The sequence below is a fragment of the Ammospiza nelsoni genome, chromosome 22 (genome assembly GCF_027579445.1).
Source record: "Ammospiza nelsoni isolate bAmmNel1 chromosome 22, bAmmNel1.pri, whole genome shotgun sequence".
Taxonomy (NCBI): domain Eukaryota; kingdom Metazoa; phylum Chordata; class Aves; order Passeriformes; family Passerellidae; genus Ammospiza; species Ammospiza nelsoni.
The window spans coordinates 2,654,221-3,224,037 of NC_080654.1; the positions used below are offsets into that span (position 1 = coordinate 2,654,221).

Genomic DNA, 569,817 nt, shown 5'->3' on the forward strand with positions numbered 1-569,817 from the left:
ATGCTAAGAATAAAACTGTAGTGTGATTTTTCTGGAACAAATCGGTTTTGTTTTAAGGATGTGTGAGATATTTGATAGCAGCAAGAATATCAAAACCACTCAAGGCAGAGAGAAATTTATTATGGCACACCTGGCACTCAGGATTAGTTTATTGGTCTGGGTAGGCAAATATTCCCTCAGTAGCTGCTACTTGGAATTGGAAAATATTTATATATTTATATTTATGTGTATAGACAGATATTTGAGGCTGACTGCAGGGATTAGATGCTGTTTCAGTCAAAATCAAGAGAAATTGCAGGCAAAAAAAGAACAGGAGATGGTTCTGGGCCTGTTTTCAAATCTGTGGGCTCGTGTTGGCTTTTATTTGGAGAATTTGCCCTCATTGAGGCTTTGCAAGAGAATGAAGAGGATTTTTGGGCACTGGGGTGTGTTCTGGGGTGCCTGGGGCGGCACAGCTGGAGGATGTGGGAGAATGGCAAAGGAGAGCTGGGGTGATGCCTTGGGGGTTTTTTTGAGCTTTTCCATTTTTCATCTCTTTGTAATCCTGCAGTTCTTTCGTGTAGAACTCTGAGTTCCATAGAGAATGGGAGCTGCTGCTCCCCCATTTTGGGCAGACACAACAATTCCTCTCCAGGCCTGACTTGCTGATTTGGGCCTGTGAAAGCTGGAGCCACTTTTGGGGTGAATTTGGTGACAATTTGGTGACCTCAGATACAGGTGGAGGCACCTTTTATATGTTCAACTAGGCAGCTGACAGCTGAATTCTGATCCAAAAGCAGGGAGCAGCAATGTTTTGTGGATATTTAATTAAAACAGCAGCCTCTCAGTGGAGGGAAAGCTGCCACAGTTGCCTTCAGCAGTTGCTTGGTACTTTCTCTTTAAGTGGCTCATGAGATTTTGTTAGTTTTGGAATTGAACTTCTTTCTCAATACTTCTCAGTCTTCAGACTTCTGGGCTGATTGTGCAGTTGCTCTTCTGGTTTTAATGATCTTTGTTTGGTAGGACAGAATTTCAGCTGCTACCTAAACATCTCAGAAGAAATTGCAACAGAACAATTCAATGTCAGAGTTTGAAAATGTGTGAGGGAAAACCTTCGGTGTCTGCCCAGAGCCAAACTGAATAATTAATAAGCAGGAACTTTATAAAAAGGAATTTTTGGTGGCTCCCACAATCCTCTGATTACACCATGATTTTACCTAATGAAGTTCCCAACTGCTCATGATTTTTTCAGTCAGGTGCATTTGCTCCTGCCCTCATCCATCTGCATTAGGAGCATTCCCAGTTTCCATAGTAACTGACCAATTTAACATATCTGGCCTTACAGTACCTTACAGTGAAACACTCTGGCCATTTTACAAATGTGCAGCCAGAGGTGAGGGGGGGAACAAAGTGATTTGCCTGGGGTTACAGAGTTCATCTGCAGCTGAATGGGGTAAGAACATTGGATTTTCCAGAGTTCCAGGGAAATGCTGGAGCTGCCAGGCTGCCCGTTCCCAGGGAGGCGTTTCGCTGGATCACATCAGCTGAAGGTTGTGTCCCAAGTGTTCCTTTTCTCAGCCTTGCAAAAAAGAGACTTTGCAGAAATGAGGAGCTCGGGGTTGGAGCTGGGTGAGTAATGAAACCAGAAATCAAAACTTGCAAGTAATGTATTCAGCAGAAATGCCAGCCACATTCCTGGGATAAATAACTCCCGATGAATAATTCAGCCGGCGTCATCACTACAGGGCACAGGAGCAGGATTGCTTTCTAATTATTTGGCCTTTTCCTCTGTAAAAGTTCAACTCAGCTTCAGTTCCAGCTCATGGTCTGGGTTTTGCTTGTGGCTTGGCTGGAGATAGCTCAGGGTCAGCTTTGGAGCTGTGCTGAGCACCCTCATTTCTCTCTAAAACTCCAGGAATTTGGGCTGTTGGAGGGTACAAAGCCAGCCTTCAAAAATAAAATAATTTTAAAAAAGGCATCTGGAGCTTCAAAACTTTGTGAAAATAGGAAAACTTTGAAAGCTGTTGAGGAATCCTGGATTAACACAGCTCACAGGGAGTAGGGAAAAGGTTGGTGGCCTTTGGAACAACTTCTCACATTAATTTTCTTCCAACGCTGACAGCTTTGATTTATTACCTCAAGGCTGGTTAGAAAACACCCAGACGTGAGTGAAGCCAGGAGTTATGGAAAGAAAAAGGAAAATATGGTAAACACAGTGATGGATAGCACTGGGAGACAGACAAACAGTGCCCTGCTCTGCTGCTGCACCCAAATATTGGCTCCAGTGAGGATCCAGCCCTGGCAGAGCTGCCTGGAATTGCTCCCAGCAGAACAACGAGCAGCGAGATTCCCTTGGGACCTGCTGCTTTCTCATCTGTCAGCTCAGTTTTGGCGCTGATTTCTGCCTCAGAGTGGCTGTTTGGGGTTGGACTGATCACTGATCAAACAACAAAAAATGTTGTTTACAAGTGCTTCTTATGCAGAAATTAAAATAAGGTGTTTTTTACCAACAGAAATTTGCTAAGATGAGTTAAAGTCAGCAAAGTTGTGTGCTGAGGATTCCCTGGCTGCTCAGGGCTCTCCCAGCCCTTTGCTGGATTAAATTCTAATTTACAAAAGAAGAGCTGCACCCACAAACTGAAGTGAACAAAATCACTGAGGAGGACAAGTTGTCTTTAATGTCATTAAAATTTTAGAAATGCAGTGGAAACACCTTCAGAGCAGGCAGACAACTCCCCTGGCTCCCAGAATTGTTGGGATGTACAAACAGCCAGCACTTCTCAGGGTGTGGAGCTGCTCCTCCAGACTTTCCACCAGTTTTACATTCTTGTAAATTATATTGTTTATTGTATATACAATATATATTGTTTCAGCTCTTCCTCCAGACCTATATTACATATAATTATATATTATTATATGGTTAGGTATTGGGTTATATACAATATACAATACACTATATGCTGTATACTACATACTATATAATATACACTATATAGTATATACTATATACAATATACTATATACTATATAATATATAGTGTATTATATTATATAATATATGATATATGATATATGATATATGATATATGATATATGATATATAATATATAATATATAATATATAATATATAATATATAATATATGATATATGATATATGATATATGATATATGATATATGATATATGATATATAATATATAATATATAATATATAATATATTATATATTATATATAATATATAATATATAATATATAATATATAATATATTATATATTATATATTTTATATTATATATTATATATTATATATTATATATTATATATTATATATTATATATTATATATTATATATTATATATTATATATTATATATTATATATTATATATTATATAATATATTATATATTATATATTATATATTATATATTATATATTATATATTATATATCATATATTATATATTATATATTATATATTATATATTATATATTATATATTATATATTATATATTATATATTATATATTATATATTATATATTATATATTATATATTATATATTATATATTATATTATATATTATATATTATATATTATATATTATATATCATATATTATATATTATATATTATATATTATATATCATATATTATATATTATATATCATATATTATATATTATATATCATATATTATATATTATAATTACATCTAGTATATATAATACATAAGTGTTATAATATATACATATAATATAAATATTATAGTATTATAAGTTTAAGTAGTATTTTGTAATTAGACAAAAAAAAGTCTGCATTGCAGGACAAGAGTGACTATTTATTAGGTTAAAAAATAAAAATAATTCACGTGCCATTTCTTAATTAGACAGTTTTCCCTTAAAAGACCTTTTAAAGATAGATACAGAGCCATTTTATAACCTGTTAGGGAAATGTTGTAAAACTCACACTGAGCCACTGGCCCTGCTCCAGAGGGGCCTGCACACTCCATGGGAATGGAGGAATTTGGGAATGTGGGAATGGGAAATTTGGGAATGTGGGAATTGGGAACTGGGAATTTGGGAATGTGGGAATGTGGAAATGGGGAATTGGGGAATTTAGGAATATTTTCCACTTGTCCCTTCCCAGACTGAGCCCTTGGAACAGCCCAGAGCTGGGCTGAGGAAACAACAACGAGATTCCAGAGCAGCTCAGCACCTCCTTAATGCTGAATTAAGGGTGAGGGATCCCTGCTTTTCCCTGTTTCACCGCTGGTTGGACTTTGGGAGCCCAAAGACAAGGAGAGCATGGAGGAATCCCCAGAGCTGGTCCAATTTAGCCAGGCAGAAATTGGAGTTTCCTTTTAAATAACAATGTCTGTAACATTATTTCTATTTTATAATTTCTTTGCAAATTTCATGCCCCTTCCTCCCTATCTTTTATGAGTTATTAAGGAAATATATTTCCCCTAATTTAGATTTTTTTCATTCAGCAAACATTGATTTTCCTCATTTTCCCAGTGCTGTTGTTCCTGCCACAATTTATGGGGTTTTTTTTGTTTTGTTTTGCAGAGGGAATATCTGGGGGCAGTGATGGGAGTGGGTCCTGCTCCCTCTGAGGAGCTTGGAGCAGGATGAGGAGCTTTGTGCTCTGTAGGAATTTTTCTAAGACATCACTCTGAGCAGTAGACAATAAAAACAGAGAGTTTAAAACTATTCCATGCAGTTAGAATTCAAAAGGGAGATTTGAGCCATGGGGCACCCATAAAATAAAGGCAAAACCTTTCAAAAGTATCTGAGATCTGCAGATAGGGTCAGGTTTTTTTTTTTAATGTTTTAAAAGTGTTGAATATTTTTTAAAAAAACCCTCAACAGGAGTTTAAATAAACACAGGCAAGTGAGTCAGTAAGAAGATATAAAATCATCAGGAAAGGCTGAGTTTGTTTTAATACAGGGATTACTGTAAACACTTGCAGTGCATGGTAACAATTTGTAGCCCATGTGTTTTGAAATATCAAAACTGGTGTCAATAAACACATTAAAACTCGACTTCAAAGAGCTCTGGGGATGTTTGGAGTGTCACAAAGACATTGCAACCCGGGGATTTGGGATGGAAACAAGTATGGGAGCAATCAAACAGCTCGTCTGTGGAGAAAGGGATCTTGTCAGGTTGTTAGAGCTAAGCATCTGTGAGGGTGATTATTGCTGTGGACAGCTCCGAGAGCTCCCAGCCCCTGATTTCTTTTTGGTCTGCCTCCCCTCCCAGCCTGACCTGCTGCTTTGGCTCTCCCACCTGCTGGGTCTCACCACTCTCTGGAGCTGGGTTTGCTTCTATCTTGGTTTGGAAAGACAGGTGTCTGCTAAGGAAGGGCAGGAGCATCCCTTGAAATGGAAAATGCAAACCCTCTCCCTCCAGATTAAAATAATTATGAAATGAAAAGGCTCTCAGACAGAGATATGAGAATAGGAATAACAGTTCTTTACTACAAAAATTAAAAAAAAAATACAAATGCAATAGTACAAAAAGAAAATCCACTGACAGAGTGAGAATAGGAACTGATCCCCTGTGTGTCAGGGGGTGTCCCAGCCCCATCCCAGGGGGGCTCAGCCCTCCTGCAGTGCCAGCTGTGGCTCTGCTGCAGCAGGGATCCTGCACAAGGGGGGAGTTTTCCTCTGCAGCTCCAGGGCTGCTGCAGATGGGCCTGGGCTCCCTCTGGCCATGCAGTGGGAAAGGCTGTCCATGGTGTCCCAACCCTCAGATTGTACCCAGGTAGGAATGCTTGGCTCCTCCCCTGGGCGGAGCATTGCCCCATGGGATGCTGGGATTGGATCAGCCATGCAAGGACACTCACTGGCCCATTAACAGACGATAATTAATAATTAATGGCCCATGGACAGCAGAGATCTCCTGGAGGGAGGATTGGTGTGGGAAATATAAAGAAAACTGCCCCATGAACAGAAGATAACTGCCCCATCTCCAACAGATGATGATAGAATACACACCCCAGCCCAAGACAGTTTCTCCAGACAGCCTGACTGATTCCCAGGCCCTGTCCCAGCAGGAATCACAGATTTGGGGTGTATCTGGAGCAGGTTGAGGCTTGTTCCTGTGGGCTGATGGGATGAAGCTCATCCATGCATGGAATGTTGTGGGAATTGTGTAATTCCTGCATTCCCAAGGTGCCTCTCAGCTCTGAGCTCATGTTCCACCCAAACAGCAGGAACATGGGCAATGCATGGTAGAATCACGGAATCTCCTGAGCTGTGAGGGACCCACAGGTCATCCAGTCCAGCTGCTGACCCTGCACAGACACCCCAAAATCCCACCCTGGGCATCACCTGGAAATGATGCCCAAAGGCTCCTGGAGCTCTTGGGGCTGTGCCCATTCTTTGGGCAGCCCGGGCAGTGCCCAGCACCCTCTGAGGGAAGAGCCCTTCCCTAAATCCAACCTGAACCCCCCTGGCCCAGCTCCAGCCATTCCCTGGGTGCTGTCCTTGTCACAGAGCAGGGGTTGTCCCTCAGGAGGAGATGTGGAGGAATCAGTGGCTCATGGGGGGTGGATTTGCTCCTGTCACTCCAGTTCCTCTGGTGTCTCACAGAATTCACAGAATCACCAGGTTGGATGAGATCTTTAAGATCGAGTCCAACCCAGCCCCAACACCTCAACTTAAACCCTGGCACCCAGTGCCACATCCTTTTTTGAACACACCCAGGGATGTTTTAAAGCCACCACCACCTCCTCAGGCAGACCATTCCTGCACTTTATCACTCTTTCTGTAAAAGAGTTTTTCCTAACATCCAACCTAAATTTCCCAGCTTCCGTCTGTGTCCTCCTGGGACTCTCCAGAGCTCTCAGAAAATGAAGCATCTCTCCATTCCCAAAAAAGATCCTGTCACATCAGCACCAGGTGAGCACAGGGTGGCTTTGATGTCTCACATTGTCTCATCCACAAATTCAATTTACTGCACTTTGAGCTGCACACCAACAGCCATTCCCCTCATTGCAAAGCCCAAATTAATTCACACATGTCCTTTTTTAAGGTGACACAACCAATCTGAGGGAACAGATGAGCATTCCCATGTCCAGGTTTAATCATCCCAGCCAAGATTCCCTTGTTTTAATCGTGTTGACAGCTCCATGTGCAGGCCAGGCTGGATTAAATGGGGCTTCTTGGGGGATGTTTGGAACAACATTTAAATGCTGAGGGCACCTATTGGCATTAATAGAGCAGGGGGAAATCCAGGGTGTACACAACTGGAGGGGACAGGGGATATTGCTGACACTTAACACGCGTTGGAATTGAAGGAAAATGGAAATAACACCCACAGAGACAAGCCCTGGGTCCATGTTGTAGGAATTTACCTGGGGTACAAACATCTCTGCATACAGACAGCTTTTTCTTACTTTGAAAATTATATTTAATCCATATTTTTGTTTGGATTCTGCCCCTGATTCATCAGCACCTTGCTGGAGTCACTGCAGTGCCTTTGCATGAGAGCTGCAGGAAAGGGTAATTAAATTTAATAGAAGCCACCCCTTTGCTTTGAAGCTGGCCTGGTTTTAGGGCCACAAGGAGAAGCAATTAAACTCCAGCAGCATGGATTTAAGCTGCAGGTAGAGAGTAATTTATTTATTTTCTTAAAGGAAATTTCCTCAGTAAACGGATTTGGATTGTCAGATCTGATTGGATTTTAAAGCTGGAGAGATTTCCTTCTTTGGGAGTTTTGCTTCTCTTGAAGGAAAATGAAATTATTTCACAAATTCATGATTTTATCAAAAAATTAGTGGTTAAATGAGGCAACAAGGAAAGGAAAAAAATATTCTAGAATGCCATAATCAGTGCCAAAGTCACTTCTAACTATTTAAAAATAATTTTTAGGAGTTTCCTATAAAGGATCAATTGGAATAAATGGTTAAAAATTATTTATAAATTGCTCAGGAACGACTGGGGGAAGAGAATTTTCGAGAATCTGCTCGGGACCGGCAGGCACAGAGCTGAAACCTGCCTTGTTCATCACTGCGTTCCTGCAGCTCCGAGGATGAATCTCCAAACTCAGGGATGCCCTCTGCTGCCTTGGGACCGAGCATCACCTGGCACCTCCTCCTGCAGCCCTGCCAGCGATCTCGGGGCTCTCTTCCTCTCCTCAAGAGCTCTTTTCTTTTGCTGCAGGACTTTTCTTTTCCTTCCTTGCAGGACTTTCCCTTTCCTGAAGGAATTTTCCTTTCCTTCAGGACTCTTTCCCTTTCCTTCAGGGTTCTTTTCCTTTCCTGCAGGGTTCTTTCCTTCCCTGGAGGAATTTCCCTTTCCTGCAGGGCTCTTTCCCTTTCCTGCAGGACTTTTCCTTTCCTGAAGAGCTCTTTCCCTTTCCTGCAGGACTTTTCCTTTCCTGCAGGAATTTTTCTCTTCTGCAGCTCTTTTCCTTTCCTTTAGGACTCTTTCCCTTACCTGCAGGGCTCTTTTCTTTTCCTTCAGGGTTCTTTTCCTCTCCTGCAAGGCTCTTTCTCTTTCCTGCAGGAATTCTCCTTTCCTGCAGGATCTTTCCTTTTCCTGCAGGAATTTTCCTTTCCTGCAGGGCTCTTTCCCTTTCCTGCAGGACTTTTCCTTTCCTGAAGAGCTCTTTTCCTTTCCTGCAGGAATTTTTCTCTTCTGCAGCTTTTTCCTTTCCTTTAGGACTCTTTCCCTTACCTGCAGGGCTCTTTTCTTTTCCTTCAGGGTTTTTTTCCTCTCCTGCAAGGCTCTTTCTCTTTCCTGCAGGAATTCTCCTTTCCTGCAAGGCTCTTTCCCTTTCCTGCAGGATCTTTCCTTCCCTGAAGGAATTTCCCTTTCCTGCAAGGCTCTTTCCCTTTCCTGCAGGAATTTTCCTTCCCTGCAGGAATTTTCCTTTCCTGCAGGAATTTTCCTTTCCTGCAGGATATTTCCCTTTCCTGCAGGGCTCTTTTCCTACAGGATTCTTTTCCTTTCCTGCAGGACTTTTCCTTTCCTGAAGAGCTCTTTTCCTTTCTTAGGGAAGGGAAGGGTTTGGAATGTTTCCAGAGAGGGACTCTGCACACCCTGCCCGGACAAATTCACAATTTAAATCCTCCCTGTACCCACAGCACAGCTGGGAATGCCCCAGAGGATCCTGCAACTCCCTCCCTGTTCTACCGAGGGAATTGAGTCCCAAATGACTGAGATGTCATCCCATTCAAACCAAACCTGAAATAAAAGTGAGGGGATGAATTCCCAGTGCCCTGGGGAGCCCTGGCAGCACAAGGAGGCTGCAGTGGAGGCAGGGAGTGTGTGCCAAGTTCTGTTATCTCGTGGTGTGCCCTTGAGCAAAGTCGTGCCTGGGAGGGGAATGGAAGCAGCCAGGCCAGGCCTGCAGAGCAGTAATGATGGGCTGCTGAAGGATTTTCTGCTGCAAGGAGCTGACCTGGGTCCCCGCATGCAAAACGAGTTTGGCATCAATGGATCCATCTGAGATTGCATCAGCAATGCTCTGTGAGGGTGAAATCTCATTAAAAGCACTCACAGAGCTCTCTGTGAACCCAGGTGAACATCCTTTCCCTTCCCTTCCCTTCCCTTCCCTTCCCTTCCCTTCCCTTCCCTTCCCTTCCCTTCCCTTCCCTTCCCTTCCCTTCCCTTCCCTTCCCTTCCCTTCCCTTCCCTTCCCTTCCCTTCCCTTCCCTTCCCTTCCCTTCCCTTCCCTTCCCTTCCCTTCCCTTCCCTTCCCTTCCCTTCCCTTCCCTTCCCTTCCCTTCCCTTCCCTTCCCTTCCCTTCCCTTCCCTTCCCTTCCCTTCCCTTCCCTTCCCTTCCCTTCCCCTCCCCCTCCCCTCCCCTCCCCTCCCCCTCCCCTCCCTCCCTCCCCTCCCACCAATTTTTTATTATTTTTATTTCACATCAGACTTTTTTCAGTGCTCCTAAAAACATTTCATTTGCCTGAAATTAAACATTTCAGCCACTACCAATGAGAGATGAAGAATGAGAGAACATTCCAGAGCTTTTGCAGGTGGAGCTGTCCCTGCCTGGAGCTCTTCAGGGTGACAGAAGTTTTGCAGTCCTTACCCCAGACCCACATGTGCACCCACACACAGATTTTATGAAGCCATTCCATGCAAGGATTTTATGTACGTATAATTTTTTTTTTTTTTTTTTATTTGGAAAACTTCAGAGTGCTGTTTTTTTCTCACACAGTAAAGTTAGCTTTGCTGAGATTCATTAGTCCCCCTTTCCCCCTGTGTGTAAATGGATCTCTCTCAGTTATGCAATGCAAAGGGTACACAACCATGAAAAGTGCAGAGCCAGCCAAAAAAAGCATTGTTCTGAACTTGGACGTGTAAAATATTCATATTCAATAATAAAAAAAAAAAAAAAAAAAACTCCAGCCCTTAGTAAAAAATTCAGTGTAAAATATGCATTGTCCTCCCATCCCCAGGGCTGCAGCCTCACGTTCCTGGGGTTTTCACTGCCTGGTTGGACTCGATTAATTCCAAACCAGTTCACCCCAGACATGCCAGGGTGAGGTGCCTGAATTGATTCTGCTTTCTCTGAGGGCACTGCAGGAAGAGCTGGCAGCACCTGGGGCTGCTCAAGATGTGTCAGAAAGTCTCTTTTCCCAGCCTTGTGGTCAAAGAAGGAGTCAGAACTCTTAATTTCTCATTCTCAAGGTTGTTTATTGTTCCTTATCTATAAAATCTTTTCTCCTGACCTGTCAAGATCCATTCAGCAGGACAGACAGAGGCACTCTGGTGTTATCTTTTTATACTAAAAACTACGTGTACAATATTTACCACAACTTCCCAATACCCATCACCTGTGTCAGACAGTGAGCTTCTACTCTAAACCAATCCAAAAGTGCCAACGTCACCCAGAAGATGGAGGCCAAGAAGAAGAAGAAGAAAGGCTGGACATGCCCAGATTCCTCCATCTTGCCCCCCGAACCCCCATTCTAAAAAAAACCAAAAAAATCCATTAAGAATTCTCTACAAATCCATTTCCCACCTGTCCCCACCTCTCTTGCACTGCAGAATCTCCTGTGGGGCTCTCACAGGGAAGAAGGAATGAAATGGTCCTGTTGGGATCATTCCATTCCCATTGGGATCATTCCATTCCCATTGGGATCATTCCATTCCCTGTTGGGATCATTCCCTTCCCTCTTGGGATCATTCCATTCCCATTGGGATCATTCCATTCCCTGTTGGGATCATTCCCTTCCCTCTTGGGATCATTCCATTCCCATTGGGATCATTCCATTCCCTGTTAGGATCATTCCATTCCCTGTTGGGATCATTCCATTCCCATTGGGATCATTCCATTCCCATTGGGATCATTTACTTTCCCTGTTGGGATCATCTAATTTCCCTGTTGGGATCATTCCGTTCCCTTTTGGGATCATTTCATTCCCTGTTGGGATTATTTAATTTCCCTGTTGGGATAATTTAATTCCCATTGGGATCATTCCATTTTCCTGTTGGGATCATTCCATTTCCCTGTTGGGATCATTCCATTCCCTTTTGGGATCATTTAATTTCCCTGTTGGGATCATTCCATTCTCTGCTGAGATAATTTCATTCCATTCCCGTTGGGATCATCTCATTCCCTGTTGGGATCATTTCATTTCCCTGTTGGGATAATTTCATTCCATTCCCATTGGGATCATTCCATTTCCCTGTTGGGATCATTCCATTCCCTTTTGGGATCATATAATTTAATTTCTTCTTGGTACCATTTATTTTCCATGTTGGAATAATTTCATTCCCATTGGAATAATTCCATTCCCGGTTGGGATCATTCCATTCCCTGTTGTGATAATTTAGTTCCCTCTTGGGATAATTTAATTCCATTCCCTGTTGGGATCATTCCATTCCCTGTTGGGATAATTTCATTTCCCTGTTGGGATGTCTCATTTCCCTGTTGGGATCATTCCATTCCCCTTTGGGATCATTTAATTTCCCTGTTGGGATCATTCCATTCTCTGCTGAGATAATTTCATTCCATTCCCGTTGGGATCATCTCATTCCCTGTTGGGATCATCTCATTTCCCTGTTGGGATCATTCCATTTCCTTGTTGGGATCATATAATTTCCCTGCTGTGATTTAATTCTGATTTTCCTGCTGGAGCTGTGTGTGTCCCAGGGGGTGACACAGGAGGACAGCAGAGTGCAGGACAGGCAGAGCAGCCTCACCTGGGACTGGAATTCACCACCAGACCCTCAACAGGTGCCCTGAGCTGTTTTTATGGCATTAAAACCCACTTTTTTAGTGCCATAAAAGCATTAAAAAAGCATAAAAGCAAGTGGGACCCAGGAGCCCAGCACTGGAGGGGAATATTAAAGTGTTATTATGAACATTGCTTAAAAAAAAGAGAACTCAGGAACAGGAGGAAAGGCTCTGGCCCTTCAATTTTATGAAGATATATGGGAGAAAAGAATGAGAAACTCCAAAAAAACAATGCCTGAGATGTTTCTTTTATCTAAAGTACAACCAGTTCAATGTTTTACACAGAATGAGTCCCAAAGAACATAAATCAGGGGATGGAAGAGATGTTTTAAAAAGGCCTCCAAATATAATTTCTTTACCTCCCACGTTCTCAGGCCAAATATTTTAAATGGAAAAGCATATGGGACACAAAGCATGGATATTATCAGTGTCTTTAAGGACCTTTCCCAGCAAGGTGATTTGTTCTGGGTCCCCAGTCTGATATTTATAAATAAAGAAAAGGAAGGAGAGGAAAAAAAAAATAAAAAAAAAATCAGAAGCTGGGAAAGCTGTGACCACAAGAGACAGTATGGAAATAATTAAAATTATTCTTTTTAATAATAATTAAATGCCATGATGAGACAGCTGTCAGTCATGGCGAGATTTTTGGTGGGAAAAAAGAGCTGAAATTGTTCTTCCAGTTCTGTTGGGTCAGATTTGTGCCACAGCACTGGGATTGCCTTGAAGGGAACTGGGAGGATGAAGGGAAGGAAATTAGGAGGATGAAATTAAAGAACTGGGGGGGACAAATAAAGGAAATTGGGAGGATAAAAATATAGGTATTGGGAAGATGAAGGGAAGGGAACTGGGACGATAAAATGAAAGAACTGGGAGGATGAAGGGAAGAAAATTGGGAGGATGAAGTGAAGGGACTGGGAGGATGAAATGAAGGAAACTGGGAGGATGAAATGAAGGGAACTGGGAGAATGAAATGAAGGAAACTGGGAGGATGAAATGAAGGAAACTGGGAGGATGAAACGAAGGAAATTGGGAGGATGAAACGAAGGAAACTGGGAGAATGAAATGAAGGAAATTGGGAGGATGAAATGAAGGGAACTGGGAGAATTAAAGGAACTGGGAGGATGAAGGGAAGGAAATAGGGAGGATGAAATGAAGGCAATTGGTAAAATGAAGGGAAGGGAACTAGAAGGATGAATGGAACTGGGAGAATGAAATGAAGGAAATTGGGAGGATAAAAGAAGATGAAGAGAAGGAAACTGGGAGGATGAAGTGATGGGAACTGGGAGGATGAAGAGAAGGAGACTGAGAGAATGAAGGAACTGGGAGAATGAAATGAAGAAAATTAGGAGGATGAAAAGATGGGAACTGGGAGGACGAAATAAAGGAAATTGGGAGGACAAAGGGAAGGAAATTGGGAATATGAAATGAAGGGAATGGGAAAGAAGTGAACGAACTGGGAGGATGAAGTGAAGGGAACTGGAAGAATGAAGGGAACTGGGAGGATGAAGAGAAGGGAGCTGGGAGGATGAAGTGGCCTCAGTGGCTTTGTGTAACCTCCCAGCCTCCCCACCCCAGTTCAGTCCCTCCATCCCCATCCCTGTCCCTCGGTGCTCCTGCAGCCTCTGGGAATTTCCTGCTGCTTTTTCCAGGACTCCCTGCCTGAGAGCAGAGAGGGGAGCTCGCTGCTGTTGGGAATTTCTCCTGCTGGGGTTCCCCAGCCAGCTCAGATCAACCAGGAGCCCCTGCAATGCAGAGGAGATCTGGAAATGTGGAAATGTTCATCCCCTCAGATCCTTTGCTCCCCTGACAGATCCAAGTGGAAACTCAGGCCCTGCCAAAGCTGTTCCATTCCCAGATTCCTTTGGAAAACAGCAGAATTTTCAGCACAGTGCATCAGGGGAGCTGTGCTGGTGGGCTGGTGACACCCTCTGAAGGACCTGAAGCCAAAATAATATGGATTTCCTGGAAGCACATCCCCCCAGAGGGAGAGATCGTGGATTTTGGAGGTATCCAAGGCAAGAGCCCAGATGCTGATCCCAGTGGAGGATGCAGAGCTGAGGCTTTCACTGCTGAGGTCATTGTTCCTTCAGGAGGGGAGGGATGGATCCCTGCAATCCAGGATGAGCTCCAGCTTGCAGGCTCAGAATTTACATTTCCAGATCCATCACAGCCTTTCAGGGCAAGCCACCAACATCTGGGTTCATCCCATCTCACATCTGTAACTAAACCAAAAACTTTAAACCCTGATCCAGATAAGGGAGAGAGACAAAATTCACCTCCACAGGAGATGCTGAGTTTTTATGATCTCCTTCTACTGGAAATAAAAGCTTCTGGGACTGGGCTTCTGATTTAATTATTTCTTTATTGAAGAAAATTAAATTATTTTTTAAATTAATTTTTTTATAAAATTTAATTTAAAAATAAAAATAAAAATAAAAATAAAAATAAAAATAAAAATAACATAAAAATAACATAAAAATAACATAAAAATAAAATAAAAATAAAAATAAAAATAAAAATAAAAATAAAAATAAAAATAAAAATAAAAATAAAAATAAAAATAAAAATAAAAATAAAAATAAAAATAAAAATAAAAATAAAAATAAAAATTAAGATTAAAATTAAAATTAAAATTAAAAATAAAATTAAATTCCTTTTCTTTCTCTTCAGTAGAATTGATGGCACTGAAACTCTGCAGAAAAGATGAAATCCACTTTCAGACTGAGATGATTTTTGTTATTAGAAGGTTGTACCTGGAAGCTGGAAGAAGTGAATAAATAAAAATATTCCTGGGGACATTAAAAAGTGAAAATCAATGTGGTCAAAATCCCAGCAGTGAACAGAATTAACTCAGCCCTAACTCCCAGTGCCAGACCCTCAAATGAAGGAGGAGGAGGAGAAGGACGAAGAAGAAGAAGAAGAAGAAGAAGAAGAAGAAGAAGAAGAAGAAGAAGAAGAAGAAGAAGAAGAAGAAGAAGAAGAAGAAGAAGAAGAAGAAGGAGGAGGAGGAGGAGGAGGAGGAGGAGGAGGAGGAGGAGGAAGAAAAAGGAAGAAGAAGGAGGAGGAAGAAGGAGGAAGAAGAAGGAGTTCAGGACAACACCCTATGCCCTCCATCTTGTTCCCATCTACAACAGAATTCTAAAAATACTAAAACCTATAAATCTGAGATACTAAAAATACTAAAACCTCTAAATTTGGGATCTCCAGTCTCACCATGCAGTAATTTACCAGCTGTTCCATCAGCCTGACCCCTCCCAGAGGGTTTAAACTCAGTTTGTGTTCACCAGGAGGTGTCAGGAGCAGCTGAATGTGTGAGGTTGTTCCTTCAGAAGCCTCAGAAGTGATTAAACCCAACAATAATCCATGAAATTGCATCACATTTTTTTTCTTTTTCTCCTCTCATGTCCCGAGGAATTCCCCAATTCCAAATCCATTCCAACTGGCACCATCCTGCGCTTGAGCTCCAATGTCAGTGGAGTCTGTGATGGTTCCAATTTTTCTGCTGAGGGATTACATGAAATCCAAATAATTCTTTCCACAGGGGATTTCAGAGCCACTCTGGTTTCAAACACTCCCATCCAGGATGAGGAATTTTACTTGGGTGTCTGTCCCTTCCTTGGTTATTACATTTATCTTATCTAGGCATAAATCCATTCCATTTTTTTTTCATTCCTAATAATTTCATTAATTATTATCCATTAATTTCCTTCCTAATCATTCAATTCCTAAAGGAAGCTGATGGGACAGCCCATTGTAAATCAAATTTTTGCAATTTTGGCTGAATGCCCTTGGATTACTAATTCCACATAAATTACATGACTCAGTTTTCCCCATTTCAGTGACTGAAATGCTTCTGCTGAGATAAAAACTCACATCTGAGGGGTGAATTGCAGCTCATTAACAAGAGTTTGGATCAAATGTCCATTCTCAAAAATTGGGATTTTCTGTTCCACTACCACAGTCTGCTTTGGGGATTTTTTTTTTTTTGGCAGTGGGGTTTAGAGCAGGAAAATAGGAAATGAAGTGGAAAAATGTGAAGACTACAGCAAACAAGAAAATCCTGGAAGGAGCACACTCTGGAGATCCACCCTGGCCATTAATAATATGGAAAGATTTCATTAGGGGGGAGAGGAGAAGAAAGGAAGTGCAAGGAGGAGCATGGGATAAAAAAATTCTGCGTTAAATCCACACTTATGGTTACAAACCTTGGAACTGATGATTCATAAAGTCGTTTAAAGGTGGAAAAGCTCTCCAAGACCACCAAGTCCAACCTCTGGCCAATCCCTAGCCCAGAGCTCTGAGTGCCACATCCAGGAATTCTTTGGGCACCTCCAGGGACGGGCACTCCAAACCTCCCTGGGCAGTCCCTGCCAAAGCCTGAGCTCCCTTTCCATGGGGAAATTCCTGCTGGAGATGCCCCATGGGGTCTGAAAGTGCTGCTGGTGTTGGATTTTGGATTGTGGGGCTGGAAGCGCCCATTGGAGATGCTCCAAACCCAAACCCAGCTCCCCTGCACCATGGCCTGGAAATAAAGCAAATTAAGTTTGTTAAGGGCACCGTGGGCACCCAAAAAGGGATTTTTTTCTGGTGGAAAAACCCCTTGAAGGGAGGAGCACCTTGCAGGGGTGCAGCCTCCAGAATAAGGAGCTTTGTTTAAGAGTTTCATTTTCAATTCTTCCCCTTCTTCTTCTTCCCCTTCCCAGCCCACAGCTCCCCATGGCCTCTCAGTGAAGGAGCCAACCCCAAAATCCCTCAGTGCAGGGGCTCCTGAACCCTGGCACCCCCCTAATGCCTCAGGATTTTAGATTTTATATTTTTCATGTATTTGTAATCCTGTAGTTTGTTAGTGTAGAACTCTACACTCCATGGACAGTGGGAGCTGCTGCTTCCCCATTTTGGGCAGACACAACAATTCCTCTCCAGGCCTGGCAATCAAGGAAACCTCAAGCCCCAGAAAAGTAAATAAAAGTGATTTGGGGGAAGCAAATTTGGGATAAATTCCTTCATTACCTGAAGCTGTAATTGGAAGGTTGAACCCCAATGTGCAAATGAACCAAACTTATAAAAACATAAAAACTTGTGATCCATTTTTGGGGGGGCTCTGTCTGCCCTCAATGCACCTTAAGCCCTTCAATAAATATAATAAATACACTTTTTATTCTCTTTAATTTGTCTGGCCTCTGTTTTTAGGTAGCCCCAAAAGGATCAGCTGAACCCAGGTGAGTCCCCAGCACAGCAATTTAAAACCCCTGGGGGTTTTTTGCCAAAAGTTTTTGCACCATTATGTCACATCCCATACATCAGAATTTGCTGGGAAAGCCTTGGTTTTGTTGTTTTGGGGTTCTTTTTTAAATTTGTTTTCAGTTTTCCTGCTCTCTCCTGGAAATACAAACCCCAGCAGGTTGAATGACCTGAGGGTTTATTTATTTCCAGGGTAGGCAGGAGGAAGTTCAGCTTTGTGCTCACAGAACGTTCAGAGCATTGGAAGCATAATGAGCATTAATGAGTATGAAATAAAGACCCTTTGGGATCCATAATTGTTCACTCAGCTGTCCCACAGCCCCCAGAGCTGCCACAAATCCCTTTCCCAAGTCCCCACAAGCACACACAGAGGAGGAGCTGTGCTTTGAGTGAGCCAGGATGAGCTTTTGGGATCACTGGCAGCTCAGCTAAAATCCATTTATTGTCTGTCTTTGGTCTCAGTGAGCTGTTCCAGCATGTGGGGTTTGGTCTCTCTGTCGTGGAATAAATCTCAGTTTCTGAGGACACACAGCAGGGACCTCTCCAGTCAGCCAGGGACTGGGAGAATCGTGGAATTATGGAATGGTTTGGGTGGAAAAGGAGCTTAAAACCCCTCATTCCAACCCCCTGCCATGGGCAGGGACAGCTTCCACTCTCCCAGGTTTCTCAGGCAGAATTTTTCTCTCCTGACAAATCCATGGAGAAATTCCCTGCATGGACAAAGGAGCAGCAACCACGTGGTGGTGCTGCCCTGGACAGTGAGGGGATTTTTTTCTTTGATATTTTCTTAATTTTTTTCTTTTTCTTGCACTTTTCAGGCGAAGTTTTCTGCCTGTGGACTCCTCCCTGAGCTGTGGGGCTCCCCATGCTCTCTGAGATCTTTGGGTGGTTTGGGGTGCAGGAGGAAGAAGAAGGAAGAAGGAAGAGGAAGAGGGAGAGGGAGAGGGAGAGGAAGAGGAAGAGGAGGAGGAAGAGGAAGAGGAAGAGGAAGAAGGAAGGGGAGGAGGAAGAGGAAGAGGAAGAGGAAGAGGAAGAGGAAGAGGAAGAGGAAGAGGAAGAGGAAGAGGAAGAGGAAGAGGAAGAGGAAGAGGAAGAGGAAGGAGGAAGAGGAAGAGGAAGAGGAAGGGGAAGGGGAAGGGGAAGAGGAAGAAAGAAGATGGAAGAAGAAGGAAGAAGGAAGAAGGAAGAAGGAAGAAGGAAGAAGGAAGAAGGAAGAAGGAAGAAGGAAGAAGGAAGAAGGAAGAAGGAAGAAGGAAGAAGGAAGAAGGAAGAAGGAAGAAGGAAGAAGGAAGAAGAAGAAGGAGGAAGAAGAAGGAAGACGAAGGAAGAAGAAGAAGGAAGAAGAAGGAAGAAAAAGGAAGAAGGAGGAGAAGAAGAAGAAGTAAGAAAGAAGAAGAAGGAGGATAAAGAGGAAGAAGAAGGAAGATAAAGGAAGTTAAAGGAAAAAAGAAGGAGGAAGAAGAAGGAAGAAGAAAGAGCTCAGGACAACACCCCATGCCCTCCATCTTGCTCCCATCTATAACAAAATTCTAAAAATACTAAAACCTCTAAATTTGGGATACTAACTATCCCAAACCCTAATTTCCTCACCCAAGTGACATCCTACACTACTCTCTATAATCCACTTCACACTTTTGTGGATTCCAGTCCATCCTGAAGTCCTGGAAACTTTCTCCGTGGCTGAGGGTCAAAGCCAGTGCTTCTCTGGGGGTCAGAGCAGACACAGAAATATTCCTTGTGCAGGGCTCCCACAACAGAAAAGCTGAATAATTTCAATTTGTGTCTGCCACAAAATTTGGAATTTCTGCTTGAAGGCCTCAGGCACCAACCTGGGAGGATTTTATGGTGCTGAAGGAGAAATGGCACCTGAGCAAGGTCCTGGAGAACAGAGTGGAGAAAAACAAGATGAGGACCATCAGGAATTGTCCTTTCTGGAGAAGCCAGCAGTGTTTGAGATGCACATCCATCTGCTTCTGCTAAAGAAACACCCAGCTGCTCCCTGCCTGCATTTCTGGTTTAATTCATTCATGCTGCTTGCTGGAAACACCATCCTTAAAGTCCTTCTGGGGCAGAGTTTGCTTTAAAGAAAACTCTCCATGGAAAAGGCTTTCCTTTAAATTTAGTACAAAAGAAAAGCCCAACCAGTTTTATTTATAGATCAGGGCATGAGAGATTTTCAGTGTTCAAGCCAGTGCTCTATCTCTGTTTCTCCCATAAAAACATGTTTAGCATTTTTCTCATCCTACCAGAATAAAATTCTTTTATTGAGATTTTTTTCCCCCTCCTTGCTAAAATGCAGCCACTTGAATGAATGACAAAAAATACTGGATTTATCCACTGGATAATTTAGTGAGTTGTGATTCTGTTCTTGGGTGATGTGAGCTGGGTTTTGGTTATTTTTTAATAGATCATCTCTTACTTCTGTGACTTTGGGACAGTTTATAAACCTAAAGTTGTATTTCCCAGAGATCTGTACCAGATGTATGATAAATTTGGGAGTTTTATTATATTTATTTTTCTTTTTTTTTTTTTTTTTTGTTATTTTATATTATATTTTATTTTTATTCCAGATTTTATTACTATAGAAGCATCCAGAAGTTCCTTGTGGAATGTCTGCTTGGAGGAGCAGTGAGAAAATGGCTAAATGGAGAAATGGCCAAAATTGTGACCTTTCCAACAACCTGAGTGATAAAATGAACAATTTCACATCACTTTGTGTTTAATGGGAGGGCAAAATATAAAATTTGTTTGTTTGGTGAAGGAAAGGGGAGAGGGAAAGGGAAAGGGAAAGGGAAAGGGAAAGGGAAAGGGAAAGGGAAAGGGAAAGGGAAAGGGAAAGGGAAAGGGAAAGGGAAAGGGAAAGGGAAAGGGAAAGGGAAAGGGAAAGGGAAAGGGAGAGGGAGAGGGAAAGGGAAAGGGAAAGGAAAAGGGAGAGGGAGAGGGAGAGGGAGAGGAGAGGGAGAGGAGAGGAAAAGGAAGAGGAAAAGGAAAAGGAAAAGGAAAAGGAAAAGGAAAAGGAAAAGGAAAAAGGAAAAGGAAAAGGAAAAGGAAAAGGAAAAGGAAAAGGAAAAGGAAAAGGAAAAGGAAAAGGAAAAGGAAAAGGAAAAGGAAAAGGGAAAGGGAAAGGGAAAGGAAAAGGAAAAAGGAAAAGGAAAAGGAAAGGAAAATGAAAAGGAAAAGGAAAAGGAAAAAGGAAAAGGAAAAGGAAAAGGAAGAGGAAGAGGAAGAGGAAAAAGGGAAAGGAAAAGGAAAAAGGAAAAGGAAAAGGAAAAGGAAAAGGAAAAGGAAAAGGAAAAGGAAAAGGAAAAGGAAAAGGAAAAGGAAAAAGGAAAAGGAAAAGGAAAAGGAAAAAGGAAAAGGGAAAAGGGAAAAGGGAAAAGGAAAAAGAGGGTGTGACTGCCAGAGGGGCTCCAGGTCACACGGAGAAGTTCCCTGAACACATTTAAGTCATTGTATGGATGATCTCACTCCATTATTTCTCACAGAGCTTCTCAGCTCGCTCTATTTAAGTTTATAATTCGGAGAAATGAAACCATTTCCCCATCTCATCCCTACCAAGGGAGCAAAACCCCAGCTGAGCGGCAGTGAGGCAGCTCCTGAAGTGTGTCAGGGCACTGGAAGGAGTAAAATGAGAACAGGAGGAGCTCTGGGGTGGGTTTGTGTGGGAGGGATGTGGACCTGGCCTCTCTCTGCTGATTTTGGGGTGTTTGTTCTGTGAGAAGGAGCTCTGCCCAAGCACCTTGCAGGGAGGATAAAAATCACCTGTTTACAACTGTGATGTGTTTTACTCCTGTATTCTTCCACCAGGGAGGCTGGAATTTGCTTTTCCAGCAGCAGAGTGCCCAGCTTGGGCACAGAAATTTAATTAAATGGGATTTTAAGGAGAAGGCCTGATAAAGCAAGCTTCTTAACAAATAGCCTTCAAGTTTGCTGCTGTTTTATAAATCCCTTCATCCTTTACCCAGAAGCTTTATTTTCTTGGAAATGACAAAATTCCAGCATGGTTTTGGGTTGGGAGGGTCCTTAAAGCTCATCCCATGGGCAGGGCCACCTTCCACCATGCTCAGAGCTCCATCCAAGCTGGCCTTGGGCATGGGGCATCCACACCCTGAGCCAGAATTATCCTGATTAATAATTCTGAGCCAGAATTATTGTTTGACCCAGGTGTCAGTGGAATATTTTATTGCAAAGCCTTTCTCTCACACGGGTTGTAAAGCAATATTTTCAGATTTTTTGACAATTAATAGTGAGAGTGTCTGGTGCTTTCCCAACTGGGCCGTTCCTCCCCTAAAATTCTGCTCTTTTTGCTGTGTTTTAGCACAGATCTTCCCAGGAATAAGGCAGTGGAACGTGAGTCACTGCAGGAACCAGGGTTTGGGTGAGGTGGGCTCCTGGCTTATAAATGGCACAATTGTAGATACAGGAGTGCTCTGCTTGGAAAGCTGGCTGGAAAATAGCACTCATGAGGTAGGCAGGCATTTCTATGCACAGGAACCATTGGCTATTTTGTATATATTTGCATTTCATTTTCTAACCACACTCCTGGAGCTTGGTTTTTTTAACTATTCATTGATGAGCTTATCACAGGGTGAGCCTCACAAAATCTTGGCATCCTCAAGCTCTCATTTGGACAATTTCTGGGCTAAAAAGCCACCAGAAAGGTAGAAAAGCCTGATGAACTCCCTGCTAGATGTTATTTTTGTGTTAATGAAGAATGGGGAGGGGTCTGTGTGAAATTTGGGGTGTCTGAATGCAAGGAGAAAATGAATGCAAACACTCTGGGAGTGTTTGCCCATCGCTGTTTCAATCCAAATTTCTGACAGGAACGAGCGGTTTGTTCTTCCACCTGTAAAAAAAGCCACGATAAACGTGCATTTGTGAGTGGAGAAAGGTTTCTCTCTCAGTTCATCCTCCTGCTCATTCCTGAGGGGGTGAGCAGAGTCCCCCTGCCCTGGGAGAAGCGACCAGGGAGGAAATTTTGCAAGAAATTGTGCAAATAAACCCAAAACTTGCACGGTTCAGCACCGAAATTGTGGGGAGAGGAGTTTGGCAGCCAGAACAGATAGATGGACCCCTGTGATGTGCAAATTTTGCTTTTCACCTCCCTTGAGCTGTCCTGTCCTGCCATGGATGCTGTCGGTGTGCGAGAAGCTTTTCAGCTTCTCCCAAATATATCTCCCAAAACATTATTTTCCGGGGGATTAAAAGCGTTTTAAAAAGAATCCCCAGCTCGTTCTAAGCCATAACAACACCGAAAATGTTCTTAGTGGGACAGCAGCACACGGAGAGGGGGACACGAGGTGATCCCGAGGCATTTCTGCTGTAATTCTCCCAGCTTGGCCAGCTCTGCCCGAGGAATGAAGTTGACTCATTCTTCCTGGACTCGATCCACCTCTCATGGAAATCGATGGAATTCTTTCTGCTGCCTTTTTTTTTTTTTTTTTTTTTAAACACATGTTCTTACAGTTACTTTCTCCCCGTTTGTAAATCTACGTGAACTCTTGCTTCCCTGCGGTTAAAAATATTTTTTTTTTTTTTTGCTGCTGATGGACCAGTGACTCCGAGAGAGTCCCGTAAATACTTTTCCCATCTCTGCTGATGATCCGCAGAGCCGAGCACAGCAGCTCTTTGTGCTCTCTGCTCTCACACCATTGATTCTGCCTTTAAGGTCAGCAGGGGGGGGATCCCCCATTATTTGGGGGTCTCTGGGGGTCTGGGCTGGTCCCGCATCCCGCCCGTGCCCGCTGCATTCCCTCGGGAATGAGGGATGACGGCGACATCACCTCACACCCCATCAGGGTTTTTTTGCTTTCCCCCCCTGGCCCGTGAGTTATGCTCTAAACTGCCTTTTTAAAGATGTTTTTAAATTTTTTTTTTTAAGGAGCTGCTTTGTATTAAATGAATAAAATATGTTCCGTGTCCCGTCGGGTCCCTGTTCGCTTCCATTCCGCCCCTTTATAAAAAAGGAGTTAATCAGGAATGAGTTGCCACTGGCTTTTTGCAGTTTAGCGCGTTCCCCAGAGGAGTTTTACATCCTCAGCCCATTGGATCATCATCTTTTAATCCTAAAAAATCCCCTCTGCCTGTCTATGGAGTGTTTGAACGTAGAGATCCCGGCTGCTTGTAAACAATTTTTTGGTTTTTTTAACCCTAAACCCAATAAGAATTTAGCTTTGCGTTTATTTTCTGCTCTCACAGATGCTTCTGGTATCAAAATCTCGCTGCTTTCATTTGTTCAGCTGTACAAGAACAGCATCTGTCCAGCCCCGAGAATGTTTTCAGGTGTTCTGGGAACAGATAAATGTTTCCGATTTTAGAACGCTGTTGGTGTTTAAAGAAAAAGGAACATTCGGAGAAGGGTTGGAGTCTTTTTTCTGTTTGTTAAGGGGGGAAAAAAAAAAGTGTTCTTAATTATGACTTGCGGGGTTGGGGGGAGATGCTGCTCCTCCAGAAAAGGAATTCTAAACAGTAAAGAAGGAGGGGGGAAAAATGGATGAAAAATGCTCTATGATGTTTTATTTTAATAATCCTTTGCAGGCATGTGAGCCGTGGTCTGAGGGAGAAGAAAAAAAAAAATAAAGAAGTTTCAGGGAAAAGGCACAAACAATACCGCCTTTAAACCCAAATCTGCAAACTTCTGAGAATATGCCCTGGTATTGAATACACCGGATTTCTCTCCCGAGCGAAGGGGAAGGTTTTGTTCGTTTGGACAGTCTTTGAATACTGTTCTAAAACTTCTTTCAAGTGAGAACTGAAGAGAGAAATGTTAAGTTCTGCGAGGAGACAATAAGTTAGCATCTTTGTGCGGGGGTCCCTTGCATGCAAATCAGCCTTTTGGCGATTTGGGGGACTTTAATTGGGAGGTGGAAGCGTGCGAAGATGAGAAAGCGACACCGGCAGGAGTTCGCTGGGGCTCGGGGGGGACTCCGGGCCCCTCTCCTCACCTTGCCCGGGGACCCCAGCGCAGCCCCCGGCCCGCCCCGCCGGGCATCGCCCTCTCCCCGCTCTCCCCGAGGTGTCTCGGAAATCAAGCCCCGGTTCTGAAGTTTCTATAATTTTCACCTCATGAATTTTTGTCCCCCCCGCTCCCCCGGGGGTTTTGGGGCAGGCCCGGATGGTGCTGCCGCTGCTCTCGGCTGTGCTCAGCCCCTTCCTTGGGGTGGCTGCGAGGGCTCCTCATTTCCCAGCGCCGGAAAAGGTCTTGAACTCAATTAATAGCTAATAATTAGCCAGCCAGCCCCGGCAGCCGTCCTTAGAGCGGGGAGCGCAAGTGAATGAGGTGCGGACCCCGCAGGGACATCCTTGGGTGTCCCCTTGGGGAATTTCGCTGTTTTTGGGGGGCTGAGCTGCAGTCCCCACACCCTGGAGCATAGGAAGGAAGGGACACTGAGGGGACACTGAGGGGACACTGAGGGGACACCCCCCGAGGGCTCCATCGGGGTCCCCAGGGGATGGGGGCACCCCCAAAGCGGGCGCTTCAAGAAACTCCAAATTTGGCAGCAAATGGAGATTTGGGGTCCAAATCGCCACCCCCACAATATTTAATGAACGCAAATCCCCGCATGGCCGGAGCCCTGTGGAGCTGCGGGCCTGGCTCGGGGTTAATGAGGATCAGGGGGTGCCCTGAGCAGGGGAACCCCAAAATTCGGGGCTGCGGGAGGGGAACGCGCCCCGGCCCCGCCAGCGGCTGCGTCTCCCTGCCAGCCTCAAATCGGGGGGAATTTTGTCAATTCCGAGGGAAAACGCGACTCAGGTCGTTGTGGTGGCTTCAGAATTGGGAATTTCGGCTGGAAAATGCTCCATCGAAAATTGCCCCAGCCGAACCTGCTGCCCACTCGCTGCTCCCCAAAATCCCCCTGGGGAAAGGAGAGATTGAATCCCTGACAGAGCCAAGGCTTGGGCTCTTCCCGTGATAAAACTCTGCTGAATTACAGCGCTCATCGTTTCCATTCTGCTTTCATTTGGCAAGCAATCTCCGGGCAAAAATATTTTGATCAAACGTCTAAAAAATATTGCTGTAAGTCCTTAATTTCCCTTCATTCCCAGAGACCGTCACGATGAAAATTGTGTTTACATCCTCAAAACTGTCTGTTCATGGGAGACAACACTGCTCGATGTCTGACGATTGTAATTATAATCATGCTCAAGTTAGATATTCAAATGTAAATGGTGCTTTTCTTTTTTTTTTTTTCCCCCCTTTTTTTCCCCTTATTTTAGGACGGGAATTTTTACCTTCGCCGGGACCAGCAAGGCGCAGTGTAACGAATTCGGAGGAATTCTTAGGGCTGAACATGTTTTTTGAAAAATCTGAAATGGCAATTGACACGGTGTTTATTCATGGCCAGAGAAGCCAGTGTTTTCTTCTAGAAATAACAACAATAAAAAATAGTCTGATCACCTCATTTTGAACTCATTTTGATGCACAGACGGCTTTCAGTGCAGCTGGAATATCAGGGAAGAGGTGCAGGACAGTGGATGCAGGCACAGGTTATGCTGCAATATTAATCTTCCCCTCTATCTCATCGCTAAGAGCGACTTAATTTCATTTTATTTCCCCCTGTACAAAACGCATCCATTTCTCCCTTTCTCACTGGCGCTTGTTCCGCCGCTTCTCAATGGTTTTCGGGTAAAAAAAAAAAAAAAAAATTAATTTAAACCAATGAGAGCGTGTAAATAGGTCACTTCAGGAAAGGCTGTGGCGGGTGCAGGATGTGACACCCGCGCTGAGCTCCATCACCTGAGCCACCCGGGGCTGCTCCGGGTGGGAGGACCTGGCTTGGTGTCTCGCCACCTCCTCAGAGCGAGGAGGGGCGCATCCACCTTTGCAGAGGTTCATTTTTGTTATTTTCATGATTTTTGCCTCTCCCAGCGCCGCTGCTGGGAGGACGAGCTGTCCCCGCTGTAATGCTCGGAGGGGGCTCCCCGCCTTGTCCCAGTTGTCCCCGTTGTCCCCGCTGTCCCCGGCTGTCCTTAACCGCCCCCTTGTGCCGGCTGCTCGCAGGGACCGGGGCTTGGGGAGGTGTCGGAATTCCTCGGGAGCAGCGCTGGGTGCGAGGCAGCCGCTCCTCATCCCGCCCTGGGTGCGCTCCCGCCGCTAATTAGCGGCAGATTAGCGGGGAAAATCCCCCAGGGAAGCGTGTGACATTCCCAGCGGCCGATCCGCCACCCCTGCGGAGCGCAGCCCCGTCCTGCGCCGCCGGCTTCTTGCGTAGTTTGAAATATTTAATTCCCGGTTTAACGCGGCGCGCAGGAACAAGGGGTGATTGATGCGAAAATCCTCGCAAGGGATGGGGTGACTCGGGGCGTGCGGACAAGCTGGACGGGCTCAAGCGTTTTAATCTTCTTTGCTGCTTGAGAATGCTTGTGCAAAACAGCTCGCCGAGCACTAAGGGCGTCACATCTTTACCCCCGTGGGTGCCCACGCTGGGCAGTTCCCACCTGGAGCGTGTTTTCTTCATAGAACACCTGGGAGCTCGTGGCTTGTGCTGGAGGTGCCAAGGAACCCACCCAAATAAATCGCTGCCACTCCCCAGAGCTGCGGGGACCCCCCTGCCCCACTGAAATCTGTTAGACACCAGAATGGAGGCGCAAAAAGGGGCGAGGACGGAGGGGTGAACCCTCATTTTGGGACCACCCAGACCCCTCTCTGCCCGCGGGTCCCCTGGCAGCGTGTGCTGCCCAGAGGGGCTTGGCTCTGTGGTTATTAATTAATGGTTATTAATTAATTCTCGGGGTGCTTTTCCCCTCCAGCCGTGCCCAGGGTGGGCAGAGCTCCTGGGGAAGCGGCGGAGCACGGAGCAGGGCCCCGGCTCCTTGGCTTGACCCGGCAGCGCCCAGAACCTTCCTGGCGCTTCTCCCTGTTCTCCACGCTCATTAATTTGCGTTCCCCGTGGATGAAACACGCACTCAAACAGGTGCAGGCTGCAAAAGCCGCTGCCCACCGCGGGATGCTCGGGGGGGCTTCGGGGATTCCGGGGGGTGCGAGGTTCTCCCTGCCGGCCGCACACCTCGCTGCGGGGTTTGCTGAGCCCCAGGACGCCTCTCCTTCCGTGGGGGCTCAGAACCGGCCCCGGCTCAGCCCCGCGTCCCGGAGCGCTGAGCCCGGAGCGCCCGGGCCGTGCCCTCGGTGCCAGCCCCGAGCTGGGCACACCGGGCCCGTTCCCGGGGGCAGAACGGCTGCGGGAAGGGATCCCGCTCGTGTCGTGTCCTTCCCCACACGCAGCGCAGCCCACGGCCAGCACACCGCGGCACCGGCCCTTCCAAATTCGTTCTCTATTTATTTTTTTTCCCTCCCCCACCTTTTAATTTTTTTTTTTTTTATTTTAGGTGGGTTTCTCCCCTTTTTCCCCTTTTCCCCCCTTTCCTGAGGCGGCAAAGCGCCGCATCCCGGCCTTGCCGCTCCGCTCCCCGCTCCCGCCCGGCCGCTGCCGCCTCGGCCCGGCAGGAACGCGGCCGGAGCCGGGGAAGCCGCACGGACGGAGCCGGGAACAACCGGGAATAAGCGGGGCAGCCCCAGCACGGCGCCTTTCCATCGCTTCTCGCTGGCTTCGTTTGCAGAATCACCCCCTAAACCGTGGAACCCCTTGAGTCACCCCAACCGCGCACCCCCAAAAGCGTTTTGCTTCTCCCCAAATATCCCCGAGCGGGGGGTTCCCCGCAGGAGCTGATTCCTGGGGGAGTTTGGGTGATGGAAATGGGAGGGAATTGGGGGAAAAACAAAACAAAACAAAAAAAAACAAACGGGGTTCTGCGGGGCTGGGGCTGAGGGGGGCACGGCCGCCGTGCTCCGAGCCCTCCATGACCTTCGTTCCCTCGTCATCCTCCCCTGGCTCTACCCGGGAGAAATAACCCGGGACGACGTTTTCAAACTGAAACACGTCCCGGGAGCGGCTCGGTGGGCGACAGCGAGAGTCCGGGATGGCTGCGAGAAATATTTCAATGAGTCGGGAACACTCGAGCTCCTGTTTCACCGGTGAGGCTGGGAAGAGCTTGTTTTTCCAACCTCGGGGTGCCCGGCGCGCCGTGGAACGGCGTCCTCGAGGCAGGAATTCATTCACAGGCACCGCTTCGGCATTTTGAGGCGACACGTGGCTCCGAGTTGCCTTCAAACGGATTTATTTTATTTGGCCTCCTGCTCCCCCCCCACCCTTCCCCTCGAAACGCCGGCTCCTCGGTAGCATCTGAAAAGGCCTCGGCTCCCATTTGCAATTAAAGAGTTTATTGAGGAGGGGAAAACCGGTAATTAGCAGGAATATTCCCCCCCCCCTCCCCGGTTCCACCTGCAGGGCAGGAGTGCAGCTGGCGGAATGGCTTCCAGCAGGGACCTGACGCACCCACACAAGTTTTGCTTTGTTTTTTGGTTTTTTTTTTTTTTGGGTATTTTTGCGGTGCCCTTCGGTGCGAGGGCTCCCCGGGACGGGTCCGCACCTCCAGCGCGGAGCGCCGCGCTGCCCTCACCCCCCCCAATTATTTTATACGGAATGTTTTAAGACGACGCGCGTTTTTCTCCCTCTCTCCATATTAATCTCATTAAATCCTACCTTTCAACCTTCTTCCGTGACCATCTGACCTGGCCACTTGAATTCAAATAGTGCTTTCTCCGCAGTCAAAGCCAGCACATCAATCACCGGCTATTTACACTTCGCTCCTCTCTTCAAAGCGCCTCTGCCCCAGCGCTCGCTACCTCCGCTCGGGGGGGGCCCGGCCAGGTCCTGGGGGGCTCCGGGGCTGTCTGTCCTTCCTGTCCCCCCTTTCCTCGGGTGGCTGGCGGCTTCTCCCATCCCTGGGCAGCGCTGCCCCAGCGCGCTGCTTTCCACCTGAAAGGCAGAGCAGAGCGGCCGCCTTCCCTCCCTCTCTCCCTGCCCGACCCCTCCCGGCTGCCCGGGGCCCTCCCGCGACAAACCGAGGGTGAAACCCCCGCGAACGGCGACAAAACAGAGCCGGGGATGAAGCAGCGAAGCTGCCGAAAAGCTGGAAAAATTCTGGTAGAAACGCGAGAAATACCGACAAAACACAGCGCGAGTTGGGGTATTTTAAAAGTTATTATTTTTAAAGTTAGGCAACCACCCCGTCCCCATAAGCCGAAGGGGGAGAGGAAGGCAAAAGAAAAAAAAAAAAAAGTTTTAAAAAAGGAAGAAAATAAAGACAGACACTGTTTGAAAAGTTACGTAAATAAACATTTTTCAGATTAAAAACAAAAGCATGTCCAAGCTAGGAACGTTTACGAGATGACAACTACTAACAAACTTTCTCTACAGCATTGCTATTTAGTAGTAACAACAATAATAATAGAATAATAATAATAATAATCACCTCTTTATAGGATGGCACCTTGATCCTTAAATATTGTCCAGTGTGTAAGGTCAGTGTGCGGAGGGTTAGGAGCGGAGAGGGCTGATTTTTCTTAAAGGGGCAGATCAGGGAAGGCTGTGATGGTGCCGGCAGAGAGGAGGGGGCAGAGATAAGTGGTCTGAGGAAGAGGATAGGACAAAAAAAAAAAAAAAAAAAAAAAAAAGAGAGAGAAGAAAAAAAAAAAAAAAAAAAAAAACCAAACCAGCCCGATGATGATGAATACATTGGAAAGTTTTTTTGGCCCTGGTGAGGGTGTCAGATTGAATGCTCTGTGCGCATGTGCGAAGGTGTCCAAACTGACAATGCTGGGGAGATGAAGATAGTGTGTAGCTGCTTCTGGGCTCAAGGAGGAGGAGAGGAATCCACACGCCGACACGATGAGATCCAAGGCGAGGGCGAGAAAACTGCCCAAAAGTAGGTCCTTTCTCTCCCTTCTTCCGCGTACCGGCGGCGGGCCCGGGGGCGCGGAGCCGGGCCGGGGGCTGCGCGGGGCTGAGCCCCTCTCTCGCCCTCCCTCCCTCCCTCTCTCCCTCCCCGCGGCGGCGGCCGCGCTGCCCGCACCGCCCGCCCGCCCCTGGGCGCGGATCCCCCCGCGCTGCCCCGCGCTGCTCCGCGCTGCCCGCTCCGCGCTCCGCCGGCGGTGCGGCGCTGCGGGGCCGGGGGAGAAAAGCGAAAGTTGGAGCTGGAAGTTGACGAAAGGGGATAGCGAGCAACTTTTTTTTTTTTTTTTTTTTTTTTTTTTTTTTTTTTTTTTTTTTTTATTGAGTCGTTCCCAAGTCTTGTGAAATAATATTCCCGGCTCCTGAAATAGTGGGCGCTAGAGGTCTGCGTTTGGCATCTGCCGGCGGGAGCCGAGAGACGGAGTGCTCTGGAGAGAGGGGGGAGAGAGGAGAGAGACAGGCAGAGGGGGGGGGAGTGGGAGAAACCCTTCTGGTCTCGGGAACAATTATCGAGGAGAGAGGGAAGGAAGAGAATTTGTAGCAAAAAATGGATCCGCTCTCAGTGAGGGGCTTTGGAGTCGCAGGTCCAGAGGGAAGATCCTGAAGGCAGCTCGGGTGTCCCAGCTGGGGGTTAAGAAGGTCTGGGGGAGGGGAGTGTGGGGGGAGTGTCTTTAATTTTTAATTTTTTAAAATTTACTTGGGGAGTGGAATTGCAGCTCGTAAGTCTCGCGCAGCTTTTTCCCCCCGCTCCGTCTTCCAGCGGACCCTCTCCCCGTTCGTTCTTTCTTTCGAGTGGTTTTTAGACTGGATTTTCCGAGGAGGAAGGAGAGTGTGGCTTAAGCAGGGAAGAGCGGGTCCTCTCTGCCCGCAGAGTCCCGCTGCAAAGGCTCGGGATGGTTCCTCGGTGATTCCCCTGTTCGATTCCGATGGCAGCGCACGATCCCGGAGCTGGGCAGCCTGTCTGTCCTTTTATTATTATTATTATTCTCATTATTATTATTATTACTACTACTACTGTTATTTAGTTTCTGTTTCGCTCTGCCTCTCTGTGCGAAGTGTGCGGAGCTGCAGAAGTTCCAGCTCAGTCTGTGCCCCGCTGGAAACTCCGCTCGCAGCTCTCGGAAAAGCCTGGGGCGAGCAGCGGTGCCCGCTCCGGTTCCTCGCGTGGCTTTCCACGGGGACCTGGGGCCACTCAGAGCCGGGGGGATCCCCCCAATGTGATGGAGAACATCCCCTCCTGAATGCCCCATTCGGGGTTCAGCCTCTCCCCGCCGCTGCCGAGGGGTCACGGGCGCTCCAGCGCTGCCACGCGTGGGCTCCGGGGCGGATTTTCTCATTCAAGTTCGTCATTTCGGAGCCTTTCCCGGCCGCCAAGGTCAGCGAGGGTCGGTGCCGCCCCCCGGGATGACACCCGGCTCTAAGGGGGACCCTTCCCCAAAACTCCCGGGGCCGCTTTCCTCACAAAGTCGCTTTGTCGCCGGCCCCGAGCTCCGGCCGCCGCCGCTGTTTTGCGGCCCCAGGTCCCGCGGGTCACCTTGGTGTCGCGACATTTCCCATCGCGATCCAGGAAGGTCCCCGCTGTGCCCAAAGCGTGTCCGTGTGTCCCCCGAACACCTCCCTCGGTTCTCTTTAGGGCGGGATGGGTGACCCTGAGCGTGGTCAACATTGTCACCCCATGGCCTGGGCGTTAGACGGGAAGTTCATTGAATTAATCCAGGGATTTTATTTTGCTTTAATTTATTTTTTACAATAAACACTCGTTTCAAGCGTCCCCGTTCAAATAATAACTTTTTAAAAAAGTCGTCACTTATTGTTTTAGGTTGTTAAAGCGAGGAATGATTTTTCAGAGCTCTCTTGGCTGGAAAAGCGAAGTTCAATGGTTAAATAAGGAGGAATATTTCACTTTTACTTTTATTTTCTTTTTAATTTTTTTCCCCCTCGCTTTTCCTTCTCTTTCTTTTTACTTCTTGAAAAGGCCCCGGGGTTTTTTTTTTTTTTTGCAGATGGGTTCAGTGCGGGTTTTTACAGATGTGTCCCTGGTGGGTGCGATGCGGATCCGGCCGCGTTTGAGTGCGGCTGGGACCCTCCACGCTCCCTCCGTGAGCTCCCAGCGAGCTCCTGCAGTTAAGAGCTGAAAGATTTTCGGTGTTTGGATATCTCAAGAGCTCGGGGAAGGGCTGGGATCTCCACGGCCGGCAGCGAGCCCTTCCCGGCGGCCGCGAACACGCCTGGAAGCGCCTGCTCGGAGGCTGAGCCCTGATTAAAATCAGGTGTTTAATACAATACAAGGCCCAACGGTTTATGGGGTTTCAACCGAGGATTTTTTAGGGATCACAGTTCAAAACAGTAGTCCGGAGCTAAGGTTTCAATATCCCAGGAGTATTTATTTGCCAAACAGATTAAACACGGACACGAGTGTGGGATCTCGCTGTATTTTCCCCGAAGAAGTAGCCACAACTTCTTTCACTGTATGGAGCACCTCAGGTCCCTTCCAAACTCGTTTTTTTGGCTGTTCCAGCCCCAGGAGTGGCTGTGGGAGCTGGGAGAGTCCGCACGGCCCCGGTGCGTGGCCGCCGAGCCGTGCGAGCGGCGCACGGGGCTTTAAAACCACGCTGTGCGCTGGAAAATTTCATTTCATTGGACAATATTTCAAGCAGATGTGAGGCTCCGCTGGGAATTCCACAATATTACCTGCCTGGGAAAAGGGGAGAACGCGTGTGCGCTGGGCTGGGAGAGGAATTCTCGGTGGGGAGAGCGGCAGGTACCGAGGGCAGCCGAGCTGAACCGGAGCCGGGAATGGTTCTCGCTCTCTCCGTGGCTCCCGGAGCCTTTAGAAACGCTGTAAATCAGAACACGAGGCTCGCTAAGGGTGCGGGGAGGCACAGCAGTCCCGGGGGTGCCGGAGCCCAGGTGAGCGCTGCCCCCGCATCCCCCGCAGCCCCGAAGGGATCAGCGGGACGGGCAGCTTGAAGGCCACGCCGTGTCCCCGGCTCCCAGGGCCTCGTTTTTCCGCGAGAAAATAAAATCTGGGCAGCGGGGAGAAGGCTCTGCAGCACCGGGGGTCTCGCTGCTGCTGGCAGGGAGAGGATGCAGAGGAGGAAAATGACCCAGGAGTTGGGCGCTGCACGCTCAAAGCGAATTCGTTTCCTTTCGAAATCCATGAATTTCAGAGTACAGCCACAACACCGAGCTGCACGCGGCAGGATCGCAGGGTTTTAAATAAATGCTGGCAAATTATGACTGATATTTCTGCAGCCCCGTTTGTTTTTCGCTGTTAGCAATAGGAGCGAGGCATACTTCGGGGCCGGAGTTTTCAGGCAGCGCTGGTGCATCCTCCGGGCACGCTGGACTGGCAGGGAAATGGTTGTGAACCCAACCCTGCCGTGCCCGGCACCGGTTTCACCTTCGAGGAGAGAACAGGCTTCCCGTTGACTGATATTTTATTAATTTTATTTTAACTAAAGCTGTAGAGACAGCGAAGGGGAAAGGCAGAGAGAGAAGGCGAGGAGAGCTGGAGCCCAAGCGCCACTTCCCGGCTCCGTCTGTGCTCCCACAGACGCTTCCAACGCTGCCACGCACCGAGCAGGGAAATTTATGGCGCTTTGGGGCGTTGGGATTTTTTCCCATCTCCGAAGCTCTCCCTGTGCCCTGTCCCTACCCAGACCCCGATCACGGGGAGCGGAGGGAGGCAGCGAGCTGTGCCCGGCCCGGTTCCGTGCCCTCGGTGACCGGGATGTCCCCAAAGCTCTCCCGAGCGGCGGCCGCGGGTGCGGAGCCCAGCGCAGGTGCGGAGCCGCCGCCGGGTCCCCACCGTGCCTGGGTCCCCCCCTGTCCTGCCCCGGATCTGTTCAATTAGGCAATTAGGGATGCGGGGAAAGGAAGAAGGGGGGGTTGATCCGCTAATTAAGGTGATGCGTAATTAGCGCTTCAACAAAAATCGCCGAGGAGTTGAGATCGCTTTACTCTTAATTTATTTTTTTTTTCATTTCCCCCTCAAATTCTATAAATATAATGCATCAATTCCCCCACTCGTCACGCGTGGGTTATCTGGGGAAAAGCACAGAGGGAACAACTGCAGGGCACGTCCTCTCCTTGGCCTGGGCAGGAATTTGGCAAACGGGGGCACCGAGCCGGGGTTTGGATGAGGAGCACAGGCTGCTCTCAGCCGCGGGGCAGCTCCGAGGTGCCAAAGGGATCGGGATTGGGGTCCGGCCAGCGCTCCTGGGTGTCCGAGCCGCTCGGATGAGGTGCGTGTGATGCCCATCCACGTGCGCTCGCATCACGGGGCGCTGGCGGCTCTGCTCGCAAATCTGAGTTTATAAAGTGCGTCAGAGAAAGGCGCGTTATCCCAAACCCGCCGAATTCCCCCATTTCACGGAATTCCCGTTGCCTGTAAAACCTCCGTGTCTGTCTGTGCGGAGGCGTTTGTCTGTCGGGCTGGCAGCGCACATACAAAGCTCTTAAAACGCGCATTAAAATCACAGCTACTGCACGGTCACGACCCAGAATGTTCCGTGAAGAAATCGGACTGAATCTGTACTTTATGTTTGGTTTTTTAACTCGACCACCCAAACCTGCTTTATTTTTAGGCTTTGCACCGGGACTGCTGGGTGAGCTCAGGGATGGCAGGGGAGATCTTTAATGAGCTGGGGGGATAAAAATAAACGCAACATTTTCCTGAGGGCTGCTATTAAAAATACCTGGGGAAGACGCTGATGTTGGGAAAGAACAGAAATGCCCTTTTGGCCGATTTTAGCCACACGTTAGCGGGATCAGAGAGCCCCGAGGTTGGGAAGAGGCGGCCGGGATGGAGCGCAGCGCACCTGAAGCGCGCACGATCCCCGCTCCTTTACAGGCAAAAAAAGCGAGGCAGGAGCTTGGATTTCACCCCACGGCAGCGCTGTAATTCATCGCTGCCTCTCGCTGCGATGATATCCCGGCTCCGGAGCGTTCCACGAGCGGGGAATTCTGCCGGAATTCTCCGGTTCCACCTGCCCGCCGGGCTGCGGGCTCCGATCCTTGGAGGGGATGGCACAGAAATCTCCTGTGCCGCAGGGAATGGCACAGAAATATCCTGTGCCGCAGGGAATGGCACAGGAATCTCCTGTGCCGCAGGGAAATCGCCTCTCCAGGCACGGCTGAGCTCCTTCGTGTCTGCAAAGCAGCCGGAGATTCTCGCAAGGAAAGGCCCTGTTGAGTGAGAAGTGTTATTATTGTGATGATGGCTATGATTATTAGGGCTTAGGTGGTTTATAAAAAGCTCGGTGCTGTTTAATACGGTGCTTTAAAGACAAAGGCATGAGAAGTTTGCAAACATGAAGGAGGTGAGGCTCAGGAGCCACCTGGATGCTGGGGAATGAGTTGAGATCCTCCGGCAGGGCTGGGGAAGGGAGGAGGTGAGAGCAGCGACTTGTGCAGGATCCCTGCCCGCTCCTGGTGGCAGAATCAGGAGGAGAATCCACATTTTTCACAGCCTTCTACCTGTAAAAATTCCATTCTTTCTGGTTATTATTATTTCCCTCCTGTCTTGGTGCATTAAAACTTCAGCTGGGTGAAATTGTTCAGTGGAAGTAAAAGCTGCATTGCCAACCCAGACCCTTCCTGTGGCACAGAGCTGGTGGCACCTGGGATTATTTGTGCCCTCCGTGGGCCAGGACAAGCTCAAGCTTTATTTCCACAACTTGCTGGCTCTCCCCTATTACTGGATGTGTTTATTTTTTACCCCCACTTAGGGATTATTTAAATGACAAACTCCGATTTAGCGCTAAGGGGAAATCCCAAATCTTGGCTGATAATGATTTTCTCGTGCTTATTTCCCAAAAGACAGCGTTCATCCCGGGGGGGTGAGAGCCCAGCACATCAATAAATGCACATCCACAGTGTCTGTCTGCAGCTGGGGATGTGCAAACACATTTGTTCCACTCTGGGTAACAGCCTGTTGATATGGCATCCCCCTCCAAAATTCCTGCTGGCCTTTCTCATCTTAAACACACCTTTTAACTTTTATTTTTATTTTTTTCCTTTTTTTTCTTTATTTTTTAATTTTTTTTTTTTCTGGAGAAATTTCAGTTCAGGGATGCTGGAGTGGAAAAGATCTACGACCTTATTATTTCTTTTCTTTTCCTAATGGATTTTCATGCATCAGCGCTACCTCCTCACGGCTGTTTATTTTCATTTTTATTGCACTTGGGTTTGCCTTGTGCACCGTCCAGATCTGTAACAGAGTGTCCCTGTCCCGTGGAGGATTTCTTCCTCCTCTTCCCTCCCTGAGTGATGGCACCTTCTCTGCTCATAAAAATGAAATATGACTTTCATCCCTGCTCTAAGTGTGCATCATGCTTCTGAATGTTCATGCCCTGAATAAGGAGATTTTTTATCTTTGGGTTTTTTTTTTTTTTTCTGTAATTGAGAAGAAATTTTCCTGCAGCAAGGGATGTCTTGGTGGATAGGTTTGGAAAATGAATTCCTTTTCCATGGATTTAAGTGCAGGACAGTGGGAGGAAGGAAAGTTTCTGCACAGAGGGTGACTGAACTTTGATCATGCTCCCTAAAAATGGTGTTTTACCCAAATTTATATAAAAAAACCTAATAAGGTGGGGGGTTCTGTACCACTGAACCCACTTTTGTGCTCAAACGAGGCCACTGGTCCTCTTGGGGAGACATTTGCCAGGTGAAAATGGACTGAGACAGCCAAATTATTTCCAGTAGGCCACAGAATAATGCTCCCATCATGGTAAATCCTGGTCTGCAACCGAGCTGGTGCGGAAAGACTTTGTGGAAAGACTTTGTGGAAAGACTTTGTGGAAAGACTTTGTCTTCTCTTCACCATCCCCTTTTTGGGATTGTTTTAGGGACAAGAGCGGGGCTGGCTGCACCACAGCCCTCCCCAAAGCTGCACAGGCACCAGGGGTGAAGTGTCAGCCCAAGAGAAACCAGGTGCTGATTAATTTTTACCTCCATAGTTTTACATCTTTCAGGTGTTTTGCTTTAAGGTCCCGGTTTGGGAGGTGGGTTTTGGTTTTTTTTGGGGATTTTTTTTTTTTGCTTCTCTGTTGTTCTTGGCTTGGGAATTCTCCCAGCAGAGCCCTGAGACACAATGCCCTGGCCTCAGCTATTGGGATCAATTTAGCCATCATTACCAGATAACGCTGTCAGCCCGTTTGAGATCCATATTTGTTTAATAGTTAATGTTCTGGACAAAACACAGAGAGCTGGGGAGAAGTCAAACTGCCCTGAATGCTCTGCTTATTTTATATCCACTATAACTATTTTTGTCCATGAAAATTGGCTTAATTATATCAATGGAATGTTTCTTTTTCAATTCTGTAGGCAATTAGTCCATCTTGCTGGCTGCAATTTATTTTAATAAAAAAATAAACCAGTGGCGTGTTCAGTTCCTCATCCCCTGGGGACAAATGCGATTGGTGTGTTTAATTTCATTAACTACAATGCGGCCTACTGGAAAAATGTATAAAATCAGCTTTATACAGCTTAAACACTGGCATTTGAAACAAATCATTACTGCATTAGCTGTCACCCTGGTAATTCTAGAATCCAAGACAAAAATATTATAGCTGTTTTTATAACCCTCTGCAAATACGCTGTTAAAATAATTTGTAATCATTTTTTAAACACGGCCTGATGTTTTCAGTTAAAATATCTTATCACCACCGGAGAAGGTTGGCTATTCATTATCAAAAGGAGGCTTTATTGAATGATTCATGGGTTGCTTCCCCAGCAGAAAATCCCCCCTGTGTCTGCCTGAAGCTCCCTGCTTTGGAGATGGACTCTCAGCACTCAGAGGTTTTTTTGAACCAAATTTGTGTTGCTCCAGTTGTAATTCCAATTTTGGGAGGACAAGTTTCATTAGCAGCGTAGATGAGGAAATTCAGCAATGCTTTGAAATATTCTTCAGCTATATTCAAAAATTCACATTTTCTTCCCATGAGACCCAGTGGGGAACATCCCAAACCAGCTCTGAGTGTTCCTTTGGGCTCTGAGGTGAGAGGGAAGAGTTCCCAAAATCAGCCCTGATTCTGTGAGGTTCAGCCCAGCCCATCTGAACCCAAATCCTCAACACACAGAGATCCTGCCTGAAGCTCCCTGCTTTGGAGATGGACTCTCAGCACTCAGGGTTTTTTCTGAACCAAATTTGTGTTGCTCCAGTTGTAATTCCAGTTTTGGGAGGGTTACTGCAAGGAGAAGTTTCATCAGCAGTGCAGATGAGGAATATTCAAAAATTCAGCTTTTTTTCCCCATGAAACTCAGTGGGGAACATCTCAAACCAGCTCTGAGTGTTCCTTTGGCCTCTGAGGTGGGAGGAAAAGCTGACACTGTGCCCATACCACTCTGAATTTCCAAAATCAGTTCTGATTCTGGGAGGTTCAGCCCAACCCAACCCATCTGAACCCAAATCCTCAACACATCCAGATCCTGACACTTTGATTCACACTCTACCCCTCTCACTCCACCTGGGTATTTTTCAGATGCCACAATTTGGCCACAAAACTGCTCTTTTTGTTTTTAAAACGAACATTTTCCCCTGTGTAAGAACACCCAGGGCTGGATTAAGAGATGTGTAACCCATGAGTAAGGCTGGGCACAGCACTTGTGCCTGATCTGAGGTAAAACTGCTAAAACTCAGGATTTCTGATGAAACTCAGAATTTCTGCTAAAACTCAGGATTTCTGCAGAAACTCAAGATTTATGCTGAATGCTGAAACTCAGGATTTCTGCTGAAACTCAAGATTTCTTTTTGAAATGCAAGGCCAGATCCCTGACTCATGTAAATCAGCACCAACATCAATGAACCTAATTTTCACCAGCTGAGGACACGGCCCCAGAGATTTGTGTGCATGTGCATAATAAAAATGTACAAATATGGGTCTAGAAGTGCTTGAAGGGGGTTCACTCCCAGCCTCTGCAGATCAATATCTGCTGCAGAAATGCACTTTGGCTCAGCTTGGTTGTTCTCCTTAACTTAAGGAATGATCAATTCTATAACCTCAGCATTTTTTAGACAGATTGCTATTTTCTGAAGTGGCAAGGACTTCCTTTCCAGGGGAGTAATCCACAGAGGATGGGCCACACTGGACATGAGCCATCTGCTCCCTTGCACGCACTCAGCTTTATTTATTTCTTCTCCCTTCCCCTGCTGTCATAACCAGTAGTTCATTTTCTTTCCCTATCTTTAACTTTACAGCAGCGGCACCTTGTTGCAAGTGATACCAATTTATTGTTTTATTAGTGTGGCAGGGCAGGAGAAAAATCAGCTTTATTTCCTACTCAGGGTGAAATCACTTCAGGGGGAATAAAGAAGCTCAGGGCAGTTTCTCTCCTGGGTTTGGAGGGCACAGAGTGGTGCCAATGGAGGGTTGATTCTTATAAAATATCACCTAAAGCTATGAAGAGGAAGGTGAAGAAGAAGGAGCAGCTTCTGCCTTAAAAGCTCTATCTTGTTTTATATATATTAATATATGCTAAAACTTTAAGTTTTCCACCATGTGATATTACACACTTTCATTCAGCCCATAACCCCAGTTCTAGAACTAATTTTTAGAGTTAATCACACCCATAATCCCAGTTCTGGAATTAATTTTTAGAATTAATCACACCCGTAATCCCAGTTCTAGAATTCGAGTTTTGAAGCTTTCTCAGGTCAATGCAGTGTTCTCCTATCAGCACAGAAAGTCTGAAATTCTCAGCAGCCAGCTGGAGGGCTGGGATTGGGATCACAGCTCTCTCTTGGTGGCCTGGGCTCTGTGGGGTGTCAGGAAAACTGCAGGATAAAAGGGGAAAAAAGGAGAATTTTCCATCATTGCCATGAGCAGCTTTACCCGAGTTTAGGCTCAGGATTAGGCTGGGACCAGCTCCAGGGCTGTGTTAGCTGAGGAGTTTCTTCTCCTTCTCTCAGGATGTGTTGGCTGGGAACAAATGCAGGAAGTTTGACCCAAAGTTTTGCTCTGAACATGGAAAAGTTGCAGGATGGAGCAGTGGTGGAATGAGGGCAGCTCCTGTGCCCTGTTGTTACAACAAAACCGACTTGGAGCACGCTGAACCAACATTACCTGCTCCAGGATGCAGGAAAAGCAGGAATTTGGCATTTCACTGAGCTGACAAAGTAACTTTCCCAGCTTAAAAAAATAATTTACCCTCAGCTGCTCCATCTGTGACATGGGAGGGATGCACTCTGTGATTTCTGGACCAGCAATGTCTCATTAATCACCTTTGTGTTGGTCCAGCTCCCACCAAGCTCCTTGGGATGATTTTGTTGAATTTGCTGCAAAAGATTTTTCCCTTTTTTTTTTTTTTTTTTTGCAAGTTTCATATTTGGCTTAAAAATCTTTCATTCCATCTCAGCCACTAATAAAAAAAAGCTTTTGTTTGCTTGTAGTCTGGCATTTTCTTTGCTTTCAGGACAGTGTTTAGTGTTTTTTATTTCATGGCAAATGGACCTTTTGGGCTCAGTCATGTAAATGAATTTTTAAATGGCTGTGCTGTGAGTTCATGTAGTATAAAATCACTCCACCATTTATTTTTTTCTGTTTATAGAAAAGGACTGGTTTCATTTTATATTTTATTGCCTCAATGTGAAATAAAGAACTTGCACCACTTGCGAGTGATCATATATTTTATTTCAGAATTATCACATAGGGATAAAATAAATTTCAATCCCTACATGGCACAATAGGCAGATTTAAAAGGAGTTGATACCTCGTGGAGAACTTTCAAAAGCCTTTTGCTCAGCAACAGTTCTGCTCATGTATCCCATACAGGAGAATAAAACCAGATCTTGGTTACTTTGTGAGTTCTTAAACGTTTCCTGCTAGAATTCCCTGCAAGTTTTTATCCAGGGAAAGTCCAGGGCAGAATTTGGTCCTTTGTCCTCTGTTGCTGATAGTGTTTATTAGGGAGGGATTTTCTCAGGTAACCCTGCAGGAAATCCAAGTTATCTTCACTGTGTCCTCAAGGAAATGCCTGAGGAGCTACTGATGCTCCCTGAAACATTCAGGCATTCCCTCTTTACCCCACAGACACAATATTTGCTCAGTTGAGATCTTTTAGGTGATTCTAAAGCTTCCTGAAATAATTTATTTCAGGGCTTTATGATTATTGGTATAAAAATGGGTGCACCTGTGAAGCAAAGAGACACCAACCTGTGCAAACCCCCAGAGGTTCCCTGCTGGACTCCACAGCTGCTCCAGCAGCAGGTGGGTGATGCAGATGTCCCACGTTTCCAAATCTGCTTTTCATTTCCTCTCTTAACTCTTGGCTTTTTAAGTCCCATTTCAGATAAAGAAGCATTTTTGGGTGGGGTGGTGTCACCAACATCATCTCCAGCCACAGCCAGAGAGTTTTTCCTAGGAGCCAATTCCCAGCTAAATATTGATTTTTGGAGCTGCAGTATCTGTTGCAGTAGATCAGGGGAAGGAGCTGAGTTTCACACCCATCTATAAATCTATTTTTACCCAATGGACAGTAACCAAAAAAGAGGGTTTTTTTATTAATAAATATCATGGTTTAGCAGTTTGAGAAACAAGTCTGGAGGCATTAACCAGAAAAAGCTCTGCTGGAGAATTAATTCCACTCAGCACCTCTTGGTGTTCCTGTGGCTGTGATATCCAGGGGATTTCTGCTATATTTAAGTTATATTTGTGTTATATTTATGTTTTATTGGAGAATTTGGCTTTTCAGGCCAGGAATAAGGACCTGCAGGCTGGGCTGGGGGAGCTGAGCAGAATTCTGCTGGGTCAGTGGCTCAGCCCCAATCCCAAACCTGGAGGAAAAGCACAAAGAAATGGCCCTGCTCACCCTCCCTGCCTGAGAATTCCTGGTTATTTGCTGCAGAATCCAGAGCTTTGGGGGCAAAGTGAAATTGTGGCAGATTCCTTTGCTCTGAGCCCTCTTTTCTCCCCCTGTGAAAATCCCAAGGGGGTAACAGGACAAATTGAGGCTTGTGTCCAATTCAGCAGCAGGAACTGGGATATCTAGGATGGATTTTGCATTTTCCAGGATGGAATTTTGCCTTTCCCAGGATGGAATTTTCCCTTTCCCCCTGTGCAGATCTTCAGGGCCTCGAGGGAACCTTCCATCATCAAAATCTCACTGCTGGGAGCCTCAAACCTGCTGAAGGCCTTGGTGGTTCTTGGTGGTCTTCCCATGGACTTTGCAGGACTTTGGAGCAGGTCCTGGACGCCCTGGAATCTTTGGGATATCCATGGTGTTTCCAAATAAAGAGTTTTTCCTTCTGTCTGGGTCGCTGTGCAGCTCTGGTAAATGATTAACCACCAAGGGGCTGGGGTAAGAAGGATTTATCTCCATGGAAAACAATCAGCCCTGCCTTTGTCTCCACTTCTGAAGTTCTTCTGGTGTGATTTGGCTTTTAAATATTTGTAAATGTGCTCGGTTTGGTTTTTATTTTAATCTGCAATTTGTTGAGTTCTGTGCCTGATTCTTCTCAAATATCCCAGAGCAATGTGTATTTCTGCCCCCTCAGAATCCTAGAATAAGTGTGATGATCCCATTCCAAGGCAATGTTTTGGTAATTGAAGACTGAAGAGACAGCCTGGAGGACTTCCATGTCAATAGATATATTTTATATCTTTATTTCTAGTTCAGAACACAAGTTATAATTCTGCAAGGAGTTTTATTCTTATTTGCAGTGGCAGATTCTTAATTTTCCTTTTTAATTCTTTCAAGATGACATGTTTAAAATGAGAAAAAGCCCCCAAAACAGCCCAGTGCCAACCTGCTGATGTATCTATGTAGAGGTTAAATATTGGCAGAGTGGCCATTTAGATCCTTGTGCCTCAGTGCTTGCATTAGAACAAAAAAAATACCCCAACAACCAGCACTCTTGAAAAATTACTGAATTCTCCTTGCAGTGTCAGGTTCCAAGATAATGATGTGTCTGTGTGTGAAAATATTAAATTGCAATAACATGCAGAGTGAGTGGCTTTCTGAATGGGGTATTCAGTTCACAGTTTGGACTATACATAAAGCTAGTGAGTGACAGAATACAAATGGTGTCATAAAACATCAGGGGAATTTAGAGCCAGCCTCAATCTTTTTGATCTATTTTCTATCTGTGGAGCTCTCCCCATCTATCTTTAGTTAATGAAACAGTTAAACAGATTTAATTATTTATCACTGTTTAATGTCAGGAGTTATCAAAACAGATTACACTTCCCCCCACACACTTCAAGGTATTAGAAAGACTCTCAATGTCTTCAGTGAAGTCTGGGATGTTTCCTGTGCACAGACAGTGCTTTAAAACAGGTTTTTAAATGTTTTTAAGCCCAATTGTTTGGTGACAGCAGTTGCTGAGTTTCCTTGCCTGAGAACAACTTTATTCCTGCAACTTGGCTTGTTTCTTGCACAAACTGCCTTTAATATTCCCAGAAACCAGAGAGAAATGAGAATTCTGTTTCACTTGAGATGAGGGATGGAACAAAATGGGATAGGTCTGGGAGGGTGGGAGTGACAGGGTCCAAAATGAAAGACACACTGAAAAATCTCCCAAATCAAAATCTCCCAAATCTGCAAAAATCTTCTGTGTTCTTCCTCTTCACCCCAAAATCAGCCCCAGCAGCTTCAGAGAGCTCGGTTAACCATCGTGTCCAAGTGTGTTCTTGTGGCTTCCCATTGCCCACCTTCTTTGTGTGTGGATGTGTATAAAACATTTCAGGGAATTTCTGATCCTCCCCTGGATACCAGCCCCCTCTGGAATGCTCCTACCTGTGGGTCTGGTGCTTTCTGGGAGGAAATTTCAGCATTGCCACCCTCAGGAGGACATTTCAGCATTGCCACCCTCAGGAGGACAGCAATGTTGATTGTCCCCTCCCAAGGCTGGCCTGAGATGCTAAAATCCCCCATTTATTCCTCAATCTCACCTGCTCATTGCAGCCTTTGGCATCCCTCTCTCATGTCTGGGTATATAAAACATTTCAGGGAATTTCTGATTCTCCCTGGATCCCAGCCCTCTCTGAAATGCTTCTACCTGTAGGTCTGTTTTTTCCTAGGAGGAAATTTCAGGATTGCCACCCCCAGGAGTAAATGTCATCATTGTCACCCCCAGGAGGAAATTTCAGCATTGCCACCCCCAGGAGGACGCCAGTGTTGGTTGTCCACTCCCAAGGCTGGCCTGAGCTGCTAAAACCCCCATTTATTCCTCAATCTCATCCGCAGCCTTTGGGATCCCCCTCAGCCCTGAGACCACCTGGGTCTCCTCTATTGGCAGCTTTGATAAGAAATCATTCTTCTCCACCTAAGCTCCCCCTTTCCCCGTGGTTTTAAATTGCTCCCCAGCCCTGACAGACTAGCCTCGTTCAAAGGCGAGCCTGGAGGAGGCTGCTGCTTCCCCTCAGGCCCAGGACTCCATTACCAGAGGCCTGAAATCCTGTGGGGACCTTGGGGACACTCCCCTCCTGGGCCCGGCAGACAGAGTGTGGCATTGTGAGCGCAAAGGGCAGGGGGATAAAGGAATCCAGCTTGGCTTTTCCCTCACAAAGAGACCTCAATACTTTTGTTCAGCGAGGGGGAAATGGAATAATGCTGCTGGGTTTGCTCCCAAAGCCATCGGCAGCTTTGCGCCCTGAGGGCTCGGGCCTGGGGCAGAGCTGGCTGCCAGGGGAGAGGAGTTTGCAGTGAAATGAGATTAAAAGGCCTCTCTGTGCCAACACCTGAGAGATTTTGGGCTTTGCCACAAGAATCAAAGGCTGGGGTAACCCCCCTGTGCTGCAGGGATGGGCAGAGAAGCCAGCGGCTGGAAACCCAACCTTTGCTCCATGCCAGGAGGGCACTGGGGTTAGGGCTGCTCCAGGTTCCTCAGGGAGGAGCCATTCCTGGGCAGGCAAGTGATGCCCTTTATTTCTTAGGTGTTCTGCCCTAAAACCCTTCCAGCAGCACAGAAATCCCTGGGATGTCCTTTATTTCTTAGGTAATCTACCTTAAAACCTTTCCAGCTGGCCTAAAACCCTTCCAGAGCTCCCTGGGCATCCCTTATCTCTTAGGTGTCCTGCCCTAAAACCCTTCTAGCTACAGAGAATTCGCTGTGATTTCCCTTATTTCTTAGGTGTCCTGCCCTAAAACCCTTCCAGCTGCACAGAACTCCTTGAGATGTCCTTTATTTTTAGGTTACTTGCCCTAAAACCCTTCCAGCTACAGAGAAATCCCTGGGATGTCCTTTATCTCTTAGGTGTTCTTCCCTAAAACCCTTCTAGATGCACAGAACTCCCTGAGATGTCCTTTATCTTTTAGGTCACCAACTTTTGAGGCATTATTTTATCCCTTGTTGAACTCCAAACCTATTCAGCTGTGCAAACTTTTGTGCGGAGGGGAAAGCAAATTTGTGAAAAGACAAAATAATCCTGCTAAGGACCTAAAATTCAGACATTTATTGCTGCTATTTCTTGGTTTAATTTCTTGTTTCTCTCCTTCGAGCAAGGAGCAGGAACAACTTTGGTGTTCACACATTGAAAGAGTGAAGGAGCTGGAAGTGCTGCTGAGGGATTTTTATTAAAACCTTGGAAAAAAACACCACAAACCACCTCAAAACCCACCACTGTAGAGGATCCACAGGGATCCTCTACACTTCACCTGGATAAAAAACTTAAAAAAATTAATCCAGGTGAAGGCAGGGAAGATTTCCTGGGAGAGGGGAGAGGAATTGCTGCTGTTTCCATGTCAGGATGGTGGGGTGGGATGTTCTGTGGGTTGGTGGGCTGGTGTTTGGTCAGAGGTCAGACTTTATGACCTTGGAGGCCTTTTCCAGCCTTAATGATGCCATGATTTAATTGGTGTGGGGTGGAGGGGCTGGCACAGCTCCTTCCCCTCCATCCCTGCAGCCACCCTGGGTTCAGCCCAACCTTGTTGTTCCACAGGGAATATTTCCCAATTTTTTCCTTTGCTGCAAGAGCATTGTGGGAGTGACTCCCAGCACAGATTTTATGTAGGATGAACACATTTGGATAATTTGGAGGAGTTTTTGAGCCCTCAGCACTCACCAGAAGCGAGAGCCAAAGCTTCAGGAGTTTCCCCCTTCACTTGCAGTGCGAGTTTCCCCTTTGATTAAACAAATGATTCTTTGCCTAATTTGTCTATGTTGGCTATTTTTTTTTTTTTTATGAAACATGCACTTAATTAAGTAAGAGAAATACAGAAACATGTTTATTCTTGAGATTTATGCGAAAAATGAGAACCCCACTGAAATTTCCAGTAGTGAAGCAATTAAGTAATGGAATTCCACAGTATAAACATGGTATAATTCAACTATAAAACCGATGTCTAAGTAATGTTAATGAGCTGACTTGAAGCTACAAGGGCTCAAAAAGTTCAGTCACAGATGAAAATGGAATTTGTTCTCAATTAGAAGTGAAAGAAAGTTGGTTTGAATGAGGGATAGGCTCCAGCTGGAACCCCCAGATCACTTCCCCACGGTTTGGGCTGACAGGTTGCAGAATTTGCAGTGGGTTGTTTAAATCTTTCTCACAGTAACTACTGAAAAATTCTATTTTTTGTGCTGTAACACAGAGCTGAGAGCCACAACTCGGGGATTGTGTCTGTGGGAAGCAGCTCAGACCAGACTGATGCTACAGCAAAACTCCAGCTTGAAATCTGACAAAATGTGGGGGTTTATTTCAGCTTGAACTTCCAGTTTGTATTGAAATTTGGCAAATTCTGGAGCAAATATTGTAGCTGGCAAGTTTAATCCTTGTTGTCTGTAGAATCATCCCCCCCCAAGCCAGTGGGAGCATCAGGAGGACAAAATGAATGAGGGCTCTCAATGGCCCCTTCCGAGAAGTGAATTTTACTTGTTCCATGTTTCCTTCCCTGCTAATCCTGCCCTGACTTTTTTCCCCTCTAAATTCCTATCTATTTTGGTAAATCCCTTTTTCCAGAGCATTAATGAAGCAGTTTGCTGGGGGGGGTGTGTGCACAGAGCTCAGGGTCACTCTGCCAGCCCCAGCCCTGCCTGTTCCAATGTTTTTGGCCATGTCCCGGGGGCTTCCCCTGCTCCCCACACTCCATTTTCTTTTCTTCTCCTATTCCACTTCAGAATGTTGTTTCTGTCACCTTCTCAGCCCAGTAAATAGCAGGCTGAAGATTTATGGGGTTTAAACTTTTAATGCCATAACAGGTTTTATATATTTTTCACGGCATTATTCAGACGTGTGATGTTATGGTTTAGCTCAAATTCTGGTGCAACTGCTCCAAGCAGCTCCTTCCTTGTGGGCAGCTCCTCTTTGCCAAACTCCTATTTGCACTTGCTCCAGAGCAGGAGGGAAGGAATGTTCCATAAATGTTGCACGGGATTAAAGGATGGAGACTCGGAGCCTGGAGGAAACACCAACCACAGTTTGCCTTTGAGAAGTGTCTGTGCTTCCTTCTCCTTCCTTCTCCTTCATTTTCCTTCATTTTCCTTCATTCTCCTTTCTTCTCCTTCTTCTCTTTCATTCTCCTTCCTTCTCCTTCCTTCTCTTTCCTTCTCCTTCATTTTCCTTCATTCTCCTTCCTTCTCTTTCCTTCTTCTTAATTTTCCTTCCTTCTCCTTCCTTCTCCTTCATTCTCCTTTCTTCTCCTTCCTTCTCCTTCCTTCTCCTTCCTTCTCCTTCATTTTCCTTCATTCTCCTTTCTTCTCCTTCTTCTCTTTCATTCTCCTTCCTTCTCCTTTCTTCTCTTTCCTTCTCCTTCCTTCTCCTTTCTTCTCCTTTCTTCTCCTTCCTTCTCCTTTCTTCTCCTTCATTTTCCTTCCTTCTCCTTCATTCTCCTTTCTTCTCCTTCCTTCTTCTTCCTTCTCCTTCATTTTCCTTCATTTCCTTCATTCTCCTTCCTTCTCCTTCCTTCTCCTTCATTTTCCTTCATTCTCCTTCCTTCTTCATCCTTCTCCTTCTTTCACTTTCTTTCTCCTTCCTTCCTTCTCCTTCCTTCTGAGGCATTAATGGGATATGTGATAGTTGTGGTGGATTATGGTGGATGTGGGGTTTTTGCCTCGGTTGTTTCCATGTTGAACCCCACCCCTGTCTCCAGCAGCTTTTCCAGGTGCTGCACCCCCAAAATGGTTCTGAACACCTTCAGCACCAGGGTTTGGGATGTGGCACCTTGGTCATCCTCAGTCAGAGACAGGGATGGTCCCTCTGGTGATGGAAAGGTTTCCATCCCAAAAATCCATAGGAAAATTCAGAGGTGGAGGTGAAAATGATGAGGAGGGTTGGACCCCCTGCTCATTTTGGGGACAGTCCTGCTCTCTTCTCTCACTTTTCCCCTGCTGAAATTTCCCCAGATTATTAAAAAGAAAGAAAACAACAACAAAAAAATTGAATTAATTGAGGGGCACATCTGCTTGCCTTGGGTTCCTTTCCCAGTCATCCTAATTCTGTGGAGTTTCATGAGTTTATAAAACATTAACTACTCCAACAAGAACAACAAACATTGTTCTCTCTCACACAGCTCCCAAACCCAGCTACCAGATGGACCCAGGGAATATAAATTTTGATGGAGAGAGCCTTGGTGTTCTGGGTATTAAAGTGTGTGCCTTGGGAAATGCAGCACAGTGGATGTGTGTGTTTGTGCTGAGTGCTGTCTTTGTCTTTCATCTATAAAAACACTAATTAAAATATAATGTAAAAACCTGCAGCAGGTCTGGGTGTGCTGCTAAGGTAAATAAAAATGAAACAAAAGGTGTATATATATATATTTATGCATGTTAGGGCATTAAAAGTGCATTGTTAAACTGCTGTGTGCCCCAAAATTTCCAAATTAAAAACTGAACAGAAACACATCTGGAGTGGGGCACAAAATTCTGAGTTCTGCGTTGGGTCAGTGCTTTATTTGCCAGGAATTCTGTGTGGGGAGAGCTCCTGGATCCCACCTCCCACTCCCCTTTTCCAGCCCCTCCTGTGGCCAGCACCAGCCCTGGCAGATTTAGCCCAAGGCTGGAGCTGAGCTCCAGATGCTGCTGCTGCTGCTGCCCTGGGGTATCTGGACCCTTTTAACCACTCCAAACCTGGAAAATTAACTGGGCTGTGTAATGAGGGAAGGGGATGAGCTGTCAAGCAGTTCAGACCCATCCTGTGCAGTTTAAAATGTGGAATATCCCATTTAAACCTGGGTGATTTGGTGTTGTTTCATCCAAGGGTGGTGCTGACAGGGAACCACTGAGGCAAATCAGCAAAAGAGGGTTTTGGATTCAGTGTGTGACCTTTCAGGTGGCCCTGGGACAGTGGGACTGTCCCCTCCAGGGCTGCAGGAGGTGGCCCTCATCTGGGGTGTTCCCAGACATGGAGCACACCTGGAATGCCTCCAGCAATTTCCAGCACTGAATTCTCTGAAATTCCGCTCTGAATTCTCTGAAATTCCCAGCACTGAATTCTCTGAAATTCTGCCAGAACAGGTTCCCTGCACAGGGCACAGCCTGGAGCTGCAGTTTAGGAATTTCCCCCTGGAAAATGGAAGGACAGAACCAGGATGGGAGCAGGCTGGAGTTGGGAGCAAAGCAGAAGCTTCTCCTTGGGCAGGAAATTCATGGTGCCTTCAGGGTTCTGAGTGTTTCCCTTTGTCCACTCAGCAGCTCTTGGCATCTTTGGAAGGTTTAACCCAAAGTCCATCAGGAGCTGTGAAGATCTTTCAATTGGATTCATGGAATCACAGGCTGGTTTGGGCTGGGAGGAACCTTAAACTCATCCCATTGGAACTCCCTGCCATGGCAGGGACACCTTCCCCTGCCCCAGGCTGCTCCAAGCCCTGTCCAACCTGGCTTGGACACTGCCAGGGATCCAGGGGCATCCACAGCTTCTCAAAGGAAAGATTTTCTTCCCAATACCCACCTAAACTTCCCCCTTTTCAGCTTGAATCCATTCAAGCTTCTCCCCACCCTCCCAGGGAAGAATTCCTTCCCAATATCCACCTAAACTTCCCCTCTTTTAGCTTGAATCCATCCCTCCTTGTCCTGGCTCTCCAGAGCCCCTTTCTGGCTTCCCAGTGGCCCTTTCAGGTCCTGGAAGGTTCTCTGAGGTCTCCACACAACATGATGAGCAACCCCAACGTTCTCAGCCTGAGAACTTTGATTCACCCAGTTTTGTGTTTGTTCCTCGGTGTGTGAGTGGAACAACTCCTCCCTTGTCGCAGACATTTCTCTGCAGAAATGTTTTCTTTCAGATTTCTGCGTCTTCGGGAGGCCAGAAGCCCCCGAAGAGAAGGTAAACAATTATTATCAGCTGCTGGGGAATGCAACAAGAACACCTTGATTGGCTCATTTCCTATGTTTATAATTAAGAGCCAATCACCAGTGCAAGCTAGAAGACTGAATCCTTGAACACAACTTTGTTGTAGATTCTTTTCTATCTCTTCCTAGCTAGCCTAGCTGCTCTACAAAACCTCTCTCTATATTCTATTTAATATAGTAATAATGTATTATATATAATATCTTAATAAATATACCTTCTAATCAAGATACAAGATTCACCATCTCTCTCTCACCAGCTGCGCCCACTCAGGTGCAGTAATACTCCCTGGCACTATTGGCCTAATTAATAAATATATGCCTGGGCAGAGATCCAAGGTTGAAGGTCTCTGGCACAATGGAGGTTACAAAAGGTCCCCTTATCACCACTGGATCACTTTAAAGGTGTTGAAGTCCCCTCCAGAATCTTCTCCTGCTCTTCCTGGCACAGGAACAGCCACCTTGGTAAAGAGAGAGGTGGGGAAAAAAAAAATAACAAAATCATAAAATCTCTCTTTGTGCCACTCTACCCCTGAAGAAAAAGCTGAACATCTGATTTAGGTTTGCTGAAATAACAACAGATGTTTATCTTGTATTGTATGGCACATGGCACTACATCCCATAAACCCCCTCCTGCAGCTTAAAGCCGAGTTTCTGCTCCCTCATTTGGACACTTGCAGGCTTTGTGCTCTTTCTGAAATGTTTTCATTTCTCTGGAGCTTAATCTGCTACCAAAGTATTTGTAAGTATCACGTTATAAAGCGTGAAATGAGGAATAGCAAAGGAGATTTTCAATACTTCCTTCCCCTAAGCACAGCTACTTACCTGCAGCCCCAAAGAATGGCAAAATTGTGCAAACTTGCTGCAGTCTTTCATTGAGAAGAATCCACTCGATGTGTGGGGTTGGGAATGGATCAACAGAGGAAAAAATCCTGTCTTGGGAAAGTAAAAGCTGGGAGAGAGAAATGTAAGGGGAAAAAAAAAATCAGTTTTTCTAAGGCTTGTAAAAAGTGAAATATTTTCACTTTTAAAATTTACATTTATTTTACTGTGAAAAGAGGGAATGCCTGTAGTGGGTGTATTTTTATATATATTTATACTCACTCTATTTAGGTTATATAGAGACTTAATTCCACTCTTTGCAACTGCAGAAAACTTCAGAGAAGTGGCAATTTTCATCCAGAACTAATCTGTAACTGTTTGTGAGCAGAAAGAAATAAAAGAATAAATTCAGGAAGAATTTCTCCATGGAAAGGGAATTGGACAGAGAGGTTTGAAGTCTACAAGGAAGGATTGGAGGTGGCACTTGGTGTCCTGAGCTAGGGACAAGGTGGGGATTGGGAACAGGTTGGACTGGGTGGCCTTGGATGAGAGAAATGGCAATTTTCATCCAGAATTAATCTGTAACTGTTTGTGAGCGAAAATAAAAGAAGGAATAAATTCAGGAAGAATTTCTTCATGGAAAGGGAGGTTTGGAGTCCTCAAGGAGGGACTGGAGGTGACACTCAGTGCCCTGAGCTGGGGACAAGGTGGGGATTGGGCACAGGTTGGACTGGGTGGCCTTGGATGAGAGAAAATTTCATCCAGAACTAATCTGTAACTGTTTGCGAGCTAAAAGAAATGAAGGAATAAATTCAGGAAGAATTTCTTCATGGAAAGGGAATTGGACAGAGAGGTTTGGAGTCCCCAGGGAAGGATTGGAGGTGACAATGCCCCCCTGAGCTGGGGACAAGGTGGGGACTTGGCAAGGTTGGACTGGATGGCCTTGGATGGATTTTCCAGGTGGTTCCAGGTGGATTGAGCACAGGTTGGACTGGGTGGCCTTGGATGGATTTTCCAGGTGTTCCAGGATTGTTGGTGCAGTAGAAGCTGAATCCTGGCTTGAACAGGGACATTTTGTGGGTCACGAGGTGTTTCAGGTGACAAAACAGCAGAGATGGACAAGAAGTGTCTGAGGAAATCTCGTTTGGGGAAAAGGCAAAATGGGAACATCCTGATCCTGCACAGCTTCATCCCCATCTTCAGCTGAGACAGATTTGGAGTATTTTTGGACATTTTCTAGGTATTTCTGAGCTCCACTGATCCGTGGATGTTGTGGCTTCTCCGTGAGCGCTCTCTCTGAAACGTGGTTTATTTTATGTTTGAACAAACGCAGCCCTCCTTTGTTTCCTCCGCTGAATTCTTTATTTATTATTTCCTAAAATGATTTGATTTTCCCCCCCTCCTTCCCCACACATCTGATTGCAATAAGCTGATACAAAATAGAACCAAGAAACAAAAGGCTGAACATGCTGATAATGTACATTTGGTTTGTATTTATCGTTTTAAGATGTGTTTTAATTGGTTCACTACCAACATCCTGTAACTTTCAGTCAGACACAGGAGAAACCTGTTTCATTTTAAAGTCAGTTAATTCCTTCCCCCTTTCGGCTGGGAGCACTGGGGAAGGCCCTACTGTAGTATCTCCAAATTTAATTTCATTATAACATTAAAAAAAAAAAAAAGGATTAGCGTACATTTTGGCTTGTGATTCTCCCTTGGATTTCATTGTGAAATGGGATTTTAAAAGAAGAAAGACAGCAAATGTGTTTGGGGTAGGTTCATGAATAATTTCCAATGAAAAAAATGAAGCTATAAACCTCAAAATCAACAGTTTTCTTGTTGTCCCAGAAGCTTAATCTGCTTAGTTTAATGAGGAGAAAGTGGAAAGGTGACAGAAATGCCACCTTGGAGCACTTACCTACAGCAAATTTGGAGACAATGGGGTAAAGGTGCAACAACATTTATTAAAAAATAGGAAAAATTGGAGACAATGGCATAAAGGTGCAACAACCTTTATTAAAAAACAAGATAAAAGTAGGAATTGAGGAAAAAGGGGTTGGAAGAGCAGCTCCCACATGCCATAAACACCAAGGGAAACCTTAGGAGTGTGTTGTTCAAACGTTGTTCAAAGCTACAACATTTCCCTGCTCTGGGAATTCTGCAGAAACTCCAAGTTCATGGCTGAGAATTCCAGCTCTGAGTGCACCAAACAGGAAAATTCATTTGGGGAATTCTTGCTGAGCAGGATCTCACCCTGGAGACCTCAGCACAGCCCCTCTTGCCCCTACTGAGGCCACTGGCACAGCCACCTTGCATTTCAAGCTCCAGTTGGAATTACTTTTCACAAATATTTCACATTTTAGAAGGCACAAGTGTCCTTTTGCCCCTGCTGAAATCAGAGCTAATTAAAGCACCGCAAGTATTTCTGTTTTCCACCTCATTGCTGCAAATTTTATGAAAAATCCTGGCTTTGTTTCATCCATAACTGTTCCAAACCCCTGGATTTAAACCCACCTGGCAGCCTTGGTCCTGCTGGGATTTAAATGGGATCCATGAGCACATGGAGGTCACAGTGAGGATGATGAGGATGATGAGGCTCCAATATCTGTGGGTGACAGTTTTTGGGTGATCCCACAGCCAGCTCTGCCTCACAAAAGTGACATTTTCACACCAACTGTGCCCTCCATGGGAAAAAGGTGTCCCCAGCCCCTCTGCTGGGTGATAAGGAAATTTTCTGCTGCTGTGGTGAAGCTGTTTTGTGTGGTCAGTCCGAATCAAGAAGTTTGCTAACAGAAGTGGCGAGCTGGTGGAATTACCTGGAAGATTTCTTGGCTTGGTGTCACACACTTGGGGACATGCAGGAGCTGCCAGAGCCCAGAGAGGGGCAAGAACAACCTTGGAGGGTGATGGACATCAACGGGGTGCTTGAAATCACCAGTAAAAGGTTTTTTGTTTTTTTTCTGCCCAAAAACTGAGCAGTTTTGAAGGCTAAAAAAACAGGTTTTGAAAAGAAGTTTTTCTGTCTTTGAGGCAGGTGAGGATTTGGTGATGGAGATCCAGGGGGTGCTTAGAGTAAGCCCTAAAAGTTTTGGGGTTTTTTTGCACCAAACTGGCCAGTTTTGAAGGTCAAAAAAGTTAAGAACTTGAAAAGAACTTTTTCTGTCTTTAAGGCAGGTGAGGAGCTGGTGACGGAGATCCAGGGGGTGCTTGGAATCAGCCCTAGATGCTTTTCCCCCCAAAACTGAGCAGTTTTCAAGATTAAAAAATAAAAACTTTTTGAAAATATTTTTTTCTGTCTTTGAAGCAGGTGAGGAGTTGGTGATGGAGATCCATTAGGTGCTTGGAATCAGCCCTAAAATATTTTTTTTCCTCCCAAAACTAAGCAGTTTTGAAGGTTAAAAAAATTAAGTATTGAAAAAGCTTTGGGGCAGGAGAGGAGCTGGTGATGGAGATCCAGGGGGTGCTTGGAATCACCCCCAAAAGCTGGGTTTTCCCCCCAAAACAGGGCAGTTTGGAAGTTTAAAAAATAAAACCTTGAACAGAAGTTTTTCTGTCTTTGAGGCAGGTGAGGATTTGGTTATGGAGACCCAGGGGGTGCTTGGAATCAGCCCGAGAATCTTTTCCCCCTATAACTGAGCAATTTTGAAGGTTTAAAAATCAGGTTTTGAAAATAAGTTTTTCTGTCTTTAAGGCAGGTGAGGATTTGGTGATGGAGATCCAGGAGGTGTTTTCCCCCCCAAATCGAGCAGTTTGGAAGGTTAAAAAATAAAAACTTGAAAACATTTTTTCTATCTTTGAGGCAGGTGAGGGAAGGTGATGGCATCCAGGGGGATGCTTAGAAACAACCCTAAAAGTTTTCCCCCCCAAAACTGAGGAGTTTGGACTGTTAAAAAAATTAAAACTCATTGAAAAGGAGTTTTTCTGCCTTTGAGGAGGGTGAGGAGTTGGACACTCTTCAGGAAAACGTATGGAAACTTTTGTTTCAATGAACATTGAGGAGTTTCCCTTTTCCACTTGGCTCCTGGAAAAGTGGGGAGGGGGAAAGATGGAAAAAGCTTCAATGTTTTTCCCTGGCCAATTTTGGGAAGTTTCTTTTTCCCAGCAAATCCCTCACTGGAATTCTCTGTCCAGCTCTGCCAGGCTGAGCCCTACATCTGTGGGATGGGAAGATTTTGGGGAGGATTTCTGGGATTTTTGCACAAATGAAAGGTGCAGAAGCAGGGAAGGAGCAGAATTCGAGGCTGAGTGAGAAATTGAGGGCTGATATAGCAGCAGTGTGGTGAGGAGAGGGACTCCAGGAAGGAGTGATCCCTCAGGCACTGGGCTGACAGTATAAATAGCTCTGGATGCTTTAAAACAAATACAGAATCATTTATTTAGCTCAGCACTCTGGAGCTTTGCCAAGGCTGTGCTAATTATATTGTATCTTGTTTTTATCATCTGTGTTACAAACGATTTCTTGTGCCAAAATGTCTGGACTCAGCTTCTCTCCCAGTATCCCGTTCCCGCTTTAGGTTTCTGTCCATCTTCTCATTTTTCCTTGAGTATTTAACTTTCTGGAAAAAAAAAATCTCAGTTGTGACCCCCTAAAAATGGGGGGAAAAGGTGATTAAAGTGCTGGATGATGCCAACACACTCCTGTGGATGTGCAGGAGGTGTTTTCCCTTTCAGAAGGTTTTCAGGAGGTTTTCTGTGCTTGGAAATCTTGCAAAAAGCAGCTGGACCATGAAGGAAAAAGGGATTTTGTGCTGGGATGCTCAGTGAGGAGGTGCTGGAGGCAAAGGAGGGGGTTTGGGGTTTGCAGAACTGGGAGGGAGAAGAGCTGCAGCGATGGGAGATAAGAATAAAGAGGATGCAGAGGGTGCTCAGATGCAAAAGGAGAATAAGGGGAAAAAGGTAGCTGGGACAAAAGGGGTCAAAAGGGCACAGAAAATAAGAAGTGGAGCAGAGCGGGGAGAGTTTTCATGCTGCAGTTTTGGTGAGATAAAGACAGAGATCAGTTAAAAACACTACCAGGAAAAAAGCTCAGAAATGATAAAATTTTTTTGTTCTGAGGACAAAGTGATTAAGATTGAAATTTTTTATATTTAGTGTAACTTTTCCCCTTGAACACTTGAGTAGAACTGCTGAGGCAGAGGATGCTCGGTCTGAAGGGGGCCTGGGCATCAACCCTGCTGCACCCACAGCTCAGGGGGCAGGATGGAGATGGGAGGGGGCTGTCAAGGGCAGGGGACCCTCAGAGTGATTCAGGTATCCTCAGAGCATCTCAGGGACCCTCAGAACAGCTCAGGGACCCTCAGAATGGCTCAAGAATCCTCAGGGTGACTCAGGGACCTTCAGAAGAGCTCAGGGACCCTCAAAGTGGCTTGGGGACCCTCAGAGTGACTCAGGGACCCTCAGGGTGGCTCAGAGACCATCGGGATGGCTCAGAGTTCTTCAGAGGAGCTCAGGGACCCTCAGAGTGGCTTGAGGACCCTCAGAGGAGCTCAGAGACACTCAGGGTGGCTCAAGGATCCTCAGGGTGGCTCAGAGACCCTCAGGGTGATTCAGAGACACCCAGGGTGGCTCAGGGAACCTCAAAGTGGCTCAGGGACCCTCAGAGTGACTCTGGACCCTCAGAATGGCTCAGGGACCCTTAGAGTGACTCTGGGACCCTCAGGGTGGCTCAGGGACCCCTAAAGTGGCTCAGGGACCCTCAGAGCAGCTCAGGGACCCTCAGTGTGGCTCAGGGCCAAGGGTCTGGCTGCAGCCCCCATCAGATGCTCCCTGCACACACAGCTGAGGGGAGAAGTCACTCACCCAGAGATGACAAAGGGGGCCTTGCTCTTGAGGCCTGAGCTGCTGCTGAAACACTCTTTGAACTCTTTGAGGTTTCTTTGGTTCCTTTCTTTTTCCTCTTTTTTTTTTTTTTTCTTTTTTTTTTTTTTTTTCTCCTTGTGGGTTTTTGCTTTCTTCTGAAGAACAAAAAAGTAACTTCCCATGCAGATCTGGCCTGTGTGGGACAAGGACTCTTTTGAACTATTTTCCATACTGTCCCTATTCAAAAAGAATCTTCTTGCAGCTTCCTGAGGAGCCCTGACAATGTTCCATTTGGGGAAAGACATGGGGAGAACAGGATTACAACTGGGCAGAGCACACTGAGGCATTCCTGAGGGAAATCCTGCTCTGCTCCCTGCCCGGTGGTGAAACAGAGCTGAGCACTGAAATTTCCCCCGTGTCCACTCAGCTGCATGTGTGGAATAGAATTATTCTTCCTTATTATTGGTTATTGTTGTGTTTTGTGTCATCAGGGAATGTGCAATTCCTGCTCAGCCTGAGGCCCCTGATGCCAAAAGTCATGGCCAGAGTGGGAAAGATCCCAAGTTAAAGCTGGTCAGAAGCCCCTGGCACGTTTTCCACATAAACATCTCCAATGTATGGTTTCCTCAGTGAAGATATTAAGTCTGCTCCTATTTTAAACAGAGCCTATTTTTAATGCTGTGGATGAAAATAAATAAAAATACGGCATGCTGGCATTTCCTTCCCATAGGATCTGGACATCTGGGGGGGTTGTGCTTTGCCAGTTCTCCCCTGAAAAAAAAAAAAGTGAGTGTGGAAGGAGCACAAAACTAATTTAGGTCTGTGGGAAGCTGAGGAAAAGGTGACAGAGTGACCACAGGGCAAATAAAACAGGGGTGAATTGGAATCAGCACTAAAAGTTTCCCCCCCCCCCCAAAATGCATCAGTTCTGAAGGTTAAAAACATTAAGTCTTGAAAAGAAATTTTTCTGTCTTTGAGGCAGGTGAGGTGGGTGATGAAGATCCATGGGTGCTTGGAATCAGCCCTAAATTTTTTTAGTGGAACGGGATCCCAGGAATGAACACACTGTGATTCTTTCTATAAAATTCATTTTAACCTGGAGAAATGGGGGAAAATTTCAGCTTGGAGCTCTCCCCCAGTGCGAGCACTCCAATTACTGCCACAGGGGCTGCCACAGGAAAACGGGAGGAAGATTTCCCGTGGATTCCCAAACACTGAGGAGGTGCCCGTGGCTCTGGCTGGGAAATTCAATCCAGGAGGGTGAGGAGGGGTCGGGGCCAGCCCTGCCCAGAGCTGCCTCTCCCCCTGCCCTGCTCAGGGATGCTCAGCAAAGCCTGACTTGATAAGAACTTGTTGGAGCCTTGGGTGCTGGGAATTTCAGATTTTCTGTGCTGACAGACACTGACCCCCAAGAGAACGCTGCATTGACCTGGGGCTGTGGAGAAGCTTCCAAAATGGAATGACAGAACTGGGATTGTGGGTGTGGAGTTTGGATAGAAGTGTGTGATGTCACAGGGTGGAAAACTTCGAGTTTAAGGGTTCAGAATATAGTGTCGTATAGAGAGGAAGATGGAGGTTTTAGGGTGGAGGCTTCTCCTTCTTCTTCACCTTCTTCTCTCTTTCTTCTTCACCCTCTTCTTCTCTCTTTCTTCTTTACCTTCTCCTTCTTGTCTGTCTTCTCCTTCTCCTTCTCCTTCTCCTTCTCCTTCTCCTTCTCCTTCTCCTTCTCCTTCTCCTTCTCCTTCTCCTTCTCCTTCTCCTTCTCCTTCTCCTTCTCCTTCTCCTTCTCCTTCTCCTTCTCCTTCTCCTTCTCCTTCTCCTCCTCCTCCTCTTCCTTTTCCTCCTTCTCCTTCCTCTCCATGGGTTTGGGTGGTTTTGTGTAATTGATAAAAAACTCCGCATTGCGGGGCACGGGTGGTTGATTATTGGGTTAAAAGCAAAAATAATTTAGGTGTCATTTCTTAATTGGACAGTTTATCCTTAAAAGGCCTTGCAGAGAGAGAGAGAGACACAGCTCCATTTTTAGTTTGTTGGAGTGAAATGCTGTAGAACTCAGGGTTTGTGAGACTCCAATATAGATAAGAACTAACAAACATCCGAGTCCAAATAAGAAATACCATCTCACGATTTAATCCTGACCCTGACAGAAAAGCAGCAAAGACTCCTCATGCCTAAACGAGGCTAATGAAGGCTTCTCCTGGGTAATGCAGAGCAGAAGTTCAAAGCCTGGTTTTGCTGTGCACAAAGTCCAAATACCTGCCAAGGCTCTTTGATGAAGTGTCTTTGTCAGAACGATTAAATGAAGGTTAAAAAGGCCAGACCTTTTCTCAACATGTTTGACTTGCTCTTTCTTTCCTCTCTTCAAGGTGTCTTCATGTTACATTTATTTGCTTCATGAATTCTTTATTGCACTAATCAGTCCTGATGTACAAACTCATTAGAAAATGAGCTGGAAATGTAAGATCTGTCAAATTTCAGAGACTTCTGACATCGTTAGACTCAAGGGCCTTTTTGCAGGGAAAGGGGAGAAAGCAAAGAAGCTAATGAGGAAATGTCAGATAATGTAGAAGTCAATCCATTTGGGGATGAAGTTTTACAAAGTTCAGAGGGAAAATTTGCAGCATTACCAGGGCAAACACTTATTTTATTTTTTTAATTTGAATTTTGGATGGAGGAATTTTTTCTTCCTGAGGTTGCTGCACACTTCTTGTTTGTTTCTGTAATCAACGTTTTAAATTGATTTACTGTGTTGTTTTTCTAGTGATGACACAGAAATGAAAGGGAAATAATTATTTTAAGGTGATTTCTTAATTAGATGAATTTAAAATGTGCATTTAGGGGTTTGTGCCAGCTGAAATCACTGCCCCAACAGGCAGGTGCTGTGGGGATGCTCAGGGAAACGAGCAGTGCTTTGAAAAGGCCTTCGATGGGTGAGATCTGTCAAACCAGGAGGTCACAAATCTTGTCATGAGCTCAACCTAAGGAGAAAGAGGTGAAAAAAAGGAACAGTGGTGGAGAGAGAAGGAACTTGGCTGTGGTCACACACAGGTCTGTGGCTCTGAGAACCCCACAGTGGCCGTGCCCTGCTCACTCCATCTCACTCCTCCCTCTGTGCAGGACCTGCTCAGGCAGCTCAGCAAGATAAAAGTGAGGAGAAATGATCAAATATCAGCACAGAGAACATCTCATGGCACTGGAGATAAGCCTGCAGCCTTTATTCAGTGATGGTTCAATATAAAGGTTAAATATAACAGGCTTATTTCATTTTTTAAATGTTTATTAATTTCAGCTCAAGTCACTGATCAAATATAATATGAGTGGCTTATGGAATTAGTTTAATTTTTATTTAATTCATCAGCTCACTGTTGGGAAAATTTGGGTTTTAGGATCTGGTTTGGGTAGGAAGGGATTTTAGAGATCATCTTGTTCCAAATCTCTGTAGTGGAATTATCTGTCCGTGCATCCATCCATCCATCCATCCATGGATCCATGGATCCATCCATCCATATCCATCCATTCATCCGCTCATGGATCCATCCATCCATCCACCCATCCATCCATCCATCCATCCATCCATCCATCCATCCATCCATCCATCCACCCATCCATCCATCCATCCATCCATGGATCCATCATCCATCCATCCATCCATCCATCCATCCATCCATCCATCCATCCATCCATCCATCCATCCATCCATTATTCATGGATCCATGGATCCATCCATCCATCCCTCCTTCCATCCATCCATCCATCCATGGATCATCCATTCATCCATCCATCCATCCATGGATCATCCATCCATCCATCCATCCATCCATGGATCCATCATCCATCCATCCATCCATCCATCCATCCATCCATCCATCCATCCATCCATCCCATCCATCCCATCCATCCATCCATCCATCCATCCATCCTTCCATCCATCCATCCATCCATCCATCCATCCATCCATCCATCCATCCATCCATCCATCCATCCATCCATCCATCATCCATCCCATCCAGGGAGTGCAGCAGGGATTTGTCAGGTTCATCTGTGGGATCCTTTCCTGGATCTTTGGGCATGGAAATTCCTCCTGCTCCATCACCTCAGGCTGGCACCTGGCAAGAACCTGAGTGAAAATGAGAGATTTGGGATTTCAGGGAAATTCACAAAGAAACGTCAGCAGAACCCAAGGAAAAAAGGAGATATTTGGGATTTCAGGGAAATCCACGAGGAAACATGGACGGAACCCTGGGGTGCCAAGCAGAGCCTCCCTCCCTCCTGCACCTCATAAAAACAAATCCCTGAGTGGTTTTTGGGGATCAAGGAGAGAAACCATGCTCAGCACAGCAGATAAAGAGCAGGGAAAGCCAAACTGAGGCATTTCCATCCCCAGCAGAGGAAAGTTCAGCCCTGGATCCTGGTAGCTGCCCTGGATGTCCAGGAATATGTGATGGGAAGGAAGAAATCTTAGCTTTTCTCTAAATGCAGAGTTGTTGTCTTGATTTTTTAAGTTTTATGTAGATAACTTATTGTTTTGCATTCTTTTATAAAAGAAATTTGAAGGAGTGTTGGTTTGTCCAGTGTCATAGGAGAGGTGCCACTGTCACCCTCCAATCCACTGTCTAAAAATCTATAAATGTTAAAATCAGAAATTAAAAACCTTATTTTTTGCCTTAGAAAAACCCAGTGTCTGCATCTTTCTGTTTCATGTCCTAAAGTGACGCAGAGTCTCAAAAATGAAGGCGTGGTGAATTTTGCTCCCCTGATTAGCAGTGCAGGATCAAGTCCTCCAAAAGACAATTTGTGTGATGTAATTCAAGAATAAAAGAAAAAAAAAATAGCATGGCAGGCCTAATTCATGCTCTTCCAAAATTATAATTATTATAATTATTATTAAAATAATTTTATGATTTTAGGGTGGTGGCACTTTGGGCAGGTTTGGCCAAGGTTTGGGGTCCTGCTGCAGCCTGTGGGTGCACGGAGAGGGCAGGGGTGACCTGCAGAACCCCTCTGAGCAGAACTTCTGGGCCAGGCAGGGATGATTCACCTCCTGGAGTTCTCCTAAAATCAGATTAGAGAGGGCAGGTCAGGGAAAGGGAAGGGGCTCTGTTCTGCTTTACAAATCAAACTCCATCACAAAGGTGTCAAAGAGCTGGCACTTCCTTCTTGCTTCTTCCCCTCTTTCCTTCCCCTTTCTGCCTCTGGCTGCTGTCTTGCCTTTTTTTTTTTTTCTTTTTCACAGACAAAACCCACATCTCAAATTCCTCTTTGAAGCTGCTCAGGTAAAGCCATTTTCACCCCTTAGGAAGGGGAAACTCTCTGGTTGTTTTAGCTGTGGGTCTGAGCTCTGAGGAGCAGCAGAGCCATCCCCACCAGATTCCCACCCCACTGGATCAGCCTGGCTGCTGCAGATTCCTGGTAGGTGCTTCTACTTCCTGATGATTTTCTTTGCAAGTCCCTTTATTCAGGGAAAAACTGGTTTTGCACAATTCTGCTTGAATTCTGCTTGAATTCCGTTTGAATTCTGCTTGAATTCTGCTTCAATTCTGCTTCAATTCTGCTTGAATTCTGCTCGAATTCTGCACAATTCTGCTTGAATTCTGCTTCAATTCTGCTTGAATTCCGTTTGAATTCTGCTTGAATTCTGCACAATTCTGCTTGAATTCTGCTTGAATTCTGCACAATTCTGCTTGAATTCTGCTTGAATTCTGCTTGAATTCCGTTTGAATTCTGCTTGAATTCTGCACAATTCTGCTTGAATTCTGCTTGAATTCTGCTTCAATTCTGCTTCAATTCTGCTTGAATTCTGCACAATTCTGCTTGAATTCTGCTTGAATTCCGTTTGAATTCTGCTTGAATTCTGCTTCCATTCTGCACAATTCTGCTTGAATTTTGCACAAATTCTGCTCGAATTCATCCCAAACTTCCCCCCAGTTCTATCCCTGTGATAGATCAGCCAGGTCTTTGGGATTCCTCAGAGTTTCCTCTCCTTTCCAGCTGCTGCAGGTTGTGTCTGTGTGCCTACCCAGAGGATATTAAAGGCTCTTTTTGCTGCCAAACAAAACCCACTTCTCTGCAGGTATGAAATCTAAGCACACACCTAAGCTGTTGTTGTTGGCTCTGAGCTTTTACAGCCCCTGGCAAACCTTGATTTTGTCTTTAGGCTCTGTCAGAGCCTCAGCCTGGGACACCCACTCGGGTTTTGGATGGAATTCTCTGCATTGGGCTGAAGAGTTTTGCTCACCCCTTTCCCAGTGGTCAACACTCAGGATGGCTGCAGAAATCAGGGGAAAAAAAGGAATATTCTAAATATTTTTTTAGATAAATATGAAATATGTTAAATATATTAAATATCTAAAGTTTTAAATATTTTAGAACAGTTTCAAAAAATTGCATTTTCTTTCACCAGAATGTCAGAATGCAATTTAAAAAAAATGTGTATATATATATATATAAATATATATATATAATTTTTTTTTTTTTTAATGGTGCAAGGGAATTTTTAAATCAAATTTTTGGAATGATCCTCCAGCAGGAATTGCAGAGCTGTGTGAGTTTTACTCTCCAGAGCCTGGTGAGCTCTTGGTGATCTTAACTTGGGAACGTTCATTCATCACTGCTGGTTCTGTGTCTTGCTGTTAATTATTCCTCCTGATAAGGTTTTTCTTCATTTCTTCATTCTTCCTTTCTTTATTTTCTTCTTTCTCAATTCCTTTTTCTTTTTCTTCGTTTTCTCTTTTTCTTCATTTTCTTTTTTTCATCCTTTCTTTCTTTGCTGCCTGGTTTCTCTGCTCTTCCCTCACTCCTTGCAGCTGGGATAGGATGGGAGGTGGATTTTATGTGATTTAATATGGAATTCCTTTGGAATTCTACACCACTTGATTTTTACCTGTAAAAAAATCATTTCACCATCAAACCAATAATGTCTAGACGAAAAAACATCCTTTAATACTTCTATTTTTGCCTCTCTGTTGTTACCAAAAGATACCAAACACACCAATATTAACACAATTTCCCCCTATAAAACTTAAAAGCAGATAGAAGAAAAATTTTGCTTCTCCAGCACAATCTACCTGAGCTGCCCTTCTATTCCAGGAAAGTTCAGGGAATTTTCTCTCCTCGAGACACCTTTGGGCTCTCCCTGAGCGAGTTCAAAGAGATTTCTGGGCCCTGGATGGGGAAGTTTACATTTCTGCCAAGTGCAGGGTGATAAAGGGGAGACTTTGATCCCTTGGTCTGTCTTTGTGCCTCATGTGCTGGGCCAGGACAAAAGTCTCGGGGTATTTCCCTCCACAAAGGGAAGTTCAGCATCTGGAGCAGCCAGAGCAGGGTTGTTCCTGCAGGGATTTCTTTGGATAATTTATTTTTATTTATTTCTTTTAACCTTAACCAAGTTCACCTGGATTGTCCAGCAGCTGCTGGTGGGAAATAAACACAATCTCAACACAATTCAACAACAAAATTTTTAGAGGCTCTGCAGGAGTTTGGGAGCAAACCCACACCTGCAAGCACTATAAACAGAAACCCTGCCACTGCTGCTTAGACAGACAAATTCCCTCAATATTTTTTCAAAGTGGATTATTAGGAAAGGAGTAATTTTTAACTTCCTAAAAGAGTTAGAGCTGCTGCCAAAGGAGCCTCCTGGATCCCTTGCGCTTTTATCTCAGCCTGACCTGGGGCTGGGGAAATTCTGGGTGCTTGGAACAAAAAGCCATTAGAGAGAAACAAGCTGAGCCTCGGTGTCCAATCACTGCTGGGTCACTGCTGGCTCTGGGCAAAGGCTGCTCAAGGGCAGAGGGGGTTTGGGCTCCTTCTCCGAGAGTTTTGTGCTGCTCAGCTCCTGAGCAGACAGCAAACAGCCCAAGCAGATGGGCTTTAAATGTGTGCCACGGTGGAGGATGTGCTGAGGTGGTTTTTGGGGTTATTTAGCATCTTTTTTAGTTATTTTGGGGTTTTTTTTGTTGTTATTTTGGGGTTATTTAACACCTTTTTTGGTTATTTTGGTTGTTTTTTTTTTTTTTGTTATTCAGAGTTTTTTTGTTATTTTGGGGTTACTTAACACCTTTTTTGGTTATTTTGGGGTTTTTTTTATTTAACACCTCTTTTGGTTATTGGGGGTTTTTTCTTAAAACCCTCTTATTAACAAATCAGATCCTTTCCATCTTTGTGCTGCTCAGCTCCTGAGCAGACAGCAAACAGCCCAAGCAGATGGGCTTTAAATGTGTGCCACGGTGGAGGATGTGCTGAGGTGGTTTTTGGGGTTATTTAGCATCTTTTTTGGTTATTCTGGGGGGTTTTTTGGGTTTTTTGGGGGGGTTATTTAACACCTTTTTTGGTTATTTTGGTTGGTGGGGTTTTTTTGTTTGTTTTTTTTTTGTTTTGTTTTGTTTTGTTTTGTTTTGTTATTCGGAGCTTTTTTTGTTATTTTGGGGTTACTTAACACCTTTTTCGGTTATTTTGGGGTTTTTGTTATTTTAGGGTTATTTAACACCTCTTTTGGTAATTTGGGTTTTTTTCTTGAAACCCTCTTATTAACAAATCAGATCCTTTCCATATTGTGCTGCTCAGCTCCTGAGCAGAGAGCAAACAGCCCAAGCAGCTGAGCTTTAAATGTGTCCCATGGTGGAGGATGTGCTGAGGTGGTTTTTGGGGTTATTTAGCATCTTTTTTTGTTATTTTGGAGGTTTTTTTTGTTGTTATTTTGGGGTTATTTAACACCTTTTTCGGTTATTTTGGGCGTTTTGTTATTTGGGGGTTATTTAACACTTTTTTGGTTATTTTATTTCATTTTGTAAATATAAATATAAATATAAATATAAATATAAATATAAATATAAATATAAATATAAATATAAATATAAGTACAAATATAAATATATATCATATAAATATAAAGCTATATTAAGACTATAATGGAAATAAAACTATTAATTTTTAAAATAAAAACTAATAAGCATCTGAGCCCAGAGAAGAAATACCATCTCACACATTTAATCCCAACCTGAACAAAAAAGAAGCAGAGGATCCACAAAGCCAGAGGTGCTGGGAGTGTCAAACCCTGCTTCAAGCTCAGGGGGGAGGTGTTGAAAAGGTTCCCAGGGCCCTCAGAGGAGGCTGAGATGGGTTCAAAAGAGTCAAGGACAAAATCAAGAGGGCAGAGAGTGCAGACAGGGATGAGCTGGGTCTGCTCTTCAAATTCTTTTGCTCTTGAGATTTTATTTTTCTTCCCCAAACTGGATTTTCCTGGAGGTTTGCTGACAGAAATCCTGGCAGGTGAGCAGGGCTGGGCTGGAAGTTCCCAATCTGTTCCTAAATTTGGGGTCAAATTACAACAAATAATGAAATAAACCCCAAACAAGTTGTTTGTTTTATAGAGCAAGATGGAGGTTTTAGGGTGAAGGATGGTCCTTCTTCTTGTTCTTGTTCTTGTTCTTGTTCTTCTTCTTGTTCTTCTTCTTCTTCTTGTTCTTCTTGTTCTTGTTCTTCTTGTTCTTGTTCTTGTTCTTGTTCTTGTTCTTGTTCTTCTTCTTGTTCTTGTTCTTGTTCTTCTTCTTCTTCTTCTTCTTCTTCTTCTTCTTCTTCTTCTTCCTCTTCTTCTTCTTCTTCTCCTCCTCCTCCTCCTCCTTCTCCTTCTTCCCCTTCTCCTTCTCCTTCTCCTTCTCCTTCTCCTTCTCCTTCTCCTTCTCCTTCTCCTTCTCCTTCTCCTTCTCCTTCTCCTTCTCCTTCTCCTTCTCCTTCTCCTTCTCCTTCTCCTTCTCCTCCTTCTTCTCCATGGGTTAAGTGGTTTTGTGTAATTGGATAAAAAACTCCACCTTGCAAGACATGAGTAGTTAGTTATTAAGCCAAAAGTAAAAATAATTTAGGTGTCTTTGTGGCCAAAACTCCCCCCCCAAAAAGAAGTGGTTTATGTCCTTTTTTTTCTGTAAGAAAACACTGTGGAGACCAATGCTTTAATTTTGGGAAACCCCCCATCACCCCCACAAAAAAAAAAAAAAAAAAAAAAAAAAAAACCAAGAAACCCCAATAAAACAACAGAAAAAAAAAATTCCAAAAAACCAACCAAACAAAAAAAAAAAAAAAAAAACACACCAAAACCCCAACCAACTCAAAAGCCCAACTGAAAACCTTAAAATGCTCCATAAAACCTTTTCTTTTCATTCCTTTTCAAGGCATTTCCATTTAAAGGCCACTCAGAGCCCCCCACTCACCCAGCTGATCTCATTAAAGGCCCTGGAGAGCTGAAGTGACTCCTCAGGGACTTGAACTTGTCCTTGAGGAGCTGAAAATTCCAAATATGATGTTGAGGAAATCCTGACCTGTTCCCTTCCACCCCCTCCTACCGAGGTGTGTTGAGGATTAAAACTCTCTGGCTGTTTTCTGTGGAGATTTTCTTAAATTTCAGGAAGAAAATCCACATTTAGCTGCCAATTAAAAGTGGGCAGGTTTAATTATGAAAAGTGCCATCGTGGTAATTCCTGTGCACTCTGCAGTCACTTGTGGTGCTCTCACACCTCTCACACTGTTCAATTCCTGCCCAAAAAATCTTGCCAACTTCTTAATTTTTGCTGTTGATAATGGAAAGCTGAAAATTTGGAAATGTAGAGATTTCAGGACTAAACTAGTTATTTAAATGGGTTTTTTATCCATTTTACAGCCATTTGGGTGCAGTGGTTCTGTTCCTCTTTCTGCTGTGTTTAGTGGTAGAGGGTGAACTTCAAATTAGAATCCTGACATTGCAATACATAGATATAAAAGAAATAATATAAATAATATAAAATATAAAAGAAATAATATAAAAATAAAGTAGAAATATAAATTATACATATAAATGAGAAATATAAATTAGAAATATAAAATAGAAATACAAATAATTTCAATATAATATAGTTATATACATATACTTTATAATATATTTATTACATATATAATATATAATACATATATATTATATATTATATATTATAGATACTACATTATATATTATAGATAATATATTTTATATATTTTATATATATTATATATATCATATATATAATATATATTTATATATATATATATATATATATATATATATATATATATATATATAAATATATATATATATAAAATATACTGTATAATACATTTAATATATAAATATAGTAAATATAAATTCAATATAAAATCATTGAATATCCCGGCTTGGAAGGGCCCATTAGGACTGAAAACATCCCCTCAGAACAGTGGGACATCATTTGAGGCTAAATCTGTATTTTCATTCATTATCAAAATTGCATACAACACATACAACGAAATTGCATACAACACAAGATTTTACCCCCAAAAAAGCCTTTTTGGATAAAAAATCCTCATTACAGGCCACAAATTAGTAAATTATTATTAAATTATTATTAAATTAGTCTTAAGCACCTCCATTATCTTCAGTGGGCAAGCGCACAACACCAGATTTTTACCCCCAAAAAAGCCTTTTTTGGATAAAAAAATCTGCATTGCAGGCCACGAGTAGTTAGCCATTAAGTCAAAAATAACAATAGTTATTAAGTCAAAAATAAAAATAGTTATTAAGTCAAAAATAACAAAAAGGTATTTTATTTAAATGCCATTTTATTAATTTAAGTGTCATTTCTTAATTAGACAGCTGATCAGCCATTTCTTTATTAGGCAGTTTAGGCTAATAAAGTTTATAATAGAGTAAGGCATATATAAAGTTTATATATATAAAGTTTATAATATAATAAGCCATATACATATATATATATATATATATAGCCTTATATATATAGCCTTATATAGAAAGTTTAGCCTTATATAGAAAGTTTATAATATAGTAAGCCTTATATATATATATAGCCCTATATATGAAGTTTAACCTTATATATAAAGTTTAAAATATAGTAAGCCTTATATATATATATAGCCTTATATATAAAGTTTAGCCTTATATATAAACTTATATATAAAGTTTATATATATAAATATATATATTATATTATTGATAAAATAATTAGCTGTATTTAGGCTTTGGGCTGCTTTTATTCATTAATTTTCGGGAATTAATTTATGCAGCGCATACCTAAGGATCTGTGGGCGAGCAGGGCTGTTCTGAACGACAACCACAGCGAAATAACTGAGGAGCCTCTGGAATAAATGGGATTTTAGTGCCCTTGCCCAGCTGTCCTGGGGAGGTGACAATGCCACCCTGCCCTGCCCACTGCAGATAGCGCTGGCATCCCACTCGCTCCCGGCATTTCTCCCAGATGAGTTCAACTTTTCTCGCCCTCCCCTTTCCTTTCTCTTCTTCTCCTCCACGTCCCTCCCCTCCCTCCCTTTGCCTGGTCCTTGACAGAGGCGCAAACACTTCTTAAATGAGAGATAGTGGCTTGCATCCAATGGAGCCCCGGTTAATCACCGAACATCGTGGGAAAAGCACAAGATGAGGGCCGAGAAACAGCCCATTGTCTGGGCAAGATTAAAGCCCCAAAAGCCGTATTGTCTGCTGAGGGGATAAATCTTCCTGCTGTCACTCAAGCACTGAATTAAATTCCCCTTCATTTCTAAAGGGGCTTATCTGTCCTGAATAGGCTGTTGCGCCACAAGCGTAAGGGAACGTATTAAGTGAGCTCCTGTCTTGGGCACCTTCACAAATAGACGAAAAAACGGGAGCAAATCTGCCAGAGGCGGGCGGCAGGGGGGGACGAGCAGGAGAGCTTCGGGCAGGGGGAAGAGAGGAGGGATGCTAATTGTTGTTATTGCGGGAGGAGGGGGCGGATGGAGCCCCCTGTGCGCTTCCTCCCATCGCCGCGGGAGAGGAGGAGCAGCTCTGAGAGCTCTGAGAGCTCTGAGCATCCCTCGGTGCTTGTACAGCCCAGAGAGTCTCAGGGTGGCGGTGACACTCTTTAGGGTCCCCAGGGATGGAGCTTCCTATGTGCTTCCCCCTGTCACCACAGGAAAAGTGAGGAGCAGCTCTGAGCATCCCTCGGTGCTTGTGCAGCCCAGGGAGCAGCAGTGACACTCTCTGGGGTCCCCAAGGGTGAAAGCAGGCTTTGGGTGATGCCAGGGCAGGGGTCTGGAGTGGTGGCACCATCCACGTGGGTTTGGTGGCATTTAACAAGGGCATTGAGATGTTTGAGCACCTCCAGAGGGTCCCCAAGGATGGAGGCCCCTGTGCGCTTCCTCCCATCGCCGCGGGAGACGAGGAGCAGCTCTGAGAGCTCTGAGCATCCCTCGGTGCTTGTACGGCCCAGAGAGTCTCAGGGTGGCGGTGACACTCTTTAGGGTCCCCAGGGATGGAGCTTCCTATGTGCTTCCCCCTGTCACCACAGGAAGAGTGAGGAGCAGCTCTGAGCATCCCTCGGTGCTTGTGCAGCCTAGGGAGCAGCAGTGACACTCTCTGGGGTCCCCAAGGGTGAAAGCAGGCTTTGGGTGATGCCAGGGCAGGGGTCTGGAGTGGTGGCACCATCCACGTGGGTTTGGTGGCATTTAACAAGGGCATTGAGATGTTTGAGCACCTCCAGAGGGTCCCCAAGGATGGAGGCCCCTGTGCGCTTCCTCCCATCGCCGCGGGAGACGAGGAGCAGCTCTGAGAGCTCTGAGCATCCCTCGGTGCTTGTACGGCCCAGAGAGTCTCAGGGTGGCGGTGACACTCTTTAGGGTCCCCAGGGATGGAGCTTCCTATGTGCTTCCCCCTGTCACCACAGGAAGAGTGAGGAGCAGCTCTGAGCATCCCTCGGTGCTTGCACAACCCAGAGAGTTTCAGGGTGACAGTGACACTTTTGGGGCCCCCAAGGATGGAACCAGTCTTTGAGTGCTGGCACCCAGACGGTTTGGGGAGGGGTTTTTGGGTGGGTTTGGTGGCATTTAGGAAGCACATTGAGATGTTTGAGCAGAGGGTCCCCAAGGATGGAGCCCCCTGTGCGCTTCCTCCCATCGCCACAGGAGTGGCTCTGAGCATCCCTTGGTGCTTGCACAACCCAGAGAGTCTCAGGGTGACAGTGACACTCTTTAGGGTCCCCAAGGGTGAAAGAAGACTTTGAGTGATGCCAGGGCTGGGGTTTGGGGTGCTGGCACCATCCAGGTTTTTGGAGAGGGGTTTGGTGATGTTTGAGAACCTCCAGAGGAGGCAACAAGGCTGGTGAGGGGTTTGGAACACAAACCCTGTGAGGAACCACTGAGGGAGCTGGAGGTGTTCAGCCTGGAGAAAAGGAGACTCAGGGGTGACCTTGTCACTCTCTACAACTCCTGAAAGGTGCCTGTGCTCAGCTGGGGCTGGGCTCTTTCTCCAGGCAGCACTGACACAACCAGAGGACACAGCCTTAAGTTCCATCAAGGGAAATACAGGTTGGATATTAGGAAAAAGCTTTTTACAGAAAGGATGATCAAGTTCTGGAATGTTCTGCCCAGGGAGATGCTGGAGTCACCATCCCTGGGTGTGTTTAACAAAGCCTGGATGTGGCACTGGGTGCCAGGGCTGAGTTGAGGTGTTGGAGCTGGGTTGGACTCGATGACCTTGAAGGTCTCTCCAAACTGCTGATTCTGTGAATTCTGTGAATTTTGGCTCAGCTGCCCTCAGAGGCCAAGCTGGAGGAGCAGGGATGTTGGGAGGGGTCTAAAGTCTCCAGGAGCCCACAGGCAAGGCCACCACTGCTGCCACCCTGAGTGCTCCTCTGGGTGTTGGCCGGTCCCAGCACTGCGGGGACGGGGGACACACATTTGTGTCACTGGGATCCCCTCCTCTTCTTCCTCCTCCTCCTCCTCCTCCTCCTGAGCTCACCCTCACACCATTCCCAGCTGGTTCTGCTGATGCCTTGTGAAGGCTGACCTAGAACAGAGACTAGATGGACTTAGAGAATAAAGCAGGAATTTATTAAAAGGATTTCCTCCTCAATGGATCCACCTTGGGCAGCACAAGAGCCCAGCCAGGGCTACACCTAAGATGAACCAAAATGGTCACAAAATGAACCCAGGATGAACCAAAATGGTCCCAAAATGAACCCAAGATGAACCCAAATGGTCCCAAAATGCACGACCATTCACAGGGTCTCTCACTTTTAGAAGTTCTGCTCCATTTCCATATTGGAGTGAATTGTCCCATTCCAGCTTTAGCCCCTGCAGTCCCACCCTTGTTTTTCTCTCTCCAGCCCACGGTGTTTGTGCTCCTGGGCTGAGATTTGGATTATTTGTCCTTGGTGCCCAGCTGGAGCAGGAATTGTTTTGTCTCCCTGCTCTGAGCACAGAGCTCACCATCCCCTTATATGAAGCCCAGACCCACACACTAAAGCAGCACAGAATGTGAAAAATATAAAACATAATCCTGAGGCATCACTGCCATCCCACCTTGAGGGATAGATGTTGTCCCACTCTTTTTGGGGGTTCAGAGCAGCTCTTTTGGGCTGGGAGGGACACCTGTGGCTGGTTGGTGGCACTCAATGAGTTCAGGGTGTTGGATGCTCTGCTCTCTGTGGGTTTCCAAGGGCTGGAGGTTGGGTCCAGCTCCCTTTGCACTCCCGTGATGGTCTCATTCCTCTCCAGCATGGTTTTAACCCAGAGAAAGGCCAAAAAAACTCTTATTTTTCAAGTTAGCTGCTATTCCTTGGTGCCAAACCAGAACAATTGCACCAAACCAGACTGGGGGTGATACCATCATAACTATGGAGGTGAGACTGAATTCTGCCTCTTTGCTGATACTATTTCTATATTTTCCCCCTCTCTGATATTTTTATTAACCCTTTCTCTGCCTCTGGTGATGCCTGGGCTGTGTGACGCTGCGTTTGTTGGTAGCCTGGTTGGTTTCTATTTCTGCACGTGACAAAAAATCCTTATTGCAATAAAAAGTTGGTCTTGAGCTGGTCCTGAATGAAAGCTGAGGGTGCTGCTGCTGGCTGGGCATTCCCAGTGCAAATGCCAGCAGTATTTCTGTTTTATTTACCGCATAAAGCATGAACCAAGTGAAACATGCCCAGCACAGCTTTGCAGCTTCCCAGGCACACAGTTAAACCTCACCTCGGGGCTGGGCTGCTGGATTAGGGGCAGCCTTGGTGAGATTTGGGAAGTGCTAAACAGGATTTTCTGCATCCTGAGTGGAGTTTCCTCTTGTTGATAGGGTTTAATGCTCCCCTGTACAAATCTCTCACTGTGCAAATACCTCCAATCTCTCCTTTTAGCCACCCAAACAAGTGGGTTTACACCTGCTTACCAGATTAATTTAATTAGCCAAAAATGGACTGAAAGATCTGCCTGGAGAACAATGGTTCCCAAAGAACTTTTTTATTTTTTTCCTATTTCTTGTTGATTCTGATAATCTGGGGAAGCTGGGTTGAGATATTATTTCTCTGAGCTTCCTGGCTTCTTGTTCCAGTACACAAACTTGAGAAAATAAATGGTGAGAATAATGTTTTGAGGGTTTTCTTTTCATATTTGGAATAATACAAACAGAACTTTTCCCAGACTTCCCACAAAAGAACTGATCTAGCTCCTTGCTATCTCAGGTAATACATTTTATTTTCTGCCTAAAATTGACTCAGTTCTCAAGGAAAACCCAGAGTTGTTCTTCCACATAATTCATGAATGTAAGAAGGTTTGGGAGGACATTCCTGGAGCTGGAATCAGTGCCTTGGTGGAGTTTTTTACCTGCTGCTCATCTGTGCAGGGCTGGCCAATATTGGGAATTGGAGCTTTGGGGCAGAACTCAGAGCCCAACCCTGCTCTGGCTCCCTCAGAATCCCCCATTCCAAACACTCTGGATTGGGTTTGAGCACGAATTATTTCATTATTTCAACCCTAAATAGTCGTTTCAATTTCCCCTTTACTCTGAAGACTTTTATTTACAAATCAAGCCTCTCACTTGAGCAGAGTTCTCAAGCTAAAAAAGGAGCTGTTTAGTCAATGCCAAACTGCCTTTTCACACTGATGCTCCTTTGCCATTTTAGATTTTAAAAACACCAGACAGATTCCTGCTTTAATACATAAATCACAGAATCACAGAATAATGAGGTTGGAAGAGACCTCTAAGATCATCGAGTCCAACCTATGCCCTAACACCTCAACTAGAATATAGCATCCATATTTTCTATATTTTCATCTATATTTTCCATCAACATCTATATTTTCTATTAAATAGAGTTGCTTAGAGGTACACTGGCCACTGTGAAATCACTGAATAATATTCATTAATTTGGTTAAAATTCAGCTGATATTTCCCTATTGAACCCATGCCCTAACACCTCAACTAGATTATAGCATCTATATTTTCTATATTTTCATCTATATTTTCATCTATATTTTCTATTAACATCTGTGTTTTCTATTAAATAGAGTTCTTAGAGGTACTGGATTGGGCAATGTAAAACCACTGAATAATACTCATTAATTTGGTTAAAATTGAGCTGATATTTCCCTATTGAACCGAGGTCATGGGCTGCTCCGTTCATTTTCCTCCATATTCCCAAATCTTTTGGAAAACAGCTCAAGCTTTCCTTAAAGCCCCTTCAGAACCCTCCATAATGCTACTTTCAAAGTAATTTGTATTTAAAAATAATAATAACAAGCAAACAAACTTGTCAGCCCATGGGATGCTTCTGCCCTGCGGCTTAATGGCGAAGGGTCTTTATACAGCCAAATCCAGCAGCTTTCAATAACAAAGGATGAAATTCATGAAACAAATTGCTCCTCTCCTCATAAGTCACACTCTCGTGTGCCAGGGGAAAGATGTGTTGATAACATTCAAAGAGTTTGGTCGCCGATGAATTGTAAATTCCCACCGAGGCTGTGAACAGCGTGGGGCTGGCCGCAGAATGCTCTCAGATTGGGGCATTCACCACTTCATTCTTGCAGCACTTTTAGGATAAGAGCTAAGGAACACCACGGGGAGATTTTGGTAGGCAGCCTCGAGGGGGGATATATTAAAAAAAAAAAAAAAAAAAAAAGAGAGGAAAAAAAAAAATAAAGGAGCAAAATATGCAGGGGCGATTTAATGAACATCCAGGGCTCTTTAGAGCGGAGCTGAGAGCTCTGGCTGAGACTTTGAGGGCAGGGGAACAAAGGACAAACGCTCCTGGCTTTCCTGCCTGACAAAAGGGAGCAGTTCCCAGCCTCTGGCTGGTCCTCACCCACCAGGAGTGGCACTGGGCAGGCTCTGGGAAGGTGGGACATGAGGTTGGGGTTGGAGCATCTTGGGGTTCTCCTGCTGGTGGGATTGGAGGAGCATGGAGATGTTCCTGAGAGCTCCTGTCTGTCCCACCAGTGTCCCTTGGGTATCTGCACAGGCTTGCCCAGGGCAGGGTGCCCATGGATTTGCTGGAATAATTTGGGATGTGGGCTTTTGGTGGTTGGCTTTTCTCTCTGAGCCCCCTGTGAGTGCTGAGCTGGGACAGCACTCAGATGAGTCCATGCCCAGGGGGTTTTTGTGGTAGGATACCACACTGAAACCTTGAGGAAATGTGGTTTCCACAGGAATAAAAATGGTGGAATGCTGCTCTTTAGTTTTTCCTCAGTTATGGATTTTTAGATCTTGGAATTACCTAATTCAGCTAACCCCTGACAGACCTCCAAGTGACAAAAGCAGGGAAGGATGGCTCGTTGTGCCAGTTGGGGCCTCCAAGTGACAAAAACAGGGACCTACAAAGGACAAAAGAAATGAAGGATGGCTCTTTGTGTTTTTTGGGGACGTACAAAGGACAAAAGCAGGGAAGGATGGCTCTTTGTGTCTTTTGGGGACCTACAAGGTGTAAAAGCAGTGAAGGATGGCTCATTGTGCCAGTTGAAGAGCTCCAAGTGACAACAGCAGGGAAGGATGGCTCTTTGCGCCAGCTAGAAACCTCCAAGTGACAAAAATGGGTAAAGGTGGCTCATTCTGCCTTTTGGGGCCATCCAAGTGACAAAAGCAAGGAAGGATGGCTTGTTGTGCCAGTTGGGGACCTTCAAGGGATAAAAAAAGGGAAGGATGGCTCGTTGTGGCTTTTAGGGACCTACAAGGGATAAAAGCAGGGAAGGATGGTTTGTTGTGGCTTTTTGGGGACTTCCAAGTGACAAAAGCATGGAAGGATGTCTCCTTGTGCCTTTTGGGGACCTCTAAGTGACAAAAGCAAGGAAGGATGGCTCCTTGTGCCAGTTGGGGATCTAGAGGTGACAAAAGCAGGAATGGGTGGCTCGTTTTGTATTTTAGGGACCTCCAAGTGACAAAAGCAAGGAAGGATGGCTCCTTGTGCCAGTTAGGGACCTACAAGTGACAAAAGCAGGGAAGGGTGGTGGCTCGTTGTGTCTTCTGGGGATCTCCAAGTTAACAAAGCAGGGAAGGATGTCTTCCTGTGCCACTTGGGGTGACCCCCTCCCTAATTCCAGCCCGTTTGGAGGCAGCCTTCAGCCTGCCGTCCTCCATCCCAGCCCTGAGCCCTGCGGCTGGGACCCCAAGCAGGGCAGGGCAGGGGGACCCAGCAGCAGGGAGCTCTTCCCCCAGGTCAGGACAACTGGCGCAGGCCCCAAAAGGGTTAACAAACAAAGCGCCTGCATGGCTTTGTTCCCTGGCAATCTAATCAGATGTTAACCTACAGTCTATATCCAAGCAATCCTTTCCTTATGATAGTGATTAGTATTACACTGGGAATGAATAGAGCGAGGAAGGATTCCTATGGTAACCTTCAAAATGCATTCCACCGGCAGGCTCTGCCTACTCACAGTAATTACGTTCTTAACTCGCCTAACAAACGGCATGCTAATTAGCTGCTTAACCAGCCTCGCCTCATTATGGCCAGGGTTGGGCAGGCTGGAGCAAAGCGGCCCAGAGAGAGCAGGCCCCACTTAAAAATAAAAATATATAAAAAATAATAATAGTAATCATAAGGTGTTTGTCAGATTGGCCATGAGGATGGACCTCCTTCATGGCTGGACAAACCCTCGGCACAGAGGCTCAGCTGCTTTGGAATTTTGGCTCCGTGGAATGCCTGAGCCTTGGGTTGGCATCTGCTGGTGCTGATGGTGGGCTCCAGGCGTCGCTGGGGCTGTCCCAGGTTTGCTTTGGGCAGTGACTTTGTTCCCTGAGCGTTGGCTGGACCTTGGTGGCGTGGCTGATCTGTTTCCCCTTCTACTCTCCTTGGAATGACAGAATCCTGCAATGGTTTGGGTGGGAAGGGACCTGAAAAATCATCTCATTCCACCCTTGCCATGGGCAGGGACACATTCCAACATCCTAGGTTGCTCAGAGCCCCATCCAACCTGGCCTTGGACACTTCCAGGGATGGAGCAGCCAAAGCTTCTCTGGGCACCTGTGCCAGGGCCTCCCCACCCTCCAGGGAAGGGGAATTTGCCCTGACCTAACCCTAATCAAAGCTGTTTTTTATTTTACTGAGTTAACCATAGAAGTTTTGCTGTTTCAGATGAAATCAGCCCTGGCTCGCTTCAGGGTTCCTTGATTCAGCTCCCTTTAGCTCTTTGGGAAGTTGGATGAGTGAATAAATTATGCCTGGGCACAAAGGACACAGTTCTGAAGGAAACTGAGCTTCCTGCATTCCTGAAACGCACCAAAATCAAGGATGCACTGCCCTCCACCTGTCCCATGGTTTTACAGAGTCTCTTGGTTCTTTTTTCTGTAACAACACATTCAGAATCATTCCCTGGATGCCAGGAAAAGAGTTCTATTTTTGCCCCTGACAGGCACACACCATCCAGCCATCCCAATCTGAATTTGTGGTGTTTCTTCCTTGAGGATGGAGGGGTTTCCTACAGCTGGGCACGGCACCAGATTTGGGCTGCTGGGATGCTCTGTCCATCAGGAATCTCCTGTGAGCCTCAGGATTGTAGCTCTGCTGAGAGAGAAGCTAAACTGAAACTCACTGGGGGATTCCATCAGCTGTTTGCTTGGCTTACTTTCTTTTTTTCTTTCCCCTCACAAAATATTTCATTTGCTGCTGGTCCTTGGAGTGGTTTCCAATCCAGGGAGCACAAGTAGAACAGCATTGTTCTTGTGGTGGGTTTTTAGGGTTTTTTTGGGGAAGTTTTCTAATTCTAATAGTTGAGACGAGGGAAAGTCCCAGCAGGTCCATTCCAGCAGCCCTTGAAATGGCATTTCCCAAACTGGAGCATGCCTGGGAGGATCCTGCTTCAAAAAACCCTCAAAATCCAGTTGTCTTTATGGGCAGCCAGGGTAGCTTACAGTAGCTGCTGTGGTTAAGGAGAGATCACAAAAGTGAGGAGGTTTTTAAACTCTTTTTACAGTTCTTTAGTGTCAATCCACAAAGTTAATCCTAATGTCAACAAAGAATAACACCATTTATGTGCCACTAAATGCAAACTTGTGCTGTTGCAGAGCCTGCAGTGGTAGGGTTTGCTCTAAATACAATCTGTTCCATTTTTATGCCTTTGCACCAGCTGGAAATGCAAGCTCCTACCATGATTTCAAATATTGATTCGCTTAGCACACATCAAAACATTACCTTGAGATATTAAGCAGAATGTTTATTTTTGGCCTTCACACCTCCAACCCTTTTAACACCTTAATGTGCTCGTGCATTTTGTTGCACTCCTAATTATTTTTCCCCTCTTCACCTCTGCAGTTTATTCTTACATTGTTGAAATCCAAGGGTATGAATAATGAGAGTGAGCAGAGCACTCTGGCTCTAACAGAACAGAATTCCCTTCTTGGATGTGCTTTGGGAGGACCCCAGTGCTGGAATCGTGGTTGTTGAGAATTTCAGATTTTCTGTGCTGACAGGCACTGACCCCCAAGAGAACACTGCATTGACTTGAGGCTGTGGAGAAAACTTCCAAAATTGAATGATAGAATTAGGATTATGGGTATGGAGTTTGAATAAAAGTGTGTAATATCACATGGTGAAAAACTTAGAATTTGGAGTTTTAGAATATAGTGATATATATAAAATAAGATAGATGTTTTAGAGTGGAGGTTAGTCTTTTTTTTTTTAATTGTTTCTTTCACAGAGTCACAGAGTTTTCAGTAAAAGTAGGAGCTGTATTTACAATTTGTGTCATGATTTGTGGTGAGATGGTCTTCATTGAAATGAGAGCAAATTTTATGCTCAATTATTGGTATACCCACAGTTTTAACTTCCTAAAATAACTGTTTATCTTATTAGCAGCAGTGATTTTCCTCACCTTTCATTCAGGAGGAATTTCCCCATGGAAAGGGGGCTCAGGTCTTGGCAGGTTTGGAGTGCCCATCCCTGGAGGTGTCCAAGGAAAGCCTGGATGTGGCACTCAGTGCTCTGGGCTGGTGACAAGGTGGAGATGGGTCACAGCTTGGGGGTGATGGTCTTGGAGAACTTTTCCAAACTCAGAGATTCTGGGATTCTGGGATCTTGTGTATCTGTAGAATAGAAATGCAATTTCATCACCAACTCTCTTCATAAAATGTTGGAAAACTTTACATCGCCAAAACCTGGAAATACTTTTTTGTCCACATGTGATGACTTCTTCAGTTGTTAATTTGGGATTTGCAAAGTTTCAGGAAGCTGGATATCTTTTAATAACCCAGTAGGAGCTCAGTGATTTCATCATTCCCTTATCAATGGCTATTGGTGAGCCCAAATATCCACACCCAACAAAGGCTGACTAAGGGATGGATGTTTATTTTGGTTATCAACTCGTTTTTCTCTAGTGGAACACTTAATTATATTGTAACTCTATCTTTAATGCTGATAATTTCCACAAATATTTTGCATTCTGCCTGTTTGGCCCTTGGTTTTCCATGTTAACAACTCTCCTGGCAGGAGGAGCAGCATTTGGGAATTTCGTGCCTGCTGTGACAGAACTTAATTTCCTCTTTGGACACAAAACCATCCCCAAAAATTTGTGTTCAGCTCCTGTGTGCAGGACAGATATGGCAGAATAATGGAAGCTCCTTGGGAAGCTGTTCCTGCTGCAAGCTGAGAGTGAAAGAACCCCCAAAAATTCCCTTCTGCCCCCAGCCCAGCTCAGATGGACAATTATTATGAAGCGTCTCTGCTCTGGGTCAGCTCTAACAGCTGCAGCCTCGTGATGTGAGACAGACAGGGGGGAAATCATGATTCAGGCCAAAAATATCGGAATGTTTTTATCCATTGGATGTGATTTCAGGCGTTTGATCAGAATCAGAAAGAAGCAAAGAGTCGCCGTCGGCCGGCCACGAGCTGGGGCGTGCTGGTGGCAGTGGGAGGAATGCAGCTGCTGAATTCTCTGCTTTCCATGGAGCACAACAAAGGCTGCAGCAACGTGGGCAGTGGGGAGAAGCATTTAAAAAATCCTGCTGGGAAATGGAAATGTTTGGGAGGCTCTGCCTGCGTTTGGTGTTGGTGACGAGCAGGGCAGCGCTGGGTTTTTGTGTGGCAAATTCTGAGCGTTGCCGTCATGGCAAATCTGCCATGGACCTTCCAAAATGTCATTGGTGTCTTCAAAGGGGTGCCAAGCACCCCTGAAACCCCCAAAAAACCCCAAACTGAAATGTGCATCTTTGCATAGAGAATCCATCGAGAAAACAAATTCGACCTGGTTAAAAGAGAGGAGCAAAGCAGGTGCTTGGCTTGACCAGGTGGGCATGGTGGAGGATGGCTGTTGTTCTCCTGGCTTTTTGTGGTACAGGGGTTACAGGACTATGGCATTAAAATAAAACAGTTGAGATTTGGCAGTAAAATAAACCAGTTGGAATATGGCATTGAAATAAACCAGTTGGGATATAGCATTGAAATCTCTTTTGAGAAAGGATCCCTGCTCTGCTACTGCCCAGAAATGTAATTATTTCTTAGTATTCCACCCCTGTACATTTCTTTCTAATAGGATTTGATGCTAAGAGCAGTTTCCTCAGTGGATTTGAGGATTTCTTGTGGCTGCAGGTGCTCCTCTGCCTTTCAGAGCTGCTGTGGAGGTTCATCCCCGTCGTGTGTTGGTTCAGTTCAGGAACAGACCCTGGCTCCAAGGCTTGGGACACCCAGCTGAGGGTCCCAGGCAGGTCTGGGACAGGCTGTCCCTGCTCTGCAGGCTCTTCCAGGGAGGGTGGGAGTGGATGAACCAGCTGGAATGTGGAGGGGTTTTATTTCTTCCAAGTCGATGGCGGAGTCGCGCGGGGTCCCGTCTCGAATAACTCCCCGAGCAGGAAAATAAACAGCCCAGTGGCTGCAGAACCCTGCCAGTCCTCTGGCCCCAGGTTTTTCAACAGTGTCAAGTGATTTCTGTGTGTACAAAATTTCCTTTCGCCGCCGACTCGGGCAGTGATGTGTGTTAAGAACCAGCTGAGACTTTGGCACTAAAACCCCGCAGAATCTTCTGTTATGTTAGAGAAATCCTCTCCCTCTTCCTCAGGCAAGCCCCAGCTTCTCAATTCCCCAGCCCTGTTGATAGGGAAAGTGGAATTATCAGCAAGGAAATGCCTCATTTTCTGGAATTAAACCAGAAAGTGCTGGAAATCTTCCTCGTGCTTGCAAATCCGCGGGGTTTTTGTGCCGTTTAGCCCTTGGTGGCCAGGGCTCTGCAGATTTGGGGGTGCCTGTTTGAAATGGCACCTCCCAGGCTGCAGGAGAGATCCCCTCCTCATGCAGTTGGAGTTTGTGGCTCTGGACAAGCCCCTAACTCTGAAATGCAGCATATTCATAACCGCCCCCGTTTGTGTGAGGCAGAGAAGGAACAAGGAGTATGAAAACACAGCTCTGTGAAAGATTCCCATTATCCCGCCCCAGATGGCACCAGCTGTACTCCTGGACCAACACTAAATGACTGTGGCTTGTGCCAAATATGTACTTGAGTGGGTTGTACATGCCCTTTACAAATAGAAGTTGAATGTTAATAGATACTGAATGAAACCCACTGCCAAACCAAACAGAGCCCCTGGATATACCCAGGGCGTGCAGGGAAATTACACATCGCAGCGGCCATGCGTGCGAAGGATTTCAAAGTGCTGCTGCTGCTGCTGCTGCTGCTGCTGCTGCTGCCTTTAATGTGGCCCTGGCTAATTCTCCCTATGCTAATGGCCATGCAAGGATGCAGGAAGAAGAATGAGGAGAGGTTAAAGGAGCGCTGCGCCGATATCATGTAAATTCGGGGGTAGGGTCAGCGTATGGTGTTGTAAACAACATCACATCTCGGAGTACATGGAGTTCTGATCCTTTCAGGTATTCGAGCCTTTGTCTGCTGATATAACGCCTGCCTGTCAGCCCCACGGTCAGAGGCCCAATCTTTTTTTCTTCCCTCGTTGAAAAGGTCCCAGCGCCACATCGGGGCAACACACTGGCTGCCTATTCTCCTTCCCCACGGAACGCAATCACCGGACAACTCGGCTATAATTCACTCCCTGGCCAGCCCTTTGAAAAGGTGGGCTGCCTCAGTGCTGTTAGCCCAGCAAGATAAATCATGTACTCGAAATTAACTTCCATTGAAAGGAAGGGGTGGAAGAAAAGCCGACTGGTCAGGCGGAGCACGCTAAAGAAAAGATGACTGGAGTTGATAAATGTCATTGCGGATAATTTGGGGGCTGTGATTAAGATCTTATCTAGGTAGGAAGTAAATAGAAAAGACTTAATAAAAGTCCTACCCAGGGATCCGTCCTTATGAACTTGTGAAGTTTTAATTTTTTAAGTTTTTTTTTTTTTTTTTTTTTTTTTTTGGTGAATATTGAAGAGAGCTCCAGAAAGGTCTTCATTAAAGGAGAAGTTGTTTTCAGGGCACTGCCCAGAGAGCTCTGAAAGGCGCCTGGGTGAAACTGTACGTCTTCCCCCCACTCCTTTCTCTTTTCCAGAGGGCAAAGAAAGCATCTTTGTCTAAAAATTCCTTCAAAAAGTTAAAGGATAAACAACTGGGGGGGAGCTGATGAGGATTTCTGGGTAACAATCATCTGTTCTTTCTCTGCTCTTTCGCTTGCTTTAATGAATGGCTTTTGCTGCCATAAAATTCCCTACAAATAAAATGTAACCTTATCCCCAATATGTGTGAGGAAGAGAAGGCAGAGGCCCACTTGTCCATAAACTCACAAACTGCTCACCCAGAAAACATAAAACTACCTCCCATTTTTATAGTGCTGCCCAGAATTTGCTTTTATTATATTATTAGCCGTACTTTGCTGGGGTTTTTTCCCCCCTTTTCGACCAATTACTGCAGCAACCTGCGAGCAAGGAGCAGTAAACTGTGTGAACATCTGTGGGGCTGAGTGACAGGGATCCAGAATTCCCTGTCCTGCAGAGGAGGGAGCCTCCCCCCTGCCCTGCCTGTGCTGCTTTTCCAGCTCTCAGAGGGAGCACAGACAACCCCAACAGCTGGACAGATGTGTGGGCACTCCTGCTGCCTAATGAGAATGGTTAAAATTTTATGGACGAGTGTATCCTGTGATCTGCAACCTCCCTAATCCCAATCTCAGAGGGATGCTGAGGGGCTCAGGGAGGTTTCCAGATCCCTGGAATGCCACCTCCTAAATTACCCAGGCTTCTCATTTACTTCCTCCATGTCCTTTTTACTACTTTGCCCACCACACAGAACATATTTCAATATGAAAACTGGGTAATTTGCTTTAGGAAAAAATGATGGAAAGGCCCAGCTAAGGGCACACAGAGAGAGGAGGTGCAGAGCTAGGGGTGGTTACCCAGAATGGGGCAAATCCAGTTTGGAGAATTTGGGGAGATAGAAAAGGAGATCAGTGTGAATTTAACCCCTTTGTGTCCCAGAGGTTTTGCTGCTTTAAAAAACAAACTGAAAAAGGCAAGGAGTGTGAGCAGTTAGAGCATTTGCCTTTCAGAAAGGCGCTGATACTGAGTAAATTATTAGACAGTGGTGAAGGACAAAAGCAGAACCTGCAGCTGCAAAGTGCTGCTGTAGTGTGGAGGGAGATTTGGGGACAGTCCTGCTGAAAATGAGACATTTCCAGGCTCAGATTAAGCTGGTCTTTAATGCAAATAAATATTCAGAGAGCTCAGTGTGGATCTCAGCCCACTAAACACAACCTCAGACCTGCCCAGATGCAGAGAACACAATCCTCTCCCATAGAGGCACCCTAAATTTGGAAAGGAAAAGGAGAACCAATATTGGGGGCCTTTACCTCTCTCTCACTTTGTAATTAAACCCTCCTGGGGGGATCTGCCCTGCTGTCATTGATTTTTAGTACCCCCTGCAAAACTTGGGAAGTACCAATGGAATCTGCAAATTTCAAAAGTGTATATTTCCCTTCATGAAAAACATGGATTTTGCAGGGGGGAAATGAAGTTCTGCACTTTCTGTTTGTGGATTCTCTGAGAGGTGATGCAGGTTTCTAAATGTGAATTCACCAAATTGAGGCAAAGTTTGGGGTTTAGTGCTTTAATATCTGGAATATTTGCCCTGGGGAATTGGTCAGGCATTACTCCCATCATTGTGGCACTTGAGCCACGAGAGCCTCTGCTGCTGCAATGAAGGGTTAAAAAATAATTAAAAAATAAATTAAAATTTTAAAAAATATTTACAAAATTACTATATTAAAATAATTATTAAATGGCTATAAATATTGGCAATAAACAGATGCTGTTCTTATGGTGCTGACCTTGTTTAGGAAAAATTTGGGAGTAAAACTCTGAAGGGATTTCCTCTAGAAAGCAAATTCAAGTGGCTTTTTATGTCTGTAAATGTAAAAATACCAATGGTAATGATAAAAATTTCTGTGCTAGCTCCCATTTCTAGAGTTACTAATGAGAGGTAATGAAAATGATGAAATTGAACTTCCAGCAGATTTGTTTGAGAGATTTTTGCCCTGAGGTACAAACAGGACAAAATAGGAAAGGTAAAAAAGAAAACTGTGAGTTTGCAATGCAGCAAATTCATAACGTGGGGTTTGTGTCTCTGAGAATTTCCTGCAATCAATTTCAGGAATTTCTATTCTTACTTTTAAGAAATTTTAAGAAATGTTGGGCACAGTTTCTGAGCTGGCTGCTTCTCTCAGTTCCCATTGATGAAGTCACCTGCCAGGCTTCTGCTTTTTCACATGTGTTTGCTGAGGAAAGTGAAATGTTTTTAGGAATTTCTCCCAAAAATCTAATTTCAAATATAAACTCCAGGCATATTTGAACTCACAAATATTTTCCAGCCTGTCAGCATCTTCATTTCCCAATGATTTCATCAGCATGTCCAGATCTCCCTCGTTAATGACTCTGAGAAAACTGTGCACTCAATAAACCCCGTGTCAGACAGAGAATACAGTGAGGATTGGGAAGTGACAGATAAAGCAAATATCCTGCTCCTAAACAAACACAGCAGGACAGGAGAAGATGACAAATGACGGGATTGTGTCAGCTTGGAAACAGATTGGACTAATGGCATGCTGGACTTTGCACTCCAGGAGATCAATACTCCATCAGGCCAGAGAGCTGCAGCCCCCGAGAGTGGCAGGGCCAGGCAGGGAGATGTGCTGATAGCTCTGCTCTGAGCCCAGCCTGAGCCGCAAGGGCACTTCTGGCCACTGGCATTTCCATTTTTCACCCTTCCCTCACTGCTGGAGGTGGCCACGGGGCAGGGTCTGGCTCTTTGTGGAGTTTGGGCACTGCCGAGTGCTGGGCTTGTGTTGTTCCTCTCTTCCAAAGCTTCTCTTTTCTTTTTATTTTACATAATTTTTCCCCCTGCTCCATTTTTTCCCATTTCCTTCCTTCCTTCCTTCCTTCCTTCCTTCCTTCCTTCCTTCCTTCCTTCCTTCCTTCCTTCCTTCCTTCCTTCCTTCCTTCCTTCCTTCCTTCCTTCCTTCCTTCCTTCCTTCCTTCCTTCCTTCCTTCCTTCCTTCCTTCCTTCCTTCCTTCCTTCCTTCCTTCCTTCCTTCCTTCCTTCCTTCCTTCCTTCCTTCCTTCCTTCCTTCCTTCCTTCCTTCCTTCCTTCCTTCCTTCCTTCCTTCCTTCCTTCCTTCCTTCCTTCCTTCCTTCCTTCCTTCCTTCCTTCCTTCCTTCCTTCCTTCCTTCCTTCCTTCCTTCCTTCCTTCCTTCCTTCCTTCCTTCCTTCCTTCCTTCCTTCCTTCCTTCCTTCCTTCCTTCCTTCCTTCCTTCCTTCCTTCCTTCCTTCCTTCCTTCCTTCCTTCCTTCCTTCCTTCCTTCCTTCCTTCCTTCCTTCCTTCCTTCCTTCCTTCCTTCCTTCCTTCCTTCCTTCCTTCCTTCCTTCCTTCCTTCCTTCCTTCCTTCCTTCCTTCCTTCCTTCCTTCCTTCCTTCCTTCCTTCCTTCCTTCCTTCCTTCCTTCCTTCCTTCCTTCCTTCCTTCCTTCCTTCCTTCCTTCCTTCCTTCCTTCCTTCCTTCCTTCCTTCCTTCCTTCCTTCCTTCCTTCCTTCCTTCCTTCCTTCCTTCCTTCCTTCCTTCCTTCCTTCCTTCCTTCCTTCCTTCCTTCCTTCCTTCCTTCCTTCCTTCCTTCCTTCCTTCCTTCCTTCCTTCCTTCCTTCCTTCCTTCCTTCCTTCCTTCCTTCCCTCTTCCCCCTCTTCCCTCTCTTTATCTCTCATTCTTTCTGTCTTTTTCTTTCTTTTTCTCTCTCTTTTATTCTCTTTCTCCCTCCATCCCTTTCTCTGTTTTTTCTCTCTTTTTCTCTCTCTCTCTTCTCTCTCTCTCTCTCCCCCTTTCTTCCTTTTTCTCTTTTTCTCTCTCTCCCCACCCCTGGAGGAACAAGCAGGGCCATAATTTGAACTCAAGAATCTTTTCCAACCTCTGGGACTGTGCCACTCTGTGCAACCCACACTCCAAAGGGTTAACTGCCTCCTGATAAATTGCACTCTCTTTAATAGCTGTTAGTTGTTTACCTGAGCTAATAAGATTAATGTCGTCCTGAATATGAGGGGGGAAAAAAAATTCCCAACACATGCTTTTAGATTTATATGCTAATCACCAGGAGCAGGGAATTAATGCTGAGGAGGCATGGAGGGAATGCTTTTCCTGCTCCAGAAACCAGAAAAATTAACAAACTCCAGTGTGGGCCTGAGGGATCCCATCCTGTGGATCCTGAGGAAGGGGAATCAGCACGTGGAAGCAGCAGAAAAGCTCCTGTGAGGGAGGCTGGAAAATGTGTATTTTTAACTTGGAGAGGTCAGGTTCAGAACCCAGGAGATCCCTCTATTGCTTGTGCTTTTCCAAGGTGTTTATTCAGCTTTAAAGTCTCTTCAGAAGGAGAAGGAAAGGAAGCCTCTGGTGTGCCTATCGCTTTCTCTGTTGATGTTTCTCCCTACCCATTTGATATTTTAGATAAATAGGCATTATCTAATCTGAAGGAACTTTTTTGGAAGGCCCAGTGAGTATTTTTTATTACAGCCTAACAAGCTGCTATTTAAATTTTATATATATATATATATATATAAATATATATATATATATATAAAACATAGAAATTATATAAATATATTAATATAATAGAAATTATGTATATATATATATCTATGCTATGGAAAGGTGGAGTTTATATGAAGGCCATATAATAAAAAAAAGCAAATTAAATTTGCTCTATCTAATCTGAATGAACTTTTTGGAATGCTCACTGAGTATTTTTTATTAGAGCCTAACTAGCTGTTATTTTAGAAATTTTATATATATATATATGTATATATATGTTATATACATTATATATGTTATATGCATTATATATTATATATATTATGATTGCATATATTATATATTCTATATTATATATATATATTATATTATATATACACACACACGCATATATATATACACACATATTATATTAAAACTATGCTATGGAAAGCTGGAGCTTATATGAAGACCATATAATAAAAAAAAAAGCAAATTAAATTCCAATCAAAAAATACATAGAAATAAGTCATGGAGAAATTTAGCTATGAACAACATAAATATTTTTCATGGTGTAGGATTTAATTAAAATCAAGTACTCTCAGTTGGCACAGAGGTGCTAAAATGTACATGGGTTGTAACAAACAATGTGAACGATTTGTAAAATAAAATAATTTGGAAATAAATTCATTTTTGCAAAGGCTGGGTCTCACAGAGAGGAGGAAAAATGGAGATTTGGGAAGGCTGTGCCATTCCAGTGCTCCCAGTCCCTCCCTGCCCACCTTGCTGCTGCCCCCTTTATTCCTACCAAGAACACATTCCAGGGGCACTGAGGAACTGCAAGGGAATTGCTCAGCCATGGAAGCCATCACAGAGCTGGAATTTGCTGTTTAAATACTTCTTTTGACTGACATCTCTCCCCTCTTTCCAAGAGTCTTGGAGAAGAGGGAATGCTCATCTACCTTGCCTTTATTCCTGAACGCAGGGAGGTTGGAGGAGAGAGTTTCCAGTCGAGGAATTGCTGCTTTGAGGGGGCTGACCTGGCTTAAAATCAGATTTTGGAGGTGAATTGTGGGAGGGGGAGCGGGCAGAGAGAAGTTTAGTCTCGGTATTGTCTGGCTGGCTTGGTTACTGCCATGATCTCACTGCTGCTGGTTGTCAGACTGGGCTAAAATCGTGGAGATGATTTGCTGAGAATGAGAAAGCGAAGCCTTCTCACAAATATTTCCAGTGTTGCCTCTGTTTTCCTGGGTTTTCTTGAACACCAGCAATTTAACACAAACAACAAACAGAAACCCCTCTCCTACTCGCTTTTCTCTTCCCCCCCTGCTCTGTAATTTATGCACAACGTGTGCTGGAGGAAACTGGAGGAAAAGGAGACTTTCACATTTATTTTGGCTTCTCTTCCCTTCTAACAGGGTTGCTTGGGCCAGAGAAATTGCTCCTCATATGGGTGGGGGAGTGGGGCAGGCTCAGACAATCCCAAAAAATGCTCCCATCCCTTTCCCTCAGCGACAAATAGATTGCTTCCCAGAGGCATTAATTGGAGTTAATAAATTTGAGTTAATAAATTTGAGTTAATAAATTGGAGATGAATAAACTATTGTATATTTGATGTATAAATTGTAGAAATTTACACACCTTATTTATCCATATTTGATGTACAAATTGGAGATGTACAAAATAAATTCGAGCTGACTTCCCTCTCAGGTAGCTCAGAGGAATCTGCTGATTTGGTTTTCTTTGGGAAAATAAGAAACCATGGACTTGGCTGTGACCGAGGATTCCTCACTAGTGCACCGGGGATCTGTGTGTGTTTGTGTGTTTGTGGCACGAAATTTGGCGTTTTCAGGAGGATTTTGTCTCAAACTGGAGCTCAGGAAAGGGGCAGGATGGCATCCCTGCTGTCCCCAGCCCTCCGAGCTTCCTGCTGGGTTCCTGCAGTGATTCCTGCATGGATTTCTGCAGGGATTCTGTGTGGATTTCTGCATGGATTCCTGCAGAGATTCTTGCATGGATTCTGCATGGACTCCTGCACGGATTTCTGCATGGATTCCTGCAGGGATTCTTGCATGACTTCTGTGTGGAATCCTGTATGGATTCCTGCTCGATTCCTGCATGGATTCTGCAGGGATTCCCGCATGGATTCCTGGGTGGACTCCTGCATGAATTTCTGAATGGATTTCTGCATGGATTCCTACACAGATTCCTACATGGATTCCTGCACGGATTCCTGCACAGATTCTGCAGAGATTCCTGCATGGACTCCTGCACGGATTTCTGCATGGATTCCTGCACAGATTCCTGCATGGATTCTGAGTGGATTCCTGCTTGATTCCTGCGTGGATTCTGCACAGATTCCCGCATTAATTCCTGCAGGAGTTCCTGTATGGATTCTGCATGGATTCCTGCATGTATTCCTGTGTGGATTCCTGCATGGATTCAGCATGGATTCCTGCACAGATTCCTGCATGGATTCAGCACAGATTCCTGCACGGATTCCTGCATGGACTCCACGCTGCCCCAGCAGGACAAGCCCTGCTCTGGCTGTGTCTGTTCCCAAGCAGCCCCAGCTGGGTCTGTCTGTCCCTTGCCCGGGTCTGCCCTTGCCCGGGTCTGTCTGTCCCTTGCCCGGGTCTGTCTGTCCCTTCCCCGGGGTAGGAACAGGATAAATGAAGTTCCCACAGTGGTGGCCCCATTGTGCTGCCAGGCAGGAGAGCTGGGCACGGGCTCATCCCTTCACAACCCTACTTAATTATCTTTCACAAACTCCAGCTCAGAATGATATTTCAATCCAATTTCTTTGTATATATTCATGTGCTGGTTTGTTGGGATGCTGAGCAGCCAGGGATGAGAAGAAGTGGGAAGAATCTGACAATTTTAAGTGTGAATATTAAGAGCTTGGATGGGGAAGAAGGAGAACTGAAAGCCACCTCTTCTCAAAGACGTGTTTTATGGTTAGTTTTCTTCCTTCCTTCCTTTTAACTATTTTTAATGCAGCATAAAGTGAAGTGCAGCTATTTGACCAGATTCAACAAGTGAAAGGCTGTGAAGATCTGTTAGGGAAATCTGTCTGATGATTAAAACATTTCTGCAATCAAAAATCAGCTGCTCCATTTGCTCCTTTTTGCCCCTGCCCCCTTCTCTTTTCTCTCTGTTTTCCAATATAGATCCAAATATTTTATTCTGTGTTAAGGAAACTGTTTGGTGACTCCTTAAGGCCTTGGACGATGTTTTGGGAAATCTTCAATTTTTTGGTGGCCAGGTGGAGATACCTGAGTGAGGCTGCAGCTTTTTTCTCCCAGATTCTGTTCAAGCTTTTCCCTTCTCTCCCAGTTTATCCCTGAAGCCAGGTGGTCCCTTCCCAGCACTGACCCATGGTCTCCCCTCCAACAGATGCTCAATTCCCCTGGGATGGAAGCTTGGCAGGTTTGTGGAGGTGCTGTCTGAAGAGCAAGGCATTAATTCATCTCTCTAAAGGTGCTTTGTGCAACCAAACCCCTCCAGGGCCTCTAAGAGCAATGTTCAGGCTTTTAATATCAGGCTTCTGTGTCCCAGAGGAGCCTGGGGAAAATAGAAATACTTTTAAGAGTCAGGTTCTAGTTAAAAAAAAAAAAACAAGCCAACACACCAAACCCAAAATAATTAAAAAGATGGATGCAGTCTGGTTCAGACCTTTTGTTTATTCAGCATTATTTAATTTCACAAATATTAAGTTTCCCTTTTCCATCATCAACACCCCTCCCATGGGATGCAGGTTGCCACCAATTCCATTCTTCTGAAGCCTCATTATTCTCACCAGTTGCTCACTTTGACTTATGGAATCCCCAGAGCATGGAACAAGTGTAAATATCGTTGTGAACCTGGGTGTTTCCTCAGCTGAGCCCATGCCAGGCTCAGAGAGCAGCACTGCTGCTTCCACACAGTAGAATATAAAATATAATATAATATAATATAATATAATATAATATAATATAATATAATATAATATAATATAATATAATATAATATAATATAATATAATATAATATAATATAATACAATATAATATAATATAATATAATATAATATAATATAATATAATATAATATAATATAATATAATATAATATAATATAATATAATATAATATAATATAATACAATATAATATAATATAATATAATACAATATAATAAATATTCTTTGAGGTTTTTCCTCAAAGATTATTTAAGTGAAAGTTAGGGAGAGCCACTGAACCAACAAACTTGGTGTAATTCATTAATTTCTCTTTAAATACTTTAAAACCCTTTAAATACTGTAATTATAAAAATCTATTTGCTGTTTGATTTTCATATTCTTGTGCTTTTTAAAGCCTCAAGCTGTAAAATAGGATGTGATTCCTAAGGAAATGCAGGGAACTCTGGGTTGTAGCATCAGAGGAGCTTCAGCCAGGTGGAGGCTGAGTGCTTTTAAAGAAACACAGCAAAGGGGAAAAATGGGACTGTCAGGAACCTGAGGCTGAGGAACACACACTTGGAAATATTTCCTGAGCCTCACAGCTTTACAGGAGGGTTTATAACCCTGGCACCACAGTGGGAGGGTGATTTGGTATGAAAACCCCTGTGTTTGACTCATGGGCTTGTGGCAAAATGAGCTCACCCACAAGAATTCGATCATTTCATGTGTGGACATTAAGCTGTGAGTGTTGGAGGTGTCATCCTCTCCAAAGAGCAGCTCTTTGCTGTTCAGATCAGCAAGAGGAAATAATAAACTCGTTAACATGTCAAAAATCTCTCGTTGGGAAAAAGCTGCGCGGTCTCTTCCTTTCAGTCTGGCGTGTGGCAGTGATCAGTGCTGAGAGGGCAGGATGGGGACAATCAGGAGCAGCCTGGGATGGCCTGGCATTGGGAATTCTCTCCTCATTCCCAATATAAAGTGTATAAACCCAGGAAAACATCACGAAGTGTGTTTGCAGCTCACACACGGGTAAAAAACCAGGCCCAGTGCTTGCCCTGTGTGCTTGCAGTGGGGTTTGTGGATATTCCCAGCCCAGAGAAAAAAGGGACAAATGGGATTTCCTACTAGAAATCATTCCTGCTAATGATAACACAGATTTTTGTTACATCTATTTATTTATTTATCCCAAAGCTGTGAAACTGCATGCAGGCCGCAAACGTTCCTGCAAAACAAAACAAGCCAATGACGAGCAATGGGGGGAAAAAGCTCCTTGATAGGGAACAAAAACATTTTTGTTGAGGCCTAATAGAAGTTTGAGCTTTGTCTTAAAGCTCTCCCCAGCCTGCAGTGCCTCTCAGTGCTTATTGAATAAGTGAAATGAAGCCCTTGGCGGGAGCGAGCGAGTGTGGGACAAAGGGCAGCAATGAAAAATGAACACAGTTTCAAACTGCAGAGAAACAGATGTGAATCTGCAGCGGGGAGAGAGAGCCAGGAGAGCCCAGCACGGCCATCAGAGCACGGGCAGCCTTTAAAAGAAAACAAAAAAAGGAAAATATTTCGCTCGTTGCGCTTCTGTCGCCGTACGGGACTTGGCGGGTTTGACATCCCCATCCTCATCCTCAACATAATTCTCATCCTAATCTTCATCATCATCCTCATCTTCTCCCTGGGGAGGGTATGGAGAAGCCACACCCCAAAGTGTGGGGAACAGCTGAGGGTTTTTGGGGAATGGGCATCAAAAGGGCCAGGGCAGGGTGGGAGGAAGGAGAAGGAGAATGAGAGAGAAGGAGAAAAAATGAGAAAACAGGAGAAAAAGGGAGAAAGAAGGAGAAGGAGAAGGAGAAGGAGAAGGAGAAGGAGAAGGAGAAGGAGAAGGAGAAGGAGAAGGAGAAGGAGAAGGAGAAGGAGAAGGAGAAGGAGAAGGAGAAGGAGAAGGAGAAGGAGAAGGAGAAGGAGAAGGAGAAGGAGAAGGAGAAGGAGAAGGAGAAGGAGAAGGAGAAGGAGAAGGTGGGTGCTTATTAAGGCCTGCTAATGTTGGTGATGTATTGAGTGAAACATCATGAAAAATGAAAGCAAATCCTTCCATAATCTTGACAGAACAAAAGGCTTTCAGTTAAAATAGAAAAATGCTACAGCGGCATATATCAAACATAACTTTTATATTAAATGTGCATGTGGTAGAATATGGATCACATTAGAAGAAATGTTGTTTGGCTTTTTTTTTTTTGCCTTCAACAAGCACCTAAAGCTCTTGCTTGGGAAACGTTTGGGCAGTGCTGCTTTCTCCTGGTAAAATTAGATTTTCTTGTGTTTTTTAATTGTGAGGGATTTGCCCATCTGCACTTGGAAGAGAAAAAAATTTTGCTCATCAGTCATTAACTACAAGGTTTACATGTCTGGCCTGAGTGAAAGTAGCTGGACTTCTCATTCATCTTCTCCTGACAGGATAAACCCAATATATTGAAGCAGTTCTTTCTTGCTTTTAAAAATCCCACCTCTCATAACCACCCCATGGTATCAAATTTATCTGATGGCTCCATCTCTTTGAGCACAACTTCCCCAATTCTAATTACTGCAACCTTTTGTTCTAAGAATAATAAAATATAAGCCAGAGCTGGCACAGGAGCAAAGTGCCCCCTCACAAAAGTCAAGGGCTTGCAGAGAAAATAGAGTTCCTCCTCAGAGCCCAGTAGCAACAGCAGTTGTTTCCTTTAATGCATTTAATTTGTCACAACTGGAGAAAAAAGTGTTTTAAAAGACTTTCTCTCTTTAAAAACCAGTGTATTCCTCTGGCTCATCCTGCTGCTGTCATCTTGGCAGGGAGGAGAATTCATGTATTAGTTTAGGGCTCAAGCAACATAAACAAAACTCAAGTGGCTGGAGGGAAAAAAGGATCATTATGTGAGGGGGGAAAAAAAAAATTAAACATCTTGACTCAACAAATGCTCCAGCCCTGTCTTATACCAGACTGTCTGTGTGCCAAGTTACAAAAAAGTCATCTGACTTGGGAGGGGAGAAAGGGAAATGGGGTTGTGTTTCCATGTGCAGAAACGTAAGACAGGGGAAAGTGGAAAGGATTTTTCTAAATATAATTCTTTTCAGCTCTCTCTCTTTTTTTCTTTTTTTTCCCCTTTTCTGTCTTTAAAACGGTTTTGCTGTAAATACAGCCGTGCCAAATGCAAATGAGTGTTGAAAAGGAAGTTGGGAGTTCTTTTAGGGTGGTGGGGGGAGTTAAATCCAAACTCAGGATTTCTGAGACCATCACGTGCTGGGCTCTCTTCTAGAAAAGAAACCATGACAGATTGGAAGGAAAAGATTTCTCTATCCATCTTGTTATGTCACCTCTTATAAATCAACATATCTTAATTAATTACATTCTTTTCATAGCGAGACTTTAAAATTGATGAGGGTGTGCCAGTGTGTATTTATTGCTCATTAGCTGCATGACTCTACAGAGTTTCTGTACTCTATTCCCACATGTTTCAGAACTCTGCAGCTCGCTGTGGACATCTCATTTTACTGGCTCTGGGGATAATTGTCTCCGTCATGGGGACTTAATTGTGCTGCCATCCTGCAGCAGACATGGGAGAGGCAGAAAATTATTCTCTGTGTGTGTGTGTGTGTGTGTGTGTGTGCATTTTTACCTGTCACATAAATATCTGTGCATTAATGGCTGTTCACAGAGACCTCGGATTGATTCCACTTAGGGACAGTGGCATATTTGAGATGGCAGATGTGGGGGTTTTTTTAGCTGATTTGTCTCATTTTCAAATTACTGATTTTTAAATTGCTGATTTTGGCTGATTTGTCTCATATTAAGTCAGAGGAAAAGGGTTAATTCTTGGAGATAGCAGGAGTTGATCTTCCTTAGAAGTGCAGGAGGTCGCACTACGTGAAATATTTCTCTTTCATCCTGATGCAAATAGACAAATAGAAATAGTAAACTGAGTTTTAAAATTTTAATTAATCTCTTTAATTTTTAAGTAATAGCAGAGCTGCAGAGGTTGATTTGAGCAACAAAACAAGGCAGAAGGGAAGTGAAGCAGCCTGGAATTGTGCTGTGGGTGCAGAACTTTGGGCTCATCCTGGATTTTGGAGAAGCCATCCCAGAAATGCTGAGGGGAAGGGACAGCACAGAGAGTTCAGATTAATTCCACTTAGGGACAGCAGCATATCTGAGATGGCAGATATGTGGGATTTTTTGGCTGATTTGTCTCATTTTAAAAACAAATATTTAGTCAGTAGAGAAGGGTTAATTCTTGGTGATAGCAGAAGCTGATCTTAGAAGTGCAGAAAGTCGCCCATTAAATATTTCTCCCTCGTCCTGCTGCACCATTTCCTAAAATCTAAAGAGAAATGAAACTGAAATGAGTCCTTAATTTTCAAGCAATAGCAGAGCATGTTTGTTACGAGCTGCAGAGCTTGATTTGAGCAACAAAACAAGGCAGAAGGGAAGGGAAGCAGCCTGGAATTCTGTTGGTGGCTGTGGGTGCAGAGCTCTGGGCTCATCCTGGATTTTGGAGGAGCCACCCCAGAAATGCTGAGGGGAAGGGACAGCACAGAGAGTTTCCCAGAGCACAACAGATGGAAAGCGTCAGTGAGTGAGGGCACTGCTGCTGCTGGAGGACGGGCAGGGGAAGGGATGGGGGAAAGGAGAGGGGGAAGAGGCCAGTGAAAGATGGATTGCACTGGAGAGAGAGGGAAAAAGGAGTGGGGAAGGGGTGGGCGAGTGCAGCTGAGCTGGCTGCACAGTGGGGAACAAACTGTGCCTGAAAAAAAGAGCAGAATTCGGTTTAAATTTGCCCATGGACAACGTGGAAAACTTTCAGCATTCACACCAAAATCCTGACAGATTTGGTTTCTAAAATATCCAATGAATAGGGCAAATAAATCCTGGGGGTTATTTTTTTTTAAATCCCATTTTAAAACTGGGTCTTCCTCATCTGTGACCCGCCTAAAACAACCCCACCTAGGCAGGAGCAGTGGCCCTGGGGCAAAAAACCCAATTCTTTATGGGTTTCAAAACCCCAACTCTCCCTGCTGTAGGGAGAGCAGGGAGGATTTCCCATTCTGACAGGATTTACCTGCAGCGAGAGGATTCACCTGCAGTTAATGATTTTAACAATTTAAAATGGTTAAAGTCCCCATTTTCACCAGCCCCTGTTCCCTTGCCACCACGTTTAGCTGCTTTGAGGTGAAGCTTTTTGGAGAAAAACTGAGAAAACTTGGCCAAAACTTCATGCCAGGTGTACCTGAGACTTTCTCTGTCTGCTTGGGGTTTAAAATGATGAGTGGGAGCAGGCAGCACCCACTGGGTGAGCTCAGTGTGAGTCTGCCTTGGATCCTGGGTGAGGAGGAGGAGGAAGAGGAAGAGGAGGAGGAGGAGGAGGTTGCAAGGTCACTCCCTCAGCAATGCCAGACTCAGATCTCCAAGCCTGGGTCTCTCAGCCTCTCGTCACCTGTGAGAGCTCCCCCAGTGCTGCTTCCTGGGTGCTGAAAGATCCCCTCTGTCACAGCCCTGGGCCCTGAGACCCCAAAAGCAGCGGGGTCAGCTCCCAGCTAGAATTTGTTTTGCCCAAACACCAAATTTCTGCACCGAGGGCCAGCAACAACCTGATAGTGGAAAGCAAACATCTGGAGCTCAAGAGAAAAGAGAAATTCCTAATTTAGCTTCTGAGAATAATTATTTCTTTTTCTATAATTGATGCTCAACATTTTATAAAATCTGCTACCTACAAATGAACATTTTGCCAAGTGCTAAAGCATTTTCAGTTTTCTGCTGTAAAATATCAAAAAATGCTTTAATAATTTGTTTAGAAAGATTCTTATTTCTTATCTTTTTAGTTCGAGGTGCTGTAGCTGTGGTTAAAGCCTGCTTATCTTTGTCCATATGAGATTAAATTCCCTTTAATGAACCATCCTGGCCCCTCTCAGCCCAACCCGAGACTGGGATGGGATGGGATGGAGTGGGATCAGTGGGATGGGATGGGGATGGGGACGGGGATGAGGATGAGGATGAGGATGAGGACAAGAATGAGGATGAAGATGAAGAAGAGGACCAGAACGACGACAAGGATGGGGATGGGGACGAGGATGAGGATGAGAATGAGGACAAGGACAAGGATGAGGATGAGCATGAAGATGAGGACGAGGACAAGGACAAGGATGAGGATGAGCATGAGCATGAGAACGAGGATGAGGACAAGGACGAGGTCAAGGACAGGGATGAGGATGAGGACAAAGATGAAGATGAGGATGAGGATGAAGATGAAGATGAGGACGAGGATGAGAATGAGAATGAGAATGAAAATGAAAATGAGGATGAGGATGAGGATGAGGATGAGGACGAGGGTGAGGATGAGGATGAGGATGAGGATGAGGATGAGGATGAGCACAAGGACGAGGACAAGCATGAGGACGAGGACAAGAATGAGAATGAGGATGAGGACAAGGATGAGGACGAAGATGAGGATGAGGACGAGGACAAGAATGAGGATGAGAATGAAGATGAGGATGAGGACAAGGATAAGCACAAGGATGAGGATGAGGATGAGGATGAGGATGAGGATGAGGATGAGGACAAGGACGAGGACAAGCATGAGGATGAGGGTGAGGACAAGAATGAGGATGAGGAAGAGGACGAGGATGAGAATGAAGATGAAGATGAGGATGAGGATGAGCATGAGGATGAGGATGAGGATGGAGTCAGCCGCTTGCTGTCCCGGCGGTACCGGGAGATGCCGCATCTCTCCCCACTGTACATCGCCGTTGCGCAGGTTGAACTGAAGGTCCCCATCCTCTCTCTGGGCAGGGAGGAAGGCTGCACGGGGCCGCCTCGGTGCTGCCCCGCGGTTCCGAAGTGCCGCCCGCGGGAGGCGCAGCGCCAGCGCCCGCGGCCGCTAATTCAGTAAATGCTGGGTGCCCGCTTTGTTTGTGTGGAGCTCGCAGCCCTATTGATGTCAAGCAGGCTGTTAAAAAGCATAATGACATGGCATTAGAGACCCCGAGAGCAATTAACAGGCTGCTTAATTAGCAAAAGGAATTAGAATTTGAGTGGCTGATCTTTGCTTAAAGACTTGTAAAAAAAAAAAAAAAAAAAAAAAAGCTGGAGCAGTTATCTGATTATGCATTGATCGCACGGCTAACCCTGTCCTTGGGTAATTCTCGTCCCCTCCTTTGTGGGCTGTGAATATAAAACTGTTTAAATATTCTGACCTGCCCCTGGAGCTCAGGGGGGCCTGGGGAGGGTCCCAGGCTGGGCAGGGGGCTGGGGGTCAGCTCATGGGGTTGTCCTGGCAGCCAGAAAAGTGAGAAAAGTGTCAAAAATAAAAGATGGGAAAATGGGGAAGGGTCTGGAGGGGCCACACGAGGAGAGGATGAATTTGGTGTGTCCAGCTGGAGGAGAAAACTGAGGGGCTGCAGGGACAGCTCAGATCCCTGCTGTGGGACAGGGACACCCCCAGGGAACCCCTGAGCTGGGCCAGGGGGGTTCAGGTTGGATTTTGGGAAAGGTTCATCCCCAGAGGGTGCTGGGCACTGCCCAGGAATGGGCACAGAGGCTGCCAGAGCTGTCAGGGGTGCCCAAGGTGGGATTTTGGGGTGATCAATGATCCTGAGGGTGCCAGGAGCTGTCAGGGGTGCCCAAAGTGGGATTTTGGGGTGATCAATGATCCTGAGGGGCCCAAGAGCTGTCAGGGGTGCCCAAGGTGGGATTTTGGGGTGATCAATGATCCTGAGGGTGCCAGGAGCTGTCAGGGGTGCCCAAAGTGGGATTTTGGGGTGATCAATGATCCTGAGGGGCCCAGGAGCTGTCAGGGGTGCCCAAAGTGGGATTTTGGGGTGATCAATGATCTTGAGGGCTGCAAGAGGTGTCGGGGGTGCCCAAAGTGGGATTTTGGGGTTGTCTGTGCAGGGCCAGGAGCTCCAGGAGTGCCCAGGGTGGGATTATGGGGTGATCAATGATCAATGATCCTGAGGGTGCCAGGAGCTGCCAGGGGTGCCCAGGGTGGGATTTGGGGGTGATCAGTGACCCTGAGGGTGGATGTGACACCTGCCTGACCTCGCTGTGCTTTTGGCAGGTTCTTCCCTATTTCTGTGTGGCACTGAGCTATTAAAAAATCCATTCATGCCTGTGTTTGGACTTGCCAGAATTCCACCTTTCCCCCGAATTCTTTTTTCTTTTATATTCTCTTTGCTGCACATAATTTTTTGGCTTATTGGGAAGATATTATTTCCCCACTTCTTGATGCAGCAAACACATAGTTTTTTGTGGATTTGTGAGAGTGAGGAGACAGAATTAACCTTTCCAAGGCAGGCAATTCTGCTGGAGCCAGTGGAGTTTTCATTGTTTTCCTTGCAGAAGTTTTGTTTGACCCAAGCCTGATTGTGTTTAGTTCCTGTCAATTTGAGTTTGGAAATGTTAGTTCTAAACATAACCACCCAGTCACTAAAAGGCCACCATTGTTTATTGTTTTCCTTTTAATAATCTTATTTTTTCCTGTCTTCTAGATGGCTACAAAGAGATCTAAAATCAGCTCCATGCCCCCAACTTAGTGGATAAAATATCTAGAGCAGGTTTTTGGGTTTTTTCTGTAGATACTGTGCTGTGGGATCCTCTTCCAGTGATCCAAGTTCCAGTGAGAAGCTGATGAGTTTTTAATGTTCTAGAAATGAGTAAATTGTGATTTGGGTTACAGTAAATCTCTGCTTACAGGGAAATGATTCTGTAGGGAAATATTTATTGCCTCGCTTGGAGTTAGTGTGAGACAGATCAAATATGTGTTGTATTTCATGTTGTGTTGGAGTGAAATATTGGAGATATTATCAGACTGAAGTTAATCAGCTACTCCTTGGCTCACTGACCCCTCAGATTCCCTCCTTTCACACTTTTCCTGCTGAATGCAGCAGTTTTTTGTTTGGTTGGTTGATTTTTTTGAAGTTGGGTTATTTCTGTTGTCATCATCTTTGCCTTAATTTTATTTTTATTTTATTTTTGCCCTCAGAGGTACAAACCCCTAAAATAGAAAAAAGGAGGGAAATGCCTGCCTGTGCTCGAGTTTTTCATATCAGGATCTTCTGTGATGCAATTGCCAGGGAAATTTCGAAGCTGACATTCCAAGGTCTTGATCCAGACATCAGCTCCATGTAGGCAGAGCTCTGCACTCATGATTTAATTGGGATTTCTTGTGTCTTCAGGGATCTGTCCAGACGGGCACCAGGCTGCTAGCAGAGAAAAGCCTGTGTTGCACACAAGCATTTTCCTCATCTTCCTAACTTTCATGACATATTTCTCCCAGAAAAAAAGCTGAATCTTTTCCAATAGCTGCTAAAGTGTATTTGAAATAAAAAAAATCACATCCCTCCAGAGGCTTCCCTCGCTGATAAATGGACTATTATGCCGTGCAGCCAAAGGAGATATTCATATCTTCCCAAAATTGAAAGAACATATTAATAACTGATCTTGTGTCTTAAATAAATTCCACATTAAGTCGAATAAAACATATTTTTAAGGAAAGGAAATGACAAGCCCACATTTGATACGCATCACTGGGTGAATGAGTGTGTAAAGTTATGCTCATGTTTAAACATTTGTGGGATGAAAAATGAACTGCTCAGGCTTTGCTCTTGCTTAAATCCTGGGCAACTTTGACTTTTTCAAAGCCTTTACCATGAAGATAACCAGAATTTCTTGAAAAGGTTTTCTTGAGGGTTGTTTTGGTCATCAGGAGTTGGTTGTGAAAATAACAAGAATTTCTTGAGAAAGGTTTTCCTCAGAGTTGTTTCTGGTCATCAGGAGTTGGTTGTGAAGATCATCAGAATATCGGAGAAAGGTTTTCCTCAGAGTTGTTTCTGGTCATCAGGAGTTGGTTGTGAGAAGGAGAAGCAAATACTCAGCTCAGTGATACCACACCAGGCACTTAAATGGGACATTGGGAAGAAATTCTTCCCTGTGAGAAGCTGTGGCTGCTCCTGGATCCCTGGAAATGTCCAAGGCCAGGTTGGATGGGACTTGGAGCCATCTGGGATAGTGGAAGGTGTCCCTGCCATGGCAGAGGATGGAATTGGACTGAAAACCCAATTTTCAGGTCCCTTCCAAGCCAAACCATTCCAGGATTCTGTGATCCCCTCTGGTATTCACTCACTCAGGTGTTTTTATTTCTTTATTGGCTCTCTTTATTAATAGTTGCCCACACACTTTGTGCTCTCTGGGGGAGGAAAGAGAAAAAAAGGAGCAAAATTCCAAACAGTGCAAGTTTAAGGCCAGGAGGGAGGGAATTTAAATTGAGTTGGTGGAGTCATACCCTTGTAGGTAATCTTGACCTAATTAGTCTAATGGAACATAGTCCAGCACTAAGCATCCGCGCTCCGATTTTTCAAGAAGTAAAGATTAAATTTAAAGAGATTAAGCAACTCTTTTTTTTCTTTCTTTTTTTTTTTTTTTCTTTTTTTTTTTTTTTTGCCCCCCTCTGCAAGATATTAGCTGTTCAAAAATGACAAAAATGCCTTTAAGCCTCTCTGAAGGAAGGGTGACCAAACAAGGCTGCCTTTTGTTCAGCTCCAGGGCTGGCTCGCGAGCGGGGAGAGGTGGTGTCCGGTCACCGTGTGCGGGACCAGGGACACGACTTATCCACGGCCAGCAAAGCCAATCAGCCCGGGAATTAGCAGGGGGATTAGGAGCTGGAGTTGCCAGTGCAGCAGGGAAATCACTGGCCACCCACCAGGCCTGCTGGAGAGAGGAGCTTGTGAAAGGTTTCTCTAAAAAACGCGGGGTGATGTTCTCAGTGCTGGTGGGTTGCGGTGCTGACAGACCACCTTGGCTTCTGCCTGTTCTTGTGGGCTCTGAAATGAGTTCAAGCTCCGAAATCTCACCTTTGGTGGTTCTGGGAGTTTCAGACAGGCTGAGAGTGCTGAAAATTCACAGATTCACAGAATGACCAGGTTGGAAGAGACCTTCAAGACCATCGAGTCCAACCCAGCCCCAACAGCTCAACTAAACCCTGGCACCCAGTGCCATATCCAGGGATGGTGACTCCACCACCTCCCCGGTTTCCTGGATCACCAAAATTCAGAGAATTTACAGAATTCCCCCAAATTCTCAGAATGGCCAGGCTGGAAGAGACCTTCAAGATCATTGAGTCCAACTCATCTCCAACACCTCAACTAAACCATCCCAGTGCCACATCCAGGCTTTGTTAAAGACACCCAGGGATGGCGACTCCACCACCTCCCTGGGCAGCCATTCCAGAACTTTATCACCTTTCTGTGAGGAACTTCTTCCTAATATCCAACCTATATTTCCCTTGGTGGGACTTGAGGCTGTGTCCCCTGGTTCTGTCATTTCCTGGAGAAAGAGCCCAGCCCCACCTGAGCACAGGCACCTTTCAGGGAGTTGTAGATGTTCAGCACAGAGGAAAAAAGGGCTAAACCTGGAATGGCTTAAAAATGAAGGAGAGGGGCTTTTTATATGGGCAGAATGAGACAGGAGTAGAGGGAATGGGTTCAGAGTGAAAGAGGGGGAATTCAGGTTGGATGTTGGGATGGAATTCTCTGTGAATGTGGTGGACACCCAGAGCAGCTGTGGCTGCCCCTGCATCCCTGGAAGTGCCCAAGGCCAGGTTGGACAGGGCTTGGAGCAGCCTGGGACAGTGGAAGGTGTCCCTGTCCCTGGCATTGGTGGCACTGGCTAAGTTTTAAGCTCCCTTTTGACCCAAACCTGCTGTGATTCTTCGTGACAGGCACATGGGAAAGGGAAATTTTTGAAGTTTTTGCACAGGAAGGAAGTGAAGATGCTGATTTTGGAGATGGTCAGTTGTTAATCAATGAATGTTCCACTTCAGGGTTCAAAAGTTGCTCATGAATTCCCAGCACTGTGGGGACTTCAAATGATGATTGTAGGTCTGAGTCCATGGCATGTCCTAAACATTTTCCTCTTGTTCCTGGCTGGGATCTGTGTGAATCCTGTGGAGCAAGAATGAAGCAGGATGTGTCAAACCTGACTGAGAGAGGTTGGATGGATTTTACCATCCAAATAATCAGAAATAGAAATAATCAGATTTTCTAACAGTGCTTCTGAATGAATTCTGTCTGTGCTTAGACATGAGAGCCTCAAATCATCCCAGCCAACACCAGTATGGATTTTTTTTTAAAGTGTGGTGATTTTCCTAGATTTATTTTGGTTGATTTGTGTTTTGAGGGCTGGCATTAAATAGCATCACTGTCTGAGGATCACTGGTAATTCCAGGGGTTGTATTGTCTGATGAGAACCAGGTATTTCCACATTACCTACAATTCCCCCAAAGGAGTGAAGCACAGAACTGCAGCACAGCTACTGTTCAAATTTCAGCAGAAACAATAAGAAGAAAAAAATAGAAAAAAAATAGAAAAAATAGAAACCAGCTACCTGAGCCTTCCTTTTACCTGCTGGTTAAAAATAAGCTTGATTTTATTTTCCCTGAAATCAGAACCTCAGAGAAATATCTCTGAGCATTTTACCTCGCTACTCTCAATCTGAACAAACAAAAGAACAATTAAAAAAACTTCTAGAAACAACAAATAAAAAATTAAAAAAAACCTCACAACTCTCCATATCAAACAAAACAGCTCCACAAAAATAACAACAGAACTCAAACAAAAATCCATATTTCAAATGTAAAAAATTGAAACTTATAACAAAGTATCTACAGAAAATACAAAAGCACCAAATCATTACCCAAAATGCAGAATAAAATGCCACTATACAAATCAATACAATTCTAAATATAACATAGATAGAAATCTTTTAGTCTCTGTTGATGATCTTCAGACCCTGGCAGAGAGAAAATGCAGCAGCCCTGGTTAAACTCAGTTCTGTGCTCATTCCTTTCTCTGCTTTGCTTTTCATTATTTGAAATTTCAACCCTTTGGAGAGATTTAAATTCTAGAAATCATTGCACACAATAAAAAAATTTAGATGTACTTTACATCCCTCCCTCAAATTCTCTCCTTGCAAAACTATTGGCTGTTCTTTGCTTTCCTGCTCTGGGGGATGATGTCTGCCATCATATCCCAAAAATACATATGGGACTGGATTGGAGGCACTCAGTGTGAGGCTGTGCTGTCCAGAGAAAGGAGAACTGCTCTGCCAGAGATAAATCCCCTGGTGGATGTTTGTTTTTGGGAGGTGTTGATTTGAACTTCAAGGTTATGGCATGGGGAGGGCACCCTGCTCAGCAAACCTGGGCTGGTCCCAGTCACTGCCACTGGTTCCCAGTAGCTCATGATTGGGTCAAGTGACCTGGGAAGATTTTAGGAGTGGTTTTGAGTTTCTTTAATCTCCAGTTTTTTAGGTTTGGATTCATTTTTCTGCACAGCTTTGGGCCAGGAGCAAAGCAGGAGTGTCTCAGTTAGTTCAGAAAGTGTTGTTAGTTAGAAACCTGGTGAGAAACCCTCTTGAACGTAGCAGATTTTGTAGGACTGGAAGGATTTATCCATGCCTGACTGTTTTAAGGATTTATTTATCCCAGAGTATCCATCTTCTAAATCCCCTGGGAGATGTTTGTTTTTGGGAGGTGTTGATTTGACCTTCAAGGTTATGGCGTGGGGAGGGCACCCTGCTCAGCAAACCTGGGCTGGCCCCAATCACTGCCACTGGTTCCCAGTAGCTCATGATTGGGTCAAGTGACCTGGGAAGATTTTAGGAGTGGTTTTGAGTTTCTTTAATCTCCAGTTTTTTAGGTTTGGATTCATTTTTCTGCACAGCTTTGGGCCAGGAGCAAAGCAGGAGTGTCTCAGTTAGTTCAGAAAGTGTTGTTAGTTAGAAACCTGGTGAGAAACCCTCTTGAACGTAGCAGATTTTGTAGGACTGGAAGGATTTATCCATGCCTGACTGTTTTAAGGATTTATTTATCCCAGAGTATCCATCTTCTAAATCCCCTGGGAGATGTTTGTTTTTGGGAGGTGTTGATTTGACCTTCAAGGTTATGGCGTGGGGAGGGCACCCTGCTCAGCAAACCTGGGCTGGCCCCAATCACTGCCACTGGTTCCCAGTAGCTCATGATTGGGTCAAGTGACCTGGGAAGATTTTAGGAGTGGTTTTGAGTTTCTTTAATCTCCAGTTTTTTAGGTTTGGATTCATTTTTCTGCACAGCTTTGGGCCAGGAGCAAAGCAGGAGTGTCTCAGTTAGTTCAGAAAGTGTTGTTAGTTAGAAACCTGGTGAGAAACCCTCTTGAACGTAGCAGATTTTGTAGGACTGGAAGGATTTATCCATGCCTGACTGTTTTAAGGATTTATTTATCCCAGAGTATCCATCTTCTAAATCCCCTGGGAGATGTTTGTTTTTGGGAGGTGTTGATTTGACCTTCAAGGTTATGGCGTGGGGAGGGCACCCTGCTCAGCAAACCTGGGCTGGTCCCAGTCACTGCCACTGGTTCCCAGTAGCTCATGATTGGGTCAAGTGACCTGGGAAGATTTTAGGAGTGGTTTTGAGTTTCTTTAATCTCCAGTTTTTTTAGGTTTGGATTCATTTTTCTGCACAGCTTTGGGCCAGGAGCAAAGCAGGAGTGTCTCAGTTAGTTCAGAAAGTGTTGTTAGTTAGAAACCTGGTGAGAAACCCTCTTGAACGTAGCAGATTTTGTAGGACTGGAAGGATTTATCCATGCCTGATTGTTTTAAGGATTTATTTATCCCAGAGTATCCATCTTCTAAATCCCCTGGGAGATGTTTGTTTTTGGGAGGTGTTGATTTGACCTTCAAGGTTATGGCGTGGGGAGGGCACCCTGCTCAGCAAACCTGGGCTGGCCCCAGTCACTGCCACTGGTTCCCAGTAGCTCATGATTGGGTCAAGTGACCTGGGAAGATTTTAGGAGTGGTTTTGAGTTTCTTTAATCTCTAGTTTTTTAGGTTTGGATTCATTTTTCTGCACAGCTTTGGGCCAGGAGCAAAGCACGAGTGTCTCAGTTCAGAAAGTGTTGTTAGTTAGAAACCTGGTGAGAAACCCTCTTGAACGTAGCAGATTTTGTGGAACTGGAAGGATTTATTTATCCATCCCAGACTGTTTTAAAGGCTTATTTATTTATTTATTTATTTATTTATTTATCCCAGACTATCCATCTTCTATTGTGGGAAGGTTGTGAGACCCTCAGCACTGCCCCCGCAATCCCACAGGTGAAGCCTCACCTGTGCCTGTCCTGCCCCTAAAATTTATCCATGCAAAAGAATAAGGAGGGTTCCCTGCACCTTTCTGAAGTCCCAATTCTACCAGTAAGGGTTTTCTTTTTTCTTCACAAACCCCTTGACTGTGAAGACTCGGCTGAAACACTTCTTGACCTTTCCAAGTGAATTGGCGAGACACCGACCATGTGAGGTGGGTCATATGGAACAGATTTAGACACAAAACTCATATCATCCCACCAGAGGAATGCAAAGTCCCTCCAGATCCCTTCCACAAAGCTGCATCATGTGTGTGAGATAAATCCAAGGGACACAAGGGGCTGCCAGACAGCCCAAAGGACAATAACTTTGCTATCTCAAACCAAACAGGGCTGCCTGTGGGTTTCCCTCTTAAAGGTGTAGGAACTTCTCCCCGGCTGCTGGGGTGGCCCTGGTGATTAGGACATTTTTTCCCCAGTGAAAAAAGGAAATTACATCTTCCCTTGGGAAGGGGAGGAGGAGCTCCACAACAGAAGACCATTATGGTCACCTTGTGCTGCTCTTTTTGATGGAACCCACAAATCCAGCAGACAGAGATAGTGCTGAAGGCTCTGACAGAGGCAAAGCCATTCTTCAGCATTTTATTTGACACTGTGACTGTGCAAACCCTTCCCTGCTCATTCTCAAGGTCCTCCTCCAAATTTCCAATGGATTTTTAAAGGGAGAATAGATGCCTAACACCAGTGGTGTGTCCAAAAACCCCAAAATGCGATGCCCAAATGCCATTTAGGCACCAAATAACAGCTGGAGGTGTCGGTATGCCCTGGGTGTGGAGTTCTGTTGGAAATCCAGCCATCAGTGGGCATGACCAAGGCACAGCAGCTGGGACCTCGTTGGGAATTCTGACCTCTGTGATCTGTTTTTTACTGGTGAAAGGCAGAGAAAAAACTGAATATCAGGGTTGAGAGACAAAGCTTTGCAAGTTAATTTGAATCACAGAAAGTTTGGGTTGGAAGATCCTTAAGGATCATCTCTTTCCAAACCCCTGCCATGGGCAGGGACAATTTCCACTATCCCAGGCCCCATCCAACCTGGCCTTGAACATTTCCAGGTATTGTCACAGCTTCTCTGTGCCAGGACCTGCCCTCACTGGGAGGAATTTCTTCCCAATATCCCACCTAAACTTCCCTTCTTTCAGTCTGAACCCATTCCTGCTTCTCCTGCCATTCCAACTCCTGGTCTAGAGCCCTTCTTCCTTCTCTGTAGCCCCTTCAGACCCTGGTCCACACAACCTTCTCTCCTCCAGGATGAGCATTCCCAACTTTCCCAGCCTGGCTCCGGCTCCCTTGGGAAGTTTATGGTCTCCTTTCCAACAGTCCCATGTCCTTGTCCTGGTGGCACCAGAAGTGTTTGCAGCATTCCAGCTGGGATCTCACCAGAATCCCCTCCCCTGGCTCACTGAGAGGTGTCAGGTGCTCGAGCAGCCTCATCCTTCATTCCCTTATTTCTGAGCTCTTTCCTTTTGCCTCAGGACTCCACAACTCTGACCTCCAGCACCAACATTACACCTTTAATTACGCCTGCCACACAAATGTGTCACCTTCAACTTATTTTAGTGCTGTCTGAGCAACCCTGGGCCACGGGGCTGGGAGGCTCAGGGCTGACAGTGCCCTGAGCACAGAGCTTTTGAAGCTTTTCCTTGCCCAATCACCCTGTAAAGGTGGTGCTTTGCTCTTAAATTAATCAGCAGGGCTCGTATTTAAGCAACAGTGATATCTGTATTTTTTTCCCTCCCTGAGATTACAGGCCTCTCTCTCATCCATGGTGGGCTGGGTTCTGCTGTTTATCTGATTTGTGGGGTTTTAAGAAGTTTGGCCTGCACTGAAGTAAACATGTGCTTGACCTTGAGCAGAACAGAAGAGGAGCTCAAGCCCCTTTGTTGGTGCTGCTGACAAAGCAAAGGGTTCAAACATTGAAATCAAAACTCTGTTTTCCTTCAGTATTTATCCTGCTTTTAGTCAAGCTACAGCAGAAGAAAAATACAGCTTGGGCTACATCTGCACCAATCCTCAGATTATTAATATTCCTATTAAAGAGCAATGAGGATAAAGAGCAAATGGGCAAGAATAGGAATTTCCTTTGCTTGCTGGCACGACGGCATAAAACATTATTAAGATGATTTGTTAAATAATAGAAAGGGTTTTTCATTTCCTAATTTTCCAGCTGCAGCTAAAGCTATCTCCCAGCAACCAGCTTCTCATTCCTTAATATTTAGACTTATGGACCAATTTGAGAGTATTTTCTTTGCTGCTATGATTAATGCTCCTGTGAAACAATGTCATCACCAGCCATCCACCTACCCTGTCAGCCTGGCATCAGCCTGGCTGTGCTCTGCTGTAATTTATGGCTTCAGCCAGTAATTTGCAAATCTAATGTTGGGGAGGCTATGAGGATGTGAAATTTGAATGCTTTCCCCTGATTTGGTAAATATCTCCCCCATTAGTGAAACAAATGGCACAGGGATCAGACATCATCTCCAAGGCTCGATAAATATTTTATCAGCCATAATGGAAATTGTCAAATTGATCTAATTGTACAATACGTTATCAACAAGATATCAAAGTTGGACATGGCCTCTGCCCTTGTCTATCATTTGCAGGCTTTTGTCTTCGATTGCCTCTTCCGGGGAGGAAAGTAGGGAAGTGCAGAGTTCATTGCAAAGTAGGGTGAATAACAGAGCCACTGAATATCCATTTAGAAGATAAATTCTGGAGAAATAATTAACTCTCCCCTGCTTGACTATAAAGTAGGACTGCAGAGGGTTCATGTAAATCTCCCGAATGGGAGCTGCAATTTTTATGTTGAACTCATATCCATTGATCTCATACATAAAGGGAAATTATCCATCACTGATACTGCTTTTGGGGGAGCATTCATGGCTTTGTTCCTTTAAGAAGAGGCTGAATGGATTCAAAAGTGAATTTTAGATGTCTGGCAGCAGCTAGGGGGATGATTTAATTAATTTATTTTTAAAAATTTAGGGGTAAAATGACCTGACTTTAGCTAAAATTAAATGTAATCATTACTCTGCTTGGAAATGGTCAGTCACAGGAAATCCAAAGTTGTAAATAATGAAAGATTTATTTGAATGTCTGATGTTAACAAGATAAAAGTAGAAGATTTTGCCACGTTAATATTCATTCTTGTAGAGTTGCCTGGTTAAACCTCAGCCTATAGAGATGCTTGATTTAACAGAGCTGTGTTTTCAGATATTTTGAGAATTTTGGGGGAAAAGGAATCCCATCCATTAACAGAGAAAAAACCGATTTACATAAAATTGCTGGGGACAATTTCTCAATTCAGAATTCTCTGAAAAGTAAAAAGGGGAGAGGCTTCTCCTGCCTGGGAGAGTGAGAGCAGGAGAACTGGGATGTTCTCACTCCCTTTTCTCTGCAGCAGACCCAACCAGGCAGCCAATATCCTCGGGGGCTTGGGGAAAACTGGAGTCTGATGGAGCAAATTCCTGATATTTCTCAAGGTGGAAAGTCCTGTCATCTTTTCTTTCAGAAAGAACTCCATTTGCAGCCAGCCTGTTAATATTTAATGGCCTGGGACACAGGAAGGGACACGGGCTGTGCATGGAGCACTGGTCAACCACTCCATGGCTTTTTTGTTCATATTAATTTTTTCCCCCAATTATGCATTGTCTAGGAGCCATAGGATCCATTTTTCTCTGTGCCTCAGGCTGTTTATTGCTAAAAATGAGGATGTCCCTCCTTGCCTGCTGCTCTGAGGGTGTGGACACTGCCCAAGTGCTCGAGACCTTTGAACTCCAGGCGCAGAAGAAATGGAAGAGCCTTCCTTTCTTTTCTTTGATATTATTTGGGTCTCAAAGTGCTCAAAAAGCAGCTGAAGGATGTCAGTGGCCTTTCTAGAGCTGCAATATTTAAACACGTTCTTGGATGCAACCCTTAATTAATGTTTTTCATTACATCTCTTGGAGGCCTAAAGGGAAGGCCCACACTTGATGTTTTGTCTTGGCAGCTTGAGTTTGATTTTGTGCTTCACAGGAAGATCTGTTAAGCGGGGAAGATGTTTGCAAATCCTGAAAGCTTTGCGTGTTTCTCCTGGATGATGATTTTTTAGATCAAATACCGCAGCCTTTAATTGTGTTTTTCATTATATCTCTTGGAGGCCTAAAGGGAACGTCCACACTTGATGTTTTTGGTTTCCTGTCATTCTGAATAAAGAGAAGGAGGTATTAATAGGAACCTGGAGTAAAAAGTAGCTTTAGGTAGCCTTTGAGGAAGTGCTTCAGGTTCAAGCTAACAAGCTGCAAACATCCTGCAGAGCATTTTCTGCTCTGAAGTTGGGGCGGGTGCAGCAACTTTGGGCATCCTAAATGGGGACCAGAGGTACATGGGGGAGTGTGTGTGGAATTAGAATCCATTTCAGCATGTTAATAACTGAGCACAAGCAAGATCACAATGCTCATTAAGGCAGTGAAGGGTAAAAAGGGGCTGTTTTAACAAAACACAGCACACAGACAGCCCAGACCGAGGGGCTTCAAGGCAGCCCCGTAGCCTCAGGCTTGTGGAATCAAGAGAGGTTTTTAAACATAAGCCATATGCTGGTTCTTTCTTCCAAATGTTCTTTGAAAGTCCACGTTCAGCTTCCCACCCCGTGTCCTGTGAGCATGGGAGTTGTTTGGTATGGTTTGCTCCAAAGGATTTCTGGATATGATTTTTTTTTTTTTAATTTTTTTTTTTTTTTTTTCCTCCCAAACAGGATCTGAGCTTGATGGAGTGATAGCTCCACAGATAGTATCGAGATCCTGGCATTATTCAAAATGTTTTAAAAGAGTAGGTTTGGATGGCTTTAGGCTCTGTTGTGTAGCAGCATTAAGAAGTGGCTGTAATTCAATTTTTGCTGAAGAGGTGACGCGGCTCAATATTTGCTTGGCTCAGCTTACACAGGCTCATTCTTGGAGCAATGTAAAAATACAAAATGAGTGACCACCTTGCCTTTCCTGGCAATACAGGTGAGTGTGAAGCCTTTCCTGTGAATTATTTATTCCTGCAAAAATGTATTTACTGAATACCAACCTCTGTAGTGCAGGACCCTGTAAGGAGGATAGTTTTATTTGGCATTTATTTGACGATCTTTAAGCCAGGCTTAGCCAGGAGTCAAGTTCATTCATGTCCTTAAGAGCAACCAGGGAGTAAGGAGGGCTGAGAGTGATAAAGGGTCTGATCCTGGCCTTGCAGCAGGAGGCTGGGTCAGAATATTCTGATTTTCCAGCACAAGTTGGTTTGGATCCTGTGCTACTGAGTCTGTTCATTCCTTCCACTCCACCACTCATGGCCAAGGAGAAACTGGGAATTTTTCCATTCTTCCCTATCCTCCCCCTGTGCCGACTTCCACAAAGATCCATGATGGATTAAGCTCTTTTTTGACCCAGAGATGGGCCTTTTAAAAAACTTTTATTCCATTTTCAGTCTCATGTGAAGGGTGGGTCAATACAGATGTTATAATTCACACTATCACAATCAGAAGCCAACTATTTCTATATTCCTATATCTATATTTCTAGAAATTGCAAAATTCACTTCAAAATTTCAAAATTTCACTTCAAAACTCCACAAATTCTCTTCCCACAAACCACACTTGTGACTATGTGGTGGAGGGAAGGTTTGAGCCATAAAATCCCAGTTATGGGTCCTTTTTTAAGCTTTTTTTGGGGCTTTTAAAAACTTTTTTTTAAGCCTCTTTTTTTTGGGCTTTAAAAAAGCTTTTATTCCATTTTCAGTCTCATGTGAAGGGTGAGTCAATACAGATGTTATAATTCACACCATCACAAACAGAAGCCAACTATTTCTATATTTCTATATCTATATTTCTATTTCTATAACTCCACAAATTCATTATCCACAATCCACACTTGTGACTTTGTGGTGGAGGGAAGGCTTGAGCCATAAAATCCCAGTTATGGATCCTTTTTTTTGGCCTGGCTGGGAGCTGACTCATCCCCAGTCACCTGCACTCTGCCCATTGTGTTCTCTGGAGCATCTCAGGAGCTTTTTGTGTCTCTCTGCACACACACAGAGCACTCAGCATTTTCCCTGGACCATTTCAGGTGGCTGTGAGCAAGCCCAGATCCATCACCACTGACCTGCACTTCTTTGGTGAGATATCTCCTCCCTTCTCCTTCCATCCCATGCACACTCCCACTTCCAAATCAGCAGACCTAAGATTTTTATCTGTAATGGCTTCTGGTGAGAGGAAAAAAAAACCCAGTTGTTCTTAAACATTCATTTTCTAGGCCAACAATAACCCTGGCCTAGACAAATAACTCCCTCCTAGTTCCTACAGAGAGAAGTGTTAGACTACACAGACAGTGAGGTCATTCATAGCCACTATTGTTTCTTGATAACCCAATTAAGAAAGTGCAATTTATCTCGCCTGTTTCCATTTAATTATCTAATTTGTCTGCCCAGCCAGGGTAGTTATCTCCCCTGCACTCTGGGGTTGCTCTCCTGCCTCAGCCCTGCTCCCCAGGTGCTGCTCATTCCTTTGACCTATAGCCAGGGACACTTATAAATCAGGGAAAGAGCCATCACCTCTTTCTGCCTTTTTTTAATGGTGAGGAGGGGAGAAATGCGTGTGCTGGATGGAGAGGCACAGAGCTCTTGCTAAGCCCAGACTAAACTTTAATACAGGGATTTTATTTGAATATAGGATGGCTTGGGAAAAAAAAGAAAAGGGTTGGTGCGAAGAGAGGGATTTGTCCGGGTGAGGTTCCACAGAAAAGGGTTAAACCTTTGATTTAGTATCCACTGGAGGAGGTATTAATGCCTGTAATCCTGATATTAATCCTGGCTATTAATTATATATGTATTTTATATATATATAAAATATATATATAATTATATACATATAATTATATATACATTATTTACATTATAAACCTTTAATATTAATATCCACTGGAAGAGTTATTAGCACCTGTAATCCTGATAATAATCCTGGCTATTAATTATATATATTATATATATAATATACAATTATATATATTATGTAGATAATAATATACATTATAAACCTTCGATATTAGTATCCATTGGAGGAGGTATTAACAGCTGTAATCCTGATATTAATTCTATTAATTATATATTGTATATATTATATAGATAATTATATACATATATATGCATTATATACATTATAAACCTTTGATATTAATATCCACTGGAGGAGTTATTAACACCTGTAATCCTGATATTCATCCTGGCTATTAATTATACATATAATATATAAAATATAAAATTATATATACTATATATACAATTTTATATTATATATATATAATTATATATATTATGTATATATAATTTTATATATTACTAAATATATATATATATATATAATTTTATATATTACTAAATATATATATATATATATATATATATATATATATATATATATATATATATATATATATATATATATATATATACAATTAATAATGATATATTAATACCAGGCTCTCATGGATGCTGGGGTTGGGAATACTATTTTACCTGAGATTCACTCTGGAACAGGGCAACCCCTGGGATCAATCCAGAACCAACCTAGGGGGAAAAACTTGGGGTGCTGTGGGTGAGAGGCTGGAAATGCCCCAGCCCTGAACCTCCCTGAGTCCTGGGCTCTGGGCTGATCCCACAGCTTGGAAAGGGGGGGATTCTGTCCTTCTGCCCCATTCAGGTGAGACCTCACCTGCAGAGCTGCCTCCAGCCCTGGGGCAGCAGAGGAAGCTGCTGGGATGGATCCAGAGGAGGCCAAGAGGATCAGAGGGAAAAACTGAGGCAAAAACTCCAAGAATTGGGATTGTTCATCCTGGAGAATTTCTGAGGCCCAGCCCTGCAAGGCCCACCTCAAACACCGTGTTAGACACTGCAAACCCTTACCAGAGATAGAAACAACTCAGATTTTTGTGTTCTGGGTGGAGATCTAGAAAGCATCATTTGGGGTTTAATGTGGTGAAAATGAGGCACCCAAAAATGCTGCTGGGTAAGGATTAGAGAGGATTTCAGTTTTTGCCTGTCCTCATGCTGGAATGGATCCAGAGGAGGCCAAGAGGGTCAGAGGGATGGAGCAGCTCTGTTGTGAGGCAAAAAGAAATCTGTGAAAAAATTCTCAGATTGTGATAATTGGGATTGTTCATCCTGGAGAATCTCTGAGGCCCAGACCTAAAAACACCATGTTAGACACTGCAAACCCTTAGCAGAGATACTCAGATTTGTGTCCTAGGTGGAGACAAAAGAGGCTAGAAAGCATCATTTGGGGCTCAATGTGGTGCAAATGAGGCACCTAAAACTGCTGCTGGGTAGGGATTAAGGAGCATTTCAGTTTTTTGCCTGTCCTCATGCTGCTGTGTAGGTGCAGCAGCAGTGACCGTGTGTACTTTCAGTTCTGAGTTTTGGGAGCCAGGGCCATCCACCCTTCCGAGGGCGCTGGGTGTGTGCAGTGTGTTTTCAGTTTTGTTCTGAGCTTGTTTGAGCTGCTGCTGTTTCTCAAGAGGTGTGTTCTGTGCCACTTGAAGTTAACCATGAACTGTGCTATCTGCCGATAGCTCAGGGATTGTGTTTGCTTTGCTGCAGTCCTGTGCAGTCCAAGCAGGTGGACAAATACCTCAGCAGGGCTTGGCTCTGTTTGTGTTGTGTTTTGTGTGTGTGGGTTTCTTCCTCTCTGCTCTCCACCCCTTTAGCCCTGGAGCAGAGGAGCTCTTGCACTTGCAGGGGTGCAGGCTGGGTCTTGCTGAATCATGTTTAGAGAAGAGTTTAGCAGAGCAACCAGAAACTTGGTGCCCTGCAGTAAATCTCAGTGATTTCCCAGAAAATCTCTGAGAGCTCTGGCCAAGGGAAGGAGGAGCAGATATTTGGATTTATCCCACCCAGTGAAACTCACCTGCCTTGTTTGCAGAGTGTCAGAATTCAGTGTAACTCTGATTTGGTGTCATCTGCTCCAAGATGCCTTTGGAGGAGTTTCTGAATGTGCTGATTTTGTTCTGTGCTTCCCCAAATCCTTGGGCATTTTGCTCAGGAATCATTATCATGACTGGGTGAATCATGTTGAGAGAAGATTTTAGCAGAGCAACCAGAAACTTGGTGCCTTAAGTGATTTCCAGCAAATCTCTGAGAGCTCTGGCTCATGGGCTGGCAGAGGGAAGGATGATTTAATTTAAATTTAGATTTATCCCACACATCACCCAGTGAGGCTCTCCTGCCTTGTTTGCAGAGTGTCAGAATTCAGTGCAACCCTGATTTGGTGTCATCTGCTCTCCCCTTTTGACAGGGATTATCAGACTGGAGCAGCCTGTTGGGAAATGCCCCTGGAGGAGTTTCTGAATGATTTTGTGCTGTGTATCCCCAAATCCTTGGGCATTTTTTTCAGGATTATCATGCACTGGGTGCATCCACACATGGTGGGCTCTTGGCTGCCCTGGGGCTGTGCCAGCACTGGGATGATTTACACCATTTCCACCCAGTGTGCCCATGGCAGGGACACCTTCCACCATCCCAGGCTGCTCCAAGCCCTGTCCAGCCTGGTCTGAGACATTTCCAGGGATCCAGGGGCAGCCACAGCTCAATTTACTTTCCTGAAGTAAATTCCTCCTAAAAAACCACAACCAATCAAACCAAACCATAGAAAGGACTCAAAGACTTTTTTAGGTGCTGTAGGGATGCAACCCAGCAGATCCCATGCACTACTTGGGTAAATGTTCATTTAGGGAGTGCAAGAGCAGTTTTGGGGCTTGCTGGGCATGCAGAAATTGCTGTCTGACCCTCCATGAGCATCTTCTCCCCCTGCTCTCCCTCCCCTGTCGTTCTGGGGAACCACAGCAGTGAAATCTGCCTGGAACCACAGCAGTGAAATCTGCCTCCCCTTTCATGGCAGAAAGCCTGGGAAGGATCCCGTGCTCGTTTCCATTATGATAAAAGACAAAACAACTAAATTAAATTGGAAGCAATCTCTGCATTACACAAGTCTGCACACTCCAAAATTCTCAAAACAAAAAGAGGTGCAGGGGAAGCCAATCCCTATCAGAAAGCAGGAAAAAAAGTGTCTGTGGAGTAGAACTTTTACAGTTCCTTAACTCAGAACTGAAATATTTTAACTCCTCCACAACCAGAGCTGTGGAAAGCAGGGAAGGGGGCACTGGATGTGGACATTCCCTGGGTTTGGTGAATTTAGGGAATGACATCATTGCAGAGCAAACCAGTTGCTGTCAGGGCTGCTGCAGCAGGCAGGGCTGTCTGGAGCTGCAGATGTTCACAGGGAGATGTGGTCACCAGCCAGAGGGAAAACACGAGTTGGCAAGGGGAGGATGCTGAGGAAATCCAAACTGTCTTCAGCACTCGGGTTCTTAAAGGGAAAAAAAAAAAAGAAAAGAAGAGGTTGAAACTTTGAAAGACTAGACTATTATTTGTTATGGTTAAATTGGCCACTGACCCACTGGCATAGAGAACAAGGTTTTGCATAAAGTTGTTGCTGGATTTTATTTCCTTGGAAATGGAGGGATGGAAAAGTTCACTGCTCAGGTATCTTGTCTCATCCAATTTAATTATTTTAAGCAAAAAGGAGGAAAAAAAAGGGGGGGGGGGGCGTTGAGGGGAGGGAATTCCTTGGAGCTCAAGTCACAATGTTATTATCAATTCAAATTCAGCTTTTCTGTCCCTCACTCGGGATGGAACCTGATCTCATGGAACAGAGCTGCTTTACCTGCTGCTGTGTGTGCTCGTGTGCACTGAAATTTGCTGTTCATGTGTTCAACCTTCTTTAATCTGTGTTTAAAACAAATGGAATAGACTTACATTCTTTTTTTAATTATTATTTTATGTTTAAATAATAAATATGATTTGCATAAGTGAGCTTTCAGCTTTTTCAGAGACCAGAACTGGTCTTTGCTGCCTGCTTGTGAATTAAATTTTGAAAGGAATATCAGGCCACATGATACCTTAAACACATTGTTTAGGAAAACCTTTGCCAAGGTGACACCTGTGATCTTTGTGGAGCTCTGAGCTCAGTGCAGAGGAGTCACTGACAGGTTGGGATGCTCCCAGGAAAGTGCTCAGCCCTTTGCAGGATCATTTGCTGCCCTGTGAATTCCTGAGAAGGGTCAGGACAAGGATTGGTGCCCATCACAGCATCCCTGGCACTGGGCTCATCTCCCAGCAGTGAAAAACAGAGAAGGTTTTGCATCAAAAGCTTTAAAACAGGATTTAGTAAAAGCCCAGACAGATCCATGGCCCTCACTCCATCACCTTGGCCAAACCACATCCCCAGGGTTTGGGGTTTTAGGGTTTTGTTTCTCATCTGTCTTTTCTCTGTCTGTTCAGGTCTAAAGTTTCCTGGGATTCTGTGCAGTTTTTGTCTCTCTGGCCTCTGGTACAAGGGGGGTTTGCTCTGGGTTGTGGCCTCTGTAAATGACAGCTGGAATTGGCTGGGTACACACAAAACCTGGACCCTACAAGGGATGTACAAATATGTGAAAACACCCAGAAATTCCATCAGCCTGCTGCTCACAGCTCTGGATTTTCCTCCCTCGTTGCTGCTGCCACCAAACCCAGCAGAGTGTGGGGAGTGTGTCTTCCCCTTGTCAGTGACAGCAGCAAAGATGTGCAGAAAAATAGAGAATTTTGAGTTTGAGGGTTGGCAGGTACAAATTCACCTTTCTGGCTTATCAAGAACCATAGTTTTAGCAGGATTTATTCAGGGATGAGACCAGCATTGTGTTTAACAGAGCTGGAGTTGTCCAGGATTGGGTCAGCAGTGAGTGCTGCTGGGATTGCAAACTGGAATGAGCAAACCCACTGTTATTCCTGCAGAATTTCCTATCTGGGCTGACTGTGACTAAAAAACATCCCTGAAGAAGTGATGTAATCCCATAAAATTTTGTGATGAAAGTGCAATCAACCTTTTATTTAAAAAAAAAAAAAAAGAGGGGGGGGGGCAGGGGGGAGATATTTACATTGGGGGAAAAGAACTCTTGTTTTTTAAAAGGATTTCAAGCCCAGTGTGGGAATATCAGGCCCTGCTGAAGGACTCTGCAGTCGCCTGGCCCTGCCTCCCTCGTGACTGATAAGTGCCAGCTCTATTTTGATAAGGCTCCATGGTGACATGGCTGCCACAAAGGAGGAGCTTTCTCCTCTTTCAGACAGGACTCCCCCCAGGTGAGGCCACTGGGTTGTTCCTGAGTTGACCCCTTGCCCTTCTAATCACTGACAAATTATCCAGTGCTGTATTCCCCAGCCCTCCTTCTGCACTGTTATTAAACACACTAATTTCTGTTTTATTAGGGCAGGAGCACTGAGGAGCAATAATGACCCTTTTCCTTGACTGCACTGAGGGGTTATGGAAATATTTTTTATGCTTTTTCCCATAAGTTTGAGTGTCTTGCAGTAGTTCCCATGGCAGTTTTGCAGACTGGTGGCACGTTGAGCTTTCAAACGTTGCATTTAATGCTTCAAAACTGAAATTCCTATAGAGGAAAATCCTTCACTCATGGTGTCCCCCCATCCCAGCAGCCATGGGATGTGGAGCTGGCTTTGGATTTTCTTGGGATAAACTCATCCCAAACTGGGCTGGGACCTGCCTGTGGCTGCTGGGCTCGGCACAGGTGGAGGTGCTGATGCAGAAGGAGGATTTTGAGAATTTTGAGGATTTTGAGAAGTTTTAACCCAAGGGAACCCCAGGTGGAGGTGGAATTGCTGCTGCAGGAGGAGGATTTTGACAATTTTGAGGATTTTTTCCCCCAGGGAACCCCAGCACCAGGGATCTGCTGTAGATGGGACCCAACCCGGGCTCCACTGCAGTCCTGGAGGGAAAAAAAAAAGAGCAGGAAACACATTTGGCCTAAAATAACAGAGATAACTTGATGTTGCTTGCCTGATATTTTTTAACGTTTCCCATCAGTCTTTTCACTAAAGCATTTCCAGTTTTTCAAAGGATTTATTGTGAAGGTATAGGGAGCATGGGGGGAGGGCAAACAAATTAGGGGGTTTAAAATTACTATTAAGTATCTTATTTTCAAGCCCCTTGACTGAGTCCCTCAGTTCAGAAGGGAGGAAATCAATGAACCATAGTCTACATTTTGAAAGAGAACTGGAGAGCTTAAGTTTCCAATACTGGACTCTTAAAGAAACCCAATTTTTCAGAAAGCTGCAAGTGCCCACATTGCACACAGACATTTCCTTTCTGGTGTTTCCATTGGGAAGCAAATGCTGAGACACCTAAATTAGAATTGAAAGCTTAAAACAGTATCTTTGATAATCATTTTTATGAATGGATGGAGTTTGTTGTACTTCAGAATGCAAAAAAAATAATCTAAATTAACTATTTTCCTGAACGTTTTTTTGAACATTGATGACTGGGAGAAGTTACCCACAGTCCTGAGTGTACAAGGTGATCAAATGAAAATTTAGCCCTTACCAGGGTTTTGACAAATTTCATATTTGATCTTTTTTTCTTCCTTTTATTGTGTTTATTTGGGTTCAATTGGGCTGCATCATGAGGAGCAGCACTGTTTTATATTCAATATACTATTTTTATATATATATATATATATATATATATATGTGTGTGTGTGTGTGTAGTGTGTGGATATATACTTTATAAAGTGCTGACTCTCCTTAGTCTCACCTTATCCATTGAGCACACAGAAGCAAAACCCCAGTGACATTTTAGGACTGAGCTTAATCAGAGCACCATAAATTCCCTCAAAAATCAGTGAAAAAGCACAAAACCAGCTTAGATTTGTCAAGCAGATGCAACAATCCATGGAATCCCAGCACAGGGTGATAAATCCCGGCCCCTGCGTGCCTGGTGGGTGCAAGCTGAGGGTGTTTTAATCCCAAATCTTTTGTTGCAAGGTTTAAACAATTAATAAATCAAGTGCAATCAAAGCCTAGCTTTGCCTGGATGGGGACAGGGCCTGCACTTGGCTGCTCTCACCAAACAGGCCCCGACTCCAGGTTCACAGAATTATTTCCCCCTTATCTTTGTTGTCGATGCCCTGATTGTATTTAGATTTCCACAGAAGGGCTCTGTTATTTTGGAGTGGAAGGGACCTGTTGTATTGTTTGAGAGGCACTTGTTCCAATTCTGAGGACTTTCCATCTGTTTTCCTCTTTCCTTCCTCTCGATAGGAGCAGCATTTCCTCCCCTCCTGACGCTGCTGCAGGGGTGGAGAGGGAGCTGTGTTCAGCTTTAGGATTTCATTCCAGGATTTAATCCCTGTCTCTGGGCAAGGAGAAGAGGGAAAGAGGGGAAAAAGAGGAATTTTTTGTTCTTTTATTCAAAGGATTTGGAGAAAGGACACATGGAAGGCCTGGGCAGAGAGCAGGATCAGGAGTTTTGGTACCTAAGAGCTCGTGGGTGGCCCACATGACACAAGTTTGGGCCCTTGTCCAGGTCATGGTGAATTAGTGGCCCACAAGAGAGAAAAACCTTCTCCAAGCAGTGCTGATTTCTCCCTCTTTCCTCTCCCATCCCCACACACCCTTGTCTTCACAGCTCCAGCGAGTGTTGAACGTGCTGGGCTGGCAAAGGAGGGTTTATTCTTCTCTCAGCTTATTGGAGTCCTGGATGCTGAGAATTTTAAACTTTTTGTGCTGAAAAGCACAGACCCACAAGGAAATACTGTATTTGACCTGAGGCCGTGGGGAAGGCTTCCAAAATTGGTTGATAGCACTGGGATTGTGGGTGTGGAGTTTGATTAGAAGTGTGTAATATCACAGGGTGGAAAACTTACAGTTTGGGGTTTTAGAATATGGTGATATATAAAAAGCAAGATGGAGGTTCTAGGGTGGAGGCTGGTCCTTCTTCTTCACCTTCTTCACCTCCTTCTCCTTCTCCTTCTTCTTCTCCTTCTCCTTCTCCTTCTCCTTCTCCTTCTCCTTCTCCTTCTCCTTCTCCTTCTCCTTCTCCTTCTCCTTCTCCTTCTCCTTCTCCTTCTCCTTCTCCTTCTCTTCTCCTTCTCCTTCTCTCCCTCTTCTTCACCTTTTTCTTCTTCTTCTTCACCTTCTTCTTCACCTTCTTCTCCATGGGTTTGGGTGGTATTTTGTAATTGGATAAAAAATCCACATTGCAGATTTTGAGTGATTGGTTATTGGGGTAAAAGTGAAAATAATTTAGTGTCATTTCTTAATTGGACAGTTTAACCTTTAAAGACCTTGTATAGGAAGATAATTTGGCATTTTGTAGCTTGTTAGTAGAATGTGTAGAACTCAACACTTGCAATATAGATAAAAAAATTAATAAATGTCTAAGCCTGAATGTGAAATAAAATTTTTAGTGCTTCAATCCTGACCTTGACAGAGGTAAAAAAGAAGCTGAGAATGTGCAATTGCTGCCATGAATTACCCAAATTGAGACACTCTGGTGACACCTTTGTACCCTCTCGAGGTGGGCAGGACTCAGCAACCTCCTGCTTCTGCCAAACCAAGGCAAAGAGTGGAATTGAGAGGAAGAAGACAGGTTAAGAAATGTTCATGGTGCATTGTAAGCAGGAAATAGTTGGATTTTCTGATGGTGTGAATTGTAACACTTGTATTGTCTCACTTCTTAAATGAGACTGAAAACGGAATAAAAGTTTTTAAACTGCCTCTCAGTTGCCCCATCTCAGGATGAGAAAAGAGATATAATATAGTAAGAATTTGTAACATATAATAATATAATATACTATAATATACTATAATTTACTATATAATATAATATATAATATTATGTATTATATACTTATATATTAAATATTATATAATTATACTGTTATATTATATTATATTATATTATATTATATTATATTATATTGCTATGAAATAATATATAGTAATATATTAATACAATAATTTAACATATAATATGATATAATAATTTACTATAATAATATCCTATATTATAATATATAAAATAAAAAATATTTGTACATATGGTATGATATGATATAATATGATAATAATAATTTTATCTATAGATATAAAAATTAAAATTTCCAACAAATCTATTTCCCACAGAAAAACCTGCCAAAAAATCCCATTTCCCAAGGAAACTGAGCATGCTGGGGTGGTGGCAGCAGGGCTGTGTCTGCAGGTGACCCCCAGCTGCCTCTACCAGCTCTTATGTAACCTTGTCCTCCCCTCGGAGCCCGATGGGATAATGGATTTCTTTAAATTAATAATGCGTAAAGGGAGATTTACACCACGCCACCGCAATATTGTCTTTGCCTTTTATTCCTGCATTTGTCACTGTAATCCCTGATGGAGGTGTGCAGTGGGGGGGATAAATAATGAAGGCTAAAAAAACTCTGTCACCAGCCAGAGCCATTTGCAAATTCATCATTGATATTCTTTGGGAGGCAGAGACAGAGGGGGATGAAAAATAAGGAGTGGTGCTAATATATCTCAGTGATTTCCATCTCCCATTTATTCCACTTGGAGCTGTGATAGAATGTGAATGTGAATCCCAGGAATTGCCATTCCTTTTTTTAGGGATGAGCCTAAGGCTGCTCCTGAGCCTCTCAAGCAACAGAGTAAATATCAAATTAATGGACAGAGTAAATACCAAATTAATGGACAGAGTAAATACCAAATTAATGGCCTTTAAACTCAGATGTAACACACTTACCTGGAAGTTTTTTATTAATTAGGGTTAAAATACTGACAAAAATAGTGAGGAAATATGGACAAAATAATGAGAAAATTATGGCAATTCCTTAGCATTTAAACTGCTGGGAAATATTTTTAAGACATGTTTAAAAAGGCAGGGAAATAAAGGAAGTATTTTAAAGTAGAAACTCTGTAAAGATTTATTTGTTCATTATTACAAGGAAGTCTGAAATAGCTAAGAAGAGTCACCCTGAACCAGACGCAATTTCTGATTTCTTTAACCTTCCTAAAAAATGTTGCAACTCCTCAATTTTGAAATTGTGGTCTTGTGACAAAAAGAAAATGTGGGATTGCAAAAGAGCTTCCCTTGCCATATTCCCTGAGCATCCCAGCTGAGGAATTCTTACCAAATTTTGAGGGTAAAATCAATTTTTTTTCCCCCCTCAGATGAAGTGTGACATGCTGCAGGGGTATTCAGGGTAGAGCAGAGTATTTAATATATTAACTTAAAATAAATAAAGGGGTTTTTTTAAACTTTTTACTGGAGCTTTTGTGATCACCCTGGTACCAAACTGATCCCATGAGCTTAAAAATTCCTGAATTTCCAGAATCCAGTGCTGGATGCTCAATCCCTGCCAAGGCCAGGCAGCAGAGTGAAACCAGAATGTAGTAGCACTCAGAGAAGGGGGAGAAGATGAAATATATCACAAGATAATAAGAAAATAAACCATTAAAAGGCTCTGTTTCCCATTATCATGTGGTTTTATGTTAATGAAGTTGTTCCAGGCCTGTTTGAGTTTAACTCAAGCAGGGGAATATGAGTAATATGAAAAATATGTGGGGCTGAAGACCCTAAGTTGAAAAGTCTGTGAGCCATGGGATGTTTTTGTTCAGCAGGCATTTCACAAGAAGGAATAAAGCAGCCAGAAAGTGGCATGGAAAAATCCCTGAGTGCCAGATTTTCTTTTTTTTTCCTCAGCTCTGGGTCCCCACTTTGTGTCCATCAAGTCAGGGCAGCCCTGGTTGGTTGGAAAATTGGAATTTTCAGCTCAGATTCATCTTCTTGGTCATCCATATTTTTTATAAATGCTTTTATGGATCTTAATATTTAAAAAAAAAAATTGTATTAATGGGAAATTGGCAGCTCTGTCCAGGTTGAACTAGAGTTGGGTGTTTTTGAAACAGATAATTGTTTTCTAAAAGAAGAAAAAAACACTGGAGGTAGGGTTTGGAAAGTAGCTTCCATCAGCAAATGGAAAATTGTGAAAATGGCCAGACTTGAATATTTTTTGTAGTGTTTTATTTCAAAAAAGCTGAAAATTTGAGCTCTGACCTGAACTGACCTGATTTTAATACCAGAAAAGAGTAAGCACAGAAGGACTAAGATGTCCCAGATGTAGCAAAACAGATTCTTCTGTAAATTGAATGATCTACTTTAAAAAATTTATTATTTTCAGTTAATTGAAAATGTTGAACAAAACCTGTTATTTAACATGCACTGAGCTCTTTAATTTATTTTTTTTAAACTTTAAAAATGAACTTTAAAAAATCATGTTCCGTGATAACAAGGATTAGATCCTGGAATTGGGTTGGAAAAGTTGCGAGCAAAAAGTTTTTGGGTTTTGGGGTTTTTTTTTAGGGGGTGTTGTCTTGTTTTTGGTTTTATTTATTTATGTTTAAAGTAATTCAGCTTTTTATTTTCCTGGTGTATATAAGGAGCAGTGAAGCTTCAGATTCTGGATCTGGCCCTTGCCCCAGGCGAATAAAAGATGCTCATTCTCCTTTCCAAAGGCAGATATTCAGATTTCAAAAGCAGAATCTCCTAAAAATCAAAACAGAGATAAAGAACCCATCCCTGATCTAAAGAAAGTTAATTTTAAAGCATTTTCTCAAAAAGAGAATAAACCAGGTGGCTCCAACCTGGCTTTGGACACTGCCAGGGATGGGGCAGTCAGATTCCCTGAGAAGCAGCTGACAGGAGCAGAATTGAACTCTAAATCAAAATAAAATGTTAATTTTGAGTGGTGTCCTTTTATTCCATCTGCATTAATTCCTGAAAAATCAACAGTGAAAAAGCAGCAGCCCCTCAGACACCTGGGTGACAGCATAAGAATTTTCCCTCTCTACAAGAAACCTTGGAGTCCCAGCAGTTCATATTTCAGACTGCGGGACAATCGCTGGCCAGCAGAAGCAAAATGTAAAAATATTTTTATCTTAAATATTTTTCTTAATAATAGCTTCAAAGGCAGAGAAATGGCTGGTTGGGCTGCAGCTGACTGCTGCGTGCTGTGGCCTGGCAAGGCCGAGCTGGGGGGAAGAGAAAACTTTGGATTTTGGTGTGCTCCTGGCCAGGCCGGAATGTGGATTATTCTAAAAGTATTTCTAGAAGGAGTAACACAGGAGGAGGAGAGGTTGTGGAGGTGTGTGTGGAGATTCCACCAGAAATGTGAATTTTACATGGAGTTCTTCTGGATTTAGCTGTCGAGTTGCAATGAAAATGTTCATAATTAACAGTGGAGCTGTGTGTGAGAATGGGGTGGAATGGAGTGGGAGCCAGCAGTGGTTAAATGGGAAAATTCACTTTATTTCATTGTTCTAATCAATAATCTCCCTCCTGTGAGTGAGGAGAGCAGGAAGCTCAGTATGGAATCCCTGAGGAAATTGGGGATACTCATGGAGTAGGTCTATAGTAAGGCTGAGTGTTGCTTCCCCATCACTTCTCTGAATGAGATTGAGACTTTCCTCTTCTCTTCCCATGGCAGTTGAGTGCTCTGTGTGTCAGGGAATGGCTCTGGGAGGGAGGAAAAGCTCCTGTCTGAGCCACAGGGATGCTGAGGCTGCCCTGGGAAGCCCTGAATTTTCAGTTATCCCCAAACCTGGCTGGGTTGGGTCACACACACGGGCACAGCCCATCCAAAGAGCTGTGGAGTCTTCCAGGCCAGGCTGGATGGGGCTTGGAGTAACCTGGGATGGTGGAAAGTGGAACGAGGATTCCATTCCAACCCAAACTGTTCTGTGCCTCCAAACAGGCACAAATTTTAACATTAAAGCTGCTTTTGTGCCCAACCTGAGCTCTCAAATGAAAGGGTTGTGTGTGAGGCCACAGGAACCTCTGTCAGGCCTGCAGGACCCGTGGTTCGCACCTCCACTGCTTCTTGTTCCTGCTTTGATGTTTAAATTCACAAAAGTTGCAAATGGGCCAAAATAGCTTGGGGGAGGAAGAGCCTAAATTGGCCCAAGGTGGCACTTGGTGCTGGCAGTGGTGCAGGGATGGTGACACACACGGGCACGGCCTATCCAAAGAGTTATCCCACTTCTGGGAGTGTTCCAGTCCAGGCCAGATGGAGCAACCTGGGATGATGGAAGGTGGAATGAGGATCCTCTCCCAATCCAAACCATTCTGTGCCTCCAAACAGGCACAAATTTTAAGCAGAACTCTGCTTTTTAACATTAAATCTACTTTTGTGCCCAACCTGAGCTCTCAAATGAAAGGGTTGTGTGTGAGGCCACAGGAACCTCTGTCAGGCCTGCAGGACCCGTGGTTCGCACCTCCACTGCTTCTTGTTCCTGCTTTGATGTTTAAATTCACAAAAGTTGCAAATGGGCCAAAATAGCTTGGGGGAGGAAGAGCCTAAATTGGCCCAAGGTGGCACTTGGTGCTGGCAGTGGTGCAGGGATGGTGACACACACGGGCACGGCCTATCCAAAGAGTTATCCCACTTCTGGGAGTGTTCCAGTCCAGGCCAGATGGAGCAACCTGGGATGATGGAAGGTGGAATGAGGATCCTTTCCCAATCCAAACCATTCTGTGCCTCCAAACAGGCACAAATTTTAAGCAGAACTCTGCTTTTTAACATTAAATCTACTTTTGTGCCCAACCTGAGCTCTCAAATGAAAGGGTAATGTGTGAGGCCGCAGGAACCTCTGCCAGGCCTGCAGGACCTGTGGTTTGCACCTCCACTGCTTCTTGTTCCTGCTTTGATGTTTAAATTCACAAAAGTTGCAAATGGGCCAAAATAGCTTGGGGGTGGAAGAGCCTAAATTGGCCCAAGGTGGCACTTGGTGCTGGCAGTGGTGCAGGGATGGGGACGCACATGGGATCCCTTAGAGCCCCCAGGGAGTGCTGCAGAGGGGCTGCAACATTAAACAGCAATATCACCTTGCCTCCTGTTTTGCTGAAATGAATTAACTGGCAGGAAATCATGGATTTCCGAGCCCAGCTTTCCTTACGACATTCCTCGCTGCAAAAGGAGAATGAAACCGGTGAAAGTGGGTAACGAGAAACAGGCTCTAGAATTATTGTGTGGCAAGAGGGGAACAGCATCGACCTGGGGAGTAAAAGATCTTTTAGGGAAAGGAGTTTGGAGAAGAGAAAGTGGCTGAGGGAATGGAGAGTGCAGAGAATTGATCAGAAGGTGTTGGGTTGCAAAAAATCTCTTAGAGGTGAGAATACACCACAAACACCCCAAAAATTTGGGTTGTGTCACAACAGTTCTGAGTTATTGGAAATTGTTCCAGAAGTTCTCTTGTTAAAAATTCCTTTTCTTAAATCTCTGATGTGTTCTTGATCCCTGCTTCGAGTTTTAAGAGATTTTTCTTGCAGAAAACATATCTGGCTTTGAAGAAAGAATGACCATCTCTCACAGCACTTGGCTGTGTGTGTTTGCAGAACTGGGGGGAAGAATCCACTGAGCACTTCTGAAAATTCGCCCTTATATCCCTTATTAGGTCATGAATGGAAAAAAAAGAAAGAAAAAAACAGCAGTAAAAAGTTTTGAAGGGGATTTTTGGAATTCTCACCATGGTTTTATCATCTTCCCAGCGCTGAATGGTCTCACTGTTGGAACTGCTGTGGTGGGAGTTGGGGACTGATGGGACAGGGCAAGGCTGCAGGAATGTGCTTTCCTTGCCACGGATTGTCCAGTACAGCAGGAACATTCAAACCTCTGCAAAGATTCATTCTTTGCCCTGTTCTTCCAGAGCTCGTGTGAGTTCCCCTTCCTCGTGTGTTCATCCTCCAGATTCCCCTTCTCAGCTGTTTCTGATGACTTCTGAATTTAAAACTTGCTGTTATAACCATGTGTTGTCCTGGATTGCTGCTGCACTGTCTTGAACTGGGGGAAATTCTGTTTTCTATGAATTGTCATGTTTGGGTTTGGGGTTTTTCTTCTCTAAACATTGGGCAGTGTTCAAAAGCTTGAAATTAGAAGCCACGTTCCAAGAAAACAATGAGTGCTCCTTGCCATGTTCACTGATAGCTTCATTCTGAGTGTCCTGAGAGCTCTGGGATCTGGAAGCCAGCAGTTCTCAGGGATCAATATTCTGGAGATAGAATCCATTTCCTGTGAAATGTGGTTGATCTCAGGATGAGAAGGAACAGCCTCAAGCTGGGCCAAGAGAGGCTCAGCTTGGACATCAGGAGGAATTTCTCCATGGAAAGGGTGCTCAGGCCTTGGCAGGGGCTGCCCAGGGAGGTTTGGAGTGCCCATCCTTGGAGGTGTCCAAGGAAGGGCTGGAGGTGGACAAGTAAGGGCTGGAGGTAGCACTCAGTGCTCTGGGCTGGTGACAATGTGGGGATGGGTCACAGCTTGGACTCGATGGCCTTAGAGATCTTTTCCAACCTCAGTGATACTTGAAATTTGCAGGGAGAGAGAGGAGAGGCCTTGAGGAACAAGCTTTGGTCAAACCAACTGCACTTCCCAGAATTTCCCAAATCGTCCCTGGTAAAGTGCTGGGAATTTCACAAAATCACAGAATCACAGAATTTTTAGGTTGGAAGAGACCTTTAAGATCATTGAGTGCAACCCATGTTCTAACACTTCAACTAGATCATGGCACCAAGTGCCACAAGCGCTGGGAATTTTTCCATGAATTTAAGATCAAATTCCTGCAGCCTTTCCTGCTTGGAAGTTGCAGACCAGCAAGACATGCCCTCACCTTGCAGACCACAGCTGCTTTACCTTCTTATCCACCATCCCTCCCTCACTTCTCTCCCCTCTCCTTTTCCCCCACCTCAGCATCTCTAGCGAGAGCACCGCGAGACGAAAACAAAAAAAATCCAACAAAAAAAACCCGAAAAAACCCAACAAAAAATTCCTTTCTTCCCCAGCCCCGTGGCTGTGCTCTCCTTGCCTGTGCTCGTGTCCCAGAGCCGTGCTCGGGTCAGCAGCGAGCTCACGCTTTTGTCAGCGTGATTAATAGCGCTGTGGATTGTCGTTAATTCACTGGCTAATGACTGCAACTCTGGCCGCTCCCGGAGTAATCGGGTGATGTATGTGGGGAGCGAGCACCTCATGGCAGAGGTGAAAATCATTTCGACAAGTCAAATATTGTCACAGGGAACAAATGGCTCTCCCTGTTAATAAAAATTAATGAATTTTTTTTTACCGCCGGCCCGCTAAATGAAGCCGTGGAGTGAAGGGAGCGGAGTGGAGGGGACAGGCTCGGCGGAATTAGAGCGCTTTATTCGGTGGTTAAAAGTGTAAACATCTTTATTACGGCGGTGATGGGATGTGGCAAGGGGTGGTGGGGCTTTTGTTTGTGCTCAGGAGGGGTTTGCTCAGATGCACCGAGGCTTTTCTGAAAGTTTCGGGGCTGTGTTTGCATCCAGAGGGAGAGGAGGCAGGAAACAAAGAGGTTTAGTGGAGAAAAAAAATGAATATTTAATATTAAGAGGTGGTGGATCCCTGCCTTCATTCTTTCAAGGAGTGCCCTGGCTGCTCTCAGGCAGAGATCTTTGGCAAAGCCACCTCTGAGCTTGCCCAGTGCTGGCTGGTTCTCCATTTCCATCAGTTCCAGCCAGGGTTCCAGATAATTGTCCACACCAAGCCCAGCCAGGGGCTGGTCCTGTAGGAGAGGTTGGTCTGGTGCCTCATGTGTTTGGAGACCAGCTGGGAGAGGAAGGACTGGCATGAGGCAGCACCCCTGGAGAAATCAGCAGAATTTTGGGGTTCTCCATCCCAAACTGGTACCTTATTACCTGTTAATTAGTGAGCTCTGGCTCACAGGTAACCACAGAACAGTTTGGGTTGGTGTTGTGAGGATTTTTGGCTCTGACCGTGCTGATGAGAAGCTCTGGCTCCTGTCAGTGAGGTGATTTTTGAGGTGCAATCCCTGGAGCAGGTGGCTCACTCACAGGATTGGGGTGCATCCCACTAGCCCCTCAGAATTCCAGGGAGATTGGTGGGAACACTGCTGGAGTCCTTTGGGAATGGGTTTGGGGACCACTGCGGGTGAATGAACTCCTCTCAGGCAGCTTGGGGCAACTCCTGGCTTCCCTTAGCTGTAATTTTTATACTCTTGCCAGTCTGACTGATGAAAATTCTGGTATTGAGTAGAAAACAAGAGCTAAACAACCTTGCTCTGAGGCCTTGTTTGAGTTACCAAACTTGCGAGGGAAATCTTCAAGCAATTCCACCAGTTAAAGTCAGGTATATGAAGAAAAATAACACTTGACCTGCAAGGGACCTTTGAGGTTCTCTGAGTTTCCGTGGATTTGGCCATGGAGGGAACAGAAAAACAGAGGGATTAGAGAAGGAAAACACAGGGAAGCTTTGGACAAACAAACAAATAAACAAGCAAACAAAAGCCCTCAGTGCACTCCTGGAGGGAATGTTGAAGTGCCCAGGCTCCTGTTGCAGCCAGGGCATGGACAGATCCTGCAGCTTGAATTTTTTTGGGAATGCTGGAGTTGTGCAGAGCTGCTCTGACAGAGGCTCTCTTGGTGAACACAAGGAGAAATATTTGTGCTACTCAAAAATGCCTCACTTTTCACAGCTGGGTATAGGGAGATAAAGACTTTCATATTTTTGGCTTGTGTTTCCTTCAACGAACTGATTTTCCTGTCTGCATTTAATTTTAATGTAAATATATTTGCTAGTAATACATAAAGCAGGATGTCATCTCGGTGATTTTAATCCATTTTTTGTGGGTGTAATTTTATGGCTAGCAAAGTTTAGAAATGTGTTTAAATCTCTAAGCAGCAGCAAAAACTTCCTGCATAAAGGATTATTAATTGTCAGATAATTGGGAGGGTGATGATCTCTGGCTAAACACTAAGGCAAGGTGTTGATTTGTATTAATTGTTGAAGATCTCATTAGGGTGCTAACTCCTGTTTCCTGTAACAGTATTTTGGATATTGATGCATTTTTTTCCCTTGAGGTGAATTGTTCTTCCCTGACGCTCTCAGCTCTGTGTGGTCAGGATGGCAAATGGGGACTGGATCCCAAACAGGACCAGTTTAGAGAGATATAAAAATACTGGATTTTCTCATTTATAAATATTCACTTTTTTAGAGGCTGTGAGCATTTTATAAATGCAGGTCAACAAAGAGCTCCTGCTGCAGCTTCTGCTTTCGAGGGATATTTTATGAGTGTACTTGAACACTAGGAATATATTTCATTGGAAAATCCACCCTATTTGTCAATGAGACAGACTAAATTAAAACTTGATTAGGCAATCCCAAATCTGGGTTAAGCGTTACTGTGTTTAAAAACCAAATTCTTTGTGGGAGATAAGAAATGAAGAGCCTTTTTTATTTTTGAAAAAGAAAATACTTTGAAAACTCCAAATTTCAACTTTGTGGACTTTCACATAAGTCACTGCTGTGTTCAGATTTATAATAAGTGGATGAAAATACTTTTATGGAGATGGACAAATTTGCCTTGTATAATAAATAACACGAGCCAGAGCTGCTCCTCCTGCCTTGCCCTTAATCCCTCCTTTTCCAGAGCAGCTTTGGTGCATCTCTTTAACCATGTGACTGCTCCAAATCCAGGAGCTGAAGAGTTAAGGCACAAATAAAACCTCAAGTTCAGACTGTCAGCTTAGATAGTGCTTAGCAATGGTCGAGGAAAAAAAAAAAAAAAAAGCCAGTTGTGATTTAGAAGAAAAACAGTGAGATTTGACCAATTCCATGGAATACCTTTCTTAGCCCCGGGGCAAGTGGAAGTGGTATATTAACCAAGGAATAGAGCAGAGGAGGAAAAAGGCCAAATCACATTTCTTTGAAACAAAGAGGCTTTTTACCAGGAACAAGCCTTGATAAAAATTACAGTGGCATCGCAAGTCATTTCAGCCGCTCTGCCTCGGGCCATATTAGAGCAGTGAGGAAATAGGGGATGCAGCAGCCCTGAAATACAAATACAGTAGTCCCAGGAGTGTTTTTAGTATAAATAATCCTTTTTTGGGAATAATGTTGTGGCTTTAAATAGGGCCAGGTGGAGGGTGCAACACCCAGGATTGCTTTGGAAGGAGGAGAGGGAAATGAGAAGCTCTGCCTGGATGTGGGGAGTGCCCCAAATCCTCGTGCTTCCACTACTTTCCAGGTTGTGACTGCACCAGAATCTGCTGGAATCAGGTTAAAATGAGTGTGAATGGATCTGTCAGGCTGAGCCAGGAGGATATTGTGGTGTGGCTATGAAATGAGTAGGTCTAAAACAACTGTGGAGTCCTCTGGAATTGGGCAAAGTTCCTTTGGAGAGGATTTTCCCAGGAATCCCACCTGTACCAGGGTTGGGGAAGGATTTTATGGAGTGGCACTTCCCACTGCCATTTCTCCTGTCCTACATTTTGCAGACAAACTCTGGGAGCACTTTCTCCATCAGAAGTGACTTGCAAACAGACTGCAGTGGGGAAAGGCAGGAGGATTAAACACACGCTCGGTTCTTTGTCAGCTTCTTGTTCCCAGAGAGAAAAGAGCACTTGAGTGGCCAGGAGGAAAGTGCCCCAAACAGCAGCTCTGAGGAGGTGCTCCCAGTGCAAACATTTATTGAAATAAATCATTTATTCAATGGGATGGGGGCAGGAGAAATGGAGAGATCTCTGCAGAAAACAGCATTAAAACCCCCAGTTGTTTCTTACTGTCATCACTTGGTTAAAATTCCATTTTTCATAGTAATTAAACATTTCTACAATTATCAGTACACTGGTAGCCAGAGGAAAGGTGATTAGTCAAGGAAAGGAGTACAGTTCTGGTCCCAAAATATCAGGAACCTCCTCAGCCCAGTGGTGGGAAATGCTTGGTAGACCTCTGAATTTTCCTTATTTACATGGTGAAAATGTGGCAGGTGAAAGGTGAATTGGCTGGATGGACACAACTGGATGGGTGCAGAGTCCCAAATATGTTTTGGCTTGGTGGGCTCAGGGTAGGCTGGGATGTGTGGGGGCATAAAATGAAACCCAAAACGAGTCAGGGGCTGGATGTAAAACTCCAGAGCATTCCAGGGGCTTTGGGAGTGAACCCATGAGGAGTGGGAAACCCATTTCCAGCTGATTTTTGAGCACAATCCTTTGCTCCCAGTCCAGATTTAGCTTTGTCCTTGTGGGTCACAGCGAAGAAACCAGCCCAGCCCAGAGATCAAAGCTTGAGAGTCCTTTGTGTGTCCTGTGTGGGGCAGAGCTCAGACAGCTCCTTCTGTTCCAGGAGGGGTTTTCACCCAGATCTTCACTTCCAGATCTGGGACAAACATCCCTGGGCCCAAAGGCTGCTGCAAAAATGTGTCTTTGAGTGAAAAACTCATTTGTTTGGTCAAAGCTAGGGGAGGACTCAACTCAGTGACCCAGTGGGGTCTGTGCTAAAAGGCTTTGAGGTGGAATGGTTGGATTTGGTTTCACTGATATTGTGAGTTGGAGCATTTGGGAAACTCTTTGGCTACACCCCTGCGCGTTCTGCTTGTGCTGTTTGTAATTAAAGAGTGTGTGAAATAATGATAAACACTTCCAAAGACTGAATTTAAAAAATAGGGCTGATCCATTAGAAAAGGTGGAAAAAGTTTTACAGAATTTTTTGGCTTTAAAACGGAGGGGTGGTAGTAGAAAAGAGCTTGAAACGCAAACATAGAAAACTGGAATTTAAAAAAATATCTGTGTGGTGTTCTGAGTGTTGAGGAAAATACAGTTTGCAGAGTACAGCCTTACTCAGGAGGGCAAAAATAAGATACAGGATATTTTCCCCCTGTTTTTACAGAGCTCTGCTGTTTCTTCCCCGATATAAAACCGGCGAGCTTCCCTGGAATTTTATTCTTTTTGGCCGGGGCGAGGCAAATCCCACTTATCTGGTGGCATTAAAATGTGTGCCTGTGTGTGCCTGTGAAAATAGAGCCCTGCTTTTGACATCCACCTCACGGCTCCGTCCTGTGCCCTGCATTGATTCCCTGCTCCCCTTTCATTCCCCGCTCCATGGGCACCGTCCCCTTCCATCCCTCCCTCCTCTCCTCCCGCGCCTCCCGTCAGGAAGTGGAAATTGTTATCGATTAATATTAATATTTGGCTTGTTTGTGAAAATGCCTCTCTCCCCTCTCTGCTATTAATCTGCCCTGTTAATAATGCCAGGACTCCTGTTCGGGACCCTGGGGAAGCCACAGTGAGCGGAATGACAATGAGACGGTGACAACGGCCCCAAAGGCTGCGCTTGGCAGAGCCGCGAATTCCAATGGCGAGGGCTCCTTTTGGAGGCTCACAAACGCTTTATTCTCACTCCATGGCCTGACATCCAGCACCGAGAGAAATCTCCAGCACGGGCTGCTGGTTTTTGGAGGGCCAGCCCGAGTGCATTTCTTTATTTATTCTGACTAGGGAGCGTTTCTCCCAGCGGAGAATTTTCTCGCGCGCTCGTTTCCAAAGTTCCACTTTGCTGCGTTTTTCAGCGGGGTTGGAGCCTTTCTATAGATTTGTAAAGGGGAGGGATTTTGGAGCAAAAATAAGCAAAGCAATGAGGAATTTTCTGCACTGAGTGGAGCTTTTCTCCAGGCTTTCCTCCCTTCCTTCCCTGAATTTTTTTGCTGTTGTGTTATTGCTCCCCAAATATTTGTGATCGCTCTGGTAATACACTGTACGCATCTTGTGACACTTCACTGGAGCTTTTATCTCATAAATAGTTCAGAAACAGAAATTCCAAAGGCTGATATTTTTTCCAGCTCCTTTAATAGTAAGATAGCAGAGCTTTTTTTTTGTTTTGTTTTGTTGTTTTTTGCTTAAAAGAACAAACTTTATTATCTACTGCATCCAAATATGGATCAAATCAATATTTGGACATAGCACAAATTGTAAAAATGTCAGCTTGAATTCAAATATAAAACAAAATTGTGGATTCAGGGGGAATCAGGTGAAGCAAAGTTACGGACAACAAACAGCAACAACAACATTCTCTGCAGAGTTTGATTCTAAAAGGATCTTATGTGGAAATATTTTTGATGCCTGCTTGAACCAGACTTTTACTGGAAATATAATACTGGCATTTAGAGCAGAGTAATTTGGACACTTTCCCTGCTGGTTTTACTAGAGGAAAATGGGTATTAAGGAACACACTGAAATACTGTTTCCAGCTTTATTCTTCATTTCTGCCAGCAGAAATCCCTTAATAAAAGAAAACACTTAATTTTTTTTTTTGCTTAAAACCAAAGGTACTTGAAATCCTTAATACCTGTTCTAGTCACAGCCAAGTTCTGCAGCAACTGCTTTTGGAATGTTTATTGAAAAATGCACCCGATTAACTCCGCTCAGTCCTCATCTGCTCTCGCTGCTCCTTTCGGATCTGCTTTCTGTTTCTTTTTAATAAAAGGACTTGAAGCTGCCTCGAGAGGTGCAGTTCCAGCTAAGACAAAGCAGGGCATAAACATGAAACTTGAAAAAAAAGTTTCATACAAAGTAAGCACGGGAAAGGGGCTGTGTTTCCAAGGGTTTAATTTTTATACGAGTCCTCCTTCCTTTTCCTCGTCCTGCCTCCCCCTCCTGCTTCATCCCTCACTGTCTCTGCAGTTCTGAGTATTCTTCAGCAGAAAATTGGGTTTTTTATGTGTTCTGCAGCAGTTCTCCATCAGGGAAATTCCATGTATTTTGTCCTTAAACTCCAGCGGCAAAGATTTGGGCAGCAGAGGCAGACTCAGCAGTACCTGGGGCAGGTTCCTGTGCTGGGAATGCTCAGAGCTTGTTCCTGTCTGGGATCTTACACAGGGATGTGCTGCTAAAACTTGTGGCTCCTCCAGATTTCCTTTCAATGACAGCTATAAATAAAATTTCCATGTGTGGCCTGGCAAATGGGAGTGTTTGGGGCTGTCACTGGGGTACAGCAGAGTGTGGAGCAGCTGGGTCCCTCAGGGATGTGTTCTTGAGAATTCACCTCCAGAATCCTGTTTACCCCATCAGCACCTTCCTGCTTCTTGAGCATTCCCAAAATTCTGTGCTTTGTCGCGTGGAAGAGAAAAAGAAATATTTCTGTTAAAAGAAATAGAAATATTCATATAAAAATATCTATAAATCCATTTCCCACAGTAGTGTTTTAAGGGAAACAAGCTGAGAGTGGATTTGGGTATCTGCTGGAGCTGGGCTGGTGGGTTTGTTGTGGGATCAGCTCGGATCTGACTGAGTGCCCAACAATTTGAGGTTGGCAGGGTCTGAATTCTCCATGCACACCTATTTACTGGAATTTAACTTGTCAGCTGGACAAAGCTGTGACCTGTGACTCGTTCTGTGCCACCATTCCAGCTTGAACAGGAAATAGTGAGGATTAGATCTCACCCACAGCCATTTTGATTGTCTCTCATTCCTTTTATTCATAGCATTTTGGTTTTTCTCAGGTGTCAGGGAGTTATGAGAAGCTCTGGATTTATCTAAGGAAATCAAAAAAGATTATTCCACTGAGAAATAATCTGGTGTGCTTGCTCTGTCATGTTAAAGGTCCAAGATTCAGGAAGAATGCAATAGGGTGAATACTAAAATTCCAAGCTGGGTATTTCTTGATATGCTCAGAAAAGTTGGCAAAACCACAGCAAGTTGTAGAAGAAAAATTGAGTAAAGATTTGTGTGAGCAGCCCCATTTCTCAAAGGTAAAACCAGCCCCTGTGACATTCCCTTGGCACCCTGGCATGGGAGCAAAACCACTTCCCACCCATGGCCACTTCCCTGCCTGGATATTTATTGCCCAAGCTTTATTTCAACTGTAAAATTGGTGAGAATGAAGGGGGTTTTTGAGTGAACAAAAGAGAGAAAAATTACATTTCCCAATTTTCATTTAAAGCAGAATTTCCCCTGGCCCTGGCAGCAGCCAGAGGTGATGGGGAAAGCTGTCAGAGCATCCTCTGCACTCTGAGCACCTGCTCAGGGGGTTCCTCATGGCCAGGCTCTGCTTTGGGTGCTGCCTGTGTTCATTTCAGATCACCAAACATTGGAGATCCCAATACAGCTTGGATGGAGGTGGAGGAGAAAGGTTCTTGCAATGAATGGGATGAAGAAATTGGGTGGTGGGCTTGAGAATCTTAACAGATTGCTTATTGCCCTTTCCTTACATAATTCTCATTAATATTGTCCATGGATGAGGAAAAAGTAATTTTTTATGACATTGAAGCATTTAATGCTTTAACCCAATCCTTAATGGAAGAGGAATAATTCCTCTCATGACATTTTGTCACTAATTTGCTTATTTTCTGGCAGAAGTGTTTCACACCAACTTCCAGAGAGGGTGTTGCTCTCCAACGCACAAAGGCACATTTCTTTCATCACACAAGGCTGAGGAAAAGTGCTCCTGGTGTTTCTAGCAGCATGAAGTGAAATCCCCCTGGGAATTCAGGCTTTTCCCTGGCTGCAGCTTCAGCTTTGCACCCAGCAGGGAGAAAAGGCTGGGAAGGAAGGTGTGGATCCATGAGGAGGGCGAAAGTTTAGGGAGAATTCTCATTTCTTCTCATTTCATGTGGGATTTTAGAAGACTTTTAGACACTCCCAGTGCTCAGGAATGCCAGGGTTGGATCCAGAGCTGACTGACACCAACAGCTCCCACCACCTTGAGGAAAATCTGGATTTTTGGGTTGGTCCTGCCGGGCAGATACAGCACAGCAGGGCCTGGATTTGGGATTTCCTATTGTATTTCAGCTGTGGCCATCAGGTGGCAATCTGACCACTGGGATCATTCTGTGCTGGAGGCACTTTGGGGTGGGTTCTCCTTGGGCTTTCCAAGTTCCTTTGTGATTTAGGGCTGTGTCTGCCAAGCTCCGGGCTGTGCCTGCTGTCAGCTCCTGCTCTGGGCAGGGCATAGAGGGATGGGAGAGGCTCCTGCAGAATTCCCAGGGGATTAAGGCAGGATGGAGGGCAGGAATTGCTCAGAATTCACCTGAATTCAGGTGAGATGAGCAGAACAACACCCTGAGGTGATGAACCCTGGCAGCAGTAGCTAGGCACCTCATTTATGGGAATATTTGCCTCTTGGTTGATCAGGACTGGGTTTGGATGATCTGATCCAGCTCCTCTGGCCTACAAAGGGGTCAGAAAAATCAGTTTATTTTTGGTCTAAGTCCATAGAAATTGAGACAGAATCCTGTCACCCCAGAGTTGGAAATGTAGGTGATTTTTTTCACTGGAGGTGTGAAATAAATAATCATGGAATGAGGGAATTCCTTAGGTTGGAGTGACCTTAAAAATTGTACAATTCCAAATCCACTGCTGTGAGGAGCTCCCACTAGACCAGGCTGCTCAGTGCCCTCAAGATATTGCTCAAAGTGCTCAAATTTTACCTGCCTTCCTCACCAGCCATTGCATCAGGAATGGTTTGGTTTGGTTTGGTTTGGTTTGGTTTGGTTTGGTTTGGTTTGGTTTGGTTTGGTTTGGTTTGATTGGTTTGGTTTCTTCCCTGGGGAATATTTCTAAAGGGAAATCACAGAGCAGGAAGCTTAGATCATCCAAGGACCTGGAAAGGTGGAGGTGATGTCCCTCTATGGGCTGGAAAAGATGTTTGAGGTCACCCCACTGCTCTTTCTGTAGAGCCAGAAAATGGAAACAAATCCCAGGGAAGTCCAGGCCTAATGAATATTTTCCTGACAATAATTTTTATTATTATTATTATTATTATTATTATTACCACTTAACAAGCAGTTCTAGACAGCACTGAGGTTTTAATACTCAAATATAATATTAAACTCAGCTAGGAATGAGCTGCAAAGTTTGGATGATGATATAAAACCCCTTCCAACACCCAGTTAATCCCTAAGGGAAAAGCACCTGTTGGTCTTTGTGAATATTTGTGAAGTTCTCTGTGAATATTTGTGTTTTCTACTCTTCTGTTCGGATATTTCCTTTGGGCCTGAGGCTCCAGGTTCTGAGCAAAGTGTGAGTTCAGAGGGTGCCTGGCATTCTCCTCCTTGCTTAGAAAATAAAAATACCTGGGTCTCACACAAATGTTGAATTATCCAGATCAGTGAAACTCAAGATTGTGCAAATCAGGAACTGCAATTAATTCTTGGGATGTTCTTTAAATGTTCCCAGCGAAGAAGTCAAAGAAGCTCTTTGCAATCTGTGAGTGTAAAAAAACTCTCAACCATTTCAGATAATTGGGTATTTCCACAGCAGAATCAGATATCTAACAACAACAACAATAATTAAAGCAGGAATTACAACAATAATGATAATAAAAACAATAATAAACATATTAAACCCCAAACACAACAAACCCACCCCAAAACCCAACTCATTATTTCCCCCACCACCATTTCCTTTACCATCAGCCTCGCTTTTGCTTTCATTACAGCTGCTAAATAGATTATTCATGAGCTCTCTCAGCACCACTAAACCATCCCTCTCTTTGTTGCCAGCCCCTCATTGGTGTCACACAGATTTTCAGCGTCTGCCCATATCTGATTATCTGTGGAAACAACCTTTCAATGAGCCTTTTTATCCACTCCTTTCGCCGCGGAGCTTTCAGGGACTAATTTTAGTTTCATGACAATAACAATAAGGTCAAGTTGTATTTCTGTGCTGCTTTTCACCCAGGCAGGCATTCCAGAGGGGCAGATGTGGCACTGAGTGGTTGTCACTGTTTGTCACCGCAGAGCGGCCACGTCCGGCTCTCCGGGGCTGAGTTGGGATAAAGCTCAGGAGAGTTGGGGGTTGTTCCTGGGGATCTTCTCTGCCCTTTTTTTGGTTTTTTTTTTTTGGCTTTTTTTAATGTGTTTTTTAACTTAAACAATTGTGGAATATTTGGGGTAAAGCAGATGTGGCACAGAGTGGTTGTCGCTGTCACCGCGGAGCGGCCACGTCCGCCTCTCCAGGACTGAGTTGGGATGGAGCTCAGGAGAACTGGGGCTTGTTCCTGGAAAATCAGATGTTCTCTGCCCTTTTTTGGGGTTTTTTGGTGGTTTTTTTTTTTTTTTTTTGTTTGTTTTTTAATGTGTTTTTTAACTTAACCAGTTGTGGAATATTTGGGGTAAAGCTCAGAGGAGCCCCACAGGGATGAAGGGGTTCAGTAGGGACAATCTAGAAAATTATGCAGAATAATCAAAACTGAGCCCTAGCTGTTTGTTTTCCCCCAAATCCCTGGAAAAAACACAACCAGTGGAGGAGATCAGCTCCTTCACCAGCCTGGAGAAAAGGAGGCTCAGGGGGGACCTTTTTTCTCCATGGTTCCAAGGCAGGACAGTGCAGCCAGGTGGGGTTGGGCTCTCAGGGAATAGGGACCGGACAAGGAGAAATGGCCTCAGGCTGGACATCAGCGGGAATTTCCTCATGGAAAAGGTGCCCAGGCCTTGGCAGGGGCTGCCCAGGGAGGTTTGGAGTGCCCATCCCTGGTGGTGTCCAAGGAAAGCCTGGATGTGCCACGCTGGCTGGGGACAAGGTGGGATCAGTCACAGCTTGCACTTGATGATCCTGGAGATCTTTTCCAACCTCAGTGATTCTGGGATTCTGTGAAATCCATCTCTCAGTGCACAAAAAAAGGGCCAGGTTTGGGCACAGCACAGATTTTCTCTGGCTGTTAATCAGTGCTGGGTACAACTTTTTGAGCTCAGCGCTGAGTTGTGCTGAGGAACCCAACATTCCCACATCTGAATCCCAATCTGGGATTCACCTCCCACAGATGCCACCTGGAACCTCTGGTAGCAGACCTATCATGACCTGAAATTGTTGTTTCATTGTCATTCCCTGGTCATTTAACAACTGAAAAAACACACTTACCTGTCTTTTGATGATTCTTCTTGAAATATGAGGTCAGTCAGAGGAAGGATCAGCTTCACTGTTAATTAAAATTGAATCAGAACTGCCCTGCTTGTCCTATAGAATAAATCAAATTAACCACGTTCAGTAGTAAGGTATCTTTATACTTTACATGTATCCTCTGGAAATTTTCACAGGTTGTGCTCCAATAAACCCAGTTTTGCTCTTCAACTCAGTTGGAATTCCTGTTCCTTAAGTGCAAAAGAGGCTAATCACGGAGCAGAAAATAATTTGACTTGCTAATACTGGGTGAGAAAACATTTACTGCAACCACAAATATTTTCAGGATGATGGAGTATCTCATGTTCATGAAAGCTTGGTTCTGGTGACATGTTTGAGTAGGGAGAGCTGCACTTTCTAGCAGAGGAAACCCATGTCAGCTGCAGCAGACAGCTCCCTGTTGTCCTCTAAAAACTGGAGCAAAAAAAAATAATGTTGGCAGAGGAATCAAAATCCTCCTCTTTAGTGGAGTCTGCCACCAGTTTCTCAGGCATGAACTCCGGAAAATCTTTATTAGGCATTAAAAAAATAAAATAGAAATAGAGGGGGAGATGTGTCTTGCAGACAGAAGGTGCATTCTGAGGTTAACAACGAGATGAAATATAAATACCTCAAGTGGAGCCGTGCTTTTCCAGATATCCTTCTGGTGGTTCCTAGCTTGGAGCCAGTGCAAAATGTCATTTTGGTGGGTGACAAATCCACCCCTGGTGCCATCAGTGGCCAGGCATTGGCTGTGCCCAACGGGAGCGCCCACAAATTGGCGGTTGTTGGGTTGTTGGATTGTTGGGTTTGTTATCGTGGTGGGAGCTGCTGAGCACGCCCTGCTGCCTCGTGGCTGCTGCAGACAGGGCAAACCTGCCCCCAAAATACTCCAGCTCCTTCTGTTGAGTGACAAATTGTGTTTTTCTTTCCCCCCTTTCATGTTTTTCTCCCCCACCACCGCCTTTTTTTTGATTTTTGGATGAGAAAGCTCCGTTTTCATTATGGAGCTTTCATTTCAGTACATGAATGGCCTTGCTTAGAAATTGATTCCCCTTAGAAAAATCCCCAAACTTTGCCTCCCTCTGTGTGCCCAGGGTTTTCATGTCAGAGCAAGAGGGAATTGGCTTCAAAGTGACAGAGAATAAGGCTGGATTAGAGATTAGCAAGGAATTCTTCTGTAGGAGGGTGGAGAAGCTCTGGCACAGGGTGCCCAGAGCAGCTGTGATCCCTGGAAATGTCCAAGGCCAATCTTTTGATGATTCCTCTTTTAAATTTCTATATCCCTTTTACAAAATACACTGAGCCAGTTAAAGCAAATAAGTGCCTAAAAAAACCTCAACTACCTCTTCTGTGTTTTTCCCCCCTTCTTTCCAAAACTGAGGTTTTGGGATCTATGGGATCAGGGGTCCTCTGCTGTTTGCAGAGATTTTTTTCCCCCCAAAACTGAGATTTTGGGATCTATGGGATCAGGGGTCTTCTGCTGTTTGCAGAGATTTTTTCCCCCCCAAAACTGAGATTTTGGGATCTATGGGATCAGGGGTCCTCTGCTGTTTGCAGAGATTTTTTTCCTAAAACTGAGGTTTTGGAAAGAAGGGGGAAAACACTCTGCAAGCAGCAGAGGACCCTTGATCCCATAGAACCCAGCAGGCTGCAATGAGCCTCACCCCATGGTGATCAGCACCTGAGCTCCTCAAGGGAGGTTTTTATCCTTTAGCAGAATTTGAGCTCGGCTTAGCCAAGCCTTTGAACCAATGTTCACGTGAGTATCTCAGTGTGTTTTGTTCTGCTGTTTCCCCCTTTTAGGTGACAGCGAGATTGTAAATAATATGTACGAGACCGACCCCGATCTCCTTGCTGGAGAAAGCGCAGAGGAGGAAACTGAGGACAGTATAATGTCCCCCATCCCTGTGGGACCTCCGTCACCCTTCCCCACCAGTGAGGACTTCACTCCCAAGGAGGGCTCACCCTATGAAGCTCCCGTCTACATTCCTGATGACATTCCAATCCCACCAGATTTTGAACTCAGAGAATCTTCGATCCCAGGGGCAGGGCTAGGGATTTGGGCCAAAAAGAAGATTGAAGTTGGGGAAAGATTTGGACCCTATGTGGCAGTACAGAGGAGCACATTAAAGGAAACAAACTTTGGATGGGAGGTAAGCGTGTGGAACGTGGGCACCGCGTTCCTTTGTCTTCTCTGCCAAGTGTTCCTGGAGCTGAACTGGGGACAGAGGTGGTGACTTTGCTGATCCTGCATTTCCCTGAGTAACTCCCCCCCACCATTACCTGAAGGATTTAAAAATCAGCAGAAATCCCTTTTAAAGTTCACTTCTTGGGCCACAAGAACTGCTCGAGCACCAGTTTTGGAAGTCTGGTTTTTGAAAGGTGTCGGGTCACTTCATCAAGCGCTTGTCATTTCCAAATTGTGTTTGGGAGTTGTCGCGTGGAGGGAATGGGATTAATCCCATGTTTGGTGGTTGGGGGTGTTACCTTTGACTCCCAGCCCGTGTCAGCAGTGCAGGCATTATTAACTGGGCAGGGAAAAATAGCATGTAGCCATTAACAGCCCCCATGTTCTCGAGTTCTCGTGCTGCAGCAAAGATGGAGAAATGTGAAAGTCATTCTTTCCCCAAGAGCTGAACAAAACCCAGCCTTCAGCGGGAAAAAATGCTCTGTCCCACAGCTCCCATCTTGTCTTTCTCCCTGCTTTTCTGGGCTTGTCCCAGAAATCATCTTAGCTCTTACAGTCTTGATTAGAAAATATCTAGATCCATAATTAACCTGGAATATTCATTAACAGTGAAGTGAATCCTGGGATTTCTGCTCTGGGATCACAGTTGTATCCCAATAAATATAATTCCTTCTCTCTCCTCCATCCTAACATTCCATCCCCTGCTGCCATGTCCTGAGGCTGTGTCTGGGGCAGTGGGGGCAGAGAGGTTTCCTGGCAGGATTTTGCTGTAGGATTGGTGATGTTTATCCCAAAAAGTGGGAGGTGAATTTTCCCTCATTCTTCCCTGGGTGAAGCAGTCCCTTACCCCATTTTCTCCATCAGCCACTACTGGGGTGAACTGGTTCCCAAAATCCTGGAGGATTTACAGGGTGGGAAGCAGGGAATCTAAGGTTTTCCCAGAAGAAGGCACCAGTGCAGTGACAGAACCCTGTTTTCTTATAAACAGAGGTCAGAAAGGCTGAAGCACTAACACTTTTAATTTTCTCTGATTGTATTTGCACTCTTGATTGTGAAGTCAAAAATCAGTGAGACCCAGTGAAGCCCAGAGAAGCAGGTCCAAATGTTTTTGTTTTGTTTCCTTTTTCAATGCATCTGAAGTGCAGGAAACAGCAAAAAAACCTCCTGTTTTAACAACAAAACTCAATTGTGTTTTGTTGCTGTGCATAGGAAGTGTCTGAAGAGCTGAAATCAGAGTTTGGTCAAATGACTGAGTGGAGAGTTTCCTTTTCCTTTCATCCTAGTGTAGGAAAAGAGGGTAATTCAGCTGAGTTTTGATCCCCTCTCCCCTCCAATGACATTCCTCAGAAATTCCTCTTGGTGTTGGTTTTTATTGTGGATATCATGGCAGAATATTTGATTGGTAGTACTGTATGAGCATCAAAAAGTGAGGGTTTTGGGGGGAAAAATCCCTTTTATTTCAATGGCAAAAGTAAGGGTTTTGGGGGGAAAAATCCCTTTTATTTTACTGACAATACATGACCTGGTTCAGGTGAGCTGTGGGTGTGAGGAGCTCGAGATTCCTGAGGAAGGTATTGATTGTCTCTGAAAAAAAGGATAATTTTCCTCTAGGAATATGCCATATTAATTATTTGTGGGCTGCAATGTGAAAGATGAATCCTCTTTTTTTTTTGACCTAATTATTGATAGCTGGCATTTGTTGTTTCAATGCATATTTTTGTTTGTTATTTTGTTTAAAGGCTGACTTTTAGGAGCAAACTGCAATCCTCATTGGCTGGCAGGAGTTGAACAGTGCAAACCTTTTTTCCTTTGACCTTGGCAAGACATTGTCCTTGTGTTCATAACTCTGATAAAAGTTGCTATTTGCACTCATGATTTTCAGAAAGGTTCCTCTCATCCCCACTGCTCTGGCCGCTCTGATAGGAATTTAGCAATTCCCGTTGACTTTGTGATACTGTTTGTTTTTGTCGTGCAATTGAGCAAACTTTCCCTCTCTGGGCACTTCTCCTGTTCCAGCAGCGTTCCTTCGTCCCCTGTTGTGGCGGGGACATTTCACACCTCACAGGAAGGGCTTTGTCCCCCCTCAGGTGTCCCCAAACCCACCCCAACACTCTCTGCGTGTCCTCGCAGACACCTCTTGAATTTTCCCATTCCACAGAGTGTTTGAGGACATTTCAGGGCTCTGTTTCCAGAAATTCCTTCAGGATTTCATTTGGGAGCAATGTCCACGGATCCCTGCATGTGCTGGACAGGAATTCATGGAATAAGCTCTGTCTGCTCAGTTCTACCTGATGGCAAATTGGGAATTTGGGATGTTCTAGGCAGCTCTACCTGATGGCAAACTGGGAAAAGCCCTGAGATGTTCTAAGAAGCTCTACCTAAATTGGGAAATGGGAATTTAGGATGTTCTAGGCAGCTCTGCCTGATGGCAAATTGGGAATTTGGGATGTTCTGGGCAGCTCTGCCTGATGGCAAATTGAGAAATGGGAACTTGGGATGCTCTAGACAGCTCTACCTGATGGCAAATTGGGAATTTGGGATATTTTAGACAGCTCTACCTGATGGCAAACTCAGGAAAAGCCCTGAGATGTTCTAAGCAGCTGTACCTGATGGCAAATTGGGAATTGTGAACTTGGGATGTGTTTGCATCCTCTGCTCCTAAAATTGAGCAGGCAGGAAATGCACAATTACTGGAAAAAGGGGAAAGGGGAGGAGATTTTTGTCACTCAGGAACTTGTTGGCTTTTGCTTCCGTGTGCTGTTTCTTTCAGTGGTGATAAACTCAACAAATCTGAGATTTGTAGGATCACAAGGAATGTTCCTTCTGCAGTTTAACATTGAGGTTTTTGGTCAGTATTTCTCTGGAATTTGTAGTTTTGGAATGCATTGACTCGTGGGTTGAATGCTGGTGTAAGATTTCCACACAACTCCTTGTTAGAATATATTCCATTTGAATTGCCTCTCATGTTAGAAATTAATTTCAAGAATGACACCTGTTCTTCACACCCAACCTCTTCTCTCTTCATATTTCTCAATTAATTCCTGTAGTTTACAGTCTTGATAAACTTTTGTGCACACCTCACTCCCCAAACTCTGAAAACCTGGTCTTTGTATTTATTTGTTTGTTTTTAGGAGTCTTCAGCTCCTTAATTTGAACAGTGCTTCTGCCTTTGGCACAAGAAGTCCTTGCCCATTATCACAGGAAATTTAGTGTCAGGCTTTGACTAAACTGGGAGTTCACTGCAAGTGGAATTGGCTATAAACTGGTCATTCCTCTGCACCATCTCAGTTTTGCTAGAAAAAGTTGATTTTGTTGTCATACAGGATGTGCTTCATAATTAACGTCCGTTCCTTCTGATTTCTGCATTAAAAAAAGAAAAATCAAATGGCATTTTGGGGGGTGGAAAATGTGTTATTTAGGGCTTTGATGTGAGAGTGGACCTTTTTCTTCTGCTCAAGGATTACTAGTGCAGAAAGAGCTTTCTCTTTTCAAACTCCAGTGAAGAAAGATTTGTGAAAATGAAAATGAAAATGGGCAGTGAATTGTACCTCAAAGTCCTCAGGAAATTCAGTTTGTGTTTGCTTCCATCTGAGCTCTTCGCAGGTGTAACTTGGTGTTACTTGCTGAAATTTCCAGTGTCACTCATAAATAGTCCAAAACATCCATGGCAATGCAGAATGCTGTGTTTTATCTGCCATACCTTAAAAAAACCTCATAATTTTCTTTATTATTGGTGTTTTTCCTCTCAGGCAGAGAGGAGGGCTGGGCACTGATGGTTTGAACACGTGTCCTGCCTTATCTGCAGCACAGCCTCATATCTGCTTTGCTTTGTGGGATATGTTTTAAAAAATATTCTTCGAATTAAACCACACCTATCATTCAAGGGCTTCTTTGGACACGGGATGGCAGCGAGTGATTCACTCCCATCCCATAAAAATAAATAAGATGTGTCAACCCTGGCCCCCAGCCCCTCCCAGGGATGATTCAGGGCAGGACCTGTTGGGTGCTTTCCCTCATTCCCTGACACTGCTGATGGTGTCATTTCACCTTTTTTTCTTTTTTTTTTTTTTTTTGTGTGTGTGTGTGTGTGGCTTAAAAGACACCACCTAAAAGCCCTGTGATTATTGAGTGTGACCTGGTTGCATTTTTCCAGCTCCCATTGCCCTCCTGCCCGCTGACACCGAGCACAGCACTGCCAGCACCCTGAATAAATCAGGGCATTTTTGTGCTTTTTGGCCTCTGGGAGCTGAGGAAAAATGAAAATAAAATAATTACATAACGATTTCCATCGCTTTGGGTAAATAATGGTATTTATCACGGCGCTGTTAATTTTCCTAATTGAGAGGAGAATGGGGATCTCATCCTTGGGGGGAGATTTAGCACCTGGATTGTTGGAGTCATGATTTTAGCTCAGTTTGCTTCACAGGATTAACACCAATGATAAATCCAGTTTGTTTTAATTTATATTTAAATGCAGTTTGTTTGAATTTATATTTTAATTTGTATTTTGAGAGAGGTTATTTCCGGAAGCACAAAGGCTTCTCTCTGCTGAAGTGGCAGAGCCAGGCTGCTCCTTTACATGGAAAAATTAAATGTTATCATTTCCTACTTCAGGGGGGGAATTTTTCCCCAATTATTTGTCTTCCATTTGTCCCATGGAAGACAAATAACTGGGGAAAAAATAAGAGCCAGCAGCTGAGCATGCAGTAGAGCTCTGGTTCCACATCTGGGCTAGGGAAAACTGCTGGGTTTTAAACACACTTTTAAGTGTCACTAATTCACAGCAATCCAACCTCCCAATTCCTGCAAAATTTAAATTTTTAGCAGGATTTTTTTTATTATTTTCTCTGCTTTTTAGGAATATTTCCAAGTGCCAAGGGAAGTTTACTTTATATAACTGGACTTAAATGCTGGGAGGAGAATTCTACTGCATTTCCTTGAATGCAATAAACAGTAAAAAAATATTTAAGTATTTAGAATAGATTCAAAAATAAAATATGTTTTTAAATTATCTTCAAAATATTAAAAATAGGCCTTTAATCACTTCATGAACTGTGATGGTTTTGTCATGTTTCCCAGCCCAGATCACCCAGGGATTCCTTAATTTCCCTTTAAAAGCTGATCCAGCGGAAGCACTGAGTTCTTGTCCATCCTGCCTGAGCCAGAGATGCTGAAAGGAGAGGGAGTCCTTAAAATGAGTAAAGAAACCCCCAAAGCTCCTCATGTCTCCTGGGCTCTCACCTGGGAGGATGTGATGACATTTCCTGCTCCTTTTCCTGCCCTGATTCATTCATTTTCCCCTCCTCTGCCTTCCCTTGGCCTGGGGGATGATGTTATTGCAGCAGCTTCTCTCCCTTGGGGAAAAGGAGTTCCTGGATTGCTCTTTTCCAACCCTCATCCTGCTCTGGCAGGAAAAAAATTGCTGAGGAATTCTGTGCAATTCAACATCTCCCATGAAATGCTGATGCTCTCCCGGAGCTGCTCCTTAAGAAAGGGATGGAATTAAGCATGTACAAAGCTGAGCAACCTTCTCTAGCCTAAAAATCTCATTAAAAATTTTTAAAAAATTAAAATTATTTACAATATTTACAATAACTAAAATTATTTACAATAATTACAATATTTACAATATTACAATATTTAGAGGTCAAGGACTTATTTTTCTTCCTTGAGATTAATTTTTTTTTCACTTAAGCTCTGAGTTTTGGTCCAAAGCAAAAGTTTCTCCGCAGTTTTATATCCACATGTATGTAAAATTCTAACTGGGATGCTCTTAGCAAGGCAGTCCCAGGCTGTTCTGTCATTCTGTTCTCTTCATGAACCCAGAGATTCTTTCATTTTCAGCGTGATTCCAATTTCCCAGATCTCCAGGCTGGAATCAGGCTGAAAATGAAAGAATCTCTGGGTCCATGAAGAGAACAGAATGCCAAAGAACCCTCAGACTGCCTTCAATAGTTACTAAGAGTTAGAATTTTTATACATGTAAATATAAAACTGTAGAGAAACTTTTGCTTTGGACCAAAACTTAGTGCTTAAGTGAAAAAAAAAATCATCTTAAGGAAGAAAAATAAGTCCCTGACCTCTAAATATTTAAAAGATTATTTTTATTCTATTGATTTAATTATTTTAAATATTTAAATTTTTAAATTATATTTTTGTGCTAGAGGAGTTTGCTCAGCTTTGTACATGCTCTGTTCCATCCCCTTCCTAAGGAGCAGCTCTGTTAGAGCATCAATATTTTTATTTTCCCTGCAGGATCTTACTTTCTTATATTCTTATTTTCCCTGCTTTGTTCTGGTGTCAGGGGACACCACGAGGAAGGGGAAGGGTCAGATCCAGGTGCTGGCAATTGTTGGGCTGTTTCCTATGATTGGAATTAAAACCATGCCAGGAGGAGCAAGGACTGGCTTGGGATTGAGAGGAAGAAACTGATGGAATCACAGGACAAACCCCATTTTCTACAGCTTCACCTTTTGGATAATATAATTTCTGGAATATGATATATATATTGGATATATATATTGGATATACATCTTGGATATATATATTGGATATATATATATTGGATATACATCTTGGATATACATATTGGATATATATATGTGTGTGTGTGTATATATATATATATATATATATATATATATATATATATATATATATATATATATATAAAATAATTTTGGATGGAAGTGAAGAATGCACCTCATGACATCCAAGTGAAACAACTGAAATTTGTCCCATTTTTTGACATTTCCCCAAATGCTTCAGTGCCAGGGTTAAGAGAAATGCTCCAATTCTTTTTTAGGCCCAAGAATGCCAAGATAAGTTGCTCTATCTTAGGCATTGGCTAAAACATGGGTATATAAGGAATTAAGGGAAAGAAAGAAGAGACAGGGGAAGGGAATGACTAAGAATACCTCCTGATATTTCTCCTTTATTTCCATAAGGGGTAATAACTCATGAGCAATCCGGCAGAGGGCACTTTCTTTAAATAGAACATTCTGATTCACAAGCAGAAAAAGGAAATAAATATTTTCCTTTCGTCTTTGAGAGCCATCCCTGAATACCAGCTCCTGGAGCAATATTTTATCAGCCACGGGTTCAAAACGGAGAAAGAAAAAGACAAAATCCCATGAACGGCTCAGTGGTGACCACAGTGGTTTGAAAAATGGCTTTTTAGCATTGTCAAAGCCCTGCAGAAGTCAGGGCACTGGAAGTTTAACCTGCAGAGAAACCCAACCTGGGTTTTGTCCTCTCCTGGCTGCTGGAGCCTGGAACACAGTGGGGTTTTTTAAAGGAGATGATCAATAAGGGAAATCATAAATATACATGGGTTCTGAAAGAGGCAGCACCCTGGGGATTGTCTCAGAGGCACTTTGGGAAGGTGGGAGCAATGCTAAATAACTCATTTTGGGGTTTGCAGGATGCTGGTAGCAGGAGCTCAGGAGGTTTTTTGGGAATCATCCTCATGCTCCTCATTGCTCAGAGATGCTCATGTGGGATTGGGGCACTGAGGGCCCACACAGGGTCATCAAACCCTTCAGTAAACCCCATCTGAGCTCCTGGTCAATCCTAAAGTCCTAAAGTTCTAAATTCCACCTCTTTACCTCAATCTGTGCAATGCAAGAAGGACCAACAGCAAATTTTCCCAAGTAAAACGTTGTGTTAATTATTTTGCCCAGCACAAAAAGTTATTAAAGAAAACAGAGTTTTCCATTGAGGAGTGTTCTCACCCAGTGTCCTGCTCCTGCTCTCTCCTTGCTGGGGTTTATTTTGGCTGCTCTTGGCCTCGAGGTGCTGGGGAAATGAATCTCTGCATGTCCTGGAAGCAACGCCCAGACCCTAAAAGGTTCAGCCCTGACCTTCCAGAGCCACTTTTGTGTATGATGTGTGTGGTGGTACCAGTTGTGGGTTTCTCTGGGTCTGGATTGAAGGCACTGAGACAGCAGTTCATGTTCACACTCAGGTGTTTATTATTTCTTATCAGTAAAACAGTCTCACTGCTGTGAGTTGGGCAGCTTTTCACTAGAAGGCACAAAATGGCCAACAATCTCTTGGTACAAGGGTTTTTCAGACTAAAATATCCAATTAAGAGCTGACACCTGGATTATTTTCCCTTTTAACCCAATAACTGATCCCACAGAGCTGCAATGCAGACTTTTCTGCCCAATTACAAAATGCCACCCAAACCCACGGAGAAGGAGGAAGAAGAGGAAACCCAGGACAACACCCTGCGCCCTCCATCTTGCTGCCATCCACAACACACTAAAAATCCCAAAACCTCAATTTCTCCTCAGGTGACACAACTACACTACTTTCTGTAATCTATTTCACACTTTTGTGGATTGTAGTCTATTCTGGAGTTCAGGAAACTTTCTCCATGAATGAGGGTGAAAGTCAGGGCACCCCTGGGGACCAGGGCACCCCAGAGCAGACAGAGAAATATTCCCAATGCTCTGGGCTTCCACAGGTGTATTTTATAACCTGTCTGCTCCAGCTTCAGCCCCTCCATGGCAGGATAGCACTGAAACTTTTCCCTCAGCACACCAAGGAGCTTTTTCCCCCCTCTGGCTCTTCTCCTTCCCTTCGGGACAGCGCCCTGCTTTAACCGCACATCTCATTGTGCCATCCCTGCTCCGTCCTGCTCAAAAATACCTCCAGCTCACCCTTGTCCCCCCACCTCCCTTTTCCCATTTAGATCTCCCTGAAGCCCATTCTCCCTTATCAGCACAGTAATTTCGTGAGCAGAGCTTGGATTTCTGCCGTTTAGGCCCCGGCCATTGTCTGTCGCAGCTGCAGTCAAGATAAACCCTCACCCAGAACAAAGTTGGAATGACCTTTTACAAGCAGAATCTGCCTTGTTTCCCTCCAGACTAATTTATCAGCCTTCATTTCAGCCCAGTCTCTCTCAGCAGAGGCCTGAAAGAACATTACAGAGAGCATGAATGAACAGGGGGATTAAGATGCTTGGCTAGTCCCTCTTTTTCATCAGACACCTTCTGGATTTGCTGGGATGTAAGCTGTAAATGACCGTAAGTGCTGAACTGCCTTCAACTTGGAGCAAGGGGAAGGGAAAAGGAGGAGGGGGGAGCCACCACAGCCCCAATGTTTGGAAAAGAAGAGTGATGTGAGGAGCTGGATAAACCTCCTGTCTCAAGGCAGAGGGCAGCAGGACTGAGCAGTGCCCCCAATCCTTTCCAAGGGCTCTGTCTGTCCTCAGACAGGCTCAGCTCCTTCAGAACAGGCAAATTTAAATCTAATTTACTAATTCAAAGCAAATTTTAAAAACTGGGCTAAATTTTGGTGCAGCACAGCAGCAAAACTTTTATTTTGAGTGTGATTTTAACGCCGCAACGGGGGAAGATTTTGAGCTGAACTTGACAAATGTCAAAGATCCCAACAGCAAAGCCATGATTCTCCTGTAGCTGACAACAGCCAAACTTTCATGGAGAAAGTTTCCCAGACTTCAAAGTAGACTGGAATCCACAAAAGTGTGAAATAGATTATAGAGAGTAGCGTAGTCTAAAGGAATTGCTGTGAGGAGGGGAATAAATATTTGTCTTTTGAAGGAAGGGAGAGTTGACAGCTGTAGTTGGGTTGAATTTCCTGGCAGCTTTAGTGGGATTGGATAATTCTACCCCTAAACACCATAAAACATCAGATTGTGCTTTCCTGCTTACACCTTTCAGCTTCCTTCATCTTTTATGTGATGAAGGAAAAGGTTCTTTAACAACTTGGAAACTTTACTGTTAAATCACAGCCTGCTCAGCTGAGTGGGGGAAATCCTTGTCCATCAAACTCAGATCATGGTGTTTCATTCCTTGGAGTAAATAAAAACTTTTTGCAGGGGGAGAATTTGGTGCAAACCCAGGGATTTTGGTTTTTGTTGGGGCTGTGGTGGTGTTTTGTGCCCTGGTGGAATTGCAGGGCCCAGCCAGGGAGCAGAAAACAAGCAGAGCTTGCACCTCCAGCATTTTCTTTGGATTTTTTGGTGTATCAGAACATTTTGGAATGTTTCCAAACATTCCAAATATTTCCAAACTTTTTCCTGGAAAGCAAGGAAGGTGCTGCAGGTGGGGGTGTGGCAGCAGTAAGTGCAAATGTGCAGTGGAACCAGCTTGAGAAATGGGTGTTGCACTCTCAGGTGATGCTGAACATCAACCACAGGGTGTTTAGAAATTGATGGAGATAAAAGATCAAAATTTTTGAATTATTTTATAATTTTAATGTATTTTAAGGAGTTATAACTGTATAGTATAAAATTGTGTACCTATATATTAAAATAGCATATCTAATTTTTAGGTATTTTAAGGAGTTCACTGGACTGAAAATTGGTATTTTCCTTATAATAATATTTATTATTTTCCAATAATTGGTATTTTCCTTTCTGAGCAATAACCCCCCCAGTTCAGTGCCCCAGATTTCTCTAAACCTTTTCAAGACTTTTGATTTAATTTAGGCATTTGGGTGAAAGTTGTTTTTCCTCTCCTGTATCCTACCCCAATTTGGTGCCTTTGCAGCTTTTAACCAGTAATATGAAAATGTAGGATTTTCAGAGTTGATGCAATCTGTTTTTTAGTGGTTGTGTTTAATCCCTTTTTTAGCTCAACAATTCAAAATGCTGCACTGTTGGTAACTTGCACCAAGTTTACTCGTGCTGAAACCAAAACTGAGGGCAGCCATTCTGAACCATTGGCCCAAAATTTGATTTATGGACTCTCCCACCTTCGGAAGTGAAGGATCTTTTGCTATTCCTAAGTGGTTTTATCATCTCCAAAATGAGTTTCAGCAGCGTGGCAGGGAGATGGAGATGGTGCCTTTCTGGAGAGTGGTGGAGGCAAAATGCAGAGGCTTCAACCAGGACAAATTATTTCTGGCTCTTGTCAATTTTTTTGGGAAATGGACAGAAAGAAGCTCAGTTTCTTCTAGTTCCCTGCTTGGGGTTTAATAAGCATAGAAGGTGATTTAAAGGGGAAAAAAGGCAGAAAGTTCAGCTCCTTGTTGAGCTGTCTGTGCTCTTTGGAGCAGAAATTGGGTTTGCTGTGAGTGGAGCAGCAGCACTTCTGCTGGACGTTCAGCATCAGGGATGGTGCCCTGCAAAACTCAGTGAATGGGTCAAAAAATCACAGGTTAACTTCCATTCAAGGTTCATTTTAGAATATTTAGAATTTAGTTTAGAATATGCAGGGAAGAATAATTCAAGTTGTGTCCATGCAAGGCTGAACTTCAGACTAGGATTGTTGTCTATGAACAAACAGGATCCTTGTACAGGAGCATCTGATGAAACTACTGGGAAAAGTGTTTAAATGGAGTAGAAGCAAGTTCTGCTTTTTGTAGGGAAAGGTGAATTCCAGAACACAGGAGATCAGGAGGTTCAGAGAGGATGGGGATGGTGTGAAATAAATTCATACATTGATACCAGCAGGGATGTTCTGATGGCTCTTACCTGATGGCTCTGGCCAGGCTCTCCCAGCCTCCCCAAATCCCATCTCCAGCTTTTATTGTCACTGATGTTGTCCTAAAACCAAGCCAAGACCAACCTGAAAAACATCCTTTGGGAAAGAGGGGCATTGAAGGCAAAAATCCCCTGAGCAGGGAGAAATTTAATGTTGCTGGGTGATATGAAAACGCTCCAATGGAGGAGCTGTGGGGTCAGGGGGATAAACCAGGGAATTCCTGGAGCATTTCCCTGGGTCAGGGGGGATACCAACCCTATGAGGCTCCCAGTGCATCCCCACCCCTGCACTGGTGTCACTGAAAATCCCATTTTCAACCCTGCAATATTTTTGTGGATTTTAGACCCAGGCCAAAGTTCTCAGTGTAAGTTCTCATCTGGTCTGTGGCCTGTTACAAGGGTTTGTTGTTGCTGCTGGAAATTTCAGATTTAGGAATTTGAGCCAAAGTGACTCCTTTCCCTGTCTTTTCCTGTTTTCCAAAGTCACCTCATTTTGCAAAGGGGGTGTGTGTGAAATAAATCAGTGTAAATTTACTGCTCACTATAAATTGTAATTGGCAAGAGTTGGGATATAGCAAATCCAGAATGGGAATGATAAAATACTGATACTGTATCCTTTAATTTATTACCTGTATTATCCACACTCTGTGTTTTCCACTTGGCTCTCTCTCCTTCACCAGTTATGTTTTCACTAGACTGGCATTTTCCTCCTCTGATGAATTAACTGTCAATTGAAGTTAGTGAGATAAATCAAAACAAATGGACACACTGCTCCATATTGACTTTCTCACTGCCTGATTCCCAGCCCCACTTTCTGAGCACGGGGCTGTTGTTATGCTCACTTGCTCCTAAGCAAATGTACAAGAAAAGGAGGAATTGGAGGAGTTTTGTGTTTAATAGCCAGTAATTATGTTTTTCCCTGTTTTTGTTTTATTTGGGATCTTGTCAATTATGAGATCCAGGCCATTTACCAAGGAAGGAGGCACTTGGCATGGTGGGAGAGGAAAATGTTAAATGGAGTTCAGGAAGCAAACATGGAAGTTCAGTTCTTCTAAAATGTAGTCTTAATCTACATAAGGAAGGAGTTTTTGGGATAACCATAAGGTTTAGGTGAAGAGGAGAACACTTTTTATCACCAGGGGTGATATGCAGGCCCTCCCTGTTGGAGAGACAAAGCCCCAGCCTGAATGCAGATTCATTACCATTTTCTGTGGGAATTCTGGGTGTAAAATGTTGTTGGGTAGGGGACTCCAAGGTGTTGAAGCCTTGGCTTTATCAACAAATGGCAGAACAATTTCTGGCTGGTTTGTTCTATTGGTGCAAATGTGATCAGGCACCCAAATGATTGGGCTCATCTCTGCTCCTGATCAGAGAAAGTTAAAAAATATAAATATATAAATATATATATAAATTTATATTTATAGATGAGGTAATCAGTGAAATAGATCTGTAATGTGGATCAAGGCTGAGTTTTATCCAAAATCCCAAAATGGCAGAACAGTTTCTGGCTGGTTTGTTCTATTGGTGCAAATGTGATCAGGCACCCAAATGACTGGGCTCATCTCTGTTCCTGATCAGACAAAACTAAAAAAATAAAAATATATATAAATATATATAAATATATAAACATTTATAAGGTAATCAGTGAAATAGGTGTGTAATGTGGATCAAGGTTTCTCTCTTGCCCACAGAGTGAGGCCCACAGGCCCACAGGCCTTCCCTCCGCTGCCACCAAAATTAGAGCTCTGAGATAAAATATTCAATTAATTATTTTTAAAGAAGGAGAACACAAATCCATGCCTGTGTCTCCAGCAGTGCCATCTGTGTGTGGATCAAACCCCAGGCACACCTCTGGCTGAGCTGGCTCCTCTGCCAGGGTTCAGTGCTCAGAACAAGCACACGCCTGTCACAGAGCAAATTCTTTTGTTATTTGTTTACTTCTACCTTTAACATCTGTTCCTTAACACTCAGCTTTGAAAAGAGCTGGAGATCAAGTAGGGTTTTCTTTCAGGGCTCTCACCCCCCATCCTGGGTCCTGTCTTCCTGAGTAACCTTCAGTAAATAAAATTTAACACCTTCTCACCTGGAAGGGATCTCCTGCACTTTAATTCAAGAAATAAAAGGTTAAAAAGAAAAAAAAAATAGTGTGTGCAGAGGAATGGATGGTGGAAAGGGGTAAAGCCTCTCAGCAGTAGGTTAATTGGAGAGTGGAATACCAGTGTAGATGGGAGCACATAGTTTCCTTGGACAATGTGCTAAAGAACTGGGAGCTGGGAAGGACCAGCTGGGATTGTTAGTGAATTAGCTGAAGTCAGAAACTGCTGAATGGAGCAAAGAAGTAAAGGGGAAATGAAGGTTAGGGTATAATTCAGTCTAAATTAGGTGGGCCATTCACAATGCATAAAAGGGCTCTGAGCTTCCTTTCTTGGGGAAAATGGGGAGGAAAGCTCACTTTTATTTGGATGCGTGTTGAGTGGTTGATTTTAAGAATGTGCATACCTAGAGCCTACTTTTTGGGGAGTGCATTATCCCACATGGGTTTGGAGGAAGCATTGAAAATGCCATGAGCCTGAAAGACAACAGATTTAGCAAGAAAGCCTCGGGACCCTTGTGCTGCAGGAGAATTTCATTTAATCCCTGATGGGCTGAAACAAATCCTCTTCATTGCTTCTACCTCTGCTTGTTACAGTGAGCACTGTACCTGATCAGCTCCCAGGTGCATGGAATCCACCCTGGCCCTCCTCTCTGTGAAATTTGTGATTTTTTTCACAAATCCTGTGCTTTTAATTGTGGCTGAGTTTTGTTTCCAAGCGGTTCTCCCATGGGAAGGGATGTGGCAGGCAGCACATGGTCTTGGACACTGAGTTTGTTCTACACAGGAAAAAAGAGGGAATTGCATGAATTTAATACACAAATAGTTGAATTGAAATGCTTCCATGGAGCAGAAGTGGTGCTCCATGTCTTCCAGTGGTGTCTGGGCTATGTTGAGTTCTAATTTAGAAGAGTTTTCTGCTTCCCTTTGGGTTTTGTCTCTGTAGACCTTCAAATCCTTTTGCCCCAAATTTGCTTAGCATCCCTTAGAAGTGCATCATCCATCTGATGACAAAAAATCACAAAAAAATTTTTCAATTTTTTAGCTATTTCAGAGCTTACAGTCTTTTTTTGGTCTGAGGGTTACTGTGAGTGCAAAGTGATTTTAGCTTGGACTTAAGTGATGTGGTTGTGGCTGAGCAGAGCCTGCCAAAGGACTGGGCCCTTCATCTCCACTGAGAGAAAATCCAAATTTTCTGGTTTAGAACCCTGGGGAGTGCTCTGTGTTTTCTGAATGGGATTTCAGAGCTGTTGTGATAACAACAAGATAAGAAGAATAGGAGAAATAAGAATTATAAATATATTATATTTATATATAGAATTATAAGAAATATATAATATATAATATATAATATATAATATATAATATATAATATATAATATATAATATATAATATATAATATATAATATATAATATAATTTTAATAATTATAAATATACAATATTTATATGTCTTATATAAATTATAAAAAATAAGATAAAGTCCATCTGACTATAGTTTTCTCAGACATAAAATGCTTAATAAGGAATAGAAAGCACTGATTTTATCAGGATATAATTCCAGAAGTGCTGGGGCTGGAGTTGGAACTTTTCCCCCTTCCAGAGCCTGGACTCACTCCTGTGTTCACTCCAAAGGCTTATGTCAAGCCCAGTCAATTTAAATGAGATTCAGAACTGGAGCCGCAATAAGTGTTCAATCAAAGTATTTGATAAATCACTTAAACAATCTCGCAGATTGCAAATTCTGTAAATGCAAGTTCTGCACTTATTCAAAACTAGTGAATGTGACAGGGCTAAGAGACAGCAAAGTCAAAACAGCAGGAAGAAAAACTCCGATTCTTTGATGAGATTAAAATACCAGCAATTGCAGTGGCAGGCAGGTAGGGCTGTGCTGCTCGTGGAGCCCCTGCTCCAGCTTTTCCAAGGAGAATATACAGATGGGATAAAGAAGAGAAGGCTGATTTGATGATTGCAGCATAATTTTACCTTTACTTCAGGCTATGTGTGTTTTCCTTAACGTCTTGAATGGCCTAATTTAGCTGGTCAGGAAAGTTTTCTCTCTTATTAAACAGAATGACAAGTGACTGTAAAAGTGGGAGAAGGGAAATCTCAACAAAGCCCAGATTGCTTTGAATGCTCAACAATTTTTCTTCAGTTACTCAGACAGGAGCATGAGCTTCCTCAGGTGGAATTTATTCTGGTGAGTGTCTCCACAGAAAAGCTGAAAACAAAGTGTTGAAACAAGCTCTTGGAGTTGGCTTGTCACCTACTGCAGGGTTAAATACCAAACAGGTATTTAATGATTATTTTTATGCTATGATTTTTATTGTGCTGAAGAAAGATGGAAGAAATGAAACATTTTTTTTTTCTTCTGAGTAGCTTCCACAATAAAACATTGTGTTTTTTTCTATTGAACTTTTTCTTGGTTATTAATGAAGGAATTTCAGGAGATTTTGCTGGAAGAGGAATAACTCATTGTCAGCACCAACATGAAGCACGATCTGAAATCAGTTTTCATGGAAGAAAGAGGGAAAATGGGATCATTTTTGGCTGTAGCCAGTGTTGAAGTTCAGCATTTTAGTTTTAAAAAGCCATGGTTGGTTTTGTGTGAACTGTTCAATGTTCCCTCACCATCTTTGTCCTCATTCACAATATCAGGGGGCTTTTAATGAGGATCCAGGTGCCAAATTTTGTATATCGTACATTTTGCTTGCTCCCACCAATACTGTACTCCCAATCCTCAGAAATCAGGGGGAGTTGATCACTTTTAGCTGAAATTACTGTAGAAACCTGCAATTTGGGCTGGTATCCTCTCAGGCGTTTATTCCCAAGGACAGGAGCAAGGAATTGATCCCTTTGTCTCCTTTTCTCCACCTGTTTTACTGCAGATGGGAAATGGCTTTAATTGGAGCTAAAAACAAGAATTCTGACAGCTCAAACATTTATTTTCAGGCAACACAAGGCCTTGTTCAGGGAAGTTTTTAAGGACTTTGGAGATGTTGAAGGAAAATTATGTAGGAATCCCAGTGTATAGGAGTTACATGGGTAACGTGTTGTCCAGCTGTGAACTTGGACAGGTTTTCATTATCCTCATTTAAATCCATAAATATCTGCAGAAATAGACACACAGACTTAAACTTCCAACCCAAAAAAACCCCTAAATGGTTCCTAGAGGCCTTTGCATCCCTTCTCTGTGATTTCCTGTTCTCTGGGAATGCTTCAGGCAGTTCTCTAAGTTAAGCAAGTTTTAAAAGCCACTCAAATACAAATTAATTTTTATAAGTTAGGAAAGATTCATGTCCTTTCAGTATCTACTGAAAAAAAAATACCGAAGCTGCACTAAAATCCACTTTACACGTGGATATAATTGTCCAAAAACTTTTGAAACTAATCCTTTAACTTGAAACTAATTTTCTGCCCTCCAAAAAGGTAATTTTAAAGCTTTGCTAGCATCCCTTCTTTCCTTTAACTTGAAACTCATTTTCTGCCCTCCAAAAAGTTAATTTTAAAGCTTTTCTAGCTTTCTCCCATAAAATATTTATGTCCAACACACTGAGCACATATTAATTAACAGGAGCGATGACGAGGATTCGTCCGAAGCTGCATGCGGTGCGTACGAGGCAGAGTTATTTTAAAAACTTGATTTTCTTGCTGGCAGTGCCTTTATTTTGTGCTGTGGCCACGGCTCTGGAGGGGCTGAGCTCTGGGGGTGTGTGTGAGCGTGTGTGTGCACACGGCTGTTGTTCCTTTCTTCTCCAAATGCTTCACCACAGTAGGCGAAATGGATGAAACACAGAAAAAAAGAGAGACAATAAATAGTTTCCTAACCTGGCTTGGAGAATGGAGAAAGTTCGTTAGATTTATTAATCCTCATTTTCCTTTGGACTGTCAGGCTTGGAGTGACAGTAAAAAAGCTTGTGACGACTTTGGCTAATTTGCACTCCATTCACTTTCTCATGAAAACCCATCAGGATGACTGAAGAACTGCTCTGCAATTGACCTTATTCAATGGCAGAGTGATATACTGGGAAACAGGCCAGTTTTTACAATGCCCAAAAGAGCAAATTGGACGGAATCTTTGTTCCTCTCTTTTTTCCCCTTTCCTTTTTATGCCAGTCTTGCTCTAGTTAAGCTCTCTCATTTGTTCCAGCAGTAGCTCTAGGGCTCAGGTCACCCTCTGGGGCTGCCATTGCAGGTGATCACTGGGCTGCTTGTCTTGGATGCAAAGAGGAGGGAGAAAGGGGAAGAGGCTGCTCAGAGAAAAAGTCTGAGGTCTCATTCTCAGCCAGATGTTGGGGGACGGGGTGCTGATTTTGCCTCTGCACCCAGAAATCCCAAACAGGTTGTGTGAGCCTAAGGCAGGAGAAGGTTTTTTTGTGGTGCTCTTTGGGTGAGGGATTAAAGCTGGTGGTGCTCAGGGCAGAGGGGAGACAGGGAGCAGATTCTGTGCTCATCAGAGAGACTTTTCTGTGCTCCTTTTCTATTCACACACAGCAGAGCCAGCATCTTTCACTCTGGGAAAATGAGGCAGGGTTGGAGTGGCCAGAGGCTGGTGGGGAGAGATCCCACACAGGGGGTAGGGACAACTGTCCCCTCAAACCAACATTTAATGTTTTATGCAAAAGAGAGCAGCCCTGAATGCGGGTCTGAGTGGGATTAGCACATGAACAGTCCACGGGCTGGCAGATATCGAATTTATCTGGGGCGCTGCAGAGCGGCAAAATAATTTGAATTTGAGTCTGAGAACGGGCTGGTTTGGGGGGATTCTCTCTCTCTCCTCCTGGCTGAAATTTCTGAAAGCCCAGCTTCATTTCCAGGTTTCATCAAAAATGGGGTTTGTAAAGATTTCTGACCAGAGGATCATAGTGATGTTTTTAATATCAGTAATTCCATCCTGTACCCTAGGTCCTGTCTTTACTGGGATCCCAAATGTGCTGTAATTCCCTACCAGCACAACTGTGGTGATTCCCCTACTCCTGACACCTCACACAGGGCAGTGTGGAGCTTTCAGGTGGCTTTTGAGCACTTTGGGGATCTGTCTGAGCCAGCAGCTTTGTTCATGTCCTGCCAGCCAGACCTCCTGCTCCTGCTTCAGGGCTGTCCAGGTGCACCTTGCAGGAGCAGAAGCAGCACAAACTGTGCCCCCCATGCTGGAAAGGGAAATGTGGCTCACCCTGTGTGTCTCAGAGCTTCACCCCTGCAACCAGCAGCAGGGAAGAAACACAGTCAGTGCTGGAGCAGGGTGGGAAAGACCCAGAAGGGTTTGAAAGGACTTTAAAACTCATCTCATTCCACCCTGGCCATGGGCAGGGATAGGTTCCTCTACCCCAGGGTGCTCCAAGCTCCATCCATCCTGGCTTTGGACACTTCCAGGGATGGCCCAGCCACTATTTCAATGTTCCAGTGCCTCACCACCCTCACAGGGAAGATTTTCTTCCTCATCTCTAATCCAAACTCACTCTCTGTCACTTTGAAGCCATCCCCCCTTGTCCTGTCACTACATTTTGTTGCAAAAAGTTTCTCTCCATCTTTTCCTGGGTTACTTCAGGAACTGGATCCTAAAGGATTGCACTCACCTATTATTGTTCTTCTTTTTGAGTTTTTCTATTTTACAGCAAATTTTTTTTGTTGTTTAATACAAGTAAAGAGAACCTGCTGGCTTTGTTAAACCCAAACCACCCAGCAAGGAACACATTGCTCCTCTACAAGCTCACCAACTGATTAAGCTCATTTTGGGCCTCTGCTTCTGAAGGAGCAAGGTGGCTTTTTTTAAAAAAGTCACTTAAGAACCACACCAAACTTTCAACTTTCCTGAAACACCCCTGGTTTATCAATGTGCAAACTCTTTTCTGACCAGCATCAGTATGCAAACTCTTTCTGACCAGCATCACTTCTTCTGACTTATTCACATGAGAAAATAAAAGCCATCCAAGTGAAAGAACAGGATTTAGGAGACTTTTTTCTCTCCAATCCATCCCTTCTCTGCATCCACAAGTATTTCAGGGTTGTTTCAGCACAGGGTTGTAGGCTCCTGCAGGAAAGTTGTAACCTCTGTGTGTTCACGGTTTGGAGTTAAACCGATGGAGTGGAGACTGAGGAATGAGGGGAAGAAGAGAGGAAGGTTTTCCAAATGGCATTTTTGGGGCAAAATGAGAAAGGTTATGTTGGCACAGCAGGTCTTGGTGTGCAGGGTAACCCTGGAGAGGTGGGAGATGCTCCTGAAATGTCCCAATGACTGTGAGGGCACACTGTCCTGCCATGGAAGAGTCTCTGCCCCACCCCAAATCCCTGTCCCTGGTGGGGTGACTTCCACCACTCACTGTGCACTCACTGCCATCCTTCTGCTCCTCTCTGTCATCTCCTTGCCCTCCTCCTTCTGGTGCCCTCAGGTCCTCCAATTTCCCCTTCTCTCTCTATCAAATTCTGCCCATGTCCGCACCCTCATTAATCAATGTCAAGTCACAGAGTGTACAACAAGGGCTGTATTCTTCCACTGCCCCCTCAGCCCTCATACATCCCATTGTTCCAAAAAACTGATTCAGATGGCAAGAAAACAGCCGATGCAGCACATAAAAGAGATGAGACAGAAATGAAAAGAATCAAGGAGGGGAAAAAGGGAAAAAAAAAAACAGAAAAAAAAAGAGGAGGCATTTTTTCCCCCTGAAACACTCGAATAAATACTCGGCAATGATAATTTAAATTATTCATACATTTATGAAAACATCCATTGAAAAGTGAAGTGTATGATGCTCTTTGTCTACTTTACTTGTCTCTTGTTTGTGATTAACCTTTACTGTAACTTGGGCTGGCAGTGCCACGATCACAAAGAGCAGACTTTTCCTTCCATGGGAAAAAATGTTTCATCGGGTCCAAATGAAAAATTAAGTGGAGGTATTTAGTGCTGATGTGGCAATTTGGTGCAGAGCATTCAAGATGCAGAATTATCCATGTCTATAGCCCAAACAGTGCCTAGTAAAAAAAAAAATACAAACGAGACAAAGCCAGCTTTTAGCAGCGCGTTCCCTCGCAGGGGAGTTTGACATAAATTCTACTTCCAGTCAGTCCCATGACATCCCTCAGGAGATGGAGGGCTCAACACCACGGAGAGTAAAGGGTTTGCTGCCACAAATGAGGAGAATCTGGGTGTGTAAGAACATGGACAAACACAGCCAGAAAAAACGGAAATGAAAAAAGCAGCTCAGTTATTTTAATTACGGCTCCCAAACTATGGAAGAGTTCCTAGACCAGCATTAATAATGTCATGGGGAAATGGGAGATATTTGGGACCTGACAGCCTGTGAAAGTCCAGAGGAAATTTATTTTGCTTCTAAGACAGACTTTTTTTTTTGCTCATACTTTGTGGTTATTGCTTTATTTAAAAAAAAAAAATCATTTTGTGGCAAGATCAGTAGTGGAATATTAAATGCCAATAGTGATAAACTATCTGAAATCAGAGAAATAATAATTTGAGAGGTTTTGGAAATTCAGCTTTGTGGGGATTGTATTTTTTGGTGTATCCCTGCCATTCTTCCAGGGTTTATTTTTTGGGGGGTTTTTTTTCCAAAGAAACAGTCAAAGCAAAGCTTCTCCTCTAACATTTGTGTCGTGCTTGTAATTCATCAAATTTCGCTCCAACTTCCAAACCGGAGCGGTCTGGAGAATGTCAGATAATTTATAGATAATCATCCAAACATTTTTATTCTCAAGTGAACATATTTAGCCCTGCAAATATGCATTTATGCCTTTCCATAACCGGTTGATTACGTGGGAGGGGGAGCCATTGTCTGGCGGTCAAAGCCAAGGGATTTTCGGCAAAGCTCTCCTTGCTCTTCTGTTGACTCTGCAGTTGACTCTGTGTGTGACCTTGGACGTGTCACTTATCCTCTGAATGCTTCACTTCCTTCTGTAAATGGCTATAACAGTTTGGAGCACATGCAGGAAAGTGTGTCTGGAACTTAGGAAAGCATTTGGAGATTTCAATCCTAAGAGATGCTGGTGGGTCCTGGCAGCTGAGACAAATAGAGCTCTTCACTTCTTTGTTAAACATCTTTCTGCCTCATTTCAGGGGTTTGATAGTCATGCCTTTTTCAGTCACTTTTGCAATTTGTTTGCTAATTTTTAAATAATTTTTCTGCCTGGAATTTGTGCCCAAGGGGACTCTCAAAGTTTTTCATTGCATTTATCTTGTCTAGGATTTACTGGGCTTGATTTTAATGCTGCCTCTGGATTTGTCCTTTGCTGAGGTGAAGTATTTGCCCTTGTTTCAGTAGAAAACATTTTTAGTAAATCCGCTAATGGATAAATCTACTAAGAGAGGCTGTCAGCCATAGGATGGAGTATTTATATAGAAAGTGTGGTGGAAAACTGTGTATTAAAAGAAGGAAGGAGCTGGAGCAAAAGTCCTAAATCAAACTGCTGGCAATACACTGTCTTGGTGTGTATTTCTTGCTAGGCTGTGATTCCTTCTTCTTGGAAATTATCCAGGATTTCCTGGCTCAGTGATCTGGGATACATTTCAATATACTGGATATATGGAGCAGTGGGCAGACTTCAAACAGGTCTGGGATTTTTTTTTTAATTTTTTTTTTTCTTTTTGAGGTATGGAGAGACATCCAAAATAGTGGCTGCCTTTCTCAGCTGATTTGCATAAATCCTCCTTGCTGCTTCCAAGCTTTTCTGAGCGAGCAGGAGGCACCAGATCCCTCCTTCCCTCCCATTCACACACAAACCAGATTGGCTTTGGGATCAGCCAGACAGGGGAATTTTTGCCCCTTGGCTCTGCTCACTCCTTCCTTAGTGAATGAACAAAGGCATGGCCATGCAGAAATGCAGTGACACCTCTTGGGAGCTGTGGAAAGGTCATTCCTGCATGCCCACACCCCAAAACCACACCCAAACTTCTCAGTTTGAGGTTTGGGATGATGATGGTGAACTTGGGTTGGGTTCTTCCCAGTACAAAACCATCCTGGGATGTGATTGTCCATACCCAGGTGCTGCTCTTTACTGGGGTTTCTAGAGTGGGGCAATTTAAAATAGATCTATTTTAATATATAAATATATATAATAATTTAGAAATACATAGCTTTGGGAATGGCTTCTCTATCACTCATTCCCTTCATGCTTTCCAAGCCCTGGTTGCGCCTCCTCCTGCAACTCCCAGCACGCTTTATCCATGGTGAATTTGGGTTGGGTTCTTCTGAGCACAAAATCATCCTGGGATTTGATTTTCTGTGCCCAGGTAAGCCCTGGGTGTGAATTTGGGTTGGGTTCTTCCCAGCACAAAGCCATCCTGGAATTTGATTGTCCATGCCCGGGTACTGCTCTTTGCTGGGCTTTCTAGAGTGGAGGAATTAAAAACAGATCTATTTTAATATCTATATATAATAATTTTAAATATCTAGCTTTGGGAATGGCTGCTCTGTCCCTACATGGCCGTCCCAGCCCTGGCTGTGCCCCCTCCTGCAGCTCCCAGCACACTTTACCCATGGTCAATTGGGTTGGGTTCTTCCCAGCACAAAATCAGCCTAGAATTTGATTTTCTGTGCCCAGGTAACCCCTGGGTGTGAATTTGGGTTGGGTTCTTCCCAGCACAAAGCCATCCTGGAATTTGATTGCCCATGCCTAGGTGCCGCTCTTTGCTGGGCTTTCTAGAGTGGGGCAATTTAAAATAGGTCTATTTTAATTTATAAATATATATAATAATTTTAAAATAAATAGCTTTGGGAATGGCTGCTCTGTCCCTCCAGCTGTCCCAGCCCTGGCTGTGCCCCCTCCTGCATCCCCCAGCACACTTTGTGCACAGTCAATTGGGTTGGGTTCTTCCCAGCACAAAGCCATCCTGGGATTTGATTTTCTGTGCCCAGGTAACCCCTGCACTGCTCTTTGCTGGGCTTTCTAGACTGGTGGAATTTAAAATAGATATATATATATATATATATATATATATATATATATATAAATATATAACTCTGGGAATGGCTGCCCTGTCCCAGCCCGGCCGTGCCCCCAGCACGCTTTGCCCATAGAAGGTTTGGAGATGCCTCCTTGTGCCCTCTCTCCCGCCTCCCACCCTCCCCAGCCACCAAGGCCGGGCTCTGGGAAGGTGGCCAAATGCCACTGAGGACACTGGAGCAATAAATCATCCTCCTTCCAACATCTGCAAGGCCCCAAAGGCGAGCCCCTGGCCGATGATGATCTCGCCTCCCACCCCCTGCTTTTTATCCTGTCCCTGGCTGACAAAACACCTATTGTCACAGCCTGAGTGAAGAAGAGTCCTTTTTTCCTCACAAAGGCCCTCTGAAGCCAAGTTGTGAGCTGCCAGGGAAGATGCTGAGGGCTCGGCAGGGAGTCTATATCTCGCTCTTTTGCTCTGTGGTTCATACTTTCTCTCTCTCTCACAGGGGTCACCCAAAGCCTTTCACTCCGGCTTCATATTCACATAAAGACATCAAGAAAAAAAGAAAAAAAAAAAAAAAAAAAAAAACCACACCAGAAAGAATTATTAGGCATGGCTGTCAAATGCTTTATGGGGGGGTGGGGGGTGCAGGGGGGGAAAAGAACAGTAACTCTTTATGTGCTGGCATTGTTACAGGAGCTAATGTACCACTGGAGTGCCGTGCAGGAAGGCATTACATGCCTCAGGAATTGCAGGGGCATTCGGCTAAAATATTGAATTTCAGCAAAAAGGGAGCTTGTTTTCACTTCCAGTTTCTTATCTGGGTTTTCTGGATTCCAGTAGGCTCTTTCCTGATCCTTGAAGGATTTTTGGGGTTTTTGCACCAAAATGGAGAATCTTTCCTGGCTGTTATTTGCATGTGAGGATTTAGGATCCAAGCTGCTCCCAGTCCATTTTTTAGTTTTCTATACCACTGGAGTGCCGTGCAGGAAGGCATTACATGCCTCAGGAATTGCAGGGGCATTCGGCTAAAATACTGGATTTCAGCAAAAAGGGAGCTTGTTTTCACTTCTAGTTTCTTATCTGGGTTTTCTGGATTCCAGGAGGCTCTTTCCTGATACTTCTCTCTTGAAGGATTTTTCAGATTTTTGCACATGAATAATTTTTCCTGCATGTAGGGGATTTAGGATCCAATATATCCAATAGATCAAGCTGCTCCCAGTCCATTTTTTTCTTTTTTTTTTTTTATGTGAAAGTTTAAAAAAATCACCACACTGTCACCACCAAACCCTGTTAAAAAATCACCACAAACCCTGCCCAAAATATTGATATTTCCTGATGGAGTGGGCAAAGCTGAATCAGTGCAAATCTGAAGGGACAGAAGGTCAGACATTCCCTGCCCTGAGCCCAGCACATCCCTAAAACAAATCCGCAATTCCAGAATTGCCCGTTCCTGGCAGATTTAAAGCTGGAAAGCCTCCCTGGATCTGCTGCCCATCTCTCTGCACCATTTCTGAGGGAACTTTGGGAGCTGTGAGCTGAAGGCTCAGCAAACAAATCTCCTGCCCGAGGTTCATCCAGATGCCACATCCCCGTGCAGGGTTTAACTCTTTGAAGTTGTGCTCGTTTTGAAGCGGGTGAGCGCTGCTGGGCGCTGCTTTAAGAAGACCCTGCTGCCTCAGAGAGGAAGATAAATTAAAAACTTTATTTAATCCTTTGGAAGGCTGAGACTGTAAAGTTAACAGTCAAGTAAAGCTATTAAAATTTACAGTGCAAGGCATCAAAACAGAAGGAAAAGTGCACATGGATAAAGTTTAAAGCATCCTTATAAAAAAGCCGGAAACCTAACACTGCATTCCTCCAAATTATTCCCTTAGCAAACATTTTTATTTCCAATTAGTAAAAGAAAAATTGCTAATTTGCTGCAGTTGGACAGGCCTGACGTCTCAATCTGCAAAGTGTCAGTGCTGTGAAAGGAAACGTTTCACACTGTGCTGGAGAGAGAGAGCAGCTCTAAAGAGGGTCAGGGCATCGGGCCCAGAAAGCAGATTGACTGGCCATAGTGCTAAATTACTCACACAAGACAGACATTGTCTGCAGTGCCAGCCCTGCGCTCCTCACTCGCTCATTCTTTCCCTTTTTTAGGTTTTGCTTGGTGCTGGTGGAGGAGCTGAGGGGGTGGCAGGGCTGGGAGGGGGCGCGGAAGAGGAAGGGGAGGAAGGCAGAGATCGGGGGGGAGCTGGGATCATCCTTGGATTGCCCTGGAGAACACGGAGCCCTGAGAGGGGCACGGGAGGTGGAACAGCCCTGATACCTCTGGGGTCATCTGGGGAACCACTGAGACCCCAAATCCCTCTGTGACCATCTGGGGAACCACTATATTATATATATTATATATATTATATATATTATATATATTATATATATTATATATATTATATATATTATATATATTATATATATTATATATATTATATATATTATATATATTATATATATTATATATATTATATATATTATATATATTATATATTATATATATATTATATATTATATATATTATATATATTATATATATTATATATTATATTATATATAATGTATAATATATTATATATTATATATAATATAATATTATATAATATATAATATATAATATATAATATATAATATATAATATATAATATATAATATATGATATATATTATCTATATTCTATATTCTATATTCTATATTATATTATATATTATATAATATTATAACTTTATAATATTAACTATCATAATTGTCAATTATATATAGTTATATATATAACTATATATAATATATATACTATATATATTATACATATAGTTATGTATATATATATAGCTATATATATTGACTATTATAATTGTAAATTATATATATTATATATTATAATATTATAACTTTATAATATTAACTATTATAATTGTTAATATTCTAAAGTTATTAACTATTATATTTGTTCTTTTAATCAGATATTAAAAAAACCCCAAACCAATGAGATAAGAATCAAGCTCACAAATAATTCCTGCTCTCTCAATTCCAACTTTCTTATCATCCTGTGACAAAGTTTCTGTCCCTTTGAGCTCCTCCTGCTCCCTGTGTGTGTTGAGGGGAGTGATGAGGGGATGGAGCAGGGATATTGGAGGTGGGAAGGGAAAGCTTTGGGTGCTGTTTGATCCCTTGGGATGGGCAGCACTCAGATACTCTTGGGGCTTCTGCTGCTCACAGTTACCCCAAGATGTGTTAGAAATTCTCTTTTCCCAGCCTGGCAGTCGAAGAAGGAGTCAGAGCTCTTCATTTCTCAGTCTCAAGGTTGTTTATTGTCTCTTATTTATAAAATTCTTTCTCCTGTCCTGCCCAGGTCCACTCAGCAGGTCAGACAGAGGCACTCTGGTGTTATCTTTTTATACTAAAAACTACCTGTACAATATTTACAATAACTTCCCAATACCTATCACCTATGTCAGACAGTGAGCTTCTACTCTAAACCAATCCAAAAGTGCCACCATCACAGCAGAAGATGGAGGCCAAGAAGAAGAGGAAGGAGAAAGGCTGGACACACCCAGATTCCTCCATCTTGCCCCCTGAACCCCCATGCTAAAAAACCCCAAAAATCTATTTTTCACCCCGTGATAAATTCACTATCATTCTACTTAAACTTTCTTGACTTGTAATTCTGCATTTAAAGGTTGGTGATTGTTTTTTCCAAGGGCTAAATCACAGTCACAGGGGTCTGGGGCTCTGTGCCAGGGTCTCTGAGCCCCCTGGGCAGGGTCCCAAATCCTCCAGAGCAGCCAGAGGAATTTCCTGGGTTCCAACAGGATGGAGAACAGGGATGAGCTCTGTTGGTTTCTTAACGAGCCACTTGCCAATAACATTTAATTTTTGCTGCTTCTCCTTGCATTTCAACATTCTTGGGACTTCTCCTTCCTTTCCCCAGGGAATCAGCATCAGGGAAACTCTTCCTTGTGCTGCAAATCCCACAGAACCCCACACGATTTGTTGGAGGAGGTTTCCTGGGAGGAAGCACCTTGGCACAACCCCCCTCCCAACCCAGACAGCTCCTGGCTTTCTTTCTGCTGATAATCCCACCAGGACCTTTGTTTCCTGATAAAACTGGATTCCACTGGAGAAACCCAAACACATTAGGGGCTCCATTACATCCTCTGCATCCTTCTTAAAACCTGCCCTGTGTTTCCTGAGCATTAACCAGAGCAGATCCCTGCTGGGCTCCTGCGTGGCACGGCCACTGCTGATAGCTGATAACACGGTGACATTTCCAACCTGGCCCTGTTAAAAAAGGGGGAAAAGGAAGCTTGTCTTGTGTCAGATAACTCTGAGGTATGAGTGGCATGGTTTGTTTTTGTCAAAGAGTGGAGATGGTGCCGTGAGGAATCAGCTCCTGGCTTCTTCATTCGTGTGAAAACCCCATCAGGCAGGGATTCATGGTGTGGAAACTGTGCTGCTCGGTGGGTGTGAAGGAAAAGAGAGAGAAAACCAGTTTATTTTGGGTTGCAGGTTTGAATGTTACAGGCTGGACAGCCAAATGTGTGTTTCCTTTTTGAGATGGGCCCGTCATGGTGCTGCTGCCAGGGCAGGGAGCTCCAGGCTGCCAGCGGTTCCAGGAGTGAGTTTCCTGCGAGGAGGCACGTTTGGGTCTCCAGTACAGGAAGCAAAGGAAGGGAGAGAGTGATTCAAACTCTGGGGGTGATTTAGGAAGTTTTTGTTGGGGCTGGGTGGGATGATCATGCTTGGATGAGTAAGTGACCACAGCTGCCTCCAGCTCAATTTCCCTTTTCTTTGCCTGTTCCAGGGCAGAACTTCGCCCTGTGCAATTTGAAAAGGAGTTTTATGCAGAAAATTGGATGGGAAGCAGCAAAAAATATTTCCCCCCTTTTATTTTTATTTTATTTTTGGTCATTGTGCTGCTGTCCAAGGAACAAGGAGCAAGCAGGCTGAGCTCAGGCCTTTGGTGGAGAGAGTTTGTGCTGAAGGGAGGGTGACTCGTGGCTCAGGATTTGTTCAGGGTGAAGGAATTTGGGTTTGATTTCAGTGGCTTCTTTCTCAGCCACTGAAATCAAACCCAAGCTGCCTTGAGGCACTTGGTCATTTTTTGTTTTATGGTGAGGCTGAGGGTGATGTGGGGATGCAGACACGGTCACAGCTCATGGCAGGAGCCTGAACATCGAGTTCTTCCTGCATCCCTGAGCTCCTCCTGGGCACCTGAGGGCTGGAAGCTGCCCAGGCACTTTGCATAAGCAAACTCCTCCACCTGGAGCTGCTGCTCCCTCCAAAACAGGCACATTCTGGCAGCTGCTCACCACAGAGGGTCACCGGGAATTTGTTTCCTGCATTTGGGATGTGGGTTAGGGAAGGAAGTCAGTGCCTGTCATCCTATGGGGTTTCCTGCCTTGTATTTTATTTTATTTTATTTTATTTTTATTTTATTTTATTTTATTTTATTTTATTTTATTTTATTTTATTTTATTTTATTTATTTTATTTTATTTTATTTTATTTTATTTTATTTATTTTATTTTATTTTAAAATTTATTTAATTTTATATTTTTTTTTATTTTATTTATTTATTTTAAATTTTGGGGAGTTTTTTTATTTTATTTATTTTTTATTTTAATTTTTATTTTATTTATTTATTTTAAAATTTATTTAATTTTATATTATATTTTATTTTATTGGATTTTTTTGTGATTTTTATTATATTATATATATTAATATTATATAGCATAATATATAATAATAAATAATAATATATGATTATATATAAGTAAATATAATATAATATAATATAATATAATATAATATAATATAATATAATATAATATAATATAATATAATATAATATAATATAATATAATATAATATATTATTATATGTAGTATAATTAGATATAATAATTATATATAACTATAATATAATAAAATAATAAATTAGCCTTCTAAGAACACTTAGTCAGGTTCATTCTGTCCTTCCAATGTCGAGGCACCTGCAAACACAACATCCTCCTTTGATTGTTTGTTTCCATGTTCTGGTGGAGGGGACAGTTACACTACTGTGAGATAAGCCAGGCTTCAAAGTCTGAGTGGATGTGAGAGTAATTCTGAGCTTAGTGGGGTCAAAGGTGTTTGCATCTGAGCAGGACTGACAGCCTTGTGGTTAAGATCAGGTCTAAGGAGCTTGAAAGTCAATTTCTAAATGCCAGAGTGATTTGGGCACCTCTCTTAATTTCTCATCTCTGTCTGGTCTGTAAAATTGGGATGGAAATTCTCTTTTTCCACACTCACTGTTTATCTCTTGCATTCACTTATTTCCCAAGGTGTCCCAGGGTCGAATCATCTTCCTGTTTTATGTCTCAGCTGGGTTTTTTGTCCTGGTGCTCCTGATAAAAAATGGTGGGAAACTTGGTCAGGCATTGCCAGGGAAGTTCAACCACAAGGTTTTCTGCCACAGAGCTTCCCCAGGACTTAGAAATGCCAGATGTGGGCAATAATGGGGAAAATTGGAGTGTCTCAAATTCAAAGTTAGTGCTGATTTTCATTTCCCCACTGATTCTTTTCATTTTCCTTTCCTTTCCTTTCCTTTCCTTTCCTTTCCTTTCCTTTCCTTTCCTTTCCTTTCCTTTCCTTTCCTTTCCTTTCCTTTCCTTTCCTTTCCTTTCCTTTCCTTTCCTTTCCTTTCCTTTCCTTTCCTTTCCTTTCCTTTCCTTTCCTTTCCTTTCCTTTCCTTTCCTTTCCTTTCCTTCCTTTCCCTTGCATTTCCTTTCCTTTCTCTTCTCTTCTCTTCTCTTCTCTTCTCTTCTCTTCTCTTCTCTTCTCTTCTCTTCTCTTCTCTTCTCTTCTCTTCTCTTCTCTTCTCTTCTCTTCTCTTCTCTTCTCTTCTCTTCCTTTTCCTTTTCCTTTTCCTTTTCCTTTTCCTTTTCCTTTCCTTTTCCTTTTCCTTTTCCTTTTCCTTTTCCTTTTCCTTTTCCTTTTCCTTTTCCTTTTCCTTTTCCTTTTCCTTTTCCTTTCATGAGTTTTTTACTGAAATTCTCTAAATCTACCTGCTGGCAGAGCAGCACACCAAGAGAATTATCATTTTCTCCTGCTAATTTCTGGCCCTTCCCAAAACAAGCATTGCTGGCTGAGGCTGTGCTGGGTCTGAGCCAAATTTGCTTTTTGGAGCAGGCTGAGCCAAAGTGTGCTGTGCTCTGGAGAACCAGTGGAAGGTGCTCCTGGCTTGCCCAGCCACAAAAGGCATTTCTCTAAGGGAATGATCAGATAAAGGTCACCCCGTGGCTCCACAAAAAGAGCCTTGTTTGTGAAGCAGCTGCTGATTATCATTGGGAGCAAATGGCTTTGAATTTTATAGCTCCTGTTATCTGAAACGAATAAAAACACAATGCAGTGACGAGCCGAAGGTCATCTCATCTCATCTCATCTCTGCTGGGCTGGGGAGAGCTCACACAGCTCCAGATTATGCACAAGTCTTATTCAGTCTGTAAATGGAAGTTTGGGAATGAGGATGTAAATCAAGGGCATCTCTGGTGCTTCCACATTGAAAATTTTCATTTCTTATTTTCCCCTCTTGCTTCCCAAGCTCAGCACAGTTCCAGATTATGCACAGGTTTGGTCTGATTCAGTCTGTAAATACAAGTTTGGGAATGAGGGGTGTAAATCAAGGGCATTTCCTCTCCTTCCACACTTGAAAATTTTCATTTCGTATTTTCGCTTCTCGTTTCCCAAGCTCCAAGCTCAGCACAGCTCCAGATTATGCACAGGTTTGGTCTGATGCAGTCTGCAAATCCAAGTTTGGGAATGAGGGATGTAAATCAAGGGAATCTCCTCTCCTTTCACAATTCAAAGTTTTCATTTCCTAATTTCCCCTCTTGTTTCCCAAGCTCCAAACTCAGCACAGCTCCAGGTTATGCACAGGTTTTGTTTGACTCAGTCTGCAAATGCAAGTTGGTGAATGAGGGATTTAAATGAAGGGCATCTCCTCTCTTTCCACACTTCAAAGTTTTAATTTCCTATTTTCCCCTCTTGCTTCCCAAACTCCAGTAGATATCAAAACCCAGGATATTCCCACCTGGATTTTTCAGTTCACCCAGCACTGGAGTGATCATGAGCCACCTCTGGAAAATCAGATTTAATAGAAAATCCATGGGAACAATCAAAGGCTCACCCACCTTGCTGTTGTGCCAAGTGCAACCTAAAGAGACAGCAATAAATCACCCTGCTCTGCACCTCAAATAGATAATCAATTTAATTGAAAGCATCAATAATCATAGTTTGACATTTATTACCCTCTGGATGTTTTATCTTTTAGGCAGGGGACAGCGGGGCAGTGATGGATGCCACTTCTGCCATGGAACACAATTATGTGGTGCAAGGAAAAGGGGTTTTATATTCTGCAGGAAAAAAAGCAAAGCATTCAGATTCATATTCAAGCAGACTGCAGGAAACCTGTGAGAAATAAGTGCAAGTAACTCTCATCCCTGGGACCTGAATTCTGCTGTTATGGCTCATGAGATGAGTTGCAAATGCTGCTTGGTGTGTTCTTTTTGAGTGATTTAGGACAGAAAATGTGCAGGGCAGGTCTCCCTCTACAGAATATACAGAATATCAGCTTTGTTTTGTTTTTTCACATGTGCACAAGTGAAAACCAAAAGTGAGGCTGGGTTGTTCCTCCTTTGGCTGTTCTTATGGTTTGTGCTCGCCTGCTCAGGTCATTGTGCATCACTCAAAGCAGGCATTTCACCTTTTCTTTTTGCTTGTTTTGAGCTTTAAAACAGCTCAGACTTTTCAGAGTGAATTAAACCTTTTGTACTTTGATACTGCAATGGATCTTTCATAGTTCTTTAAAGTGTCTGGTCTTATTTGTAAGGCTATTTTTGAAACTTTAGTTCTATTTCTCTCAATAATGTCTGTCTTATTCTGTAGCATTTCTAAGTAAATTTTTTTTCTCTCAAAGCTTGCATACAGATATATGCTATGTGAGCTTGTTAAACTTTGAGAATTTTCTATTTCCTACATTTATGCATCACTCAAAGCAGGCATTTCTCCTTTTCTTTTTGCTTGTTTTGAGCTTTAAAACAGCTCAGACTTTTCAGCATGAATTAAACCTTTTGTACTTTGGTTCTGCACGTGCTGGAAAGTTCCCTTTGCACTCCCCCAGTCCCAGGAGGTGCAGGGTGTTGAGGAAGACAAGCCCCAAGTTTATGAGAATGTTCAAGTGCTGTTATGTTATTCCCACAAAGCAGCAGCTTCCTCGATGGCACATTGAGATTATTTGGCCAGTCAGGATCTCTTAACTCTGCTCACATCAGTGATTATTTACTTTGAGCTGGCAGTTACAAAAATGCTTTACTTCATTAAACCCTCTTCAGTGGCTTAAATACATTTTGTTTCCAGCAGCTGGGTACATTATGGACATTTCTTTGTCTATGATCTATTGGTGGTAGTTTGGAAGATGTAAACATTTGTGCTATTTGGCAAGATGGTTGTGGAGCCATCTTATAACCTCAATGTTCCTCTTGGCACGAGATTAAAAACTCCTTGTAATCAATGCTCGGGGCTGGATCTCCCAAGATTTCCCTCAGAACTTGCTTGGAGTGTTGGGTAACAATACAGGCTGTGTGTGCTCTTTAAAACCTTTAATAAAAATTTAAAAAGTGTTTTTTTTCTTTTTCTTCTGGTGCTGGTCTGAAGAAGCTCCAAATGTAGAACCCAGTTTAACTCCAACAGCAAATAAATGGAGATATTTGCTAAGGATACTAATGGAATTTTACTGATTTACTAAGGATAATAATGGATTTTTTGAAAAGAATCTCTTGGCCATTTTGGCACAGTTCAGGAAAACCTTGTGCAGAGATTCCAGGACCAGATTGATGTATCTCCAGGACAGTGGGTGACACAGAGGAGCTGTTGAGGTGGATTAATCAATGTTTGGTGTCTCCCTGGTGCTGTTTTGGAAGAGGAAAACAGCAGGTTTGAGTTTCTGAGGTGGATGTCTCCCACCTCATCCATCAGGAATGGAGAAGTGCCCGTGGCATCTGCAGTGTAAGGGATCATAATGAGCTAAAATCTCCACATTCCCCCATCTCAGGAGCTCTCAGCACATCCTTCACTTCTCATCACGGGGTTCCAGTCACCTAAAACCCAAAGAGAAAAAAGCAAAATTTCATTTCCATTGGGACTCCCTGAATTCCAGTCTCAAGAAAATGCCTTGAAATTGCCACCCACTCTCTGTCTGCCTGATTAAATAAAATATTGACCTTTTCCAAGCACAATATTATCATTCCAAGCATAATATTATCCAGTCCTGTCTGAGATTGTTTCTACAGCTCTTAAAAGGGAGCTCACCTGGCAGCCCTATCAATTGAGATAAAACAGCTCAGTGTGCCTTCCCAATAAAAGGCTGATTGTGCTGGTGTCTGAAGCTTTTAAATACTATTATTATTATTATTATTATTATTATTATTATTATTATTATTATTATTATTATTATTATTATTATTATTATTATTATTATTATTATATTTTGTTAAATATTACATATTATTTTATATATAATATGTTATATATAATATGTTATATATAATATGTTATATATAATATATAATATATAATACATAATACATAATACATATTATATATTATATATTATATATTATATATTATATATTATATATTATATATTATATATTATATATTATATATTATATATTATATATTATATATTATATATTATATATTATATATTATATATTATATATTATATATTATATATTATATGTCATCTATCATATATTGTATATAATATATTGTATATAATATATTGTATATATATTATATACCATATATCTTATATCATATATCATATATCAAATATATAGTATATATTTATATATTATTTATATAGTTATTACTATGTTTATATAATAATATATTATATTTATACATATGATATAAATATATAATATATTCCTATTGTATATAAACATATTTATATTGTATAAATATCGTGCAAAGATATTTATATTATATTTACATAAATATAATATATTTATATATTTATTTTATATTTATATATTATTTATATATTTATTATTTATATATTTTTATTATTAATAATAATAAATAATGAATAGGGAATTATTATAGAATAATTCTCCATTAACTTTTCTTCTTATAGACAATCATTTACTCAATATCACTTCTGAATAAAGGGAGGCAAAATGCTGTTCTGTCCTCTCTTGTTCTCTTTGCCTGCACAGAGTGGTGCTACAGGGAGTTCCTCTCTAAATTCACTTTCCACCTCAGAGTAAATCCTTTCTCCATCTCGGAGCAGCTTCAGGACATGGGACAGAGAGTGGCACACACAACATCAAAGCTGTTCCTTGTGCTTAACATGGAAAAGGAACACAAACTAACTATTATTCTACTTAGAGTTTCGTGGCTTGCCGATCCTCATATAAGGTTGGTAATTATTTCATAATCAAAGTCACAGAGTCTTGGGCTCTGTGCCAGGGTGTCTGAGCCCCCTGGCAGGGTTTGGGCAATCCAGGACAGCCAGAGGGATGCCCTGAGTTCCGACAGGGGGATGATGCACAGCCCCTCTTTATTCACTTATGATTATTAGTGATCAGCTGAGCAAGGAGGGGATCAATAGATGAACTGCAGGGGAAGTTCGTTTATATTCTTCTGTCAATACCAAGGTCATTTTTATAACTAAAAAGGGTCGAGGACAAAAGATGGATGGCTCATGGATGAATTTAACCATCCAATCCATTTACATCCCCACAAACAGCCTGGCTTTATCTGTTAACCAAAACATTGCACTTCACTCCTCTAGATGATTTTTTGCTGGGGTAATAAATAGCTCTGGCTACATTAAGTGATTGTGCAATGTGGGTCTGTGGCAGACAGAATTTAGAGCTGATGACCTTAAACTTCCACTCCACTGCTGTTCTCTCTGTGCTTACCGTGGAGATGTGGCTGCTTTGCACTGCAAAAGCACCTTGTGTCCAAAAATCTCGTGTTTTATTGAATTTATTTAGCACAACAGTCTGTGCCAGGCAGGTTTCAGGTTGAAGATGAACAAACTGAGTAATGAGTACAATTTAATCCTTGCAACTTGTGTTTTAATCCTCAGACTGCACACACTGCTCAGTGTGAGTAGTGGCTCTTTAATCTTTCCAGAATTCATTTTTAGAATATATATATTTAGATTTAGATTTAGATTTAGATTTAGATTTAGATTTAGATTTAGATTTATATGAAATATATATATATATATATATATATGGAATTTCTCTATGGGAGAAAGGGACATAGAGGTAATATCTGCAAGGGGGTTTTAAATAGGAAATCATAATTAATTTAAACTTTTTTTTTTTCCCTCATATGTACTGTTACACATATTTTTTTCTGACAGAAGGTGAGCCAAATACCAGACTTGGAGGTTTGTGTTGTTAATTGGGACTTGCACTGCTGTCAGGGGTGCACCGGGGGAGTGTTTACAGTGCAAATGTTTCATCTCTGCTTCTGGGTCCTTTAAAACCTCATCCATAGAGTCCCAGGATTATCTGGGTTTTGAGGAACTTTAAATCTCCTCTTTTCCCACCCCTTTTAGGCAGGGACAGCTCCCATTAGCTCAGATTGCTCAGAGCTTCATCCCTCAACACTTCCAAGGATGGGATAATTCTGATTATTGGTAAAACCCATTTTTCCTTAATGGTGGTCACGAAGAACTGGTTGTAAAGGTGATGTTGGACTGCTGGGATGGAGAAAAAGAGCAGCCAGAGGTTCCTTAGGAAAGGGAAAGGCATCTCCAGCTGGATCCACAGGCCAGGACTGAATGAACTCCGCTTGATTTCAGCAAAACTGCCAAACTACCAAGTGAGTTTCTCATGCTCATTAACACTGGACTTTTAGAAGCTGATAAGAATGCAATATAAAATCAAAGAGCCCCTAAAGACTGCGAGATTATATTTAATACTCTCCTATCACCAGCCCTGAGTGCTTGGCAGGAGGAAGGGTGACATTTCCTAATCAGTCCCCTCTCGTATTTGTCTTGGCTGGAAGTCTCGAGTCCTCAGCTCCTTGAAGTCACTGCAAATTCTCTCCATTAGATCCTGTTTGACTTCCTGGTAGCTGCAGTTAACTCCATCCCCATGGCACAGAGGAGCTATGGACTGAAAAATCAGTGATAAAATTGTGATATGTATGGAGATCACAGGTTTCTCCAAGTCTTTGTTCTTGAACATCCATTTTTATTCGCCTGACATTTTCCTGAGGTTTGGTCTGTGGGTACAAACAACTATTTCATGCTAAATGATGATTTAGGATGCTCCTTTCTTTTGAACCCCACTGCCCTGAGTCACCCCTGCAAAGTGCATTTTGTTCTCCTGGGATTCAGAGAACAGGGAGGGTTCCATAGAGGACATGAGCAAGTGCAGAGGTGTTCCCTGGTAGCTGCAGCTAACTCCATCCCATGGAGGAGTTATGTCTTGAAAAATCAGTGATAAAATTGTGATATGTATGGAGATCACAGGTTTGTGTTCTTTCAAGTCAGTGATAAAAGTTGTGACATGTATGGAGATCACAGGTTTCTCCAAGTCTTTGTCCTCGAACATCCATTTTTCTTCACCTGATATTTCCTTGAGTTTGGTCTGTGGGTACAAACAATTATTTCATACTAAAGGATGATTTAGGATGTTCCTTTCTTTTAAACCTCATTTGGAACAACCTGCCCTGAGTCACCTCTGCAAAGTGCATTTTGTTCTCCTGGGATTCAGAGAACAGAGAGGGTTTCACAGAGGACATGAGCAAGTGCAGAGGTGTTCCCTGCATCAGATTTCCAGAATTTTTGGGCTGTGGATCCCTCCTAATTTCACACATTTTTCCTGCAGCACCAGGCTTCCAGCTGACAAATAAATGGTTATAAAATGGAGTGGCAGGGCTTTGCAGGCTGTTCCTGGGCCACAAACCACAGCTTGGCTGCTCCCCAGTGTTCCCAATTGTGCTGGGGTTGCCCTGAGCACTGAATGGTTTTTTATTCTTTCCACTCTTTTCAGTTCCTTGCCAGTCAGAGCTGTGCTCTTCATCCTCCTTCCCTCAGCAGCAAGGAGAGGAAATTCTTCCCCTCAGAGAAGAGCTTTCCTCCCTTCCCTCTCAATTCCAGGCACATTCACTTCAAATTCCCAAGGCAGGATATTGAAAATTTCCTCAAGTTAATAGGGCTCAAAGATTTGCTTACTATAGAAAAAAATGGAAGATTTTGGTAAATTGGTGGACAGAAAATGATATAAAATCCCTGTATTTTAACAATAGGGCTGAAAGACTGAATGTTTAAGTGCTGAAATGGTTTTCTGTGTGTTTTTTTCCATATCTGGTTTTCCTAGTGATGCACATCAGTGCTGTGGCTCTGTGGGTTGTTGGTGTGTTTGAATGTACATATTTAATTTTTTTTTTTTCTTGGAGAAGACCTTCCTTTATATATTTAAATATCGATAATGTATATTATATATAATATATATACCATATACCATATACCATATACCATATACAATATATAATACATAATATATAGTATAATATATAATATATAATATAATATTTATATTATATAATATTTATATTATATTATATTATATTATATTATTCATATCATATATAATATATAATATGTAATGTATATAATATGTAACATATACGATATATATTATATATTATATATTATATATTATATATTATATATTATATATTATATATTATATATTATATATTATATATTATATATTATATATTATATATTATATATTATATATTATATATTATATCATATGAAGGTAGGGAGAAGGTGAGGTGTGGGACCGGAGAGGTGGAAATATCCCTTTAAAATCCAGATTTTAGAGGAATAATCCAGAGATGCAGCAGGGGCAAGTCCCAGTCTGTCACCCTCAGAGTTTGGTGGATGCACCATGCCCTGCATATTGAAGTTGGGGTTGGGGTTTTTTTTCCCCCCCCTAAATGACAATTTATCTGAGCTGGGGGAATGAATGGATAACATTACTATTTACATAAGCTCATTGTGATCTGTCTCAGTAATGTAATCAAATTAGGGTTAACTGCAGCTGGAGAATGCCAGCTTGTAAACTGTTCTTCAAAAAGAATCACATGGTGTTCCCTGACGTGTTTAGTGTACACTCAGGGGGCTCTGTGAAAATTCTGGCACTTCCCTAACTGGTGTAACTGGGGCAGGATCCTGGTGCCACCAATTCCTGGTGGGAAATGCCACCAATTGTTGGGTGTCACCAATTCCCTGGTAGGAATTGCCACCAAATGCTGGGTGCCATCAATTCCTGATGGGAATGGCCATCAATTGCTGGGTGCCATCAATTCCCTGGTGGGAATTGCCACCGATTGCTGGGTGCGACCAATTCCTGGTGGAATCCGGCATAAAGAAAGGATGAAATATTTAATCTAAACCAGTCCCTACTCTCCCACTACTGCTAAAATGCCTTTTCACCCATACAATCCCAGAATTGTTAAAGTTGGAAAAGACCTTTAAGATCATCAAGGCAGTGCAGCACTACCAGCATGTTCCCCACTATTTGTCCATGTTCTGATAGTTTGAGTGTGGAGATGGTTCCATCAAAATTAAAATTATTTGTGATATTGAGGGGCTTTTCCCCCAGAAGTTCTGTAATAATGGGAACTCAAAAAGATTTCACCAAATACTAAAACCCAGCCATTTTTAAATACCCCGAACAAGCAGCAAGATCCTGCAGAGGATTTTCAGCAAAATCACCATTTTTGAACATGGATGAAATATTTTCACCAAAATCCTCTTCTCTAAGAACTTTGAAATTCAGGATCTGCTATTTTGAATTTTAAAAAGGGGGAAAAAAAGGGTTTGAGAGAAGGAACTTGCCCCTTGAGCACAGCTCTGTCCAAACCAACAAAAGGAAGCTTGTGTTGGCATCTCCATTCCGACTCAGGAATTCCTGACTCTTAAGCCTGTTTATACAGGGCTCCACCACAGCCCAATTTGCACTTCACTGGAGTTTTCTTTCCCCTCCAGGTTTATGGTGCTGCTGGACAGGGGGATTACATGCTCTGACTGCACACACTTCTCTGATTGTATCCAAAACTATTATTTTTGCGATTATTATTTTTGCAATAATAATTACAGGGAGGTGTCTTCATTTGGAGGCAGCTTCGTCCCCATGGACGTTTTGGGGTCGTTTTGCATTTCTGTTTCAGCTCTGATAGTTTGATGGTCTAATTCTCCAAAATTTTGGGGGATTGTTGATTCCTGGTGAGCACACTGGAAGCAATCAGCATTCCCTGGAAGCTTGGTGACATCTAGGACAGGCAGGATAGATGTTAACTCCAGTCATGTCAGGGTGTTCCAGGCTAGGAATACAGAATTTTATGGCTCTGGGATTTGCCTCTTGATCCTATTTGCTCTCAGCTACTTTGGAAACCGCAGTTTCAACGTCCATTAGAGCTGGTGTAAAGCAGGGAATGGTTTGGGGTTCTTCCCATGGAAACACAGCCCCTTGTTAGTGCAGCTGAGATTTGGCAAGGGGTTGGAAATTTGTAAATCAGTCAAGCTCACCTGGGCATGGCCAAAGCAGGACAGGAGCTCCGTGCCAAAATCTCAGCTGCTAAAATGCACTGGGGCCTCTCCTCCCCTCTCCTCTCCTCTCCTCTCCTCTCCTCTCCTCTCCTCTCCTCTCCTCTCCTCTCCTCTCCTCTCCTCTCCTCTCCTCTCCTCTCCTCTCCTCTCCTCTCCTCTCCTCTCCTCTCCTCTCCTCTCCTCTCCTCTCCTCTCCTCTCCTCTCCTCTCCTCTCCTCTCCTCTCCTCTCCTCTCCTCTCCTCTCCTCTCCTCTCCTCTCCTCTCCTCTCCTCTCCTCTCCTCTCCTCTCCTCTCCTCTCCTCTCCTCTCCTCTCCTCTCTCCTTTCCTGAACATCCCTGAACTTCTCTCCTTGAACTTCCTTGAACTGAACTTCCCTGAACTTCCCTGAACTTTTCTGAACTTCCCTGAACTCCCCTTCCCCAGTTTACCCTGCATTTTCCTTCCACATCCATCTCTCTTCCTGGAGGTTTTTCCTGCTCTTTGGCAGCCAAACCACCTCCCAAATCACCTTGTGCATCTCTGGGAGCCCCGAGCACCCCTGAGCACCCCTGAACTCCCCTTTCCCATTTTAACCCGCATTTCCTTCCGCGTCCATCTCTCTCCTTGGAGGTTTTCCCTGCTCTTTGGCAGCCAAACCACCTCCCCCATCTCCTGGGGGAGCCCTGACCACCCTGCTCAGCCCCATCCTTGGGTGTCCTTGGGTGTCTGTCTGTCCTCAGCGCCCCCAGCTCCCCCCAGAGCTGCGGGAGCCGCTGGAATTTGTGGCTGGATCAGGTCCCTGTGTACCCTGCCGGGGGATGCAGGGGATGCAGGGCTGAGGTACTTGACCTCCCTGAATGCCTGCTGACCTGCAGCTAATCTGAGGTGCAGCGCAGCAGCGATTTAATGACTTGTTCCACCACACCTCAGCTGGAGGGAGAATTAAGGAGCGCTGGGGGTGGGGGCCTGAGCACCCCGGGATCTGCTCCAGAGACAGAATTGAGAATTGGATCCTGTGGGTGCCTGTTCCCTCAGCGCCCTTGTTGTCCACATCCATCCTTGTCTGCCAAAACTAAGGGAATTATTCACCGAAGTGACAGAAAACCTTAAAATATATATATATATATATATCTAATATTTTTTAATATGCATAACTATGCAAATATTATCACTGCACTGTTATATTTATTATATTCAGCAGGACTAGCTCCTTAAGTCAATAGACAAAAATTGTGGTCCCATTCCACTAATCAGTGTGCCGCAGACAGTTTGCTTTGCCAAGGATGTATGCAACAAAACAAAAATATATAAAACAAAGAGATAAAAATGTTTATATTTTTATTTGGCTTTGTTTGTTTTTTACTTGTTTTTGTTTGTAATTTTATAGATATATATTATTATAATTAAAGTATAAATATACATTATTAATTATAATAATCTAGCAAATGAATTCTATAATTAACTATTAATTAATGGTTAATTAAATTAAATAAATGTAATAAAATGTGCTGAATTATATAAGTAGATATTAATAGAATATTATTTTAATAATTATATAATTATAGTGTTCAATACTTATTACAGTATTGAACATTATAATTATAAATTACAATAATATTTTATATAGATAATATTATTATTATTTATAATTATAATATAATTATGGAGGGTTTTCAGCAGAACTGTAATTTAGATTTTTTAATATATATATATATATATATATATATATATATATATATATATATATGAAAAATCTAAATTACAGTTCTGCTGAAAACCCTCCATCAAACTCCCCAAACATCTGGTTGCAGCTGTGATTTTTGGCCATTATTACCAATAATAAAATATTTATTCATCCTCCCCCTCATCATCATTACAGCAATATGAATTTCTATTATTTTATAACACTCTTAGCTGCAACACAACTGAATTTTGTTTCTATTCTGTTTTTTCCTTAGCAAATACTGACTGATCCCGAGGTGACCTCCCAGGAGGGCAATATAAAAAAGGTAGGACATGGCTCAGTCTTGTGGGAGTTGTTTTATTCCCTGGCTTGGAAATGCACCTGGAGATTTTCCCTCCCTTTTGAACCGAGGTGTTGATGGCAATAACGTCGTAAAAGTTTTCCAGTGTTTGCTGTTGCCTTTTTGGATTAAGTGTTGTGGTTCTGCTGGCGTATTTTCCTGTCTTTTTGTGATTCCAGTCATTATGAAAGAGAAAATAATAGTTTGAGGTGTTCCTTGACTCAGCTACAACACAAACAGCGGCCGGGCCAAAGCGAAAAACCTCATTTACCTCTTTTCCAGTAAAAGAAAATGTTGGTCCTTTGTTAGAAGTGCTAAATTTTTGGAGGTCACTTCAGCATCAAATGTGGCTGATGTGAAGTCCAAGGGAAAAGGAATAAGTCTGTGAAAGGATAAATTTGAGCCCTTGTGATGCATTAGTGGTGATTCTCATCACATTGTGGGGCTCCAGCTGCAGCAGAGGAAATGTGTAAAAATGCACTGGGCTCCACTGGAGCTCAGCATGACACGTTTGGGTGGCCAGGCTGCTGTTTGGGTTGGGGTTACCCTCAGAACACTGAAATGAGGTTTTGTCCCATGTGGATCTGTTGGTTAACAGTTTTGCTGATTAAAGCTTCACAAGTTGGGTTTGATTAGAGCCTCTCATTGGCTGCAGCTTGTGTGTCCTCTCTGAAATAAGGAGCTGGTGTGACTCTTATGTGCAGTTATTTATAAAGGATGTTCACAGTCCTGTTTGGGAAACTTTTGGGAGTGGGAAATTGTGACTGTGTTCACAGGGGTCTGAGGATGAGGGAAGAGACGAGGATCTGACTCCATGTTTCAGAAGGCTTGATTTATTATTTTATCTTATATATTATATTAAAACTATACTAAAAGAACAGAAGAAAGGATTTCATCAGAAGGCTGGCTAAGAATAGAAAAAGAAAGAATGATAACAAAGATTTGTGTCTCAGACAGAGAGCCTGAGCCAGCTGGCTGTGCTTGACCATTAATTAGAAACAACCACATGAGACCAATCACAGATGCTCCTGTTGCATTCACAGCAGCAGATAATCAATGTTTACATTTTGTTCCTGAGGCCTCTCAGCTTCTCAGGAGAAAAAATCCTAAGGAAAGGATTTTTCATAAAATGTGTCTGTGACAGGAAATCTTTGAGGCTGGCCCTTGCTGCTCATCCTTCAGGCCCTGCTTCTTCTCCACTCTTGAAACTAAAAGGAATCCCTTGCTTCCCTCGGCCAAAGAGAGTGAAATAAAATCCTTGCCAGGCTCCAGAGCCAGGCTGGGAAAAGGGATTTAGACACATGTTAAAAAATAAAAAATTAGGTTTTATTTCCAAGACTCAGAGGAAACATCCCATGACCTCGCCAGGGACCTGTGGCTGAACTTTTTACCTTGGGCACCCCCATAACTCATGGGGTGTCTGTCCCTGCCTCTGTGGGATCCCTTTGTGTGGTCAGACGTGGTGACAAGGTGGCAGGTCCTCATTATGCCCACGCAGCTCCCACAAGGATGGAGGGGATTCTCCATGCCTCAGCTAATTCTTATTCAGTCTTTAATTACGATATCACAAATGAACCCTCTCCATCCCCACCTGCAGGATCTGCAGCATCCCAAAGAGAGCAGGAGTTGTGTGAAGCAGGGAAACACGAGTCTGGCAGTTTTATATGTTCAACCCATGGGTTTGTATTTAAACTTTGCACTTTTATTTCAAGGGGGATTGTTACAAAAACCGCAGGTCTTTGAAAAACACCGTGTCCTTAAATATTTCCCCGTGCAGCAGGTATAAAACTGGACAATTGTGATATTTGACAAGGGGGGAAGGCCTGGCCTTCCACTTGTGTCTTTTAAATGCATTGTAGAGAAGCACTAGTGGGAGTTTATGAGGTGATAAATTTATTGAAGGATGGGCAGTAGGGTTTTACAGCTGGGGTAAAGGAGGTCAGAGCAGTAAGGTAAAGAGTTCAAGTCTAAACTTTATGGCTTGTGAAAAGACTACTGTGAGACAGCTTTTCAGTCAGGAGAAAATGAAAACTAAAGAATGAGAAATCACTCTGGACAATTTTTGTAGGATCTCTCAATTGTTTGGAAAGTAGCACTCTGGCATTTGGCTCCAGTGGCACAAAACCCTCTCGGGAGCAGATTTCCTTTTCCAGCCCTCTCTAAATCATTCAGTTGTCATATCCCTGAAGACACAATGGTTGAGATTTGACTTCAATTTATTCCTATTCCTTCAGAGATGAGTTGGTGGCAAGAAGGTGACTGAAGACAAATGTAACTGGAGTGGGTGGCCTGATTTAAACTGGGAGGGAAGGAAAGAGACCATAATTTCAGTGGTTCTTTTGACTGCTGCATCCCAGGTTCAGAATTGGGCACTAACAAGGACTAGAAAGAGCAAAAAAAAAAAAAAATCCCAAAATGCAGAGAAAAACCTGTAAAACCAGGAAAAAGCAGGGAAGGGAAGGTGATGGCAGTGAGAGGTGTAGGGAGATGTGCATCATTTAAGCAACCTCTGCTTAAAACTGACCCCAGAGCTATCTCTGCTCTTAAGCTCCCAGGAAAAAAACACTCTTTTACATAACTTTAATGAACTGAAAGGCAGGGAAAGTCTGCAGCACAGCAGAGCCTGTTTTGTAGTAGAATAAAACAGGGATTTTTTTGGCTTGGAGCACAAAGAATAAGTATTTCTCACCATATCCAGTATTTTTCGGTTCATGTTTCTGTTATTTCTGCTGGGACCACTAACACCACAAAGCTGATTTCTTTGTTAGTGGTTCTCTGACGGGACTAATTCAATGTCATTGAAGGACCCATATCCGGATTATTTTATATGTCTATGCTGCTCCATGGATTGAAATGCGGTGTATACCTAACAAGCTTTCCTTGTATCACCTTTGCTGGCTGAAATTTAGTTTAACTTAAAAAAATACACACAAGCTCCTCATCTTGTTTGTTTAATTTTAAATCATCAGTGCTGGAAGCAATATTAAAACAGGAAAGTCACTTATTTTAGTTCTTTTAGTGACTTGAATGAGGACACTCAGATATAAAACTACGAGTAATACCTGTGGGTTTACTGTCCCCTGCTCCCAAATGTCTTTTTCCCAGCCCATATCCCTGCACTCTGTTTATTTTGCTTAGAAAGCAGCTCAGTGTCCTCTCCCTCTGAATTTTCCAAGCATTTAATAAACTGAGCAAACACCTTGTTGTCATTGTCCCCGTCCCCGTTGTCATTTTCCTTTAACTTTGAGCTGAAAGATTTCCGCTTCCTCCAGCAAGGCCTGTGCCCATTACACACCACATTTTTTATTTTTTTTCCCCCCAAGCTGATGCATTTTTCTCCCCTCCAAGGGTCACTTTGGATGGGGGCTCCAGAATGCTGGGGAAGGATTCTCTGTGTGTGCAGAGCTCCCTGGGCTGGGCTGTTTTTCTGACCGTGGTGACAAGGGACCTCAGGGACTTCTCTCTTCAGTAGACTCTCTATTTAGTTTCTGTTTACTTAGAGGGAATAGCCTGAGGGGCTACTGGAGAGAAAACATCTGTGGGAGATAATCTATAGAGTTATCTATCTATCACTCTTGTCGACCCTGTCTCCCCTGAGAGCAAGCTGAGAGACTTGTAATAAAAAGGCATCGCTGAAGAGGCTTTAGGGACAAATAAAGAGACATGTTAAGGGCCAGCTGAAAAAGGATAGAAGACATTATTAAAGCTCAATAGCCGTCTTATCAAAATCCAATAGGATAGGCATTTGGCAAAAGGCTTTAAATTTATTCTTTGACTTTCTGGAGAGCTTGAATTTATCCATTAACAAGAATGTGCTGCACGGGGAGCGGGAGATGCTATCGGCTTCAAAAGGGTTGGATTCAATCTGGCATTGTGCAAAACACAACAAAAACTGAAGACAAAACCAATTTTCCCCCCTCCTCCTCTGGCTGGCCTCATTCCTACATTGCCAAATATTAGAAGCTGTAAATATAATGCTGATGAGGCTGTGGAGTAAAAGCAATTTAAGCAGTGTGGTTATTCCGCGCTCGCAAACCACACAGATTTCTTTTTAAAAATAAAGTGAATTTTTTAAACTGGGTGTGAAAGAAAACTGGGTGTGCCCAGAAATTTTGGCCTTTTATAAAAGGATCAAGGAGCAAACAAAAAAACCAGGTATGAGGAAAGCTTTAGAGCTTTAAAGCAAAAGCAAAACCCCAACGAGCGTTTTGCCGCTGCAGACGCGGCGAGCGGGATGGGGCCATAAATCTCCCCGGGTTTATTATTATATCCAAAATGCTACAGGTCACAGGAACCATCTGATACTTCAGGAGCACATTGTTCACACGGGGATGATTGATTGATAATTATGATAATTTGCCAAATGATTATTTGGGTATTATGGCCGCGGCCCGTCCCGCCGGGTCGCTGTGAAGACATTTTCCATTTCACGGGGCCGTCAGGAATGGCCCCTGGCAAGGAGGGATGTGGAGAGGTCTGGCCGGGCTCTCCCGGTGGGATCTGGGGGCTGATGAATGATGACCCAGAGGAGTAAGAAATCAGACTTCAATAAGCACTCAGGAAGGTAGTTAGGGAAGAGCAAGGGAGCTGCTCGCTGTCTTTTGTGCAGCAATTACTGGGCAGGACAAACCCCCCAAGCCTGAGCCTTGAGAGGGCAAATTGCATGTTTGAAATGTTTCAAACTGCGGATCTGAAATGTTGCAAATGGCAGATTTGAACACGAATTTGCAAGTTTTCAAATTGCAGATTTGAACTTGCATTTGAAATGTTTCAAATCGCAGACTTGAACCTGGATCCGCAATTTTTCAAAGTGCAGGTTTGCACCTGGATCTGCGACTTCTCAAATTGCAGATTTGAGCTCGGATTTGAAACATTTCAAATTGCAGATTTGAATCTTGACTTGTAATTTCTCAAATTGCAGATTTGAACTCAAATTTGCAAGTTTTCCAATTGTAGATTTGAACTTAGATTTGCGATTTCTCAAATTGCAGATTTGAACTTGGATCTGCAATTTCTCTAATTGCAGATTTGCAATTTTTCAAAGTGCAGATTTGAACTCGGATTTGAAATGTTTCAAATTGCAGATTTAAAACCCAGATTTGCAATTTTTCAAATTGCAGATTTGAACTTGGATCTGCAATTTCTCATGTTGCAGATTTGAACCCAAATTTGCACGTTTTCCAATTGTAGATTTGAACTTAGATTTGCAATTTTTCAAATTGCAGATTTGGCCTGGATTTGCAAGTTTTCATATTGCAGATTTGAATCTGGCCTGCTCTGAGTTGCTGCCTTTGCAGCACAAATTGCATTTCTGCACTTCACAGGGATCTATTATCATATTATCCCCAGCTCATGGAAGGTGTTCTCAAACTCTCAGTGAGGATTTCCCACAGATTTTGCTGAGTTTTCTTCACTTTTCTGTGTATTGAAGAATCTCCCCCCTCCAGTTTGTGCACAATCCTCATCCTGGGTGAGAATTGACGCAGAATTTGGGGTTAAAGATGCTCCACAACCCCATGGGAGGGGGCAACAATCCCAGATTTGGGAGCTAAAGCCCCATTTCTCCAGAGCTGCTGCTTCACAGTTACTACCTTAAAAAAGAGCTTTAATTTGCTTGTTTTATAGGTTGTATCTTTATGAAATAAAGGTATATTTAGCAGCCACAAACACAGGCAGCTTTGAGTTGATTTTTATAATCTTTTCCTGAATAGACTTGCGTCATTCCAATAAGCCCTGGACAAAAGAGTGGACAGTTGTCTGAGAGTCTTTTTTATAACATTTCTCTCTTTCTATTGTTAGAGAGCTGCTAATAAAAGAACCAGGAGTCCATTAATTCAGTGAATGAACATATAGTAAAGTCAGTTCCCTCTTGAGAACAATAATGTTGCGGTCAGCTTAGGTTTCCATGGAAACTAAGTACTTCTAAGAAGTTTGCATCCTTGATTTTGCTGAAATGAAGCATGTAAAGTAAAAAAAAAAAAAAAAAAAAAAAAAAAAAGTGTAAGGCTGGCACAGAAAAGTCAGCGAAGAAAGTGATGGTTAAATTATTTTGCAGGAATAACACTGTGTGTTGAATTTCTGTGATACAGATGTTTGGGCTGGGTTGTTCAGTGAGTGTGGGCATGAGAAATGGCTCCATGAAGGGATCTCGGGGGGGTTTGGAGCCCATAAATCAGGCCAGGTTAAGAGGAGTGGTTAAGGTTGCTCTCTCCATATCTGCAGAATGCTGAGGCAGAGCAGGGGCTGTCCCAGGGCTCCCACACCTGCAGGCTATGAAGTGGTTAATGGCAAATTCCCATTTCTCCCTGGCAAATAATGTGGGGTTTGGGCAGGGTATGAACACTTCGCAGCTCTAAATAAGATTTTTTTGTGAGTTAAGCCGGTTCTTCTCTTCCTCCATCCTCCAAACCCCGGAGCTGTGATGCTGAGCTGCTCCCCATCACTGATTTATACGATTTATAACCTGTGTCTGATTCCCCTGCATCGCTGGGGCTCAGGAGGTGTCCAGAACGTGCTGCTGAGCTGCTCCCACACATGGCTCAGGTGCCACAGCAGCATCCCCTCACATAAAAGTGTCCCTCAACCCCAGGCAGGTTTAGGAGAGGCCACCTTGTCATCTTGATGCATCCCAAGCACAGACACACACAGACTTTGCGCTGGGTTTGAGTCAGAAACTGCATTTATACGGGAGTGAGGAGACAGCTGGAAGAATAAATGATTTAAAATTCTTTTCTGGGAGGGTGAGGCTGTGGCAGAGGATGCCCAGAGAGGCTGTGGGTGCCCCTGGATCCCTGGAAGTGTCCAAGGCCAGCTTGGACAGGGCTTGGATCAACCTGGGATAGTGGAAGGTGTCCCTGCCATGGAATGGGGTGGGATGGGCTGAGCTTTAAGGTCCAGCCCAAACCAATCCATGGTTCTGTGATTAGGATACAAAGGAGACCCATTAAGACATTCTGGCTGAGTCAGTTATGCCAATAACACATGCAAATTCAAGATTCCTAAACTTTTTCTTAACCAGGAGTTTCCTAAATAATGTAAAACCCTCACGTGCTGGTCCCTGCTCCCTTTGCTTGGGGTGTGTGGGAGCAATCACATATTTAACAGTTTGAACACAAATTAAGAGTTTGAACACAAATTAGGAGTTTGAACACAAATTAAGAGTTTGAACACAAGAGTTTGAACACAAATTAAGAGTTTGATCACAAACATTTCTCTCTCAATCCTCCTTTTCTCTCTGTGTCTATAAAATTCACTTCAGTGCTCCCCTGCTAAAAGCCACGTGCACTATCACACATGAACTACCAACTCACGGTTGCTATTTACCATTTTTTAATTGTTTACTCCCATATTTTAATTGTTTGCATCCCAGGCTCCTTTTCCCTGCTCACCAAAGTGAGGGGATGGCATTTCCACCCCTTGCTGAACACAAATTAACAGTTTCAGCACAGGAGTTTGAACACAAATTAAGAATTTTATCCCAAATTAGGAGTTTGAACACAAATTAAGAATTTGAACACAAGAGTTTGAACACAAATTAAGAATTTGAACGCAAGAGTTTGAACACAAATTAAGTTTAAACACAAATTATGAGTTTGAACACAAGTTAACAGTTTCAACACAAATTAAGAGTTTGAGCAGAAATTATGAATTTCAACATAAGTTAAAAGTTTGATCACAAATTAACGTTTTTAACACTTCTCTCCCAATCCTCCTTTTCTCTCTGTGTCTATAAAACTCATTTTATATTTAAAATATATAAAACTCAGTGCTCCCCTCCTAACAGCCACGTGCACTATCACACATGGAATGCCAGCACTCAACGCTGCTGTTTTTAATTGTTTGCACCAGGCTCCTTTTCCCTGCTCACCAAAGCGAGGGGCTGGCATTTCCACCCCTCCAGTGAAACAATATTCTGGATGATTAGGAGGCATTACAGCCCCAGCTCAGTCAGAAAATGCCAGAATGCCCCAGAGATCCCCATGAATCTGCTGCCAGCCGGCCCCTGTCAGAGCTGAAGGCAGCACTGTCTGGAGCCCAAAATCAACTTCAGGAAGGTCATGTGAAAGAAAATCCTCAGTCATCAGGAAGCCCTTGGCCCCGTGGCCTTTCTGACATTTTCTGACAAACCTTAAATCACCAGAGTAGACAAAACATCACAAATTTTGGAATGGTAGCCTGTGGGATTTGGGGGATGTGCGGTAACTTGGAAGGTAACACAGACACACACACACAGAGCCCCCTCCCCTCCCTCTGCTCTGCAATTCCTCCTGGGATGCTGGGCTGAGTGTGCCACGAGGGTTTGGCTGGAATCAGCTCCTGGAGTCAGCTCTGGATGCACAATCACCTCTGGGGTGGGCTGGGAGCTGGTGCAGCAGCAGAGGAGGGGGCTGCCCTGGGCCAGCTCCGGGTTCTGCTGTGGAACAGGGAAAAATCCTCTGGGTGGGAGGTGGGATCTCTCCCAGGACAGGGAAAAATCCTCTGGGTGGGAGGTGGGATCACACCTAGGACAGGGAAAAATCCACAGGGTGTGAGGTGGGATAACACCCAGGACAGGGAAAAATCCTCTGGGTGGGAGGTGGGATCACACCTAGGACAGGGAAAAATCCTCTGGGTGGGAGGAATCTCTCCCAGGACAGGGAAAAATCTGCAGGATGTGAGGTGGGATCACACCCAGGACAGGGAAAAATCCTCTGGGTGGGAGGTGGGATCACACCTAGGACAGGGAAAAATCCACATGGTGTGAGGTGGGATCACACCCAGGACAGGGAAAAATCCTCTGGGTGGGAGGTGGGATCTCTCCCAGGACAGGGAAAAATCTGCAGGGTGTGAGGTGGGATAACACCCAGGACAGGGAAAAATCCGCTGGGTGGGAGGTGGGATCACACCCAGGACAGGGAAAAATCCTCTGGGTGGGAGGTGGGATCACACCTAGGACAGGGAAAAATCCACATGGTGTGAGGTGGGATCACACCCAGGACAGGGAAAAATCCTCTGGGTGGGAGGAATCTCTCCCAGGACAGGGAAAAATCCTCTGGGTGGGAGGTGGGATCTCTCCCAGGACAGGGAAAAATCCTCTGGGTGTGAGGTGGGATCTCTCCCAGGACAGGGAAAAATCTGCAGGGTGTGAGGTGGGATAACACCCAGGACAGGGAAAAATCCTCTGGGTGGGAGGTGGGATCACACCCAGGACAGGGAAAAATCCTCTGGGTGTGAGGTGGGATCTCTCCCAGGAAAGAAAAATCCTCTGGGTGTGAGGTGGGATCACACCCAGTACAGGGAAAAATCCACAGGGTGTGAGGAATCTCTCCCAGGACAGGGAAAAATCCTCTGGGTGTGAGGTGGGATCTCTCCCAGGACAGGGAAAAATCCTCTGGGTGGGAGGTGGGATCTCTCCCAGGACAGGTTCCTGTTCCATTGGGGAATTTGGAATTGGGTTTTATTTTGTGGTTCCATACCTTATTTTGTGGTTCCCAGGACAGGCTCCTGTTCCAGTGGAGAGTCTGGAACTGGGTTTTTTTATGTGATTCTCAGGACAGATTTCTGTTCCAATGGGGAAACTGGAATTTGTTTGATTGTGTGGTTCCCAGGACAGATTCCTGTTTCACTGGAGACTCTGGAATTCGGTTTTATTGTGTGATTCCCAGGACAGGTTCTTTTTCCACTGGGGAATTTGGAATTAGGTTTTTTTGCGTGGTTCCCAGGACAGGTTCCTGTTCCAGTGGAGATTCTGGAACTGGGTTTTGTTGTGTGGTTCTACACCTTATTTTGTGATTCCATACCTTATTATGGAGTTCCCAGGACAGGCTCCTGTTCCACTGGGGAATTTGAAATTGGGTTTTATTGTGGGATTCCATACCTTATTTTGTGGTTCCATGCCTTGTTCTGTGGTTCCCAGGACGGGTTCCCCTTCCACTGGGGAGTCTGGAATTGGGTTTTATTTTGTGGTTCCTAGGACAGGTCCCTGTTCCAGTAGGGAATTTGGAATTGGGGGGTTTTTTTTGTGTGGTTCTGCACCTTAGAGAAGGCAGATGGTTCCATGAAGGTCCCCTGGGATGCTGAGGGGTGTGCAGGATTGGGTTAATCCCATTGGAAGGAGAATTTGGAGCTCCCTGGATAAGCAGGAAAACCTGGGCAGCAGCTGGAGAGGGAGGAAAGGGGAGGGTGGGGATGAGGAGCACCAGAGGGACTTGAAGTTGGGTCCAGCCCTGATGGTGCTGCTGTAAAAATGAAAGTCAGAACACAGAGAATTGGGTGCCACTGAAAAATAATTAAATATAAATATACATAACAAAACAAAAAAATACTTTTTATTTTGGGGGTTTTTTTTCATATTTTGTTCTAGAAATAAATCAAGGTTCTGTAGAACAGTGAAGGTGGAACTTTGTCCCACAGGGACAACAATATATACTGATTGATTTTGATTTTAGATTCTACTAGATTTCTATGAGATGTTAAAATACATGTTCTGGAAAAAATAAAACAACCCAACCAAGTTTATTTTTCACAGGACAGTTTGGGGAGAAAAATAAAGAAAAGTAATCACCAGAAGTCAGCTTCACTGTGATGTTCATTTCCCTCTGGAAATTTCAGCTCTGTAAACATCTATATAAATATATATAAAAATATAGATATAATAATAATAGTAGCAGCAGGAGGAGTCTAAATTAAGTGCTTAAATCCTTTCTTGGCTAACCCAAGCAATTATTTTTTTTTTTATTACTTTTTTCCCCTCTTCATTTCTGACTGTAACACAGAATATAGACCAGAAATGCCAAAAGCTGTGGAATAGATTAGAAACTAATTTATAAACTTCAGAGAAAATTTTCCTCCTGCTTAATGTGACCTTATAAGTAAACTGAAATTAAGAAATCTTCTGTCATCTGGAGGCATCCCCTCTCCTAATCTTCTGGAGTTAGCTGATTATTTTAGGGATTTGTTGCCGTGAATTCTGGCCTTGGGGAGGGGAGGTGAATTTGCTGCCCAGCATTTTTCCAGCTCATTAATAACTGCTGCAGAGATAGTTCTGCACTGCTGCTGTCAGGACATCTCAGCCCTTGCTTGGTGCAAGAATTCCTTCTGTTCCAGAAGAATAAATTGCAACTCCTAAAGGAATTGCTTCTCTGAGTTTCCACTGGAATTTCAGCTTCAGCTCCTCTGCCCTACAATGTTGGTTCACAGAAAGTCTGGGAAAACTCTGGAAATTTGTGTCAGTGCTGCTGCCTTAAGGTAGTTTTTAGGACAGTGTTGAGTTCTTCTTTCCTGAAATATTCTATCTAAAAATTAGTCAAGAGGAATTTTAATTTTTTCAATGTTTGCCCTTCTAATCACTAATATTTATATGTAAAACCAGGAAAATCTTGACTTTCATTGTTCATCTCTTCCTTTAATACCTGCTTCAGCTTTTCCCCCTCTTTCTGCAGTGCTGCCCAGAAATAAACTGGACTTTTCTCCTGGTAATCTTGGCCAATCCAAGCAGTCTCTTGCTCAGCTCCAGCTGCCATGAAATGGAGATTGATCATTTCCTGGTCATAGGAATCTTAAAATAGGTGAATCCTGGAAAATATCTGTGCTGGGGCTGGGTTTCCCTTGTAAATCCACCCCAGGGAAACACCCTCAGCTGGACACTCAGCTCTGTCTGGGTTTGGGATGTCCCTAATTCTGACCTCATCCCTTTTTCCTGCCTGGCTGGCTCTTCTTCCTCTCAATTCCTGTTGGGAGCAGAGGAATCCTGGAGGGTTATTATTGGATTTGCAGGGATCCTCGTGGCAGGGAGGAGTGATGAATCTGACTCCATGTTCTCAGAAGGCTAATTTATTATTTTATAATACTATATTATATTAAAGAACACTATACTAAACTATAGTAAAGAATACAGAAAGGATACTTACAGAATGCTAAAAAGACAATAATGAAAACTCCTGACTCTTTCCAGAGTGAGCTTGGCCCCAGTTGGCCAAAGAGTGAAAACAACTCACAGCAGAATGCAATGAAACAATCACCTGTGGGTAAACAATCTCCAAACACATTCCACATGTGAGCACAACACAGGAGAAGCAAATGAGATAAGAATTGTTTTCCTTTCCTCTGAGGCTTCTCAGCTTCCCAGGAGGAAAATCCTGGGCAAAGGGATTTTTCAGACAATGTGAATGCCGCAGGTTATTCTGCTTTCCTGCAATGCCAAGCAAGGAGGATTTGCAATTTTTCCTAAGGAGGTTGTTCTGTCCCTGACTGAGATCCTTCCTCTCAGGCTCTGTGTCTGCTGATGACTCCAACATGTCCTCGAGCTCCAACAGCAATTTATTCCTGGCAGTTTGGATTTGCCAGCCCTTTTGCCAAGAAAAACTTGGGATTGGGAGAGTGTCCCACCCTCCATTTCAGCTCTGCTGCTCACCAAGTGCTCCTCTGCTCTTTCCTGCAAAGCCCAGAGCATCCCCTGCTAAACCTGAGTGAAAACTGGGCACTCCTGGAGTAGGAAATGTGGGATTTAAATCAGGTTTATTTTTCCAAGGCATTGCTATTTCAGAGTTATACACATAGACATAGAAATAGATACCAATAATATAGATAGATATAGATATAGATATAGATATAGATATAGATATAGATATATAGATGATATAGAAGAAGAAAAGAAGAAGATGAAGAGGAGAAGAAGGAGAATTAGAAGAAGAAAACAAAAAAAAAGCTACTGAGCATCTCATTTCACAGGTCTGCTCTTATAAAACAGCAAAGTGTGGTGGCACAGAAGTACTTTAAATAAATGAATTTGATCTGATTTTGTGCTTGTACAGGAAAATTTCTTGAAGATAAGCAGATGTCTTTTAAAGAAATGAATTCTATCTTATTTTGTGCTTGTAGAGGAAAATTTCTTGAAGATAATATCATACTGTAAAAGAAGCAGTTGAAATTCATATTCTGCATTTAGGGTCACTCACAGAATTGGACTTGGAGGAACCAGCCCAGGAGCAAGGTTTGGGTTGGATGCTGAGAAAAACGAGCCCCTGGAATAGCTGAGAGCGGAGCAGGCTCTCTGGGGAGGAGATAAAATCCCTGTCCCTGCAGAGAGGTTCACACAAATACCTGCCAGGCCGGCCTGGATCTCCACAATCCTGCATGAGAATGAGGGGCAGCAGCACCACTCGGGTTTTCATGGAGCTCCTGGGTTTATCTTGTTCATCAGTGAAAAAGGGAGGCAGCAGCCCCAGCGTCCTTTCATTCCTGCACGTGTGTGGGGAAAATGCGAGCTGGGGGCACTGAGAGCTTTTCTTCTCCTTTTAGGCTCTTTTTGCCTCCCTTTAATGGTGCCCAGGAAGTGTCGTGCCCTTTGTGTTCGGTTTTCCTTATCAGCCAAGCATTTTTCTCCGTTTTCAAGTGGGTTTGGTGCTCAGGAGAGCTGGCAGGTGGGGAGCAAGGTGATCTGAGGGGCTGAAAGTGGCTGAGTTATCCAGCATGGAAACCAGTTGGTGCAGGTTCTAAAATGTGTGGTTGTACACTCCTGGATAGCAGAAAAGCAGAGGAGAAGGAAGGAAAGGGAGGAAGAGAGAGAGAGAGAGAAAGAGAAGAAAAGGGAGAAAAAGGGAGAAAAAGGGAAGGAAGGAAGGAAGGAAGGAAGGAAGGAAGGAAGGAAGGAAGGAAGGAAGGAAGGAAGGAAGGAAGGAAGGAAGGAAGGAAGGAAGGAAGGAAGGAAGGAAGGAAGGAAGGAAGGAAGGAAGGAAGGAAGGAAGGAAGGAAGGAAGGAAGGAAGGAAGGAAGGAAGGAAGGAAGGAAGGAAGGAAGGAAGGAAGGAAGGAAGGAAGGAAGGAAGGAAGGAAGGAAGGAAGGAAGGAAGGAAGGAAGGAAGGAAGGAAGGAAGGAAGGAAGGAAGGAAGGAAGGAAGGAAGGAAGGAAGGAAGGAAGGAAGGAAGGAAGGAAGGAAGGAAGGAAGGAAGGAAGGAAGGAAGGAAGGAAGGAAGGAAGGAAGGAAGGAAGGAAGGAAGGAAGGAAGGAAGGAAGGAAGGAAGGAAGGAAGGAAGGAAGGAAGGAAGGAAGGAAGGAAGGAAGGAAGGAAGGAAGGAAGGAAGGAAGGAAGGAAGGAAGGAAGGAAGGAAGGAAGGAAGGAAGGAAGGAAGGAAGGAAGGAAGGAAGGAAGGAAGGAAGGAAGGAAGGAAGGAAGGAAGGAAGGAAGGAAGGAAGGAAGGAAGGAAGGAAGGAAGGAAGACAAATGGAAGGAGAAGAAGGAATAAGAAAGAAAGAGAAAAACTAGAAGTTCTAATAGTTACAGCTGTAAGCCAGAATTCTGAATTAATACATTAAGTTAAAACAAGGATGACAGAACATGAAATAACAGCTGCAAGCGAATGCTGGAATGCTCAGTGCTTTTACAAAGAAGACTGAAGGTGTTGAAGCATTTTTCTGTTTCAACATGGCAGCTCTTTGTCCTTGTGGCTGACATTGCTGAGTTTCTATGTATTCGTTGCACTGGGTGGCAACATCCTTTAACTGCCAGACAGCACTTACCGATAAGGCACCAATTAATAATGTTGATTTGAAAAGCCCGAGAATAGGTGAGAAAGCAAAGTCCTTTGCTAAGTCATATTTGCACAGTATTAAGAGTCCCCTTTTACCTGGCCCAGCAAGCACGGCGTGGGGAGCTCCGTGCCATTGAAAAGCTGAGGGACTCTAATGATATGTGCAACTGATAATTGCCACTCCTCGCTGCTCAGCACCCACTTATCGTGCCTTTTGTGCATACATACCTTTGCAACAGGCAGCTGTAATTCCCTTTCCTAAATAGCCAGAGTGGTGGATTATTAATTTTTTTATTTTTGGTATTTTGGGCGTTTTTTTGTTTGGGTTTTTTTTTTTTTTTTTTTTTTTTTGAGGGGTGTTTTTTGGGGGTTTGGGTTTGGGTTTTTTTTGTTTTTTTTTTTTTTTTGCTTTTTTGGGTTTTTTTTCCTTTTTTCGTTTTTGGGGGGTTTTTAATGCTTTTTTGGGAGAGGTTGTTGGTTTTTTGTTTTGGTTTTTTTTTTTTAATTTATTTTTGGTTTTTGTCTTATTGTTTTGGTATTTTGGTTTTAGTTTTGGTGTTTGGGGTTTGTTTTGTTTTGTTTTTGGGTTTTTTTGGGGTTTGGGGGGCGTTTTTGTGCTTTTTTGATTGGTTTTTTTTTGTTGTTGTTATTGTTTTGGGGTTTTTTATTTTTTGCTTTTTTCGGTTTTTTGGAGAGATTTTTAGGCTTTTTTGGGTGGTTTTGGTGGCTTTTTCTGTTGGTTTTTTGTCGGTTTTTTTTTTTTTTTGTTCTTCTTGTTGGTGGTTTTTGTTTGTTTTTCCTGCTACATCGACCAGTTTTCTCAAAGAAGTAACTGTCAGGGAGGAATCAGCATTTCCTTCCAAGCTCGGGTTGAAGGTTTTGTGCTGGGTCTGGGTGTGCAAACATCCCCCTCTGTTTGCTCAGCTGATGCCACAGTCGTCCCTCAGCTCCAGCAGAGCAAGGCCAGTGCTGGTTCTGATGGAACAAAAAGTGATTAAACTCAGTGGTAAACACCAAATCAACTGAGGGAATCACAAATGATTCTACTCGTGGGCTTTGGTGGAGGTGATTGTGTGGCTAGAAAAGATCTCAGGGGGTGCACAGGGATCTGGGCTCTCAAATAATGATGTGAAACATCCCCTAAACTCTCATTTATTGAAAGAACAAACTGCAGAGAAGTCAAAGACCCCAATCCAGGCGGGCCCAGGAAAGTGGGGCATGGTGTCACCACATTTCACAGAGAAAAGCAAGGCATAATTCTTCCCAAGAATATTTCTGGGATTCACATTCTCTGAACCTCAGAGAAAGGAAAAGTGATTCTTATTTGCTGTGCTTGTGTTTGTGCAAAAGTAGAATGCAATGTGGAGATTTTTTACCCAGAGTGATGGGGTTTTGTTTCCCTGGCCTATCAGGGCCAAGTGTGTAGCCCCACATCTCTCTTCACAGAGAAAAGCAGGGCACAATTCTTCCCAAGAATATTCTTATCTCATTTGCTATGCCTGTGTTTGTGCCCAAGGAGGATGCAATATGGAGATTTTTTACCCACAGTGATGGTGTTTTGTTTCCTTGGCCTATCTGGGCCTGGTGTGTGTGTGTCAAGACTGAGGGTGACAATCACGAGATTCTGTGCAGTGGAGTGCTTGGCAGATTCAGTTTAGATGTAAAGTAATATAATATCATATAACATAGAATAATACAGTATAATAAAGTCATTAATTAGCCTTCTGAAGCATCATTTCTCCCTGCCACTGTGGCTGTCCTGTTTCAATAGCAAGGGAGGTGTGAGGTGGGGACACATCCTGAGCAGAGCACAGAACGTGCTCCACCATCTCTATCTTTGTATGTTCCTGTGCTCTTAAAAAGGCATAGAAATGGAATTAATTAGAAGTAGATGAAGCTGTTTGATTAAAGGGCTCACTTGTTGCCAGGCCGTATGTGGAGGTATAGAAATGCAATTAGTCAGAGAGTGCCATTAGCAGTGTCAGGGACCAGAAGTAATAGAGCTTAACCCTCCCGGGAGGCTGGGATCCCGGGCTGCAGGGCCAGGGTTACACCACCACAACTGTTTTTCCCTCTTAACTCTTTCCGTGGAGAGTTTCCCAGCAAGAGCCAGCCTGTTCAAACACACCCAGAGCTGGCTCTGCCCTCCCTGCAAAACGAGAACTTCCACAAAGACTCGCTGTTAAGATACGCAAAATGAATCAATTTTTCAGTTTTCAGAAATCCCTTGAGAACGTGGCTGAGAGCGTGATGCTGCTGCAGCATCTGTTGGTGTGGCTGTGACCTGCAGGGTTTTGGGGTGAGAGTGCTGAGAAGTCACAGGGGATAGAGCAGGAGCCCTTCCCAATGACACATTCAGGGGGATGCTGCAGTTTCACGTTATCAGATGCTGCCTAAGTTCACCTGGATGGCATGAGGATTTATCTGCCTGCTGCTCAGGGTGCACTTTGGACACCTCTGGGATCTCTTTCAAGGAGTTTTGTGTGGTTTGCTGCTGTTGCTCCTCGAGTTCTGCTGGGTGTGAGGAGGGAAGTGTTGGCTCAGCGCAGGCTTTTGAGGTTTCAGTCTTCCTGCCCAGCACTTTTTCTACTCTTTCATTGGAGCTGGATTGACTGAAGTGTTGGAGTGTGAGTGCTCAGCCCCGCTGCCAGCTCAGCAACCTGCCCACAAACATAGTATCCAAACACTTTTTGGGGAAAAACATCCACTTACGGGATGCCCTTGGGTGAGAAAATGCTCCCCAGCATCAGCCAAGGTTGGGGCAAACCCTCTCTAAAGCACCCAAAATGTGTCTGAGGTATCTGTCCTTTCCCTTGAGAAAGTGCTGCTCTCCAGATGAAAAGAAATGCACTTCATATTTCAGCTGATAATGAGAAGTTAATAAAATCGGGATTTTGTGCAATGCAGGACCTCTGACATCTTAATCTTTATTAAAGAGACTTAAACTACCAGGAACTGCTGGTGCTGACTGGCACAGCCAGACTCGAGAAACACCAGGAGAGACTGGTCAAATGAACTGTTAAACAACTCTTCCTAATCCATCAGGAAGAAACAATAAGTGCTGGAAACATCTATTTACCATGCATCAATCACGCTTACCTAAGCAATTTCTAAGTAATTATACTTCTGTTATATAGTTCCTGAGATGACTGGTCTGAATGAGATGTTGGGTTTATTAAAACAAAAAAAAAAATCACTTTACTTGACATATCAAATGTTGTTTCACATTCTGTCACGGTAGTAATTTTTCTGGACATGATTTCTGCTAATAGTTGTGTTAAAATCCTATCTGGAATTCAAATAGTTGTTTTTCCCTTTTCCAAATATGACAAAAGGAAGGGCTTAAAATTTTTTAAGTGGTAGAGATTTTGTCTGTTGAGTTCGGCAAAGTCAGTAAAAAAGGTATTGGGACCAGCTTGCCATAATGTGACCCATGGGAAGGGAATATTTGGAAAAGGGAGAATAAACCTGATCTTCGCTGCAGTGAAAGCTGAGTGCTTTTTTCCTTATTTATTTCCATTTCTGCCTGCTTTTATCCAAAAGCATCCCTGCAGGAGTAGGCAGAGTTAGGAGGCTCTGGTGGTCTCCAGGACCCACCAAGCTGTGAACAACCTCCTCGTTCCTATTCTGAAGATTTTTTCCTTATATTATTTTTCCTGACCAATAGAACATTCCAGGCTATTGGATCAATTAATGGAGGGCAGTTTTTCTCTGCATTTTATACAGCCATGCAAATGCAGCACCTCGTGGCTCGTTGACCTTTGATGTTTGAACATCACAGAGTTATAAAAACAGATATAAATATATGTGTGTTTTACAGACCCATCATTGTGTGGGGCTTTGAAATGTCGTTTTCTAATCCACTCAGAGGAAGGGGAGGGATGGAGTCTTTGTCAGTATCCAAGCAATTAGGATAATTAAAAAAGAAAGCTTATTGGGTAAACATGCTCTTAGATTGTGACCTCTTAATTAATGGACTACAGGGAGAAATTACAGCGGTGGCAAGATAATTAACACATGCATTTAAAAAGAACTGTTAGACAAGGGTATTATAGGATAGTAAGACACAGATTTGAATCAGGGAAGGACTCTGGAGGTGAACAAACACCGTGGAACAAGACAAGATTTGCATGTGTGAGTGCCCCAGCACACAAGAGGGACAGATTAGGATAACTTTGTTATCTCACCCTTCAGTGCCACATTCCCCCAGCCAAGGGCTTTAAGTCCAGGCTGGGTTTTGTGGAGTCTCCCAGGAGCAGAATTCCACCACAGGATGTGTTGCCATTCCTGGTAATTCTGAATTTTGGAAACTTTGCTCCCCTTGATAGGGACATTGACACCCATCAGGAGCTCTGTGTTTTGAGTGTGCCCTCCTGGTTTTGTGGCTCCCACCAATCCTGGCAGCTCCAGTCAGTATTTTGGAAACTGGATCAGTCATTAACAAATAAAAATAATAAATTTAGGAACCAGATGGTTTCCCTTCTGAGAGCAGAGTTTGAGTGGTGTGTGCTGCTGGGTTACAGAGTCAATCATCACCCCCAGTGTGGAGAGAGCTCCAAACAAGCCAGAACACCCAGAGCAGACATTTTTTGATTGATTTGCCACTTTCTGTCACCAAAACTGTCTCATCCTTGGCAGGTACAAAGCAGAGCAGGTTGAGGGGGGGGTTCTCAGGCTCTGCCTTTGTACACGAGCACCCAAAGCAGTGTGAGCACTGAGATGAGTGATGGTTATCAGCAGTGTTATCAGTAATTCAGGGGTTTGGTGCCTGGCAGCTGAGGGGCTGAGCAGAGCAGCAGCATTCAGGCATCTTCCTCACCTGGGTTCATTTCCCCAGCACCTCCTTTGGGTTTTTTTTTTTCCATTTTTGGAAGAGAAGAGCACAATCAAAGCTCTGTGATGCCCAGACCTACTTTTACAATAGGGATTTTATCTCTGCAGAGTGGGCTGGCTGTCAGGATTGCCCTGCTCAGTGCAGGGAAGCAAAGCTCAGAGCATCAGAGACTCTGATGGAGCATGGTGGGTTGCTCAGGGAAGGGTTCAAACACTTAAGAGGGATTTCCATGCCCATGGAATTGCCCATGGGAAGGGGTGCAAACACCTAAAAGGGATCTCCATGCTCATGGAATTGCCCATGGGAAGGGGTGCAAACACCAGGGACCTCCATGCTCATGGAATTGCCCATGGGAAGAGTACAAACATCTAGCAGGGACCTCCATGCTCATGGGGAAGGGTACAAACACCTAACAGGGGTCTCCATGCTCATGGAATTGCCCGTGGATCAAGCAAAATCTTGCCCAAAATGGAGAGGAACTTTGGATGGGCTATGGAGGTGCTTTGTGTGGGTAGAAAAGATCTCAGGGTGCACACAGGGCCAGGGTTGTGGGCTCTGGAACCACAAAATCCCCTGAACTCTCATTTATTGAGAGAACAATCTGCAGACAAGTTGAAAACCGAAATGATTTGTGCATAAGGCATCAAACCTCAGGCTCCAAACGTGCACACAAGCCAAAGCTGGATGATTAGGTACAGTTTGAGGAACATGTGATTTGCATAAGTCCCCACTCCCCGCAGCATCCCAGGGAACAAAGAGATGCTCTGCCAAGCCAACATTTCAGGGATCCCACCGAGCACTTACCCAAATCCCACCCACTTCTTGGTGAGTCTCAGCACTGCTGCTTTTGTCTGAATATAAATGCCCCTGTTCAGTGCAGTGTTCATCCTACCTGGGACATTAAGAGATGCATGTGGACTAAAAAAAAAAATCTTAAAAAAGCATTATGAATGTTTGATTAGTGACTTGGGCCCCAAATTTTTAACTAATTGAGCACATTAAATGGTATGTCTGTGAAAGACTAATACAAGACACTTTTCAAAGCTTCTTTAATAAAAATTCTATTTGGGATTTGACCATAATGGCTATCCTTGCTTGCCAAAACATGACTTCTTAGCAGGTGACTTTCATCAAGTACATCTGAAATAGTACCTAAATGAATTAGCAATAAAATGGACTTAGGCCGAGCAGTAGGAGCCTCCATTAATCTTGGGTTAATCACTAAAGAGATGCCATTCACTTTTCTTAAGAAGTCACATTTTTCTCCCCTTGCTGGCGACCAGATTTCATAAAGTAACATATTTCTAATGAAAGGGCTCTGCTTGAATTAAAACCCTGAAGGTTTATGCAGATTTTAGTTTTGATTACTGCTGGCATGGGCTCTTAGCAGACTCCGGAAGGTAGGGCCGCAGTGAAAGAGTCCCAGCATGCAGTTCATAATATTCTTTGAAATAAAATAGTGCACTTGTACTTAGTGGCTTTAATCAGCTCTGACTTTTGATAGTCAAACAATAGCTAATTACAGTAACACCTGCCTTCTAAGTCATGTCATGTAGGTTATTGCCAACAAGAGACCTTGTATCTTAGCTGCGTGATTATTATAGAGTCTAAAACCTATCTGTTCAAAAAAGAGGGGGGAGAAGAGTGGAGTTTGGTGGCCATTATCCCTCTTTTTTATTGTCTGATGCATTTCTGGCTTTTCTCGTGGCAGTTTGCAGCGTTTGAAAGGCACAGAGTTGGTGTTTATGGCCGGATTAGAGATGGGAGTCTCGGGGAGAAGGATACGGTTTGCAGCTCTCACTTTTCCATGCACTAACAGGAGATAATGCTGGATGTGTGCAGCCCCAGAGCTATCTGAGCGCGTCTCAATTTTCAGTGTAGCACAAAATTTGAAATATGTTGTGAGTTGGTTGTATCATCGGATCTCTGGCAGGCAGCCACGGAGCAGAATTTTATTTTGCCGTCATTAAATGCACTGGTACGGGAAGGGGAACAAAGGGCCATTTATTCCAACCTTCATCCATTCTGGAAGGGTTTCATAATATAAAAAATACCCAGCTAAGAACCCGATTTTGAAATGACAGGCCATGTTTCAGGAAAGAAATCCACACTTTTCCCCCCAAAATATCTATCTGCCTTTCCTGGGAGGAACTGAGTCGGACGAGTTTCCCTGTCGGGCAGAAGCCATAAATAATTGTCTCATTGAAGACTCTTTTCTCATTAATTTTGCCAGCAAATAAGGCTTCGTTTTCACAAACTCAGTCAAGTGAATAATATCAGATGTTTGCCAGAGGGTCTCCAAGAGCTGCAGCTCCGTGTGCTGATCTGGATGCTCCCTGCTCTGGACGAAAAGGATAATGGGACAGATTTGGCCCCCAGTTCTCCCAGATTTGGGCTCAGAACTGTGTGAGCAGGGAATTTAAGGGCTTTAATGCTCAGAGCATTCAGGGAAATCCTGGGAGTGTAAAAGGGACCAAATTGGATCTTGTTTTACAGGGTGTGTTTCATGTGTTGATGTTTTAGGAAATTGTCACGGGTGGGTTATGCATGCCCAGGGTTCCACCATTCTTCCTCCATGATTTTGAAGGCAAATAGATTAAATTCTGGGAAGAGCATCATTCTCAGATAGCTCTGCTCTATTCTGGCAATAGAATTCCTTAAAAATATTTTGGGATTTTGGTGTATCTCTGCCCTGGGCTTTCCACTTAGAAGCTTGCATTTCCTGCACTGTAACCCATCACATCTGAGTACTGGCTGTAGGAGGGTTAAATTTCCCTTTACAATCAGACTGCATGTTTAAAAAAATCATTCCTCCTGGATTATACAAGGAATTTGCAAGGGAATGTATTCAGGGTTACCTCAACGAGCAGGGAATTCATGTCACAAGGCCACGTTGTTAACTCTGCTTCCCAAAACCACTTCTAAGTTCAGCCTTTAATGGGTTGGCTTTTCCCTCTGAGTTATTCTTTCTCACTCCATCATTTGTCACGTTAACCTCGAGCCGTGTAGCGAGAAATCTTCTTTATATCAGTTACCATGTTTGCCATATCTGATCAGCGTGATTGATCATGGCCCCAGCCACAGGTTGGTAATAAGCTGTTTTGAGAGAGACACACATTTCCCCCAGGACAAAGCTGGCATGACAGCATTATAAACTGGCCATTTATCAAGCTGTTCCCAGGTGGTCACTGCTGGAGCACGGCTCGGCTGCCTGGGCTTCCAGGGAGCTACGGGGGGATGGACCAGGGGCTGGTGGGCACCGTGCTGCAGCTGATGCAGGAGACAGTAACAAATGACACCGTGCTGCAGGAGCCACCCCCAGTGCAAATGTCATGCCTGGAGTCGGCCAAGTCCCTCCCAGAGAGTGGCAGAGGGGTGGAACACCATGGGATTGCTCCACAGGGATGCTGTGTCAGGACTCAGGACATTCCTCTGGCTGCACTGGCTGATTTGAGACCCTGGCAAAGGGGCTGAGAGACCTTGGCACGGAGTCAAAAACACCTGTGCCTTCAATTTTAGCCCACAGTAAAAATTACCAAGTTTGTGTGAGGATGTACAAGCCACAAGGGTTTGAGTAGAATGATAGTGAGTTTGTCACAGGGTGAAAAAGTAGAATTTTGGGGATTTAGAATGGGGGTTCAAGAGGCAAGATGGAGGAATCTGGGTTTGTCCTGTCCTCCTTCTCCTTCTCCTTCTCCTTCTCCTTCTCCTTCTCCTTCTCCTTCTCCTTCTCCTTCTCCTTCTCCTTCTCCTTCTCCTTCTCCTTCTCCTTCTCCTTCTCCTTCTCCTTCTCCTTCTCCTTCTCCTTCTCCTTCTTCTCCTCCATCTTCTGCTCTGATGGTGGCACTTCTGGATTGGTTTAGAGTAGAGACAGACTGTCTAACATAGGTGATAGGTATTGGAAAATTATTGTAAATAAAGTACAGGTAGTTCTTAGTATAAAAGGCCAACACCACCCCAAGGGTGGTCAGTGTGCCACGAACTGACCTGTCAGACAGATCTCAGCAGGTCAGAGAAGGAATGGAAAAGATAAGAGAATAAACAGCCTTGAAAAGCAGAACCAAGGAATCTCGACTTCTTCTTTGGTCATGGGACTGGGAAAAAAGAGACTTTTTCATATCTCAGGAGCAATTTCAAGCACAGAAACCCAAGAGCTGTGGGGTTTGCTGTGCCCTGAGGGCATGGGGCTAACAGGCTGTTTGCCCTTATTTTAATCTTTAATTAGTTGAGGTGTTGCCCAACCTTTTTTTGGGGTGTGAAGGTGTGGTTGTGAGCAGACAGCCCCCAAGGTGTGTGGGCATCTGTGGGGTCTAAAGACAGAAGGAATTTAGGAAAACTCCTGTGCTTTCATGAACTTGCTCACTGAACTGTATTCAATATATTCTACTGAAAATCCTCACAAAACTGAAATATAATCTTGTGTAAACTGGTTGTTTTTTGGTTTTTTTTTTTAATTGCACGTTTTTAGAATTTAGAGCCGGACACTGAGATGGAAGCCTTGAAATTGCATGTATAGTTTGTGGTTTACACATCAGAAGATAATCTAGCATAAGTATGAAAATTTAACTGGCATCCAGCTGCAGGTTTTATTGGAGCATCCTTTGGTTGGGGTTTATATCCCACTTTGGGGGATGGTGCTGTCTAAAATTGGGATGGAGCAGAATCATTTTCATCACAACTTTGCAGCCCAGGACTGTCCAGAGGCTGTGTTCAGGGTGGACATATGGAAATACGGAAAAAATCTTTCCATGTGAGGGTGGTCAGCCCTGGAAAAGGGTGCCCAGAGGAGTGTGGCTGCCCCTGGATCCCTGGAAGTGCTCAAGATCAGGCTGGACAGGGCTTGGAACAACCTGGGATAGTGGAAGGTGTCCAAACAATTGACAAAATTTATCTTTAAGGTCCTTTCCAACCCAAACCACTCTGAGATTCCATGAAATTCATCTTCTGAAGAACCGAATAAGGTGTTACAAAATTGTTTATTGTTTAAGCTGCTCTGTGTTGTGTTCCCCCACCACTCTCCTCCCCCTTTCCCCTGAATTTTGGTAAAGTGACTTTTATTTTCCATCTTAAATGTATAGTTATTCCCAGACTGCACAAACTGCAATTTTTAATCTTAATGATAGATTTAGTGACCACTGAAGTGTAAAATAAACTACTGTGGCCTAATCAATCAAATCTGCATAGTTGAGAGAAAGCACCTGTATGAGGCTTTTATATCAGAATGTCTGTAATGGTAATAGATGTTTATTAGCAACCATAAAGCTGTTTGAATTTAATATCTCTCTAAATAACACCAACAGCATTAAAACAAATCTCTAAAGCAAATGCAACTGTGCCATAAACAGCCCACAATGCAGGGTTTAAAAGCCATTACAAGAATCCTGTGAGATTCATGGGTTGTTCTGTGGCTTAGGACACTCAGCTGGGAGGCAGCAAAAGCTGCACGTGTGGGGAGGGGCTCAGGAATAAAACATTGCCCAGGTATTTGTGGAGGAATAAATTTTGTATTTTGGCACAAAACGTTTTGCTGAATGCAACAGGCAGCAGAGGTTTCCACCGGGGTGGTGTTTACAGCTGAAAATATCCTGAAAAAGAAATCAAACACATCAGGTTTCAGGCCAGGAACCTCCTCCTGTTCAGCGCTGAGGACTCTGAGGTGGTTTTGAAACTCTGAAGAGGCTGCAAACACTCCAGACTTGTTCAAGTGCTGGTCCCTCATAGTCAGAAGTGAACACAAAGTACCTCCTGAGCAGATTTTGGGTTTCCTTGGCACTTTGATACCTGTGGAAAACAAATGTGTGGTCCTAAGAAAGCGGCGTAAAAATAAAATCATTGACAGACCACTAAGCCCATTAATGCACTTTCAAGGATTAAAAAAAGTATTCAGGTTTTGTGGACTTAAAACTCTGTTTAATCAAGAGTTCTTCTTTAGTCCCTTATTTACTGGAATGTTAAAAAAATCCTTGGGGATGGTTATAAGCTGGAAAACTCTCAGAGAAGCTGCTTTTAAATCCTGAAAATACAATTTTCACTGAGTATGGCTGCTCATGGACTGGGAAGTATTTTAAAAACATATTTTAAAAGCTCTGGGAACTTTTGCTGGGCAGCTTTGTGAGAGGATTGGGGTGAGAGGGAATGGATCCCATGGACCCACAGGAAGGGATTCGCTGCACTGGGTGGTGCTTGTCCTGCTGAGGTGCCTAAAGCTCTTCTCCTGGAGTATGGACACTGAAATCCACACTTTTATGGGATATGGAAGCAGATAAACCACAGTTCTGGGATCTCAGCCTGAGGTTGGGGTCCCCAAGAAGTGGTGGGTTTTTGGGTGACAATCAGATCAAAGTGGTTGGGAAGAACAGGAATGTTCAGCTGCAGGAACAGGGTTTCCTCCCCAGGTCTGGGATTCCTATGGGTGACATTGGGGTGCTCTGAGCTCTGACACAGCCAGATCAGCCCCTCCTGGGAAATGCCAGATCCCCTAAAAGTGAGGCCTGAGCAGGGATTTTCCCAGCAGAGGAGAAAAGCAGAGTGAAACATCAGCCTGTTCCTGGGAGGGAGCAGGGAGAGAGGGCACCCAGTGCTGGAGGAGTGAGGCTGAAATCTCATCTGTTTCTAGGAGGGCCTTGAGTGGCAAAGAGAAGCCTGGAAATGAAATTTCAGGGGGAATTTTTGAGGTGTTAAAAATCCAGACAAGGCTCCGCAGTGGATGCTCCCAATGCCTGGTGTCCTGCCTGCTGTATTTGTGCCTTCCAGACTGAGCTGGATGTCCAAGGAGTCGGGCAGGGGACAATCTGTGATCCCTGGGGACTGGAACTGTGCTGGGGAGAGCTTGGACCAGCCCAGCTTTGTGTTTGTGCTGTGCCCTGAGCAGGAAACCCCCGGGTTCCGCTGGCACGGGGGAGCCGCAGACGGTTTGGGCAGGAGGTGACAGACTCAGAGAGGAGCCTATCACCTACCAGCCCCCAAAACAACTGTGAAAGATCAGAATGAACGCTGCTTATCATCTGTAGGAAGTGCAGGGTTGATATGTGGCCTGTGGGAGGTGTTAGGAAGAAGAAGCTGCGTGGCTCCATGGCGAGCCACGGAACGGCTTCTCCTCAGCTAAATAGGGACTCTGCAACAACAGAATGGTTTCTGCTATAAAGAATCATTTCTTATTTTGCTATAAATTACAAAACACCACCACCACCCTTTAAAAAAAATAAAAAAGAAAAGAAAGTGGCTTGAGCAGGAACAATTGCAGGAGACAGCGCAGGGGCTGCCTGGGCGCGATAACGAGCCCTGAGCTCAGCTGGGGAAGCTGAGGGGCAGCAGCCCCCAGCACCAGGGATTTTCCTTTCCAAAGGAGAGAAAAAAATCAAACAGAAGGCCAGAAAGGGTGGGATTAGACTGTAGAGGCCACAGACCAAAGAGAGCACCAGGAATTATTTCAGGGGATTCATTTCAGGACTTGTTCTGCACTGGGTTGGACTCTATGAACTTGAAGGTCTCTTCCAACCTGGTAATTCTGTGAATTCTGTGAACCCATCAGAAACTGCTTTGTACCTTTTTCATGTAGCTATTAAACTGTTCCTGCAGTTTAAGTTTGAAGGTTTAAGTTTTGTCCATCGTTTCCCACTGCTGTTCCTTTCTGTGCCAGCTTTGTCCTTGCAGCCAATGGAATTTTCTGTGCTCTCTGTTTGGACTGTGAGTTCACCTCGATGCCTGGGAACCCCCCAGGTGTGATTCCCAACCATGGAGCTTAGGAAGCAAACAGCAAACCTGGCTCAGCTGTTTCTTCCTCGTGCTCTCCCATTTCTTTCATATTTTGCTTCACTCCTGATTTATGAATTCCTTGACACATTCCTGTTTTCTTTGCCACTTCCCTGCTGGCCCTTCCTCCAAGGTGCCAATCCTTGCTGGATTTTCCTGGGTGCTCCAACAGCGTACCCAGGGATGCTGGAAGAGCTGCTCCCTTTTCCTGTGAGGCAGGTGTGATGTGCTGAGGACAGAAATGAGGTGTTTTGGGGCACCGAAGGGTTTCCAGTGGTTTTTTGGGGAAGCCTTTTGGGGTGTGAGCAGCTGGGTGCAAAGCTGCCATGTCATGGCTGCTGATTTTCACCCTCTCTGCAGGATGAGAAATGGGTGAGCTGAGCTCAGAAATTACTGCAGGTTTGTCTTGTACTGAGTGCAGCAGGATGAGGGAAATTAGGATGGGAAGAAATAGAAAAACTCCTGTCCAGCCTTGTCATAAGTGTGGAAAGATAACCCAGCTCTGGTGCATTGATCCCTGCCTTCTGCACACAGCTTTTAAAAATATTTCCTGCTTTGTACATCTTGTGCAGAAACAAGACACCAAAACTTGGCCATTTTCAAAGCTCCAATATTAAATTATGATGCAGGCTCACAGTTCAGACACCATTCTCTAATCTTAAGCGTAATACTCAATGAGAACAATCATCTTAACTAATTATTTGTAGGAAATGGATTTGTAGAGAGATTTTAGGGTTTGCTAGAAGGCTTATATAGTATATATCTGTATGTCAACTTTGAGATAAGAAACGTTGATTTGGAAAAAATTTTAGGAAAAATTTTAGAAAAAAAATTTCTCTTCTCCCAGAAATTAGTGAGAGGATGAGAGGAAACAGCCTCAAGCTGTGCCAGGGTAGGTTCAGGTTGGACATCAGCAGGAATTTCTCCATGGAAAGGATGGTCAGGCTTTGGGAGGGGAGGTTTGGAGTGCCCACCCCTGGAGGTGTCCAAGGAACCCCTGGATGTGGCACTCAGAGCTCTGAGCTGGTGACAAGGTGGGGATTGGTCACAGGTTGGACTTGGAGGTGTTTTCCAGCCTCAATGATTCTGTGATTCTGTGATCAAAAAGTTGCTACTGTGCTTCAGGAAGGAGAGAGCTTCCAAAATTTGGGTAGAAATTTGAGAGGGGCAGCCTGTGCTTTCATGGATTTGTGTCCCAGCACAAATTTGTGAGGATGTTTGAGCACCTTCATCATCTCAGTTCATCAGATCCAGCTTCCAAACAGGGGAAACTCCATTCTGCCTCTGAATGGGGTGGACTGGGAGCTCCTCAGCAGTGTGGTGGTGCAGCACCTTGTGTAAACGGCCTGTGCTTCTCAGAGGACCAGGAATTATCCCTAAAATTCCCAGCTTTCACATTTGGGAGCAGGACTGTGATGCAGATCCACAGTGGAGGGCAGTGTCCTCTTAAACTGGTGGAACTCTCAATCTAAAGGACTTCTTCTGAGAATTTTGCTATAAAATAAATGTCCTGTCCAACCACAGCACTCATTGGTCCAAATGAAATAATTCGTCTTTAAAATGCATTATTTCTTCTTCTCCAAGTAGAGCCAAAGGCCTGAGTCTGCCTTCAGGATTAGCAGCCAGTACAATTTCAATTTATAAATGAAGCCCTTTCTGATTTGCAAATAAAAAGCATCTGAAACCACTAACCAACTTGGCTTGAGTTTTTCTGCCTATAAAAATGTCTGAACCATTTGTTATTAGAATTTTCTAACTGGAAAATGTGCTCCTATGAGCAAATATGTCCAAGTTTCAATTGGAAGATGAGAAGAGTTTGATTTTTGGATGAGAGGAGTTTAAAAAAAATCTTCATGTTTACAAGGAAGCTCAGAACATTTGGTTGTCTATAAACAGCTACAATTTAATTTTAAATTACCACCAAGCCATGTTGCTGCACCTGAGTTAGGGACGTGGAGCTAAAGGAGTTGTTGTGCTTGAATCCAAAAATTCAGGTGCAGAATTGTGGCCCAAGCAGAGCAAGGAGGATTTTTCCTGTGGATTTCAGGGGGATTGGGATTGTTAACCCAGCACCTGTCTCAAAGGGAAGTGTTTGCACAAGCACCCACAGTGCTGGGACTGGGGTGTTCTTCCCACATTTCTTGGGCTGTTTAAACATGGAGCCACTGAAAACCACAAAAAATACTAATTGAGAGCAGAGTAATTGCAGTTTGGTTGTAAATGACTCAGCAAAGGGCTGTAAATGCAGCAAGTTCAGCAAGTTCAGGTGAGCTCGGGGATGGCTGTGGCTGGGTGAGAGGCTGGGCTGGCTCAGGAATGATTCTCCTGCTTCCCAGTTTTATTTCTATCCTGATCTGTGCAGGAATTTCAGGAATATTTTAGTGCCCTCAGTTTCACAGCAAAACAAGGAAATAAAAGGTGGAGAACTCAAAACTCAAGGCCACTGTTTAACATTTTTAAATGTTAAGTTGGTTTGGGGCTGTGGTAGGAATTCAAGGCGACTCCTCTGAGTTTTGGGTTTCTTTGAATCAGAAAGATTTAAGCCTTCACCCCTTTGCCCAGCTCTGATTTCCTGATTTCTTAACCCCCAGTTTAACGTTGGTTTCTGCTGCTGAGAGATGAACTTTGCTGTGCCAGGCAAAACAGCTGGAATGGTTGGAAAACCATTCCCAGCTGGGAACGTGCAGACCTGGGGCAGAAGATCATGGAATCATTTATTTTGGAAAATATCTCCAAGATGATCCAGTCCATCAAGATACACCTGGGTGGAGGAGGAATTGGGCTGCATTTGCTTTTCCTTGCAACTTTACAAATTGAAAAGGAGGGGAAAAAATGATTGTAAAAAAACAAGAAGTCTTCATTCTCAGTTTGTTTGTGTTTTCCTGGTTCCAGACTGTTCCTCCCACTCTTTCCTCAGCTGGTGCCTCAAACTTTGGCTGCTTGTTTGTGTGCAGGGTTTTGCAATGCAGTGTCCAGGATGGGGAATTCCCGAGGATGAGGGACATAGGGAGCATCTTTCCACAAAACAGAATAATGTCAAATATCACCAAACTATAGAAGAATTTCCATAAATCCCCATAATTTCCCGAGTTAACCCCACCTGTCCTGCTCCTGTGTGTCCCTTAAACCTCCTGGAACACCTCTGGCCAAGGAACTGCTGCCATGGATGTGCCAGGGCCACTGCCAAGGGGCATCCCCTGGTTCTCCCCATCCTGTGCCCCAGGGCTGGCAGGGCTGGGAGAGCCCCGTTACCCCCTGTTATACCTTGTTATTCATGTTGTGTCCCGTTATTCCCATTACCCCTTGTTGTCCCCCATTATCTCCCGGTTCCCTTCCATTATTCCCGTTATTCCCGTTATTCGCACTATCCTCCATTATGCCTGTTATTCCTGTTATCCCACCGTTATTCCTGTTGTCCCCCCATTATTCCCATTATTCCCATTATTCCCCTGCTACCCTGGTATCCCTGTTGTTCCTTTTATCCTCCCGTTATCCTCCCATTATTCCCGTTATCCCCCATTATTCTTGTTATCCCCACTATCCCCCCTTATTCCCGTTATTCCCATTATCCCCCATTATCCCGGTTACTCCCGTTATCCCCCCATTATTCCCGTTATCCCTGTTATTCCCCCATTATTCCCTTTATCCCCGTTATTCCCCATTTTCACTGTTATCCCCATTATCCTCCTGTTATCCCCATTATTCCTGTTATCCCCCTGTTATCCCCCCATTTCCCCCCCAGTTATTCCCATTACCCTCCACGATTCCCGTTATCCCCTACTATCTCCGTTATCCCCGTTATTCCCCCATTATCCCCCGTTATCCCCGTTATTCCCGTTATTCCCCCATTATCCCCCGTTATCCCCGTTATTCCCGTTATTCCCCCATTATCCCCCGTTATCCCCGTTATTCCCGTTATTCCCCACTATCCCCATTACTCCCATTATCCCCCATTGTTCCCGTTATCCCCCTTATTCCAGTTATTCCCCCCATTATCCCCGTTACTCCCCCGTTATCCCCGTTATTCCCGTTACTCCCCCGTTATCCCCGTTTTTCCCCTGTTGTTCCCATTATGCCCGTTATTCCCGTTTTCCCCCGTTTTTGCCCCGTTATCCCCGCTATCCCCGTTATCCCCGTTATTCCCCCGTTATCCCCCCGTTATTCCCCCGTTATCCCCGTTATTCCCGTTACTCCCCCGTTATCCCCGTTTTTCCCCTGTTATTCCCATTATGCCCGTTATTCCCGTTTTCCCCCGTTTTTGCCCCGTTATCCCCGCTATCCCCGTTATCCCCGTTATCCCCGTTATTCCCCCGTTATTTCCCCGTTATCCCCCGTCCGCCCCCCGCGCTCGGCCTGGGCGAGGGTTCCCCCTCTCGGCTCTGCCGCGGAACTGCCTCAAGCCTCAATCCCCCCTCAATCCCCTCCTGCCTCAGGAATAGGGAAAAATCCCATTTTTTAACTCCTATTTTTCATTTCTCATCAGAGGTGCTACCCTTAACCACTGCCCAGCCTGAATCCAGGATTTCCTTCGGGAAAATCGTTTTTTGGAAGAATCATTCCTTTTCACATCGCTCTTGGAAGAATTTCCTTCCTTTCCCTTTTTCTTCCAAAGTCTCAGCTTCCAGGATGGCTTGATTTCAAAGGAGCCACGTAGGGGTTTGTGTCTCTATCGAGTCTTTAAGAGCTTTGGTTCTGTTCCCCATAGTGGGTCTACATCAAAATGACTTTTCTGGATACAACTATTCAAAAAAACCCCCCACTTTTCTGGATATTATTATTTTTAAAAATACATTTCTGGATATTATTATTTTTTAAAAATACTTTTCTGGATATTGTTATTATTCCAGTGGAATAAACTGTGCCTGGATACACCGATTTCCAGGGCATAGTGAGGGTTGTGTGGGAGGATTTGGTAGGAATGAGATCCAGCTCCGGAGCTCATTTGTTCAAAAACAAAACACGCAAATAAGCCCCCCCCTAAAAAAAGGCCTGAGATGCTTTTAGGACTCAAATAACTCCATTTTCAATTTTCCTCAAACAGCAAAAGATTTAAAGGGAAGATTTGTCTGGAAGTAGTGAAATGTTGCCTTGTGAGTCAGTTTATTCAATTACTCCAAACTATCTTGAAAAACATCCCTTTTCTCATGCCAATTTGAGGAAGTTGGCAGAGTCACTAACAGGCAGTTTTGCTCTGTGGGGTGATCCCATATTCCTGGTTCTATCTGGGAGTCTCCCAGAGGAGGGGTGGCACCATGAGGTTGGTGCCAGAGGATTTCAGCCCCTTCTCCATGTGCTCATGTGGAATGGGAATGCTGAGGGAAGGGATTTCAGCTGCTTTGGGAGTAACAAAACTCCAGAATTCTGGATTGATTTCTCCAGAGACTTGCCTGCAGCATTTTGGGAGAAGTTCCAGGCTTGGAGAATGTGGAAATGCTGTCAGACATATTCTGAGTTCTGTGCTTATCCCTAAACTTGTTTTAATATTTGTGGGTCCCTTTAACCCCTGAAATGTGGCAGAGGAAGGCTCTGAGTTAACAAAATCCCTGTTCCAAACTGTTGGGATTTATGATGGCACTGGAAATATCTCTGTGGTGTGTGTGTGACATCAGCTGGGGTTTTATTAGACCTGCACTTGAGAATCAATTCACAAAAGGCAGAAGCAGGAAAATCTTGGTGAACCATTAATCAGCCCTTCTTAGCAGCAAACCCAGAGCTGTGTTTATGTGACAAGTGGAATGGATTCCATGATAATTTTATCTGGAAGTTCTCTTTCTGCCTCAGAGCAGCGCTGAATGCAATTCCCTTGTTATGAGTACTTAGAAATATATGTTTATTTAGTCTTTTATTTCTGATAGCTCTGACTGTCTGGAAGTTCTCAGCAGGTTTTATCATCTGTCATAAATGATGATCCCTCTTTGTATGTGGGTGAACACACAGTATGTGCAGATATTTGTGATTTTTCTTCAGTCAGGGAGTTCAGCCTCTCTCCTAGTGTTCATTATCCCATTTCCCTGAGCCAAATGAATCCTTTTTAATGTGAGAAACATTTCATGAGCTGTGGGAGTAGGAAAGGCTGTGGATCTCTTTGAACCCCACTGCAATAATAATTTGAATGGGTCGTTATGAGCCAACATGATCACAGGAACTGTAAAATGTTGGGGCTTACCCAAGTTTGTTCACAACCAAAAGTCCCCCCTCAAATGATATTTTGTTTGGGTTTGGGTTTATTTGATGCTTCTAAACACCATTTGTATGTACAGATATTGGAGATCAATCAGAGGTTGGACTTGAAAATCTTGGAGGTCTTTTCCAACAGAAATGATCTCATGATTCTGTGATTCTGTTCAGTTTGGAGCTGCACCCAAAATCTGCTGAGTAGGGACTGGCACTTGGAGATTTCTGTTGCATCCATTTACCTCCCTAAGCAGCACAACCAAAATCACTTTTGCTGTGACATTCCAGCTTCTTCAGGTCCATGAAAGATGCAGAAATGAATTTGGACCTGAGCAATGTTTGTTTTCTGATCCTGTTATGTTTTGTCTGAAACAGATTGAAAAAAAAATTGCAAAAGTATGAAAGTGAATTTAATTGGGAATAAGCAGGGAAAACGGGAGGTAGAGAATCTAAGGTGTCTCATAGCAGATTTCAAGCAGTTTTCCTTTGTGAAATTAGCAGAGTTTGTAAAGACAATTTCAGGTCACTTCATCATCAAAGGGTTAATTCTAATTTTGAACTTCCCAAATGTCAGTGCTCTTCTATCCAAAATTACAGCAACTGGCTTTATCAACATATGCTTTTCATTACCTACAAGACTTACAATATTTTTGGTGTCTGTATCAACTTGATTCAATTACTGGTACCACTGCAAGGGAACGTTCCCTCCAGGGAAAAGGGGGTGAATGCATCAGTGCCCATGGATACAGTGTAGGGAGCAGATTAATATAACAGATTTACATCGAGACTGCTGACTCCATTACTTTAAAACTCCTGTAATTGACTTTTTTAAAAATGACATTAGCATTTAAATGGTACTATCGTTACAAGGGTGAAGGTTCAGCAGAATATGATCAATTTATTGAGTTCTTCAAATGTTCTTTTGATATTTATTTTTTGTTGTCATGCTGGAGGGGTTTTTAGTGTTTTGTCAGAGGCAGGGAAAAGTCTATAGCACAGAGATCTTGGGCTGAGCAGCTGCTGGGGAGGAAGGCATGGGAAGCACGTGTTGCTCAGAGTTTTCTTCCTCATCTCCATCCCTCCCACCTGGAACTTTTCTGAGATGTAAAATTCCAGTAAGACAGAAAGGGATGATTTGCAGAAGCTGTTGTTTCCCCAAGAGAAGAGCTTGATGCTTGTGGCATTCTATGGAAAACATTCTTATGCACCATGAAGGGCCTTTCCAGCATCATCCACCAAAATTATTTCAGTTGCCTTGAAAACAGCTTCCAGTCCAACCAGTGCAGCTTCCAGCTCCCAAAATTTCACATGGGCCTGGAGAAATGATGCTTTCCAAACCCTTCTGACTTTGGGCCAAGCTTTTCAGGAGAAATTTCTTCATGGAAAAAGTGGTCAGGAAGCTGTCATTGCCCTGTGAGAAGAGCCTGGTGATTGTGGCCTTCTATGGAGAACAGGCAGGGCCATTATCCACCATGAAGGGCCTTTCCAGCATCACCCACCAAAATTATTTCAGTTGTCTTCTAAACAGCTTCCAGTCCAACAGTGCAGCTTCCACTTCCAGAGATTTCACATGATGCTCTCCAAACTCCACTGACTTTTGGCCAAGCTTTTCAGGAGAAATTTCTTCACGGAAAAGGTGGTCAGGCTTTGGAAGGGGCTGCCCAGGGAGTTGCTGGAGTCCCCATGCTTGGAGAAGTTCAAGGAATGTGGCACTCAGTGCTCTGGGCTGGGTGACAAGGTGGCCATGGGGCACAGGTTGGATTTTTTAGAAATGGACTTTTGGGAATATCTTTTCCAGCCTCAGTGATTCCATGGGCTGGATGTCTGGTGCACTTTTCTCTGGGAAGGTTCCATGGAAGGTCCAGCACCCTTCCATCTGCAGGGAGGGTGTGGGAGATGCTTCTCTGCCCATGAGAAGGTCCTTGAGAGTTCACTGAACACACCAAACTCTGAGTTTTGCTGCACTGACAGAAATTTTGAGAAGTTTCCTCAGACCTCAGCATGGTGGGAAATGCTCAGGAGGGTGATCCTACAAAACCAGCCTGTTGTGGTTGCAACCTATTGAAGACTGGATTATTGTTAAGGAAGTTTTTTGGGGTGCCAAAAAAATTTGTGGGGCTGCAAAGTATTTTGAGAAATAGCCCTCTGATAGAAAACTAGTAGGACAGAGACCGTCCTTGTGGAAATCCTAACCCAGAAAACTGGGATGGCCAACTGCTGGCACCTGGAGTGTCATCCCTGCACACCTCTGTCCCCTGACACACCCATGACAGACAGACAGACAGACAGACAGACAGACAGACAGACACCTGTGTGCACATGCACATCTCTAAAATCAGTAATTCTGGCCTAAATATTCAGATGGCATCTCTGAAGCAAAGTTCTGGAACTTTCTGAAGGCAAATCAAGGCCTCCTCAGGAGTGTCATCATTTTCAAGCATTCAGACTGAAAAAATGGTGGAGATCTGGGGGTAAATTTGTGGTGTCTTGCTTGGACATTCCCATTTATGGATAAATAAACTTTAAGGCTTTTCCTCCTGAGCCATCAAGCGCCACAAACCCGAGAACAGAAATCTAACAGCCCACAGGGTTTTGATGGGCCCAGTTTGTTTCTCCCAGTTTTAAAATGAAAAATTTAAAAGGAGAAAAGAGCAACTGTGCTGATTTTTAACAGTTTTAATTCAGAGCTCTTTGTCTGCTGCTGATAAAATTGATGGATCCCACACCTGATCTGTGTGGAAAAGCAGGTCTGGGATGTAGGAGGAGTTCAGACAGCAGCAATAGGTAACTTGGGATCCCTCCTGCTTGCCTGGCTATAAAAATGCTTTGTAATGACCCAGTTCGACACTGCCAGTTCTCCCTGACCTCCTCCTTCTCAGGATGCTGCTTAATTTGCACTAATTACATTCCGTTCTGACAGAAACTTGGACATTGTCTCAAGCTCTCAGGTATTTCCACTGCCACATCCCAACTCAGAGAGGGAAAATGGCAATAAGTAATTTATGAAAATGCACTTTGTTTAATTTAATATATCAGTAGCTTGCACCCAGTGTCATCTGTGTGTATAAACACCCCTTCAAGTATGACTTGGAGTTTTAATCTTAAATTCTTCCTGGGATACAGGAGGGCTGCTGAAACCCAGCAGTAGCACTTGGAATAATTAGTGCAGTCATTGGCTTTGGGGTGGTTTTTCTTGGTTTGCCTCCAGAATCCCAGGTTAAATTCCTAATAATAATTCTGAGGTTGATGATCACTACAGAGAATTCTGCTTCAAGGAGGTCAGTAAGGTAGGACAGATCTTCCAAGAGGAAAATTTATGGGACAGGTTCAGCTTAGGTTCTCCTAAAATCAGGGCTGAGTGAAGGTGTCTGCAAGTGTGAGTTGAATGGAGATGAGGAAAAGTGAATTCATTTTTTTTAGCCTTCAATTGAGCGAGCAACAAACCAGTCCAACAAGTTGTTCACAAAATTGGGCTGTGTCAAAATGCCTGTTTTGGCCTAAATTTGGTCTTTTTAGTGAGAAGGGAGCCTGGCACGAGCGTGTGTGTGAAGGAACATGGACCTCTCTCTCCTGCTTTGCACTGACACAGCCTCTGTTCCCTGCCTGGCCACTGCGTGTGGGGTTGTCACCCCACCTCCCTTTGCTCTTTGGAGAATAATTTCCCCAGCCAGAGCTGTTCAGGTGTGTGGGTGATGCTGAGCACAGCTCAAGACCCCTCTGTGCCATATCAGAGCCACCAGGCTGTTTTTATAGGACATGAAATAACACACTGTGGGCACGCAGCTTTCTGATGGCAAAAAGAATACTTTTAATTTCTGCCTCTAACATTTATAGATTTCCAAAAGGGACTGTGGATTGGAGGGTGACAGTGCCACCTCTCCAATGACGCTAAACAAACTATCTATGAAATTTCTCTTCCTTCCATGGAATGGCCATAAAAAAATACAAAATTGTCAGTAAAAAAAAAAGGCCATAAAAAATACAAGTGGACATAAAAAATTACAAAACAATATTTACAAAAAGTGTGTAAAAATTCATTACAAGAATATAAGCATCTAAAAGTTTAGAAAAACTTAAAAAATCAAAACAACACCAGGCCACCACAGGCCTGTTGTGCAAAGAATGGCAGAGATGGGTTGGGGTTGTCACAGTGTGACATGGGGACACAACCCAGCTGTGACAGCCACATGGACACGAAGGATCCCACTCTAGGAGCTTGGAGAATGTGGTTTTGGGAAAATTCAAGGCCCTGCTGCCCCAATGGAAGCAGATCCCCACCTGAAGGCCCAAAATGACAGCCAAAAACCATCCTGGGGAGCGCATGCCAAGGCTTTGTGTTACCTCCCAAAGCAGCAAAGACCAGGCATTGTTGGTCTGCGCCGAGGCTTTTAGGCACAGACGGTATCAGCAAAGCAGTTGCATGTTTCAAAATATTGTATCATTTTAAAGTGCAGTGCACATTAGGTCAGTGAAAGGGGATCTGCCAATTTGAAGCGCGGGCGGATAAAGCGGCTCTGTGTTCGCGGAGACAGAGGCACCCCGGGCCCGAAATCCCTGGAGCTGTCTTTCAGAGAGTGATAGTTACGGAAATTAGCAGTGCAGAAATCCATCCTAATCATTCATCAGGGGCCTTATTAACTGTCTTAGCCATGTTATTAGCACAGGGCCCGGCCCCCGCGCGGGCACGGCCACGGGGATGGCTCCGGCCCCCATGAACACCGGGAATCGCTGCAAAAACATGAGGGAAAAAATGATCTCATCTTCATGTAAATGCCTTCTTGTGCCATGCAATCGGAGAGAGAAACACCTCTGGAAGAAGCTGTGGTGTACTGGGAGAGCTGGGGGTGTTCACTGGAGGAGAGGAGGCTTTGTGGTGATCTCAGAGCTCCTTCCAGGGCCTGAAGGGGCTCCAGGAGAGCTGGAGAGGGACTGGGGACAAGGGATGGAAAGACAGCACACAGGAAATGGCTTCCCAGGGCCTGGCATTGTCCCAATGGCTTCCCCAGAGGGCAGGGCTGGATGGGATTTTGGGAAGGAATTCCTGGTTAGGATGGTGGTTAGGCCTGGTTAGGCCAGGCACGGCCACAGGGATGGCTCCGGCCCTCACAAACACTGGGAATCGCTGCACAAACATGAGGGAAAAAATGATCTCATCTTCATATAAATGCCTTCTTGTGCCAGGCAATCAGAGAGAGAAACACCTCTGGAAGAAGCTCTGGTGTATTGGGAGAGATGGGGGTGTTCAGTGGAGGAGAGAAGGCTCTGGGGTGATCTTTGAGCTCCTTCCAGTGCCTGAAGGAGCTCCGGGAGAGTGGAAAGGGACTGGGGAGAAGAGATGGAGGAACAGCACACAGGGCATGGCTTCCCACTGACAGAGGGAAGGATTGGATGGGATTTTGGGAAGGAATACCTGACTGGGAGGATGGTTAGGCCTGGCACAGGGTGCCCAGAGAAGCTGTGGTTGCCCCATCCCTGGAAGTGTCCAATACCAGGTTGAATGGGGGTTGGAGCCACCTGGGATGGTCGAAGGTGTCCCTGCCCGTGGTAAGGACTGGAAATGGATGGTTGTGAGGTCTCTTCCAACCAAACCAAACCAAACCAAACCAAAACCAAACCAAACCATTCCATGATTTCCTGAAGGAGGTGAGCTGTGGCTCTGAGCTCCTGTTGAGCACCACAGGGCTCTGCCCATCCCTCCACCTGGCATGGGAATAACAAAAGGGAGACTCCAGGAGAGGATCCTGGGGGACTGTGCCAATGGCTGAAGCCATTGCAGGGCCTGGTTTTGAATGGCCATGCCTGGAAGTGAGAAGTGCCTTGGAAGCAGAGTCAGTGTCTAAATATTTATATTTAAGGGAGTTACAACTCTTTCTTATTGACAAACTTTACCTGAATAAGGAAAAACCCAATATTTAGTCCAGCTGGCTTTCCCATAGAGAATTTTACAATAAACTTTGCCCCTAATTTAATTTTATTTTCTGACTATCAACTTAAACCCATTTCTTATAAAAAAGAACACCAGAGTGTTTCAGAAGGGTGACCCTCAGGATCCCCATTTGATGTTAGCTCCAAATGAAAGAAAATTAAATTACACACTTGTGCTCAAGGATTTACATCTGTGAACCCCACTCTGGCTGATATCTCCACCATTAGGGGAAACAAAGAACATAGAGGAGATAAATAATACTTGGGAAAGACAGAATCTTTTTTGTCTGCTCCTTTATCTGTAGTTTGACTGTGTTCCTTAAGTGTTGAAAGGGGCACTTTCTTGGCAAGTATGACACAAATAACCTTCACCCTTGACTGCACTGTCGGAGACAGTTATAAATTTGAGGATAAAGGACACGAACAAGAGTTACTTTATATGACATTTTCTCATTATAGCAGGGATGGGGAAGTGAAGGAGTGTTCCCTCCTCACTTGTGCTGGCGTTGTTTGTCACACACTCGGGTTTATGGCCCAGTAGTTTGTGCCACAGCCAGTGGGAGTGTTGGTTTTTGTGCTGTGGGGTCCTTTATCCTGACTTTTGTCACCTAAATAAGCTGTCCCTCCTCCTGCAAGGATGTGGCACTGGGCAGCCCTGATCCTTCCCAAAGGCCATTTGGGAATCCCAGTATTTAATAATCTGATCCCACTATTTAATAATCCCAGTATTTCATAATGATCTGAAGGCAGGGGAGAATTGTCTTTTCATGAGACACCTCAAAATAATAATTTTTTTGCAAAAAAACTGTTTGCAATTTTTTAAATGAAGTGTTTTCTCTTGAGGTTGAATGTATCATGTAGAATTTCAGAGTAAGAAAGATCTTACACTGCAGTACATAGTTTAACATAAGCAGCTGAAAGATATTCATTAAATTTATTAGTTATATATTCTTAGAAACAGTTTTATCATTTTTCAGGCTGAAAAGTGGGAAATTTGCATTGGATATTGGGAAGAAATTCTTCTCTGCAGGGTGCTGAGGTTACCCAGAGCAGCTGTGGCTGCCCCTGGATCCCTGGAATGTCCAAGCTGGACAGGGCTTGGAGCACTTGGGATGGTAGAAGGTGTCCCTACCATGGCAGGGGTGAAATGAGATGAGCTTTAAGGTCCCTTCCTACCCAATCCATTTCGTATTCTATAATATTTTTGGACACATTCAAAATATTTTCTAAGGTTTTTTCACTCCTTTAAACGTTTTTGGTTTAATTGCAGCAACCCCCAGCATGTGGCTGTGCTTATGCCCTGAACAAACTCAGGGTATTTTCTTCTTTCTCCTATAGCAGAGCTTTTGAGGGAATTTTTATGACTTTCATAAATGCACTTAAAGATTTCTTTTTTTTAAAGTTCAGTAGAAAATTGCAAAAACCTGCATCAAAAAACCAGCAGAATATTATCACAGAAGCCCTGATTTTTGTTCCTGGGGACATTTGGGGGGTTCATTCCTCCTCCAAGGTTGGGGCTGGAGTTGGGGCACATGGGGTTAGAATGAAACCTGCCCGTGGACACTGGGTTTGATAACAGTGTCTGGCTAAAGCCCACTGCTATCTGTGCAGTGATTCATCAGCTCACAACCAGGACAAGGCTTTAATAAGAGGCAAATATTGCCCAGGGCAAAGTGAGAGCACAGACTTATCAAAGGCACTGAACTTTGATTCAAATCTAATTCCATTATTGCCTCGGAAATAGGTTAAGGTCTGTGGGCTGCTGATTGCTTGGGAATGCACTTTAGGTAAATGAATAGTGTTTGGTTTGGGGGAAAATTTCTCTCAAGCCAAATCATGAGCTTGTTTCCAGAGTTTGTTGCACAGGTTTTTGAGGAATTCTCTGTGTATGGCAATCCAGAGTGCCAATGGTTGTAGGTTGTCCATTCTTTTTCTTTATCTGCTTCCTTTAAGAGATTTTTTTTTTCCCCTGGGAAACCTTAGCTCCAAACTAAAACCAAAGGTATCTTCAGCTGTGGTCTCATCCCTCAGCTGTGGAATTATTTTAATGACTTGCAATTTTAATAATGTTACAGCTACTCCTTAAGTTTTCTGCACTGCTGACAAATTTCAGAAATAACTGTGGTGACTAAAGCTCTGGGTTGAACCATGGGGACGGACAGAACACCTCATCCTGTGTCTCTCACACACCTTGCAGTCTGCTGAGCCCTCCAAGCTGGGTGATGAAGGAGATCCTCTGTCTGTTTCCCTGATGAGCTTCATTTTCTTGTAGGATTATCCATAATTAGTGAGGCTCAAATATTCTGCAGCCCTGAGTTAGACAGTGGGAGCAGAAGATTGTAGGGTGAGACTGTGTCCACCTTTCCCCTCAGTGTGGGCCCAAGGAGCTTTTGCCTGGTTTTTGGCACAGGAATTGCGTTTAGTTTCTACCTCTGAGCATTTTTTCCATTTTTCTCCTGGGATTTCTTCTGGTCCTGGCTAGCTGCTGTCCCGTGGATGGGACACTGATGTCCTCTCAGGGGAGCTCTGTCCCAGCTCCTGTGTCCTTGTCTTTTCTGGGCAGAAGCCATCAGCTCTCATTCCTCCTTTTTCACTGAAAAAGGTCCTTTGCACACCTGTTTCAGGGAGGCTGTGGCTGGATCTGCCTCAGATTTTTATCATCTCCCCTAAGTGTAGAAACAAAAGGCCACTTTGTTGTTGATGGATATAATCTTTTTTTTATATCATTCCATGCTTCCACACACTTTTAAGTCAAAGCAATATTGCCATGAGTTTGTTTTTCTAGAAAATCCCCTTTTTTTCCCTGTGGTTAAAGCTGTATTTTAAGCTCTATATGGAATTGTCTATACAGAACTGTATTTTGATAGAAAATAGATGTTGCAGTTGAAATGGCAATAAGGAAACAGAGAAACAACAGGCACTGCTGAGATCGAAGCGCTGATTAGGAGGGCAAATTAGATTTAGATTTCCTGAATATCTAACAGCAGCTAAACATTTTTTTTTGTCCTTTGTGTATGAGCATTTCCATTAAAATTTACAAAGGGCTTGAACTGGATTAGACTCCCACAGTCACTTTGAAATAACAAAATACAACTTGGCTGACAGGGGCTGCTTAGAAACCTTTTGCAAAAAAAAAAAAATTATCTTCGGAAACATTAGCACTTAGCAGTTACAAAATGTCTACTTTTGTCTTGCCCCCTCTGCCAAGTTCCCTTTTTTTGTCTTGCCGTGAGGAGGATAAATTATCCGACTTGCAGAGATAAACCACAGAGAGGTGAGATTGCTGCAGCTCAATGCTCGCTCCGGCCTCCGCCCTGGCTTCAATTTAACCCCCTGGCTCTGGCCGTGTCAATCAGGCCCTTAATTAATACATTCCTAAACGAGCTGCTGGTTTTTTTCCCCTCTTCTAAGATGCAATTAATGTTTTGGCTTAAGACACCAAGTTTAGAATAAATGTATAGGGTGCAGCACGAGGTCTTTGGGGTGAAGCGAGGAATTATTCAAACAGAAAAAGGAATTTTTGTGTTGGCACAGGGCAGAGCTGGGGAAATGCCACCTCAGAGGTGCCACCAGGAATTCTTGATGCCTTGCCATGTGTGGTTGTGCTCAACACGAGCTGGGCATGGGGCTGAGGGCAAGGACACAAATAAAGTCCCTTTTGCTGCTGTGTTCTCGGTGCCTTTCTGTGGCAAATGTCTGTAAGAATGTGCCCCATAAAAAGGGGGGAGTGTGTCTGAGAGGTTTCCCTCCAATAAAAGGAAGAGCAGGATTTTCTTTCCGAGATAATTCCCTCCAAAGAAGCAGTGACATGCAGACTGGCTGAAACAGGAGGTGGAAGACAATTTTAGCAATAGGTGGTGACAGTTTCTTTTAATCTCCTTTATATTCTGATGTCTCAGTCTAGTGGCTGACTAACCGTATCTGGGGCTTCATCTGAGCAGGAAGCCTTTTTACAGTGTCATTTTTCCATCTATTTATTTGCTGAGATCTGTGCTCTGAGGATGTGCTGGTGGTGCCATCAGAGGGATCAGGGGATTGGAGGGGTTTCCTCTTTTTCCCTGGTCAGGAATAGATTTAAGGGCAATGAAATGGGGCAGATCTGCTCAGAGCAGGTTGGGGGTTAGGGAGGTGTTGAACTGGGTGAGATTGTCTGTTCCTATCTAAAATCTGCTTTGAGAGGGGTTTGCTCCATGATGCCCTCCCAGTTCAGGGTGTTGGGATTGGCAGAAGAGATGGGAAGAGGCCAGGAAATGCCATTTCAGGCAAACCTTTTATCCCAGTGCATTCTGGAGGTGAATCAAACCTAACCAAAGCCTGGGCAGGGTGTGCAGGTTGTGTCCAATTCTGGTACTGCAGGCCAGACACCAACTGCAGTTTTCTTTTGGGTCTCTCATGTTTTGGGCCCAAAATCTGTGTGCCATCCCTTCAGTGATAGATCACATCACCTGCTTTCCTCATTTCATGGAATCACAGAATCCCAGAATGGTTTGGGTGGGAACTCATCCAGTCCCACCCCTGCCATGGCAGGGACACCTTCCAGCGTCCCATGATGGCTCCAAGTCCCATCCAACCTGGCCTTGGACACTTCCAGCCACAGCTTCTCTGGGAAATCCATTCCAGGGCCTCCCCATCCTCAGAGGGAAGAATTTATTCCCAATATCCAACCTAAACTTCCCCTCTTTCAGCTTGAATCCATTCCCCTAGCACTCCAGGCCCCTGTAAGCCATCTCTCTCCATGTTTCTCATTGGCTCCCTCAGGCACTGGAAGGAAGACCACAGTTAGATCACCCTGAAGTTTGATCACCCCAAATCTCTCCCAGCAGAGCTGCTCCATCCCTGTCCTCACCTTGGTGCCTCCTCTGGACGTGCTCCAGCAGCTCCATGCAGTCCATCCACAATTTCCCTCCCACTGCTGGCTTGCAGTAGGTGTCTCCCTGCCACGGAGTGTGTGAGGATTTTTGGGATGTGGGGGCAGCACAGGGCACATCTCCCATGTGCCCTCCTGGCAGTGCTGGCTGGGCCACCTCTGGCAGCCTCCCCAGGTGCTGAGCTCACCTGGAGGGACACCTGGTCCTGCAGATATTCACTTGTACATCGAGTTTTCAGCCAATTTATAGATAAATAAATACAGGGCTTGAGTTTTGGTTTTTGTTGTTTTTTTTTTTTTTTTTTTTTTTTTGTTTTTTGTAAGATAGCCCTAATAAACTATTTCTGAGCTCCTTCCAACTTGAAGACTGGAGGCAAAAGGTTCTGTCTGCACTCAGCTTGGCTGCCAGCAGTGCCTGCAGTAATTCCATAGTGCTCTGCCCAGCCTGGCATGATCCCATTATCCCTGGAGTGATCCCACTGTCCCTGGAGTGATCCCACTGTCCCTGGGGTGATCCCATTATCCCTGGAGTGATCCCATTGTCCCTGGGGTGATCCCACTGTCCCTGGGGTGATCCCATTGTCCCTGGGGTGATCCCACTGTCCCTGGAGTGATGTCATTGTCCCTGGAGAGATCCCATTACCCCTGAAGGGATCTCATTGTGTCTGGAATGATCCCATTGCCCCTGGAGTGATCCCACTGTCCCTGGAGAGATCCCATTATCCCTGGAATGATCCCATTATCCCTGGAGGGATCCCACTGTCCCTGGAGAAACCCCATTATTCCTGAAGTGATCTCCCTGTCCCTGGAGCAATCCCATTGTCCCTAAAGCAATTCCATTGCCCCTGGAGTGATCCTATTGTCAATGTAGTGATCCCATTGTCCCTAAAGCGACCCCATTATCCCTGAAGTGATCCCATTGCCTCTGGAATGATCCCATTATTCCTGAAGTGATCCCACTGTCCCTGGAGGGATCCCATTATCCCTGGAGCGATCCCATTGTCCTTGAAGTGATCCCATTGCCCTTGAAGTGATCCCATTGTCCTTGAAGGGATCCCATTGTCCTTGAAGGGATCCTACTGTCCCTGGAGGGATCCCACTGTCCCTGGAAGGATCCCACTGTCTCTGAAGGGATCTCATCGTGTCTGGAATGATCCCATTGTCCCTGAAGGGATCCCCCTGTCCCTGGAGCAATCTCATTGTCCCTGAAGGAATCCCATTATCTCTGGATGGATCCCATTATCCCTGAAGCAACCCCACCGTCCCAGGACATATCCCACTGTCCCTGGAGCAATCCCATTGTGTCTGGAAGGATCACACTGCCCCCAGAGCGATCCCCCCGTCCCAGCCTGTGCCAGGTGGGGGGGATCAGCGGGGCAGGCTCGGCTCCCAGCAGGAAAGGGTTAACTGCCAGGGCCGAGCACAAACAGAGATGCGAGCAAACAGTCCCGGGCAGAAACCGGAGCCATCACTTCCCTCTAATGAAAACCAGATTCACTCCTCCAACAATCATCCCACTGTTCCCTCCCCGCCCAGGAACGGGACTGTTGTTTCTCCTAAAAATGAAAAATAAAATAAAATAAAAATCCCCGAACCCCTATGTTCTATTTCTAAGGATAATCTATTTTATCATCTGGGTAAGGGAAAAAATAAAGTTAATTTTGTTTTCCAGGTCAAACAAAAGGGAGTTTGCAGTGCTGTCAGTTCAGATCTGAGTGGGAATTAATTCAGATAAAGTAACTGGAATTGCACTAGTTAAGATCTTAAATGTTTGTTGAATCCTTCTTTTTTATTATTTTAGAGGGGGGGACAGGTATAAAGGCTATTTGGAGAGAGAATTAATTCCATTTTGGTAAGCAGATCTTGTTTCCTTGCACCAGCTCCATGCAGCCCTCTCCTTCCACATCAAAAGGGAGACTCGACCTGAGACATCTTTATTATCATTTATTAATATTTATTGACTATTATTATTATTATTATTATTATTATTATTATTATTATTATTATTATTATTATTATTATTATTATTATTTATGGTGGCCAATTGGGCTGCCAGATTTGGATTTTTCTGGTGTGGATCTCGCTGGCCCTTCACAGACCAGAATCCTGTTTTGGATCGCTCCAGCCAGACTCAAAGTGACCAAAAGTGACAGATTTTTTTGGGAAATTCAGTCTATTTGCAGCAGAACCTTGTAAAATATGGTTCTTTCAGACACTTTTGCTTGAAGTGTGAATATTTTTGCACGTCCCTGTTGGGTGTCACATCTCTGTGTTTCTGGGGTGCCACTGAGGGCTTTCAGTGCCTGCCCTCATGAGCAGCACTGGCTCAGCTTTAACAACCTGATCAAAACAAGCAGTGCTGAGCCTTTTCTTCAGCTGTTGGTTTGGATTTCATGTTTAGGGTGAGGAGAGAGCAGGATTCTGATTTGACTGCTAAAAAATCAGAATTCAGACTTTTATCTCCCCGAGCATTTCCCTTGAACAGCCAAATCAACTGGGAGCTCTTTATGAATTTCCCCTGGCCCTTGATATCTCCCAACAACTGAGCTCTTCTCTGGGAAGGCAAGCACTTCAACTCACACAAATCCCCCTGTGCTTTTTAAACAGGGTCCAGAGAGACATTTATTTTGGCTAGAACAATATTTTCCTTTTATTGCTGCTCTGAGATTCAACATTTCCAGAAATAACTTCTGAAAGATGCTGAGGGTCTGGGGTGTAGGTGTTGTCAGACAGAGCAGGGAAGGCTCACACAATGCACACTGTGTGCTAAGTCTGATTTTAAGAAGCAAGGAGTTGGGTTGAGGGGACTGGAGTAGTTTTTACAAGTAATTTGTTTTGAGTCATTAGGAAATAACATCCACTCCTGCAGAGCTGCTGTCCTTTAAATTCACTGTGAAGAGATCACTGGGTGCATCTGATGATCTCTCACTGATGGTTTGGGTTTGAGTTTCTTCTGAATGGGCTCATCAGCCCACATGGGATGATTTCTAAAGCATTATTTTGCGGGGAGATTGAAGCTATTGAGTGATATTTAATTGATTAAAATCAGGAATCAACAGATTATTTGCTGTCCTTAACCTAAGGGCCTGTTTATCTCTTTCCATTTTCAAGCTAACTCCCAAATTTCCCTTCAGCACACCCCAAGTGTCAGCATCCCTTGCTCTGACTGGGTTTGCCTGGAACCAGCTGGTTTGGGCTCAGAAAATGCAATTCCAGCCTGTGCCCATTTCCCATTCCCACCTGTGCCTGTTGCACACATTTCCTGGATGCTGGGCAGTTGTGATTTTTAGGATCATAAAGTCACAGAATCCTGGAATGGTTTGGCTTGGAAGGGGTCTAAAAGCTCATCCAGTTCCACCCCTGCCATGGCAGGGCCACCTTCCACTGTCCCAGGCTGCTCCAAGCCCCATCCAACCTGGCCTTGGACACTGCCAGGGATGGGGCAGCCACAGCTGCTCTGGGAAATCCATTCCAGGTCCTCCCCACCCTCCCAGGGAAGGATTTCTTCTCCATACCAAATTTATTGGACTCCTATAAATGGTACCAGGTCCTGCTCTCAAGGCTGCTCTGCTGGGAACTGCTCAGTGCTTTCCATTTCCATGGGGCTGCAAGAAAACCTGCAGTGCTGCATGGCTGTGCATCAATTTTAGGGTTTTTTGGGGGCTTCCCTGCAGGGCTTTTCTGCTGGGAACACCTCAGTGTTTTGCATTTCCATGGGGCTGCAAGAAAACCTGCAGTGCTGCATGGCTGTGCATCAATTTTTGGGGTTTTTTGGGGCCATTCCACGGGGGGAAAAGATGTGTGGGTCTGTCTGGCCGAGGGGGGAAGGTGCTGAACATGCATTCATGAAGAGCCCAGTGTTCAAAGAGAGCTGCATCACTTCCCATTCATTTCTGCAACACTCCCAAATGTGCTGACCCAAGCCAAAAGCTCTCCTCTCCCTTCTGCTGCTGGGGAGGGGCTGGGGATTTGTGAATGTGTGAAAGTATTAGCTGCCAGTTATAACTGGAATGGAGCCTAGAGGAACCCAAATCCTTCAGCAGGAAAGTTTGTAATACATTATCTCTGGAATTGGCCCAGCTTTCAAAACCAGGAAGCATTAATAGGAATAAATGTGAGCGCCATTAGCACTTCCAAAGGCCGTGATTTATTGGCCATTTTGGTTGCAAAATATTGTTTAGCTGCATAATCTTGTTCATTTAAATAGGAAATGTCATCAATGGATTAGTTTATTAAATACACAGACTGCAAGTGAGGGAATTCCTTCAACTCCCAGCCAGAGCAGGCAGGCACTGTGCACTGTCTCTGCAGTCCCTTGCTCTGGGGCATTTTCTGCTTTGAAGGGATTTTAGAGATTTTTAAGAGGAATTAAAGCAGAAGAGTTTGGGCTGAGGGATGCTGGGCATGGGCATCTCCAGAGCAGCAGTGGAGGGGCTGGCACTGCCTGGGTGTGAGCAGGGAGGGCTGGGAGGGAGTGCCAGGATTTGGGGCTTTCTGCTCCTGTCAGGGTCTGGTTTGTTCTGCTGGGCATGAAACTGGATCCCTGCCCTGGCTCCAGGAGAGAGCAAGGCTGCTGGGGTGGGAGGGCTGGGATCAGATTGGGATGGGATCAGGACGGGCTGGGATTACAAAAGGCTGGGATCAGGCAGGGCTGAGATCAGGGAGAGCTGGAATCACACAGGGTTGGGATCAGGCAGGGCTGGGATCAGGCTGGGCTGAGATCAGGGAGAGCTGGAATCACACAGGGTTGGGATCAGGAAGGGCTGGGATCAGGCAGGGCCAGGACCACACAAGACAGGGATCAGGCTGGGCTGGGATCACTCAGAGCTGGGATCACACAGGGCTGGGATTACAGAAGGCTGGGATCAGGCAAAGCAGGGATCACACAAAATTGGGCTCAGGTAGGGCTGGGATCTGGAAAGGCCAGGACCACACAAAACTGGGATCAGGAAGGGCTAGGATCACACAGGACTATGATCAGGCAGAGCTGGGATCACTCAGTGCTGGTTTAGGGTTGGTGCTGCCACAATCTCCCAGGGTGCCCCAACACAACGCTGTTCTCTCAATATTTCTGCCCAAAATCCTCCGAGGAACCTGAAGATCCTGAGCTTGCTGCAGTTCTGTTTTCTCCCAGCAAATCAAACTCCACTCTCCCAGCACTTGTCTCTTACAACTCAGAGGAAACATTTACCTCAATAAAACATGGCCATGCTCTAGTTCAGTGGGAGCCAGCAGCTGCCCAGTGCCCGTTTCTATCTCGTTATCTGCTGAGTTTTACTCTCCAGCTGCCTGATTCATGGAGGCAATGCTAATTACTCTGCCTTTTTTCCCTAGTACAAGATATTCCTTTCCCCCTAATGTCCTGCCCCCGTAGTCAGCCTGTTCCCTGTAAAACCTTCTCCTTCCCTCTCCTCCTTTGATCTCCTGGTTAGGGTTCACCTCCTTCATTTTTTGCAATTACCAGTCTGCAGTGAGGATGGCCCTGACCTTTCTGCAGCAGTCTGGCAGACACATGGGGCAGGAAGCTTGGCTTTTATTTCAGCCTTCTCCACGATCCATCTTGGATGGATTACAACAGTAGCAGCTCTGACTGTCTTGGAGCCCTTTTTGTGATAAACAGAGGTAACCTCAGAGACACAGGGAAATGTGCAGCAGGCTGGGGCTGGGCTGAATGGGCACATTTTTGGTGGCTAATCAGATGCAAAAGCCCCTCATGGTCTCTGTGTTGCTGTACTGGGAGGAATTTCTTTTATATCAAGTTCAGCAATTCCTCCAGAGCACAATCTGTTCTGGGGAAGAATCCACAGGGATGTCAATACAGCAAATGAGTCATTTGCTTCAAAAAAAAAAAAAATAAAAAAGAATAAAAAGAGAAAATTCCTTCTGTTCTGCTGCTGCTTCGCTGCATTCTTCTGATTTCAAAGTTTTGAATCTACAGCAGCAGCAGCAGCAGAACAGGCAAAATAAATCAAACTGCCAGAAAAACTGTGCCAAAGATTAGAGTGGATCTTGGGATTTGCGTTTGGATCTCAGTGAGATGGGTGGGTTTATTAGGAAGAGGGTGAGTTTGTCTGGCAAACTGAAAGAAGGGGAATTCAGGGAGGAAATCCTTCCCTGTGAGGGTGGGGATGCCCTGGCACAGGGTGCCCAGAGCAGCTGTGATCCCTGGAAGTGTCCAAGGCCAGGCTGGGCAGGGCTTGGAGCACCCTGGGACAGTGGAAGGTGTCCCTGCCATGGCAAGGGTGGAACAAGGTGATTTTTAAGGTCCTTTCCAAGCCCAACCATTCTGCCAAACTTCTCTGGGCAATCTGTGCCAAGGCCTCCCCACCCTGATGGGGAAGACTTTTTTTTTTTCATAATATCTGTATTTTTATTTTCAAAATAATAATAAAATAATAAATAATAATAAATAATAAAATAATATGTGCTGTAACCCTGCTCTGTGCCAGTTTAGAGCCATCCCCCTGCTCCTGGCATCCTCTTTGAAAGCTGCTGGGATTGATGGCAACAAGAAAAAGTGAAGACAGGCTCCTGTGTGAGGGGAGGGGGCAGGGAGGGGGAGATGAGCCTGCAGAATGACATTCTAACTTTACCTGCTGGCTGGAGGTATCTGTGGATTTAAATGACATCTCAGGGGACAGTATCAAACTTCTGAATTCCATTCATCCATCAGATGGGGAGAACAAGCCCTGGCTTTCAGTCAGGCGGGAGCTGGAGATTTCTCCTGCAGTAAATGAGCTCAGACCACACAGATAAAGAACGTCTTCTGTTCCATCTGAAAACATTTCAGGGGAGAATCATCTGTCACTTGGCTCCGGGCTGAGGCCTCTCAGCTCCCCCTGAGGTGCAGAGGCCGCCACAACAGGGAGGCTTTTCAAACCCTCCCCAGTCCTTCATTCCACTGGAACCTCCAGAATTTGCTCCTTGGAGTTTAGAGCAAATTGCCCAGAGAAGGAAAACTGCAATAATTCCAATGCAGGCATCAATTCCCTGCGCTGGGTCACCCCTGAGCCCTGGGTTTGGAATTTAAAGTCCCTTTAATTTTTATTCCCCTCCATCAAGGGTTCTTCTATGCAGGCCGAACTCCAAACTAAAGGAGATTTTGCATGGGGAGTTTGTCCCCTCACTCATCTGGGTAATTTCAAATTCCATTGGAACCTCCAAAATTTGCTCCTCAGAGTTTAAAGCAAATTGCCCAGTGAAGGAAAACTGCAATAATTCCACTGCAGGTATCAGTTCCTTGGTCTGGGTCACCCCTGAGCCCTGAGTCTGGAATTTAAAGTCCCTTCATTTTTATTCCTCTCCATCAAGGGGGATAAAAACCAAACCTCAGATTGAAGGAGATTTTGCATGTGGAGTTTGTCCCCTCACTCATCTCTGTTATTTCAAATTCCATTGGAACCTCCAGAGTTTTTTCCTCAGAGTTAAAAACAAATTGTCCAGAGAAGGAAAACTGTAGTTATTTCAAATTCCATTGGAACTTCCAGAATTTTTTCCTCAGAGTTAAAAACAAATTGTCCAGAGAAGGAAAACTGTAATAATTCCACTGCAGGCACCAGGGGAAGGCTGAGATGGGTCCTGGGTTTGGAATTTAAAGTCCCTTCTCTTTTTTCTCTCCATCAAGGGTCTTTTTGCAGACCAAACCCCAAACTGAAGGAGATTTTGCATGGAGAGTTCATCCCCTCACTCATCTGTGTTATTTCAAATTTTATCAGGGTTCAGGTGTAATCTTTATTGTTAGAATAAGTGAAATTGAGTAAATGTGCCAGTTAATACCAGCCCAGTGCAGGCAGGGAGATGTATTGTAATTTAGAATAACCTCTGGGGAAGAAGCAAACCCTCCCATGTCAGCCCAACCACAGGGGCTGTGATTTTGGAAAGTTTTCCACAGTTTTTATACCACTTTATACCAGACAGACTGATGGGTCCTGCAGGTGGTGATGCCTTTTTTTAATATTAAAAACTGTTAATTCACCAAAAAGTTCTGTTCAGGAGGCTGAGGCTGATCACAAATTCTAAATTCTAATGCATCTTCTTAACTGAGTGAAAAATACATTTAAAAATGTCAGAAATCCTTTCCAGAGAGGGGTGTAGAACATGATTCTCCCATACTTTCATTTCCCAGTGGCTTTGAGACACTCCCACCTGGGGCTCCCCCCCGACTGCCTTGTTTAATATCTCACTTTGTCTGAATAATGACATTTTTATTTGGTGAAGGGGGATAACAGCTTTTCCAGGGAATGGAAATCTGAAGGGGATCAGTGGAAAAGGGCACTGAGGCAGGGGACAAAAGCTCCAGGAGCGTTGGGAGCCCTGGGGAGCCCTTTATTGCCCTCAAATTAAAAAGTGGGTGCAGAGGTGGGAGAGAAGAAGTTCCCCCAAGACAAAATCACTTAAAGATCAAGCTTCTTTTTGGCTTCATTTTAAAGAAAAACAAATTTAAAGACAAATATTTTCAGCAGAAATGTTTTCAACACAAATATTTTCAACACAAACAAATGCATAGTGAAATTCCATCACAATCCCAACCTGCCAAACCCAAAAATCACCAGAAAACTCAGTGTTTGGGTGGGTTGGTTTGGTTTGGTTTTTTGGGTTATTTGGGGTTTTTTTGTTTGGTTGGTTTTGGCTTTTGTGGGAGGCTTTTTTTTTTGTTTTTTGGTTTTTTGGTTTGGTTTGGGTTTTGGGGGTTTTTTGGGTTTTTTTCTTTTTTTGTTTGTTTGTTTGGGTTTTTGTTTTTTTGGGGTTTTATTGGGGTTTTTCTGGGTTTTACAGGTTTGGTGGTTTTTTTGTTATTGTTGGTTTTTGTTTTGGTGTTGTTTGTTTGGTGTTTGGGTTTTGGGGTTTTTTGCTGGTTTAGTTTTTTTGGGGGTTTTTTGTTTTGGTTTGGTTTTGTTGTTGTTTTTCGTTTTGTGGGGTTTTTTGGTTTGGAGGTTTTTTTGTTTGTTTTTTGGTTATTTTGGGGGGGGGTTGGGTTTTTTTGTTTTTTCTTAAATATTTCAATGTGATTCCCAGAACAAATAACTTTACCTAAACTAGAGATAAGGATCTGCAATGTGAATCACAGGCTCGTTTTCGTTGAAAGCTGCCATGGAAACAGATCCCCGCGTTAACTCGGTTATCTCCAAAGGCTCCATCCATCGGAACACACGATCCTAATGATTTCCACCCAATTCCCACCAATGTGGGTCAGGCACAGCTCTGGATCCCAGAAAAATGAGTGCCTCGTGTGTTTATAGGTGATTTTTCATGCAGAATGAGGCAAACACACCTCAGGGAGAAAAAAGGGGCAGCAAGCAGAGTTTTCAAGCAGAATTTCCTTTGAATTAAAATAAAAAGCAATTTTTTAAAATCCAAAATGTCAGGCTGGTTAACTTTGCATCCCGAGCAGGCAGAGATAGATTTTCATCTTTGCAGAGCCTTAGTTAGTGGTTCCTGGCACATTACATTAACTAATTTGAGATCGAATTATCAAATTTGCTCATTGCTGCTAGCACTAATTTGAAACCTTACAATAAAGAACAGTTTGAGAGGCAGATGAAAGGTTGCCACCCACAGAGGCTCCAAGACCTGTCCCTGGTGTATCACAGCAAGGTTCGGAAAGATTTGGGGTAATTGCAGTCATGAGCTGGAGTTGATTGAAGAAAATTATACCCCAGTTTTTTACTGCAAGCTTTTTTTTTTTTTTTTTCTCTCCCCCCTTTTTTTTCTTCCTTTTATTGTGTGTGTGTGGCTTTTCTTAAATTGCGCTGGGAAACATCATTACAGGGGGGACAAAGTGTTGCAATTTTTAATAACTTTATTAAAACTTCTCTTAATTTGCTTGAAGTTTTAACGCTGCTGAAATCTTGAAGCATTCTTTATATACAAGTTACCTGTGTTTTCCAAGAGGTTTTAAATTTTATTGTCTCTGAGGTTTTTTGTGTTTGCTAAACTTCCAGGCAAAACCACATTAACGATGTCAAATCTTTCACGTCTCGTTAGCAAAGCTCTTGTGGCCCTTCTAAGTCTCGGTTTTATGAGGAAAGCTCCTCAATTGCTGGGTTTGAAAATGATAATTGTGCGCTGAGAGCAATTTCCTAAACATTTCCTAACCGGGTAGAAAAGTGATGCAGCAGTTTCTGTGCTGCTTGCTTGAATTACCATCCTCAAAGAACTTGCATTTTTAACAAGTTCTGCAGGCTTGGAGCAGTGGGGGTCCTGAGAGAGGCATTTTCTTCCTGACCTTCCTGAGATAAATAATTAAGATGGAGTCTAGATAAAGATCACTGTCAAAGGTGAGGGGTCAGCCCGGCTGCCTGACCTGAGCGCAGGAATTGCCCCGTGTGCTGCAGCACAGCCTCACAGGCAGCTGGGTGTCAGCAGGACACAAAAGTTTGGGGCTCTGTGAATAGGCAGAGCTCTGGGAAAGGAGAGGGAGGGGAGTGAAGGTCTCTGTTGGCACTGCAGATTCACCAAATGGAGGGGTTTCAACCCAAAATGTCCCTCTCTGGTCAAGGGGAAGGGAGCAGGTGAGGGGGTGGTAACAAGGGTTGGAATTTGGAGAGTGCAAAGGTGGAAATCAGAGAATCAAGGGATGAGTTGGGTTGAGAGGGACCTTAAAAAACATTCAGTGTCACCTCCTGCCATGGCAGGGACACCTTCCACTGTCCCAGGTGCTCCAAGCCCTGTCCAAGCTGACCTTGGGCACTTCCAGGGATGCAGGGGCAGCCACAGCTGCTCTGGAAAATCCATTCCCACCCTCCCAGGGAAGAATTCCTTCCCAATATCCCATCCAGCTCTACTCTCTGTCACTTTGAAGCCATGAAGCCATTCCCTGTTCAGTGAGGATGCTCAGACACCCCAAGGCCCCTCAGCACTGAGCTGGGCCAGCCCCAGCCCAGCAGTGGCTCCTGTGGGAATTCCTGGGTGCCCAGGCTTCTTTTTGCATCACATTTTCATCTGGGAAGGAACCTGAGGAGATCACAGCAGGGCCTTGGGTGGGAATCACCTTTTGGAATGCCCTCTAAGAAGAATCCTCCCTCTCTGCCCTGCTTCCAGTGCTGGGTCAGGAGATCTCACTCCGTGAGCAGCAGTGAAGGTTTAGGAGCAGTTTGGAAAATGCTGAAAATGAACTCACAGAATTCACAGAATCCCCAGGCTGGAAGAGACCTTCAAGACCATGGAATCCAACTCAGCCCCAGCACCACATCCAGTGCCACACCCAGGCTTTGTTAAACACACTCAGGGATGGTGACTCCACACACCCCCGAGCAAGCCATTCCAATATTTTATCACTTTTTGCATAAAAAACGTTTTCCTAACGTCCAACCTATATTTCCCTTGGTGGAACTTCGGTCTGTGTCCTCTGGTTCTGTCAGTTCCTGGAGAAAGAGCCCAACCCCACCTGAGTCCAACCACTGATCCATCACCAACCATGAATCAGGATTTGAGAGGGGGAAAAACAGGGGAAAAAAAATCCACCTCCCCTTTCCTCCCCATTTCTGGGCTTGCCCTGTTTCCCACCCTCTGTTTTGGGGGATGTTCTCATCAATGACTCCAAATGTTGGGGTTCACCCCCTCACAGCTGCAGGCCCCCAAAAGGAGCAGCTTTTCCCCTGTTCCTGCCAGCTCTGAGTAGCACCTGCAGGTTCCCATTTTTTGTGGGGTTTGGAGCACATCCAGCTCGGGGTGCCCTCACTCTGGGGGTGCCTGGGCTGGCCCCCCTTTATCCAGAGAGGGAAGGAAGGAGCTGTGCCTTTAACTGTCCCTGCAAGGCCTCTGCAGCCTGGGCTGCTCTTGTTTTGAAGAGGGAGCGCTCGGGGGCTCGTTCCAGAGCTCAGTGACAGAGAGGAAACAGGGCCAGGAATAAATGGCCTGTTGATTTACTCAAGTTACATCATTTTCTTCCCCTCAAGAGCCTATAAATCTCACGCTCCTTGTAAAAACAGAATTTAAAAACAATTGAGAGCTTCTGAGACGACCCCATAGCTTCCAGCCGCTGCGGCCTCCGAATATAGAGCTGCCTTTCACAGCCTGGCCCACTTGTTTCATATTAGATCCTGGGAGCCCTGCTCCCAGCTAAGCAGCAGAAGCTGTTAAGATATTTTATAGTCATCCTAGTGGTTCAGATAACACTCTCCCCATACACAGGGAGCCAAAAAGCAGCTTCCTGGCCTGGCCATGCAGCGCTGAGTTGTTCCTTCACATTTGGGGTTCTCCTCTCCCCACGAATATTTCTGATCAAAGGCACCCAGGCTGGCAGAGGTGCCTCTGTTAAAAAGTGGATTCTTCTGATTATTGCACAATTTATGGCCTCTCAGCCCTGAGGGTTTGCTTTTGAAGAAAAGCGATCATTTGTTGAGGTGGCTGTGGCTGTGGTAGTTTTGCTTTCAGGCTCGCGGCCCAAGAGATTTTTAAATTCAACAAGGATTTGGCTGGGGATTTTTTTTTGTCATTTTGGTGTTTTTTCATGGCTGCTGTGACACAGAGAGCTGAGTCCACATTCTGGAGGGGCATCAGTGTCTGGGGGTTGAAACAAAGGGTCAGTGGATATTTGAAGTTCCCTAGGTGAGAGGTTTTGCACCATTTCTCCCCTCTGAATTAAGAACTGACCAGGAACTGGGATTTAATCTCTCTGATGTCAGCAGCCAGATCTCCAGGATAATTTTTCTAATTGTTATGTGGGGATGTGGAGCTAATGGAGCAAGGACTGGTGTTCTTAATCAGTGGCAATGAAAAACCACTTCTGGAGGCTCAGGGTGCCCTGAGGAAACATCAGGGGCTTTTCCCAGTGTGTTTGCAGCCCTTTGCCAGCTGTGACATCCAGAGATCCATGAGCCCAATCCAAGCTTTCCAGTGGCCAAATCCAAATTTTCACCCCAAATCAAGGTCTTTTCCCAGTGTGTTTGCAGCCCTTTGCCAGCTGTGCAGCAATGTGACATCCAGCAATGTCCAAGAAGCATTTCTCTGCCCAATCCAAGCTTTCCAGTGGCCAAATGCAAATTTTCACACCAAATCTCCAAAGTTCTGCTTTTGTTATCACAGCTGAAATGTGTAAAGTGGCTTCTATATTATTAGATCTGCAAATATATAAAAATTTGTAATTTAAACTACTTTTTTACACATGAAATGTGAGTGAAGATTGTTCTTTTCATTCAGGGAGTGTGCTGCTTGCTTCTCTTGGCTGAACTGGAGATGGGAGTTTGTATTTCCCTATCAGGGGATGCTTTGATGCTGATATTGTGGTTAAGTGCAGGAAAAGCAGAACTAAACAATGAAAACCAGCAATTCCTTCTAGGCTGATTTTCTTTCTTTTTTTTTTTTAGCCCCCCAATAAAAGAAATAAACAGACAAGCTGACACAAGCTGGGAAATGCAGCTTGGCTCGTGCTGGCTCGCTGCCACCCCAGCACAGGGGTGAGGGAGAGGGAATCCCTGCAGGCACAACTCACACAAACTAAGTGGATTTCCTTATCATTTATGAAAACAAAAAAGAAGGTATCTGATGAATCACTGGCTGGATTGAGGGCTGCACAGGGACAGTTGCAGCAGCACTTTTCTCGTGTGCTGGCTCCTGATTCCAATTTGCACTTTTCCTTTTAGGAGTTTTCCGTGGCTGGGTTAGAACAGCTGGGAGATGTTTCCCTCCCCAGACCTTTCAGGTTGATGAAATTCTCTTATTCCAGGAAGATGCCCATAGAAATTTAGACAATCTTAGCCAGAAACTTAACATTGAATCAATGTAAATAGATACACACATATTTAAAATATCTGTATTTACAGGGGTAGCTATGGATGGTTTGTGGAAGTTGCTGCTAACCAGCAATTTTGAACTTGACTTTGGGTTGTCCTCATGGCTTTGATTTTGCTGAGAGTTTTTTAGGAGGGCAAATATCATAAAATCTAGTCTAGCTTACTCTGATATTCAGGAGTAGAGCTGGATATTAAAGTATTTTCCTTATGCTGATGAAATTTGCTTTCTCTTCATTCCCAAATACTGCCTAAAATGAGGAGCATTCTCCATATGTATTATGTAACTTCATCAACTTCATATTTGCAGTGTTGTGAAATGGGGTTCGGAGGTTTTTTAAACTGGAATTTTCTTTTTTTGCCTTTTTCCCAATTCTTTCCCATTGCCTGCTGTTCCCAACATGTTTGTTTGAGCAAGGGATTGCTTTGTGTCTTGCAAATTGAAGCCTGTAGGGTTTGTGTCTTGCAAATTGAAGCGTGTGGGGTTTGTCAGGTGTGGTGGTGCCTGAACCCCCTGGCTGACAGTGCAGTCTCTGAACCAGAGCTGGGGATCACAGAGGGGTCCTGAGCCCCTGACACACCTAAAGGAGCTTTGGGAGCCCATCCCAATGATCCCAGAAGGTGCTTTTGGGTGAATAATTTGGGGATTGGCTTCTGACTGCTGTGGTTTTCAGAGGGAAACTTTAGTTTGCCTGTTTCTAGTGTAAAACTACAAATAGTGTAATTTTGGGGGGGTTTATGTTCATCAATCCCATTTTTAAGTACCTCTATAACTTTTTTATGTGCTTCCACCACAGTTTCTGTTTTGATGTGGGTGCAAAGTGCTTTGTGTGTGGTTTTGTGCATGACTGCAGCGGCAAAAGCCTTGGGTGACTCTCAGCACCCCGGTGTTGTTCTCGTGCCTCTGGTACATATTTCCCATTATTTTTATCTCTTTTCCTGGCCCAGCACTGTAAAGCAGGTTGAAAATCTGCTTCACATCCCTGCTGTGTGCAGCAGAGCCCCCTGTTTTCCTCCCATCTCCCCCTCCAAGGGGAACAATGCCTGTTTCCACATCTCCAGCAACCACCCAGTGGCACAGTTGGGCGAGCAGGGGCAGGTTCTGAATCCCCCAGTGTTTCCTTTCAGCAGGGCATTAAAAAGCAGCTAAGAAAGAGACCCCACAGATGCCAGGAGCTGTTGAGCATTGAGTTGTAGCCTCCATGGAGCTCCAGTGCCTCCGTGGGCAGACAGGCAGGGCTTTTCATGCTGTTTGACAGTTATCTCCCCAGCAGCATTGCTGGGCTCACACATCCCCTTTCAGCAGCTCCAGATAGAGCTGACAGCAGGGGGATTCTGTTTTGTCTCAGGGAAGGAAAGGGAAAAAAAAAAAAAAAACAAAAAGGTGGTCTTGAGGCAGCAGCCAAGGCCACACTGGAGCACAAGGGGCACAATGTCTCCTCTGTCTCAGGGAGAAAATAGCTCCTGACAGGAATCAGCTTTCAGTCAAGTGGCAGGCATCTGTCCTGCTGGGGGGCCTGGGCTGTGAGCTGGGATGGGGATAAATGAGATGGAGATAACCTGGGATGGAGATAATTGTGATAGGGATACCTGGGATGGAGATGATAATGGAGATAGAGATGATAACTGTGATGAGGATAACCGTGATGGAGATAACTGGGATGAAGACAACTGAGATGGGGACAACTGGATTGGAGATAACTGGGATGGAGATAATTGTGATAGGGATACCTGGGATGTAGATAACTGGGATGGGCATAACTGGGATGGAGGCAACTGGGATGGAGATGATAACTGGATGGAGATAACTGGGATGGAGATAATCTGTGATGGGGATAACTGGAATGAAGATAACTGGAATGGGAATAACCCAGGATGGAGATAACCCAGGATGGAGATAACTGAGATGGAGATAACTGGGATGGAGATCATCTGTGATGGAGATAACTGTGATAGAGATAACTAGGATGGGGATAACTACAATGAAGATAACCTGGGATGGAGATAATTGTGATGAAGACAACTGGGATGGAGAAAACCAGAAACATCTTTCCAAACTTTTCCTTCAGAAGATTATTCCCAAATATTTCATGTAAAAGGGATGGAAACTCTCAAATCCTATGGAAGGAGGAGTCTGGCTCTTGCAGGAGGGCAAGGAGGTTTTCCCTGTTCTCGGAGGGTGTTTAGGAATTGCTACAGGATTCGCAGGGAAGGGTGAGATTTTTTGGGATAATATTTATATTTTTCTCTTTCATCCCAAGAAAACTGAAAACCCTGACATCATTCCTGCCCCAGCCCTGGGCTGTCCATGCCCTGCCCTCCCACCCAGGGTTTGCTGCTCCTGTTCCTTCCTCACCTGCCTGGGGTCTGGAGCAGTGACAAAAATAAAGAGGAGAGAACACCCAGAGCTCCTCACGAGTTCAAAGGGCCCCAGACACGTTGTCCAGGGCAGGCTCCTGCTGCTATCTGGGACATGACATAGTCTGCCCAACAATTTGGGGACAACTGTGCACTGTCACCTCGCGCTGTCCCGCTGGGGCACAGGCACAGAAATGCCTTCGTGTCACTTTTATCTGAGCCTGCAGCCTGAGCCAAGGGGACAGGGGTGGCACTGGGGTATTTTAATAAATAAAATTATTATTATTATTATTATTATTATTATTATTATTATTATTATTATTATTATTATTATTATTATTATTATTATTATTATTATTATTATTTACAGCGACCTGAGTGGGTCGCTGCTGGTGAGAGAGAGATGGTGAATTTTGTATCTTGATTAGAAGGTTAGATTTATTAAGATATTATATATAATACATTATGATTATACTAATTAGAATATAGAGAGAGGTTTGCAGAGCAGCTAGCTAAGGTAAGAATAGATAGAAAAGAATCTACAACAAAGTTGTGGTTAAGGACTCAGTTTCTTGGCTTGCACTGGTGATTGGCCCTTAATTATAAACATAGAAAATGAGTTAATCAAGGTGTTTTTGTTGCATTTTCTAGTAGCTGACAATAATTGTTTACCTTCTTTTCGGGGGCCTCTGGCCTCCCGAAGATGCAGAAATCTGAAAGAAAGGATTTCTGTGGAGAAATGTCTGTGACAATTATTATTATTATTATTATTATTATTGTTGTTGTTATTAATCATTTATTATTATAATTATTTTTAATAATATTTAAAATAATATTTTTAATTAATAGCTCTGGATTTAAGCACTTCTGTTATCAGGCTTGGAGTTTTTGTGTGGCACCTGAGCCAAGAGGACAGAGGTAGCACCAGGTTATTTTTAATAAATAAAATAATAAATATTATTTAAATTGTAATTATTATAGTTATTATGTATTATTATCATTATTAATTATTATTATAAATATTATTATCATAATAATACTTATTATTGATAGTATTTTTAATTTTTTAATAAATAGTTGTGGATTTAACACTTTTGTTATCAGGCTTGGAGTTTTTGTGTGGCACCTGAGCCTAGGGGACAGAGGTAACACTGGGTTCTTTTTAAAAAAAAAAAAAAAATTAATACATATTTTTAAATTTTATTTTTAAATAAATAGCTGTGGAATTCTGGATGGTTTTCCTTAGCTTAGAAGAAATTGTAGCAAAAAATTTCAATAACCGTAGATTTAAGCACTTTTGCTATCAGGCTTGCAGTTTTTGTGAGGTCTGAATTTGCAGATTATGAAGTAAAATGCAGGCTGAGGATCTGCTGTCACACCAGGACAGTGCCCAGGCTCTGAGCAGAGCCTCAGCCCAAAGGGGCAAACACATTCTTTAAACAAATTTTGTAAAAAAACCCAAACCCCAAAATCCTTGGCTTTCAGAAGGCTGACAGTTAATTTTGATGGGAAAAAAAACTGAAATACTATCTCACCAATGAGTGTTTTTCCTCCCAAACCCTTCCCAGGGCACATTTATTTCTGCCACTCGAGGCTTTCAGGGGCACTCGTGCTGTCGTTCCCTTAATTGTCTCGAGTCCTTTCCCCAGCGAAGCTCCTCAGCTCAAGAGCTCTGGCTGTGAGAGCTGATAAAGCTCCTCCACAGCCAGCCTGGGGCTGACAGCCAGTCTGATAAGAGCTGCTCTGCAGGGCATCCCCAGGCAAGGAGTGAATTTTGGGTTCAGCCACAGAGAGCATCCCCCCAAACCCACCCAGTTTTGTTGCTGAAATCCCCCATAATTCGAGGCAATTCTGATTTGGGTGCTGATTTCTCAGATCTGTTCCTAAAGGGCAGATTGCTGTATAAAAAGTACATTTTAAAGGGGTTTTGCAGCTTAAAATTTGTCTCTTCATCACCCCAATAAGGAACTAGAAGATGGTGCTCTCTTTTATTCCCTCGAGAGCCAGAGCCAAATGACTTTGCCACCTGTTTGGTGCTGGCAGAAAGAAAACCCTGTGTTTGCAGCCATAAGCCAAATTTTGGGTTCAGCCACAGAGAGCATCCCCCAAACCCAACCTTTCTTATTGCTGAAATTCCCCATAATTCGAGATAATTCTGATTTGGGTGCAGATAAACTCCTGATTTCTCAGATCTGCTGCTAAAGGGCAGGTTTCTTATAAAAGGTACATTTTAAAGGGGTTTTACAGCTTGAGATTTGTCTCTTCGACACCCCACCAAGGAAGCAGAAGATGATGTTCTCTTTTATTCCCTCGAGAGCCAGAGCCAAATGACTTTGCCACCTGTTTGGTGCTTGGCAGAAAGAAAACCCTGTGTTTGCAGCCATGATTCAGGGTCAAGAGGTAAGGAGATAAGGCCCCTCTTTTGTGAATGGCAGCTTGACTTTCAGCGAGCAGGAAGTGGGAATGAAAGCAGGAGAATGGCAGGAGGCAGGATGCTGAAACTCCAGCCTGCTCTCATCTGATAAGGGACAGACACTCAACTTAACCCTGACGGGAGCCTCTGCTCACAGCCAGGGCTGTGTAGGGGCACTGACAGCCCCAGCGAGGCCATCAGTGCTGGGACAAGAGAGAACAGCCAGAGTTCTCTGTGCGCATGAATAAATGCCAGGGATGATGCCCACCCCTGTCCCTATCCCACCTCCTCACATGTGAAGCTACTTCTCAGCCTCCCTCTCACCACGTTTTGCCCTTTCTAGGAACATTTTGAGTCTAAAAGGGAAGTAAAACCTCTGGTGCTCCACTCAGAATTCTGAGGGAGGTTTGGAGAGGTTTGTAATCCCTGAGGAATAACCTGGGAGTGTCGATGGGGCTCGGGAAGGGTCCTAAAATACAGAAATACTGCTTGAGGTGTCAAACCCATCCTGCTTTGGGAGGGCTCAGGAGAATCTCCAGCTGGTGACATCCAAAAGGTACCCAGGTGTCCACTGGGGATTTCCCTTCCTTTCCTTCCTTTTCCTTTCCTTTCCTTTCCTTTCCTTTCCTTTCCTTTCCTTTCCTTTCCTTTCCTTTCCTTTCCTTTCCTTTCCTTTCCTTTCCTTCCTTTCCTTTCCTTTCCTTTCCTTTCCTTTCCTTTCCTTTCCTTTCCTTTCCTTTCTTTCCTCCTTTCCTTTCCTTCCTTTCCTTTCCTTTCCCTTTCCTTTCCTTTCCTTTCCTTTCCTTTCCTTTCCTTTCCTTTCCTTTCCTTTTCCTTTCCTTTCCTTTCCTTTCCTTTCCTTTCCTTTCCTTTCCTTTCCTTTCCTTTCCTTTCCTTTCCTTTCCTTCCCCTTTCCCTTTCCCCTTTCCCCTTTCCCCTTTCCCCTTTCCCCTTTCCCCTTTCCCCTTTCCCCTTTCCCCTTTCCCCTTTCCCCTTTCCCCTTTCCCCTTTCCCCTTTCCCCTTTCCCCTTTCCCCTTTCCCCTTTCCCCTTTCCCCCTTTCCCCTTTCCTTTTTCTTTTCCTTTTTCCTTTCCTTTCCCTTTTTTCAGCTTTTTTCCCAGAACTGTGGATGTGTAATTAGGATTTTGCCCGCACAAAGCAGCAGTTCCGCAGAAAATCGTCAATTAATTGATTCCAATTACCCCTAATTGTTTCTCATACATTTCAATTAGTCCGTGGGGCTGTTACCGGCAGCACCAGTCAATTATCCAGGTAATCAACGGGTCTTTAGGAACTGGCATGGAAAGAAGTTGGGGGAAAAGGGTTGAGGGAGGAATGGCAACATTGAGGATGTCAAAAAGTGCCGTTTGTGCTGATTTATCGGCTGGATTTTAGAGACAGGGAAAAAAAAAACCAAACTGAACGGGGCAGATGTGGTGAGAGGCAAAGGATTGCGGGGCTGAAAAGCAAATTTAGTTACTGCCCAGAAATTAACAAAAAATGCATTTCCTCACCACTCATGAAGGGTGATTATATTTATTTTACAGAAAACTCAAGTTCCCAGCTTCTTGTGCGGTGTCTTTGCAAGAAAATAACCAGAAAATCACAGAATTATGGGATGGTTTGGGTTGGAAGGGACCTTAAAACCCATCCATGGACAGGGACACCTTTCCACTCTTCCAGGTTGCACCAAGCCCTGTCCAAGCTGGCCTTGGACTCTTCCAGGGATGGGGCAGCCACAGCTTCTCTGGGAAATCCATTCCTGGACCTCCCCACCCTCCCAGGAAAGAATTTCTTCCCCCCACCAAATTTATTAGATTCCAATAAATGGTACTAAAGCACAGCCAGGAAACATCTCAGCCTTGGCCTTGCCTCCAATCCACAGAATTGGAAAATCACAAATTTATCAAACCAATCCAAGGAATGATATAATTAACAGGAGGAATATTGGAATTATTACAGTAGATATTTTCGTGTTGATTAGAGATGCGAGCTTGTAATGAATATTTAAAAATCAATTCTCAACCACAGCAGCAGCAACTTTCAGCGTTCCAGGGAGCCCTGGGAATGCTGGGCTGTGTTAGAGCAGAGAATTCCTGCCTCAGGAAAACCCTGGGATCCCAGGTGTGGGGAGCTGGGGCTTCAAGGGGGATGTCACAGCTCAATGAACCAGCAGGGCCCTCATTGCTGCAGAAAAAAAAAACAAAAACACAAAAAAAGGGATTGTCATGATTTGGGATGCGTTGAAGAAATGTCAGACACACATTTTGGTCAAGCCTTAGAAATTGTGCAGTGTTGAAAAATTTCCTTTTCATTGCTTTTGATTTTAGAGCTCAAGTGGGAAAGACAACCTCAGTTCTTTGGCAGTATCCTTGTATATTACATATTATATATGTTATATTATATATGTTATATTATATAATATACATTATATATTATATAATATACATTATACATTATATATTATATATTATATATTATATATTATATATTATATATTATATATTATATATTATATTATACATTATATATTATATATTATATAATTTATTATTATTATTATTATTATTATTATTATTATTATTATTATTATTATTATTATTATTATTATTATTATTATTATTATTATTATTGAGCCATTTGCTGTTCTTTTGTCTCCCACCTCTCTCTGTGTCGGACAGAAGTATCTGGAGTTGGGACCAGCCCTCCCAGGCACAATTACATTATTCCCATTGCAGTCAGCAGTGGAGAGGGAGCCAGCTCACTGTTGTGACAGCCAGGCTTGGCTGTGAATTTTAGAAGAAAATAGCTACATTCTGAATATTTTCTAGAATATTCTGAATATTCTCTAGGTCTGAACATTAAAAAGGGAGGTTTCATGCATCAAGCTTTAAAAAATTTCCTTGTAAAAGTGCTTTCTCTTAGCTCGAGTTGCTTTGAGCCCCAAGTGGCTCTTGCAGGTGTCTAAATCTGATATAAAGCCTAAAAAAGTCACTCAGGAATACAGCAGGATCCCCAAATTCTGGGGATGAATCTTGTCCTGCCTGTGTGAATCCCTTACCTCAATTCCTTTTGTCACAGAGATTTAGGAAATGCCGGGATTGGGTATTTCTGCTGTGCTGAGATATCCATAAAATTGTCACTGGTCCCAGGTGATGCTGTTATTCCCATGATATGCACTTACAAATCCCAAATTCTGTTACTTTGAGCCTCTTGTGCCAGAAATCACCCTAATATCCACATTGCCAGAACATCCATTCTGCAGCAGAGTGGGTATTTACATAGTCAATAAAATTTTTAATTATTTTTTCCATTAGAAAAAGGGTGCTTCACACAAACTATGTATCTGTGCACAGATAGATTTTTAACAGATTTCTGACTGCAGCACTGCAACAACCACTAATTCAAGGAGGTTGTGGGCAAGATGAAAGAAGTATTGGAAATCTAATATTTTGAATGTTGTCAGTAGCAAAGTCTCGCTGAGGCCACTCAGTGCAGCTCCACAAAGCCCATTATTCACTGAAGTTGATAACAGTATCTGGGCTTTAATTAATATTGGTGATTTTTTTGATGTGTGTGGACTCCTTTCACAGCAGAGTAAAGATGTAGCAGCAAACAAAGGCCAGGGTCCCGAGGTCAGGGACGGTCACTATGGAGCTGATATCAGTTACAGAACAGACAGGAACAGATTTCCTTTATCTGACACTGAGCATTGTGCTGCAAAAGTTGGCAGTGCTAATAATTAGAGATGGGAGTGCTGGCTAAAGGAGCCCTGCTTAGCCTGTAATCAATCTTTCTCCCAAAAAAAAAAAAAAAAAAAAGAAAAAGAAAAAAAAAGGAAGAAAGGAAAAGAGGGAAAATGAAGCAGCGCACACCTGCGAGGGTCCGGGCACTTGAAAGGGACAGAGAAAGTAAGATCGCATCTTAGGCAAACACTGGGGGCTTTCTGTGCTCAGTGTGGGAGGGAAAACAATCCAAGCCACCCCTGCAGGCCCTTTTTGTTGCTGGGATGGAGGGTGGGGATTGCAGATTCCCAAAGAACTCCACACGGTGAGGCTGCTCCGCTCCGTGCCTCCAGGGGTGGGAAAAGAACCAAAAGCACCTGGGGACACCCAAATGTGGCTGAGGCTTTAGGGGAAGGGGGGAGGCTTCAGGGGAGGTGTCTGTGTGGCCAGAACCCATCATCAGCGCTCTGGGAGGTGGATGAGCATCACGCCTGTCCTGATTTCCCATTTATCACCCCCATCCTGCTCCCCAGCCCACCACTCCTGTCCTGCTCCCCAGTCCCTGTGTGCTGAGCACTCAGAGAATTCCAGAACCCCAGACTGGCTTGAGAACCTTCCAGAACCTTCACTACTGGAAATGGTGACGCAGCCAAGGGTCAGAAATCAGTGGACACTATTGGAAATGGTGGCCAAGGGATGAGGATCAGTGGCCACTTCCAGAATTGATGACACAGCCAAGGAACTACTGGAAATGGTGACACAGCCAAGGTGACACAGCCAAGGTGACACAGCCAAGGGACCTAGTGGCCACTACTGGAAATGGTGACACAGCCAAGGGATAGGGATCAGTGATCACTTCCAGAAATGGTGACACAGACAAGGAACAGGGAGGATCAGTGGCCACTTCCAGAAATGGTGACACAGCCAAGGGACAGGGATCAGGGGCCACTTCTAGAAATGGTGACACAGCCAAGGGACAGGGATCAGTGGCCACTTCCAGAAATAATGACACAGACAAGGAACTACTGGAAATGGTGACACAACCAAGGTGACACAGTCAAGGGACAGGGATTAGTGGCCACTTCCAGAAATGGTGACCCAGCCAAGGGACAGAGATCTATGGCCACTATTGGAAATGGTGACACAGCCAAGGGACAGAGATCAGTAGCCACTTCCAGAAATGGTGACACAGCCAAAGGACAGGGATCAGTGGTCACTACTGGAAATGGTGACACAGCCAAAAGGCCAGGGATCAGTGGCCACTATTGGAAATGGTGACACAGCCAAGGGGTGAGGATCAGTGGCCACTACTGGAAATGGTGACACAGCCAAGGGATGAGGATCAGTGGCCACTATTGGAAATGGTGACACAGCCAAAGGACAGGGATGAGTGGCCACTTCCAGAAACCACAAGCAGCTGGAGATGCTGGGACAGCTGGGGCCTGTCCTGCTCGCCGTGTCCCATCCATGAGCCAATGCTGCCTCTAGAGCCCAGCAGAGCATCGAGCACGTGCAGATTGAAACAATCTGGGCTTTGTGACAAGCCTTGTGACAAGCTGAGCTGTTCCTGCCCGAGTGGAACCTCCTCAGAGCGCCGCGATTTCATTTTCGCTTTCAAACCCGAACTTTTCCTGGCACGCCCAGGCATGGAAAACGTTTATGGGGCTCTGCTTTTGTTTATAACAATTGAGAAAAGTCATTATGATGCCCCTGGTCAGTTTAATCCACGCAGAACACGTCAGCCTGATGTGTTTATGTTTTCTGCTCCGTGTGTTTCGTCGGCCTCTTTTACAGCTTCCAGCAGCACCCGGCGCATTCCTGGCAGCTCGTGTTCTGACACAGCGTTACCCAGCAGGGGAGGAATAAAGGGAGGATGTTTAGGTTAATGTGGTTTAATAAAAGATCTGGTTTTTAAGTCTGGAAAAGGCGTAGAGAAGAGTCTTTATCCCAGTGTCGATGGTGAGGGCTGCGTTAGTCTCCAGACTCAATAACAGGCTGGGGATACGAGGAAATGGAACAGAAGGCACAGTGATTTTTCAGAGTTTGGCTGTCAGAGTTGTGGGTTTCTCAGGTCCCACAAGCTGATCTTTCCAAGTTACTCCAACAAAAGGCAAAATGCTACTGAGAACAAGACACTCTTTTAAAAAGCAGAGAAAAAAAGGAGACAATCAGAAAAAATGAGAACATTTGGGCCGGGATGAAAAGTACTTAGAATACCCCAGAGATCTTACAGTGGTAAGAGAAGCATCCATGATATTCTGGCAGGATATCCACTGGCAAGAGATGCTTCCCAGGTGGATCTCAGCAACTTTATCCAGTGACAGTGTGATCAGATTTTCACTTTAGCTCCCTGCAGGGAATGGGCAACATCAGGTGGATGTTTGGCAATCCAGATCTCAGGGAGGGGGGTTTTCCTTGTTTGTTTGTTTGTTTGTTTGTTGTTTTGATTCTAGGCAGTGCATTAATTTTGGAAAATGTGGCTTTTGCCTGGTGCAAAGTGGTGCCAAGGTGTGAAGCCTGCTGTGGCTGGGGTTGTCCTGGGCGTGCAGTGAGGGATTTGTCCACATTTGGATGCTCCTTGGGCATCAGGAGGAGCACACACCTTCTGCCAGGGAGAGGTGGCATTTTCCTGCCAAAACACACCTTTAATAAACCATCAGAATAAATGTCCTCCAGCAGAAAAGTGAAATCTTTGTTGCCACTACATGGATTTGGGAAGAGTTGTTGTCCTCAGACAATGACCTTTGGCACTGATGCTTCTAAATATGAAGAGAACATTCCTCGTGTGTCACAAAAAGAGTGCTGGGTTTCCAGAGCAGTATTTTTAATGGGGAGGAGATGGAGTTTAATAAACCTTTAATAAATCATCTTGAACAAGATAAAAGAGGGTGAGGTGTCCTGGCATCACCCCAATCTCTGCCCCTTGCCTGGGCGCTGTTCTGAGAGAGCTGCTTCCCCTCCCGTTATCCAAATCTGGGAGATGCCAAAGAAGGATTTTTACGGGAAGAAATCAAGAGAAAAACGCTGTTGTGGCTCTCAGATGTGGGAAGGGAATTCCAGCGCCCAGCCACCAGGAATAAAGCTGGAAATGAAAGATCCTGGCCCTCCTCATGAGCCGGTGATGATGGGAGCTCGGAGCAGCTGCGCGCTGGATGCTGATGGAAGCGTCCCAGTAGCTTTGGGCTGAAATTACACTCATAATTCTTAAATTATAGCAGCCAGGAGTTAATGTATTTCTGCTCGGGCATTGTCAGTGGCAAAGCAAAGCCCATTAATTTCCCCCTCGGTGTTTGTTTGAGAAATCATCCCCTGTCAGCTGCCGCTGGCGGCCGTGTCTCCTCGGCGCATTCCTAGACGCGCTCTCTGTCTCCCAGCGAGGGTCCTCGCCCTGCGGGAGATAAGATACAACCAGCATTCCCCGGGAGGTGTCAGCGGGCTGCTTTCTGACACATGATGAGTGATAAAGGCCGTGGAGAGGTGCTGATGTGGCCACATTAGTTAATGAGGTCATAGCCCAAGTTGCTGCCCCACTGATAACCTGCAAATCCAAATAATGCGCAGATAGCAGTGGGGCGCTCACAAGCCCTGTCCCCGTGTTCTCCCGCTGTCCATCACGGGCAAGGGCCCAATCAAAGGGGAAAATAAAAAAAGATGATGCTTCCAGAAGGGGAACACTCATTCCTTCAGCTCCCTGAGCTGATCCAAGCTATGGGAAAGCAGTGGGATTCAAGAAATTTCCTCATGGGCTTAGTGAAGCCTTGCATTCTTTTGGTGTCTAAGAAGAGATTTCTTATACTGAATGATAGTTCTGGACCAGGATGGAAAAGTGGGGCTTCAGGAGCTTTGTGTGCAGGTTGTAGAGAGTGGGAAGCTCAGAGTAAACGTCCTCCAGCAGAAAAGTGAAATCTTTGTTGCCACTACACAGATTTGGGAAGAGTTGTTGTCCTCAGACAATGGCCTTTGGCACTGATGCTTCTAAATATGAAGAAGACATTCCTTGTGTGTCACAAAAAAAGCATTTGTGTTTCCAGAGCAGTATTTTTAGTGGAGAGGAGATGGAGTTTCCCTGCAGCCCCTGTGGGGATGGGAAGGGCTGGCCCAGTGCATCCCAGTGATGGTGTGGCATCAGCATCCAGAGGAGATGCCCTAGAGGCTCAAAGAGGAGCAGAAAAAGCAGATTTTTGGGGAAGCTGGGAATGAGAGCTCTGTTGGGATTATCATTTTCCCTCACTTTCCTGCGTGGCTGAGCCCCTTCCTTCCTCATCAGTGGTTGGGCATCGTGTCAAAAATCAAGTGAGATCTCACAGAGCTCAAAATCACATTGTCACTTAAATATAAAAAATGCCTGGGATTTGGAAATCTGTAGAAATACGCTGGGTTTTGCCCCTTTTTTCTCTTGGTAAACAAGTCAAGAGCTGTCAATGTCTTGTCGTGCTGGTAGTGAACTTTCTGTCCTTCCCTTCTTAGCAGCTCAGGTCTAATTTATTTAATCATTGGAGCAAAATTTCAAAGTGCTCCGTGCCTCCTCTTTTGTTTCTAAGGTTCAGATGTATTTTTAGTGCTTGTTACTGAACAGGGTCTGTGCATTGGAGAAGAATTAATTCTTGGTTTGGGTTTGTTGTTATTCAGACGTTCAAAAAAAAGGGGGATTTACAGACTTTGAACACCTCAGGGGCTTTGTTATAGGCCACTTGTGTGTTGTTGGGGTTTTAATGATGATTTGGGCTTTAATATAAATTCAGGCCTGTCGAAAGGTGACAGTCCTGCCCAGAGCAGCCCTGGGTTACCCACAAAACCACTGGACCCGTGTTCGATTGAGGTTTCTGGTTTCTGGCTCCATGAACTTATAACCAGGCCCAAAACAGCAGCAAAGACTTGTGATGCCTTTTTCTAAATGGTTTGGTTTTGTGATGCCTTTTTCTAAATGGTTTGGTTTTGTGATGCCTTTCTCTGAGTGCTTTGTTCACTCTGATTTCACTCTTAAAACAACTATGATCCATTTTTCCAAGGCCTGCTGCCCTATGGAGCGCCAGTGTTACCTGTTCTGCTTTGGGTCTTATTTTGTCTTGCTTGAATTTTTTTACCATTAAACCATAAGTAATTCTCACCCTCCACTCTGTTTCTGCCTCATGAAGTCTTCCACCCTTACCAGATTTTTATATTTGAAACATTTTTGGACAGGGGCTTTTAAAGAAACCCTCACTTGGTTTCATGGCTGGTGTGAGCACGAGTTAGTCTGAGCTTTCCTGCACCTCTTCTCTGTCCTTCTATTAATTCTCTCCTTTTTTTGTGTCTCACTCTTCCTCCCTCCACGGGCCCAGCCTCTGTGATTAAGTCTGCAGCTCTCCTGCTGTTTTTAATAGGCCTGTAGACCTGACCATCTGATGAGAACCAAACTGCACAGCGTGCTCCTGAATACTTTCACTGGAATCTCCTAATGCAGGGTATTAATCATTACTGTCAAACCATTCAGGCCCTAAATGTGTCCACCCAGTATAAAATTATACTAAACAGGGGGGGAAAAAAAGGACTTGGCCCATATTAAAAGCAGACATTAGACAGTCCCCTGACTTCTCAGGCATGATGGCTCAGGCACTGTCCAGTTTAACAAACAATGGTGTATTCAGCACAGAAAATGGGCATAATGAGTTAAAGGAAATTGAGAAAGGCGTGGCTTCCTCGTGCATTTGCTACCCCAAATTCCTGGGAAATAGCTCTGTGTGTGTGTGTGGAGCCGGGTCGCTCCCACCTTGGTGATCTGAATTAACTTTTGGGTCTTCCCTGGCTGCCATTAGCAGGCAGGAATTGCTAAATCAGCTGCTGCCACACTGAGTTATTGCACAGGCAGCCCGGGGAGCTCCTGCTCCGGTGTCTCCCTTGAATGTGATCCTGGGAAGTGTGCTGGGAAGGCATGGGGTCACTGCCCAAGGCTGGAGGAAGGTAAGGCTGTCTCTCCATTAGCTGGGAATTAGACATGCATGTTTTTACACCATATTTGCCCCTGATATCCCTGGGAATGCAGCCCCTTATATATTAGAATATGCCTTCCCCCCCCCCCCCCTTTTTTTTTTTTTTTATACCCAAAAAAGCTGTTTCTAATTCTCCCCTGTAAGAATGCCTTTATTCTTCGGAGCTGGCAATAAAAGTTAATCGAGTGTAAAATAAAAGTTACATAAGGTGAGTGGTAAAACTTTATGATTGCTGATGTTGGGTTTATTGATGGCTGCACTGGCTGTTATGAGCTATGGCATCCCACCAAGCCCACTGGATGTCCCTGCCAGCCCGTGCTCCACAGGCACCTCCACATGGGAACGGGCCTGGCACCCTCACATGTGCCCCAGGAATTTATGGGGAAAGCTCTCCAGCTCCCAATTACCCTGCTCTTAGGTAAACCTGGGATGTTTTACTGGCTAATGGGAGGAGCTGCTGGTTCTTGCAGCACGGCCAGGGCTCCATGTGTGCCCTGAGTGGCAGCAGGAGCGGGACAAGGCAGCCACACAATCATTGCTGGTGGCTCCTTTCCCCACACATGGATTTTTCCCAAGCCAATTTACCTAAATATCCATCCTGGGGCACTCTGAGCAAGAATCGTGAGAGGGAGGGATGAGGGGGAACAGTCCCTTGTACTGTCTCAGTGCTCAGGATGTTTTAGCCTCTCCAAACAAAGTTTTCACTTGTTTTTCATGCATTATTTGTGTGGTTTGCACTCATCCTGCCCCATCAGGAGAACACAGAAACCCAGGAAAAGTAAAACAGAACATCTGCACACTCTGCAGTGTGCAAAGGGAATAAATTCCTTGCATTTTGGGCCTGTCATTAGCTGTGTTAATTGGTTTGAGTGGCTAATAGGATACTGTGACCATTAATGGTTCATACACTTATTTCAGGGCTGATTTAAACTTCTTTTATTCCCCATTAAGTTCTGCCTGATAAATGTGGCTGAAAACATCAGGCACTTCTGGAAATCTTGCTAAGTTTTTCCTTCTTTAACATATTTTGCATTCTAAAATCTGACTGGAGCAACAATGACAATTCAATTAAGACGCTGATACTGGAAGTTCTACCAGCAGTGCAGCATTTCCTACCCCGACTCACATTTCAGATTTACCATGCAATGAAAAAAAAAAAGAAAACAAACCCCAAATCCTCCTGGAATTGTGGTGCAGCAGGTTAGTGGCCATTGATCTCAGCAAGAATGCTCCAACCTGCCAAGTGTGTTACATGCTTGAAGTCTAGACAGAGATGTAGCAACCACTCGTGTTCCAGCTGGATTTTGCTTTTGGAATGATGCAGGGATTCCAGAAACGGGGCTGGAGGTCAGTGCTCAGACACAAGAACTTCACAGCTAGCCCAAAGAAGATCCAGTTTTGTTGTCTTATCTGACAGGGCCCAGCTGCCAGAATAATGGATTTATGGGGGAAATGAGAGGAGGGGCTTCTTTCCCCTCATCTCTGGGTAATTGTCTTGGTTTGGAAAGACAGGTGTCTGCTAAGGAAGGCAATGAAAAAATGTAAATCCCCTCCCTCCGAATTGTTATAATTTTGAAGTTAAGGGGCACTCAGACAAAGATATGGGAACAGGAATAACAATTCTTTATTAGGAAAATTTTAAAAAATACAAATGCAATAGTACAAAAAGAAAATCCACTGAGAGACTCAGAATAGACCTCACCCCCTGTGTGTCAGGGAGGTGTCCCAGCCCCATGCCATGGGGGCTCAGCCCTCCTGCAGTGCCAGCTGTGGCTCTGCTGCAGCAGGGATCCTGCACAAGGGGAGTTTTCCTCTGCAGCTCCAGGGCTGCTGCAGATGGGCCTGGGCTCCCTCTGGCCATGCAGGGCAGCACAAAGCTGCTCCCCTGGGAATGCAGCGGGCAAAGGCTGCTGGGGTGTCCCAACCCTCAGATTGTATCCAGGTAGGAATGCTTGGCTCCTCCCCTGGGCGGAGCATTGCCCCATGGGATGCTGGGATTGGATCAGCCCTGCAGGGACACTCAGTGGCCATGGACAGCAGAGATCTCCTGGAGGGAGGGTCCCCACTGAGGGGCTGGAGAGTGTCCAGGGAAGGGAACCAAGCTGGAAAGAGTCTGGAGACTCAGGAGGGGCTGAGGGAGCTGGGAAGGGGCTCACCCTGGAGAAAATTAGGCTCAGGAGGGACTTTGTGGATCTGCACAGCTCCTGACAGGAGGGGACAGCCCCAGGTCAAGCTCTGCTTTCCCTCTCAGGAGGAGAGGGAACAGCCTCAGGCTGGGTCAGGGCAGGCTCAAGCTGGACACCAGCAGGAATTTCCCCATGGAAAGGGAGATCAGGCCCTGGAACTGCCCAGGGAGGTTTGGAGTGCCCATCCCTGGAGATGTCCAAGGAAGGCCTGGATGTGGCACTCAGTGCCCTGGGCTGGTGACAAGGTGGGCATTCAGCACAGCTTGGACTCGATGACCTTGGAGAGCTTTTCCAGCCTCAGTGATCCTGGGATTCTGTGATTTTCCCTCTTTAACAGACATGTTCCTGTTTCCAGCTCTGTGTCCCTTTCTCACCTATTTGCTGAGCGTCTCTCACCCTCCCCAGGGGACAGGGGATGTCCTGCAGGCCGTGTGCCCTCTGTGCTGTCTGTGCTGCTGCAGCCCTGTTTCCACAGCTCCATTATTAGTTTTGTCCAGCCTACAGGAAAAAGTGATGCTGTAGCTGGCATCCCAGTGTTAGGTCATATTAAAACCATCTGTAACAAATCTTTATTTGCAGTTACTTTGGAGTTCAGATTTCAGCTTCTACTCCACCTGTCATCAGTGTTTATCCTCATAAACTTTCACAGCTTCTTTTATTCTGGTTCTTTTTTTTTTTTTTTGCCCATTCTGAGAGACCGTTTCAGGGGTTTTGGCACTCTTCCGCCTACTTTGCCTGGCAGAATTTCACTCTCCTTGATTTAGAAAAGATGCAGGTTTCATGTATCTGCAGGATCTTCAGAACAGAATATTTTTAATTTCATTTCCAAGAAAAAGCAACCCTGTTGCTAGTTATGATTTCAATGAAAAATAGGAAAATAAAATCTGTGGGGGAGTTGTCTGCAAACTCACAGCAGAAGGCTTTTTTTAATATGGATAAATAACTCTGTTTATGCTCTAAGTAACTGCATAAAGAGATTCTAACAAATTTTAGAGGTGGATTCATTCAGATATATTTAGTTTGAAGGTGAAGATGATGAAGATCTCAAGCCTTGGTGGACTCAGTGCAGATGGGCTGGATGGGACAGGACAGGGCAGTGCTCATCCAGTAAAAAGGATGGGAATGAGGGGTAGTTGCACAGCCTGGCTGGAATTCCACTTATCTTTGGTTTATCCCAATAAAACCACGAATAAAGATAATTTTTGGACACCCAGAGTGGTGAGAGGCCGACAGGGCTCCCCAGGGAAGCACCAGGATGAAAATACAGGAGCAACAGGGTTTTAACCCGTTTAAACTTTTCTCTATTACAGTGTCAGCACCAATTTCAGTTCAGAAGTTCTGTCCTTTTGCTGGTGCTGTTGACCAAGTTTAAGTTTGGGGTTGATTTGTGGGCAAATCTCACCTTGCAGAAGGTTCTTCCTGGCTGTGTATCCTACAAAGCATCACCACCTCAGAGGTGTTTTCTTCCTGCCAAACACCCAAACACAGCTTGGTTAGAGGTCAGAGTGGCTCTGGGGCTTTGATTTCAGTGTTTTGCTCAAGGGAGGCAGCTGGTTCCTGCCTTTGGTGCTGTGCAGGCCCGGGGCTGCTGGGGCAGCTTTGCCACATCAAACAGGTCCCAGCTCTGGAGCTGCAGATGAAGAATCCAATCAGAATTAGCAACTCTAAGAGTTTGTTAATTAGGAGGTTTGCTTTCATGACTACTTGGTCTGGGTAAACCTTCATGGGTTGGGCTCATACAAAGGTTTTAAACACCTTTATTGCCCTAATTTTCGGAGTTTATTAATCCTTTCTGCTCTTCCAAGCAGACATTTTTAGCTATCAATCACTTCTGACTGTGCTGATTGCTGTGGTGAGCAGAGCTGGACATGCCAAAGCAAACAGAGATTTCTACTGTATTGGAAGAGTCACAATTTCAATCATTCTCTCCAAAGTGTGCTCTCCACTCCCATTATCTCTGTTGTTGTTTCCAGTGGGGTCTGGGGAACACTTCACAAGCACATGTTTTCCCTCAGAGTTCCCAGAGGAGCAAAGCCAGTCTCAAGCATTCCTGCGGCAAAGAGTGGCACAAATTCCAGGGAAATGGGACATTCTCTGGCCCTTGGGGCTTTTCCCACATTCTCAATATTCTTGCAAACAGCCCATGAATCAGGTGATTGATTTGGGGATCGTACAGGATCAGATGAAATGGATGAACCCTTGGAAAAGAAAGCAAAACAGAAGTCACTTCTTCCAGAGAAAATTGCCCTGGGAATGGCTGATGGTCGCAGGCTTTGGGGTTGCTGGGGCACACAATTGTGTGAATAATTTCTCACAGCGACAAGCTGCAGCCTGAGGGACAGGATGGAGCCCTGGGTCCTCCTGGATTGGGTCTGGAGCTCGTGTCCTCCTCTGGCCTTTCCTCCTTCATCCCTCACCATGGCCAGGCAGAGAACATGAGAATCCTGAGGTGATGTTCAAGTGCTCCGGGATTCCAACCCCTCATAGCTTTCCACATTTCCACATTCCATCTTTCCATTATTTTTTGTGACGCTTTCCACCTTTTATCCCACAAAATAATTTTCAAAACACTCAGAATGTCCAAATTCAGCTGATTCAGGCTCTCCTCTTCTTTTCAAATGTTGACAAAGCAGTGCCTCATCCTCAGGCCAAAACAGAAACATATTTGGATTGGATTTGCTGTTGGACTTGCTGCATAGAAGGCTGAAATCCCTCTGTGTAGAACATGGGGGGAGTTAAAGGATGTACATAAGTGTAAATACTGCAAACCTGAGCAATATTGGGTGCTGGAAAAAGTGGCTGCCCTTGGTGGGGCAGATTTTTGATCCCTTCATGAGCTTCATCCCCACAATGTCCCAGTTTGGATTTTGGCCTCCCAAAGAAATCACACATGCACTGCTGACAAGACAGGAAAAAAACCCACAAAACGCCTAAAATGTTTAAAATGCAAATGAAGCTGGATTTCTGGAAAGTATTTGAGAGTCTACCAAGTTCCCTGAGTAGTTTTGTGGAGCTGTGACATTCAAAGGAACGTGGCAGAATGAGGCAGCTTCCCAGGAAAGGTATTGACTCACGAGCCTGAGATTTCCAGCTCTGTTTTCAAGTCAAGCAAAATATGAACAGGCATATTTTGGGTGTTTAAAGCAGAGCTCTAGAGCTTCTCCTGTCACCACTCCATCTGTGCTGGCTTTTCTTTTGATGTGTAAGTAAATACATGCCTATACTCCATGTATATATAAAATAATCGCCGCTGTCTGTCCTTTGCCATTTGTTTTGTTGTTTAACGATTGTGTTTGGGGTGGGAGCAGGGGAGGCAGGGGATGGGGGGAGCTGCAGCAGCCATAAAGTGGACAGAAAACAAGCTTCATCTTTGTAGCTCCAAAGAGTGCATTATGGATGTTTTTAATCTCTTTGACCTTGTGGCAGGGAAGGAGGGAAGTGGAGAAATTGTGACAAACACCAGCGCTTTAATGCCAGGTTTGTTACTGCCTGGAGTGCCCTAAGGGTTAATGTAACAGTTTTAAGTCCTTCAATCACACCCACCCCCAACTACAGAACACTTCCAAATAATCCCTTTATAATAGACCCTTTTCCACAGATTGTATCTAACCCATGCATTAATGGGGCCCATTGGTGTCAAGCGTTTCAACAAATCCAGGGCCAGCCCCGGCTCTGGGAGCCCCTCTTCCCCCACAGACCTTAATGATCTTTTGCCCCTCTGACTTGGCTCCCCTGCTGCAGGGACAAAATTAAACTACTGCGGATGGCAAAATAGTTATTTGCTGCCCAGGCAATTACATCCTTCCAAAAGTCTCCATCGCGGAAGGCCAGATGGACTTTATAGAAACCAGACCCAGTTTTAATTATCATAGTCCTGTCAGAAATGAGTGAAATTCTGAATGACCGCATGAAACGAACCAAAAGCCTTGCACATGGATTTTTTCCTCAATAAAATTTTATGGCTTCTTAAAGAAACAGCATTCATATATTTTATGGGGCCTAATCATTCACTAATGCCTATATTAGTGCACCTGTGGCACTCGGCCCCATGGAAATTACAGCACAGAGCTCAGCCCCCTTCTCTTGTGTTCTCTTGTGTTATTGCAAAGCCCTTGTCCAAAAGGCTCCAGGGATAAGCTGGGCTCATTTTCTTCAACTAAGAGTCGTTCTAATAAGGTAAAGAGATTTATGGACCTTTATCTGCTGAAATTTTGGTGTCACTGTGTGGGCAAGGCTTGTATGAATAAAATCACCCTTCCTAATATATTATTTTTTAAATGTATCCCTGGGCAGCACGTGCTGAAGGGATTGAATGTTGTGTTGGATTCCTCTGCTGATTCAGTGAGAGAAGGAATTTCCATTGAATATTTTCCCCCTCAAATAGCAGCACTTGCAGAGTAAGCGCTGAGAGCAGTTTGCAGCTAGTTCCAAAAGCCACTAGGCAACAACTTGGTGCTATCCATCTGCTCACTGCTGCACACAAACCCTTCCATTTCCAGTTCACATCCCACCCAGACCAGTGCAGGACCTCCAGTTGTTTGACTGGGTGTTTGTCTGACCTGTGTTTACAGACAGAAGCTCTGTGACCTTTGTTGGTTGTTGTCCCTCTTGCCTGTTAATGTCTCAGTGTCTGAGTTAGTGTCTCAGCGTCTGAACTGAATGTCTTTACACCCCATCCCTCAGTCTCCTCAAGGTGTGACAGCTCCAGTTATCCCAGTTTCAGACCCTCATTCCCTTTTCTGTCTCATTCCCTGGGGAGCGCTGCCCCATCAGCTGCCATTCCAACACTTTCCATGTGAAAGTGCCTCCCTCTCCTGAGGGCTCCGGTCCTTTTGTGTCCCCCGACAGGACGTAATTCCACAGAGGAGTTTAAACCCTGCATTTAAGCATTTCCCTGTACTGGGGCCAGGTTATGACAGACCTCCTCCAGCACATCCTTTGTGCGCCGGACATGGGAGCTTCAGGTGAGCGTTTGTGTGCTGCCTTTTCCTCCTCTCCACATCCTTGCCAGCCTCTGGAGCTGCTGAGGTCATTGTCACCAGGTCTGGGGGCAAAGAGTGCTCTGCTGGGACATTCCCGGCTGCACGGGGCAGGATCCGGGGAGGTGCGACAGGGCAGGATGCGGGAAATGTGACAGGGAAGGGCAGGGCAGGTGTGACAAGGAAGGATGCGGGAAGGTGCGACAGGGAAGGGAAGGTGCGACAGAGAAAGGCAAGGCAGGATGTGAAGGGACGGTGACACCCAGCGAATTTTGACTTTCCTCCGGCTGGGAAAGTCAAAATTCGCTAATGAGGTCCCGTCCAGCGCCGTGCTGACAGCCCGGGACACGCTGGGTGTGTTTGTGCAGCGGCGCTGGAGTGAAGTCAGCCCCTCTCGCCGAAGCTTTCTCATTACTTCATGCACTTGGCAGCCGCTCACGGGCTGGACGAGAAATAAGAACTGATGTAGAAACATGGAAAAGAGCGTTTAGCATTTCCAAACATTCTTCCCGGCGAGATGGCAGGAGGGGAGGAGGAGGAGGAGGCGCTGCGCTGGCTCCGTGGTTTCTGCGCTGCGGCGCTATCAGATGTGGGCAGAGATGCCGGGGAGGAGGAGGAAGGCAGGGGGAGGATGAGGAGGAAAAGGGGGGAGGATGAAGAGTATAGCAGAGAGAATGAGGAGGGAAAGGGAGGAGGATGAAGAGGATGGCAGAGAGGATGAGGAAGGCAAGGGGGAGAGGAGGAGGGCAGGGAGTGGATGGGGAGAATAAGGGGGAAAAGGAGGAGGAGGACGGGGGAGGATGAGGAGGAAAAGGAGTGAGGATGAAGAGGACAGGGGGACCATGAGGAGAGCAGGAGGGAGAGGAGGAGGAAAATGGGCAGGATGAAGAGGGCAGGAGGAGGATGAAGGGGCAAAGATGAGGAGGACAAGGAAAAGGATGAGGAGTGCAAGGGAGGATGAAGAAGAAAAGAAGGAGGATGAGGAGGGCAAAGGGGAGGATGAGGAGGAAAAGGGGGAAGATGAGGAGGGGAAGGGGAGGATGAGGAGGAAAAGGGGGAGGATGAGGAGGACTGGGGGACATAAGGGCGACAAAGGGGAGGATTAAGAGGAAAAGGAGGAGGATGAGGAGGGCAGGGGAGGATGAGGAGGAAAAGGGGGAGGATGAGGAAGAAAGGGGAAGGATGAAGAGGGCAGGGAGAGGATGAGGACGGCAGGAGGAGGATGAGGAGGGCAGGGGGAGGATGAGGAGGGCAGGGGGAGGATGAGGAGGGCAGAGGCTCCGTGGTCCCTCCCCACCAGGCGGCTCCGGGCTCAGCCCTGTCCTGGCGCTGCCCCGCAGATACAAAGTGTGCTTGTATTGAGTGTATCGGCTCCAAAAGGGGCTAGTAGTAAACTGAGAATATTTGGATAAACTCGCCGGCCCTCAGGACTAGAAAAGGACTTTTGTTCACCTAAAGAAAAAGGCTGTTCCATTTCCATAGGATGGCTGGATCCTGTCCAGTAAAAACTGAGCTTGAAGTATAAAAAATGATCAGGAGTGTCAAACGAAGGATCTTTTACTTGAGGTCAGATATTTATTTTTATTTATTAGCGTGTGAGATCTCCATCTCTGGCCGGGCTTTGGGGCTGAGGCAGCGTCTCTCTCTCACAGGAGCATCGTCCCACAAAGAGCGCCTTGTGCCGGGGGCAGGGGCGCTCCGGGGCCCTCCCTGTGCTCTGGGTTTTCCTGCCCTGTTCTCTCCCTCCCTGGGATGGAAACAGGGTGAAATCCTTCCCTTCAGCCCCTTGCTCGGTGTCTGCTGTTGGACACGGTGTGAGGCTCAGGCTGGCACAGCCAGGTGTGTTTTGTGCACACCTGAGTGTCGCCAGCTGTGATGTCTGTTCCTCTGCAAAGCGGTTTGCCAACATTTCTGTGTCATTTACAGGCACCTCCCTGTGCTCTGGGTTTTCCTGCCCTGTTCTCTGCCTCCCTGGGATGGAAACAGGGTGAAATCCTTCCCTTCAGCCCCTTGCTCGGTGTCTGCTGTTGGACACGGTGTGAGGCCCAGGCTGGCACAGCCAGGTGTGTTTTGTGCACACCTGAGGGTCGCCAGCTGTGATGTTTGTTCCTCTGCAAAGCGGTTTGCCAACATTTCTGTGTCATTTACAGGCACCTCCCTGTGCTCTGGGTTTTCCTGCCCTGTTCTCTCCCTCCCTGGGATGGAAACAGGGTGAAATCCTTCCCTTCAGCCCCTTGCTCGGTGTCTGCTGTTGGACACGGTGTGAGGCCCAGGCTGGCACAGCCAGGTGTGTTTTGTGCACACCTGAGGGTCGCCAGCTGTGATGTTTGTTCCTCTGCAAAGCGGTTTGCCAACATTTCTGTGTCATTTACAGGCAAACTCATCTTTTGGCTCCTGAAAGGGGCAGGGAAAGCTCTGGCAGAGCCTCTGCTCCTGTTCACTCTTTCCCCAGTGCAGAGTGACTGTGCGGTGCTGGGCACCACAAGGCAGAATGGGACAGGGCACAGCATGGCTGCACCTCTGCCTAATTTTGGGAAGTTAACACTCGCACAGGGGTGCACTCTGGGGCGGCAGAGGCAAATTTGTTAATCAGAGCAGAGGAAAAGTGAGTGAGAGAGCTGGAGTGGTCTGAACTCAGCCCCAGGTGCAGCCAATGGATATTTTAGTCAGGAACATTTTTTTATGTGATTCTCCAGCATGAAATGTCAGAGACATATTTGGTGCAAATATTTCCCTAGGATTTATTTTTATCTAATCACTTACAAAACTTTTGCTGACTCTAAAGACCAGATTTTCTCAGCACCCGTAAACCACGTTTTCCTTCCTTAATGAAACCATTTTTTCCTCCATGAGGTTTTGTTCACACTCTGACTACATCAATATAAATATATCTCTGCAGGGTAATTAATAAAAGCAGGCAGCTCCAAGGAGAAAGCAGATGTGTCATATCATCTTTGTGGACTCAGCTATTGCACAGTTCTTCCAAAAAAAAGTGAAGGATCACCCCCAATTAAAATGTTATGTGGTTTATGTATGTTCCTATTTAATTTGGTATAATTGAATTTATGTTCATCCTCAGAAAACTCCCAGGTCTGCCAGATACAGGCAGGAATCATTTACACCATGGATTGGTTTAAAAGCTGCAGGATTAGAGCACAAGAAACTGTTTGGGCAGCATTTCAAGGCTTGGGCAGTTGCTTCAACTTTTGTGTGAGTTTCTGTTGTGAAGGGAATGGAGACAATAATGTCCTCACCACGTTTGTTTGTTTTGGGTGCTTGAAGCACTGCTTAAAAATGTGATAATTTCTACTTAGCATTAAATTAATGCTTTTTAGTAGGGCTGAGAGGGTTTTAAGTCTTGTGTTCTATAATTGAGGATTTTAAACTTCAAAACAAGAAGAAATCTGTCAGAAAAAAAAAAAAGTGTTTCCATCTGTTAATGAGAAAGTCTTTGAGATCATTATCAGGTGAACCTTTTAAATACCTCAAGTCTGATTTTTTTCCCAAGAGTATTTGGGTTTAAGAGACAAAACCATCCTCACATTTGTTGTAACTGAGAGTTGACTGAGAAAATAATACTAGATTGGTTTGGTTTGGAAGAGACCTTAAAGATCAGAGTGCCCCCGAAAGGAGGAGGGTTCCCTTTTCCTGCCCAGGGAATCCTGATGTATAAAGGAAATATTTGTCATCCTCAGCTCCACCTTTGGGTGGAAGTCTGGCTTTCTGAGAGGTGAGAAATCAGCTCCAAAGGCAGATGCTATTTTATATTTTGTCTTTCTCATCTGGCTTCAAAACAGCCTAACTTAAAAGGAGCAGAGGTTTTCTCCTGCCAGGTCAGGATGTGGATCAGGGAGGGCAGGGAGCTGCTGGGTGCTGGGCACAGGTGTCCATGGAAGATAAGGAATTCTGAGTGGAGGTTATCAGCATCTCCCTAACTCAAACCTGCCCTGCTGGGGCAGTATGAGCAGTCTGCAGTGTCAGATCAGCTTTGTTTTGAGCCCTGTTGTCAGAGAACCAGATGTGCAGGCATTGCCTCACTAAAACAACCTGAGCAGAGGCATCGGGGTGCCCCTCACTCCACAGCTCTCCTGTGGCTCCATCTCGACACCACCACCCTGCTCAGCTGTCTTTTGACCCAGAGACGGGATCAGATCTGAGCTGGAGATTTTGAAATGTTGTTTCTCAGCACATTCAAAGGGCAGATTTATCATCAGCATCAATTCCCTGGGATGGATCATTTCATAAGTAGGTGAATTGGCTCAGGGTAAAGTTCACTCCAGTGGCACTTGGGACTGTGCAGTTTTACCCTTGTACTTCCTTATGGCTGAGATTTCAGCTCTTTTGGCGATGTCAGACAAGATACTGCTTTGCTTTCAGCTGTAGAGGGGGGCAGAGCTGCAGGGAGAAATTGTTTAATCAATTCCTTCTTGTCATAATCTGGAAAGAAAGAACAAGGTTTGGCTTGAAGGTCTGTGAACCTCTCATGGATGTCTCATCAACCAACCAGCAGAAAATTATTGGTTCAGAGATTTTGGTGGAAAATGAGCACCCTAGAATTTCTTTACAAGTGTGACTCACGGTGTTGGAGGGGGAAATAACCACATTCACAGCATAAATCTGAGGGCAGAACACTTTGCACATTTTCTTTGTGTATCTGTGAGTGAGATTGTTGCTAAACCCACAGGCAGCTGTCGGGCTGGTGCGGGGGGGACTCCCCTTCTGTAAAAGTCTTTCATATCTTTAGGTGAGAACTGACTCCAAAACCTTCTTTTCTCACCGTGTAGAAGCAAACTTGAGGCAAAATGTCCACCCTGGTGTCCCCAATTCTGACTTCAGTGATGCTCACATTGAAGACAAACTGTGTGTAATGGTCACACATTGAAAAATTTATTGCTCAAGATTTAGATCATGTGAATAATCTTCAAGTCCCCTGGGAGGCAGACCAGTCCTAAAAGAGATTTTCTGGGAGCAGATTTTTCCTGGAAGTGCCCTGAAGATCTACTCCTCTGGCCTCACTCCCACTCTTCAGCCAATATCCAAAGGCAAAAGGTTTGAGACAAACCTGGATGCTTTAAAAACCCACAGCAGAGAGGAAATTTTAACTGTGGAACAGCTCATCATCCCAGATCCTTGCTGTCCTTCCAGCAGCCAAGACAAGGGGAGAAGGTGGTGGTTGATGCTCTGAGCCTTGGGTTGTGCCCTGCCAACGCTGAGCACCCCCAAATTCCCTCACAGCCTTTCCTTTGTGCTGGGAAGGCTTCTTGCTCTCAATTTTGGTGACAGCACACACTGAGCACCCCTAAATTCCCTCACAGACCTTCTTTTGTGCTGGGAAGTCTTCTCGCTCTCACTTTTAGTGAGGGCACACCTTGAGCACCCCCAGATTCCCTCTTAGCCCTTCCTTCATGCTGTGAAGGCCTCTTGCTCCCATTTTGGGTGAGAGCAAACCCTGAGCACCCCCAAATTCCCTCAAAGCCCTTCCTTTATGCTGAGAAGGCCTGTCACTCTCAATTTTGATGAGAGCCCACACTGAGCACCCCCAAATTCCCTCACAGCCCTTCCTTCATGCTGGGAAGGCCTCTTGCCCTCAATTTTGGTGAGAGCAAACCCTGAGCATCTCCAAATTCCCTCACAGCAATGGCCAGCCCTTTTTTTGTCCTGGGGAGGCCTCTCGCTCTCATTTTTAGTGAGGGCATACCCTGAGCATCCCCAAATTCCCTTTTTCTTTTGTGCTGAGAAAACCTCTTGCTCTCATTTTTGATAAGAGTACACCCTGAGCACCCCCAAACACCCTCACAGCCCTTCTGTCATGCTGGGAAAGCCTCTTGCTGTCACTTTTGGTGACATTGCTAAGGTGAACCAGCCCTCGTGCAGGATGTAGGGCCGTGGTGGGACTCTGGCCCACAGGCCTCGTTTAGCACCTTCTCTGGGCCATGTTTTCAGTAAATATCGCTCTAAGGAGATCACACATCTCAGCTCTCTGCGGGGTGGGCAGCACCTCGTGAGAGAAAATCTCCCCCCAGGGTTGCTTTGTTTCCTGAGCTCCTCAAAGAACGGGCTGCTGGTTTTTGAAGGTTTTGAACCTCGAATATCCTCTGGTTCTCTTTCTCAGTGCCAGCCCAGCTCAAACTCATCTATTTCACACCTTCTGAAGGGCAGGAGAGCAGCTGCTGCTGATAACAAAGATTAGGAGGACTTGGCTTCCCCGTCCCTCTGGGGGGGTTTCCTGTGTCAGGGGCACAGCTGTGCTCGTGGGGGAAGGCACAGCCTTGCTTGGGCTGCTTTTTGGTGGGTTTTTTTTTCCTCTTTTTCTTTTTTTCTAGTGTTTTTTTTGTTTGTTTGGTTGGTTGGTTTTTGGGGGTTTGTTTTTTGTTTGGTTTTTTTGTTGGTTTTTGTTTTTACCTCTGTTCTGAAAGTGTCAGATCATAGTTAAACCTTGGGAATACGTAGCCTTTGGGCCTGTAAATACAACGCTTTTTGGGGGGGGTGGGGTTTTTTGGGGGGTTTAGGGTTTTTTTGTTTGTTTTTTGGTTTTGTTTTGGTTTTCTTTGTAAATCTCTGTTCTGAAAGTGTGAGGTCATGGTTAAACTTTGGAAATATGCAGCCTTTGGGCCTGTAAATTCAAGGGGGTTTTGTTGTTGTTTTGGGGGATATTTTTTTGTTTGTTTTTCTCTTTGTTTTTTGTTTTGGTTTTCATTTTGGTTTTGGTTTTATTTATTTTTTTTTTGTAAATCTCTGTTCTGAAAGTGTCAGGTCATGGTTAAACCTTGGGAATACGAAGCCTTTGGACCTGTAAATTCAAGACTTATAAAGCCAATGGGAGGAGAGGTGCCCACGTGTTCCTGGATTGCTGGGTTGTTGTTATCCATGCTGATGGGGAAAATAAGCAGGATAATCATCCCCTATTAACCTCCTAAACTTAGTGCTAGAAGAGTGTGATACCTGTGTGTCTTGGGGCTTGCCTTGCCCCTCTGAACCACACCTCTGGCAGGTTTTTGATGGTGATTCCCTTCTTTCCATGGTTGTGTGGTGGCAGTTTAAGCAGCACCTAAAGCAGGGTACAGAAGCTCTGGGAGAGGACAGAAGTGAGACCAACACAGTGGTTGTCATTGCATGGGTGCAACTGGCACCAGTCACACACGGAATAAAAGTCCACATCCTTTCCAGCCTCTCCAGACATTCAACACTTTGAAGTGAAGTTCCCTTCAGTCCTGATTCCCTGTAGTTTTCAATCCTAGCAGAAAATTTGATTTGTGCTGTGCTGAGGTGTCCAAACATGGCCCAACCACCAGAAGCAGGCTGCAGGGTAACTCCAGGTATCAAGCTTTAAGAATAGCACTCTTAGAAGTTTTCAGGAGTGAAACACTCAGATGTGTCCATCAAATACACCCCAGGGCAGGGCCTTCCTTGTCTGTGTCCCTGAACTTGGGCCATATAGCCAAAATCTGTTAATTAATTGAAAATGGGTGCTATGGGTCCTTTCTAAGCCCCTCAGCTCTCTGAGTTCATACATCCTCAACAATAAGCGTTGTTGGATTACAATCCTGTGTAATTCCAGAGCCTCTGCAGGGGGAGGCAGTGGATCTGCCAGGGCTCTTGGGTGACAGTCTGGATTCTTCTCTAGGAAGGGGCTCAGAAGGGACCATAAGACAATATCATTTCATGGGGTCTTCTCCTGCTGGCACCACCAGTGGCCTTTGCCAGGCTGATGCTTTGGAGCTGATACCAGCACCAGGAATGGGCAGCTGAAGGCTCTGCTACTTTTTTGGCCGGAGTGTGAAATGCAGCAGATGGGTTTGGCACCAAGTGCTGCCCATAAATCACCCTGGAGAGGCCTCCACACTCATGGTGTTCCACAGCTCCATTCCCAAAATGTTACTAAAACCAAGCTGGAGTAACAAAACATTGTTTAAAGCCAGCAGCAGCTCCCTCTCTCTGTCCTGATCCAGTGGATCACCTCAAGAAGCTGATCAGAATTTATTTTTAAGGTTGGCTGTGTTTGCCTTACAGCATAAGAACCTTTTGGGTCTGGATAAAGGAAGCAGCTGTGCCTCAGTGCTGAGAGGACTCTTGGACAAATTACCATGAGAAAATGTTCCCATCTTCATACAATAAAGTTCTGTTCAGCTTCTGTGCCCACTCCCTTCTGCCAGGAGAGCTGCCCTGCTCTTCGTCCCCCCGGGCTGATTGGCACCCGGTCATTAGGGAGCCGTTTTAGCCCACATCTTCCTTTGGAAATAGCAGCAGAGAAATCAGACCCTAAAGCCTTTTGGATCACCACAAAAGCTCTGGGATACAAGTGATTTTTGTCTGGTTTAACCCCTTGGAGCAGCCCTGGGAGCTCAGCACGGCTGCACCTCCTGCTGCTGCTCCCTCTCCCCAAAGCAGTGAAATGTCCTGAGACTCCAAATCCTCCCCTGCCTGTGGTAGCCTCTGTCTTTTTTATCAGAGGAAGATTTCTCCCAAGTTCCCATTTTTTCTCATCTACGTAGAACTTTACAATTACAATTCTTTAGGAACAAGCCAAAATGCTCTAGGACACAAAAATGGCATGTCCTGAACTCTTTCGGCATGGAGGAAAACTTCAAAGTTTTTGTGTGTGTATATTACAAAGAACTGGAAATCCCTTCCTTGCCTCGTGTGTACAATATCTGAGGCAGCCCTGGGATCTGATTCGAGCACAGTTTTTTTATGGTTTACTGTTTAATTTAAATCAGTGTGGTATGAATTACGTTAGTGCTGAAAAATGAGCTTTTGTTGAGATAAATGCCTGCCATCAGCTTGGAAGTTGTCTTCTGTTTTGACATCTTTACTCGGTGTTTTTCTGCGTGGTGATGAGACCTTGCTGTGCAAGGGGAGCTGATTGCCCTCAGAGAGGAGAAAAAGTGGGGAGAGAAACGAGGGGGTGGGATTGGGTTCCTGCATCAACAGGAATCAGCATTGGCAGCACCTTCTGTGGCATCCTGGCTCATTCAGGGTGTCTTGTGGGCAGCAAAACTGCATCTCCAAGATGGGAATAGAAGGAATTATAGGTAGAGAGGAGGGAAAGCAGAGCCAGGGTGGATTTTTCTCGAGATTTCTTGATTTCTCCTCTTTGCCCCATTGCTCTGTCGGGTATCCATGGTGTCTCTCTGCTGTGGAGAGCAGGAGATGCTTTCCTGGAGATTGTATTTAATGGGTGTAAATGTAAATTTAATGTAAATGGTGCCCTGTATGATTCTTTGTGCTGTTGGTTCTTCCTGAGGCTTTGTGTGTAGGGTCAGGCCTGATGTTCCTTCAGCTGGAGCAAATCTACAGTGCCTGAAAGACACAGCAGTGCCACTGCAGCTTTTTCCAGGCCTTTTTATCCTGATGCAGAGCAGACACTTGGGAAATACTCACTGTGCTGGTGCACAAGAGAAGAGCAGTTAATAGTGGGCAGCCCTTCAAAAGGCTCTGCTGGATTCAAACACTCTCCAGAAACCCAGCCTTGCTTCCCAAGTTCGTGTGAGCCATCCAGGCTCCTCTGCTTGGAAGCTGGACAGGGACTTTTGGGAGAAAGCAGCCTTTTTTCATGTGATTCCTCGTGTGCTTTAGATGTGGTGGGGGAAAAAGAATGAGAAGGTTATTTCTTGTGACAGAAATAAATCCCAGGACCAGCCTTCCCTGGGATGGTTTTGCTCCAGACCCTTCGTGAAGCCAGAGGATGCAGCAGCCCAGCAGCAGCTCAGAAATGCACACACCAGTGGAAAATTCCCACTCCAGATGTGTGGCTTGGGTGGGAGTGGAAGCTCAAATCCATCCAGACTTTTAAAAACCTGAATTGGTCTCTGTCTCATCAGCAACAGCAGCTCTCTGCCCACCTCGAGCCCCCTCTGGGCTCTGCAGTGTCACCAAACTCAACCCTGTCAGCAAAAGTCAGCAATGTCACCAGGCTTGGCAATGTCACCAAACTCAACCCTGTCACCAAAATCAGCAATCTGTCACCAAAATCAGCAATGTCACCAGGCTTGGCAGTGTCACCAAACTCAACCCTGTCACCAAAGTCAGCAGTGTCACCAAGCTTGGCAGTGTCACCTGGCTCCACAGTGTCAACCAAACTCAACTCAACCCTGTCACCAAAGTCAGCAATATCACCAAGCTTGGCAGTGTCACCAAACTCAACCCTGTCACCAAAGACAGCAATGTCACCAGGCTTGCCAGTGTCACCTGGCTCCACAGTGTCATTGGGCTCAGCAGCCTCTGCCTGGCATCACCAATCCCACTGTCCCTGTGCAATCCAGCTGGGTTTCCTCATATTCCTGGTTCTCCCAGCTCTTGGCTGAGTTTGGAAGAAGCAGAAACATGCTAGTTTGAAGGAGGAGAACCATAAAGATTTGTTTTGCTCCCCTCTGAGCATTCAGAGTGTTTGGATTCACTGGGGTTTTGTTACAGAGCTGGTGGGTTCTGTGCTGTACTGCTGGAAACCCACGGGGAGGTTTGTGGGCTGCTGGTTCCTCAAACTCTGCCCAAACTCTGCAGTGGCTTCAGACCAGCTGAGCATCAATGATTTTTTTCATTTGATTGTCCAAGGCTCTGCAGAGGGGATGGGACAGGGGTGGTGAGGAGAATTTCTGAGGACAGGATCCTGCTGACAGAGCCAGAACTGGGCTCTGTGATCCTGCAGCCCTTAGAGCTTGCACTGCCCATGTCCCAGGGGGTCACACTGAGGATGGAGGTGCAACCACCACACAGAGAGCTCCGTAGCCTCTTCCCTCTTCATCTGCTGGGTTTGGAGCTGGGAGCTCCTGTCAGGACCTTCCATTTACTGTACATCACTCAAAGTAGCTCTCCCCGAGAACACTCCGAGCTTTTCCTGTGGCCCTGAGAAGACAAGTTGGGTTTGGCTCAGCTGCTCTCCCCAGTGCTGTGACCTGTTTTTGTCTGACACGTTTCTCATTAACTCTTTGTCAAATCACCAGGAAGCCTGCTTAATTGCAGGCAGAGTGCTGAATTTATGAGTTCATCTAGGCTCCGTGTCTACACATTGACAGAGGTGTTTCTCTGGATGAAGTCTTTTTCTCTTCATTTCATGGCAAGAATGGACTTTCTGTTTCAGTTACTTCTGAAAGTCATAAATTGCAGCAGTCCCTCCCTTCCCTTTATTTAAAAGAAACACAACAAAACTTCATGGCAACAGTTTATTGCTCTAAATCAGCTCGTGGGTCATTAAAGCAAAAAAAGGGAGGGGGGAAAAAAAAAGGAAAAAAATCTCCAACTCCTGCCAAATAAAATGCGCCCATCAGCCAAGCTGTCAGAGGCAGATTCTGCGACCATGGGATGAGAAGGTTTATTACACTCTGGGCTTCTGGGGAGGGATGTTATAGCAACAGGACGCTGGGTCAGTGATGGCAAACTCCTGGTTGCTCCGTTTCTCCATGCACACTAGGAATCCATTAAGCCAACTGACGACAGATCCGCAGGCATTCCAGCCCCCCGGCACACCTCTGCCGGGGCCAAACCTTGGACTCTGCCCATTAAAACGTGAAAGAAACAACCCAACAGAGAGCCCACAAATTAGAGGGGCAGGAAACCTCAAATGATGTGCAAAAAAAATTGTAAACGTTCAAGAGGATTTTTCCATAACTTCTGCCCCCATAACTCAGCATTTCTGATGTTAATAAATTACGGAGCGGAGCCTCTGCGAGATCAAGGAGCTTTTTGGATCCAAACCCCGAGCACTGCTCGGCAGACAGCAGATGAAGCTGCAAAGTGAGCCCTGGAACATGACAACAATTTCCTTTTGGCCGGCTGGGGATGGATCTGAAGCACAGGCACAGCCGGAGCGCTGGCTCTGCGTCCCAAATCCGCGTCTCCGCAGAGGGCCAGTGAAAGCCCTGTAATCCCAGGGAACGTGAAGGTGCATTTGTTTGGAGGGGATAGACTGGAGAGGAGGAGGCTGGGGGACTTCAGAGCGAGCAGAGCTCTGTGAAAACTCCTCCAGACAAAATCATGGCACTGTTGCTGGCAGGGAAGGGAAGGGGAATTGGGAATTCTTAGATGAGCTGTTGGATTTGAAGACAAAAGCGCTGGGAGGTGCCGTGGGTTAATAAATAAAGACTGAACTCACCATCTGCAGCAGAAGGAGAAAAGATGAACTGAAGTTTTGGCGTGTTCAGTGATGAAAAAAGGAGCGGGGAGAAATCCATGCTGGGGTGGGAGGGATGAAATGGAAAAGCGGCCAGAGGAAGTGCTCTCACAATAATTAACTTTCTGAGCGTGGCTGCAGGCTGCAGGCCAGACAAAAGTCTGCTTTTCCAGCACATCTCCAGGGCAGGGGCTGTCCCAGACTGCTGGGGTTTAACATGGGGACAAAGAAAAAGGGACAAATCTTGTTCCTGCAGGGAGCCCAGCTCCGTGGGGCAGGGATGCTCAGAGCCAAAGGCATTAAAGAGGTGAAATGCATTTCCCAAAATTGACTGGAATAGCAGCACATGCTGGTTATGGACTTGCAAAACCAGCACCAATTACTAATTATAAATTGATTTTATTTTGTTTTCTCCTCTCCAGTCTCTTCCCACCTTTTTTCACCTCTCCTTTCCCTCTGACAACTTCTTTTAATGTCTAAGAGACGTCTCCACTGATACAGAGCACAGGCAGAAATTCCATGTCAGCTCCACGAAGTCAGAGTCCTGCTAATAATTACACTGCATTTTCAGATTGTTTTTCTTTTTCCTGTGGCATCTCTGGGTTTTTTTGCTGTTGGTGCTAAATATCTGATATCAACCTTTACCTGCCCAGGAAAACAGGTGTGGATGGCTTAGAGATTAAAGCTGCTGCTGAGTCCTGGATAGGGAGGGACTTCATTCTGGTTTTAACTGTGAATAAACAGATTTAATAGAGCTGGAGATGCCTGTTGGGGTAAGAGCATCCCCGGGTGGGTGGCTGTGGGGAGCTGAGCCTTCCAGGAGTGGGATGAATCTGGGATCTTTAATTTGCCCAATACCAAAACTTTTTGCCTCTATTTTCCTTCTTGTCATTGAGCATGGGGTATCCCTTGGTTCTTCAAAAGAACACAGAGAAACCAATGCTCTATGAGCATCCCAGGAGCATTTTCAAACTGGATTTTTTTTTTTTTAATTTATTTTTTTTTACTTACTGACAAAGACTTGTAAACAGTTGGTTTGCAGAATTTCGCCAGAGGAAATTTCTGATTTCCTTCTGGTCTGAACTGGAAGAAGATGTGGTAAAAGGTTTCAGTTTGTTTTTTCTCAGGTTGGAGGTGGTGGTGGGGGGAAAGAGATACTTAAAATATTGTTCTGTGTGTGAACATTTGACAGAAGAAAGAACAGATACTGCAGATAGTGCTGGGTGACTGCTGCAGTGTTGTTAAGCTGTGAAATAACTTTGATAGCGACCATCGGCGAGCGTGTGAACCTGATCTTTAATTAGAGGTGTTGGCCACAGAGGGCTGAGCTGGCCCAGGGGCTGCCCTGGCTCTGGAACTGGTCCTGCAGCACTCTAAACCAGCTGATCACCCCATTTATTCCATTTTTTGGGTGTCCTGGTGGGTGCCAGCACAGGGATTCATGCTACTCCTGGAAGGCTCATCCTCTCCCAGGGATGCTCTTACCCCAACAGGCATCTCCAGCTCTATTAACTATCTTTATTCATAGCTAAAACCAGAATTAAATCCCTCCCTATCCAGGACTCAGAAGCAGTTTTAATCCCAAAACCATCCCTCTTTTCCTGGGCAGGTAAAATTTGACATCAGATGAGGGATGGTTGGGTGCTGTCCCCATTTTGAGCCATGGTGCCAGGAGCTGCCCTGGCTCTGGAACTGATTCTGCAGCATTCTAAACCAGCTGATCACCCCATTTTTTAATTTTTTAGAGGGTCCTGGTTGATACCAGCAGAGGGATGAGGGGTGGCTGGGAGCTGTCCCCATTTTGCCCTTTGGCCCGTGGTGCCAGCCTCTGTTTGTGGAGGGCAGCGAGGGTGTGTGAGAACAGCAGCTCAGGTTCTCAGGCTCTCCCAGCACCTCTTTCTCTCTCGTTTTGATCTGTCAGATTTCACACCCCCAGCTCGGGTTTTAGTGCCCCCACGCAGATAAAACCACAGAGTTTCAGGTGACTTTGGGCTACGGCAGAACCTCCTCCACAGGCACAGCTGGTGAGCAGGACCCTGCAAAATGAATTTGAGCTGAATTTTGGGCATTTCTCCTGTCATAGTTGAGGTGTAGACAATAAAAAAAAAAAAATTTTCTGAAACTTCAAAACCGTTTTTATTATAGCATGCATGCTTTTTATACATTCTTAAAAACTCTAAGTTTACACTTTACTCATTGGTCATGAGAGACAAATTGCTTGGTTTCTCTTATCTTTCTTTCTTTCTGGAACCTAGAATAGACCCTTGCAGGTTTCTCTTATTTATCTTCCTTTCCGGAACCTGGAATGGACACTTGCAGGTTTCTCTTATTTATTTCTTTCTTTCTGGAACCTAGAATAGGCAGCTGCAGGTTTCTCTTATTTATCCTTCTTTCTTTCTTGGTTTTTATGTCAACGACCTTGGTAGAAAATTCTTTCAGGGGTAAGGATGGATCCTCTTATCAAATTTCTCTCTGGCTCACAGAAGTCCCTGTGGAACCTCTTCCACATTCTCTGAGCTCTCTCTCTGCCCAGGGCAGGGGGTTGGAACTAAATGATCTTTAAGGTGCCTTCCATGCTCAGTGGCCCCTAAATGTCCTCTCAAACAATTCTAGAAGATGAAAGGGACCATCTGTAAGATACAGCTGTGAAATTAAAGATCTTATTTTATTTGTGTGCCCTGGATTTGCCATCTTGTGTTCCCAGGGCCACTGGATGTCACCAATTGCTGGCACTGGGAGATTTGTGGGCTGCTGGTTCCTCAAACCACTACAAACTCTGCCCAAACTCTTCAGTGCCTTCAGACCAGCTGAGCACTAATGATTTGTTTCATTTGGTTTTCCAAACAGTTTCCCTGAGAGCTGCTGTCACTTGATGTCTGGGTGTCTCCACTTGAGGGGCTGAATTGGCTGGGCTGCTCAATTTGGGGCCAAAAAATTCAAGAGAAACTCTTTCACCAACATTAGGCAGCCTCTGTGTCCCTGCAGCTCCCCGAGATAAAACAGAAATTATTGCTATTTTAGCTTGAGTAAACTCAGTAATGGTTCAGCCACATTAAGAATGGGTTTTATTGATGTTTTTTGGTTGGTTGATTGGAGGTTTTTGGGTTTTGTTGGCTATTTATTTTTTTTTTAATAAAATTTCCAAACACAGAATTGTATTCCTATGCCATCAACACCCACCTCAGACCTTTGATGCTGCCAGGACATGATCAAGTGTTTCTAGAAAGTTCCAGGGTCCAGCTAGGGATGAGTGAATGACCGTGAGTGTTCCCAGGCAGGGGATTGAAGGAACTGAGCACAGCCAGGATTTTTCTCCCACCAGATCTATCCCAGTGCAGCATTTCAGTGACTCCTAGTGCCATGCTCTGATTAGGAAGGAAGAAGCCCAGCACTGATGGTGGGATTTTCCCTCACCCATTTTCAGCCAAGGAGCTGGAGAAGGAAGGGTTGGTGGTGGGGATGAGACCAAGAAATGTCAGTGCAGGGAGCTGAGAGCCTGACCTGGACTTGTCCCCTTTGTTGCTGTCATTGCTGGGCTTTAATTTTTCCTCTCCTTTGATTTCCCACCTTTGTTCTTTTTTTTTTTCCTTCCTTGTGTCTTGAAATAGATGGGAAAATAAAATCGTATCCCACGAGATTCTGAGAGAATTAATTGCTGGTAAAAGCATGTTAAGAGCTTTTGATGACTGAAGTAATTTGCACTGACACAGGGGCTGGTTGGGGCAGAGGGAAATGTGAATCTCAGGGAAAAAAAGGAGTTTCTGGAGCAGGGAGGCCCATTTAGGAGCAGAGCAGAACCTTGCTATGCTGGGACCCAGAGGGCTTCTCCTTGTTTTCAGGGTGTGCTGTGTCATTTTTAAAATGTGCTTTTTTTTGAGTGGATTACAAACTGGATTATCCCAAATGTTGTTCTGGAGTGCTGAGCATCTCCTCTTGTTCTCTCACCAAATTCCACTGCCTTAAGAGAGGAAAAATCTCTTCCTGCCAAACCAGTGACTTTCTTTGGACTGCAACTCCTTAATTAACTATTTTATTTATTTTTTCCCCCCACACCTGGACTTTAAACATCTGAGAGGTTTTATTTTGAAGGATTCCTCTTTTTCACAGCAGCCAAAATTGCATCTCACCTTCAGCCACAGAGATGTGGCCAGTGAATTTCTCAGGCTGCACTCAGATAAATGAAAGTAGCGCGTTGGGTAAAGGGACTTTTAAAATAGAACCTCACAGCTCTGTGACCTGGTTTGAGAGTTTATTGAAAGGTTTGCAATTAAAAATTATCCTGCATGAAAGGATGAAACAGATGATGTGAAGAATGAGCAGTTAAGGATCTTGTCATTAAAATTAGTGCAATTTGGAGGAGTTTGATTACTTGAGCTGTGGTATCAGAGCTGTTTTCCAGAATATTTGGACTCCTGAACCTTTTACTCATGAACTACTCTGATCAGTGTCCTTGGAGGTTCTGCCAGCCATCACCTTCAGATAATGCCTGAGAGCTGATTTTATCCTTGTCATAATTCTCTTTATCAATTACATCCATCCCCTACCTTTCTCCTTGCTATTTCTAGTTTGGAGTTGTGCTCTGCAAACCCTTTTCCTCCCTCTGTCCCCTCCGGGGCTGCCATGTGTGCCCAGCTGACGCCTCTCCTCTCATTCTCCCGCAGATTCCCGATGCCCTGGGCACTGAGAAGTTCTGTGGTGATGCCAGCCAGGGAGGGGCTGGGAACTGGCTGAAGTACATCCGAGTGTGCTGCTCCTGTGATGAGCAGAACCTGGCTGTGTGCCACATCAACGAGCAGGTAACCATCCATCCATCCATCCATCCATCCATCCATCCATCCATCCATCCATCCTCCATCCATCCATCCATCCATCCATCCATGCAACCATCCATCCATCCATCCATCCATCCATCCATCCATCCATCCTCCATCCATCCATCCATCCATCCATCCATGGATCCATCCATCCGTCCATCCATCCATCATCCATCCATCCATCATCCATCCATCCATCCATCCATCCATCCGTCCGTCCATCCATCCATCATCCATCCATCCATCCATCCATCCATCCATCCATCCGTCCTCCATCCATCCTCCATCCATCCATCCATCCATCCATCCATCCATCCATCCATTCCTGTCCATCCATCCATCCCTGTCCATCCATCCATCCCTATCCATCCATCCATCCATCCATCCATCCATCCATCCATCCATCCTCCATCCATCCATCCATCCATCCATCCATCCATCATCCATCCATCCATCATCCATCCATCCATCATCCATCCATCCATCCATCCATCCATCCATCCATCCATCATCCATCCATCCATCCATCCATCCATCCATATCCATTCATCAATCCATCCATCCATCCATCCATCCGTCATCCATCCATCCATCCATCCATCCATCCATCCATCCCTCATCCCTCCATCCATCCATCCATCCGTCCTCCATCCATCCATCCATCCCATCCATCCTCCATCCATCCTCCATCCATCCATCCATCCATCCATCCATCCATCCTCCATCCATCCATCCTCCATCCATCCATCCTCCATCCATCCATCCTCCATCCATCCATCCATCCATCCATCCATCCATCCATCCATCCATCCATCATCCATCCATCCATCCACCCACCCACCCACCCACCCAGGGCTCATGGATCAACCCAGGCTGTTACAGAATTCCTCTGCCTTATTTCTACTTTCCCTTTTTGCTTGTTTATTTATTCGGTTTTTTATTTGTTTGGGTTGTTAGTTTGTTTTTTGGGGTGTTGGGTTTCTTGATGTTTTGGTTGGTTGGTTGTTTTCTTTCCTATTATTTTTCCTTTCATTTTATTTTTTCTTTCTTCAACACGTCGTGCCCAGAATAATTTTGATAAAATATCAAGAAAAGGAATATTCTCAGTACCACCAAACCCTACTTATCCTGTTAACTATTTAGTGTCAAACAAAGCTGGTAATTTGGAGAGCTGCCCGTGCTGTGGTGGGAAGCACGAAATGATCAAGTGTGGAACTTTTCTATAAACAAACAGAATTGATTTGTGAATGTAAATCTTCTGCTGGATTAGTAAATCTGAGCTTTTTCAGTGCATGAAAAATAAAAAAGGCTTTGATGAGCCCAGACCATCAGTACCATGACTGAAAGATGAAGTTAATTACCATAATGAAATGTTTGATGAAATTAATGTGACTCCAGCAGAATCCAACTTTTCCCTGATCATTAAAGGAGCCTGTCCTATTTTCTGGAAGGGCTGCAGGAGATGTTTTGAAATAAAAGGAGCTACTTTATTCTGAGAACAAATAGGGGAGGAAAATGAGCTAAAGGGTGAGACCAGGGCAGTGTCAGCCCTTGGCAGGGGCATTCTGAAGGATTTTGCCCTGTAAAATTTGTGACTATCTCTGAACTTTAAGGACCTTTTAAACCACAGCTGGTGTTTTAGTGCTGGTTTGGGTTGCCTGCTGCACATCTTAATAGCTATTTTATTTTATTTTATTTTATTTTATTTTATTTTATTTTATTTTATTTTGATTTAATATTATTTAATTTTATTTTATTATTTTACTTTATTTTTATTGTTTTATTTTATTTCTTTTTATTTTATTTCTTTGCAAATTTACCTTATTTTATCTTATTTTTTCTCTTAGCTTGGCCCATCCCAACTCCTGTTTTTCCAAGTCAGTCCTGAGCTCTGTGGGCTCACTCCTTGGCTGCCTTTTGGGGTTTTTTCAGGCATTTTTCCCCTTAAGTTCACTGTGGTTTTGTCCTGGGAAAAGCCTTTTTTGTAGAACAAGCAGGGAGGAGCACTGAAGTGCAAATGAAAAAGATAATGAAGCAAAGGAAAATTTTGGACAATTTTTATTTTGCAGTGGAATCCCCAGAAATGAGCTCCCCAGGCTGGGTGGAGCAGGGGCCTCAGCACTGCTCTCACCTGTGCACAGGTGTGTGTGTCCTGTGTCAGCCTGGTGCTGCTTGGGGGGTTTCCATCTGGGATTTTGGAGCTGAACAGACCCAGGGAGATCCCAGATCGGGGTTTCCACCTGGGATTTTGGAGCTGAACAGACCCAGGGAGATCCCAGATCGGGGTTTCCATCTGGGATTTTGGAGCTGAACAGACCCGGGGAGATCCCAGACTGGGGTTTCCACCTGGGATTTTGGAGCTGAACAGACCCAGGGAGATCCCAGATTGGGGTTTCCACCTGGGATTTTGGAGCTGAACAGACCCAGGGAGATCCCAGACTGGGGTTTCCACCTGGGATTTTGGAGCTGAACAGACCCAGGGAGATCCCAGATCGGGGTTTCCACCTGGGATTTTGGAGCTGAACAGACCCAGGGAGATCCCAGACTGGGGTTTCCACCTGGGATTTTGGAGCTGAACAGGTCCAGGGAGATCCCAGATCGGGGTTTCCACCTGGGATTTTGGAGCTGAACAGGTCTGGGGAGATCCCAGATTGGGGTTTCCACCTGGGATTTTGGAGCTGAACAGGTCTGGGGAGATCCCAGATCGGGGTTTCCACCTGGGATTTTGGAGCTGAACAGACCCGGGGAAATCCCAGATCGGGGTTTCCACCTGGGATTTTGGAGCTGAACAGACCCAGGGAGATCCCAGATCCTGCTCACAGCACCAGCTCCCATTTTAGAACTCCCAGCTGGATGGTTACAGATGTGCCTGCTCTGGGAGAACTGTTTGCAAAGCAGTGGAACCCGGGGGTGGAATCACAGCAGGATCCTGGCAGCACAGGGATGGGTGATAAAATACCCAGGGGTATTTTATCAGCAGTGGGATTTCATTTCCCATGCCAAATCTTTGTGCTTGTGACCATCCCTGCTTTGAGTTCCCAGCGAGGGCAGTGCTGGGGGGCAGAGCTTGGGTGAGTTTGGAGCTCAGTGAGTTTGCAATGGGGCTGTGGGAAGGTGTCAGCCCGGCAGGGAGGGAGGGAGGCACGGCCGGGGAGGACCGGGATGCACCGCAGCTCCCGAAAAGGGCTGGGCAGAGTGCTCGGTAAGGGATGCACCGGAGCTCCCGGTTAGAGCTGTATCGAGAGCTCAGTGAGGGCTGTAACACCGGTAAGGGCTGTGTCACAGCACTCGGTTAGGGCTGTACCGGGTGCTCGGTTAGGGATGCACCGGAGCTCCCAGTAAAGGCTGCACCGGGTTTTTAAAACTCTCTCTTTACCGGGAGCCCGGTTTTAAAAGCTTTCCTTTACCGGGAGCTTTTTCTCAGTTAGGGCTGTATCCCCGGTAAGGGCTGTGTCAGAGCACTCGGTAAGAGCTGTATCAGAGCTCCCGGTTAGGGCTGTACCGAGAGCTCGTTAAGGGCTGTACCCCCGGTAATGACCGCGTCCCAGCACTCGGTACCGGAGTTCGCCGCAAGTGCCGCCCCGCAGCCCCCCGTTCATGGGGACGGCTGTGCCTCCGTCTGCCCCGGCCTTGGAGCTGCTGCACAGACACGGCCCCGCTGCCCTTCTTCCCTTCTTCCCTTCCCTCCCCTCCCGTTCCCTCCTCTTCCCTTCCCTGCCCTCCCCCGGATCGGCCCGGCCGCCGGCACCGGAGGAGCGCAGCGGCCGCGGGACAGGAGCGAGCAGGTCAGGGGAGCCCGGCCCGGCCCGGCCCGGCCCGGCCCGGCCCGCTCCGTGCGCACTGCCCGGCACCGGCCCCGAGGCACCGGCGGGGATCCCGCGGCGGCGGCGGGGCCGGCGGCGGGCGGCGTCTGCCACCTGCTGGGGCGGGCAGGGGCCGCGCTCCGGGCCCCGATCCCCATCCTGATCCCGATCCCGATCCCTATCTCCCTATCCCGATCCCGATCCCCATCCCAATCCCTATCCCGATCCCCATCTCCATTCCAATCCCGATCCCAATCCCCATCCCGATCCCGATCCCGATCCCAGTCCCTATCTCCCTATCCCATCCCGATCCCCAATCCCGATCCCCATCCCAATCCCCATCTCCATCTCCATCCCCATCCTCATCCCGATCCCAGTCCCCATCTCAGCCCTGGTCCTGGCCCCATTCCGCTCCCGGTCCCACCGGCAACTTTTCCCCGGTGTGTCCCGAGGAGAGGGGAGAGCCCCGGTACGGCCGCCGAGAGCCCTCGCCCTTTTCCGCCGGAGCGGGATCGGGAGGCGCCGGGCAGCGGCGGGGGCGGCGGAGCGAGTTAATTATCCCGCGGGATGGGGATCGCAATTATCCCGAGGGATGGGGATCCTAATTATCCCACGGGATGGAGAACGGCTCCGTTCGTGGAACTGCGGGCGCTCCTGCGGAACCGGGACCGGGAACCGCTGCGGGGACCAGGGCGGATCGCGGCCCGCCGTCCGTCCTGGTGCTCGGTGGAACGCGGGCGGATCGGTCGGGTGTTTCCTGACCGCGGTGTGGAAAGTTCTGAGCGGCAACCGCGCCCCACGGTCCGCGCCGCACCGCGTGGTGGCTCTGGGAGCGGTGTCCCTTGTCCCTGAAACTCTGGGAGCGATGTCCCTTGTCCCTGAATTTCTGGGAGGGATGTACTCTGTCCCTGCAGCTCTGGCAGCGGTGTCCCCTGTCCCTGAATTTCTGGGAGCGATGTCCCGTGTCCCTACAGCTCTGGGAGGGATGTCCACATTCTCTGTAGCTCTGGGAGCGATGTCCCCTGTCTGAAATTCTGGGACCGATGTCCCATGTCCCTAAAATTCTGGGAGGGATGTTCCCTGTCCCTGCAGCTCTGCTAGCGATGTCCCGTGTCCCTGCATCTCTAGCAGCGGTGTCCCCTGTCCCTGCAGCTCTGAGAGCAATGTCCCTGTCCCTGCAGCCGCCTGTCCCTGCCATCCCATCCCTGTCCCTGCAATCCCATCCCTGTCCCTGCAATCCCATCCCTGTCCCTGCCATCCCATCCCTGTCCCTGCCATCCCTTCCCTGTCCCTGCAATCCCATCCCTGTCCCTGCCATCCCATCCCTGTCCCTGCCATCCCATCCCTGTCCCTGTCATCCCATCCCTGTCCCTGCCATCCCTTCCCTGTCCCTGTAATCCCATACCTGTCCCTGCCATCCCATCCCATCCCTGCCATCCCATCCCTGCCATCCCATCCCTGTCCCTGCCATCCCATCCCTGTCCCTGCCATCCCATCCCTGTCATCCCATCCCTGTCCCTGCCATCCCATCCCTGTCCCTGCCATCCCTTCCCTGTCCCTGCCATCCCATCCCTGTCCCTGCCATCCCATCCCTGTCCCTGCAATCCCATCCCTGTCCCTGCAATCCCATCCCTGTCCCTGCCATCCCATCCCTGTCCCTGCCATCCCTTCCCTGTCCCTGCAATCCCATCCCTGCAATCCCATCCCTGTCCCTGCCATCCCATCCCTGTCCCTGCCATCCCTTCCCTGTCCCTGCCATCCCATCCCTGTCCCTGCCATCCCTTCCCTGTCCCTGTAATCCCATACCTGTCCCTGCCATCCCATCCCTGTCCCTGCCATCCCATCCCATCCCTGCCATCCCATCCCTGCCATCCCATCCCTGTCCCTGCCATCCCTTCCCTGTCCCTGCCATCCCATCCCTGCCATCCCATCCCTGTCCCTGCCATCCCATCCCTGTCCCTGCCATCCCATCTCCCCGCAGCCGCAGCTCCGGCAGGGCAATTTCGGGAGCATCCCGAGCAGCCGCTGCTCCCGCCGGGCCGGGATCTGCCCGAGCCTCGCGTTCCGTGCCAGGAGGGAGGGAAAGGGACGCTGGGAACAGAAACGCACGGTGGTGACACAATTAATGCAAGGCAGGCGGGAATTTAGGAGTTGTGTGTGTTCCTTCCCCACAAACACAGGCTGACGGAGGCAGAGTGGCAGCAGCAAATTTCGGGAATTGTTCTGGGTGAAATGTGGTTTTTACCCCGAAAAATAATTTCTTGGATGCTGTTAAACACAGTGCTAAAAAAAAACCAACAAACTGGGAGTTAATAACAATTACCAGGTGAATTCTCAGGGTATTGTGTTAGGACAGGGTCCAGCGTACTCAAAAAATTTGGGAAACATCTGGAGGACACTGAATCTGCTCGGGACAAAAGAGAAAAGAGCTCCTGGAGCAGGTGCAGGGGAAGTGACAAAGGTCCAGGACGTGAACACAGCTGTGCTCAGGACATGGTGGAATGTTCAGGGTCTGTGATCAGACAAGAGCTCAGAATGTGGGCAAACTGCTGACCTGGAGTGCTTCATGTCTGTGTTTAGGGGTCAAGTCTAGGCTGCTTTATTTTATTTTATTTTATTTTATTTTATTTTATTTTATTTTATTTTATTTTATTTTATTTATCTCAGAATGTGGGCAAACTGCTGACCTGGAGTGGTTCATATTAAGGAATCAGATCTAGGCTAATGGGGAGAATAATCAACAAAATCATTCTGTGGAGATTTGATAATTCAGCTCTAACCATGAGGCCAATTCTGGTTCAGAGAGCAAAGTCTTAAACATGAAAGGAGGACAGGAGAAAAATGGGAAGTTTTGTTGTAATTTGAGGGAGAGATAATTTGTTGTAATTTGAGAGATATTTTGTTGCCCAAAATATTTTCATATTGCCCAAACCCTTTGAAACTCTGACACCCAAAGAGAGTCAAATAAAGGCAGGAAAACGAGCTCTGAGCAGCAATTATCCCAAACCGAGGGACAGCCTCCCCTATTAACCAAAGTAATTTGAATTATTGATTAAAACATAAACCACAAGGCTTTGCATATTTACCCTGTGCGTTGTGTTTGTGATTCCCAGGTCTATTATAAAGTTATTAAAGAGATTGAGCCGGGGGAAGAGCTCCTGGTGTGCCTGAAGGAAGGAGGTTATTCCCTGGGGAACATGGCGCCCAGCATGGAAGGTAAGGCTCCCCAGGAGCTCCTGCTCCTCTCTGCACCCTCAGCCAGGCCAGGGCTGGGACAAAACCTGACAAAACCCCAGCCAGGACCTGCCCCTTCTGTCTTGGAATGGATTTTGTGCTCATTTTCGCTCTTTTCCTGGTGAGAGAGGCTCGGTCCACAACACCGAGTTTTTATCAACCTCAGTTCCTTCTCTTTATGGGTTGGGTATGATCAGAGGTGCCTTTTCTGTTTATCAGCCTCAGTTCCTTCTCTTTGTGGGTTTGGGTGTGATCAGAGGTGCCTTTTCCATTTATCAGCCTCATTCCATTTTCTTTATGGGTTTGGATATGATCAGAGGTGCCTTTTCCATTTATGAGCATTATTCCCTTCTCTTTGTGGGTTTGGATATGATCAGAGGTGCCTTTTCCATTTATGAGCATTATTCCCTTCTCTTTGTGGGTTTGGGGATGATCAGAGATGCCTTTTCCATTTATCAGCCTCAATTCCTTCTCTTCATGGGTTTGGGTATGATCACAGGTGCCTTTTCCATCCCCAGGTGCTTTTGGGTGTAATAAAAATGGCCAAACCATCCCCAGGATGGAAAACATCCCTCTTGGTAAGCTCCAGCCTGCAGAGATTTGGGGAATCTGGAAAAGAGGGGTCCAGGCAGGGGATGGAAGAGTCATCACTAAAATTGTCATTGCTGGAATAAAGACACCTCATCTTTCCCTGCAGCAGCTGTGAGCAGGTAGCAGGGCACACACATGGAGTGTTCTGGAAATCTAAGAGTGCTCCCAGCACTGGTTTTCCTCTTTTAGGATGCTTTTTCCCACATTCATCCAAGGCTCTGACACTACAAACACTGTGCAAGGAGGTGACCTCTGAGGAAAACTGGGAAGGATGTGCCCAACATCATTATTCCATTATTTATTTCTATAAGTACTCTATAAATAATTTCTAAAAATCCTGGTAAATTTTCGTTTAAAAACTAATGTTTTAAAACTAGTTTTTAAATATTGCTCTGGAAATATTGCTCTATAAAATTAATTATCTGGAAATATTGCTCTATCCAATTAATTTATGAAATTGGAGTTCTCTCAGTGCACCCCACAATACACTTTTTTTTTTTTTTACCTACATAAGTATAATTTCTCATGCACAAAATCCTACACAATCAGTTTCCAATATTTCAGGAAAATGGGATAGTTTGAGGATTTGTGCTTCTGGAAGTTCATTTGCTGAAGGGCTGAGGGTGAAGTGTGATATTTGCTGCCTCACTCGTATCAAGTTTGGAATTATTTTTTCACAGCTCTCCCCCTCAAAAAGTTAATGATTTTCTCAAGACTAACACACACAGATGAATAATTTCTGCACCTTTTTTTTTTTTTTTTTTTGATGTCAAGGAGAAATCTGAATGAAAACTCACCGCTGTTCTGCATTTCAGTTTCTAGCAGGCTTTTATGCGAACAAGCCAAAAGTGCTCCTTGTTTTTCATCTCTGTCATTATGGAACATTTATCTGGATCTTCCTGCTAACGGTGTCTAGTGCTTTTGCTGCATAATTGCTGTCAAATTATGCCAGGCCAACATTAAATATTTGACTCCTTAATACTTTTTACTTTTCAGCAGGGCTATCTCCCTGCTGCCTCGCACCCCCAGCTCACTTTGGAATTAACAGGAGAGAAAAAATGCAAAATTGTTCCACACAAAGATAATTATCATAAAAATCTTTCCTCCCAACCCCAGCCAAACACAGCAGACCCCTTATCACTGCAGGAATTTTGAGTAGGGCACTTGAACTCCTTTGAGATTCGAGTCTGGTAGATTAGCATGTAGATGCCACATAATTGTGTTCCCCTTGGTTTCTCTGAAAGCTATTAGGCACTGATTTATTTTTCTGTTACATTCCTGCTTTGTCCTGAGTGTTGCTGATGGAACTTCAGATAGGCACATACAACCATAGGTTTGACAAACACGACACTGAGAACAGGCAGCAATTTCGGTGTGACTGGGGCTGCTCTTTTCTTTGCAGCCCCTTCTCCCTGTCACACAGCTCCCTTTGTGAAGGGCAGTATTTTTGTTTTAAAAAAGGGAGAAACTTTAATGAGAACGTGCTTTGAAGGGTGACCTTTTTATTTTTTGGTACTTACAGGCAGGGGAAAAAAAAAGGAACAGCTGAATGAACCTGGAGCCTACAAAGTGGGTGTGAGATGCAGACACAGAATCAGCACCGGGTCTCAGCTCAGCCCTGAGCTGGTTTAGGTTTCAGTTTTGCAGGGCATGGGCTGCTCCTAAGCCAGGCTCAGGTCCTTGCCCTGCAGGGTGTTTGTTGAGGAGTCTGGTTTGGGGTTTGCTGGGAATGCCAGAGGAATGGGGGATGGATTTGGAGCAGTTATCATGGAATGGTTTGGGAGCTGAAGGATGAATTTATCCCATCCCATGCTATGGCAGGGACACCTTCCACTGTCCCAGGCTGCTCCAATCCCCTCCAGCCTGGCCTTGGGCACTGCCAGGGATCCAGGGGCATCCACAGCCGCTGTCCCAGGGCCTCCCCACCCTCAGCTGCTCTCCCACCTCATCTGCTTCTCCTCTCTTCAGCCTGAGTGTCACATACATCTTTTGCGAAAATCCTTTCCTCGGGATTTTTTCCTCCTGAGAAGATGAGAAGCCTCAGGAACAAAATGCAAACAATGGTTATCTGCTGCTGTGGAATGCAACAGGTGCATCTGGGATTGGGCTCATGTGGTTGTTTCTAATTAATGGCCAATCATAGCCCAGCTGGCTCGGACAGAGAGCTCGAGCCACAAGCCTTTGTTATCATTCTTTCTATTCTTAGCCAGCCTTCTGATGAAACCTTTTCTTCTATTCTTTTAGTACAGTTTTAATGTAATATATATCATGAAATAATAAATCAAGCCTTCTGAAAGATGAAGTCAGATCCTCGTCTCTTCCCTCATCCTCAGACCCCTGTGAACACGGTCACATCAGAGCATCAAAACAGGATTTACTACCAGTGGCAAGATGAAGAACACGTGGTTACAAGGCTTTTAATCATATTTTTGTCAGCTCTCTAAGCCTCCTTTCAATGCAAATTTCTTTTTCCAAACCCAGATACTCTGAAGCACAGGAATTGCTTTTCCTCCCCTCCATCTTTTCCACCTGTGTAAAAGCTGCTGTGTTTGATGTCCTCTTGGATTCTGTGTGATTTGGGTGAGATATGGTAAAGGACCAGGAGAATGAGAAGCTAAATCTCTTTTCTAAAATATTCTTGAGGCAATTAAGATATTTCACCTCTTTCCCTGCTCTGTAAGCTCACAGAAGGACAAAATTGTGTCATTGTCACTGGTAAGAGCAGGGAAGGGGAGGAATTATCCAGTTTCAGCCAGGTATGGAGGAAATTACCCTCCATGGCTGCTTTTCCAAACCCAGAGAGGATTTCTGCTTCCTACAGGAGAATTTGGGTGAAATAAGCAGCAATTAATCATGTAAATCTCAAACTGGAGCAGGAAGAATTCCACCTGGATTTGTGGAGGGAATTTTGTTGCGTTTTCTCTGAAGTCAAAAGAAAGGAAAGGGAAAAAATAAAATCTGTTTCCTCCATTCCAAGTGTTTTCAGGTCTGGGGATTTGCCAGGTGGAGCTTGAGGGACACTGGGAGTTTGGTAGGAGCTTGTTAAGAGGTGAAGGGACCTGGGGCTTCCCAGCCTGGAGGATTTCAGTCACTCCTCCAAAAATTCCATCCTGGTTAAGCCACTGCTGCATTTACAAGAGAGAAAAGAGGGGAAATGCTGGCTCTGAGGTGGAGAAACACCTTACTAGAGAAATTCCACGTCTGTGGAGTTTGATGCTACATTTTTTACTTCTTTTCACTCATAAAAAGCAGTTTGGATTATTTTAATGGTAGTCTCTCCATTCTGCTGTTATTGGTGTCCTGATTTCCAGGTTTCCCTCCCCAGGGACATGAAACACATGGGATACACATTGGTCCTGCTCTACAAAATGCAGCAAAGAGAGAATTTCTCTGAGGAGCAGATCAGGGCCTGACCCACCCCATGGTGAGGCTGCTGCCAGCAATCTCAGAGTGTATAAACCTTGAAATGAGCTGAAATGAGAACAAATGGGGATTTTCTTTCCTCAGGTCTTCTTTTTTAGTCAAAATCCCTTTGTTGACTGGCTGGACTTCATTTCTTTTTGCATCCCTCTGTTGTGAGCTGAGGAGATACTGCAGCCCTGTGGGACCATCCATGAGGGCGTGGGTGGCTCTCTCAGCCCTGGGCAGGGATGCTCAAACCTCTGCCAAACCCCCAAAATCAGAGCTCCTTTATTCTGTAAGTAAAGTTTTGTATCAAGTTCTATTATTCAGGAAAAAATCAACCAGTACTGAGAGATGTTTCTCCACATCACCCAATGTACAAAAACCAATCTTTTTGGTGCAATGACACTCCTGAAGTTCCACCCACATTTAATTCTGCTTCTCTCCAATTACCACAGGGGATATTTTTCATTTCAGGGGATATTTTGCCTGTCATTCCATCAGATATTGAGGGTGGCTCAGCCAGGCTGTGCTGGCTGAGTTTTGGTGATACTTTCTTTTTCAGGGGGGTTTGATTTTCCCCATGTCAGTATTTTCCGTGTAGGTGTGCAGAGGGTGCAGAGGGTTTCCTCTGCCCACATCACTGCTACAGCAGCCTCTGGGACCTTGCCTTGCTCAGTTTTAAACTCAGGTTTAAGCAGAGAAAAGGGAGATATGAGGTGAGTACCCAGATGGGAGCACAGAGGTCTCTGGGTGTGACACTGCCTGTGGTTCCACTCCTGTCACACTCATAACAAAATTAAACCTGATTTATATAAAACACCATTCCAGGCCTTAAAGCTCAGCCTTTTTGCTCAGTTTTAAACTCAGGGTTAAGCAGAGAAAAGGGAGATGGGAGGTGAGTACCCAGGTGGGAGCATGGAGGTCTCAGGGTGTGATATTGCCTGAGGTTCCACTCCTGTCACACTCATAACAAAATTAACCCTGGCATATATAAAACACCATTCCAGGCCTTAAAGCTCAGCCTAAGTTCTTGCAGTTGTGCAAAATTTCATGTAAACAAGTGCAAGGGGGGACTTTGAAGCAAAGGGGTTGAAGATTTTGCCCCAAGAACGTGAGCATGGCCACATCCCACCCCAGGGAATGGGGTGCAGAGCAGGGAATGGATCAGCTCCAGCTCAGCATCACCTTTGGCTGCAGCTCTCAGAATATTCCCACTCCTCCCTCAGAGATAAGGCTGCTCCTTCTGGGAGCGCAGCTATCAGAAAAAGAGAACCTCAGAGCGTGGAGGAAGAGGGTAGGGGAGGACAGGGAAACGTGGCTCCAGTGACTCACAGGGGGCTGGAAAGCTTCTGTTCCAGGGTGGAGAAACCCAGAGCTATCCCGACTCCCTCACAGAGCTTGTTCTCCTGGAAAATTTACAGCTCTGAGCTGATTGTTTGGCTTGGCACCGTGGTCAGGATGCTGCCTTGTAAACTTAATAATAGCTGCCCTCTTTTTAATTTGTTTGACCTTGACTACAGTAATTCATTATGTGCATTAGAACTTAAAAAAAAAAAATAAATAATGGGGGGGGGAAAAAAAAGCAAAGAGCACTGCAACAAAGCCTTTGGCTCCCTGCTCTTCCTTCCATGGTGCTCTGGGCTGGGACTCCTCGGGCTGATGGAGCCCTGAGCTCCTGCAGTGGAAAACTGAGAGGAGAACATTAGACAGACAATTTCTTAGAAAGAAGCTCCTCCAGGTTTGTACTGTGGCAGTTTGCTCTTCTCACTATCTGTGTTTATATGAGCCTGGCTCGTTCCTTTTTCCCTGGCAGCCCCTTCTGAGGAAAACTCATCCATAATTTCAAACCCCCTCCTTGCAGACAAGCGCAGCACCCCGGAACGAGCCCAGAATTTTGTGTGTCTCCCAATCCCTGCAGGTCCCTCCATCTCAGCAGAGGCCAAGACACAAAGAAAACAAGATCTCCTCTGGTTGTGTGATCTGATTTTTTTTTTTTTTTTCTCTCTTAATGCTTAAAGTGAAAGCAGCTGCTGGCACAGCCTCCCTTGGGTTCTCTCCCCTCTCACTTGCGAATTCTCTCTTTGTTTGTTTGTTTGCTGGCCTGGGGGAGCTTTGCTGCTCCCTGGTTGTGTTTCCCGGGGCAGGGCTGACCATGGGCTGCTGTGTGTGTTGCAGAGGAGCCCTCGTTCCGCTGTGAGGACTGTGATGAGCTGTTCCAGTCCAAGCTGGACCTGCGGCGCCACAAGAAGTACGGCTGCGGGGCCGTGGGGGCCCTCTACGAGAGCCTCGGCGACGACATCAAGCAGGAAGGCCTGGGAGATGGACAGGTCTACGAGTGCAAGGACTGTGAGAGGATGTTCCCCAACAAATACAGGTACCCACTGACAGCCAGACCCTCCTCTGGCCTCCCCTCTGTGTCCTGGGCAAAGCGGGGTGATGGGAGGAGGGGAGGATCAACCTTTCCTTCATCCTTAGAAACCTTTCCTCTTTCTGTAGAAACCTTTCCTTTCCCCATAGAAACCTTTTCGTCCTCCATAAAAACCTTTCCTTCCTCCAAAGAAGCCTTTCCTCTTTCCATTGAAACCTTTCCTTCCCCCATAAAAACCTTTCCTTCCTCTGTAGAAACCTCTCCTTCCTCCATAGAAACCTCTCCTTGCTCTATAGAAACCTTTCCTCTTTCCATAGAAACCTTTCCTCTTTCCATAGAAACCTTTCCTTCCTTCATAGAAACCTTTCCTTCTTCCATAGAAACCTTTCCTTTCTCCATAGGCTTTAGAGATGTTCTTTTTGGGATAAACCTTTGTTTCCTCCATAGAAACCTTTCTTTCATAGCATATCAGTCTTCTTTCTGGAATAAACCTTTCCTTCCTCCATAGAATTTTACAATGTTCTTTTTGAGATAAACCTTTTCTTTCCCCATAGACAGCTTTCCTTTCTCGATAGGCTTTAGGAATGTTTCTTTTTGGATAAACCTGTAATTTCCCCATAGACACCTTTCCTTCCTCCATAGAACTTCAGAATGGTCCTTTTGGGATCAACTTTTCCTTCCTCCATAAGCTTTAGGAATGTTCTTTTTGGGATAAACCTTTCCTTTCCCCATAGACACCTTTCCTTTCTCCATTGCATTTCAGAATGTTCTTTTTGGGATAAACCTTTCCTTCCTCCATGGGCTTTAGGAATGTTCTTTTTGGGATAAACCTTTCCTTCCTCCATGGGCTTTAGAAATGTTCTTTTTGGGATAAACCTTTCTTTTCTCCATAGCATTTCAGAATGTTCTTTCTGGAATAAACCTTTCCTTCCTCCATAAACTTTAGGAATGTTCTTTTGGGATCAACCTTTCCTTTCTCCATAGAAACCTCCCCTTTCCCTGCAGGGTTTAGGATGCTCATTTTGTGGCCTCTGTAGCTGTTGGGCAGTGTTTTATTCCACCTTGATTTCACAGACCTGTGCTTTTCATTGCCCGTTGGTAGAAGCACCCAAGGGTTGTTGGTGGGAAGTTTTAGGGGTTCTTCTCTGAGAGCCTTGGGTGGATCTTTCCATCTTGTTCTGAAGGAAAAACCACCAATACCAATATTAGTTCAGTCAACATGTGCATGCAGGCTTCTTTTAAATTGAATTCTTGGTCATTTGAGATGAGTGGGTTTAAAGAGGTGTCAATGCCCTAAGAACTCGTGATATGGCCATGAGCTCCTGTTTGATCTGGCAGGAGCAATTAAAAAACTCTATCCCAATCAAATTTTTAATTTTCTTTGTGTCCACCAAATGTTCTTGTGACAGCAATGTGAAAAGGGAAAAGAAGAAGATTGCAAACTGGATAACTCCAGCTCATTTTTTAATTTGCAATAATTATTTACTTATTATTATGATAATACGGTAACTGTAAATAAGAATTAAGGTTCTCTTTAAAAGGGAAAATATTTAAACTCAGGTTTTAACTTAAAATCTGATTTTTTTTTTTTAAAGCAGAATGTGGTAGTAATGAAGTGCAGCTTTAACACAGCAATCTTTGAGCTCTCTAATTCATTGGCAAAGCGAGACTCAGATAGTTAAATATTAGGAGCCAGCTTTAAAAGATGAGGAGTTTTTTTAATCATTTTAAGATTGTGTTTATTTGCATCCTAAGCCTTGATAAAAGCCTTTATAAAATTCTATAAAAGCAGAGTTTTCTGTGTTTACCGGAGGCTGAAGTTCTCACATACTCATTTCTTTTGCCTTCTTGGGTGAACAAACCCCGTGCCACAAAATTTCTTATAAAACTGTGAGAACTGGCAATCCCCTGTCAGGCTCTGCCTGAGCAGAGCAAAAACCTCGAGGTTAAAGCCCCTGTTTCGCTTCAGTTTAACATTTAAAAACTTGCATTTGTCACTTTGAACTTAATTACATTGATACTTTCAGCTCTTTGATCTGGGTGAGGAAGTGAGGAGGGAAAAAAATCTATTTTAAAAGATGCAGAGAAAGGTGAGGGCTGCAGAGCATTCCCTGTATCTGAATGGAAAAGAGCTTGGGAGTTGAAGAATCTGGGATGGATCCTGGGATTTCTGAGTGGGACCCTCTTAGCCCAGTGTGGTTTTTTTAATCCTCATCTCATGGCACTAATTGGCTACTCTCATTAGAAATAAGAGGCTGCAATTTTCTTCATTTTTTTTTTACCTGACAAGGAGTACTTCCTTCAAATATTTTCAATATTATGGATTTTAGTAAAAAATCCAATTCTTTTATCTATCTGTGTCAGGAACTCTCTCTTCTTTAGCTTCCAGCACTCTCTAATTTTTATGTTAACTAGGAATAACTAATAGTTATGTTAACTAGGAAATAACTAATTTTTATTTAAATATGAATAACTAATATTTATGTTAACTAGGAATAAGTAATTTTTATGTTAACTATGAATAACTAATATTTCTGTTAACTAGGAAATAACTAATTTTTATATTAACTAAGAATAACTAATAGTTATATTAACTAGTAAATAACTAATATTAACTAGCAAATAACTAATTTTTATGTAATTAGGAAATAACCTTTTGAAATATGTGTGTTGTATCCTATTTGTACCCTTTGTGTATTTCTGGCTCTCTAGGGGCCTCAGCTGGCACTGTGGCCTTGGGGTTTTTGCCTTTTAAATCCAATATTTTGGGATAAGTAACATAAAATTGGTTGGGGTTTTTTTGTTGGTTTTTTTTTTTTTTTTTTTTTTGGGTTTTTTTTTTTTTTTTGACAAGGGAAAAGGGAGCAGCATCCTCATTCAGCCTTTGACATGCTGGTGGATTGGTGGGGTGGGGAGGAAATGTCCACATCAGTCTCTCCCCCATCAATCTGCCAAGTTTAAAGTCACTAAAACACAAAATAAACCCGCTCAGAGTGCCTGAATGGTCTTAGAATTTTTCAAAGTTAACACAGATGAAATCAAGGATGCCACTGGGGACCTGAAATTGAGCATTTAGCAGCTGACTAAATAAATAAATGTTTTGCTAATCCCAGTAGGTACTTGCCTCTGAACAGCGTATTAGCTTGTCCATATTTGCTCAAAATAAACTCATAAATCACAGTTAACAGGAGCGTATTTTTGGATGTGAATATGAAAATTTTGTGTTACTTTGTGTGTGTTAAAAATCTGGTCATTTTAAGAGCACCATTTCTTGAGCAAAATGAATATTGCTGCTTTCAAACCAGGGGGTTGGCAGTTTATGAGGGGCTTGCCCATGAATATGAATTATCGATGGGATTAGGGCTGGTGCTCCAAGGGAAGGGTTTTGGGTGTTGAGTGACCAAGGTTGACATGATTCCTGGGATCCTGAACTTGCCAGAAATGCCCAGGGAGTATTTTCCCTGAAGACTGTGCAGGATTTTCCAGTAGTGTTCAGCTTTAATGTTTCTGTAAAATTACAGCCATGCTTTAAAGTTCTGTAGGAATGGTTTAATGTCCATGTGTAGGGTGTCAGGCAGAAATAGATTCCATGTGAGCTGTTTATTTTTGTTTAGAACTCACAGTAAGAGTAATGTTTGCAACTCCTGTTAACCTGCCCCAAAGGAAGGGAAGGATGCAGATTTCCTTCCCTTGTTTCTCAGGGCTGGCATTAGGTGTGCAGGATTCCTGGCCTGAAATGTGCAGGATTTATGGCTGAGAAGTGCAAGATTCTCAGCCTGAAATGTGCAGGATTTCTGGCCTGAAATGTGTAGAATTCCTGGTCTGAGATGTGCAGGATTTCTGTCTGAGAGGTGCAGGATTTCCAGCCTGAGAGGATCAGGATTCCTGGCCTGAGATTTCTGCAGGATTTCTGCCCTCAGAGATACAAGATTTAAGGCCTGAGAGGTGCAGGGTTTAAGGCCTGAATTATTCAGGTTTTCTGGCTGAGACATGCAGGATTCCCAGCCTGAGAGGTGCAGGATTTAATGTCTGAGAGGTGCAGGGTTTAAGGCCTGAGATGTGCAGGATTCCCAGCCCAGGATGATCAGGATTCCTGGCCTGGGATGTGCAGGAGTCAAGGCCTCAGACATACAAGATTTAAGGTCTGAGAGATGCAGGATTCCCAACACGAGAGGTGCAGGATTTAAGGCCCAAATTGTGCAGGATTTCTGGATGAGAGGAGCAGGATTCCCAGCCTGAGAAGTGCAGGATTCCCAGCCAAGGAGGATCAGGATTCCTGGCCTGCGATGTCCAGGATTTCTGGCCTCAGAGATACAAGATTTAAGGTCTGAGATGTGCAGGATTCCCAACATGAAAGATGCAGGATTCCCAGCCTGAGATGAACAGGATTCCTGGACTGAAAGGTGCAGGATTTAACGCCTGAGAGGTGCAGGATTCCCAACATTAAAGATGCAGGATTCCTGGGCAGGGAGATGCAGGATTTATTGTCTGAGAGGTGCAGGATTCCTGGGCAGGGAGGAGCAGGTTTCCCATGGCACAGGGAGGGCACTGGAGCCCCAAGTGCCACCCCTGCCATGGCCCTGTGCCAGCAGCCACTGGGGATTGCCATCATCCCCCAGTCTGGAGACTCTCCAGTTGGCAGAAGGTGAAATTGCTGAGTGAAGTAATCAAAGATGTCTGACATTTAGAAGTGAAACGTGTTTGCACCTTATCATGTTTCCTCCCAACGGTGAGTCCCTGTGTTCTGGGAAGCTGTGGGCCTGCTGCCCATGAAAATGGACACATGAGAGGCTCAGCAGCAGCAAATCTTTTCTTTCTCCAGGGAGATGCCACAAAAAGTGCCCATTCTTCCCTTCAGGGATCTCTAGGGTCCCGGTTGGGTTTACTTTCCTTTTCCCCCTTGAGAATGGACTCAGGTATTTTTAAGTAGCATAAAACACAGCATCATTTTGAGGCAGAAGAGGGCATTTTCAACCAATCAAATAAATCTCAAAAACCTCAAATGGTGTTTGGGTTTCACTGTCCTTTTCCCAGTTGAGGGGTTTGGAAAGAAGCTCTGTGAGGGAGCTGGGGATGTTTAGCCTGGAGAAAAGGAGACTCAGGGGTGACTTTATCAATCTTACAACTCCTGAAAGGTGCCTGTGCTCAGGTGGGGTTGGGCTCTTTCTCCAGGAACTGACACAACCAGAGGACACAGCCTTAAGTTCCACCAAGGGAAATATAGGTTGGATATTAGGAAAAAGTTTTTCATGCAAAGGGTGATAAAGTTCAGGAATGGCTGCCCAGGGAGGTGGTGGAGTCACCATCCCTGGGTGTGTTTAACAAAGCCTGGGTGTGGCACTGGGTGCCAGGGTTTAGCTGAGGGGTTGGGGCTGGGTCGGACTCAATAAACTTGAAGGTCTCTCCAAACTGGTGATTCTGTGAATTCTGTGAATTTTATGAGCTGCTCCCTCCCTGCTCTGAGGCACCCAGAAACAGGAAAACCCCCAGGCCCCACAGCTGGCTCTCTGTTACCATCTCTGTCACCTCTCTGTGTCTCAGACCTGCCTCAGTGCCTGCTCTAGGTGTTCTGAAGCTCAGCCTGTGTCTCTTTGCCAGCCTGGAGCAGCACATGGTGATCCACACCGAGGAGAGGGAGTACAAGTGTGACCAGTGTCCCAAGGCTTTCAACTGGAAATCCAACCTGATTCGTCACCAAATGTCTCACGACAGTGGGAAACGGTTTGAATGTGAAAACTGTGTTAAGGTACAGTGAGAACATGGTCAGCTGGGGGATTCGCCTGGGGGAGGGTGCTGGGACCTGGATGTGCAGGACACAGTGTCCACGGGGGAATCACCTGGGGGTGCAGGACACAGTGTCCATGGGGGGATTCACCTGGGGGAGGGTGCTGGGATTTGGGGAAAAGGGTGCAGGATCCACAGTGTCCATTGTGGATTCACCTGGGGGAGGGTCCTGGGACCTGGGGGTAGAGGACACAGTGTCCATGGGGGGATTCACCTGGGACCAAGAACAGCCACAGAGCTGTTCAACCATGGGCACTCGAAGAGGTGCCACAGACCTATCCAACCATGAGCACCACACACCTGAGGAGGTGACACAGATTTGTCCAACCATGAGCACTCAAGGAGGTGCCACAGACATGTCCAACCATGAGCACCACACACTTGAGGAGATGCCACAGACCCATCAAACCATGTTCACCACACACTCAGGACTCAGGGAGTCCTGTCCAACCATGAACACTCGAAGAGGTGCCACAGACCTGTCCAACCATAAGCACCACACACTCAGGGAGGTGCCACAGACCTCTCCAACCATGAGCACCACACACTCGAGGAGGTGCCACAGACCTGTCCAACCATGAGCACTCAAAAAGGTGCCTTAGGCTTGTCCAGCCATGAGCACCACACACTCAGGGAGGTGCCACAGCCTGGCAGGGCACAAACAGAGCTCTTTCATATCTAGTTCTCCCCTGTCCACTCCGCGCTCCTCAAACCATGAGCAGCACTGAAAAAAACCCTAAAAAAAAAAGAAAAAAAAAATAAAAAACAAAAAAAAACCACTTTCCACATGCAGACTCCTCTCCTGGTGCTTTTCCCCCTCTCCTGAAGTTGTTTTTTTCCCCGCAGGTGTTTACGGACCCCAGCAACCTCCAGCGGCACATCCGCTCGCAGCACGTGGGCGCGCGGGCCCACGCCTGCCCCGACTGCGGCAAGACCTTCGCCACCTCCTCGGGCCTCAAGCAGCACAAGCACATCCACAGCACTGTCAAACCTTTCATATGTAAGTTGTCACGGCCATCACCAGCCTGTAATTGCAGGGATCCTGCAGGGGCCCCCCCAGCCCTCCCATCCCCGGCCGCTGTAATTTTATAGCTCGGAGTGCAAGATGAATTTTTTTCTCTTTTATTTTTTTTTTTTTTTTTTGCATGCTCCCCTGTTTTTTCAGTAAACATTCGTGGCAGTTTTTGACTTTCTTGACAAGTTAAAAGCTGAGTCTCTCAGCGGTCACAGCGATGCCATTTTCTCATATCTTTTCTTTCTCTCGTCTTTTTTTTTTTTTTTTGCCTTAATCGCTTTCGAATGTTCCTGTTGGTGACATAAATAAATAGCTGGCACAGCCTGATCGAAATGTTTTACAGGGGTGCCTCAAATCCTGGAGCCGTTGTAAAGAGCTTGGAATAATCACAGAGATGAGAAGGTGTTTTTTTCCAAAAAAGAAAGTTTTTTCTTCTTTATTTACTGCATGTTTCATCTAGATAAAGCTGGGAGCCAAATAAACAGCAGATGAACTGTGTCCTCAGCGCTCTCCTTGGTGGGATATTTCCAGAAGGGCATTTTCCCTGGAGAGCCACCCATCTCAGTCCTTGTCATTCCTAGGGCTGTATATTTTTTTTTTAATTGACACAGCACCCATTGGGTTTGGATAACTGTACAGGGAGGTGGATGGTGTCACAACAAAGCCCCAGGAACTTTAGGGATCACTTCCTGACACTTCAGAACACATTGCTCAGGCACGGGCCAGGATCTGGGTTTGATTCCAGGCTTTGATGTTACGGTAAGGAAGCCACTGAACCCACTCCTGCCTTTTTTCCCCTGTTGGAATAATGGGAACAGCATGGAGAAATATCCTGGGAGACTCATTTCATTAATGTCCCGAGGTAATCAGTGTCCTGAGATAATCAGCTGGGTGTCAGCAGAGGAAGAAGAAACGCTCCTCTCATTCATTTTGCTGCAGTCTTTCACTGGGCACATGAAAGGGATAATTTGACTCCCAGGATTGCTGCAGGGGGATGAGGGATTTCTCCTCATAATCTCCTCACTCTCACCTCATCAGAATTAGGGAGTTGTCAGAGCAAATCAGAGTGTGCAACAACTGCAGAGGGATCCTGCCTGGACAGATGTGTCAGGTTGTTTTGTCCATCAATGTGGAATCCATTAACAGCTTCAAATCCACACTGCAGGATTCACCAGGAAGTTCGTTCTTTTTTCTCCCTGTTTTTCCCTTTTTTATTCCCTGTTCAGTGGAAGAAAAAGGGTCTAAGCGCGTTGCTGTTTAATTTTTTACAATATTTTATTTGGCTTTCAAAAGACTCCAAACCTGTAGCTTTATAACTGCAGAAATCAGGAGGGCAAGAGAGACCGTTCCACGTGGAATTACTAAATCGTTGGATAACTGGAGATTTAACAGAAATTTTCCAGTTTTCCTCAGTTTAGAAGGCTGATGTGAGCTCTCAGAGCTCTAGCACTTCTCTTTATTGAAAAATGGAAGAATTCTGGAATCATGGAATGGTTACAGTTGGAAAAGCCCTCTGAGATCATCAAGTCCAACCCTTAACCCAGCACTGCTGTGCTCATCACTAAAGCACATTCCTAAGTGGTTTTTTGAACAATTTCAGGGATGGTGATAACTGATTCCCTTGGAAAAAAGAAAAAAAGCAGAGAATGTTGTATTTAAGAGACAATCATGGAAATAAAATTCAGCAGTGCTGAATTTTCATGTAAAATAAATTCAGTACTTCTTTTAAGAGCTCTGTTTGAATATTTTTAAAGAAAACTCTTTAAAATGGGGTAAAAAGGCCAAATAAACCTTTTCTTTGCAAGTAGCTGAAATAATACTTACAACAGCCATAAAACTCTGTGTATGCACTAAGAGCAGTTCAGGAGACCTGATCCGAGATTTTAAAGTTATTAGGATTGGCTCAATAATAATCTACATAATCCAAAAATTAGGATTGGCTCAAACATCCAAACTCTTGTGATGACTTTCTTGTCCTGTTTGTGTTTCCCTGCAGCTCTGGGCTGTGCCAGGGCCAAACAATTAAATACTCTGGGGACAAGACAGCCTGAATTTACAGTGCAGTTAGAAAGTAGAGCCTTCAGTGACACTCCTTTGGATTTTGGGGTGCCCATCTGAACTGAAATGTCAAATTCATTGAATTTTATCCACCTCTGCTTTGAATTTCAATTGGAATTTATTATGTTATTGTATTTTCTGAGCTGCTAGTGAAATACTCTCCCACCAATCATTCAATATCCAAGCACTGAAGTAAATCCTAAAGATTTAGGAGAAAATACAGGGGAAATCATGCTCACATGCACCTACCAGTAAAGCTGGGAGGAAGGAAGGAGCACTGCGCAGTCCCTGAGCTGTAGTGTCAGAACTTGGATTCATGTCCTTGCCTGTCCAAGCACAAACAATGTCCTTCCCCTGCTTTGTCTCAGTTTCCCTGCTCACAAAAGGGTGATAACAGCAATTCCCCGGGGGAAGGAGCGTGCTAACTCACCACCACGTTTATTCCCATGTTGAAAGAGGCACCAGATAATAAAAAAGTCACTGTGTTTTGATGTGTAGAAAAGTTTGGGGTGGGATTTCTGTCTCGCTTTGCCCTGTTTCTTCCACAGCAGCAAGTCTGGAGGTGAAAAAGGGGTCATAAAAATCCGTGTTTTGAAAGCTTGGTATTTACAGGTTGTTAGAGAAAATGCTGATGTGGCTTCAGTTAGTGGGGCAGGGGTGTTGGACTGATTTAAAGGATTAAAAAAAGAGATCCCAGTCCTGGCAGAAGCCAGGGCATTTATAGAGCATCCCCCTGCAGGGGTTGTGTACCACTGAGGGCATTAAGGAAGGGCAGGTTTGATTAAATGAGGCAAAGTTCTTCTCCCTCCAGCCCTCAGTGCTTCCTACCATGCTAGGACTAATAGGAAGCAGATGAGCTGGGATAAATAGATGTTATCATTAAAAATTAGGGCAAAGATGTTCTGAGGGGATTTGAGCATCTTCCCTCTGGATCTGGGCTGAGAGATTTCTTCAGCCTGGAGATCTCACAGCACCTTCCAGGACCTGCAGGGGCGACAGGGAAGATGGAGAGGGACTTTGGAGTGACAGGACAAGAGGGAAATGCATTCAAACTGAAATTTGAATTTAAGTTGGATATACAGAAGGATTCTTCCCTGTGAGGGTGGGCAGGCCCTGGCACAGGGTTCCCAGAGAAGTTGTGGCTGCCCCTGGATCCCTGGAAGTCTCCTAAGGCCAAGAGCAACCTGGGACAGTGGGAGGTGTCCCTGCCCATGGCAGTGGGTGGGATGAGATGGGCTTTATGCCCCTCCCAACCAAACCATGATAATCTCCCCTGAAAATTCCCCCAGACTTTGATCAGAGCTAGCACATCCCCTCAGATTTCTGTGAGTTGAGACCTTCTCTAGGACAGGCTTCATCCAAAGGGAGAGGCGGTGATGTTCCACTGCACTTCCGGGCGGAGAGATCCCACGGATGGGGCGGCGTGGGGACAGGCTGGTGAATCCCTGCTATTTTTTCCCGTTAATTCCATATGCCTTTTGTTGTTGGTTCCTGTTGACGCTTTAGGTGAGGTCTGTCACAAGTCCTACACGCAGTTCTCCAACCTGTGCCGCCACAAGCGGATGCACGCGGACTGCCGCACCCAGATCAAGTGCAAGGACTGTGGGCTTGACATGGGCTTTATGCTCCTCCCAACCAAACCACTCTGTGATTCCATGATAATCTTCCCTGAAAATTCCCCCAGACTTTGAGCAGAGTTAGCATATCCCCTCAGATTTCTGTGGATTGAGAGATTCTCCAGGATGGACTTTATTCAAAGGGAGAGGCGGTGATGTTCCACTGCTCTTCGGGGTTGGGAGATCCCAGGGATGGAGCAGATGGGGTGGTGTGGGGGCGGGCTGGTGAAATCCACAGCGAATCTCTGCTATTTTTTCCCGTTAATTTCATATGCCTTTTGTTGTTGGTTCCTGTTGACGCTTTAGGTGAGGTCTGTCACAAGTCCTACACGCAGTTCTCCAACCTGTGCCGCCACAAGCGGATGCACGCGGACTGCCGCACCCAGATCAAGTGCAAGGACTGCGGGCAGATGTTCAGCACTACCTCCTCCCTCAACAAGCACCGGCGCTTCTGCGAGGGCAAGAACCATTACAGCCCCGCCGGCATCTTCGCCCCCGGCCTCCCCCTCACGCCCACCTCCATCATGGACAAATCCAAGCCCTCTCCCAACCTCAACCACGCCAGCCTGGGCTTTAATGAGTATTTCCCGTCCCGTCCGCATCCTGGTGGGCTCCCGTTCTCGCCAGCACCTCCAGCATTCCCCGCCCTCACCCCGGGATTTCCTGGGATTTTTCCACCTTCTCTGTACCCCAGGCCCCCCTTGTTACCGCCCACGCAGCTGCTCAAAAGTCCCCTCAACCACACTCCGGACGCGAAGCTCCCCAGCCCCCTCGGGAACCCGGCGTTGCCCCTGATCTCCGCAGTGAGCAACAGCAACCAGGCTCCTTCAGGGGAGGAGAAATGTGAAAGCAGCCTGGAAAACTCCTACCTGGAGAAGCTAAAAGCCAGGAACAGTGACATGTCCGATGGCAGTGACTTTGAGGATGTCAATACGACCACGGGCACGGATCTGGACACCACGACCGGCACGGGCTCTGACCTGGACAGTGACGCGGAGAGTGACAGGGACAAAACGAAAGACAAGAGCAAACAAATGGAGACCAAGCCAGATTTTGTCAGCAGCTCGGTGTCTGCCAGTTCCACCAACACCACGAGCGAGATCCCTCTCTTCTATTCTCAGCATTCCTTCTTTCCTCCCCCCGAGGAGCACCTGCTGCCCACCACGGGCGCTGCCAATGACTCCATTAAAGCTATCGCCTCCATCGCAGAGAAGTATTTCGGGCCTGGCTTTATGGGCATGCAGGAGAAAAAGATGGGTTCGCTCCCGTATCATTCCATGTTCCCCTTCCAGTTCCTCCCCAATTTCCCCCACTCCCTCTACCCTTTTACGGAGCGGACCCTCAACCACAACTTGCTGGTCAAGGCAGAACCAAAGTCACCCAGGGACCTCCACAAAGTCGGTGGCACCAGCTCGGAGTCCCCCTTCGATCTCACCACGAAGCCAAAAGAGATTAAGCCAATCCTGCCGCCCCCCAAGGTCCTCCCAGCCCCGTCCTCAGGGGAGGAGCAGCCACTGGATCTGAGCATTGGCAACCGCATCCGAGCCAGCCAGAACGGAGGGAGAGAGCCACGGAAAAACCACATTTATGGGGAGAGGAAGCTGATGGCAAGTGACGTCTTACCTAAGATATCCCAGTCCCAGCTGCCTCAGCAGCCTTCCCTGCACTACGCTAAGCCATCGCCCTTTTTCATGGACCCCATCTACAGGTATTAACATACCCTGCCTTAAGCCCTTCCCTAACCAGCTCCTTTTCCAGCTGACACCACACCCTGAGGCAGGGGAGGATGCAGGCTGGTTGGGAAGAACAGTTGAGCATCTCCTGTTGTTGTTTGTACGTCTCCATACTTTGAATTTCCTGAATGGAAAGGCCTGAGTAATTGCAAGGAGCCCTCATAATCAGTGTGTAAAGAACACATCCTTATTTTGATAAAGAAGAAACTTGACCTATTTAAGGACTCTCCCACGAGCCATCGCTAAGATGGCACTTCTGCTGGAGAAATTCCAGAGGTTTGGTTCGATAAGAATGCAGAGTTCAGATTGCCTTGGAGCCCTGGGCTCTCATGGCTTGGGAATGAGTCAGGAGCCCTGGGAGCCTGGAAATGCAGCTCTCCCACTGACTGTCTTGAGGGCCTTTTGTGAGCCAGTTCACCTTTCTTCCTCCCTCCCTTTTCCTTTCTAATGCCATTTCTTGGGTTTTTTTCCAAGCTGCTGGTGCAGACCCAACCTGCCGAAACCTGTTACTCTTGGAGTAACAAGTACTGTGTAAACACATGGTAGCGTGTTACTACCCAGATCTCTCCCAGATAGATTTCTCACAGATTTATCTTTCTTGGGAGATAGCAAGGCCTTTCTGGTGTCACTTGAACAGATGGTTCTGAGGAGGGCCTGATGCGTTACGTCAGAATGAGCTGAGCATGGAAGGCGTGTGTAGAGCAGGCTGGGTGAAGTTATCCAAATGTCAGCTCAACTTCCAGAAGGAATCAGTTCAGGAGGAGGCAAAAAGGAAAGACTTTGGCCTCTTGTTGCTTGAGAGCTTTTTATAAAACCCGTTCCCAAAGGGAGCTATCATAATTTTGTGGTGAGGGTAACAGTAAATTTGTGTGTTACCCATTCAGGCATGGCCTTTGGATATGTTGGACATGGCACATTTAATTTTAGCAAAGTCCAGTGAAAGGCATATCCTGAACTGGTTTGATTTAGACATGAACACATCTAAATTAGACGTTACCATGTCTAAATACTCCACAGCATCCACCTGGATACATGTGCTTATCCTGGAGCACTCCTGGACTCAGTTCATGGAGGTGAATGCTTTGTCCCTGCATTTCTTGTGCTGAATGCCTGCTGATCCTTGCTGTGCCCAGCCTGCTGAGAGGTTTCTGGCTGTTCCCCTGCAGTATCTGCCTCATCCCTGGCACTGGAAAACCTCAGAGCCACCGTGGTGTGACGGTGGGATGGGCGCTCAGAGGTCTGCGAGCACCACGACAGCTCAGGGCTGATAACTGTGGGAAAAAGTGATGTCAGTGTCTGGCCAGGCCAAGGAGCTGTCGGCTGGGATGAGGATTAGTGAGCCCTCACTGCTGGCTAAATGAGTGTCTCTGGCTCTGCCAGCTTACGGGGGTGACGTGCCCACACTGTGCCATCTGAAATGGGGACACCTCAGGAGGTGCCGTGTCCTGCCTGGCACCCACCGTGGCCATCTCCTCCTGGAGATATCAGGCATGGTGCGAACAGTGCTCATAAAAATTACTCCTTGAGGGGGAAAGAAAATAATCAATAAATGGGATAGAAAGGCAAAAGAATCCTTGTAGGGTCCTGCCACCTCTGGGCATTCTCAGCAGGAATGCTGAAATAACAGGGCTTGGAAAAGCCGCTGCCAATTAAAACAGCGGCCTCGGGAAAACCATAAAGGCCCAGAAGACAGATGGAAGCGAAGGATGGGGGCATCGTTTGTTGCATTCCATGGGATGAACATAGTTTTAGTCATGTGTTAAAATAGAAAGTCAGTGGTGGCGTTGCTCGCGAATCAGACTTCTGATGTAATGAGCGAAACAGCCCAGCTTCCAAGTCCCAGATTGAAAAATATGGAAATATTTTGTTTCTAAACTTCCCTTTATCAGACTCTCTCACATCATTTGGCTCCTCCGTTTTTTTGGTTTTTTTTTCTCCCAAAGGCCACTTAAATCCTTGACATTTTCTCCTGGTGATATAATTTAATGCGGCCAGACAGTCTGAAATGGGGGCAGTTTTTAGCTCAGCCCGTGGGGGTGACGTTCTCAGGCACTGGGCTGAAACCATCAGCTTAATCCTCCAGGCGCTGCGGAATTCGGCTCTGACGGGGACGTTTGGACCTCGTGTTTCCATTCCTGGGGCTGGGAGATGGCAGAGATGGGGAAATGCTGTCAGTTCACCGGGTTTTACGCGCACGGAGCAGGCAGGGCTCTGCTGGGATCAGGGATGTTCCTTTATGGAGAGCAAAGCTGGGCTGGTCAGAGGGGCTCAGGGAGCAACTTTTTGCTTATTCTTTGGGTTTTTTGGCAACTCAGACCCGTAAAAGCACGTACCTTCCAAAGCCCCCTAATTCTGGCTGCGTTTCCAATCCAGCTCTTCACTTTTCCCTCTACCTAAGAAGAATTAAATGCAGATTAAGCACAGTTCGCTGACTGCACTCGGCAGGGCTCTTCTTTAAACTCTTTGGTAATTTGATCCACACACCAATCAGCTGAAATGCAGCAAAAATAATTTGCTCTCAATTTATGGTAGACTAATGTAGTTAAAAATCACTCTTACTCTTGGATTTCTGCTGCTTTAGCTGGATGGACTCAATTCCAACCGTTTAAAGATGCAGCTGTGTTTGTTGGAGTTACTTCCTCAACACTTTTTTTTCCCTTAGAGAACATCTCAGTTTGTCTTTTTTGTGATTCCACACCTCCATTTCCCTGTAAGTAGAATATTTTGTGTAAGCAATGCCAATATTTTCAAAAATAGGAGCCTCACTTTAGGGTCATTTCTGCATCTCAGATGCTTAAACACGAAATATTTGAGTGGGCCAAGGTGATATCAGAAGAACTCAGGTTTCTGAGCCACTTCAGAATTCTCCCACCAGTCCCTCACTTTTTAAATCGTTGTTCACATGGGCTTGCCAAAGAAACTCAATGCAAATTATGTCTCAGCTGCGAGGGAGGAAACAAATATGAAACACCTAATGATTTCAGCACGCTTGGGGCTGCAGAGTCTGGCCCAGTGTTAACTCTTCAGATAAATGCAAACTCTCAAAGACAATTTTATTTTTTTTTCCATGCGGGGGCTGCCTGCTGTGGACCCTAGAGCTTCTCCTGTTCAGACAGTTTTGCTCTAAATGCAAGGTTTTCCATGACCTTTCACAACAGCAGAGGTTTACAAACCACTGCAGAAGAGCAGGAGCAAAATGTTTTCTTAGTCATCAGCCTGAAGGCTTAAAAAAATTACTGCCCAAAGGAGGGGATTGGCGTTCATGTTATTTCCAGTGCTTTTTGTGGGGCAATTGTGCATCAGAATCAGTAGTGTCCAGGAGAAGGGGGTGTAAGACATTTGTGTGAGTAAGAGAATAACCCTGTGTGCAATTTCAGCCCAGTGTGGCTGTGTGGGGCTGCCTGTGGGGTATGTAACCCTCTGTGTTGTTGTCCAGCAGGGTGGAGAAGCGGAAGGTGACAGACCCCGTGGGTGCCCTCAAGGAGAAGTACCTGCGACCCTCCCCGCTGCTTTTTCACCCCCAGGTAAAAGCAGTGATGCTGTTGACGGGATGCTGGGGTGGAGCTGGTACACACTGGGACCATTGGGATCACTGGGATCAGGCTCCTCCTCATCCTAAGACCTGACTGGAAACTCCACTGTTCTCCACCAGTTCCTTCCAGACACATTTGAGGATGATGGCAGCTGTACCAGAAAAACAGGGATGAAGTTTGGGCAGCTCATAGGCTCTGCCAAACTCCACAGCTCACAATTCCTGCGTGTTTTTCCCTTTGGGAACACCTAGGGGTGTCATTTGCAGTGGTAGAAGGTGGAGAAGGACAGCCCAGCCCCAAGGCAGCAGCATTTTCCACCTTCCTGAATTTCCTACATCATGAGGAGCGCATGGCAGTGGGTTCAGCTGTGCGTGTCCCTCCTGCTATGCCCAGGCTGGGATCCCAGCTCCCTGCTCCTCATTGTGCTCTCCTTTATAGTCACAAGCATTGTTCTCCCCTGATAATGTTTCCCACCTTAGATAAATAACCTGCAGGTTTGTGAAATCTGGGTCCTGGTGGCTTTCACAGCTAAACTTAGTTCCCGCATTGTTTCACACCAGCCTCAGAGTTTGGTTAATAACTTCCCCCGATTTTTCCTTCATCCAGGCTGGATAATGGTGACAGGCTGGCCAGGAACATCCTGTGTTTGTGTGGCTTAGAATAGTGGGGATATCTGCCTGTAAAGAATCTGATAGCAGGGAGGAGCCAGCGTGGCAAAGCAACCCAAGGAGACGATGAGAAACATTCAGACCCCAAGCAGGAGCAAACTCTGGGTGGAAGGTTGTTAACATTGTTCCTGAAACCCTGACCACGTCCTCTTCCCATGGCAGTGGAAAGATCTGCAAGGTCTGGTTATCTCTAGCAGCTTATCACACAGAATAGCCTCAAATTCACAATCACTCCAGCCCAAAGCTTCCTGATAACTGATTTTTAATAATGATTTTTAATAAGGCGGGCGCTGTGCTCAGATCACTCGATCTGGAGAGGCGCCGTTCCCATGCTGAAGTCAATCAGGTATTTCAGACACAGCAAAGGAACATGGGGCAGTTTCCAGAATATGAGAGATTTGTACCACCAGATCTCTTCCAGCATTATCACAGAATCTCCAGTGTTAATATCCTGAGCTGGAAGGACCATCCAGTCCAACCTGTGCCCTGCACAGGACACCCCAACAATCCCACCCTGTGTCTGAGAGCTCTGGCAGCCTTGAGGCTGTGACAATTCCCTGGATCCAGCATTGCTAAGAATTCTGGATCCTGGATCTTTTCCTAAGAAATCACATTTTCAGGGTTCCTGCTTCTGCTTTCTTCATTAGGACCAACGGTGGAGTCACGTTGGTCCTAAACCATAAACCAACCAGTCAGAGTCACGTTCTACCCAGGCTTTTCTCACTCCTAACATGAGTCTGGTCTCAGCCTTTTCCTCTGTGAGTAATCCCCAGCTCTCTCAGAGTGCCCTCACCGGGATGTGATGAAGCCAGAAGATGTGATAAAAGCGTTCAGGAGAGGTTTCCTCTCTCAAAATGAATTTTAGGCAGCTCTTATTTCTTAGCCAGTCGTTGGCAGAAGTTCCTTTGCTCCCTGGGAGCTTTCCTACATTGTCTATTCCAAATGAAACTCTGGACAACATAAATAACCCGTGTAACTTTTTGATAACTTAATGGAAAGCCTTTCCTCACCTGTTAAGTTTCTTTTCTTCCCCCTTTCTGTTTTATTATAACCAGGCAGTTGTTCTCTAAATAGCAAAGTGCCTTTGCCACTAGAGAGGCCATGGCCAGTGTTTAGAATTTTAAAACCAGCCTACGGCTCTCAAGCCAGCAAATATCTCTGACTAAGTGCCTAAAGAACAGGGCACAACAAAGGAGAGCTCCAGGTACCTGGGTGAAGGGCTGAGAGCTCGGCTCTGAAAGGTCCGGAGAGCTTTTTAACGTGATGGTTTTGTTGCATGACTGGCAGCTGGGGCAGAGCTGGTGCCGTAAATGATCAAGTAACCTTTTCAAGTGGCTGGTGCTAAGTATTACTTACTATTTATCATGGGCTGGGAGCCTCCAGCTAAGGGGCTGTGGATCTATTATCGAGAAATGGGGGTTACTACTCCTCTTTTTTAACAGCTTATGAATGCTTGTCAGCCCTCACAATGTCTTCAGGGGTGATTAAGCCAACTTTTTTTTTCACAGCCATATATTTTTAAACAATATCTTGGCTCTCTTCTCCCTCTGCTCCCCCCCTCCCCCCCCAACCCTTTTAAAGCCCAGTTTAATAAAGTGTAAACGTGCAAAAGGTCAGCCCTTCCTGTACAATCGAGCATCTCGGGGTGATGTATGGCTTCCTACTGCCTTCCGCTCCTCGCTGCTGCCCCGGCTGCCTCCGCCTGTCCCACTGATGTCAGCGCGGCCAGGAGGCAGCTTTATTGCTGCCTTGTTTGTTTTAGCCCTCTCTTCTGCCCCTGGTATCTCCAGAGTGCTCTCAGGAGTGCACAGAGCTGGACGTCGGAGGAGCCGGCGGCGGCGGCCGAGCGGCGCTGCTCTCTCGGACTTGGATTTCCTGTTGCGCTGTAATGAAAGTAAAAGTGCTGTTCTTCAGGCAGGATTTTTATGCAGATTCATTTTTTACTTTTTTGCACATGGCCCAGCTTCATTCTTTCCTTTTCTGCTTTATCCTTCTGCTGTATCTCCAGGGTTTTCCCTTTCTCCCTCTTTCTGGTGTCGTGTTTAATCTCGTGTCTGTGAGAACAAGGCCAAGTCACACAAACTGAATCTGAGCAAGCATCCAGGGTCATTCTGCGAGCTCCAGGCCTGCATGCCAGCTGCTCCCACCCCAAAGGGATGTGTAGGATGTGTAGGTGCTGCCCCTCCTGCCCGTAACTCACCCAGCCGTCGCTCACATCCAGTGGTTTGGCTGGAGCTCCCTTTGACTCCAGGAAACTCAGCAACCTCCCACCCATCCTTCCATCACCTTTAGGAGGTGCTGAACCTTTCCTAGCCATAATTAAAGTGTTGGCCTCTTCACCAGCAAGCTCCCTGTGGATCCACTCCATCCTGAGCCTGATCCCAACTCCTCCTCTTCCCCTCTTCACCCCTTCCACCTCTCCTCTCCTCTCTCAGCTCCCTGAGCAGCCATCACACATCCTTCCCACTCCACTCTGGCCAGGATTCTTCTGCTTTGGGCCCAAAACTTGCCTGTTCCACCTTTCCTGGGTTTGTGTCCCTGCCTCCCCACCCACCCCTCACTGCCCTGTCCTTCTGAGCCCTCTGGATGCTGTAGGAGAAATTAGAACTCCCAAGACTTTGGTACTGAGTTCTACCTCAGGGTCTCTGACCATTGTGTTTAGTTTCAGAATTTTCCCAGTAAAAATTTCAGTGGAGTTCCTGATAAAAAATTGGTGTCTTAGGTGTATTCTGAGGTAATTTTTGAAAGTGAGCACATGCACACTGCAGAAAGTGAACAAGTGCTCATTTCTGGACCTAAATGCCTGGCTTTGCCAGTTGTGCCTTTCCTGCTTTCTCCATGACCAATACACTACTCCCGTCATTCCTGGCTGGATCCAGTGGCTCCATTTCCCACCGTGCCTCCAACTTCCAAGACAGCCAACACCAGCAGGAGGCTTTGCCCAACCAAAACCGGCGTTTTGTGCATCAGATCTTGCCCTTCCCAGGGATTCCTCTGAGAGCAGCTATCTCCTTGTCCTTGCAGATGTCAGCCATCGAGACGATGACAGAGAAACTGGAGAGCTTTGCAGCCATGAAAGCCGACTCTGGTTCATCCCTGCAGCCCCTTCCCCACCACCCCTTCAACTTCAGATCGCCGCCGCCAACGCTCTCCGACCCCATCCTGCGCAAGGGCAAGGAGCGCTACACCTGCAGGTGAGCCGGGCACCCCACGGCGTCCACACTGACCCCCAGGGCATGGAAACACCCCAGGGATGTGGGAATAGCCCAGGATGTGCCAGCCCAGCTGGGCACTGGGCACCAGCAGGGAGTGGAGCAGCTCCGCGCCGACATCTCCGCCAGGAGCGGCGGAATTAGAGCAGAGCTGGGATGACTAATTCCCTCTGAAATAGCTTGTTTTGTCTGGTAGGAAATCAGTGTCTTCTGTTTGCTTTGTAATTTTTAATAACCTTGGGAGCAGATCTGGAGATTCTCAAGCAAGCCCAGCTCCCCAGGCCAAGTCTCTGGCGTGCAGCGGCGAGCGCCGCCGTTCCCAATGCCAGTCCCGGGTATAGCCAACCTCAGCTGTGGAAAAATGATTGAATTTTTAAAAATGGCATGCAGGAAACAAATTTTCAAACTGTTCTATCCACAGAACTCCTCACGTACCCATCCAGCTCCAAATTTAAGCAGATCAATTTAATAATAAATTAAATACCTCTGTCTCCTGTCGCAGTTTTATGCAGTTTCAAAGTTCTCATGGTGGCTCCTGCTGAGGGGACTTTTTTGGGTGCAAAAAGTGGGTACAAACTTTGGTTGATGTGTCTCTTATGTTCAATTTTGCCACAAGAGCTACAGGCTCGGATTTCAGTTGAGTATTTAGAAATTTGAGGTTTCTATTTACAAAAGGGACTAAACTTAAATTTTAGATGCACATTCACAAGTTAACATTTGGATTTTCGTTGCTGGGGAGCACTCACATTAACTGCTCATCTTCAGGACAGCTGAAAGTCTCTGAATTAAGGAAAGTCTGTCATGGTTTCCTCCTACAAAAGGAGTTGTTATTTCCCAATTAGTGTTTTTATTTATACCTTTTTGATTTTACTGTGAGCTGGATTCATGGGGGAACACAATTCCTTCCTTTATTAATTTCCTACATCTGCATTTCCTCGCTCTAAGCAGCTGTCAGCCTTCTAACCCATAGTGCTGCAGCCTTTATCCAGAGAAAATTCTGTGAATTCCAAGGATGAAAGAGCAGATTCTGTTTGATGAGCACATCAACAGGGCTATAAAGGAGATGCAGAAACATCTCAAGTGCCAATCTGCCCAGGCAATGATTAAACCCTCTGTTCCCTGATGCAGGAATGCTGTAGTTAAACCCTGCCTTCAAGTGCCTTGTCCACACTTCCTTTGAACACTTCCAGGGATAGTGATTCCACCACCTCCCTGGGTATCCCATTCCAAAGTCCGACAAGCTTTTCTGTGAAAAAAAAAAAAAAATCCCAATTATCCAATCTAAACCTCCTCTGGTGCAACTTGGGGCTGTTTCCTATTGTCCTGTCCCCATTCTGTGGGAGCAGAGCCTGACCCCATGTGGCTGCACCCTCCTGTCAGGGAGCTGTAGGAGTGAGAATGTTCTTCCTGAGCTTCCTTCTCTCCAGGCTGAGCCCTCCCAGCTCCCTCAGCTGCTCCTGGTGCTCTGTAACCCTGTGACCCTGGGCTGGGAGATGTGCCCTCCCCGTCAGGGATGAGCTCATGTGGGCACACAAAGGGATTTTTGGGAGGGGTGTCAGAATGAGCGGCGCAGGTGGTGTTGTGGCATCTTTCACAGTTCTATTTCCCCAAAATACCCATTCTTATTTCCAAGGCCACCCTTTAAAACTTGTCTCTAGCTCCATTTCTCTCTCAGCAACATCTGTCCCATCCCATGGCATTGCTAAATCAGCATTTCTTATCTCAAGGTTTGCACACTGTGTGAGCCTTCTGTCAGGTTTGGAGAATTCCCTACAAATCCATTTCCCACAGCATCCTTGGGCTCTCCTGATGGTTTCCTTTGGTTCTCCTGATGGTTTCCTTTGGTTCTCTGTGATGGTGTTCACAGGGGTTCGAGGATGAGGGAAGAGACAAGGAACTGACACCATGTTTCAGAAGGCTTGATTTATTATTTTAGGATATATATTACATTAAAACTATACTAAAAGAATAGAAGAAAGGATTTCATCAGAAGTCTAGCAGGAATAGAATAGGAAAGAATAATAACAAAGGCTTGTGGCTTGGCTCTCTGTCTGAGCCAGCTGACTGTGATTGGCCATTAATTAGAAACAACCACATGAGACCAATCAAAGATCCACCTGTTGCATTCCACACAGCAGATAACCATTGTTTACATTTTGTTCCTGAGGCTTCTCAGCTTCTCAGGAGGAAAAATCCTAAGGAAAGGATTTTTCATAAAAAGATGCTTGCGACAGTTCTCCTGATGGATTCCTTTGCTTCTCCTGATGGATTCCTTGTTTCTCCTGATGGTTTCCTTTGCTTCTCCTGATGGTTTCCTTTGCTTCTCCTGATGGTTTCCTTTGGTTTTCCCTCTCCAGGTACTGTGGCAAGATCTTCCCACGCTCAGCCAACCTGACGAGGCACCTGCGGACACACACTGGGGAGCAGCCTTACAGGTGATGTTGTCCCCCATAAAAAAATCTCCTTTCCCAAACACTCCTCACTCACCACTCTGGTATTTTTCCCCCCCCTCTCCTCTACAAAGCTGTGCCAGCAGAATACCACAGGCCTGGAGCATTACACAGAGTGATTCATAGGGTTGTATATTATGTGTACCAGCCAAAAATAATCAGGCTTGGCAGCTCGAAGATAGACACTTAACTTATATTTAGATGTATGCTGGCAAATGAGGGCTCTGATTTGCAGTGTTGTTTCACACTCACGTTAACCATTCATCTCAAGGACAGCTGAAGGTGCTGAATGGCTCTGAAATTCAGGCTGGTTTGAAGGGCTTGCCAGGACCTTCACTGCTGGAGCTAGCTGGGGTTTTGGTTTTTATTTTCTTTTCTTAATGCACATCAGAGGTGCCTGGAGTAGGGGATCAAAAAAACAAAGGCTTGAGTTTGATTCTTGATGGTCATTGATTAAATTTTTTTGATTTTCTTTTTTTTTTGGAGGGCTATGAAGTCACTCAAACTTCTACTTAAGAAGTCTAATTATGTCTAAAGTAGGAATTAATAGCACATGAACAGCATGCTATTGATTCCTACTTTAACATAATATACACTAGGCGAATTCTTTTTATAAAGAGAAAATGCAACATGCAAAAACGTGCTGATTTACCTGCCATAAAACAGAATTTTGGTAGTTTCTGAGATTAAATCATGGAGTTTAAAGGGAGAGCTGGAAGGAGGGGATTCACACAGTCTCACACGTTTGTGAGTGTTTAAGGTAGAAAGCTGAGCTGTTTTCTGTTAGCTGGGGACAAGGTGATGTGATTGTGGTGCTTTAGTGTCCACAAGAACAGCATCCCAGCCCAGTGGCTCCTGCCCAAGTCAGGGCTTTAAATCTGAATAAAACTCACAAGAAAATATATGTAATATGTGTGCCTAGGTATATAAATAACTATTTCTCATGGAAATCTTTGCCCCCAGCATTTTCTCCCAGCGAGTTGCAAGTAGTTTTAAAAAAATCGAGGGAAAAAAAAATGCCTTTTTTGTTAGAATGAAGTCCAGAAATGAGCAAACCTGAAGGAATGATGAATTGAGAGCTTGCTGCAAATCAAGCCTTGTGTTTGCCACGATGTGAGGGAGTGTTTTGCAGGTTGTCAAACAATGGTAACAATTCCATTTCGTTTTGGGTAGCTGATATTGCAGCGTTTCATACACAGCCATAAGTTCACAACAAAGCAAATGGAGCAGTTATTAAATAAAGAGAAACACAAATTTATGAGCAGCAAAAGGCCATGTGGTCAAATACATCACATTTTTATGCTCAGTTTAACCTAAGAATTGACTCTCCCACATTGTAATCCCCGCTACGCTGAGAATCACGTTTATTTTCCATCCAGCATTTTTAGTGTAGACATTAGGTAAATTAAAAATCCACCACCCCCCCCCCAAAGCCCCCCCAAAGCAGACATATATTTTGGATTATACCCCTGCTGTGATGTTTGGGGTTGTGTCATTTGATATGCCTGTGTGTTCCCTGTCCACTGCAACCCTCGCTCCTGATTATTCCGAGATCCTTAGTTCGGTTTTCTTCCAAAAAAGGAGACTTGCAACTTAACAAAGGTTAGGAAAATAAAGATTTATTTGATCTGGTCTTCTCCCAGCAAATAGCCTGTGTGGGTTTTTTAGAGGTCTGACTCCTGGACAATGTTGAATTCTAACAGCACTCCGGAGAGCAGGGGCTGCGTTCGCAGACGAGCTTTAATTATCATTGATTTGCTTTTCCTCTCACAGAACTGAGATTTGCAGCTTTGGCAGCCAGGCTTGTTTGGAGAGCTTGGTTTTTAAGTGCTGACTTCAGGCAGGTACAAGGAGGTTGCTGATTTCTCGGCGTTTTACTGTTGTCTCCTTTGCAACTTCGTTTTTGATTGTTTAATTATTTTTTCTACCCTATAAAAATATTTTTATATACAATAATTTAAGTATTAATCCAAATATTAATTACTTTGTTCTTAAAGACTACGGGCTAGAAAATAAAGGCTTGGATTTGATTCCAGATGGTCACTGATGAAATTTTTTGGAGTTTATTTGGGGTACTATGAAGTCACTCAAACTTCTACTTAAGTGTAATTATGTATAAAGTAGGAATTAATAGCACATTAGCAATAATGAGGCAAATTCTTTTTACAAAGAAAAAATTCAACATGTTCTCTGAAGAGTGAGAAATACCTGGTGATGCACTTCCTAAAAATCAAATTATTGGAAAACACTCCAAGCCCCTGTGCCATACAGTGAAATTCAACATGTTTCTTTCCACTCTTTTTTTTATTTTTCTGCACCAAACCTGAAATTCTGGACTATGTATTTCAGAATTCAGAATAAAAAGGCCCTTGGAGGCTTTGTGTCCTGTTATCTGCAATAAGCTGGAACTCAGAGCCACAGCTGACATCCACCATGTCATTTAAATTACACACAGTTCAATAAATATTGAAGATATTTCTCATTTTCTGGTATTCAAAATGCAGTTTGAGCTCACCCTGCTATAAATGCACTTGAGGCTGAGGAGTCACTCAGAGGGAGAGTTGCTATTCATGTGGGGTTTTTTGGTGTTTTTTTTTGTTTTTTCCTGCAATTCTGCCTCTCCAGCTCACACCGATCACTGCAAAACCTCACGAGAGTGACTCGGGTAATGCTCCCCACATTCCCAGGCTTTGCTTTGTCCCAGGTACCCGAGCTCCTGCAGCTCCCAGGATTTCCTGTCCGAGCTCCGCAGCTCCAGCCCTGTCCCTCCCTCCCTCTTTGGATGTTTTCAGCTGATAAGGGAGAGGCTTTGTGGGGCTGTTTGCAGAGCAAACACCGCTGCCTTCGAGTTTTATTCTTCTCCTCCCTCGCCATTCACCTCTTTCCCTCAATTTCAGCTGGTTCCTCTGCCTGGGCCATTTATTTAGATGAAAACCAGCAGAGCTCCCAGCACTGACCCCTCTGGGACCACAAATAACGCCAGACATCTCCCTCATCCCTTTGCATTCCCTGCTCCTTCCCTGTGCCCCTCTGGTTCCTATTTTTTTAACAAGCTCTTTATCCCTCCCCATTCCCGACCCTGCATCCACATAGCTCATGGTTAGGGCCAGGACCTGTCGCAGGGAACTTTTCAAAGGCTTCCTGAACATCTAAATAAAATGGATGTGGAGGAGGCCAGGTCGTTCCTTGCCTTGATTTGCTTTTAAATGTCTGGAGCTGCTCCTGGCAGGGACAGCCAGGCTGGGAATATGGGTTATGCTCGTGCCCACTGTGGCAGGTATTCCCTGTGCCAGGCATTGGGATTCACAAAAAAAGGGTTTTTTAGGAGCTGGTGAGGACAGGCAGGGAGAGAAAACCCCTGGCATCATCCAGGATGAGAAGGGAGCTCCTGGTCTGAGCTGGATAAAACCACTCAAGGATGAGAAGGGAGCTCCTGATTTAAGCTGAAAATCTCATGGAAATCTCATGGAAATATCAGGAATATTGGGATATTGGCAGGTTTGGATATTGCATTTTGCTGGAGTGCTGAACAGGAATCTGAGAGCAAATTCCTTGGTGCTGGAAATCCGTGTTTCCCTCTCTGTACAGATTGTTCTTGATAAATCTCGGTGTGATTGTTCTTGCTGATGTTCAAATACCTCCTTGTTTTCTAGAGTTGTTTGGGGGGTTTTGAAAAAAAAAAAAAAAAGAGAAAATTAAATACTTTCAGAGTCTGGAAATGCTGCGGTTTAAAAATTTTGCTCTCTGCCTTGCTTAATCCTAATAAAGGCCCATTATTTGAAATATCTTTATTCTTGTTGGAGATTTAGCAGTGGGAAATTCGGAGGTGGACATGGAATCCATAAACATCCAGCAAGAGAGAGAGAGTGTTTCATAAATGTATCCCCTCTTTTTCCAAAAATAATATCGATTTATTTTTAGAGAACGAGTAAAAATCCCAGCTGGAGCACATCTGGAAAATGGGGGGTGTGTGTTTCACAGCAGGGATCTTTCCCCCTCCACTGTTGTGTCTGTAGGGAGAAATCCCATGTCCTCTGTGTCATCCAGCTCCATCCTTGAGTGAGGCAGGCGTGGGGTGAGTCTGTGCACATCAGGAGCTGCTGATACTCCCAAAATCTCCATCTCCATGTCCTGGAGTGCTGGGAGGGCTCTGGCACAGGCTGCCCCATCCCTGGGAGTGTCCAAGACCAGTTTGGAGCCACCTGGGATAGTGGAAGGTGTCCCTGACCATGGCAGGGGTGGCACTGGATGGGGTTTAGAATCCCAAAACCATTCTGGAATTCCAGGATTTCCATGGAAGAGTAGCTCAGCTCCGTGGGGCAGATGTTGCTGTGGGTTAGAAGAGCTCAGAGTGGATTTATTCAGGAATAAATCCAGAATCTGGAGCCGGTTGGAATGGGTTCTTTCTGGGATTACAAGGGTTTGGGAAGAGCCGAAATTTTGGAAGCACCCCGGATTTGTGGCGGAGACAGATTCTGCTGCTCGTGGGTTTTGGAAGCAGAGCCGTGGGGCGGCAGCTTTGCTGCGGCACAAGTGACAGGCTCAAAGGGAGATGGAACGAGGGATTCGGGCAGGAATGAGGCTTTCAGGAGTTTTAGACCCAAACTCTCCAGCGCAGCTCGGAGCTGCCACCTTCAGTCCATCAGCGGCTCCGAACCCTCACACCACCAACCTGAGCAATTCCCATTTATTTGGAGGCAATCTAAACTCCAAAATTCCCAATTCCCATTTATTTGGAGGGAATCTAAACCCAAAAATTCCCAATTCCCATTTATTTGGAGGGAATCTAAACCCCAAAAAAGGGGGGTGGTGACTTTGAACAAGCCCCCAGCCCATCTGCCGTGGGTCCTGCAGAGGTTGAGCTCAGAGAGGGAACATCTCTCAGCACCCTGAACATCCTGGCTTGGCTCCTTGCATTCATCACAAACCAGATATTCACTCCTAGGAGTAAATCTTACCCTGTTTGGAAAGGATGGTGGATTTCTTTGCTATAAGAATAATAATAATTGCCTTTAAATCCATGCTGAAATCCCTGCATGTGCAGTACCACAAGGAATTTCACAAATAAAGCCAGAATTTTCTGTGTGTCCAGCTAACTGTCATGCAGGGATTTGCCAGTTAATAACTATTTTATACATTTCACCTCCCTTCTTTCTTCTTCTGTCTTCCTTGTCCTCCCTCCTCAGCCATATTTCACCTGATTCCTCTCAAAAAAAAGTGGAAGGAATAAATCCACCTCTCTCATTCCTACATCCATGCATGGAAAAGTAATTATTGTGTCTCGAGCTCGTATTTGTTTGGATGACTCACTTCCTAATTAATCCTAATCCTTTCTTTGTTCTCCTTGAGTAACAATAATATCAGATTTGTCTGGGATGATTAATGCTTTGTGCTTCCTTCAGCACAATCTTTATTCCTGAGTAAAGATTTATAGACCAGCATTTCCTGGGGTTTTGATAGTCAGATTTTCTCCTTTTTTTTTTTTTTTTTTGTTTTGTTTTGTTTTTTGGGTTTTTTCTTCATGTTGCACCCTTTGCTGTTGTTTTCCAGGTGTAAATACTGTGACAGGTCATTCAGCATTTCCTCCAACCTGCAGAGGCACGTCAGGAACATCCACAACAAGGAGAAGCCATTCAAGTGCCACCTGTGCAACAGGTGCTTCGGGCAGCAGACCAACCTCGACAGGCACCTGAAGAAGCACGAGCATGAAAATGTTCCAGGTAGGAAAACACTCTGGAGAGAGGAGACTCCATGGTCTTGGCCCTTGGGAAGCCTTGCTGGAATGCGCTGTCCCCCAAGGATGAGTTTGTAGGGTTTTTGTAGGGTTTTTTTGGAAGTTCGAGAAGATAAATAGGTTTTGTTTTGCACAATTGTGTGCATTGTCCATAAATGTGAAATATCATCTGTATTTTGGTCTGGAAAATACAATCTTCCTTTGGGATCTTTGATAGAACGTTCCAAGTAGGGAAACACTCTGGGAATCTCTGAAGAGAGGAGACTCCATGGGCTTGGCCCTTGGGAACTCCTACTGGAATGCACTGTCCCCCCAAGGATGAGTTTGTAGGTTTTTTTTGGAAGTTCAAGAAGATAAAGAGGCTTTGACATAAAAAAATGAAAGGAATGAATTGCTGTGATTAAGTGATTTCGCAGTATGGGTAAAAAAATATATTATGGAAAATTTATAGGCAAACAGCTCTGCAATGGTTGTTAAATTGTGTGTATTGTCCATAAATGCTAAACATCACCTGTATTTTGGTCTGGAAAACAAAATTTTCCTTTGGGATCTTTGCTCCATGACTTTCCTCTTGAGTATTAAACCATCAATATAAAGTGAGAAGGCGGTTGAGAACATTCTTAATTTGTTTCCTCATAACTCCTGTTGTCTCTCCTGCCCCACAGTGAGCCAGCACTCCGGAGTCATCACCAACCACCTTGGGACCAGCGCCTCCTCCCCCAACTCGGAATCAGACAACCATGCACTTTTAGATGAAAAAGAGGATTCCTATTTCTCAGAAATCAGAAATTTTATTGCCAACAGCGAGATGAATCAAGCATCAGCTTTAGCAGATAAAAGGTAGGCAAGGAAATAAAATTATTATATATAATTATATATATTTAAATTGTTGAGGATAGAGCCCAGAGAAGGAAGAAAGCTGCTTGTTTCACAAATGTTAATTTTAAGAGATGAAAAAACAGTGTTTAAATCAATTTTTGTAGTTCAAAAAGCCTTGGGGTTGGCGCATTCTCAACGTGCTCATTGGCCCTTAGGAACAGTGAAGGGTGATTTTTAAATGCCTGAAGCACATTGGTTTTCTTCTTTGTTATATTTTAAATAATATGTATGTGTATATAAATGTATGTATATAAATGTCTCTGTGTTCATACCTATGTATAACATTATCAAAGTTTTTCATTACAGTGAGAATATTTGACATAAACATTTGTCATCTTTTTCCTTTTCCTTCCTTCCTTCCTTCCTTCCTTCCTTCCTTCCTTCCTTCCTTCCTTCCTTCCTTCCTTCCTTCCTTCCTTCCTTCCTTCCTTCCTTCCTTCCTTCCTTCCTTCCTTCCTTCCTTCCTTCCTTCCTTCCTTCCTTCCTTCCTTCCTTCCTTCCTTCCTTCCTTCCTTCTTTTTCCTTCTTTTTCCTTCTTTTTCCTTCTTTTTCCTTCTTTCTTCTTTCTCCTCCCTGCCCTTCAACCAACCATTTCAGGCCAGAAATCCAGGATATTGATGGCAATTCCCAGTGCCACAGACTGGCAAACGAGAAGGCAGAAGATGTGGACGATGAGGACGAAGAACTGGAAGAGGAAGATGATGACAGCCTGACTGGGAAGTCCCAGGACGAGACGGCGTCGCCCACAGCGGAGCCGCGGGGAGCGTTCGAGGATGAGGAGGATGAGGAGCCCACGTCTCTCACCATGAGCTTTGACCACACCCGAAGGTGAGGGGGCCATTCCCGGGGGGCTCAGACCCCTGCCCGTGTCTGTGGTGCATCGTGAGTGCTGTGGGTTTGTTCTCCAAGCCATGCCATAACTCTGGTTGGATCCAAACCTTCACTCCAGATTCCATTTCATCATTTTGGGGAGGGACTCAAGACAAGTGGACTGCAAGGAGAGGCTGAGATGATATCCAAGGCTTGAGGAGTCTAAACAGGAGAGCAGACACAAAACCCAGAGTTTTCAGGGTGCCACAGCTCAGCAGATGTCATTTTTATCTCCAAAACTGATCAGGGCAAGGGAAGAGGTGTCAGTGCAATGCCTTTTGTGCTGTTATGGCCCTTTGAGTTGGAGAAAAATATTCTTGGAGCTCTGGCAAAAAGGGGATTCTGCCCCTCTGCCCTGCCCAGGTGAGACCCCACCTGCAGAGCTGCCTCCAGCCCTGGGGTCCCAGCACAGGGAGGACCTGGAGCTGCTGCAGAGAACCCAGAGGAGGTCCCAGGGTGACCAGAGAGATGGAGCAGCTCTGCTGGCAGGAAAGGCTGAGGGAACTGGGATTGTTCAGCCTGGAGGAGAGAAGGCTCTGAGGTTCCAGTGCCTGAAGGAAGCTGCTGGAAATATGAAGGGAGACTCTTTCCAGGGGCCTGGAGTGACAGGACAAGGGAGGATGGATTTACACTGAAAGAGGAGAGATACAGGTTTGATCTTCAAGGGAAATCCTTCCCTGTGAGGGTGCTGAGGCCTGACACAGGGTGCCCAGAGCAGCACCCTGGAAGTGTCCAAGGCCAGGCTGGACAGGGTTGAGAGCAGCCTGGGCCAGCCCATGGCAGAGGGTGAAATGAGACAATCTTTAAGGTCCCTCCCAACCCAAACCAGATCCCATTATTCTATAAAAATTGAAGGATTTTTGCCCCAAGATCAAGCCATGTCTTTACACCATCAAAATGAAAGATTGCTGCACACAGCACAGGCTCAGCTCTCTTTTTGCTGCAGCTTGCCCCAATTTCTGGGGGTATTCCCAGCACAAGCCACACAACACCAAGTGATACCTCACCCAGCTTAAGAGCACTGCTGGTTTTGGTGCAGACCTGTCACTGAAGGCTAATTAGTTACTTTATTATTCTATATTGTTCTATATTATATTACATTACATCTGAACTAATCTGCCAAGCACTCCACTGCACAGCATCTCATGACTCTCTCGACACACACACACCTGGATCCAGCTGGTCAGTGAATCAAAACACTCACACCAGAATCCAGTCATCAATTCCCTTCAGGTAAACAATCTTCCACCATGCATTCCACTTGTGAACAAACACAGGAGCAGCAAATGAGATAAGAATTGTTTTTCCTTTCTCTGAGGTTCAGAGAACGTGAATCCCAGAAATTTCTTGGGAAGCTGTGCTTTGCTTTTCTCCGTGAAGAGAAATGCGATGACACAGAACCTGCTGCTTGTTGCTTTCCACTTTGAGGCAGCTCTGGCATTTTGGGGTCTCCCCAATCCTGGCTGCCCAAGACAGAGAAGTCCAATTAAGCACAACCTGTCTGGGCCCCTCAGGCAGGCTCCAGAGCTGCAGGCTACCTTAGCAAGCTCAGCTCTTTAGGGATTATCAGCTCATTTGTGAATTCAGCTCTTTGCTTGCTAAGTGCTTTGGGCAGACGCAGGGAGAGAGAGGAGAAGGCTGTGTGAGGTTCCACAGGGGTGTCTTTACTGAATCTTCTGTGAAGGTCTCAGGGACAGCTCTTACCAAGCTGTGCAAAAGAAGCTCTTTATATACCCTTTATATAGGGTATAGGAGTTATATAGGGTATAGAAGTTATATAGGGTATAGGAGTATATTTTTATATACTCTGTATATAGGGTACAGGAATTATATAGGGTATAGGAGTATAGGAGTTATATAGGGTGTAGGAGTTATATAGGGTATAGGAGTAAATCTTTATATACCTTTTATATAGGGTATAGGAGTTATATAGGGTATAGGTATTACAATGAGTATAAGAGTATATCTTTATATACCCTTTATATAGGGTATAGGAGTTAGATATGAGTATATCTTTATATTTGGTATAGGAGTATATCTTTATATACCCTTTATATAGGGTACAGGAGTTATATAGGGTATAGGAGTTATATAAGGTATAGGAGTATATTTTTATACTCTGATATTTTATACTCTTTATATAGGATACAGGAACTATATAGAGATATATTCCTCTATAGGATATAGGAGTATAGGAGTTATATAGGGTAGAGGAATATATCTCTATATACCCTTTATATAGGGTATAGGAGTTATATAGTTTATAGGAGTATAGGAGTTATATATGGTATAGGAGTATATCTTTATTTACCCTTTATATAGGGTACAGTAGTTTTAGGAATTGTCCAATAGTAAGGGTCATGGGGAACCTGACCTATACTCTTACAGAGAGCTAACAAGGGTCTGAAGGTGAAAAGAGGAGCTTCTAAGGTTCAGTCACCATGACCAGTCATTTCCTATCGAGGCATTGCAGGCCCCGTGCCTGCCTCACCACCTCCTCCTCCTCACTCCCCCCCATGCCATGCCGTGTCCGTGTCCGTCTGTCCGTCCCTTCACGCATGTGGCTGGTGAGCCCCCGTGGGTGGTGCATGCAGGCTGTGGGCCAGACGAGCTAACACAGGTCACCCCTTCCCCTGGTCCTTGGTACAGGTGTGTTGAGGAGGACGAAGCCGGCCTGTTAGATTTGGAGCAGATGCCGAATTTTGGGAAGGGGCTGGATCTCCGCAAAGCGGCCGAGGAAGCCTTTGAAGTTAAAGATGTGTTTAATTCCACCTTAGACTCTGAGGCAATAAAACAGACTCTGTACAGGCAGGCTAAAAACCAGGTGGGTATATCCAGAACGTTTTCCTAGCTTGCCACCAGATCAGGGAGCCGCTGGCCTCCTCCAGCCAAGGGTTATTCCCCCTTTCCAGTGCGTTACTTTCCCCTTCCAGAAGGCTATTCCCCCTTTCCAGTGCGTTACTTTCCCCTTCCAGAAGGCTATTCCCCCTTTCCAGTGCGTTACTTTCCCCTTCCAGAAGGCTATTCCCCCTTTCCAGTGCGTTACTTTCCCCTTCCAGAAGGCTATTCCCCCTTTCCAGTGCGTTACTTTCCCCTTCCAGAAGGCTATTCCCCCTTTCCAGTGCGTTACTTTCCCCTTCCAGAAGGCTATTCCCCCTTTCCAGTGGGTTATTTTCCCCTTCCAGAAGGTTATTCCCCCTTTCCAGCAGGAATTCTAGCACACACATGAATGTGTCTCGTTGCAACTAAATTGAAATAGAGGAGGAAGGGTGTGGGCATCACCTTTAGATGGATTTATCTCAGCCTGTGCAGTGAGAATAGGGCTGTGCAGGAAGGGAGAGTCATTTGTGTGTTTTTATCTGTCTGTATAAATGTTTTTATAACTCCTTATTTATTTATACTTTGTGGTGGCTCTTCTGTTGGTAACCACTGAGGTTTGGTCTGCAGAAACAGCAACAAAGTGCCCTTGGGTTTGATTAAAACAGGTGTGAGAGCCAAGAATACATCCAGGCCTTGCAACCCAGCATGTCTAGAGGGTATCCTTGTTTATCTCCTCGATTTCTAAAACTAAACCAGAAAATGGAAAAGAAAAATCCCAACCCTGTGAGCCAGATCAGTTTAGAATCACCAAAAACCATCAGAATGGCATCTCAGAATTACTGAGATTCTTGGAGTTCTGAGAAAAATCTGGAGGTTTGGGGCAGGTCTGTGTGTGCTTTCTGTTTTTTTCATTAGCCAAAATACCCAGTCTGGGTTTATGGAGTTGATCTCTTGTTTTTTCCTCCTTCACAGTGGGTGCCAATGGTGAGGCTGGGGAGGGGCTGCTGGAAGAGAGAGCTCAGCAGTTTTTTGGGGTGACACCCATTTAAACACAAGCCACTTGCCTGACTCTTCTCTGTGTACTAACATCCCAAATGCACCAATTCTTTGGGAGCAGCTTGTTTTTTTCCCAATGTACCACCCTGCCACGGCCTGTGCTTGGATAGGGGAAAGTGTTTTTGATTTTTTACTCTGTTTTACACTTGAATCACAACAAGCAGCTTAAATAATTTGACCCATCTTTTGGCAGGTTACATAAAACCTTGGTGTGAGCAGCACAACACTCCTTTGGCTTAGCTTTAAGCAATTTTAGAAGTGTGTGTGTATCCACAAAACCCAAAAACTGTATTCCTTCCCTGAGCCAAGGAGGGAGGGAGGGTGGGGACTGTGTGCTCCTCTTTTTCAGGCCATGGGTGGCAATGACATTGGTTTTCCCCTCTGCTGTATGAGGTTATCATCTGCCTGAGCCCTCACATCATTCCTGTGGGCTGAGAAAGGGCACAGAGAGATGTGTGAGACAATTCTTGTGTCCTGGTGGAGGGAGAGCAGCCAGGTTACAAGGAACCAGCAGTTTCTTAAGAGAACAAACAAATCTCATTGCATTTCTCTCACCAGACAACTTTTAAGGGTTTCACTGCAGCAATAAATCCACCCTGGGCACACTGGTCATGGCAATGAGAATTCCACATCCCTAAATATCCATGTTGGCATCACCAGTGGGGCCATGCCAAGCATCAGGGCAGGATGAGCAGCTGCTCACCACTTCCCACTGGACATTTCTGCCCCAACCCAGCCTCACTGATCTCTAGGGATGTGATTTTTTAAAAAACAAACCCCACTAACAGCTGCTTTCCCCTGAGAGCAGAGCGTGGAATCGTGTGGAGGTTTGTCACAGAGCACAGGCAGTGCAGGATGGGTTTAGTCCTGTGAAAACCAGTGGGAATGATCCTTTCTCCTATAAACCATGACAAATCTGGGGTTTTTGAGAGGTGGATGGATGTGAGTTGAGTCCAGCCCAGAGGATGCTGCTGGACAGAGTTGGGTGGTGCTGTGTTTTACACAGTTTTCCTCCATCCTATGTGCCCTTGCAACCCTCTGTCCCCCAGGCTTATGCAGGGCATTGATGCCCCAACCCAGCCTCACTGATCTCTGGGGATGTGATTTTTTAATAACAAGCCCCAGTAGCAGCTACTTCAGAGCCTGAAATCATGTAGAGTTTTGTCACAGAGCACAGGCAGTGCAGGATGGGTTAAATCCTGTGAAAACCAGTGGGAATGATGCTTTCTCCTATAAACCATGACAAATCTGGATTTTTTTGACAGATGGGTTGTGGAGGTTTGTGACTGAGCACAGGATAGGTTTGATCCTGTGAAAACCAGTGGGAATGATGCTTTCTCCTATAAACCATTACAAACCTGGGGTTTTTTGAGAGATAGGTAGTGGAGGTTTGTGACTGAGCACAGGCAGTGCAGGATAGGTTTGATCCTGTGAAAACCAGTGGGAATGATGGTCTCTCCTATAAACCATGACAAATCTGGGATTTTTGAGAGGTGGATGGATGTGAGTTGAGCCCAGCACAGAGGATGCTGCTGGCCCAGGTGGGCAGGGTTGGGTGGTGCTGTGTTTTACACAATGTTCCTCCCTGCTGTGCTCTCACTCCTGCCCTTGCCTCTCTCTCTCCCCAGGCTTATGCAATGATGCTGTCCCTGTCTGAGAACGCTCCCCTCCACACGTCCTCCCAGAGCTCTCTGGGGGCTTGGCTGGACATGGCAGGAGCAGCTTCAGAGTCGGGGACCTTTAACCCCATCAACCACCTCTGAGAGGTCCACAAGGCACTGGCCAGAGCCCGGGTGAGGCAGTGGTGGTGCTGCAGCCATCCCAGCAAAATCCCAGCGAGCAGAAGATGGATGAGAGGGCCTCAGGGAGTCGTCTGGACTTTGGGCTGAGAAGGAAACCTGTCCCATCCGACCCACACGCCCTGCATTTTTATCTCTCTAGAGCTTTCCTTTCTAATTTATCACAATGAACCTCTCCCAAACTGGATAACCCCGAAGCAGCCCCAGGAATTTCACAGCCTGTAGGAACAGCACGAGCAAGACACGAAATTGCAGCAGTGCAATCAAAGATTGGCCCCCTCCAACCTTCCAAACTGAGGTCACTGAGCCAGCACAGCCTGAGCAGGAATGACAGCTTGGAACCACAGGGCAGCATTTCCTTCCCCATCCAGCTGAATGAAGCACCAAGGGAAGAGAGCCAGGTGTGACCTGTCCCTGGTGCAGCTGTGACACAGCCACTGGAGTTATGCCAGAGAAAGACAAATCCAACCCACTAAACTGACCCCCCCAAAAGAATTCTGCACTCCCACAGAAACTCCATCCTGTCCTTTGCTCCCAGCAAAGCTCCTCCAATGTGAGGCCACGTTGCCTGCAGTCATTGTGAGCCACATGCAGCTCCCAGCCTGGAACAGTGCTGAGGTTGGGGTGACAAATATGTCACACGGACGTGGATGTGCCCTGAGCAAGGCTGGCAGAGCTCCCTGCCCTTCCTGGGAGTGCCTGGGACACAGCCAGGCTGGTGGAGCTCCTGGAAATGCTTGGATTTGCCCGAGCAGAGAGGTCACAGGGTGAAGGCTTCCCTGGTTGTGCATGAGGAAATGTGTCCTGGGCAAAGCCAGGGCAGCTCAGACACGTCTCTGCTGGTGTGTCAGGGTTTCAGGGTGACATCACCCTGTGCTGGTGGTATCTGTGGCACAGATCTCTGATTCACACCGTTGCTTTGGCCTGGTTTTTCCCTCTGTGCCACCTGCTGCTGCTTGGCCTATATTATAAGTAGAAAGATGAATATTTCCATGCTCCAGCAGCCTCAGGGGTGCAGAGCATGGAGATAAGAATCCAGCTGTCTCTCTGACTCTAAAACTTCTCACAGAGATTTTATGAGTGATTTCCAATTCCTCCAAACCTCATCTTGTCGGCTGATACACAGCAGCCTCCACAAATCCTGCGGGCTTTGTGCTGTTCTCCCCTGTTGGAGCAGGGAATTTGGAGATGACATTCCTTTTTGGAATGGTTAGGAAAGCCATGGAAAAGTGCAGATGGAGGGTTCTAAGCCAGTCTAATGTGGGAAGCCTCATTCCAGCAGGTCAAAACAATGGAACGAGCTCCCTGAGCAAAGCAGAGTCAGAGTTGGGTGTGAGACCTTTGCAAGTCAGCTTTGCACCCAAGAGCATGTGTGGGGCTGATTTTGGGGAGCGGTCCCCAAAAGCATCCAGGGGGGCTTTGGTACAGAGGGAACAAAGGTAAATTAGCAGCACCAGTGTGTTTTCCCAACAAAATTCACCCTCCCCTTTTTGGTTTTCCACAACATCCTGTGAAAGTGCCCAAGGCTCTGAGAGCACCAGGCGGTGTGACCGAGCTGCTTCTTGTATTTGCACAAAGCTCCTGAGTAGGAGAGAGCCAACCCTGCTGGGGGAATTGCAGCTCTGTGGAGGAGAGGGACAGCCCTGTCCCATCCCTTCCCATTATCCCATCCCATCTATCCCATCCCATCCCATCCCATCCCATCCCATCCCATCCCATCCCATCCCATCCCATCCCATCCCATCCCATTGATCCCATCCCATCCCATGGATCCCATCCCATTGATCCCATCCCATCCCATCCCATCCCATCCCCACAGGCTGCAGCACAGCCCTGCCCAGGCACTTGGCCTTTAAATTATTCCCACAGGGGCCAACATGAAAATAATAAAAGAATTCTTTCTTCTCCTGATGGAAGTTATTTTAATCTGTATAGAACTCGTCATTTTGGGTTAATTCCTTTCTTCTTTTATTTCTTCCTTAACACTATTTGTTTTTTACATTAGCTCTCATTCTTGTGAAGAAATCATGTTAATATGAGTATGGAGTGAAGGACCAAAATGGTGCTGCTGAGGTTGGATGTGGGATGAGCAGGGAGCAGGAAGATTTTGTCCATGTGCCAAATGAGCCCATCAGTGCTGCCAGTGGTGCTGCTCATCTCCAGACAATCATCCCTCAGCTCCCCTTTGCCTTGGAGCTCCTGGGCCATCACAGGAAGGTTCCAGTGATTGGGAGGAGGAGGAGGCCAGGGGAGATGCTGGCCCTGCTCCAGGAGAACATGGGAACAGCCTTAACCATGGGGCTGGATCCATCCTGTCCCATTCCAGCTGCAGCTCCAGGACTCCTGGTTTGTTTGGAACAAACTACTTGTCTGAGCATCTCTCTGCCGTGCTGGAGCAGGATCTGTGGGCAGCAGTGAGCGTTTGTGTGCTCTGACCATGGTTTGTTCACCCTTGAAGAAACCTCAGGGCAGGTCAGCATCACGCTCCACAGAGCAGCTGAGGGAGTGGCACTGAGCTGGACACCAAAATGTGGGCCAATGCCAAGGAATGCAAGTGTTACTGTGGGGATTTATTTGGGGTATTTATGGTCTCCCTGTCCCTCTCTCAGCCCTGCTGCCAGTTGTGTCATTTCTCCAGAAGCAGTTGGTCAGGTTCTTGCTCTGACTGAGCTCACACTGTCACTGTCCCCCTCTCCAGGCTAATCCTGGCTCTCCATGGATCTCCTGGCCAAGGGGGTGCTATCCAGACAGGTATTTTCCAGCCAGGGATTGAGGACATTAAATTATAGGACTTAAAATCATGATATTTTTTTCTTTTCATATTTCCTAATTCAGTTTCTCCCCATTTTCTCTAGCTTGTGTTGTAGAATCTCCCAATTCCTCTAAGTTAGCACTGATTAGAAGTTTCAATTTTTCCCATTAAGATAAAAAAACCAGGAAGCCTCACATAACTTCTGTTAACCTCTACCTTTCGTTGGATTGCACTTGGGACGTGCTGCAGCTCACATTCCAAGTGCAATCCAACAAAAGGTAGAGGTGTGGAGGTGCAGGTGTGGAGGTCCCATTTTGCTGCAGGTGTGGAGGTCCCATTTTGCTGCTTTAGCAGAGAATCTCACCTTTCCAAGGCTGCTTCCCGGAGAGGTTTGTGCCCAGGATGTTCTGCTGCCTTCCCAGTGCTGGGGAAGCTCTGGGAGCTTTGGTGACACATGGAGCTGTGGTCTCCAAGCCCATGGACATGCTGGGATCCAGGGCAGGTGAGGGTGGCAGGGATGGGAAGTGGCTGTGGTGTGTCCAGTAGCCAGGGTGGGGTTTAAACGCAGAGCTTGGTGTAGGATCTATTTATTTAAAGTATTTTCACAGCTGCAACAGCACAGAGGGGAGAAGGAGAAGCCCTGGGGGTTTTTGGAGTGGTCAGGTGTGGCTGGGAGCTGCACAGGGCTGATGTTTTGGTTCTCCATGAAGGGCAGAGCTTTGGCCAGAGCTGAATCTTGCTGCCTGAGCTGGTCAGGGAGGAGGATGTGGGTGTTGTGTCAGTGCATTCCTTGTTTCCCACCAGCTCAGAGCTGGAGGTTGTGCTCTCTGTGGTTGGGAGCTCTCTGGTGGGATGAGCTGAGGCTCTCCCATGGGATGTGCTGAGGTGCCATGTCCTGCAGGACACATTGAGGCACCCAGTTCTCCTGCTGGGCTGCTGGCTTCTTCCCTGGGATGTTCCCTTTGGTGCTCAGGCTGCTCTGGGTGCCTTTCCAAGGTGTCCCAGGCCAGCAGGGCTTGCTGGACACCACGGGGACATCAATGCAGAGAACCCCAAACCCAAACAGAGCTGAACAAACACAGTGGGTGTGCTCAGCTGATTCTGGCACAAACACCCTGCTGGGCTCCTGTCCTCCCTCACAGAGCCAGAGGAAGCTTTTTCCCCTCCCCAATCAGCACTTAGGCCCTCAGTGGCTGCTCTTGGGAGCCCTTTGGAAGCACTTGCACAATGAGGTGAACGAGTTTGGCGCTGAGCATCAAAGCACTGGATCGTGAGCCCCCCACGTGCCCCCCGGCCAGGCCAATCTGCTGAATTCCCACTCGGTTTTTACGTGCTGTACTGTGTGTGTGTGTGTGTGGCGGGGGGCTGGGGGGTCAGGGATCCCCCCTGCCCCTTTTTGGGGGGGATCCTGACCCTTGGGAACAGCGCTGTCCCCAAGGGCAGGAGTGGCATCGCTTGGGTCAGTGCTGGCAGCACAAGGGCACAAAATGCTCTGCTCCTCGCTGGTGGTCAGTAGTGTTCTCACAAAGCCATGAAACTTCTCCGTAGTGTTGAGTGAAACTGTGACTAAAAAAACGTTCTTGAATGATTCCGAGGTTTCTTTTTTTTTCCTCTTTCTTCTGTCGTTAATTCTTATTACCACTTTGGAAGAAGAAATTTAAAAATAAAATTTAAAAAAAAATTTAAAAAAAAAATTTAAAACTTAAAAAAAAAAAGAACGAAAAAGAAAAAAAAAAGGCAGCTTTGATTTTCCAAATGTGCAATTCACATGTGAACAAAGTAATTCTGAAAGTAATTCTCAGTGTATTTTACATTCTCATTGCTCTCTTCAAAGCAAGAGATGTTTTGCCCTGATGTCATTTCCAGCCTGCAGAAGATGTAATTTAAAACATATATATATTGTGCTTGCAAGAATCATAAATCTGTGCATCCTATGTCATTCCTTTTCCCATTGTTACAATACAGATATGATTTAGGTTGGATTTTTTTTTCCTTTAGACCTGTATAGTGTTTTTTTAAAATCAATTGTAAATGTCTGGTTTTCATATAATGTTTAAAAAACATTGAGAAAGAGGATGGTGCTTGTTCCATATCATTCTTGATTGTATATTGCTTCTGTTATGTTTATAAGTAAACTGTGCATGACTTGTGTTTAGCAGTCATTATTGTGTCTGTTTGTGAAATTTTTATTAAAAAGAAAAAATTCCGTAGATGCACTTATTGTATATGTGATTAGATTTTGCGTCCGAGGCTCGAAGCCTTGAACTGCCAAGGAAGAAAGAAAAAGTGTTGGCAGTTATTAATTAATATGGAATCGCTTTGTTGGGAGCATAATGAAATAAAAGATATGAAGTGTAGAAAATAATTAAAAAAAAAAGGCAATTTTACAAATTTCATTTTGATGCTTGTGATAAAAGACAAATGTACTTGTGTAGAGAAATTCCTTTAAAATAATGAATAGAAAAAGCTGATTTTGAGGTTAATGCTGTAGAATAGGAATGTATACCAAATGTAATCTTTCCAATGCTACAATGAATTTATACATGAGATTGATATGCAATAAACCTGTGTGCTTTTATAAGCAGTGGTCCCGTGAGCTTCTTTTCATGGAATGACCATGGAGAACGTCCCCAGTAATGGGACATTGGTGTGTCACTGTCGGCCTTTGCTGCTCTGGGGTACCTCTGGGGTCTGATGTGATGTGTGTGTGGTTTGTAATATGCAAGAGAGCTTCAAAAATTAAATTATGGCTGCTTCACTTGCTGCTGAGGTCAGAATCATGGAATCACAGAATGATTAAGGTTGGAAAAGCTCTCCAAGACCATCCAGTCCAGCCTGTGCCCAATCCCCACCTTGTCACCCAGAAAAGGGCACTGAGTGCCACATCCAGGGATGGGGACTCCAAAACTCCCTGGGCATCCCCTGCCAAGGCCTGGCCATCTTTTCCATTAAAAAATTCTTCCTCATATCCAACCTGAACCTCCCCTGGCACAACTTTCTTGCTGTCCTCCTGTCAGGGAGTTGTGCAGAACCAGAGGTGCCCCCTGAACCTCCTTTTCTCCAGGCTGAGCCCCCTCAGCTCCTTCAGCCTCTCCTCACAGGACTTCTCCAGCTCTGTGCCCTTCTCTGGAAATGTTTCAGCCTCTCAATGTCTCTCTTGTGAGGTGCCCAGAGCCCACAGAGCACTCGAGTTCTCCCCAGTGCAAAGCAGGAGCATCACATCCCAGTGAAGAGACTGGATGCTTGCACAGAGAGGAGTGAGATATTCCAGGGTGGGAGAAAGTGTTGGGATGGGGCATCGGTGAGCTGATGGAAAATGTCAAACATATTTCCTTTCACAACCAGAGCGCAGAGAGAGTGAACTGCCCAGTGATAGCGGTCAGATGGTGATGGTTCAGCTCCAGGGGACCCTGGGAGCAGAAATTACTTGAAAGCCGGGTCTTTGAGCTTAAAAACCCCATTACACAACTGATGAATGGCCTCGCTTCAAAAAGTCATTCATGGTGATCAAATGATGGTGTCCCACATTCGGGATAATGGCCCTTCCCCGGAGATCGGGAGGGTTTCAGTCCGAGCCGAACCCTTGATAGGAGCCCTCCTCTTGCTGGAGCCTTTCTCCTTATTAGCCCCGGAGGGAAAAGGATAAAAAATCCATGGGATAAGAAAGCTGTGATAATGGGGCGATTGTCAGGCAGGCCCCGGAGTGGAGAGAACAGAAGCATTTCAAAGAATATTGCTGACAAGTAGACTTTGTCATGCACAAAGTGCTTGAGATTGACCACAAACAAGTGAGAAAAAGGACCCATTTGGGGGATGGGGAGGAGCAGAACAGGGGGGCAGAAGAGAAGGTCAAGGAAAAGTCTGTTCCCAGAAAGACACAGAGCACTGTTGAGCCTTACTGGGCAGCTGTCAGCAGCCTGACCCTCAGATCCTCTTTCCCAGTAGCTGCAGCGTCCAAAAGCAGCAGAAATTGATGTTTTGTGCATCCGGAGTGATTGCCCGAGGTTACCTTTGACCGCTGAATATCCAACTAAAGCGAGCATCAGACATGCCTGTAGTAAGGGAATGCTGAAATACCGAGTGAGTGTCGCCCAGACCCAGAGGACAGCCGGGGCACTCTCATTTGTCACCTGCTAAAGTGACAGGAGAATTGACACCGAATAATCCCCCCGCCTTCAGCGGCCTTACAGAGGCGGATTTAGGGGACAGGGAATGCCGCAATTCCAGGGGCGCACACACCTGAACTCTCATCAAGAAACAGCAAAACTCTATTACTACAGAGGCTTATTTAATATTTAACCCCGGGAAGCAGAGGCGGCTTTGGGGGATGAGGAATGCCGAGATTCCAGGGGCGCACACACCTGAACTCTCATCAAAAAGCAGCAAAACGCTGTTCCTAGAGACGCCAAATTAATATTTCACCCCTGGGAAGCAGAGGCGGCTTTAGGGGATGGAGAATCCCAAAATACCGGGGGCGCCTGATGAACACCCATGAAGAAGCAGCAAAACACTGCTCCTAATTAATTAACACGCTAATTAATTTTTCACCCCCGGGAAGACGGGGCGACCCCGGGCCGGGAGCAGAGCGCTGCTCGGAGCCGTGATGTGCGAAACACCGGCACATCCCGAGGCACACCGGCACGGTCTCGGCGGCCGGACCAGCACCTCCCCCGGTACCGGAACACCGGCACACCCCGGGGCACACCGGCACGGTCTCGGCGGCCGGACCAGCACCTCCCCCGGTCCCGCCCCGGTCCCTCCCATCCCTCCCGGTCCCTCCCATCCCTTTCGCCGCCGCCGCCGCGCTGGCTCCGAGGGGCGCGGGTAGGTGCGGGCGCGGCGGGGTCGGGGCTGGGGCGCTGCGGAGGGACCGGGGAGCCCGGGGAGGGTCCGGCACCGCCATCGGCACCGGTACCGGGGCTCCAGGGCAGCCGTGCGGGCGGCGGTTCCGAGAGAGCGGCTACCGAGCGCCTTCCGGGGAGGGGACGGCGGGACCGGCTGTGCTGTCCCTGCCGGGCTCGTCCTGCCGCGGCTCTGTCCCCGAGGGTCTCAGCGGTGCCAAGGGGTGGTTGGCTCCGTGGCAGAGGGGTTTGGCTGCATCCCAGGGCTGTATCGCTGCTCATTTAGAGCCCAGCTCCCTGCACCGAGTTACGGTGCCCCTGTGCCACCGCTGTCGATGCCCTGTGTGGCCCCCGAGCTTCCCTCCATCCCAGCACCGAGAGCTGTGCATGCTGCCGCCCCCAAACCCTCTGGGTTCAGGCTTGTTTATTGCCACCAGGGCTTGCGATAAGCGTTGTCCTCAGGCAGGATGGGGTTAAGAGCGGAATGTGGTCCGAGGGACGCTTGGCAGAGCTCTGGACATAAAGCATGTGTCCCCCATCCAAGGACAGTGGAATGAGCAGCATCTCTGTCAAACGAGCTGTTGTTGATGGGTCTGTCCCGTCCTCCTGCCAGTCATTCATGCGGGGAAAAGCACGGTCCAGCCTTGGTTTGTTTCCTGGTCTTTGAAAGGGAACAGCTTGGAGATGGCACTGGCACACAATGGGACCTCAGTTGAGGACAATTAAACATAATTTCTCCCGAAGTTATGTAATAGGCAGAGGGCATAAAGCACTCTGTCTGCTCTGTAGGTGCACGGTTCTGTGCGTGGCACAGGAGCGGATGAGTGACCTTAACCCTACCTGGGAAGCCCCAGGGACTGGGGCAGGTGTTTCTGTGGGCAGAGGGGTTTGGGGCAGGTACGAGCTTGGAGGAGGACAGGGTTCACAGCCAGGGAATCCACAGCCTGAGGGAGGTGGCATTCAGGAGGGTGCAGACCGGCTGTGGTGGCTGGCAGCACCCCAAAGGGGAATGAGGGGACACGGAGGTGTGGCAGCAGCAGGGCTCGGGGAGGCTCCATGCCTGTCTAATTCAGGTCTGAGCCTGCCCGGTGCCTGAGGCAGGGTCTGGCTGCTCCATGGCCTGGCTGGGTTTAACCATTGCTCCACGGCCTGGCTGCTCCCATGGCTGCTCCCATGGTCTGGCTGCTCCATGGCCTGGCTGGGTTTAACCATTGCTCCATGGCCTGGCTTCTCCCAGTCCTGGCTGGGTTTAACCACTGCTCCCAGGGCCTGGCTGCTCCCATGGTCTGGCTGCTCCTGGGCTTGCCTGCTCCTGGTTCCTGACCATGTCCCGGAGCCCCTTTCCCAGCCCTGGCACACAGGTGGCCCCACAAGGAGCGAGGTGGTGACAGCATCCCCAGTGTGTCCATACAGGCCTGGCCTCAGAAGCAAGATGGAGGCCAAGCCCTGTGCTGTCTCAAGGTTCCCATGGCTCAGCATAAATTCCTGCTGCCTTACTGGGAGATATTCAGCCACCTGTCTGTCTGTCTGTCTGTCCTCCTCAGCTTGCTGCTCCCCCAGCCACCACCATGTCTCGGGGCTCCTCTGCTACCTTTGTGGATGACAAGACCTTGCTCCTGGAGTACCGATGCCACCCAGTGCAACCAGAACCGCCCAGCCCAACGTGTTCCTCTGGGAAGCTCAGCCCCACCACGGCTCCCAGTGCCACCCCAGTGTCCCCCCTGGGCTCCCCCACCTCGGCCGAGCCCCGCCGCATCGTCCTGAGCACGCACAGCCCCGCCGCGCTCAAGGTGGGCACGCAGCAGCTCATCCCCAAGAGCTTGGCCGTGTCCTCCAAGCCCAAGAACAGCCCCTCCAGGCCCCAGAGCTTTGGGGGGAGCCGGGAGCCCCTGAGCCCCGACCCGAAGCGGGCGGCCGTCCCCGTGCTGGCCCTGCAGGTGGAGGATGAGGATGATGGCGGAGGGGCCCTCAAGCGCAACCTGAGGAACATGTCCTACCGCGCGGCCATGAAGGGGCTGGGGGCTGACATGGAGCCAGCCAAGGCCCCACCATCACTGAAACCCGTGTCTGAGGAAGGCAGCACCCTGCCTGACCGCAGCCCCGGCAGGAGCAAGGTGGGTTTAACCCCTTCTGTCACCCCTGTCGGGCAGGGATGGGGTCCTGCTTTCCTGCTGGTGACAGAGGAGCTGCAGGGCCCTCAGCTGCAGTCAGTTCTGAGCCTGGCGTGGTGCCTGGTGCCTTGGGAAGCTGAAGTAAGGTGGGTTTAACCCCTGCTGTCACCAGCTCCCAGAGGTAGGGGCAGCAGTCTGGGGGGGCTGAGAGCTCTGGGGGGATAATTCCTCATCATTAGTGGGCTTGTAGTGGGCTGGCTGGGACACGCAGGGTCTGCCCAAGGCTGTTGGTGCAGGTGGTGCTGCTGTAATTGGGCTTCACCCACAGCTGAGGGAAGGCAGGTGCTCCTTGCTGGGCTTTCCCTGTGGACTTTGGGGAGAGTAATCTTCACTCCAGGGAGTGTAATCTTCACTCCAGGGAGTGGCAGCAGCTGCAGGGGATGATGCAGGAGTGAGTAGGAATGGGGTCCTGCTTTCCTGGTGGTGACAGAGGAGCTGCAGAGCCCTCAGCTGCAGTCAGTTCTGAGCCTGGTGTGGTGCCTGGTGCCTTGGGAAGCTCCGTGTCACCAGCAGATGCTGCAGGTCCCTGGAGAGGCCGGGAATAGCTGACATGGTTTTGGTGGGGAGTGGAGCTGGATGTTTGCAGGGTGGGGCTGGCCGGGAGAGCGGCTCCAGTCGCACACAAACATGGGTGAAGCACGTCTGGGGAAAGGGAGACTCCAGAGCAGGCAAAGTCCAGGTGTGAGAGAGATTTGACAGCAGCAGTGCAAGTACAGCATGGTTCTGAGCGTGACCCTGGTTATATGGGAGGTGAAAGCTGAGTCACCTGGGTAAGGCAAACAGAGCCCACACAAAGCCAGGCTGAAAGAACAGGGTGGTGTGGGCCAGCTGGCACAGGTAACTCCCCCTTTTCCTGAAGGAGTTTTCCCAGTGTCTCAGAAGTGTGGCAACCACAGCAGGCTCTCCTCTTGCCCTTGCAGAAAACCCTCGGGCGGAAGCGGGTGCAGAAGCGTGGTGGCTCCTTCAAGGACCGTGAGTGCTCCTGTCCCCTGTTCCTCAACCAAGCAAATCCCTGCAAGGCTTTCCCCACTTTCCCCATGGTCAATGGAGCTCCCTGCCCATGGCTTTTGCCTCTGTTTCCCCGAAGCAACAGTAGCATTGCTGCCCTGCTTTCCCACTCCTGGGGCTGATAACACTGCGGTGGCTCCCAGGGAAAATGGGAGAGCTGCGGGAGGCTGCTGGGAGCAGCAGCCGCTGGGTAATCAGTGCAGTGCAAAGTCCAACCTCATCAGGGAAGTTTCTGGCCCGGAACTCGTGGCTCGTGGCCAGCAGGGCAAGGCAGCCGTGCTGGGAACGGAAGCCATGAGCTGGGAGAGGCTCCAGCGCTGTCCTGACCCCGTGTCTTGTCCTCTGCAGAGCCCCAGCTGTACCAGGAGATCCGTGAGAGAGGCCTGAACTCTGTCAGCCATGAGTCAGACGAGGACTTGCTGGAGGAGGCCCTGCCAGAGGAGCCGTCCCCGCTGGGTGCTGCCATCGTGGTGCAGAGCTACCGCCCGGCCCAGGTGACATGGAGCCAGCTCCCAGAGGTAGGGGCAGCAGCCTGGGGGCTCTGAGAGCTCTGGGGGGATAATTCCTCATCATTAGTGCTTGCACTGGGCTGGCTGGGACACGCAGGGTCTGCCCAGGGCTGTTGGTGCTGCTGTGGTGGGACTTTACCCACCACTGAGGGAAGGCAGGTGCTCCATGCTGGGCTTTCCCTGTGGACTTTGGGGAGAGTAATCTTCACTCCAGGGAGTGTAATCTTCATCCAGGGAGTGTAATCTTCATCCAGGGAGTGTAATCTTCACTCCAGGGAGCGTAATCTTCATCCAGGGAGTGGCAGCAGCTGGTGGTGGGGGCTGGATGATGGAGGAGTGAGTGGTGATGGTGTGTGATGATATGTGATGGTTTCTGATGGTTTGTAATGGTTTGTGACGTGTTCCTTTGGTGTGTGGCGGTGTTTTGCAGTGTGTAATGGTTTCTGATGGGTTGTGATGGTTTCTGATGATTTGTGATGGTTTTGTAATGGTTTTTAATGGTTTGTGATGGGTTCCTTTGGAGTATGCTGGTGTGCTACAGTGTGTGATGGTTTGTGATGGGTTGTGATGGTGTGTGCTGGTGTGTGATAGTGTGTAATGGTTTCTGATGGTTTGTGATGGTCTGTGGTGGTGTGTTACAGTGTGTAATGGGTTGTGATGGTTTCTGATGGTTTTGGATGGGTTCTGATGGGGTGTGCTGGTGTGTCACAGAGTGTGATGGTTTGGGATGGTTTCTGATGGTGTATGATGGTTTGTGCTGGTGTGTCACAGTGCGTGATGGTTTCTCACAGTTTGTGATGGGTTCCCTTGCTGTGTGCCGGTGGGATGGGCCGTGGGGTGGCTGACACAGCCCCTGACTGCACTAGAGGGCGTGCAAGGACCGTGGTTCTGCTCATCCCCAGGTCCTGGAGTCGGGCATCCTGCAGAGGATCTCCCCCGAGGAGCGCAAGAGGCAGGAGGTGAGAGAGCCCTGGGGTGTCCCCGGGAGCTCAGTGGGGGCACCAAGGGCTGTGGGACACGCGAGGCTCTGGCAGGGTCTGCTCCAGGTGGAGCTGGGCTGGGCTCAGCTCAAGGTGCTGCTGCTTCCAGCTGCTCCAGGGCTGGGCAGTGCTGGGAGGGCTCACCTGCACTAACTGCTGGGGAAACAGCTCCATTGGGTGCTGATGGGAAGGGAAAACATCCTCATGCTATGGCTTTTTAATGACTGAGTGTCCTAAAACACACTGGGATTATTGGTATTGGCCAGGCCATGCATGAGGTGACACAGAGAACCCACATAGAGCCAAGTAATTTCCGGTTTCTCTGTGCCAGAGAGTAGAAATAAGATTTAACAATTAATTCCCGGCTTTTTCCACTGTTGCATCTTCCCTGCTTTCTCCAGGCAATGTTTGAGATCATCACTTCTGAGTACTCCTACATGCACAGCCTGAACATCCTGGTGAGCCACTTCATGAGGTCAGAGGAGCTGAAGGAGACCATGACTCAGACAGAGCACCACCACCTCTTCTCCAACATTGGGGACATCCTGACAGTCAGCAAAAGGCAAGTGGAGCCTGGGAGGGGACCCTGAGCTTTTCATTGGTAGTGCTAAACCAGCCATCCCTTGGATTGTTGCAGGGACTCACTGGGTGGTGGGGAGGAAATGGCTTTGGGAGCTGTGTCCGTGTGGGAAGGCAGCAGGAGGAGGATGCAGCAGCCCTGGGAATGGGGCTGGGGGTGTTGAGGGCTTGTGGCATCCTGATGGGGCAGAAAGTAAAACCTCATGGAGGGCTGAGGTGGAGGAGGGATCCCATGCAGGAATGGAGGAAGCGTGTGCCTCTGGGGAAGGCGTGGGTGTCTGAGCTGCTGGAGCTGCCCTGCCAGAAAGGATCCAGGCCCCAGCTCCTCTGGGAAAACTGGGGAAAAGCAGCAGTGGGAACATTCAGTTTGTCCAGTGAGTCATGTGAGCCTGTTGAAATTCTCTCCTCAGCTTCTTTGAGGACCTGGAGAAGCGGCACCAGGAGCACCTCCTGATCCCTGACATCAGCGACATCGTGGAGGAGCACGCCTCGAAACACTTCAACCCCTACATCCGCTACTGCTCCAATGAGGTCTATCAGCAGAGGACACTGGATAAGCTGCTGTGAGTACAGGGCTTGGGCTGGCCAAGGAGCTGCCTCAAAGGGCTCTGGGCTCCAGGGACTGCAGAGATCCATAGCACACAGGGACTTGTTCATCCCCAGGCCAAGTCTGAGTCTGTTATTGGTACATCTGTGGCTTTTCCCACCTTTTGGTGGGCTCACCATCTCTCTCTGGGTGCTTTTCCACCACCTGCTGTGGAATCAGTCGTGTTTCTGCCCAGCTGGGCACTCCAAGCCTGGCAGAACACCCCAGGCAGTGCCATCACTGCTCTGCATTTCCAGTGTGTGGAGAGCTGCTGGAAAATCCTGACAACAGAAGAACAGAGTTAATGGAGCTTTCTTATCCTGTTCCAGAACCACAAACCCCTTATTTAAAGAGACCCTGAAACAAATTGAAAGGAAGCCAGAGTGTGGAGGCCTGCCAATGATCTCATTTCTCATTCTGCCCATGCAGAGGGTAACACGGCTTCCTCTGCTCTTAGATGTAAGTAGTCACACAGTGGCACTGCTTGGCACCTCTGAAGAGGTGACTCTGCTGTTCCCTTTGTTTGCTGAGCCTGAGACAGCCTCTGCTTGGACTTCCAGCCCTCTGGAGCCGGGCCCTGGGTGCTCCTGTATTCAGGAGAAGCATTTGGATAACTCTCAGGCACATGGTGGGATTCTTGGGGTGTCCTGTGCAGGGCCAGGAGTTGATCTTAATGGATCCCTCCCAGCTCAGATTTATATCCAGAGCAATCTACTTCTCTGGAGGTGTCAGGTGTGCAGCTTAAAGCTCCGTGAAAAACACTTCATGTCTTGGTGCCACCCATCTGAGCCACCTGAGCTTCTTCTGTGCCATGTCGGGGTCCCAGGGTGGGGTGGCACAAGTGTCCTGGTCAGACAGCCCAGGAATGGAAAGCAAGTCTTGCATTCTTCATGGAAATCTGCTCTAAATAGCCAAGCTGCTGGATGTGGGGTTTCCAGTGACTGCTGCCAGTCTGTGGGGGTTGCAGGGCTGAGGGCCAGGGGGTGGCCATATCAGACATGAAACCCCCAGATTCACAGCTCCCAGCACTGTTAAACCTTCCTGTGACCACTGGGGACAGCTCAATCAACATGTGACATCCTGAAATCCTGGGGGAGCAGCTGATGCTCCCTTCTCTGGGGTGCAATGTCACTAAAGCTTCTTATCTTGGAATTCCAGACCGTGCAGCAAAAAACAAACGCGCACACCGCAGCGTACGGAGCTGCCACCCGCGCTGTGAAGGCCATCAGCAAGGTGAGGCCCAGCTGCCAGCCCTCCACCTGTCCTCCTGCCAGCTCAGCCCTCTGCAGCACTGATCCAAAGCTGCCATTCTGGTCTCATTTCCCTCCCAGCATCAGTTCACTCGAGGCTCCTCTGCTCCAAACAGCTGCTGGATGAACACACCTTTCCCCTTCTCAACTTTGTCACCTGATCTTGGTTTGTTCCTTGTTCTTGTTCTCTGTTCTTCTTTCCTCTTAGGCCCATCTTTATCCTTCCTGAAGCAGTTCTCACTGTGGTTTTTGGGGATTTGGGCAGTGAATGAAGCAGAGAGGGAAGTGTGGAGGGCAGTAGTCATGAGCTGTGCACTGTCTGCACTCCTGGATCTCATCTCCCTGTTTTTTCCACCGTGCCAGTGGTGACTCTTCCTTTCATCCCCCTGAGGAGCAGCTCTTGGCAGCACATTCCTGCTGCTCCCAGTCTGTCCTGCTCTCACACCCGAGCAGAGTGTGATTGTTCATCCTCCTGCCTTGAGCTCTTCTCAGATGATTAATTCTTCCTCCTCCTGTTGCTCCTCAGTTCTGGTGCAGGTTCACTTGAGTCCTTCTCCAGGCAGAGCCCATGTGCCATCTCTCTCTAGGAGTGCAACCCACTGCCTTTTCCCAACCTGGCATGAAGCCTGTGCCAGGAATTGTCTGTCTGTCTCTCCTGCTCAGGGCAGCAGGACAGTCCCTAATGCTGGGGGTGGTGTGGGAGATGGATGGGCTCAGTGTCTGACCCTTCTCCACTTCCCTTGGGACGTTTTTCTCTTCCCAGCTGGTCAAGAGCTGCAATGACGGAGCTCGGGCTATGGAGAGGACAGAGCAGATGTACACCTTGCAGAAACAGCTGGAATTCGGGAAGAAGAAGGTGAGGCCTTGTGGAAGTGGTGATGGGAAGTCTTCTGGGGCTGTTTAGACAGGTCAGACCCATGCTGGGAATCCTTCCGGGAAGCCTGGAGTGGTCTTCCACCGGGCAGCACTGACAGAACCAGAGGACACAGTCTCAAGCTACATCAGGAAGGTATAGGTTGGATATTAGGAAAAAATTTTCACCAAAAGAAGAAAAAAGTACTGGAATGCTCTTCCCAGGGAGGTGCTAGAATCACCATCTCTGGATGTGTTTAAAAAAAGACTGGACATGGCACTTGGTGCTAGAGTCTAGGTGTTGGACTTGATCTTAGAGGTCTCTTCCAACTTCATCATTCTGGGATTCTGTGACTGTTGGATGCAGGCAGTTTCTAAAAAGTGTAGTAAAGCCATGACAGTGTTGGGGTCCAGAGGCTGCATCTCTGGTGTGCTGGAATGGGGTGCACAGCCCCCTGGAAAATCCTTTTTAAAAGACCCTTAAATGCTGTGACAGTGTTCACAGGGGTCTGAGGATGAGGGAAGAGACGAGGATCTGACTCCATGTTCCAGAAGCCTTGATTTATTATTTTATGATATATTAAAACTATATTGAAAGAATAGAAGAAAGGATTTCATCGGAAGGTTAGCTACGAATAGAATAAGAAGGAATGATAACAAAGGCTTGTGGCTCGGACAGAGAGCCCAAGCCAGCTGGGCTGTGATTGGCCATTAATTAGAAACAACCACATGACACCAATCCCAGATGCACCTGTTGCATTCCACAGCAGCAGATAACCATTGTTTACATTTTGTTCTTGAGGCCTCTCAGCTTCTCAGAAGAAAAAAAACCTTAAGGAAAAGATTTTTCATACAACATGTCTGTGACAAAACACATGTGGCGTGTCCATCCCAGCTGACCCCAGGGGCCACTGCAGGCTCGCTCCCTGCCTTGATTTTGCCTGCTGCTGGTGAGCAGGGCAGTGCCTGAGCCTTTTCTGGTGCTGTTCCAGCCTTTCCCTCTGATCTCGGTGTCCCGGTGGCTGCTGAAGCGGGGGGAGCTGCACCTGCTGCTGTCAGAGGAGGCTGGAATCTTCCGCCGCGGCGCCGGCCGCCTCTGCCACCTCTTCCTCTTCAACGACGTCCTCATCATCACCAAGAAGAAGAGGTGAGGGCCCTGCCTTTCCCTGAAGAACAGCTAGGGGGATTAAACTCCAATTTCCCCAGCAGAATATTGGAATAATTACCAGTATAGCCAGAGTGGATGTGCCTGAGCTTGTCTGGCCCTTGGTGCTGAACCAAATAGCTGCACTGTGGTGTTTTCACCCCACAGACACTTTTGCCTGGCTGGGTGTGTGGTGTTTCACCCCACAGACACTTTTGGCTGGCTGGGTGTGTGGTGTTTCACCCCACAGACACTTTTGGCTGACTGGGTGTGTGGTGTTTCACCCCATGGACACCTTTGCCTAGCTGGGTGTGTGGTGTTTCACCCCACAGACACTTTGGGCTGTGGGGTGTGTGGTGTTTTCACCCCACACACACTTTTGGCTGTGGGATGTGTGGTGTTTCACCCCACAGACACTTTGGGCTGCCTGGGTGTGTGGTGTTTCACCCCACAGACACTTTTGCCTGGCTGGGTGCTGCAGCTGGGCCTGTGGGGACAAGTCCAGACCTGCAGGAGCTCTGGTGGTGCTGGGATGGAGCTTCCCCCCATAACGGGCTGCTACTTGGGTTTACCTCTGTGGAGAAGTTTTAAGGCGATGATGAAGGAAAGGAGTTGGTTCTGATGGAGGGTTTGGATGCAGAGCTTTATTCTGGCCCTCAGGCTCTGAATGCAGCACCAGCTCCAACAGAACTCCCTGATCCTGTGGTTGCTGCTCCTTTAACCCCAGGGAGAGGGGCAGGGAAGGGGTAGGGAGCCACCAAGCAGAGACAGGAGGGGAGGGACAAGGGACAAAGGACACCCGGATGGCCCAATGCCCCCCAGGGGTAGAGGGCATCCTTTGGATCTGCCAATCACTCTGGTATTCCAGGACTGACAGACAGTGCTGGGAGGGAAAGGAGAGGTGACTGACACACCTGGCAGGGAAATATCAGGGGAGGGACCCGAGGTTCTGAGGTAAACCCTGAAATCACAATGCAACAGCAGAGAGATCTGTGAGATTTCCCTGTTTCCACCTTGTCAGCCAGAAGAGTCCCACCGGTGGCTTTGCCTCAGTGGGTGGGTGGTCAGCACATCCCCAGAGCCATTTCCCACCCTGAGCATCAGCTCCAGGCTGCTCTGGCAATGCCTGCTGAGCCTCCTGTGCCCTGCTGCGAGCTGGCAAATGGCCCAGACCCCACAGCTGGGTCACTGCTCCTGTTTGTGCCACAGTGAGGAGAGCTACATGGTCATGAACTACGCCACGCTGGACCAGGTCACCGTGGAGAAGGTGGAGAGCTCAGAGCCACCCTCCCCTCCTCCTGGCAGGGCTGGTGGGCACCTGCTGCGCGTGGTGCTGGAGAAGGACAGCGAGGGACGGCGGGAGGAGGTGGTGCTGTCAGCAGAGACACTGTGAGTGCCATGCTGGGATTGTGCTCTGGTTTTTGGGATGAATTTGGGATGAACTGGGAATCCCACGCTGGGATTTTGCTCTGGCCCTTGGGATGAATTGGGAATCCTCTGAGGCATGTGTGACCGTGTTCACAGGGGTCCGAGGATGAGGGAAGAGACGAGGATCTGATTCCATGTTTCAGAAGGCTGATTTATTATTTTATCATATATATTACATTCATACTATACTAAAAGAATAGAAGATAGGTTAGCTAAGAATAGAAAAAGAAGGAATGATAACAAAGGCTGACTGTGATTGGCCATTAATTAGAAACAACCACATGAGACCAATCACAGATGCACCTGTTGCATTCCACAGCAGCAGATAATCAATGTTTACATTTTGTTCCTGAGGCTTCTCAGCTTCTCAGGAGGAAAAATCCTAAGGAAAGGCTTTTTCAGAAAATATCATAGCTACAGGCTTCTGCAGATCTCCCTTTACCCCCACGCTCCTCCTCCTAGAAATTGGGATGTGCACAGCCTTCTCCCAGCCTCTGTTCCTTTCTCTCTCTTATATTTCCCATATAATTCCCATATCAGCTTCCCCTGTCCAAGTGAAGCAAAGCAGCCAGGCCGTGTGTGCCACTTGGGAAGGGTCCTGACACTGAATAATCTGATCAGTGTGACTCCCCTGGAAAGCATTTATCCTGCTAGGAATGTCCCAGCTGCTGCTGGCCACAGGATGCTGTGCTTAAGGAGCTTAAATCCACAGGGATGCTGTCCTAAGGCTCTCTTTGTGTTTCCCTCTGGCAGGAGTGACCGGGCCAGGTGGATTGCAGCTCTGATGCACAGGGAGAAGGAGCAGCCTGACACCACTCCCAAAGGAGGTACTGTGTGCCCAAGGGCAGCCTGGCTCTGCTGGGATTCCCTGGCACACCAGAGCATTTGCAGGGCCAAGTTTCTGCCTGGTTCTCCTCCATTCCTGGAGTGGAGAGGAAAACCACACACTGTGACAGTGTTCACAGGGGTCTGAGGATGAGGGAAGAGATGAGGAGCTGACTCCATGTTCCAGAAGCCTTGATTTATTATTTTATTATATATATTACATTAAAACTATACTAAAAGAATGGAAGAAAGGATTTCATCAGAAGGCTGGCTAAGAATAGAAAAAGAAAGAATGATAACAAAGGCTTGTGGCTTGGACTCTCTGTGATTGGCTATTAATTAGAAACAACCACGAGACCAATCACAGATCCACCTGTTGCATTCTACAATAGCAGATAACCATTGTTTACATTTTGTTCCTGAGGCTTCTCAGCTTCTCAGGAGGAAAAATCCTAAGGAAAGGATTTTCCATAAAAGATGTCTGTGACACCACGCCTTGCTCCTTAGGAGTTGCCTCCCATGAAGTTACCAGTCACAATTGACCTTAAATGCATTTCCTGGGAGGCACAGTGGAATTCCAGGAATGCCTTCAGCTGTTGTTAGAGGAAGTTTGACAAGCTTGGAGGGATAAGGGGCAGGGACAGGAGGGAATGGAGCATGCTGTGCTGTGGAGCACTGGGTGGGTGGTCATGGCCCCTGCTCACTGTCCCTGCTGTCCCCTGTCCTGCAGACCTGAGCCAGGTGGAGATCACCCGTGCCTACCTGGCCAAGGAGGCGGATGAGCTGTCCCTGCAGCAGGCAGATGTTGTCCTGGTGCTGGGGGAAGAGGATGGTGAGTGCCAGGGGGCGTGGGGCTGGGTGTGGGGCAGGCTCTGACCTCAGCACAGCGGGTCAGTGTTCCCTGGGGACTGGGTTTTAGCAATTACAGAAGCTTCTAGGCTGCTGGTGAGAGCTGTGGCACTGAGTGGTGCTTTGTCCCAGCAGGTGACAGTGGTTCCTGAGGAGCTGAGGGAGGTGGCATTGCCAAGGATCTGTGCCCTTTCCTGGCCCTGTCAACTGCTCTGTTCTCCCCTAGGCTGGTGCTGAGGGGAGCGGGGCTGGTTCCCCCAGGATCCACAGCCCTTCCTGGCCCTGTCAGAGCTCTGTTCTCTCCTAGGCTGGTGCTGGGGGGATCAGCTGTGGGATTAGGAGTGGGGTTTGTTCCCCCAGGACCTGCCGCTCTTCCTGGCCCTGTTACCCTCTCTGTTCTCTCCTAGGCTGGTGCTGGGGGGAGCAGGGCTGGTTCCCCCAGGATCCACAGCCCTTCCTGGCCCTGTCAGAGCTCTGTTCTCTCCTAGGCTGGTGCTGGGGGGAGCGTTTGCGGGACGGGGAGCGGGGCTGGTTCCCCCAGGCCTGTGCCAGGCCCATCACCAGCCGCGTGGCCGCCGAGGGCAACGTGCGGCGCATGGAGCGGCTGCGCATCGAGACCAACGTGTAGGGACAGCACAGAGAGAGAGACACCCTGCTTCAGGGAGCCCCAGACCTCTGCAGACTGAGCCCACGGAGAGGAGGCACAGCAGAGCCTTTCTTCTTGAACTGTGCTGTCAGATCTCATCAGCCAGGATGGGTTTGTGTGGCAGCAGTGACACAGCAGCTCCGCTGTGAGAGCTGGCACTGGGCACTCCTGGCAGCGCTGGCACTGGTGACCTGGAACAGGCTCTGGGAGCAGCCAAGGGCTTGGCACAGGTTGGGAAGCTGGAGCTGTTCTGGGCTCTCAAGTGCCTATGCCACCATGGCCAAGCTGGAGCTGTTCTGGGCTCTGAAGTGCCTGTGCCACCATGGAGCTGTTCTGGGCTCTGAAGTGCCCGTGTCACCATGGCCAAGCTGGAGCTGCTCTGGGCTCTGAGGTGCCTGTGCCACCATCTCCGTCCCTGCAGCACCTGCTGCACACCTAGTGTGGGGAGAGCACACCCCAGTCAGGCTTTGTTTGGAGCTTAAATCCATGTGCTTGGCTCATTGCTCAGCCCAGTTTTTGCTGCTGTTTCTCTTTTTTCTGTCTCTCCCCCCCACAATAATTCTTGGGCCCTTTGGGCAGAGCCATCCCTGCACAGGTGAGGTAATGCCAGACACCTTTGGTCTCTTGATGAAATACTTGATGCCAGAGTTGTTCCCATGGAGTCAGCTCTGGGATGTGCTCCAGGCAGAAGATAAGGAGCAGGGCTGCAGCTCCCTCCTGCCTTTCCCTGCTCCCAGCTGGGGAGGGGGCTCAGCCCCTCACACCCCGTGCAGGGGACATGGCTGCTACAATTTTGGGGTGCCAAACTTCACATTCACTGTTCTGATCAAGCTGTTCAACTGTAAATTAACAATAAATTCTTGGATACCAATGGACCACATGTTCTCTGTTAGTGGAGAGTGTCCCTGAGCATGAGAGCTCCCCCATGAGCCCTGAAATGAAGCTTCATTCTGCTGGTGGCATTGCATGTTCTGACACAATATCTACACCTCATGAAACACCTTCCTGTCACCTGGAGCAGCTGTCAGGTGCATTTTAGTGAGACAGACAAGATAAGTAGAAACTCAGCCAGGCTTTCTGTTTATTTCTTTTAACTGTGGAGAAAGTAACATTTTTTTTCATCAGTGCTAAATTAAAGAAGATCCAAAAAGGGAGACAGTACAAGAAAAGATGAATCCAACAAACTGGATTAAGAAATATGAACAGGAAAAGGACATTATATAAAAATACAGGTACAGGGTTTGCTCTGAGCAGCTGCCAGGAGTCCTGGAGCTGCAGCTGGAATGGGACAGGATGGATCCAGCCCCATGGTTAAGGCTGTTCCCATGTTCTCCTGGAGCAGGGCCAGCATCTCCCCTGGCCTCCTCCTCCTCCCAATCACTGGAACCTTCCTGTGATGGCCCAGGAGCTCCAAGGCAAAGGGGAGCTGAGGGATGATTGTCTGGAGATGAGCAGCACCACTGGCAGCACTGATGGGCTCATTTGGCACATGGACAAAATCTTCCTGCTCCCTGCTCATCCCACATCCAACCTCAGCACCACCATTTTGGTCCTTCACTCCATACTCATATTAACATGATTTCTTCACAAGAATGAGAGCTAATGTAAAAAACAAATAGTGTTAAGGAAGAAATAAAAGAAGAAAGGAATTAGCCCAAAATGACGAGTTCTATACAGATTAAAATAACTTCCATCAGGAGAAGAAAGAATTCTTTTATTATTTTCATGTTGGCCCCTGTGGGAATAATTTAAAGGCCAAGTGCCTGGGCAGGGCTGTGCTGCAGCCTGTGGGGATGGGATGGGATGGGATGGGATGGGATGGGATGGGATAATGGGATGGGATGGGATAATGGGATGGGATGGGATGGGATGGGATCCATGGGATGGGATGGGATGGGATGGGATGGGATGGGATGGGATGGGATGGGATGGGATGGGATCCATGGGATGGGATGGGATCCATGGGATGGGATGGGATCCATGGGATGGGATGGGGATGGGATAATGGGATGGGATAATGGGATGGGATGGGGATGGGATGGGGCTGTCCCTCTCCTTTGCAGAGCTGGGGTTCTTCTGGCAGTGGCTTCCCCTGCCCAGGAGCTTTGTGCAAACAGACAAAGGGGGCCCTGGGCCCTGGCCAGGGTGATGTGGTGACACTGGACTGGTGACATTCCCCACTGCTGCACATGCCCAGCTCCTGACTGTAACTGGCATGGCAAAATAACTCAGGATTCAGGGCTGGGAGAGGCCACTCCAGCTGGGATTTGCCTTGACAAGATGAGCCAGCTCTTTGTCTCCATTTCATGCAGAATCTCTGACTTCCACACTCGATTTAGGCTTCCTTCTTCTTGGAGTAAGTGACACAGGCAGCACCATGAGCTGGCAAACTCCTGGGCCATGGGCTGGCAAACTCCTGGCATGAAGAACAGGCTCCAGACCCCTGACAAGCTTGTCCAGCACAGCCTGTTCTGTCAGCAGGCACCAGTTCTGGAGCCCTGCGTGATTTCCCTTGGCAAATTGTCACTTACAGTAAAACACCATGGAAAATTCAAATTAAAAAGAAAATAATTCAAGTGAGGTGGTGCATCCACAGGAGGCCCAGTCTCAGGAGAGCTGACCATCAGTCCTGACAACACTGTGGTGCAGCTTCCCATAAATATTGATGTATAAATACCTGATTTGGACCACGATTTCAGCCCCCTCCCCAAGCCCAGCACCCAGAAGTTGAAGGCTGGCCAGCAATGTGTCACAAGCTGTCAAAGTCCACTGTCCCCTGAGCAGAATTGATCGCTCCTGCCCTGGTCACCTGGTCTCTGGCCATGGGCAGGGCACACGTGTCCTCAGGGCCAGCCCGCGCTGGCGCAGTGAACTGGTTATACTGGGAGCTTCAGCCTCACTCAGACACCCCAAAAGCAGCAGCTGGGGCTGCCAGGAGATGAGGGCTGCTCGTGTGGCTCAAAACTGAGTTCGTTACAGGTCATTGGCTTCTTCAGGCGGCTGCTTGGTGAAACCAAGGCAGTGCTGCCACAGCAGGACCTACTCCTCTGCTGGCTGGAGCCCCTCCAGGGCTGGTGGTGGTGGCCTGGTGGGTGGCAGGGACTGCATGGCTGGAAAACAAGACAGGACAGGTCAGTCCTTGCTGTGGGCAGCCCTGCTGACCCTCCCCAGTGCTGCCAGGCCTGGGGGCACAATCCCTCCCCATTCCCCTCCCCACTGGGAGCACCAGTCTGTGGGTTTGGGTCAGACCCTCCTGCCCCACATCCAGCACCCACGGGGGTCACTCTGAGCCCACAGGGCTGGGCAGGGATGAGGAGGGGTGAGGTTTCACTGTGGTTGGTGCATGGAATCAATATCCCCGCTCATGATCAGAATGGGATTTGTGCCCTGGCTGTTCCAGGAGCACATTTATGGCCAGCCTGCTAAACACCTTCAATTTGAGACTTCACAACCCTCCCTGGTGGCTGCAGTGACAGCAGACAGGTCAGAGCAGCTGAGGGGCTCGGCAAGAGGCAGGTGCTGCCCTCAGTGCCTGGACTGAGCTGATTTACTGCTCCCAAACCCACCCCTGAGCCCAGGCACAGCCTCCCCTCGGGTTTTGTCCCCCATTGTCCCCGCCCAGGCCTCACCTTCACGGCAGGTGGGTCCCGTGTGGCCGTGCAGGCACTGGCACTGCCCGTTCCTGGCGTTGCAGTAGGAGCTGCTGGGGGCACACTGGCATGCCAGGCTGCACTCGGGGCCGAACTGGGTGGGCTGGCACTCTGCAGAGGGAAGAGCTGCTCAGGTGTGCGGGAATTCAGGACATCCCTCTGTCCTGGACTGCCCAAACCCCTGCCAGAGAGACACCCTGGCACAGACCCCAAGACACCTGAGACTTTGATTGTGACCCAAGGAAAAAGCAATTACCAACCTTATATGAGGATCTGCAAGCCACGAAAGTCTAAGTAGAATAATAGTTAGCTTGTCACAGGGTGAAAAAATAGATTTTTGGGGGTTTTAGAATGGGGGTTTGGAGATTGTTTATCCAACAGGTGGTTGTTTCATTGGTTTCATGTGAATTGTTTTGACTTAATGACCAATTAGTGCCAAGCTGTATCACAGCTCTGGAAGGAGTCATGAGTTTTCATTATTATCTTTTTAGCCTTCTGTAAGTATCCATATAACATAACATAACATAACATAACATAACATAACATAACATAACATAATTTTCTTACAATATAATATAATTTTAAACTATATATTATAATATAGATTTCTTATTATATAATGTAAATATTATATTATATTATATTATATTATATTATATTATATTATATTATATTATATTATATTATAATATGATATGATATAATATGATATGATATAATATAATATAATATAATATAATATAATATTATATAATATTATATTATATTATATTATATTATATTATATTATATTATATTATATTATATTATATTATATTATTTTTTAAAAATGAAAATAAAATTTTTAAAATAACAAATTAAAATTAAAGATTTAAAATTGATATATTAAAGATATAATAAAGATATAATATAAAATAATGGATTAAAATAAAATAAACATAAAATAATTAAAATAGAAAAGTAAAATAGAAAAATAAAAAATAAAATAAAATATATAATAAAATAATAATAAAAAAATATCTGAGAACATGGAGACAGATTCATCACTCCTCCCTTCATCTGGGAACCCCCCAAATACAATATGCCACTGTCCCTCTCGCCCTGTGAGGTGACACACACCAGAAAAAAGCCTCTCCCAGCTCACCGAGAGCAAACCCCCCATCACACAGCCCCTTCCTCCCCTGCCCAGCTGGGCTCAGCTCACCTGCAGCACAGGTGGGGCCGGTTCTGCCCGGGGGGCACAGGCAGCGCCCGCTCACCGGGTCACAGGGGACATCGCTGGGACAGTCACAGAGATGCTGGCACCCCTCTCCGTACGTCCCTTCCTTGCAGCCTGTGTGAGACACAGAATCCAGCCACAGAATCCAGCCTCTGCTCTGTGTGTCTGGCCCTTGGGATGCCCTCGGGAAGGGCGAGGAGGAGGATGGCGGTACCTGTGTGACAGCGCTCGCCCTGCAGCCCCGGGGGACAGCGGCAGCGCCCGGTGACGGGGTCACATCCTGCGCCATGCTCACAGTCACAGCGCTGCTGGCAGCCCTCTCCGTGGAACCCTGGGGGACAGCCTGGGACGGGAGAAGCTCATTAGAGAGGGGGTGAGTGGAAATCTGCAGCAGAGGCTCGGACAGCCCAGAAGGGAGGAGCACAGAGCCCAACTTGTGCCCAAATTGTGCCTGAATGGTGCCCAGCTTGTGCCCAACTTGTGCCCAAATTGTGCCTGAATTGTGCCCAGCTTGTGCCCAACTTGTGCCTGATTTGTGCCCAGCCCTCCAAGCCCCACATTCAGCCCCACGGGGTTTGCTCAGTGCCCAGCACCCAACACTCACTGTGCTCGCAGAGGGGCCCGTAGTGGCCGTGGGGACAGCGGCAGGTGCCCGTGGCCGGGTGGCAGGTGGCGTTGTGCAGGCAGGGGCAGCGCAGCTGGCAGGCGGCACCGAAGCTTCCTGGAGGGCATTCTGTGGGCAGAGGAGGGGACAGAGCTGCTCAGCATCCCCACAACTGAGCTTCAGAGGGCTGGGCTGAGGCAGGGCTGCCACAGGTGTGCTGACAGAAAGTGGACGCGGGATGTACGTTCCTCAATCAGACAGGATCTGATTGTGGGACTTACAGGACTGGGGCCAGGGTTACCTGATTCACAAGATTTTCCCGTCCACCCCGGGGCACAGGAGCAGGAGCCATCGGCAGGGTGGCAGAGCCCCCCGTTGTGGCAGGAGCAGCGCTGCTGGCAGCCCGGCCCGTAGCGGTTCTTCTCACAACCTGCAGGGCCAGAGGAGCAGCGGTGGGCACAGTGTCACAGACATGTTTTGTGAAAAATCCTTTCATTAGGATCTTTTTCCCCTGAGAAGCTGAGAGGCCTCAGAAATGAAACGTAAGCAATAATTATCTGCTGCTGTGGAATGCAATAGGTGGATCTGTGATTGGTCTCATGTGGTTGATTTTAATTAATGGCCAATCACAGTCCAGCTGTCTCAGACTCTCTGGTCAGTCACAAGATTTTATTATCATTCCATTCCTTTCTATTCTTTGCTAGCCTTCTGATTAAATCCTTTATTCTATTCTTTTAATATATATTTTCCTTTAATATAATATATATTATAAAATTGTAAAATATAATATATGTATATATATAAAATATAATAGGAGAATTAATGCTAGAATGATTAACCAGGGTCCTCCCTCTATGAGGCAAGCTTGCATCCGTACATTATTAACAAATCACCAATATACGACAAATCAAACAAGCAGAGTATTAAATATAAATAAAATAAAAAATAAATACTAAATAAAATATCTATTTAATATATAATATATATATATATCATATTATATTTTATATTATATAAAATATATATCATAAATCAGCCTTCTGAAACATGGAGTAAAGATTCTCATCTCTTCCCTCATCCTGGGACCCGTGCAAACACCACCACAGGCACAGGGAGCATAAGCAGGGATCTCAGGGCAAGGAAATAATTTCCTGCCCAGGATCTTTCCCAGCCTGACAGCCCTGATGGACAACACTTGCCTTGCTCACACGTGGGGCCAGCTCTGCCTGGAGGGCACACGCAGTCTCCAGTGACAGGGTGACAGGGGACACCGGCCCCACAGGGACACAGCCCTGCACAGTCCTGGCCGTAGCGGCCAGCGGGGCATCCTGGAGGGAGGAAAAACTCAATCAGGCCAAAGCAGGGCTGGGCAGGTGGGAGGTGGGACAGGGACAGTTCTGCACAGCACTGGAGCTCAGTGATGGGAGGCAGAAGGGGTCTCCAGCCCTGCCCTGCTGTGCCATAGGATTATGGAATGGTTTGGGTTGGAAGAGAGCTTAAAGATCATCTGTTTTCAAACCCTTTTCCAAGGGGACACCTCTCACTAAGCCAGGCTGCTCCAAGCCCTGCCCAGCCATGGCTGTATAGCGATACAGCATCATGTGTCAGGAGAGATCACTTTATCATAAAATAAACAGAGCAGAAAAACATTTCCATGGCTAAGACAGACAGCAAACTGTCTGTCATAAACATCTTTTATGAAAAATCCTTTCCTTAGGGTTTTTTCTACTGAGAAGCTGAGAAGCCTCAGGAACAAAATGTAAACAGTGATTATCTGCTGCTGTGGAATGCAACAGGTGCACCTGTGATTGGTGTCATGTGGTTGTTTCTAATTAATGGCCAATCACAGTCAGCTGGCTCAGACAGAGAGTACGAGCCACAAACCTTTGTTATCATTCCTTCTTTTTTATTCTTAGCTAGACTTCTGATGAAATCCTTTCTTCTATTCTTTTAGTATAGTTTTAATATAATATATATCATAAAATAATAAATCAAGCCTTCTGAAACATGGAGTCAGATCCTCATCTCTTCCCTCATCCTCGGACCCCTGTGAACACCGTCACAATTGTCAGCTGCAGGCAGGTGGGGACACAGAGCAAGGCACTGCTGACAAAGGACACAGGGAGCTTTTCCCAGGGGTCAATCCTTGTTCTGCTCCTCATCCCTGTAGGGTCAGCAGCATTTCTGCAGGCCAGATCTGCCTCTGCCACCCCTCATCCCCCCCTGAGGAGGCTCCCCTGCTTTGCCAGCCCCCGTGGCTGGGGCAGAGCTCACCGATGGCGCAGTCAGCCCCGATGAATCCCGCGGGGCAGTGGCACATCCCCGTGGCACTGTCACAGCGTCCCCCGTTCCTGCACCGGCACCGCCGCGCGCAGTCCCGGCCGTACCAGCCCGGGGAGCACTCTGAGGGGACAACAAACAGAGGCTACAAACACAGGGAGAAGGTCCAGACAGCCTGGGGAAACCCACCAGGTGGATGTGGATGGATGTTTCACCCAGGAGGAGGCAGAGTTTTCTGTCTGTGCCAGCCCCAAAGCACCCCAAACTCTCATACATACGTCCCTCATGGCACTGGGATCTCAGGATGGCACAGCCAGCAAAGGGGATGCAGTGGGAGCAGAGTGGTCCCTATACCAGCCCGGGGAAGGGGAAAACAAACACAAGGAGAAAGTCCAAATAGCCCAGGGATATCCACCAGGTGGATTTGCATGGATGTTTCACCCAGGAGAGTTCTGTATGTGCCTGCTCCAAAGTACCCAGAACTCACTCACACACACACACACATATCCCTCGTGGCACTGGGATCTCAGGATGGCACAGCCAGCACAGGGGATGCAGAGCAGGACTCACCCAGCTGGCAGGCAGGACCATGGAAGCCAGGGGGACAGACACAGGCTCCAGTGACAGGGTGACATTCCTCGGTGGCTCCGGAGCACTGGCAGATCTGAGCACAGCCCTCCCCAAAGGTCCCAGGCAGGCAGGCTGTGAGGAGACAGGGCACCAAGGTGACTCAGGAGCCATCCCACCCCTCTCTGCAAGGCTTATTTTAAAACATTTTATTTTAAGCCAGGATTTAGAGAGCCTTTTATGGCAGTAAAATTCTCCGCCACCCAAAAACCAAAGGGACTCTCATGCAAAGGGGTCATTCACTCCAGGAAACACTTGGATTGAAAGGAAAGGGGAGTACTTAAAGGCATTAAATGCCTTTTGCTGTGCCAGCCCTTCCTGCCCTCACATTTCTGCAGGCTCCACACGCAGACATAGCAAATTCACCACTGTCCTCTACGTAAAGAACATGCTCACACACCTCTGCCTCTTCCAGACTTGCTCCTACCCACAGGGGCTCATTTTAACAGTCATTTATTGCAAATCCTCTGGCTAAACACCCAGCTCTGCTTTCCCACTTGGCTCCCTCTGCCCTGCTAACATTCCACAGGCATGCACTTGGTGCCAGCCTGGGAGCTGCTCCTTGGCACAGCTCTGCTCTTGGGCTGCTTTTCCTCGTTTATCTGTAAGAGACTCGGGGGTAGCACAGTTGGGATGGATGGAGATGAGAGATTTTTGAAGTTAGGTCGTGGAATTTGGGGTTTATTGCAAAGGGCCTGGGTGCAGGGCCCTGCTGGGAGCTGCCAGCCACAGCTCAGAGCAGGCCCTGAAGAGGGAGAGGTAAAGAGCAAGAAGGCAAGAGCATGGTAAAGAGAGAATGGGAGAGTAAAAGAGATGATCAGAGGGCGAGGTTCCCATTACAATACAATAAATCTTCTTCTGGACTTGGAATTTGGGGTTTATTGCAAAGGGCCTGGGTGCAGGGCCCTGCTGGAAGATGCCAGGCACAGCTCAGAGCAGGCCTGAGAGAAGAGAGGGGCAGAGAGGATGAGAGGGAAAGAGCGTAAAAGGGTAAGAGAGCAAAAGCATAAGAGAGTAAAAAGGGGTAAGAGAGTAAAAGGCAAGAGCTAAGACTAAGAGAGCGAGGTTTTCATTAGAATACAATAAATCTTCTGTGTTGGATGTTCTGATTTTCACTAACTAATCTAGTACAATATACAAATTTTATAGCATTTCTATATAGCTTATAAGAATCACTACATTACTATACTCTAAAAACTCCTCTTTGGACTTCTTCTGCTAAGCTGGTAGGGTCTGCTCTGACCCTTGGACCTGTCTGCAAGCAGAGGGTGTTGTCTCATCAAAAGGGAATTACCTTCAGCTGACCACACCATTGTTTTCCAGTTGTTCAGTAACTGAGGTATCTCAAAGCTTGCTTTCATTTCAATCTCACTTATAGTTTCAATATTCTCAAAATCTTTTGCCAAGCAACCACATTTACAAGGCTTTCCTGTTTCATCTCCCCCAACATTTATCTTTCTTTTCCCCTTCTATTTTCTGCAGGAATGGCTTGGCCCACCCCGTTCCCAGGGCCTGCAGCAGGACCGTTCCCATCTCCATACGTTTTTCACATCCAGAGCCGGTCAGTCCCGGCGGGCAGCCGCACTGGCCGGTGACGTGGTGGCAGGGCACTCCCAGGGGACAGCCACAGCGACTGGCACAGTCCTTCCCAAAGAAACCTGGCAGGCAGGCTGTGGGAAAACAAACAGTGGGATGTGAGCCTGCTGCTGGTAGAGTTCTGGAGAGTTTGAGGCTTTCTGTGCTGACGCCCCCAAGAGAAAACTGCGTTTGACCTGAGGCCGTGGAGAAAGATTTGAAAATTGATTGATAGCACTGGGATTGAGGGTGTGGAGTTGGTTAGAATTGTGTGATATTACATGGTGGAAAACTTAGAGTTTGGGGTTTTAGAATATGGTAATAAATATGGAGAAAGATGGGGGTTTTAGGGTGGAGGCTGCTCCTCCTTTTTCACCCTCTTCCTTCTTCTCTTCTTCACCTTCTTCCTTCCTCTCCATGGGTTTGGGTGGTATTTTGTAACTGGACAGAAAAGTCCATATTGCAGACACTGAGTGATTGGTTATTGGCTTAAAAGTGAAAATAATTGAGGTGTCATTTCTTAACTGAATAGTTTAGCTTTAAAAGACCTTCTAACAAGAGATAGTTGGCCATTTTTTGCCTTGCTAGTGAAGAACTGCAGAACTCACTGCTGTGAGTTAACATTGATAAATAGTAAACACCTGAGTCTGAATATGAACCACTGTCTCAAGTGCCTTCAATCTGACCTCAACAGAGGAAAAAAGAAGCTGAAAATGGACATTCTGCCAGGATTTAAGTTGTTGCTAATGCCTGGAAGCCATCAGAGCCTCCTCTGAGGGGCTCCTGCTCCAGTGCGAACCAGCCCAGCAGCATCTTGTGTCACAGACTCAAAATATTTTGCCACAACTTGTAATTCTCATGAAAAACGAAGTTTTCCTCTTCCCAGGCTCTGGAGCAGCTGATGTTTCCCTGTGTTTCCCTCACCCAGGGGTGCTCCTCACCTTTCTCACAGCGCCGGCCCCTCCAGCCCCAGGGGCAGTCACAGGCACCGGTGACGTGGTGGCACGAGACGTTGTCCCCACAGTCACAGAGCTGCTCACAGCGTGCCCCAAACAGCCCCTCCGGACAAGCTTCAGGGATGGGAACACAGCAGAGAGGACAGGTTGCACAAAAAAAGTGACTTTTGGGGGCTTTTTCCCAGTGGTTCCACAGCTGACTGGGTCTTTCTCTTGTGCACACACAGGCAGGTTGAAATACAACCATGGGGAGCTGACAGGACCCTAGCTTGGTTCTTTTTAATAAAACAACAGAATTTATATCTTTTGGGTGGGTTTCTTCATTAATTTATATTGGAAGAAATTATAGAAGTGCTTTAGACTGCCTGGTGCCCCGTTCTGCAGAGGCTGTGTGGGGTTCTGGGACTCCATGTGACAATGCTGGGAGGGAACACTGTCCCTGAGGATGTGGCAGGACCCAGTGAGGTGACTTAGAGTTTGGGGTTTTAGAATATAGTAGGAAGAGGAGGAAGCTGGTCTGGGCGTGCACCAGCACTTTCAGGACAGCCCTCAGATGACAGGAGCAAGGTAGGGTGGAACTGGATGATCTCTAAGGTCCCTTCCCACCCAAACCCCTCCGTCATTCGATGGAAGGAGGAAGGGCACAGCAAAACAGGGGCACAGCCAAAACCACAGCACTGCCACCTCCCTGCTGGCTGAAACCTGAATTTTCTGTCTTTGCTTGAGCCCCCAGACCCTCCCTGTGCAGCACCACAGTGCACAGATCAGCCCCACTCACCTGTGTCACACTTGTCACCGGTCCAGCCGGGCTGGCACAGGCAGTGCCCGGTGCGGCGGTCACAGAGCCCCCCGTGCTGGCACTCACAGCTCTGCTGGCACTCCAGGCCGTGCTGGCCCTGGGCACAGGCTGGCAGGGGACAGGGTGAGACACTGCCCTGGTTCCCACCCTCCCAGATCCCACCTTCCCAGATCCCCACACCCGCAACAAGGACCGAGCGCCCCAACCCCTCGCACGTCACCTCCAACCTCCACAGCAAAACTGGTGGAGCTCTGAGATGCTCTAAAATGCTGAGAATGATAGACTTTCTGTACTGACAGACTCCCAGGAGAACACTGCATTTGACCTGAGGCAGTGGAGAAGCTTCCAAAATTGATAGAACTGGGATTACGGGTGTGGAGTTTGAATAGAAGTGTGTAATATCACAGGGTGGGAAACTTAGAGTTTAGGGTTTTAGAATATAGTGATATATATAAAGCAAGATGGAGGTTTTAGGGCAGAGACTGGTCCTCCTTCTTTACCACCTTTACCTTCTTCTTAATGGGTAGGGGTGGTATTTTGTAACTGGACAGAAAAGTCCGCATTGCGGACTCTGAGTGATCGGTTATTGAGTTAAAAGTGAAAATAATTTAGGTATAATTTCTTAATTGGATAGTTTAGCCTTAAAAGACCTTGTAACAAGAGATAGTTGGCCATTTTATGCTTTGTTAGTGAAAGACTGCAGAACTCACTGCTGTAACATTGATAAGAAATAATAAACATCTAAGCCTGAACTATTCGCGAAAGTGAATCCCGACCCCGACAGAGGTAGAAAAAGGAAGCTGAAAAAAGGGAAAAAAGCATTCCAAAGCAAGCTCTGTCTGCCCCAGAGCCGTTCCCCAGCTGTTTCCTCACCCAGCTCACAGGCCAGCCCTGTCCAGCCTGCAGGACAAGCGCAGCTCCCCGTGGCTGGGTCGCAGGTGCCGCCGTTGTGGCACAGGCAGTGCTGCTGGCAGTCCTTGCCATAAAACCCCACTGGGCAGGCTGAGGGACAAACAGGACAGACATCCCGGTCAGGACACACCTCTGGAGGCTTGTGTAACACAGCCAGAGCGGTGGGTGGATGGTGTGGTACACAGCAATGCTGATTTTGATGCAATGACAACTTTAGGTGTGTCACCTGCTCAGGTAAGAGGCAGCAGCTTCTGTCTACCTCGGGAGTGGCATTCCTCCCTGTGCTGGCAGGGAAAGCAGGTGGTGTGGGAAGGGTTACCTTGCTGGGGTAGAGGTGCTGTGGAAGGGTTACCTTGCTGGGGTAGAGGTGCTGTGGAAGCATTAATTACCTTGCTGGGGAAGCAGGAGGTGTGGGAAGGGTTACCTATTGCTATGGAAGTAGGAGGTGTGGAAGGATTACCTTGCTGGAATAGAGGTGCTGTGAAAGGGTTACCTTGCTGGGGTAGAGGTGCTTGGGAAGGGTCACCTTTCTGGGGAAGAAGGTGGTATGGAAAGGTTACCTTGCTGGAATAGAGGTGCTTGGGAAGGGTTACCTTGCTGGGGAAGCAATTGGTGAGGGAAGCGTTACCTTGTTGGCAGGAGAAGCAGGTGATGTGGGAAGGGTTACCTTGTTGGGGAAAGCAGGTGCTGTGGAAGGATTACCTATTGCTAGGGAAGCAGGTGCTGTGGAAGGGTTACCTTGCTTGGGTAGAGATGCTGCGGAAGGGTCACCTTGCTGGCAGGGCAACCAGGGGTTTGGGAATTGTTACCTTGCTGGCACGAGGGTCCCGTCCACCCCTCGGGGCACAGGCAGCGGCCGCTGATGTGGCTGCAGGTGGCGTTGTTGAAGCAGCGGCAGGTGTGGCTGCAGTTCTGGCCGTAGCTGTTCTCCGGGCAGGCTGCAGGGGAGCAGAGCAGGCAGGGCTGGTGGGCACTGGGGGGGAATTACAGCGGCCAGGCTCCTGCCAACCCTGCCAAGGGGATGTGCCAGGGGTGGTTGGCTGCTCTGGGAGGGGGTTTTGTGGTGTTAAAGAGATTAATGTGACATCCAAACACCGCTATCATCACTGTTACATCCTTTATTATTTGGGAGCAGTTTTGCTGGATGCCCAAGCCTTCACTGCATCCAACCAGAACATGCTCAGGCAGAAACCCCTCCAGAACCAAAATTAAATTCCACACAGAGAAAATCTCAAATGGGGAATGAACAACCCAGAACTCTGGTTCCTATGACCTGGCAGCAGAGACACCCCTGGCCCCAGAGTGCCATGGAGAGCAGGGTGGGCACCTCCCACAGACACCTGTCCTGGGCACAGACACCCACCCTGGGCACAGATACCCACCCTGGGCACAGCGGGCACCAGTCCAGCCCGGGGGACACTGGCACTGTCCTGTCACAGGGTCACAGTGGGCACCATTCAGGCAGTCACAGGCTTGCCGACACTCCAGTCCATAAAATCCATCGGGGCAGGCTGTGGAAAACAAAGGAGAAACCCACACACAGAATGCAGAGCTGGAGCCCTCCCAGAGGGAAAAGCTGCCTGCCCCTTCCTTGGTGGCCTCTGAGGCTGCAGCAGCGTGACAGTGCTGCTGAGGGCAGCAGATACTGGATGCAAGCCCACTGTGGACATTGCAGGTACAGGAGGGGGCAGTGGAAGATCAGGAGAGTGATGGTTTGATGTTCCTGACCACGGAGAGGCTGCTGGGGGAGCTGGAGAGAGCCTCCTCCATCCAAGAGGCTGCTCTGAGACCCTGTGTGCAGCATGTGCACACTCAGGTGGCCACAGCAGCTGTGTGTCACAGACACATTTTATGAAAAATCTTTTCTTTAAGATTTTTTCTCCTGAGAAGCTGAGAAGCCTCAGGAACAAAATGCAAACAATGGTTATCTGCTGCTGTGGAATGCAACAGGTGCATCTGTGACTGGTCTCATGTGGTTGTTTCTAATTAATGGCCAATCACAGTCAGCTGGCTCAGACTCTCTGTCCGAGCCACAAGCCTTTGTTATCATTCTTTCTTTTCTATTCTTAGCTAACCTTCTGATGAAATCCTTTCTTCTATTCTTTTAGTATAGTTTCAATATAATATATATAATAAAATAATAAATCAAGCCTTCTGAAACAGAGAGTCCTTCTCTATTCCCTCATCCTCAGACCCCTGTGAACACTGTCACAGCTGTGCAACCACTGGGTCACCTATCATTTACATTTTCATAGTCCTTTTTTTCTCCCCAAAACCTTTTCCCTCCAGAAATAAAACCAGAGGCAGCAGCTTGCAGTTTTGTTGCTCCCCCAAGGCCATCCTGAGGGATTCTCTTTGCTGTAACGGGATGACAAAGTCAGACAGGGAGCACAAACCCTCTGGGACGGAGGGCTGGTGCCCGGGGTCAGGTACTCACCGTGCTCACAGAAGGTTCCTCGCCAGCCTGGGCTGCAGGTACAAGCCCCACTGACGTGGTCACAGGTGGCTCCATTGTCACACTGGCACTGGTGCCGACAGCTCAGCCCAAACCACCCTTCTGGGCACTCTGAAAGAGAGGAGACTGAGCAGCCTGTCCCTTCCTGGGTCCCAGAGGAGCTATCCTAAGGCAGGAGCTTGGATTCTGAATGGAATAAAAATATCTGGCAGCTGAACCCACAACCAGTGGGTTGTGCCCCTTACAGGTCTGTACCCACGTCACAGACATCTTTTATGAAAAATCCTTTCCTTAGGATTTTTCCTCCTGAGAAGCTGAGAGGCCTCAGGAACAGAATGTAAACAATGGTTATCTGCTGCTGTGGAATGCAGAAGGTGGATCTGTGATTGGGCCATGTTGGATATTTGTAATTAATGGCCAATCACAGTCAGCTAGCTCAGACAGAGAGTCCGAGCCACAAACCTTCATTATCATTCTTTCTTTTTCTATTCTGAACTAGCCTCCTGATGAAATCCTTTCTTCTATTCTTTTAGTATAGTTTTAATGTAATAAATACCATAAAATAATAAATCAAGCCTTCTGAAACATGCAGTCAGACCCTCATCTCTTCCCTCGACCCCTGTGAACACTGTCACATACCCACATCACCCTGGGCACTGGATCAGCATCACAGCCAAGGAAAGGGACTGGGCTGGAGCAATGCTCTTCCCTGGAGCCCTGCAGGCCCTGGAGGGTGGGAGGACAGGCAGGGAAGGGCAGGGCAGCACTCACTCTGCTCACAGTGGGTGCCTGTGTAGCCGGCCTCACAGTGGCACTGCCCACTCTCGGCGCTGCAGCTCCCGTCGCCGTTGCTGCAGTTGCAGGTGTGGGCACAGTCAGGGCCCCAACGCCCCAGGTCACAGGCTGGAAAAACACAGCAGGAGCCCATCACTGGTGTGCGCCACAGAGCATGGCATGGGCACAGTGCTGCCCTCACCAGCAGGCACAGCGTCCCTTGGGCACAGGGACAAACGCGTCTGCAGAGAGACCAGAGGCACTGCCAGCACCAGACAGACACAGCCAAGAAACCAAAAGGATGTCAGAGAGATTTCCCTGGCAGAGGCACAAATCTGACAGGGATTTCCTGCATGAAGATGAGAACGGAGCAATGGCAGCACAGCTTGGCACAGGTCAGGGTGGCAGAGCACAGGTGCTGTACCTCGCTGGCAGTGGTGCCCTGTCCAGCCGGGCGGGCAGCTGCAAGTCCCCGTCACAGGATGGCAATGTCCCTCGTTGGCACAGCTGCAGCTCAGCTGGCAGGCAGGGCCATACCAGCCGGGTGGACACACTGCCAAGGGAAATAGAGAGGGAGGGACTGCAGGTGGCTGCTGGAATCCCAGCCCTGGGCAGAGCTGCTGGGTACCACAGTGCTCTGGCAGAGCTCTCACACCCCGAGTGCAGTGCTGAATGGGACAAGGGGCTCAGCATTCTGCCTTCTTTTCTCCTGCTGCAGAAGTTACTACAGTGGACATGGGGTTAGAGGGACTGTGAAGTCCCCAGGCTGCACCCCAATGAGGGAAGGAACAGAGATGTGCACAGAGCATGGCACCACATGGTGGGTCACTGGATGCTCCAGCAGATGCTCCAGCTCAGCTGAGATACCCCCATTCCTGCTGGAGATAAGCCTGCACACACCGTCCTGCATATCCCAGCCTGTCCATCCCAGCCTCACTCACCATCCTGCACACCCCATCCTGCACTCACCATCCTGCCCACCCCAGCCTCACTCACCATCCTGCACTCACCATCCTGCCCACCCCAGCCCCACTCACCATCCTGGCAGCGCTGCCCGGTGTACCCAGGCGGGCACACACAGGCTCCGGTGGCGCGGTCACAGCTGGCGTTGTTGGCACAGTCAGGGCAGATCTCCTGGCAGCCCGGCCCCCAGAGACCCTCAGGGCAGGCTGGAGCGTGAGCAGACAGAGAACACAGAGCACAGGGATCAGAGCTGAGGTGGCAGAGGGAAATGTGAGACCTTTTGGGCTCCCTCTGTGCTCATGCGAGACGTGGATTTTGTTCGCAGCACAGCCTGGCCCTGCCTGCTCCACAGCACTCTCTAAGTGCTATTCTGAGCTCACTCCAGCATTTTCAAGCCAATTTTGGATTTGCAGCCACTTGCAGGGAGCTCCAAGGGCTCCTCAGTGGGAAATGGTGCTGCTGGCACAGGGGCTCCACAGCTGCTGTCACACCATGGACAGCACATCAGTCACTGCTCTGGAACCCACTGGGAGCTGCAAACAAGGAGCAAAAGGCTAAACTGCTAAAACCAGGGCAAGAATCCTTCTCCAACTGGTCCTAAGCTGCTCCAGGGCCTGGAAAAAAGGCAGCTTGAGTTGTATGGTAAGCACTGTGCACACGTAGTTTCGTTGCTCAGCCAAACTCTAGGAGCAGGACATCTCAATGTGAATAATACCTTCCAGCTGCTGCAATCCTGCACAATCATGCAAAAGCTTTCCATTTCAGACTCTCTAGTTTTCCAGCAGTTAAAGAGTAAGCTGGTGAAGGCAATTAAAAACATGCATCAATAAAGAAAGGTTCCTCTCCTACATTGAGGAATGCAACAAGAAAAAAATTTTCATATTTTTCATTGTGTTGTTTAGGACTCACCATCAAAAGCTGCAATTTTCTCTAATTTTCCACAAAGATGATTCTAACTGCAGGGGGTATTTTCAAAATGAGTTTTAGTAAAAGCAAAGCCATAGGTCTACACCAAAATCCCTCCCTCCACACTGAAATCCCTGAGTGTTTGCTCTGCTGCCCATGCTCACCTTGGGCACAGTCGTGTCCTGTCCAGCCAGGGGGGCAGTGGCACTGCCCCGTGCTCCTGTCACAGGATGCCTCTCCACAGGCACAGGGATGCTGACAGCCTGGCCCAAATGTCCCCTCAGGGCACTCTGTGGGAGAACAGCAGGGTCAGAACATCTCCCCCAAGACACCCAAGAGCATTTTACCAACCTGGCCCTGCAGGCTGAAGGAGCCTCTGGTTCTGTTTGGGGTTCCCAGAGCTGTGAGAGGTTCCCACCTGCGCTCATGGTTTAGTGGTGTTTGCTCAGAGGTTGGATTTGGTGATCTTGGAGGTCTTTTCCAACATTAGTGATTCTGTGAGCCTGGGTGTGATCCCTCTGTGAGCCACTCTGGTCACCTCCAGCATTGCCACCACCACCTGACCTGTCTGCCTGTCATTTCTGCCTGTTGTGTGTCCTTTGAAAAAGTATTTCTTCATGCAAGAGTGACCATCACATCCCCAAAAAACTGAGGCCAAACTGATCTCCAGCCTTTGGACAAGCCACCCCGCTGTCTCTGGGCTGGGGTGCAGAACACCAGGGTCACAGCCCCACACCAAACCACCCCTTGGCTTTTCCAAGGTGCTCTGAGGGTTTTCACCTCCCTGGCTGGATGCCTCCAGGATCTGAGCACCGGGATTTTAAGAAGCAGCCAGGTTTGCAGCAGGACACAGATGGAAAGAAGGAACATCCTCATGCACAGAAGGAATAATTCACTTTTCCTGCCCTCTGCTCTGGATGCCAGCGTGGTTCTGCCGATCCCGGCTCGCTTTGATCTTTGCACCCCATTCCACAATTTAACAACGAGCTGGTGACATGCAAACTGAGGGCCCCAGAGCCAAGATCCCTAAATCCTCCCTGAGCCCCCCATGAGAGCTCCAGGCTCAGCAAAGCCAATGTTCTGAGCAGCCCCAGCAGAGGGGAACACACGGGCACCGACAAACCGCGGAGGAAGCGCAGCGCCTCCGTTTCCAGCGGCACAGTGGAGTTTTTGTTATTCCTCCCCTTTGCTAATTGATGGCAGATGTTTGTCTTCACCCTTTAATAATTTCCAGATCCGAACAACAGCCAAGAGCCTACTATTTCTACACAAATATTTGTGTTATTTCCTGTGACTCCCCCCTACAGCCTTCAGCTCCTTTCTTACCCTTTTTAAAAATATCCTGAGCGGGAGCACCCAGCCTGAAAAAGCTCCAGGGGCCACAGCATCCCCCCAAAGGGGGCTCAGGGCTCTCAGACCCTGCCAGGGAGCACAGCACTGCAGGAGCTGCTCCCATCTCTCCTCCCAGCACTGTGGTTGCAATTGCATTGGGATTTTTGCTGCTTTCTGCAGCTCTTGCTCTGTCAGGGATGGGGCTCTGCACCACGACCCTTTGCTGGCAGATAATGAGGCTGATGGTTGCAGCTTCTGGGCTGGGGTGAAGCAGTGCTTGGCTGAACATCAGAAACTCCTGGGATGCTCCAATCCAAATCCAGATGCTGGCCACTTCCAACCTCTCTGCTGCACTCTGTCTCCAAAGTGCCCAAGTTTTTGGCATTTTCTGCAGGTCCTAGCCAGCAGAAGTGGGTTTAGGAGGCCCCAGCCCCACAGGAGCAGGAGTGGGTTGACTTTTCAGTTGCCACTCAGCTCTGTGGTTGGCAGAACTTATTCTTTTCCAAACACTGCGTTCATATTTTGTAATCATCACCTCGGGCCAATGACTCACTGCCTTTAGGTTCTCTCAAAGCACCTTTGTCTGCCCAAAGTGAAGCTCTCTGGCACACAAAGCACCCCCAGGATCTTGAAATCTGCACCCTCAGAGCCTGAGTGTTGGACACAGTTAAATACACACAGGGCTGGGCAGCTCAGTCACCATCCCATCAAACTGGCCCTGCATGGGAAGAGCACAGAACTGCTCTAGGAGGTTCATACAGAGCCAGAAGTTTGAATCCTAATGAAAATTAAATGTAAAATACTCCTTTGCACTTGCAGATTAAACAGAGCTTCAATAAAAAATAGAGAACAGAGCAGAAAATGTGATAATGTTGTGTTGGGCAGGGATTGCCTGGAAGGAGAAAGACAACAAGGCCAGGGAAAGATAATTAGATCCCAATCACCTCCATCTACCAACAGAGAGATGTCCAGTGGCAGGGTGAAGAAAGACCTTGTTCTTTTGTGAATCAGGCTCATTTTCTACCAGGAATTTTCTCTCCCACTTTCAAGAGGCAGCAGCATCTCACAGAGACCTGTGGATGACATCTCCTGTGTCCCCTGAAGTCTCTGCTGGCCGCCCATCAGATCATTTGCAGTGTGCTGGGCCTCTCAGGGGATTCTGGAAGTGCTTTTGGGTCGTTTTGTGAAGCAAAATGCTGAGGACAGGGGAGTTTCCAGCACACACAGAGCTGCCCTGCCTTACCTTGGTCGCAGTGCTCGCCGTGGTAGCCTGGGGGACACTCCTTGTGACACTCGCCAGTGACAGGGTCACAGGGCACTCCTGGAGAGCAGCTGCACTTCTTCTTGCAGCCATCCCCATAATAGCCAGGGTCACAGCCTGTGAACAGCCAGAATTGGAGAGAAAGAAGCTCTGAAATGACTCCTTGCCCCTGGGTGCTGAGCACCCTTCCAAGCTCCACCACTTCTATCACAGCTGTCCCACCACCTCTAACACAGCTGTCCCCATCCCTGTCACAGCTGTCCCACCATCCCTGCCACAGCTGTCCCACCATTGTCACAGCTGTCCCACCATCCCTGCCACAGCTGTCCCATCACCCCTGTCACAGCTGTCCCACCATTTTCACAGCTGTCCCACCACCCCGTCACAGCTGTCCCACCATTGTCACAGCTGTCCCACCACCCCGTCACAGCTGTCCCACCATTTTCACAGCTGTCCCACCACCCCGTCACAGCTGTCCCACCATTGTCACAGCTGTCCCACCACCCCTGTCACAACTGTCTCACCACTGTCACAGCTGTCCCACCACCCCTGTCACAGCTGTCCCACCATTGTCACAGCTGTCCCACCACCCCTGTCACAGCTGTCCCATCACCCATCACAGCTGTCCCACCATCCCTGAAGGTATTTATAAAAGCCTGGATGCGGCGCTCAGCGCCATGGCGTGGCTGCCCAGGTGCTGCTGGCTCATGGGTTGGCTTTGGTGACCCCAGAGGTGCTTCCCTAGCCAGCTGGCCGCGTGCCCACGTGCCCCACTCACTGTGCTGGCAGCGCCGGCCGCGGTAGCCGGGTTTGCAGCGGCAGGAGCCGTCCCTGGCGTCGCAGTCCCGCGAGTTGCGCTGCAGGCACTGGCACTCCTCGGAGCAGCCGGCCCCAAACACCCACTTGGGGCACGCTGCAGGGAGAGCGAGAGCTGGTCAGTGAGGGGCACAGAGCTCCTTCCCTGTTGTGGTGTAATAGCCTGTCTCAGTATCCCGGTTCTTTCCCCAGGTGTGCCAATCACCTCTCCCTTCCCCTTCCCTTGCTCCCTGCTGAGCGCCGTCCATCAATCTTGGCATTCCAGAAGGATGTTGTGTGATTGGTGAAGTTCAAAAGATGCCTCTCAGCCCTGGGGTACATTGGGCCATCCAGGTGTCATTTGTCACCTGAGACTTACCCTCCCTGACCTGGTTGGTGGCTCCCTACCCCTTCCCTCCCCTTTTCCCTGGGGTTAAAAAGACAGCAACCACGCGGTTTGGGGAGTTCTGTTGGAGCTGTTGCTGGATTCAGAGGCCTGTGGGCCAGGAATAAAGCTCTGGATCCAAACCCACCATCAGAACCAACTCCTTTCCTTCACCATCGCCTTAAAGCTTCTCCACAGAGGGAAACCCGAGGAGCAGCCCCTGTTATGGGGGGAAGCTCCATCCCAGCACCACCAGAGCTCCTGCAGGCCTGGACTTGTCTCCACGGGCCCAGCTGCAGCACCCAGCCAGGCAAAAGTGTCTGTGGGGTGAAAACACCACACACCCAGCCAGCCCAAAGTGTCTGTGGGGTGAAACACCACACACCCAGCCAGCCCAAAGTGTCTGTGGGGTGAAACACCACACACCCAGCCAGCCCAAAGTGTCTCTGAGGTGAAATCACCACCCTTTCCACCCTTGGTCAAGCAGCAAGGACCAGACGAGCCCAGGCACGTTCCATCTGGCTATATTGGTATTTAATTCCAATACCTCCCAGAAAGGCTGGGATTCAGGGATAACCTGAGCGTACCCAGGTGGCAGAAGCGGCCGTACAAGCCGGGATCGCACAGGCAGGCGCCGTAGATGCGATGGCAGTGACCGCGGTTGGCACAGTTGCACTTCTTCCTGCAGTGCTTCCCGTAAAATCCCTTGGGGCACCCTAGGAACAGAGAGAGGTTTCCTGGGAAGATGAGGCAGTCTCAGCAGGTTGTTTTAACTGAGAGGAACACACTGAAAATGGAGCTGTGTTCAGTTCTTGGAACCACAGATGCACCGAGGGAAGGGATGCATCCCTGCTTCGGTTCCAAGAACTGAACACAGTTCAGTTCTTATTGTATTAGCAACACAATATTCATGGCATAGCATTGATAATATTCTGCAAACTACCTGCTATTCAAACAGTGCCTATTCATCACCTGGCAAGATCTATTCAGTCATATCTCATTAAGGAGTTTGAAAATATTGTTCAGTGTCCTCCATGATGCCTGAATATCTATTGCCAAATACTCCACCAGCCTTGCTCTTTGCACATCTTCACTTACTGAAATTAGATAGCTTGAACTGCTGATCCAGGGGGACAGAGATCAGATTCCCTGCACCGGCTCCAAATCAGCTGTGCAGTGTCACAGGGGATGTCACTTCGTGGTGCTCCAGGGCACCCATCAGCTCTGCACCCACTCAGCTGGTTAGGACAGAAATAACCCACCCACAGGGCTCTGAGAGGTCAAGGCTGTCCTCCGTGAGAAAGCAGCCCACGAGGCTGCTCCTGTTGAAAAGCCACAGGGATATTTGCACTATTAAGTGAATAAAATTATTGTTTTTTCTCTGTTATGCTAAACGCCTCGATATTGGAAGCACATGGCAGACAGGCTGTGTCAGCAGTGCTCTGGCCAGCAGCTGCCCAGCAGCATGTGCCTTGTCCCTACGAACAGAGGAGCAGAGGAAACACCACCTTAGCACAACAGAGCAATTCTGCATTGTTTATTTTCATTTTACCTTCCTGTTTTCTCTCTGTCCCCCTCCATCACCTCCTTCCTACAGAAAGAAGAGGCTGGGGTATCTCTTGTATTCATTTGTATTCTGCTTCACTCTCCTCCTTCAGTAATAGTTCCCATATGCGCCCAACATGTGACTGAAGTCCTTTTGTCTGAATCTCTGTCTCCCTCTTTCTTGTTTTCAAATTTTGTCCCCTGAATTTTAACCCTTTGGGAGCAAGAAATGAGCACCACCAGCAGTGATAACTCCTTTGGGTACTCTGGGTAACTACTGCTGTCACAGCTTTCCAATGATTTGGGTGGAAATACCTCCATGGTTTCCATGTAAATTAATAATGGAAACTGTGGGTTTGACATTCTTTCCTGTGTCTGCCACTGAATGCCCCATGAAATAGAGATCTCTGCCCCCAGTCATGGATGAGCAGTGAACAGGGACTGGCAAGGTCTTTGAGTGCAAAGACAGAACACCTGGAGCACTTTTTTGTGGGACAAGAGTGCCATTTAGCACTCCTTTTGCTGTTTAAAATGACATTTTTCCACACAAGACTCAGTGGCTGGTGGACTCAGGAGTGTGTTCAAGCTGCTCTCACTGGGATTGCTCAACAAGAGAGCTGAGAGATGCTGCTGATGAGCAGCTACAAAAGGACCAGTGTAGGGAACCCCACAGGAAACACTTCCAGGCTTCAGAGAAGCCCATCTGGGACATCTGAGAGCAGCAACAGCAATGGCCAGACCAGCTATTTATCCAGTGATTGTTGTGGTGTGTTTTTACTCCTAATGGCATGTTCTGTTATTGCCCAAGGTAATGGTTTGGTCTAAATTACACCCTCCCACCCCATTATCCATCTACCCTGAGTTCCCTGTCAATCCTACCTGGTGCCGATTCTCCCTGCTTGGAATTCCTTTACAGAAACGCCCTAAAGTTCAATATCCCATTAATCCATGTGACACAAACCTCTCCCCTCTACCTCCCTCATTGGAAGATGCTTTTGTGACCCCTGCCCTTTACTCCTCCCCAGGATATCTCCAATTAGCTGCTGATTTATCCCCTCCGCTTGAACCACCCCCGTTTAAAAACCTCTACACAGCTACCTTCTGTGTCTTTGCCCCCTGACCCTCCCACGGAATAAACCCTTTTGGAAACCATTCTGAAAACATCTCCCTTATCCTTATTTCTGCTCTGGACATTTACCAACCTGTGCCACAGAGTTTAAGCCATACAGCTGTATCCCAGACTGTCACAGACATCTTTTATGAAAAATCTTTTCTTTAGGATTTTTCCTCCTGAGAAGATGAGAAGCCTCAGGAACAAATTGTAAACAATGGTTATCTGCTGCTGTGGAATGCAACAGGTGCATCTGTGATTGGTCTCATGTGGTTGTTTCTAATTAATGGCCAATCACAGCCCAGTTGGCTCGGACAGAGAGTCCGAGCCACAAATCTTTGTTATAATTCTTTCTTTTTTCTATTCTGAGCTAGCCTTCTGATGAAATCCTTTCTTCTATTCTTTTAGTATAGTTTTAATGTAATATATATCATAAAATAATAAATCAAGCCTTCTGAAACATAGAGTCAGATCCTCATCTCTTCCCTCATCCTTGGGCCGCTGTGAACACTGTCACACCAGACTGTGCTGCTTTCTGGGAACAGAAACTGTGCTGCTTTTTATTTCTGGGACCAGCCCACTCCTCTTGGCGCAGGAGCCGGCTGGGGAAAATCCAGCGTCGCATCAAGTGATGGCAAATCCCTGCAGGAAAGAGGAGACCAGGGATGGCCCCCAGCAGCACAGGGAGGGTGAGGGGATGCTGCACTCACCATCCTGGCAGAGCTCTCCAGCCACGCCGGGCGGGCAGCGGCAGGTGCCACTGGCAGGGTCACAGGTGCCACCGTTCTGGCACCGGCAGCTCTGGCTGCAGTTGATGCCGAAGGTGCCGGCTGGGCAAGCTGGGGAGAGAGAGGGAGATGAGGCTCAGCCTGGTCACAGCCTGGAAGGGCTGCACTCACTGCACAGCATGGGCAAGAGCTGCACTCACTCTGGTTGCAGAGCACACCGGTCCAGCCGGCAGTGCAGATGCAGCCGCTGCCCTCGGCGCTGCAGGCGGCTCCGTTCTGGCAGTCGTCACAGGTCAGGCTGCAGTCAGGGCCAAAGGTGTGCTCCAGGCAGACTGCAACGAGAGGCACCACGGGTGAGCCCTGCGTCTCTCACTCGGGCTCTCACAAGTTCCAAGCAAAGAGCACGGCCCCGACCGCTGCCGCGCAACGCCCACCGAACTTCTCCGACAGCGTGTGCTCCCCTCGCGCTTCCAGCTCCTCCTCCTCCTCTTCCTCGTAGTCGTGGCTGAAGAGCTGGGTGAGCTCGTCCCGCAGGATGGCCACGTGAGGGATGGGGCGGATGACGGGGCGCCGGCCATCCAGGGCCTCCACCGTGTCCTCGAGGGCTGGGAGCAGGGACAGAGGGGACAGAGTCACAGAGGGAATGAGACAGGGACTCTGAGAGGTGGGACAGGACCTTTGCAAGGGCTTTGGGAGGTGAAAAATGGGACAGGAGCTCTGCAAGGGCTCTGAGAGGTGGGATAGGTTCTCTGCAAGGTCTCTGAGAGGTGAAGAGTGGGACAGGACCTCTGCAGGGTCTCTGGGAGGTGAAAAATGGGACAGGACCTCTGCAAGGTCTCTGGGAGCAGGGACAGTGGGACAGGACCTCTGGGAGGTGAACAGTAGGACATGACCTCTGCAAGGTCTCTGGGAGGTGAGCAGTGACACCTCTAAAGCTTTCCCAGGTTGTTTGTTCAAGGATTTTTTTGGCCAGAGTAGGCCCAGGTCAGATATGTGACCTCAAGATCTCTATACTGCTACAAATAAATAATCTATTATTTCTAACAAGGAAAATCTGCAGGGGCTGGTGATTGTGGAAGGGGCTCTGGCTCTGTGTTGAACATGGGAGCAGTGTTAAACACTGCAGGCTGTGGAGCTGCTGGAGGTGGAGCTGTGCCACAGCTCCCTGCACTTCTCTGGCCAGTGCTGTGAGCCAGGCTGGAACAGGGCTGGCCCTGCCTGGGAAAGCTCTCCAGGGCTGGGCTGAGGCCCTGCCACTGCTCAGGGGCTGTGAGGGAGCTGAAAGAGGTGAGGTGCAGGGATAGGGAGCTCTGGTCTGTGTGCTCCTGGCTCGGACAGGAGGCAGAGGAGGGACCCACTGAGGCAGCCGGGATGAGGCACTTACAGATGCAGCTCCTTCTGTCTTCATCCAGCTTGTGCCCAATGTCACAGCCACACTGGAAGGAGCCTGGCAGGTTCTGGCACGTGTGTTCGCACCCACCGTTGTTGGCAGAGCACTCGTCCACATCTACAAAACATGGCACACCCCAGTGACAGGGCCATGCAGCAGAAATAGGCTGGTGGCATCTTCTCTGCTAAATGTGTGAAGCCACCAGGTCTAAAAATGGAGTTAAACCACCTCAGGGATTAGGGATGCCTGGGTTTCAACAAAAAAAATGTGCTGGGCTTCAGTTCCCATCCGTTATTAGTTGTGTAGGAACAGGTGGGTGTGTTTGGCTCCTTCCCCTGGGAAATGTTGAGAGCTTTGGAAGTGAGAACAATTATTAGGGGGATTTTTCCCCCACTTTCTTTCTGTTGGGAAGGTGACTCACCAGAAAGCTGGCAGGAAAACTGGTAGGAGCTGGGAGAAACTGGAAGAAATGCCTGGCTGTTGGCAACCAGGTAGGACAATTTCTTGTTCTCCTAATTAAAAGCTTCATTAGTCACTGTCTTGGCTGTGTTTTACACAGACACTGTTATTTCTCTTTATCCCTTGGGTGAAAGTGATGGGCAGTGTTGCCCTCTGGGGTTGAACATCAAATGGTTTCTGTAATTAATGGGGTCAAGCCTGGGCCAGCTCACTCTGAGTTAGCCCAGTCTGACCTTGATGTGTTCAAAAACCCCTCTCCACTTGGGCTGGGCTTAGCACAGGGGTTAGAACCAGCACTAAACAAACTGAGGAGAGTGACAACAGGCTAATTAGAAATAGAGGGACACACAGGGCTCTGCCTGGAGCCCAGGGAGGTGCTGGCACTCACCATCACAGCCACAGCCATCGGTGCTGAGCCTGTACCCAGCATGGCAGGAGCACTCGTAGCCCCCAGGGTAGTTGTAGCAGTCCTGCTGACAGCAGTGAGAGCCCGTGTCACACTCATTGATATCTGCATGAGAAACAAAGGGTGTTAATGCACTGCACAGTGGTGGCAGCAACCGGTACTCTGCTCCCTGACTAGTTCTGAGGAGCTTTTACTGATCTGCGGCCAAGTGCTGAGCCAGAATTCTCAAATTCCTCCTGAAATCATGGAGTTTCGTGCTAACTGATCATCCTCCCCATCCAGGGAGGAATCTTGAGGGAAGCTCATTGTGATTCCCAGATTGTGGTTACAGGTTTGGTGTCCTTACAAGCAGGGTGATTGCAGCTGACTGACTCCTGCTTGGGGCAGTTTCATCTGAGAAAACCTAATTCGTTTGGAAGTCATAATTACTGCCCAAGTCATAAGTGCTGTCCAAGTACATCCTGAGGGATGTCTTTGAGCAGAGCAATATTTTATCTGCTCTCACTTTCCATCAGTTTCTATCCTCTTTAGCCTGTTTGAAATGCACATATACAGTAGCCAAGAGGGATCCTGACCTAAAATCCCAAGAGGGATCCTCACCATTACCTGGGATGGAAATCAAGGTGTTGTGGCCTTCTCCTGTTCCTTACCAGTGCACGACTTCTGGTCCTCTTCCAGCCTAAAGCCAAAGTTACAGGTGCAAACTGGGCCAGAGCTGGTGTGGTGGCACACGTGGGAACAGCCCCCATTGTTGGTCTCACAGCTGTTCACAATCTCCATCTCTATCCCTGGAAAAGGCAGCCTGGTTAGGATTTAGGATCCTGTGGGACACATCTGCACGCACAGCTGGCCCCTGCCTGCCCCCACCAGCTCCTGGCACTGCCTCCCCGCTGAGGAGGGGGATCTGCAGTGGGAAAGGATGGAAATAGCTCAGCACAGAGGCCACTGCTGGGCTGGGAAGTTGGGGTATAAAAAGAAACCTCTGGATCTCACGCAGCCTCTCGGCGGAGCAGGCTCTGGACAGGCTCTGGGATGAAAGTGCTCCCACTCCTGCCAAGCAGCAGCGTGTGCTGCCAACCCAAAGTTGGCTCAGGCTCAGAGCAGAGCTGTGCTGGTGCCAGGCAGAAATGGGAGCAGCAGAACACGGCTAAGTAGGGAAACATCCAGATGCCTACAAGCCAGGATCGTTAGCTCCTGACATGTCAAAAGCGCTCGGCGCAAACATCAATTGCAGCCATAGATCATCCCAGCTTGGCAAGGTTTCTGTAAACTTGTCTAGTTAATTAAGCTTTCTTAAACCAAAAGGAACTTGTTTCATGGAGCTTTGACTCAGTCCTGAACCTCAGGAAAACAATTTCTGCCTTCAAGAACAGAGTTTTTCGTGCGCTCAGACCCAAGGAGGATGAAAGAAAGGGCTCTTGATGCTTCCCAATGGGTCTGTGCCTGTCAAAAACAAAAGCTGGGCCACAGTGGAAGGCTTTTTCCAGATTTCACAACGTGATTGTCATCTCCCTCTTCCCTTTCCTTATTAAAGCAGCACAGAGCAGCGTTTTGCTTAAAAGAAACGTGCTAGGAAGGGCAGGGAGGAGCCTTTCATGTGGAAAGGCTGCTCTGCTGACCCCAGGGCAATGTCAGTGTCATGCCCTAAGAAGAAAGCTGTGTACACACTTAGGCTCTTCAACCTCATGTCATCATCCTGGTGCCCCATATTGCTCTGTTTGATGCCTTTCAGGACCCGTTTATGGCCTGCAAAGCCTTGCCAAGCTGCAGCAGCTGCTCGAGGGGACCCTCACAGCTCCCAGTACCACCAGCTGCCAGCCCCGGGACTGCCACGGTGGCTGCCATCTGTCAGGGCTGGTGGCTCTGGCTCAGCCTGGCCCTGCTGGGGTGCAGCAGCTGCACAAAGAAGCTGTGAGGACAGTCCAGCTCACTCTTGCATCACAGAGTTTATTTCTTTCCTTGATGGGAGCAGATGTGATCCCTTCGCTGGCTCAATTCCTCCAGTGACACATCTGCAGCTGACTGAGCCTGTCCAGCAGAGTCTCCAAGAGCAGAAGTTGGCTTATTTGAAGCCAAATGGCTGCAAATCAATTGCCTTCAACCAGCTAAAGTGGCTTTGTGGTGACTTTAAAGATCAGACCAAGATTTTTATCTTGGTGGGGGAGTAAACAGCCTGAAAACTGCTTGTGAAATCCTTCAGCAGAGATTGCCACAGCTTGGCCCTGGTGATTCCCAGAGGGCAGCGACAAACACGTGCCTGCAGCAGCCCAGGTGTGCCCTGTCCTGCTGGGCAGGGCTGAGTGTTGGAGCCCTGGTTACTGAAAATTTCAGACTTTCTGTGCTGACAGGGACTGACCCACAAGGGAACAGTGCATTGACCTGAGGCCATGGAGAAGCTTCCAAAATGGAATGATGGAACTGGGATTGTGGGTGTGGAGTTTGAATAGAAGTGTGTGATATTACAGGGTAGAAAACTTACAGTTTAAGGGTTTTAGAATATAGTGATATATAGAGAGCGAGATGGAGGTTTTAGGGCAGTGGCTGGCCCTTCTTCACCTTCTTCTTCTTCTCCTTCCTCTTCTTCTTCACCTTCTTCTTATCTCCTTTTACTTCTCCTTCTGCTTTTCACCTTATTCTTCTTCTCCTTCCTCTCTTTCTTCTTCTCCTTCTTCTTTACCTTCTCCTCCTTTTCCTTTTCTTCCCCTCCTTTTTCTCCTTCTTCTTCTCCTCCTACTCCTTCTTCACCTTTTCACCTTCTTCTTCTCCTTCTTCTCTTTCTTCTTCTCCTGCTTCACCTTCTTCTCCATGGGTTTAGGTGGTTTTGTGCAATTGGATAAAAAGTTTGCATTGCAGGCATGGGTGGTTGGTTACTGGGTTAAAAGTAAAAATAATTTAGATGTCATATCTTAATTGGACAGTTTATCCTTAAAAGGCGTTGTAGAGAGAGAGAGAGATGGGGCTCCATTTTTAGTTTGTTAGAGTGCTGTAGAACTCAGGGTTTGTGAGACTGTAACAGAGCTAAGAACTAACAAACATCTGAGTCCCAACAAGAAATACCATCTCACAATTTAATCCTGGCCCTGGCATAAAGGAAGTTGAGACTGGAGCCCTCGGTACTCACGGTAGCAGCGCTTGCCGTCCGCGCCCAGCTCGTAGCCCGGGTTACAGGTGCACTTGAAGGAGCCCCGGGTGTTGAGGCACTGGTGTGCACACATGGCCAGCCCTGTCAGGCACTCGTTCACATCTGGGAGAAAGAGAACACCTAAGATAAGTAGGCTGAACTTTAAACATCCTTCCAGAGGACTGCTGTTATGGTATTTGAGTTCTGCACTGGTTTCTTGCACTCTGAACTTTTCATTGGGGCCCAGAACAACAAAGACACAGAGTTAAGTTTGGAATTGCTGTAAAGCTTTCCAGGAGATGGGATCACATGACAGTGGGACACACAGAATCACAAAATCAATTAGGCTGGAAAAGACCTTTGAGATCATCGAGTCCAATCTGTGATCTAAAACTACCTTGTCACCAGACCACGGCACCCAGCGCCACATCCAGTTTATTCTTAAATAAAGAACAAAAGATGGTGACTCCAACACCTCCCTGGACACCCCATTCCAATATCTGATCCCCCTTTCAGGGAAGAATGCCCAGCCTAAATCTGCCCTGGAGCAGCTCTGCTGTTACAGACAGCTCCAGCAGGGCACAGACACCACCTGAACCACCCAAGGGAAGGCATGTCCTTCCCTCCACCCTGTTCCCACTGAGCAATCCCTGACCCATCAGACACAGAGCTTTTCCCTCAGGAGAGCCCTGCAGGGCACTCACCTTCACAGCTCTTGCCATCAGGGGCCAGCAGGTAGCCGGGGTGGCACTCACATCGCGCACGGCCGCGGTGGTTGAGGCAGCGCTGCATGCAGCCCCCATTCCTGTCAGAGCACGGGTTCCTCACTGCAGACACAGCACAGAGCCAGGGTCAGCCCACACAGATCCTACACAGAGCAGCAGGAAAGCCTGCAGCCTGAAAATCCCAGGCAGAAAAGCCCTGCTCCACCCATTTGGGAGGATGTGCACGCTGTGGGATCCTGCAGAAGGCTGGCATTGAGCTGGGTAAAACCCTTCCAGCAGGACATCCTGCAGAAGGCTGGCATTGAGCTGGGTAAAACCCTTCCAGCAGGACATCCTGCAGAAGGCTGGCATTGAGCTGGGTAAAACCCTTCCAGCAGGACATCCTGCAGAAGGCTGGCATTGAGCTGGGTAAAACCCTCTCCAGTAGAAGATCCTGCAGAAGGCTGGCATTGAGCTGGGTAAAATCCTCTCTAGTAGGACATCCTGCAGAAGGCTGGCATTGAGCTGGGTAAAACCCTTCCAGCAGAAGCTTGGCATGGGCACGTCCCTCTGCAGAGATTACACAGCCAGTGCTGGAAATTTGCTCCAAATACTCCTACCCAATCTCTGACCTGCCCCAGGACCAGGACAGATGCTCCAAACCCTTCTGGCTGCTGTGTTTGGAACATCCCAGTGGTTCCTTTTGCTGCAGCAGCTCAGGACTTCCCTCCTTCCTGCCTTTTGAATGCAAACTGCCATGAACGAGAACGACCTTGTGTTCTGTCCCCTTCAGCTTCTGAGCCAGCAGCAGGTCAGCCAGACAGGGAGAACATCCCACCCCACTGCCACACTCTGCTGTCCCTCCACTCCCACAGCAGCCTGTGCCTTCATACAATTTCATTTTTGTTGGCTACAACTCCTCCAGCTCTTCCCATCCCTTGGAATAAACCGCAGGATATGTCCATGACAACAAAACACACAGAGTTTTTACTGGAAATCCCCCAGTCTGATCTGCTGGACATCTGAGCATCCCCATCCTGTCACAGACGTATGTTATGAAAAATCCTTTGGCCAGAATCTTTTTCTCCTGAGAAGCTGAGAAGCCTCAGAGGAAAAGAAAAACAATCATTATCTGCTGCTGTGGAATGCAATAGGTGCATCTTTGACTGGTCCATGTGAGTTGTTTCTATTTGATGACCAATGACAGCCACCTGTGTCAAGGCTGTGAGCAGTCACAAGATTTTATTAACATTCCTTTCCTTTCCTTGCAAGACTTCTGATTAAATCCTTTCTCTCTACTCTTTTAGTACAGTTTTAATATATCGTTTTTATTTTAATGAAATATATATAATATATATAATAAAAATACAGATTATATATATATTTAATATGTAATATAATGTAATATAATATAATGTAATATATATGTAATGTAATGTAATGTAATGTAATGTAATGTAATGTAATGTAATGATATAATATAATATAATATAATATAATATAATATAATATAATATAATATAATATAATATAATATAATATAATATAATATAATATAATAATATCTATGATAATATATATTTTAATATAATTTAATAATATATAAATATAATATATTATATATTATATATTATATATTATATATTATATATTATATATTATATATTATATATTATATATTATATATTATGTATTAATGGAATTATATAATATATAATAACATCTTTTATATGATATATATTTTAATTATAATTTAATAATATTAAATTTTAATATAATATATATCATAAAATAAATCAGCCTTCTGAACCACGGAATCAAGATTCTCATCTCTTCCCTCATCCTGGCACCCCTGTGAACCCCACCACACCATCCCACAGCTCCCAGCTGGAATCCACGGCCCCCCAGCCCCCCAGGACTCACGGATGCAGCGTTTGCCATCCTGGTGCAGCTGGTGGTTGTGCCTGCACTGGCAGCGGTGCTGGGCCAGGGTCACCTGCACACAGTCGTGCTCGCAGCCTCCGTTGTTCAGGGCACACGAGTTCAGAGCTGCAGGGCAAAAGGGACACAAGGTTTGGCACAAAAAGAGCTTGGGTGGCACCTGGGGATGTGGGGGGTGCAGGAGAGGCCACCCACCACCGTGCCAGGTGGGCACCCTGCTCTTTCAAGGCAAGATCAGCTCACCAGTGTTGGGTAGAATAAAAGGTGGTGACCCCAGCACCTCCTTGGACAGCCCATTCCAATGCCTGATCCTCCTTTTGGGGAAGAACTGTCTAATGCTCAGCCTAAATCTCCCCTTAAAATGGTTCTTTCCCACCATAAGAGGCCCCAGGAGCGTCCCTGGATGTGATTCCAGGACAGAGGGAGCTGGGTCAGGTCCTGTCCAGCACTGCATGGGAGGGAAGCACATTTCCTGCCAGGCATCCTCCCTCTCCAAAGGGCGCCGTGTCAGCAGCCAGGCTCCTGTGTTGGGGCTGAAATTCCCATCCTTTAGCTGAAATTCCCATCCTTCAGTTCCAGGACAGTCCCTGCAGGTGCAGTGGCACAGCTGGTTCAAGCCATTACTGCTCTGAGAGTTGTGCTCAGGCACATGCAGGTTTTCCTGTAAAAAAACTGAGTTTCTGGCTCTGTGATGTGCAAAAGTCACTGAAGCCCAGCAGGAGCTGCCAGTTGTAGGAACACTCAGGGAAAAATGTTTTAAAATCCATATCTGGGCCAGGTGTAACAATACCCAGCTCAGCGCTCTGAGCAGAGATTTCTGTGTGGAACCTGGGGCACTGTGAGCAGCGGTGTCACCCAGACAGAGCAGATGGAGACACAGCAACAGGAGCTCTGATTTCACCCTCAGTGCAGGCAGCACTGGGAATTGAGCTTCCAAACTGGAGCTCCTGGCCCTGCCACAGCTTTTCTGTGCACAAGGAGCCCAGCAGATTCCAAACAGTCAGGAAACTGAAGAAGGTTTTGCCTGAGCTACAGCACAAAACAGATCCCCTGACCATTTATCCCCAAACTGATCCTTCAGGTGAGCACTGCGTTTTGAAAGCAGGAAGACCTGGAAAGCAGCTACCAGCAGAAATAACACACCTCTGAATCCCAAGGCAAGTTGGGTCCTTGCTCTTGTACATGACTGAAAACAAATATTTGGCTCAGGACAAAAATATAGTCAAATTTATATATATTTTCATTTTTTTCTGCACACCCTTCCCCTGCCAAAAAAAAAAAATAAAAAATGCTTTGACTCAGAGTTGAGGATAACTCTCATTCCAAATGTTAAAATAACTCAACTTCTCATTTTATACCTCTGATTAGCTAAACAACATTTGGAGGAATAAAAGCAGCTTGACAGGGTCAGGATTTTGCCATATAAAACATAAGGCTGGAGCAAGAACTTGGGGTTTATGTTAGTTGTGCTGGCATTGTTTCTTTTAATCCATTTGGAAGGAAAAAACAGGAATACTTAACGTTCCTGAAAAGCTCTGGGTCACAGTTACACTACTCAAGCCCTAGCAGAGATGGGTGGTCATTTAAAAATATTCCAATATATTTAAGTGTTTAATAACATATATTCAAAAATAGCCATAAATAATGTGCTTGTTGGAGAGAGCCTTTTTTTTTAAATTAAAAAAAAAAAAAGAAAACAAGTCAAACAATGCTGATGCCTGCCAAAACATTCCTTCATCTAGGAAAAGCACCGGGCCAACACAGAACAAGCCAATGCATCTTGTGTCTAAAATAACCTCCCAGGATGCAGTTATTTGGGTTGATTTGAAGTTTAAAAAACTGCCTCCTTGCAAATTCCTAAAAAAAATCGAAAGTCTGAGCTCTTCCATGCAAGATTTCAGGAGAGAGAGCCTGTGTGAGGCTGGGTCTCCTCAGCTGGCTCCTCAGTCACAGCCAGCAGACCTCGCTGCTGGCCTTGTTTTAATTACTGCTCAGGGTTTTTATTCTGTTTACAGAACCACTCTAAAAATATTTCCATTCCCAGATGCTCTGCCCGAGCTTAACATTTCTGTGACAAGGCTGCCAAGCCCAGTGTCATCCTGTACATCACACAGATTGTTGTAATTACGGCGCAGACAGATTTTCCACAGATGAGATTTCAGTGTCTGAGAGAGGGAGGTTCCTTTCCAGCCCCGCTGTCTGTGCTGCTGGAAGATGCTGCTCCCACATTCTGACCCTCTCAGGCCTGGGAAATGGATAAAGAGGGATGGAAAGGGGATTTTTGCTGCTGATTACAGCTGGGATGTGGATCTGTGCAGCAGCAGCTTAACACAGGAGTTGATTTAATACCTGATCTCTGCACCCTCCAGCTGCCCTTCTGACTTTTCCTCTCTCTTCTCACTTCTCCTTTTCCCTCTCTCTCACCATTCCTTTAGAGACAAATGATTTGCCACCAGGAGCAGTGAGTTGATGCCCTAAGAATGACTGTGAGCAGCTGTAACTAGAACTGAGCAGGATGCTCCCTCTGCAGTGTCACAAAAACCCAGCAATTCTAAGAAAAGGCTGAAAAATGTGTGACTGGGCAAAGAAAAGGTCAAATTCCCTAAAATGTGCGAGTTGTCTGTAAAATTGAAAGCCCCACCAAGCACACGTGGTCCCTGCACACACAGCTCAAGCCCACACAAACCTCCTGGCCTGGTCCCTCTGCTCATTATATCACCCCTGTCACTGAGATTTCTTCATTTGAAGTTCTCCTCATATAAACAGGGCTCCATCAATGTAATCCCAAACTGATTCCTCCTAACCTCAGACAACTTCCAGAAACATGTTGTGTGTTAATCCAGACCATCTCTCTGCTCCTCAGGCCAACAAAAGCAATTGGCTCCCATCAAACCCCTCTGGCCTGCATCCCTCGGCTGCAACAGTGGAGAAGGACCTGGAGATGTCAGCTTCCTGCCTCCTGCCCATGTGGTTCTGATGAAGAAAGAGGTGATTTCAGGACGCCCAAGGCCTCTCTTTGTTCAGTTTCACTCGCTGCTGCTCCTTTTCTCCCTCTCTCAGCAGAGATTGAAATAAAGACGCAACAAAAGGATCCTGCACAACGGAGCTGCACAGCACCAGCTGAGAGCTCGGCACAGGAAAGGGCTTTTAAGCCATTTTTGGGCCCTCCTGAGTCACAGGAGGTACCAGCTAACCCTCAGCCATGCCAGCACATTGTAGGGGAATTGTGGAGCTCCAGCTCAGCGCTGCCGATCCATCATCGCAGCCTTTGTGGGTTTTGCGGGGACCAGGAAGCATTTAAAGAATGAGATCCGTGATTTGACAGCCCTTAACGAGAAACTTGACTGCAAAGGCTTCTTTCTGTACCCAGAACACTCTGGCTGGGGCAGTCAGGAGCTTCCTACCACCCAAAATTGTGCTTGTCCCAGCGTGGAGCTGTGAGCTTCCCTCAACAGAAGGACAAGGATGGATGGATGGATGGATGGATGGATGGATGGATGGATGGATGGATGGATGGATGGATGGATGGATGCTCACTGTCTCCAGTTCCCTTCATTCCTGGCCTATTCTCTATATCTAGTGGCAATATTTTCTGTTTTAACAGCACAGAATCTCTACAGAAAATGAGAGGATATCCCAGCTTGAGGAGAAAAACAGCTTTGAGCAGTTAACCCCAAATCCCTCAGAACTGACTACAAGGCAACCAGCCTCACAAACTCACTGCAGATCCTGCAGGCTCTGCTCTCCAGGAACTGCCCCACTCACTCACGATCAGATTTCATGAACAGAGACCTCTCACTTTTGGCAGATGAATTCTAGCACTGCACTTTATGTCTAATATTTGCTCACAAGTTTAATGCAAAGTAGGTTTGCAGTGCTGGGCATGGGCAGCGGGAGCGGGGCTGGATCCTGTGGGAATGCTCAGCCACACCAGCAGGGCAGCCTGGAGAGTGACAGAAAATCATGGAAACTCCTCTTAAAGAGGAGATTCCTCCCTCTAGAGATCCATTTAATGCTTTTACTGAGAGCTTCTGGGGCTGCTGAGCACTCCTGGTATCAGCTCCACGAGGCTGTGGGATTATCATTGATATTTTTGCCCCCAAAGGAAAGGAATGATGAGGATTCTATGGATATCAGAAAGCTAATTAATTAATTTATTATACTATATTATTCTCTAGTATATTACATTACATCTAAACTGAATCTGTTAAGCACTCAGCTCTGTATATAACTGTACTGTTTTTGTGATTGCCAGCCCACAGTCCTGACACACACACACACACCTGGCCCTGCTAGGCCAAGGAAACTAAACACCATCACTCTGGGTAAACAATCTCCATATTGCATCCTACTTTGGCACAGCAAATGAGATAAGAATTGTTTTTCCTTTCTCTGAGGTTCAGAGAATGTGAAACCCAGAAGTATTCTTGGGAAGAATTGTGCCTTGCTTTTCTCTGTGAAATGTGGCTGCACGGGATCACTGCTCACCACAAGAAAGGGAGCAACATATCCCAGAGACAATTAGGAGATGACAGACCACAGCACACTTACATGTGAGCAGCAGCAGCAGATCCTCACCCCAACACAAGTGTGGAGTTCAGTGCTGGCTGCCAGGCTTGGCTTTGTCCCTTTTTTGCCAACCTTTCCCTTCTGGATTTTTCCAGTGAAATATGGGGATCCTGCACCTTAAACCTCACTTGGTTGGGTGTCATTTTGGACTGGCCAGATGTGAGCCAGTGCAGAGCTGGGCACAGCTTCCCTGGATGGATTTTTCCTGCTCACATCTCCGTTCCCAACTGGAACACACAGGCAGACTCCGGAGCGTGACTGTGTTCCAAGAAAACCCTGCGAACACCACGGCCCGGGAATTCTTTCCACTTGCATGAAAATATCCCTCAAATAGTGGAAAAATGTGTCAAATGAAGCTGTGGGGGAGAAGTGGTTTAATTAAAACAGCCACAGATGCTGGAGGCAGACTCTGAGTTCCATTCCGAGCTCCAGTTTGGGGCAGGCATAAAACAACATTTCAAGGAATTGGCCCCAAAATCAGCTGCAGGGCAAACCTGGTGCCTGGATGGTGATGGTTGAACAAGCACCATCCAAGAAAATGCAGGACCAACATCCCAGAGAAGAAAGTTTTGGATTATTATGGCCACAGCTCCACACACAGCCACATTAAATGTCACTTGTCTGTCACACCCGCAATACTGTGAAAATACTGAAATTTTGGGGAAATACTGAAGTCAAAATGAAGCCTGACTTGAAAATCCTCATAATTATATTTATGCATCTGTTCTGAGAATGCCATAACTCATATATCCTGAATCAAAAGCAGAAACACCAAAGCACTTGGGAGCTACTTCTCCTGAACTAGATAAACTCAGGGATGGCAAAGAAGCCCCAGTTTTGTGACCACATGGAAGAATGGCAAATGTTTTAAACCCAGGGATTCTCCTGAACCAGAATAAACTCAGATAAATAAACTCATCAAAGCAGCCCCAGTTTTATGTGTCCATATGTAAGAACAGCAAGTGTTTTGAACCCAGGGATTCTCCTGAACCAGGATAAACTCAGGGACAGCAAAGCAGCCCCAGTTTTGTGTGAACACATGGAAATGTTTTGAACAAAGGGACACAGACTGAGGGAAGACACAGGGATGCAGAGAAACCCAAACCCATCATCACTATCTCACATTCTGGGCACAGAGCATGGGAGGGAGTGATGAAATCAAGGTTTTCTGGGTTTTCTGTTCACTGCCATGGGTTTACTGGTAGGAAAGGGGCTGAAAGGAGAGGTTTGCAGGGCAGGCTTACCCAGGCAGGTCCTGCCATCCGTGTGCAGGCGGAAGCCGGGCTGGCACTCGCAGTAGAAGGAGCCCAGGGTGTTCACACAGCGGTGCTGGCAGCCCCCGTTGTGCACCTGGCACTCGTCAACATCTGCAAAAAAACAGGGGGGAAAAGCTCAGGAGAGTGGACAAGAGGATGTCTGGAATATTTATCCTCTGCTGCCCGACTCTGGATCTGAGGGATGAAAGCAAAGGGAACAAGATTGGCCGTTTTGTTATGTTCAGTAAGTCAGGCTGTTTGTGAAATTCCAGGGACAAACCTGCAACCAGTGAACAAGAACCACAAAAACCGAATTTGATTTGTCAGTCAGCACAAACCATCCTCCTCTGATCGCCTGCCAATGGTCACCTTTCCCACTGACTCCAGGATAATGGATTATTCATATTTTACACTTCCTTGCTTGGCAAACAAAGTTTCTGAGGCAGATTTCTCCCTGTGTCATGATCAGAAATATTAATTTATAAAATAAATATTAATATATAAAATTATAAAATTATAAATAAGCCTTCTGAAACGTGGAGTGAAGATTCTCATCTCTTCCCCCATCCTGGGACCACCACACTTCCCCATGGAGAGAAAAACTTCAGCAGCTTGGGTCTCTCCATTTGGGTTTTTCTTTGCACTTTCTTCACCTCCAGCTCCCCCAAGCCCTTCCCAGCAAGGCCAGCCCTGAGCCAGCTCAGTTCCCATCCAGGACTGTTGCTGAGGAGATAAAGAAACATTTTCTGAGTGAATCACGGCAGGGCGGGGAGCCGGCCGTGTCCTCGCACGCCAGAGGTGCAGGAACGTGCCCAGTGCCCAAACCCAGCTCTGCTTCACCCACAGCCCCAATGGGCTGGGAAAAGGCACCAAAAACAAGGAGAAACGCAGCCTTGGCTGAGCCAAATTTTTACATTTGTCAGATTAATTGCCAAGAAAATCAGCCAGCAGCAAGGGAAGGTCTGGGTCAGGGGCGGAATGGGAAAAGTGGGAAAGGTGATGTCTGTTTGAGTCTTCTGAGCTCTGCAGTGATAACGCAAAAGTAGCCCTTACTCTGAAAGGCTTAAAGCATTAAAACCTAAAGCTCAGAGATCATAAAAACCCCTCCTCTGTCCCAGTGATTCCCAGGGAACCCCCAACCTTCTCTGGAAGGGCTGGGCTCCTCCTGCAGAGCTCCCACTGCAGCTGTGGTCTCCATCAACCCAGCAAAATGCTCCTTTCTGTAATGCCAGCTGTTTGCTTTATTCAGCCTTTTAGGAGGTTTTGCTCTTTTCTTCCTGTTTTTTTTTTTTTTTTCCAAGACACTTAATACTGAAAGAAAGGAAAATAAATAGATTTTTGAGGTGAAACATAAGCTTTGAGTGATGCCCTATGAAGAGTGTGCCAGAGCAAAAGTGGCTTTTCAAGGGGAAAAATGTGATGGCATGAGCCTGAGATGCTGGTCAAAGCAACCTAATTCTGATTAAATCATTTTCCTCTGCACACAGTTGGGATAGTGCAGAACCCTAGAGCCCCTGAGGCACTCCCTGCTCATCTCTGTGGGCAGGATTAGCTATAAATACACAGAACTGGCTCTGTTCAGCTCAGAAACAGGAAAACTGGGGTTTGGGAAGGTTTTATGTAGCACAATAAAGTTTTTTGGTCTGAATTTAAATGACTATTCCACTGCTTCCCTTCAACTCTAATCTGAAACTGTCGAGAATTCACTGTCCAAGAAACTTAGTGATGTGTTGAGTAAACTTCTTACTTTCACCCCATTACTCACACTCAGCAATTTTACATCTCCTCTCTCCATGGCTCTTCTTTCCCCCTTTGTACTTTTCACCCTCTAAATCTCCGTGATTGCAGAGGGCTGTCCCCATCCCAGCCCCCTCCTGGCTGGGGAGAGCAGCCATAGAATCACCCATCACCTTTCCATGCCACCCCCAAATCCCAGAGCCCCTCCTGGAGCCTCTCCCTCATCTCCTCTGCGGCACCAGGGAGATTTTAGGACACCCTGCACCATGGTGTGACCAAAACAAATCTGTCCCCAGGGGCAGAGAGGGGGCAGATCCACCAGCCAAGCCTGGCACCAGCAGCACATCCAGCCGGTGAGTCAAAGGGAATACGGACTGGTGTGGCATTCACATTCTCTGAAAAAAATCCCTTTGCCCAGGATTTTCTTCCTGGGAAGCTGAGGAGCCTCAGAGGGAAGGAAAACAATTATTATCTCATTTGCTTCTCCTGTGTTGTGCTCATGTGGAATGTGTTTGGAGATTGTTTACCCACAGGTGATTGTTTCATTGGACTCTGCTGTGAGTTGTTTTCACTCTTTGGCCAATCGGGGCCAAGCTGTGTGGGGACTCTGGAATGAGTCACAAGTTTTCATTATTATCTTTTTAGCCTTCTGTAAGTATCTTTTCTGTATTCTTTAATATGGTATCGTATTCTATATTCTTTAATACATAATATATTCTATATTCTTTAATATAACTGTAATATCATATAGTATATAACTATATATTATATAGATATATACTATATGATGTCATAGTTATATAATATATATACTATATACATTATATATACTATATATAACTATATACTATATGATATAAAGTATATAACTTCAATATCATATAGTATATAACATATTCTATCATATATATAATAACATATTATATATTCTTTAATATAACCATATTCTTCAATATAATATAGTATCAGAAAATAATTCATTCTATATTCTTTAATATAATATAGTATCATAAAACAATATACTCTACATTCCTTAATATAAATATATTCTTTAGTATAATATAATAAAATAACAGAATATATTCTATATTCTTTAATATAACTGTATTCTTTAATATAATATCATATCATAAAATAATATATTCTATATTCTTTAATATAACCATATTCTTTAATACAGAATAGAAACTATATTCTTTAATATAGTATATTAAGTATACTATAATAATAATAAGTATATATAAGTATATATAGTATACTATATAGTTAATATAGTATAGTATTCTATATTCTTTAATATATAATATATCCTATATTCTTTAATATAACTATATTCTTTATTATAATACAGTATCATAAAATAGTAAATCAGCCTTCTGAGGACGTGGAGTCAGATTCACCATTCCTCCCTGCAAATACAACAGACTGGGAAGCAACAGGAGCTGCTCCCAGGGCCAGGAGGAGCAGCTCTGGGCAGGTCCTGGCAGCAGGAGCCAGAGCCCTACGTGACACCGTGTGAGCTGTGGTTCGTGGCACAGCACGGCTCTTCTCCTGCTGGAGAGCTGACAAAATCTGGTTGGAATTAATAATTCCAAAGGAGAGCAAATGAGAAGCATACAGGCTTCTCTTCAGCTGACTCTGAGCCGTGCCAGGACAGGGTTTGCCAAGCCCTGCTCTGCATGCATGGGGCACTGGGCACCAGGAAAAGGCAACGGAGGAGGAGCCCAACGCAGCAAGGGATGGGGATGGGGCTTGGATCAATGAGATAGCAGAAATATTGATCTATGCTGTGTAAAGAAACTGGAGTTCTGCAAGGAAGGCTCATCCCAGCCTGTTCCCTGAGCAGAAACAGTCCCTGAAACCCCAGGCACCTACAGGGAGTAACACAAGGAATACAGCAACCAAAAATAGGGAAAGTGAACACAAAACCAAAAAAAAAAGGTTTGGTAGACACCTACATGGACTAACACAGGGAATACAGCAACAAAAAACAGGGAAGGTGAACACAAACCCAAAAAAAATGGTTTGGTAGACACCTACATGGACTTACACAGGGAATACAGCAATCAGACATAGGGAAGATGAATACAAACCCATAAAAAAGGTTTGGTTAGACACCTATATGGACTAACAAGGAATACAGCAATCAAAAAAAGGAAAAGTGAACACAAAACTACCAAAAAAAAGTTTAGTTAGACACCTGCATTGATTAACACAGGGAATACAGCAATCAGACATAGGGAAGATGAACACAAACCCAAAAAACAGGGCACAGAATGAGGAGATGGCTTTGGCTGGCTGCACTCCCTGAACACACACAGGTCCTCCCAGCAGGAACACTGATTTATCCCCAACAAGAGCTACACGTCAGGGGGAAGACAGTGGCAACAGCAGCTCTGCAAAGCATTAAATATTTGGTGGGGAGGCAGTTTATCTCCTTGCAGGGCTGAGGAGGAGGGATGGAGCCCAGCTGGGAGCACAGGCAGGAGGAGAGCACTGCTGAGGTTTGCTCTGTCTGGCTGAGCAGCAGTGCCAGGCTCTAATCCCTGCAGCAATTAGCCTGGATTACAGAGCAGGGCTGCAGGGAAAAGGTTAATTAAAATCCACCCAGATGAGCATGTGTGGGATTCAGTGAGTTTATCTTTCCAGTACCAGTTTGCTGAAGATAATTCAGCAATTTCAAGGAGTAAAAAAACTGAATGGAGAGGATACAAGAGTCCCTGCTGCTGGGGAAGGGAGCACAGCCAGCCCACACTATGGACACAGATGAGAATGAAAAAATCCTCTGCATTATTTCATTTCTTGCATGTAACACACAGTCCCAACATATATAACATATATATAATAATATATATCTATATATTTATATATTATATATATAAAATGTTATATATATATTATATATTGTATATATAATATATAGTATATAATATATAGTATAATATATAATATATATATTATATAATATATTATATAATATATATTATATAATATATATAAAATATAATATATAATATATTATATACAATATATTATATATTATATAAATATATAATATGTATTATATTTTATATATAGCATAGTATATATAATATATATTTTATAATCTATATGTTATATTCTATCTATATAATATAACATATATATAACCTATATAATAACCTGAGGAGTTCTGATGCCCTGTTATTCCACACTCCCTGTGTGCAGACAAATCAGCCATGGCAAGGTCCAGCAGTGCAAGGAGGCCATGGGAGAGGACAATGCTTCATCTCCTCTCTGCTGGCCTGGAAGTTTTTTCCTCCTCTAGGCTGAGGAAGGTGAGTGACTCACTGGAGGAAAGGAAAAGGACATTTGGGGCAGGCAGAGCATCTCCACGCCCTCAGCTTCCAAAACCAGGCATTTGAGAGATCACTTGAAGAGCTGCAGGGAGCTATTGAGGCCAATATTCCTTCCAGTGCAGGTAGGAGATGCCCAGAGCTTGCCCACGCCACTTGTGCCATTCCCAGCAGAAGATTCCAAAGGAATGGATGCATCACCTTTAGAACAATCTGCTGCAGTGCAAACTCTGCTTTGTCTCAGCTCCTGGCTTTGTCCTCAGCTCACCTTCTCCTGGAAGAGTGGCCCAGCTCCCCCCTGTGCTCCCCTGAGTGCCTGGGGATGGGGCTGTAATTAGGAATTACTCAGCACGGAGCAGAGGTGCAGGCAGCAACAAGCACCCGGACTTGCTCCGGGCTTGCTGCTGCTCTCACCCTCTCCAACCTTCTCTCATCGCTGTTTTTTACCCCTGTGCAGGCTTCACTCTGAGTGAAAGATCTCCCTGTGGATTCCCAGACATGGAGCTGGGAATGGAGACCCTGTATTGGTGAAATTTTGCCTGGCTGGCAAGAGCAATGATGAGCAGGAGTGTTATAAAAACTTCTTCCAGTTAGGTCTAATGAGCTCTAGGACGCCTATAACATACTTAAGATAGTTTAGCTACTCTTAGAGGCACAATAATTAGCAGGATGGCTTTTGTTGTATGTTAGAAACAAAGAGGTTTACTAAATTCAAAATAACAAACAGAAAAACTAAGCCATGTGTTAGACATTCCTGCTTCTGAAAAACACCTCACAAAAGCAATTTAGCTTTTGTTCATTCCTTTTTTTAGTTAATTGCCTAGGCAAGACTTTTTCGCTTCTGTCCAATTAGCTATCCTTAAATTTGAAGTCCCCTAAGTTCTATGAAGTGTCTTTTCAAAGAAAGAAACTTAAAGAGTCAAAGAAAGAAACTTCTGGACTTCTTTCCTTTTAAGGAGAAAAAAAAAATTTTGTCACTCCATCAGCAAGAAGCACACTCTTACACAGGACTCCATGATAGCAGAAGGCTAATTAATCACTTTATTATACTATATTTGTTCTATACTGTATTACACTACATCTAAACTGAAACGGAACAAGAACTCAACTGAACAAAATCTCGTGACTTTCTCCTGACTGTCAGGACACAGCTTGCAGAGATTGGCCTAGAAAACAAAACACTCACACCAGAATCCAATTACCAAACCCCTTCAGGTAAACAACTTTCCACAATGCATTCCACTTGTGCACAAACACAGGAGCAGCAAATGAGACAAGAATTGTTTTGATCATTCTATTCTCTGCTTCTCTGGGTAAAAACACTGAGAGAGAGAGAGAATTTTCTGTGTTCAGAGAATGTGAATCCCACAGCTCTGGGGTAGCTGTTGAAGGAGCTGATGGAGCGGGATCAAACAACAGCTCTGCTGGTTTCTGGCTGCTTTAGAGAGGATATCCCAGTGATGATGGATGGTGAGTGCCCAGCAGAGCACAAAGCCCCTCCTGTAAGGGTGGCTGTATGAGGACACAACACCCAGGGCTGCCATGGGCCATTGCAGTGACACCAAGTCTCAGGAGTTTGCAGTTTATTGCAGCTCTGAGACACATGAAAAGTCTCTGTTCCAGCCCTCACGTTCAAAGAATGAGTCAGAGCTCTTCAGTACTCGGTCTCAGACTTGTTTGTTGTATCTCATCTATAAAATTCTTTCTCCTGTCCAGCCGAGGTCCATCCAGCAGGACAATTCGTGGTACACTGCCTGCCCCCAGGGCAGTGTTATCTCTTTATACTACAAACTAGATATAACACGTTTACAATTACTTTCCAATATCTCTCACCTATGTCAGACAGTGGGTTTCTACTCTAAACCAATCCAAAAGTGCCACCATCCCAGCAGAAGATGGAGGTAGAGAAGAAGAGGAAGAAAGGCTGGACACGCCCAAGTCCCTCCATCTTGTCCCCAAAAACCCCCATTCTAAACACCCCAAAATCTACTTTTTCACCTAGTGATAACTTTATAATTACACTACTTAAACTTCTGTGGCTTTCAGGCCTTCATATAAAGCTCGTAATTTGCTCCACGGGTCATAATCAAACCCCCAGGTGTTCTGGGCTGTGTGCCAGGGTCTCTGAGCCCCCTGGCAGGGGTCCTGGCACCTCTGGATACCCAGAGGGATGTGCTGAGTTCTGACAACCAAGCCCCAGCAGAGCCCTGTCTGCACACAGGGAGCACATCAAGGCACCCAGAGCTCAGTGAGAGAGCAGAGAGCACCTCCTCCCTCTCCTGGCACGCTCAGAGCTGCCGGTGATGTGCACACAGCAGAGCTTTGTGCCTTGTGGCAGCTGCCAGCTGAGGGGACACGGCTGTGGGGACGTGTGTGCCGGCTGGGCGGATGGGAACTGCGGGGAAAGCAGCACGCTGACCCTAAAAACCACACCCAGACAACATCTGGGATTCTAAAATCACACCCAGACAACATCTGGGACTCTGAAATCACACCAAGAGAACTCCTCTTACCTGCCAGAGAGAAGCTCAGGCATAGAAGGAGAAATGAACCAAATTAAGCAAACCCACAGTTGTGATCACAGGGGTCTCAGGATGAGGGAAGAGATGAAGATCTAACTCTATGTTTCAGAGGGCTTGATTTATTATTTTATGATATATAGTATATTAAAACCATACTAAAAGAATAGAAGAAAGGATTTCATCAGAAGGCTGGCTAAGAATAGAAAAAGAAGGCATCATAACAAAGGCTTGTGGCTCGGACTCTCTATCCGAGCCAGCTGGGCTGTGATTGGCCATTAATTACAAACAACCAACATGGGCCAATCACAGATGCACCTGTTGCATTCTACAGCAGCAGATAATCAATGTTTACATTTTGTTCCTAAGGCTTCTCAGCTTCACAGGAGGAAAATCCTAAAGAAAGGATTTTTCATAAAAGATGTCTGTGACACACAGTGATACCAGTTTAGGATAAGTCACAAGATGGATAAAAACCCATCAGGAAACCCCTCAGCTGTGCACCTCACACCAAGGATAAAGATAAAGTCAAGCCTGCATAGAGCTGCCTGTCCATGGAGCTGAGAGGAGCAGAAACAGGATCAGGATCCTGAGGATCTGAGGAATTCTGCACTAGGGAGGGGAAGGTTGGATCCAGCACAAAGCTGGATCTCAGGAGCCTGTCTTGGGGAGTTACTTTGAGCCAACACAGTTGGATGGAGACAGCAAAATGTGAGCTCGAGACAAACATCTGATCTATAAATAACAATGCAGAGACTCGCCCCTTTCCAAATCTCTGGCACATCTCACAACTGTTCTGATATCACTGCTTGGGGCATTTATTTATTTATCAGCATTATCCCAGGATGAGATAATGCATTCCTTGATGTCTGCATTACGCCCAAGCATCCCAATTCTTCAGTGACCTTCACATATTCTCTGCTATTTCCTAAATCCCCGCCAGCTTCTCCTGCCGTGGAGGCAGCTGAGCAAACGCAGAGGAGGAAGAGGAGGTGCAGTGGCAGAATTCACACCTGGCTCCGTGTCCCCAGATGCCACCCCACGTGAGCCACGTGCAGAGGGAGCACCAAGGGCTCCATCCCCTCCACCTGCTCCATGGGAAGCCTGGCCAAGCTCTTCCCACGCTGCAGCAGGCTGGGAATTGCTTCCAAAGGACTCTGAGGCTGAATGTTCCAGGGCAGTGATCCCTGACACGGCTCCTCTGCCTGAATCCCCCGGCCATGCCCAGCTCTGCTGCTGCCAGAGGATTCCCCTTGCACAAACCCAACCCCAAATAACACCGAGCCCTGTCCTGGGGGAGAATCTGCTGAGCCACCCTCACGCAGCCCCAACAAACCTCACTGAGACAGAAAGGCACCATTTTTTCACGTTAAAATCACCAAAATTTCACTTTTTGCTCTGCACTGGGGTGAGATCTTTGGAGCTGAGGGAAAAAAACAATCCACATACCCCAACAAAATGCATGCATTTGGCTTTTTAAGGAATGTGGCACTGGAGCTATCTTTAACCCAGCTGGACAGCAACAGATGTGGAGAAACTCTTGTTTCTCTCCCCCCTCTGCCAGAACACAGAACTGATTTTTGAGAGTAAGAAATGCACTGAAGAATAATAATAACAGTAGCAATAACAGTAATAATAGCAATAATGATAATAATAATAAATATAACAGGAATATAATTATAATAATGATAAATATAATGGGAAATAATAGTGATAATAATAAATATAATAATAAATATAATATAAATATAATAATAATGATAAATATAATGGGGAAATAATAATAATAATAATAATAATAATAATAATAATAATAATAATAATAATAAATATAATAATACAAAGCACAGGCACATATACAGATATACAGTCAGGTCACCAATCTGTCACTTGGGTGGCTGCCAGCCTGGGACCCCCACCCTGCATCTGGGGGATCTGGGGACAAACCCCTCGAGGCAGAGCCCTGCAGGGAGCCCCAGCCCGGCACACAGAATCCATCACCCGGTTCTACAGGGACCATCCCAGGGCACGCACGTACCTGGCCGCAGGTCGGGGTACCCTGCTCGCCCCAGGTAGCAGGGGTAGCAGCTCCTCCACAGGTAGCGGTAGTGCTCGCCCGAGGAGCCCGGGATGCCGCCCAGGCAGCCCAGGCACCACAGCAGCGCCCAGGGCCGGCCCATGAGCGCGGAACGGAGCGGGACAGGGCAGGGATGGAGCGGAGACGGAGCGGGGATGGAACGGGAATGGAGCGGGACGGGGCAGGGATGGAGCGGGGAGGGAGCGGGGAGGGAGCGGGGACGGAGTGCGGACGGAGCGGGACAGAACCGGGCTGGAGCGGGACGGGGTAGGGATGGAGCAGAGACGGAACGGGGACGGAGCGGGACAGAACCGGGCTGGAATGGAACGGGACGGGGCAGGGATGGAGCTGGACGAGGCAGGAATGGAGCAGAGATGGAGCTGGATGAAGCAGGAATGGAGCAGAGATGGAGCTGGATGAGGCAGGAATGGAGCGTGACACGGGACGGGGCAGAGATGGAGCAGGGACGGAGCGGGACACGGCACGAATGGAGCGAGACAGGGCAGAGATGGAGCGGGACGGAGCAGGGATGGAGCAGGGATGGAGCAGGGATGGAGCAGGGATGGAGCGGGACGCGGCAGGGACGGGACACGGCAGGGATGGAGCGGGAGACGGCAGGGATGGAGCAGGGATGGAGCGGGACGGAGCAGGGATGGAGCGGGACACGGCAGGGACGGAGCAGGGATGGAGCAGGGATGGAGAGGGACACGGCAGGGATGGAGAAGGACACGGCAGGGATGGAGCGGGACACGGCAGGGATGGAGCAGGGATGGAGCGGGACACGGCAGGGACGGAGCAGGGATGGAGCAGGGATGGAGCAGGGATGGAGAGGGACACGGCAGGGATGGAGAGGGACACGGCAGGGATGGAGCGGGACACGGCAGGGATGGAGCAGAGATGGAGCAGGGATGGAGCGGGACGCGGCAGGGATGGAGCGGGACACGGCAGGGATGGAGCAGAGATGGAGCAGGGATGGAGCGGGACGCGGCAGGGATAGAGCGGGACACGGCAGGGATGGAGCAGGGATGGAGCGGGACACGGCAGGGACGGGACGCGAGCAGTGCCCGGCCGGAGCAGGGGATGCGCGGGGCGGCTCAGCCGTGGGGGCGGTCCCGCTCCGCCCCCCGCAGGTACCGCCGGGCCCGGCAGCGCCCCGAACACCCCCGGTAAGGGCGGGACTGTCCCGGGATGGGCGGGGGCTGCCCGGACCCGGAGCTGCCCCCGCAGCCCACGCGTGGAGAAACGCGACCCTGCCGGGGCTGGGTGATCATCCACCCTGAAATAAACCCAAGGATTTGCCCCAAACCAGGCTAAGCAGGGATGGAAGGGAGGCAGGAGGATCAGGATCTCCCCCCCCGCCCCCCGGAGCTGTGGGGTTCGGGAAGTTATTGACCAGATATTTGAATAATTTAGTAATGTAATTTGTAGGTTTTTTTAATTTTTGTAATGTTATTTTTTTTAATGGTAGATAAATAGTTGTGAAATTTTTTGTTTGTTACTGTTAGGAATTTTGTTTTGGTTTTGATTATGCCCAGCTGGGGCTGAGTTAGGGTTAGGGTTAGGGTTAGGTTGATCCTCCACCCTGCAACAAACCCATGGATTTGCCCTAAACCTGGCTAAGGAGGGATGGAAGGCAGGCAGGAGGATCAGGATTTTCCCCTGGAGCTGTGAGATTTGGGAAGTTATTGAAAAGATATTTGAATAATTTAGTAATGTAATTTGTAATCTTTTTTTATTTTTGTAATGTTTAATTAATTCTTTTTTTTTTTTTTTTTATGGTAGATAAATTGTTGTAAAACTTTTGCTTGTTATATTGTTAGGAATTTTGTTTTGGTTTTGATTATGCCCAGCTGGGGCTGAAGTTGATCCTCCACTCTGCAATAAACCCATGGATTTGCCCCAAACCAGGCTGAGGAGGGATGGAAGGGGGATCAGGATTTCCCCCTGGAGCACCAGGCTGCTGTGGTTAGACCACACCAAGTTACACAACTCCAAGGTTACACCAAGCAGGGAATGTTTCACTGTGGAACTGCCTCGTTAGCATCACACCTCCCCAAAAACAGCACCCAACACCAAAATTCTGTTCTTAAAATAACGACAAAAAGCAAAGCTTAATCACCAAATTGAAGCAGAAATGAGGAACAGCCACCGTGGCTGCTCCAAAGAAAACCATAACGCTCATTCCCGCTTCCTGCAAGCAAGGGAATTTTATTTTACCTTTTTCATTAAATAAGAAGTAGGAATAGCTTATTGGATTTTCCAGAGGCAAGCTCCAAAGCCTCATTTAACTTTCTGGAATGTTTTGAAACAATGTGCTCGCAGGGCTGAGCTCAGGGGGAGCAAGCCCTGCTACTCTGAGACGTTTTCACAGTATTATTTGGCCATAGTAAAATTCCAAATTAAAACTTGTGGTTTAGGCTGCAATGAACAGCATTCCACTAAAAATTTTGAAACAGGCTGAATCCAGGAGGAAAATAGGGATTTCATGCTATTGCTGCAGCAATTTCCAAAGGAAGGTGGACTCCAGTCACGAGTCCCCTTTGCTGATTGTTCCAAGAGCAGCTTCCTAACATTGCAGGGACCACTTCAGCTCATCTTAATATTTACACAAGGCAACAGCCCACATGCTTCTTGTTATTATTTTGATTTTAACAAAAATAACAGACAAATTTTTGGGTCTGTTGCTTTGTGGAGGAAAAAAAAAGTGACCTCTCTGAAGGATGCTGAGAGTGTTTAGAAATGGTCTGGAGAAGTCCAGCCTGATGTGGTGCACACAAACCCTGCTCAAACTGTCTGGAGGGTCCAGCAGAGTCCCCAGGGAGATGCTCAGCACTGAGACATTATTGTATTTACAGGGAGGAATGATGAATCTGACTCCAGGTTCTCAGAAGGCTAATTCATTATTTTATGACACTATATTATATTAAAGAATACTATACTAAACTATACTAAAGAATACAGAAAGGATACTTACAGAATGCTTAAAAGATAATAATGAAAACTCTTTCATTATTAGCTAATAATATAATAAACCAGCAGTTAATTAATACTTGCATTCAGAAATGTTGCACTAGCTAATCAAAGAGGCCAGAATTACTGAACAGATTGATAAACTTACAGAAAGTCATCATCCTTATCCTCATTTAGGTTGTGTCCTACAAGTTTGGTCACAAAACTGAGCCAGACCCCAGGCTCAGAGTCCTGCAGACAGCTCAGGGGTCCAGCCCAAGCATCAAAAGCACATCAGGCTCAAACACAAACTGAGCCCTGCTTATGTCATAAGTTATGCTTGGCCAGGTCAGAGCCAGCCCCAGCTTCCTCCTCACCTAATTTACTGCAGCTGATTAAGTACCAAGAGTTGTTTGGAGTGTGGCAGCACGTGAGGATCTGCAGCAGGTCATTGCTGCAGCTGGGAACCAGCCAGGAGAGCAGCACCATCCTTTAACAGGGATGGGCTGGGCCCCTGTCTCTCACAGCATTTCATTCAGATTCTGTCTTAAAATTCTTGTGCAGAGCCAAACAAATCAGAGCTGGTGATGTGGTGCTTCACAGCTCAGCAGCATCGTGAGCCCCAGAGTTAATTCATCCCTGCACAGGCACAGTCAACCTGCTCAGGTAAGCAGGAGTGCAGGAATCTTCATCCTAAACCAAAACTTAGACCAAAAACCAAACTAAAACTTAACCCAAAACTAAAAAACTGAAAATTAAACCTAAAACCAAAACTAAAAAAAAACTAAACCTAAAACCAAAACTAAAAAACTAAAAACTAAACCTAAACCAGGACTAAAAAAAAGCTAAAAAAAAAACCTAAACCTAAACCATGAACCTAAAATAAAAACCCTAAACCATGTTCCTTCTGACATATATGTTAAAAAAAGGACTCTAGATAAAAGGAAATGGCCAGATGGAAACCGGGAAAGCAGAAACATGCAGGAGATGGAACATGGAAGAGCCAAGGAAAGGAACAAGCTGAAGGATGAGGTCTGTGATTTGGGGCCAGCATGTCCTGGGCTGCATGCTCAGATATATTCCAGACAGGTTTTTGAATTTCTCTGTGTGTAATATCAGCTGGGAACTAAACTGAGACCCCCATGTGCTGAATCAGGTTTATGTTTAGGCACAAATGTGAATTTTCATTTAGTTTGGAGCTAATGCCCTTGTCCTATGAAGGCCATGCAAAGTGCAAATATAATTCTTTATGTCAAGTGGTGCTTAGAGGGATAAAATAAACAAGAGCTTGTGAGAATTGTGGTTTAGGGGTTGGCTTGTGACGTTTTCTCTAAGAGCTCTCCACTGCACTGCCCCAACACGCCTGCTCCTGGGGCACAGCCACATCCACACCTGAGCTAACCCAGTGTCAGAGAGTCGGGGGTAGGATGGTCAGGACAGACGGACACGAGAGATCTCTGAACCAGGTCATGGAATTTGGGGTTTATTGCAAAGGGCCTGGGTGCAGGGCCCTGCTGGGAGCTGCCAGCCACAGCTCAGAGCAGGCCCCGAAGAGGAAGAGAGAGATAAAGAGAGTGGTAAAGAGAGAATGAGAGAGTAAAAGAGAGGATCAGAGGGTGAGGTTCCCGTTACAATACAATAAATCTTCTTCTAGTCTTGGAATTTGGGGTTTATTGCAAAGGGCCTGGGTGCAGGGCCCTGCTGGGAGCTGCCAGGCACAGCTCAGAGCAGGCCTGAGAGAAGAGAGGGGCAGAGAGGATGAGGGAGTAAGAGAGTAAAAGGGAGTAAGAGAATAAAGGGGGTAAGAGCTAAGAGAACGAAGTTCCCGTCACAATACCATAAATCTTCTTCTGTGTTGAATATTCTGATTCTCACTAACCAATCTAGTACAATATATAGATCCTATAGCATTTACATACAACCTGTAAGAATCATTACATTACCACACTGTGTTACATTTTCAACCCTAAAAACTCCTCTTTGGACCCCTTCTGCCAAGCTGTAGGGTCTGCTCTGACCCTTGGATCTCTCTGCAAGCAGAGGGTGTTGTTCCATCAAAAGGGGATTACCTTCAGCTGGCCACACCATTGTTTTCCAGTTGTTCAGTAACTGAGGTATGTCAGAGTTCGCTTTCATTTCAATCTCACTTATAGTTTCTATATTCTCAAAATCTTTTGCCAGACAATCATATTTATAAGGCTATCCTGTTTCATCTTCCCCAACATCCCAGAACCTGCCATGCCTCACAAACCATGGCAGCTGTGACACCCACCCACTGTCTGTGCTTCTGCTGGGAGGGAATCAACACAAATTTGGGCAATTCTGGGCAGGAAAAGTGAAAAACTGAGCCACAACATCCTTCTCCTTCTGACCAGAGGTCAGGCTGGAAGCCCTTGAGTGACTGAAACTCTGGTCTCTGGTATTTTCCTTCTCTCCACACAAAGCTGATCTGCTATTGCAGAGCAGTTTGTTCAGCAGACACTTCAGAGAGAACTCTGGAAGTCCCAGCTTGATGTCACTGCAAGCCAGGAATCAAATCCCAAGGATGAATCCTTTCAAGTGCTGACCTCTAAACCCTCAACTCCTCTTCTTGGGCCACCCTCAGGAGAGGTGTGGGCTCCAAACACTCCCAAGCCAGCACAGGCCTCCAAACATCTGACCCTGCGGTCTGCAGCTTTATTCAGGCTCCATCAGGACTCTGACCAACACAAGCTGAATATTTTTGCAAGCTGTAAACATTAATCGGTGCCTTAAACTCTCCCTGTCTGCACAGACACAGACGTTTCCCCTGTCCTCTCCTGGAAACGTGTGAGAGCATGTGGGGAGTTTGGAAAGAGCTTCTTATCTGATGTAAAAAAAATGAGAAATTATTGTAAAAAGGGGTGAGGACAGCAGGGTGACACAGTAGTGGGGTTGTTTGAGAAGTGCAGCCACGGGGGAATAACTCAACACAAGCTTTGCTGGGCTGGAAAGATTTACACTCCAGCAAAGCAGGAGTGAGGCAGCTCAGTGCAAACTCTTCTCTCACCTAATTTAGAGTTTAATCTTTTTTAAGTGTCCTGTTTTGGCATGATGAGACCTGCAAATCCACACAGGATGGATGAGGGGCTCCAGGATGCACTCAGAGTCAGAGGCAACGAGGGAGAAACAGGGAGCAAAGAGCTACAAATTATTCCAAGAATATGTGCAATGGGAATCACACTGTCCCCCCTAAAAGTGTAAGAAAAAAGACCGAAAAAAAAAAAAGAAAAAATAAAAAAAAATTTAAAGGATTGCTTGTTTCCACCAAAATCCTGAACCTCTTAATCATCAGAGAAGCTAATCCTCATCAGGGGAATTCTGGGGAAACTGGAAATATTTTCACTTGGCTAAGATAAGGGTAGAGCTGTTTATTTCACACATCTCTACAGTGGTACAGAGCCAGGAAATACTTTTCAGTTATTTTCAACAAAACAAGACAAATGTACCAAATTGGCAAGAAAGTGACATTTTTCTGTGGAATTCTTTAATGTCCAAGCAGATATCCACAGAAAACAGCTCTTTCCCTCTTCGTCAGCAATCTTTGTTAATTATTTGAATACTTTTGGTCTCCTGCTAAGCAAACCAGTGCTGCAAACATGCAAGAGCTCTGCCACAAAGCCATGACCATCCCAAGCAACCCCCAGAGTGCCCTGGGTGGGTGTTTCAATATCTCTCCATGGAATCCAGGGCTTTGGGGGAGTATGGGGATGGTGCTTTCCCTGCCTTGTCATGAATTCTGGGGCTGTGACACCATCCAAAAGCTGTCATCTTGCTCTTGGCTCTGATGGGCAAAGAGCTTTTTGCATTTCTCAGAGTCTGAGCTGAACCAGCAGCTCTCACACAGATGGAAATCCCACCCAGAGCAAGGCAGGGCTGGTTCCAGCTGTGGGAGCCCAAAGGGCACCTGGAGCACAGCTGGCATTGGGGGTTTCCATTTACAGACACACTGGGGCTTCTCTTTCACTCCATTTTGGGACCAGGTTTAAGGCAGAACAGGGAATAAATTGGGAAGGAAAAATCTCATCGTTGAAGCAATAAAATACAAGGCATTTTCCCCTTGTATTTTATTGTTATCAGGTTAACAAAATAATACAATGGAACTGCCACAATTCCCACCTTGATCACCACAACCTCCTGCCTGTGCTGGAGATGCTGCACAAACCCAAACCCAACTGCTTTTTGTTTTTCCTGCAGCTCTTTTTCCCATTTGGAGCTTTCAGTGTCAATAAAAAGCAATATTAACAGGTACAAAATATTCCCCCTCCTTCCTTGCCCAAAAACTCCAGATGTCACCCAAAATATTCCTGTCCTGGAGGGACTCCCATGGATAAGAACACCCCTGATGTCCCAACTCTCTGGCTCACTCTCTAACAACCCTCTTGTTCATGAAAATGAGAAGACAAAACCTCTCTGCATTGTAGACCTGTTGTTTTAGAAGCTTTCCTTCTTGTCTTAGAACTGTTATCCCTTTCTACTAAAAATTCCTTCAAATAAACACACACAAGTACCCTGGATGGCATTAATCCACAGAAATCTAAACTAAAAAGGTTGGAAAATATAAAAAAAAAAAACTTTATGCACTTTCTACCAATTTTTGTAACTCAAGTCGAGAATGAGAAAGATTTCCGCAGCGAAACCAGAGCTGTCCCTACCCCAGAGCAGGGTGTGGGCCAGACCTGGAAGGCACAGAGAGCACTTTTCTCAAATTACCTTTTATTAGAGTGAGTGACTAATCACCAGGTGAGAAGGGAGGATTCACCACCCTCTTGTTACCGGATCCCTCCTTCCTTCAGCGGCTCCCACAGATTCCATTGGGGAGCTAAAACCTGAGCTTTCCCCCCTGGAACATCCTCCATCCTCCCCAAAACCCCCTGGAATCCTTGAACCAGCACTGGAGATGCTTCCCCACCCCTGCATCACTGCTAGACCACTCCATTATTTTCAGATACAGACCAAAATCACCCAAGGTTTAGGGAATTCCAAGTTTCAGCTGGATGTGTGGAATATACGGGGCGGTTTCACAAAGATTTATCAGCTGCTGGCAAATTTCTGACGTTTGGCACCGAGCGAGGCACTTCAAAAATGTATCTGTGCTTAAGAAGTTGATTTTTAAATTTTTTTCCTCTGTAAAGCAGCATTTCCTTCTTACAAGAGAGCAGAAAAATGGAGACAAATAGAGTTTGAAGGCTTTAGGGCTGGATGGAAGAAGAATGGGCTGCAGCTGTGCCAGGAATGAGCTTCAGCCACGCCGTGCTCAGGGTTTTCTTCTGCTACTGCAGATAAATCTTGGGTTTTTTTCGCTTGCTCACCCAGAGCCAGCCCTATTCCCATCACTCCCAGATCTCTGCTGCAGAGGGAATCCTGTGACAGTCCATGGGGATGGAAGGGTAGCAGAATGTGGATGGTGACAGGGTGTCTTGGTTTGGAAAGACTAAAGAAGGCAGGAGCCTCCCCTGAAATGCATAATGTAAACCCTCCCCACCCACCCAAAATTGCTATAAATTTTAAATTAAGGGGCTCTCAGGCAAAAATATGGGAGCAGGAAATAACAGTTCTTCAACAGGGAAAGGAAAAAGAAATAAAAGGATGAAATAAACAATGCAGTACACTAGAACTACACTGACAGAGTCAGAACCCAAACTGACGCTCTGTGGTGTTGATGACAGTCCCATTGGAAATGTGGCTGCAGCCCTCCTGCAGTGTCAGGGGTGGTTCTGCTGGAGCAGGGATCCTGTAGAGAAGGATGTATTCTTCCTCTGAAGATCCAGTGGAAGGAGAGGCAGCTGCTGTTCCTCTGGGGAATCCCGTGGAGAAGCCGTGCTGGTGTCTCAAAACCTCTGGATTATATCTGGGTAGCAATGCTTGGCTCCTCCCTCTGGATTATATCTGGGTAGCAATGCTTGGCTCCTCCCTGTGGGCGGAGCATCTCCCAATGGGATGTTATAGGTCTTATCAGCCATGCAGTGACATTTAGTATTCTGTTATCAGCAATGTCCCCTCCCAAGGGAGGAGTGATTGTGATCACTCTGAGAGAGAGAAGGCAAACTGCCCACTTGACAAAGGTAATCTGCCATGCAGATGGTAATTGAAAACATCTTGCATTGCGATTTTCAACACAGGGCCATCCCTGGAATTGACACTTTCATTCTGCATAAACCCAGCCCCAGATCAGCTCTGCAACAGCAGCAAGGAAAGGTGTCTGCAGTCAGCACACCAACCTGTCAAGTCATGAAGAATTAAATGTATTTCCAGCCAAGAACTGAGCTGGAGAAGGACAGCAATCAAAACAAGGCTGATGTGATCAAAGAACCCCAGAGTTTAATTCCCTCAGCCTCTTCTAATTCGGTCCTGTCTGGGCTCAGAGCGCCCTGGCTCTCAGAAACACCAGACCCTGCAAGTTTTGTTTTATTTTCAGAAATCCTAAGACCTGCTAGAGCTTAATGAAATCCCCAAGGGTTTATATTTGCTTAATCCCCTCTCTGCAGCAACCTGCAGACAGGGGCTAATTCCAAGGGCTCTGGGCAGGGCAGGGTCCAGGCAGGGAGCTGGAGGAGGACTCTGGGCAGTTTGCACTCTGCAGGACCTTAAAAGTATGGATTCCATAAATTATAATTACATTTTCTTAGAATTTCATAAATTCTAATTACATTTTCAGAGTAAGTGCCTAAATGCAGGGTCTGTTTGAGGGGAGGTATGGATCCACATGAAGCCCAACATACCTGAAGATTATTATTATTATTATTATTGTTGTTGTTGTTGTCATTGTCGTTGTTGTTGTTGTTGTTGCTGCTGCTGCTGCTGCTATTATTGCTATTATTGTTATTATTGTTGTTATTATAATGTTTAACCGCAGCTTTCATATAAAATTCCCTTTAATCTTTCAACCAGACCCAGTCTCAGCAGGTTCCCCTGTAAGCCCTGAGTTTCTCCAGAGCTGGAATGATCCTTTCCTCCACGTTTTTGTCAAAATAAGCTTTGTGGTTGGGCTCTGCAAACACTCCTGCAGCTCCCCAGGGCTCGTATTTATCGAAGCATTATGGAACTTCCTTCCTCCCTGACCCAAGCACACCATCCATAAATAAAAGGAGGAGTGTTCCTCATCCCCCAGCTCCCCACAGGCTCAGCATCACTGCCTGAGGGTGAGGATTTGCCTCTCATCATCTTAGGGCTGAGTTCTGTGAGCTTTGGACAAGCTCTGCAGTTCAAATCCAAGCTGAGGGGTTGATCCTGGCTTGGACTTGACGCAGCTCAGATGATTCAGGAGCAGCTGCTGTGTCCTTCACATCACCCAGAAATGTAATTTTCAGGTGATTTTTTCAAAACAAAAACAAGCCAGTGTTCAAGAATGCTACTGCACCACCTAAATCCTCAGCAGTGAGGGATTGGTTTTTCTTGTGCTCACATGTTTGTGGTGGTGAAACACCAAAGGACTCATGCAGCAGGCACAGAGTGATGCTCACTCCTCCTGGAGGTTCCCACAGAGCCTTGAAACCAAGGATGGGTCGCCTCAAATCACCCCACAGGTTCCACCAATACTTGATTTACAAGGTCACTCACAGTGGATGTTTAGGAGCTCCTGGAAAACTTGTCAGTTTTAATGAAAGTGCTGCGGAAACAGAAATAAATTCAATAGGAAACTTCCTCCATTATTTCTGTCAAAACTGTTTCAAATAATCTGCTTGTGAAATACCTACATTTGGTTTTTGTTTTCAAGGAAGAATTAGGGAAGAGAACACTGCTCCGAACTTTCACCTATATAGCACATTTTTTTCCAGACAATCCGTGCTCATTTAAAAACAAAAATTCTTCTTTGAAAGAATCTCATCCTGCTCCTCCAGCCTTGCACCTGTGCAAGATTTGTTTCAAATATATTCTGAGCACAAATCCCTGCTGAGGAAGGGACTGACAGCATCATCCCCTCCCTGGGGCACAGCACTGTGTGTGCATCAGCATCCTCCTGCAACACCTGCACCAACATCCTGTGAGCAGACAGGTCTGGCTTTGGGAGGATTTACAGGTAAACCTGGCTTAATCTGGAGGGTTCAGAGCATCAGGAGGTGCTATCCACCCTGCAGCATCCTGGCATCCACCAGCTCCCCCTGTGTGACTGTCCCAGATCGCAAGGCAAGATGTATTCTATTATTGTTATATCCATCTATTATTGTTATATCCATCTATTATTGTTATATCCATCTATTACCAGAATACATTGTTATTATTGTTTTTGTTATTGTTTTGTATGTATTCCAGCAATAATAACAACAATAATAATAATGTATTCTGGTAATAGATGTATTCCATTGTATGTCAGTTTGTGGTGGTGTTCACAGGGGTCCCAGGATGAGAGAAGAGACGAGGATCTGACTCCATGTTTCAGAAGGCTTGATTTATTATTTTATTATATATATTACATTAAAACTATACTAAAAGAATAGAAGAAAGGAGTTCATCAGAAGGCTTGCAAAGAAGGAAGAGAATGGAATGATAATAAAATCTTGTGACTGACCACACAGTCCAAGCCAGCTGACTGTGATTGGCCATTAATTAGAAACAACCACATGAGACCAAATCATAGATGCACCTGTTGCATTCCACAGCAGCAGATAATCACTGTTTACATTTTGTTCCTGAGGCCTCTCAGCTTCTCAGGAGGAAAAATCCTAAGGAAAGGATTTTTCAAAGAATGTGTCTGTGACAGCAGTTGTCTTTTGTCAAGTGGGCAGTTTGCCTTCTCTCTCTCAGAGTGATCACAATCACTCCTCCCTTGGGAGGGCACATTGCTGATAACAGACTACTAAATGTCACTGCATGGCTGATAAGAGCTATAACATCCCATTGGGAGATGCTCCGCCCACAGGGAGGAGCCAAGCATTGCTACCCAGATATAATCCAGAGGTTTTGAGACACCAGCACGGCTTTCTGCACAGGATTCCCCAGAGAAACAGCAGCTGCCTCTTCTTCCCCTGGATCTTCAGAGGAAGAATACATCCTTCTCTACAGGACCCCCCTTGCTCCAACAGAACCACCCCTGACACTGCAGGAGGGCTGCAGGCACATTTCCAATGGGACTGTCATCAACACCCTGACCCACAGGGTGTCAGGTTGAGTTCTGACTATCAGTGTTGTTCTAGTGTACTGCATTGTTTATTTTATCTTTTTATTTTCTTCCCTATTAAAGAACTGTTATTTCCTGCTCCCATATTTTTGCCTGAGAGCCCCTTAATTTAAAATTGATAACAATTTGGAGGGGTGGGGAGGGTTTACATTCTCCATTTCAGGGGAGGGTCCTGCCTTCCTTAGCAGGCTCCTGTCTTTCCAAACTGAGACAGCGACTCTTGCCAGGAAAGGGTTGAAATAAACTCCTGGTATTCCTGTTCTTTATGAGAATTCCCAAGTCCTTTAAAGAAAAACAGAACCCAAGCACATCTGGTGTTTTATTTATGGAAGTTACACGCTCCCACATTAAAGCAGCCGTCCACTTTTAACCTGATAACAAACCCCCACTTCTCCCTCTGCCTTGGGGCTAAAACCATTAATATTCATGGCCTGTTGTCAGGTGATTTTACAGCTCCGGTAAAATAAAGGTCTGAAGGAAGCTGAAATGCCAGAGGCTCCGGTTTGGAAAGGTCTGGCTTTGGCTTGAACAAATTCCCAGCTTTCCCAGAAGGTGACAGCCATCCCCAGCTCCGGAGCACACCTCAGCCAAGATCTTGGACTCAGGGCAGGGAAAAAGGAATTTCTGTGCATTATCCTGGTGTTCCTGAAAGGGGAGAGCTTTCCAGAGCACACAAAGCACCTCAACCATCTGCATGCTGAAAATTCCCTGGAAAAGGAGGAGCAGGGTCCAATTCCTTGGGAAAAAGAACCAGAGTCCAATTCCCTGGAAAAGATAACCAGGGTCCAGTTCCCTGGGAAAGGAGGACCAGGGTCCGATTCTTTGGGAAAGAGGTTCAAGGTCCAATTCCCTCTGAAAGAGAACCAGGGTCCAATTCTCTGGAAATGGAGGACCAGGTTTTGGGGGTCTTGGGTGGATGGGTGGTTGGTTGGTTTTTTTGTGGTTTTGTTTTGTTTTTGTGGGATGTTGGTTTTGGGGTTTTTTGGTTTTGGTTTTTGGTTTTTTTTTGTTGGTTGGTTTGGTTTTTGTTGGGTTTTTTTTAGGTAAGTACCTTAAAGATTTCTGCATTTTGTTTGAAAAAAAAAAAAAAAAAAAGAACAAAAAAAGAAAACCACTAGAATTTATATAGACTAAAAGTGGTTAAAATGGGGTGAAACTGTTTGGTTTTGTTTTTTTTTTTTCATTCCAAAGGGGTAACTCTGCAGGTTTTGAATGGGAGAGAGGCAGTGCACAGAGAGCAGCTCCAGGGACAGATCAGCAGAGCAGAACCCAGCAGAGATGCTCTACCAGAGATGCTCTACCCCCTCCCTCTGGCCAGAGGACACCACACACGCTCTCAGAGAGAAGCTTTGTGGAATTATTCCCTAAAAATGAGCCTGCTGTAGAAGATCTTTGTGGAATCAGCTTTACTGGGAGGAAAGATATGACATGCTGCAGATTTGAGCCCTTAAAGACTCCTCAATATCCCCCCAGGAACACGCCCTCCTGATAACCTAAAGGAAATCAGACAATTCTCTCTCTCCAGCACCGAAATGCTGAACTAAGGAGTTAAGCACAGGACTGGCAGGATGCTGTGGGTCCTGCAGGCACTTCTGCCTGGCTGAATTTGGGATGAAAGAGGAGCCTGTCCCTTGTTTCTCTGAAATTGTGCCAGGGGGATGAGGCTGCACAATCCTCCCAGTGTTGGGGCTCTGCTGAAGTTTGCCAGCACACAGGGATTGCACACAAAACCCAGGCTCCGTGGGGTTTTTTGTTTCTTTGTTGTTTTCCTCCTTCCTTTTTGGTTTTCCAGAAAACCCTCTGGGATTTCCATCCCTGAATCCCATGGTGTCTCCAGGAGATTCACCAGCAGGGGTGGCAAAGACAAATTGCAAGACACGAAGGTGTAACCAGAGTGGTGAAAAAGAGAAACTGTAAGGAGATATTTTAGATTTTCCCATATCTCCAGAGCTCCTATCCAGATTCTCCTCCTTATTAATCCAACACTCTGTAAACCCAATTGCAAATCCATAAATCCAATGCCTTTCTATGGATTATATCAAATGCTGAGACAAGCCCAGCCTGGCTCCTCTTGACCTGCAGTAACAGAGACATCACAAAACAGCCCTGACAGGCAGCACCTCCAGGAAATCTCCTTTTTATGGGAATAAAAGGAGCCTGTGCCTGCTGGGAGCTGTGTGGTGTGCAGGGAGCAGATTATCAGCACAGCTCTGCAGCTTCCTGTGGTGCTCAGATAAGGCTGACTCTGTGCCACAGGCACTTCACCCCTTATTTCTTCCTCAATTTCCCATCCAAACTGATGTCATCTGTCATCTTTGGGTAGTTTTTCAAGCACTGGTGATGGGTGTGATGGTGTTCACAGGGGTCTGAGGATGAGGGAAGAGATGAGGATCTGACACCATGTTTCAGAAGGCTGATTTATTACTTTATGATAATATTACATTAAAACTATATTAAAAGAATAGAAGAAAAGGTTTCATCAGAAGGCTGGCTAAGAATAGAAAGGAATGAATAACAAAGGTTTGTGGCTTGGACAGAGAGTCTGAGCCAGCTGGGCTGTGATTGGCCATTAATTAGAAACAACCACATGAGACCAATCCCAGATGCACCTGTTGCATTCCACAGCAGCAGATAATCAATGTTTACATGTTGTCCTTGAGGCCTCTCAGTTTCTCAGGAGGAAAAAAATCTTAAGGAAAGGATTTTCATAAAAAGATGTCTGCGACAGATGGGTCTGGTGCTTTTTGGTTGTCATGGTCTTGAACCTGACAGGAGGGTGCAGCCAGGTGAGGGTCACATAGAACAAGGAGAAACAGCCTCAAGCTGTGCCAGGAGAGGGTCAAGTTGGACATCAGGAGGAATTTGTCCATGGAAAGGGTGGCCAGGCCTTGGAAGGGACTGCCCAGGGAGGTTTGGATTCCCCATCCCTGGATGTGGCACTCAGTGCCCAGGTGGTGATTTGGCACAGCTTGGACAGGATGATCTTGAAGGTCTTTTCCAAAATTCCTGTGATTCTGTGATGTTTTCCTCATGCATGGCCAGGTCTGTACCTGCTGTGGCAGGAAGGGCAGGGTGAGAACCCCTTAATTTCAGGGGCAAGGCACTTTGGGGATGCTGGTTCAGCCATGTGGATGTAGGAAAACACAACACCACACATGGAGAGATCCCACATGCACAAACACTCTCACATACGTGCCCTGTCTGGGTTTTTGGGAGTCCCAGGAGAGGTGAAGAAGGGACCACAGGCTCACTTTATCACAGTGGCATCATTCCCACACATACCAGGCACGAATGTGCAACCTGACACTCTCTCTTAGTGCAGCCAGCCTCCCCAGAGCGACTGCATTATCCGTCTTGGCTCCCTCTGAACCCCTCACAAATATAAATATGTCAGAGAGCCAAATAAGGTTTAATCAATACCATAGTCAGGGCTTTCAGTCCTCATGAAGTTAAAAATTGCATAAGCAAGCTGTCTGTAAACTTTGCAGGTCTTTGGAACTCAACTCCTTGACACGGAGGTTGAGGCGATAAAAGTTGTGAAAGGTTTTAGCTGCTCTTTAAGGTATTTATTTTTTAAAGAAGAGGAAAATGGAGCTCAAATATTGAGCTCGAGGAAAATTGAGCTCAAACCCAGTTTGAGGAAATTGAGCTCAAACCCAGTGGTTCAGTTTGGGTCAATATATTTCTGTTCATTTCTTTTCCAGCTACCTCCTGCAAGGCGAGGTAACCACACTTCCAGGGAAACTGCCACTGGAATCTTCCCAGCCTAAAGGAGACTTCTGGGACCTCTTCACCTGCCTCCATCCCACTGGGATGTGTGTGCCAGGTCAGGGCAAGGAACTGCTTTGGGCTGATATTCTGGGGGAACATCCACAAGAGAGACCAGCTGACATGGATCCAGGAATATCGCCATACCTGTGCCAGGTGTCTCCCACACACCTGTTAATGGGCAGAGATGTCCATCAAATGTCCCCTCTCCACTCAGATCACACATTTTTCCCTATGGATGTCACATAATTTGTTTTTTCAGCTCCTTGACCAACATCAACCTCAGGCAGACTCACCAGAGACAACCCTCCAACTATGGTTTATCAACCCAGTTACAAAACAACTAATAACACCTCTAGACAAAAAAAAGGACACAAATGAGCCCTGATTTTGACATCCCTCATGATCTTCCTCCTACTCATCAACCTTCTAGGACTATTACCTTACATCCTCCTCCTCCTGCCCACTCCTAAATCCTGCCACTGGTTTCCACCTGCTGCCATGCCCAATTTGTTGAGAGTTTGGGAAAATTTCTGCTGAGGTTCCTGAGGAGCTGGAGAGGCGGGACAGGTCATGATGAGCTGTTCCTTTCCTCAGATCACCCTCAGGCTCCCAGAGCTGCTCCCATGGAGCCAGAGGCAGCAGCCTGGCTTGGCTTGGCCAGGGTAACCTGAGACACTCCACTCCTGCCATAAAACCCTATGGGCTATAAATATCTCCCCATAGTGGAGAGAATTCTTTTTTGACACATTATATAATGGATGCAATAAAAAATATACTGTGCCTGGCAGCCTTTCCAAGGCTTCCCTTCAGGAGCTCAGAGCACAGGCCTGGCTTTGATGATTTTTTTCCACTGTATGGCCAAAACTGTATTTAATGGGAAGAAGGGAAGATGACTCTCCTGGGAAAGAACCTGTATTCCTCTTATAGAGAAGTGAAGAGACTTCCTTCAAAGTTTCCAACCCTTTGAAGCAACCTCAGCTCTGTGAGATCACAGAGGCTTTGGCAAGGCTGAGGTTTAAGTGTCTCCAGCAGGTTAGTCCCATTTTTAGTTGTTTCTCAGAGCAAAATCTGTGCCAGGGTGAAGCTCAGTGCTCACCTGGTGACCTTCAGTGGTGTGTCCCCTATGGCAGGTGGCTTCTAAATGGACACAAGTGACTGAGATTTTCTGCCAGAGAAAAGCACAGAGCTTCCTTCTCACTGCTTACAAAGCCAAAGTGATTCACACAGAATTAAGGGGGGAAAATTAGCAAGATCTAGTTGGAGGTTCAGAAGAAATGTTGCAGAACCAGGCTAAGCTGTAAAGGGTTTGTGATGGTGTTCACAGGGGTCTGAGGATGAGGGAAGAGACGAGGATCTGACTCCATGTTTCAGAAGGCTTGTTTTATTATTTTATGATACATATTATATTAAAACTATACTAAAAGAATAGAAGAAAGGATTTCATCAGAAGAACAGAAAAAGAATGAAATGATAACAAGGAAGCTCCAGGAGCCACACTCTTTATTCCAAAGGGAATCCTAAACTGTTGTCTAAACCAGTACCTTTCAAAATTCCGCAGCATCGCTGCTCACTCCAGCCAGCTCCCAGATTTTGGCCAGAACAGAGCCAGGAGCTGAAACGCCACAAAGAACACGATGACCTCGTGCAGAAGGGCTGCAAGGAGGGGCCAGCTCTGCCCCTGTGCCTGTGCCCAGTCTTTCGAGGCACTTGGCAGCGTTTGGGGTGTCTGTGACACCCAGGCAGTGCCCACCTCTCCCTCGGGGCCGCTCGCTCTCAGTCCATGCCTTACACTGAAAAACTGGCACATCCCTGGGAAAAAAAGAGTCTTCTCCAAGTCTCTTTGTCTCCATATAATTAAGCTCAATACAACAAAGCATCCAAGTGGGGGGAGCGTTTTGGAGGGTTCTCAAGAGCCACTTTTACAGCACAGCAATGTCTGTGTATCTATGTAAAACTATTGATCACCGATCTCATGATTTATATTTCCCCACAAATATTGCTCATTACGTTCCCAGATGCATAATGGGTGTCAGGAGTAAGAATCTTGGAAAATAAATGGAAAAAGTTACACTGGCAAATGGCTTGTTTATGCCATAATTGGTATTAGGCAATTAATGGTGGGATGAAACATCACAGTGCTGCTGAAAACAAAAAGCAATGCTGGGTAAAGAGCATTTAATGAGCACGTTTTATGTCGTCCTCAGCAAGTTTACTGCCAAGCCACAAAAGACATTTATACACACTCCCTTTTGTCTCTGATGAAAGGGTCAGGGCTACTCGCTTCTGGGAAGATTCATGATTTTATAAAAAAAGAGAAAAGCATAAATGTAATGTTTCAAACTGGAAATTCACCTCCTCGAAGGAGCAGTTGTTTTAGGTGGGAGAGGTTTCCTGGGCAGGACAGTCCTAGCACAACCAGGTGCAGATCAAACATCTCCCCACAGAAAGATGGGGCTCAGTGACAGCCAGCCACAGGGACCTATTGTACTGCTCCAATAGCCAGATATGCCAAATATCTGACATTCCAAAATCTCCACTATTAATGAGGTGAGATCCTGAGCAACTGGGGGAAAAAGGAGACTGAAATAATGTATATTTTTGCCAGGAGTCACTACTCTGCTGTGCAATCCAAGGCAGGTTCCCAGCCTGTACAGAGGGGGATAATGCCTAAGTCATTTTAAACCAGAAAAATTACCTGGTCTGCTGCTTCCCAAACCTCATTTTCTACATCTGTTTCTCCTGTGTATTTCAAACACCCCCACTCTCTGCTGAGTATTGGGAAAGGTCAAAGCCAACACTGCATTTCCAACCATGGAAGGTGCCAGGATGGTGGCACGGAAGGACAGGCACCTCCAAATACATTCCTTAGAAGAGATCCAGGTATTTTTCCCTCTCCTTTCCTTCATCTCTGCCACAGGAGCCCATGGAGTGCTCCTAATCTTCCTCATCCTCATCCAGACACAGCCCCAAGGCAAGGCCAGGTGGGAAGAGCCACCCATGGGAAGTGCTCAGGAAAGGGAGTTGTTGTCCTTGTTTTCCTTATAATGGATCTTTCTTTTAGGTTTGAAAAAATAAAAAAGACCTTTCATGCTATTTCTGGAAGGGAGCTTGCTAAAGTTCTCTGGGAGATAAGGTTGCCAAGGGCCAGGAAAATGGCGAATTCACAGAACTCCACAAGTGAGGTATCAAACACAAAACCTCACCGAAACCTCAGATTCCTGCTGGAGAAAAGTCTGGGTAAAGTGTGAACATTTTCCTAATGAATTTATCCCTAACTGTGAGCATTCTGTATACCTATTTTTTAACCATTTCTTTTAAAGTTTAAAACCACACTTTTTTTAGGACCATATCCTGTTGCACGAGAGACCACAAAGTGAAAAGCCATGTCTTCTTCTCACATAAGTACAAAACCATCTCCAGCATTCTTCCAGTAAAATCCTTGGAGTTTTCTGGGCATTCCTTTTGCAAGTTAAATAAAAAATGCAATTTTATGGGCAAGTTTATCAAGGCAAATCCTCACCGAGCTCCTGCAAAAAAATACAAATCAACACAGAACGCCTGATTTTGCCACACATGACTGGTTTGGGCTGCAGAAACCCTGCCAAAGAGCAGCCTGACAACATCTGAGATGGCAGGAAATAGCAGGAATTCAGGCTTCTCCCGGTGAAAACAGCAGAGGAAGCCATGGACAATTTGCAGCTGGTGAGGAGAGGTATCCTCTAATGACACACATCTGGCATCCATCGGCGGGGCTGAAACCCAACACCCCTCACACAGCACAATGGCATGCCAAGGAAAGGCACAGCATCCCCGGATCCTCTTTAACTGCTGAGAACCCTCCTGCCCCTTCCTCCACCGCCTTTCTTACACCAGGCTCCGTTATTTTGGCCCTTTGATCTCTGACAGTCACATCAGGACCATGAATCACAGAACTGACTCCCATTATCCCTGATTCGAAACAGCTCCTGGCCAGGGGAGCTAGGTTGGACCTCTGGGAATGGTCTAGCCAGTCTTTAAGCAAGCCACATAAATTTCTAAAGGAAAATAATCCCTATTTTAACTGGTAAACATGGGTTGTTCTTCTTCTTCTTCGTTTTGCATCTGCAGCAGGGTCCCACCTCAAACCAAGGCTCTGCCACCTATAAGACCTCGTGGAGGTGCCATGATTGAAGAAGTCAAGATGGAGGGATTTGGGCATGGAGCCAATTTGGGCATGCCTTGTCCTTCTTTCTTCTTGGCCTCCATCTTCTGGGTGATGTTGGCACTTTTGGGTTGGTTTAGAGTAGAAGCTCACTGTCTAACACAGGTGATAGGTTTTGGGAATTAATTGTAAATAGTGTACACGTAGTTTTTAGTATAAAAAGATAACACCGCCCCTTGTCCTTCTTTCTTCTTCTTGTCCTCCATCTTCTGCTGTGATGGTGGCACTTTTGGGTTGGTTTAGAGTAGAAGCTTACTGTGTAACATAGGTGATGGGTATTGGAAAGTAACTGTAAATATTGTACATGTAGTTTTTAGTATAAAAAGATAACACAGCCCAGAGGTGGGCAGAGTGCCTCTGTCTGAACTGCTGAATGGACCTCGGCAGGCCAGGAGAAAGAATTTTATAGATAAGAAATAATAAACAACGTTGAGAATGAAAACTGACGAGTTCTGACTCCTTCCTCAACCACCAGGCTGGGAAAAGAGACTTTCTAGCACATCTTGGGGTCACTGTGAGCAGCAGAAGCCCTGAGAGTTGTGGATTCTGTTTATTCCCCGCATCGCTTCAGCGGTGCCCGAAAAGCTGCAGTGTCCCAGAGTTTCCAACCAACATTCCGGGCTAAATGGAAAGTCAAACACCAAGGAATGAATTCAGAGAGCAGCTTGGGGCCAGCAGCCCCAGCACCCAGCCCGTGAGCTCGTTTGGCCTCCTGGCACCCCGTGCTGGGCCTGCTGCTGCAGCGGGGAGTGGAGCATTTCCAGATCCATGGGTTTATTGGCTTGGAGAGGCGGGAAGACAGGCAGTCAATATCCATTAATGTACCGCAAACTAGAAACACCTGTTGGCCTCCAGAGCTGGGTTTTTGGCTGGTTTACAGAGAGAGAGAGGGTGGAACAGGTGCCCCTGTGGCCAGCAGGAATGCTGAGGGGTGCAGAGGCCCCACAAATATGGAATGATGGAAGGGAAAAGCGGCTGCACCGTTCCGCGCAGCACGTGTGTCACTGTCTGCAAGCTGAGCCCCATAAAATTAAGTGTGTCTGGGGGGAAACCAGCCATGCTGGGGCTGGGCAATCTCAGCCCAGAATGGTGAGGGTCCCCTGGACTCTCCTTTCACTCCAGAGATTCCTCTGATGAGGAATGTGCAGGGAGAACCAGTCCCAGGGCCATGGCTCCAGCCCCAGCACGGCTTTGATGGTTCTTGTGGGTCCCTTCCAACCCAGGATGCTCTGTAATTCTGTAATAATTCTATAATCATGCAATTCCATTATAAAGAAACAGATGAGCAAATTCCCTGAGCTGGTGCTTTGAGCCTGGTGCCACTGATGCAAGAGGAGTCCCATTTTCCATTTGAACTTTGTAGAACAGTAAAAAGTGACCATCAAAAACTCCTTCACTGCCTGGTGCCACCTGGATTTCTCTGTGGGGGTTGTTAGTGGGTTATTTTCTTCCTTCTCCACTATCAATCAACTCATTTGGGATCCAGGCTGCCCAGAATATCTAGCTCCAGCCCAAGTGAAAAACACAACAGGAACTTGCATGCACTGAAATTCAGATCAAGAATGTGTGGAAAGTGTCCTCCTTTCCTCACATAACTCACATGGATTAGACCTCTGGGAAGGGGTCTAACCCTCTGAGCATCTTCCCAGATAAAAAAGGTATTTGTAACAACTGAAATCTCAACACGTGTTTGTTTCTGAATTATTAAACCCATTATTGTGTTGTGCTGAGCCCATGCAGCATGGGAGACAAAACAGAAACACAACAAACAAGGGAAAAATGAAAAGCAAACCTGTTGCTGATGTGGGGATAAGGCATTTCAGAGGCTTTTTGAAAGATGTTATCACCTGCCAGAGAATAGGGCTTTAAAATGATGCCCCAGAGAAAGCAGCACTTGATGAATTAAAAAAATGTTTTCTCCAACCTTTCCAAGCCCAGAAACAGAAACCATAACATACCAATGATTTATTGTGTAGTGGGCTGTGTGCTTAAGCATAAATTAATTCTACAAATTCCAGGCAGCTTTGCAGCAATGCTTCTCGTTCCTGCTGTGGCCCTCGCTCCTCATCTCACTCTCCAACCCTCCTGTTTCACTTGGAACCTGGCCCTTGTGCCCATGGCTAGTGTGGCTCCCACACCACTGATTTGCAGCGTATCCTTTGAAAACAGGGGAAGATTCAGTGAATTTTTGGATTTTATGGTCTTGATGGTCTTTTCCAAACTAAAGATTTGATGGTTCTGTCACAGTCAGGGAGTCAAGGTGTTCCCTGTCATTTTTCTTTTGTGAATCCACTGAAGACCTGAAGATTTTAGTCTCTCACTCAATGTTATTTCTCATTGCAAGAAACCAGTAATTGGTGAGGAACTGTGAGCTTGGAATGATCCTTGGCTACCTGACCAGGGGGATGGGCTCAATCCTCTCCAGAAACAATCCAAGAATTCAGCTTTAATTCAGTCTCCTTCGCATTCGTGTAACAAATCCTTCTTATTACCAATTACACGATGGGATCCCAGCGGTCCAGTTACACTGCAACATTCCACATTGCCTGGAAAATAACCCATTCTCCTCCATAAATGTCTCTTGATGCACGTTTGAGCTCACAAGCCTGGCTTTCCCCGGGTGGTTTACGGGAAGAAAACACCTTAGGCAGACTCTGCTGCTCTCAGAGCCATAAACTCTGCCCAGCCTCGCCCAGCTGGGGTTTTGCAGCCCTGGCCCCTGTTTAATTGGTCACAGCTGGCTGGGAATCTCCTTGCAGGGAGATTAGAGCAGGGGAGGGATCACGGGAGGTGCTGGGAGCATCAGCCCTCACCCAAGGGGATGCAGAGCTTTGAAGATGCCATCCAGCACTTCACATGACTTGGCCCAAGGTACCCATCCCTCACCACAAAGCAGGGGTTTTGTCTTCTTCAGGTGGCTCAATGAGTCATTTCCTTACAAGTTCTCTTACTCTTGGCAGATCTTAGCGTGAGGAGCCAGTAAAGATCTGAGTGAACATTTCAAATCAGTGGAAAAGACTCCGCTCTGATTTATTTGCCAAAACCTAAGCAGAGGGCTACAACTCATCCAAAGGACTTGAGCCGTATATTTCCTTCAGCCCAATATGATAATCTCTTTTAAATGATCATGAAATCCTTAATTCTTGAGCTCAGCCCAAGGAAAGCCTGAAAAGAACAAAGCCAGCCATATTTCAGATCCACCAAAGCCCATCAGATTTGAGCTCTGCTTCACCCACTATCGTGTTCCTTCAAACAAATGGCCAGCAATACTTTTGCCTCCACGCTCTCCATCACTCACCAGCGGAGCTGGACAGAGCTGGACAACATCACACACATCCAAAAGGCTGTTGTGTACTCCATTTCACCTTTAGAAACTCAGATTATATGAACTAGCCAGTTATTCACAGAGTTGTTGCCCTGCAGGAGGTGGTGCTGGGTGTGATGAACAGCGCCGTGTTTGACCAACTCATCTCAATGAAGGACTCTTCACCCTGCAGGTACAAGTCCCAGGACACTTCTTTAGCAGGTACAACAACAGACATTCCCCTGGCTCCAGCACACTCTCTCTTTTCTTCCAAACTGCCTTTACAAAAGCTGGTTTTTAGCTGAATAAGCCCCTGCATCGCCTTGGCTTGCTTCCTCTCACAGATTTCTTCAAAGGGCTCAGCCCTACCTGTTTGCCAGCTCTTAAATACCATGCTTGGCTGATGGACAAGCCGATAGCACAGGACGTGGCCAAGCTCTGCACAAGCCGCCCTTGTTCCACTGCCTTCCTGAGCCAAAATACAAGAAAATCCCAGCAGGAATCTCCTCTGGCCTCGCACTCCTCTCCCCTCCCCAGCAGAAGGCTAACATTGTGAATCAGGAGGCTGCTTATAAATAAAGGTACTCGGACTTCTTGGCTGCTGGGAGAAGTGCTCTGCTTAATTTAGCCCTGGTATTATTACCCGTGGATTCTCTCCAATGAGCTGACAGCTGAAGAACAATTGCAGCCATTTAATTCCACAAAACGGATTTTAAATTGGCCTCGTGCACTGGAAGCATCGATCACAGGCTCCTGCTACCGTCATCCTGAAGTCTGCACCGGGCTCTGCTTGGGCTTGGGAGGTCACCTGAGTCTGAACTGGCGCTGTCACGCGAGTTTCTCCGTCTTGGAAAGAGCATCTGGCTCCTGGATCCAAGAAAATACGGCCTGTGCTTTCCTCTGCTTCCAAACCCTTCCCATTTCAGCTTCCAACACCTCTGAGTGTTTCACAGTCCCACGTTTCCCTGGCCTCCAGCAAACCCCTCTCTCCCAGCCCTAAGACATCCAAAGGCTTCCAAGTGAGCAGCTCCAGAGAGATTAGCAGGAGAAATCAGGTCCTTAGTCAATCAAACAACACCTCAAAGGCTGGGCAAACGAGGGCAGTGCTATAAAAGAAGGAGACAATGCTGGTCTTCTGAAGCAGGGTTGTAGGAAAGGCATTTTGTGCTGTTCTTATGAGCCAGCAAAGGCTTCCTGAAGATAAGGAAAGCCCCCTATCTCTCTCGAGGAAGACACCAAAGCTATCCCCATGACAATGTGATGGAAGGAGAGAAAGTTAAAAGACACAGACTCTAGCTGGCTCACAGAATGACCCAGCTCCTTGTTCACCTATTGAGAACTTTGTTTCTTTCTTATGACCAATGGGCAGTGAATGTCTATGTTAAGTAAATGTAAATATCTTGTGTTGGGGAAGATGAAACAGGAGAGCCTCATAAACATGATTGTCAGGCAAAAGATTTTGAGAATATGGAAACTATAAGTGAGATTGAAATGAAAGAAAGCTTTGAGATACCTCAGTTACTGAACAACTGGAAAACAATGGAATCGCCACTGAAGGTAATCCCTTTTTGATGAAACAATTCCCTCTGCTTGCAGACAGGTCCAAGGGTCAGAGCAGACCCTACAGCTTGGCAGTAGGGCCCAAAGAGGAGTTTTTAGGGTTTAAAATGTAACACAGTATGGTAATGTAATGATTCTTATAGGCTGTATGTAAATGCTACAGGATTTGTATCTTGTACTAGATTGGTTAGTGAGAATTAGAATATTCAGCACAGAAGATTTATTGTATTGTAATGGGAACTTTTTTCTCTTTTACTCTTTTGTCCGCTGTCTCTCATCCTCCTTACCACGCTCTTGCCTTCTTTCTCTTTCCCACTCTCTTTACCACTCTCTCTCTTTGGGGCCTGCTCTGAGCTGTGGCTGGCAGCTCCCAGCAGGGCCCTGCACCCAGGCCCTTTGCAATAAACCCCAAATTCCAAGCCCTGGCTTCAGAGATCTCTCATTTCTATCCATCCCCACCGCTCCTACAATCTTGAAAAACTATAAAAGCAACGTGTTATTATAAGAAATCCCTCTCACACACCCTTCTGATGGAGTGCTGGTGCTCTGTGCCGCGTCACCCACAGGGTGACAAAGCCACCCGAGCAGGCGTCCAGGCACAGACACTGATCACAGCCCTGCTGCCACAGCTGACCTCTCCTTTGTGCCAGCAAAAGGAGGTTTGTGCTGGCCCATGCTTCAAAACACAGCCAGGCTAATTAGGAACAGCCCAGTTCCCCCATCTGAGCCCCAGGACCTGAGTGTTGCTGAAACAATCCACTCTGCTGGGAGGCTGCAGGGAGCCAAGGGTGAAGGCCAGCAGCTGATTTCCAGCAGGGCACACCAGTAAATGACACCAGTAACATCCACCTTGCCAGCCCCAGCGCACACAGGTCCCATCCTGCTGCACTCACTGCGGTCTGATGGGTTCACCAGCCCCAGACCCCAGAGCTCTGGGTGGTCCAAGGATTCCCAGCAAGGCTGGGCAGGCTTGGAGCAGGGCCCAGGTTCCCCAACATCCCCTCCCTGCAGCAATGAGCCTGCACTGAAAATTTATTTACGTCCAAGCCCCCAAAAGGGAGCTCTAAGGGGAGCCTCACCCCAAACTTTGAGTGCTCCATTTACAACCCTTTTATCTATCAAGGATGGGAGATACCACAGGAGCTCAGGACAACTCAGCTGCTTCCTCAGTCTGTGGTCACTGTAATATTCACAGAATTCACAGAATTTACAGAATCCTCAGGTTGGAAAATACCTTTAAGATCATCGAGTCCAACCCAGTCCCAACACCTCAACTAAACCCTGGCACCCAGTGCCACATCCAGGCTTTGTTAAACACACCCAGGGATGGGGACTCCACCACCTCCCTGGGCAGCCATTCCAGAACTTTATCACCTTTCTGTAAAAAACTTTATCACCCTTTCTGTAAAAAAACTTTATCACTCTTTCTGTAATGAACTTTTCCCTAATATCCAACCTATATTTCCCTTGGTGCAGCTTGAGGCTGAACTGTTGTCCAGCTCAACCTCTGCTGCAGTTTGCTGCAAAGCAAAGCTCACCTGATGGCAGGTGGATAACCAGAGCAGGGAAAAAAATATCCATTTCTACGCTGACAGGATCAAAAAGCCACTAAGAGGCAGCAGAAAAGGTGTTGAAACCTGGGCAGGAACATGCAGAGCTTCCTGCAAGAGCTCACACAGCCGAGGGCTGTGGTGATTGCACCCAGAGGATGAGTGAATGTTGTGCCTGTCAGCAGCTCAGGAGAGCAGGAAGGACAGCACCTCACCCTGCAAGGAGAGCACTGGGGAGCTGCTGCTGCCCAGCCAGGGTAAATATTGGGGAGCTGCTGCTGCTGCTGCTCAGGGCTGGCCAGCAAAAATATCCCGTGCTGAAAGCTCTGATAGGAGTCTGGCCAGCACAGGGAGCGTCCTGCCTCTAAAGAAAACACATCTGTGTTTCTTTCCAGGCAAGAAAAAATGGTTCCATTAGGGTCAGACACAGATTTCTTGAAATTTCTTGAAGATGAGCGGGGCATGGAACAGCACAGCTCTACTCACATGGGTTATTTTCATGTCCTTTTCACCAAACAGCCTCATCCTGCCCACATCCAGAGCCAGTACTGACTCCATCCTTTCTCAAGGAGGAACCATCATCTCACACACCAGGACAGCCCCTCTGACAGGTGGCAGATAAGGAAAGAATGAGTCACTGGTGAGTGTCCCTCCCTCCCCAAAGCAGCCTCTCATCCTATTAGGAAAATCCAGCACAAATGTTGACTGATGAGCAAAGCAAACCAACCAGAGCACTTTTAACAGTGAAAGAGAAGATGAACATCCAGACAATTAGGGTTTTCACCAGAAATTTGTCCAACAAAAGCATCTTTTTTGGAGTGTCTTTTTTAAAGTATGTTAATTTGTCCAAGAAAAAGTTCTCTTTTACCAAAGAGAACCATTGATAGGAGCCAGTAAGAAATTAAGATGAAGGGAAGGATTATCTTGTGACTGGGGCCTTCGTGTATCCTCAATCAGCACATTCTCTGTGGCAAGGACTGTGAGGTTTGAAAAATGCTACAAATAACCAAAAGCATCAAGAAACAGACAAAACTAATATAAATTTTCTGCAAGCTAAGGCTAATAAAGTTGTTTCATTGGTCTTTTGGAATTTTTCAGGGGCAACATCTCTTTAAAAGCAGGATGGAAACAACAGTTAAAATGAAACTGGAAAGTAAGGAAAGCTCTCTGAAGATGTTTACAAAATGATCACTGTCCCCAGTCCCCTGTGCCTGTATCTGTCCTTCACCTGCAAGCAACAAAAATGCTCAAACCTTTACAAATTACAGGCCTGGGAAAGAGCAAAGCGTTGTCTGGCAGAGAAAGGGATGGCAGGGGGTCATCTCTGCCCTGGGTGTGAAATATAAATCACCCTGGAATGAGAATAATTTGAGGTTGCAAATGCAGAGGAATGCTCCTGGTTCAGCTGAGCTTTCCTCTGCCAGGAGGCAACAGGGCAATTAATGCTTTACAAACTCAGGACAAGCTGCACAAAGAATGATTTATCCCCTCTGCTTCACATTCTTGCCTGTTCCTTGTAATTAGTTCACTCCAAAACGCCAGAGTTTGGACTGTTTTCTGCCTTTAATTTCAGGTAGCAGAGCCGTAATTTGTGTCCTTGTGTCTCCTTGGCCATCCCTTTTTCACAGCCCATTCCCAAAGTGGTGACAGTGGGATCTGACAACAGATATTCAGGATCTCAGACTTTTATTTAAAATATTCTATTTGAAATATTCCCACCACTCTGCCAAAATGGTGACAGTGGGATCTGAGATATTCAGGATCTCAGACCTTTATTTAAAATATGATAGACTTTTATTTAAAATATTCCCACCACTCTGCCAAAAGTCCACATTGTGGGGCACAAGTAGTTAGTTATTGGGTTAAAAATAAAAATAATTTAGATGTCATTTCTTAATTAGACAGTTTATCCTTAAAAAAAATTGTAGAAAAAGAGATACAGCTCCATTTTTAGTTTGTTAGAGTGAAGTAGTGTAGAACTCACAGTTTGTAAGACTGCAATATAGATAAAAATCTAAAATAATAATAATAGTAATAGTAATAATAATAATAATTCTAGATAAATATAGATTTAATCTATATTTTTATATCTATATTTAATCAATATAGATAAAATCTAATAATAATAAAGAATAAAATAAATCTAATCTAATAAAAGACTAATAAACATCTGAGTCCAAACAAGAAATACAATCTCCCACATGTAATCCCAACCCAAATTTAAAAAAAAAAAAAGATAAAACATCACATTGGACCCTGCAGACTCAGCAATGAGAGGGATGAGAGAGACAACCATGTGTCTCTCCAAGGAACAAGTTCTCAGCCCAAGGAACAAGTTCTCAGACCAAGGAACATTCCAGCTTTCAGGGGTTGTTTGCTATGAACTATCATATTCCCAACCCAGAACATCTGTGAGCCACCAAATACAGGAAACTCAATAACCTTCAAGAGAGATGCTTGTACATCTCACAAAGGTTAATTAAATAAAGCTTAGCAGCCCCAAAACGCAGCCTGGCCAAAGATACAAGGTGTCACAGACATGTTTTATGAAAAGTCCTTTCCTTAGGATTTTTTTTCTCCTGAGAAGCTGAGAAGCCTCAGGAACAAAATGTAAACAATGATTATCTGCTGCTGTGGAATGCAACAGGTGCATCTGGGATTGGTCTCATGTGGTTGTTTCTAATTAATGGCCAATCACAGTCAGCTGGCTCGGACTCTCAGTCCAAGACACAAACCTTTGTTATTAATTCTTTCTTTTTCTATTCTTAGCCAGACTTCTGATTAACTCCTTTCTTCTATTATTTTAGTATAGTTTTAATGTAATATATATCATAAAATAATAAATCAAGCCTTCTGAAACATGGAGTCAGATCCTCGTCTCTTCCCTCATCCTCAGACCCCTGTGAACACGGTCACAACAAGGCTCCTTTCCAAGGTGGCCACACTACCTTGGAAAGAAAAGAAAAAGAAAAAGCCCCAGGGCTGGCTCACCCCACAGGCTGTGACCCCAAGGTTCCTTTGTTTGACCCAACTTTAATCAGCTTCCTTCTCTGATTCCAGCAAATCCCGCCACGGATGGCAGCCAGGAATAAAGGCTATTGTACAGCACAGAGCTGTGTTTCACAGCAAGCCACGATAAGTATTTCCTTTCCAAACACCCGAGCTCCCCAAGCACCACAAAAGCCAAGAGGAGATTGTTGGAGTTTTGCAGATAAAACAACGGCGGCGGCAGAACGTGAATAAATCAGGGCATCCCTCGCTCCAAAGCTCTTGGAATTAAAGGAGGAATTTGGCAGGGCTGCTTACTGTGCTGGCAGGGAGGGCCCTGGAAGCCAGAGGAGCAGTGACAGAGCTGCAAGGATCCCTCTCAGCAATTCCCACCCTTGAGAAAAACATCATAACCACAGGTGGCTGCAAGGAGGAGGATGAGGATGATCCCACACTCACCATCAGAAGGGCAAACACCCCATCCCTGGTGATATGCCCAAAACCCCAGAGAACACTTGAAGAGTCATAAAAAACACTGTTTAGCTTTTGGAACCCTGGTTACTGAGAATTTTAGACTTTCTGCACTGACCGCCAAGGGAACACTGCATTGACCTGAGGCCATGGAGAAGCTTCCAAAACGGAATGACACAACTGGGATTGTGGGTGTGGAGTTTGAATAGAAGTGTGCAATATCACAGGGTGGGAAACTTAGAGTTTAAGGGTTTAAATATAGTAATACATATAAAGCAAAATTGAGGTTTTCGGGCGGAGGCTGGTCCTTCTTCTCCACCTTCTCTCCTTCTTCTTCTCCACCTTCTTCTTCTCTCCTTCTTTTTCACCTTCTTCTTCACCCTCTTCACCTTCTTCTGCACCTTCTTTTTCACCTTCTTATTCTCCTTCTTCTTTACCCTATTCTCCATGGGTTTGGGTGGTTTTGTGTAATTGGATAAAAAAGTCCTCATTGCAGGGCATGGGTGGTTGGTTAGTGGGTCAAAAATAAAAATAATTTAGGTGTCATTTCTTAAGTGGACAGTTTAGCCTTAAAAGGCCTTGGAGAGAGAGAGATAGGGCTCCATTTTTAGTTTGTTAGAGTGAAGTGCTGTAAAACTCAGGGTTTGTGGGACTGTAACATAGATAAGAACTAATAAACATCTGAGTCCCAACAAGAAATACCATCTCACACATTTAATCCTGACCCTGGCAAAAAGAAGTTAAGACTCGACATTTAACCAGCTTGGAAAGTTGATTTTTTCTTTTGCTTTGCAGTGTGGTGCTCAATGCACAAAGCCTCAAAATTTAGGATAGGAAGGAAATTTCCTCAGGGAATGTCCAAGAGCTTTCCTTGAGAATCATAGGAAAACATCAGGGCTGTGATGAAATGATGCTTTTCCAGCCAACAAATAGGTGAAACAGTCAGAAAACAACTCATGCAAGATCTCGAGCAAACAAACACAAGTTACTTGTGCTGAAATTGGAGGGATCTTTGTAGAACAGCCCAGTGGGAGCTGCTCCCACCTCTGCACTGAGCTTCCCTGGGCTCTGGTGCCCCATGGTGGCGTCACCTTCGGGCAGCCCAGAGGCTGAAATGGAGCTAAACTGCAAGTAAGGCTGAGCAGCCACGTTTCTCTGTTCTCACCCAGCCGAGTGTAAAATGGACACGGAGACACAGAATGCTCAATTAGGCTTCTGAAATCCACCTTTCCAAACCATCCCCATAAACCCACTAACAAGGTTATGGTTCCTCCAGGGGAGTGTGGGCTCCTCATAACTCATGAAATGCTGCCCATGGTTTATATTTCCCACTGGGGAATGCTGATGTCAAAAGCAGAAATGTTGTGAGCAGGGGCACTGTCATGTGTGTGGGGCTTTGTTGGGGGGTAAGGACGCAGAACAAGCATCCATCCTCCTCTCTAAATCTGTTTAAAAGATTTACACAATGAAATTCTCTCTCTGTTCGCTGATCTGGACAGAGCTGTGCTGACGGCCAGCTCCTCTCTTCATTCTTTTTCCCTCACCTCGTCTTTTCCTCCCACTTTTCCCTGAAGAAATTACTCCAAGCTCCAAGAGCAATGGGACTGGTAGGAATACACCTCACAAAAACCTGGCAAACCTGGAGCAAAGAGCATCAGGTGATGACACAGAGCATGATACACAGTGGTGGCCCCTGGTCCAGCAACTCCCTGTCACCCATCCCAAACCTGTGTGGAGGGCCCTGGGCTAAGACAAACCATGGAGACCAATCTATTCCAACATCCCAGGAAGAACACTGCAGCCACCAATGGTGTCACAGGGCCTTCAGGTCAGTTACCAACTGAACACACAGAGCTGTGATTAAATTACAGCCCCTTGTACAATCTGGGACCACCTGGCAACAATTAGAGCAGCACTGGCTGAACCCAGGGTCTCCCACGCACGTGGGCTGTGGTGGCTGCAGCTTCTCCCTCCTGCTTGCAAGTTGGGAGCCCCCCTGGCTTCTCTTCCCATTCCAGCTAAAGCTGTAACTAATTAGTGACAGAAAAAGCAGGTCTGTGATTACACATTTCATTTCGTGTCATTATAACTGGCACCCCGCGTGGGCTTCCAAAATGGCTCCGAAATTCTTGGCACAAAACCGCCCACGCCAGCTCCAAAACACTAATTGTGCACTCAGAGGAAAAAGGGATCACAGATGGCAGCAGTGCAAGGCAGGGCTTGCAGTTTTGGGGCAGGACAGCTTGTGCACACCAGGAGATAAAGCTGCAAAGTTATCAATTGTCAAAGGGAACTCAAAAGTGTGAGGCAGCCACACGAAATCCAGGCTGGGAACAGGCAGGGATTACCTTCCCAAAAGGAACGCAGAGCTGGTGGGTGTCAGCTTGTCACGCCTGAAAAATCAGTTCTAACCCACTGTACATGGAAATATAATGACCATTTAACTGTGTTCCCACTATTGAATCTCCCATGCATCCAATATTGGCTCTGTTTTTTCCTACAGGAACACAATCGACTTCCTGATTTCTCTTCTGTGCTAAATCCTGCTCCTGGCTCACACAACACCTTCTGCCAAGGCTGCACTGGCTGGGGAAGTTGTGATTAGGGAGGTTCTGTGATTAGGGAGGTTTTGTGATTAGGGAGGTTTGGTGAAGGTTTAGGTGAATGTGCCGTTCTCCAAATATTCACATTTGCCATCAAAATGCACCATCTTGCCAGGCAGAGCTGTGTACCTGCTTAAAGGGTCTTTCTTCTATTGATTCTTTTACCATACAAGGACCACCATGGGTTAGACCAAACCCCACAAACTTTGCACCTTCAATGCATTAGAGCTGAAATCCAGAGCCTCAGCATTGGCTCTCTTAAGGACCTGATGATTTTTCAAAACCCCTCCCTCCAGAAGAGAAGATTATTTACAACACAAAGGTAGCATTGAAGCCCAAACACTCTCTCCTGGAACTAATGAGCCCGTGATGAAATGCTGCTTCACAAAGCCAGTTATCTTCTCATCTAACACTTTAGTCTTTAGTAGCTTTCCATGGCCGTGTATCCCTGGGGACTGCAGTGATCCCGGATCAATCCCGGATCAATCCATATCAATCCACACAGCACATGTGTCACTGCCTGCAAGCTGAGCCCCATAAAATTAAGTGTGTCTGGGGGGAAACCAGCCATGCTGGGGCTGAGCAATCTCAGCCCAGAATGGTGAGGGTCCCCTGGACTCTCCTTTCACTCCAGAGATTCCTCTGATGAGGAATGTGCAGGGAGAACCAGTCCCAGGGCCACGGCTCCAGCCTCAGCATGGCTTTGATGGTTCTTGTTGGTCCCTTCCAACCCAGGATGCTCTGAAATTCTGTAATAATTCTATAATTCTGAAATTCCATGACAAAGAAGCTGCAGAGGAACAAATTCCCTGAGCTGGTGCTTTGATTCTGGTGCCACTGATGCAAGAGGGGTCCCATTTTGAGCACTGGAATTTGGGAAGCTCTTTGCCAAGCATCCTGCTCATCCTCATGCCTCTGGGTTGCAAATACTTCCCTACACAACAAGGCAGGAACAACTTCCCATCTCCAGGTGTGTGCCAAGGTGTTCCAGCCTCCAGCTTTTTCCAGCTCAGATCATGCAAGAGGACCTGGTATTTCTTTTAGTCCTTTCCTTCAGGCACCGTGAGAGGAAATGGCTTGCCAGGCCAAATTACACAGTGGTTTGGTTATTCCTGAATCTTTCACCTTAAACACCTAAAAAAACCACATTTTCATCAGGGTCCCAGCAGAGCCAGCCCAACTCACCAGCAGCACTCAGCTCTCAGAGCAGCTCAGCGAGACCCAAAGCACAACAATGGAAAATATTAGAAGCAATTTCAGCGACACAAATCAGGGGTTAGAAGACAGGGGTGTTATTCTTGGCAGTGCCCCAGATTTCCTGAATGAGCTGGACAATTCCCTGCTCTGTGCTGCAGGCTGGCACATATGGAGTGGAAATCATGATAACCTACTTCCCAGCCCGGGTCTCCCCCTCCGTGCCCTCCAGGCCTCCTGCAAACGAGCTCCTAATTCAGAGCGACAGAGTTTAATGTGATGAAATTTGGGGAAAGGGTAATGACACTGTGCAGAGAAAGAATAAATTATGGGAAGCATCACCGCCTTCTGCTCAGAGGCCAGGCTGTGTCCTTTGTGAGAGCTCAGCCAGGCGGGATCCTGGTGAAGTCGGAGACATGAGACTGATGTAGGAGGAAGAGCCATGAAGAAAAGCAATGTTTGGTCTCCCTGAGGTCCAGAGATGGAGCTCCCAGGGGAGCCCAGGATGGATTTTACCCAGCACTGAGCTCCATCTCGGGTGAGAGGTTCGGGAGTTCAGTCACAGCCTTTCAGCTGACTAAACAAAGAGCCTGCAGCAGCCAGGAGGTGATGGACAAAGCAAAGCTGCCTCTCAGGGAAATTAAACTGTCAGCTGGACACATTTCCTGCCAAGCTTCCAACCTGCATCACCAGCCTGAGCTGCCACCCCGTGATGGTGCACATGGCTGGGCTCTGGGGCTGTGTCAGCCTCCAGGGTTGTGCCAGGCTCCAGGGTTGTGCTGGGATCCAGGGTCATTCCAAGATCCATGATTGTGTTGGGCTCCAGAGTTGTGCCAGGCTCCAGGACAGAGTGGGGCTTCTGGGCTGTGCCAGGCTCTGGGCTGTGCCAGGCTCTGGGCTTGCGCTGGGCACCAGGATTGTGCCAGTCATCAGGGCTGTGCCAGGCTCCAGGATTGTGTTGGGCTCCAGAGCTGTGCCAGGCTCCAGGGCCATGCCAGGCTCCAGAACTGTGCTGAGCTCCAGGATTATGTTGGGCTCCAGAGCTGTGCCAAGTTCCAGGGCCATGCCAGGTTCCAAGGCCATGCCAGGCTCCAGGGCTGTACCAGCTCTGAGGACCCTGTCAGGCTGGCCCAAGAGCACAAACAGGCTGGGGGTGGCTGAGTTCCAGCTCCTCCACGCTCATCAAGAGTTCCAGACTCAGCTTTTCAACATCTCCAGCTGCAAGTGGAGCTCACAGAGCTTGGCAGACATGCAGGCCCCTCACCTAATCACTGAGGGCTTTACCTGAGTTACTGAACCCAGGTGGAATTCAAGCAGCATCTCAGAGGCCACTTGAAAGCAGGCAGCTCAGTCTGAGAGTCAAACTATCAGTGACCAGGCAGGGAAAGGACCTGATGCCATCCCAAAAATGCAAAGGGTGCCTTGATTTCTGACCCTTCTCCTTCCCATGGAGATGAACAGAGATGGAGCAGGACAGAGGGCAATGCAAGGCAGCAAATCCTCATCCTCACAAGAGAAGGAGACAAAAGACAGAACCTGCCAGGGTCAGGGCTCCCTGCATTCCTCTCTGGCAGCCCTGGGGGTGGCAGGAGCAAGGCTGGGTGTCAGCATTTCAGAGGGCACACAAGGAGAGGAACAAATCCAGATGTTCAGTGAGGTCTCTTTCTATGTCATTTTCCATCTCTTTCTGAGCTCTTTGCTGCTAGCAGAGCCCACAGCTGCCAGTACTGTGCCCACAGCTCTGCTCTGGGGACATTTCTTCACCTGTAAGAGCTCACAGACACAAATTGCACCTATAAAACATTAATTTATGATTTTTCTGCCTAATGTCTGTATATTGTATTTTCACATCAACCCAAGCTTCTTCCAAGGCTGCAGATCAAACCCCTCCGTGTCTGTGGACGTCTCTGTTTTTCCCATTCCCACACTGGGGTATTTTTATTTTGAAGGAGAAATGATGATCAGCACAAAGAGCAAACAGAGCCCTGCAGTGAGGAGATGCCAGCCCCCAGGGGAGAGCAAGATGCCCTCAGTGGAGAGATTCCACTGCACAGCAGCCCTAATTAAACTGTCAGCAGAGATGCCCTTGCCCTGCTCTGTGCTCCTGGAACACCATCAATGATCTCTGCAGGCACAGAGGAAGGGCCACAGATCCTGCTGACGTGTTCTGGCACAGCTCTGTGCCATTCAGCAGAGCCACAGCAGCAAGCACAGCCTGACCCCGGGCTCCACACACCAACCAGAGGAGCTTCCAGCACCCATAAATGCAGGAATAAATGCAGGAATAATGCACTCAAAAATAACAGCCTGGCTGTGTGCCCCTGCCCCAGCACCTCCCTGATGCTCACAATTCCCTCCCAGACCTTCCTGCACCTCCTCTGCTCCACAAGGACAAAGCCACCAGCAGGAAAAGCCATCACACCCCTGCAAACCCACAGCCTGGGATGAGAGTTTAGTTACACAGAGCACAGCCTGGGATGAGAGTTTAGTTACACAGAGCACAGCCACGCTCCCTGATGTGGGAAATAGAAATAAAATCTTTTAAAACACTCTGAGTTATCTTATCTCTGTAAAGCTGGGAACAATCTCTGCACCTTGGGGCACCTGCAGGGACCAGGCATATTGTATTTATGGGCAGGAAGGAATGATGAATCTGACTCCATGTTCTCAGAAGGCTAATTTATTGTTCTATTCTATTCTATTCTATTCTATTCTATTCTATTCTATTCTATTCTATTCTATTCTATTCTATTCTATTCTATTCTAGTAAAGAATACAGAAAGGATACTTAAAGAATGCTAAAAAGATAATAATGAAAACTCCTGACTCTTTCCAGAGTCCCAGCACAGCTTGGCACCAATTAGCCAAAGAATCAAAAACAATTCACACCAGAATCCAATGAAACAATCACCTGTGGGTAAACAATCTCCAAACACATTCCACATGAGCAAAACACAGGAGAAGCAAATGAGATAAGAATTGTTTTCCTTTCCTCTGAGGCTTCCCAGCTTCCCAGGAGAATAATCCTGGGTGAAGGGATTTTTCACATTTTTCCAGAAAATGTGAATACCACAGAGGCAGAGCTGTCCCATTTGCCCCGGGGATGCTCCTCCAGCTTCTACCTGTGAGAGTCTGGAATCAGAGAGCACAATTCCCACCTCAGCCCCAACCTGGTGAGGTGGGAATTCCCACCAGCTAACCTGGCCGCTCTGCTGCTGCTCAGAAGACGATTCAAAATAAAATGTAATTTTATTTTCTGCCCCCTGCCTGTGCTGAGGGCCAGCAGAGATCAGCTCCCCGTTGCGCCTGTTGCACTCAAGGCACATAAATCCCTATTTTTCTGTCCCAGGAATAATGTCACAGCACGTTCTGGGTGATATCCAATTGGGCTTGAAGGGCTGAATGAGGACAGAGCTCACCACCTCCAGGCCATGATCCACCTCAAGCTCCCCAGCAGCTCAGCAGCAATTCCTGCAGGAGTTTTGGGGTTGGTGTCACTCTGCCTTTGTCCCTCTCTTCTCCCCTCCAGCCCAGCCCTGCAGTGAGCTGCCCCTGGTGATGAGAAGGATGAGTTCAGAGCGTGCCCTGAGCAGCTCGATTTCCTTTTCTCTGCTTCCTTCCTGCATGGAATTACTCACTTCCTTGGCAGGAAAACTCATTACAGAAGGTGCTTTTCTGAGTTCAGCTGAGGTTATTATCTGCTCGCTGACAGGGGCCACAAGGCACCCATGGAGCTTCCTCTCCCCTGTGGGTTGTTCTCCTGTGCCACAGCTTGGGATGGGAAGAATAAAGCCTGGTTGTTTGACACACCTTTTTTATCTTTTTTTTTTTTTTTTTTTAATAAAAAAAAGCTTTGTTACAAGCATCAAAGCCCAGGGAAGGCACAAAAAGACTCTCCACAGAACAAAAGGCAAGCAGCTGTAGGAAACACCTTCCAAGGAGCTGGCTCTGATGGCAGGGCAGGTCAGACCCCAAAATGCTCTTCTGCTTCTCCTGCCCATCACTAAAATCACTAAAATCACTAAAATCCAAAGCTGCTTTTCTGTAGAAAGATGGAAAGCACCTCCAAGGTGTAAATCAATCAGGCACTGAGGTTGTATGGAATAAGCTAAAAGTTTAGAAGTTATAACTTCTGTTATAACAATAACAATAACAATATAATAATAATTTTATAATTAATTATTGATAATACAAATACTATTACTTATTCATATTATTACTGTTATAAAATCATTAATAAAATTAACACTATTATTCTTATGATTATATACTATAATATATTATTATATATTATATATATTATCATATAGATAATATATTTATTATATAATAATTATTATCTTATTATTGTATAATTCTATATTATATAGTTATTATTATATTATAATGATATTATTATATGCTATTATCATATAATAATAATTGTTATATTATTATATAATAATATATTATCCATCATTATAATAATATATATTATTATGTTATATTAATAATAACAGTAACAATAACAATAATTATTACAACAATAACAGCAATTATAATTTTATAATGAATTATTGATAATACTAATACTACTACTTATTCATATTATTACTATTATTAAAATACCAATAAAAGTCATTGTTTTTTTTTTAATTGTCGTAGTTGTTTTTGTTATTACACCAGGAAAAAAAAACTAATAAAAACCCATGATAATTATTTTAAGCACATTTTAAAGACATTTTTAGAGCATTTCCTGCAGGCACAGGACTTGGAACGAGCCAAAACAAAGGAAGTTGAGTAGAATAAAATGACACTTACTGTGCAGGCAGCCAGCATCCCCTGCGAGCTGGGACCATCCTGGGCAGCACCTGTAGGTGGTTTGGGACCTCAGCTGGTACACCTGCCTGTAGCCCGTGTAATACACCACCCTGAAACACAAAAACCCAGCCAGAGTCAGCTCCTGCAGGGCAGGGAAAGGGGAAGGACAGAATTTGTAGCCATGGGTGCAAATAAAATGGGGTTTGCAAAAGTGCTGCCATTGTTCTCCACACGGCCTGGCAGTGATCACCGATGCTAAGAAAATACTCCTAATTTACTCTAATTAGGAACACAAGAGACAACACCCAGGTTTCACAACACCCCAGATTATTTTTTTCCCTCCTTTTCTAGACTATTTACAGCTCTGAGCTCCTCTCTTACACAAAAGAAATGTGAATTTTAAGAACAGGTATTTCTGCCTTAGTGAGCAGGAGCAGGTGATTCTAAGGGGCTGATGAGCTAAAAAATCAACATAATCCTGATGGCAACACCAAGATACTCCTAGAGTTGTGCTGGACACAACAAGGCTCCAGAGCTGGGCAGGGAACACTGATGCTAAGAAAATACTCCTAATTTACTCTAATTAGAAACACAAGAGACAACACCCAGGTTTCACAACACCCCAGATTATTTTTTTTCCTCCTTTTCTAGACTATTTACAGCTCTGAGCTCCTCCCTTACACAAAAGAAATGTGAATTTTAAGAACAGGTATTTCTGCCTTAGTGAGCAGGAGCAGGTGATTCTAAGGGGCTGATGAGCTAAAAAATCAACATAATCCTGATGGTAACACCAAGATACTCCTAGAGTTGTGCTGGACACAGCAAAGCTCCACAGCTTTGACACTGAGGGTCCCTTTAACACTCCCAGGAGCTCCATCCAGGGTGGGAGCTGGGGGAGCAAAGCAGGGACTGATTTGAAGCGTAAATAAACAAAAGCGACACAAAATTTTTTGCCCCGGAAATTTGGTGTTGTGTGTTTGTGAGGATTGAAACACAGATAATACTTCTGAAGCTGGTTTTTTAAAAAGCTCCCTTGGCAGAACATGAAACTGCTCCACCAAAGCCAATCAGGCAAACAACAACAAATATTTGGCAGGGCAGATGTGTTGTGCGTGTCCACTGAAAATATTTATCCTAACTCAGTCGATTTGTTTGATTTTGTCTGGATGTTCCTACAAAAAAAAAAAAAAAAAACAAACCCAAATAACAGTGAACCTTTAATCCCTGGGAAGGAAACCTTCAGCAACTCCTGTGTGCCAAGCAGCACGTGGAAGCGCAGCTGAGAAAAATAAAAGCAGACACCAATATGTTTTTTTTTTTTGTTTGAGCTGTTAACAAATTATGAAGGTAATTGTTGTGTTCCAGAAGCAGCTGAGAAAGCAATTCACAGGCACCAGGCTCCAACCTACCAGGATGCTCCTGGTACCAGGAGCTCTCTCCAGCCCAGCAGGAAGGAGAAGGGGAGATGGTGGATGCAGGGTGGTGTGAACATGACAAAGATGGGGAGGAAAAGCTCAAAATAGTGAACATGGCTCAGGGATGGGGAGGAAAAGCTCAAAATAGTGATGTGGGACAGCTCAGGGCTCCCTGTGCCCCAGCAGTGCCCTGAGCAGCCTCATCCACCCTCCTGGGGGATTCTGTTGGACACTCCAGACCCTTCAGGACAGGGAAATATTGTGACAGCCTTGGTGTCTCTGGGTATCTGGGTGCTGCAGATGGGAAACAGGCACACAGGAGATGCTTTATCTCCAGTGTTTCTCTTTTCTTTTGTGTTTTAAGGAGTCCCTGGCACAGAAAATGGGGAATGAGCCAGAACTAATGGAACCCAGGGACTCCTGCTGTGTCCTGCTGCTGGAAAATCCCCTTCCAGCCCCTCTGGGATAGCACTGGGATTCCTTCAGGCTTGGCAAGGGACGGCTGGGCAAAGCTACCTTGCTGTCATTACTCACTGGGAAGCTGCACAAAGGGATGCACAAACATCCCTTCCCCAGGAACACAGAGCAGCACAGCCCAAGGATGCTCCAGCTGAGCAGATGCTGCTTTTCCCAGTGGCACCATTAGAAACATCAATTTGGCCTTGATTTTAAAGGCTGCTTTTCCCAGTCACCTCCAGGAACTCAAAGGCCAATTTCAGGCCAGATCCTGGAGCTGTGAATGCTCTTCCTGAGCTGCCAGAGCTGCTGGGTCCAACTGGAGCAGCTCCAGCATCCCTGTGAGCACCAACACCGCGCTCCAATGCCACGGCACAAGGGAATTTGGCAGGACAGCTCCCAGCTCCTGGAAAAGCATCCTGCAATGGGGACTCCCAGAAGGTTAGAGGGAGGAGATTGGGACAAAACCTTGCCCAGGGAATGGTCTGCTGATAGTCCTTTCCCTGTCTGGATTTCACAGCTCCCGTGGTGAGGTCGCTCTGTGGCTTCCCCTCTGTGCTTCCATCAGGATCAGTTTTAGCACTGGAAAAGCATCCTGCAATGGGAACTCCCAGAAGGTTAGACAGAGGAGATCTGGGACAAAACCTCACCCAGAGAATGCTCTGCTGATAGTCCTTTCCCTGTCTGGATTTCACAACTCCACCCTCAGTGGGTTCCCCTCTATGCTTCTATCAGGAACAGTGTTAGCACTGGGTTGTTCTGATATTTGTAATGCAGCAGAACAGAAAGTTATTTCATTTCAGTCCCTTGATTTGTGATGTCAAGCCCATCCTTTAGGGAGCTGAAGGGACTGCTGGGGCTGAGGAGCTCCCAGCCTTTGAAGTGGAAGCAGACAGGGCATCCATCCTTTCAAAACCTTCCCTGCAAACGCAGCCAAGAGTCAGACTCTCTTTGCTCCTTTGTTACCAGGACACAGATCTCATCACCAGGGCAATTACCGGCAATTACAGGTTAGGAGGAATTCCTAAAGACAGGACTTAAAAGCTGTCTGGAGTCCAAGATGTTTCTTTGAAACGACAACTACCATTTTTATTCTGCAAAGCCTTGTAACTCCCTAATGAGGCCGGAAGAGCAGATGGAGGCTGGAAGCAGCTTGGGCACGTTGTAGTTTGGCTGCTGCACAGGTAAGAAAAGTTCATTTCTATTGTATTTGCAGGGTGCCTGTGGCAGGGAGGAACAATGAATCTGATTCCATGTTCTCAGAAGGCTAATTTATTATTTTATGATACTATATTATATGAAAGAATAAATATAATAAATATAATAATATAATATATGTAATGTATAATGTATAATGTATAATATAATATAATATAATATAATATAATATAATATAATATAATACAGTAGATTGATCAGCCTTCTGCAACCATGGAGTCAATACTCATTATTCCCCGTTCAGGGGCTTTCTGCTACTACAGATTTATTATTTATTATTTATTATTTATTATTTATTATTTATTATTTATTATTTATTATTTATTATTTATTGCTGTTATTTACTACATCTTATTATCATAAGAGGTTAATATTTTAGAATCATTCCCTTTTTCCTCAGTGTGTCGCAGACATCTTTTATGAAAAATCTTTCCTTTAGGATTTTTCCTCCTGAGAAGCTGAGAGGCCTCAAGAACAAAATGTAAACATTGATTATCTGCTGCTGTAGAATGCAACAGGTGGTTCTGTGATTGGTCCATGTTAGTTGTTTCTAATTTATGGACAATCACAGTCAGCTGGCTTGGACAGAGAGCTGAGCCACAAACCTTTGTTATCATTCTTTGCTATTCTATTCTTAGCTAGCCCTCTGATGAAATCCTTTCTTCTATTCTTTTAGTATGGTTTTAATGTAATATATATCATAAAATAATAAATCAAGCCTTCTGAAACATGGAGTCAGATGCTCATCTCTTCCCTCATCCTCAGACCTCTGTGAACACGGTCACATCAGTGTTAAGAAAAAAAATACAACTTTATCATCTCTTACTGAAGTAAGACTCTTCTAAAAAAAACCCTTATTGTTTTGGAAGTGCCTGTGGAAGTTTCCATCCCCCGTTTCCCAGCAGGAGCAGCCCAGGCGGAGGGAGGAGCACCCACCTGCGCTCGTGGCCCGCGCACCAGCGGCGGCCCCCGCAGTCCTGCTGCCACAGGCGGGCAGCCTGCACGCACGGCTGCCGCAGCCCCACCACCGCCAGCTGCTGCTCCGCGCACACGTTCGGCCTGGAACAGAGAAATAAAGGGCTGTCAGGGATGCTGGGGAACCAGAGGGGTCTGGGGGGTCACAGGTGTAAGGGGCTACCACAGCCCCACGACCCCCAGCTGCTGCTCCGCGCACACATTTTGCCTGCAAAAGAGAAATAAAGGGCTGTCAGGGATGCTGGGGAACCAGAGGGATGTAGAGGATGCAGAGGGATGCAGGGGATGTCTCAGGTTTAGCTAGGAGATCTCTTCTGTTCATGGCCACTGAGTGTCCCTGCATGGCTGATCCAATCCCAGCATCCCATGGGGCAATGCTCCGCCCAGGGGAGGAGCCAAGCATTCCTACCTAGATACAATCTGAGGGTTGGGACACCCCAGCAGCCTTTGCCCGCTGCATTCCCAGAGGAGCAGCTTTGTGCTGCCCTGCATTGCCAGAGGGAGCCCAGGCCCATCTGCAGCAGCCCTGGAGCTGCAGAGGAAAACTCCCCCCTTGTGCAGGATCCCTGCTGCAGCAGAGCCACAGCTGGCACTGCAGGAGGGCTGAGCCCCCATGGCATGGGGCTGGGACACTGCCCTGACACACAGGGGGTGAGGTCTATTCTGACTCTGTCAGTGTTTTTTTCTTTTTGTACTATTGCGCTTGTATTTTTCTAATTTTTTGTAGTAAAGAACTGTTATTCCTCAACCCATATCTTTGCCTAAGAGCCCCTTAGTTTCAAAATCATAATAATTCAGAGGGAGAGTGTTTACATTTTCCATTTCAAGGAAGGGTCCTGCAGAAACCTGTCTGTTCAAACCAATACAGGGGTCACAGCTGTGAGGGGTGCAGCATTCCCACTGCCTGGATTTCCTGCTGGCAGGGCAGGAAGGGCTTGGGCAACCTCCTGCATCCACCCCTCAATGAGTTAATCACTGCAGGGAAAAGAAACAGTGCCAGGCCCACCAGCCACAGGGGTGGTTTCATGCTCATTCAGAGCTAAGGGCTGTGAGGCTAATTCCAACAAATCAAAGAAATGTACTTTGTTTCTTCTCTAATCCCAACTCTTTCTCCAAGCACAAGTCAGTGGGTTTAACTAAGGATGAAGAGTGAAGACATTTGTCCCTGACTCCATGAGCCACTTGGTATTTGGGGCTGCTTCTGCTGCTTCCCACAGGAGCCAGAGTTTTCTTAGAGATGCTTTCTATTAAAAAAAAAGTGAACATAACTCATTTGGACGTGGTGAAGCTTAGAGGTCACAGCTGGCATCTGAATTCACCAGGCTGCTCAATTCCAACCCCAGCGTGCTGGCACAGGGCTCTGCTCCAGTGCCCCATCCAAGAAGTCCTGAAAACAACAGCCAGGGCAGGAGCACAAAACCCTGACGTGGGGAGAAAAATCTGCTTCTTCCAAAACCTTTATCTGCTAAAGGACACGCTTTTTTTGTAAAGAATTCAACCCCTCGGGGAGGGCGGCTTGGAGTCTGCACCCCTCTCCATGGACAAAGGGAATTCCAGTGATCCCCTGGCTCTCAGAGACCATCTTCTGGCAGGAGGCCAAATTTTCAAGGAAGTCTTCCAGAGCAGCCAAATGATTAACACCAAACTGTAACTGTAAAATGTAATTAAAGAGAGCAGCCTACGTGCTGCTGGAGTAACAGCAGCGGGCGGGGAGGAACGCGGGATGAGAAAGTGAAGTGAAATAAAAGCAGCAGGTCTTGGAAAAAAGGGCAAAGCATTCACACAGGAATCATCTCTTGCACTCAGACAAGTTTCAGCTGAACCAAGGAGTTTTCTCCTACAAGAAGAGACTATCCAAATTTTCAATTTTATATTCCCCTTTCTGCACATCTAATAGTAAATAAGAAAACCCACAACAACTTCCTCAGCTAAACCAAGGAGTTCCCTCCTACAAGAAAACACTATCCACATTTTCAATTTTCTATTCCCCTTTCTGCACATCTAATAGTAAATAAAAAAAACCCACGACTGCTCCTTCACTCTCTGATTTGAAAACTCTGCATTTGGCTCCTGCTTTTCCATCCCCTGCCCGACAGAACCCCTCTGGAACTCTTTCCTTCCTACTCACATGTGGGGCTGCAGTTTGGTGCCAGCAGCCAGCGGGGACATTCGCAGCGCCACGATGAGCGACAGTGCCACGGCAGGAAACTCCATCGCAGCTCCTCTCCCTCCCTCCAGGTGCTTCCAGCGGTTATCCCGGGAATCCTGGGAGTCTCCTGCTCCAGTGTCCGTCTGTCCTTGCAGAGCACAAAGCTATGGGAGCACAGGGGGGAGAGCGGATTTATCCTTCCTGGATGCTTCCTCCCTCTCCGCTCAGCCACTTTCTTCACTCCGCTGGAAATCACAGCGCAGGTTGCAGCTGGATTTTTCCCCGGGCCAAACCCGGCTCCTCATGCTCGTTTGCTCGCGGTGAAAGGCGCTGGAGTGACTTTTACTCCTGGGATTTGCTTCCTGAGCTGGGGGCTCACAGGAGCTGGGTTGTGCCCAGCAGAGCAGCCCCAAGCGGGCTGAGCTGCTCCGGAGCTGCCATCCCCTTCCCGAGGCACTTTGAAATCCAGCAAGGAGAAAGCAGGAAGGAGGGGTGCTCTTCTGGCAGGAGAATCTCACCTCGCAGGGGTTTTTCCCGAAGCAGGCAGGGTGATCCTTCAGCGCATCCTCCGGAGATGGGAGAGAGGAGCTCGGCACACACACACGCACCAGAGCAGCTTCCCTGCGGGTCAGGGCAGTACGGAAACTTCCCCCTGCCTTCCCCAGGTCCAGCTCCTTTCCCTCACATGCCTCTTTCCCCGCTGTCGGTCAGAAATCCCTCCCACGAGCGGTGCCCAGCCCCGAGCAGAGGAGGGGGAGGATGCAGGGATGGAGCAGCGGTGCCTCGGGGCTGCTTCTCCTGCACCACCCAAGGCTGTGTGCGGACACACCAGCACAAATCCCATTCCCAGAAGCTCAAAAAACATCCCACAGAGATTCAACCTTCCCCATGCACTCCAACAGATAAAACTGATTGCTTCCCAAGGAAATTCTGCTGGTGGGGACACCTCCAACTGCACGCAGCAGCTGGCACAGAGGGATGGGGAGGAGGAGAGCGGGGATGCTGCACTAAACATCTCAAATAAACCATCCCCAAGGGCCAGGAGGGACCAGAGCAGCAACTGGGCACCTCTGGGCTGCCCCAGGGCCCTCCAGAGCTTGCTTGGCCTAGGGCAGGTGCTGATTTCCATCAGAGAAGCAGGGTGAGAAGGAGGAAGGCTGGGATAGTTTCATGGATATATTTTGTGGCTAAAGGACAACCATTAATCAAGGCTAAAGTCCCCAAGGACCATGCCCAAAAGCTGCTGGGTCTTGGAAAAAACTGAAGCAGCTGCTCCTTACACCAGCACCCTCCCAAGGTCACAGCAGTGCCATAAATCCTCAAGTAAGAGAAAAGAGCAGGTGAGGGGGGTTAATGTTTCCCCTTAGCAGTAAAATATCAGCCAAGCCTAACGGATGGGAAGAAAACATCATTCATTCTTCCTTGATAAGAAAGGCAGCTACATAAAGATGTTTTATAACAACGGAGAGAGCTCCAGGATACAATAAATCCAGGCCTCTCTTTTTCTGTCTGGAATTAGAAAGTTATAACTTCCTTACAGTAGGAAACAGGCTGCTCTCAGTTGGATTTCCAGGGATTGCTCCCAGCGGGCAGAGCTGGGAGTCGGGCTCCCTCTCCAGGACACGGCTGGAGGCCAAGGATGGGGATGGATCGGTGCAGCCACAGCTGCCACTCTGCCCCAGGTGACAATCCTGGCTGGCACAACTCGCTGCAGGGTCCTGGCACGGCCACTGTCCCAGCCACAGCCACCCCAGCCAGGCTGCCGGCAGGGAAAAGGGGAGGGTCCAATGGGAAAAGCTGAAATTTGAGGAGTGACCCAGCACAAATTCAGCCCTGCAGTCCTTCTAAAGTCCCTTTAAAGCCAGCAGTGACCCAGCACAAACTCAGCTCTGCAGTCCTTTTACAGCGCCTTTAAAGCCAGGAAAGACCCAGCACAAACCCAGCTCTGCCGTCCTTCTAAAGTCCCTTTAAAGCCACTAGTGAGGTTTCCCACCTAAAGAGCCCCATGTGAGCAAGGGCTGTGGAGAGCAGGGGATACATGGGACACGTGTGAAAGGCAGATATCTGAAACCCTAGCCTGTCTGTGAAGTCAATTTAGTATGTTTTCAATTTTCTATCATTTCCCAGCTGCCTGCTGAGGATGTCATCCTCTGGCTCCGTGAAAAACAGCCCTGAAAGGGGTCCAAGATATGATACAGCTCCATAAACACTGATGATAATATCTGCAGCCATGCCAGAGACCACAGAAACTGAAACATTAACGTGCCATTCATTCCCCAGCATTATTTAATCTTTGCTATCAGTGTGCTGGATGTGATATGGGCGCCAGGGCTCTCCATGCACAATCCTGTGCCTATCCCACCCTCCTCAGGTACCTTCCTGAGCTCTGTCCTGATGATATTTAAGGATTTTGCACATCTGACCCAGATCAGCTCTGCCTGGCCTTTGTAGACCCACACATCTTGTTCCTTTATGGGTATGTGAGAGTCTTGCCCAGACCACCTGGGCAGAGCAGAGCATAATTTTGGCTGAGCTCAGGGCCTCCCACTGAACACTGTGTGATGTGTGTGGGTTCTTGTTTTAGCCCCAAAAATCCACAGCAGGGCTGAGACAGGCCACAAAAACCTCTGGGTGTGCAACCATGGTGGCACTTGGGACTTCTTACAGCACCAGGTGTGTGACAGAAATGACACCTGGTACCTGATAGAGCTCTAGGCAGGGGATGTGACAGCACCCACCACCTGGTACAGCCCCAGGTTTGTGATGGTGACAGTACCCAGTGCTGGTGCAGCCCCAGAGTGTGACAGTGATGGCATCTGTTACCGAATCAGCTCTGAGCAAGCGATAATGACAGCACCATAGCAAATTACTTAGCCATAAGATGATGACTAATGATAAGATAATGACTTAGCCATGGCAAATCTAGTGTTGGTAAATCCTGTGCCAGCCACCGCGGTCATACAGGAGACCCAAATTAACTTTATAACGGCGTAAAGAGTGGTCACATGTTATCCAAGTAGCCAAGATTAAAAAGCAACTGAGCTGTCACAAGCCTAAGATGCCAATAAGGCCTCCTCATCAAAGAAGATCTCAGAACAACTGCTTTGTACAGCCCCGGGTGTGAGACAGCAATGACATTGGGTATCTCATACAGCTCTGGGCAGGGGATGTGGCAGCACCCACCACCCACACCCAGTGTGATGGTGACACCACCTGACACCTGGTACACCCAGTGTCCGATGGTCACAGCACCTGACACAGCCCTGGCCATGTGACAGTGACGATATCTGGTACCTAATCAGCTCTGAGCAAGCGATAATGACAGCACCTACTGCTTTGTACAGCCCCGGGTGTGTGATGGCGATAGCCCCAGCAGCCGTCGCTGTGTGACCATGACAACACCCGATACCAAGGCCTCATCCCGCATCCCACTGGGTCCTGGCCAAGCATCCCGGGCAAGGCTGCAGTGCCGGCTCCAGGCCGAGCATCCCGGGCAGGGCTGCAGTGCCGGGTCCAGGCCGAGCATCCCGGGCAGGGCTGCAGTGCCGGGTCCCGGCCGAGCATCCCGGCCGAGGCTGCAGTGCCGGGTCCCGGCCGAGCATCCCGGCCGAGGCTGCAGTGCCGCCTCCCGGCGCGGCGCGGAGCGAGAGGCGGCTCCGAGCGCTCCGCCCGCCCCGCTCCGCCCCGGAAGGCTCGGAGCGCCCGCCCGGCGCCGCCGCCGCGATGCTGCAGCTGCGGGACGCGGACGAGTCCGGCCCGGCCGGCGGCCCCGGCAGCCCCGGCAGCCCCGGGGCCGCCACGCTGGTGCCGGGGGGAGCCGGGCCGCCCTTCGAGCCCGCGGCAGCGCCGGCCCGGCAGACGCTGCGGCCGCTCAGTGTGCGCACCGCGGGCCGCGCCGGCCGCCTCCGCCAGTACTTCGTGTTCCGGGTGCGCAACGGGAGCGGCGCGGGGCGGCCGCGGGCGCTGCCCGCACGCCCTGCCCTGCCCTGACCGCTGCCCTGTGCTCTCTGCCTTGTCCCCCCGCAGCCCGGCACCATCGAGCAGGCGGTGAGCGAGATCCGCGTGGTCGTGCTGCCCGCAGAGGACGGGGAGGTGCAGAGCGTGTGGCTGCTCACCGAGTGAGTTCCGCGGCGGGATGGGATGGGATTGGGATGGGGAGGTGAGAGCTTGGCCCCGCGGGGTTGGTCCGGAGCCGCACAGCCTAAGCGCTATTCGGTATTAAATCTGCTGAATATTATTCCATGGTCCAGGCTGGCTGCGGCCATCATTATTTCATTATTTCTTTATAACCCAGCCCTCCAGATCGCGACCAACACACCCCAGTTAACCCCTTATGAAATCCAGTCCCACAGAGAACCCACTCCAGCCCAGGCTGGCTGCAGCCATCATTATTTCTTTATAATCCAGCCCTTCAGCTCCAGATCAACGCTCCTGAGTTAACCCCTTACAAAATCCAGTCCCATTCCTGCAGTAAAGCACAGGCACAGCTTCAACAAACCGAGTCAAAGCCCCGTGTGTGCAGCAGGGCACAGAGCATCAGCCCTGCAGATGCCAAGCAAAGTGACAGAAAATACAGCGTCACCAAGACTTCAGATTTGTTCTCCTCAGCAATTCTCCTTTCTGCCAAGCTCTGGAGTGTTCCTAGCCATGAGTCAAAACCACTTAAACTCAGCGGTGCTCTCTCCCCAGAATCGATCACTGGAACAACGAGAAGGAGCGCCTTGTCCTCATCACAGACTGGTCCCTCCTGGTCTGCAAGTACAACTTCATCAGCCTGCAGTGCCAGCACGTCACCAGGATTGCCCTCAGTGCTGTGGACACCATCTCCGTGGGGGAGTTTGTGTTCCCACCCAAATCTCTCAACAAGTAAGCAGCCACAGGTTATTTGGAACAGATTGAGCTCTCAGCCTGACCACAGGAACGGTGTGAGAATTCTTCCTTTTGTTTGCTTAACTTTGCAAACAACTCCTGAAGCTTTACTACAACTCCTCAGGGTAGCTGCTGGTTTGCTGGGGTGGTGAGTAATTGTACTAACAGCAAATTGCTCAAGGACTTTCAAGATAAGAGGAGTAGATTTGGGAGCAGAAACTCATCACCATTACATAATGCAGTAAGTAGTAATAACCTCAGCATGAGTAGAAAGCTGTGAGTGGCAGGACACAGGGGCTGTCACAGGCTGTGAAGGATGGCCAGGGTGTCCCAGGTACTTCTCCTTCTTGCTCTCAGCTCATAAGAATGTCCCTTTGCACATTCCAGGGCCTGAATTACTACATTTCTTCAGTAAAATTTATTGTCACTTCTATTTCAAGAGCAAGTCTTTTTCAGACAGAACATTTTTAGTTAACCTTGTTCAAAGCCAAGTTTTACCGTGTTCATTGTGCACTGGCAGGAGGGAAGGCGTCGGCATCCGCATCCAGTGGGACAAGCAAAGCCGAGCCTCCTTCATCAACAGGTGGAACCCCTGGTCCACCAACATCCCCTACGTGACCTTCACCGAGCACCCCATGGCTGATGCTGACGAGAAGATCTCGTCCCTGTGCCGGGTAAGGAGCTGCTCCAGGCACCTCATTGAGCTCATAGGGTAGACACAACTTCAACACAACACATGAATTAATCAAAATCAGTTACATCACAGGTGGAACTGGGAGTTCTATCTCCCCAGACTCCAAATTTTGATTTGCAAGGTGGCCCCATTGCCCACTTCTGCCAGCTACCCATAAGTGGGTGAAACACAGAGGAAGCCAAAACTTCCAAAGGTGCAGAGTCCTGTAAAGCCCAAAAGAAAATGGATCTTGGGCTGTGCTCTTACTTACCTGACAGGCTGATGGATATTTAATCTAGGACTGCCAGCTAATTAACAGACAGTTTAATTGCTCACTGAAAACCTTCACTGAGGTGGTTCTCTGTTCTCTTTGTAATTGGCACTTCCCTCTGAAGGTTTGCCTAAAATTAGAACACTATTAAGCATAACACATCAGTGAGCAGGGCAGAACCACAGTCAGAAATAAACAGCTGGTCACTGATAAATCTTTACCCTGTTTAAGTGTCCTGTGCGAAATTAACTGAATCACTGAGGTTAAATATCAGACTGTGACTATCATAGCCCATAGAGCCCTGACAGCTTTAATGGTAATCCTTCACCATTCCCTATCTGCTTAATAGCTTGTAAAACAATGCCAAAGCAAGGTGATTTCTTTTCTTCCAGCTGGAAAACTTTCAAACCCAGCTGATCCAGGCTGTGAAGAAAGCCCACAAGGAGGGCCCAGTGCCAGGAAGTGCCAACGGGGTGTTGGTGCTGGAGCGGCCCATCCTCATCGAGACCTACCTGGGACTCATGTCCTTCATCAACAACGAGGCCAAGCTGGGCTACTCCATGACAAGAGGCAAAATTGGATTTTAAACCCCCTTGTGTGTCACCTGTTCAAGGGCAAGTGAGTTGGGGAGAGGGTGCTGAGGGCAGAGCACGTGATAAAGTTGCCAGGGAAGGGAAAGGAAAGGAAAAGAAAGGGGGACGTTGTAGGACAGTTCGCAGGTTGTTTGGGGAAGGCACAGGCTGAATTTAAAGCACAGGGTGGTGCCAGCCTTGTATTTTGTACCTGATTTGTACTCACTGGTCCTTATGCAGGGTGAATGAGCCATGGTGTGTTCTGTGTCCCAGAGCCTGCTCTTCCCAGTCCATCAAGTGCCACTGGAACCTGCTGAAACCCCCAGAGCACAGCAGGACCTTGGTGCCACTGGAACCTGCTGAAACCCCCAGAGCACAGCAGGACCTTGGTGCCACTGGAACCTGCTGAAACCCCCAGTTGGTGCCATTGAACCTGCTGAAACACCCAGAGCACAGCAGGACCTTGGTGCCACAGCCCTGCTGTATCCCTGTGTGCAGTGTCAAATCCTGTCGTGTGCTTGGGACTCCCTTGTGTGGTTTAAGAGGAATTGCTGTTCCTCTTAATCACCATGATCTCAGAGCTCTGATTAATGCCTGTTAGGAATTTCCAAAGCTGTCAGTCAAGTCTTTAGCAGTATTTGCTAGCTTTTGCTAAAGCTGCCACTGTTCCACCTGCTCAGCAGCAGTTTGTGAACTCAGTATGCATTTCTGAGCTTCTTGTAAAAATCCCTTTAAGAACTTACTGGAACTTCCTCTCTACTTCTGTTTCTTTGCTGCAGCCACAGAATAAAGACTGTTGTGAGAGAACGTTGCCAAAAGCCTCACAAACACATTTGCCTTCAAAGCTGTTCTTTGTAGAACTGAAAAGGAATTCTATTTTGGTTAGATTGATACTCTTAACCATTTTTCTTAAATCTACTCTAGTTTGGGCCAGGACTTTTTAATGGATACAGAGAAAACTTTCAGCACTGTGTGTCAGCCTTGATTCATACATTCCTGCACTGAACCTCTCATCCAGGGATGACATTCAGGAGAGATTACAGCTGTAATTGCTCAGGAGGTGACTCTAACAAGCTTTTTCCTTGTGCATGACCTTCTCTCCATGCTCTTTCCTCAGAGCTGGATGAACACTGTGCCACAGTGGTTTTGATCTTAATGTAGGTGAGTGTTTGTGAAACTCCTGTTGCAGTCAGTCCTGACTCCAGCTTTCCAAGCTTCTCCATGTGTTTTTTAAGTTACCTGTTCAATTTTCATTAACCTTGCAGTAAAGTTAAAATTTCAACTCTTACTTGGTATTTGTTCTTCATTTTCTGGAGATTGAGGCTGTGTAATTAGGTAACAAAATAAAAAACATCCACTAAATTCCTAAACAAGAGGTTCCCTCCTTGGGAGGATACAGGGGAAAACAAGGAAGGATTCCAGCTGCTCCTTCCCTGCCAAACCATCCACTCCTGTTGGGCACCAGAGCTGGGACAAAATTCCCATTTCAGTTACCTTTAATTCAGCATCTTGAAGTGTCAAATTGTGATCCCTCTGGCAAAGATTCCATGTAATAAATCCACGCTGGCCCAAGCACAGTTACTGTCACCCAAAATTATTTGTGTGCAAGTAACAGTTTCCTTGTGCTGGGATAAATCATACATCATCACATCACTGACCACACTGAAACAGACTTTCAAGTGCAGAGGTGCAGGTTTATAGTTTGTAACTATCAAAATATTTATTTGAAATAGAAAATTTAAATAATAGCTATACATTATATATACACAGAGCTACAGTTTTAGAAAATAAGGGTTCAGAGTTGAAAAATATCAACTCCCTCAATATTCAGGTTTTCTTGCAATAAACACTCATTCCTTACATTGCACTTGCTACATCACTTCATTCAAATGCAGTCACAGTATTTCACACACTGAGCTTGGAGCTCCTTCCAATAAATAACTTACAAATACAAACACTTCAGACTGGGCAACAGGTTTGCACTCCTTTCCTCTTTCTTCCTCAGACTTGGGAGCAGTTTTAATGCATTTTAGTTCTTTTATTTTACCTCTTCTCTTTCCAAGTAACACACACAGAAGTGGTCCTTGCTCAGGAGCAGCATGGAGTCCCCACTGGAATGCCAGGAGAGAGACACAATCTGGAAGTCACCTGCAGGAAGAGATCAGTGTGTCAGCAAGTTGGCAGCTCATCCTCCTGCTGGAGGAAAAGGCAGCTGCAATCAGCCACACAAATAAATCCCTGCTGGCCCTGTGCTGTCCCTGAGACATTTCCTGTGTCTCACTATGAGCTCCTCTTTTCCTGACAGTGAAAACACCCATTTTTAAACAGCTCCAAGAACACACCTGAGCCATTTCCAGGATAACACTCGGATCAGTTTATAAATAGAATATTATTTTTCACCAATTCCAGATTCTTTACTTCTTTTCTGTCAGGGTTGGGATTAAATTGTGAGATGGTATTTCTTGTTGGGATTCAGATGTTTGTTAGTTCTTATCTCTGTTACAGTCTTACAAACCCTGAGTTCTACAGCACTTCACTCTAACAAACTAAAAATGGAGCTGTGTCTCTCTCTCTACAAGGCCTTTTAAGGATCAATTCTCCAATTAAGAAATCACATCTAAATTATTTTTACTTTTAACCCAATAATCAACTACCCATGCCCTGCAATGTGAACTTTTTTATCCAATTCCACAAAACCACCTAAACCCACGGGAAAAAAGGGGGGGAAAAGGAAAGGGGGGAAAAGGAAAGGGGGGAAAAGGAAAGGGGGGAAAAGGAAAGGGGGGAAAAGGAAAGGGGGGAAAAGGAAAGGGGGGAAAAGGAAAGGGGGGAAAAGGAAAGGGGGGAAAAGGAAAGGGGGGAAAAGGAAAGGGGGGAAAAGGAAAGGGGGGAAAAGGAAAGGGGGGAAAAGGAAAGGGGGAAACAAAAAAAAAAGGAGGAAATAAAAAGGAGGAAACAAAAAAGAGGAGGAAACAAAAAAAAAGGAGGAAACAAAAAAGAGGAGGAAACAAAAAAAAGGAGGAAACAAAAAAAAAGGAGGAAACAAAAAAAAAGGAGGAAACAAAAAAAAAGGAGGAAACAAAAAAAAAAAGGAGGAAACAAAAAAAAGGAGGAAACAAAAAAAAAGGAGGAAACAAAACAAAAAAGGAGCCTCCACTCTAAAACCTCCATCTTGCTTTATACATATCACTATATTCTAAAACCCCAAACCCTAGGTTTTCCACCCTGTGACATTACACACTTCTACCCAAACTCCACAGTCCCAGTTCCATCATTCCATTCTGGACGCTTCTCCACAGCCTCAGGTCAAATGCAGTTTTCTCTTGACGAGACACTTTTTCCAGCACAGAAAGCCTAAAACTCTCAGCAGCCAAGGCTCCAACAAGTGAGCAGCTGCTGGGAGGTTGTGTGCTCACCTTCCCCAGGCACCTTCACAACCACACAGCCAGCTGGGGACCACAGGTACACTCTGCTGCTGCCCGTGCACACAGCCAGGCGGGGCTGGCAGGGGTCCCACTGGAAGCACTGGATGGTGTACAGCTGCTCCAACACCACTGCCAGCTTCAGCTTCCTGATGTCCCAGATCCACACAGCGTTGGGAATGTTATCTGCAGGGGAAACAGCAATGGTGTGATAGCTGGAGGATAAAAGGATCACATGTGGTTTTTTCTAAATGCACAGGAACTAATTCGTACAACACAAATCTTTAGGTACGCCCCAAGGTTAGCACCACTTGAACCTTCAGGAAATATTGCAAAAAAAAGGTAAAAGTGATCTAGTCCATCTCCCAGTCCTTCCCTGGCTTTTATCACATTTGTCTGATGGGTTTTGCACCTGATCCAGGCACAAACAGCCCCTCAGGACCAAAGGGAAAAATGGAACCTTAATTCCATGAGTTTCGCTATTCAGGAACTCAGTTTCACTACAGCGAAACAGTTTCAATATTCCTCAACAGTTTCACTGTTTAGGAAGTCAGAATTCCTCCTGCTATAGGTTGTGCAGAGTTCTGTCTTTTAAGAGACCCAGCCTGTAAGTGGGAAGATTTGTTTCATTTTCAATACAGTGTGCTCACACAAACTTGAAGAAATATAAAACCCCACTATTTTCATTAAATGCAGAGCCAAGGCTGAGTTCATGCCCCGACCAGCAGTTCTGGCAGCTCCCAACAGTTAACACACACTACAAGACAGGCTGGGATTCCTCTGTAGTTACACATCTCACAACAGAGCTGATTTTACAGGGCCATGACTCTTTTTATAGTGCAAAGGGATCATTTCTGCTAAGGAAAGCCCCACATGCCCCACATGGTTTCCCCTCTGAGGCAGGGCAGTTGGAACTCACCATTTTTGGTGGCCAGGAAACAATTATCTGCACTGAAGGCCAACATCCCAACTCCCACTTTGGGATTTGCCTTGTCAGCAACTGGTTTGATGTAATTTAAAGAAACTGGCACTTGGCAAATGTCATCTGGAACAGGAAATAAAAGTATTTCACTAAGTGAGCCTGGATGGACAATGCATTTATATCCAACTCTTAAAACCCCTCAGCTCTGAAGTGATAGGATCATATTTTACTCTTCTCCAAGATGTTCCAGTCAAAATTTCAATTGTTTTAAGATACTACATCTTCACACAGCCACCCTACTACTATTCCTGCCCTCCTACAGAAAAGGAAAGGCTGGAAATTCAGGCAAGACTGAGATTAAATCAGGAAAATGAGGAGAGCTTAATTTTTCTACTACCTTCTAACTAGTATTTCAAACACTGTTAACCAAAGGTGATTTACAGTGCCACAAACACTGAGACTGATTTTTACTGCCCTAGAGAACATCCAGAGGATCTGTCCCACCATCCAAGGGGCAGAGTTCACCTACAATGTTTATTTAAAGACTTCCCAAGGCTCAAGTGTCTGGTTTGAGTAAACTTTGGCTTACATTTACTCTGTGTGCTGAAGAGAGAACTAGCCAATGCTCTTGTTGGAGGGAAAGAAAGTCTCTCTGTGCCAAGAGTTGGGGATTTCTCCACTTCTTTATACACAATCTACAAAGAAACAAGTGAGAGCTCTACAGAAGGGCCTTGGAGAGTTTGAACAGGGGCTGTTACCAAATACCCACATCCCACTGGCTCATTTGCACATTTAGAACACCTCAGCATCCCCTGGTTCATCAACAGAGGAAAGGGTTTCAGCAGGCAGATCTGAAATCCAGTATTCCCAATGAATCATGGGCTATTTGGAGCCATGATCAGGAAAAACACTCCAGAGAATAAGCCCCAAGGAGTGCACCTCATTTATTATTTCTGACAGCAAATTAAATCATCCCCATTACAGCAGGAACATGAATCTCATTTTTACAACCCAAAATCTTTCATCTGATTCTGCCACAAACAAAGTGCAGCGCTGCAGAAGGAAAATAGCAAAAATATTTTAGTGTGCCTGCTGAACACAAGCACCAGGATAAAACACAGCAACTGCAATTCCTGTCTGTGTAGTGGAGATTAACAGAGCTATTTCCATTTGTTTTCCATGACATATTTTACACCTAACTGGAAGTTAAGGCATTTTTCAGCCATGAGAAGATTTGCTGAGGTGCTTTAATGGCTCGTGCCTGGCTTCTGGTTAAGAGGCAGAGTCATGTGAATATTGCAGGCTTACAATCCACACACAAACTCTTCCAGGAGGTCTGTTCAGTCCCTCTGCAATGGCAAACAGCACCACACACTGTTCTCATTACCTCCAGGGATGAGATCAGCTCGGGATTTTGGGAACAGCAGCTCTGCACCTGCTGCCAACAGCCCAGAATCTGTCAGGCCTTGCAGGTACAGGTATAAAGGATAAAAATCAATGCTGACAGATGTTCCAGGAAATGCCCTTTAGGTGAGCTGGATGAGCCTGTCCACACAGGATGGAAAATCTAAACACAATCCAGTTCCAGCACTGTTTAAAGTTAGGAATTGTATAAAGCTGAGACCAATCTCTCCTGTTCAGTTTTCCAGTTTGTATCTGTAATGCAGCCACCACCTACACCCCAAATACACTGGCATGTGACAGGAGCATCTCAGAATCATTACTGCTCAAGAGAGATGATCATAGACACATATTCCATCAAATTTGAAAGGATTCCCCTTTTTTGTTACGTGCCCAGGTTGCCATGCAATTTCCCAAGCCCTGGCAGGAACAAAAAAGAAAAGTCTCCAGAATTAAATGGATTAATGAGTATCTTTCAGATACAAACAGCAGCACCCAAGCTCTGCTAAGGTCTCCCTGGATTTAGGATCCACACTTACAGTCTTTTTGTTGGTAATGACTGCTGGATGCTCAAGCTCTGTGATCTTCTTCCACGTCACATGGTTCAGGATACGCACCTGGCTCAGGAAACGTGGCAAGGGGAGACTGTTAGGGCAAAGTTCTCCAAATTATTTAGATAAAAGAGGCAGGAAACACTTCTCACCTTTTCATCAAAGCTGCCAATGGCCAGGAATTGGCTGCTGGGACTCCAGGCAATTGATTTGATGCCCAGGGGCCACTCGTAGGCACGGTAGGAGGAGAGCAGGCGCCCATCCAGGGAGTAGAGCAGCACCTTGTACTGAAACACAGCACAGCCACCCCAAAATCCAGCAATGCTGCTGAAAACCACAGGCAGGAAAATCATCCTGCCAAACTCTGCCTGCTTAACATGCAAGTTAAACACAAAGGTACAAATGGTCTCTTATCTAGGAGTTAAGAGGCTTCGTTGCTCTCTTTTTGGATGAGTACTTTCAGTAGCTGTAAAATCACTGTGCAGTGCAATGTCAGTAAAGCTGTACAAAACTCTTACACTCTTCCATTATTATTTCATTATTTCAATAGCAGCTTCTGCAATATTTACAATTTGTTTGCAAGATAAATTAGAAATAATTTGCTGTCACTGAAAGTTTAAAGAACAGCCACATCCATTTGCAAGGACACACATCCCCAACACAAATGTAATATTTAACAAAAACTGGACTCACACTCTTTTATATTCAAAAGAAACATTTTAAACACTAATTATTTCAGTCACTGCTTTATACATGATGGCCAAAGACCAACTTGAGCTCTTCAAGAAAATAATCTGCTTTTCCTCTTACCTCCAGGCACGTGTCCCAGGCTGCCAGTACACAGCCATTGGGAGCCCACTCAATCCCAAACAGATCCTGGGTTTCAGTGTCAAAATGCTGCCCACAAAAGAGAAACCACAAAACCATTTGAAACATGTCAACAAATCCTGTTGCATCTAAGCTGACAGAATGTTCAGCTTTAACCTTTCAAGGCCTACCACAAACACAAAAGAGCTTTTTGTATGCCAGACTAGCAACCAAAATATTTCCTCTTGTAACACATGCTGCATTCAGTGGATCTTTGATCCCCTCTACAGAACAGCAGAAAGTTTCTATACCTTCAAATGAACAGCATTTCATAAGAGAATTAAATTAGTTACACTGATTCAGTCAAAAATCCAAGAAGCCTAATTCCTTGTCTTAAAGCAAGTACAGGATCACATAACCCCAGAACAGTGTGAGCTGGAAGGGACCTTACAGGGACAGGGACAGCTTCCACTATCCCAGGTTGCTCCAAGTTCCATCTTGGAACTTGGGGATGGGGATACAACCTGGCCTTGGACACTTCCAGGGATGGGACAGCCACAGCTTCCACTTCATTAGGGAAAAGCTCTAATGAACATGACAAACATTTAGGGCTATTTCCCAATTTTTTTTTCCCCAATTTTTTCCTGTAAGCTTCTGGTGAGGCTCAGAATTCCCAAATTAGAGGTGACACAAACAGACAAGTTCTTAATGAGGTTTAATTGCCCAGATCCAGCCCGTGAGCAATGCCACCCTCCATGGACTGATCCCATGTGTGAACAGTTTATACCACATGTCCCTAGTACCAAGCTCTCACTGTTTCTCATGGAATAGTGTGCAAAATGGGCAGGGAACTCCAGAGCAGAGGCAGAGCTTACCCTGAGGAGCTGCCAGTTTCTGCACACGAAGATGCTGATGAAATCCTTGCAGTCGCGGCGCTCCGCCACGGCCATGTAGCGCCCGTCCTTGGTGAAAGCCACCCCTGCCACAGCACAGATTAATTAAAACTGGCTTAATTAGAAATCAGACAACAAGGCAGAAGAGCTGATGAGTCTCCAGCAAGGCACAGTTACTCCCAATTCAAAGCAAAGCTAAAAGAGGAGGCAGAATCTCTTCACAGAAGGTCACATTAATCAAGGCAAAGCACAGTGTTACTGATTCGTTGTGTCAGCAATTTTTAAGCTCAGAATGTACAATTTCTCAGGATGTAGAGCTCCAGCATGCTTCAAAACACATCTAACCACTGACAGTTGTTATATAAACCCAGCAGATTTCAAATAACCACTTCATTTAGCCTGGCTAAATGGATCAGTTATGCAACCATCAGGTCTCCACCAACTCCCAGGCATTGCTCCCCATCCTCCTGGATTTTGCATGGAATACATAATTGTCTTTGTCATCTCTGGGATACAAGCCTTGGGCAGGGAACTGCTCACCACAGCCATGTGGTCTGACAGCCCTGACACAAGCTTCCCTTTCCAGCCTTTCCATATGCAGAAGATGACAAAAGTCACTTTGCATTAATGTGTTTTATGGTGAGCACATCCAGCATAATTTAATGTCTTAAAGGATCCCTCAGAGGCAAATACAACACAGATGCACATGTGAAGAGCAGGCACATGGATCAGCTGGAATCCTTCACTCAGACACCACAACCTGGCTGCAGGTGCTGCTCAGAAGGGACAGGACCAGACCCTGTTCCCAAAAACGGGGTTTGTCATCACATTAAAAGTTTTTTTTCCCCTTTCTGCCATATCAAAGGACAATTCCCAGCCAGGTGTGTGACACTTACCTTGCTGGCATGCTTTGGGGTACTTGATGTAAGACACAGACTTGGTGCACAAGGACCACACCGTGATTCGCAGCTGGCACAGAGACAGGGAGCAGATTAAAAAAAATTGTGTAGATTAAAAAAAAATAATAATAATTAACAGGAAAACATCAGCCTAATCCAGCAACACAAAGTGGATCAATGAAACTTCTGTGATTAATTAATTCTGCAGCTATTTTGTGTAACACAATGGGAAGCAGCTATGAGGAATTATGTCCCAATTTCTGGCAGTTAGAAGGGAATTTACCCAAACTTACACAAGTACTCTAGATGGGGATACAAAATTCACAGCACTGATATGGAGAAAAGCTCTTCACAAACACTGAAGTTCCCGACATTGGGCAGTAGATTGGGAGGATGTTTGTGCTAGAGTCACTGTGAAGCTGGAAAAACAGATTCATCACAGAATCTGGAGGAGAGCTGGGGAGTTTCCTGCCTTAATGAATGGATGACAAGTTACAGCCCTTTCAGAACACTGTATCCTTGGGAAAAGGCTATTAAGTATGAACATTGAACTGAATTTAACATTTAGAAACCCTCAGCTTTGACAGCTGATTTGTGTTTTGCTCTTCCCTCCTCAGGCACCCTTACAGAATTACTGAAAAATCCAGACACCCAAAACCTGCTATGCAAAGCAAAAGGCTTTACACTGGTGTTTGGGGGATTTCTGGAGAACTGTGCCTCCACAAGCACCAAGGCAGAGCCAGCCTCCCCACAGCTCCCCAAGGTCACAGCTGCACTGCAGGCTCTGCCCTGCCATCTGCACATTACCCAATTAAAAACAAATACTCCCTCTCCCTTAGCAACGGCAGCCCAGACACAAGGGCATTCACCAGGATGGCACGTGAACCTCTGCATTTGGAGCTGGAGCAAGGAATGTTTCCACACTCAGGTTCTGAACTTGTGTTTTCCTGCATTTCATTGCACCAAGGAACAGCTACAGGTAGGACTTTTTCCAGTGAAGCAACTCTATCACAAAGCTTTCCCTGAATTATTGAACACCAAAATTCATTCTGATCTGATGTAAAACAGCAGCATTGTGCCCATTTGCTCCTCCTCCCACACCCCAGCAGTCTCAGGAGGAAGGTTTTCCTGCACCTTTCTGCAGGTTTGTCCTCAACACTGCTTTTCCTTCCCTGAAGGACCTGGCACTGCTCAATGGTGACACAGGATGCTGAGGGAGCAGCAGGATGTGCCTCACTGGTAACTCTGCAGGCTCTGTGTTGCAACAGAAATTGGAGATTTTTCCCTTGCTGACATGATCAGTTTTGGTGGGAAGCAGAATTCAAGGGATTTACAGGGTTCAAGCCAAGCTTCAGAATCCCAACAAACACCGTCTCCCCATCAGAGATCCATGGAATCCCAAACAGACCCTTCTGCCTTACACATCAGGAAACCTCTAAGATTTGAAGAAATAACACAGAAATTTTTCTCCATGGAATCACAGCATGATTTGGGCTGGAAGGGACCTTAAAGCTCATCTTGTCCCACCTCCTGCCATGGACACAGACACCTTCCAGTAGACCAAGCTCTGCCCAACCTCACAGGGAAGGATTTCTTCTTAGCATCTCACCTAATCCTGCCCTCTGTCAGTGGCAAGCCATTTCCCTTTGCCCTGTCACTCCAGGCCCTTGGAAAATGTCTCTCTATATCTTTCCTGTAAAGAAGGCCACAATGAGGTTGCCCCAAAGCTTCTCCTCTCCAGGCTGGACAATTCCAGGTGTCCCAGCAGAGCTGCTCCATCCCTCTGGTCACCCTGGGGCTCCTCTGGACTCTCTGCAGGAGCTCCAGGTCCTTCCTATGCTGGGACTCCAGGGCTGGAGGCAGCTCTGCAGGTGAGGTCTCACCTGGGCACGGCAGAGGGGCAGAACCTCCTCCTCTAAGTTCAGCAGCTCCTGGAGGAACCCATGAGATGAACATTAATCAACTTTTATTGATTAATGACCCTGGGGCCACTCACTTCCGGTCACCCAAAGCCAGCGCTGTCAGTCTGCTCCTCAGGCAAGATTTACTTTAAAAATACCAACACAATGCCTCCACACATTCCTCTGCAGCAACTGCAGCACTGAAATGCTGCTGGGGACTATTAATTGCATCCCTAAATGCACTGGCTGCCCTGCCTCCCCTGAGCAAAACACTCAGCACACATTCTCCAGCCACTTAATACAGGCTTAGCAGCTGCAGGCTTCGAATGCTCAGGGCTGGATCATCATTTTTCCTGACAAAGGCATCTGAGTGCTGCTACTCAGCCTCAGGAACAGCTCCCCTGGCCTGCTGGGCATCAAACACTTCCATCCTGGACCACACTGCCTGCTCCAAGCCTCAGGAGGCCAGCACAGGTTTCATAGCACAGTCACACGCACAAAAATACACCTGCAAAAACCCAGACTACAATTAAAGATGCTTCTAAGTGTCTGAAAAGCAAAGCTCTCATCTTCATCTATCAGCCACAACACACCTTTAATATCTAACAAGATTACAGAATCACAGCCAGGAAGGGACCTGTGAATCATCTTGTTTCTCTATTCACAGATTCATTGAGGTTGGAAAAGACCACCAGGATCATCAAGTCCAATCCAACCTGTGCCTGATCCCCACCCTGTCACCCAGCCCAGAGCAGCAAGTGCCACCTCCAGGGATGGGGACTCCACCACCCATCTCCCTGGGCAGCACCTGGCCACCTTTTCCATGAAGAAATTCCTCCTGATGTCCAACCTGACCCTCCCCTGGCAGAGCTTGATGCTGTGTCCTCTCATCCTGCTGTTCTTTGTCTGTTCCAAGGGCTGCAGGCTCAGAGGGAAGCACACAGACACATTCTATAATTCCATTTTAACTTCTCATCCAACTTACACAACTGGATGGTTTAGTCTAGTGGTAGGAACATTTAAAACCAAATCATTTTGCTTCCTGAAAGCAGGATCCTTTTCTGTTGTTCCATTTGTGCCCACTCAGACATTCCTACAGAGAAACTCACATTATGTGTTTAATGTATGGATTTCACACCCCCTTCCCTTAATGTTGTGTTTACAACTGAATTGTGACAGAAAGGGAAAACCTTCATATTCCCACCTGGAACATTCCACAAGCTCATTTAAGTTGCCAACATAAATGAGATGAAGAAGATTAGAAGGATTATGTCACAGCTTGCAGACAGGATCAGGAGCAACAGAAACACCAAACACAGAGGGTGAGAAAAGAAACCAAACGCTTCAAAAATGACAGGAAATTTCCATTGCTGCTCGTTGCCTTTCTCAGGAAATTCATGGAGAAGGGACAACTGTTTTTATAGAAGGAGAACAGCCCATGGTTAGTTGAGTCTGCAGCAAGCCCTTCTCCACTGCTTCTTTTGGGGGATACCTTCTCTTCAGCATAGATTGAGTGGAGTTGCCAAACTCAAATCCTCACAATAATGGTGTCTGAGAAGTTTTCAGCTGTTGTTTTGCAGTGGAAAAACAAACCAAAAGCAGAAGCATTTTTAAAATAGCCTAAAAACAGCTGAGAAATAAAAAGTATTTAGATGGTAACGTGATAAACAGCGACCAGGACCACGGCCCGATGTTGACAGCTCCAGGCAGGTGTAGGACTGGTGATTTTCAGCAGACAAAAACACACTTTTAAACAACCTACAGCTCAAATGACTGTCAACTCTTGTCCCAGACTTGACTGGGTCACTCAGCCCCCTTACATAGCAGTGTCTGTCAGCACTGGATTTCAGAAGATTATTCAGAGCACATTCCTCGCCAGGAAGCATTTTTCAGCCAACGCAGCCACGCACAGTTACCAAGGATTAGCTGGGATACACACAGAAACACACACACTTCTCCCTGCTGCTGCAGCCCCAGAGAAGCTCCTTAATGCTTGAGGACTTGACATGGAATGAGACAAAGTACCAAGTATGTTGTTTGTAAGCACAGCTCTTCAGAGAAACACTCCAGAACATCTTCACGCTATTTATCCCAAAATGTGAGGGTCATGAGGAAGCAGAGAATCCCAGGATGGCTTGGGTTGGAAAGGACCTTAAAGCTCATCTTATCCCACCCCTGCCATGGGCAGGGATAACTTCCACTAGGCCAGGCTGATCCAAAACCCTGGCTTTGAGCACTTGCAGAAATGTGAAGAGAATCCTTTTCCTTCAGATCCTTTACCTGCAGCTGTTGGTTAAGCTCTACCTGTGCCTGTAAATTCTGGCATTGGGAGGAGTCACATGGGGTTCAACATCTTCCACAGGACACACTGAGAATGTAGAGTGGATTTCAGTAGAAGAGGAACACTGACCACAAAGAAATTAGTTTTAATTAGCAAATTAGCTGATGAATTCCAAGTGTCAAGGATGGTGCCAGATTCCTTTTTTAGGTGCCAGTGACAGGACAAGGAGTAATGGCCATAAACTAAAACACGAGTTTTCCACCTCAGCATGAGGAAGAATTTCTTTCCATGGAGGGTGGCAGAGCACTGGAACATCTTCCCAGGGAGGGCAGGGAATCTCCCTCTCTGGAGACATTCCAAACCCACCTGGATGCATTTCTGTGTCACCTGCTCCAGGTGACCCTGTCCTGGCAGGGCTGTTGGACTGGATGATCTCCAGAGGGCCCTCCCAACTCCAACTATTCTGGGATTCTGTAATGATTTTTCTGAAGCACTGGTAAGCACAGATTGCTAGAAAGAAATTAGCCCAACCATAACCTTTAAAAAAAAACCTTTCTTAGGGAATAAGAAAGTTCCTTGTGAGCTCTCAGTGGAGTTCATACATTGACCTGAGGAATAACAAGTGGTTACTTGGTGCTGTTTGGAAGTAACCAAAGCCCAGCTGAGCTGACAGGGAACCCCCAAACCCTCCAGAGTATCACAGGATTTGATAAGACATTGATATTAAATATCCTGTGCCCTGCCCACATCCATCCCCCCAGACTGTGGATTCAGCAGGGAGGGAGTAAACACAGCTCCAACCACGGCCTGGCCCTGGCAGCTGTCTGACAACAGCTAATTTAGCAGCCTGTTTACAGCTGGAAAGGAAACTTATCCCAACACAGATGCCAACTTGGCAAAGGCTTAATGAAATCCTCTAAGGTCAAACTGAGTTCTGTTGGGAGGCAATAAATCCTCCCAGGTCCACCCCCACATGCACGTGCCACGAGATCTTCTCTGGGAGCCTGACACAGCCCCAGCCTGCAGCTCTGCTGCTGCCTGGCCAGCAGGGATGGCTGCTCTGCCTCCAGGCTGGAATTCTGGGCTTGCTTTTAATTTTTGTTGCTGCTATCAGGGCAATACACACCTGGGAATACCAAGGTCTAAACTTATCACTCCTGTCTAGAGGGATGGGGGAGTGAGTATACACAAACACAGCAGAGTCCACAGCAATATCCTACCAACAATTTCAGGATATCCTAATATCTTACTAACTAATTTTTGGGGAATTTTGTACTACAGCACATGAATTCTGTGCTAAGCAGTGTTATGGCACAAGATCCTGTCACCTAAAACCCTTCCACATGTTTGGAAAGAGTAAATACAAAATTTAAGTGTCTCACATGCTGTTCTTGGCTATTTTCTGACCCTTCATTGTTGTACTCAATAACAGCAATCATCAGCTCCAATCCAAAAGGTGGAAAAGTCAGAATCCACAAGGTTTCCAACAAACTGACCATCCACAAACCAATTTGGATTCTACATTAGTAGCATTCCCCAATATGGGTTTTAATAAGCATTAAAGGTGTTATAATTTTAATTTCACAAGTTCCACCAGCCGTTTGGCTCCTCGAAAAAATATTTCCAGGATCTGGATCTAAATCTCTGGATTTAGATCCAGATCCTGGAAAACAACTGGAAAAATATTTCCAGGATCTGGATCTAAATCTCATAGGTCACTAGGTCCTTAAGTTTTAATTTAAAATCAGTCTGAAATGTTTAACGTTTGGGTTTTTAACTAGAAATCCTGGGCTTCTCTCACCGTGCAAGCAACATATTGGATTTCTAGGACTGTTGTGATGAATGCCACGAAAATCAAAAACATTAGGATATGCTCTAAACCACACAATGTTACCTTCGAATTTAAGTGTCCATTTTCTACCTTCTCATCAGAAGAGGACAAAATATTAGTGGAACAACAAACACCTAACCTGGAGCTAACCCGAGTTACACACAGGAGTACAGAGCTGCGTCCCTGCTCTCCACCACCGCTGCAGCTTTAAGGGCTCTGGGTTATTTTAGGAGGCAGAGGGCAGGCAGCAACACCTGACACCGAGGGGAGCAAGCCTGCCTGCACACTCACATGGAACTCGGTGGTGTTGAGGATGTGACGCCCGTCCGGACTCCAGCACGAGGCCACCAATCCCGCGGAGCCCTCGTCGATCCTACAGTGCCAGTCCGGCTGCTCCAGGGACCAGACCTGGGGCAGGGAGCAAGCACACAGAGCAGCATCAGCTCAGCCAAAGCTCTGCTCAGCAGGATTCCCTGCAGCTGGCAACAGGCTGCTGCATCCCAGCAACACCCAGCCACCCGCAGCCATGAAGGACTGGCGCTGGATCCCGCTGCAAAAGTGAGTCCCGTGCTTTGTGTGCTCGTGGAAATGGCAAATGATGTGGGGTTGGATTTTTTTTCTGCGATAAATATACTGAATATCCAATATTTAAACAGGTTTAGCTCACTTAACAAGCTTGCGTGTTATTTATTTTCATAAGATAATCTCCAATTCTGATTTGTTTTGCTGGATATTTTTATCTGAAATATTCTTTTTCAAACTAAGATTTTTGTCGTGGCTTTCAAAATCCGGGCTATCCTCAAACTGTGTTACCAATAACATCAGGTGCTTCAGCAAAGCCTCACACTAGTGCTGGCTGTTAAGCTCTCACTCACATCACACCCAAACCCCAGCAGGACACACGCCCTGTGCTGCTTTCATGCTCACCTGGACAAGGCCCCGCTTGTACATGGCACACAGGATGAACTGCGAGTCCGAGGACCACTCGATGTACTGGATCTGATCCGTGCAGGTGTAGAGGTGCAGGATCTGCAGGGTGCTGGCATCCCGAACCACCAAGCGGTGCTGCACACACGAGGCCTGGGGGGGAATGGGGACAGGGCTGAGCTGGGGCAGGATCCTGCATGGAGCACCAGGGCTGTCCCTGCCAGGCTCGCTGTGATGCCAGGTTTAGCTCAGAGAGCATCAATGTTGTGTTTAAAAAAATAAAAATCCTCCCTGTGGGTGGTGAGCCACTGGCACAGGGTGCCCAGAGAAGCTGTAGCACCCCATCCCTGGAAGTGTCGAAGGTGAGGTTGGAAAGGGCTTGGAGCAAGCTGGGATAGTGGAAGGTGTCCCTGAGTGGGACTGGATGAGCTTTAAAGTTCCTTGCACTCCAAACCAGTCTAGGATTCTGTATTCTGTTCTATATGCACTGAGCTCCACTGCAAACTACAGTGAGAACTAGCCCAGGGGGAAAGGGGGTTTTAGAGTAGAGATAGAATCTTCAACTCCATCACTGCTGGGTAAATAACTCCAGTTTTAAAAAATTACTTTCCGTCTGATAACTTATTTTATTTCATAGAATCCCTTAATGATTTGGGTTGGGAGGGATCTTAAAACCCATCCAGGGACACCTTCCACTGCCCCAGGCTGCTCCAAGCTTGGACACTGCCAGGGACCCAGGGGCACCCACAGCTTCTCTGGGCCCCCAGTGCCAGGGCCTCCCCACCCTCACAGAGAATTCCTTCCCAATATCCCATCTAACCCTGCCCTTTGGCAGTTTGAAGCTGTTCTTCCTCCTCCAGCCTCTCCAAACCGTTGTTAAAAGTCCCCTCCATCTTCCCTGTAGGCTCCCTTCAGGTACTACATAATTTAAAGTACTCATTCATCTAACTGATTACGGTTAATTAAACCTAACTCATCTCTCCGGTGTTGACCCTTCGTGCCTCAAAGCCTCCCGGCAGCAGCCTCAAAGCTCAGGCCCGCCGGCTCCGGGGCTCCATCGCTGCCCCGCAGCGTCCGCCCTCAGCCCGGCGGGCCCCGCGCAGCGGCCGCTCGGGGGCCGCGCCAACCGCCCCGTTCCGGGCCGGGCCGCACGGCCCGAGCGCGGCCGGCACTCACCAGGCATTTCCCGTCGGGGGAGAAGCGGCCCAGGAGCCCCGAGAGCTTGAAGAGCTCCGAGAAGTTCATGGCGGGCGCGGCGCCGCCGGGATTCGAACCCGCCGCGCTCCGCCCGCCCCGCTCCGCTCCGCCGGGGCCCGCCGGAAGGGGCGGGGCCGCGCGGGAGGGGCCGCCGCGGGGCACGCCGGGAGTTGTGGTCCCCGCGCCGGCCCGGCAGGGGGCGCCCGGCGGCGGGAAGCGCGCGGGAAAGGCGCGCGCCAGCCGCATTGGTATGCAAATGAGCCGCTAATGAGCCGCGTAACGACGCGGTTAATGAGCTGATGGGCGCGCTCCCCCTCCACTCCGTATCCTCAGGGAACCCTCCCCCTTAGCTGCCGCCTTTCCGCGGGCAACATCCCGCGCATGGAATAGCCCTGACTAATTAACCGGCCCTTCTGGCTAATTAATCAGCCCTTCGGGCTAATCACTATTGCCGGCTAATTACCGACAGCAATAGGAGCACAGGTGGGATGTCCCGCCAGATTCCCCGGAGAGGACAGAGGAACAAAAAATTGGAATAGAGATACCCCAGCAAAAAGGATGTGAACTGACTGGAATCAATCAATAAATAAATAAATATAGAGGGGACAGAGGAACTAGTAATTGGAATAGAGATACTGCAGCAAAAAAGATGTGAACTGACTGGAATCAATCAATCAATCAATTAATAAATAAATATAGGCACACCAGGGGAGGGGCAGATCCCAGATAACCCCAGTTGTGGATTTCTCTGGGTCTGGATGAAGGCACTGAGGCAGCAGTTCATGTTCACACTCAGGTGTTTATTATTTCTTATCAGTAAAACAGTCTCACTACTGTGAGTTGGGCAGCTTTTCATTAGAAGGCACAAAATGGCCAAAAATCTCTTGGTACAAAGTATTTTAAAACTAGACTATCCAATTAAGAGCTGACACCTGGATTATTTCCTTTTTAACCCAATAACTGATCCCAATGAGGACTTTTCTGCCCAATTACAAAATGCCACCCAAACCCATGAAGAAGAAGCATGAAGAAACCCAGGACAACACCCTGTGCCCTCCATCTTGCTTGTGAAAAACGCCAATCACTTGTTTTTAAAATTTTTAAAGTTTAATAGTAATAAAATGGTTATAAAAATAGTAATACAATTAGAGTAATGATAGTTTGGACAAATTGAATTAAGACAATATGAGACAACAAATACAAAGAGTTAGGGACAGTCCGGGTACCTCTTTCTGGGCAAAATAAGCCTGAAAAAGGACCCACGATAACAGAGGATTCATCCTCAAAAACAACAGCCTGTTGCATATTCATACACCTCATTAGTGATGCATAAATTCCATTCAAAGACAGGATTCTGTCTGGTCAGTGTCAACTTCTTCCTCTGAATCCTAGCGGTGCCTTCAAGGGGGAAAGAAGTTCGTTCTTTTTGATAATGGAGCAATAAATTCCCTTTCTCTGAACGATTCAGGTGTCCTGTGGCTGCTATGTCACTGTGAGTGCTTTCTTTTTAAAAAAAGTATCCTACATAGCACAGTTTCTATTTTAACATTTTTTATATAACTTGAAATTATATTTAACACACTACTTAAGAGAATTAATACAGCATTACTAACACAACACATATAATATGCACTTTAATATTTGCAAAAAGCCAATCATAAAATACATGCATTTTTCACACTGCTCCTATCCACAACACACTAAAAACGCCAAAACCCAAATTTCTCACCGAGTGATGCACCTACACTGTTTTCTATAATCTATTTAATACTTTTTGTGGGTATCCAGTCCATTCTGGAGTTCAGGAAACTTTCCCCATGGATGAGGGTCAGAGCCAGGGCACCCTAGAGCAAACACAGAAATACTCCCTGTGTGCTCAGAGTTTCCACACAGGGTGTCCCCATTCTTGCATCCCTCACATCCCAGCTCGTCCCGGCGTCACTTTGCCCAGCTTTAATTCCCTGGCACGCTTGGCTGAGCGCTCCCCACCCCTTTTTTTGCTGCCTCCTATGGCAGGAGGGAGCGCAGGATTTTTTGCCCTCGCTTTTCAGCGGCTCCAATGTCATTGCCTTGGCGACCGGGACGCTACTCCCGTGTGCAGGGCACTGAATAACGCAGATCCTCAATCCCAGGCCTGCGGGAAACCTCTCAAAATTCAGGTAAGAGATTTAAAAAAACCCCACAAAAGGAAGCCCCTTGCTCTGGGGGTGTGTGAGTTTCTCTACATTGCAGCTGGAGGGTGATTTGTGGTGGGGTTGTGACACAATGTTGAAGTTTTCTATTCTATTAGGTTGGTATTTCTATTCGTCTGTGAAGTTTCTATTAGTTTGCCTTCTTTAATGTTTCTATTTCATACTATTTTCCCCTCTTGCTTTTACAAATGAAAAGCCACGCTTGTATCTTTTAAGGGAAAAAACTCCGGATAGCAACTGGACTGGTTCTTTTCTGGAAAAAGTTTCTGTAAAAAATTTTTTAGAAAGTGAAAAGCAAGCCATGCTTGTATCTTTTAAGGGGAAAAAAATTCCAGATACTGACTGGACTGGTGCTTTTAAAAAACGATATTGGAAAGTGAAAAGCAAGCCATGCTTGTATCTTTTAAGGGGAAAAAAACTCCAGATACTGACTGGACTGGTGCTTTTAAAAAACGATATTGGAAAGTGAAAAGCAAGCCATGCTTGCATTTTTTAAGGGAAAAAATTACCTCCAGATACCAACTGGACTGGCACTTTTCTGGAAAAAAACTATTTTGGAAAGCGAAAAGCAAGCCATGCTTGTATCTTTTAAGGGGGAAAACTCCAGATACCAACTGGACTGGTGATTTTAAAAAACTGTTTTGGAAAGTGAAAAGCAAGCCATGTTTGTGTCTTTTAAGGGGGGAAAAAACCTCTAGATACCAACTGGACTGGTGCTTTTCTGGAAAACTTTCTTGGAAAGTTTGCTGCCAAGTGGTTTAACTGGAGTGAGAGCACTTTTGGAGGGGCTGGATGCTGGTGGGATGCAGGGCTGCCAGGGAGGGATTGAGAGCAGCAGCCTCAGCCTCCTGCCCCATCTCAAGAGAGAGGATTTCTCTTTCTTTTCCTTGGGAAAAAATTGTTGATAAGCTGCTGGAGCCCATATAAGGGTGCTGAGATTCAAAGTGTGCTGCAGGAAAGCTCCCTGGCTCTCCGTTGCTTTCACAAAGCTCATTTTGAATTTAACAGCCTGGGATGAATGAATGATAGCACAGGGCAGTGTTGGCACTGTGGGACTGGCAGCATTTTTTTCAGATATTAAATCGTTTGCTGTGGGCTGGATGAGCCTGATGGGTCAGATCCCAAATCATGGAGCAGCTCTGTGTGAGAGGTGGAAACAGCTCTGAGAATTCCTGCTGTCTCAGAGGGTCCTCAGGAATTAGTTATAGCCCTGTTAGATTGAGTTTGTGCATTTATCTCCCTTTCAGGTTGTCGTGTTTCCTTCTGGGCTGTTGGAGTGGTGGGATAGCAGTGAATAACAAATTCTGAGCATTTCTGGTGCTAAACCCAAGCCCTGAAGGTGGTAGCGAAACTCAGTGGGCAAACCCAGCTAGATCCCAGCAAGGCTGAGATCCCACAGTGCCCTTCACCTCATTGGGATGAAAAAAATTGAGTTTGCAATAATTCCAAAGATCTATTAGATCTTATTAATAATTCTAATATTTATTAGAATTTCTAATGTATTTATTATATATTTATTATATTTTATATAATAGATATATTTTATATATTGTATTATATTATATATATCTGTATAATATATATTATACATTATATATTATATTTATCATGTGACCTCTGTGGCCACAACACATGAGTGAGGCACAGTTAGATAGGTTGAGGTTCATCTGCTCTGCTTCTCCAGGGACTTGTTCTCCAATATTGATGAAAAAAAATGAGTTTATAATCATTCCAATAATCCATTAGACCTTTTTAATCATTGTAATATTTATTAGAATTTCTATTTTATTTATTATGTGGCCTCTGTGATCACATGTGAGTGAGGCACGCTTGAATGGGCTGAGGTTCATCTCTGCTTCTCTAGGGATCATTCCAAAAGTCTATTAGACCTTATTAATGATTCTAATATTTATTATTATTTATAATTTATTTCTTATGTGACCCCTGTGGTCCCAACATGTGAGTGAGGCACGGTTGGATGGGCTGAGGTTCATCTCTGCTTCTCCAAGGAGTTATTCTCCAGTATTGGGTTGGCTGCAGGGACCTTGATCCCTCCTTTTCCTTCTCCCTCTGGGGCTGGTTTTTCCACACCACCATGAAAAACTGAGTATGTGGAGCATTTCCATGCTAATCTTTGGGCATTATTTCAGTGGCTGTTCACTGGGAAGCTCCATGGGCAGAGGGAAGCGGAGCCAGTCCCGCATCCCTGAGGTGGCCACAGAGGTCACATAAGAAATGAAATAGAAGCATCCCGGGGCTGAACGGGTCCCACGGGGCTCACAGGTGGGACATCACCTCCTGGCAGGTTTTCCCTCCCTGCTGCCGGGCTCTTTTCCCGTGTGCAGCCTCCCTGCAATGCCCTGACAAGCAACAGAGGGAAGCAGCAGCCCAGGGAACGCTGGAGCGCGGCTGAACGCCGGCAAACCCCACGGCAGCCCTGGATCCCTGCTTTGCACTTTTTGGTCTTTTTTTTTCCTGTCAAAAGCCTGCCATTAATGCAGTGCAGGTCCTTCCTGAGCTGTGCCAGCCGTGCCAAGCATCCTCCATTGCCTCACCGAGGTGGGAGGGTGTGATGGTGTTCACAGGGGTCTGAGGATGAGGGAAGAGACGAGGATCTGACTCCATGTTTCAGAAGGCTTGATTTATTATTTTATGATATATATTATATTAAAACTCTACTAAAAGAATAGAAGAAAGGATTTCCTTAGAAAGCAAAAAATAGAATAGCAAAGAATGATAACAAAGGCTCTGTCTTGGGCTCTCTGTCCAAGCCAGCTGACTGTGATTGGCCATTAATTAGAAACAACCAACATGGGCCAATCATAGATCCACCTTGTTGCATTCCACAGCAGCAGATAATCAATGTTTACATTTTGTTCCTGAGGCCTCTCAGCTTCTCAGGAGGAAAAATCCTAAGGAAAGTCTTTTTCATAGAAGATGTCTTTCATAAAACATCACTGTGCTTTCCCAGCTTCCCAAATGTGAAAGCCTCCCGCAATCCCTGAAAAACATTGGGGAACCAAAGAAACTTTGGGGAACCCTATTTGTATGTAAATTGGTGGGCAAATTCCTTACCAAGCCAGGTGCTTGGTGCTGGGCTGTCACTCTTGCTGCAGAGGTGATGAGCAGGAATCAGTGTGTCACAGACATCTTTTATGAAAAATCTTTTCTTTAGGATTTTCCCTCCTGAGAAGCTGAGAGGCCTCAGGAACAAAATGTAAACATTGATTATCTGCTGCTGTGGAATGCAACAGGTGCATCTGTGATTGGTCTATGTTAGATGTTTCTAATTAATAGCTAATTACAGCCCAGCTGGCTCAGGCAAAGAGTCTGAGACAGAGCTTTTGTTATCATTCCTTCTTTTTCTATTCTTAGCCAGCCTTCTGATGAAATCCTTTCTTCTATTCTTTTAGTATAGTTTTAATGTAACATATATCATAAAATAATAAATCAAGCCTTCTGAAACAAAGTCAGATCCTCGTCTCTTCCCTCATCCTGAGTCCTGTGAACACCATCACAATCAGAGCAGCAGGGATGTGCTTTAACAGCACCCACCACCCCAACTTCCCCTTGTACCCCTCAGCTCAGAGCTCAGACACCAGAAGAAGCTGGCCTGGCTTTGCTCAGCCACAAAGAGTGAAAGGGAACTTCTGAAACGCCCTTAAAATAGTCAGATTTGTTCCCTTCTGAGAACCAGAGCAGCCACGTGGTTGGAGCTGGTGTCACCCTGATGACCACACAGCCGGGGCGGTGCAGAGGTGCTTTCTCCTCGGGAGGAAAAGGCCTGGCTGCTTCCTGCAGCTGCTCTGGGCCAGGGAAAGCAGCATGGAAGAGGGGTAAGAGCGCCAGCAGTGCTGTTCTGTCACTTTTATCATCTGTTCTGGGCTTCTCTTTGAGCTGCTCGTGGCTCCTTTCGTTTCTCTGTGTGTGTGTCACACGTGGGGTGAGCAGGGATGGGAGGACATCAGGCTCTGCTTTTGGCTGTCCCCGACGTGGCACCCGTGGGGAACGAGCTCTCTTGTGCCCTCCTGTACCCTCCTCTGCCCTTCTGTGCCCTCCTGTGCCTTCATGTGCCGTGGCAATTCCTCCAGGCAGGGCAGCTGTGGATGCTGCGCTTTGTCGAAACTGACGGGGAAAACTTTGCTGCTTTCATTTTAACTCCCTCCCCTGCATCCAGACAGTCCCCAGCTGAGTCCCAGGGGCCCCACCTGAGTATGCTTGGCTCAGGGAGCATCCCTGGATCAGAAAGCAGCTGACCTGCACTCCATCACCCCTGGATTAGGGAGCATCCCTGGCTGCACCTTCAGGAACATCCCTGGAGCTGCTGCCCTGCACTGGAGCATCCCTGGATTAGGGAGCAGCTGCCCTGCACCCCCAGGAACATCCCTGGCTCAGAAACACCCCTGGCTCAGGAGGAAGCTGCCCTGCACTGGAGCATCCCTTTCTCAGCCCTGCCCTCAGCAGCTCCCGCCCAAAGCACAGGAAGTGTCAGGTTTTCGCTATGAGATGGGATGCTAACACCAACAAAGGGGAAAAGGGACAGCCAGCCGTGCCTGGGGGTGTCAGACAGGGCAAGGGAGAGGTGCTGCTGCTGGCAGGGAGAGGCTGAGGGAGGAGGATGATGGTTGCCCACAGGGGAAGGCAGCACGAGGCTCAAGATGGCTCCGAGAAACTTCCGGCTGCAGCTGCTGGCTCTGGGAGGCCCTGGGCACATGGGGAGAGCTGGGCTGGGCTGCTTTGCTCCAAAAATCCTCCTGCAGGGAAAAGGGGAACGGCCTGGGCTGAGCGTTATGTTATGGTGCTGGTTCTGGTTATGACTGTGCAGCAGCAGCCAGGAGGGTTTGGGTGAAAAATGGGTTAATTTCGCTGGGTTTGGCTCATCCCTGCCTGCTGCCCTGCCTGCACTGCTGGGCTGTGGGCACTGTCCCCCACCATGGCCAGTGGTGTGGGCAGTCAGGATGGGCTCTGGTTCTGAGTGTCCCCCAAAATGGCCCCTGGGAGTCTCTGGCCCTGGGTGTCCCCATGATGGTTCTGGGGGAATCTAGTCCTGGGTGTCCTTCACGATGGTTCTGAGAGTTTCTGGTTCTGTGTGTCCCCAAAATGGCCCCTGGGGGCCTCTGATCTGGGGTATCCCCCACATTGGGCTCTGGAGGGTTCTGGTTCTGAGTGTCCCCATGATGGTTCTGGAGGGATCTGGTCCTGTGTCCCCCCCAGATGGTTCTGAGGGGCTCTGGTGCTGAGTGTCCCCCATGTTGGGCTCTGGAGGGTTCTGGTCCTGTGTGTCCTTCCCGATGACCTCTGGGGGTCTCTGGTCCTGAGTGTCCCCCATAAGGGACCCCGGGGTCCCTGACCTGACCTGTGTGTCCCCTGCCATGAGCTCTGGGGCTCTCTGGTCCCTGCTGTGCTGCTGGGAGGGAGTTGGGATTGAGGGGTTCCTTGGAGAGCTGCTTTGCTGGAGTGAGATGGCACAGCACAGAACAGCACAGAATGGCACAGCATGGCACAACACAGCACGGCACACAATGACACTCTGGCAGCACTAACCCTGCTGTTTCCTTTCCCCCAGGGTGATCTATCCTCTGTCAGACTCCCCTGCTCTGAAGATGTCCCAGCCGTCCCCAGCTGATGAAGGCCCCACATTTGAGCACCTCTGGAGCTCGCTGTGAGTGGGGTGTGCTCATTCCCCATGGGGGCGTTCAGAGGCAGCAGTGGCTCTGTGAAAAAGACAAATTTCCTTTTGCATCCTCTGCTTTCCACAAACCACTTTTCCACCTGGCAAATTTGGCTCCCTGGTTTCAGACTTTGCTCATGGCATTCCATTTGCCACATATGTGCCATGGGTAGCAATGCTCCAGGACAGCATGGGGACAGTGTCAGAGGTCCCCTCAAGCTGGAACCCTCAATTCCAAAGTTAAACATCTCCCAGCCCCACCAAGATGTTTGCAAGCCTTCTGGCCTTTGAGCCTCATGCTCTAATCCAAGGGAGAAGGATTGTGCTTCATTTAATCTTCCTTCCTTGGTCCTCTCACGTAAAGGCATCCCAAGGTGACAGATATGCTGGAGTAGCTGGGTGGGTGCAGAATTTCCTGCACCTACAGCTCTGCCAGGTGGAAATAAAAGCAGAGGATGGAGAAAGAAGTTGGGAAAGAGACGAGGTTTGGGGAAGGGACGAGGTTTGGGGAAGGGACAAGATTGGGGAAAGGGACAAGATTGGGGAAAGGGACGAGGTTTGGGGAAGGGACGAGGTTTGGGGAAGGGATGAGGTTTGGGGAAGGGATGAGGTTTGGGGAAGGGATGAGGTTTGAGGGGACTGTGAGTTTCTGGGGGTCGGTGGTGGTGGCACAGGCTGTGCTGGAGAGCTGGGGGATGACAGTGCCCTCACCTCCTGCCCAGGGAACCAGACAGCACCTACTTCGACCTGCCTCCAACCAACCCCAGCAGCAGCAATGAGGTCTCCAACAGCACAGAGGTCACCATGGACGTGTTCCAGATGAGAGGCATGACTGACTCGGTGATGGTGAGTGTGCTCAGAGAGCAGGGATGGGCACCTAAGCCGGGCACATCCTTGATTTCCCTGCAGGGATGGGCTGGGGGCTCTGGGGGAGAAACCAACCTTACTGGGGCAGGGTTAATCAATGGCACAAGGGTCAATAAAATCGTGGGTATTTATTGTTAGATAACATCAGTGCAGGCAGCAGCGGGGCAGGAGCTCTAGTTAAGTACCAAGTGTCATTCGCTCCGGGACAAAAGCCATTTGTGAGCTGCTGCAGAGGCAGAGCTGCTGGAGAGACACTCTGTGCTCCCAGCACAGCCCCAGGTCCGTGCTGCTGCCCTTCCTGACAGAAACCTTTGCTTCTATCTGAGACAAAGTCTCGGAAAAGCATCAGGGCTGTGCGAGGCATCCCGGCCGCTTGGGCGTGTTCAGGGATGCTCGGGAGCATCCCTGGGGCTGCCCCGGTTCTTGGCTGCATCTCCCTGCGGAAAATCTCTGTTTCCTTGCGGAAAATCTCTGTTTCCCTGCAGAAAATCTGTTTCCCTCCAGAAAGTCGCTGTTTCCCTCCAGAAAGTCTCTGTTTCCCTCCGAAAAATCGATATTTCCCTCCGGAAAGTCGCTGTTTCCCTCGCTGACAGCTTGCCTCCCCTCCCCCAGCGCCTTTTCCCTCGCTTTCCACTCACTTTCCCTCCTTTCCCCGGTCCTTCTCAGCGGGCAGGAGCAGGGCAGAGTGCTGCTAATTGTGCCTGTGCCCCTCGCTGAGCGAGCATCGCCTTTCCCCTCGCTGACGCTGTCAGCAAAGCTGAGCCCGGAGCAGCCTGGGGCGAGCGACAAGAAGGGCTCTGGACCAGAAGGGCTCTGGTAACGGGATGCCAACAGCCGGAGGGGAAGGCAAGAGAGGGGAGGGACCACCCAGTCCATGCTGATTCCTGCTGCTCTTGGCACACATCAGTGCCCTATCAGTGGTGCTGGTGCTCGGTGGCACTGAGCAGGTCACCCCAATGCTGTGTCAGGCATCTATCCCTAAATATTGCTGTCTGTCCCTCTAGATATCCATCCATGCATCCATCCATGCATCCATCCATCCATCCATCCATCCATCCATCCATCCATCCATCCATCCAAAGACAGCTCCACATCTCCCAGACACGGAGCTCTCGTAGAGAGAGCCCTGCCTGCTCAGTGCCAGGGTGGACACCTCATTGTGCTGGGGACAACTGCACAATCCATCCATCCATCCATCCATCCATCCATCCATCCATCCATCCATCCATCCATCCATCCAACCATCCATCCAACCATCCATCCATCCAACCATCCATCCAACCAACCATCCATCCATCCATCCATCCATCCATCCATCCATCCATCCATCCATCCATAACTTCACATCTCCTCCCAGACATGGAGCTCTCGTAGACAGAGCCCTGCCTGCTCAATGCCAAGGTGGGCACCTCATTGTGCTGGTGCCAGCTGCCAGCCCCAGCAGGTCTCCAGTTCCCTGTGGCTGGAAGAAGCTTTGGGGAGCTTTGGGGAGCGGGATCCAGGCAGGTTTGGTGGTGGAGCTGGACCCCTGCTCTCCCTGCAGCGGGAATGGTTGGTATCGCCCAGTCCATCACTGGGCAAGCTGGGGCCTGCCCTGTGCTTTAATGAATAGTCATGAGGGACAGAAGGGGTGGGCCCCGTTTTATTGTTGGATGCAGCGAGTTGACAGAACTAAGGGAGATGAAAAAAGCACAAAAAAAAGCCAACAGACGGCGGCACACGGACGGGCGGCCGGCGCAGCATCCCTGGAGCTGCCCCGCTCCCGCTCTCCTCCCTCTCCTCCCGCCTCCCCTCCCTGCCCGGCGGCCGGCCCGACCCCATGAGTCCCGTGGCAGGAGCCTGCCCCGCGCTCCGTGAGCCCCGAGACAACTAAAATGCTCTACATCAGCGACCCGATGCAGCATTTCACCACGGTAGGTGCTGCTTGCTTTGCTTTGATGCTCTGCTTTGAGTTATCCTCCACTTCTGAGATACCTGATCCGGCTCTGCCTGGGTGCTGGATGCTCCAGGGGATGTCCCAGTGCACTCCTGTCCCTGTCCTGCAGCTGCTGGAGGAGCTGGAGCTGCTCCAGCCCTGTGTTGGTGCAGGATGCTGCAGCCTCAGCAGGCACTCGCTGCTCCTCTTGCTTTGCCCCATCTGCCTCTTGCAGAGCCCGAGGTGGGATTTAAAGCTCAGGTGCTGAGGGTGCAGGGTCCCTTAGTTGTGTGTACAGGTGGGAAGGGGCTCAGGCAGAGCATCCATCCATAAATCACAACCAAGATGTGAATTAAAGCTCAGGTGCTGGGTGTGCAGGGTCCCTTAGCTGTCTATGTACAGGTGAGCCAGAGCATCCATCCATAAATCACACCCAAGGTGGGATTTAAAGCTCAAGTGCAGGAGGTGCAGTATCCCTTAGCTCTGTGTGCACAGGTGAGCCAGAGCATCCATCCACAAATCACAGCCAGGGTGGGATTTAAAGCTCTGGTGCTGAGGGTGCAGGATCCCTTAGCTCTGTGTGCGCAGGTCAGCCTGAGTGTCCATGCAAGGAGCATCTGGAGGTGCTGGAAGTGTCTAAGGAGATCTGGAGGTTCTGGAGACCTCCAGCACCACTCTGTCATCCCAGCTGAGCCCACATTGCTCGCCTGCCTCCCCAGGCAGGCTTCCTTCCCCTGGTGGAAATCCCTGGGAGGGCAGGGCAGGTGAAGCTGTACCTGTGCTGCGGGTAATGCATTTCCAGCCCTGTGCTCAAGCACTGAGGTTGTTTCCTTAGGGAAAAGGGGTTTGTGTCTGTCCCTGGGATTCAGAACCGTCCAGCACAGGTGCAGAGGGAGCTGGAGATATAAGGAAATCTCTTAATTCCTGATTTTACCTTAAGTCTGTTGTTACCAAGCCTGTGTGTCCCATTGTCAGGGCTGTTCCATGGCAGGTCGTTGCTGCAGTTGTGTGAATAATTATCCCTGTGTGTGTATGTACATATTTACACACGCACACAAACACTCCTGCCTTCAATGCATCTTTTAGGGGAATGTTTCCACAATTTCATCAATTTTAAGCAGCAAGTCTGTGGTTTTTCATCAATTTTGAGCAGCAAGTCTGGGGTTTTGCCTGCACACCTGACTCTGGGTCTCTCCACCAGCACATTCCCTAAGTCTGGGGGCACTCAGAGTGCTGATTTTGCTTTGTGCTGAGGCAGCCCAGCCTGTCAGAGGTGACACCCTGGGTCTCACATCTCACCATTCCTCCTGAGGGAGGGTTTTCCCCCACCCAGAGCTCAGGATGCTCCATTCTGTGGTGGGTCCCCATTCACCTGCCCATTCACAGCCACATGAACGCTCCTGTCTCTGAGCATGGGAGCAAAACAGCTCAGCCCTGATACTCCTGGATCAGCTGAGTATCGTCCTGATACTCCTGGGCGCTGCCCCATCCAGCAGCAATCCCTTTTCCCTTGCTGCTGTTCTCCTGGTTGATCCCTCAGCTTTTCTTGTGCAACCTCAGTGTCTCTGCAGCAGCTCCATTTCCCAGTTGGATGGCAAAAGCTTTCCTAATGTGCCTTTTTCGCCAGAGTTTCTCATAAGTTTTTCTCCCCAGGTGAAGCCTGGATTAAGGAGAGCTTGGCTTGTCTTTGGCTGGGCTATTTATAGAGCGGTGAGGAGGAATAGAGGGATTTAGGCGCATATTTTAGGGGAGAAAATGGCTGGATGCGTAAAAGCAAGCCAGATCTTGTTCGGCATTCCTCCACTTAGTCACAGGCTCCAACGACCTTGTGAGAGATGCAGGCAACAGGAGAACTTCCCTGGAGAAGGATGATTGCCTTTAAAACCATTCCACACCGGAGAGGGTTGGGTGAGGTTGGGATCCCAAGTTAAAACACGTTTTCCTGATTCCTGAGCCGTGAGCCTTGCAGCCCTTTGGAGAAGGCTGAGCCTGCTGGCAGTGCCCACGGCTGCTTCCACAGCTCTTGGGCTTCACAGATCTGCTCCAGAGGGTGCTGGGGACAGGGATGAGGGCAGTCCATGGGTGCTGTGTCCCTGCTGAAATGCTGGGGTGACACATGGCAATGCACCCGGCACTGTGCATGGTCACCAGCACTGCCTCTGGGGCTGCAGGGTGAGAGCAACCCAGGAATTGCAGATTTCTGGGGGGAAAAACCCTGGGAATTGCAGAATAATGGGGGGGGGGGGGGGGGCGGAAAAGCCATCCCCTGAGCAATTTGGGAATTGCAGATTTCTGGGGGAAAAACCTGGGAATTGCAGATTTCTGGGGGAAAAAACCATCCCCTGAGCAATTCGGGAATTGCAGATTTCTGGGAAAAAAAAAAAAAAAACAAAAAACAGAATTGCAGATTTCTGGGGGGAAAAAAACCCCGAGAATTTCAGATTTCTGGGGGAAAAACCCATCCCACTTCATCTGGGAAACAGTTGTATTTGAGTCTGATTTTTCTAAGGAAATACTAAGATTTCTTTAGCCACACAGCTCTTGGGAATGTTGCTGTGCTTGGGTAAAGGAGCTGCCAGCTCTTATTGGAAGAATCTGACAGTAATTGATCAGAAGAGGAACAAGGAAAAAATTGTAAAAAGTTATGATTTGGTCCAACAGGTCTGGAATAAGAGCCAGGACCCACCTAAGTGTGTCCATTTGCTCTGTGACCTTGCTGCAGCGCTTTGCATCGCAGCCTCCTGCTTTGTAGGTTTGAGGTTTAGCCCAAATTAGGGCTGGGAGCAGCCATCCCACTGGAAAACAGGTACAAACCACTGCTGGGGAGTGATGTGGGGCTGTGTGTGTGTGTCCTGACCAGTGAACACAACAGGGACAGGCTGGAAAAGAGGGTGGAAAATGGGGAATGGCCGTGGCGATGGAGCGATGTCACGGCCAGGGATTGCTGCTCGCCTTGAGGGTGGCTTCACCGAGCTGTGACACTCTGGCTGCTGGAAGGGACAGAGCCCTGCGTGCAGGACAGGGCTGGCTGTCACTCCTCACCTGCAGCTGAACATTTCCCACACCTGAGCAAACCCCACCACATCCCTGCCCTCTCCTCCCCACCGCCATAAACGTGGCTTTCCCAAGGCAGGTGCTCCAGAAATCCGGGATTGGGGCACCTCGCTGGATGGAGCAGCTCAAAGGGGGTGATTTAAGCACACGGATTTCATCCCTCACACAAGTGGCGACCTGTCAGAAAACCCGAGCCACCCAGACCAGCTCCTTTGCCTCCCCTCCCGCAATGCTGGCCCTTTAAGGAGGCTGTAACAGGACACCCCAGCCCTGCAGAAAGGTGCCTGAGGTTTCCCCGTCTCTAAACTGGCTGGTGTTTTCTTTTTTTTTCTTTTTTTTTTTTTTTTTTTCCCTCCTCCCCTTTTTCCCTTCCTCCAGTCCCAGTTCAATTTGCTCAACAGCAGCATGGATCAGAGCATCGGCAGCAGAGCAGCCTCCACCAGCCCCTACAGCTCCGAGCACACCTCCAATGTCCCAACGCACTCGCCCTACTCGCAGCCCAGCTCTACCTTCGAGGCCATGTCCCCGGCGCCCGTCATCCCCTCCAACACCGACTACCCCGGTCCCCACCACTTCGAGGTGACCTTCCAGCAATCCAGCACCGCCAAATCGGCCACCTGGACCGTGAGTTTTGGGGTTTCTGCATTGCTTTGGGGAGATGCTCAGCGCGGCCGAGCGCGTCGTCATCGCGCTCAGGGTGGTGGCATGGGGAGGTGACACGGGATGGAGCCACCACTGATGGTGACTTCATGGGCACAGGTGGTGGTCTTGGGAAGGGAAGAAGCTGGAAATATCCCTGCTTGCTTTCCAGGGTGTTTCTCCCAAAGGGGAGTGAAGCACAGCTGGGATGTCACTTCTCTCCTGGCGATTTCCTAAATTTGGGTAAATGTCTTCCATCCTGGAGAAGTACCTGCCTTGCTCTCACAGCGCTTCCCAGGGTGTTTCTCCCAAAGGCGAGTGAAGCACAGCTGGGATGTCACTTCTCTCCTGGCAATTTCCTAAATTTGGGTAAAAGTCCTCCAAAAATGAATGTCCTGGGGAAGTACCTGCCTTGTTCTGACGGCGCTTCCCAGGGTATTTCTCCCAAAGGGGTGTGAAGCACAGCTGGGATGTCACTTCTCTCCTGGCGATTCTCTAATTGTGGGTAAATATTCTCCGTCCTGGGGAAATACCTGCCTTGTTCTCATGGTGTTTCCAAGGGTATTTGCCAGCGGGTGCTGTCAGTAGTGAGGCCGTGGGTGAGAGGGACCTTTGCTCCTGTCCGTCCCCAGCTGTGCTGTGACTGCCATTTACAGCTGTGCCGTAAGATGTCATTTACAGTCCTTCTCCATCCCGGATTAGAGGAGTAACTTAATCCCTCCAAGTCATAGCAAATAACCGAGCAGGATTTTAAGTGCAGCAGGTTTTGATGCCCGGAGATGTGGCTGCATAGGACGGGAATTTTAAGGATTTTAAGCGCAGCAGGTTTTGATGCCCGCAGGGGTGGCTGCATAGGACGGGAATTTTAAGGATTTTAAGCGCAGCAGGTTTTGATGCCCGCAGGGGTGGCTGCACAGCCCCTGCTGTCTCTTGGGATGCAGATTTGCTCCTCTGCTGCTCCTGCTGCCCGGCACGGGACAGCTCTGCGAGCAGGGACCCAGGGGCCGGGCAGAGCACAAAAAGCTGCTCTGCTTTTTGTGGCAAAAAAATTCTCAGCCATGCTGCTGGCTCAGCGTGGTGTTTTTAAGGACTTGCGGCCAGTGGCACCAGTGTCAATCCCGCAGTGCCTCTGAGGGAGCAGCTGACCATGCCCAAGCGGGTTTTCTCCTCCGGGCAGCACTGGCAGAGCAGGAAGGTTGGGATGGGACGGCTGACACCCCTCAGGAGCAGCAGAATTCTCTCCGGGGCTGCGGTTTGACATTGCCATGGAACGGGCAGAGCAGCCCAGCGGTGTTTAAGCCCCGGCTGTGATAATGACCTTTGTTTGCGGAAGGTGACGGGTTTAATTGCCAAGACAATCGCTCCTGCTTGGCAGCATCCCTCCTGGATGCTGCGGTGCAGGGACACCCCGGGCAGCGGCCGATGGGATGCTCCCGGCTGTGCTGGGAGGATGCGGGACGGGACGGGCTCCGGCGGCTCGGCAGAGCTGGGGCTGTGTCCTGCCGAAACCAATGGGTGCTACAGCGGGAAAGCAGCAGCGATGGGGTGTTTGAAATCAGAATTCCCGGCTGGTGCAGTCCAGCAGCTTCCCCTGCTGCTTCACGGGACCGAGACTCGGTTGAGCGCACTGCCCTCGCAGGGATGGTTAAATCTCCATTCTTTCCACTTTCTCCCCTTGCGGCATTTCATTAGGAAGTGAGTAAAGCGGAATCCTCGGGCAGGATGTGATTCCAGCCCGCTCCTGTCCCTGCTAGGGGATGGATAACTCCTGTCAGCCGCAGGTAAATCTGCACAGGAGCTTTCCTTTCTTCATTCCCGTCCTAAAGCTCCCAATGGAAACCGAAACCAGGCACTGCAGCGTGTGCTGTCCTGGCACGCAGGGATGGGGGCCAGAACGTGCCCGGTGCTCTCTTTCCACTGTCCCCAGGTGGAGTGGGATGGTTTTGGGGTGGAGCAGAGGCAGTGCAGCAGGGCTCCCCTCCTGGAAACCATCCTGGGATCTTTCCACAGCTCTAAAGAGAGCTCAGGCTGTCTCGCACCACCCTGTGCTGACTGTTCTCCTCTGGCTGTGTCCCACTGGGAGCTCAGCTCACCAGGACAGAATGTGGCTGTTTTACCCAAGCCTCTGTGGGATTCAGAGCCGGCAGTGCCACACGGTGCCCTCTGAGCCTCGGGGGGACAGCTGGACCCGGGAGCTGCCCGGAGAACACGTTCATTCCATTCCAGGGGTGGCTGGGAGCATCCATGGAGCATGCACCCACCAGCTGGGACTGGGAGCCACCCACAGCTGCAAGGAGGGGTCCTGGGAAGGGTCCACAGTGAGGATTTGAATGCCTGAGTTGACTTTACCACTTGTGAGGACACTCAGAGGTGTGTGGCTCTCTGAGCCACAATGCTGGCGTGGCTGCATCCCCCAGAGCAGGTTGGCAGCAGGGCCAGTGCCCACCTGCACTGGGGCTGAGCCTGGTGGAGAGCAGCAGTGGGTTGGCAGCATGGGGCACCCTGGAGAGCACAGGGGGTGTTTCGTTTGCAGCAGTGATTCCTGCAGGATTGCCAGGGGTGGTGTAGCATGTCGGGCTTGCCAAGGTGCCACATGAGAAATTGTCCTGCTGGTGTGACTGCCTGTCCCTCCTGGTGTCCTCCTGGCTGGGGCTGTCACAGGCATGGTCAGGGCTGGAAGATGAGGCCAATGCCTTCCTCCAGCTCACTGTGACCTCTGCAGTGCCACTGCCGCACCTGAGAGTTTGTCCTGGTTTAATGGGGAAAGGAGCTCAGCAAAACAAATGTGTTTTGTGTTGTCAGTGAACTCACAAATAACTCTGTGTGAGCTTCCACAGGAGCTGGACACACACACCTAAGGTGAGGAAAAGCCATTGGGGAATGCAGGGAAGGGAAGGGGAATGTATGGTCAGCAGGGCTGGGGACAGAAAGGGACATTTGACAGACCAGTGATGGCCACACCAAGCTCAGCAGCACCAACCATCCTGGTGCTCTGCTTTGGGGCAGCACTGGGGAAGAACCAACAACCAACCCAGCCTCTTCCTCCTGGGGAAGCCTCGTGGCTTTTGAATACTCTGAGCTTTTCTGCACCCAATAATCCATGCCAGGGTGGTTGATCAATTGCCACCAACACTGACCACGAGCTGGGCAGAGCCATCACTCTGGGCAGCATTTTGGAGCAGAGAGGGCTCTGCTGCACTGGAAGGACTCTTAGCTGAAGGTCTCCTGCAATTTGGGGTTGAATCATGGAGGATCTGGCCACAGAAAAGGAAAGGACAGCTGGTGAGCAGGCAATGCCAAGACAAATGGTTTGTGTGAGTTAGCCTGGCAAAAGATTTGGCATCGTTTTTTGATATAGTCACGAGTTTTGGTTGATGGAGGTGTGTAGCCCAGTAGCCTCCTGGTTTTGAAGGGTTTTGACTTGAATCCCTCTGGGAGATGTGGCATTACCTATTCTCTCTCTCCTAGAGCTCCTAAGGGCCAGCTGAGCTGGCCCCTGTAGAGTGCTGGACAAATACTTGCTGTACAGGGCTGGGCAAATCAGTGTCAGTGTCCACACATGGTGCTCCTGCCCACCCTTCAAACCCTCTATTGACAAAACAGCCATGGCCTGGGATGGAAATGTGAAGAAAATGAACAGTTTGGAACAGATGCTTTGTAGAGCAATACCACAGAAATGTTCTGCATGGAAGTTCCCCCCAAGAGGAGCAAGGGGGCTCGATGGTGGTGTACCCAGGAGATGGTTCCTGATAGCAGCCAGCTCTTTAATCTAATAGCAAAAGACAGAATGAGATCCAGCACTTGGAAGCTGAAGCCAGGCAAATTCAGACTAGAAACAAGGAGGTTTATTTTTTATTTTTTTTTTTAGCAGTGAGGATAATTAACCATAGGAACAATTTACCAAGGAATGTGGTGGATTCTCCCAACTCCTGAAGGATTCAAATGAGGAGTCTGCATATCTCTCCAGAAATAAGATGTGCTTTAGCAGACACCCCTGACTCAATGCAGGAGGAGGAGGAGGAGGAAGGGGTCTGAGGGTAGCAGTGGGAGCAGAACATCATCAGGGGTCTGAGGGTAGAAGTGAGGGCAATGGGACCAGAACATCATCAGGGGTCTGAGGGCAGCAGTGTGGGCAATGCAACCAGAACATCGTCAGGGGTCTGAGGGTAGAAGTGAGGGCAGTGGGAGCAGAACATCATCAGGGGTCTGAGGGCAGCAGTGAGGGCGGTGGGAGCAGAACATCACCAGCTGCTCTCTCTTCAAAATGCTTCAAAATGCTGATTTTCTAATTTTAGAAAAGAGATGAATGGAGAAGGGTGAAGCCTTGGGACTGGCATTGCCCAGCTCTGTCCTGGCAGAGGGACTCTGAGCAGTGATGGGTGACATTTGTGTCCCCATCCCTGGACAGCAGCACCCGCGCTCACCCATCCTGCGGGAAGCCCTCCAATCTGCTCCCACCTCCCTTTTCATTTTTAATGGCCTTCTTATCGCAGGGAGCAGCGGCCAGATGCCGAAAATAAGCTTTTCCCTGCGGTTGGAAGCCCCCCTCGGGCAGGCAGAGCCCGGGGAGCTGCGCACGGCAAGCCAGGGCACGCCGGCATCCTGCCCGGCCCCGGCGGCTCCGCTGCCCGGACACGCTGCAGCCCAACGCTGTGGGTTTCTCGCCGCAGCCCCTCGCCACGCCAGCCAGCTGGTAACTGATGGATAATTAGGATTTTTCTCAAGTCAGGTTGGCGGCAGAGCACTGTTCGCCTGTGCCAGAGATGCGGAGGTGTTAATGGGGTCTTTGGCTTCCCGCAGCCGGGCTGCAAAGGGACGTGGGGGCTCCTGGAACCGGGAGGAGATGGACAAACCCCCGAGCAGGCAGGCAGGGGGGTCTCTGATACATCCATGGAACTACACCCGGGGTTGTCTTGTTGCTGTTTTGGGGAGCAAAGAGCCTGCGAGGGGAAGGCTGGACAGGAGGAGAATGCATCTCAATCCACGCGTTCTCCAAAGCCGTGCTCTTCCTGTGCTCAGGCTCCGTCATTCGCAGCCTAAGTGGTGAACAAGGCATCCGAAAAATAGGAGGGCTCCAAAAGATATTACCCACAACCACTGCGTGCCTCACCATCGGCAACCTCGCCCTAACAGGAACACCATTCCTGGCAGGGTTCTACTCAAATCATTGAAAGCCTAAACACATCCTACCTAAACACCTGAGCCCTTCTTCTAACCCTTCGAACCACATTGTTCACCACAGTGTACATGATCCTCATGACCGTACTAGTACAGACCGGCTTTGTTTGAATTCCGCCCTCAATTCCTGCTCCTGCTCCATGGATGGCTGTCCAGCAGTCACCCACAGCAAACCAGTCTGCATGCCAGTGCTCAGCCAGGGGAGATGGCAGAGTGAAGCTGGCTCCACTTACTTGATAGATCTTGCAGCTGGAGCATGAGCACAGAGGAGCTGAAATGCTTTCTGTGGTCCTGACTGAATGAGGAGGATGGGAGGAAGGTTCTCCCCTTGCTGGCCACTGTCTGTGGCTTTTTGGGGTAGAGGCAGATATGAAGAGGAGGGAAAATTCTTCAGGAGCATCTCTGTACCACAGACCCCCTCTGCAAACTCTCTCTGGCACCTTTCCATATCCCAGGAAGGTTGCTGTCCAACAGACATGGCCTGGACTTGATTTGGGCAGAAACAGCTGGGGACACCCTGCGTCCCATATTTTGATATTTTGGTGCACCAGAAGTAGGAAAGCAGCCTCAGCACCAGCCTGCTCCAGAGCCCATCGAAGCCAACCACTGGAGGCTTTCCACCAGCTCTCTCAGGGTGTGGATGAGGCTCCAGGAGCTCCAGACACAATGGAATTAAGAAAAAAAGGCAAAGGAATTCAGTGTGTGATGTTCCAACACGATCCCGCTATCAGTTCCACTATCTCGAACGTGTCTGGTATGCACAGGTCAAGGGAATGGCTTCCTGGCAGTGCTGCTCCATGGGGAAGGAGAGGTGGGAGAGGGTTGGGAGCCCTGATCTCTGCTGCATGGGAGGGGGAAAGGATGCTGGTGTGCCCTTGGCAAACCCACATGCTGCCTGTGCCCACCTCAGCAGTGGCTGAGAGAGGGCAGAGGGGCAGCCCCTCCTGCATGGCACAGCCCTTCCTGCATGGCACAGCCCCTCCTGGGATGCTCCAGAGCCCGTGGTTTCCCCCTAAATCCTGCTCTTGCTGTGTTGGTTTTCCCATTTCCTTCCCAGCAGCAATTCCCAGCCTCCTTTTCCCTCCCCTCTCCTCCCAGCCTGCTCCCTGCACCCTTGGCAGTGTGAGCAACCTCCTTGCTGGATTTGTGGCTTCCTTTTTTGAGTGGGAGGGAGCTCTGGGCTTGGCTTGGACAGGGGATCTGAGTATCCACCACACAGAGGGAGTCAGACCTAGCAGGAGAGATTAAACCCTCAGAGTGCCAGCGCTGGATCAGCAGTGAGTGAGAGAGATCCCCGCTGCAAGTTATTTTAAGGATGTGCTCACTGGGGAAGGCAGGGAGAGGAGTCCTTTGGGGATGAACCAAGGAATTTTAATTAGCAGTAATGGCATGCTAATTAAGGTAGAAGAACACAGGCTGGAGCACAGGGAGCCTCCCTGTGCTGCTCTGCTGCAGAGCCCTGAGATCTCAGCGGTCTGTAGGGCTGAGGGATCTGTAGGGACAGAGCTGATGGTGGCTGGGGTGATCAGGGGGCTCTGCTGAGTGCCTTGAGACCCTCTGTGCTGGGCACAGTTGGTGGTGGCTTGGTGTCACCCCAAAGCATTGCTGGGGCCACAGGGAGGTGAATGTTGGGCATCCCTGAGGCCATCACTTCAATCCATCATTATTGTGGCACAGGGAATGGGGAGATGGGTTTTGGGACATCCCTTATGGCCATCACTTCATCATTATTGTGGCACAGGGAATGGACACATGGGTTTTGGGGCATTTCTTATGGCCATCACTTCAATCCATCCTTATTGTAGCACGGGGAATGGAGACATAGGGAGATGGGTTTTGGGACATCCCTATGGCCATCACTTCATCATTATTGTGGAACAGGGAATGGAGATGTGGGGAGATGATTTTTGGGACATTCCTTATGGCTATCACCCCAACCCATCACCGCTGCCATGCAGGGACTTGGAGGCACAGGGAGGTGAGTGTTGGGGCACCTCTACGGCCATCACTTCATCATTATTGTAGCACAGGGAATGGAGATGTGGGGAGATGGGTTTTGGGGCATCCCTATGGCCATCACCCCAACCCATCAGCACTGTGGTGCAGGGACTGGAGGCACAGGGCACCAAGGTACCTCTTAGAGCCATCCTCAGGGCAACATCCCCCTGTTCAGCCCACCTGTGTGCTGGACAGGTACCTCAGGCCCCGCTGGACACTCCCCTCTCCTCTCAACCACCAGTCGCACTCAACCCTGCCTGGTAGTAAATGAGCAACAAAGTAGCTCGGGGAGGAATTTCCAGCTCAGTGAGGAGTTTACAGGCCGGTGATTAAAAAATAGTTATTAAAAAAAAATTAGACAGAGAGCTAGGGAAAAAAAAAAAAATTAGCTGTGCCGCCGGCACGTCTTCCAGGATCTGCCGTAACAGATTCGTCCGAGCCGGTTAACGGTATTTGCGGTTTGCAAGATGCTACATGTCTGGGGAAGATGACAGACACGTTATTATCACCTCTCGCCTGAGATCTGCCCCAACCTGTCCCAGGATGCAGCTCTGCAGCTGCTTGCTGGGGAGTGCAAGGAAATTAGCAGCCGGAGGCAGCGCTTTTCTTTCTCTCTCTCCCTTGCCAGGCCAGTGGCTTTATTGGGGATCCATTGACTGCAGTCCTGGACACGTCTTGAGTAAAGCTAATGAGAAGGCTGGAATGTAGGAGAAGAGGAGGAGGGGAGGATTTGTGGAAAAAGCAATTGTTGAGCAAATCATTTCCTTCTAGAGGGAAAGGAGGCCTTGGCTGCGCCTTCCCCAACAGGCAAGTCTAGACGCTTAGGTGTCAACAGTTGAAGATAAATAAGATTTTATCGGCTCCAAATCTGTTGGGACACATCCTCCTAGCGGTTCTGCTGCCCAGGGACGGCCAGGCGAGATGGACTTGGCCAGGAAGGCTTTCCAGCAGAGGATTCAGGTTATTTTTTGTGTGAGGCTGTCAGAATCCATGGGGAAAATCACCTCTCCCTGCTAATTTCCTGCCTGGGGAGGCAGCCCTGGGGCTGAGCAGCCTCTGGAGCCATCTCCTGGTGCTCTCTCAGGGTGGGCAGTGATGGATGCTGAGGCTCCACATCCAGGAACCATTGTGGGGCATTCACTCAGTGGCATCTTGTGGTGTCCAGCACATTTCCTTGGGGCAGCAGCACCAGGATAACCATGGGAAAGGCTCACAGTGGCTGGTGGCACCATGGGGTGACTGATTTATCTCCTGTTCCATCTGGCAGTGGTGCTGCATGGTCTCATCCCACCCAAAAAGCAGCTGCATTTCAAACACATCCAAAGGCCCTTTGTGGTACCAAGCTCTTGGGGAAACAGAGCTTAGAGATGATAGGTTGCTAGGAGTTAAATAATTTGGTTTTTCCATTTTTTTTTGCTTATTCCTGGTACTCTGGACAGACAGCAGTAGCAGGGAAGGGACAGAGACAGAGCTGGCATCACAGTATCAGCCCAGAAATTGGCGACAACACTGAAAGCTGCAGGAAATCCCAAAGGAACAGAGGTTCTGTGTGTTTCCATAGGCTCCCAGGGAGATTGTCAGTGCTGCCGCTGCTCTGTGCTGGTTCAAGCAACCCAGCACCCACAAGCCACAGAAACCATTTGTGTTCCTCAAACACATGCTAATACTCAATAACAGACAGTCTCTGGTGTTTTCCAGGAACAGAGGTGACCTGAGTCCTAACATAACCATGGAGACAGACACCAGAGGTCCCCAGGGTAGAAAAGGGTGTGGAGACACAGACAGGAGATGCCCAGAGCAGAACATAACCTGGCTTCTTTGTAGGTGTGAAAGAATCCTGGAGCTGAGGTCTGGACATGTCAGGAAGGGGTTCAGGTGCCTCAAAATGTTGTTGCTATGCCTGGCAGCAAGCTGGCCACAGCTCAAGTGACCTGAGCTTTGGCTGTGACCAGCTGCCATGTCCTGAGAGGTCAGTTTGTCTAAACCCTGCAGAACGGGAAGGATGTGGCTGAACAGACTGAGGTTCCCCTGTGGGAACAGGTGGCAGGAACACAGCCATGGCACACAGAGAGCCAAGCAGCAAGGCAACCATGCTGGTTTGAGATTAAATCCCATCATTTTGATCTCTGGGCTCTGCTCTGCCACTGCCTCATGTCACACTTGAGCAGCACATGGTGCCTGTGGTCCCTGCAGGGTGCTGTGCAGGGTGTGGCTGTGCTGGGAGGCACCAGGACCTCAGGTGATGCAGCAGAGCCCAGCAGAGATGTGCATGAGGCTGATAACTATCAAATACAGATAACAGAGGAGAGAGATGTCTGCTCAGGGACACTCTACACAGTGCAGGTTTTACTGTCCTCTACAGAGAGTGTGCATTGCCAAGCTGGGCATGCAGAACCTCCTTGTGGCATCCCAAAACCACAATGCTGATTGTCCTGGTGGCCATGAGCAGAACCTCCTGGCACCCCAAAAACACAGTGCTGGTCGTGGTGGCCATGAGCAGAACTTCCTGGCATCCCAAAAACACAATGCTGGTTGTCCTGGTGGCCATAAGCAGAACCTCCTTGTGGCATCCCAAAACCACATCTCTGGTTGTGCTGGTGGCCATGAGCAGAACCTACTGGCATCCCAAAACCACAATGCTGATTGTCCTGGTGGCCATAAGCAGAACCTATTGGCATCCCAAAACCACATTGCTGATTGTCCTGGTGGCCATAAGCAGAACCTATTGGCATCCCAAAACCACATTGCTGGTTGTGCTGGTGGCCATGAGCAGAACCTACTGGCATCACTAAAACACAATGCTGATTGTCCTGGTGGCCATGAGCAGCCTGGCTCTGTGAGACCTCTCAGCCCTGGCTGCAGCTGGAGGTTGGCACAGGACGGCTCCACAGGGAGAGGAATCAGCAGCACAGCCTGGACTTTTCTTGCCCAGAATTATCAGCAGGGAGTTCCTTAAAAGAATAGTTTGTTATTGTGGAGGGATCTTTGAAGGCGATCCCGGAGCTGTTGGGACATGATAAGGTTATCAGCAGAGACAAGTCTGCACGGAGCGGCCGCCTTCCCCCTGCAGGGCATCACTCTGCTATTTAACAGAGATTTATCCATGTCATAACATGGTATAATGAGAGAATTTGTTACCAAAGAACTTGCCATAATGCACCTCTGCTCTTCCAGAGCAGTTATAGTTCCCAGGCATGTTGAGGGCTGCCCGGGAATGTCTACATGAAAAGATCCTTTGACAGGAGTTGTCAGTATTTTAACACCTGGCAAGGAAGAGCCCCTCCAAATAACCCTTGTTTTGCCACGGTGGCTCCTCTAAATGAGGGTGTTGAACCCCATTTTGTGGTGGGTGAGTGGGTCCCGTGGGCTGCAGCCACATGGGAGTTTCCAGCCAGGAAGAGCAGAGTCACCACGTTGTGAGTGGAGCCCACACTTCCAGCTCAGCCCTGAGAATCCCTGAGAATCCCTGCTGGGGATGCAGGATCACACCCAGGAAGCCAAGCTGGCCATGGAGTCAAGGTGTAGTCAGCATTATCCGGTATGAGTGCAAAATTTGGGGATTTCTGTAGGGGTTTCCGAGCATCCTCTCTTGTTGGGTGAGTCCAAGTGCCTGCAAAAATAAGGATTAATGCTTGTTGTCAGGTTCAGGTGCATGTTGTACCTTTCAGCCACCACCCTCCAGTGACCACAGCATCCTTCTGCTCCCCCAGCACTGAGCAGGATCTGATCTTGGGACACCCAGGACACCCCATTGATCAGGTTCTGATCTTGGCACACCCAGGACACACCACTGAGCAGGTTTGATTTTGGGACACCCAGGACACACCGCTGAGCAGGTTCTGATCTTGGGACACCCAGGACACACCAGCTGAACTGGTACCTGTGGCTGGCCACCACCAGTGCAGTGCTGGAGGAGCTGCAGGAGCTGCTGCTGTTTGCCTTGGCAGATCCTCTGCCCTTTATGTCTTCCCAGAGACCACCTTAATGAGGCAAACCCAGATATGGTTTCTGTTTTTTGCCCTGTTCCAGTCCTCATGGTGGGAGCAGCTTGCTCAGCCATGGGTGGATCTACTCCTGTATCCAGTGCAGCAGGACTGGGAGATGCAAATCCTTCTTGCCTGACCCACAGCTGCACTGGGACATGTCAGAGCCAGGAAAACTGGGGACTGAGCCATCACTGTCAGCCCCTGAACACCCTCCAGCCCTGTGCTGAGCCCCTGTTTTGGGCAGCCCCAGCTCAGGGACTGACTGGCACAAGGAGAGCAGAGCCTGCCCTTGGCACACCTGTATTTGGATGGCTCAGGACAAGCTTTAACATCCCCACAAACGCTCTCTGCACGGTGGTATTTTTTTGGCACTGGGCGCTGTGTTGTGGGGATGAGATAAAATACCTGGAGCAGGAACATGCCCTGCCATGCAGGGATGGGCTGCTCCGAGCACAGGGGTGGGCTGGTGTATAGCAAACACATTCCTTGCGAGGTGGAAAACAGCGTGGCATGGCTGGGGTGGAAGGGAATTGCACATCCCCACAGCTGGGCAGTTCCTGGAAGGTGAAGGACAGGCTCTCCTTCCCCTCCTTCTCTGGAGGGGCACAGGCTGCAGCCCCCAGAGCTTCTCCCATCCAAGTTTGCCACTGAGCAAAATTCACTGTGTCCTCACGGGGAGGAATTTGGTGGCCACACACCATTTTCTGCTCAGCAGTGACTGCTGGCACTGTCTGCAGCTGCCACAGAGCATCCTCCTCCCACAGCCAGCCCAGACAGTGGTCCCCATCCTGTCCCCACCCTGTCCCCTCCATGAACCACTGCTGCTGTGAAGGATTGAGTCAGGATCAGGGCAAAGCCATCTTTGTCAGAACTAAACTCCCAGGTCCTGCCTAATCACTGTGACAGTGTTAATGGCATCAAGCATGATTTGCTCAGGCTGTGCTGTGTCAGTGCTCTGAGTGCTCCGTGTGTTAGAACAGACTCAGGATTGTTTCCAAAATGGGCTGAGTTTGAGGGTTATGGTGATTTCCAGTGAGATTCCCTCTGTCTCAGTGCAGTGGTGCCAGAGCCCTTGCCCATCAGGGAAACCCTTCCATGCCCCAAGAGGTGGCTGTATCTGGTTTATGTGGGTGAAATTGTCAGATTCCAACATTTCCAGGATAAAGGGAAGAGAAGGAAGCCCTGCCTTTACATCAGAGCAGCAGAGGAAGCTGAGGTTGGATGGGGCAGCACCCTCCACCCCACCAGTGATGCTCACCTGAGGGATGTCTCCTGTTTTCCAGTACTCCCCGCTGCTGAAGAAGCTCTACTGTCAGATCGCCAAGACATGCCCCATCCAGATCAAGGTGTCCACCTCACCTCCCCCAGGCACCATCATCCGGGCCATGCCCGTCTACAAGAAGGCAGAGCACGTCACCGAGGTGGTGAAACGCTGTCCCAACCACGAGCTGGGCCGTGACTTCAACGACGGTGAGGGCTGCATGTCCCTGGTGTCACCACCCTCCTGGGCTCAGGATGAGCACCCTGGGCAGCCATGGCTCTAACTGCAGGTTTTCCTTGCAGGCCAGTCAGCCCCTGCCAGCCACCTCATCCGGGTGGAAGGCAACAACCTGTCCCAGTACGTGGATGACCCAGTGACGGGGCGGCAGAGCGTGATGGTGCCCTACGAGCCCCCTCAGGTACCCGGCTGCTCGTGATGGGGACAAGGACCAGGAACCTCCCTGGTTTGGGGTGCTGGGCCCAATGTCCCCCTTGCCCTGGCACATCGGAGACCACTCTGTGCTCATCCCCTGGCACACTCCAGAACCTGTAGGTCCCAGCCCTGTGAAGCATCCAAGAGCAGCTCGGTCTTGTGAAGTGGGATGTAATGGGATATCCCCTCCACTCCTTCCCTTGGTGCCCCCACAGTCCTTGTGCAGTCCCCTTTTTCCAGCTGGGACCATCCCCAATGTTCCCCTGCTCATCCTGCCAAAGCACCAGCCCTGTGCCAGAGGGTCCAGCCCTGATTCTTCACTCCATGGGGATCCCAGCCTGCCTCCCCCCATCACTCCCCGTGGATCCCATCCTGCCTCCCCCCATCACTCCCCACTCAGCGCCTGCTCTCCCCTCCCGGCCAGGTGGGGACCGAGTTCACCACCATCCTGTACAACTTCATGTGCAACAGCAGCTGCGTGGGAGGGATGAACAGGAGGCCCATCCTCATCATCATCACCTTGGAGACGAGAGAGTGAGTGGCTGTGGGAGAAGGGTTGGGCATCCCTCCCATCGAGGGAGGGCTGGGGAAGGAACCCTCCCTTTCAGGGAGCATCCCCAGATGTCAGAACTCAGTGCATCCCTCTGCGTGTCCAGAGTTGCTGAGGACCCCATCAGGGGGCTCGGAGACCCTCGCATGCTGCCCAGAACACCTGGGGATTTGATTGTGACCCCTGGAGCAAGTTACCAGCTTTGTATGAGGACCTGAAAGTCACACAAGTGTGAATAGTATAATAATAAAATTATCACAGGGTGAAAATGTAGATTTTAGGATTTTTGGTATGGGGGTTATGGGGACAAGATGAAGGAGCTTGGGCATGTCCAGCCTTTCTCCTTCTTCTTCTTGTTCCCCATTTTCTGCAGTGATGTTGGCACTTTGGGATTGGTTTAGAGTAGAGGTGCACTGTCTAACACAGGTGATAGGTATTGGGAATTAAGTGTAAATATGTTATACGTAGTTTGTAGTATAAAAGGACAACACAGAGTGCCTGTGGCTGCCCTGCTGAGCAGACCTCAGCTGGGCAGAAAGAAAATTTTATAGATAAGAATTGATAAACAACCTCAAGACCAAAAAGTGAAGAGTCCAGACTCGTTCTTCAGCCGCACAGGCTGAAACAGAGACATCCTGCACATCTCAGAGCAGCAATTAACCACCAAAACCCGAGACTCAGGGAACGGGATGGGGCTGCCCCAGCTCTTGGCACAGCAATGCTCCCTCTGCCAGCTTGGAGAGGGGCTGGCACGGAGGGACCAGGGACTGGTCAGATGGAACCTTCCCCTGCTCCCAGCTGCTCAGGGGCTCGCTGAGGGTCTCTGGTGTGGTTTCTGCCCTTCCCAAGGGGAAGCAGGGCCACTGACTGTGCTGTTCTCCCAGCGGGCAGGTCCTGGGGAGGAGATCCTTCGAGGGGCGGATCTGTGCCTGTCCTGGCAGGGACAGGAAAGCTGACGAGGATCATTTCCGAGAGCAGCAAGCCCTGAATGAGAGCACGGCCAAGAACGGCAACGCCAACAAGCGCAGTGAGTGCCCTGACAGGGGTGGGGGGCTCGGGACACCCAAAATCCCTGCCCTCCACAAGCCTGGGCTCAAATCCACACTCTGAGATGATGCTTTGACCTTTCTCCACTAAATCTCATAAGTTGGACCCCGGCCCTCTCCTCACAGAGCCTGGGCATGGCTCTCATGGCTGGATATATAAATTCATTATTGACAATAACAAAGGGACACTCTCCCGTGCCAGGCCCCAAGGGAATGGTTACCTTTTTTTACAAAATTATCAACAAAATAAGAACTATTTAATAAACCTAAAATAATCAGAAAAAAATACCTCAGGAGAATCAGCAACATGTACAGTAATATAAACAAAAGTCTATTTCTCCTATGAAATCACCTTTCATGGCCTTCCATGTGAAGTCTTAGCCATGTATTCATAACTTTCAAAACAGAGCTTGAAAACACAAAAAAAAAAACACACAAAAAACCCCCACAAAGCCCCACCAGAATATATTTTCCAAAGCTATGATTACCTGGTAATCAAACAACTTTTAACTTACCAGTAAGCAAATGACTTTTAAAATTATCAATGTACCACAAAAAATTTAGCTTCATAAACTTGTTCTTAACATCATAATATTCCCTGTTTTGTATGATGCATAACCTGAATTTTTTCATAGAAAAGAAATGTTCTCTGATTTTAAAAAATATTAATTTTAATCCTGTCTCTCACAACTCTATCAATTCTCTTCTCCTCTCCTTTCCAGCCTTCAAGCAGAGCCCCCAGGGCATCCCAGCGCTGGGCACTGGCATTAAGAAACGGAGGCACGGGGAGGAGGAGATGTACTATGTGCCTGTAAGTGTGGGTGAGCTGCAATGGGGTCAGAAATCCATTTGGGACAGTGGTGGGACATCATCCCCTCTGCCAGAAACACCTTGGGAGGGGGATGTGGCTCCTTAGGACAGTAGAGGCCTTGGGAATAGGAGCAAAAGCATCCATGGAAGCACATGTCCAAGGGATTGGGGCATCCCAAACAGTCCCTGGCCACAGTGACAGTAGTCTGGGTGGAAAAAAAGGGAGCATGAGGAATTGGCCAGGTGGGACGGGAATAAAGCAAAGTCCTGGTGTTGTTCCCTCCTCCAGGTGCGAGGCCGGGAGAACTTTGAGATCCTGATGAAGATAAAGGAGAGCCTGGAGCTGGTGGAGCTGGTCCCACAGCAGCTGGTGGATTCCTACCGGCAGCAGCAGCAGCAGCTCCATCAGAGGCAGTGAGTCCTGCCCCAGCCCCTGAGACCCCCAAAACTCCATGAGACCCCCATAGCCCCTGAGACTCCCATAGGCCCTGAGACCCTCACAGGCCCCAAGACTCTCACAGGTCCTGAGAACCTCACAGCCCCTGAGACCATCACAGCCCCTGAGACCCTCACAGCTCCTGAGACCCCCACAGGCCCTGAGACCATCACAGCCCCTGAGACCATCACAGCCCCTGAGACCCTCACAGCTCCTGAGACCCCCACAGGCCCTGAGACCATCACAGCCCCTGAGACCATCACAGCTCCTGAGACCCCCACAGGCCCTGAGACCCCCACAGCCCTGGAGACCCTCACAGGCCCCGAGACCCTCACAGCTTCTGAGACCCTCAAGCCCCTGAGACCTTCACAGCTCCTGAGACCCTCACAGCCTCTGAGACTCCCCAGTCCCTGAGATCCCCCCAGTCCCTGAGAACCCCCCAGTCCTCCAGGCCCCTGCAGCCTCCTGAGACCCACACAGTTCTGAGACATCCACCATCACTGAGGCCTCCATCATCCCTAAAATCCCTACAGTCCCTCAGAGCCCTGAAGCTCCTCAAGTCCCTGCAGCTCCTGAGACCCCCACAGTACCTGAGACTGCCACAGTCCCTGAGACCCCTAAAGCCCCCTCAGACCCCTGCAGCCCTTCAAGACCCTCACAGCCTTTGAGCACCTTTACTAGGGAGGCTGGATGGGCTGGGAGGGAGCTCCAGGCCAGAGCAGGGCAGCTCTATCCCGCTCACCCCAGTCTGACCAGAGTGCTCTCTCCCAAAACAGGAGCCAGCTGCAGACACCTTCCTCCTACGGCCCCGTCCTTTCCCCCATGAACAAAGTGCACGGAGGAGGGATCAACAAGCTGCCCTCTGTGAACCAGCTGGTGGGACAGCCTGCCCAGCACGGCTCCAGCTCTGCACCCGGCCTGGGCCCCATGGGTACGTCCTCTGTCAGCAGGCTGGGCTCTCCCTGCTCAGAAATGGGGTTTATTACTGATGTCTTGATTTCTGGGCCCCTCCCTGGGGGTTCCCCTGTTGGGGAAAACCCTCATGGAGCAGTTCTGTGTCAGGAAAAGGAGATGCACTGGATTTTTTCGGTCTTCAGCTAGTTGTTTATCATTATCTTATCAAAACCTCAGCACATTGTCTACACCAGACTTTGAGCACAGGAAAAGCACCCCCAAAATGATGTACAGATGTACAGATATACAGTTTCAAGGTCTTTTAAAGTTGCCCCATCCAATTAACTTTTAAAACATGCTTTATTTTTTTACCTATCTACCAATAACTCATCCCTTGTCTGTCCACGTAACCCAAAACTGCAGTTTTCCTTGACCAATCACCCTGTGCCACCAACACTGCAGAAAATGGAGTAAATTAAGAAGAAGAAGAAGCTTGGGACAATGCCCAATGCCCTCTATCTTGCCTCCATCTACTACATACCAAAAATCCCAAAACCTAACTTTCTCACCCAAGTGACATACTATTCTACTCTCTATAATATATTTCACACTTTTGTACACTCTAATCTATCTTGAAGTCCTGGAAGTTTTCTCCATGGGTGAGGGTCAAAGCCAGTGCTTCTCTGGGGGTCAGAGCAGAAAGAGAAATATTCCCTGTGCAGGGTTCCCACAGGTTATCAGGTTTGGGTGGTTTCTAATGGGTGCATTTGTTGCCACTGCCCAGGACCTGGAATGCTGAACAGCCACCCCATGCAGAGCAACGGAGAAATGAACGGGGGCCACTCCTCCCAGCCCATGGTGTCGGGGTCCCACTGCACCCCCCCTCCACCCTACAACGCTGACCCCAGCCTCGTCAGGTAGGGAAGGCACCTGGTGTCCTGTCTGTCTGTCCTCTGTTCCTTGCTGTGTCCCTCGCTCTAACCTTCCCATCTGTCTGGCAACTGGTCAGCTGGCCACTGGCCCCAACTGAGAAATCACTGCTGCTCCTCTCACCTGAGCAGCAGCACCTGAGCAACCAAAGCCCAGCTACCAATCAGTCAGGAACCTCCACTGCCCTCATACACCTTCCTGATCCCTGATCAATTAGAAATTAAGTACATCCTGAAGAGGGTCTTGTCCTACCTGTCCAATGGCACGTAGCTTTATGAGCTTCCCTCTTCCCCTTCCAGCAACACCTGGAAATGGCTATGTGGCTTATTTCAACCAGAAATGCATTTACAGCTCTGCAGGTTTTTAATGTTTTGGCCTTTAAAAAGACCACGGATGTTCTGACAGACCTTGGGCAAGCATCCACACAGGGCAGAGCCCAGGGCATGCCCTGATCCCCCTCCCCAGTAGCTTGAGCTCCCTCATATTGTATGAGTTCCTGAGCCAAAATCTCAGATAATCATGAGGAAAACGTGTAGTTTTAGGAATGAACACAACCCCACAGTGTGCTTTGATCTTAGTGCCAGTGGAGCACCCATGGAGCTCTCCACATCCCCCACCTGCCATGGTCTGTCCCACAGAGATGGGACACAGCTGTTGTTCATGAGAACTTAATGCCACTTTATTTTCCAAACTTTCTCTGCAGTTTTTTAACAGGATTGGGGTGTCCAAACTGCATCGACTATTTCACCTCACAAGGGTTACAGAATATTTACCACCTGCAGAACCTATCCATAGAGGTAAATGCTTTGGGGAGATCTGTTCTTATACCACTTGTTTCCCACACCCGTTGGTCTGAAAAGCAAACCTGAAAGTGTTTTGGAGGAAGGGAAACCTGTGCCCCAGCCCCTCACACAGAATGTGTTCCCAGGATTGATGCCTGTCATTCCTGCCCCTTTGATGGTCCTTTGGAGGTAGCTATTGCTCAGGCCTTGGTGAAAATCACAACCAGTCCCAAAAAACCACAACCAATCTCAGCTTCCTCCAGACTCTCAGAAACAACAGAGATCAAAGATCCCCAGGCCAGAGCTCAGGGAGATTTTCCACCTATCACAGAGAACACAGCTGAGGTGCTGAGTGTGCCCCATATCCCACAGAGCCAGCAGGGACACCCCACAGCAGCTCAGGGAGGTTTAATCTGGTCTCACCTCTTCCCCTGCTAATCTTTAGAATGAAAGAGGCTGAAGTCTGGAATGAAATAGCCCAGATCAGGTAAAAGCAGGAAAAAGTATGGAGAGGATGCTGGAAATACCTGTGTGTGCCCAGAGCATCATCCTCTGCTGCTGGTACCTGGGGTGGCAGCAGAGCTGCTCCCCAGCCCACCAGAGGAACAAGAAAAAGGAAAACAAAAAATAATCCTGAACCCTTTGAGCCATGGAAAACCCTGTAAATCCCCGAGTTGGTGTTTTGACTGAGACAGAGCTCCTGCCCGACCCTGTTTTGACCTCGTTTTGCCCCAGGCAGGTGTAGCAGTGTCTCTACCTGGCATCTGCAGCATCCCGCAGGAGAGATGATGATTTGTCACTGGTGGCTGGGGCCAGTTGTGTAACCTGAGCCTAGTTCTGGACCATTTGCTGAACTAACTCCATGACTGCCTCTCAGCTGTCCACGGGAACGTTTAGGAATGGCCAAAACTTGTGTCAGGGCAGAGCTGTGTGTCTGAGTTGTTTGTAGCTACTAATTGCATACTCGCTGTCTGCTCCAGTTAACACTCCCGTGAGTCTCTGTGCTGGCATTAACACGGACCCCTGGCAGCTCCCCCCTGTGCTGGTGTGCGTCCTGGCACATGTCCCCAGTCTGAGGTCACCCACCTCAGTGCTGGAGGCTGGTGCTGCTCCAGCCTGCTGGGCCAGGACCAGAGCAGAGGGCATCCCAAGTGCATGGCCACAAGGATGCTCCACACGCTGCTCTGCAACCTGTGTTCAAGGGGAATGATCCCTTCCTTCCTCCCATTTCCACATCAGTTTGATGTGAATCCCTCCCAAAACAACAACAAAAATCTCCAACCTGCAAACCTGCAGTTACTTGGTTACAAACGGGAAATAACCCAGGGTGTGGTGGTGCTCACAGGGGTCCCAGGATGAGGGAAGAGATGAGAATCTTGACTCCATGTTTCAGAAGGCTGATTTATTATTTTATTATATATGATATTAAAAGAAAATGATATATTAAAACTATACTAAAAGAATAGAAGAAAAAATTCCATCAGAAGGCTAGCAAGGAATAGAAAGGAATGATAATAAAATCTTGTGACTGACCAGAGAGTCCAAGACAGCCAGACTGCGATTGGCCATTAATTAAAAACAACCACATGAGACCAATCAAAGATGCACCTGTTGCATTGCACAGCAGCAGATAATTATTGTTTACATTTAGTTTCTGAGGCCTCTTCTCAAGAGCTTCTCAGGAGAAAAAATCCTGGCAAAAGGATTTTTCATAAAATATGTCTGTGATGCCCAGGGGAGGCATCCATGGCCATGGGTGCATTGGGATGCATCCAAGGCCATGGGTGCACCACGATGGACCCATGGCCATGGCGGCAGGTCCAGCTCTGCCGTGTTGGGCTTTGCACCCATGTTTTCCCCCAAAAAAACAATCTGGGCCTCTCTCCTGCTGGTCCAGCCCCATTCTGCCAGCCGTGCCTCAGCAGTGTTGTCCTTGCAGGATCTCGCAGCACTGAAGATCCCGGAGCAGTACCGCATGATCATCTGGCGGGGCCTGCAGGAGCTCAAGCAGAGCCACGACTACGGGGCCCAGCAGCTGATCCGCTCCAGCAGCAGCAACGCCTCCACCATCTCCATTGGCAGCTCGGGCGAGCTGCAGCGGCAGCGGGTGATGGAGGCCGTGCACTTCCGCGTGCGCCACACCATCACCATCCCCAACCGCGGCACCGCCGACGACTGGGCCGACTTCGGCTTCGACCTGCCGGACTGCAAATCCCGCAAACAGTCCATAAAGGAGGAGTTCACGGAGGGAGAGATCAACTGAGGGGCTCCAGACGCTGGCGGGGTGATAAACTCCCCTCCACCCCCTCAAAAATGTGTTTGCAGCCTTGGGCACCTGGAGAAGTTTAAGTTTGTTATATCCAGGGGAACTGAGGGCCCTGAGCCAGGCAGGAGGTGCCTGCCTGGGGAGGAAACTGGAGGTGAGGAGGAGGAGGAAGGAAAGGAGGAGGGCAGCCGAGCCAGCTCAGCAGCCGGAGTGGGGTTTCTGCCTGCCCACGGCACAGGAGGCACTGTGTGGTTTGTGTTTTCCTGGAGCATCCCTGCATCCAGCAGTGTAAGGACAGCACGTTTTTCTCATCCCTGCTTGCCGTCCGTGCTCTTCATGGTGTCCCAGACTGAGAGGGCTTTGCCACTGCAACAGACTCAGCCCTGACCTGACCTGTGCAGGGACTGGTGTGAAGCCACATCCTGCATTTCCATGGACTGCCAAATGCACCCCTTCCCTCAGCAGAGTCAGAAAAACCCTGTTTGTCCATTACCAATGTGTTCTTGTACTTAAAAGTTGGTGTATATAAACAGAATGTACATACAGGAAACTCGCTGTGCTGTAAGGAGAAAGATTTATTTTCATGTAAGCTATAAAAATTGATACTGACTCCTGAGACACTGCAGTGTCATGTAAATTAATTCCATGTTGTAGCATGTAAACATGCAGACAATCCTGTCTCCAGCCTTATCTGTTCAAATCTCAGTTTTTTCCCCTCCTCTGAATCTCTTGCATGCAGTTGTGGAGGAGGGGGAAAGCCAGTGATTGTCCTGGGATGTCAGAGATCTGGATAATCCCTCCCTGCTCCCTTGGGGAGTTTTGTTGACAGGTCAGACCTGACAAGCTGGAATGTCATGGTGTAAATTCCATCTTTTTGGAGCACAGCATGGACTGGCCGACCAATTCTCTTCTGTTCCTCGTCATTTTCCCCAGCTGCGATTTCTCTGTTGATTCAGACTGGGAAAAAAAGCCTTCACAGAAAGCAAGCACACAAATAGGTGTGTTCCCTCCCTGAATGTTTATTCCCTACACTTTTGGGAAGGCAATGTCCCACAACAGGTCTTGGAAAGGCACTGAAGTCTCAGGAGCTGCTGCTGTGGGAGGGAGGGCAGGGAGCTGCATTGCCCCCTCAGCCCTGGGTCACTGGACATTTTGAGGGGACCTGCACAGAGATGATGCTGCCCAGCCCATTCCCACTGCTGCACTCTCCCTCTGGAGGCCTCCAAAGGCAGCCCTGCACCTGCTTCCCACCACCCCCAGGCTGGGGAAGGGGCTGGATACCCTTCCCAAAGCCCTGCACCCTCTAAGCAAGAGCAGAAGTGCTGAAATCCCACCAGGGCTCACCTGAGATGTGACTTCTCCCCAGGCAGGCAGTGGCTGCTCCCTCTCCAGGGGGACAGGAGTGTGACCACTGGATGGAGGAGGCTGGGACCCTCCTTCCAAGGCTTTGTCTGGGTGTCCCACAGCAGCTCTGAGCCTTCAGCTGCCTCTTGTCCCTCCTCTTCCTCAGAGTCTGGTGAGCTGCAGGTGCAGCCACCATCCCTGAGGCCTCACACCACAGGGATTGGGAATCTTTGGGATTGGGAATCCCCTGGTGTGGCTGACGGTGATCTGTGTCCCCAGGAAATGGCTCAGTAAAGCACTTTAATGCTTTAAAGCTTTGGCAACAACCACTCACATTTCCAGTGTTCCCGGAGCTGTTCCCAGCAGTATTAATGGATCACTCTGTGATAGGAATTGTATTTTTTGTAATGTTATCTTTGGAAAATGTGTTATTTTTATAGCTGTGGTTACTCTTTGTTTTGGGTTATTTTTTTGTTGGTTTGTTTTTGCAACACAATAAAAGCACATGTGGGAATTACTGGATTTGGAAATTAAAACTGGACAGAAAGTGCCCTCTTAACCCAGAGTAAACCTTCAACTGTAGGACCTCAAAGCTACTGAAACAAAAAAGAAACCCACCATTGTGTACTAATCTGCTACAGCAAGTACAGAGAAGCAAAAAACAGCTTCTGGACACATAAAACTTTTTTTTAATAAATGGCTAAAAAATAGTGAATGGAATGGAGAACAAGCATTAAGACACAGTTTTTCTGAGCTTGAAAAATTACACTGTTAAAAACAATTTCCCAAAAAGAACACAAATTTCACCGTTATTTCTAGTTTTAGGATTGTATATTCCACAGGTAGGAATTGGAAATCGATTGAACTAAAGGTTCTTGCAAGAAGTTTACAAACTAATGCCTTGGAATGGAAGAAGTCAAGAATGTTGTTGTAATTCAATAAAAATACAAAAAAAAAAGGTTTCAAAAAGTCTTGAAAACTCGCATGTGCAGAGCCACACACCTGCAGAGAGCTCCACACACATGAGAAAGGTCCAAAGCTCCTGGCAGAGACAGTGCCTGGCCTGTGGCTCTGCCTTCTGCTGTTTATGTCCCAAACAGGATCATGGAACCCAGACTGGTTTGTTTGGAAGGAACCTTAAAGCTCATCCCATCCCACCCCAACACCTTCCACTATCCCAGGCTGCTCCAAGCCCTGTCCAGCCTGGCCTTGAACACTTCCAGGGATGGGGCAGCCACAGCTGCTCTGGGGAATCCATTCCAGCCCTCACAACCCTCAAAGGGAAGAATTCCTTCCATATATCCACTCTAAACATAATCACAGATGCTCCTGTGGTTTTTTGAGCATTAAATCACCTCCCTTGTGGCACTGCTGGGAAGGAACCTGCTTGTGACTACTCCTCCAGGCAGAGGAGAACAGTGGCTGCTCCCTCTCCAAGGGGAGACTTCTCCCTCCTCCCAGCTACTGGTGGTCCTACACCACCCTGCCTGGCCCGAGGAGCATCCCTCTTCTCCCAGGAAAACAGAGCTGTGTGGCCACCTGGATGAAACCACAGAGAATTTCTTGCAGGCTCTGGCTGACACGGCAGGAACCCTGCCCTGCCCCAGCACCAAGTGCTCCTGGTTCAGAAGTGCCTCTGTCTGCTGGGCATTCCCAGTGGGAACACCAAAGCCACCATCCAGGCTTCTGCTGAGGCCACTGGGTGGGAGTGGCTGTCACACGAGCTCAGCCTTGACCCCAGGTGGATCAGTGGCACTGCTGTGCAAGTCCACAGCAGATCTGCTCCTCCAGGACTGCTCAGCTGCTGCAGCAACCTGGATGGTCCAGAGGAACTGCTCCTTGGTGACCACGGGGGGCTCCTGGCCTGTGGGACAGGAACAAAGCACTGGATGAAACCTGTGGTCCCCTGTGAGCACAGATCCCACCACAGCACTGGGGCCACAGGACTTAAAACATTTCAGCCCCTCCTCCTGCCCTGTCAATGCAGCCACAACAACTGAAATGCTGCTGAATAAAAATAGCTTGGACTAGATGGTCTTCAAAGCATCTTTGTACCCAAGCCACTCCATGATTCTGTGATTTTTATCCCTTCTGGGCAGCCAGGACTCCGTCTGAGGATAGTGTGGACTAGATGGTCTTCAAAGCATCTTTGTACCCAAGCCATTCCATGATTCTGTGATTTTTATCCCTTCTGGGCAGCCAGGACTCTGGCTGAGGATCTCTTGGCTGTCACAAACAGCAGTAAGGTCCAAGGCAATTTCCCCTCCCAACTCTCATTTCTTCCCAGCACAGCGTTTCAGATCATCATTCCCCACCCACCTCCATGGCCTGACATGGTGCATCCCCTAACAAAGCCAACCCAAAGCCATCCATTTAAGCCTTGTCCCACCTTTCACGGTTCTCAGGAAGTGCCTGAAGAGCTCCCTGTAGGCATCTCTGTAGCGCTCAGCTTGGGTCTGGGGACAGATGGACACAGAAGTCCCATGCTCTGTGATGCCCAGGGGGTTCTGGTTGTCCACCCTTAAGGTCCCCTGAGACCCATGAACCTGAGGAAAGGAGCAAAACAGGGAAGAAAGAACATTTTGAAGTTATCACACTTTCAATCTCACACAGATTATCACCAGAGAAGCCCTGGTTTGTAAAACCAAGACAAAAGTAGGTTCTGAAATGAGGAATCACAGCTGCCCCAGTCCTAGTAGGGCTCAGACACAACAAGAACACCATGGATCTGCTGTAGTACAGCGGCTTTCGCTTGTGTGATCAAAACAAAGCCCCTTAAACAAGTGCCTGACAGAAATTCCTCCTCAAGACCAGCCCCCCATAGCTGTAATTATTCATTACTGTAGGAATTTTCATTTTTCTTCCCCTTTCACATGCAGGACTCCCACTACACAGCTGAGACCACCCTGGAAAGGACAAAGGAAATCTGCACAATTTCAGCCTCAGGAGAGATGACACCAGTTCTTGCACTGGTATGATTCATGCAGCTCTTAACACCACATAATGCATGGGACAGAGAGAAAATTTGGGTGAGAAAAAGGAAGGTGGATTGTAGATTGAAAAAGGACAAGAAGCCACTGCTGCTGAGGCAATAGGCAAACAAACATGTGGCACTTAAAGCTCTGCTCTGGGTGACAAGGTGTTGGATTTGATGGTCCTGGAGGTCTTTGCCAACCTCAGTGATTCTGTAACAGAGGGGTTTTGGGAAATGTGCTGCAGGCACACTCAGGAGTCAAAACAGACTTGACTGAGCAGCAGGACCCCACCTCCAGCCGCTGGTCACAGCTCCTGGTGCAGTGCTGGCTGATGTCCAGGGTGACAATGGCTCCGCTGGGGAACTTCATGCTGATGGTGACCGTGTCCACATCCCTCAGGCAGCCCATGTCTGGGGACAAAACAGGCCTGGCTCACCCCAGGAACAGCAAACCAGCAAGTTCTACAGCTACAAACTGCTGTTCTTCCTTGGGGAGGTGACACTGGCTTTGTGACAGCTTCCCACAGCACCCCAGCTGCTTCACCAGCATTCCTGATGGAACACAGGCAGTTCTGCAGGAACACACAGCCCCAGGCCCAACTCCACCCTCCCAGCCTGCAGCTCTCTAATGAGGGCACCCACCTGTGCTTCCAGGATCAGGCAACTTCCAGCACGTTGCTGGGGCAAGGCAGAGGGTACAGAACCCTCCTGGAGGGCTCTTGTTTGCTGCATTTCAATGTGTGCCATGGAAAAGAGCATTGCATCCTGCCCCTCCTCACCCCAGCCAGCCAAGCTTGGCAGCTGCTGCAATTTCCTTAATTAAAACTCTGCATTTCCATTTCAAAAATGGCAGCTTCCACCTTTTATGGTTGGTTTAAATGAGTGTGGTAACCCAGAGCAAGCATATCAGCCCAACATGACCCAGAGCAAACACACAGCTTTGTGCTGGGATCCACAGGGAAGGGCCAGAGAAAGCAGAGAATGAACATTTCATTGACATTTTTGTGAGCTCAAACCTTAGCTCAGTTATTTTCTGCACTCTGGTTCCAAACCTGATGTCCTGCAGAGTCATGTTCAATGGTAACTCCACTGCAACTGCTTCACCTCAGCAGGAGATTCACCAGATTCAGAGATCTTCACCAAATACCCCCAGGAACCTCCCTTACATTCCACCAGCCTGTTTATTCAGCTGCTCCATAATGGAACAATTGCCATGGCTATAATGCTCTCGTTCCTTCTTTCTTTCTAGTTTTAACCCTGAACTCCAGAGGTACCCAATAAACCATCAAAAGACTCATTCTTACCTGCACAGAAGGCATGGCCCAGGGAAAATATTGTATCTGGCACACTCTCTCCCAACAGCAAACTGATAATATCTATGTCATGCATGGCAGCATTGTAAAAAATTCCACCTGGAAGAACCAAAACTGGGCATTAATGTCTCCATATTGAAACCCACAGCCACTTCTGAATTGCACAGAGATGGTATAAAAAGCCCCCACAGTGAAGAAACTAATAAAGGGACAAAAAAAACACACAGAAATTAAGTTTGGTAAAGAAAACATTCCTCAAAAAACGCTCCTCCCCATGGATCAATCTTAAGGCTATACAAATTCAGGGGAATTCCCACAGAACACAGAGGCATTTCCAGGACAGCTTTTGGATCAACCTGATTTGGTTATGGTGTCTCTGCCCATGGCAGGGGGTGGAACAGATGAGCTTAAATGTCCTTTCCCACCCAAGCCATTCCATGACTCTGAGTGAAGGGAGCTGCTGGGTACCTGAGGCTTTCAGCAGGCTCAGAGAGGCTGCAGGATAGAGGCTGCTGATGGTTGATATCCTGTGGATGCTGCCCAGGGCCCGGCTGTCCCGAACCTTCTTGTACAGGAACTGCAGGGCTGGGTCAAAGCGCCTTCCAAGGGAAACAAGGATGAGGCTGTTAGGAAATTAACCCACAAACATCAGAGGTTTATGTCCAAAAAGGAGACTGAGGAGTCCTTTTTGGCTTTATTTGAATAAAGGCAGAGGCCATGGGGCATTCCCCCGGGATCTCTCCAATTTTTGGAGGACCCAGCCTCCTTTTTATCCCAATTTCCTGGCCATATTTCCCTTCTCTCTTTCCCCATTAACTGAGGTACTTGAGAGGTTCAGACTTCCTGATACACCTGATACCAAAGATTTCCCTCCAATGTACAACTCTCCCTTTTCATTTTTAATTCTTACGGAATTTTTCTTCCCTATTGTTTCTTTCATCTTTCAATGTCTAAATTCATTTATCAGCAAACCTAAAGTTTATTTGTAAAAGCAAGTATCTTTTTCCATTCATCAATCAGTGGAACCCTTCCCATTGTTCCTTTTCTCTCCCAGTGCTAGTTTTATCTACCAGCAGACCCACAGTTTGTTTGTAAAGACAAATCCACCGTTCCTCTCAAGGTGAAACCAAGCTGATTTGAGGACCAAGTCAGGAAAGCCTGAGGAATCAGTGCTGCTTCCAGACATGGGATTTTATAAAGAATAAATCACAGGAAAACCATTGGTCTTACTTGTAGAACCCACACACGAGTGGCCTCCCACACCTGTCGGCCTCATCAAAACAGGCTTCTGCTGTCTGTCTGTCCAAGCTGGGCAGCCCCTCACAGAACACACCTTTACCTGTGCAAAACAGGACACACACAAGGCTCAGGGGAGACACAGCTGCACTAAACACCTTGATCTTGCGGTAACAGCTCATTACATTTCTGGTTTTGATGGCATTTACCCCCTTCTGCCTGCTTGCTGTGGTTTCAGCTGTCCCAGGAGTGGGACTGCCCAGTCATACTGGGACCAGCACAGCACAAACCCCACTGGTGTCCAGCCATTAACATCAGCAGGGATCTCAATTACTTTAATTACACAATTTGAGAGCCTGCACAGCTCCAGGGCTGCTGCTGAAACACAAACACACTCACAAGTGCACACCAATGGGCACAGGGAAAAGCTGAATGTGCAGCTGCTCCTCTCACCTGCTCGTAAGGCATCTCTTACCATCTCAGGGGCTTTGTCAGGTGGGGAACAAATAATGGCTCCAGAAACTCTGCAGGAATCAAGAGAGATCTTCAGTAAGAACAAGGTTTTCACTAGATCAAACAATGCTCAAAAGTTCTATTTGGTTACAGTTAAAAAAAAACTAAAACCCCATTGCTCTGGAAGAGCCAGCTGGGTTATAGAAGGAACTTGGTGCCTGCTCCAAGGATGAAATATAGTGACACACATAGGTTAAAATCACAAGTGGCACAAAGGAATTGCACTACTTTTCCTGCATCTTCTACGATAAAATCTTTTAAAGGTTTCCTTTACAAGGGATTTAAATCCGAAGTATTTATGTGGTAGAGCTGCTGATCAATGCATTTTAGCTTCCTGTGATTCTTTGCTTTCTAGTATCAAATCTGCCTTTCCTAAAAGCTCTGCCTTTTGCTCCTGCAATATTTTAGACCTGACAGCAACAGCACTTCACTGATGTTACAGTTGTTCAGTTCAACTGGAAAGCAAAACGCCACAACCCTCCCACAATTTACACCAACCCTTGCTTATCTCAGAGCTCCAAGAGCCACCAAACTCAGCCGACTGCTCTGATACAGGGAAACTGGCAGGCAGCAGGAAAGGTGCCATTTATTATTGTTCTGTGGGACTAGAGGAAATTTTTTTTTTTTAATTTCTTAACAAAACAAGAAGAGGGGAAGGCAAGGCTTGTATGGAATCCCCCCACCCTGAGAAGAGCCACATCCAGGAGCTGGTGGCCAGAGGCACAGTCTGGGGCTGCTACAGAGTTTCCCAGAGGGGAAGGCAAGGTTTGCATGGAACTCCCTGCCCTGGTCAGTACCGTGGATCACTGAGTGCGATGGTGGCCTCCTGCTGCCGCAGCACCCTGGTGCCAGCCGGGACCTTGGCACCAAAGGCTCGTTCCACCTCCTCCAGCTGATCCTCCACCACGTAGAGCAGGCAGCAGCCAGCTTCTTCCAGCAGGGTTTGCAACAAGGCTGTGCTCACAAGCCCTGCGCCGAAGAGCACGAGGCCGACGCCGCTGCAACCGTGACATGAGGAGGGTGTCAGGCTGTTGGAGGCATCAGGCGCAGGCCCACTTTGGCCAAGAGGTGCAATCCTGGTGTAGGAGGTGGCCAGCGGTGAGGGGTAGCTGGTAGAGGTGGAGGGTGTTGGGTCATCCGTGTGTGTGGCGGGGATGGGGTGGTGGGGAAGCAGGAGTTTGTTGTAGGATGGTGGAGAGGGGATCATGCTGTAGCCAGTGCTGGATCCAGTGGTGATGAGGAAGGACGGATGGGAGAGCAGGGAGGGTATATTGAGTGGCAGGGGCAGGCTCAGGCTCAGGCTGGAGTCGGGATCTGCAGAGCTGAGGAGAGAGATATCAGAGGATCAGAGAATATCCTGAGCTGAAGGGGATCCACAAGGATCATCAAATCCAACTCTTGAGAACACCCCACATAAGAACACCCCAAGAATGCCACTAGATGTTGTCCAAATGCTTCCTGAGTGGGGTCAGGTGAGACAGACATAATTAAAGAATCATTAAGGTTGGACAAGACTTCCAAGATCATCAAGGCAAACCTTTGACTGAACACCTCCTTGTCAATTAAACCACACCACTAAGTGCCACCCACAGCTCCCTCAGGCACTCCTCATAGGACTGACTCCCCAGCTCCATGCCCTTCTCTGACCACACTCCAGCCCCTTAATGTCTGTTTTGTAGTGAGGAACAGAACTGGGCACGGCACTTGAGAAGCCTCAGCAGTGCCCAGGACAGGGGGACGGGCACTGGGGACACTGTTCTGGGGTCGGGTGAGACTGAGATGGAGCGAGTGAGGCAGGGAAAGACCGGGTGAGCCCGAGCAGGGGCAGTTGGGTGAGACTGAGATGGGGCGGGTGACGCAGGGAAAGGCAGGATGAACCTGACCAGGGGTCGGTAGGGTGAGGCTGAAATGGAGCGAGTGAGGCAGGGAAAAGCCGGGTGAGCCCGAGCAGGGGTCGGTCGGGTGAGACTGAATGAGGCAGGGAAAGGCCGGGTGCCCCCGAGCAGGGGTCGGTCGGGTGAGGCTGAATGAGGCAGGGAAAAGCCGGGTGCCCCCGAGCAGCGCTGTGTCCCTCACCGGAGCCCCGGGGCGCGCAGCCCCAGCTGCCGGAGCAGGCGGCGGTTGCGGCAGTGGCGGCCCGAGCTGAGGTGCTCCAGGATGCGGTCGCGGCGCACCCTCAGCGGCAGCTGGCACGGCGTGCACAACAGCGTCTCCACGGCGCCCGCCGGGCCCGGGCCCGGCCCCGCCGGCTCCCGCCGCACCGACAGCTCCGAGAACTCGGCCGCGTAGTCGTGCAGCGTCTTCCTCCTCCGCCCCATGGCCCGGCCCCGCTGACTCGGAAGCGGAAGGCCCGCCCGCCTCACGCCGTTGCCCGGCAGCGGCCCCGCTCCGAGCCCCGAGGAGACGGGAGAGACTCCGGGAGAGACCCCAGCCCGGTCCCAGCCGCGGGCGATGGAAGCCGATGACTCGCAGGAACCAGAGCTCGCCGAAACCATGGGACAGCTCCAGCAGGAGCTGCGGAAAGCCAAGGATGACCACAAGATGGCCATAGGTACCGCGGGAGGTGCCCAGAGCACGCCTTTACCTGCCTAGGTTTCCTTCAGTTCGGCTCCTTTCACCTTGGAAATATTACAGGGTATCGCTCAAAGGCTGAAAAGCCGCTTGTTTTGAGAACACTTTATTTCTGCCCTTGGAAGTGAAGACCATGAGAAAACCCAGCAGAGAAAGCGCTGAGCAGAGTAGCAAAGCAGGGCTTGAGATGCCCACTCTGCATGTCCTCAGAGCAGCGCCCACCTCAAAGCTGGGTTGTTTAATACACAAGGAATCACAGAATGGTTTGGGCTGGAGGAACCTTAAAAATCACAGTCTCATCCCTGCCATGGGCAGGGACACCTTCCACTATCCCAGGGTGCTCCAAGTCCTGTCCAACCTGCCTTGGACACTGCCACGGATGGGGCAGCCACAGCTTCTCTGGAAAACCTGTGCCAGGCCTAACCACCCTCACAGGGAAGAATTTTTTCTGTATATCCACTCTAACCCTGTTCTCTATTAGTGTGAAGCCATTCCCTCTTGTCCTGTCACTTCAGCACCTTGCAAACACTCTCTTTCTTGTCAGCTCCTTGTGGTGCTGGATGGCCACAATTAGTCTCCCTGAAGTGAAACCACCTTTTCTTCTCCAGGCTGTACAAACCCACAAACCACATTATAACCCAGAATTACTGTGGCTGCAGCATTAATGTGACCCAAGTCTGGTCCCAGACTGTTCCCACAGTGGCTTTGCTTATGCTCACCTGAAAAAAGCAGCCACGGAGCGTTCAGCAGGGATTTGCTTTGCTAACAGAGTACTCTCCCACTTCACAGGTGCCATCTCTTCCTTGCAAAGACAGATGGAGATCCAAGAATCTGAGCTTCGGAGAATCAGATCTGAAAAGGAATTGCTCCAGAAGCAGCTCAGAGAGAGAGAAGTCCAGCTCCAAGCTATGTCTGACAAGGTACAGCCCAAGAGCGTGGTGGCCATGGCTAGCAGGAGACACAGCAGCTGGGAATTTGGGATTTTTGCACCATTCACTCTCTCACAGGCAGGAGGGGAACCTGTAGCTGTGAAACTGAAGAGTAAAATATTCTCCTTCCAGTTTTGCAGCCTGACAGAAGAACAGAGGCAGGAAGAAGCAGTGGTGGCGATGGTGGAGGAGAACGAAAACCTTCAACAGGTGAATTTGAGCAAAGCCTCTAGAGAAAAGTCTGGTGTTTGCTGCTTCACTGGGCTGGTTTTAGGGCTGGTGGCGTTTAGCATATAAAACCCCCACTCAATCCAAGTACTTTTAGAGAAAACACCAAATAATACGAGTTATCAGTACTGGTGACATAGTCCAGAGATTCTGCCCAGGAAACATTTGGACCAAACAGTGGGAAAATGAGGCCAAACTTGCTTACTTTCTTCTCCCCAGTGACAGCTGGATTCCTGTATCTGCTCAGGTTGTCACAGAACAGGAATTCCAGCTGGCTGAGCAGAACAAGCTCATCAGTGAGCTACAGGGGACAATCAGCCAGCTGCAGGCTGAGGCTGTGAGCACCCGACTCCACCTCCTGCAGCAGAAACAGGCCCAGAGGGAGACCCAGAGCCAGCTTGAGGCACTGCAGCACACAGAGCTGCAAACCAGAGTGGCACTGGAGCTCATCAGCAGCAAGGTAAGCGTGGCCTCTTTCACCTCAGAGCCCTGTCTCCCTCTTGGGAATCTCAATCCATTTGCTCCCTAGCTGTGGAGCAGGCAGCTCTTGTGCCACTTAAAAACAAAAGAGACCTCAAATACCAGAAACTCTTGAGAAAGGTGAGTTCAGGTCAGATTTCTAACAATCCTTCCACACCCAAGGTAACAAGAAGCACCCTAAAGTCATCTCCTGCAGGCAGATGTGCCAGGGAAAGAGCCTTGGCCCACCTAGACCCACATGGTTACCACAGCACTTTCAATGAAGCCCAAACTGCCTGTAATTTCACAGTCTCTGTAGATCAGTGCAAATGCCAAGGAATTGCACATAAAGCCTGAACACACCCGCTCTCCTCTTTTACCCAAAGTTTGAAAGGTACAGAAACAAAATCATCCAGGCTACGTTCAGCGTGGAGGGCATCCAGGACCCCCAGGGCGAGCTCACGGATGATGACGTGCTGGAGGCAATGCAGGTATGTGGCTCTTGCAGACAGCTTCCAGCAGCCAGGAGGGGACTGCTGAGGTAAGAGGACACTTTGCAGTGCTGCTCCCAGCCTTCCCACCTCTTCACACATGGCTGGTTTTCAGAAAATCTTCAACGAGCGGACGGAGTTCCAGCAGATGCTGAAGAACAAAGGCAGCAGGACGTCCCTGCTCAGCAGTGACAGCAGCACAGCATCACCAGCAAGGAGAAGGAAATCCTCCAGGATGGAAAAGCTCTGATGGCTGAGAGCCAGAACCCATCACCAGCGCAGGCTCTGGGGTCTCAGCTCCGAGCTGGTGCCTTACAACAGATTAAACTCATTTTACTGACACCAAGTTCTGTGGGAGTATCTGATTCAATTGTTTCAGCCATGTTAAAGCCATGCTTTAAATGGTTAAAGCAAATTTCTGACACCTCTTCAATTCGATTATGTTCAAGATATAACTCCTGTAAGTTCATTGGGAAGAAAATTTGTGAAATCAGAATGGGCTGAGTTTTCCCATTGCAAATTCCAAGTGCAGCAATTACCTGTCCCCTGTATTCTCTGGTTTATGTTAATTCTGAATCAGAGCACAAGTCACTGGAAGTCCTTGGTCTGTAGTCACACTTGACTTCCCAGAGAAGCCTGAAGCACAAGGCTGGCTTGGCTACAAGCAGCTGGGCAGTGTATAATTCCCATTTTTGCCTTGGGAAGTTTCTAAGTGACCTGACTGAACATCCCCCAGTGCCAAAACGAGGGACAATGCCAGGGCTGCAAAAGCTGTTTTATTTTTCCATTCCATGTGCAAGTCCCAACATGGGGATGCATTTGACATAGTAGCAGTTCAGTTGGAGCTCTGAGATGTCAATTTACCAGAAAAGAGTCAGTCTGGGGGCCACCTTGGCTTAGGGAGAGGTGTGAGTGCACACTAGTGCTCACCCACACATATAGAGACTGCCAAACAAGAGCTCCAACTGCCTGTATTTTGGAAGTGCTCACCCACAGTAACTCTCTGGGCACACACAAGGTCACCACAATTCCCACAGGGATGGAGGATGGCCCTGAAATGCACTGGGACACACAAACCCTGCAGGTGACTCAACAAATCCCTTAAAAATGGAAGCTGTGCTCATGCCTGAACACAAAAACTGTCACTTTAAAATGCATCCCTCAAGTTCTGACAGCAATTAAACGCTTCTGACAGCAACTAAATGTTCACAGCTGCTCCAGATAAAATTCTGCAGAACAAGATGTCAGCAAAGTGCTCTGGCATTGTGGCTCCAGGTTGTACCCAGCAGAGGACCTCAGTTCCACACTGTCAATTACTGCATTTCTCTGCTGCCATAATAATGATCCAGATGAAACACCAGGAGGACAAAGTGATCTTGCAGAAAAATGTGACTGTGCTTGTTTTAAATGTTGTAATGATCTTCTCTATGCATTCTGACATCCAACAGCTTCTCTGCCTTCAGTCCATGTTTGAAGATGCTGCTCTTTTGCACAGGTGATCTCTGTTAAGGATGAAAATCCCAATTTTCCTTGCTGTAGCTCACCATACTCTGAAGCCATTGCTTTCCCAGCAGGATGCTCCACATCTTTTCTTTAAAAACCCAAACCATCTCACTGTGCACCAGTTATGTTGTTGAATACACGTAAAAAAACCCAAATAAAGGCAATGGAATCCTCTCTCAGCTCAGGCAGCTGCTAACGGATCACAGTCAGCAGAGAGGCCACTGTGGCCAGGTCAGTTTTGGAAGGATAAAGTACTTTCAAGTTCCCATCCATGTCCACCACTCGCACCTGCTCCACCACCAAGGGCAGGTTCAAATTCCCTGGTCCACAGAGAGCATCCGATTCCATATCTGAGCCAGAGCCTTCCTTGTTCTCCAAGGCAGATCTGTTCAGCTCTGCAATTTTCTGTTAAAAGCAAAGTACAGAGAACAACATCAATTCTGTGTCAGGGAACGAAGAGAGGGAGTAACAATACTACAAAAATACAAATCAACTTCTGCGTTCTTTTCAATGCATGTGAGCAATGACACATTTGGCAGGAGCCCCCCCAAGAACAGAAGAATATTTTCCTGAACTCCCTACCAGGATAAGGGTGTCCATGACATCTTTGCAGATCTGTAAACTGGTATCACTTGTCACTTCCAGAAACAGATCCCGGGTCTCTTTTCTAATCTGTAAGAGTTTCAGAGATGAAGCAAGTCAGGAGTCAGAGCAGCTCACCCACAGCCCCCTGGACACATCCCAGTGCACAGAGTGAAGGCTTTCACCCTGTTTAATCAGGGGCAAAGCTCTGCTGTTCTTTACAAATAAAAAAACATATTATTGCCCGTAGGCTGGTGTTTTGGAACAGATTTAAAGAGATAAAACTATAACTCCCAGATCCCTCTCAGTCTGACAGTGGAGCCCATATAAACTGTAAGAGATTGTACTTGGACTACAAACACAAGTTTCACAGAACTGTGTATGCCTTTGACTTAAACATCTCTCAACAGAAAGAAACACTGCTTAGTTATTAATGTATTTCCATGAATGGGAAGTACCTTTGTTTTCTCACTGTTGGTTATTGGTGGGAAGGAAATCACAGCACCTTCAGCATCCACCAGGCACGGGTAGCTGTCTTTGCCATCCAGCAGCTGCAGGTACCTGCCACGAGAAACAAAGCAGCAAGAAGTGAGTGACTGAGAGAGCAGCTGGACACAAGGGCAGGAAATAGTGACAAAAAGGAATCGGTGCGTGATCTCAGCACTGCTTTGCAGCCCATTTGCTACTACATCAAGTTTACCTCATCTCTGATGCCCCCAGCTCACAGCATGTGCACCACACACCCTTCAATCCTCTCTGCTTCCCTTCTATCTGCTGTTCTGAACGCATCTGTCACATCCCCAGTGCAGTCACCTAAACGTATGTGGGAAAACCACAACAAGGCACTGACCTGTGCAGCCCAGAGACGTTCTGACGCTTCTTCTGCTTCCGCTGCTCCTCAGCCTCCAGCTGCAGCTGCCGGAGAAGATCCTTGGCCTTGATCTCCTTCCGACCCAGGGGCGTGATCTGCACCACACAGGAAAACAAAACATTTTTGTCGCAGACAACTTTTACGAAAAATCCTTTCTTCAGGATTTTTCCTCCTGAGAAGCTGAGAGGCCTCAGGAACAAAATGCAAACAATGGTTATCTGCTGCTGTGGAATGCAACAGGTCCATCTGTGATTGGTCTCATGTGGTTGTTTCTAATTAATGGCCAATCACAGTCAGCTGGCTCAGACTCTCTGTCCAAGACAGCTGCCTTTGTTATCATTCTTTGCTATTCTATTCTTAGCTAGCCTTCTGATGAAACCTTCTCTTCTATTCTTTTAGTATAGTTTTAATGAAATATATAAAATAAAATGACAAATCAAGCCTTCTGAAACATGGAGTCGGATCCTCATCTCTTCTCTCATCCAAGAACCCCTGTGAACACCATCACACATTTTAACTGAATTTCACTCAAACACCAGGGTTACAACACTCCCCTGTAAGCAAGTCAATAATTAAACAATATTCCTGCATGTTGTCATGCCTTTTTCAGCATGGAAATAATTTCCATTTCACATGGATTGCTGTAACACCCACTTGAAAAACAGGCTCAGTCACTAGTACTAAACCAGGCACCTGGTACAGCAGGACAGCAAAGAAATCAGTACAACATCTAAAGTTCATGGAGTTTGTTTTCTAGGTTCTAGGGGATAAGAAAACATCCTTAAGCCCTACCTTGAGCTCGTCAGGAGGCTGAACATCATATGTCAGAGGAGCTTTGACCAGCTGCAAGTCGTGGGTGGCAATGGTGGCCACTGTGCGCTTCTCACAGATGTCCTCGTGCAGCTTGGTCTGAAACATAAAGGATGCCATCAAAATAGATCAAAAACTCAATGTGATTTATCCCTCCTATGGGCAGATTCTTCTGTATTCAATGCTGGCAGCACTACCAGCCAGGTGACTACAACAGAGCCCTTCCCTTCACCTGCATCTCTGTTACAGCCCAAATGCAAGGGTAGCAAAGCCTGACAACATGTGACATGTTTTTCTACAGGGAAACCAAATTTTAAGTCAGAAAGCAATTCCAAATACTCAAGCCTTGTAACCTGAAAGCAGCTGCCACCTGCCACCTAAGGGACAGGTGAGCAGCAGGCCCAGGGACAGGTCTGTGAGTCAGGAAGCTGGAGCCAATTCAGGGGATCTCTCCACATGGACACAGGGTTATTTTTAGCTTTTAACAGGTTCCACAGCACTAACAAGCTGCTGTTACAATCACAACACAAATGTGAGTGTGTCCATTGCCTCACGGCAATACCTGAGCTCTGATGGGTCCTGCCCAAAAACCAGTTCTGCTGATTTCAGACTGATTGGGCATGTGCTGCTGGCAGGGACAGCCCACCCTGTACCCTCACAGCTGCTGGGTGAGGAGCTCACCTTAAGTTTCCAAATTCATCTGCTGGAAGAGGCCTAAAACAGTCTATTTCCAACTCTGCCAGCAATATTCCCATTCCAAATGAGTACCATGAGGCTGCAGCTGTTACCTGCATGGTCAGGAACCTCTTGAGAGCATTGCCCGGCTTTAAGTTCACTCCTTTCAGCACACAGCACACGATGAAGGCTCGCACATCCTTGACACCCGGCCTCACTTTGACCACCAAAGGCGCTGGGTTCTCAGAGACGTGCAGAACCTTCACCAGCAGCTTGCTCGCCTCTTCCACCTCATCCTGCTCCCCATCCCCGCCGTCCTTCTTCTGCTGCTTCTCCCTCTTCTTCTTCCTGACGTCCTCTCTGCCAGTCTCAGCCTTCCCCTTCCCACGTCCCCCGGCCCTTAGGTACTCCAGAATGGCCTTGGTCTGGCACCCATTGACCATCTTCTCCAGCCGCTTGTCCCTCAGCTGGTTGCCCTTGAAGTTGGCCTCCTTCAGGCGGGGGCAGTCGGCCAGCGCGGCAGGCAGCTCCCGCAGCTGGTTGTTGGCCACGTCCAGGCTCTGCAGGAGACAGAGATGGGTATGGGGTGCGCGATGGGGACACTCTGGAGGAGACAGAGATGGGTCAGGAGTGCGTGATGGGGATGCTCTGGAGACAGAGATGGGTATGGGGTGCGCGATGGGGACGCTCTGGAGGGGACAGAGATGGGACGGTCAGGACTGCATGATGGGGACCCTCTGGAGGAGACAGAGGTGGGTCAGGGGTGTGCGATGGGGACACTCTGGAGGAGACAGAGATGGGGGGGTTCAGGGCTGTGCAATAGGGATGCTCTGGAGGAGACAGAGGTGGGGTGGCCAGGGCTGCCCCATGGGGACGCTCTAAACAAGACAGAGATGGGACAGTCAGGGGGGCGCGATGGGGACGCCCTGGAGGAGACAGAGATGGGGCGGTCAGGGCTGCCCCACGGGGACCCGTGCGGGGCGCGGGCTCGGCTCCCACCTTGAGCGCCGGCAGCGCCGCGATGTCCGCGCCCAGCTCGGCCACCTCGTTGTCGGCCGCGTCCAGGCGGCTGAGCAGCGGGAAGGGCGCGGGCGGCCCGTCGGGGGCCAGGAGCCCTCCGGGCAGCGCTCGCAGCCGGTTCCCGGACAGCAGCAGCTCCTGCAGCTGCGGGGCCGCGCGGGCGAGCCCCGGGCCCAGCTCCCGCAGCCGGTTCGCGCTCAGGTTGAGGCTGCGCAGCTGCGGGAAGGCCGGGGCCGCGTCCCCCGCGCCGCCGCCCGTCCCTCCGAGCGCGGCGGGCAGCGCCTCCAGCCCGTTCCCGGACAGGTCGAGCAGGCGGAGCGCGGGCAGGGGCCCGCCCAGCCCCTCGCCCAGCCCGGCCGGGCCCAGCGCGTTGCGGCTCAGCACCAGCGTGTGCAGCGCGGGCAGCGCGGCCGCCACGCCCGGGCCGAGCTCCCGCAGCGCCGCGCAGCCGCTCAGCTCCAGCGACTGCAGCAGCGGCAGCGCCAGCAGCGCCTCCGGCAGCCGCCCGCCGCCCGCCGCCACCCGCTCCGCCACCGCCGCGCCCGACAGCGACAGCTCCCGCCGCCGCTCCCGCGCCGCCGCCTCCAGCTCCGGCCACGGCCCCGCCGCCGCCGCCGCCATGGCGCACAGAGCCCGCCCCGAGCCGCCGCCGTGCAAGGGCCGCCCCCGGCTCGGTCCCGCCCGCAGGGAGGGTCCGGCTGCCACCGGAACCCGCGGCGGGAACGCGGCAGCGGGAATGCAGCGGAACGGGATGGGATCACCGCTCCTGGATGCAGTGGTACCGTAAACAAGGCAAAATACGGGACCGCACGCTGCTGAGCCGCGGGTCTGCTCCAGCGGTGCCGCACAGGCCCAGGCACAGCTTACACAGGTAAAGCTCACACACGTGCAAGTCACACAGGTCCAGGTACAGCTCACATGTGCAGTTCACACAGCTACAACACACACCTGTACAGCTCACAAGTCACACAGGTCCAGTGACAGCACACACGTGTACAGCTCACACACACACAGCACACACTGGTACAGGTCACACAGGTCCAGTTACAACTCACACATGTGCAGCTCACATACAGCACACACTGGTACAGGTCACACAGGCAGGGCTCACGCAGGTCCAGGTACAGCTCACACATGTACAGGTCCAGATACAGCTCACACACAGCACACAATGCCACACACTGTCACAGCTGGTACAGGTCCCACAGGCATGGCTCACACAGGTACAGCACTCACAGGCACCCACGGGTACCACAGCCTCACACCACTCTGCACCCATTTCCATTGCAGCAGGTGGAAAATGCAGACGTACCCTCCAGACTGGCTAAAGTAATTTATTAAATATGTGCAATAAAAATAACTGGCATTTAACACAAGTGACTCCTTTTCCTGATAATATCTCCTAGATTTCAATATGTGATTAGCTCATCCAGCACTTAGGAACATGCAATCATTATAAATTGCTCTCTTGGAGTAGAGGAACACCAAGAGGTCTTTTGGGATGAGATCAACTCCTGCACCCATGGACAGGGGCTGCTCTGGAACCATCTCTGCAGTGACAAATGAAAATGCCCCAGCTGACACTCAGGCACAGCTCAGATGGACAGAGATCACTCAGGACCACACTCTTTCCTTGCTTTCCTACTGAGGCCCCATTGTTGCCAAATCCAGGTTCCAGTCCAACCCTTTGCAGCCCTTCTTTCACTGCCCAGACCCCCACCTGTGCAATGGATTTTCTCTGGAATATTCTGCTCAGGACTTGGTGGCACAGCATCAAACCTCACGGTGGTTTTCACTCCAGTGTTTATTCTGCCACTGCAGCAAAGCCAGGTTGTTAATTAAGGAGCAATCCCATAAATTCACCTTTAAACATGATATTGGTGGTACTTCTGTACTCCAAAAGGGTCCTTTCACATTCTAAAAAATTGTTATTTTATCACCACTAAGTTATTTCCTGATTGTACTACAGAGTAGTTTTCATCCTTACACCTCTGAGCAAGATCAAAGGCTATTTTGAGATATTTATTATTTATTTAGCATAGAGAATCAGGCCCTCAAATAGGAACCCATGTCACTAAAGGGAAAATAAAAACACCTATATATATGTTCCTAATTGTGTATAAATATTGAGATATGTATTTTGAAGAGTTAGAGAAACAATTTATACAAAGAATTTTGAAATCCAAGCACACTGATCTACCTGGAAAATCCATAATCTGGTATGCAGGCTGCAGGCAAACTAGAAAAACTGTATTACAAAATCAGCTCTATATACAAAACAACACCACAAAGTCACTCCATGGGAGCAAAAACCCCCAAATTTCCCCTCATATTATCATCACCATTCATTCCTGTGCCCATGGTACCAATTCCACACTGGAAAGCAACAGCTGGAATGTTAAAGAGAGAATGTTAGAGATGTGAGAATGGCTGCTTTGGTACAAAGCTTCATGCATGCCTTGGGTCTTTATAATAGACTGTCTCTCTGAAGCTGTTCAAGACACGTGCTCCAGTCTGTGGATGGTTATTTTAATCAATATCTAATTAAAGGAGCTCAGTATTTGAGCTGAAAGTGCACTAAAGCAGGCAAAAATGACTATATTTACTAATTCAAGCTCTTCAGGACCCAACCAAGATTATTTTTTCATTTCTGTAAGGGGAATACAGACTTGGAGGGTTTAGTTTAACCCTCCTGCCAAGTGGGCTCCTAAGGCACTTGGTGCACAGTGAGAGGCTGCAATGTCCTGTCACCTCCTGCACAGTGGCACAACCAGGAAAGCATCCAGCCAGCCCTCTGGCTTTTCATTTGGTGCAAATTCCTGGGGTTGAGCAGTGCTTTGGGTACAGCTCTGCTGCCTTTAGAACCCTAAAGCTGACACACACACAAGGCCAGGCTTCCCCCATGTGTGGTTCCTGTTCCTCAAGCACCAGGAAATAGACTTCTTGACATAATTAATGTCTTTGAACCCATTAAATTACTGACATGGGATTGGAAAGGAGAGCACAGTATTCTGTCAAAATAATGTTTTTGTCCCAGAGCATTTGGTATTTCCAACATGAGCATTCCTAGCAAAGCAAAGCCCTTTGCTGCAGTGACAGCAACGCCGTGGGGATCACACCAGGCACTGCTCAAGCCTAAAAACAACCCACAAAAAGATGATACAAGTTGCCTACAATTTTTAAATAGCTCAGAAAAGCCATGTGCCCAGTTATTCAGACAAAGGAAGAAATACTTGTCCTGTCATCGCTTGGAGTATATTTTGCCAGTGTTTTTATTTGGGGCCCCTCGAGTTCTGATCTTGCTTCCTATTGAAGGAGATTGAAACTTTGTTCCTGAAGGACCTGGTCTCCTTAAATAGTGGCCAAATGCTTTGGCTGCAAAGAGAAAAATAGAGATCATTATTGCATGCATTCACAGCCCAGGAGTGAATTTAATCCACTGTTTTGATTCCCAAGATCTGTTAAGTCTTAATGACTGAAGCAAGCAGCAGCTGGCAGGCACTGAGCTCAGCATGTTCCACACCAGCAGTGTCTGAATGGTCAGGGCTCCTTTCCTACCTCTAGGAAATAGAATCAGAGCTTATCCAGGCAGGATTTGCTTCTGTTTCCAAATTCTAAGCAGCAATAAACTAACAACTGACTGGTGCCTCATTAGCCAGTACAAACAGCAAAGCGGAGGACAGACAGACAGGATTGTGAATCCAATTTAACACCAGAAAGTGATGATTTTAACCCCTATGATTCACTTAGGTCAGCTAGAATGGGCAATTCCACAGCTCTTTCCAGGAACCTGGGATAGTGACATGCAGATATGAGCAGAGCACAGCTCAGACAATGTGAACTGAACACACAGCTGACTAGAAAACTCCAGAGTCTGAAGGAGGAAAGGTTTGGATGTTACTGGCCAAAAGTTCTGCTGCTACAGGCAGTTTTTTAAACTTCTCTGTTCTGGAAATAAAAGGATTTTCCATGTTCTTCATAAAGGAAACTGCTGGAAAAAACACCACCTGACATCATCAATGTCTCTTTGATGGTGAAAAAGATGCACAATGATAAATCTGTCAGGTTCCTGAGTCTGGCCTGGAAAGGAAAAGCAGTGCACAGCACTCACTGTTCAGTTCACCCTGTAATTAGGATCAGATTAGCAACCTTTGATTGGACACTAAAAGCTAAATCAGGCTCTGGTTCCCTGTGTCAGCATTCAGGAGCTTTCCAGAACACTGTTCAGCTGATTGTTCTATTCATGGTCATCCTGTTCTGCAGAAAAAATCCCTGAACTGATCAATTTGTCAAATCTGCCAGTTCCCCACCAGCTGAGCTCGTGTCCTCCTTTGAACATGACTGCTATTGCATGATTTTGGGAATTTGCTCCCAGGCACACTGCTCCAGCACAAGAATTATCATTTCTCACCCAAATGCAAACCAGGAGCTGCACAGACCCAGCTCTTGGGGATATAACACTTTCCTTAAGCAAAGGCAACACAGTAAAAAGTATAAATGTTATTATCATTATCTGATGTCTTACCAGGCTGCAGCAGAATGGTTTTGTTCAGGAGGGATGTCCTCCTCTGGTTCATTTTGCAGCCATCTCTGCTCATCAGGTGAGATCTCCAGGCCTGAAGTCAATTACAAAGCAATGATAGCACAACTCCAGCAAAATTAGCACTAATTTATATCAACAGCACTTTAATCTGCTTTTTTAAAATATGAGCTCCTTGCTATGGAATAGAAATTAATATCTCCATTATTTTAATATATCTTGGAAGGTCCATCACATTAAACCAACCCATACCAACATCTGCCCAAAGGGAAGGGTGGCCTCACCTCTTCTCCAGGAGGAAAGTTCTCATGGCACAAAGGGCAGTGGTTTGCCACATTTTCTGGTTTGGCAGCTGAAATTGTTTGAAAAATAAGGTAAGAATTGCAAAGAGAGGCTAATATCAGACACAAGAAGAGAATCTGCAGAGCAAGTAGCATAAAACTACCCAATGACTAACCCAGCTCCTGTTACCATTAACTGCTCCCAAAGAAGCCCTGTGTTTAATCATCTTCATCAAAACAAAATCAAAAGCAATCTCAGAATCTAGAATCACAAGGATTGAAAGGAACCTTAAAGATCATCCTGTTCCCCCTTGTCCTGTCACTCCAGGCCCTTCTACACAGCCTCTCTCCACCTCTCTTGTAGCCCCTTCAGCCCCTACTAGAAGGCCACAATTAGGTCACCCCAAAGCCTTTTCTTCTCCAGACAATCCCAATTCCCTCAGCCTTTCCCCACAGTGTATGTAGGGAATAATAAAGACATGGTCACACCACAGAGGGGACCCAACCCTCTGATCACCTTGGTGCCTCCTCTGACCTCACTCCAGAACAGGGCCATGTCCTTTCTGTGCTGGGATAGTGTTTAATCTACAGGGATATGGAAGAGATTTCCCAATCCTCTCACTCACCCTCCCAACAAACATTCACACAGGCCAAGCCCCAGAAAACTCAGGCATTTATCCCATCCTGAGGATTTACACAGATCCCTAAGCCTGACTTGCCAAAGATCCCTGGTGTTTGAAATCTAAACCTCCCTGTTTGGAGCTACTCACGATTGCAAATCCTGCTCTTTATGTGTCTGGGCAGCTCGTCCTTGGGCACGGCCTCTCTGCAGCGTGGGCACCTCCCAAAGCTGTCCCTTTTGTCACAGTCAGTCAGCAGGTGCTCTGTCAGGCTGCAGATCTCCAGCATCTGCAACACAGCCAGCAAGGTTTGTGCTGAGCAAGCAGAGATGGGATCAGCTCAGCCTCACCTTGCAAAATGACAAAAGGAAAATTTCATTTCAGTCCAGTTATTAACTCATTTTCTATTGGTGCTCTTCTCCAAAAGCACTACTCAAATCACGTGGGTGTGTTCAGAATCCACCTATGTGAATTAAATATCTTGCAGTGATAAATATCTTGCATATCTAAACCAGAATAACAGCAGCCCATGTCTCAGCAGCTCTGGGAATTTCAGTCTGACCTGTTTGCAGTGCTCACAGCGGGTTAACATGGGGCAGTGCTTCCAGTAGTGCAGATCCAACCCTTCCTCAGTGAAGGACTCGTTCCTTTCACCACAGAATATACACAAGCTGGGAAAAAACCACAAACATCAGTGACATCAGAGAGAAATGGATGAGCCCTGTTCCTTCTGTTCCAAACTGTTCTCAAAAGCCCCCACTATTTTGAAGATTTTCTTTCCCCTGTGTAGAGTTGAGCTTAGAATGGGGCAGGTACTGGCTTGTAATTTAGGATAAATACAATCACAGAGCAATTTTTCTTAGAGAATGATTAATTCTACAGAAGTTCTGAGGGCACCTCATCAAAACTGGCTTTCTGGCTCCAGAATTTTCTTCTATGCCCTCCCCGTACAACACCCAGCAAACCCCCACCATATTTCCCCCTATTTCACACTGGCAGCTTAACATTAAACTGTGGCTACTTCTTAGCCCACAAGCAAATACTCAGAAAAAGTACAAAGTCACACTATCCAAGAACTTCAAAGAAAAGCACCTAGGATTGCCTGGTGATCATTTCAAATCTGTTGGAAGAGATTTTAGTCTTTATTGTTTCATTGCTGAAGGAATTAGCTTTGATCTACTGGAAAAATGTTATTACTGTTAGGAGCTCACAGGTGACACCAAGGCTTAAGGTGATTAGAGGCTCATCTCACTTACTTATCCAGGTAATTTGCAACAGAGGAAAGTTCCTCCTGAATATTTCCTGCTGTAGCTTCATATACCTGGGAACCTGTAAGGAGAGAACTATTAAACCAAGATCACAATTTAATTAATCTACATTTCTTAACTTATATTTCAAACTACTTACCTTCATTCTCTGACTTCTGAAAATAAGAGTCTTTCTCCTATCAAACAAAGAAATTTAACTCAAAAATCTGCCTTCCAGAGAGAAAGGGAACACATTACATTCTGATTTCTGTCTGGAATTTAAAATTTAGAAGCAGAGCCAATGCACTACAACATTTGTGCTTCTGGTTCTAGGGCAAATCACTTGCACTAAGGTATTATTTTATATTAGAAAGGTATAATTGCTATATTACAAAGGTATTATATAATACATATTATGTCATGTTATATATTATTATATTATATTGGTATTATTGGTTTATTATAATAAAGAATCCAAATTTTACACTATGTTAGAAGGAACAACACCCCAGATTTTAAGCTGGACTGAAGAGGAGAAAAGTCACCCAGGGTATGTCTAGAGTTTCTCACTCTTTTTAATAAGATGCCAATGCTCATTATCTAAGTCCATGATATCCAAGGAGCAAAGGATTAAAATAACCTTAAACTGAAACATGCTCACCTCTTCATCTTCAACCTCTGCTTGTAACACTAATTTGAGAGCTTCTGAGTGGCTTTTTAGAACTTTCATTCCTTCCTTTGTCTGTTTCTCTGCTTCTGTTGCTGCTTTTCTCTGTGCCTGGCAGGAAAGAGTCAGGAGTTCTCATTATCACCTTTTTAGCCTTCTGTAAGTATCCTTTCTGTATTTTTAGTATAGTATAGTATTCTTTAATATAATATAGTATCATAAATAATAAACACATGGTTGTTTCAATGGTTTCATGTGAATTGTTCTGACTTATTGACCAATCATGGCCAAGCTGCGTCAGGGCTCTGGAAGGAGTCATGAGTTTTCATTATTATGTTTTTAGCCTTCTGTCTGTATCCTTTCTGTATTCTTTAGTATAGTTTAGTTTAGTATTCTTTAATATAATATAGTATCATAAAATAATAAATTAGCCTTCTGAGAACATGGAGTCAGATTTATCACTCCTTCCTTTGTCTGGGAACCCCACAAATACAATCCACCATGTCTGAAGTGGCCCTGCAAGTTCTGCCTCTCCTTACATACCCTCACTTCACTCTCAGAAGATTTCCCATCGATTTTGGCAAAGCCCTCAAACAGAGTTTTGTAGCGCACGGTCCTGCGGGCGCCGGCGTCGTCCAGAGGGAAATATTCCAGCACAGCTGCCCTGTGCTCCCTGTACATGGCAAAGATGATCCTCAGCACCACCTCACGCACCTCATGAGCCCTGTGCTCCAGAGCTCCCGTGGCAAACTGGAAATAATGATAAAAAAATTTTTTTATCTCTCTTTTTTCTTGCATTTTTAAGGATTGGTTTATTAGTCCAAGACTCTCCTGTAGCAGGAGAAATCTTCCTACAGGATTTCTTGCAAACACTTTTTAACTCATTGGTCCTCTTTCCAGATATTAACATCTTGCTTCATAGAACCCACAATGGTTTGGTTGAAAGGGATCTTAAAGCTCATCTCATTCCACCCCATACCATAAGCATGGACATGTCCTACTAGACCAGGTTGCTCCAAGCCCTGTCCAACCTGCTCTAAAATTACCAGCACTGTTGAGCAGGGGAATATACCTCTCCAGGAATTCTCAAGCACTCACAAAAAGCCAGGCAAGCCCCCAGAAAATCATCAGAAAATCCTCCCTGTGCTGTAACCTCGACCTCTTACCTTCATGACGTTGCTGACAGTAAACCCGGAGTTTTCAGTCCCCATGGCTACCAAGAGAGATTCCACCAGTTCCACGTGACTCATTGCCAGGTGTGTTGGGGAGTTTGGCTTTAATGTTTTAGCCAGGTGCACTGGAATAATCTGGAGAGGTTTTACTTCAGGACACAGTGCGATTTCCTAGGAACACAGAGTCAGTGAGCACACTGGAAAAGCACAATTACCTGTCTTTGCAAAGCAGTTTTGTTATCTCTGTAGGTCACTTGCAGCAAAGAACACAAGAGTCACACCTGCAGCAGCAGCAGGTACCCCCAGACTGCTCCAGGTGACCCTGATTTGGCAGGGGTTGGACTGGATGATCTCCAAAGAGCCCTTCCAACCCCAGCTATTCTGTGATAAGATTCTGTGATAAGATATAACACTTCACAGCAGCCAACCCTAGTCTCACAGTCCATTCTGATCAGGTGTTTCTCACCTATGAGCTCCCTAATTTGAAGGGAAACACCCACCTGGATGAAGGTTGAAGCCAGAAGACGAAGGCGGGATGAAGAGTCTCCTGTTCTAGAAAGCAAATGTGGCAGGGTTGTTTCCACACAATGAGAGGTTTCCATCTTCCCCAGTTTGTGTTTTGGTATATATTGGGTAATGATCATTTTTAGGAGTTTCAGGGATGCCTGAAAAACCTAAGTTAAAAAGGAAAAAGAAAACACTGAGCAAAACCAACACAGAGCCCCCTGTTTTCAGACAATACAGTAAAATCTATTTTTAATCTGAATTACAGTAACACCCTTAATGGAAGCTACTTCAGACAACTGTCTTCCAGAAAACCTGTTGCTAGGACTTAGGTGAAAGGCTTCAGAAATTGTTTCATAAAGAGTACCAGCTCAATTTTCTTCTTTTCTTCTTATTTAAGGTTTATTTGATGCCCAAGTGTCCTTCAGCTAAGTGCAGTACTTTGAGCTGGAAACTACAAGTTATTTCATTGTTGTATTTCAGATTTAACAAAGAAAAAGGATCAACCTCACTGCACATTTACTGCACCAGCTCATGGCTCAGCCCTGGGCAGTTTTCTCCATCTGTTCAATGCCAGATATTGCCCAGTTATCTTGGGAGTTTTGAGGGTTATTGTTTTGGTTTGGGATTTATTCAACAGTAGTGTTTGTTCAAAGTATCCTAACCCCAAGGTTCTGCAATTTTGGTTGCCAGTTCTTCACTGGAGAACCAAACTCATCCCAACTTACTGAAGATACAGTGTCTTTGATGGCCCTCCTCACAAGGAAAACAGCAGCCCTCAGCATGTTCCTTAAATCCTCCTTTGGAGTGTCCACTGACACTTCCATCAGCTTCTCATACACAGCCAGTAAAGCCTCTTCTCGACATGACCAAGTTCTGGAATATGCTCCTGAAACCTGAGCACACAACAATCCATCTCTTAAAAGGTCCCAACAGATATTTCAATACGTATTTAACATTTTTATAGAGAACCAGCCTCAAAATAACATATGAACTGAAGTGTGAAGTCCCCAGGTGTTCCCCACAGGAATCTGGCTTTATTAAAAGCACATGCTTTGAAATGAGATGAGTGAAATGGGATTAACAGGTCAGGCTCATGGAGCCCTTCCAGGCACAGGGAGGGCTTCCCTCCCTCCAAAAGACAGTGGCAAGTTATGGGTGTTCTGGGTCCATACCCTAAAGCAGTCTGCTGGATCCTGTCTGTCTATCAGCACATCAAATAATCAAACATCAAAGCTACAGATTGGTAAAAATACTGTAAACAAGTATCCATAGAGCCAAGGTCAAATTTTAAGCTCAGATTTCAAAACAGCATCTCTAAACACATAAAAATCCTCTTAACCCAAAGCACAATAACCCATGGGTTTGTTTTACTGGGGTTTGGGTTTGTTTTACTGGTTTTTACCAAAGTCTCTCCAAAAACTTCCACAACAGGGCTGGCTTCCCTCAGTGCCTTCTGTGTGAGCTGTTCAGGCTCCCCAGCATTGCCAGTCCTTGGAGCATCACCCACATCCTCCTCAATCACCTCTGGCTCAACATAGGCAACAGCTTCATCCACCTGCTTGCAGATGGTTGGGAGAGGTCTCTCATCATAAGGTACAATTTCAACCTAGCAGAAAAGATAAAATTTGTTGTTCTTGAAAGGATGCAGATGTGAAGTGGTTTTATCACTAATTGGTCTTATCACCTCAGTGCAATTTTCTCAATTAAAGCAGCATCACACCCCAGTTAACCATGAGTTAACCACATTATTTGGAAGGTTGGACATCAGATTGTTTGCTCTGACAGGTTTCTGTAGTAACAGAGGGAACACTACTCACATTTTCCTTGGGAAACACTTCCTTGGAGGTTGTGGGCTGAGTCTGAGGAGAAAGAGGGGACTGGTAGGGAAGAACAACAGGCTCAGAAGAAGTGGGATCCACCAACTGCTCTTCCAGCACAGGCTCTGCCCTCAGGGGCTCTGCTTGGGGAGGGTCTGCAGGCTCAGGAGGGGAGTTCTGGGAGCTCTCAGTGCCACTCACAGATCCCAAGGGCAACTCAGTTTTTCGGATCTGAGAAAGAGAAGAAGATTTTTACAGCAAGGCTAAAAATGTGCTAAAATCTCTCAGTACAGCTACAACTCTGTCAACAGGCTTCTGGTGATTTCAAGTAAAGATTGAACCTGGCTCACAGGTGTGTCATCATTCCCACTGAATGCAGCTTTATGAAAAAGTCAGAAAATAATTCTGTGTGGGTGCATGTGTGGAGAGATTATAAAACTTCCTGTTCTGAGCACATTACATAACTCTATGGATATAAAAAAATCACATGGATTCTGTATGGTTAGCCTTGATACCATCCTAAGCCCCCTCTACCCCTCCAAAATATGAAAAAGTACCTTATTCATCTGCATCAGGTAGTCTTGAAATTATGCAAAACATTCAAGATTTTAATGTCATTTTCTTGAGACTTCAACAGTTTAATGGGATTTATGAACTAAGCATGTTCATAAAACACCACACTGAGAGTCTCAGGTTGAAGAAATCCACAATCCAAAGAGAAAACTGAAACGCTTTAGTAAATCCCAAAATTTCCCTTAACCTGTGAATGAAGTTTGGCTGCTGTGCCATTTCTATTTAGAACACCCTGTTAGTTTGGACTAACAGCACCCACCAGCAGCTGTGCATCCAGGAGGTCGTGCAGCTCCAGCTGCTGGTACACCCTCAGCCTGTACTCATCCATCTGCTCCTTCTTCTTCTTGGCAAGGTCATAATCCTCCTTCTCCACGGCGTAACGCTTCTCCACCTCGTAGCGGCCGAGTCGCTCGCCCACCTAGGATTGGTACAAATCACCTTGGAATCATCTCACATTTCTTGGAAATGTGACATTCCATTTCTTGGAATCACTTTACTGACCATTTCTTGGAATCACATTACTCTACTTTTTTCATTGCTCCCAGGCAAATTACTCAATCAAGCTATGTGATTTTAAAATTAATCATTTGGGAAATATATCGAAAATCATTATGGTTCCACACAAACAAAATCATTATGATTCCTGATGGGTCACTGGGCTTTGCTTCACTTAGGTGTCAAAGTTCTTCCAACAGTACCTTCTGCAAGTCTGCAATGGCCTGTTTGAGCTTCTTGGCGTGGTCATAGCACTCGAGACGCACAGCTTCCCTCTTCTTCTCATCCAGCCTCCGGATTATCTGAGCCACTTCTGGGTCCTGGTACATGTCAAAGGCCAAATCATCCAGAGGTGAAATGGAGTCATGTTTCCTGAAGGCACAAAATGAATAAATTAAACCACAATAAAGCAAGCTTCTCTTTTCATTAGCAGGGAATTAACAAAACACAGAGATCAACAACTGCTTTACACCATGCAGAGGTTTTGCCAGGGTATATGCAAAGAACAAACTTACCCAAGGTAAGTTCCATTCAAAGCAGGGTCATCTGATTTAATTCCCATGTAGTGATCTATCAGCTGCTCTCTGGTAGGCTTTGGAAGGGTGGAAAAAGAAAATCTCAATGCACATTCACCAACATCAGGTGTGTGTTCAAGACAGAATTCTGACTTGCCACAACCAACATCAGTTTTGCAACATAAAGCACTTATGTTTTAGGGCACACTGAAGCAAAAGAATCTGGAGACAATAAAAATGAAAATGTTCAAACACTTTAATGTTTGTATTCCCATATTAGGTTCAAATTTCTTGCTTCAAGAGAACATTAAAAATAAATTAATGCAACACAGCTCTGCTGAAGAGCTGGCACAAGAAAGGTTCATCCCATTACTCCAGGAACCTGTACTTGAAGAAATGGAGCATCAGTAAAAGGACAGGGATGCTTTGGACTTACAATGCTCATGTCAATGCCATAGTCTGCTGGATCCCCAATGATGTTCACAGCTACCAGGGCAACCTACAGAAATTCACAGAAAATGGAAATGTGTAAGCACATTCCTCTTTTCTTGGAACAAAAACCAGGGACTGTGGTCAGGAGGGTGATATGGAAGCAGAGAGAAGCAGAGTGCTAAATGTTCCTCCTGCTCCATTGAAAATGTATCACCAAATCTACAACCCCATGGTCTGAAACAAGTCCCAGCAGAACTGAGCAGGTGTTTGTGTGTCTGCACCACGGTGGCTGTGCAACATCTTCACTTTATGCCACAACAGGTCCAAAACACTCAGAGTGGCTCCCCAGAGCTGTTCTCAGAGGGAGTTCCTTGTCCTCAACACAGACCCTGCTGTGTGGGCTAAACCTTAGCACAAACCAGAGTGACAGAATGTGCCCTTGACTCGTTTGTTCTGGATGAGGTGCATCCACCTGATCCCAACTCACTCCTAACCTTGTGTTTTGTGCTTTAAAACAAAGTAAAATAAACACAGGAGCTTTTAACCAACATTTTTTGCTTCCATAAATCAAGGGAGCAGATTTCTGTGTCTGTTCTTTACTATGGAAGTGTCACCTGGGTTACCAGGTAAGGACTTCTAACTCACCTGCCCATACAAGTTGTATTTATTGACATAATTTTTATGGAAAATCAGCTTCAGGTACTGGCCAACTGCATCCATGTACACAGATTTCAACTCTCGAGCTCTGAAATCAGTCTTCTCGTTGTCTGAGAGAGGGACATAACTGGGAAGGAAAACATAACACATGAGCAGAGGATACATCCAAACACACAGGTGGGGTTTAAAATCCCCTCCTAACTGAAACAACTGTGAAACCTCCCTCATAACCTCACAACTGAAATAACTGTGTGCTGTCACCTGGTAAGGCAATTCACCTGCATCTCCAGCTTTGTCACAGATCCACACAAGTCCAGGATCTCCCAGCTGCTCACACAGCATGACCAATCACCCACAACCCACACTGAGAATTATTCTCCCCTGAAACTTTTCTCATTAAGACATTAAACTGATCCAGAACTTTCTGTCTCACCCGAGTCTCTGAAACCTCTCTGACTGATAGGGAGCAAAGTATTCAGGCAGACTTTCACTGATGTAGAACTCAATTTTGCTCGCAATCATGTACTGGTGAGCGAGCAGCTGCAGCTTCCGGATCCGACACCGCTCCACCAGCTGCAGGGTGATCTCCTGGGGGTACTGACAGAGCCTGAAAGAGACACAGCTCCTGAATTCAATCATCATTTCAAAGCAGATTTCACTTCCAACTTGAGCAACATTTAATTATGGAACTTTCAAGTTGTTAATTGTAAGCTAATATTATAAATATTGTAAGAATCCCAAGAGTAGAGTGGAAACACTTTTCCCTTCTCTTTACTGCGTGCATATCTTCAGGTGCCCCACACATGTTAAGATGTGCTGAGTCAAATGGATTTTTCATACTAAGCCAAACTCCAAGACTGCCAAGAACAAAAACATTTTCATTTTCCAGGACTTTCTATAAATACAATGCAGTGCCTTTAGGTGTTAACCAAAGTGCTTTGTTCCCCCAGGATGAGGGTGCCATGGGATTATGGAAACTTTTTTGCTTTATCAGCTTGGTTTGGCATACTATAAACTGCTCTGACCATGCACAGTACATCTGCCACTCATTTTAAACTTGGTGCTTCTGAAATTGAGTGCTCCAAGGCCATTCCCTCACAGTACCTGGGCGAGCGCCACCCGCTCACGGTCGGTGCATGAACCATCAGCTCCCGAGCACTGAACCCATCCTCGTGTCCCGACGAGCTGATCACCGTGAAACCGATCTTGTGTGGCATCCTGGGCAGATGAGCTGGTCACAGCCACGGCCTTCAAGCTTAGATTCATCCCTGGAAGGGTGACAAAAACCCACTGAGGCACTACGGTCAAAGAACTGCACGCTGAGGTCAGTTGAGTCAGTAGATGATGAGTGCAAATATATAATCCCTTTAATTAACAATGGCACCATAAATGTTCTTTAGGTGTGGGTCAGTCAATATAGACCAAAAGCTAAAAGATCAGTGAATATAACTGATCTTTTAACCTTTTGTTGAGCAAAACGAGGATTTAGATCACTCGCAGAGCAGCCTACCAATAAATTAAACCTGCTAACCCAAGACGGACCTTGAAACTATGAGTTACAAATGAATACAGCAGCAACCTGTACCAAACCTGTAGCTGCACCATGCTCCGGGTGTCGGAGTCAGACGAACAAAAAGCAAAGCACAAGGTCAATTAAGTCTTTGGGAAAGCCACACACCCACTGCCGGGGACACAAGCACCGGGAGCACCGCTGCCCACGCCAGCACCAACACCGGCCCCGTCCCTCCCTCCCCTCGCCGGCCCCAACCCCGCAGGCGGCGCAGGCCCGGAGGGGTCACGGCCGCACCGCTCCGGGAGCACAGCCAGGCCGGGCGGCGGACAAAGCACGGGGGAGCCTGGCGGGAGCGGGGGGTGTCCCTGGGGCGGAGGGGGAGCGGGGGAAGCGCCGGGCCGGGCCCCACCTGGCTCAGCGCGGCGCCATCGCCGCTCTCATGGCAACGCGGCCCCGCCGCGCAGGCGCGACCGCCCCGCCGGCCCCGGGGCGCCTGCGCGGGGCGGCACCGGCCCCGGCCACCGATACCGGCCCCGGGCGGGGAGCGGCACCGGCCCGGCCATGGCGGAGCCGCTGCGGCCCTTCCGCCTGCGCGGGTGCGGCAGCCCGCAGAAGTTCGGAGTGGCGGCCGGGAGCCTGCGCGGGTTGCTGAGGAAGGGCTGCCGGCTGCTGCAGGTGCGGGGCGGACCGGGACGGGACGATACCAGGCTGGGATGCCGCTTACAGATGCTGGACGGGACCGCGAGTAGCGGGTGCCGCCGCTCCGGGCCAGGGCTAGAGCTGCCCGCCGAGACGCGTGCGGAGCTGCAGCCGCTGCGGTCGGGGCCGCCCGGAGCCGGGATCTCACCTGGAGCAGGGTCTCACCCGCCCGTGGGGCAGCTTCCCTTGGCAGGCAGCCGCCTCTGCCTCTACGAGGACGGCACGGAGCTGACCGAGAGCTACTTCCGAGCGCTGCCGGCGCAGACGGAGCTGGTGCTGCTGGGCCCCGGGCAGAGCTGGCGGGGCTGTGAGTGCGGCGGGGCCGGGCGGGGGGCGCGGGGGCAGCGGCGGCCGCGGGGGCTCAGCCGGTGCCGCCTCACCTGCCCCAGGTGCCAGCGACATCGAGCGGCTCCTGGCCGCCTTCTGCAGCCACCAGGGCGCTGTGGTGGAGGCTGCGCGGAGGCTGCTGACGGACGAGCGGGCTCCCCACAGGCAGAAGCTGCTGGCGGATCTCGTCCACAACCTGAGCGAAAACATCCTGGCCGAGGATAAGGAAGAGGACAAGAAATGGTTTGAAGGTGCGTTTGTTGCTGTAGGAAGCTGCTACGCGACTCCCGGGTTTTGCTCTGCTCTGAAAAGTCACTTCTGTCAGGTTTGTTGCTCTTAAAGCAAAGTTTGGGAGTTCTTCTGGCTGGTGCGATTGGGTGCTTGATCGGAGTTTTAGTTATCCCTTCCGTTAGCACCATTTAGCTTTAGATACTAAATGTGCATGTTCTTTAAAGTACATGAACATTTAGTATCTAAAGCTAAATGTGTTAGTAGTTTAGTATCAAAGCTAAAATGATTTTTTTTAATAGTTCCCTATTGGTTTAATAAAGATAGCTCTGGAATGCATTTCCTCTATTAATATAAATCTGCATTGATGATGTTTTAATGATTTGCTAATAGTATATGGATAACTGGGACATCTCTGCCAGCTTTATGTTCTCTTTACAATCTGCAAGTTTCCCTTCCCATTCCCAAGCCGTTACTGCAGTTCTTCCCCAACAATTGTTTTCCTTTCACAATTTCTTGGTGTTCATATACAGAATAACAAGAAACACAACAATACCAGCTCCTGCTTTTTCAGCAGATGCTCTACAGCATCCTTTTAAGTGCTTAAGAGCACAGTGGTCCTGAACCAGTCAAATAAAAATGAGAAATTAAAAAACCTGTGCAACCTAATAGCCAGTATGAACTCCCAGCTGGGCAGGAGCTGTGCTGAGGTACAAAATAATCTCATTCCCTCCAGGGCTGGAGTCTCGGTTCAAGAACAAATCCAGCTACCTGCGGCATAGCTGTGAGAGCAGAATGCGGGGCTACATGAGAGAGGTAAAAGTTGCTGTTGAAGTAACTTATGTCAAGCTGTAACAGTAATTCTGTAGCTGCAGGAATATAAAGTATTTCTACAGTTGTGATGTTAGAAAAGAGCCTCAGGCTGCCACAGGAACTGAGGAGTGATTGCTGGGTTTGCCCTCTCTAGGTTACTGGTTTTATTTCAAACGTTCATCCTTCAGCACGAGATGCCTACAGAGGGATAATCGACCTGATGGCAGAAAAACTGAAATCTGTGAAGTACAACGGGTGCTACTTTGACAGAAGGGAGAAGGAGGAGGCAGCACGCCTGTGCACTGCAGAGGGGTGGTTCTCCTGTCAGGTACCTGCAGCCTTCCTGAAGAATCGTGAATGGTTTGGGTGGGAAGGGACCCTAAAGATCATTTCACTCCATCCCTGCCATGGACAGGGGTGGAATGAGATGATGGACATTCCACTGGCCCAGTTTGTTCCCAGCCCCATCCAACCCAGCCTTGGACACTTCCAGGGATGGGGCAGCCACAGCTCCTCTGGGCACCCTGTGCCAGGGCTCCATCACCTCACAGGGAAGAATTTCTTCTGTATACCTGACTTGAACTTCCCCTTTTATCAGTTTGATCCCATTCCCCCTCAACATCAGAGGAAGGAAACAGCTTCCTGGGTGCAGTGCCAGGCTGGGGGGGATGTGGGTGGCAGGACCACTCTGGGGTGACAAGTGTGACACCTTTCACAGGGACCTTTTGACAGAGATGACTGCCCATGTAAGCATTCCATCAACCCCTACAGCAACAGGGAAAGCAGGATCCTCTTCAGCACCTGGAATCTCGACCACATGTATGTACAAAGTGTTAATACAGACCTACCTGCTTTGTGGCCTTCAGCTTCACCAGAAAGGTTCAGCCTTAGTCCATTCCCCCTGCTGTGCAGTCAGCTCTGCTGGGAATATGTGGTGAGAAGAGGTGCTGGGATGCTGCAGCTGCTGTGAGAACAAAACCCTGAAGACAGATGAAATGCTGCCTCTCATTAGCTGCTCTGCTTCTGTGCAGATTTTCTGTGTGTGGAAGCAAACCCCTCCTCACTGTGCTATCCGTGTCAATTCTCCTCTCCAGCAAAATCCCCTCTGAACCATTTCAAATGTTGGTGTGAAGCAAACAAGATTTGCTAAACTAATTTCCTTGGGGGGAAAAAAATCATATGCCTAGTAATGGAGAAAGAATTGCAGTTCTGCCTGGCTCTGAAAGGAAGATGGAGGCTTGATTATTCTGAAAAAACTCCTGATGGCAATATTGTCTTGTCTTTTGTGTCCCCAAGAATTGAGAAGAAACGTGCTGTTGTCCCAGAACTGGCAGAAGCTGTCAAAACACGAGACGGGAGAGAAGTGAACTGGGAATACTTCTATCAGCTGCTGTTTACCCTGGATAATTTAAAACTCGTACATATTGCTTGCCATAAGAAAACCAATCATAACCTCAGCTGTGACAAAAGCAGAATTTACAGAAAGAGGAAACAAACCCAGGAGATTTCCTAGTGCTGTCTCTGGAAGGGACCTGCTGCTTTTTTCAATCATGTCAGTCTGTTGTTTTTAAATAGCTCCAATTTCTTAAATAAGAACTATTTGGTACAAGACTGGCTGGGTAACCCAACCAGAGCCTCACAAAGCACACTCCAATATCCCATTTAATTCTCTTCTCCTGCCTTCCCACTCCTTACAAGCCTCCCTCAAATCAAGCTCAAATCAAGTGTGATAAAGGTAGAAAATGAGCCAGAGGCTGACTCTGACTCTACCCTGTCATCTCTGGCCAGCATTGACCCAAAACTCACAGTACACAGAAATGAAACTTGGACAAAACATTTTTTACAAAATAACCTGCAGGGGCTCATAGACTCATATTCCTCTGGAGATGAGGCCAAACAAAGAAGGATTTAGGATCATGTTTTATCTGTGCCTTTTGCAGATAGCTTCAGAAATTCCAAAGGTGGTTCAGCAGCAGAGCTGCCACCTCACCTGTGCCAAACTCCTGCCCTCATCCCCACCTGCCCCTTTGCCATTGCTTCAGATGTGCATCTCCTAGAAAGAATAGCAAGCCCGTGAGATTTTTTTGCTTTTCCCACCTTTGTTTGCCATCTTCCCTGCTGATTTTCCTCTCCTTTCTAACACTTTCTGCCTCCAGCTTGAGTTTTACTTGATGCACTGCCAGAAAGGGCAGCTACAATGATCGTGTTTACAGTAATGTTTACCCACTGCCTTGGAGAATATTGTTTTGGTAAAACATTTCCTACCTCAGGCAACAAATCAGGAATAGTTCAATTTTTTACTTGAATTTTTTTTTTTTAATAGCAACTGAACTTTTGGGATTGTCAATGTAAATCGTGTGAACATTTCAAATAAAAAAATGCCCCCACATCTGTGAGTGTGTGAGTACATGAAGGGGCACAAGACATTAATCAGGTGTGATAGAGCATGAAGGGAAATGTGTTTATGAATTGAGCACCAGTTACTTACTGCTCTGTAAATAACTAGAAAAAGCTCTGTTTTCCCTCATAGTGTTGGTCCTGGACCAGTTAGTCCACATGAAATTGTGTGGAAATGACATTTCTGCCTGAGCCCCAAATTACTGGGTTTTGGAAGCTTTGCTACATAGAATATTGATTTAAACAACAAACTCAGTCCCCTCCCAAACAGTGCATTCTGAAAAGCAAGGAGGTGCATTTCTATCACAGGATTTCTAATTCCACTGCATGCAATCAATCCTTCCAGCTTCCCCTCCTGCACTGTTTGACACTGGGGAGGGCACTGGGCAGGATTCTGGTGACAAACCCGGTGTCACCTGTGTGGCATGTCCCCCAAACTGAAAATGCATTCTGCAAGTGAAATGAATGTCTGTGTGTGAAACTGTGTTTGCTAGAAAGAGCCAGCAGCAAACACAGCACTGAAGGAATGCTGGGAGGAGCTGCTGCAGCACAGAGCTGGGCTGGAACTATGAATATGCAATTAAAAAATCTGGATTTTTCCGTGTTACAGAATTAGAGTGAAAAGGAGCCAAGAAATATCTTTGACAGAAACAATGCATCAGCTGGAGTGGAAATGGAAATGCATTACCATGCCATGCATATGCAATTTGTTTGCCTTACAACTTTTGAATGTTTAACAAGCTCTAGCTGTAGAAATTAATATTTATTTAAACCATCTGCTGATAACATTTTCTCTCTATTTTTAGAAACACAGAAGGAGCTATAACAATAAATATCTGGAAGCTTATTGCATAATCACACTTTCAAAGAAATATTCCCACAAACACTGGGTGAATTAACAGTTCCTGGAATTGGCTGAGGTTGCTCCTTTTTTTTTTTTTTTAACATGCAGAGGGAGCTCAGCAATCTTTCCCTGTCCATCAAATCCAAGGGAAGGTATTTGTTGTGTATCACCACCAGAGCATTTGTTTCCAAAATCCCTGCTGGAAACCAGTTGGAAATCAACAGAGGACAACACTTACAGCAGCAGGTGGAGGGAGGAGGCAGCACCACGGGGTGGGTGTTTGGGGAGCTGACGTGCAATGAAAACGTGCTGAACTCACAGAGATGAGCACACTGAATCCACTCTGACAGCCTGCATTTCATTTTGCCAGCAGAACTGCATTTTGAGGTTTAATTGGTGCTGGGTTAGGTGTAAACAACCCACACAAGGAAGACCTCTGACCTTCTTTGTACCAGGGAGTCAGTTGGCTCCTTTATTACCTGGATGGCACAGACCTTGCAGAATTAAAAGATGCTCCAGCATCCTTTTCTCGACTATTTTTCAAAAAAAAGGAGTGAAACCAAATACTTTCTCAAGATAGAGGCTCAAATTTACAAAAAAAGCCATAAGAACTTCTCTATTCCCTGGGCTTTTTTCTGAAGTATCAGTGGTAAAGTGCTCAATTATACTTTATTTCCAAACCACTGCAAATTCAGTATTTGCCCCAGATAATAACTGCAATACTGTATCCGCCAATTCCAGCAAAACAAACTCTCCCAATTCTCTCCCTGAGAAAAGGCAAACAGACACCTCATGTTACTGACACAGCCATTGCCATGTGGTCACAAAGAGAAAGAAGAAGGGTTTGTTTACAGTCTGTTGTTAGACATCTTCCTCTTCCTCCTCCTCTTCATCATCTTCCTTTGCAATGAAATGGAGCTTCCTGGCTTCTCGCCTGCTCCTCGTCACACTTGGGAGCACAACTGCTGGGAGGTGCTGGAGGAAAAAAGATCAAATCAGCAAGGAAAAGGTCTGTGGAGGCAGAACTGCTACCTCCAGCTCCCATGCTCCCTCAGCTGACAAGGAACCAACCCTCAGCTGGGGAGCAGTGGCACAAAGCTAAAGCTGTGGGGCTTTGAGGGGAGTGTGCACAAACCAGACCCATGGGCACTCTCAGGGCTGAGATTCCTTTCACTGGTGTGAGGATTGGCAGAGGGTGAAGGGCTCCCTAAACAAATCCTCACTGCTCCCTAAATACCACAAGAAACACTTAAAAGGCAGCAGCATCACTTGCCCCAAAGTTATGCTTGTTAAAGGGATTCAGATGTAAAGCTCTGGCTCTTGGGTCAGTTTAAAAGCTGAGGTAGACAGAAACCAGTTTCCATTCCAAACAATCACAATGCAGCAAGGCTGGAACTGGTGATTTCTAAGATTCCTCCAACCCCAGCTGTTCTATGATTCTGTTAAGAATCAAAGACCGGCATAAACCTATTTTCCCAACAATATTGTGTCTCCATAATGTTGTTATCAGTAAAAATACCTATCTCATGGAATTGGACTAAAAAATCTAAATAAGAAAGATTTTACACCTGAAATTAATTCAGCTCAGCAAGTACTTTCATCTCTGATAGCTGGGGTACAAGGCCCAACAATACTGGCCAAATTCACCAGTTTTGAGGTAAATTTTAAGCAGACCAGGGTTGGGTCTAAAACAGGAACAGACTCATCATCTCACCAGCTCAACATCTCCAAAGAACCGGTGCACTGGCATGGGCTGGTTGCTGTCCTCATCCGAGAGGCCACTGCTGTGCTCCAGGAACATTGGCCTCCGTGGGCAATCCGTGTCCTCCGAGGTGGCCCCATCAAAGCTCCCACAGCTGCTCTCCTCCTCACTGAACACGTGATAGTGGTGCAGATATCCACCTGTTTTTAATGGAGCACCGCTGGATTTCACCGTGTGTGGCTCCTGCTCCTTCTCCTGCTTCCCTTCATCAGTCTCTGGAATGCTTTCATCTGTTTTCTGTTGGATTACGCTGCTGTCTCTTGGATCTTCTGAAACTCCATCCTCATCAGATGTTTTAGGTGTTTCCCCCAGCGCAGCAAGGTTTCCACTTTCACATGTGAGTCCCTCTAGCTCTGATTTTAGATTGCTTTCTTCGTATTTCATCCTCTTTGCAGGTTGTCCTTCAGCAGCTTCATGTGATGAACACTGTTAGAAAAAAAAGACAAGATCGTAAAGCTCACTTGAAATAAAAAATAAAATCACCTCCTCTCTTTACTTACAAAGGAACAGAAAGGCTCCATCACACAAGTGGCATTTTGATCCAAGCCTTCTAAGAAAAGTAATTAGTATAAAGTACATGTAAAGAGATGAAAAGAGGAGCAGACAGCTTACATAAACCACAATATACAGTCCATCACCAGCAAGAGAAAAACACTTGTCTCAGAGAATAAACTAGCACCGTAAGAGGTCAATCACCATGTTCTTATTTTCTTAAGGATGATGCTAATGGGAATTACTGTGCCAGGCCTGTCATCACCCAGCACGGCAATCGGCTAAATCTGCTCTGTATTTCTGCACCGGCACAAACAACGTCATGGGAGGAGCGGGAAGGGCCATAAATTTACTTCAATTCTCCTGATAATTCCCACACGATGATGCTCAGATTGTAGCTGTTAATAGTCACCTGAGATCCCTCCACTGCGACCGCCCGGCCCCGCGGCCTTTCCCTCCCACACTATCCCACCTGGCCCCGTCCCTCCTACCGGACTCGCCGTGTTGGCTGCTTCTCCCGCGGGCTGTGCGGGTTCGGCTGCCGAGGCCGCCTCCGCGGAGCGCCGGGCCCGGTGCCGGGGCCGTGGCCGGGCCGAGCGAGAGGGGCCGCGGGTGTCCGAGCGCCCCCGGCCCCGCGCCGTGCCGCCCGCCGCCATCTTGGGCCAAGCGCGGGCCCGCGCTCGCCATCTTGTGGAGCTCCGTTCAGGAACCCCGGGGCGAGTGCGGGCACCGGGCAAAGGGCTCTGGGCACCGGCGCTCATCCCACTAAGCGAAGGCGGGGAGCCCAGGGTCCCCACACGCCGGAGCCCCCCACACCCCGGAGCCCTTCACACATAGCAGCCCCTCTCACAAGGGAGTCCCTCACACGCCGGAGCCCCTCACATGTCATAGCCCCTAGCTTGGACCACCGACAGCATCACCTTAAAAGTGAGCACAAAGCAGCTCCTCACGGGTCACGCAATAGGGTGGGTTGGAAGTGACCTTGAAGATCATCCAGTCCCACTCCCTGCCATGGCAGGGACACCTTCCACTATCCCAGGTTGTTCCAAGCCTCATCCAGCCTGGCCTTAAACACTTCCAGGGATGAGGCAGCCACAGCTTCTCTGGGCACCCTGTGCCAGGGCCTCACCACCCTCATAGCCAAGAATTTCTTCCCAATATCCAATCTAAACCTATTCTCTATCAGTTTAAACCCATTCCTCCTTGTCCTGTCACTACAAGGTTTAGTATATTGTCTTGTCTCATCTTTCCCATAGGTTTCCCATTAAGTATTGGAAGGCTGCAATTACAGTTTCTGAAGGACCTCCCTCCCAGCTGCTTGGGGAAAAACCCAGCCCCATCCTGCCTGGGAGCTATGTAGCTTATAAACATTTGAAATCGTTTGCTTCCCATTGTGTCTCACTCTGGAGCAGCGCTCAAGACCGCTCAAGACGTGGTCGAAGAGTTATTATTCAGATGTTCTTCTCTCTGCTTTCCACAGCCCTCAGGGAACAAATTATGTCAGTAACTCAAATCCCTCTTTAACTTCAAGGACTCTGAGGGTAGCAGATGAATTTCTGTGTAGTAAAGCACCCAGATTTAAGTAGGTAATTATCCTGTCTGATGTTCCCAGGGAGGTGCTGCGGGGAGCGATGGCAGGTACCGGTGCCCTGACGGCCACGTCCCCACGATGGGGCCCGCGGGCTCCATCCATCACATTAAACACAGCTCCTTCTCCACTTAATTCAGTGCTTTGGGAATGCTGTGGGGATTTTTATAATTCTGTCCATCTGAGGGCACAGGAGCTTGTTTCTTTATAGCAGCCTTTAATGTTCTTGCTCATTGCAGAGTTGTCCCACGAGTCTCAGTGGTACCTGTGTTCCTCTATCCAACTTGGCTGATTAAATGCTTGTCCATTCAGCCTGGCCTTAAAAAACAGAAGCAACAATTTAAATTGCAGAAATAAGTGGCAAGACTGTACCTATGGGGATATTCAAGAAATACATTTTTTCTCAAAAGTATAAAATCCCCCAGTTAAACCATGCAGGTTTGGAGACTCGCACGCACGTTGTTGTGCAATTTCCCTCGGTGCTCAGGGTCCGTCTATGCTTTGTTCTCCGGGTGAGATAATTCATATTCTTCTCCAAAACCTCCTTGACTTGCTCCACTCTCTCACAGTGTTGTTGCTTGCAGCCATGGAATACAGATGATTGTTTTTATTAGGCAGTGAAAACTTATACTGTCTTGTAAACAGCCGCAGACTAAAGCTGGCTGAAAAGCAGCATTTCTGCAGCTGGAAAACGTGGTTCTTGTTTTAATTTCCACAACAAACTGAAAATAGTAAGGAAAAATTAATTCTAATAAATATGTTTCACAACACTGTATGTTTCTGGGGTTTTATGCCGCTTTGGAAAGCTGATGTGACTGAGCACTGAGAAGGGGGTGGCAAAGCCCTGAGCAGTGCTATGGCCTTCGGTGGGGTGAGGTACAACTACAAGCACATGAGGCTCTGTGAGGTGACCTTGGACACAGAGTGCAAGGGACACAGCAGCTTAGATGGACCTGGGATGGCAGGGCTCTGTCCAGAGCTCTCATGTCACATTCTCCTTATTCCCTCCTTTAACCACGTTATTTTGGGGGCAGGTAGTGACAATTTCACAGCTTCAGATGTTGCTGCATATTCTGAAATATAGTTGAGATAAAAACTGTCACATAGCGCAGGAAGCACCCAGGAGAGACTGTGGATCCCTGTGAGATCCATCCCCATCTCAGCAGCAGTGACTCCCAAGTGACTTGAAAGGCAACAGAGGGACTGCCAACAGCCCACAGCCCTCTGAGAGAATCAGAGCAGCACGAGCTATTTACATTAAACCCACATTTCCACATAAAAGGGGGCTTATTCTCCATATTTAAAAATGGGTTATGTTAGAATCTGTTATCTAAGTAGGGAGGGAAGAAAAAATAAAAAGAGGGTTTTGTGAGCTCCATCATTCCTGTGAAAACTGGCGGCTCTGCAGCAGCAGCTGATGAGCTTATGGAGCGGGAAGGGAGAGCCGGGCTGTGAAACTTCATGTGCAAATGAGCTTCTTGCAGCACTTGTCTTTGCGCCTGTCACTTGCACCAGTGTCCCTGTCTGTTACAATCCTCCCAGTTCATTTGGCTAAACATGACTGACATGCCAGGGACAGCAGCCAAAAAAAATGTTGCCTGTAAACATGCTGGCTGTTAACTGTTGAATGTGAGGTCTGTCATGCTGAACAGCCGTCCATCAGGAGCACTGGCTGGCCTTTTCCTGCCACGGAAAAGGTGGGTGGGGTTCAAGTGGCTGAATTCTTCTGGGGAGAAAGCAGGAGGAAGATTCACTTCCCAGTAACCAGGACCAGGAGCCTTGCTCCCTGCTGCATCCTTCTGGCTGCCTCCTCAGCAGGAAGAGTTGGTCTTGTGTTGAAAATTCGAAGAAAAAATGTTTAGCTGCTGTTCCCTTCCATCGCATGGTGTTGTCGTGCCAGCTCAGGTAATGTTGGTGAGAATTGAGGCTGGATGGGGCTCTGAGTAACCTGGTCTAAGGAAGGTGTCACTGCCCATGGCAGGGAGTTAGAACTGGGTGATCTTCAAGGTCCCTTCTAAGCCAAACCATCATTCTATGAACTGCCATTTTGGGCTCCCAGAGGCACTGTGTGCTGGGAAATTCTCTGGGAGTCGATGCCCCATCTAGAACTAAAATTCACAAGGATCTGCAGCCCTCCGATGCAGCTGCCCTGAGCACTGCTGACCTGAGGACATTTGCACCACTCACATGGAATAAACTCCTCATTTCCATCACAGAGGAGTGCTCACATCAGGAGCTGGTGAGCCTTGACACAGAAATCACAAGCAATTTACAGTACATAATGAAACTTTATGCTTGCCATGTAAGAAATATCTTTGAGTCTTATTTTGGATTTCTAGCAAGTGTTTTATCAACGACCAAACATGGAAAGGCAGTATCTGAAGAAATTAATTAACACGACAGAGCTGTACGTGGGCTTTGTGAGAAAGAGCAACAAAGAGGAAACCTGTGACATTCGTTAATGACAAACCATGAGGAACATCGGAGAACAGCAAGTGCAGAGAGCCCAGCCCAGCCTGGGGGGCTGCAGCACCTGCCTGAGGAACTGTTTGGGACTGGGCTTTCTGTGATGGGCACAGCTGGAGCCCTGCCAGGACTCTTCCCCAGACCCTTTCCTGGAGCCCTGCTGCTCATGCTCTTATCCCCCTGCTACTGATGCACTTTTTGTAACCATCTCTAGTGTTTACCCGGCAAATCCTTCCTAAGGCACCTCCTAACACTGCCCATTGAATTCCGCCTGCCCCAGGTCTCCTGCCCTCCCTAAGCCCCTCTTGCTCCTGGCATATTGATTTTTAAAGTGTTTCACGAACCACAAGTAAATCTCTCCCGGCACAAAGCGTCTCACTGGGTCCAAATCCTTACCTTTGCTCCAGGAGACTGATTACAAGGATTTTAATGATTTGCTGGCAACTTGGGCTGGCTGTTAAAAAGCATCAGCTACAGAAACCTTTTCCTGGCTCAATTTAACTGCTGCAGTAACTGCAGCCGTGGGAACAGGCGCTCCCGCCCCTCCGCTTCCCACTTTCTTATGTCGCTTTGCTACAGGCTCTAATTAGGGTTTAATTAGGGTTCCATTCCCATCGAACTTCCCGGCCGGGGCAGCAGCTCGGGCTCAGCCGCCGCCCGACGCTGGGGGTCAGTGTGAGACCGGCGGTGCGGCCGCGCCGCTCGTGGGCTCGGGGACACGGGGGACATGGAGGGACACGGGGGACACGGTGGGACACGCAGGGTGGGCGGCACGGGGAGATACGCGGGGGGATACGTGGCGAGATGAAGGATGTGGGAGGATCAAGGGGTTCTCTCCGTTCTCGTGGGAGAGGCTCAGCCCCCACTAAGCCTGTCTGCCTTCCTGCCAGGAGCCCAAATCAGGGACACGCAGGATAGTTGGGATGTGAGAGATGTTAAGGCTTGTCCCATTCCGACTCCTTGCTATGGGCAGGGACACCTTCCATGATCCCAGGTTGCTCCAAGCCCTGTCCAGCCTGGCCTTGGACACTTCCAGGGATGGGGTGGCCATAGCTTCTCTCAGAAACCTGTGCCAGCGCATCACCACTCTCACAGTAAGGGAAGAATTCTCACAGGGAAGATTTTCTCCCTAAAATCAAATCTATATTTCCCCTCTTTTAGTTGAAAGCCATGCCCCCTTGTCCTGTTACTCCATGCCCTTGTCCATTGTCCTCTCCACCTCTCCTGGAGCCCCTTTAGGCATTGCAAGGGGTTCTAAGGTCTCCCCAGAACCTCCTGTTCTCCAGGCTGGATACCCCCAGTTCTCCCAGCCTGTCTCCATGGGAGAGATGCCCAGATTCTGCCTGGTTGCTTTGCTAGGCACCCCAGGGAGCTGGAGCAGTTGTGTTCTGCAGCTCTGAGTGTGCTGCTCCCAGCTGGAACAGGGCACCTCAGGAACAAACAGCTTCTCTCTGTTTCCTCCAGTTCCCCCGCCTGCAGGTAGCTGAGCCTGGTTCTGGCATTGCCACCCTGCCCAGCTGTCAGAGGGACAGGCTGGGAACACCACACTCAGCAAGGCTGAACTTCATCCAAAAGCTGAGCCCAAGCTGCTCTCAGCATAATTTGCTTAGTTAGATTTAAAATAATAATAATTTTAAAATGCCCTTCCTCTGTCCTACATGCCAGTGAACATCAGGCTCACCGAGCCCCAGCCTGATTTTCCACCAGTGACAGGTAACATTTTGGTGAGTGTTGTACATTATTTAACACCATATCTTTGGGGAGATAAAAATTCTTTGAGTGAATGCAAGTGTCTTCTCTACACACCTGACAAGGATGGAAGCGGCTGTTTTACACAAGGCTCATTAAATATAAACCCACCATGTTGATTTCAGCATCTTAAATTACTTAAGCCAATGTAATGGGATAAATATTTGATGGTGAATTTTATTAAATTTCCGCCACTATTATGTTACTGCTAAAAATATAAAGATTACTTTTAAGCCTGCTTGGTGGTCTCCAAAGGCAGATGATTGGAAATCTGACTCAAAACCTGCCTGCAGGGATTGCTTTGGGGATGGGAATGAATTATCTCCTTCCCTCTGTCCTCTGCAGGTAACAGCAGATTCTTCCTGCTCCCATCAGGATTAGTCAGTCCCTGAAAATAGCGACAGTATCCTGGGCCAGGCCCAGGGCTGGGGAGGGCACAGAGCTGAGGCTGTGCCCACCAAGGGTGGCTCTGCCCAGGGTAACCCTTGGGAGCACTGAGGGAGGGCAGGGAGTGTCCCACAGGAGGGTGACTGCAGGATGGCTGCTTGCAGATGTTGATTGGGTTTGATCTCAGCATCCTTTTTGTCTCCTCTCCCAGCTTCTGCACTGTGCAGCTCTGCTTGAAAGGCAGAATGGAACAGGAGTATTGTGGTGTGGTGGGAAATCACCTGAGAAATGGGAACCTGCACAAGCTGTGTGTGTGCCCCAAATCTGGAGGGGCCAGGGCACTGTCCCCACAGAGCTGGTGGTGTGGTGTGGGCTGGGGTCACCTCAGCGAGCACTCACAGCCGCTCTGCCAGCCATGAAGAAAGGGAAATCCACCGAGGGACTGAAAAGAGGACATCACCGGGATGTTTTTAAACCCTGATTTCACAAAATCCTACCAGATTTTCTCTCATTAGCACTTGCCTCTGAACACAGCTTGAGGTGAGACCTACCTTTCAGCAGAGCTGTGGCCCACACCAGAGCCCCATCCCAAAGTGCTGCCCCGTGAATCAGTAGCACATCTCGAGTCAGAGCACAGCAAGTTGTGCAGTCCTGAGTCTATAAATATTTCTGTTTGCCTTTGAAAAGATTGCTGCACAATGGCACTTTCTCTCCCTGTCACATAATTAACTCTTGCTCACTTTCTGTCACTTGTCTTGCAATAATTCAATACGTAAAGTCTAAAACCCCTCAACAATTTGATTCTTGGCATATAAGAGCTGCCAATTTCTGGGCAGAGGAAATCTCCCAGGACAGAGCTGGTCCAAGCAAAGGCACATGCCCATGGATGAGCACCTGAGATGGAGAAAGCAGCTGGGCCAGGTGGCATTTTCTTAGCAGAGCAAGAAGCCATCAGCATTTTCCTGAAGAGGTGTCTCTTTCTCCGGTATCCTACAGGAGGGGGAGTTTAAGCCACTGCAGGAATCTCATCACAGTTCAGTAGCTCCCTGAATTAAAAAAGGATAATTACAGCTGAAGCACCCTGGAGCAGGGCCATGGAACACGCTATTGAGGTCAGTCTCTTGTCCACTCTCACAACTTCCTTCAGAACTAGAGCAAACTGTGCCAAAAGATCCCCACTTGGATTTATTTCTTTTTACCACTGGTTCTTAGTGCCAGAGGTTACACGTAAAGAGCTGTAACTGCACCTCAGAGAGGACCTTCTACCACTGGGGATCCTCAGACAGCATCTATCTTCAAAAGAGCAGGAAAAAACAATCAGAGGAGACATGTTCTGTTCATGCAACAGCAAGCAATATTGTTCCATGGGTAGGAATCACTCTAGGACAGCGGCTCCAGTGGCCCGGTGCGGCGCGCTCTTACGCATTCCTTCCATCTGGGGACTGCAGTGCAACAGGAGCGATTCCCTTATCAGCCCTGGGAGGCTCCGGTAATGAACCCACATCCTCATTACAATCTGCTTAAGTACTTCCTACATCAGGTACTGCCTCCATCAAGCACCGCTGGTGATCTCCTGTGTCCCGACTCTTTTGAAGCAGGTTTTCCAGGAGCAGCTCCATTACACGATGCCACAGCTCTGAGTCATCTCCCACCTCTCCACAGGGCTGGCTGCGTGCCTTTGTCATCCACACTGCTTGCATCCCGCACAGAAGATGTCACACAACTGTCCAGACACCGTCCCAGTGTGTAATAGCTGCTCTTCAGAGACAGATTAATCATGTAAGCAGAGAAAGTCTTCAGCCGGGCACTCCTGCTCAAGCAGCACATTTCTAGGGCTCTTTTCTGCATGCACCGATAGTGCTTAATGCTTAACACAGAGTCAGAATTAAAAACCACCCAGGAAGAGGGTTTAGGGCTCAGAGCATTCTAATAACACTGTCACAGAGCCAGAAACTTGACTGCCACATCTTCCTGTCCCTTTCTGTAGTTCTTCCTGGGGCAGAGGGGTGACTGGTGTAATACCAATCCTCCCAAGTTCCAGTAGAAGTGCCTTGGTTTCTTCCCCATTATCTTGGGTTATTTTCTTCACTACATGACCCTTGCTGGTTATTCTTTTCTGCTAAAAATACCTGTTCCTCACATGTCTGTCTGGTGGGCAGAAGCTGCCGCTGGAGTGCCGGGGATGTTGTTTTGACACTTTGATTTGATCCGAGGACACACGAATAGAAAGCCACCAGTGAATAGAAGAATAAATCTGTATGTTCCTTGCTGTCACTTCAACTAGAAAGCAAAGCTGGCAGCTCTCGCTCTTCAGGGAATCTGAGATTATTTGGACAAAGGTTTCCCCATGGGTGGCACACTCACAGGAACAAAGGAGCAGGGTTCACAGGAGGAACATGTGTCCTGCAGCCAACGTGATCAAAAGCAAGCCCTGGAACCGTGTGTACACCGGGTTGGGTAGGAGAGATTGAACAACAATCAGGTGCACAAGAAACCCATTCAGAGAGAGGGTTCTGAGGGAATTGAAACAAGCGTTGGCCCTGCTTCATCTGCAGACAATAGCACTGTTTAAGGAGAAACTCCTACACTGTGTGGCTGTGCTTTTGTTATCCTGTTTAATAGGGAAAGAAGTAAACCAAGTTCCTAGGCAGTGCCCAGGAAGTTGGTGGGTAACTTACCTGTGCACTACTGGCACGCTTTCTATGCCCATCCATATGCCAATGTTTGTCATTGTTTGTCTGTGTCCTGCCAAAACTCAGCCACGTCACCAGAGATTTCTGCTCTTGTGCTTAACTTGGTGCATTTTGCCATCAGAAGTGTTTCAGGATAGATTTTATCATGGGGGAGAGTGAGAAAGCACTAACCCCTGCTCTGGCCAGCTTGGAGCATCCTGCACTGCTCCAGGGGCCAGAGACAGCAGCACTGTCAACTGTGCACCTCACTGTCCCAGCTGCAGACCTCCTGTCCCACCTGCAGACCTCCTGTCCCACCTCCCAGACCTCCTGTCCCACCTGCAGATTGCCCATTCCACCTTCCAGACACTGTCAGGCTCTTCTCCACCTGCATCAGAGCCAGTAGAGCTGCTCTGGCCCTGGAAGTGAGCCTGGCCCTGTGCCAGCCAGCATCCATGGCAGGGTGATCCTCTCTGTAATGGATTTCTTCCAGCAAGGGAAAGCAGTGCAGTGCCCCTTGTTGCTCACACACAGCTGAACACCGCCTTCTCCTCCCGTCTAAGCTCTCCAGAGACAAACTGCTCTGGCCAAGAAGGCAGCAGGCTGGAGCAGCCCCTGCATCTCACTGTTCCCTGGGGATTAGCATTTTCACCACTGCTGACGTTCCTGCTGTGTTGCCAAGGTCGAGCTTCCCTCGCTCCATGTGCAGCTTCCCTGCGTGACCCGCAGCGATCTCTGTGTTTGCAGCTCCGCGGTTCTCAGGGTTCTCAAGGCTGAGTGCTTTGGTCACACTCCTGCACGAGGGACAGGCACATCCCTCATTTTGTCTCCACACTCAGTAACCACCCTGAAGGAAAAAGAACCCTGAAGAAGTGCCTAGGTTGCATCTTTGGGCAGCAGAACTGTACAGGTGTGCACTTCCAGAAGTACTGCAGACAAGAGTTTATTAGATTCCACTAGCATGGCAACTGCTGCATTACAGATGCCGGAGTCTTTGGAAGGAAGCCAACCACCAGTTTCTCAAGGAATATTTTATCACCATTGGGCTGTGCTGAGTGAGGATTCTTCTCCTCAAAGCAAGGAGGAGGAGAGGGGCCACCACAGTCAAGTTGAAGCAATTCTTTCTTCTGTAGTTTAATCCTCTTCCCTCCCCTTGACACTCAGTTTATTTAATTGCGGAGACAAGATGCATTGCTTTCCTGAGGGATTGTGGGAGAATATTTGTAATCCAAGGGCTGTAATTGAACTTGGTAATAATAATTATACTTCTCTTCATTAATATGTCTTAAAGCTCATTACAAACTATTTTCGTGCCAGCATCTTTGCCAAATCCCTACAGGGTTAGAGATAACTTCTTATTCCAGTAGAGCAGCGATTTTAAGGACTCTCGCAGGGCAGCAGCAAGAGCCAAAGCCCTGAGCTCACTTTGGAGGCCAGGGAAGTGTGATCCCAAGGGATATGAGGAACTGACCAACACTGTACAGCTAGTCAAGGGCTTGCCTAGGATGGGGAATCCCCAGGTTTGGTGCAGTTCAGCCTGCAGCAGTTTTACCTCTCCCCACTGTGATGGAGAACCTCAGGAAAGGCTGAGAGAATTGGGATTGTTCAGCCTGGAAAAGGCTTTGGGATGACCTAATTGTGGCCTTCCAGTACCTGAAGGGAGCTGACAAGAAAGATGGAGAGAGACTATTTACAAGTAGTCTCTTGTAAATAGAGCCTGGAGTGACAGGACAAGGGGGGAATGGTTCAACATTGATAGAGAGCAGAGTTAGATGGGATAACTGGAAAAAATTCTTCCCTGTTGTAGTGGTGAGGCCCCTGGCACAGGTCTTCCAGAGAAGCTGTGGCTGCCCCTGGATCCCTGGAAGTGTCCAAGGGCAGGTTGGATGGGGCTTGGAGCACCCTGGGATTGTGGAAGGTGTCCCTGCCCATATCAGGGTGTTGGAACAAGATGAACTTCCAACCCAAACCATCCTGGGGTTCTGTGATTCATCTGAACTGGGGTCGGTTGTGCTCTGAGAATGCTGTTTCAAGCTCAGTAGTCACTCATGGCACAAAAAGCCCTGCTTGAATCTGCCTGTCTAGAGCAGGGGAGCCATTCCTGAGCCATGAGGCTTTCCTGAGCTGTTCTGCCTGGCTGGAGTGCCTGCAGAGCTGTGCCCACCACGGGGATCCAGCTGAGCTCTGACAGGCAGTGCCTGACAAGGGGTGCCTGTGTCATTGTATGCCCCGAGGAGTGGATCTAAAAGCGGATACTTTTCAGTACAAGAATGTCTATTCCAGATCACAAGTCAGCAATTAAAATGAAAAATTCAAACTCATTTTACTTAGACAAGAGATATGAGGAACACAGTGCATTAAGATGTGTTCCAAACTCTCAAATCTCATTATCACTGTTGTGAGGTCTCAGTGCAAATCCCAGTGTGCAGAGGGCAAAATGCTCCCTATGCTCCCTAGGTTTGAGATAACATCCTGCCCCTCTCCAAGGAGGGATGTGGCTCTTTCAGCAATGCTGCTCGTTCAATATTTAAGCTCAGTCTGTGCGACACACGAGGTACCTTAGCATTCATTATCCTGTTTGTGCCAGCATCTCTGCCGGGTCCCCAGTGCACTGGGGAGAACCATTTTCCTGCTACAGCAGCAGCACTAAGGTGTGCTGTGGCAATTACAGGGGAATATAAATTTTCAGCTCTCCTGAAATCGCAGCACTCCTATTAAAGCAGCCCACTGGCTATGTGCTAAATTTGCCCAGACAGCGGCAGGGCCAGACAATGATGGCCTGTGGAGATCCTCTGGAATAGGCCATGTGCTGCTGGGTTGGCTGTGGATGAAATGCACTCCTCTGTCACCAGCTCTCCAGCTCAGAGCAGTTCCAAGAGAAAAAAACATAAAATGAAAAAGGAGCAGAACAAGTGAGAGCAGCACAATAGGCTTTCTTTGAAGCAATTCTTCCAGGTATGTGTGCACTTGCTCCCTGGATCTGCAAGTATTTGTCAAATAAATTCAATTAATTCTCTCAAACAACCCTTTCTGCTTTTCATTGGAATCTCTCCCATCCAGCTCACCCATGACATTTGAAGTTCCCATTCCCCAGAGCCACAATAGCCAGGAGGAGCAGAGCTGCAGTGTCCCAGGGGGCTGCTGGTCACCCAGCCGGGCACAGCAGGAAACAATTCTGCCACTTTGCCTCTGCAGAGCCCTCACTCCACGAGCAAGGAAAGCTCTGAGCTGGATCACTGTCTCCGGGTAGAATTTGCAGAGACAGAAGAAAAACAGATGTCAACAGAGGAAGTTTGGAGGTTTAAATGGCAGGCACAGACATCTGGAGCAGAATGGAGCAGAGATCATGCCCAAAGCTGTCCTGGCTGGGGGGGACCATCCCCTCCTCCCCATCACCCTGTGGCTGCACATCCCTGAGCTCACGGGGGATGTCAGAGAGCCCCGGCAGCAGCCAGCATGGCCGAGAGCAGCAGAGCACAGAGCAGCAACTTGGAAATCATCTCTGCCTGTCTCAAAGCTGCCTCTGTGCTGTGAGAGCAGCTCCATGCGGCAGCCAGACAGCTGGGATCAGACAGGCACCGCACCGCCAGGCTGCCGCTTGTCAGCTCCTGCCGAGGCATGCGGGGGAGCACACGCCGCACGCCCCCGCTCCCGCTGGAGAATCCTCCTCTGCGGCTGGAACCGCTCTGCTGAGGGCTGGACTCACCCTCCTCCTCCTCCCCTGCCTCTGTCCTGACACAGCTGAGGGCTGGACTCACCCTCCTCCTCCTCCTCCCCTGCCCCTGTCCTGACAGAAGGGAGGATGGAAGCACTCACAGGATGGCTGCAACCACAACAATCCTGTTCCCACATCTTCCTCCCCAGCCCTTTGCTTCTGAGAAGATTTTTGCCTCTGAGTTTCTCATCTCCATCCAAAACATGACACGTCCCTTAAACTGACTTGAATGTAAACGATGCAAATGCAGGGAGAAAGTAATTAGTCTCTGGAGGTTACAACTGGGTTTTAAGCAATGAAATCGTTGGAACTGGGTTCTATTTCACCTCACTAAGAAAGGAAGAAATCCCTCAAGAGTTGGTTTGGGGAGGGGTGGGTTGCAGCCCATCGCTGCTGAAAGCTGCCACCCTTCTCTTTCAAGAACTGCCTTTGATTTAACCTGCCTGTGAGGCTTTGTTCCCCAAAACAGGGCAGGAGGAGGCTCAGGCAGCAGCCCCCAGTGACACACACTGTTCCCATCTCCATCTGCTCAGCCCATGCAAACACACCACCCCTAAAAACCCCCAAATGCTCTCATCCCCTGTGCCCTGACGTTCACCCCGTGGGTTCTGCCTCCCTGCAGCATCAGCTTGCCAAAACCCACTCCTACTCTTGGCCACAGAGGCCTGAAAGTCATTCCTAGCCTGGCCCAGGAGCTGCAGCTGCAATCGACTGGCTGGGCTCATATGTTCCAAATCACCCTAATGGCACTTCAGAAATGCAAATAAAAGTGAGATTATGATATTTTACGTAAATAAGCAATGTGGCAATCCCAGCCTGGCTTGGCCTGCCAGGCAAATTCACTGGAGAGATACTAACATTGAAATATGTGTGTTTGCACGGAACATTTATTGTATAACTCTGGGCTCCAATAAAGCCTTGTATAAATTATTCATTTTGGAATCGAGATGAAATGCCAAAACCCACCCACCAAGGGACTGCTTTTATTACTACCAGAGATCTAGTCTTAGTTAGCAGCTGAGCTGTTAACACAGCTCCCAGGGTAATTCCAAACGGGGAATAACCCATTGCCTTTGTGTCACCGCTGAGGGCAGCACCTGGGCACCTGCACACCCACACTGGGTGGGAAACAGTGTAAACTCCATCCTGATGTGCTCATCTGGAGAGCTGGGAGGGCAGGGAAGTGTTTGCAGGGCTCGGACATGAGCCTGGCGTGCTGCGGGCTGAGCTGCGGGAGCACCCGGAGCACGGAGCCCGGGGCAGCCTCACAGCGGTGCCCACGGAGCGCTGCGGGCACCGCAGGCTGCCTCGGGGCACCGCAGTGTGACTGCGGGGCACACGCAGCGCCAACACCTCCGGTACCAGGACACGAAATCCCGGGTACCAGTTGCCATGGCAACTCCGCTTCTTAAACAGTGATGTTAAACTGTTGCATCGAGGCCTCATCCCTGCGAGCTTCGTCACTTCGGGGCTACTGTAATGACAGGAGCCTGTCCTGCTCCTGCTCCTGCTCCTGCCCCTGCCCCTGCCCCTGCCCCTGCCCCTTCCCCTGCTCCTGCCCTGCCCCTTCCCCTGCCCTGCCCCTTCCCCTGCCCTGCCCCTTCCCCTGCCCCTGCTCCTGCTCCTACTCCTGCCCCTTCCCCTGCTCCTGCTCCTGCCCCTGCTCCTGCTCCTGCTCCTGCTCCTGCCCCTGCCCCTGCCCCTGCCCCTGCCCCTTCCCCTGCCCCTGCCCTGCCCCTGCCCTGCTCCTGCTCCTGCTCCTGCCCTGCCCCTGCTCCTACTCCTACTCCTGCCCCTTCCCTTGCCTCTGCCCCTGCCCCTGCTCCTGCTCCTACTCCTGCTCCTGCCCCTGCCCCTTCCCCTGCTCCTGCTCCTGCCCCTGCCCCTGCTCCTGCTCCTGTTCCTTCCCCTTCCCCTGCTCCTGCTCCTGCTCCTGCTCCTGCTCCTGCTCCTGCTCCTGCTCCTGCTCCTTCCCCTGCCCTGCTCCTGCCCTGCCCCTGCCCTGCTCCATGCTCTTGTGCTGTTCCCACCATGCTCAGGCATCACCACAGGTCACTGCTCTTTCTGCAGCTGAAGGATGACATTAAGGAGCCAGTTAGCAATTTGCTGTTGAAAATTACTTTTTTTTTTTTTTTTTTTTTTTTTTCTGTCTGAAATACCTGCAGTGCCCAAGGTCCCCAGGTGTAGCTGCAATTAGTCTTCCACTCACCCCTTCCTCACACTTTTATGCCTCCCCCTCTGCAGTTGCCAGGAGGCAAAACAAAGTGATGGATCATGGATATGAGTCTGGGAAGTGCTGATTTCCCCAGTATGAATGGGGAGGGCTGCAGGGACATTTGTTGAGCTGCATGTAGCCTTGTCCATCCTCACCTCCAGCCCAGGAATGTCAGGCTGTCAGGATTCTCCTTCAGCCTCCCCACAGCCACTATTTCCCCCTTCTCTTCCAGCTCTGACAAAGACTCAATGGTCTTGGAGGCTTTTCCAAAATAAATTATTCTGTGAGTCTGTGATTCTGCACTGGCTGTGCTGACAGCACTGGACATCCCAGACAAGGAATCAGAAACCCATGGGTGCCTCTGCAGTCCCAAGACACCCAGCCCTGCTGGTACATGACATTCTGGGAGCACATCTGGGGCTGGCAGCAGCAGCAGCAATGTTCTATTCCAGCAGCACTTGCACACTCCCAGACATCCACAGTCCCAGGCATCCCATGCAGCCACATTAAGTTCTCCTTCCCTAATGTAACTTTTTTATATCAGCAGCTGTCTCAGCCTCCAGCAGGGTTTCATGGATCATAAGAAAGGCTAAGTGGAAGTTTTCCTTTTTTTACATTTTTTTTGGAAGCAGATCAAACGCTCCAAATCGAATGGCTTGGTGTGGTTTGGAGCAGGGAGCAGTGACAGGTGGGAAGGGACACGTGTCCCACAGCTCTGCCTTGGCCCTGCAACACCCTCAGTGACACCAATTTTGGTCCCAAAGCAGGGATGGGAGATGGGAGCCACAGAAGGGCAACAGTGACACGGTGATCTTGTGCACCAGCCTGCTCCTGGCTTGTTTTGGCTGCAGGGTGGGGAATACTCTCACTGCAGGGAATGCTAATAAGGGGTTTTGTGTGTGAGAGAGAAATAGAGGTGAAACCACCTATCACAACTGTGAATAATGGAATTAGGAGAGTAATAATTACCCATGCGTGAGATTCCAGGCAGAACAATCATCACAAGTGCCGTATTGCTGACTGTCTGGGTCTCCACAGACATCTCCTACCCCTTGGTTTGTATCACACTGCACAGCTCCAGGCAACTCTGATACCCTACCACAGCTGGGACCAGAGCTGTCAGGACCAGGGGAGCCCTGGTGGAGCATTTTCTTGCTTGGGGAAGCAGCCAAGTGATTTCTATCCCTTGTAACCCCATGTTCAGAAGGTGAAGACAAACACACCTTATGTGCTGTTGGATCTCAGTGGTGCAAGATTCCATGGGTGGGTTAGAAAATATGCTCTGGAAGTGCAGCCCAGGCACTGGGACTTTAACAAAACTTCCTTCTGGATAAGTCTAGAAAATGCATCTTGGGCTTCAGAGGCCAAGTGGTGACATCTCATTGTGCAGGAGAGATGAGACAGCTCCAGATGGTGACGTCTTTAGCGGGGATTTTATCTCCTCGCCCACAGGGCTGTGATTTGGGAGGCTCTGTGTTTTGGCAAGGAGATGATCAAGTGCCTCTGAGGACCTGGAGCCAGCGGTGTCACAGCCTCTTCACAAAGTTGGTGTTTAAAGCCTGTGCTGGAACACTCTTTGCACAAGTTTCTGAAGCTGCCTCTCCTCAGAGTCAGTTCGTGCTCGCAGGGAGGAGCCAGCCAGATTTTGGCTGCCAACAGTGCTGGGGCTGCTGCCCGCCTCCCTGGGTGTGCAGGGGAAGGGAAAATGGGATCAGGGCCTGCCCTTCCTTTGGAGATGGGCAATCATCCCTCACGTTCAGGTGCGGGGGGCTGAGCTCTGCCCCCCAGTTTGTGGAGTGCATCCATCTGATCTTACTTGGGGCTCATTGCACCACTCAATGCTGTATGGGGGAGTTTGCCATGGCTTCCCAGCTGGATCATGCCTGGCAAAAGCAGCTCAGAGGGGCCACATGCCAGGCCCCTTCCCCCCTGGCCCAGCCCCTGGAGGAGAGTCTCATCCTGTGCCAGCATCTTCCCACACAGCACCGCACGGCACTCTGTGGAGATTCACCCTGCAGAAATCCAAACAATGAGGAAAAGTGTCAATAAACATATATTTTTTACAGTCCATTATCTTACCCTTGCCAGCTTTCAGCCTGTTATTGCACCAAGCCATTAAATCCCCTCCATGAGGGCAACATGCCATTTGTGTAACACAGCGTAATGGGAGCATTAATGCCTCCCCTCCCCACCACAGCACTGCTCCAGGAGAGGCATTAATATCCACATTCACAAAACCAATCCCTTAGTTCCAGGTTATTTGCCTTTAATGCAACGATATTGCCGAAATCCCCCCTAAAATTAGCCCAGGTGCTTTTAGCAAAACCAATAAAGCATATTAATTAATAATCCCCACGTTGAATACATGAATACAAACAGGTCATTCTAGCTGCCTATGAGCTCTTCCAGGAGCAGAAGGGCTTGTGATTTCTTGATGATGGTCACCAGAGGACAGGAATAATTTGCAGTCGAGTGGCTCGATGGAGTCACAGCTGACTTGCCCTGAGAGCTGGGCCCCATTTGTTGCTGTGAGACTGGCAGCATGCTCGTGTTCACTGGTATTTCCATTTACTGCCCTTCCCTGGTCTATTTTTGAAAAAATAATTAAACAGCATTTCCAGTTCAATACTGTTTGGCTCTATTAGCGATACAATCTAAGGTGTAGAATTAAAATAACAAAGGCGAATGTTCCTGAAGCCTGCAGCCCCTCTCCAGGATGCAGACCCATCCTGAGGCTCCCTGCTGTCCCTGTCCCTGCCGAGGCCAGCTCAAGTGATGGTGACAGGGATGGGGATGGGCTGCCAGTGGAGCAGAGCCTGGCTCTGCCAGCCCAGCCCCCGGCTCCCCTCTGTGCTCTCCGGAGTGTCCTTGTTGCCCAGCCCACAGCTCCACTCGGAGCACACAGCTGAGCCATCTCTGCTCTTTTCCTGCTTCTGACGTAGCGGCTCAGGCTGCTGGCAGAGTTTGCCAGCCGAGGAGAACGTGAGAAACGGCGTGATGTGATTATTATCCGCCCCCTTCTGAAAGCCTTCTCATTAGCAGGGTGATACGGGGACAGCCACTGAGGTCCTGTGTGCTCTGGAGAGAAGGGAGGACCATCCAAGGCCGAAAACAGCTTGGGGAAACCCTGATTTGAGCATGTCTGGCTCTGGAAGTGGACCAGAGCACAGTGCAGCATGGGGCTGGAAGCAGAGTGGAGTGACCCAGACGACGTCCCTGAGAGCGGTGGGAGAAGCTGCCAGTGCCAGGCCTGGACACACCAGCTCCAGCAGTGTGACCAGCACTAACTCACAGTTATAAATGTTTGGATGCTGCTGAGATATGTATCGACAGCAGCAATTAATCCCCTGCTTTGTTTGCTGACCTGCTGCATGGGAAGGGTCACACTCAATTCAGCTACTGAAATATGCCGTTATTGTTGGAGGCAGCCACTTCCCTTCATGTCTCTTGCCAGCTTTTAGATTTCATTCTTCTAAATCCTGGCACTGAAAAGCAGCACCCCAGGCAGCACTGGAGGCTCGAGCTGGTACAGACGGGAGTGCCAGTGAGGATCTCCCAGGGGATGAGCTCAGGCCAGCCGGGGGAGGCTGGCTCTGCTTCCCTGCCTGCCCCGCAGCGCCCCTCTGCCAGCGAGAATCAACATTACCCTCCTCCACCTTCTCCTCCTCCTCCTCCTTCTCCACACAGCCCCAGCTCCTGCTGAAGCAGCTTTTGGAAGGCTGTGGCATGGACATGCCTGCCAGCAGATAGGACCCCTACCCCAGCAAGGGAACTTGGCCTCATCCTCACAGTTTTCCCTGCCTGAACGTGCAATCCAAGGGGAAATGAGTGCTGGACCCACATCCTGGTCATGCCACCCGCTTGGCTGCTGCCCTCAAGGTGACAAACATGTTCTGAGACCACAAACATTCCCCATGTGACTGGACCCAGCTCTGCTCTGGCTTTTCCTTCCAGCACTGTCCTTATGCATTTTCTGTTAGGAATTGATTCCTACTCTCCTTTCAGAAAAAGATCAAACAAGCCCTTATGTCTCCCTTGGCTGCTTCCTTTGCGGATGTTTAAGTCGTTACCCTGGGTTTGAAGTTTGATTAAAAGGAAAGCAAGCAGCCCTGGTTTGGGGACTACAGGCTGGAGCCATTGTGGGTTGGAAGCACAAGACCTCAGAGACCCCAACTTGCCCCTCACCAGCACCTCCTGCCCCTCACAGGATCCTCCAGCCTGCTCAGCCTGTTGTGCAGGGGAAATCAGAGCCTGTGGCCACCACTGTCTGCCTGACATTTTATTTTTTTCTGAGCAATCACTGGCACCTTTAATCTCCTGCCCAACACTCCAGTGCAGCCATCCTCAAAAAGAGACACTGAGGAGCACAGCCCTCTGCAGCTTGGGAGCCATCTGCCTCCGGATTGCACGGCAAGCAAGAGCTTTCCATGAGATAACACCCGTGTGCTAAACCTTCATCCCTCACCGGCTGCTGCTGCTTAAACAGCAGAGCTGGAACTCACAGGATTATTATGTACATGTCGTCATCTCAAACAATGGACATGAATTTGTGACAGACGATGTGGGGACGAACTCCGAGCAGGAATTGTCTCCCTGAAGACAATGCCCTTGATGGATAATAGCGGAGCCACCTCCGAACAATTGGGGGCTGATTTTTATTTTGGCTTGAACTCCGCTTTCTCAGCGCAGGTGTCCAATTTGTCCCTGCCTGTATAAATCCCACCAGTTAAATGACTCAGCTGTTGGCACAAATCAACCTGGGAGATGTTTCCCTGGCTGGGTTTGTACCTCATGAAGGCAGAAATACCATGCCTGTAAAAAAAACCAGTCAGCTCTGATATCTTCATGCCCTAAAGGAGATTTATGGGGATGAGTGAGGTTAAGCCAGCAGTGGTTTCTGACCCACTGGCTCAGGCCTTCCAATGCTCCAAAAATCCATCTGATGCCCAAACCCTGCCCTAGGTACCAGCACAAGCAGAGGCTGGAATTTATGGCTGGGGCTGGCAGTGGGTTAAGCACCATAATCTGAGCGAGCGTTTCTGTAACCTTCTGACAAGGGTAATAAACTGGAATGAGATGCGCATTGTTCCCAGGAATTTATCAAGCTGAGATTGTCTTTCCCCTTTGGGAAAGGTCGCAGTGTGCCTCATTTTATAGAGAACAAAAGACCAAGGGCAGCTGCCCTGGGGTGCGAGCGAGTGTTTGTTTGCAAAACCTTTAGGTGTAAGGAAATTCATGGTAAAATGATGGAGAGCGAGGCTGGGCCTCAGCCTCAGAGTGAGCCTGCTCCCATCCCATTTTACCTTGGCAGCCTTATGAATCCCATGGTTTTCCACATACAGCAGGCATGGATTGCCCTCACTGGGGCAGGGCTGTCCTGGGCAGGTGGGTGTGGGCAAAGCAAGGTGAGGCCAACCCGTGCAAGCCCCCTCTTTGCAGAGGAAATCTCTGTAATGCAGTGTTTGTGTGTTGTGCTCCTCTCACAGAAGCTGCGATCAGCACCTGCAGCCCAGCCATGTGCCAGTCAGCCCCCAAAGGTGGGAAAACTGAGAAAACTTGAAGAAACTTCAGAGCACCCAAAGCAAATAATCTTTTTTTTTTTTTTTTCCCCTGGACCAAGTTAACTTGTGGGTGTTCCCACCTCGTTGCCCCCCCTAGCCAGCCTGAGGTTCCCAGGTGCCCTCAGACTCCCAAATTCTCAAGCTGCCTTTCCCGTTTTCCCCCCCTCCCCGAGCTGCTGGAGCCCCATGTGCCTCAGCACCTCCATCTGGAACTACAGAAGCTTTGAGCTGTGGGTCCTTGCAGAGATTCTGATCATTTCTCATTGTTTGAGGCTGAGAAGTAGAGCCTGGATTGTATAAAGTAATCAAATAAAGCCGTCAGTCCTCCCTCTGAAGTGGCTGTGCCAGCAGTTTCATTATGTTTTGTTCTCTTTGGGATGTGACCTGGACAGATCTTACACCACCCTAAGGTTTCACTTCAAGGATCTTAAAAGGAAATCAATTATTTTTAGAAATATAAATATTTTATGATGCTGCTTCTTTTTTTTTTTTTTTTTGTAATGATGGAATAAAGAAAAATCCGGCCACTTGGTTCTTCAGTGACAGGTGGGAAATGCAACAATCCCACCTCAGAGCCTGCAGTACCTGAGTCACCTGCTCCAGGCATCTTAGCAAGGAGTCTGAAATGGAATATCCTCTGTTAAATGATACATCTCAGAGCTGCCCAAGTGAGCAGACTCTGATTGAAGTCTTCCATGCCCTGGCTCTGCCAGGGGAGAGTCAGCAGCTCCCTCCTGCCTCAGTGGTCCTGGTGCACGGGGAGGTGATGGCCTTGGCAAAAGTGGCCAAACAGCTTTGGAACATCCTTGCTGGTGGGTGAGGGTGTGCTCCAGGGAGGGCAGGTGTGTCCCCTCAGCTCCAGACAGACTTTCTGTACCCCAAGTGGTGTGAAGGGCTGTGGGGATGCAAGTGGCAGTGGTGCCTCCAGTGCCTGGTGGGGGACTACAGGAAAGACAGAGAGACACTATTTACAGGAGCTTGGACTCACAGGGCAAGGGGAAACAGCTTCAAACTGAAGGAGGGGAAGAAATGGATGAAATTGTTCCCTGTGAGGGTGGGGAGGCCCTGGCACAGGGTGCCCAGAGAAGCTGTGGCAGCCCCATCCCTGGATGTGTTCAACACCAGGATGGACAGGGCTCGGAGTACCCTGGACACGTGGAAGGTCTCCCTCCCCATGTCAGGAGGTAGGATGATCTTTAAGGTCCATTCCAACTCAAACCATCCTGGAATTTCATTAATCTATCAAAGGGCAGATCCAGGGATGCTTCAAGGATGCCATCAGAGCCACATGTGTGTGCTTGAACTTCCAACCCCAGGGAATCCAGCCCTTGGGCAGGCTCCACGTGGGAGAGAGCACCCAGCCCTACTCCCTCCCTCAGCCTGGGACCTGAGTGCAGCTGGAAAATGCCGGCATTTAAATCTTGAAATTGTTATTGTTTCTATCAAAGGAGTGAATCCCCAGCCGCTTCGGGTTGCTCTTACATAATTTAGGCCAATCAGCGCTTCCTCACGCAACATGAGCTTAACTTCGACGAGCCCTAAGGCAGTGCATTTATATTCTGTTCTGCTGCTGTGAAATGAATGGTGTGACGGTGACAAGAGGAAGAGGGAGCTTTAAAGAGAGAGAAGAAGCCAAAGAGAAAGAAAGATAGTTGAAAGAAACAGAAAGACAGGGAGAGGAGAAGATACAGAACAGCAAAGTGGTTTATAATGGAAGGACTGTAATTTATTTTGACACTAATCATGTATTATTCATTCAGAACAAAAATAAACCTTATTAACCAGGAAAAACAGATCTCCCATCTCCAGCCCACGTTGTGACAAGCGAGTGGCGGCGGTGAGGATCCTGGCAGCCGCCTGGCTCCGTGCCGCGTCCTGCGCCGCGCGTGCACCGCAGCGCCCGCGGGCACAGCACGAGGAGCTGCTGCCCTCGGTGCCCTGGAGAAGAGACAGCTCTGCCTGCCAGGGAGGCCGCGTAATGCACTCGTATTGTTTCCATCCCCAGACGCTGTCCCTTGTCTCTGAGGCGCTTGACATCCTTTCCAGGCTATAAATAGCCGGGTGGACGCGCGGCACCGCGGGGATGGGCCCGGCGGTGGCAGCGCTCCGAAGCCCAGAGAAAAATTAGTTTGTCCCTGTGAGTTTGTGCTCAGCACAAGGGCATGGTCACAGCCAGTGGGAGCACTGAGCTGGACACGCTGCTGGCAGAGGGTGCTGAGGAGCTGGGACGTGTCAGAGCTGCACATCAGCACCAGGAGCTGTCCACTGCGGAGAGAGATGCGCATGCCAGCCCTCTCCCTTGGATGGGTATCCCTCGAATGGGTTATTGGCTATTGTCGTAGACATCTTTTATGAAAAATCCGTTCCTTAGGATTTTTCCTCCTGAGAAGCTGAGAGGCCTCAGGGACAAAATGTAAACATTGATTATCTGCTGCTGTGGAATGCAACAGGTGGATCTGTGATTGGTCTCATGTGGTTGTTTCTAATTAATGGCCAATCACAGCCCAGCTGGCTCGGACAGAGAGCCCAAGACGCAAACCTTTGTTATCATTCTTTCCTATTCTATTCTTAGCTAGCCTTCTGATTAAATCCTTTCTTCTATTGTTTTAGTATAGTTTTAATGTAATATATATCATAAAATAATAAATCAAGCCTTCTGAAACATGGAGTCAGATCTTCGTCTCTTCCCTCAACCAAAAACCCCTGCGAACACCATCACAGAGAAATCCTTCTGGTCATGGTGAGTTCCCAGCATGCTTTGGAACCCCATGTGGATTTTTGGGACTGAATGGTTTTTGCCCATTTGTACCACCCCTGCTTTTCCCCATAAAACCCCCAATTTCTGCCCTGTTCAGAGGGGCACCACTGGTGTCCTTTGCAGGGTGCTGGAATAAAGGCAACCTCTGTGGAACAACCCCAGAGTGCTCCTGTCTCTTTGTCCCTGTGTTGGCCTGGATACACCTCGCAAGGCAGAGCTGAAATCACTTAGAGCTGAAATCAGTGCTCAGAGCTGAGCTGCCTGACCCTTGCTGAGGGTACCCTGAGGCTGAAGGGCTGCCTGAGACCCCTAGAAAGTTGTTTCTTGCGGGACCTCTCTCTGGGAAGGTTGCAGCATCCAGGTGGAGCCATCAGAACAGCAACTAGCCGCTCCCCAGAGTCCACAGCATCTCAGATTTTTCTCTCTTGCCCACCTCAGTGCTACCAGTCACTGCCCATGCTCTCAACTCCCTTCCATCCCTGTTCACAGCACAACAAAAGCAGCTCCTCCTCTCCCAGCCTCAAACCAACCTGCCCCGGCTACCGGCAAGATTTAGGAAGGATTTTAAAACGTTATTACTGACTTATGAGCCTTTAAATAATATTGGGGTCTGCATATCATTCAAATCTACTGTCTTTTAACACCCACAATTGGGTTTTAGGGGCTGAGCCTGGAGATGGATGGGGCTGTCCCCGCCGTCGCTCAGCCATGGGTGCTTTGCCACCTCAGTGTTTGTGTGGCAAACACTCCAGGGGTTTTAAACCAGTCTTAATTCACACTTTGGATCTTCCCTTTCAACATGAAAAGCAATCACATTTCAGCAGCACTTCCCTCTGCTGGTGTAAGAAGTGTCCTGGGCAGAGGAAGGGAGTGCCACAGCTTACCCAAGCACCCCGAGGTGCTGTTGGCACCCAGAGAATGCCAAACCCCTCGAGGGAATTCCAAGCCCCTCTGGGCTGGATGAGCTTTATGCACCTGGTTCCCCCCTCTGCAAGAGTGGTGGGTCTGGGAATGACTCTCACAGTGAGATTTTTGAGGAATGGAACAGGAATGTTCCCTCTTGGTGACATCAGCCCCTCCCTGGTGTCACCAGCATCCCGCCCTTCTGTGCCCATCCCAGCTCCTCTCCTGATGCTGCAGCCAGGTTTTGTGCTCACCCCTCATCTCCACATGCTCTGGATCACCAGCTGAGTTTATTTACTCATTACAACACTGAAAAATTAGAAGGGGCTCCCTGTGACCCCTTAACAGGAGTGAGGGTGGTGGGAGCTGATGGAGCCGAGGGTGGAGCAAGCAGGAAGACACAAGACAGTGTGCTTTGCAAAGCAGCAAATTACAAACTGGGATATTCAGGCTCTAGAAAGCTCAAGGCTTTAATTGTCTAGCCAGGCCTTCAGGGAAAAGAATTAGAACAATAATTATCAATTTGTTCTTTGTGTCCAAGGGCAAATTCAGCACTTAGAGGACAGAGTTGTTGCTGGCTTCTTTATCCCTGCTCTTTGTAATCCTGATTAGCAGAATGTACTTTAGGCTTTGAAATGAATGATTCCACCTCTCTGGCCAGCGGGCCCTGCTTCCCTAGAAAACATCCTGCATCTGGGAAGCCTTGGGCCATGCTCCGCCTTTATCTGGGTGAGCTGGAAAAGGTGCCAAAATTCCCCCTCCTGCATCTGGAAAAGCAGTTTTGCCCAGAACCTGCTGTCCCCTGACACTTGCCAGCAATGGATGGTGCTGTCTGTGGGGTTTTAGGGACTAGAAGTTGTAGGGTGGCGGAGCAGGGAAGCCCCCAAGCACCCACCTGTCCCCCACCCACCCCTGCCTGCCCCTAAAACACACCTTTCTCTGTGGGGTTTCCATCACAGCCTGTTCCCTGCACTCCCTCTCATTATTTATTCCATTCCCTGTTAATAGCCCCTGTCATAAGCCCACATCGACAATAATGAGGCATTTTATGGTGATCTATGGGAATTTCCAGAAACCACATTCTTTATTTATTCAGCGCTGTAATGGTAATTCAATATTGTAGCAAGGCAAATTAAAGGTGGGGTTTTTTTTCACTCCTGGGCTGGAAGATGTGACTTTCCAAAAGAGAACTGCTCCTGAGCAGAGGGGTGAGAGGACTTGTGGCCATCCTGGCTTTAATTTACAGATAATGGACATTTTTTACAGTCATTATTTGAATACATCAGTTCCCGCTTGACCTGTCTGAACAATTCTTGATGGGTCTTGAACCTCGTTCATAAAGGGAGCTTATCCTTCAGCTTCAGGAGATGATGAAGCATTAACAAGAAATATAAAAAGTAATTTGGCCTCTTCACGACCAGAATAATTCCTGCTCAGGGCTGAGTGTGCAGGCAGGAGCACGGCAGGGAGCTGATGACCCATGGGTGTTGTGTCTGTCCCCAACCCACCACCCCACAAAACACATGGATGTAAATGTAATACTTAAGAATGGGGTTTGGTTTTGTTCTTTTTTCCAGACACAAGAAAGCTCAAGATATGTGACTCAGGCATTTTTTCTTGGCTTCCTCCTCATTCACGATCACAGAATCACAGAATATGCAGAGTGGTAAGGGACCGTCAATGTGATGATGAGAAATGTAAGTTTTACTTTGAGCTTCAAAGTCTCTGAGATTTCGTGTGAAGAAGGATAACTTTCCTGCTTAAAACACCTGCTGCATGCAGCTGCTGAGGGAAAGCAGAGAAATCTGACTTCCCTTGCATCTGCTCCCCAGGTTGTGTGGTAGCTCCATAGAAATAAATTTTTTTCCCAACCTGTCCCCTCCTGCCTTGGGCTGGTGTGCAGGCAAACATGGGCTCTGCTTGTTTCTTCCTTTTGGGCTGTTTTTAGAAGTGCAGGAGGGATGATGATGCCAAAACCAGCGTGGAAAAGCTCCGAGAATGAGCTACATGATTAAAACTGCCCGGTGTAATTCAGATTGATAACTGCATTAAAGTCGTGGGGTTTCCCTTCCCTAATCGAGGGAACAGCGCTGAAGGTAAAATTATGGCAATCACCACCAGTGCTGGGTGATGGATGCAAACTCCTGGTGTCACTGCCACTGCTTGGGGACATTAATTAGGGATCCTGATTTCTGCTCCTGCTCTTCTCCTCATGCAGTTCTGAGAGCCAGAGCTGTGGTTCTGCCCTTGGTGAGCTCCTGACTGCTCCTTGCTGCCCTCGTCCCTGTGAGCATCCCCAGCCCTTTCTCCCTGTCATTTCCTGAGGTATTCCTTTCCTTGCTGGATCTGTAGGAGCCTTCACACTGGCAGGTCCATGGCACCATGCAGGGGTCTGGCCTTGATGCAAAAATAACACCAGGATCAGAGTCTGCAGCCAGAGGGGAAGTGGTTCAGCCCCTCCACTAGAAAATGGGTGAGAAGCTGGAGCCAGAGCTGAAGGATCTCCCAAGCAGACACTCCTGAGGATTCTCCCAAGGAGACATTCCTGAAGGACTATCCCAAGGAGACATTCCTGAAGGATTCTCCCAAGGAGACATTCCTGAAGGACTATCCCAAGGAGACATTCCTGAAGGATTCTCCCAAGGAGACATTCCTGAAGGATTATCCCAAGGAAATACTCCTGAAGTATTGTCCCAAGCAGACACTCCTGAAGGATTCTCCCAAGGAGAAATTCCTGAAGGATTATCCCAAGGAAACATTCCTGAAGGACTATCCCAAGGAAACACTCCTGAAGGATTATCCCAAGGAAACACTCCTGAAGGACTATCCCAAGGAAACACTCCTGAGGTATTGTCCCAAGCAGACACTCCTGAAGGATTCTCCCAAGGAGACATTCCTGAAGGATTATCCCAAGGAGACGTTCCTGAAGGATTCTCTCAAGGAGACATTCCTGAAGGACTATCCCAAGGAGACATTCCTGAAGGATTCTCCCAAGAAGCTGCAGCAGTTTGACCTCAGTTTTTCCTCTACCCCATGTGGTGCCTGGCTATACAATGTGGACATGCACAAAGTCCCCCGGCCAGGGAACACAGCCCTGGCGCTCTTTTATTTTGACATCAGATAACCTTGATAAATTCTCTTATTAAATTTAATATCTTTGATCAATCACAGTAAAACTTGAGGGGATGAATTATTAAAACGAAGAATTGCTTTCTAGGTTTTATGGTTATTGTGCTACCTAAATTAAACATGTAGGTGCTGTTATTTAAAAGAAAAATACTCCCCTGTCCCTAAAGCCACATGCATCACCTCAGCTCAGCCAGAGATCTCTGATAAGCAGAAACCACATCACCCTCCTTGCACACACTAATTACACAGTGACCTGCTTTCCTGAGCCATGGACAGCACCAGTGTCACCTGTGCAATGGTGGCACCAGCTCAAGGTGTTCTGAACCTTCTCCCACTTAATGGAGAGGAGGACCTCCGTGGACCATGGAGGTGGTCCGTGCTCTCCAGGCTGCTCCATGAATGGTAAAACATTGATGCTTGAGCGACCTTTCTTTGGAGGGTGCTGAGCACTGGCAAGGTCTGTGCAATGCAGGAGGAAGGACAAGGAAAGCTT

The 569,817-nt window shown here is 46.7% G+C and overlaps 12 protein-coding genes across 18 annotated transcripts; 6 read left to right on the forward strand and 6 right to left on the reverse strand.

The window, feature by feature from the left end:
- The first annotated feature begins 30,092 nt into the window (after positions 1–30,092).
- PRDM16 (PR/SET domain 16) lies at positions 30,093–330,231 on the forward strand. The gene is made up of 17 exons (XM_059487466.1): positions 30,093–30,182; positions 142,718–143,067; positions 185,157–185,207; positions 281,409–281,543; positions 288,478–288,580; positions 294,770–294,968; positions 300,561–300,708; positions 301,593–301,746; positions 305,742–307,143; positions 310,605–310,692; positions 314,394–314,563; positions 316,939–317,016; positions 322,582–322,751; positions 323,431–323,605; positions 324,242–324,472; positions 327,164–327,338; positions 330,019–330,231. The coding sequence occupies exons 1-17, from the start codon at positions 30,146–30,148 to the stop codon at positions 330,151–330,153; spliced, it is 3,801 nt and encodes a 1,266-aa protein (XP_059343449.1). The 5' UTR covers positions 30,093–30,145; the 3' UTR covers positions 330,154–330,231.
- A 7,512-nt stretch (positions 330,232–337,743) lies between these two features.
- ARHGEF16 (Rho guanine nucleotide exchange factor 16) lies at positions 337,744–351,437 on the forward strand. Its single transcript, XM_059487531.1, has 15 exons — positions 337,744–337,765; positions 339,327–339,896; positions 340,874–340,925; positions 341,310–341,479; positions 342,373–342,429; positions 342,852–343,012; positions 343,440–343,592; positions 343,945–344,074; positions 344,774–344,848; positions 345,629–345,721; positions 346,710–346,864; positions 348,071–348,250; positions 349,043–349,116; positions 349,845–349,946; positions 350,452–351,437. Exons 2-15 carry the CDS (start codon positions 339,351–339,353, stop codon positions 350,589–350,591), a joined length of 2,088 nt encoding a protein of 695 aa, XP_059343514.1. The 5' UTR covers positions 337,744–337,765; positions 339,327–339,350; the 3' UTR covers positions 350,592–351,437.
- A 1,141-nt stretch (positions 351,438–352,578) lies between these two features.
- On the reverse strand, positions 352,579–443,814 carry MEGF6 (multiple EGF like domains 6). The gene is made up of 36 exons (XM_059487403.1): positions 443,720–443,814; positions 441,553–441,675; positions 437,528–437,637; positions 389,321–389,443; positions 383,490–383,615; positions 381,567–381,689; positions 380,863–380,985; positions 378,392–378,529; positions 377,724–377,846; positions 376,871–376,993; positions 375,921–376,091; positions 375,687–375,818; positions 375,469–375,597; positions 372,690–372,818; positions 371,701–371,835; positions 370,905–371,039; positions 368,494–368,619; positions 367,498–367,629; positions 366,885–367,013; positions 366,458–366,589; positions 365,669–365,797; positions 364,614–364,742; positions 364,041–364,169; positions 363,193–363,321; positions 362,299–362,427; positions 361,506–361,634; positions 360,531–360,659; positions 358,933–359,064; positions 358,357–358,485; positions 357,282–357,410; positions 356,384–356,512; positions 356,083–356,211; positions 355,693–355,821; positions 355,464–355,592; positions 354,239–354,370; positions 352,579–353,719 (listed from the first exon to the last, which is right to left on the reverse strand). The coding sequence occupies exons 1-36, from the start codon at positions 443,803–443,805 to the stop codon at positions 353,649–353,651; spliced, it is 4,560 nt and encodes a 1,519-aa protein (XP_059343386.1). The 5' UTR covers positions 443,806–443,814; the 3' UTR covers positions 352,579–353,648.
- Positions 443,815–447,460: 3,646 nt separating this feature from the next.
- On the forward strand, positions 447,461–451,413 carry TPRG1L (tumor protein p63 regulated 1 like). 2 transcript variants are annotated; one of them, XM_059487509.1, is made up of 6 exons: positions 447,461–447,667; positions 447,767–447,858; positions 448,430–448,606; positions 449,130–449,283; positions 449,946–450,171; positions 450,366–451,413. In XM_059487509.1, exons 1-5 carry the CDS (start codon positions 447,464–447,466, stop codon positions 450,138–450,140), a joined length of 822 nt encoding a protein of 273 aa, XP_059343492.1. In that variant the 5' UTR covers positions 447,461–447,463; the 3' UTR covers positions 450,141–450,171; positions 450,366–451,413. The 2 variants fall into 2 exon arrangements, with proteins under 2 accessions (XP_059343492.1, XP_059343490.1); XM_059487507.1 differs by having other exon boundaries at positions 449,946–451,413.
- A 385-nt stretch (positions 451,414–451,798) lies between these two features.
- WRAP73 (WD repeat containing, antisense to TP73) lies at positions 451,799–467,263 on the reverse strand. Its single transcript, XM_059487525.1, has 12 exons — positions 467,137–467,263; positions 465,961–466,113; positions 465,325–465,441; positions 459,018–459,090; positions 458,104–458,207; positions 457,232–457,318; positions 456,574–456,708; positions 456,410–456,487; positions 455,059–455,164; positions 454,467–454,592; positions 453,542–453,733; positions 451,799–452,273 (listed from the first exon to the last, which is right to left on the reverse strand). Exons 1-12 carry the CDS (start codon positions 467,203–467,205, stop codon positions 452,164–452,166), a joined length of 1,350 nt encoding a protein of 449 aa, XP_059343508.1. The 5' UTR covers positions 467,206–467,263; the 3' UTR covers positions 451,799–452,163.
- Positions 467,264–475,827: 8,564 nt separating this feature from the next.
- On the forward strand, positions 475,828–502,061 carry TP73 (tumor protein p73). Of its 4 annotated transcripts, none has more exons than XM_059487343.1 (12): positions 475,828–475,866; positions 481,235–481,480; positions 493,941–494,127; positions 494,221–494,336; positions 494,775–494,884; positions 495,785–495,927; positions 496,669–496,757; positions 497,046–497,170; positions 497,969–498,123; positions 498,871–499,003; positions 499,720–499,813; positions 501,738–502,061. In XM_059487343.1, exons 1-12 carry the CDS (start codon positions 475,840–475,842, stop codon positions 502,059–502,061), a joined length of 1,749 nt encoding a protein of 582 aa, XP_059343326.1. In that variant the 5' UTR covers positions 475,828–475,839. The 4 variants fall into 4 exon arrangements, with proteins under 4 accessions (XP_059343326.1, XP_059343329.1, XP_059343327.1 ...); XM_059487344.1 differs by lacking the exon at positions 475,828–475,866 and adding an exon at positions 477,762–477,800; XM_059487346.1 differs by lacking the exons at positions 497,969–498,123; positions 498,871–499,003.
- A 3,062-nt stretch (positions 502,062–505,123) lies between these two features.
- LOC132083149 (myo-inositol 2-dehydrogenase-like) lies at positions 505,124–511,762 on the reverse strand. Its single transcript, XM_059487716.1, has 9 exons — positions 511,521–511,762; positions 510,242–510,766; positions 509,385–509,455; positions 508,926–509,034; positions 508,164–508,294; positions 507,687–507,794; positions 506,675–506,793; positions 505,798–505,954; positions 505,124–505,272 (listed from the first exon to the last, which is right to left on the reverse strand). The coding sequence occupies exons 1-9, from the start codon at positions 511,760–511,762 to the stop codon at positions 505,124–505,126; spliced, it is 1,611 nt and encodes a 536-aa protein (XP_059343699.1).
- Positions 511,763–511,895: 133 nt separating this feature from the next.
- On the forward strand, positions 511,896–514,372 carry CCDC27 (coiled-coil domain containing 27). Its single transcript, XM_059487718.1, has 6 exons — positions 511,896–511,995; positions 512,805–512,935; positions 513,077–513,154; positions 513,420–513,632; positions 514,018–514,122; positions 514,238–514,372. The coding sequence occupies exons 1-6, from the start codon at positions 511,896–511,898 to the stop codon at positions 514,370–514,372; spliced, it is 762 nt and encodes a 253-aa protein (XP_059343701.1).
- Positions 513,649–520,204, reverse strand: LRRC47 (leucine rich repeat containing 47). The gene is made up of 7 exons (XM_059487674.1): positions 519,563–520,204; positions 518,677–519,123; positions 517,871–517,987; positions 517,058–517,173; positions 516,666–516,768; positions 516,208–516,297; positions 513,649–516,030 (listed from the first exon to the last, which is right to left on the reverse strand). Exons 1-7 carry the CDS (start codon positions 520,202–520,204, stop codon positions 515,818–515,820), a joined length of 1,728 nt encoding a protein of 575 aa, XP_059343657.1. The 3' UTR covers positions 513,649–515,817.
- Positions 520,205–520,909: 705 nt separating this feature from the next.
- Positions 520,910–535,060, reverse strand: CEP104 (centrosomal protein 104). 3 transcript variants are annotated; one of them, XM_059487657.1, is made up of 23 exons: positions 535,029–535,060; positions 534,211–534,374; positions 533,540–533,713; positions 533,095–533,233; positions 532,454–532,516; positions 532,018–532,094; positions 531,706–531,874; positions 531,267–531,425; positions 530,636–530,665; positions 530,435–530,494; positions 530,020–530,223; positions 529,343–529,510; positions 528,611–528,784; positions 528,105–528,281; positions 527,482–527,688; positions 526,933–527,049; positions 526,432–526,468; positions 526,281–526,353; positions 525,587–525,695; positions 525,175–525,313; positions 524,408–524,475; positions 524,109–524,199; positions 520,910–522,958 (listed from the first exon to the last, which is right to left on the reverse strand). In XM_059487657.1, exons 2-23 carry the CDS (start codon positions 534,321–534,323, stop codon positions 522,825–522,827), a joined length of 2,682 nt encoding a protein of 893 aa, XP_059343640.1. In that variant the 5' UTR covers positions 534,324–534,374; positions 535,029–535,060; the 3' UTR covers positions 520,910–522,824. The 3 variants fall into 3 exon arrangements, 2 of the variants coding, with proteins under 2 accessions (XP_059343640.1, XP_059343639.1); XM_059487656.1 differs by having other exon boundaries at positions 530,435–530,665; XR_009419896.1 differs by lacking the exons at positions 520,910–522,958; positions 524,109–524,199; positions 526,432–526,468 and having other exon boundaries at positions 524,431–524,475; positions 530,435–530,665.
- A 105-nt stretch (positions 535,061–535,165) lies between these two features.
- On the forward strand, positions 535,166–539,067 carry DFFB (DNA fragmentation factor subunit beta). Its single transcript, XM_059487621.1, is given in 7 exon segments — positions 535,166–535,294; positions 535,499–535,704; positions 535,706–535,896; positions 536,610–536,689; positions 536,841–537,014; positions 537,405–537,505; positions 537,983–539,067. Coding segments are annotated over 7 exon segments (1,083 nt in total). The 5' UTR covers positions 535,166–535,180; the 3' UTR covers positions 538,200–539,067.
- A 760-nt stretch (positions 539,068–539,827) lies between these two features.
- C22H1orf174 (chromosome 22 C1orf174 homolog) lies at positions 539,828–542,847 on the reverse strand. Its single transcript, XM_059487623.1, has 3 exons — positions 542,673–542,847; positions 541,642–542,115; positions 539,828–540,902 (listed from the first exon to the last, which is right to left on the reverse strand). Exons 1-3 carry the CDS (start codon positions 542,835–542,837, stop codon positions 540,789–540,791), a joined length of 753 nt encoding a protein of 250 aa, XP_059343606.1. The 5' UTR covers positions 542,838–542,847; the 3' UTR covers positions 539,828–540,788.
- Between the last annotated feature and the right edge of the window lie 26,970 nt (positions 542,848–569,817).

What these genes read in the sequence shown, in the direction of transcription:
- PRDM16 (XM_059487466.1), top strand. Translation starts at nt 30,146, where the DNA reads ATGAGATCCAAGGCGAGGGCGAGAAAACTGCCCAAAA. An exon ending in TTCATGGACCCCATCTACAG is followed by an intron (nt 307,144 to 310,604) that starts GTATTAACATAC and finishes GTTGTTGTCCAG; the next exon opens with CAGGGTGGAGAAGCGGAAGG. An exon ending in CGAGCATGAAAATGTTCCAG is followed by an intron (nt 322,752 to 323,430) that starts GTAGGAAAACAC and finishes CCTGCCCCACAG; the next exon opens with TGAGCCAGCACTCCGGAGTC.
- ARHGEF16 (XM_059487531.1), top strand. Translation starts at nt 339,351, where the DNA reads ATGTCTCGGGGCTCCTCTGCTACCTTTGTGGATGACAAGACCTTGCTC. An exon ending in CATGGAGCCAGCTCCCAGAG is followed by an intron (nt 341,480 to 342,372) that starts GTAGGGGCAGCA and finishes GCTCATCCCCAG; the next exon opens with GTCCTGGAGTCGGGCATCCT. An exon ending in AGGAGCGCAAGAGGCAGGAG is followed by an intron (nt 342,430 to 342,851) that starts GTGAGAGAGCCC and finishes TGCTTTCTCCAG; the next exon opens with GCAATGTTTGAGATCATCAC.
- MEGF6 (XM_059487403.1), bottom strand. Translation starts at nt 443,805, where the DNA reads ATGGAGTTTCCTGCCGTGGCACTGTCGCTCATCGTGGCGCTGCGAATG. An exon ending in CGGCGAGCACTGCGACCAAG is followed by an intron (nt 368,620 to 370,904) that starts GTAAGGCAGGGC and finishes GTTCTCCCACAG; the next exon opens with AGTGCCCTGAGGGGACATTT. An exon ending in TGGTCCTGCCTGCCAGCTGG is followed by an intron (nt 358,486 to 358,932) that starts GTGAGTCCTGCT and finishes TTGTCCCCTCAG; the next exon opens with AGTGCTCCCCGGGCTGGTAC.
- TPRG1L (XM_059487507.1), top strand. Translation starts at nt 447,464, where the DNA reads ATGCTGCAGCTGCGGGACGCGGACGAGTCCGGCCCGGCCGGCGGCCCC. An exon ending in AGCGTGTGGCTGCTCACCGA is followed by an intron (nt 447,859 to 448,429) that starts GTGAGTTCCGCG and finishes CTCTCTCCCCAG; the next exon opens with AATCGATCACTGGAACAACG. An exon ending in CCACCCAAATCTCTCAACAA is followed by an intron (nt 448,607 to 449,129) that starts GTAAGCAGCCAC and finishes GTGCACTGGCAG; the next exon opens with GAGGGAAGGCGTCGGCATCC.
- WRAP73 (XM_059487525.1), bottom strand. Translation starts at nt 467,205, where the DNA reads ATGAACTTCTCGGAGCTCTTCAAGCTCTCGGGGCTCCTGGGCCGCTTC. An exon ending in TTGGCAGCTTTGATGAAAAG is followed by an intron (nt 456,488 to 456,573) that starts GTGAGAAGTGTT and finishes TTCCTGAGCCAG; the next exon opens with GTGCGTATCCTGAACCATGT. An exon ending in TTTCCTGGCCACCAAAAATG is followed by an intron (nt 453,734 to 454,466) that starts GTGAGTTCCAAC and finishes TTTCCCCTGCAG; the next exon opens with ATAACATTCCCAACGCTGTG.
- TP73 (XM_059487344.1), top strand. Translation starts at nt 477,762, where the DNA reads ATGCTCTACATCAGCGACCCGATGCAGCATTTCACCACG. An exon ending in GGGCCGTGACTTCAACGACG is followed by an intron (nt 494,128 to 494,220) that starts GTGAGGGCTGCA and finishes TTTTCCTTGCAG; the next exon opens with GCCAGTCAGCCCCTGCCAGC. An exon ending in ATCACCTTGGAGACGAGAGA is followed by an intron (nt 494,885 to 495,784) that starts GTGAGTGGCTGT and finishes CTGTTCTCCCAG; the next exon opens with CGGGCAGGTCCTGGGGAGGA.
- LOC132083149 (XM_059487716.1), bottom strand. Translation starts at nt 511,762, where the DNA reads ATGGGGCGGAGGAGGAAGACGCTGCACGACTACGCGGCCGAGTTCTCG. An exon ending in CTGCGCGCCCCGGGGCTCCG is followed by an intron (nt 510,767 to 511,520) that starts GTGAGGGACACA and finishes CTCTCTCCTCAG; the next exon opens with CTCTGCAGATCCCGACTCCA. An exon ending in AAGAGATGCCTTACGAGCAG is followed by an intron (nt 509,035 to 509,384) that starts GTGAGAGGAGCA and finishes TGTTTTGCACAG; the next exon opens with GTAAAGGTGTGTTCTGTGAG.
- CCDC27 (XM_059487718.1), top strand. Translation starts at nt 511,896, where the DNA reads ATGGAAGCCGATGACTCGCAGGAACCAGAGCTCGCCGAAACCATGGGA. An exon ending in TGGAGCTCATCAGCAGCAAG is followed by an intron (nt 513,633 to 514,017) that starts GTAAGCGTGGCC and finishes TTTTACCCAAAG; the next exon opens with TTTGAAAGGTACAGAAACAA. An exon ending in ACGTGCTGGAGGCAATGCAG is followed by an intron (nt 514,123 to 514,237) that starts GTATGTGGCTCT and finishes GCTGGTTTTCAG; the next exon opens with AAAATCTTCAACGAGCGGAC.
- LRRC47 (XM_059487674.1), bottom strand. Translation starts at nt 520,204, where the DNA reads ATGGCGGCGGCGGCGGCGGGGCCGTGGCCGGAGCTGGAGGCGGCGGCG. An exon ending in CGGCGCTGCCGGCGCTCAAG is followed by an intron (nt 519,124 to 519,562) that starts GTGGGAGCCGAG and finishes TGTCTCCTGCAG; the next exon opens with AGCCTGGACGTGGCCAACAA. An exon ending in AGAGGTTCCTGACCATGCAG is followed by an intron (nt 517,988 to 518,676) that starts GTAACAGCTGCA and finishes TTTATGTTTCAG; the next exon opens with ACCAAGCTGCACGAGGACAT.
- CEP104 (XM_059487656.1), bottom strand. Translation starts at nt 534,323, where the DNA reads ATGCCACACAAGATCGGTTTCACGGTGATCAGCTCGTCGGGACACGAG. An exon ending in CTGTCAGCAACGTCATGAAG is followed by an intron (nt 527,689 to 528,104) that starts GTAAGAGGTCGA and finishes CATTATTTCCAG; the next exon opens with TTTGCCACGGGAGCTCTGGA. An exon ending in ACTTTCCTCCTGGAGAAGAG is followed by an intron (nt 524,200 to 524,407) that starts GTGAGGCCACCC and finishes AATTGACTTCAG; the next exon opens with GCCTGGAGATCTCACCTGAT.
- C22H1orf174 (XM_059487623.1), bottom strand. Translation starts at nt 542,837, where the DNA reads ATGGCGGCGGGCGGCACGGCGCGGGGCCGGGGGCGCTCGGACACCCGC. An exon ending in CAGCCAACACGGCGAGTCCG is followed by an intron (nt 542,116 to 542,672) that starts GTAGGAGGGACG and finishes TTTTTCTAACAG; the next exon opens with TGTTCATCACATGAAGCTGC. An exon ending in TCTTTGGAGATGTTGAGCTG is followed by an intron (nt 540,903 to 541,641) that starts GTGAGATGATGA and finishes TTTTTCCTCCAG; the next exon opens with CACCTCCCAGCAGTTGTGCT.